This window comes from Macrotis lagotis, chromosome X, assembly GCF_037893015.1.
Source record: "Macrotis lagotis isolate mMagLag1 chromosome X, bilby.v1.9.chrom.fasta, whole genome shotgun sequence".
NCBI classification, from domain to species: Eukaryota; Metazoa; Chordata; class Mammalia; order Peramelemorphia; family Peramelidae; genus Macrotis; species Macrotis lagotis.
Genome location: NC_133666.1, coordinates 261,094,823 through 261,570,037, shown reverse-complemented (window position 1 = coordinate 261,570,037; position 475,215 = coordinate 261,094,823). Strand labels below are relative to the sequence as shown.

Genomic DNA, 475,215 nt, shown 5'->3' with positions numbered 1-475,215 from the left:
GCAGGCCTCCGGCTAAGCGGGCTGCGGCCAAGGAAGACCGGCCACCCTACTCCCCAAAGTCTGTCCCGCCTCCCAGAGCAGCGCTGTGGGGGGCACGGAACGACAGCTTCTGTCTCAGACACCGTCGGTTATGTATTCATAATGTCTCTCTCGATCGATTCATGGTCCGTGTGTCTTGGACCAAGACGCCAATCACGCACAATAACCTTCTGGTGTTTTGTCACGTAAATATGGATGCCCTTAGGTGGACAGTGTAAGGAGATCTGACATGGAAAGGTCTGCCTGGATCCCTTCATTTGGCTCCCACCATTTAGTCGGTGCCCATCAGGACTTTGGTTAGGCCTGGGACAACAAACAAGAAATAATCCCTACTTTCTAGGGGCTTAGACTCTTAAGTGGAACACAAACAAGGAAATAAGTAATATACTATCTAGATCTAAATCTCTCTACAGCCGTATGGATAGATCACCATATCTTTATCTACCCGTAGCCATAAACAGATCTATAGCTCTGTGTTCATGGAGTAGAGCCAGAGCGCTGTACATAACTATAACTTCAGTCATACGATGGACCTAGTTATTTTCATGATGGCTTTCCCCTTGAGAATAAAGGTAAATATATAGGTATGGCTAGAAAAACAGAGATTATAGATACAGATAATATGTGGGGAAACACTCTCAACTGTCCGGGAGGAACTGGGAGAGGAATACTGCTAAATGTGAGATTTGAGCTGTTTGAAAGAAGCCTGGAGACTCAAAGGAAGAGGTGAAGAAGGAAAGCATTCTAGACCTGGGGGAATAGCCAGTACCAAGGTTCACAGGGAAACAGATGGAGCTTAAGTAGAAGGATTAACTGGATCCTACTGCGCTTGAAGGAAATAGTAAAGTATAATAAGACTGGAAAGGCAGAAAGGTTCCAGGGCATAAAGATTATCTTTGAATTTTTTCCAAATAGCAGTTTCAATTGAATGATGAAACCAGAGGTCAAATTGCAGAGAATTTAGAAGAAACTGGGAAGAGAAAGTAGAGTTTTTGTTGCATGTTTGGGGTTGGGCAAGACATGATCCAATCAAGGCTTTAGAAAAGTCCCTTTATACCTAGCTGTGTGGCCTTGGGCAAGCCACTTAACCCCGTTTGCCTTGCAAAAATCTATTTTAAAAAGTCCCTTTAGCAACTGAGTGAAAGATTTTCTAGATTCAGGAGAACCCTGAAGCAGAATAGTCAATTAGAAGGCTATTGTAATAGTTCGGGCAAGAGGTGATGAGTGCCTGATCTTGAAAAAGTGACCTTGTAATTGGAGAGCTTACCATATATAATATCTTGGGGTTATGGATAGAATATAATATCTACATACCACTAGTGGGTAGCTGGTGAAATGTAACTTATTCATCATATGTCATGGTGACCTGCTCCAGTTAGCTCTGTACCCTTGGTGTCCTCAGACTTACTGTCCTTTGATCTCAATCCTGAATGAGTCTGGGTGAGAGTCCCTGGCTCCAACCCCTTAATCTTTCAAATTATATAGGCAGTTTCAGTTCCCTTACAAATGCCACATCCAAACTAATAAGTAGGAATGTGATATATAATGAATTTAACCCTCTCTTATAACATCAGGAACAGTCAAGCTAAAGTTCCCTCAGCTTCAAGAGGTTACCAATGTGTTCTTTCATCTTCATCCTCATCTTTATCATGGTTCCTGTCATTTCAGACCTAGTTGGACACCTATTTTTCAGTTATACCAAGTGAACAGATCCTGCTTGGAACTTGAGTCTTCCCTCCTCCCCTGTTGGTTTCCAGAGAGCATAACTAATTCCTTTCTGGGCTGCAGGTTGCAATCTATCTTCTTTGTGGGGTCCAATCTTTCTCAAGTTCTGTACTATTTAATATGACACAATTCTTTAATGGTCCACTACTTTGTACTTTCCCTGAACACCAAAATTCCAGAGCAGTACCATTTCCCAGCTGAAGTCCTTCACATACAACTGACCATTGTACCATTTCCCTTTCCTTTTAGGGCTGGGAAGTCCTTGGTTTAGGATAACGCCTTCCTCACCTGATCTCTTAGTCAAATGATATGCTGCAGTGAATTCCAAATCTCTTTAAATATCAGAGCCTCTAAGTCAGCTCAATAGACAAACGTGCCTCTACCCACAAAGTAGATTTAGAATAAAACCTGACATTGTTTAGAATAACATTATATACAAGAACATTATATAGATATGTCACATGTAAGTGAATCTCAAAGTCTCCATATGTTCTCTAGTAGGTAATTAAAGTATTTTCACCGTCCGTCCCCTTTAAGATAATAAGGTATATTCTAGAATTCTTGATTCCAACCAAAGCCAGGACCTCTTTGAACAATCAAAAGACTGCAATACAATATAGCATTTCTGCCTCATTTCAATCTTGATCAGATCAGATCTTAGCAGAAATATCATATATAGATGACTACTCCCATAACATATTGACAACTCTGGAAGGTATATGGTGCTTGCATGAGTAGGTCTGTGTTGGCAAATGAAATGGTCCACTAGGATATTGGTTACATTTTCTTTTCTTCAAAAAAATAAGTCTATGTACACCACCTCTGATGACTTGTTGGTGATTATGTTCTCCAGATAAGCAAGGTAACTTTCCTTTGAAAATCCTGAGCACAAGTTGCACACATTTCAAATACACTTTCTGCCATTTTTGGATCAGTGGAATCAATTTGATTCAGCTCCAGAAATCTATTTCTGACCAAGTGTTTAAAATCAATATAAAAATAAAATAATTATGGGTTATTTTCAAATAATGACTTTGATCAACCCCAATGACCTTCTTCTACTTTGTGTTGGGTCATTTAATGTGTGGTTCAGTATTGCCTTGAACATCTACAATTTTTGAACTCAATATAACTATCTATGGGGTTAAGTTTGAGGTACTGTAAATCCTATCCATTTTTCTTGACATGTATCATGTCATTTAAAATGTTGCTCCTATACTAGCACTTGCAAACTATCTTCTAGGACTTGATTTGTAGTTTTATTGATTGTCTAGACTTAAAGTGATGTAAAAAAATGTAAATAATGCAGATTAAACCCAAAAGTGTATAATGTTCTCAGAGAACCAGTTTGTAAAAATTTACTAGCCCACACCTGGAAATATGCCATAACATGTATTTTCAGTGATTTTAGGTTCATTGATTCTTAGATTTTCCAGTGGTCCATCTCTCTTAATATCACATATGCCTTTTCTCCTATATGAATAGGCCCTATGGGAAAGTTCAACCCTTTGTTGAAGATCTTCAAAGCAGAGTTTGAATGACTACTTGCAAAGCACACTAAAGTGAGAATTCCAGTGAGGGGGGGAATAGCTTAGACTGACAAATGTTCAGCTTCCTTCCACTGCTCAAATTCTGTGATTCTCCATATACATTATTCTTCCCTAGTTACACTAAACTTGTAGTTCATTAACACTACTACTCTGGGCAAAAACATCCAACCTAGTTCTGGTCAAGGTATGTCTATGCCTAGTTTTTGCCATATTATTTTCCAGTCCCAACAATTTTTGTTAAGTAGTGAGTTCTTATTCCAGAATTGTCTACATTTATTGGAATTTAATTCTGTAGACATAGTTTCCAAACTTTTTTTAGCAATAGTTCATTTTAAAGTAAATAATTCCTATTTTTGGAATGAATCCCATTGTCAACCTCTATTGACAAATACAATTGTTTTCTGGCAACCACTTCTCTATTTGTATAATATAGTTCCCAGACTGGCACCAGTGTGTATTGCTTGCATCTGCAAAAGCCAATACAGGAGCAATTAACCAAGCCTCCAAAGACTTCATGTCACCAACCATATTTTCTATAAAATGGTAAAAAATAGTATGAATTCAGCAATTTCTTGGGAAAATACTCAAACTAATGGATTCCTTTTGGTTAGACAAACATTATCTTCTCCTTTTTTATTCTCTAACATCAAAATCTTAGTCTGTCCACTGACTATATCCAGCACTGAAAACCCCTATTTGTCCAGTCAATAGTCCAGGATAGCTTATTCTTGAATGATGGTATATTGATCCTCTTTATTCCTGTTAGACAAAGTTCAGTGTTTCACACACATCTGAATATTGCGATCCTCTTCTAAAATACCATTTTGGATGATATATTTACTATATTTCTAGTGTTAAATGTTGAGGATACAAATAAAAGGAGAAACTATCCTTTCTTTTGATGAGTTCACATATTAATGAAGGAGACAGTAAACAGATACCTAGATTCATACAAAATTGCAGGAACAGGAATTTGAGTTGGGTCTTGAAAAGAGCCAGAAGGCAGAGATGAGGAAAGAAAATATTCTAGGAATGGAAGAATGCTAGTGCAAACATATGGAGTGTTAATGTGGGGGGAAAAAAAGGAAGTAAGATATTGTTTGCTATCAGCCATTATGCTTGTTTTTGACTCCACCATAACCATCATCATGATGCACCTCCCTAAGGATGAGTTCATTTCTTACTTTTCCATGAACTGTTCTGTTTGGTTTTGCTTCCACCATCATTGTCATACCCTCCTGCTCCATATATCATCTGGCATTCCCCACATTCTCAATTTTCAACTTTCTTTTGTGTGATATCTCCTCCCACCATTAGATTGTAAGCTTCTTGAGAGCAGACTGCCTTTCTCTTTCTTTCCCCCCCCCCCCAAAATTCATCTATTTTATTTTTTAACATTCATCCATATGCATATGGATGTTTTTAAGTTACAAAATTTCATTCCATACTCCCTTCCCCAGCCCCCACCACTCAGCAGCAAACAGTCAGGTTAACATTGTACATACATATTTTTGATAAACATGTTTACAGATGATTCATTTTTTGGAAATTAGGATTAAGGAAAAGAGATAGATTTTATTAAGTGTTTATCAGATTTTGAAGGTTTGGGTTTTTTTGTTTTTGTTTTATTTTGTTTTTCTTCCTCTGGATGGCCATAATATTGTCCATAGCCTGTCTAAAACAGTTGTCTTAGCTCTCTGAACTGCTTCCATAAAGGCTGATCATTGCACAATGTTGTTGTTAATGTGTACAATGTTGTTGTTAATGTGTACAATGTTCTCTTGGTTCTGCTCCCTTCACTCAGTATCAGATTCTGTGACTCATTCCATGCTTCTCTAGAGTCTGATCATTTATGGTTTCTTATAGAACAATAATTTTCAATAGTATTGGGGCGGCTATATGGTGCAGTGGATAAAGCACTGGCCCTGGAATCAGGAGTACCTGGGTTCTAATCCAGTCTCAGACACTTGATAATTACCTAGCTGTGTGGCCTTGGGCAAGCCACTTAACCCCATTTGCCTTGCAAAAACCTTAAAAATATATATTTCACAGTATTCATGTACCAAAACATGTTTAGTCATTCCCCAATTAATGGGCATTCCCTCAATTTCCAATTCTTTACCACTATAAAAAGAACTACTATGAATATTTTGGAACATGTGGGACTTTTCCCATTTTAATGATTTCTTCTGGATGTAGGCCTAGAATTGGAATTGCTAGATCAAAGGAAATGAACATTTTTATTGCTCTTAGGGCATAGTTCTGTATTGCTCTCCAGAAAGGTTGTATTCATTCACAACTCCACCAGTAATGCATCAATGTCCCTGTCTTCCCACAACCTCTACAACATTGATCCTTGTTGCTTTTTCTCATTTTAACTAATCTAATAGGTGTGAGGTGCTACCTCATTGTTGTTTTAATTTGCATTTCTCTAATCAATAATGATTTGGAGCATCTTTTCCCATATGATTATATATAGCTTTAATGTCTTCATTTCAAAACTGTGTATTCAGGACGACTAGGTGGAGCAGTGGATAAAGCACTGGCCTTGGAGTCAGGAGTACCTGAGTTCAAATTCAGCTTCAGACACTTAATAATTACCTAGCCATGTGGCCTTGGGCAAGCCATTTAACCCCATTGTCTTGAAAAATCTAAAAAAAAAAAAAACCAAAGAACTGTCTATTCATATCCTTTGACCATTTATCAATTGAGGAATGACTTGTAACCTTATAAATTTGATGCAATTCTCTATATATTTTAGAAATGAGACCTTTATCAGCACACCTTATTGTGAAGATTGTTTCCCAGTTTTCTACATTCCTTTTAATTTTGGCAGCATTGATTTTATTAGCACAAATTTTTTTAATTTAATATAGTCAGAATCATTCATTTTGCAGTTTATAACATACTCTAATTCATATTTGGTCATAAATTTGTCCCCTTTCCATAGACCTCATAGATAAAGTATTTCTTGATCTATTTATTTATGGTGTTGCCCTTTATGTCTAAATCCTGTACCCATTTTGACCTTATTTTGGTAGAGGGTGCAAGATGTGGGTCTATGCCTAGTTTTTGTCATACTATTTTCCAGTTTTTCCAGCAATTTTTGTAAAATAGTGAGTTCTTATCCCAGAAGTTGATGTTTTGGGGTTTGTCAAACCTTAGCTGGCAGTAGTCATTTATTGTAGTTTCTTTTGAACCTATCCTAATCCACTGATCCATTTCTCTATTTCTTAACCAGTACCAGTAAGTTTTGATGACTACTGTTTTATAATATAGTTTAAGATCTGGTAGGGCTAGGCCACCTTCCTTTAATTTTTTTTTTCATCAGTTCCCTTGCTATTTTTAACCTTTTTGTTGTTCCAAATGAATTTTGTTACTATTTTTTTCTAGCTTGGTAAAATAGTTATTTGGTAGTTTGATTGGTATGGCCCTGAATAGGTCATTTAATTTGGGCAGAATTATAATTTTTATTATATTAGCTCAATCTAACCATGATCAATTGACATTTCTCCAATTATTTGGATCTGAATTTATCTGAGTGAGAAGTGCTTTATAATTGTGTTCATACAGTTTCTGGGTTTGTCTTGGGAGGTGAAATTCCCAAGTATTTAATGTTGTCTATAGTTACTTTAAATAGAATTTCCCTTTCTATCTCTTGCTCTTGGGCTTTGTTGTTTATATATTGAAATGCTAATGATTTATGTGGGTTTATTTTATATCCTGAAACTTTCTGAATTTGTTGATTGTTTCAAGGAGGGCTTTTTTTTTAGGGTTTTTTCCCCCCACAAGGCAATAGGGTTAAGTGACTTGCCCAAGATCACACGGCTAGGTAATTATTAAGTGTCTGAGGACAGATTTGAACTCAGGTCCTCCTGACTCCAGGACCAGTACTCTATTCATTGTGCCACCTAACTGCCCCTCAAGGAGTTTTTTAGATGATTTTCTCAGGTTTCTAAGTATACCATCATATTTTTTGCAAAGAGCAAAAGCTTTGCTTCCTCATTGACAATTCTGATTTTTTCAATTTCTTTTTCTTCTCTAATTGTTATAACTAGCATTTCTAATACTATACTAAAGAGTAATGGTGATAATGAACATCCTGGTTTCACCCATGATTTTATTGGAAATTCTCTGAGTTTATCCCCATTACATATAATATTTGTTGTTGGTTTTAGAGAGATACTATTTGTTCATTTATTTATTTATTTATTAGCTTTTTGCAAGGCAAATGGAGTTAGGTGGCTTGCTCAAGGTCACACAACTAGGTAATTATTAAATGTCTGAGTCCGGATTTGAACTCAGGTACTCCTGACTCCAGGACCAGTGCTCTATCCACTGCGCCACCTAGCCACCCCTATACTATTTATTATTTTAAGGAAAGCTTCATCTATTCCTCAACTTTCTAGTGTGTTTTTTAATAATAGGAATGGATGTTGTATTTTATCAAAAGCTTTTTTCAGCATCTATTGAGAGAATTATGATTTCTGTTGGTTTTGCTATTGATATGTTCAATTATGTTCAGTGTTTTCCTAATATTGAACCATCCTTGCCTACCTGGTATAAATCCTACCTGATCATGGGGCAACATCCTAGTAACCTGCTGTAGTTTCATTGCTAAAATTTTATTTAAGATTTTTTTTGCCTTGATATTCATTAGGGAGATTGGTCTATAATTTTCTTTGTCTGTTTTGGGTCTTCCTGGTTTAGGTATCAGTATCATGTTGGTATCATGAAAGGAATTTGGCAGAGTTCTTTGTTCTCCTATTTTTTAAAAATAGAATTAATTGTTTCTTAAGTATTTGGTAGAATTCATTTGTAAATCCATCTGGACTTGGAGATTTTTTCTTAGGGAGTTTATTGATCATTTCTTCAATTTCTTTTTTGTGAAATGGGTCATTTAAGGGTCATTTTATTTCCTCTTCTGTTAATCTGGGTAGTTTGTACTTTTGTAAATATTCATCCATTTCATTCAGGTTATCAAATTCATTGGCATATAGTTTGGTAAAGTAGTTCCAAATTATCTATTTAATTTCTTCCTCATTGGTGGTTAGTTCACCCCCATTTTTTTGATACTGGTAATTTGTTTACCTTTTATTTTTTGAAATCAGATTAACCAAAACGTTTGTCTATTTTATTAGCTTTTTCATAAAACCAACTCTTAATTTTAATTATGAGATCAATGGCTTTCTTGCTTTCAATTTTATTAATCTCTCCCTTGATTTACAGAATTTCTAATTTGACATTTAATTGAGGATCTTTCATTTGTTATTTTTCTAGTGGTTTTTTAGTTTTAAACCCTCTTTTTTTCTATTTTATTCACATAGGCATTTAGAGATATAAAAATTTCCCCTCAAAACTGCCTTGGCTGCATCCAATAAATTTTATTATGATATCTCATTAGGATCATTTTCTTGGATATAATTATTGATTATTTCTATTATTTATTGTTTGATCCACTCATTATTTAAGATTGAGTTATTTAGTTTACAATTAGTTTTTTGTTTATATTTCCCTGACCCTTTATTACATGTAATTTTTATTGTATCATGGTCTGAGAAGTGTGTATTTATTATTTCTGCCTTTCTGCATTTGATTATTAGGTTTTTGTGGTCTAATACATGGTCAATTTTGGAATAGGTGCCATGTACTGCCGATAAAAAGGTATAGTCTTTTCTATCCCCATTAATTTTTCACTAGAAGTCTATCATTTTTAAGTTTTCTAAGTTTTCATCCACCATCTTAACTTCCTTCTTATTTATTTTGTGGTTAGATTTATCTAATTCTGAGAGAGGAAGGTTGAGGTCCCCCATTATTAAAACTTTGCACCTTGTAATTCACTCAGCTTTTCCTCTAGGAATTTGAATGCTATACCACTAGATGCATACATGTTTGGTAATTATATAGCTTCACTGCTAATGGTGCCTTTTAAGAAGATACAGATTCTGGGTGGCGAGGTGGCACAGTGGATAAAGCACTGGCTCTGGAGTCAGGAGTACCTGGGTTCAAATCCGGTCTCAGACACTTGATAATTACCTAGCTATGTGGCCTTGGGCAAATTACCTAGCTATGTGGCCTTGGGCAATCCACTTAACTCCATTTGCCTTGCAAAAAAAAGCCCTTAAAAAAAAGAAGATATAGATTCCTTCCTTATCCCTTTTAAGGAGGGCAATTTTTGCTTTTACTTTATCTGAGATCAGAATCACTATACCTGATTTTTTTTTACTTCAACTGAGGCATAATATATTTTGCTCCACCTTTTTACATTTATTTATATCTCTCTCTGCTTCAAATGTGTTTCTTGTAAACAACATATTGTAGGATTCTGGTTTTTAATCCATTCTGCTATCTCCTTCCATTTTATGGGACAGTTTATCTCATTCATATTTATAGTTAAGATTACTAATTCTGTATTTCCCTCCACACTTTCTACATTTATACTTTTGTCTTACCTTTCCTCTTATTCCTCCTCACCAAAATTTTACTCCCTTTCTGCTTTAACTTTTCTTTTATAATTTATTTTTATTTTTTTATTTTTTTATTTTTCACTTATACTCTGTCCTTCCCTTTTATCAGTCCCTTCTTCCTTTATCTTTTCCTTTCTCCATCACCCCCCCTCACTGTAGATTAGAATAGATTTTAATACTCAAGTAAGAATGTATCTTATTTCCTCTCAAATCTCTTGAAAAGAATTTACTCAGAGTTTATACTCTCTTCTTTCCCTCTAAAATTATAAATCTTTGTGCCTCTTCACCTGGCGTTATTTATGTCTCAAGTACTATTAATCAAGTATCATCGGGAGGCTAGGTGGCATAGTGGATAAAGCACCAGCCTTGGAGTCAGGAGTAACTGGGTTCAAATCTGGTCTCAGACACTTAATAATCACCTAGCTGTGTGGCCTTGGGCAAGCCACTTAACCCCATTTGCCTTGCAAAAACCTAAAAAAAAAATCAAGTATCATCGATCAGGATTTGATTATTTGATTGCATGATAAATTCATATTGTTATCAAAACATCATCACAAATAGATTGCTTGATTGCTTGATAAGCAGCATTGTCTCAAATTACATCAAATTATAATTATAATCATTTTTTTTACCTTACTCACTGTTCAAGTATCCTCCTAGGACACACAATCCTCCTCATGAGCCAAATATCATCCAATGCCAAATCATTTCTTGAACTATTTGTACCCCTCCCCCAGGTCTATTTTCTCTCACACTTTAACCTCCCCCTCCCCACCTAGGGTACTTAACCCCTTGTTAAGTGAAGCACTGAATAAATCAAATCCTGATCTAATTAAATACAAGAATCTTAAAGATCTCTAAGTACTGGAAGGCTCTGAAGGTCTCACCTGAGAACTTTACAAATAATTGTAAATTATGGGAGACAATGACTCAGGGCAACCCAGATTATGATGTCTTCATCAGAGAAAGTCCTAAACTAGGTAAGTACAGCAGAGTTAAAGTGGATCAAAGGATAAAGAGACATTTAAGTTTAAAGTTAACACCCTTTTCAATGAAAAGAAAAGAACTAACTATACCCATATCCTTTAAGTCCTCTCTTCAATTATATTCCACCTTTAATTATCATAAGAGAAGAAAAGTTCTAAAGAATTAAAAGTGTTATATCTTCACTTTTAGGGTTGTATACAATTTGATGATCTTGACCAACATTTGTTTTGTTTTGTTTTGTTTTGTTTTTTCCCTCCCCTTTTCAACTCTTGAGTCATGTATTTGGTAATTGAATTTTCTCTTCAGTTCTGGTCTTTGTGTCAGGAAATTCTGGAAGTCCTCTATTTTGTTGAACATCCTTTTTCCCCCTGAAAAAATATGCTGCATTTTTCAGGGTAGTACATTCTGGGTTGTAATCCCAGGTCCTTTGCTCTCTGATATATGGTATTCCAGGTCTTCTGATCCTTCAGTGTTAAGGTTGATAGGTCCTTGTGAGTCTGATTGTGTTTCATTTGCATTTTAATGTTTTTCTTTTTGCTGCTTGCAATATCCTCTCCTTTATTGGCTATAACAGCCCTTGGAGTTTTTATTCTGGGGTCTTTTTCTAGAGGGGTTCTGTAGATTCAAATGGTTATATTGTTTTCTTGTTCTAGCAGATTTGGACAGTTTTCCCTTATAATTTCCTGCAATGATGTTTTACAAGTTCTTTTTTTAATCCAGGCTTTCTAGTGGTCCAATGATTTATAGATTGTCTCTTCTGGATCTATTTTCCAGGGTATTTGTTTTCCCTTAAAGGTACTTTACATTTTTTTCAATTTTTTCAGCCTTTTTTTTTTGTTTGATGGAATCTTGTGGTCATTGATTTCTATTTGTTCAATTCTAATTTTTAGGGTTTTATGTTCTTCAGTTACCTTCTGTGTTTCCTTTTTTAAAAGTGTTGAATTCTCTGGCCAATTTTTCATAATTTTCCTACATGACTCTCATTTCTTTTTTCCATTTTTCTTCTTCTGCTCTTCTTTGTTTTTTTAAATAATTTTTAAGCTCTTTGATGAGCTTTTGGTTTTGAGTCCAATTTTTAGACTCTTTTCAGACTTCCCCTGTGATTTTTCACTGATTTCTTCTTCAGACATGACATTGTTATCATCTTTGTCTGTAAAGTAGTTTTCTATAGTGAGCACTCTTTTAGCTTTTTTTTTTTGCTTGTCTTTGTTGTTTTAGCTTTGCTCCTAGGGAATATAGAGTCAAGTTTTGTTGGGGGTTTTTTTTTGCTGGGGCTGGGGTCTGATCTCTGGTTTGCCATTGAACAAGATGTTGCCTATGCAGTCCATGCCTTGTCTTTGCAGAGGTTTGTTTCCTCCTTTATGTCCAGGTTCTGACTTAGCAGTGGTTTGTTCCTGACCCAGTCATTTTTTGCCCTAGTGTTCTCAGGGTTCAGACTTTGTTTGGATTGGGGATGTTCTCTGATGGCTCACTATCTAGCTGCCAGAACCTCTGCTGTTGTCAAGTTGCTGGGACCTGGATTGCACTGTGGCTAAAAAAACTTCCTGCTGGCTTTTCTTTTCTCACTCCTCCTGAGTGAAGTGAAGTGAAACTTACCCATTTCCCCTAAGAAACAGACCTTCATTGAAGATCCTCCTCAATGTCTACTATTGAATACTTCTTTGAATCTTCTCTTTTTCTCGGTAGGGTCTGCTGCTTGAATGTCAGTATAGAGGTTTTATTTATCTTTGATAGGGAAAAGCTCTCTTGGCTCTACCCAGGAAGTCTCCTTTTCCCTTTCTTATTTGAATCCCCAGCACTTATCAAACTCCACTTCAGCTTAATAAATGTTTATGATATGGTTCTGCATTACAACTGATTTATAGAACATATAGAGAAGAATAAAGTTTGGAAAGGTAGAAAGGGGCAAAATTGTGAAGGACTTTAAAATACTAAACAAAGTAAATCAATAGAATTGAAATGTAAGTGAAATACCATAGCATTATTATAAAGACTTCCATTTATGTAGTGCTTTTAAAGAAATTTTATATTTGTAATTTTTTTTTGATCTTCATAGCAACCACAGACATATCTCAGAAATATTGCAGTTTCACTTCCAGACCATCACAATAAAGCAAATATCACTGAAGCATGTGATGCTATTTGATAGCATTTTATTCACAGTAGGATTTCTATCAAAATATAGTTATTCTCAAATCCTATTGCTGCTTTATCAACTAAGTTTTTCTAATATTGTTTTGGCTCAGGTAATAGGAAGACCTAAGGAGCAGGTGGGAAATGGAACTGGTTGGTGGAGCAATCAGAACACACACAACAATTATTAATTAAGTTTGTCATCTTGTTTGGGCATGGCTCACGATTCCAGAAAACAATTGCAATAATAACCTCAAATTACCAGGGCAGATATTATAATAATAATGAAAAAGTTTGAAATATTGTGAGAATTACCAAAATGAGACACAAAGACACATTGTGAGTACATACTGTTGGGAAAATGACACTGATAGACTTGTTTGATGCAATTTCTACAAATCTTCAATTTCCAAAAAAAAATGCAGTACCTGCAAAACTCACTAAAGTGAAGTGCAAAAAAATGAGGTATGCCAGTCAAGATGGTGGAGAGAAAACAGGTACTATGTTAAGGGCTCCCTGTGTCTCCTCAAAAATAACATGAAAGAAACCTCTTAACAGAAACTCGATCAACAAAACCCAGAAAGGAGCAGCTAGGTGGCACAGTGGATAGAGCACCAGCCCTGGAGTCAGGAATACCTGGATTCTAATCCAGTCTCAGACACTTAATAATTACCTAGCTGTGTGGCCTTGGGCAAGCCACTTAACCCCATTTGCCTTGCAAAAACCTAAAAAAAAAAAACAGAAAAAGAAGCTAGGAGAACTCAGGGGACTGTGGGTAAACCGGGAGAGGAGACCAAAGGATCAGCACAGGGATAGCAAGAGATCCAAAGCACTGGCATTAGCCTCAGAGACCTTGGTGAGAGGCTGGTCAAGAATCAACTTTAGCCCAGAGTTTTTGGCCAGGGGGAGAGGAGGTCTGTGCCTGGAAATTGTCCAGCTCAGTGCCAGACCTGAACTCTATACTTTTGGAGCATTTTTCCAGGAATAAATGGTAGCCTCCCAGCTCCCCACCCCATCCCCTCAAGCACAGGGTGGACTAAGGAGCCCACTCAGCTGAAAGAAAGATTGGCTTCCAGCTTATTGTTCAAGGTCAACTCAGACCCTGCTGCCCCTCCTCCCTCCCTCCAGGATGGGGAGAGGGCTTCAATCACTCTAGGGAAAGCAACCAGCACCTGCTACTGGCCATCCCTTGGAATTACTAAGCCAAGTGAACAAAGCCTCTAGGATCTTCAAAAGCAAACGCCAACCAACCCCCAACACAGGATCCTAGAAAAATGAAAAAAAAAAACAGTGAAAAGGGTGACCCATGGAGAAATACTTAGAATAACCAGATTCTAACCCAGAGAGAGTTCTAGCACTTCTGAGGAGAATATGAATTGGTCTCCAGCCCAGAAAGACTTCCTTGAAAAAAAATCAGGAAGGAGATTAAAAATCAATTGAAAAAATTGTGGAAAGAAACTCAAGAGAAAATTAACACATTGCAAGAGAAAATTAATATCTCACAACAAGAAAACAAAACATTGGAAAATACAATTGGACAAATACAAAAAGAAAATAATTCTCTCAAATCCTCAATTGGGAAAATGGAAAACTCTTTCAAAAATAGAATTGACCAATTGGAAAAGGAGTTGCAAAAGGTAAATGAAGAAAATTCTTCTCTAAAAAAAAAGAATGGATTCTGTGGAAACTAATGACTTCATGAGACAACAATATTCTGTTAAACAAAACCAAAAGATCAAAAAAATAGAAGAATATGTAAAATACCACATCAGTAAAACCACTGACCTTGAGAACTGATCGAGAAGGGACAACCTGAAGATTATAGCACTTCCTGAAAACATTGAAGAGAAAAAAAGCCTGGACTTAACAGTACAGGATTTAGTGATGCAAAACTGCCCTGATATTATAGAATCAGAGGGCAAGATAGTTATTGAAGAATACATCGATCCCCTCCAGAAAGAGATCCTAAAATGAAAACACCAAGAAATATTGTGGCCAATTTCCAGAACCATCAGAAAAAAGTGAAAATCCACAAGCATCCAAAAGAAACAATTTAAATACCAAGGAGTAACAGTAAGAATTACATAGGACCTGTCTGCATCAACATTAAGGGATTGAAGGGCCTGGGAGATATTCTGAAGGGCAAGGGAGCTTAGAATGCAGCCAAGAATCCATTATCCAGCAAAGCTGAGCCTTCTCTTCCAGGGGAAAAGATGGACATTTTTTTTTAGATTTTTGCAAGGCAATGGGGTAAGTGGCTTGCCCAAGGCCACACAGCTAGGTAATTATTAAGTGTCTGATGCTGGATTTGAACTCAGGCACTCCTGACTCCAGGGCTGGTGCTCTATCCACTGTGCCACCTAACTGCCCCAAAAAGATGGACATTTAATGAACTGGGAAACTTCCAACATTTCCTGAAAAAGAGACCAGAGATAAATAGAAAATTTGTACATCAAACAGGAGGCTCAGGAGACACATGAAAAGGTTAAAAAAATGGAAAGAAAAAACTGCTGTCCAATAAGATGAAACAAGCTAAATCTTTACCTTAAAGAAAAACACTAATAACTCTCAAGAATTGTAACTCTATTAGAGAGAATATACTTAGTCAGAAGTGATGGACATTCAAAACTGTTCTGTGACTCAGAATGATTTAAAAACAATACCTCCATAAAAAGGGGGAGCATAAAGAGATGGGAGGATGGAGGATATTGAATGGGGTAAATTTCATTACATCAGGAGGTACAAAAGACCTATTGTAATAGAGGGGAAGAAGGGAGGGGTAAGAACCACCTGAATCTTCTTCTCATCAGACTTGGCTTAAAGTTAACTTACACACATTCAGTTAAGTTAAGAAACTTATCTTACCCTTCAAGTATTAAAAGGGGGAAAGGGAAGGGGGGATGGGGAGGGGAGAAAAAAGGGAACTAACAGAAGGAAGGGAAGGAGGAAGGGGAAAAGGGGAAAGGGGAAAGAAAGGGGAGGGGGGTTGAAATAGGAGGGCAAACACACTGAAGGTGGTGGTATTCAGAAACAAAATACTAGGGAATATGGATAAAGGGGGGACAGGTGAAAAATACAAACAGAGGGAAGATAGCATGTAGGGCAATAAAGAGTTAGTAATTATAACTTTGAATGTGAATGGAATGAACTCTCCCTTAAAACATAAGCAAATAGCAGAGTGGATTAAAAACGAGAATCCTATAGTATGCTGCTTACAAGAAACTCATTTGAAGCAGAGAGATACATATAGAGTAAAAGTAAAAGGTTGGAGCAAAATATATTTTGCTTCAGCTGAAGTGAAAAAAGCAGGGGTTGCAATCCTTATCTCAGACAAAGCAGCTACAAAAATAGATAATGTTAAAAGAAATAAGGAAGGACTCTAGATCATCATAAAAGGTACCATAGACAATAAAATAATTTCTTTTTTCTTTTTTTTTCATGGAGCAAAAAAAAGGTCTTTATTTCCCTGAGGAAGGACACATTCCATTGCAAAATAGCACAAAACAATAATAACTGGCAGGTAATTTTTTTATGTGAAAGGACATATAAAGTACCTGGTAATTTTTTTAAAATTTATATTTATTTTATTTTTGTACAAATGATTTTTTAAATACATTATTAAAATATTCTTGTTTAAGAGTAAACATAATACCCCCACTCCCAAAAAATATAGACCTTCATGAGCAATAAAGAGGAAAAAATTAAAATTAAAATAAAAAAATACTAGGGGCAGCTAAGTGGCATACTGGATGGAGTACTGGCCCTGGAGCCAGAAGTACCTGAGTCCAAATCTGACCCTAGACATGCAACAATCACCCAGCTGTGACACCCTGGGCAAGCTACCCCAACCCCACTGCCCTGCAAAAGCCAAAAAAATCCCCTAAATACAATAAAATGATGATGATGATGATGATGATGATAATAATAATAATAGTGGCCAGGTGGCACAGTGGACAAAGCACCAGCTCTGGAGTCAGGAGCGCCCAGGTCCAAATCAGGCCTCAGGCCTCAGACACCCAACAATCACCTAGCTGTGTGACCCTGGGCAAGTCCGCCCCGCAAACCCTCCCCCCAAAATAACAATAATAATAATAATAATAATAATAATAATAATAATAATAATAAATGTGCTTCAGTCTGTGTTCCAACACCACCAGCTCTGTTGCAGGTGGATCACATTCTTTAGGATAAATCCATCACAAAAGCTACTTCCATTATTTTCCACTGTTGCCATTGCTGATCACAACTCCCTCCATTCGTACTTCCCTACTACCATACACAATATTTTCTCTCTCCTTTCACTCTGTCCCTCTTCTTAAATGTGCTGTAGGGTAGCTGAGTGGCACAGCAGACTAATCACTGGCCCTGGAACCAAGAGCCCCTGAGCCCAATTACCCACCCCTAAAGCCAAGCAACCACCCAGCCCTGTGATCCCAGACAGGCCATCCAATCCCAGCTCTTGTAAGAAGTAAAAATGAAAATGTGTCATAGCTGACCACTCTCCCCCATGGTCCAACCTCTCCTCCATCACTCACATCCCCCCCCCCCGCCCGGTCCCTTTTCTCTCCTTCTTATTCTAGATGTTTGTACCCCATTGAGTATATATGTTATTTCCTCTCTAAGCTACCTCTGATGAGAGTGAAGGTTCTCTCATTCCCCCTCGCCTTCCCCCGTTCCATATCATTGCAATAACTCAACAATAAAGTAATTTCAATACTAAATATGTATGCACCCAATGGTATAGCATCCAAATCTTAGAGAAGTTGAAAGAGCTACAGGAAGACATAGACTGCAAAACTCTACTAGTGGGAATAGCAGACTGTGGTATGTGTGTGTCATGGAGCACTGTTGTTCTGTTGGAGGCCAGGGGAGATGAGAGTTTAGGGAGGTATGGGGGGGATTTGCATGAATTGATGCTGTGTGAGATAAGTGGAATCAGGGAATCATTGTACACCCTGACAGCAGCATGGGGGTGGTGATCAGCCTTGATGGACTTGTTCATTCCACTGTGATGGAGAATACCATCTATATCCAGAGGGGGAATTATGGAGTTTGAACAGGGACTGTATTGTGATTTTAATGAGGTTTGGATTCGTTCCTGTAAATGACGCTCTCACGCAGTTGAAAATGAAAATATTTTAATAATGCAAGGAATGGATTGCTTACAATAATATTCAATACAGCAAATAATATATATATATAATATATATATATATAATATATATATATATATATATATGAGAAAGGATTATTAATACTATAACAAAAATATAAAGAAAACATCACCAATTTGGGGGAGCACCAACTCTTCATTGGTTTGGCTGGATAATTCTGGTTCGACAGCCACGAGTCCCAAATGGGAAAGTCAAAGGCAGAATGTCTTCTCCATGGGTGGAATTCCCTTTCTTCTGCTCCTTCTCCTACTTCTTCTTCTTCATCTTCATCTTCATAATGAATGATTGGAGTCTCAGGATATTTATTCGGGGAGAACAAAGGCTTGTTGCCAAATTCAATTGGAAAGGATCTCAGAGTTGTTATCATGAACGTAGGAAGTCAGTAAGTGTTATGATGTTAGGAAGATGTCATATGGGGCTGCAAGACATAACATAATTAAAGTCAGTACTGTGAGAATAGCCAGTTCTTTTCAGTACTGTTTATGTTCCAAGGAATGGCTAGTTCCTGGGACTCTAAGAACATAGTCAAATCACATAGGACATGTTCCGGGGGGAAGGACATGTTCTCATACAGGCTTGAGTGAACTTACTCATATAAGAATTTCATTTTCTTATACAGGGACTAAAGACTATTACCTTTAATTAGAAAAAAAAGTTGTCTTATTATGTAGTTTTGCTATCTCTTATACTTTTTTTTTCCTCCTTAAGGATATGGTTTCTCTCTTGTTGCATTAAACTTGGTTCAGTGTATGCCATGGAGATGATGTGGAGACTGATGGATTGCCTTCTGTGGGAGGTGGAGAGGGAGGGAAGCAAGATTAGGGGGAAAAATTGTAAAACTCAAAATAAATAAAATCTTTTAAAAAAATGAGGTATGCATATATATATGACATAGATAAAACATTATAACTCTTTTATTCATTAGGAAAATCAGATATGGAAATTAAATAACTTGTCCAGGGTTCTAAAACATATTAAATATTGGGCAGAACCAATATATTGGAAGAGAGAAAGCTGAAAAATAAGTATTTAGCCTACTATATGTCAGAAACTATTTCTAGGCATTTTACAATCTTATATTTTCATTTGATTCTAATAATAGCCCTGGGAGGTGGATGCCATTATAATAATTTTTTTAACTTTTGAGTATTTGAGGCTAAATATGAACTCAGGTTTTCCTGACACCAGGTCCAGTACTATATCCACTGTTCCACTTAGGTGCCTGAAAAACATATTTAGGAATCAAATGTGAACAAGCTGGAATTATGGGGCAAATTTAAGAGTCAAAAAAGATAATATCTATAGGATTTATACCCATAGATACTATACTTCTGTACACAACCTACTAAAGCAGTTTCTTGAGACTCAACATGGTTATTCCTCTCATTGGGAGCCTCATATAGGTGTCTTTGACCCTACCAAATTAGCTATTCCTTATCTGTATCTATTAGTATAGCATGACAAGGTGTTTTAAATACTCCTATAATTTCAAAAATCAAACTTCCTGATGTTCCTTGATAATTCCTTTTTCATTTGTTAGTTACCTGATATTAGTTCTATGCCATCATTATATTTCACTTTAAACATGTTGTCATCAAATATCAAAGGTTTCTTGTTGAGCCATTGCTTTCTGAGAATAGCCTTAACTGATCAAAATGGATTATGCCATTTACTATTTGATTGATAGTTTACCTCACTTTTTGAGGTAATGCTTAAATTGATCTAGCAGGCGACCAGCCAAAAATTGACTCATTTGCTGTTCAGAGAATGAACCTTCCCTCAGCAGGACTTTTCATTCTGCTCTAACCATGTAAACTTTAAACTTTTACAGAATCACCGAATTTGAGATTAGAAGGAACTCCAGAGGCCAAACTGTCCAAAGCATATACAAAAGAAATTCCCAGTAATAGACATCCAAAGAAGAGAGCTCACCACCCCCCATTCCATTGTAATGCACCTCTAATCACTGGAAGTTTTCCTGAACATCAAGCTTTAGTTGGCTAATTTGTGACTTATCCTCCCTGCTCTTTTTTTTTCTTTAAGATGTATTGATATGGTTTGTTTTTACATTAGAACCCTTTAGAAATCATCCTCCCACTTAGCAGTCTCTTGTAACAAAGTAAAATAGTTAAAGTAATGGGACTTCAACTGAAAATGCATACATTTTGCATCTGTAGCACCCCCCATATCTCTCTCTCTCTCTCTCTCTCTCTCTCTCTCTCTCTCTCTCTCTCTCTCTCTCTCTCTCTCTCTCTTTCTCGGGTTTTTTGCAGGGCAATAGGATTAAGTGGCTTGTCCAAGGCCACACAGCTAGGTAATTATTAAGTGTCTGAGGCTGGATTTAAATTCAGGTACTCCTGACTCCAGGGCCAGTGCTCTATCCATTGCAACACCTAGCCTCCCCCCATCTCTCTTTTTAAAACAAAAGAACAGAAACCTGTTATCTCTTCCTCTCACCACTCAAACTGTTAGGGGGGGAAAAAGAAAACTGCAGCAAACAAATTTCTTTTAACAAATGTGCATAATCAAACAAAAAATTCCCTTAATGTCTAATACATACATACATAGATACAGACATATATATTACATATATATAATACATATATTCATGTAATGTATTTGTACTTTATCACTATGAGCTATCTTTTTTAATTTAAATGTGTAGAAAGCTGCATTAAGGGATTTCTATTATATAAACATAAGAGGAAATAATGTTATTTTTAAACCCCATGTAAACTATGGTTCTTATTTAAATGTGTTCCAGCAGAATGAATTTATAGTAAATGTCAGTCATTTAAATGTGTGACTGAACAAGATTCACTCTGCTAATTTCATACATGCATATATATATTATGTAATAATATATTAAGTAGGAAGTTTGGCAACTAATTTATAAAAGTCAGTACTTTTTTCATCACTATTGGATCTAGATGTTTAGGTGCAAGTTGATTTTAATGATTCAACTTATTAAACTGTGCCCTGTATAATACTTCAGAGCACATGTTCAAAATGACCACTTATTAATATATGTATCCATAAGAAATATATTATTTCATATATTCAGTGATATATTATTGCATAGTATATATGTACCTTTATATTGCAAGAAGTCTGAACATCTTTTCACACTGATTCACACAATTTCCAACTATAATTCCAGAGGACTCATGATGAAACATACTATCTACTTCCTGATGGAGAAGTGATAGACTCAGAGTACAGATTGAGACTTTTTTTTTTAATGGCATGGTGAGAATTTGTTTGCTTAACTATACAATTTCAAATAGGCTAAAAAATAAAGGCAATGAAAAGAGAAAAAAATACTATCTTGAATTAGAGATTGTGTCCTTCAAAAATTCTTCAATTTCTTCCCAATTCTTGTCAAATTTCTCTTCCCAAAATCCAATCCCTGAACTACTTCAGTTCCCCTAAAATTCCCTACACAATTTTTTTCTCTTCCTGACTCATCTTTCTTCTCCTAATCCTTCTCCTAAGAAAACTGGAAATTGAATGAAATTAATTAAATGACTATTTCAGTGCAAATATAGTTCAGATTGATTTGAGTTGGGCTAGTACAATAAATGAGATAAGAGCTGCTTTCTTCTCACATATCATAGTCATATATATTGTGTAAGCTATTTGGGAAAAAACCCCAACTGTAGAGAAACTGGACAATGATTTTAATTTTAGGCTATGTGCTGCAAGTACTCTGCAAAATTTTTTCTTGATGATACTACAGTGTAACATCATGTATGAAAATTAGTTGAGACAGAGGGTGAAAATTATTTTCCTCAATGTTCAGTATAAGGTCTGGAGGTTTCTCTAGCTCCCTAAATCACAAATACTGGAAGAAATTTTAGAACAGTATCTATCTGAAGGGAAAATAATATATTTTAAGGAGCAGGGTAGTGGTTTTTGAGTTGGTGATTTACATTTCACTCCTATCAATGCTTCCTATATGACTTTCAATAATCACTTAACCTCGGTGGGCTCAATTTTCTCATTTGTAAAAGCTCTATAATTATGATTCTACTGTACAATAAGAATATCTCTTGCTAGATTTAAAAATTATCCCTAACCTCTCTCCTATTTAAGTAAACATGGTATGGCATATAAAAATATGAATAAAGCACTGGAGAAATCACTTTGAAAAATAGAACTAGGTGAGCAGAGGTAAAACAAAAGAGATTACATTATATTTATCACCTTTTAAAATTTTCAAGTACTTTACTGAATATAGAACCTGTAGAATCACTCAATTTGATGAATGATGAATTCTTAATTCCTCAGATTTAAAGAAAAATTATTATCTTTTGATAGATAAGGACAAAAACTAGTTTGTTTTATTAATAGGATATCATTTAAGTTTTTTATTTTTGTGTTGGGTTTCACAATTTTATGGGGGGGGAAACTCCTTTTTTAAAACATTAAGCTATTTGGAATTTATCTGAAGACATTAGTTTGACTTTTTAAAAAATGCAGAAGGGTGTGTGTTCACTTACTACTTTGGGTATGTGGGAACACTGGAACATCCAGGTTTCTTAATGTCAAAACAATGAGCATAGTGATATATGTACACACCCTGAAGTGTGTTATGATATGTAATAAGATTTTTTTCTCTTATTGCTTTGAAACCCACATATTTTTTAAAATAAATGAGTTTTATGTGACTTAGTTAACTGCTGATCATCTGTAGTTTGCACTACATACTAAGAAATCTGCAATATTTTTCTGCCCACTATCCTAGTCCTGATTTTCTCAAGGTGATACTGTGCTAAAAAGACATAGGAGATGGGATTAGTGTTAGGCAATATAGTCTTACGTAGGCACAATAAATTGGGATCAGAAAGGAAACATTTTAAATATTGCTTCTTTCTAATGACAGAAACTTTTGATCCTTGTGACATGTAGGTATTTATTTTGCAAGGTCAATTTATATATATTCCAATGAAGGACCAATGCCCCTGGTATATGATAACACTGGAAATGCTATTTTCAAATGGAAAAGGAGGAAGTTTGAGAATGAAGTCATATACTCACACACACACAGAGATATGTTCATCCACTTGACTAACCTCTTTCAAAGCCAGGACAAAGTATTTGTGTGCCCTAAACAAAGTTTGAAAACTGCCTGTGGGTCTTTTTACTGGCAGTAAAGCAAAAATCTATTACTTTGCACATACTTGGGTCTGGGTTGCAGTCCTACCTGCTAGTCCCAGAGTAAGAAGGATCAGTAGCACATTAGAGCTTGTAGTTACAGTGCAGCAGGGACCCTCCTCACAGTTTCAGGGAAGAAAAGAATACAATAGAAAACTCCTGAAACTTGGGACAATGATCCCTCCACCCTGGAAGCAGAGGTCTACTTTAGCAAAAAGTTAAAAGTCAAATAATAGGCTAGAGGTAGTGGGTGGACAACAGAAATAAAGTTACTATATGACAAGGAAAATCAAAACACACACTCATAAGATAACAAAAAAATAACAAAATCAAAGTTCTTATATCCAAAGCCTCTGAGAAAAATATTAATTAGTATCAGACCATGAAAATGCTCAAAAAAAAGAATTTGATAATCAAATAAGAGAAGTAGAGAAAAAAATTGGGAAAATAAATTACAGTGATGCAAGAAAATCATGAAAAACAAATCAATGACTTGGTAAAGGAGATACAAAACTAGTGAAGAAAATAACACCTTAAAAAACAAAGCAATCTGGCTCAAGACAATACTCACTTAGCTGTGTGACCTGGGGCAAGTCATTTAACCCTACTGCCTCAAAAAAAAAACAGAGTAGGTCAAATGGTAAAAGAGGTATAAAAGGTCAATGAGAAAAAGCATGCCCTAAAAAGTAGAATTGGCCAAATGAAAAAAAGAAGCACAAAAATTGACTGAAGAAAATAATTCAATTAAAAATTAGACTTGAATGGCAGCTAGGTGGCACAGTGGATAAAGCACCGGCCCTGGAGTCAGGAGTACCTAGGTTCAAATCCAGTCTCAGACACTAGCTGTGTGGCCTTGGGCAAGCCACTTAACCCCACTGCCTTGCAAAAACCTAAAAAAAAATTAGATTTGAGCAAATGAAAGCTAATGACTTCATGAAAAATCAAGAAACAATAAAACAAAAACAAAAAATACAAAATAGAATTCAGCATGAAATATTAATTGGAAAAATACCTGAACTAGAAAATAGATCCAGAAGAGACAATTTTAAAATTATTGGATTACTTGAAAACTATGATTAAAAAAAAAAGAATTTAGAAATTATCTTTCAAGAAATTAGAAAGGAAAATTGCCCTGATATTCTATGACCAGAGGGTAAAACAGGCATTGAAGGATTCTATTAATCACCTCCTGAAACAGATCCCAAAATGAAAACCCCAAATGAAGAAAAATTATAGCCAAATTTCAGAGCTCTCAGGTCAAAGAGAAATATTGGAAGCAGACAGAAAGAAAGAATTCAAATATCATGGAGTTACAGTCAGGATAACCAGATTTAGCATCATCTAAATTGAAGGATTGGAATATAATATTCTGGAAGGCAAAGGATCTAGGATTACATCCAAGAATCACTTATCCAGAACAATTGAATATAATCCTTCAGGGAAAAAGTCGATAATTAAAGAGGATTTTCAAACATTCTTAAGACTAAAACCAGAGCTGAATAGAAGATTTGCTTTTAAATACAAGACTCAAAAGAAGCATAAATAAACAGGAAAGGGAAATCATAAGGGTTTCAAAAGGCTAAACTGTTTACATTACTACATGAGAAAATGATATTTTTAATGTAAAAACTTTAAGAAAATGCATTGGGAAAAGGGGAAAGGAAGTGGTAGAATGGGATAAATTATCTTACACAAAAGAGGTATTAAAGGGCTTTTACAGTGGAAGAGAAGATGAGGAAAGAGTAGGTGGGAAGCAAGTGAACCTTACTTTCATTGGAATTGACTCAGAGGTAATAACATTCTTGGTATAGAAATGAGTTTTAGTTTAATAATGAGATCAAGAGCCCAACTGCAAAGAGTTAAGAAAAGAGTGAGAGGAAAGCATATAGAGGTAAAAATTGTAGATAGCCTTCTCAAGGAATTTAGCCACAAAAATGAGGAGAGATATAGGATGACAGCAGGTAGAGATGGACTGACAAATGAGAGGTTGTTCAGGATAGGGAAGATATGGGCAAGTTTAAAGGCAGTAAAAAAAAAGTAGCCACTAGATGGGGAGAGAAAGATTAGTGAGAGAATACAAATAGTAGAAGGGGTAATCTGCAGAAAAGACAGGATAGAATGAGATAAAGATTACATGTAAAGGGATTAATATTGGCAAGGAAGACAGGTCAAAGTTTCATATGGAATGGGGTAATGGAAGAGATTAGTGACTGAAGGCATCTAAGTCATGTGAATATGAGGGGGAAGAGGGAGTTTCAGGCAAATGGTCTCACTTTTTTTCAGTGACATATGAGGCAAGTCTCTGAGTGGAGAAGGTAAAGGTAGGAGGAGCTATGGAATATTTGAGGAGAAATGAGAAATTTTGGAAAAGCTTTTGTGGTGGAATAGTGAATACATTAGGAAAGCATCTAAGGATTCTCTTGCTACAAAATGTTTCTTTGAGATTGCATAATAGTGTTCTCAGGCTGAAGTTTGGCAGGGCAAGATCAGTGATAGAGTAAGAGCAAAGGGTCAAGTTAGGAAAGGGATTGCCAGAAAAAAGAGTAAGAGGTGGAGAGATCTCAGTGAGGATGAAGAAAAGAGTTAAGTGTTAATTAAGGAAAAGAGAGGTGGAATGACAAAAGATTTATATTATGCTTCAGGTTTAACAAAGTACTTTCCTCTTAGGAACCCTTTGAGGTTGGGAGTGATTACCTATTTCTAGGTGAAGAAACTGAAGATCAGAAAAGTCAGGATTAGACAAGGCAAGTAGGCATCAAAGTGGCAAGAACAAGTGCTCAGATCCAGGTGTTCTGAATCTAAGTTCATAAACCTTTGATCTGGACTACTTTGTATTTTCAAAGATTCAGTGCCAAATTGCCAAATTGTCATTTGGGAATTTTTTTCAGGTGGAAATTAGTAGAATCTTTCAATATCTATTCTGAGCTCTGGTTCTAGAACATTAGGGCAGTTTTCCTGATAATTACTTGAAATATGTTTAAGCTATGATTTTTAGTCATGGCTTTCAGTTTGTCTGAAAATTCTTAAGCTATTTCTCTTGGACCTGGTTTTCAGGTTCATTGAGATATTTTATATTCTATTTTTTCACTGCTTTCATTTTGTTTTAGTATTTCTTGATAGTTCATGAAGTCATTACCTTCTACTTGACCAATTCTACTTTTTTTTAGGGGTTTTTTTTTGCAAGGTAAATGGGGTTAAGTGGCTTGCCCAAGGCCACACAGCTAGGTAATTATTAAGCGTCTGAGACTGGATTTGAACCCAGCTACTCCTGACTCCAGGGCCAGTGCTTTATCTACTGCACCACCTAGCTGCCTACAATTCTATTTTTAAAGGAGTCTTCTCTTCAGTACTTTTTGTACCTCTTTTACCATTTGGTCAATTCTGTTTTTAAGGTTTATTTGGTTTTTTAAAGTATTTTAACCAAAATTGTTGATTTCCTTTTCACAGTTTTCTTGCAACATTCTTATTTCTTTTCCCGGTTTTTCTTCTACCTGTTTCATTTGATTTGGAAAAATCCTTTTATGTCTTTCAGGAATTCTTTTAGACCCTGAGAACAATTCACATTTTTAATTTGAAGCTTTGTCTATAGCTGTTTTATTATCATTGTGTTCTTCTGAGTTCATTCTTTTTTTTTTTAGGTTTTTGCAAGGCAAATGGGGTTAAGTGGCTTGCCCAAGGCCACACAGCTAGGCAATTATTAAGTATCTGAGACCGGATTTGAACCCAGGTACTACTGACTCCAAGGCTAGTGCTTTATCCACTACACCACCTAGCCGTTGCCCTGAGTTCATTCTTGAACTTCCCTGCTTCCATAGCAGCTTTTTATGATCACGTTCTTTTTATTGTTTTGTTATTTGCTCATTTTTCCCCCTGCCTTTTTTTGTAACTTTTAACTTTATATTGAAGTTAGATTCTGTTCCAGGGTGGAGGAAGCATCATCCCAAACTTCAGGGTTTTTCATATTACTGTTTTCAGAACTAGTTTTGGGGATCTGTAAATTTTTGATGCTTTAAAGATGATATCATCTAAGGAGACATGTGGTCACTACTTGCCTGACCTGTGCTCTGGTCTTTAACCAAGAAGGGACCTTATTCCCCTGAAGCCACATATGCTAGCATTCCATTACTTTTGGCCCTGGAATTGTGATCAAGTCAGTTGTAAGTACTAGTGCTCCTTTCTGCCTTGAACTCGTACCAGGTTTCCTACTCCCTTGTTAGTGATCATAAGCACTTTTCTCCATCCTGGAACTGTGACCAGGGCTCTAGCTTCCCTGTGGTCACATTCACCACTCAAGTCACTTCCTACTGAATCCCAGTCTTGATTTTCCCCAGGTCCTAGCACTCTTCCTCCTTCTGAAATTATTTTGCAAATATTGTATATTGTTTTCATAGAATGCAGTTTCTTGAATGCAGAGATTCTTTGATTCTGAAGCACACAGTACATTGCCTGGTACACAGTAAGCACTTAATGCTTGTTAATTTGAGTTCCTCAAATTCACCTACTTATCTCTGACTACCTCCATATTTATCTTATGTAGCAACTCCATATTATCTAATTTTGTTTTGTTCTTTCTAATCCAAAGATCATCATTTTGACATGGAAAACAGAAGCAAAACAATTGGGAAGCTCTGCCTTCTCTTTATAATCACTATCACTATCACTATCATTTTTAAGGAGCCATGCCTTCCTTTGTTTGAGTGACCTCTTATTCTCAGTATAACTTTTTAAAGTATCTTTTTGTTATCTGTTGTTTTCTTGTAATTATCTCTGAGATTTAGCAATCCTGACACAATTCATATATTCCCATGATATAATTTTGTTATTCATTCTCTATGACAACTCTTTATCTGCATCATCTTTTATAGTCATCTCTTCAAATATATTGATTGGTGAATTCACATCCATCCACAACTTCCCCCTTTCCTTTCTTCTTACATCTTGAGAATTTCATTTGTAAGGAAGCTGAGGAGTGTTTAGGTGGCACAGTGGATAGAGCACCAATCCTGGATTCAGGAGGACATGAGTTCAAATCTGACCTCAGACACTTAATACTTGGGCAAGTCACTTAACTCCATTGCCTCGTTAAAAAAAAAAAGGAAGTTGATTAGAATAGGACTGTATGAGTTATATGAGTTTCCCAATCAACATGATAAGGTTATAAAATGAGCATATCATTGGAATCATTTGAGGGATACCTCCCCAGGAAGATTTTTGATGTTCCCACTGGTGCTTTGCTGAGAAATCATAGAACTTTTGATTGGTTCCTAGGAATTAAAATCTGTTTCAAGATGACTTCTTGTCAGAGGATCCATCCTTCTTTTTTATCCTATAACAGCATACTGACAGACCAGGTCTTTCTCTTTCACATTTCCCTTCTCTTTCTCCCTTCAGAAGACAGAACAGCATAAAGTAGAGCAGACCTGCACAGGTCAGCAACTGGGGAGTGGGAAGTAAAAGGAAAACGTTTTAAATTTCATAGTCTTTTTCCTCTTAGAACAGGAAATGGTTACTTTGGGGCAGACTCAAGCTTGCAGGTGGCCTTGGAAGAGATTCAATAATAGGTGTTTTAATAAATTTCAAAGTTTGTGACAAAAACATATCTGTGTGATCATTCAATCTGAGAAGGGTGGTCAGGGACAATGTTCATGAATTTCATCACTGAAGAATTAAACTACTGAAGCATCCAAGTATGTTTTCAGAGTCAATAACTTCAATGCAGTGATGGACATATGGGAGAATGGCAAAAGATATGCTGAAAAATAAAGCTTAGAAGCAATAAAATAAAAGAGAAAAAAGGTCAGAGGCCTCAAAACCTCTATACTTTATACACTTTATGTTTTTGGATATTGCCAGAGTTGAATAACGTCACAAAAATGTGAAATTGCATTTTTTTGAATTATAAAGCTTTTATTTATTTTGAGTTTTACAATTTTCCCCCTAATCTTACTTCCCTCCCCCACCCTCCCTACAGAAGGCAATTTTCCAGTCTTTACATGTTTCCATGGTGTACATGAAATTGCATTTTAACAGACAGAAAGTGACTTATTACCAATTTGTGAGTCAGCTCAGACATAACTGAGTAGAGATAGATCTTTGACTTTTTAAGGTAAATATCAAGATCAATAGCAAATTAGACTAAAAATTAGAAGAAATCAAAATAATACCAGTCTTATTGATTTAAATAAATAATAAATAAAATAATTTAACACTATAAAAGGGAAAAATTTATAAATGTTTAGGAACCAACACGCAACCAAATATGGCCAATACCTATAGAAATTTAACAATTTGCAAAGCAATTATCATTTTGAGGAGGACAAAAGAACTTAAGCCAGCAAAGAGGGCAGCCTAGAGTAATAGTAGTTTAGAATGTAAACTCATTTGTGAAATATTAAAAGGAGGAGAATGGCAGAATATAAGAAGCAGTGTCACTTCATAAAAAAGTGAAAACTAATGGAGGGAAGAATAAGATTACAGAAAACTTGTTGTGATACCTAAGTCAGATAATTCCCAGAGCATTTAAGAAAGTAGAAAAAGGATGACAAGGAGGACAACAGAGAAAACCCATCAATACATCACATAACAAAATATTTTCTTCATCAGTGATTGTGTGAACCACTATATTTGGATAAATGTCTGAGTCTCAAATGTGTGACACAAGGATGACAAACTAAAAAACAAAAATAATAATTGCACTTGGGCTATGAAGAGGGAGTTGGTGCTTAATGTGACATAATTTTGAGAGCTTTGAGGGATCAATTTTCATGATATCTGAAAAGGAAGAAGAAAACAAAATAACATTTAATTTGATACTACTGTGGAAGAGCCAAAATGGTGTTGCAGAGCTTAGAAGTTCTCAGAGTTCTCCCCAAAAGAACTTTTAATGAAGCCTCTAAATAGATTCTAGGTTTGTTTGTTTTTTGCAAGGCAAATGGGGTTAAGTGGCTTGCCCAAGGCCACACGGCTAGGTAATTATTAAGTGTCTGAGACCGAATTTGAACCCAGGTACTCCTGACTCCAGGGCCGGTGTTTTATCCACTGCGCCACCTAGCCGCCCTAAATAGATTCTAAAGTGACAAAAAACCCCAAAACCAAAGTGAAACAAGTTCTCAACTCAAGATATCTTAGAGGAACTTCAGAAAAGTTCTGTCTCACTTGGGTAAAAGGGGAGGAAGCCCAAGTAAGTGGGATAGTTGAGAAAGCAGCAGGAGACTTGTAGACAACTCAGCTCAGGTCCAAGCTCAGCAGGCCAGTAGTGATGTTTCCAATGGTAACTCAAAAGGCAAAGTTCAAGCCCAAATGCTAGTGTAGCAGGTAGGTTTGGAATGGGCTACCCTAAAGCAAGGAACAAACCACAAACACCTGAGACTCTAAGGTGGAAAGTCAGAAATTGGCCAGGGTTAATGCTTTGTAGAAACTACATTGAGTTTGAGCTCCCTCTACCCCCAGGTGTTTGAAGATTTATAAAAAAAATTATAAATATTGCAAAATAAAAGATTGTTTTGTAAAGATATCTTTGCATATCTGCTTAGCAAATAGGCTTTTGTAAAAGTTAATAGATATTGATTTTTTTACATAAAACTGGAGCATTAATCACTGATAATTAATAGTGGAAAGAATACAGAAGAATGGAGTGATAGAGTAAATTATCTTAGAAATAATATCATCAACCTCTTGAGAGCACCCCTTGATCCATGAGCATGAGATTTATTCAAACTACTGACCTGGTATATGCATAAGGTTGGAAAATTAAGCCAGAGTATCAAAATATTTTATTGATGCTCTTTTTGGGGGCATCTTTATCATGAACCATTAATCTCCTACCTCCACTAAATGATTTGTGCTGTAGACTAACTTCTGCAACTAATTAGCTGTGTGACATCAAGTAAATAATAAAATGTCTCACTCAGAGCTTTACCTTCTCCATCTATAACATGGTATAGTGGCACTGTGGCTACCTCTGGGCCATTGCCAAAGATTGAGATAATATTCCTCTCTTGAGATCATTATAAGATTTAAATGACCTATTAAACTATGCATTATTCTATGTCTCTCACTTTTATGCCTCACTTGATATTAATTACCAGAGGGTTGTTACATTTCCCCAAAGAATCTAATATATTTTGACATATGCATGGGAAACACTTTACTGTTGGAGAAGACACTGTGTGTGGTCAGAATTGAAAAGAAAAAAAGATAACAGTTATGGTGGGACTTTTGAAAACTAACATATTTAATGACTGCAATGTTTTCCAAGAATCAGAGGGTCATGTGTCATTAAGAAGATGTTTTACAGAAAGAGGAGGTCCAGTCTTGAATAGTTTAAGATTTCCACTGACATATGTGAAACGCTAATAGAACTACAATATGACTTCCAGGATAATAACAACCCTACTTAGAGTATTTATGACAGGACACAGCCAGAGTTGCAGAGAATGAGATGACATGAATGGGTTGTAATCTGTACTGCTGGAGGAAGTATCAATATAGATGAAATCACAGACCTGTTAAAATATGGGAGAACATGTTGTAGTTATCTCCTTATCTGAACTCATAAACTCTTCTGATGTAAACAGAATTATTGAATTGTAGATTTAGGGTCAATAGGAGTTGCAGAGGTCACAGAGTTCAATTACCTCACTTTAGAGTTGAGGAGTTTTTGAAAAATGCAATGACTCCATCAAGTTCACATAGTCTTTAAACCCACCTCCTTTAACTTCAAATTGAACTTTTTTAACTTTCCTAAAAGTCTTTTATTGATTATTGCATATGTTGTATCCCTCTCACCATATAATAATAAGCTCCTCGAGAGATTATCTAATTTATCCTTATTTTTAGCAGTCTGTGCTGATCTTAAGCCCTTTCAAAGTCTAGGGAGATACAAAATATATTGCTCATAATTTAATTTACTTACATAATATCTCATTTCTATTAAATATTTATACATTTATACAGTTTAGCCAGATTAGCAGATAGTTATTTTAAAGTGTTTTTTAGGGTGTTTTTGTTACAAGTGGAAAATTCAAGCTTCTGAAGTTCACATTTCCAAATCTCATCAGTTTAAGAGAAATGGTAAAAACTTGTTAACAGAAGAAATATAGCAAAACAAGTTATTATGCTTCCTAGATTCACTGATCTACAATATCAAGCAGGATTTAGAAACATTTTTTCAGAAAAGGAGGAAGAAAAATCACCAAAGTTAATGAACATAATTTTTTTTCCATGTGTAACTTTGTCTTTCATTTTCATTTTCTAAGTTATCTCTATTGGTTCTAATTTTTTTCTTCATAGGCTTTTTGAAAACTCATGTTCAAATAAGATCTTCTAACTGTTGGTTTGTTGATTTATTTCCTGATTTGAAATAAGCACTATGATGAATCCGGGACCAGACCTGTGATTTTGTAGGTTAAAGTCAATAGAATTTATTAAATTCCTATTATGTGCTCGGCATTATTCCAAGCACTGGGGATAGAAATCAAAACAAAAATAAAGACAGCTTCTGCTTTCAAGGAGCTTACAATCTAATAACACACCAAAGGGAGTCTGATTGGGGGTCATAGGAAGAAAGGGCACCTGAGGGGAGGCTAGGTGGTGTAGTGGATAAAGCACCAGCCTTGGAGTCAGGAGTACCTGGGTTCAAATCCGGTCTCAGACACTTAATAATTACCTAGCTGTGTGGCCTTGGGCAAGCCACTTAACCCCGTTTGCCTTGCAAAAAACTAAAAAAAAAAAGGGCACCTGACAGTGGCATGAGGAAGCATTCTGAAGAAGTCCAAAAGCTAGTAGGAAATAGGGAGAAATAAAATTTTGAGGCCGTAGAACCCATGGCTCTGCCCTCCAATCAATCAGATAGGCAGAGGGTACTGATTAAAAGGGATCTTCAAATAATAAGTTTCTTAGGAAAGAAGGAATGATGGAAAGTTCCCCAAAAGTCCAGAAATAGTGTAGCTGGTGGGAAATGGGAAGAGGAAATTCCTTTTTATGTGCAATTTATAGTCTTAAAAAGTTGATTAAAGAATGATTGCTTAAGTGACTTGACCAGGCTCATACAGTCAGTAGATGTCAAAGATGGAACTTGAGAACTCATTTTTTTCCTAATTCCCAAAGCAGCCTATCCTACTTCTGGAAAGCTCAGTCAGCTAGCTTATTATTCCTTAAATCAACTCTATTTTTTACAACTTCCACCATATTTTTCCTAGTTCTGTTCTCTGGGACCAAGCAGAAGAAACCTAATTCTTCCAAGTGACAGTCCTTCATATATTTACAGACAGAAAGCATATTCTTCTACACATCTACATATGGCGTAATCTGATCTTGACGTCCTTCACCACCCCAGTGGCTACCAATTCAAACTTCTCAGTGTCTTCAAAAGATGTGGTCCTCAGTATTAAACAAAGTACTTCATATGTGATCTAACCATGGCAGAGGACAATGTGACTTTAATTGTTTTGGCCTTGGAAACTTTATGTTTATATAAATTCTAATATGTATTGGGGTATAGGGTGTTCAAGGAAGACTAGGACCTTTGTGTGAGGGCTGCTGAGCCCTCTTCAGGGCTATTTTCCACCTTTGATGTCTTGTCATGTTGAATCATGATGACTTTGGAAGAGAGAGAATGAAGTGAATGACTTAGTGTAGCTCTGCCTCTCTTAAATCCAATTTACACACATATCAAAAGATATCATCCATACTACTTTACCATTTCTCAAAGTCTTTTGGCAACAGGCAAATGATGAAGCAGCAAGTTCAGACACACTGGGAGCTGTAGTCACACCTCTACATACAGGCAGCTCAGGTCAGAGGGTCATTTCCCCACTGAAAACAGAAGTGAGATTTGGCAGCTCCCTGGATGATTGAGCAGCCCTTTTAAGGATCGAATTGCTCACCTCCTGATGTTAGGAAGGGACTAGAAAAGATGCCTTAAAAATTGTCTGCTTACCTAACCCTGGTCTGATTACCCTGGCAGGCAAGGATCTGATAATGTGGTCAAGACACAAAAAATATCTTAAAAAACGTCTTCAAAGAAGATTCCACTTACCATCAGTGTATGGAATGTGGGCACACAGACAACACAAGATTGAAAAGCAAAGAACTCTTGTTGCAAGAGAACTCTGAAAGATATATCCACATAGCAGTCCTGAGTGAAATAAGCCTGGCAAATGAAGGTCTACCTATTAAAGTCAGAGTTGGACACAGGATTTCTGGAGTGGCTGCAGTGAATGGGAGCTCCATGAAGCTGGGATGGGTTTTGCAATCAAAACTAATCTAGTCAACATTCTTACCAAAAGGAGTGAATGACATGTTCATGACAATGAGATTGCCACTTCCAGGAAAAAACCATGCCACCATCATCAGTGTTTCTGCTCCCCCCATGACAAACCCTAATGAAGTCAAAGAAAAATTTTAAGAAGAACTGGAGGCTTAAAATCAATGTACCAAAAGAGGACAATCTTATAATTCTGGGTGACTTTAGTGCTAGAATAGGCTCAGATTACCATTCATGGTAGGGAGTACTCGAGGGGAATGTAGTTGGAAACAGCCACAGCAAAAGTCACCCACTACTGAAAAATTGTGCATCTCATGACTTACTCATCACAAACACTGTCTTTCATTTACCTAAACACAATAAAACTTTCTGGATGCAGCCTCATCTTGAACGTTGGCATCTAATAGACTAGATGACTGTAAAGAGAAGAGACAGAAAGGATGTGAGAGTGACAAAGGCAAATGTGTGGTACAGAGTGCTGGATTGATCAAAAACTCATCTTCTCCAAACTAAACACTAAAATTCAAAGTGGAGACCCCAAGTCAAAAATAACTATAAGAAGAATTAATGTCAAGAGAGATTATAGAGTGCTTCTTTGACCTAGATCAATTTGTTGCTTAACTTGGAGGGAAAACTGAGCCAAAACATAGTTGGCAACAGTGGAGCAGAAAGCAGTTTTCAGAGATCTAATGTACAGCACTGCATTTGTTCATCTGGGTCAGAACACTCATAAACATCAAGACTGGTCTGATGAAAATTATGGGGAAATACAGAAGCTACTAATTGAAAAGCAAGAACTCCACAGGGTTTACTGGCAGAATAGTTCATTCATTTCTAAGAAGGCAGCATTTAATTCCATCAAAAGTAAAGTACAAAAAAAACCAAAAACAAATTACAAGCAAAGCTTAGGGAGATGTAAGACTTTTGGCTTAGTAAGAAGGCAGATGAAATTCAATTTTATGCAGATAGTAATACACCAAATTTTTTATGATGCCTTGAAGGCCATTTATAGATCAAAGACCTATGGTATATCTCAACTACTCAGTGATGATGGATCCACATTGATTAATTATAGTAACATGATCCTAGAGAGACGACTGAACACTTCCATAGTGTTCTTAACAGATTGTCATCAATCAATGCAGAAGCAATTGACAGTTTACCTCAGGTTAGTCAGTCATTCCCTAGCTGAAGTCCCAACTGAAGAAGAGGCTTTGAATACCATTAAGCTCCTTTCAAGTAGCAAAGCGCCTGGTGTTGATTCTATTCCAGCTGAGATCTACAAGTGGATGGGATGGGGGTCCATTGCTCATCCAAAAGTTGACTAAAATTTTACGCATTAAATGGTATGAAGAGGTTATCCCTCAAGAATTCAGGGGTGCCTTCAAGGGAATAGATTGTCCTGTGACAATCACAGGGGTATTTCTCTTTTAATCATTACTGGTAAAATTCTTTCCAGAGTCCTTCTCAATAGTCTGATCCTTCAACTATAAAATGGTCCCTCCCTGAGAGCCAATGTGGCTTCAGAAAAGGTAGAGGAACAGTTGATATAGTGTTTGCTGGCTGATGCAGAACAGAGGGTTGTATACAACATTTGTAGAACTGACCAAAGTCTTTGATACTATCAGTCATGAAGGTTTATGGAAAATTATGTCAAAATTTGTTTGCCCAGAGAAGTTCATTTGTACTGTACATCAATTTCATGATGGCATGCTTGCTCAGGTTCTGGATAGTGGACAATGCTCTTAGATTTCCCAGTCATTAATGGAGTGAAACAAGACTGTGTCATTATTCCCATACTTTTTAGTATTGTGTTTTCAGTCATCTTATCAATTGCCTTCACTGAGGATGAATATGGCCTCAAGTTCAGCTACCACACTGATGGCAATTTCTTCAAACTGAAAAGATTACAAGCCAAGACCAAAGTGGAGGGAGTGCTGGTGTATGATCTTCTTTTTGTAGCTCTTTATGCACTCAACGCAACATCTGAAGCTGAGATGCAACAAAATATGGATTGATTCTCTGCTGCTTCTGCTAATTTTGGTCTAACAATTAACAGGAAGAAAACACAGATGCTCCATCAGCATGCATCCATGCATCCATAGTGGAATCATCAATTACAGCAAATGGAGAAGTTTTGAATACTGTGAACAAGTTCACTTACCTTGGCACTGTCCTTTCAAGGGAGGTATACATTGAAAATGAGGTTGATACATGCATTTCCAGAGCTAACTTAATATTTGGGAGAATCTGAAAGAAAGAGTGGGAGAGAAGAGGTATTAGTTTGAAGGTTTACAGAGCCATTGTGTTGACCTCATTGCTCTATGCCTGTGAAACCTGGACAGTCTACCAGTGCCATGTCAGGAAACTGAATTGATTCCATTTAAACTGTCTTAGGAAGATTCTGAAAATCACCTGGCAGGAGAAGATACCAGACTCTGAGGTTGTTTTTTGAGCTAAACTGCCCAGCAACCCAACATTACTACAGAAAGTGCAACTACAGTGGGCTGGTCACATTGTTAAAATGCCAGAAGGTTACTTGCCCAAAAGACTATTTTGGAGAATTCACACAAGGCAAGCACTCACAGGAAAGCAGAAGGAAAGATATCAGGACATCCTGAAGGTCTCTCTTAAGAACTTTAGAATTGATTATACAACATGGGAGACTTTGGCAAAGGACCCTCCAGCCTGACTACTGAGCTCTATGAGAAGGGCAGAATTGAAGCAACTCAAAGAAAAAGTGACATGTAGTTTGAGAGTACCCACCTCAGATGTTCACATGGACTATTTGTGCCTGACTTGTGGCAGAGCATTCCAAACTCATATTGTTCTGATCAACCACAGTCAGACACACTATAATTTGTTTCAAACAGTGATTTCATTTTGGTCTCCTTTGATAACTAAGGACAAAAACCAACCAATATCATAAGAGTGAGTTCTAGCTATGTCTTCAATAACTTGTACTTGTGGAGTTGATTTTTTTTAGCCAAGTATAAGGTTTTATATTTATTTCTATTGATAATTATCTTATCTGTACTTTATCTCTCCCTGTACTATATATGCTGCTACATTTTAATCATTTGGTTGACTTGAATTAAATTATATGTTATTGTCTTGTTTCTGAGTACATGATTTAACCTTCGGTATATTCCAAATATTCGATAATCAGGTGGACTATTAACAGTGATGTATGGGAGCCGGCTCCAACCTGCCCCTGTGAGTCAGTTGTTAAATTTTCAATGTAAGCATTTACACACTGGAAACTGGCAAATACTACAAATCAAGGCTCAGTTTTCTGTTTACTAATTAACTAGACTTAAGAAAGTGATGGAGAAGATATTAGTAATTAAGATTAAACTTAAAAGTGTGTTATACATGGATGTTTTTGGAGAGCCAGTTATTAAATATTTACAAGCATATCTCTGGATTTATACAATACCATCTCCAGGTTAAGCACCCAATATTGTGTCAAATCCCTCTTCTCAAAATCTTCAAATCTTCTTCAGAAACTCAGCTCGACCATAAAGTCTTCCTTGTCCCCAGCCTCTGGCAAGAGGTCTCTCCTTCCTTATCTTTCTCATAAACGAAGCCCTTGCCTTTCTGTTTACACAGAAGAGAACAATATCGGTTAGTGGCAGCTGCCTCAGTCTCAGCGCAGGACATACAGAACTCATATACTAGGCCAAAAGACAAATTGGTAGATAGTGCAGGCAGAGATTTTCTCAGTGCATTGTATTCTACTCTCCAAATTCTGGAGGTACAAATTCTGAAAAAATCCTCAGCTATGACAAGGAATGACAAAGAGAACTTGGAAAGAGTGGATGTAGCAGTGCTGGTGGACAGGTAGATCCACTGTTCTCTCTCTCAAATATTCTATCATCTAAGAATCAAGATTTTTACTTGGGTTTTCATTTGAATAAATTAGGGGTATATACTTCAACATTATGAATGGGAGCTAATTATATGTATTCTAGAAGTTTTAAAATAATACTTTATCACTTTCAATCATCTCAATTCCTATATTTATTAGCAAAGTTCTCTCCAAATGAGTGCTTATCATAAGCATTGAATTGGAAATTGGGTGGGGACAAGAAAACCCATCCACAATATTTACATATCCAAATAAGATTCAATGAAGATATTTTATAGGTATTGATTGATAATGATAATTTTTCAAGGCTATATCAGAGTGAGGGTGTGGCCCTCCATGCCTACCTCAGATTGGAGTGGGGAATGTGTCATGACTCCAAAAATTGCTTCACAATTTTCTCTTTTTGTATAAGAAAAATTCTTTTCTGGGGCAGCTAGGTGGCATAGTGGATAAAGCACCGGCCTTGAAGTCAGGAGTACCTGGGTTCAAATCCTGTCTCAGACACTTAAAAATTACCTAACTGTGTGGCCTTGGCCAAGCTACTTAACCCCATTTGCCTTGCAAAAACCTAAAAAAAAATTCTTTTCTAAAGTATGTTGGAGAGGCTTTTTCATTTTTAAGGATTCCAGTGTTGGAGAAACAAGATGTTTTCTATTACCTTCATTGTCATATTTATACTTGGGGATTTTTTAAAGCACTATACTTGATTGAAGGGGCAAAAGACAGAGGAAGAGAAGTGCAGAATTACATTTATTCCATGGCTAACTTTGCCTGTTCTCATGGAGATGAGAATCATCTTTTTATGACCTTGACTGGGTTTCTGAAAAACTCTCACTTGCATAGATGGCAGGTATTTCTTACAAAGGACAAAAGTGCCAAGTTGGTTTATGAGCTGAGTTTCTGATTCAACTTTTTTTTTAGGTTATTGCAAGGCAATAGGGTTAAGTGGCTTGCCCAAGGCCACAAAGCTAGGTAATTATTAAGTGTCTGAGGCCACATTTGAACTCAGGTACTCCTGACTCCAGGGCCGGTGCTCCATCCACTGTGCCACCTAGCTGCCCCCCTGATTCAACTCTTAATTGAAGCAATCTCCAAGTTCTTGAGTCTGCTAAATATAGCACATTAATACATTAAAATTCATTGAATCAATCCACCAATGAGCATTTATTAATAATTTACTATATGCTACCTCTATTCCACGCTACCTGAAATCTAAGATTCTTGTCTTCCTTCCCCTGGAAACTTGAAATCTCCCCCCTGGGAAATTGTGCTCTGAGAAATGACCTTTTGCCTCATTTCATCTCATCCTAAATCTGGCTTCATAGCTAAGTCAAGTCACATCAATAAGCATTTTTTAATCACTTGTTCTAGGCTAAGCATTAGGCTTATTCCTGGGAATACAAATACAAGCAGAAAGACAAAGAGTTCCTGTCCTCAAAGTGCTTACATTTTAATGTAGAAGTAACAGGGAGCTAAAAGGTGGGAGGGGGGAAGGGAGTGGTGAAGATGTATGGAAGGAAAGTGCAAAGAGTTCTGGTGTATTCCCCTATTAAATTAAATTGTAAGGGACAATCTTACTGGCTTTTATTTCTATGCCTAGTATACAGCATAATGCCTAGCACAAAAAAATATTCTGTCTGTCTGTCTATCTAATATCCATCTGTCTATTATCCATCTCTCCATCCATCCACCTACTCACCCACCCAGCCTTTCATCCATCTATCATTCATTCATCCATCTAACATCCATACACCCACCCCCATTCATCCATCCATCCATCTATCTATCCATCTGTCTGTTTATCTATCTAGTTATCTCAAAGAGCTTACATTCTAATTTATATGTTAATAATTAGATGTATCCAAGATATAGTGTAGATAGTGAACCTTTCATCCTATGCTATATAGATTATATTGAGTTGTATTATTTCTATGAAACAGGCCAACAGGCAATTTTCCAAGCTAGATTAGACCCTAATATATTGAATCAATATCAACAGCCTTCCTTCCACTTCACCCAATTTGCCCTATTAGGCAGGAGTGGTTGGGGCTTCCTTGAGTACCTGTAGTAGAATTTGCCAATTAGCCACCGAATGTTAATATGTTTAAACTCTCATATTCATTTTCAAGTTCATCTTCCTTACTTTAAATTTTTTTACTATTCTCTGCCTCTTTGACAATGTACCCTCTTATGTGCATGAAACAAAGTCAAGACACATGAACTAATTCATAAAAATTCTACTTGTGATAGAATATAAAGTAAGACTGAGGAAGCTAGGAGAGATTTTATAAGTTTGAGACAGAAACCTGGAGACATACATAATAAGACTAGAAAGTTGAGGATCAGGGATAATCTCTAATATCAATGTTGGTTAGTATAGGTTGAACCAGATATGTCTTTTGGCTCCTGAAATTAAGTCTGATTTGCTTGACTTCTTTTTATCATTTGAGTATACTTCAAAAAGTTTTACTTTCTGGGGAATCTGTACAAGACCCTAGTTCCATGTTGCCATAGTTTACATCTACTTTACTGATGATATACATACATACATACATATATATATATATACACACACAATTTTTAAGCATGTATGAAAGAAAGGGTTGTTTGAAATGGGATTGTTCCCAAGGAAACATGTAAGGTATTATTCTTAGCAAATTACATCATAGCCTAGCATAGCATAACTTTTTTAAAAGTGCCTTATTTATGTCCTTTATGTCTTCATTGTCTGTCTTTCCTTCCTTCCTCCCTCTCTTCTTCCTCCTTCACTCCCTCCTTCTCACTTTGCCTTTCTTTTTCTTTTTTTGTAAAAAAAATCCTTCCTTAGTGGGAAAATTCTCCCTGGTTCTCATGATAAGTAAATAAAATCAAGTAAAATAAATCAACATTGATGATGTCTACAAATATGTGACTCTTTTTACATTGTTAATCAATCACCAGTCTCTTGGAGATAATATAATTCAACTATTTCATTTTATGAAAGAGGAAATAAAAACTTGGAATAAAAGTTCCATGATTTGTCCATGGTCCCAAAGCAAGTAAATAACAGAGAAAGAAGAAAGAATAACATAGCAGAAAGCATACCAGTTCTAGAATCAGAGGATCTGGGTTCAAGTTCTTCCTTTTTTTTTGTTTGACTTTGCCCAAGTCATTTTATATCCATGGGTTTTGAGTTTTTATCTGTAAAATGAGGGGGGCCCGGTTAAACCAGATGACTCTAAGGTCCTTCAGCTATATAAAGCACCTTATTAAAATTGTCTGGCTTAGTCTAATAATGTAGCTTAGTGCTTAACAGATTTTGGAAGATCATCCTAAAACTTGTCCTCCTTACATGTAGGAAAAATTCAAAATATTATTCACATATGCCAAAGCACCCTTGTCTAGAAAATCTACTAGTTCATCATTAATAAGATAATAGAATATTGCCAAGGCACTGGCTAATTCAAAGGAATAGCTAGCTTTGGAAACAGGTATGAGTTCAAACTTTCCCTCAGACATTTACTAATTTTGTGACTCTGGGCATAAATTAATTCATCTACAATATAAGGATAGTAATAATATCTACCTCACATTAATATTGTGAGAATCACTTGAGATAATACATTGTAAGTGCTTTGAAAATGTAGAAGCCCTATATAACTGTAGCTGTTAGTGTCTGTAACAAGTGCAAGAAATCAGAAACCAAAAGAAAACCAAAAACCAAAAGAAATGCTCCATTTATTCCCTGGTTAAATTCCAACTAAATCCCAGAAACTGAGTTTCATTTAAATGATTGTCTCATACCCTTCCACCAGTATCCCAATTGAGTGTAAGGATGTAGAGATCCTGGACAGTGATCACATTTGCAACTCAAGAGTTAGTGTAGTGCCTCCATTGTCTTTCTTTCTTCCCAACAAGAGCAGCTGTACTCCTTGGGTAGCCAGGTGGACCCCACCCCCAAAACTGAAATCAGGTGGCCTTTGTGAAGAGACACTTGCAGTATAAACACACAGCAGCTGTGACAAGTGGGACACTTGCACAAGACTCCAGCTGGCACCAGTTAGCAGGACAACAGAAAAGGAACTGAGAGCTGCATTGGACCCCAGCCTACCTTTTACATATGAACCTGGCCTCTCTTCTAGACTTAGATTAAATGTCTGCTTCACTTTTGTATTCTAATCACCCATCCTGATTGTGTATTTAATCCTGTATCTCTGGTAGCAACAACTTGAGCCCTTGGGATCACCCTGGGTTAAAACTTATCCATCTAGTAATAGCTGTACATGAGAACTTAAATCATGATGAACCTTTTTTCATATGTAACTGTGATCCCACTCTGTTCCTCCACTGCCTAAAGGACAGGTGCATTTTATTTTTACCCATTTTCCCCTTGGGGTTTCTGTACCCTTAAAGTATTTGTAATTCTCTCATCTCTGCAACTGATAAAGGCCCCCATTGATAGTGTTCCTCCAGTTTTAGGGGAACAAACATCCCAGTTCCATTTAGCCACTTAATAGATTAGATTTCATAAAATAATATTTACTTCAAAGATGAAACAGACATTCCCTCCAAAACTTGGATATAATAACCCAGCACCTCCTCTGTTTCTGAGGAGGGTAGGGATATTACATCACAGTTCAGCTCAGTTCTAATTTGAGTCCTGTCAAGTTCCAAATCTAAAGCCCCTTGGACTTGTATCCCAGAACTCTGACTTTTCAGAGCTTCACTGTTGGACTAGTTGTAAATTTGACCTAGTATTCTGGGTTCCAAAGTTACTATGACTCAACATCCCAGGTCTATCCATTCCAAGCATCTAGAACTAAAAGAATAAAGAAAACAATGTCAAAATCCATAGCCTGTTTCTCAGGGCACAGAGCTGAAGGAGAGGCTGGATCTTCCCTACCCAAGTACTATAAGAGTGCATGTGCTAAAAAAACAAAACAAATAAACAAAAAGAGTGCAGCTGCAGGTGAATGAGGGAAACCTTCACCCCTCGATATCACCAAAAAGAGACTTCTCAGTCTACAAATTTTAATATACAATCAGTTCTGGCTAAACAACCAATGAAAAGAGGCTTCTCTCAACCATGAGGTAGGTGAACATAGAAAACATTCTCTGAGAAGCAGGTCCTTGGTGTCTTCTATACATGCATCTCCATCTTAGGTGGTCTGTGTATAAATCAAAGCCCCATCACCACTAAACATTTCTTGCAAATATTTATACTCAGGTAGTGTATCTGGGGCACTTTGTTTACAGATAGAAAATCTGAGGCACATTACCATAAACTCAAAAGCTAGGTAGTGCGTAGATAGAGCATGGTCTTGGAATTAAGAAGATCTGAGTTCAAACCCAGCCTCAGATATTTACTTGTCCTGTGACATTATGCAAGTCACTTAACCACTATCTGAATCAGTTTCCTCAATTGTATATGATAACAATAGCATCCACTTCCTAGTTTTTTGTGAGGATTAAATGAGGTAATATTTTTAAAGTGCTTAACAGAATGCTTGAATGGTAGGTGGTTTATCAACATTATTATTCTATCCAGGAAATTACAGGTCCCTGTTCATCAGCTAATCACCATATCACACAGACAGAGACCTCCCAAACTTAATCATTGCCAGCTCCTTTATTTTCCTAGTTTCCAGTTCTATACGCAACCCATCATTTTTAATGCTCATCATCCAAACCAGACAAACCAGTGACATCTTTTCTTCCTTGGTCAGGTCTACTCTGGTGGTCTTCTCCCATCATAACCATATTTTTTCATCATTAGGACCTGAGCCAAATGAATTATTTTATGTCTCTAGGTATGCTAATACCTACAGTTTCATAAATTCTTCAGTGAGGACCAGACTAGGACAAAACCCAGTTCATGGCCAGTACTAGATGGAAACTGTCCTTTGATACTGATGACAAGCATCTACTCCCTGATCTTCTGACCTTCACTGTTTCTTGGGAGATTAGCCTTTCCATCACCCTCTGGGTGTGAGTGGTGTATTCATGATCTGATGTTTGTCTATAATTTTTGAAGATCATGACATGAGGGAGATGATGCCATGGCATGCACATGAATTGAATTTGAGTGAGGGGGTCATCAGCCTCACTTTCTTAGTAGCCAGATATGAATCAGGATGACTGGAGATGGCTCTGAATGTGAGGCAATTCAGATTAAGCAACTTGCTCAAAGTCACACAGGTAGTAAGTATAAAGAGCCTGAGGTTATATTTGAACTCAGATCCACCTGAGTTCCTCCATGACTGATGTTCTATCCACTGTACCACTTAGCTGTCCCTGGTGTACTCATAAATGTTCACCAAACAACTCTATGAGGGAAAAAAAATCTGCATGATGTACTTTCAAATTTATATTAACATATTAAAAAAAATCTTTCTTAAGTCTATACAATCAATACAACAAATAAAACCCTAATTTGTAGGGTTTGCCTATTTCTGAGTTGTAAATACTCACATTAAAAATTTAACAATCTGTTTTCACAAAGCAGGTTCAAGCTGGTTCTAGCACACTCTTGCTCCCAGGCAATAGATTAAACTATATTAAAATTGCATTATCTCACCTGCAAACTGCCCTCTATTTTCCAGGAACTACAGTGAAGGGGAAATCAAAACCCCTATGACTTGGATGGGAATCACAGGACCACAAAATCAGAGGAATGAAAAGATAATAGGGGCTATCAAATCCAACCTATGCTTGAAAGAGAATCTTCTCTGTAGCATCAAATGGTCATATAAACCTGAAACCTGAAGAATATCTGATGAAAGATTCCCCCTTCTTTTGGTAGAAAGGAGAATTGTAATCTTGTCAGATATAATCACTTTGAATTTTTTTGAGGTTAACTGTTTTCCTTTTTTATGAGAAGTTTCAAAGGGAGAGTTTCATTGAAACTAATGGGATATATAAATAAAAAATTCATAAAATTTAAAATAATTGGGGGCATCACACTTATGTATAGTTTTCATGTGTTTTTTTTAAAGTTTTCAAGATTTTAAAAGTTTCAATTCTTTATAAAGATAAGTATGGATGATATAATAAAATTCACATTTGAATTTAATATAGAAAACAAATATTAAACCTGTTCTATTAGCTGATCCCAAAAGCAATTGAGTGGGAGTGGAGAGGAAATTCTACCAAATAAATTATTTTTTAAAAACTTTTTTTAAAGTGGTCATCTAGCTATAGTTTAAAGACCTTGAGTGAAGAGGAATTGCTCTCCCCATTTTTCATTTTTGGACAGCTTGGATTTTTCTACAATGTCCTTTCATTGTCCTGACCTGTTGTCTGTCTGACTCAGGTTTTGAATACTTATTCTCTTCTCATTTAAAAAACAAATATAAATTCAGTCTCAACTGCTTGACAGGCTCTGAACTAGGCTCTAGAAATACAAAAATTAAATAATCAAGATATCATCTTCATGTTGTCATTGGTCCTCTTGGAGAACAAGAAACAAACAATAACAATAAGAAGTCTCTTCTGTCAAGAAATTTCTACTCTATGGGAGCTATACACCAGGTACTCAAGTGTGCAAACACTAAGTATATAAAAAGTCCAACCAAGTGCAGGTTAACATAAAGAATAATGAAGGAGGTATCTATTAACACAGAAGAGAAAATAATTGGGTAGAAGGTCAGAAACAGTATCTACAGTTATAGATATCTGTATGCCAATGCCTAAAGTATAGATGATAATCAAAATGAACAAATTGCCTCATTTGCTTTGATTGACCATGAATGTTTCTTACAGGGAATTTAATTTTCATTTCTCTCTTTTCCCATCAGTGGAGAAGAGAATGAGAAATAATAGATTTCTGTTTTCTGTTAATTAAAAAAAAAACTTTAAAATGGTGATGTGGAGGGGTGTTACAGATAAAGTGCCAGGCACTAAATACCTGACAATTATAATTTCATTTAATTTTCACAAATTAACTGATTTTCTCAGAGTCACAGACTAATAAGTGTCTGAGGCCAGATTTGAATTCAGTAATAAGAGTTTTCCTGACTCCAGGTCTAGTGCTCTATCCACTGGTTATATTAAAAAATCACTGATTCATTTTGCTTATTCCCATTGCCGCTCCCCTTACTTTTTCCTTTCCTTTTCTTTGTTTTAAGGAGAGCAGAGAAACCTCCAGTCAGTGGCTCATCTTGGTTAGGTGTTACCAAAGCCAATGCAGGCAAGACTCAAGGTTCAATAAATCTAGTAACTTTTTAGGGGTGAATTAATTATATGTTCAACCAAATATAACTGCAGATGATGTTATAAATATCCAAATGGCACTTGGCAGAAAAAAATTTCCCCACTTTTGTTATAAGGGATGACTCTCTAGGAGTGGTGAGGGGGAAGGATGTAGAGAGATATTTTGATAATGTAAAAATGAAAAGCATTAATACAATTTATTTTAAGTATATTAAGATTCTAATCATCAAGCCTTTTCAATAACCAACAAGTGATGTTACCAATGGAGAAACATTTGTTTTGACATTCTTGCTATAAACAAATCCAGAAGACTAAAGGAAATTGCAACTAAATAAAAGGATGCCTCAAATGTTCTCGTATAGGGATCCAAATAGAAGAAGTAAAATTGGTTTTCCTGTGTACACAAAGTTGACATCAACATTATTTCAAGGGACATTTAGTAATTTCGGAGTGCATTACTCATTACAAGCATTTACATAAATACTACCAGCATGAAGATAATTGAAGTGTATCCAATATTAGAGGATAGGAAGGTAGAGGAGTTCCATGAAGAACTCAATAAGATCTAAATTAAATCTAAATATACTTTAATAGTTGGAGATGTCATTGCAAAAGAAGGCTTTATGAAGGCAAGTGGGATGGTACTCTGGGAAGCTACATGGTACAATGAACCAGAGAACTTGGCCTAGATCTGAATTCAAGTCTGACTTCAGCTGTTATGAACTTGGGAAAGTTACTCAAACTTTGCTTCAGTTTCCTTGGCTGTCAAATGGAGATGGTATCAGCACCTACTTTCCAGGATTGTTGTGTGGATCAAATGGGATAATAATTGTAAACCTCTTAGCATAGTGCCTGTGCCATAGTAAGCAATATATAACATTGCTATAGTATCATTATCTGGTCTCAAACACTATTTATGTGATCCTGGGCAAGTCACTTAATCTCTCTTTGCCTCATTTTCTTCAACTATAAAATAGGAATAATAATAATAGCACCTATCTTTAGGATTGTTGTAAGAATCCAATAACAATATAATTGTATTAAAAAAACACAATATAGTGTCTGACATAGCAGGCACTAAATAAATACATATTCTTTTTTCTTTTCTTCCCCCCTACCACCATGCCCCAGTGTAGTCCCTGATGTAGGAGAGGATGAGACTGGTTTGTTGCTGGATTTAGAATTTCTGAGTAGCAGTAGAATTAAAGTGGATGTCCACACCAATAAGAAACACCCCTTGCAATGGAGAATCACCAAGATGCCTATGGAGGGGTGGACCAGTTCAAATTGATAAAATGGAGCAGTTTAAAGATTCTGCATTGATACCTATTGGAATCAGGTCATGAATAGCATCTGCCCTTCTAGCTGGGGTCAAACATGAAGACACACTTTTAGAACAAAAACAAAATGAAATAAAGAAACACAAAAGGGAAAACAATGAGATATATACTAGAAAATGTGATTCAAAGGTAAGAAATGAGAGAGTCCAAAGGCTCATAGAAGGAACAGAAATCTCCTGACTATATATGAACCAGGCTTGTTATTAGAAAAAAGGAAACAGGGAAAACATCAGTAGCTCTACATATACCTATGTTCCTATTTCATAAATATGAGAATAATATACACGTGCATCAAGGAGATCCTTCATGGAAGTATGAAGAAGGAAGTAGTAGTGTTCTGAAAGCAAGCAACAAGTCAATGCGATAAAATCTGCAACCCATGATGCTTCTGAGTGTGCCCAAATAGAATCAAAATGTAATTGAGAAATGTTTAGCAAAATACACCAAAATACAAAATAATAGACTGTTATATGGTTTTCTCAATTAATTTGTGGGCTAGCTAGGCTAGCTCAGTGAATAGAATACCAGAACTGGAGTCAGGAAGACTTATTTTCCTGAGTTAAATCTAGTCTTAGACACTAGCTATGTGACCATGGACAAGTCACTTCACTCTGTTTGTCTAAGTTTCCTCATCTGTAAAATGATCTGGAGGAAAAAATGACAAACTATTCCAGTATTTGTGCAAAGAAAATCCAAATGGAGTTGTGAAGAATCAGACATGATTGAAAAATGACCAAGCAACAACAGAACTAAACCAAGGAACCACATGATCAGAATAACATAAAGTATGGCAACTTCTACTATTAGTGACAGATTTTTTAATATAATATTCCCAAAGGCAAAAAAAATTAGGGGCAAACAACCTAGAATCACTTACCTGCAAAGCTGAATATAATCTTTCACAGGGGGTGTGGTGGGGCATGTGGGAATAGACTTCTAATGAGAAAGAGAATTTTTCAAGAATTCCTAAAGAAAAGACTGGAGTAGGATAAGAATTTTGAAATGTAAACATGAGAGTCAAAAAGAGACCTAGAATATTATATTTATTTGAGTAATTGATTGTTGTGCTATTAGAATGTTAATATTCTAATAGAGAATAGGAAAAATATGCTTTTATAAGATATTGTGGGAATTAAGTAAGAAAAACAGAGGCCCTATGAGTAGATTGGTTTCTCTTCTGAAAACTTTAAGAAAGGAAAGAGAATGAAAAGTAAAAGGAGAAAAATTTATAGTATAGAAAGGAGGAAGAAGGAAATGGAACTCAACAATTCTAATAATTAAAGATAGAATGAGAAAAGTATACAAACTTGAAGAAAAGGATGTCAGTAATAGACATCAGACAAATCTCTTGTCTGAACTGGACAAATGAAGGCTAAGTACTTACATATACCCAAAGTTTGAGATAAATAGATATAGCAGATTTAAGAAAGCAATAGTCAAGAATAGGGCATTACCTCTTGAGAAGGAATAGTTGGTAAGCAAACCCAAAATTCTGATCCTGAAGGGATCAAAAAGGAATAGAGGGAGCAAAAATAAGAGCAAAGAATTGAAGGCTAAGGAGATAGCAATACATTTGTTATAGTTGAACAAATTATAGCATGAGAAAGCAATGAGGAATTCTATTGCATTGCAAAAAATCACGAAAGACTGAAACAAACAGCAGCTAGAGAATGATTTACAATGATTAGAATTTTGTAAACACAATTTAGAAACCTTTAAGGAGTAATCAAAGCTATCATATTCCAGAGGACTTTTAGATAATGATGAAGATTCTCAATAATGATTAGCATTTGTAAAAGCATTTTAAGGTTCAAATACTATCTTACAATGTCTCATTTGATCTTCATAGTAATATAAAGATGTAAGTATTCTTATTATCCCAACTTTATGGTAAGGAAACTGAGACAGAGATTAAGTGATTTACCCAAGGTTACACAGCTATTTTAAAGTATCTGAGACAGAATTTGAAGTTCAGGTCCCTTGCTCTATACACTGCACTTCCTCCAGCATGGGAACAATGGACTCAAGGTGCAAAAAGAAACATACATTTTTGGACATGGATTCTGTGTGAATTTTCTTTGCTTTACTATGTTAATTGATTATAATAGGCTATCCCCCCTCTTTTTAAATTAGGGATGGGGAGGGCGGCTAGGTGGTGTAGTGGATAAAGCACCAGCCTTGGAGTCAGGAGTACCTGGGTTCAAATCTGGTCTCAGACACTTAATAATTGCCTAGCTGTGTGGTCTTGGGCAAGCCATTTAACCCCATTTGCCTTGCAAAAACCTAAAAAAAAAATTCACTAAATTAGGGATGGGGGGACATAGGTAAGAAAAAGGGGGCATTAACAATAATGATGATGAAGAAGGAGGAGGAGGAGGAGGAGGAAGAGAAGAAGAAGAAGAAGAAGAAGAAGAAGAAGAAGAAGAAGAAGAAAATGTGACCATTAAATATTTTACAAAATATGTTGATGGGGACAATGAAATCCCAGAATAAAGGTGAGTTAAGCAAAACAGCCTTAAAAATAACATGGAAATTCATTTTGTACTTTAAAAAATAACAATCCATATAAAGTCTCATGACTTTCATATGTATCTATATGTCATTCTTTGTGTTCTGTTGTATTGTGGAAGTGCTCCTTTTTATGTTTAAGTTCAGAATAAAGCATTTTTTATTTTTTTTTTTAGGTTTTTGCAAGGCAAATGGGGTTAAGTGGCTTGCCCAAGGCCACACAGCTAGGTAATTATTAAGTGTCTGAGACCAGATTTGAACCCAGGTACTCCTGACTCCAGGGTGGGTGCTTTATCCACTGCACCACCTAGCCTCCCCTTAAAGCATTTTTTAAATGGAAAACAAAGGGGGAATATAGATACTCAACAAAAATGTCTGCAATATTTTCTAAGCTATATAGCAAAAAGTTCACGCAGAAGAGTCTCTGTTCATGGCAATAGCCCACATCTTCAAGTCCACCCATGGAGGAAATAGCAGAACTAGCATAAAAATTAGATTTCAGAGGAGCAGAGTTTAACAAGTTCATGGAAAAAAAAATGTGAAGGATCTAATGGATAAAGGAAAGTTCCAAGAAAGAAGATTGATCAAAATGGATGGGAAGCTATCCACAACGAATTGCAATCCATCCTGTCAATGAAAAAAGAGATGCATCTAAAAACACTATAGTAGTATATTATAATATATACTGTAGTATAGAAGAGCTTATTCTTCCTGGGGTTTAGCATCAAAAAATATATGTATAAAAGATGGAAGCATCACCAGTGAAAAGCACAGGGGGGGGAGAGAGGGGGAATAATGATAGAACCCTAATAAAGGACAACAAAAAAAAGACCTTTTAAAAATATTCCTGAGGCAAAAAGCATAAGAACCTATACTACTCCTGGCCTAAAGTTTATAGATGACAGAGAAAATGATCTTCTTGGTGGTTTTTTACTTTCATCTTTCTTCCTAACCAATGAAAATTATTTTTATACTGCAAAATTTCCAAGTGAGTTAACAATGCCTGGGCTAGAGGACTGCAAAATGAAACAGCAAATCCTTTGTAAAGTGGATTCCAAACATTTAAGTAACTTATTGTTAAGCTTCTGAAAACATGAAATGGACTTTTAAATGAAATCTCTGATGCAATAGTGTAAGAGGGCATCTGCTTTTTGTTAAAGAGTGTGGGCCAAGGAAATATTATCTAGGCATCTCACACCAAGTACAGTTAGCTAATGGCACCAGAACTAGCCCATAGTTCCGAGGTTGAGAAGGTTTGTGTAATGATGCTTCCACTTGAAACCTGCCATTCAACTTAAGAAATATAATTGGCTCATTGTGCAGCATTATGACCAAAGAGATTCAGGGTCACACAAGGTTGCCACTCTACCATGAACTAAGTCTGGTGAGTTTGTGGTAAATGCTGTACATATTTGGATCATGGTCATATTTTGCTTACCTCTAAGAAATGAAGTTGTATTTTGAGAGGTAGTGTGGGGCAATTAGAAAAAAACAGTTAACTTTGAGGTCATGAGACCTGGGTTTGAATACCATCTTGGCTACCTTGTGTGACCAGACAAGTCCTTTACCTTTCCACACCTTTTTTTCCTCATCTGTAAAACCAGCAGATCGATCATTTATTAAGTCTTTAGTTAAGTTCCTGTACAGATACAAACACAAAAGTAGGACACTGTCAACCTCTAGGAGATTTTCCTTTTTTTTAAATGAATGATTTGGATGAGATGATTTCTGATGCCTGTTCCTCTTCTAAATCTGTGATCCTGTAATCTATCTTCATTTCAGAAATAAGGGAAATTCTGCCAAAAGGACAGAAGTCATTTTTCTTCACTGAAAACAAAGACCCATGATGAGGACAGAGAGAACTCCTAAAAGTGTAACCACCTGGGTTTCCTACCATTTTCCACCATCCTGCTGTGACATTTTTTGACTATAGGTAGGAGAAATTTGGCAAAATATTTGTGATGAGCCTGAAATCATTATCTACTACTTCACAAAGGTCAAGGTCATGAGTGTGATTTTTCACATGGTCTTCATTGTTTTGCTCTGCTATATGGATGTTGAAGAACTGAGATTTCATGGTTGTATGCTTTATTTGCTATTTAGTTCATACACAAATTGCCAGGTTTCTCTGGGATCATTCTTTTTTTATTTCTTATAATACAGTAATATTCCATTATATTTATATACTATAATGCAGTCCTCACACAGTCTTGCATGGGATAGGTGAACTCTATTTGGTTGTGATTTCTTTGCTATCTTCTTTGCTATGGTTCTACTGAAATTCTAGATGGAGTGTCTGACCAGGTCATGCCTCAATCCCTGGCTTCTTTCTCATCTCCTGTTAACCTAATGAAGATGCTGACTTCAGATTTCTTTCTATCTCTTCTTTGCACAATAAATTCCCAACCAGGAGTTGGGATTAGCATCAGATAGATTTCTGAGATCACACTGGATTTAAGCTTTAATGCTTAAGTTGCCCAGGACCTGCATTGTGCCTATATTCTATTGTAGCTTAGACAAAGTCTGTAGTTTCAGGTTTCTTTGAATGTCATGAAGCATGTATTTATTGCCTAATATTGTCTTCCTGCACAGTGACCTCTGGAGAGCTGACTCTGTCACCTATTCATCCTCTCACAAGCTAAGGTCAAGATCCCATTAGCTTCCAGATCCCATTTTCCAGAGCTCATAATTACTTTCACCTTGTCTGGAGTAATTCCTTCCCTAGTTGCATTAAGTTGTCTTCCTGTGAAATTCTGGGTCAGATGGTGGAACTTATTGGTATTCTTGTCTTTTTGATCATTGTTCCATCTGGAGTCCTTTATAAATCTTGGCTGGAGTATTTATGGGAGGGTTGGGTTCTTCTAGAACCTATTACAATGCCATCTTAACCAGAAGTGGAGTCAATTCATTATTTCCAGCCTTTATTAGGTGTGCTCTAACCCTCTGTCAAGGGATCTGTCATTACTATACTTTAAACTTTGATTAGAAATCCAAATCCCATTCTCTTTTTGTCTTGCTAACTTCCTAGTTCTATTTTTCTCGTATGCATGCTTTATCTTTAATGGGTAGCAGTGGAGAAAATCATCCTGTTCTTTTATGATCTTCAGTTTCATGCACTTTGTAATCTTTGTAAATTCTTTTTTCTATCCTCCTTGCAGCCTGATAATTCACTGGAGTGTAAAAGTCAAGTTTTTAATGACTTTGGAAGGGTGTCTATTCACCAGGAAGATAATATTCTTGCTACCTGGCCAACAGAGTCATCTACCACTACTACCCCTTTGACTCTTCCTGGATGTTCTCTTATTTGATAGCTTCTGTAACTCTAACTTTCATTCTTTTTTTTTTCTTTTAAATCTCTAAAAAAAATTGTTCTTTCTCTCTTTCCTTTCTCTTCCTTATGACATTGTTCTATTCTATTTTTTTTTGGCTAGGCAATGGGGTTAAGTGACTTGCCCAAGGTCACACAGCTAGGTAATTATTAAGTGTGTGAGGCCAGATTTGAACTCTGGTCCTCCTGACTCTAGGGCTGGTACTCTATCTGACATTGTTCTATTCTTAAACCTGATGGATGTCAAATTTTCCTTTCTGCTCCTTTACATTGTTTCCCATTCCCACAGTTCACAGAAAACAGTTTCCATTTTTTTTTTCTACAAAGAAACACTACATTGTCACTGATAATTTGGAGTGTGGAGAAGTGGGTTCTCAAATCCCTTTACTTTTCTTCAAGGTGATAGACTACTTTATACAGAACAAAGACAGAAATCACTTGATTATGGCAGGAATAAAACATTGAATATGTCACTGCAAACTTGCTTCTACTATCTGGATTGATTAAATTCTCAGCTTTGTGAGTTTTTGTTTTGTTTTGTTTTTGTTTTTGTTTTTGGAGCCATTTGTTGATCCCTAAGACCTTTGTAGGCATTTTCTTTACTTAAGAGTGTAACCTGTGCCTCAATTACCATTTGAATGGGACCCTCTTCATTAGTAGCAATTAATTATTAAAGGATCCATAACTGTGAGAGGGAAAATGTTTGTGAGAACTTAGGAGAGAAGAGAAAATTTGATCTGACTTTGAGTTTTGAGCAGAAACTAGACTGTTTTGGAGTTCCTAAAGAGAGACTTTGGGAAATTTCTCCTTAGATGATATCTGGGACTCCCTCTCTACCCCAAATGAGTTGAAATTTCTCACTCCCACCAAGAAAGCTCATTCATTCTGTATTGTCTGGTATAGATTTTTATATTTATATTATCTCTGATTTTTGTTTCATAAATAGTTTGATTCCTTTCCCATCAAATGCCAATTTCACAATGAACACATAGCCATCAGGAAACAGACCCATCCACCCAAACTAGCAAACAGAGATCAGAGAAAATAAGCTAAAATAAGAAAATATTTTCTAGACAATGCACAGAATGAATGAGCTCTCCCAATGGGAGTGAGAAATCTCAATTCAGTGGGAGGGGGCAGTGATAAAGGGAAGAGAGAGGAAGGAAGGAGGGGGAGGGAGAGGGAGGGAAGAGAGAAAGATGAGGAGAAAGATAGAGACAGAGATAGAAAGAAAGAGTTTTGACTCAAGAGGAAATTTCTCAAAGTCTTTAGGGAGAGGGATTTTACTGATATTCAGGCTCCTCTGCTTGTTACTTTCTTTCCTGGGTCTGTCTTTCTCTTCAGGGCATTGAATAAAATTTGGAATCATTTGTCCTCTCTTTTAAAACTGGAAACCAGAAGACCAGGATTTCTGTTTTCTCCCAAACTTTGCCCCTCACACTGGCACAGAACATTGAATAATCAATCTCTACCATATGAAATATTTCACAATCATAGACCACCACATCTCCAAAGTCTTATGCTCTAAGATTACCTTCTAAAGCCAAGAATGATTTTTTCCCTTGCACCTTCAGCTCTTAGTATAGTGCCTATAATAAAGAAATGTTAGTTAAATTCTCTTTTATTTTCTGAGGACTGCAGTTTCATTTTTTTCTTTCTAGCTACTTTGTTAAAATCATTAGATATATTGTTTTTCTGGTTCTGTTTACTTTTTCAATTAATATCATTACAGGTTTCTCTGAAATACTCATATTCCTCATTCTTATGTTATTATGCTATATCATTCATAATTTAGCTAGTCTACTTTGCTTCCCATTCTTTGCTACCATAATACATTTTGTTATGAATATTTTGGTACATGTGGGACCTTATGTACTGTTGCTGACCTTCTTGTGGGTATATATCTGGTAATGGGGTCTCTGAATCAAAGAGTATGGAAATTTTAGTTAAGTTTTAGAGCACAATTCTAAATTATTTCCCAGAATGATTAGTTCAATTTACAGCACTACTAACAAGTATATTACAGTATTTAACTTCTTGAAGTACTTCCAGTATTCATTATATAAACCGTGCTGGTTATGAGGTGAAACCTTAGAATTATATTTATTTGCATTCTCTTAGATTTGGAGCCATCTTTTTATATTATTGTTAATGATTTTCAGTTCTTCCACTGACAAGTTTGTGCATTTCCATCGATCATTCATTTACTGAGGAATGGATCTTCACCTTGTGTTTGAATTAAGTCCCCTTGTATCTTTTTTTTTCTTTTTTCTTTTTTTCTTTTTCTAACTCATTAAAGTAATTTTTTTGGAATTTTGATTGGTAGGGCACTAAACAGATAGTTTAGTGTTGGTAGAATTGTCATTTTTATTATATTAGCTCTACCTATCCATGAGCAGTTGATATTTGCCCAGTTATTTAAATCTCATTTAATTTGTGTGAGAAGTATTTTATAATTGTTTTTAAAAAGATTCTGAGTCTGTCTTGGCAAATAGACTCCCAAGTATTTTATATTGTCTGAGGTTACTTTGAATGGGATTTCTCTTTCTAGCTCTTCCTGCTGTATCTTGCTAGACATATATAGAAAAGTTGAGGATTTATGAGGTTTTACTTTATAATCTGCAACTTTGCTAAAATTGCTAATTGTTTCCAGTAGTTTTTTGGATGATTTCTTGGGATTCTCTAGGTAGACCATCATGTCATCTACAAATTGTGAGAGTTTCGTCTCTTCCTTCTCAATTCTAATTCCTTCAATTTCTTTTTTTTCTCTAATTGCTAAAGCTAACATTTCTAATACAATATTGAATAGCAGTGGTGATAATGGGCACCCTTGTTTCACCCCTGATCTTATTAGGAATGCCTCTTTCCTCTCCCCATTGAATATAATGCTTGTTGATGGTGTCAGATGGATACTGCTAATTATTCTAAGGAACAGTCCATTTATTCCTACACTCTCTAGTGTTTTTAGTAGGAATGGATGCTGTATTTTGTCAAAAGCTTTTTTAGCATCTATTGATATGATCATATAATTTCTGATAGGTTTGTTGTTGATATAATTGAGCATACTAACAGTTTTCCTAATATTGAACCAACCCTGCATTCCTGGAATAAATCCTACTTGATCATAATGTATTATCCTAGTGATAACTTGTAATTGTTTTGCTAAGATTTTATTTAAGATTTTCGCATCTATATTCATCAGGGAGATAGGTCTATAATTTTCTTTCTCTTTTTTTAACTCTTCCTGGTTTAGGTAACAGCACTATATTGGTTTCATAGAAAGAGTTAGGCAGAGTTCCATCTTTCCCTATTTTTCCAAAGAGTTTATATAGAATTGGAACCAATTGTTCCTTAAATGTTTGGTAGAATTCACTTGTGAATCCATCAGGCCCTGGATATTTTTTCTTAGGGAGTTCAATGATCTTGTTGGATTTCTTTTTCTGAGATAGGGTTGTTTATTCTTCATTTAACCTGGGCAACTTACATTTTTGTAAATATTCATCCATTTCACTTAGATTATCAAAATTAGTGGCATAGAGTTGGGCAAAATAATTTTGAATTATTACTTTAATTTCCTTCTCATTGGTGGTGAGTTCACCTTTTTCATTTATGATACTAGCAATTTGGTTTTCTTCTTTTTTTTAATCAAATTGACCAGAGGTTTTCCAATTTTATTGTTTTTTTTCATAATACCAACTTTTGGTTTTATTTATTAATTTGATAGTTTTTTGCTTTCAATTTTATTAATTTCTCCTTTAATTTTTGGAATTTCTAATTTGGTATTTAATTGGGGATTTTTGATTTGTTCTTTCTCTAATTTTTTTAGTTGCATGTTTAGTTCATTGATTTCCTCTTTCTCCAATTTATTCATGTAAGCATTTAGAGCTATAATATATCCCCTGAGAGTCACTTTGAATGAATCCCATAGGTTTTGGTATGTTGTTTCATTATTATCATTATCTAGGATAAAATGGTTAATTCTTTCTATAATTTGTTTTTCGGTCCACTCATTTTTTAAAATGAGGTTATTCAGTTTCCAATTTGTTCTGGATCTGTATCTCCATGGCCCAGTATTGCATATGACTTTTATTGCACTGATCTGAGAAAGATGTATTCACTATTTCTGCCTTTCTGCAGTTGATCATTAGGTTTTTATGTCCTAGTACATGGTCAGTTTTTGTATAAGTTCCATGTACTGCAGAGGAAAAAGGCACATTCCTTTCTATCCCCATTCAGTTTCCTCCATAAGTCTACTATATCTAATTTTTCTAACAATCTATTTACCTCCTTAATTTATTTCTTGTTTATTTTATGATTCGATTTATCTAGATCTGAGAGTGGGAGGTTGAGGTCTCCCACTAGTAGAGTTTTGCTGGCTATGCCTTCCTGCAGTTCTTTCAGCTTCTCCTCTAAGTATTTGGATGCTATCCCACTGGGTGCAAATATATTCAGTATTGAAATAACTTTATTATCTATGGTATCTTTTAGGAGGATAAAGTTTCCTTCCTTATCTCTTTTTGCTGCTGCTTTGTCTGAGATAAGGATTGCTACCCCTGCTTTTTTAACTTCAGCTGAAGCAAAATATATTTTGCTCCAACCTTTTACCTTTACTCTATAGGTATCTTTCTGCTTCAAATGAGTTTCTTGTAAGCAGCATATTATAGGGTTCTGTTTTTTAATCCACTCTGCTATTTGCTTACATTTTAAGGGAGAGTTCATCCCATTCACATTCAAAGTTATGATTACTAATTCTTTATTGCCCTCCATGCTATCTTCCCTCTGTTTGTATTTTCCCCCTTCTCTATATTCTCCAGTATTTTGTTTCTGAATACCACCCCCTTCAGTGTGTTTGCCCTCCTATATCATCCCCTCCCCTTTCTTTCCCCTTTCCTTTTCCCCTTCCCTTCCTTTTGTTAGTTCCCCCTTTTTCCCCACTCCCCTTCCCTTTCTCCATCCCCCTTCCCCTTTTCCCCTTTTAATACTTGAAAGGTTAGATGTTTTATAAGTTAACTGAGTATGTGTAGGTTGACTTTAAGCCAAGTCTGATGAGAAGAAGATTCAGGTGTTTCTCATCTGCTCCCTTCTTCCCCCTCTATTACCATAGAGTTTTGGTACCTCTTAGTGTAATGAGATTTACCCCCATTCAATCCCCTCCCTCCTCCCATCTCTTTCCTGTCCCCCTTTTTAAGGAGGTAGTGTTTTTTTTAGATTATTCTGAGTCATAGAAAATTCTGAGTATCTGTCACTTCTAGTTAAGTATATTCTAGCTAATAGAGTTAAAATTCTTGAAAGTTATTAGAGTCTTTCTCCCATGTGGGGTTAAAGCCAATTACATACCATTAAATAGCAGTCTCATGGATAGATCATGAATATCCATCATTTCTGGCTAGGTATATTCTCTCTGTTAGAGTTACAATTCTCAAGGTTTATGAGGATCTTTTTCCCCATGCTGGGATATAGCCAGTTTCAACTTACTGGATAGCAGTTTTTTTCCCTTTTACCACCCCCCCCCCCCCCCTTTTAACCTTTTCATGTGTCTCTTGAACCTCCTGTTTGATGTACAAATTTTCTATTTAGCTCTGGTCTTTTCACCAGGAATTTTTGGAATTCTTCCTTTTTGTTAAATGTCCATCTTTTTCCCTGGAAGAGAAGGCTTGGCTTTGCGGGATAGTAGATTCTTGGCTGCATTCCAAGCTCCCTTGCTCTTTGAAATATCTTGTTTCAGGCCCTTTGATCCCTTAATGTTGATGCAGCCAGGTCCTGTGTGATCCTTACTGTGGTTCCTTGATATTTAAATTGTTTCTTTCTGGCTGTTTGTAGGATTTTCTCTTTTATCTGATAGTTCTGGAATTTGGCCACAACATTCCTTAAGTGTTTTCATTTTAGGGTCTTTTTTCTGGAGGGGATCAATGTATTCTTTCAATAACTACTTTGCCAGGGCGGCAAGGTGAGATGTGGGTTACATGGTCTTTAAGATAGAATGATAGTGGGGCAGCTAGGTGGTATAGTGGATAAAGCACCGGCCTTGGAGTCAGGAGTACCTGGGTTCAAATCCAGCCTCAGACACTTAATAATTACCTAGCTGTGTGGCCTTGGGCAAGCCACTTATCCCCATTTGCCTTGCAAAAAAACAAAAACCTAAAAAAAAAATAACTAATTTGCCTTCTGGTTCCATGATATCAGGGCAGTTTTCTATCACTAGATCCTGTAATATTAAGTCCAGGCTTTTTTTCTCTTCAATGTTGTCAGGAAGTCCTATAATTCTCAGGTTGCCCCTCCTCGATCTATTTTCAAGGTCAGTGGTTTTTCTTCTATTTTTTCTATTTTTTGATTTTGTTTAACTGGCTCTTGCTGTCTTATGGAGTCATTAGTTTCTGCAGACTCCATTCTTTTTTTTTTAGGGAGGAGTTTTCTTCATTAACCTTTTGCAACTCCTTTTCCAATTGGTCAATTCTACCTTTGAAAGAGCTTTCCATTTGACCCATTGGGGTTTTGAGAGAATTATTTTCTTTTTGCATTTGCCCAATTGAGGATCTGAGAGAATTATTCTCATTTTGTATTTGTCCAATTGATGATGTGAGAGATTTATTCTCATTTTGTAATTGTCCAATTGAGGATCTGAGAGATTTATTCTCCTTTTGTATTTGTCCAATTGTATTTTTTAGGGATTTGTTTTCTTGTTGCATGGTATTAATTGTCTCTCCCAAATTTTCCAGTTGATTTTTAAGCTCCTTCCTTATTTCTTCAAGGAAGTCTTTCTGTTCTGAAGACCAGATCATATTCTCCTCAGAGGTTCCAGGTCTTTCTGAGTTAGGGTCTTTCCCTTCCAGAATTTTTCTATGTATCCACCTTTGTGCTGACCCTTCTTCATTTTTCTAAGACCTTGAGTTGGGGAGGGGATGGTTCACAGGGGCTTAGGATCGCTAAAGGCTTTACTCACTGAATGCAATTTCTCTCTCTGGCCAGTAGGAGGTGCTGGTTGCTTTCTCTGGAGTGTCTGTGACCTTGATTGAGGCCTTCTCCCTTTGCTTGAAGGGAGGGGTTGGAGCTATTGAATTCTTTTTATTTCAATCGATGGTGGGCTTTACTCTAGCCTGAGGTCATTCACTCTCCATTGTCAGCTGGGCTGATCTTTTGCTCACACACCTGGGCCTGAGGCAGAATTAGTCTGCAAATGTTTGTTCTGGGAAGAGGCCTGAGCTGCAATGAAGGTGGACTCAAGAGTTCCTCAGACCAGAGTAGCCCAGGGATGGTGTCTGCAGCTCTCTTGCACCAGGACTCCCCCACCCCCTCAGGCAATCTCCGGAGGGACAGCACCAACACCAGTGCCTCTGCTCCCTAGTTGACTCAAGCCCCTGCTGTCTAGCCCCACCACTGATCCAGCAGGTCCAGCTCTTGGGCCCTCAGATTCCCAGCTCCACTTCAGCTGCTAATCTGACTGATCTGGGGCTGAACCACCTTCTGAGCTCAGACTCACCAACCCAAATTTGGCCAATGCTGTTGCCATAGACAAATCCTGAGGCAGATGTTCTTTCTTCTCACTTTTCTTTCTGGGTTTTGTGGGTCGGATTTCTGTTAAGAAGTTTGTTTCATATGATAGATAGGGAAAGATCAGGAGACTTTAGAACTGTGCCTGTCTTTTCTCCGCCATCTTGGACAGAAGTGGGAAGTATAATTTCTTGAAGGCAGCCTCCAAATGAGTCTATTCTTCCTCGACAAAACCCATCATAAGGCTCCTTTAGCATCTCTTCCCTCCTATGGGAATATTTGTAATGTTATCATTTCATTTCCCTTTATTGGATGAAAATCTATTCCTAGTCTTCATATTTTAGTCCCTTCCATCCATTGCTGTTAGCCTTCTTTTCCACAGATTCCATCTTTTGCCTCACATCTCCCCACTTTTTATTTCTCACTGATTTATTACTTCTCACCTTCAGAAAAGATTTGCTAATAGAGCAAATTTAGTCCATATACCATTAATTTAATTAACTTAGTACATGTAACATTAATTCTGTTTCTTGCTTTTTATTACCTAGTTACCTAATTCATACATCTATGTTGGCCAACCTGTGACTTGAAGATGACCCGATTATCAAGTCATCTTTTTTTTTTAAGTTGAATGTCCTGAGGCAACACTTATGCAAAGTTGGCAAAGCTCATAAATGTGCTGTTTTCAGGGCACTAGGTGGCAGTGGAAAGACCATGGGCCCTGGAGTCAGGAATACCTGAGTTCAAATTTGGCCTCAGACACTTAATAATTACCTAGGTGTGTGGCCTTGGGCAAGCCACTTAACCCTATTTGCCTTGCAAAGAACTAAAATAAATAAATAAATGTGCTCTTCTCAAAACCACATCAAGTCTCATGCACTATTCCTCAAACCTGTTCTTTGCTTCTCTGCCTATTAGATTGGTGAACGGGGGGTAGTGAGCCCACAAAGTCACCTCAGTAACTGGCTTCCTTTCCAATACTCATTTTCTCCCTAGGGTCTGAAGCTTGCTCTTTTCTCAGCTGCCCCATAGTCTGTCTATGGCACACTGTGGACACTGGGAGCTGCATTCTCCAACCCAATAAATGGGTTGCTCTGATTCCGGTATTGTCAGTTCTTTCACAACCCCTCCAGTCCTTGGCCACCTGTCAATCTTTAATATCTTAGGTTACCTCCCCCCCCCCCATTCACTTAAAAAAATTACCTATAAACCATTAAAAAATTGTTTCATTGCTTAGATATTTGACAAGAATTCTATTTTTACTTTATTTTGGTCATGCTCAAAATATTTACATGTCAAATGTCCTAACCATCTCTACTTTTTATTCTAGAAATAGCTCTCTTGTTGAAATTTTTCCTTCTTCACTGATGTTTAAGGTCAGTTTTGCAGGACCAATTTCTTCCCCCCTCTTTTTTGGTAATATTCCATTACATTGTTTTCTCAAATTTCTTCTAACTGTAAAGTAATCCAGAGTTATTAGAAATGGCCTTTTGATAGTTGAAAGCTTTTTTTTTTTTGCTTGTTAATGTCATTGAAATTGTGAAGCACTGAGTTTTTTCTTCTGATAGCAATCTGTGGAACCAATTCATCAAGTGTTTTAATGTCTATATTGAAGAATTCTTGAGGGTTTTTTTCATATTATATTTTATATTAGTGTTGCAATGGGTGGAGGAATTTGTTCAGATGATTCTCCCCAATCATCTTATGAAATTACTAGATGTAAAGATGATGGAATCATAGATTTAGACTAGGTGGAAGCACCTCACAATCAAACATCATGTCCCAACCCTATTTTAAAGATGAGAAAGACTCAGGGATTAGCCTGTTTAAAGGAAGTGTGAAGAAGTGGTTATACTTTTCTCTTTAGAAAATGTGATAAACTTCCAAAATCTTTGTTTTTAGTTCTTCCAATATCAAAATTTTTTTCTCCCTCCCATATCCCCTTTTCAAGGAAAAGGACAACCCTTATATGCATGGTCAAGTAAAATAAATTTTCACATTAGCCAGATCAGAAATGTGTCTCATTCTGCATATTTTAGTCTATTACCTTTATGTGAGTTAAATGGCTTTTCATCATCAGTCTTATAGTATCATGGTTAGTCATCACATTGATCAGAATTGTTTCAGCTAAAATGTTACTGTTCAAATTGTTCTTTTGATTGTTTATTCTCTTCTCCATGTTATTGGTTTAACATTTGAGAACTTTGGCTAACTTTCTTGCCAGATTAGGCACTCGAATAGATTATAGTATCATTTGGCACTCTTCCCTGGGCTGCTCTGATTGGTGGCTGAAAACTCAATCTCTATATTGGGTAGGCCATGCTTCATAGGCCACAATGGAATCTGCCAGAACACTAGAGTCTCTACAATATGAGCATATTGCCATCAACCTTGCTGAGAAACACTTCTCCATGGTGTGCAAAACAAAAAACCCCTACCAACAATTTTGCTACTAGAAATCTACTACAGTGCAGATATGTACCTAGATTAAAACTTCCTTCTTTGGCAACCACTTCTCTATATGTATTATATTCCCCTATTAGCATATAAGATACTTGAAGGGAGGGAAATGTTTCTCTTTGGAATTTGTATTCACAGGGCCTGTACATGGTAGGTACTTAATACCTGATGACTAACAAAAAGAAAATTTAAATATTGAATTGCTATGTCATATCTCCTCCCGCCCATTTAACCCTAATGAGGTTAAATGATTTGCCTGCAGTTACACAGCTAACTCAAGTTCTGACTCCATTGACCTCATTGAGTGTCACATAAGAAGTCACAGGGAAGATAAATTCTTTAGTTCTTTAATTTTATGGCTTTATATTGTAAGTAGTCCCATTATTCTGTTGCAATTTCTATTAGGGCTATAAATTTATACATTTGAAAGAAACACCAATCAAGCCTCCTTCTGTGGCGGTGAAATTAAAATAATGCAACTCTTAAGAGTTTATAAAATACTTTCCTCACAATATCTGTGGAGGCAGATAGCACAAATATTATTGTCCTCATATTTTAGGGGAAGGAACTGAGAGTCAGAAAGGTCAAATGGCAAGCCTGTAGGCAAATATCTAAGAAGTGAATCCAGGCATTCTAGTCATCATTCCAGGATACAGTTTAACTCTCTAAAGAAAAGTGTGTAAAGCAAAGAAAGGCAGTTTTATTAGCTGGTACGTCATTCTTTTTGTTAATTTAGTTTTTTATTCATTTTTAACTTAAATATAAAAAGAAAAAAGATTTACATCTGCTGATATTTTATTCTTACAATTTTATAAAATGTCTGGACAATAGAAAATTGTCTAAATTCCAGATTCTCATCAAAGGAGAGCATAAAGTTACTTTTATCCTATCAAGTAATTTAAATTCATCCCTCTTCATCACTACTGCTCCATGCGTCTTCAAATGCTGGATTTTTCTGCAAATGAGATACAACCTAAAAAGAAAAGGAAAGATCTCATTTTTTTTTTGCCTTAATTTACCACGATCTGAAGAAAGTAATGTGAAATATGAGGACATCTTAGCTGCTAATACAAAAGATGAAGTTGATATAGAAGATTACCTGATTAAAAAGCAAGTTCAACTGGTAAGAGAGAAAGTTTACAGAGGTCTAAAAAGTACTGGTAGGCAAGAGATTAGACCTTCAACTAATATGGCTGATTTAAAAAAATACACACATTGTATACTTATACACCTGTCCCTTCAAAGTTACTGCTTTGGAAATTAAGAACAAATTCATTTCAGTGAAACTCTATAGCTCAAAATATCTGTGAAGTTCCTCTTATGCAAATCTCATTATGGCCTTTGGATTGTCCTCACCTTGGGAGAGATTTGACTTTTGTAAAGTGGCAAAAGCAATTTGGTGCATCATTGGGTGAATCAAAAGCATAGTCAAGCTGTAAAATAATGTTTTTGGCAAAAGAAACAATAATACAAAAGTGGGTAGGACTAAAATAATGACCGTTGGAAGATCTGAGTTCAATTCTGATCACTTACAGTATCTCAGTGATGTCAGATAAGATATTTAACCTCCTCTCCAACTCCAGTTTCCTCATCTACAAAATGAAGGAACTGACTGAGATGGCATTTGAAGTAGATTTATGACTCCTTAAGATCCAATTTTTAAAAAAGATTTCTTTTCTCATATATCCTTCCTAGATAAATTTGAAAGGTCAGTTACATGGTGTAATCAATAGAATACCAGACCTGGATTGAGGAGGGTTTATTTTTAAGTGTTCAAATTTGCCTCAGTCTTACTAGTTGTGTGACCCTAGGCAATTCATGTAACCCTGTTTGCTTGTTTCCTCAACTATAAAATGACATGGAGAAATACATGGCACTCTATGTACCAATGGCACATCCATCACTGTATTATCATTGCCAAGAAAATCCCAAATGGAGTCACAAGGAGTCAGACACATCTAGAAAATGACTCAACAGCATCAACAAAGACTAATTTGAAGGACAAGTTTTGTGTGGAAATAGAAATCTAGACTGATAAAACAATTAAACAAAAAAAGTCCAGAAGATCTCTATTCATATGTTCATCACTGGGAGAGAATAAACCCTTATCATCACATGCCTGGATAGTTTAAGAACCACCTCTCAGGTCAGTCTGCCTTAGCTTTATTCTCTTCAGTCCACGTTCACAAAATGGCCAGACTCAGCTTCCACATACCCAGACCTTGCTATGTGACTTCATTGCTCACTATCTTTTGTGGGTTCTTGTTGCCTATCAAATTAAGTTAAAAATCTTTTTTACCTAACACTCAATGATCTCTATCATTTATTGTGCCTTCATCACATATGTTTTTGTCAAACTTTAGACTCATACTGATTGATGCTGTTTTGGGTACTATTAAAAAAATCCAGTTCCTTTTGGTTCATATTTGCCTTCAACCAGATTATTGTAAAACATATATTCTAAACAACACTACATAAATATGCTTTATTAATAATGGTATCAGAAGCATTCTCTCCCTCTCTCTCTATATATATATACACACACAAATATGTATATATATATATGCATATATATATATGCATATATATATACACACACACAAATAAATATACATTTACACATTATACAATATAAAATCCAAAGCTTGGTGAACATTGGAAAGAACGTGACTTCAGAGTCAGGTTCTACTTTCAGATCCCACCTCTGAGACTTATTTACTATCTGTGGGACAAAGAGAAAGTTGCCTGAATTCTTGAGGCTTCAGTTTTCTTTTCTACCTAATTGAGGGAATAGGATGGCCTTTGATATTCCTTCTAGTTCCAGATCTTTGACCCTATACAGTTGTATGGTATTTTGCCTCCTTACACTCTCTTTTAATAAAAATCTCCAATAAATTATTACTATCTAGCAAGTTTGAGAGTTGAGCAAAAAGGTGATATCTGCTATTCATGTAGGTACTCTTTATTTGCATGATTAAAATGAATCAGAATTGACAACAGATAACTTTTTTCTGTTCTTTTTATCACCATGAAAGATTTGTCTGTATAGATGGCAAATTCCTAGAAGTAATTGCTAATTGAAAAAGCACAGGGAATTTTTTTTTCAGAGATCTTGGGCATGATTGTCAGAAGGTATATAAAATATTCAGTTCTATTATCTTTGTGATAATGTATACTTTGATAAAATGTAGTTAGATTTTACCTAAGTTGAAATGTTAGCAATCTCAATCCTCATGACTTCATGTCACTGAAAAAATACTGTATCTTTATAATACAACTAGGTTTTGTTATAGAGATTCCCCTAATTTCAACAGATTATTTGCTCAACACCTGAATAAATTTAATTCATTTTATGCCAGATAGGGCCCTATGTGGGCAACTTGAAGAGGACATGAATTACAGAGGATGAGGAGAGTGGGATGGTTTTCTATCTGTATCATTAGAGAGAACTTTCAAATGGATGATATCACAGATCCATTTGAAATCTGAGAACCTCTTCCTTCTAGCATCTTAATTTTTTTAAGGTGGAAATTTAGATCTGTGAAAGATGCTGAGCAGACAAAGTAGGCAGATGGTTCTGTTATTATTACCTTGGTGGTGAAAAATGTAGTCAAATGATAGGGCTACTGAATATGGGTAGAGTCAGATAATGTTAAAAATTCCTACAGGGGGTGGCTAGGTGGCACAGTGGATAGAGCACCAGCCCTGGAGTCAGGAGTAGGTGAGTTCTAATCCAGGCTCAGACACTTAATAATTACCTAGCTGTGTCGCCTTGGGCAAGTCACTTAACCCCATTGCCTTGCCAAAAATAAATTCCTACAGGTCTAAATACTTTTGGAATTTATAAGTAATATTGGGAATGGAGCCCTATCTAGTCTTTTCTTTCTAAACAGCTACATGACATTCATATTTCTATAATACCTGTACTCACAGGACTCATTCAAAGTAAATTGCTAAAAGATATAACCCTAATTCATATTAATAAGATATGGCATATGACAATGAAAGACTCCATGAAGGTTTAATAATCTAATCAGAATAATTTACAAGGGGACTAGTTTCCATGTTGAAAACTGAAAACCATTGAGTATGACTTGTTTTATTTTCCCCCTATTCTATCTTCTGCTTATTTTGCTTTATTTCTGCTGTTGTTATAAATGAAATGTGTACAAGTAAGCACTGGAAAAGGAATTTGACTCTCAGAAGTGCTGATATAATTATATAACTGGGAAATAAACAGAAACTAACAGAAGCACACAGCTTTTTACTAAATTAAGCAATTTAATTTTCTTCCAATATCCTTTTTATATATGTCGCAGTAGATTTACTTTTAATTTATTTTTATTGTTTTCATTTGGCAAGCTGTTCTTATGCTATTTAACATGGCCTACCATGTTATAACTTGAATTTAATATATATGACACTTTCAGCACAGTGGGAATACACTTATTAAATAATAATATAAAATAAATGATTAACCTAAATTATTTGACTATATTTTTTTTTCAAAGTAGAAAATTCACCCATTTGAGGCAGCTGTATGCTAAAACTGATCAAACCATAATAAACCAAATTAGACAGGTGTTGAAATCTGTAAGTAGTGTGGCACTTGGCCAGCCACTTGAAAATTCATCAACATGTGCTTTCTTCCTCCCTTTCATTTGGGATAAGGCCAAGACCAAACAATTTACAAGCCCAGAACTATAGCCAAGTATCTCAGTTATAAATTTAGCTATGAAATATATTAAACCAATAACTGTAAAAATGCTAACATCTGCACAGAAAATATATTACTATAAAAATTGTCTTCCATCCTGGCTGCTTGAATAATGCTATTTTCATTTAGGAACTAAATGCATGAACACATTTTACATCACAAACATTGTTCTGTCCCAAATTTTACTTCATTTCTATTTTGCAGAAATATATTTAAATACACTCTAAATTAAACTTAATTTAAAGAAAACTTGTTTCTAAATGTGATCATTTGTATTATTAACTTAGTTGTCAAATGTTACTGCTTTTACTCTTTCAGACATTAGGTCTTAATTCAGAAATTTAGCAGGGTCCAGATAATTAATTAGTATTATTTGGTGAAATGATCTTTGGTGAGTAAAACTGTATTTTAAAAAGTAGAAAATGGCACAATACTTGAATGGCACTGGTACCTAATAAATGCTCATGGAATGAATGAATGAATGAATGACATTTCATTATCATGCTTTTGTTCAAAGTGAATCATTAAAGGTAAATGGAAAATCATCTTGGCAGATTTTATATTCTGGAACTTTTTATTAGTCTTAAAAAAAGTTTCTTCAAAAGACATGAAGAAAGCTTTGGAAAACACCTGTAAAACTATTCTAATAATCAGAGAAATGCAAATTAAAACAACCTTGTTCCCACTCAGCACCAAAGATGATAAAAGGTGGGGAAACTCAATGCTGGAGGGAATGTGGGAAGAAACACATGCTTATTCATGGATAGTATAGCTTTGAATTGGCTCAAACATCATGAAAAGCAAATATGGAACTATGTGAGAAAAGTTCCTAAAGCTGTGAATTAGAAAGATTACCGATAGCATGAAACTCTTATAGGTACTTATTTCTGGCCTTTATTTTACACTTCATCCCACGACCACATTTCATTGGAGAGCCAGTCAAAAAAAAAATGCTATTGCCTACATCTAACTTCAACTTCAATCTACCTCCAATTAAATAGGTTCCTTGATCCCAGTACTCTACAGAAGAGATGTACTACTTGGAAAATAAATGCTAACTTTCCTAAACATTCTTTTTGTTTTCAGAGTGATTAAAATGGTTTTTATTCTTAACAAAATGGCACACCTCCCTCATGGTGGGAGAGAGGGGTAAGAAATCCCAGAAGTGGAAGGTTTTTATGCAGTTTGTTTCTGCCCCCCTCATGCTAATGAATCATAGGCTGGGGTCACAAGCTAAGGAACACATTGGTTCCTATACATTCCTCCCTCTCCCCCTGCTCATTATACTCCAGAGCAAGAACATCTAGATGTCTTTGAGCATGTGCAAAGAAGGTCAAGACTCTAGGTTAAGTTAAAAACAGGCAGGGAAATTTTATCAGTTTTTGATCAAATGGAGGCTAAATCTTTTATCTTACTTAATTCAGTACCTGCCAATAGGCAACAATATAGGCTGACACTAGTCTTTGTAATGCAAACTAACAATCCTCCCTTCACATTCCTGTGGAACCCAAACACCCACATATTCATCACAATTTCCCCCTTTTCTTTTATAAGAATTTGGGGTTCCACACCTTCTAAATATTTATTCTTATGAGTCCAATTTAAGTCTAGTTTATTCCTTTTTTAACTCAGCTCATTAGACCCTTTGGAAAATTCATCCTAGTGTTAACAAACTCTCCATTAATCTCAAACTTTTTCCCAACAATTCTTCAGTCTTCTTAATGGAAAGGAGACCTAGATTTTTCCTGGGGTTACCATATCCTTTGTAACCCATATCAAAGGTGGCTATCCATTCTTTCATACCTTCTGATTTTCAAGACTTAGATAAGGGTATTTGAAAACTTTGTTACCTACTACCCCTAGACTATTTGTCATTTTCCTTTGAAATCTATGCAATTTGTTTATATTCTCTTCTTTTTCATGTCACTCTATTAATTTTTTAAATGACTTTAAGATTTTTATCATCACCATCTGCAACCAAAGTCCCTGGGACATTAATAATCATGTTGTCCCCTTTAATACTTATTATTATGCAACTCTTTCACCTCTTCAATTCCAAAACTTTCACCTCTGCTTTCCATTTCAGCTTTATACCTTACAGACTCACTTTTGACTTTGATATCTTATGATACTGCAGCATCTTCCAAGATTCTGAATTTTAAAATTCAATTCTCTAATACTATTAACAACAACTGACAATTAAATAACACTTCTTTATATATGGTCTCTCTTGATCCTTATACTATTCTTGAAATAAATTCTTAGTTCCCTCTTATAGATGACGAAACTGATGTCAGAATGGTTAAATGATTTGTTTCTGGTCACACAACTGCTAACTGTCAAAGATATGACTGGATTCTGGGTCAGCCCTGACTCCTACATACAGAGCTATTTTCACTATATCATCTTTCACATATTATCTCTAAATTGCCACTTATCTACCTATCTCTCACACTGTGTCTCACTACAACTACTGCATCATCATTATTATTCTCTCCAGTCTTTGGTGTCTCTCTCTCTCTCTCTCTCTCTCTCTCTCTCTCTCTCTCTCTTCTTTTCTCTCTTCTTCTTTGGAATCTCCTCAATTTGGATCTTACTTACATTCAAATACAGTTATGATCCTGGTGGTGTACCACTAACAATGTGCTGGCAACAACCTTAGAATAACTCTTCTAAGAATATAGTTAGTATTTTGTTTTTGGTGATGTCTCCATCTCTTCCTTCGTCACAAACAAGAATATAGTTTGTAAGTGAAGGTGCTGACTTGCATTAGAGGAGAGAGTTTAAATCACAGATATTATCCCTATCCCTACTTCTACATGTGTTGAGCAATTACCAGGAATAGAAGCTCCCTAAAGGGGAAGAAAACACTTTATTTGTCTCAGTAGCTCCCTTCACAATTACCACAGTACCTTAAAAATAAGTGATTGATATATGTTTGGTAATCTGAACTGGATTCCACTTTTAATTTTCTTATAGGATCTTTACAAAATACACCAAAAGAATATGATAGAATTAAAGGAAAAAAAATAAAATTGGCAGTTCACCTCTGATATAGAGTCTTACATATAGAAGTAGGCTTACACCTGTACTTTACATAATGTGACAATGCAGTAACCTTGATAGTATACAAAAAAGGGTGGAAATATTACATATGCCACTATGATTTACTTTAAAATTTAGATAAGAATCAAGTAATGACATATTAATATACCACCATCAAAAAAGAAGCTTTAGAAAGAAACACAGAAGATACTAAAACTAGATTCTTTAATATGATTTAATTTTAAAGCTCGAAGGGCCCTATAGATCAGTGATCTCCAAAGAAGGGACTATGGCCAGACCTCAGAAAATGTGCAGTGAAATGAATCAGAAGGTGAAAATATAAGTCACAAACAAGAATGTACTGGTAAATGTTTAATAACTAACTTTCTCCCCCCCCAAAAGTTTATATACACTTTATCATTAACATTTTCTCTATCAATTTCTTAAGTCTAGATAATCAACAAGACATTCAAGTTCTGACTCGTAGCATTTGCTGATTTCTGAGGTAAATGTTTACACTGAAAAATCTAATAATTGACTCCCCTAAATTAAAAGTTATTTGGGGTGGCTCCAACAAAGGTCTGTTTACAGAGAGAGCTTTGCTGTGTCTCAAACATAACCATATATTTACCTTTATTCCCAAATACTCCCCAGTTTAATCCCTTTGTCTATTATGTAAACTACCACTATCTTCCCAAGTCACTAATTAATCCTCCTAAGCAGTATAACTTCACTGTACCCAAGCACACACAGTAGTAGTAGTAGTAGTAGTAGTAGTAGTAGTAGTAGTAGTAGTTGTAGTAGTATTGGGAAAATCCACACACCCCTTAATCCTGAAATCACCTTATGGCTAGGTAAATACCCTTCAGAAAGTGGACTTTGTATCCCAAGTGAATGGTGAAATGTTTTGGGTGGGTGGGAATAAGTTTCATAGTATGGATGAATGGTAACCTAATCACAACTCTCCTTACATTATCTTTTCCCCCTAAACTCAGAGGACACACCCATCTTCCAGATACCTAGTTTCACATATCTATAGTATCTATCACCATCTAGTGATTTGATTAGATATAACTGATTAGTGGCCAAATCTTGCTCCTTCTACCTCAACAACATTGTTCTATTCTTTTGACTCATAGATCACCACCATAGTTCTCCTTGTCTTGTATCTCTTTTCCTTTCTAATACATTTTCCACACAGCCACCAAAGTGAATTTCCTGAAGTGAAAGTCTGGATATGTCATTCCACTATTGACTCTAAGATAAAATGTTGTTTCATCTTTCTCATTCTTTTAGAATGTTTTCTTTGGTTTAAGTTTTATAACATGTATAATTCTTAGTACTCAGGTTTCTAGAGTCCACCTGGTTAGCACTGGGTCCCCAGTTAGATTCTTGCTCAGATTCCAATAGGATATGTCTTTCCTAGTAGTTCTGAGCAGGGCCACTGTAGATTGCTGGTCATGGGATAGACATAGACACTTAAAACCATTGCCACTGGGGCAGTTGGGTGGCACAATGGATACAGTACTGGCCCTGGAGTCAGGAGGATGTGAGTTCAAATCTGACCTCAGACACTTAATAATTGCCTAGCTTATGACCCTGGGTAAGTCATTTGATGCCCACTGCCTTAAAAAAACAATTGCCATCTTCCCTGACAATACACTTTAACGACCACCAGACCTGTAGCTAAGCTCCTTTATATATCTTGTCTCCCCCAAATTGAATATGAATTCTTAGAGAACTGAGACTATCTCATTTTTCTGGTTGTAGAAAATAAATGGCACATAATGAGCACTTAATAAGTGTTTTCCCAATACATTAGTGCAGTAGTATGTGTATATAACTATATACATATATATATAAATGTATATAATTTATAAATAAATATAAACATTTGGGGGTATATGATAAAATATTTTTATTAAAATGGATGCATGATCAATAGAATTTGAAGCCCACTGATCATTATATGGATGATGGATGATGAAAAAGAAAGGTCCAAGGAAGTTAAGTGACTTGCTCAAGGTCATATGATTAGTGGAAGAGCTTAAGCTAGAACCTCAGAAATCAGAAGACTTTATCCAGACCAGTATTCATTTTATAAAAGACAATCTAAAATAACATATTTTTCTAACAATTCAAAAGTTAGCAAGGGAAGAAAATAAATTCAAGAACTTGATCTTATAATAATTTATTATAATGACTCACAAAATTAATTGAAATTGGATTGAATGATAAGCACTGAACCTGTTAAACCATCTTAGCAAAGCTCTGGAGGTAAGAAAGTATTAGGCATTTTTTAAATTATATAATCTAATCCATCTGCCCCTAAATTCTAATTCACCAATAAATAATAATACTTTATTTTACAAAGCAAATATTGTCAAGAATATAAAGAAAATCAAAAGTAAATTCATTATATTTGTTACTCTTCTCAATATTGTCCATCTTGTTCATCATAGTACACTTAGATTAATATGAGGAGGCTGGATCTTTAAAAGATATAATTCATATCTTTTTTCTTTCTTAAATATGCTTTCTATTTTATATTTTAAGAGGTTAATATACAGAGGTCTACAATCTACAAACAGATCTTGCTAATTACCTATAGTAGTTTAGTTATTAGGTGATGAATTCTTTAGTTAAGGTGACCCATTAAACAATCAGTTTTCAGAAAAGATGAACTTAATCTCTAGTATTTGAAATGTAAGGTTTTGTACAGTTTCACTGACTGATGAACAAATATACTCTTGAAAAATGGAAGCACAGTAATACTGTTATTGACTTATCAGACAAAAGGAAGGTATAAAGAAAGATGGTTTATAGGATTTCTTAAGAGAACTAACCATTAACACTGCAGAGATAATATAGTGGTTCTATAGTAATGAAGACCTGTCTCCCTAGCTCTATGTCACTTCACCTTTCTCTGCCTCAGTTTCCTCAACTGTAAAACAAGGAAACAACAATACCTACCTCCCAGGGCTGTTGTTATGAGGACCAAATACTTGTAAAATGCTTAACAAAGTACTTGGCAGAGAGTCTGTACTTCACTGCTTGTTCTCTTTCTTTCCCCTTCTTTGAACAAGACTACAGGCATTTTTTCTTGGCTATCCCCTTGCCTGAAATTCTCTTCTTCCTCATCTCTTCCTCCTGGCTTCCTTGGCTTCTTCTAATCTCAGCTAACATCATCTTTAATAGGAAATCTGTTCTGATTCCCCTTAAAGCTAGTATCTTCCCTCTGTTTATCAACTCCAGCTTATCTTGTTTATAGTTTATTTGTTCATAGTTATTTGAATATTCTCAGTCCCATTACTCTGTGAGCTCCTTGTGGACTCTCCTTTGCCTTTTCTTGTATTCCCAGCACTTAACACAGTGGCTGACACATAGTAGTTGCTTATTTGATGGTTAGTGGCTAAATGACAGATATATGAGCAATTTAACTACAGCAGCTTTCTGTGATATTTTAATAATAACTATGTTCCTTAGAATCACACCACTAATTTAATCCTTCATTTTTCAGGAGTCACTTAGCACTTCTTCACCTTAAAAATTTCCATCTTGACTCATTGTCTTCTTTTTAAAGAGAAAGATGTAGCCCTTCTTCCTTTCAAAACTTGATTCTTCCACTAGATCTTATTGGGATAGTGCCTAGAGTCTTGGATTCAGAAAGACCAACTTAATCTGCCTCTGATATTTACTAGCTGTGTGACCATGGGTAAATTCCTTAGTATCTCTAAGTCTCAGGTTCATCATTTCTAAAATTAATGACAGTAAGATCTGTGATATCTACCTGTGAGGCCCAAACATGGCAAAGTAAACTTTAAAACACATCCTCCTCCTCCTCCTCTTCCTCCTCATTTCTACTCCATCTCTTTTGCATCTTCAGTCTAAGCCAGGTTCCTTTCTTTTGCCTAGGATTTTTCAAAATATTCTACAATATTCTAATCCTCCTATCCTAAAAAAGTCATCATCATCATCATCAATGGAAAAACTCCCATTAATATTAGTCCAGAGTGATTTTTTCCCCCACTTCCTAACCAACTGCTCAATTTTCAACTGTACTTCTCATTCTAATTAAACTGTTATCCTGAAGATAATCAATGAATCCATAATCCCTAATTCCATTCCTTGTCTCCTACCCCCACCCCACCCCCAGTCCTCATATTTCCTGGCATTTCTGTATTTGCATTAGTGCCACATTTGCTGATTGTTCCTTCCTTCCTAAAACTCTTCTTCCTTGACCCTTTCTTAACTATATGCCTACCTCTTTGACCACTTCTTTTGTGGAGTTTCTTATCATCCTTTCTCCCTATTGCTACAGTAGTAGTTCTACAAACCTGTCTCTGGGCAAGTCCCTTCACTCCATCATCAGATGCCTACCTCCCAAGTCTGGTCATATTGCTCTAGAAAACTAGATCTCCATTTCCAGCTGGTGGTGAAAATACCACCTTCTGGAGACATTGCCATTTCAAACTCAATATATCCCAAAACAAACATACCAACTTTTAAAAATCTGTTTTCTCCTGTCTTACCTGCATAATGCTTTTACCATTATTTTAGTTACCTAAATTTGACCTAGATAATATCGGAATAAAACCACAATTATGAAAAAAAACCCCCACTAATTTGTATTTTCTGAAAATCTTTAAGTATAATCTATTTAAAAAAAAAGGTTTCTAGTCTCAGATCCTGAAAACTAAAAAAAACAATCTAGGGGACATCTTTGACTCCTTCCTCATCTGATTTCAATATCTAATTTGTGGTTTAATCTTGGTTAATCTATTTGGTTAATTTGGTTAATCTATTCTCCTTTCTAGTCCTACTGAAACTGCTATTTTTTTAAACTAAGATCACATGCATTGATGTAATAAACTGTCTGTTAGTTTACCTTCCTAATTTTCCTTCCTCTAATCCCAAATAATATTCCTAAAGCCCAGTTATCACAAGTCACTTATTTTAAAAAACTTTCCATTGCTTCCCCATTACTTGTGCAAAAAAAATCTAAACTTCATACTATTTATGGCAATGGGCCTTCACCTACCTTTTTGGCCTCACTTCCCACTGTACTCTCAAATCCCTACCAAGCTGGATTACTCATTTCCCCAAAATGCACCAAAGACATTCTCTCAATTACGTTGTTACTTGTTTTGTTCATTCTGTCCATCTACAAATTTGATGAGCAAACCATCTATGTCTTTCTCCAAGTCATATTTAGAAACATTAAACAGCACTGAGCCAAGCAAAGATACCTAGGGCATTCCACTGAAAAACTCCTCAGTACCATTAAATCATTAATAATTATCCTTTATGTCTGGGCAGCCTACCCATTCTGATTGCATCTGAATGTATTATTGTCTCCCTAGTTTCTTCACAAGAATAGCATGAAATATTTTATCAAAAGTGTCACTAAGGGCAGCTAGGTGGCATAGTGGATAAAGCACCAGCCTTGGAGTCAGGAGTACCTGGGTTCAAATCCGGTCTCAGACACTTAATAATTACCTAGATGTGTGGCCTTGGGCAAGCCACTTAACCCTGTTTACCTTGCAAAAACCAAAAAAAAAAGTGTTAGTACTGCTGCTCTACTATTTGCTGTTGCTAAAATCTAGGCAAACTATACTGACAACATCTCCCCCATCCACTAGTTTAGAAATTCTGACAAAAAAGGAAATGAGATAAAGCTTGGCAAGCTTTCTTTGTAATCACTGCTTTCCTTTACAAATGTCTGCTGGAATGTGTTTGAAATTTTCCCAGGAAATCTGAGAATTTCACCGGCCTCTATCTTTCAGGGTGTTCTCTTTAAAAAAAAAAAAATCATTTGTCCTTCTTCAGTATCCTAGTACTTCTCATTTTCTATAATCTTTCAAATTCCAGCAACCACAGTTTAGTCATTTTAGCTGCCAGTTCTTTAAGGCCCAATGATGTAGTTCACTGCAGTCAGGTGACCTGAATTCATCAAAGGCAGTCAGGTGTTCTCTTACTATCTCCTCAATTATCTTGGGTATGACAGTACCTGTTAATCATTTGTGTTTAGCCATTTCCAGGACAAAGGTGCTTCTCATTTGCAGAGAAAACACTAACAAAATAAGAATTAAACAACTCTGCTAACTTTCTGTTGTCATTTAGCTTTATCCAATATGGTGCAAGCTAGAGTCATAGGACTCCTATTTTCCATCCCAAAGGAGGCTTAAACACTCCTTTTTATAGTCCTTAGTTTTATTAGTCTCTTTAGACAAACTCTATTTTTCCTCCTCATTACAATTTCTACCCTATTTACTCAGAATTTTTCCATCTCAGATTTATTTATTCAGAACTTCATTCTTCAGCATCACCTATTCTGCTTGGACTGACTGCCTTCTCCTAATTTTACTATTTTAGCTTTTTGGTACATGGAATTCTACTTATCTTTTCTCTGACCCCTCAGAAACACATTATTGTCTTATTTTATGATTTGCTTGATATCAGATGGTAGAACTAAAATATTTTTATTGTATGTATCATAGAATCTTATATAATTTAATAGATGACCAGGAAGAATCTTGTTTCAAAATACCTTTAAGGTGACAATTTGCTCTACTAATTAAATGTGCTTATTTAAGTCACCAAAGAATAAACAAATGGTGGAACCTTATATTCTCTGTACACTTTATACTGTGTAGAAGAAAGATTAGGTAATTTCTGGAGAGAAAAAAAGAAATAACTGGAAGAATGTCGTTCTGGACAGTTCTTTAACAAGAAGAGGTGATAACTGATCTGAGCCTTGAAGAAAGTGAGGCCTTCGAGATGGAATTCTGGGATGAGGCTATCATTTAACTCAATTCTTTCAAGTGAGAAAACTGAGGCCCAAGGAGGTTATATAACTTGCCCAAGGTCACACAAAAAGAGACAAAGCTGGGATTCTTACCCTGGCTCTGAACCCAGATCTAGAACATTTCCTTCTGAACCACAGTTCACATCAAGGAATCTAAAAAGAGATGCTTGGGGAAGGGGCATTACAGGAATGGGAAGCGCACAGTAGACACACTACTACAAAACTTTTTTTTTTAGGCTGAATTGAAATAGTTAATGACTACCAACTTAAGCCTGATTTGCCAAAGTGATGTATTCTTTTTCTAGTGATTAATTTATCTCCAGGTTCTTCATTTAGCCTCTTTTTATATCCTACTATTTTGAATACTATAAATGACAAGTTACTATCTAAAGTATCTATCAGATAAGTAACATTGAATAGGGATAGGTATTAGATTTCATTGGCATTGTGAACTTCCAGGTGAAGAAACTCCCTTTTATCAGCCCAGCTTAATTAACACTGCCTATGACTCTTAAAGTTTAAGTAACTGCTCAAGGGTCAAAAAGTTTGTTGGGCCAGAGAATTGGAAATTGAACTTACATATTCCTGGTTTGTAGGTTGACTTTTTATTAAATACATAAAATTCACACAAAAAACAAAACAATAAAAATTTGTCCACCTAATTCTTTATTATTTACAACTCATAATTTGCAAAAAGTATACTTACCTCATCATCTTCATCAGGGAGGGATTCACGTAAAGCTGGCACCCAAGCAAGAATATTGCAATCTCTACTACCACTATAAAGTTCCTATGATACAGAATGCAAAGATGTGACAATAGAGAATGTTAAGATTTAGAATGAATCTGAAAATGACTAGTATCTTCTCATGTTTTTAATATACAGTAATTCTTAAGACAATTGTCCTACGACCCCTGAAAAAGTTATATTATTAACACTGAGTTATATGCTTTTTCAAACTATCTTTTACTCCATTTATTTTTGTTAATATTATCAGTTTCAGCAAAAATTGGGATTTTCATTGCCCCACCTTCCCCAAAAAGGGAAACTATCATAAATCTCTGATAAAAGAATTTTTCCTTCTTCTTTGACTTAGGTATTAAAGGATCCCCTTTGGATCCTCTAAGAGGGAAAAATCAAATGAATGCACATTAAATAGACCACTAGTATTTCTAGCAGGGAAGCTATGTGGTGCAGTGGATCGAGTTCCAGGTTTGGAATCAGGGAGATTTATCTACCTGAATTCAAATCTGGCCTTTGCCATTTATTAGCAGTGTGACCCTGGTCATATCACTTTAATCCTATTTGCCTCAGTTTCCTCATCTGTAAAATGAGCTGAAGTTCCAAGAAAACAGCAAACCACTCATTATCTCTGCCAAGAAAATCTCAAATAGGGTCACAGAGAGTCTGAAATGACTGAACAACAAAATTTATATCTGTATATTAGTCATTGTAGTAGTATGAGAGAAACAGCATGAACACAATTGAAAGAACAGAGCACTAATTTTCTATTTAAATAAACTTTGCTGCATACTAACAAAAAGAAAAAGCACAGAAACAAAGGTGGGACACTCCCTTCATAAATACAAGTGTACCACTTGTATCTGTCTTAAAGGTCAATGCTAATTTTTATGTGTATAGGAAAATATTGTTTTATAGAGGGCAGTTTAGAAGTTTTAAAATATAAATTCCAATTTAATTCTAAGGAAAAAATGATAGCATCTACTATATGTCCAACACAGTTCTAGGTGCTAGGTATGCAAAAGCAAAAATGAAACAGTCTCTGCCCTCAAGATATTCATGTTCTGGGGGTGGCTAGGTGGTGTAGTGGATAAAGTACCGGCCTTGGAGTCAGGAGTACCTGGGTTCAAATCTGGTCTCAGACAATAATTGCCTAGCTGTGTGGCCTTGGGCAAGCCACTTAACCCCATTTGTCTTGCAAAAAAAAAACCCCTAAAAAGATATTCATGTTCTACCCTTTGATCCAGTAATACCACTACGAGGTCTATACCCTGAAGAGATGATGAAAAAGGGTAAAAACATCACTTGTACAAAAATATTTATAGCAGCCCTGTTTGTGGTGGCAAAGAATTGGAAATCAAGTGAATGCTCTTCAATTGGGGAATGGCTTAACAAACTGTGGTATATGTATGTCACGGAACACTACTGTTCTATTAGAAACCAGGAGGGATGGGAATTCAGGGAAGCCTGGATGGATTTATATGAACTGCTGAGCAAGATGAGCAGAACCAGGAAAACACTGTATACCCTAATAGCAACATGGGGGTGATGATCAATCTTGATGGATTTGCTCATTCCATAAGTGCAACAATCAGGCACAATTTTGGGCTATCTGCAATGGAGAATGTATATCCAGAGAAAGAATTGTGGAATTTGAACAAAGACCAAAGACTATACTTTCAATTTAGGGGGGGGAAAAATTATCTTATTATGTAATTTTGCTATCTCTTATATACTTTATTTTTTTTCCTTAGGGATAAGATTTCTCTCTTATCACATTCAACTTGGATCAATGTATACCATGGAAACAATGTAAAGACTAACATTAGACTGTCTTCTTGTCTTGGTGGGGGGAGAATAGGGGAAAAATTGTAAAACTCAAAATAAATAAAAATCTTTCTTTAAAAAAAAAGATGTTCATGTTCTGATAGGAAGAAGTAGCATGCACACAGAAAAGTAAATACATAATAGATAAACATACACACTTACACCAGACCTGTGATTTCTTGGTGTTGTAAAGTCTCAAGAAGGGCAAGTCTTTTCTAATGCAGATTATACCTGTTTTGTAATCAAAATCTTAAGAGATTCTATTAGGGGCATGAAGAGGTTAAGGGAATTGCTAAGGGGTCATAAAGACAATACTGATCTGGGGGAAGAGTCAAATTCAGCTCTTTCTGATCCAGAGGTCCATTATGCCCAGATGCCTCTCTTCAAAATGTAAGTAAAATGTCATTTCTGGGGCTTAGGTGGAATAGAGTGCTAGAAACTGGAGGAAGAAAAAATTCTATACAAATGTGACCCTTGAGTTAAGATTTGAAGGGAATTGGGAATTTTAAAAGGCAGAGTTGAGAAGGGGGTTAGCTTATGCATAGGACTAGTCAGGTCAAAGAATTAAAGTACAGAATATCACGCAAATGTTATTTTAAGTAGCTTAGGTTAGCTGGAAGGTAGAGTGAATGTGAAGTCAGTCTGGAAAGATAGGTTTGAGCAGACTATGGGTATTAGATACCAAAAAAAAGTTTAGATTTTATCAGAGGCAGAAGGGAATCCCTGAGGTTCAGTGAGCAGAGAAATGACAAAAGCAAACTTGTTGCTTTTTAGGAATACCAGTTTGACACTTAAGACAAATGATGGATGAGAGGGAAGAGGAATCTGGGGTTATAATTGGGAACACAGAGGCAACTAAAGTAGATCAGATATGGGGATAAGGGCCTGAGAAGGATAGTAACTGTATGAATAGAGAAATGGAAGAAAAAAAAAAAGAGATGAAAGGAAGGAGGGAAGAAGGGTGAAAGGAAATTAGAATGGAAGGGAGGAAGGAAATGAAGAAGAGAAAGATAGAAGGGAGGCAAGAAGGAGGGAAGGAAGGGAAGTAAGAGAGTAAAAGAAAAAAAGGAGTTAAGAAAAGAGGAGAAGCCTCATTTGATTCTCACAAATTTGGCAGTCTGGTACAATTATCAACTCCATTCTACAGTTGAGAGAACTGACAGAGGTTAAGTGATTTGCCTAGGGACTGAGGTCACATTTGAACTCAGGTCTTCTGGGCTCCAGGCCCAGCACTCTACCCTCTAAACCACCCAAGCTGACACTGAATGAATGCCTCCTTTAGTGTCTTGCTATTAGAATTAGAAAAGTCATCTTAAACAATTAAATACTATACTTATCCATACTGTCTTTCATTTGGTGACCTCCAAACCCAAGTGTGACATGGCTTCATCAGGGGGATAGTATAAGAGTCATTAAAAAAAAAAAAGGAAGAAACGAAACCATCAATGCCAATTGCTGTTTGTACTTTGTTCTCAATGAGGACCATGACATCAGGGATGTGATGTCATGACATGAAAATGAACTGGATTTAAGTGAGGAAGGGCTGTGAAAAGTCATCAGTTTCAATTTCTCCTTGGGAGAAAGGGTCAAATGGTCAGATATGGATCAGGATAACTAGAAATGATCCTGGATATAGTGGGAGACCTTGGCCTTTTTAAGCTAAGGTCTTTTTTCAGGTCTCAGTTTGACTGAAGCTATGTCCATTCAGTGATTCAAACTAGGTAAGAAAGAAATGAAGCAAAAATGATTTCCTTTACCTAGTCTCCCCCTCCCTCCCACCCCCCACCCCCAACAAACTAGGAGGGGAAGACTCTTGGGATTTCTGATCCAAAAAAGAAACAATCGCTATTTACATTCAATTTGAGCCAATCAGGACCCAAACAACTATCACCTTAGCTACTTTATTTGTACTTCTCTAAAAAGAGAAGAAAACTTCTTAGAAAAGTGCAAATAAAGTACATAAAATGATAGTGTACATATTAGTAATAAAGTCTCTGGGACCTGCTTTCTTGAATGGCAGACAAATCTTGGAGCAAAACCAGCTACTATCTTCATCAATTTATATTTGTTGAAGATGTATACAAGTGCTTTAAAGAAACCCTTATCTCTATTCTCAAGATCTTACAAATAAGGGCACCCAACATAAGACATATAACAAGAAATAAAAGTGGAGGAAGAGTTCTATTTTACATGAGTTAGATTATAAAAATCATTTGCTTAAAAATGCTTGATTTAAGTGGGAAAAAATTTAAGGCTTTTTGAAAAAAAAAAGCTCAAAAATAAATACCTGCATTGGTGTAGTTCTCACTTTACATATTTATAACTATACTCCTCTTTAGAAATTATAAAAGAATCTGTGGGGATGTGATACTCTGCTAAAGAATAAAACTAGTAAGAAAAGATATCTTAGAAACAATCTGCCCAAATGTGAGAGGGAGAAGGCAATATTTAAAATTCAAGAAGTAAGAGAATCGGGATGGCTAGATATGACTTAAACACAAAAATAATCTAAATTGTCAGCAGGAAGTATATAAATATCACTACACCACAAAAATTGTATCCAGAGAAACTCAGTAAAATTGCTGTTGATATGTTGTGCTCCCACATGGCATATCAAGAGATACTACAACCATATTTCATAGCTCTGCTAGAAGAGAGAGTTTGGGGATACAGTTAATCCCTTGAGTGGGTGAGTATAAAATGTGAGAAACAAAAAAGTCCATATAGGAAAAAACTTTACATTGAGCCAAACAGCTGGTTGTTGAAAAAAAAATCAATGAATAACCCTGAAGAAATATTTTTATTTTTATTCATAATTATCCCATTTCCTCCCCCCAAAGACTATTTACAGGAAAATACCTTTCTGTAAAACCCAATAAGATCATTAATTGCCAAATAAATGGAGTCTATATGCAGAGGAAAGCTAATTTTTTCGAATTAAGTCATACACTATTATCTTAGATATAGCTAGGTCTCTAATTTAAGGCTGATTTCCAATTGGAATTCTAGAGGACCAAATCACAATCTACTATTTTATGCACAACTGGTCTGGCAAGCTGCCTGAGCATTTTAAATTCCCTTAAGTACTTTACTTACCTGGAAATTAGGTTGAAATACACAGCAGTCAACAAAATTATAATGTCCCCTAAGCATAGTTATCAGTTCTCCTGAGTAAACTGTATAAACAGCAATGGTGCTACCATATGGTACAAAGACAAATTCTGGACTGCAGCCCTGAGAGATGGCAAATTTCAATCCTTTTCTACTTTCATTACAGACTTTACCGTAGTTTACCTGCAAGAGTCAAGACCACAGAAAATTAGTCATTACCTATTTCTAAAGAGTTTGACATACTTTAAAATCTGCACATTTAATAGTTTTAATAACTATTCCTTAAAAAAATATTCTTCCAATTAAAACAACATTTCCCGTAATGGATAGTTTTATCAATTCAAATTGAGTTTCTCTCAAAGGACCTTTGCTTTTTTAAAGAATAGTCAATACCATTTTATAATTTTACTAAGAAAATCAACATCATTAAGACAAAATGATATTAAATATTAGCAAATATAAATAACACCACTTCTCAATTATTCAAGAAATATTAAGCTACTTAGTTCTCTTTTATATGGCTTCATGATATGTAAACACCCCCACTACAGGGTTTAAGTGATTTTGGTCTGCATAAGATTTGCTATGACAAAGGTCAAACTCACTGGATATAAAACTGGGGGATTATTTGTGGATTTATATTATTCATATTTCCTTTTCTCATGACTATAATGATCCATCTTTAACTGGTCACTGGGTGGGGAGAAGTGAGATAGTAATACAATCAGTAAGGAACAAATGAATACTTTAAAAATTTGAAGGGATACTTCTAGTACACTGTTCCTTACCCACCACTTAGAAGAAAATGTGATAAAATATACTTTGGAACTTGTGGGCTGATGTAAATTCATAATAGTATCTGGCCTAATTACTTCCTTTGAGTTCTGCAGATATACTCCCCCCAAAGGAACAGAAAGGAGACTATGCTCTGTTGCCCCTGTTTACTCACAATATGAAATGATCACTTGTGCAAGATGATGGTCTTTTACAACCCTGGAAAAATGACTATATGAGTCACTTAGAACACTGCCCAATTTCTAGGCCAGCAAATAGAGCAGCAGCACTAACACTTTTTTTTTTTGGTTTTTGCAAGGTAAACTGGATTAAGTGGCTTGCCCAAGGTCACACAGCTAGGTAATTATTAAGTGTCTGAGACAGGATTTGAACCCAGGTACTCCTGACTCCAGGGCCGGTGCTTTACCCACTACACCACTATGCCACCCCCATCACTAACACTTTCTACAGAGTTATCAGGTTATTTGTGTTACCAGATCTCACCCAAATCCCCAAAGAACTATGCATGAATATCAACTTCTCATTTTTGTTTTGGTCCTTTGAAACATAGTTATGATTTCTTTGATCTGATTCTGTCTCTGCTAATAAGGTTGATATTTTTGCCTTTTCATTCCATTCAGTTCTTATTAATGTTTTCCTATAAATCCTTCATGGAAGCTCATCCCAAAGTGCTAGACATTCTCATTCTATTATTTTTGTATTTTGGAAATAAGAATACTCCATTTAAGATGTCAATCTGTTTTCATACATTCTTGCTATCTGACAATCTATCTTTTTCCAATCATCAATATTATGTCAATTCTTGACTCCCAAGTCCGAAGTGTTAACATGCTACAAGATGCTTATGTTCATCATACATATCTTAACATTGCCTTTTGAGTGATATAATTTGCCATTAAAATTTTGCTAAAATCAGTGGTCCATCATTTATGGTTGAAAGAATAATGGTGTTAGGGGCAGCTAGGTGGTGCGGTGGATAGAACACCGGCTCTGGAGTCAGAAGTACCTAGGTTCAAATCCAGCCTCAGACACTTAATAATTATCTAGCTGTGTGGCCTTGGGCAAGCCCCTTAACCCCACTGCCTTGCAAAAAAAAAAGAATGCTGCTAGAGGGACAAACTTTAGTAATGGTGAGTGATTAGATACTGTACTCTTTCTAAAATGTAATCCAGTTGATTTTCTCCATGTCTCAAATTTTCAAATTTTAGGTCAAGCTCACCATACATCTGAATCCTGCATCCAAGATACAAGGGTCTCCAGGGTATGACTAGGGGCTAGGAAGCTAGGGTGTGGAGGAAGTTATTGAAAATTCTAAAATTAATGAGAGCTGTTTACTTCTATAGTAATAATAGCTATAATATTAAATGTTTAATTAATAAATGTTCTTCTTACAACTTACTGGTGTTTTAATTTTGCTTTTTGGAAGAATGGGGAGAGATCATTTTTAGATGACCTGCATCTTTTAAAAATTACCTAGTGTGGGAAGTGAGAGCTAATGTCTTTTTTTTAAAAGTCTACCTAAATTTTCTTACAGAAAACAGAGAGATTCAGAATCAATGCACCAACCTTAAACATAAACTCAAATGAGACCATTATTCTTCAAAAAAAGGCTATGGTAACACATAAATACTTGAAATTAAGAGGATTTGGAAATCAAGTCTATTGAATCTTGTTCTATTGTTTATCATTTATTTTTTACTCCATCTACTTGCCAACATTAAGTGAAGTTTACATGTGCAGAAAAGGGATGGGAGGAGATATAATACTGATTTCTCTAATTGATTAAAGGGATATGTTTAATTGTACAACCATGAACCTCAAGACAACTTTTCTTTCATTTCTTAATTCTCCTCTCTTTTGCAGCCTGAGGGGAAGTCTTCAATTGAAGTCTGTTTCCTCATTTATGTATATTATTATATTGAGACTGCTCTTTCAAAGATTATTTGTGATCAGAATTCAGAATGCCAAAATTAAAGACCGTTTTTTCCAGCCCTAATGCTTTCATATTGGTAAATGAGTTGAAGTTTGAAAATATAAGTGAGTGTATACTGGCAACAAACAATGACTCTCTAAAGTGCATAAACTCCATTTAATATAAAGAAGAGAGATCTGGAATATAGATTATGTACTAGCTGTGATCCTGGGCAAGTAACTCAACCCTGCTTGCCTCAGTTTCTCATGGTAAAATGAGCTGAAGGAGGAAATGGCAAAGCACTCCAGTATCTTTACTAAGAAAATCCTAAAATGGGGACATAAGGAGTCAGACATGACCCAAATGGATTCAACAACAACTTAATTTATAGAAACAGGGATTGCATTTATAATATTAGTGGTATAGGGAACTCATGGGGGAGGAAATTCCCTCTTCCACTGCAGGTTGGAACCTTCTCTTCAATTTCTCTTCTCAGAGAATTGCCTAGGGGCACTGAGAGGTAAAAGAGGTTAGTTGTATGTCCAGGGACACAGAACCATTGTGCATTATAGGCAGGACTTAGTTGAACTGAGGTCTTTCTGGCTTGAAGGCCAACTATCCACTTTGCCTTTCATGTTATAGGAATAAGCAAATAGGTTTTTAAGTGGTTGCCTTAGGATTGATGAAGCTAGGGTGATGGAAGGTACCTTAGACAATATCTAATAAAATTTTCATTCAGGTATCACTTTTAAAGTGTTGTCTTCACTCTAGCTCTGTCCCATCACTGACATTAAGCTTCTACCTAATCACAATTAGAGATGTTCACTGATAAAAAAACATTTCACTTTATCACTGGTCTAGCAGATGTTCACAAGATTTTTTTTTAATGTTAAACTTAAATTTGTCTCTTTATAAATGTCTATTCACCAACCCCTAATTCTCTCTGGATTCCTTCTTTTACATGAAAGTCCTTCAAATACTAGAAAGGAGCTCTTAGGATTTTCCCTGGTTCTTTCTTTACACACAAATACCCTCGTGGTGTCTTTAGCCATTCTTTGTAATAGAGTTTTCAGATGTCTCAAACTTCCTGTTGTCTGTGAAAGGTTCTTTAGTTGGTTAACATCCCCTTTAGAATATGATATCCATGTCTAACAAGATAGCCTAGATATGATCTGATAAACACAGAGAACAGAATGATGATATTATCTAAATAAACAAATGAAAAGAATCACAGAAGATCCAGGATAAGTCATCAAGATAGGGCAACTGAATTGTAGATCAATGTTTACCTATAAGAAGTTGTAAAAAAAAAAAAAGAGAGAAAAGGAAAGAATTGTTTAAGTATTACTCTGTGGAATGTCACTACTCTGAGATGACAAGATAGCAATATTATGAAAACATTAGGAATCTCTATGTCCTATAAGCTCAAAATCATTCATTTAAATATAACAAATTTATACATTGAGCTTATTATTTGAAATGCTTTGATAAACATGCTATTTATCCATATTGTCTTCAGGATTATAGTGCAAAGTAATAGGACAGAATTAGAATTCAGTTTCTAAGTTACTAAATGTGGTTTAACTTATTCAGAGTCTCCTGAGAGAATATAAGGGGCATAATGTACTCTAACATAATCTAGATATAAATGACTTTGGTCTCTTCCCAGTAAAATCAATAATAATAATGATTATTACAATAACATTAGAAGCATTTGGAAGGGAGTAGTCAGTACAGATGCTAAAACAAAGAGGTAATGAGATTAATAATAACTCATATAAAATGACTTGGAAAATTTCTGGGTTAGCCCCAACTATATAACTTTATAAGGCTACTTTGGAGGATACTGAAATGTGCAAAAGGATAGTAGGATTTTTAGCCAAGAGAAAAATAAAGCATTGTCATACAAAGTATTTTGAATTAGTTGCCATCCAGGCATCTACTTGTTTGTTTGTTTCTTTTTTTAAATCAAATCCATTTTGTAATCTTAAAACACATAAGATATGAATTTGATAGGGTATCAAATTTTTATTAAAAGTAACTGCTTGGTTGTTTTGAGAATTTACTATCTGTTGCCTGATGGGCACTTACTATGAAATGTTTATATATTTAACTTTTAGATAAGAAAAATAGCTGTGGTTCAATGACAAGTTACATGGTTTAAATGACCTAAAGTGTACACTGATGAGCTATTTTAAAACTGAACACTCTCAACTCCATTTCAAACTCCATCAGCTATCTTACTAGTGTATTTTCTCCATTGGAACTGTTCCAGAGCCTCATTCGATCATCCGTTCCAGTAGTCAGAAGGTGAAGCCCATCTCTTGTAAAGCACAAACCATTAACTCTTCCATTATGGGCTGTGTTTGCTACCATGAAAAATAAAAACAGTTCAGTTTTTAGTACAGATTTATCAGTGCTAGAAAATAGAGTCAATAGATATTCAACTTTTAACATTATTTAGGCATACTGAAATGCATTGCTATAGAAAAAATTTGAAATCAATAAAATCAACTAACAAAAAGCAAGGCTTTTATTTTCATAAGCATATAAACTAGAATTATGAAACACAAAAATATCAAAGGAAAAATAGTGAAAATTAGAACAAAAAAGATATCAAATACAGTATAATTAGATTTGTTCAGACAGTAAGGTTTATCAAATGCTTTGATAGGAAGCTTCTTTTAGGATATCAATGAAAAGCACTTAATTTTCTCTCCTTTCAGTGTTTCCATTTCTGTTTTTTTGTTTCTTTTTAGGTTTTTGCAAGGCAAATGGGGTTAAGTGGCTTGCCCAAGGCCACACAGCTAGGTAATTATTAAGTGTCTCAGACTGGATTTGAACCCAGGTACTCCTGACTTTAGGGCCAGTGCTTTATCCACTACACCACCTAGCTGCCCCTCAGTGTTTCCATTTCTAACCATGATGATCATATATGATGAAAATCAGCCAATATTATTATATCAAAAGTGTAGTGGGAAGAATGTTCTATCAAAGAAAAGACAGCTGTTCTAGTCTTAAAATTATGACTTCAAACACATGACTTTGTCTGGGATAGTACTGTTCCCTTAATAATGTGTCTCTTTAGTTTTCTTTTCAAAATTTTGCTTCTAAAGGTAGCTTGTGATTTCACCATTTAATCAAATAATTGATTTTCAGTCAATTTTGAATCAAATTTTAAACTACAATCAAAATATAACTAAAAAAATGCAAATGATGTACTTTGTCACCTGGATTCCTGCTGATTCATATTCAGCATATCCTGCACTTTTTATGCTGACACAATGAATTATAAAATCCTGCTATTTCTTTACTTTACAGTGGGCTTCCTAAGTAGCAGTCTCTGCATTTGCAATTATTAAGTATATTTACCCAAAACAATTATAATAGTAGCCAAGGTGGGGAATAGAACATACTGTTCAAAGATGTTTCTATAATTCAAAATTCAAAGGACATGAGAAGTTGTCATATTGCTTATTTAACTTTGCATAAACTGATCTGGGATTTTTGATGGATGCCTTTCTTCTAAGCCCCCCCCATCTATTAAATATATTTACTGTTGCAAGTAAGCATCAAGGTTTTTTAAAACCATCACTACTGTCTTATTTTTATATAAATACAGTCTCTTCATTACCTGCTTCAGAAGATGCTTTTGACTTTTCTCCATTGTGCTGATCAAGAGTAATCAGGCATCCTGATGCTCTCCTAATATCCCACAATTTTACTCTGCTGTCAGCACTGAGAGGAAAAAAGTATTACAATCATTTAGACTTAGACCAGAGATTCTGCCCCTCCCTCTATTCGTCAGTCATCACAGCAAGGATCATTACATTTGCACAAATGTGTCTGTACACTTGGGTTGTTGTACCTTTGCCTGTTCGGCAGATGTTCAATATGCAACATTAGCATTAAAAATTGTGGGGGAAAAAGCTAAGAAAATAACCTTTCCTTTTTAGTTTACAAGGACAACTCAACATCTGCTGCTTTTACACAGTTATTTTTAATTACATGAGCATCTCTCTGCCCCCCAAGGACTAGACAGGCTTGTACTTTGCTCCTTGGCAATTTTCTAACTAGATTTCTCCCACTACTTGTTATTCAGATGCAGTCTAGATTATGAAGCAGATAAAATTTCATTTTATTTAAGCATACAAATTATCTTGTAGGTGGAATTTTTTCTTTAAAAAAGACAAGAATAAGATTAGTAAAAGCTAACACAATTTCACTCAACTTAGTATACCAAAATTACTCATCTCAAAGGTTTACAGGTGACAACTTGATGATCTAGAAATTAAATACTTGTTTTTATTTTTTTTCAGGCCATCGACTATGACAAAAGAAGGAAACAAGACTGTTAGCAAATATCAATCTGTGCATTCCTTGATTCCAATTTATTATTTGAGGATGCTAGTATTATATGGAATCAGAACCTATTAAGACATACGCTGGATCCTCTCCCACAGAGATTGTGACTTGTGTTTTAATAAGTGCATGAAAACTTACAAGCTTGTATGTATGTCAGAAATGGAAAGAGACCTGAATGATGTTTATTTGTCTATACTCTGGATTCTTTGCACAAGTCATTATGAATCCTGTAATAGTAGGATGAATAACCAATAGTCTCCCCACTTTTTTTTTTTTTTGCTTTTTGCAAGGCAATGGGGTTAAGGGACTTGCCCAAGGTTACACAACTAGGCTATTATTAAGTGTCTGAGGTCACATTTGAACTCAGAACCTCCTGATTCCAGGATTGGTGCTCTAACCTAACTGCCACCCCCCCATTTTTAATTAATTTTTTTTCCTTAACTGGGATAGGTTTTGGTTGTTAAAGGTTATTTTCATTATCCCTGTATCTTGCTCTTGGTCCTACCTGAAAGGGAAGAGTGAATGTGTCTAGAAAATCTTTTGGAATCATAAAGAACCAGAGTTGGATCACAGTGAACCGCTCAGGGTCAATGCACCCCCCCCACTCACTTCCAGGGGAAAGGGGGGGATGATATATTGATATATGCACCTGACTCCTTAATTCAGCATAAGATTATTGATTAAAGATGCATATTGCCAATTTGACTATAGTAGGTGGACATCCCCATCCAATTTAATTTTAAATCTTAGAATTCTGATTTTTCATAGTTGAGGCAAATTTAGAAAAATAGAATTTAATCAGCATTTTTGGAAGAATATTATTTGTAAGATAAGAATTCTTCTATGAGTATGTTAGTAATGTTTAACCACAAGGGTAAATAACATACCATGAAACTGTTTTATTTTGCCATAATGGCTGACAATAATATAATGCAAATCTCAAAATTTTCAAATATACCTATTAATTCATCATACTAAGGGCCCTGGTGAACAAGAGTCATGCTCTATGAACCTACAAGTAATAACTATAAACCAAGGAACTGTTTAGGATAAAGAAGCTCTTGGAATTATAACCTTCAATAATGAGGTATTCATTTTTCCCCCCATCCCCCCAGAAGATATTTTTTCTTTTAAGCTTTAGCTGCCTTTCACAACCTGAAAAATAAAAAAAATTTCTAGGGATTGTGACAGAAACTTGAAAATTTTCCATTAAATTTTCCTCTTTTCTCCTAGAATCATAGTCAGGGGAAAGGAGCACAAACAGAATGGCTTGGATCTTCCCAACATTCTCCAGTTCAGGCTTGGGATAAATGTAAAACTCCTGCAGAATGGGTAGCTGCAGAGGAAAATGGTGCTAAGCTGATTTTCTTGAATATAAGCTTCTCATCTCTCACTTGTTTCCATTCAAGTTCTGTCATATCAGTAAGGTTCACAGTAGGTTATTGTCTTCCTTCCTCACCTTCTGTCCTTCCAACCTCTTCTTCCTGGTGTCTTAGTGGTATGTGGCTCTCAATCCCCTAAATAAATATACTATTATAGATATAGTTGGTTCTTACAGTTATGTAGACTGATAAACTGTGTGACTATAAGAAAATCCTTTAACTTTTTTCATTTGTTATGAAACAGGGATAGTAGTACTTATACTATCTGTCTTCTAGCATCATTATGAAAATTATAAAAAGGAAAAATGGAAGCGCTCTAAGTGCTATTTTATAAATAATAATAATTGACACTTATAGCATATAATGCTTTAAGACTTTCAAAATGCTTAAAAGATACTAATTCAATTGAGTCTTAAAACAATCCTATGAGATAGGCAAAATAGGTGATATTACCCCTATTTTACCAATGATTAAAATGAGATTTGGTTAGGATATGTGATTTGTACAAGTTAACAATATGAAGTAGGATATGAACCCAGTTCTTCCTGAACCCAAGCTTGATGCTCTAAATCAGAAATCAAGTTCAAAACTACAACTGTTCTGAATATTGAGCTAAAGATACATTTCACTTATACTATAACAAGGTGGTTACTTAAGAATCTGGGACCAAGTGTAAACTTTCATAGCTGCAATGGAACAGTTGCTGTTGTAATTTAGTCATTGCAAGTTTTGTACAACGCTTTGAGATCCCACATGGGGTTTTCTTGGCAGAAATACTGGAGTTGTGTCATTTCCTTCCCCAGCTCATTTTACAGATGAGGAAACTTGGGCAAACAGGGTTAAGTGACTTGTTCAATGTCACATAGTTAGTGAGTGTCTAGGCCAGATTTGAACTCAGGAAGAGGAACCTTTTTGATTCCAGTTCTGGCATTCTAACCACTGTGCCACCTAGCCTGAACCTGCCAAAGATGACAAAAGCAATCTCTGGGGGTGAGTGACAGGAAGACTGTGAAATAATGGGTACCTACATCTCCTGTTTCTTTTGTAAATTTAGATTCAGGGGAGATGAAAATCGAAGAACTATCAGTTATTCCCTATTCCCTACCTATTTATTGGGAAAAGAAAACAAAACACAGAAATCCACGGGATTACTTCAGTTTCTTTTGATGGTTATTTGTTCAATTTCCTATTTTTGGAGACTATGTATAATTTTCCTGAAGTGATAACTTGACATGACAATGCAAAACCTTGCAGTCCTTTACATAATATAGAACCTAGAGGATTTAGATACTGAATTGAGGCACTATTATATTTGACACATTTCAAATTTATAAGGTTATTTGGAAATTGTGAGGTAGAATCAGGAAATATCTAAAAGTTCACTTGTAGAAAGACCTATTTTATAATACCCTGCACTTATCTAACCACATTCATGTATAACTATTAGGACAAAAGTCTCTCACTTTTGTTTTCCTTCAAAATTCAAATCACAACAGATAACCCTAGCAAGTATGAATTGATTCAATAAATGACATTTTGCTTTCCAGGAGACAAACATTACTGCACTCAGTAAATAAAATTAAATTCTTGTGTAAAGATGACATTATTAGTAAATATCAATTATTTTGCTAGATGATTTAACAGATTGACATTCATATACTTATATTTTCTTAGTCTTTTCACTATATAAAAAAAGGGAAACATTAGATAATTAGCTAGGTTAACATTACTGGAGACCATTCTCAGTCTGACAAGTTTATAGTTAATTATAAAATAACTAGTCCATTTGCTACCAATAGAAATGGACCAAAAGAAATCAAAACACTTAAACTCTTATGAAGTTCTACCAAAATGCTGATTAATAATTACTGTTCTAACTTTTAAACAAAAATTAAAATACTTTATACCTTGCTGTTGCCAAGATATATTCGTACCGTGGAGACCAGGAAACTGCTAATATTTCCTGTCTGTGACCTGCATACAGAAGATAAAAAGCTTTGTGAAGTCTTTTAAAAATTATGAGATAGAGAATAATTTTTGCATTAGTCTAAGGAAAAAGTAAAAATCAAATGTAAAGTATCTTAAATGGCTGGTGTTTTATTACGTTGATAATTGAGATTTATATAAAATATAAATCTTGGTCCCAAGTAGGTACATATTAGAATACCTGGCATTTATCATGCAATGATTAGTTTTAGCTTGTGAAGAATAAACAAATGATTTTTTCATATAATAAATTTAGTTCAAGGGTAGACATCTTTAAAAATTTATAAATTTTATTTTTTTCCAATCACATGTAAAAACAATCATTCATTTTTTGCAATTTTGAGTTCGAAATTCTCTTCTTTCTCTCCCTCAATCACCAAGAAGGCAACCAATTTGATAAAGGTTATACATGTACAGACTTGAAAAAAAGGTAAGAATTTTTAAAAAGTTTTCCTAGAAACTAGGAACTAGATATTTCTAAAATGATAGCAGATTATTTTAAAATCTGAAGTCAATACTGATTGATTCTGGCACTGTTAATCAAATCACTTTTCTCCCGAATGAATAATACTTAGGCACTTCATTTATCTGTCTTGTATTAACAAATTTATGAAATCTAAAAAATGATTTTCCAGCAAGCTTTCTTGATGATGTTTTATTTTAATTAATTCAAAGAAATTTTAAATAGAAGCACTGAAGCTTTGGGTAAGAAGGATGTCAGAATTGTATTTTACATAGTTTAATTAAATTGAAACACAAAAATAATTCACAGAAAGAGTTTTTCTTTCCCATTTAGCTTTAACAGCTAGCACAAAATATCATGGGCAAACTATATCAGCCATATCACTGACAAAGAATACATTGTTAGTAATGTTTCTTTATACTGAACAGTTTACTCAATTACTTAGTAATTGTCTGACATTTATGGTTCAAATTGAAACTTACCCTGTAGAATGTGGGAACAGGATCCAGACTTTAAGTCACAAAGTTGTACTTTGGGGCTTTTACTACCAACTAGAACAATAAAAATAAAAGTCCTTTAACACAACAGATTTTTCATGAAATAAAGAGAAAAAAATAGCAAGGAAGTTATAGTCATAAGTTGGCAATTCATGTGTTTTAAATGGAATAAAGGAAATATGGTTTAGTAACAATTCTGAGTAGAATGATTTAACTATATAAATGATATACCTTATATATCAATAAAATATTAACTCAGTTTAAAAAGAGGAAAAAGCATCCTTTTCATGCTAATCCATTTAAAACAAGATGTAGTTCATAAAGAAAATTAAAACATTTTGCTGGAGGAAGAGGCAATTGTCAAATTATTTAAAATGTCTGAATATAATGGGTTTTTCATAGTTGATTTTGGTAGGGAAGGAGATGGTAAGATGTGTGATTTATTTGGCACTGGAAACTCTTAGTAAGTTAAGTTCCCCCCCCCCCCCCCACCAGAGCAGATCAGATCAGCATCAGATTTGCAATTTATAATCTTAAAGTTCATTAGGTAAAATTATTAGTATTTTCTATTTCATAAAAGTGTTAAATCTAATCCAGTCTGGGACAGAATTTCCAAAATACACAAATGACACAGTAATTAAACCTCTGAAAGTACTGGGTTAATAGTAAAATTCATTTAGTTTTTTTACATGAAATACTTAAATTGCAGTCCATATTCTTTTTATTTTGTAAAGTAACGATTTATTTTTCTCTCCCTCCCTTTCCCCACCTCCCACTAGTGGGAGAGAAAAAAAGAAAAATTCTTTTTAACAAATCTAAATAGTCAATTTGCCACAATAGTCATTTCTAGAAATATTATGTATCTTGGGTCTATCACCTCTGTGTTAGGAGATAGATAAATGCTGTACAAATTCTTAACAAACCAAAGAAAACTCTTATCATGTTTAGGTACGCTTAGCTCATGCTAGATGTAATAAAAAAATTTTTGATTTAGAAAAAATATATCAATTTATTTATAGTTACATACACACCTGCTATCAAACAGTGTTTGGTGGCAACTGGAGACATATGATGACTATAGACTGTTCCCTCAAAATGAAATACATCTGCAGGCTGATAATCAAAAGACAATATTTATAAAGTTTGAATTCTGATTAAAATCATAATAAAACATATTTTCTCCCTACTTATTTTAGAAACTATATGATAATTTGCAAATAAAAAGAAATATGTTTCTATTTTTAGTACAAATTCAAAGATTTCTAATATTTTTGGCTTCCTTTTTAATATGTGAAATAACTCTATAACAAAATAACAATTTTGATTTGTCAAGAATTTCAGTACAAGTGACATCTTTATGAAAGTGTCTTGTATACTTTCAGCTAAGATGGTTATCAGAATAGAAGCATAAAGTTCAGTTCCCACACACTTAGCCCAGCAAATCCTAAATATTTATACCAGACTGAAAAATGAATAAGAAATCAGACTAAGTGAATTCATACACATGAGACTATATAAAATGTCAGCCAGAAGTCTAAAGGCAATGTAGTTCTATCAGAAATGCCAAAGCCACCACAATCATATAAAACTGAAGCTTATGAGCTGACCAGAAATGAACCAGAGACATTAGTAGCTTGAATGGCTCTGAATAGTTCTGAATACAGATTCACCAAGAATGAATGATTTTTACAACAAAGAAACTCACAGTGGACTCAGTGGGTGCAGTTGTCACCAATTCAGGCTTAGCAGTGCTCAGAAAAGGGCATCTGATGTCCTATGATTCCAATGTTTGAAGTTCATAAAATAACATAAAAAGGTGCTAAAGATCTATTACCCTGAACCTCAAAGTTTTAGGAAGTTCTAAAACCCAATAGTGCTCTTAGTTTAGACACACTCTAGAGGTATCAGCAGAGGAAACCAGATTTAAATATAGCACATAGCACCTAAAATCAGACATCAGAAGATGGTACTGGCACAAATGTCAAAACCATAATTAGTGTAGGAGGTATGAATAAACTGAAGAAAATATAAACTGGGGCAGCTAGGTGGCACAGTGGATAGAGAATCGGCCCTGGAGTCAGGGGGACCTGAGTTCCAATCCTATATCAGACACTTAATAATTACCTACCTAAAAGACCTTGGGCAAGTCACTTAACCCCATTGCCTTGCAAAAGAAAAAAACACCATAAAAAAATATAAACTACTTTAAAGAATAAATCCAGACATATCTCAAAAATTCAACCTAATAGAGTTAAATGGATTTTCCCCAAGGATTATATGAATATCTAAAAGGAAGCAAATGAGAGATAAATAAAAAGCAAGCTTTGAAGAAAGAATTAGAAACTGAATAAATAATAAATATCTTAGTGCATAAAGTGATAAATCTTACCTAAGGAACAGACTTCTTCAAAATTAGACCAATAAGAAATCAGTGATTACATGAGACAGAAGAAATGTTACAAAAAAATCAAAAGATTGAAAAATAGAAACACATATAAAATACCTTCTATCAAAAATAACTAGCATAGGAAAATATCTTCAGGAGAAAGAATTTAGGACAACGAAAATCATAATTTAAGGGGGGGAAAAACCACAGGCACTGAATTTTAATAAATTATAAATGAAACTATCCAAATTTTTTAGGATCAGAAGGCAAAGTGAAACAGAAAATCCATTAACTAATCACTTCTGAAAAGAAATCCCCCAAAGAAAATGATAAAGCAATTTCCACATAAAGGAAAAGGATGAGAAAGGAGTTCAGATACCATTAAATTACAGGTATGATCACCTCTGACCTAGCAGTATAATACTAACAGGGGGCAGGGAGGTGAAGGGAAGAGGCCATTAATAAAAGAGGATTTTGAAGTATTCTCAATAAAAAAAAAATGAAAGAGCCAAGGAAAAACTTTGAAATACAAACAAGAGTCATGATAAATATAGAGGTAAATTCATTTGAGTAGTTGGAAGGAGTTATATACCCTAATGAGGTGCTAACATTCTAAACGGGGAAGAAAAGTCCCCCTTTTTTAGGTTTTACAACCCTAATGTCTTCATAAGACATTGAGGGGCTCAAGACAGAGGAAGTTAGGGTATGCTGGTTCAATTCAGTTTTAAGGGAAAGAAAAAGGAATTTAAAAGAAATTAACTACTGTAGAGAGGAGTAAAGTATTGAAACCATTATTTATCATAACAGAAGTGAGAAGAGTAAAGAATCTTGGAGCAAGGAGTGGCAATAGTACTTATTAGATGAATTTTACTCTCATATAAAAGAAGATTGAGGGGTGGCTAGGTGGTGAAGTAAACAGCACTGGCCCTGGAGTCAGGAGTACCTGGGTTCAAATCCAGTCTCAGACACTTAATAATTACCCAGCTGTGTGGCTTTGGGCAAACCACTTAACCCCATTTGCCTTACCAAAAAAAAAAAAAAAAAAAAAGATTGAACACAGTTAAGTGCACATTCACATATACAGTGATTGGTGCAGAAAAATGTAACAGCGGCAAAGATGGGATATTGAAGAAGGTGGATAAGAGGGTGTAAGCAAAAAAAACACTTCAATTTTAAAGGTTGGATACTTGAACTGATGTAGAGTAAAATGAATAGAAACAAAATGTACAATTATAAGAGTACTATAAGGAAAGATAACTGAAAGACTTAAGAAATTATCATAGTAATAATAAATGGCACCAGAGGGCCTATGATAAATGTTATTCACCTTATAACAGAGAGAGGCAATGGATTCAAGGTGCAGAAACATATAATTTTTTTAGTTATGGCTATTGGGTGAATTTGTTTTGAATGACTATTCTTTTTTTTTATTTTGCAAAGCAATGGGGTTAAGTGACTTGCCCAAGGCCACACAGCTGGGTAATTATTAAATGTCCTCCTGACTTCAGGGTCAGTGCTCTATCCACTGCGCCACCTAGCTACCATTATTCTTTTTGCTATAAGGTTTTTCTTTTTTTAAATGGAAGTAGGAGGGTTAACAAAGGCTAACAATAGTGATGTACTTTTTAAGAAGAAAATTTGGGATCATTAAAACTTTTTAGAAAAAATGCAGAATGGAAGGAAGGAGGCACAAGCAAGCAGGACAATTTTGAAAGAAGTTAAATTTATTACATTAAAAATACTAAGTTAAGGGGCGGCTAGGTGGCATAGTGGATAAAGCACCAGCCTTGGAGTCAGGAGTACCTGAGTTCAAATCCGGTCTCAGACACTTAATAATTACCTAGCTGTGTGGCCTTGGGCAAGCCACTTAACCCCATTTGCTTTGCAAAAATACCTAAAAAAAATAAAAATACTAAGTTGAATGGAAGGTTTATAGTTCCATATACAATCTTCTTTTTAGGTCCAACTTTGTATATAGAAATGCTCACTTTTTGGATTGGTATTTAAATGCAGAATGAGAAAATCCTTTAAAAAAACAACAACAACATAGAATACAGTCCATAGAGCTCTGGGTCTGGATAATAATATTACACTGCTAAAATGATAATAGACTATTAAGGGAAATTAGGGATGATGGGGCACAAGTCTATTCTTGTGAGGCTCATGAGGAGAAAAACTGAAATAACTTATTAATGATACTTTCAGATATGATGTTTAGCTGGCTGGATTCAGACATAAGGTTGAAAAAAAGAGAAAAAGAGAAGAGAAGAGGAGGGAAGTTATACTGGTACACTGGATAGAATATCAAACTAGGAAGACCCATGTTTAATTCTCATATCTGATTGTTAGTTGATTGACTAAGCTTCAACCACTCTGGGCTTCAGTTTTCTTATCAGTTAAAAAAAAGGTTGAATTAAACAACTTTTAAAATCTCTTTAAGCTCTAAATATAAGCTCCTATGATTTCTTTATATACTAACAGACTAAAACTACAACAGAGAAAAGCTAAACAGAGGAGCCATTAATTTTTTTTTTTTTTGCCAAGGCAATGGGGTTAAGTGACTTGCCCAAGGGTTACACAGCTAGGTAATTATTAAGTGTGTAAGGCTGAATTTAAACTCAGGTCCTCCTGACTCCAGGGCAGGTGCTCTGTCCACTGCTCCACCTAGCTGCTTCAAGTCATTAATTTTTGTTGACACATTTTAAACAAGAATAAATAATTTAAAGAACAATTTTTCAAAATTATCAAATACTTTTTAAAAGATCTCTTCTTAAAATTAATTTAGCAAATTAAATTACATTTACAGTGGTGAAAATTAGAGATATATAAACAAAGCACTTTTTTTTACTGAGTTCCTTTGTACTGAATACATGGAGAGAAAAAGAATAAGAGTAATGGACACATTTTCATTTCTTGATTGAAAAACAAGTTCCCTTTTGCAACCTCAGAGTGGCAGTCACTACTTCTTTCACTAGAAATCTCTTACTTTTACTCCAAATCAAAAAACATTATAAACTAAGATCATAGCAAAATAATGATGCATGATCCAAAAGTAGTGCCAAAGAAGCTATTAACTAACATATATTAGGTGTAAATCTTTCAAGATAAATTCATGAGAAAATATTATTTTAAAAATATTTTAAAATCATTTCCTTACATTACAGAAAAGCATCCTATAGGATTTTAGAATGATGCTATAGAATTACAGTTTTTATAGAAATTCCTAAGCATTTTCCTTATAAATTTCCTATAAAAACATTTGAGAATACAGTCAGATTTGCAAAAAATGTAGTTCTCTAGCCCTCTCGACTCACCCACACAAGATTTATATTCCACCAACAAAAAAGCAGCTCTTTAAATAGCTAGCAGAAGCAAACTAAAAAAAAATACACACACACACACACACACACACACACACAAAGATTCTTATTTTTAGTTCTTGGCACATTCCTGAAATCTATTTTTCTTGCTACTTAATTCCATTCAAATATGACAAGTTAAATTAATGAAAATAATCAAGTATTTTTTTAATTTGAGCTATAAATTTGCTGATGTACTTACTGGTTTATCACACATTTTTCACAAGTTCAAAATTTTAATTAAGAAAGGTCATGTTACTATAATATAGACTAGTAATTAAGATTATTGATCTTAATATTATTTAATTATTATTTATTCTTCAATGAGTAATTATTAACCTGCTTTGTGCCTAAAACTGTGCAAGGTGCTGTGAGAGCTACAGATTATAGAACAGTCATTTAGTTAGAAAGACAGATTATAATAGTCTTATAACAGGACAAATAATATATAAGTAGATGGTAAAGACAATAGAAATTCATAGAAAAAGGAGATCATTATGGGTTAGAAAATTTCAGGAAAGAAAAAGGACATCAATCAATGTTTGAAATTAGACAATGAATGGACCTGAGGCAAGCACGTAAAGACTTAAGAGCCCAAAATGATCTTGCAATGTTTAGCAGGTAGTAGTATATCAACCTAGACAGCAGCAAATATTTCATACTTTGAAATATCAGAAAATAAAGTTGGATTGGAGGGGAGGTGAAGTCACAAAGCTGACATTTCACAAGTTATATGAAACTGGGTAGTTCATTTTATTTTCACAGATGCAGCAATTATAAAATGGGACTAATAATATTTACAATAATTATTTTAGAAGTCAAGGAGCTCCTTCACAGGTGAATGAAATAATATATAAGGAAGGCCTAAGTAAACTGTAAATCCTTTGATATTTCAAGTATCTGTCATTTTGCTGCATCTCCACTGACACAGATTACAGTCCTTCAAAAGATGATCTTCAAGAATTTCGTGGTCAAAAGATTCACTCTCCTTTGGCTAACCTGGTGAGGGAGCCCCACTGTACTTAGTCAGACTGGATACTAAACATGTAATCCATTCCTTACTTTCTATTCAAAGCCTTCTAAGCTTGTTAGCACCTAGAATTATGCTCTGCTGCTAGTTTTAGGGAGGCCAGGGTCACCTCCATACCACAATTAGGTACTAGAGTAGAACTTTAGTAAACTGGAGCATGTTAAATATGAGCTATTATCAATATCAATGTAAACATGAAATGCCAGATTGAGAAATTCTTCTTGTAAATAATGAAAAAAAGGCTATTTTTCAAGAAGAAAGTAACATGATGAAGTCAGGTTTCAGGAGACTAATCTAGGGAGAGTAGGAACAGACTAAATAAAGAGGGAGATAATATAATTAGAGAAAGTAGCTAGGAGGCTGTCTAGGTGTAAGGAAATAAGGGCCTCATTGAGGACAATGGCAACAGTAATGAAGAGATAAATAAAATATTTTTGAGGAAAGAATTTATTGACTTAGTGAATGACTAAGCTTTAAGTAATTAAAACCATCTTCAGAAAGAAATTCCAAGGTGATTAAAAGGATCATACAAAAGAAATAGGAAATTTGAGAAGTGAGAACTGATGAGTTTTTGATGTGATGACAGAACATCCTTAAACAAGAGGAACTAAAGACCTGTCAAATATATGTATGCATGTGCACACACACACACACACACACACACACACACACACAAAATCAAAATCGTTAGTGCACATGCACACACATTTTACTGGACAGAGGAAACTTTGGGTGAAGAATCTATACCTGTGCAGATAAGCATCTTCTTTGCAAATAACAGAATAATTTAGAGAGTTATTTCTCTCTAATTTAGTTGCCTCTATAATTTAGAGTTGCTTAGAGCCTGAAAAGTCAGGGTGATTTAGTTGGTATATGTGAAGTGGGTCTTGGGTCAAAGTCTGGTTTTACGGACAATTCTCTATGATGCCATGCTATCTTTTTGGCTTGTTTTAATTTTTTTTTAACATTTTTATTTAAAGTTTTGAGTTCTAAATTCTATTTCTCCCTCCCCTTAGATGAAAAGCAATCAGATATAGGTCATGCATGTGCAATTATGTAAAACAATTCCTTAATAGCCATTTTGTACATGAAGACTCAAATAAAAGGAAAAAAATAAAGTGAAAAACAGCATGTTTCAGTCTGCATTGAGACATTTTCAATTTTTTCTCTAGTGGCAGATAAAATGCTTCATCATTAGTCCTTTGGATTGTCTTGGAACATTGCCCTACTGAGAACAGCTTAATCATTCATAGTTCTTCAGAGAACAATGTTGCTGTTACTGTGTACAACATACTCCTGATTCTGTTCACTTCACCATGCATCAGTCAATGTAAGTCTTCCCAGGCTTTTCTGAATTCATGTTGCTTATCTTTCAAAGATAAGATTGTTAGCCATAATAGTACAGATTCAAATGAATACATTTACACACACACACACACACACACACACACACACACTATTTTTTTCTTTTAAAAATTGGCAATAAAGATGAATATAGCAATTTCCCCAAAAAGATCATGTGAATTTTCATCATCTTGCTTATTTCTAATAGACTATATTAGTTTTCAGTATTGTCACAACTGCCAATCTTGCTAGTATTATCAGCAAAAAGACCCAGGATTAAAAGATCCATCATCTTTTGAGTGATTTAAATATACTTACTTGCAATGTATTTGTGTCCCATATTTTCAGAGTTTTATCAAATGAGCTTGAAGTGAACATGCCAGTATCGTGAGGATACCATTGTACTGTCTCTACACTGTATTTATGAACATCAGGATGGTTTCTACAAAGCAGGAATAGTCAATATTAAGTTTCAAATGTCCCAAACAAAACACTATCTTCATCCTAAAATCACTGATATGGCTTTTTGACTTCATCATACAACTGTACTTGCTTACCTCAAATGTACCATTGATCTTTTTTAAAATAAATTTTTACTGATTTTTTTTAACTTCACTATAATTTCCCATAGTATCATCCTCCTTCACCTCCCACAGCACCATCTCATATAACAAATTTTTTAAGGATGATTAAAAAAATAGCATCAATGATTAATACATCTAAAAAGTCTAAAAATATATTTGATATTCAACTCTTTTGACTCTCCCACTTCTATAGTGGGCTAAGAAAGAAGCATCTCCTCACATGTTTTCTTTTGATCCTTTGTAAATATAAACTTTTGAATTTTCTTTCCTTTTACATCATTTATAGTATTAAATTGCGTATGTTGTCTTCTTGGCTCTGCTTACTCCCTGCGGATCAGTTTATGTAAATCTTTCTATGCTTCTCTATATTCATCACATTATCTTTTCTTAGAATGACTTGTTAGAAATATTACATTATGATCAAGAATTTTTTCAGTATTCCCCAATTGATGGGCAAATAATTTGTCTCCTATTTTTTACTATCACAAAAAAGTGCTGCTATAAATATTTTGGTGTATATGGTGACTTTCTTCTTATCAATGATCATTTTGGAATAAAATCAAAGTAATGGAATCTCTGACTCAAAGGGTATGGGCATAATTCCAAAATGTTTTTCAAAATGGTTGAACTGATTCACAGTTCTACCAACAATGTAACTGTACTTATCTTTCCACAACCCCATTCTACACTGAATATTCTCAATCTTTTTCATCTTTGCAAAGTTGCAGGGTGTGAGGTGAAACCTCAGGGCTCTTTCAATTCGTATTTCTCTTATTATTAATGATTTAGAACTTTTTTACATTGTTTTCAGCTTTCAATTCTTCTTTTGAGAATTATTTGTTCAAAACCTTTGGCCATTTATCTATTAGGGAATGCTTTTTGGCTTTCTATATGTATGTTAACTGTTTACATATCTTGAATATCTACTATCAGAGGAATGTGATGATTTTCTATTTGATTATTTCTTTTTAGCCTAGGTACATTAATTTTGTCTATGATAAAACTTTTTAGTTTCATGTAATCAAAGTTATTGATTTTATGTTTTGAAATTGCCTTAGTCTTTTCTTTGCTTCAGAATACATTTCATACCTAAAGTGGTGAGATGTGTATAATTTGGTTCTCTTCTAACTATTTTTTTAAATTAAGGTAATGTATCCATTTAAAATATATTGTGAAATGTGATATAAATGCTGGTCCTAAGTCTATTTTCTGCCAGATTGTTTTTCAATTTTCCCAATAGTTTTAATCAAATAAGAGAGTTCTTTCTTAAGTAATTGTTTTCTGATTTATTGAATCTTACTGATTCTAATTCTCTCTGTTTTAGTCTGCTTCACAATCTATTTTTCAATAATTATCAGAAGGATTTGATGACTGCTACTTTATAATATAATCTAAGGTCTGAAGAACTATGCCTCCTTTGCCCCTAATCCTTTTCATCATTTCTTTGGATATTCTATATCTGTGGCTTCCAAATGAATTGCTATTTTATCAAGTTTTATAAAATATCACTTTTGACAATTTGGCCTGTAGAGCATTAAAAATATAAAATTAACTTTGATAGTATTGTGATTTTTATTATATTGGCCCAGCCATGAATATTGAATATTCTTCCTGATTTTAAAGTTGATCTTTATTTCCTTAAGATCATTTTGTAATTGAATCTATACCAGACTTTTTTTGTGCTTTTCATAGCCTTATCCCCAAATATTTTGCATATTTTGTTATTTGAAATGGGATTTTGCTATATTATTCCCTCTTAGTTGTGCTACAACAGAGAAATGCAGCTGATTTTTGCAAGCTAATTTTGATGTTCTCCTTCTCAAAATTCTTCACAGCTTCCTAGGGTTTCTAGGTTGAAATGCCATTTCTTCAGTGTAGCATTTAAAGCACTGTACAATCTGGCTTTCTCCTACCTTTGGAGAACTATATTATTCTCCTTCATGCATTACACAATCTAATTAAATATGGCTTACTAGTTATTCCTCAAATGCAGAACCTTTGCCTGAAATTAATTTCTACCTCACCCTCTCAGGTTCAGGTTAAGTGATGCCTCCTATTCTTTCCTGATACTCTGCACCTCCCTCCTCAGTTGTTCCTGCTTCCTCTCTCCTGAAAATATCCTATATTCACTTAGCTATACATCTGTTGTTTCTCTGAGGAGACCGTAAGCTCTTTTGAGGATGAGCTTTCATTTCTGTTTACATATCACTAAAACACAGTAGAGTGTCTTCTATATTCACAATACTTAACAAATGATTGGGGTTTCACTTTGGTCTGGAGCTGTGCTTTTATGTAGAGAACTAGTGAGAAAACTTTTCCTACCACTTAAGATCACCAATTGTTTTGCATCTTACAGCTATGAGAATTACCTGGTGCACTCAAAGTCAATATGTGTCAGAGGCCAGACTCAAACCCAGAACTTCCTGACTGAAGTTCCAATCTACTATATGACTGCTTATACCTGCTTACTAAATTCAATTCAGTAAGTATCAAGAGTAGGGCTTTAGTACATGATAATACATTGAATTAACAATAATTGATTTTCCTTCTTATAATTTAGATAATCTTTTAGAGGATGACTTAGATATCAAAGGATTCCCAAGAAACATTGTCCCAAGAAATATGAACAAAAGCATCTATAAATTTCTCTAGTCTGTGTGACTCTGAATAAGTCATTTAACCCACAGTGGCCTCCAGCCATAGTATATGGAAGCATGGAAGTAACTTTAGAACAGCCTCACAAGCTAGCTAAACCAGTATTTTTTTCTTTTTACTTTTTTTGCTTCACCTCTGCTTAGGATATGATAAATCATAGGTAACCAGGATAAAAAAGCACAATATCTGTTTCAGAGCTTCACACTCTAGCAAGATAGAAACAAAACAGAGAACTTAGAATTAGAAGCCAGGTACTGATATTGATACCACCAATGAAGAGTTACTTGATCTTAGGTAATATACACTTTCATTAATCTTCAATTTTCTCAACCATAAACTAGGGATAATAACACTTATGCTACTTATCTCACAGGGATATTATAGAGTTCAAATAAGACAAAGTGAAGCATTTTGAAATTTTTAAGGCCTATAAAAACATAAGCAATTAAATCACAAAATAATTGTCATGTCCTCATGGTATTATAGACATTCTCAAAGAATTGCAAAAATATAGACATTATATCCTGTCCAACTAACTTGCTTGATGTGGTATGAACTGAAACCATTTAATGAAGAGATAAAATAGGGTCTTGAGGTTTAGGTGCTAATTAGTTGACTCACTGAATGGAACACTGAAAAATGTATACTGCCTAATTACTTCTCCAGTCCTTAAAATGTTTTCCCTAAAATGTCATCAGGAATCAAGTTTAACCAAAGATTATTTTTTCAATCGGGAAATGAAATCACAAGGTCTTTAGAGAAGATGACTCAAACACTATAATCAGTTAAGTATAATTCAGCTCAATGAACACTTATTGATTACCTACTATGTATAAAGTATATCTTATAAAGAGAAGAAAGTTCTCATAGGTGGTAATGAGGGGGCTGAAACAAGCATGGGAATTTCTGAGGAAATTCATGAACCTGAAGGGGGAAGGAAAGTAGAAAAAATCTAGGTGAGGATCAATGGAAGGAGAAAACGAAGCAATAAAACTGTGGAGAGAATATTATAATACCCTGACTAGAAGGAGTAAGTAGTGACTATTTGAGATCACATTCCTAATACTAAAGTATACTAAGAGAGATGGAGAACTTGGAATATTCAGACAACTATTTTTCTGCTAAAAGCAGAGTAGTTGAATTTTTAAAAAAAAATTTATTTAAGGCAATGGGGTTAAGTGACTTGCCCAAGGTCACACAACTAGGTAATTATTAAGTGTCTGAGGCTAGATTGAACTCAGGTATTCCTGACTCGAGGGTCAGTGCTCTACCCACTGCGCCACCTATCTGACCCCAATAGTTGAATTTTTGACTTGTACTAGTGATAATTTGATTCTTAAAAAAAGTACAAGGATATGGCAATCAGCTTGGACTCACTTCTAACTAATTAAGTGGGATTGATTGCCAAAGTAGAAATGATCTGTATCTTGGTAGGAGAAGACCATTTGGACAAAATAGTGATAGTTAGCTTTTAGAAGGATAAAGCATTTATTAATCACTTTCTATAAGCAAGGTACTGTGCCAAATACCGGGGACACAAATGCAAGAAAGTAAGACAGTTTCTGTCCTGGGTGTAAATATACTAATGTGGAAACGCAACATATAAAGGAGAGCTGAAAAATGGGGGAGGTGGAGGATGATGGTCTGAGTAGAAAAGGTATGGTGGAGAAAAGGTGGGATGTGATGTGGAGGTCTGGGCCCTTCACAATTTTCAAAGCATTTCATGTGCATTATCACTTTGGAGTCATATGACAATCTGTGAGGTAAGTACAATAGGCATACCTATTGTTGTCTCCACTTTAAAGATTAGAAACTGGAGGATTTGAGAGGTTAGGTGACTTAGATATAAAGTTTTTAAGTATCAGGGTGGGATCAGAGACCAGGGCTTCCCAAATCCAAGTCTTAGGCTCTACATCACAGTTGCCTAAAGTTAGTCAGGCATTACCATCCCCAAGGCACTAGGTGATAAAAAAGAACTTGGGTATTTTCTTCAGTCTGGGTCTTGGTACAGAATATGAGGTTGGCACCTGGAATTACACAGTACAGTTTAGAGCTATTAAGGACATGCTGAGAACAGAGTGGGTAGAGAGAGATATGATTATGATTTCAGGAGTGGAGATGATGCAGAAAAGCGTTGTAATTCAGAAGCTGGAACCAAATACAAGATACTATCAAGGACCTTAGGTATTCAGATAAGATCCTTGTGTAGTATGAGAAGGTATTAGGTGCAGATCCCTGAAGTTTTATGGGTATCTCAATATAGAACCCCAGAATATTGGGGTTGCCATAGGGAAAAACCTGCCTTAAGGAGACTGAAGAAAATGAAGGATTAAAGAATCGAAAGAAAGCAAGAAATTCTGGCCCCCATATTTGAAAAGATTTGATGTGTGTAGATCAGAATGCTCTCACCATAGTATAATTCCATCTTTGAGACTAATGATTCTAGAATCTTGTAAGATTCAATTTTTGAATAGAATAATTCAATAGGGTCCATCCAGAATAAGAGATTTGTCAGTTATGATCAAGACATGGGTCAAAAAAAACCCAGTTGCACAAATAGAAGATATAGGAAACATGACTTCACAATAGTGTAAAGCAGAAATGAGAGTTCTGTTGAAACTGACTCAATGTGCTTCAACAATTTGACATGGCAGCTGAAGGATCCAAGGCAATGTTAAGGCAACATTGATAGAGATAGAAAAGAAGCCAAAAAAGACTACAGAAAGAGCCCTGAACATATGACTAATAGTTAATTTTGGGGAACTGACCAACTGGGGCACACCCAGAAAAGGATGGTTAGGACTGTGAGAACCCTGGATATGATGTCTTATTATAATTAGTTAAGAGAAATAGAAATATAACTGTTTCCCAGTACTGAAGGGCTGCTGTATGAAAAGGACTAAACTTGATCTTTTTTAAACCCAGATGATGGATATAAAACAATAGGTGAAAACCACAAAGGAAGATTTTAGCTTCAACATAAGAAAAAACTTCCTAACAATTACAAATAGAATGAGTTATACCAGGAACAGGTTGGTTAATTGCTATATGTTTTAAAACAGGGCCAGATGATAATTTGTGGAATATGCTGTAGGGTAGAAATTTGTTCCAGATACAGGCTGAATTAGGTGATCATTCAAATCACTTCTTCCTCAGTGATTCTCAGAAGAGTTCAAACAATTATCAAGTTTGTGAAGATGAGAATATAAAATGATAGTGGTATTTACCAGTGACAGAAATTGAAGTCAGAAAATGGAACAAGGGTTTTGTTTGTTTGTTTTGCTTTTTGGAGAAAAATTATAAACTTGATTTTGAACAAATTGAATTGGAAGTACTAATTAGTAGGACATTCAAATGACATGTCCTACAGACATCTGGATGGTCAACAGAGATAAAAGTGGCAGAGAAGTTCAAAAGGATGAGTATTAAGAAAATGCAATCAGATTTAGCAAATAAACAACTGCTGATAACTTTGGAGAGACAAGTTTTAGAAAAACGATAAGTTTGGAAGTCAGATGAGAAAGGTTATCAAGTGAAGTGGATAATAGAGGAAATGGAAGAAATGAATGCAATCCTTTTTTTAGGTGTTTAGGGGAATTTTTAAGAGCTAATGAAGAAGGCCAGTTAGGTGGTGCAGTGGATAGAGCACTGGCCCTGGAGTCAGGAGTACCTGAATTCAAATCCAGCCTCAGACACTTAATAATTACCTATCTGCGTGGCCTTGGGCAAGCCACTTAACCCTATTTGCCTTGCAAAAAAACCTAAAAAAAAAAAAAGGAAAAAAAGATCTAATGAAGGTTTTTTTTAAAGGATGAAGAGACTAGTGTGGTTGGAGGCTGCAGCGAGATAGGGAGAGAGTAAAGATTAATGCAGAAGATAGGAGATGATAGGATCAAAGATGCATTCATAGAGGATGGCCTTGGCAATTAGAAGAAACAAACTGAATTCATCACAAACAAATTAGGAGAAAAGAAAAAGAGGGTGATCAAGGCATTTTGAGATACAGAAAAAGGGAGAAGAGGGAGCTCTTGGTGAATAGTTTTTATTTTCTTAGTGAATTCCTTAGCTGAGTATTTGAGGAAAGAGAATACTGTGGGTGGTTTGAAGAGGAAAGAGCCTCTCTCTGGGGAATGGAATAACAAATTAAAAGAACTGCTTTTTTTTTTGTAATGATGGCACAATTGCAATTAGATAATATTAATTTGCAGTAGACCTAGTTGGCCATGTTGTGGGATTTCCTTCACCTCTATTTAGAGGGAGTAATTCAAGGGTGTAGAATGATCGAGAAATAAATAGAACTTTGAGAAATTTTTATCTTGAAGAGCAAGGGTGAAGAGACAGAAGAGGACTGGTTGAGAGGTAGAACTAGCAAGAGTATAATGTCTCAGTAATCAAATGGTAAATGGTAAAGATATAAAAGGATCAAAGAGGGTAAAGACTGAGAAATGACCATTTGATTTTGAAATAAAAATTATAGGTGTCCTTTAATTAAAAGATTGATTTCAAGAAATGGTGAAAAGGTTTTCGACAGTAAGTGCTTTCACTTTCTTTCCTCCCACTCTCTCCTTCACTGCTTATAATCCAGCTTCTGACTTTATCATTCCACTAAAACTATTCTCTCCAGTTACCATGAGTTCTTGGTTGTCAAAAGCAAAGGTCTTTTCTCTATCTCTCAATCTCCTTGATTTCTCTGTTGTCTTTGGCACTGCTGATTATTCTCTTGTGCCTGATACTCTCTTCTTTCCAGGTTTTCAAGACACATCTTTCTTCTGGTTCTCTTATTTAATCACATTTTCTCTATTTCCCTTGCTAGTTCTTCATCAGATTATGACCTCAAATTATAGTTGTCCCACAGGATTCTCTCCTGCATCTTCTTCTCATCTCCCTCTAAACAACTTAATTTAGGGATTTCCATCAGCTCCTATGGACTTGATTATCATCTTTATGCTGATAATTCTCAAATCTACCTATCTTGCCCCAAATTGTCTGCTGACTTCCAATTACCTTTCAGACATCTCAAATTCACTATGTCTACAACAGAACTTGCTATTTCACCCTCAGGTTTGAAACTCAGGAGTCATATTGGATGTCTCACTAACTTCCCCATACCCCTTTTTAACACCCCCTCCCACCCCTGCCAAGACCTGTCAGTTTCACCTTAGCAATATCTCTTCAATCCCTTCTCTTCTCTGACACTATAATCACTCCACTCTAGGGCCTTATAATCAAATGGCTAGACTATTGCAACTGCCTGCTAGTGGATCTGCTTGCTTCATGTCTCTCTCCCCCCCCACTTTAATTCATCCTTCATTCAGTCACCAAAATGATCTTCCTAAAGCAAGGGTCTGACCATGTAATTTACCCTCGCAGTAAACTTCAGTGGTTTCCTTTTGTTTCTAAGATCAAATACAAAATGCCTTGTTCAGCATTTAAAACCCTTCAAAACCTAGTTATCCTCCCCAATATGCATTCTTTGATCCAGTGACACTGACCTCTTGGCTGCTTCTTGAAGAAGTTTCATCTCTCTCTCTCTCTCTCTCTCTCTCTCTCTCTCTCTCTCTCTCTCTATGCATATATATATATATATATATATATATATATGATAGATATAGATATACACTTTTATGTATATGTACATTTTTATACACACAGATACACACACTCACATGTGTGTTTGCTTTTCTCTTCTTTTAGACTGTAAGCTTTATGAAGACAGAAATTGTTTTTTGTCCTTTTTCTCTGTGCTGCCCCCCCCCACCCCCACCTCCCCACTGTGCTTACCAGAACACTAAGTACTTAATGTTTATAGACTAAGTGACATAAAATCAGACTAAAAATTGGTTAAGGATCACAAGTGGATGGAAAATGGAATTACCCGATGTAGACTTTTTTTTTTAAGAAAATGATTTTAAAGGAGATGACAAGGCACAATATTAGAAGGAAAGAGAAAAGACTTTTTTGTTTGTTGGCTTCTTTTTGTATTAGGGAAACTTGAGTAATAACAAAAGTTTTTCTCTCAACTTATATTAAGGGAAATGGCATTTTTATTCAATACAGAAAGTAACACTACTGTTTGCATTTCTTCATTTAAATATCACCAGAGAGAGTATACTCTGATATACTGAATCAATAGCTGAATGGCCAGAGACTAGATAAAAAGAGTGATTGATAAGTTTCCTATTAATGGCTGGATAATTTTTGTAGGATAATTAAAAGTAAATGGACAAAGAAAAATTGAAGTAGTAGAAGACAGTGGATATTTACTTGAACAAATCAAGAGATGGGAATCATGACTGGCAAAGATAAGACATAGAAAGGGGTAGAGACAAGACTTGAGACATGAGGGAAGGAAAAAATAGTCAAGGACACTAAGAACTTTCAGGGAATCAAAGAAAGGAGTTCAGAGAACTCATCAGATATGCTGAATTTCAATACAGTATAATGTTTGTCCTTCATTTTCAAAGAAGACCACAACATCATGGAGGTGATGCTGCAACAAATACATGAATTGGATTTCAGTGAGGGAGTGCTGAACTAAGTCATCAGCCTCACTTTCTCCTCCAGAGCCATCTGGCTGGTCCCGTGATCAGATATGGATCAGGATGACTGGAGAATGGCCCTGGATGAGAGGCAATCAGAGTTAAGTGATTTGCCCAAGGTCATGCAGCTAGTTAGAGTCAAGTATTTGAAGTTGAATTTGAGTTCCTATCCTTCTGACTCCAATGCCAACACTTTATCCATTGGGCCACCTAACTGCTCCTGAAGCTAAATAGAACAAGAGATTAGGTACCATGTTTTAAATGTGTAAAGGCAGAGGTTGAGAACTTTGAGAGAAAAGGTCTTGAAACTACCATGATAGGAAAGCATTGAAGAGTAAGAGAAAAATGAGTGAGGGTTCAGTTGAGAATAAGCATCAACAATTTATATAGTGAAATCAGTGTGATTTCATGTACTTCTTATCTGTTTTGTATAGTTAAAAGTGGGAAGAGAGAAACTGATGGTGGACTCACATAGAATGTGGGATATCAGAAGTCAGTGTTGGAAGGTCAGGGGAAATGAGAGGTTCTAGGGTGGTATATAGGAAATCATAAAATGGAAGACCATGTTAGAGTCAAAATTAGTTTGGGAGTCAACTGAAGCAAAAGTAAAGTCAGTCAGTCATCAAGATGTTCAAGAAAAGATGGACATATGGATTACTAAAGATCCAGGACAGAATGAAAAGAAAGAAAATATGCTACAAGACTTATAATTTCTCATTTAAAAAAGTATATTCTCATGTCTTTTGGAAAGTAACGTATAAAAGTCAGTTACACATGTTTTTGCTAATTTTTTAAAAAATCTATAGGATTCAGAGGAAATTATGTGCTTTTTGAACATAACTTAACCCTTTCATTTAATATACTGCTGTTTTAAAATTTGCATTTATGACAGAAAAGATTTATATTAGTTTTTGCTGACTAATCATATTTTGAATACATACCTGCCCACAGAACAAATAGCTTTACATGTATAATGAACTTTTCTGCTGAAGTTTTCAAGGTCATAAAGTGCAATAATGCCATCTGAACCACCTGATAACATGCTGTCAAAAAAAAAAGGACATTTTTTATTTCACATCATCCATTTATTTATGATAACTGACATTTTACTTCTATCAAGGGACTGTTTCAACTCACTGAAATGTAATAAGCAAATGGTCAAGAAATTTTTATTAAGACTACTAGTTAAAAAAAAAAAGACTACTAGTTTATGATATTTTGAGATAGTCCAAAATAGTTTAACATTACTACCCATAAGGCATGGTTTGCTAGTAAATTACAAAGAAATTTGTAGAGGTCACATTGAATCATACTAAGAGAACAAATTGGATTTTAGAATTTTGGCACATTAGTTTAATACTGAGCAACAGTATTAAGTGTAGTACTCCTTCTACTGGAGTAAGACCTGAATTTGAATTCTAGGTCCATCACTTATAAGCCATGAGACTATAATCACTATGAACTTCAGTTTCTTCAACTGTAAAATGGGTAAACACTATTTGTAAAGCCTACTTTATCAGGCTTATAAGGACCAAATGGTATCATCTTCTGAACCTCAATTTCCTCCCTTAAAAATGGTATAATGGAGGGCGGCTAGGTGGCGCAGTGGATAAAGCACTGGCCCTGGAGTCAGGAGTACCTGGGTTCAAATCTGGTCTCAGACACTTAATAATTACCTAGCTGTGTGGCCTTGGGCAAGCCACTTAACCCCATTGCCTTGCAAAAACCTAAAAAAAAAAATGGTATAATGGTATAACGCCTGTAAAGTACATTGTAAATCTTCAAGGACTATAGAAACATAAATGGATCAAGTCAGATGACGAGGCTAATATTGACTAATTCTTTACTAACATTGGTTGAGCAAGCTCTTTATTTGTCAATGTGTACTTAGTTTTTGCTCACATGTATAAAATTACATTTAAAAAATCCCAACTATTTAGTTTTTTTTTTACCCCTTCAAGACTGACTTTTGCTGGCAATTTTTACTCGCAAAATTACAATATCATATCTATGTAACAAAGACATTAAACTAACGAAATTAACTTACTATCTCCCATCAACAGGTTCAATATCAAGGGTGTTGACACCATTGCCATGTATTCTTTCCACATCTCTGTCTTTGTTTAATTCCAATTTTAAGACCCTTTGGGAAAAATATAAAAATTACAAGTAAAAAAGAAATAAATAAAATTAATTTAGGAATTAGAGGTTTTCAATTTCAGTAATCTTTATGGTTTACATTTTCCCTTTCCTTACAATTATACTTACAGCAGAGACCTACTATAATTCCTAGTATAATTTTTACTAATTAATTAAATAATTTATATAAAAATATAGAAAAACTTTTCTGAAATTCTACAGATTCCCAAATTATGAATTGAAAAGAAATTTTTTTCATAAATGAAGTTAAATATTAAAAAGATACTCATTTATGGCTGAGTTGAAAGAGCTGAATTTGAATCACAACTCACAACTGATAAACTTTAAGCCGAAGGGCAAATCATATTCTTGGCCTTGATTTTCTCCTTTGAAAAAAATGAAGAGTGAACCAAATGAATTTTTGTCAGTAAATCTGAGTAAAAGAAAGCTATGCAGTGGACATATTTACCCAGCCAGTCCTAAATAAAGGCTTTCCCATGTTATTTCTGAATTATATTTTCAAAATTCAGGAGAATGGAAGAATTTTTTTAAAAAAAAGTTTAACCATTGTCCTAGATTTGCTTTCAGGTTTCCTAGGAGAGGGTAACAGCCCCCCAGCTCCATTCTTTTAAAAAGCCAAGAGATTCATTGTTTAGGTAAAATGATCTCAAAAACCCTTTGTGCCTTGCTGACAGCAGTATAAATCAATTACACAATGTGTTTCCCTTTTAACAATACAGAAAACTTATTCTGTGGGTATTATCTGGATCCCTATCACTGGAAACATTCATGAGATAATGGGAAATCTTTATGTAAGGATGTTACAGAGGGGATCCTGCATCAAGCTGGTTGGATCAGATGACCTCTAAGGTTCCTGCCAAATTGAAGAATCTAGTATTCTAAAAGCTTCCTCAAGGAAATTTTTTAAAAATACACAGTCTAACCTTTTAATATACAACAAGAGGAAATTTAATTCAATAACTATTAAGCAGCTTTGGTTCACTTTTACGCTTGTGTTGTGTCCCCCAGGTAAGTAGGGTTGAATTGTTTGTATTCCAGGAGCTAGTATAGAGCCAGGTACTGTTATATGTGTTATCCACTGTGCTGGAGATATGACAAAAAAAGAAATTGTCCCTGTCCTTAAAGAACTTATATTTAACTGAGATGGGTGGTGGTGCAGCAGATTATATTCCAGATAAGTAAATATAAAAATACATAACAAATAATTCTAGGGAGGAAAGAGAGGACACTAAATTCAGTGAGTATCAGCAAAGTTATCATACAGGAGGGAGCACTTGAGTTGATACTAGAAGAGAGCTAGAAAGAGATGAAAAGGGAGTGCATTCCAGAGAGAGGGGATACAGCAACAAAGAGAGGCAGGTGATAGGATGACAAGTCTAAGCAACAATTAGTAGGCCAATTTGGTCAGAAGAAAGAATTCAAGGTGGGGAGTGATGCATCTATTCTGGAAAGGTAAGCTGGAGCCATACTGTGAAGAGCTTAGATTTAAAAAATAGAAGATACTGTATTTTCCCTTTGAGGCAACTGGAAGTCATTTTGTGAGCAGGGAGGGAGTGACACACAATTTTAGAAAGATTGATTTGGCAGCTATGTGGAAAAAGCATTGATTAAGGAAATGAATGGAAGCAGGGACATCAAAAATTAAGAACTAGTGAAAAAAAAAGGACTAGTACAATTTCCCAAATGAGATGTGAAATGGTAGCTGAATGAAAAGGAGGATATGAGGATTTTGTGATAGTAGAATAGATAAGATTTGGGACCTGCCTATATTAGGGAAGAGGAGGTGAGGGGAAAAGGATGAAATAAGAATGACTCCTAAGTTGCTGATCTGGATGAATGTGGTAGATTTAGCAGGAAAGATAATGAATTCTTCTTTAAATGTTCTAACTCAGAACAGAGGAGGTCTAGATATCTTTGAAAGAAAAAAAGAATACAGAATTAGGATTATATGCACAGAGGATAGGACATGGATGATGATCCTATGAAGAAAATTTAGAAGGAATAGTTAAGACAGGAAGGAGGAGAATCAAACATAAGTTTTTTTTTTCATTTATTGGGAAGACAGCTTGGTACAGTAGAAACAATTCTGGCTTTGAGGCCACAGAGTCCTAGATTCAAAACCCACTTCTGATGCTTGCTTTTTTGTGTTATCTTAGGCACCTGTACTGTCTTGATATGATGATCTTTAATAAATATATGGGGAACAGATAGACCAGATGGCTTTTGTGACCCCTACCAGATATGATCCTATTTTGAATCTTTATTAAGATAAGCAATGACTATATTCATTTCCCACTAATTCAGATTTTCCTCTATTAAAATTTCATTCTTTATTGTGGGATGGAAAAGTCTTGGGTTCTTAAAGACTATATCGACAAAATACAAGCTGTGGAATTTGTTTCTAGGACAGGAAGGCTTTGGGTATGGACCTGGATGTGGACTACAATACCTTTCTACAAAGACTAACATATCCTTGTTCAAAAAGGTTCAATACCATTTTGACCATTAGGTGACTGATAACTAATAAATATCATCTATTAAGGATGTAGGTATTGTTTTTGGTTAAAGTGTTGAGAAATATATACAAAATCAAATCATGAATACTTTAAAGTTCTACTACAGTTTTGTCTTTTTTCCTCCAATATTTTGCACAATAGAAGTACTTAATTACATATTTGCTGATTTTATTTTTGAAATTATTCAGATTTTAATAAATTTTCATTTTTTTACTAATGAATGAAAGCAATCATTATAAATATTATTTCATGAGCTACATTTATTTCTGTTTTACTACTATTAATTCAATGAGAATAATTCTGGAAAATTGTAAATTTTATACTTCCATAGTGTTACTAGGATATTCACATATAATTAACTTGAATGACATATGAGGATCTATAATAAAGGAAATCTTTTTGAGAATTGGAATAATATTCAAATATTTCATAAAGTTATTTTTATAAATGTTCTTAGCACATTGAATTATAAAAACCATACATAATGGTATATATAATGGGAAAAGGGAGGGGAAAGAATTCTTAATTTTCCTTATATAGACATCTACCTATGTAACAAGGAACGAAGGAAATGAAATAGACAGTGCAAGGACTCCATAATTCTATACTTGTCTAATTCCTATTCCTAAAAATCCAGTTAATGTCAAAGGGAAATGTATTAGAGATCAGAGTTATGGTTTTTGGATATAAAGTTGGGCTGGAAGTCCCAGGTTGCCAAATGCTGCTTCCAAATACCATTTAAGATACAAAATTTCAATTGTGCTAGGACCCCAGCAACAAAGAAATCAACCTCACTAAAACTCAGAAGATCATCTTTGAAAATTAATGTTTCCAAAATTAGCTAAGCCTACTCTTCAGATAAGACTACTTTATAATCAATGCCAGAATGTGTGCTTATTAATATAACTGACTGATATAATAACCCTTTCTAGAAACTCTCTTCCCTTAACTTCTGAACGCTGGACTTTTCTAGATCTCCTTCTGTTCCCCTGACCATTCCTTCTTTCTCCCTCAATGATCTTTCCTTCATCAGATCACCTCAGGATTCCATCTTCTACCTTCTTTAACTTTTTTTCCCTTTGGTAAATTCAAGGGGTCTGTCTTTAATGAGAAAGAATTATATTTCTGACTTTTTGCCTAGGCTCTTTTCTCAGCTCTAGATTTATAGAGAAGTTTCATTCTGGCTTTGATTCAAGGCTATACTCCAAATGTGTGTTACCTATCTAAATTTGGGAGGCTTTTCTCTAAATTGGTTGCTACAAGGGTAAAATTACAGATCCTTTAACTATCCTACATTATATTTCTATTTTTCTTTAAAATTTTTATCTTTTGAATCTAAATAATCTTTATTTCTGAATATAACCTAACTCACTCCCCTCAGAATTTTGAGACTACATATTGAGTTATTTCTCCACTCTTCAAAATCTCAAAGTATTTTCAGAAGAGAGAATGGAACAGAATTCTAATAAAGGATTAAGGTGCAAGTTATTATGTAATAGAAGTGAAATAAGTAAAGGATAATACTTAAAGGTTATATATGGCAATGAAAAGGAAAAGAGATGACAGTCAATAACTTCAAAGGTTGGCAAAGTCAAGCAAAAATTGGGAATTGAGCAGGTTTGTTGGTAGTTAGGTAAGAGTCACTTCATAGAGAAATATTGAATAAGCATTCATTAAGGACCTGTCACATGTCATTCCTTGTGCTAGGTACAGGCATCAGAAATACAAAGATTGAAACAATCTCTATCATCAACAAACATTTGTCAAGTATGTCAAGTCTCTGTTACTAATGATCTCCTAATTGCCAAATCAATAATCTTTTCTCAAACCTCATTCTTCTTGATCTCCTTGAAGCCTCTGACACTGCCAATTACCCTCTTCTCCAGATACTGTCTTTTCTTTGGATTTTCAGGATACTAGTATCTCTTGGTTCTCCTCCCTATTGGATCATTACTTCTCAGTGTCCTTTGCAAGATTCTTATTCAGGACATGTCCTCTAACTGTAGGAGTCCCAAAGGGCTCTCTGTCTTTGGTTTGTTTCTCTTTTTCCAGGCTATATCTTTTCACTTGGGTATCTTATCAGCTTCAAAAGATTCAATTATTATGTCTATCTGATGAGTCACAGATCTGCTTACCCAGTTCTAACTTCTCTTCTAACTCCAGTCTGTCTGTCTGTCTTTCTATCTCAAGCTTTTTACTAGATATTTTGAACTGGATTTTCTGTAGATATTTTAAACAGAATTTGTTTTTTGTTTATGACTCATTTTTAGTCTTTCTCAACCCCTATATCCAATCTCTGTCCAAAGTCTGCTGATTTTACTTTCATATGAACTCTCTCAAATTGGATCTTTTCTCTCCTTTGGGCCTCATTGCTCAATGCTCTAAACCGCTGTAATATTCTACTGGTTGGTCTGCCTACTAAAACTCTCTCTTTACTCAGATTCATCCTTTTGTATAGCCAGTTGTCAAAATGATCTTCCCAATTCACAGGTCTGCCCAATTTTACTCTTCCTAATCACAGTCTACTTATTCAATAAACTCCATTTGGCTCCTTATTACCTCCAGGATCAAATATAAAATAGTGTTTGACATTCAAAGGCTTTCATAACCTGTTTCTACCCCTCTCTTAGCTTTCTAAGTCTTCTTATACCCCCCCCCCCCAAGTATACTATGATCTAGTAATACTGGCCTTCTAAGATATTCTATCTTAGGAATTGTTCTCCTTCCTTATTTTGCCTCCTGGCTTTCTTCAAGTCCCAGCTAAAATCCCACCTTCTACAAATGAAGCCTTTCTAGATTGCACTCTCTTCATTCCAGTGCCTCTGTTCTGTTAAGTAATTCCAGTTTACAATGTCTTTAGCTTGTTTGTAGTTAACTGAGGGCAAGGATCGCCTTTAGCTTCTTCCTTTATCCTCAGTGCTGTGCACTATGCCTGGCACAGAGTAGGAAATTAATAAACGTTCCTCGATTGATTGCTTTTAACTTTCTTTTTTTCATCTCCAGCACCAAACACAAAGGTTCATGCTAAGCGGGGTGGGCTGGCCGTGGTAGGCGCTGTGCAGCCGCAACAAGCGATATGATGCCAACTTCCAGGAGCTTCCAGTCTGACAGGCAGAGGGCACCAACATAGAAGTATATTTACAGAATACAAAAATAAATGCAAGTACTCACAGAGAGGTCAAGTGGAAGGGGTGGCACTAGCGTCTGGGGAAGAGGATAGAGAAAGAAGCGCCTGAAAGCAGTTCCTATTTATTTTAGTTTTGCTGGGCGGCGGGGCTAGGCGGCTTGGCCAAGGCCACAGGGCTAGGCCGGACTTGAACTCTCACTGGGGGGGCGGGCTGCTCCGGCACGGCTCAGCAGGGGAGGTGCAGGGGCGGAGCATGGGGTGGACGCTGTGGGGCGGGGAGAAAGCCCAGCGAGGGGCCCAGGTGTGGGGGAGGGGGCCGCCGGGGGTGCCAGGCCCGCCCGGGAGCTGCAAAGGGCCGGGGGCAGCGGGGCCGCCGCGCCTCTGTACCTCCGGGTGGCCTCGGCTCTCCGAAGCCTCACGGGATCGTCCAAGCCGGCTCGTCGCGCCTCCAGGAAGCTCAGCATCGCGCCAGCCGCCGGGCCGCGGGCTCCGCGCCGCCATGCCCCGAGCCGCCGGCCCGGCTCGGGGGAGGCGGGGCTTCAAAAGCGGCGCCACTCGTTGGCTGGGCCGCTGGTCACAGCGACCAATAACGAGCGCCGCTGCTGAGAAGGGGGCGGGCCGGGGGCGGGGCCTCCGAGTCTCCGCCCCGGCGGGTCTCCGGGCCCGGCTGCGGGAGGCGGCATGAGCGGCGGCGTGAGCGGCGGCGGCCTCCGGGCGCGGCTTCGGGCGCTCTGGAGTCTCTTCTCTAAGGAAGCCAAGCAGCACGTGGGCACGGACCAGTTCGGGAACGACTACTACTACGTCCCGGAGCGCCGGACCTGGCTGGGTGAGAGGGGCGGCGAGGGCCGGGGAGGGCGCCGGCCCGGAGGGGACCCTGCCGGCTCCCCCGAGCGGCGACGTCATGCACCTGCCGCGCCCGGGCGGCAGAGAGGGCAGAGCCCCGCGCGCGGCGCGTCGGAGTCCTTCCCCAGCGGCGAGGCGGCCCTCCCTGCCGCCTCCCCGCCGGGCGAGGGTACGCGGGCCCTGGCAGCCGCGCGCGGCCTGTCCGTGCGGCCTTCTCCACCCCCGCTACTCCCCGGCCGTTGCCAGGCAGTGGGGTCAAGCGGCTGGCCCAGGGCCACACAGCTACTGCAGTGTCTGAGGCCGGACTGGAACTCAGGTCCTCCTGCCTCCAGGGCCGCTGCTCTGTCCACCCAGCCGCCCCCACTGGGCTCCTCGGATTTGAAAGTTTTCACCCGCACTAGTCCGGGTGAAAGAGACTTCTGTAAATGCGAAACAATGGCATAGCCTGGTGAGCTTTAATACACCTGTTCCAGACTCGGGCACCTGGTAGAATTGTGGAATTTTATCTTCGACTTCAGGACCCAGCCGGCCCCCAGCCCAGTCTGATTCAGTTAAGCAAACACATAGTAAATACCTGTTTTGCCAGGTCTTGGGGGCATGTAAAGACAAAAGCAGGAGTGCATATGCTAAAGGATGTTGCCCTCTTTTCTACTTTGGGGTGGACGGGAGTGGGAGCTAATGAATAGGTATCCAGGTGAGTAAATATAAGCTTTACACAGGCTAGCATGAAATGGAACTTTGGGTGGGGATCAGGAAAGACTTTATGTTGGAGGTGGAACTTCTGATTCTTGAAGGGAGCTAGGTATTCTGAAAGGCAGAGGTGGGCACGGAGAGCATTTCAGGAAGGAGGGATGACAACTTTTTGAAAAGGCAGAAGAGAGGGAGATGGAATGTGCTGAATGGGGAGCTGCAAGTGCAGAATTTACAGTGTAGGAAGAGTTGTTATGTGAAATCAGTCTGAAGGAATTATTGATCTGGAAGGATCTTAGGGTTTCTTTAAGATCTTAAGATATAAATAACTCATGCAACTCCAAGTACAGACAAAAAGCATAATAAAAGTTTGCATTCACGTCACTTTTTAGATTTACAAAGTATTTTGCATATATTAACTTTTTTGAGCTCTCCAGACTAAACCCTTTATTTTATTCAGAAAAGGAAATCTGAAACCCAGAGAGATTGGGATTTAATAGTAGTAATCTATTGCCTTAAGTAAAGTCACTCAAAGTGGAAATCATCAGAGTTAGAACTCATAATTGAGTGAGAAATGTGAATTGTCATGATATTAAGATAGTTTGTATTTTTCCTTAAAGCCACTAGGAAACCCCTGTAGCTTCTTCAGGGTCTGACATGGTCAGACCTCTGCTGTAAAAATATCAATTTGGCAAGAAGAAACTGGAAATAGAGACACTAATTAAAAGGATATTCCAATGGCCCACTTTATAGGGGCCCAAATTAGGGTGATGACTGTATGAGTGGAGAGGAGAGGGCAATTAAAGATATTTAAGGTGGTAATCAGCTAAATGGGTAAGGGAAGAGTGAGGAGTCCAAAGACAACAATAAGATGTTGAGATTGCCTGTGAACCCATTTGTCATGAAGGATGGACACCACTCACCTGTTCTTTCTCCATTTTCTAAGTCCAAATCTGTAGTCTTCAATAGCCTGGAAAGATTTCATGCAGTCAATTCATTCACAGTGAGGAAGATAAAATATATAGGGCCCAAAGTTCCATTTGAGGTAAGCAAATATGAATTGAGTGGAAGAGGACCTGTATTCATATTCCTATTCTGTTACTTACTGTCTTTATAATCTTGGGCAAATTACTTAGCCTGTCTTTGCCTTAGTTTCTGCATCTGTAAAAAAGAGAAGACTATATATATATATATATATACATATACATATACATATATATATAATATTATGTGCCTAAAGGAATCCAATCCACTTTTAAATCTATGCTGTTATTCCAAAACAATCAGATTTTAATGAATTTTGGAAAGGAAGGAAGAGAAGAGAATTCAATTATTACTGTAAAGATGTTTTGGACAGAGGCAGCATAGGGTAGGAAAGAAGGTAAGAAGTATATATTAAGCTTTCTTCACCAATATTTATTTAATCACTCTGAGAAAAAGATACTGTTATTTATATTTTTGTAGATCAAAGAGGAAGTATCCTGACTCCAGACCTGCCTACCTGGCTGCCTACTAAGTCCTTGTAGGCTGATTACAAAGTAATATGAAAATGATTCCTTTAAATATGATAAATACTCTTCTGAGGCAGCACCAGGCTAGAAATCAGGAAGGCCAGTCTCATACACTTCCTAGTGGTAACACTGGGTAAGAAAACACTTTGTCGGGGGCTGCTAGGTGGCGCAGGGGATAGGGCACTGGCCTTGGAGTCAGAAGTACCTGAGTTCAAATGTGGCCTCAGACACTTAATAATTACCTAACTTTGTGGCCTTGGGCAAGCCACTTAACCCCTTTACCTTGCAAAAAAAAAAAAAAGAAAACACTTTGTCTCTGACTGCTGTGGTTTCTTTGATAGCAAAATGGGGATAATAATAATAATAATAATAATAATAACAACAACAATAATAATAATACCTGTTTCCCAGGACTATTGTGAGTGTCAAATGATAATATTTGCAAAGCCCTTAGTATAGTGCTTAGGATAGAGTAGCTTAATGAATGTTTTTTCCCTTCCCTCCCTTACTTTTCCTCATAAAAACTACATGTATAAAGTTTTGCAAGCAACTTAAGAAATACAGAGTGTAAGAACAAATTTCAAGGCTTTCATACAGTTGTCAGATATAAACTAACAGTATAGATCAACACACTTGTACAGAAAATGCTAAGATGTAAGAGAGTATAATTAACCTATGAAGTAGAGTTTAACAGAATAAATGGAAACTGGCAGGCCTGAGAATTGCCTTTAGTTAGTTGCCTGCACATTCTCTTTAACCATTGTTCATTTCCATTGATAATAAAAGATGGAATTAATTTTTATCCATTTTCTTAAATTCTTCCTAAATTACTTACTTTAAATAAAATTGGACCTGTGACTTTTGCAGATATAGATCAGCAACTACTCTATCAATTAGTTTTTAAATTAGTGGGGGCTTTTTGAGGTAAGAAAGGCTTAGGCTTTAATTCACAGGTTACTGAAGAGATTTTCAAGTTACTATATAAAGTTCAAAGTTAACTACAAAAAGTTCACAAGTTAAGTTCTTTGGAGAAGCATGATAGGGTAATGGCAGTAGATAGAGCACTGATCTTAGAGTCAGGAAGATAGAAGTTCAAATCTAGCCTTGGGCATTTGACTCTTGACCTTGGGCAAGTCACTTTATCCAGATTGCCTTGCAACTAGGGCCATCTCCAGACTCATCCTGATTCATATCTGACCACTGTACACACTGTACACAGATAGCTCTGGAGGAAAAATTGAGGCTGGTGATCTAGCACAGCACCTCCTCACTCAAATCTAATTCACATCCTTGTTGTAGCATCACCTCCCTGATGTCTTAGTCTTCTTTGAAAATGTAGTACAAACATTATTATTATTATTAATTATTTATGGTTGCCTCCAATTGCAGAACATTTAAAGTATAAATGTCTCCAGGTCCATTGATTGCTAGCCAGTTTGCCATTTTTGGTGCTTGTCTTATTGGTAGCCCCCTTCCTATTGCTCATAGATTTCTGGTTAACTTTTTGTGCCATCCTGGGATAAAAGAAGTCACTTACTGTAAAATCTCATTGGATTTCTTGATCATTATGCAATTCACAGTCGCTTTGAGGTTTTTACTAGAGCAGGTAATTGAAAAACTTAGCTGCCTGCCTTTTTCTGTGTAGACATCCATCTCATCTGGAAGTCTTTTACAATTTGTGTGCACACACACACACACACACACACACACACACACCTATAGATAAATGATATATATATATATATTTATAGATACACACACACACGCACACACACACATATATATGTATACATAGATATATATGTATAGTATTTATCTATGTACATATAGTTTTCCCCCAGTAGAATGGGAACACTCTGAGAGTAGAAGCTGTTTCATTTTTGTCTTTATTCTTAGAGCCCAAAATATACTAAGTGCATAATAAATGTTAGAGTGAATGAATGAATTTATTAGGTTAATATTGATGCAGTCTAAAATTATCTTCTTTTTTTGACAGTGACTTCATAGTATTGATCCACATTAAATTTTTAGTCAGTGAACTATACTAGTTCTTTTCCTCCCCCCACATTAACTGCTATTAAATCAACTTTACCTAATCCTATGCTTGTACCACTGATTTAAAGGAAAAACAAACTTTTTTTTTGCAGAATTAGAATTTATGGTTACTATATTTTAATTTTTTATTTGATCCTTTGTGGAATGTTTTTAATTTTTTTATTTTGAACTTAAAACACCAAATAAAATGATCATTTTCATATACATAGTAGAACAGAAAAAATGTATATGAAACTTTGGATGGATTTTTTTATATACAGCTTGCATTTCTTTTAAAATATAGAATAAATTCAGCAAGGATCTTTCAAAGTTGTCCTCTTTATCTCTCTTTATCCTCTTTTATGGTGTTACTTTTGTTTTCTTCAAAATTTTAAACATAGATACCTCAAGAACACTCTTTAAAAAAATTTTTTTTGTCTCTGTCAGGCATTTGTGTAGGACAATGGATAGAGCACTAGGCCTGGAGTCAGAAAGACCTGGGTTCAAATTCAGATTCAGATATTTCCTAACTTTGTTCATTTGGGCAAGTCACTTGACTTCAAAGTACGTCAGTTTCCTCATCTGTAAATTAGGATACATAGCATCTATGTGAGACTTGAATTTATAAGGAAAGCTGAGTGCCACAAAACTGAATGTTTCCAATTGTTTCTGGAGAAAACTTTTGAGAATTCCTTGGACAACAAGGCCAAATCAGTCAATACTTAAAATTCAGAGTATTCATTAGAAGGTCAAATATGTGAAGCTGAATCTTAAATATTTTGACCATAAAATGGGAAAAGACACTGATGTTGGGAAAGATTGAAAGTAAAAGGGGGAAAAAAGGATGGCAGAGGATGAGATGGAGAGATAGTATCATGGAAACAACTAACAAGAATTTGAACTGACCTGGAGAGATAGAGGAGGAGGAAAGATGGCTAGAAGGGTCTAATGTGCTGTGTGGTTCATGGGTTTGAAGAATTGCTCGTGATGGAAAAACAGCAAAAGTCTAGGGTTGTTGTATCTGATGAGGAAAAAACCCTCCTAACAAATATTCAAAGTCAAACCATAATGCTAGCATCTGAAAATGTATGACTTATTCTGCATCTTGAACAGAAATGGGTATCTGTCAGTCTCTTGGAATCTTGCTTGGTCCTTGCTTTGTTGAGCATTCTCAAGTTCCAAAAGCTTCTTTTTTTCTTTGTATCTTGGCAACTGAGTATTCAAAATCATTGAGCTGAGGTAATTTTGAGGCTATCAAAAAGAAAGAAAGCCATTTCATCATAACTAAATTAACCACTGTACTGAGAAAGTCTGGTGTTACCTAACTGTAGGGTTTCACACTTGCCATCATTTCTCCCCCTTCCCCTAAGAAGCAGAAGAGGAAATGTTTCTTCTTCTTAGAAGCCTCTTAGATCATTATAACTTCATAGCATTTAATTTCAATTTTATTGGGGATAGTTTTCTTTCCATTTGTGTCATTTTGGTCTTTCTGTATGTTATTTTTGTGATTCTCCCTTACTGCCCTTTACTTCAGTTCATATGTTTTCCTCCATTTAGCTATTTATTCATTGTTTCTCCCAGTCAAGTAATATGTTAGCACAGCTGTGTATAGTTTTGTTTAGCTAGTTCTCAATTGATGATGAACATTTATTTTGCTACAACAAATAGTGCTGCTGTAAATATTTTGTCACTGACTTTTTTAGGTAAATGTCCTGATCTATTCTTGATGAATCCATGGTAGCTCTTTATGACCATTTTTTTCCTTCTTTAGATAGAAACTCACCAAACATATTTTAATAATACATTCTAAACTTTTTCTAGTATCTGGAACTGAGTTCATTAGCCTATGATTTGAAGATTTATTTTTCTTTCCATTTTTTTCTTTTTTGAAAATTGAGACAGTATGTTGTTCTTTTGTCCTAACAGCATCTATTCCTTTCAAGAGGTCAGTTCATTTTAAACCTTAGTATGTTATTCATTTGGGTCCTGTGACTTTTGTGCTCTTCTTATTTAATTGGGTTATCAATTCCCTATTAGCCATTTTTATTCAGGCCCTTCCAGCTATTCTTCTAGGTGGAGGGGGAAAAAAATAAGACTTTCCCTGCCTTGCTATCTATTTTGATTATCATCATCCTATCCATTTTTAATTTGCTTGAAAGAGCTGTCCCTTTCTTATTCCTCACTTTTACCCTGATAGAAATAAGAACCACTTTTTATTGTCCTTTGTTTCTTCATCAGCATGAATTTATTATTTATCTCAGAACTCACACATTCTTTTTTTTTAGTAATGTTCCATGCTTTAGTATTTTCTTGCCCTTGTTTCCATGTTTACTACAATTCTCTTCTTTGTGTATCCACATTTATTTCTTTAGATGCCTCTCAGTTTGTGACAACTCTCAGGTTTCCAAATGTCTTTCTTTCCCAACCCTTCTGGCCCAAGTTTTTCCTATAGAAATTAAGTCTGAGGTTCTCTCTACTCCGTTTCTGTTAAGAAGGAAATAGTTGAGTTTGACTTGAGTTTTGGGAAAGCATAAAATTCATGAAAGTTCAAGCAAATGATCTTATCTCCAGAGGATTGAAAGGAGAGAATGAATTAAGAATTGGAATTTGAAATTAGAAAATTAATCAAGAATTTAAGTTCTTAGAAGATAGTGATGGAACATTTGACTATAAAGGAAAGGTGGAGGTAATTCCTAAAGGTGGGATGCTTGGCTATAGTCAGTGTATGTACATTACAAAGGAAGAAGTCTGAGTGGGTAGTCAGGCTTTTTGCGGGGGGGGGGGGGGGGGGGGGGGGGGGGTTGAGGTTATTAGACTCCTGTACAGATAGAATTTCACAGGAGAGGACTACAGAACAAGTAGAACTACAGGCTACTGGGGGGTTCAGTGATACTGATGGATAGAAGGCCTTTTCCCACATAGGTAGCTAGAACTTAAAGGTTTCTTTGTTGTACTAGTGATCTGATCACTGATCACTGTTGTTATTGTTTGTCCTTTGTTTTCCACAAGAACTGATGACAGTTGTAGGTGATATCTTGCCTTGTGCAACTATAGTGGATATTCTTGGATAAGGGAAAGTCTTGATATACAACTGAATCAAAATGTGGTCAGCACGTGACTGAATCGGACTACCAGCTTGGAATCTGGAAGTGTTCTCAACAATTGTACCCTTCAAGTTAATTCAAAGTATCCCTTTATATCCCTAGCATATGCCAGATCAATCATTTGCACCATTCAAATGCTTGGATTTAGATTGGCTTACGCAGGACAGTTGATTGAAATACGATTCTGGACTTTCTGCTATAAGTAAAGTGGCTAATATATTTTTATTTGTCTTAACAATAATTTTATCATTCAAAAGTGAAGAACTTAAGGGAAAGGAGTATTTTGTTCCTGATTCTCTTTATTTATTTATTTTTTTAATTTTAGGCAATGGGCTAAGTTACTTGCCCAGGGTCACACAGCTAGGCAATTATTAAGTGTCTGAGGTTAGATCTGAACTCAGGTACTCCTGACTCCAGGGCCGGTGCTCTATCCATTGCTCCACCTAGCCCCCCCACCCCAATTCTCTTTAACAAAGAGCTTCATGTTGCTGAAGTAGAAATGAAAGAAACTTGGATGGAAGTGAGCATTCTATCTAAGAATTTGTGATAATGAAGGAGAGAAAAACAGGGCATAGTCTGCCATACACCCCAGATTTCTGGGACAACATTATTTAAAGGGTTCAGAGAGAATTTAGGTAGGATATAATGAGGTAAAACTACAGAGGAAGTGAGACTTGGACAGGAGAGCCACTCTTGAGGAGGATATTTTGAAGTCTCTAAATTTGCTCTGACAAATTGTTAAAAGGGAATGATGGGGATACATAAAGAACTTGCTGAACAACTTAAGATATTTAAAAGATGGAAGCAATTGCAGGTTAGAGAGAATGAATTCAAAATGTAGATTGGATATGATAAGGAAGTCAATGGTACTAATGTTCTGAATCCAATTAAAAATTCAACAGGCATTTATTAAGCATTTTCTCTGTGTACAAGGAATTGTGCTCTGTACTGCTGATACAAAAACAAAACTGAAAATAACCCTGTCCTTAAAACCCACACATTCTGATGGAATACTATTGTTCCATAAGAAACTGAATACAGCATTGAAGAATATTGGACCCAGAAATAACATTGTGTGATGATCAACTGTTATAGACTTAGTTATTCTCAGTACAATGATCAAGGACAATTCTTTTTTTTTCTTTTGGAATTATCTTTTTTTTTAAGATTTTATTTGAGTTTTGAGTTTTACAATTTTTCTCCCAATCTTATATCCCCCCCCAATGGAAAGCAATCTGTCAGTTTTTATTTTGTTTCCATGTTGTACATCGATCCAAATTGAGTGTGATGAGAGAGAAAGCACATCCTTAAGGAAGAAACAAAAAGTATAAGAGATAACAAGATCAGACAATAAGATATCTGTTGTTTTTTTTCTAAATTAAAGGGAATAGTGATCAAGGACAATTCTAAAAGACTTGTGATAGAAAATGACATCCACATCTATTAATTTTATGATTTTTTTCCTTCTCATTTCTTTTCTGTCTTTGTTTTGATCTTCTTAAACTATGATTAACATAGTTGTACATATGTAATATATAATCAGATTACTTACTATCAAGGGGTGGGGGAAGAGGAAGGGAGAGAGGGAGAAAAATATGGAACTCAAAAATCTTACAGAAAATTAATATTGAAAATTATTTTTACACATAATTGGAAAAAATAAAATAAAAAACTTTCTATTAGATAAATATAATATACCCATATAAATAAATATAAAGTTTACATAAAAGTTTTGAAGGGCATGATTAAACTATCCTTTTGTATTTTGAGATTCTGAGTAGAAGGTGGCACCTTAGATGTGACTTGCATGGGATTAGGGAGTTCAGGGGGTAGCAGTGAGGAAGGAAAATGTTTCATGCATAGGCAGCAGCTTAAATAAAATTACAAAGATGAGTTGTTTTCTTGAAGGGAAAAGTAGGTCAGTTTGATAGGATGTGTGAAAAGGAATAGTATGCAGTAGGTCTGAAAAGTAACATAAAAGCCAGATTGTAAAGGGCTTTAAAGACCTAGAAAAGGAAATCTTACTTTCTGTTAAGGACCACATGGACTCACTGAAACTTCTTGAGTAGTGAAGGATAAAAATCAGACCAATGCTTTAGGAAGATGATTTTTGCATATTTGTGGATTATTATTAAGAAAATATGGAATTAGAGAGACTTATCCAGATGAGAGATGGAAAGAACCTAATTTAGGGTGATGGTGGTGACCCTGTGATTGGAGAGAAGAGGACAATATGTTAGCCATTTGAAAGTAAATTGGACAAATTTTGTTAACTCATTGGACAGCATAGCAGAGTGGAAAGAATGCTTGGATTTGGAATTGGAGTACTAAGTTCAGCTCCCAGCTATGACACCCAGTATCATTATGACTCTGGGTAAGGTGCTTATAGTGTTCTTTTAAATATTTATTTTTGTCCTTTGTTTTCATATGTTGTTTCTGACTTTATCCCTCTCCTCTTTCCTATTCAGTTAGCCATTCCTTATTAAAAAAAGATTTTAAAAAAAGAAAAGAGAGTAAACGAAGAGTTCAGGAAAATCAATCAATACATCAATTATACTTTACCTTTTTTTTACTTGGTGTTATACTCCTGTAGTCTTCAGCCTCTGTCAAAAAAGTGAAGAAGGTGAATTTTCTCAGCTTTTCTTTAGGTTCAGTCTTTGCAGTAATCAAAATTGTACAGTGACCAATTCTGGTTTTTTAGTTACACTTACATCATAGTCATATTGGTCTTCCCACATTTCTCTGAATTTTTCATAGTCTTATAATGTTAAAAGTGTGGTAATATTTCATCACATTTCTGTATCAGAGCTTGGCTATTCCCCAATTAATGGACATTGATTTTTGTTTCCAGTTCTTTGCTACTACAGATGCTACTAGGAGTATTTTTGTAAATACAGGATTTTTTTAAAAAAATATTTATTGATGTCTTTTTTTTCACATTGTCATGGTTTTCCCTAGTATTCTTCCCCTCTTCCTCTCAAAAAGTCATAACAGGTAACACAACCTATCAATCCATTGGAAAAAGTTCAACATGCATGGTTCTCTCACTTCTGTGAAGAGATGAGTTGGGTCTGTGCTCTCATTTTTTTTCAAGCCATTTGTGTTCTTTATAAGTTTGCAACATTCATTTTTGATTTTGTCTGTGTGTGTGTGTGTGTGTGTGTGTGTGTGTGTGTGTGTGTGTGTGTGTTTTCGGTTTACATTGTATAATTATGTGTGTTGTTTTCTTGCCTCTGCTTTCTTTGACTTTGCCTCAGTTCATGTAGCTCTTTCCATTCTTCTCTGTATTTAACACATTTATCATTTCTTTTAGCACAGTGATATTCAATTATATTCTTAAATCATATTTTGTTTAGCCATTCCTCATGATATTTACTTTATTGTTTCCTATTTTTGCTATCACAAATATTTTGCTATTACAAATATTTTTATGTAAATGGGCACTTTCTTCTGACCAATGGTTCCCATAATAGTATAAACCCAGTAATGGAATCTATGGGTCAAAAGGATTGGATATATTACATAATTATGAATTGCTTTCCAAAATGGTTTTACCAATTCACAACTCTAGCAATTATGCACTAGGGTTCCTATCTTCCCACAGCCCTCCAACATTAATTCTTTCCATGTTTTGTCATCTTTGCTGATTTGCAAGTTGTTGGGTGAAACTTTGGTTGCTTTGATTTACTTTTCTTTCATTGTGAGTGATTTAGACCATTCTTTCCAGTGGTTGTTAGTATTTTCTAATATTTCTTTTGAGAACTGTTTGTTTATATAAACCTTGACCATTATAGTTAAAATAAATAGATAGGATCAGATCCTTAGAGAAGTTTGATCTAATTTTCCATTTAATTGCTTCTCTTCTTATCCTAGGTACATTGATTTTGTGCAGAAGTTTTTTGGTTTCATATAATCAGCTGTTTATTTTATCTTTTGTAATTCTTTCCTTCCCTTATTTGAGTACAACTCCCCACCTGTAGCTGTGAGGTTATATCATCTGTTTTCTAATTTTAAAAATTAGTGTGATCTTTAAAATTAAGGTCATCTATCCATTTAGAATGTGTTGTGAAATATGGTTTAAAGTGTGAGTCTAATTCTGTTTTCTATCAGATTGCTTTCTTTTTTTCCCCCCCCTCTTTCTGTTTTTGACTGACTTTGGGTATATGTTTTGCAGTAGGACAAGGTGACTTTTTCCTCATCCATTTATGCTTTTTAGAACATACATATAATATAGAACAGGAGAAATATACCAACCACAGATCTCAATTTAAAATTTTAAGTTTCTATTTCCCATATATTTTCTGTCTTTGTATAACTGGTATTGACTTGGATTTTAGGTTTTGTAATATACTATAAATATTTAAGGTAAAATTATTTTGTGTTATATATATATACATATATGGTTCAGCTTTTTGTATGTTTGAAACTTACTCTAGTGTAAAAGTTTTATATGTTTTAGAGAAGGGGTAGAATTCAAATCATACTTTTTTTTTAAGATGACATTTTCTGGGGCTTAAGTGCAAACTTTAAAGTTTCTAATGCTCAGTTTCAAGTGAATAGAATAATATTTCTGTTCCATTTTATAGATTCACTTACAAAATTTTAAAATGTAAACATGGTTAAAACAGCACAGACTTATCATTTTAGGTTTGGATGTAGCATCTAGCCTATAACTAATTATCATTCTGTGATATGGCTCCTATTCCTAAAGCTGGATGGCACTGGAGACTGGAAAGGGGCTGGTAATGGACATAGGGAGCAGTGATTGATGACTTATTCTAGTATCTAGGACAAATATTTCACCAAACTAGGTAGATTTATCTATGTAATGCATTTATTTTTTACCATATAACATACTGTCAAAGCTTTTTTTATGATGAATTGCTTCTGCTGTACAATCTGCAGTAATTTTCAAACCATTCATATTTTAGTGATTACACAAAGAATCCTTTATACAGTTTCTGCATTTTATTGTAGTCATGTATATTGTTTTATAGAATACAGTGTCTGAGTTCTTAAGGAAATATTTTTTTCCATTCAACTCTAAAATTTCCATGAAGTAACATTTTTTATTTTAGTGTACATTTGTAAAAATATACCACATAATAATGTGAAACTTTCTTTTAAGTTTTGCCTGTAAACCTTTAATGGCTATCTTTTATTTCCATATCTTTTAAAATTTATTATCTGGGGTTTTTTAAACAAAAATCAAGTCGTGTGTGGGTCTAAATTTTCACTGTGTACACATTCTTCACATATTTTCTGAACTTTACACTGATACATTCTGGTGACAGCTCAATGGTCTTTTGAGAATATCATTTTAAAATTCTCATCAGTGCTAGTAAATGATCAAATTTGAGGATTTTTTAAAAAGTTTTTTGCAAGGCAAATGGGGTTAAGTGGCTTGCCCAAGGCCACACAGCTAGGTAATTATTAAGTGTCTGAGACCGGATTTGAACCCAGGTACTCCTGACTCCAAGGCCGGTGCTTTATCCACTACGCCACCTAGGCGCCCAGATTTGAGGATTTAAAATTTAAAACTAGTTATGTAAAACTGAACAATATGAGGATCCTGCTATTGATATTTTTCAGAAGATAAAATGTGACAATAATTGTAGCATAGTGCCTGGCACATAGTAAACTCTATATATGTTGGTTGTTATTATTATAATTAAAGTGATGTGATTGAAACATGATTAACACTTTTAGTTGGGACCACTTACTTGGATTTGATTAGTGAATGATGCTGAAAAATCCACGAATGTAAGGTTTTTATCTTTTGTTAACTTTTCCTTATTCTGTGGCCACAGATAACCATCTAAGAAATGTATGCTATTTATTCACAAATATACTAGGATAAAATATCATCGATTGATCAGCACACATCCATGACCATAGTTGGAAGGATGTGCCTTTTTCATGGTGGATCAGTAATAATATATTTGTGCATAAAGAAAATCACAGTTGGAGAATACAGTCTGTATCCAGAGAAGGAACTGTTGAGTTTAAACAAAGACCAAAGCTTATTATCTTCAATTTTTAAAATTTGTCTTCTGTATTATGTAATTTTGCTGCTAACTCTAATGGTTTCTTTCTTCCTTTTGAATGTTTCTTCTCTCATAACACATTCAATTTTGATCCATCCATAGGAGGGAGGGAGAGAGAAAAAATGTAAATTTAAAACCTTGCCAAAAAAAAAGATTGGTAGAAATTTCCATTGTATGTAATTGGAAAACAAAATAAGATATTTATATAACCACAAAAAAATCATTTTCATTATACTTTACAGATAAGCATTGGGCTTTCCTTTTTTATATTTAAAAAATTGACTAAAGCTGGGAAGTTTGGTGATTTTTTTTTCTTCATACTGTTGACTACAATGGGATGGCAAATAGTCAGATTTTCAAAGAATCTTATTTTCTCTGGTGCAGGCAATTACAGTGTAAGTCTGATAATGCTGTCATTTCCTTGTTTAAGAAGAAACTTGAATTGCTCCCAATTGTTTCTAGGGAAAAGAAATAGGAGCTCTTCCCTCTTACTTTAAAGTCCTTCAGAGCCTGCTTGTCTTTGCACATTGATGGCAGGTGAGACTGCCCCTCACACGTCTGCATTGCTTCCCAGCTGCTGCACTTGGTGCTCCCCTAAAGGCAACATTCTAACTTTTTTTCAGACTTTCTCCTATGCCTGGAAATCTCTTTTTTTATCTCCTAGTTTGCTAAAAGCATAGCTCTGATGCTATATAATTAGGATACACTGACTGATTTCTCCCCGTTCTCTCTACTCCTCTCCCAATTACTTTGTATTTACTTTCTTTCTCTTTTGTATAAACTACTCATATGCACAGATACTGTTTCTTTCCTTTGGAAATATAAGCTTCACTTCAGTTACTCTTATATTACTTTAGTTTAGTGGAGTATGTTACTTTGGAGGTACTCAATAAATGTTGCATCTTAGAATCTCTGACTTGTTTTTTATTAATGAAAACATGCTGAGCAAATGCTTTTGTTTGGGTCACTCTTGTGTGGCTCTTAGAATTTCATACCTCTAGAGGCACAATTGGGGAGGGGGGAGAGAAGGGGGAGGGATAAGATTCAACTTAGAAAGTCAGTCTAGGGACTTAGGCTTCAGTCCTAAGGCTTTTGTTATTTAACTTCACTAGTCATTAAACTTCAGTTTTAAACCTTGCCTCCTGAATCTTCCCAACCAATGAACGAGCTTTTGGCTCCCTGACTTCATTGACCTTCCTTCAAACTTTTAATTTCTAATTTCCCCTTCTTGCTTGGTATTCTGATTTTTTTTTTGGCACTTAATTTCTCTTTTTTTTTTTTTGGTACTTGTCTAGATGGGAGTCAAATTTATTTTGAGGACTTTGTTTAAAAAAGAAGAGATAAAATACAAATTCAGAAATACTATTTACAGCATAAGATGACTTTAAAATGTGCATAAGATACATTTCTTTAGTACCAATCTATGTGGCACCTAAACATTCTAGACTGTTGAAAGAGCTCTTGTCTCACCAGATGAAAATGGTATTTCTTTCCCCCAACACCTCATGCCATTTTTAGGATGTATCTGTTTAAGCTTGCTAGCTAAGATCATTACCTTATGACATAATGGTAATTTTCTATGAAGTAATAGGAAGAAAACTGAACCAGGAAGTAGAAGAGCCTCGGCTTTAAAACCTATCTCTGATATCAGCTGTGATTGAACATGGGCAAGTCATTCAACTTTCCTGAGCTTTAGTTTCATTAGCTGTAAAACTAGGGATACTAGCACAATTACTGCCTGCTTCACATTATTTTATAAGGCTCAAATGTGATCCCATGAATAAAGTACTTTAGGAAACAAATTGGAATGAGCTCTTCAGACTTTAGCTGTTAATTTTGTGCCAATTAGAAAGTATCCTAAGAGCACAGTTGGTTGCTCAATGAACTAGATAGGTGTTTTTTTTCCCCTCAGTCAAAAGGAGATGGAGTAGATTATTTTACCCTCATCATCTAAAAAGAGAGAAAATTTTTAATTGTACCCATAAGTAACTTCCAAATTTCACAGGCTACATATGTGCTTTTTAAGAGATAGTTCTGACCTTTCTGAGTATTTTTTTCACAGCTGTTTGCATGTGATATATTTATGTTATCATTACCCTAAATCACATATAAAGATGTTCATTTATTCTTACCAATTAAAATGTAAGTAGAGAAAGTTATGGAATTACTTTAGTCTTCATAGGGTTGAGATACAGTGGTACTTCTTTAGTTCTTATTCTCTTATAATTAGTCAAAAATATTTATAGAATAATTGCTATGTGCTAGGCATTTGGAGAGATATGAAGTGGTCCTTAAATTGAGTTAAATTCATTTGTAATTAAATTTTTACTTTATTTAAAAAACATTATTATGACTATCTCTGGGCCATGTTGATTATATGAAGGCAAAAATGAAACTGCTTTTATTCTCAAAGAGTTTCCATTCTAGTAGGAGTTCAGAAACAACACAGGTGTTAAAGAAGTTAAAAGTTTTACTTCAATTTTAAACTCTAATAGCTTAAACCACTCTAAAAGTTTTGGGATACCTTATATATTCAAAGCACTGGAGAAAGATAAATATAGGATGAGCTTCAGGATTAACTTCTTTTGGGAGGTGGTAGTTGAGCTGAACTTTGAAAAAAGGTGGGAAGGTAGATGGCTGTCAGGCAAGAGTTCATTCAAAGCATGGAGAAACAGCCTGGGCAAAGGCAGGGAGTCAATAGACAGAGTGTCATTCATTAGGACCTGCAAAATTTGGGTAGATTGTAGAGAGCATGGAGAAAAGATATAGGTTGAAAAAAACCTCAAAAGAAAGGTAGTCATATTGTAAAGCATTTTAAATGTCAAACTGATCAATTTGCATTTTAACCTGGAGGGACCTGGGAGTCACTCAGAACTTGAGCACAGAAGTGGTATTGGTCAGCCTTTGAATTCCATAATATGTTATTGGAATGAAAATAAAATATTATTTAAATTAATTTAAAAAAAGGAATTTCACTTTGTTAGCTGTGTGATAGAATGGATTAGAGAGAAGGGATACTGGAGTCAAGGGAAACTAGGAAGTTTATGAAATAGTCCAGTTAAAAGTTAATGAGAAATATAACATCCACATACAGAAAAAGAATTATGAAATCTGAATGCAAACCAAAGCATACTATTTTCTGTTTTTAAAATTTCTTTTATGTTTTACATTTTTTCCCCTTTCCTGATTTTTCTACTTTTTTTTCTGATTTTTCTTTCACAACATGACTAATATGGAAATATGTTTAATGTAGTTATACACATATAACATATCAGATTACTCACTTTCAAGGGGGGGAGAAAAATGTGGGACTCAGTCTTGTCAAAAAATGGATGTTGAAAACTATCTTTGCATGTAGTTGGAAAAATAAATTTTTTTTAGTTTTTTTTGCAAGGCAATGGGGTTAAGTGGCTTGCCCAAGGTCACGCAGCTAGGTAATTATTAAGTGTCTAAGACCGGACTTGAACCCAGGTACTCCTGACTCCAAGAGCTGGTGCTTTTTGCACTGCGTCACCTAGCCGCCTGAAAAATAAATTTTTAAAAAATGAATTAATTTTAATCTAGGATGATGGCTGTGTAGTGAAGAGGAAAAGATGAATTTAAGAGATGTAGAAGTAGAATTAAGAAAACTTGGTGATTGCTTGGATTGAGGGATGAAGAAGATGGAAATTTAATAAGACAGGTTCCAGATCAGGATGTCTATGTTCCCTGGAGGACAGTAGTTGCTTAAATTAAAACAGGGAAATCAGGAGATAGGAAAGATTTGAAGAGGAAAAAAATATGAGCCTTGTTTGGATATATTGAATTTAAGAGACCTTTAGTAGTACACCTAGTTGACAATATCTGTTCACACACACACACACACACACACACACACATTTTTAGTGGAAAACAGTGGGAACTAAGATTGGTTACTACCAGATTATAGAAGTTTTTGAATGCTAGGCCAAGAATTTGGACTTTACTTGTAGGCAGTGAGTTATTTAAGTTTTTTGAGCAAGAGACTGACATAATGCATTTAGTATTTTAATATGTTTAATCTGCTGTGTTGAAGTCCTTCTATGGGGCCTTATTATGGTGGGAGATTGCACAGGATTCTCAAAGGCAGAGCTAGCTGGGTATAACTAGCAGGTCTTAAGAGCTTAAATGCAGATCTAAATGCTGAACTGTTTGTGGTCCCAAGGATCAGCTCAATTAAATTTGGAGGCATCTCATCTGATTGGCTGTAGAGTTACCTTTCCAGCCAGAACACCTTTGAAAGAGCACCCATTAAGTCATGGGGGAGGTGGGGGGAGGTTGCAGTTTGCTTTGGTAGACAAAGTATCCACAATAAGGAAATCATAGATCCTTGAAAATTTGCATTAATTTGCTGAAGAATGCAGAAAAGGAAGAGCTGCAAGAAGAACCTTTTGCCATATAGTTAAGAAGATAATTGGGACTAAACAGAAGGAAAGGGTTTACTATATGATATTAAAAAGAATGAATAGAATTTCATACCTGATTGAGTGTTAGGAGACAAAAAAAATACGGTATCCCAAGATATTGTACTAGTATATTTGGGGAAAAAAAGTTCATTGTTATAGAGAAGTAAAGGTAGACAATCTGATGTTTGATTTTTGACCATTTGAGGCTTAGATTATAGTAGTTCATCTAGGTTAAAAAAAAAGAACTAGTAAGCAATTGCAGATATGAATCAGGAGGAATGAGTTTTAATGCCTTGGTTTTAGAATGATAAAAACCTTGAGGTATTTGAGAGCTTACAGGAAGAGAATGTAAAGAATACAGAAAGTATTGGAAAGTACCTTATTTAAATACAGGAATCTAGATCCCTTAATCTGACATTTTAAGCTACCTGTGGTCTATTTGAAGAATTTGCTTTATGATGTGAAGTAAGATTCAAATAGTTCTTCTACTGTAGATTTATACATGTTTGACTTGTGGAAACATACATTATTGTTCATTCCTTTCTTTTAACTGATTTTTCACCTTTCAAACTCATAATTATTTTATTAATTATATGAATATGAAGAACAGTTATAAATTAATTTCATTTTTAACTTTCAGTATTATTAAAGGAACTAAGAATTTGGGGAATTCTTTGATTTCTACAGTCTTTAAATAATTGACAGAGATGCCTTAAACTAGCATTCTTCAAAACAAGCAAAAATCTTCCTGGCACATAGTAGGCACCTAAATACTTGATTCATTCATTGAAGTCTCTTTTCTGGTCTATAACAATTCCAGAGTGGCTTAGATTTTGAGATTGGTTTTGCCAGTATCATAGAATCACAGATGTTGTGAAGGAAGGACATCAGAAGCTATCTAATATATTATTAGAATTTAATTATATCAAACCACCAAATAAAATAACCATCATTCTATCTTTTTTGTGTGTGTTTTTTTGTGTTTTTTTTAGGTTTTTTGCAAGGCAAATGGGGTTAAGTGGCTTGCCCAAGGCCACACAGCTAGGTAATTATTAAGTGTCTGAGACTGGATTTGAACCCAGGTACTCTTGACTCCAAGGCCGGTGCTTTATTCACTACGCCACCTAGCCACCCCACCATCATTCTATCTTAAAGACCGTGTAACCCACATCTCAATAAAACAGCCCATTCCATTTTAGGATAGTTCTAATTATGTGGAATTTTTTTCTTTTATATCCAAATTTATCTTTTCCTTTGATTCAGTACATTTTCCTGTCCTTTCATTATCCCAGTTGCCATGCTTTAATTTGCCTATATTTTCCCCAAATGTAGCCAGAACTGAATACTCCAGATGTAACTTAACCATAGGAGAGTATAGCAAAAGTATTATTTTTTGGTTTTTTTAAGGTTTTTTCAAGGCAAATGGGGTTAAGTGGATTGACCAAGGCCACACAGCTAGGTAATTATTAAGTGTCTGAGGCTGGATTTGAACTCAGGTACTCCTGACTCCAGGACCGGTGCTCTATCCACTTTGCCACCTAGCTACCCTATTTCTTTGTTCTAAACACCAAAATTTTTAATGAAGCCTCAAGTAATATTACCTTATTTGGTTACCTTTTTATTCTAACTTATAGTGAGCTTACATTCTTCTAAACTCAAGATATTTTTTTCACAGGAACTGTCCCCTTGTTTATTATGAAGCTAATTTTTGAAACTAAGTATATAACTTTATTTATCTATATTAAACTTGTTTCTCTTTAGTTCATTTTAGCTGAGATCATTCTTTTTTTAAGTTTTTTGCGAATGAACTTTAATTTTTTATTACTATTATTACAATAATTTTGTTATAAGAGTAAACATAACCCCCCCCCAAGAAAATGAGAAACCTCAAGAATTCAAGAATAGTGAGAGAGAGGGAAAAAAAAGTGTACTTCAGTCTGTGTTCAGATTCCAATATCTCTGTCTTTGCGGTGAGTTACTTTCTTTATCATAAGTCCACCAGAGAAGTTGCTTCAGTATTTTTCCCACAGTTGCTATTACTAGCTGCACCTGCACTCTATTCCTCCCCCCTCTCATTTATTCTATTCTCTCTCTCCTTTCATTCTGGCCCTGTCCAAAAGTGTGTTGTATCTGAGTACCTTCTCCCTCAATCTTCCTTCTATCACTTATTTCCCCCCTTCCCCTCCCCCCCCCATTCCCCCTTATCCCATCCCTTTCTTCTCATTTTTCTCTAGGACAAGATAGATTTCCTCACCTTATTAAAGTGTGTATACTATTTCCTCTTTGAGCCATTTCTGAAGAGAATGAAGGCTCACTCATTCCCCCTTTCCACTCCATTGAAAAAACTTTTTCTTGACTCTTATGTGAAATTTCTTAGCTTCTTCTTCATCTCCTTTCCTTTCCTCCCAGTACTTTCCTTTATCACTCATTGACTCCATCTTTTTACTTTATTTTACCATTATATTCCACTCCTTCCTGTGCCCTGACTATATGTGCTCCTTCTAACAGCTCTTATAAATGAAGTTCATATGAGTTATCAGTATCTTCTTCCCATGCAGGAATACAAACAGTTCAATATCATTAAGTTCCTCATAGTTAGTCCTTCTCATCTGCCCCCTCTGTGGTTTACCAGGAAAGCTTGAAAGTCCTTCTTTTCCCCTGAAAGAGGATGTTCAGTTTTGCTGGATAGTTGATTCTCTATTGTAAACCAAGATCTTTTACATTCCGGAATAACATTTCCAATCCCTACTAGTTCATAATGTAGATGCTGCCAGATCCTGTGTGATCCTGACTATGGAGCCTTGGTAGTTGAATTGTTTGTTTCTGGCAGCTTTTAGAATTTTCCCTTTGATTTGGGAGTTTTGGAATTTGGCTGTAATATTCCTGAAAGTTTTTCTTTTGGGACTAAGATCATTTTTGGTCTACTCTTTTTTTCTCCAGTATGTTACCTATTCTTGTAATCTACTAATTTAATAAGCAAGATTGTGCCTTCATCCAACTCCTGTTGAAAATGTCCATCAATACAGAGCCAAAGATAGATCCTTATAATACACCCCTCCTTCTTGCAAAGTAGATATCAAACAAATAATAATTACTTTTTGAAACTGTTATTCAGCCAGTTACATATTCACTTTTCTACTCTATGTCTCATTCCTGTCTTCAGGTATTAGATACTTTTGTTTCCTTTTAAAATAAAATTATAATATTTTTATAATTATAGATAAATTAATATGGTTTATTTAAAATTTTTTTTAAATGATATCTTCTGCTTTTTACATCAGCATAGTTTTCCCTAGTATACTTCATTTCTCCCCATTCACCTCTCCAAGAGGCATTCCATATAATGAATGGTATTTTTTAAAAGGAAAAAAAATCAGTATAACTGATTGTTACATTGAAAAAGTCTGAACAAATACAATGTGTAACATCAGTGGGCCTCTCTTCTCCATGAAGGGGTAGATTTTTTTTTTTGCTTAAAGATTTTATTTATTTTGAGTTTTACAATTTCCCCCTCAATCTTACCTCCTTCCCTCTCCCCCTCAGAGTCAATCTGCCAGTCTTTACATTGTTTCCATGGTATACATTGATCCAAATTGAATGTGATGAGAGAGCAATCATATCCTTAAGGAAGAAACATTAAAGTATAAGAGATAGCAAGATCACACAATAATATATCAGTTTCTAAATTAAAGGTCATAGTCTTTGGTCTTTGTTCAAACTCCACAATTTTTTCTCTGGATACAGATGATATTTTTCATTGCAGAGAGCCCCAAATTGTCCCTGATTGTTGCATTGATGGAATGAGTGAGTCCATCAAGGTCGATCATCATCCCCACATTGCTGTTAGGGTGTACAGTATTTTTCTGGTTCTGCTCATCTCACTGAGCATCAGTTCATGCAAATAAGGGGTAGATTCTTATACCTCTTCGTTCAAGTCTAGTTTGATCTTTACATTTTTGATATATTCCCTTTTTGTTTTTTTGACATGTGGTTGTTCTTCCCATTTTGTAATTTATGTTAGGGTGCTGACTGGTGTTAAATGATTTTCCTCAAAATCTAGATAAAGCTGCTTTAAATGTGCTAAAATTTTATAGTAAATATAAATAGGTCATTAATAATTAAGATTTTCATATTTGTAGACTGTTATATTTTGATTTCATTTGTTATTTTGAAGATAAATGGAGTACAGTCTTTGGTTTTGGTATTTTCAAAAATTATACTGCCTACTTGTCCAGAAGGCGGCAGCATTGTTTCGGAAAACAGTTTTAATCTGACAGTTTCTTAAATGTTTTGGCTTTGAGTTTGATAGGAGGAAGAATTCTCTTCCTCCAAAATAATTGGATGCAATTTTTCTTCCAAATAAACCATGTACTGCTGTTATAAACTGCCAACTTTGAGTACAAGGATTGTGAAGTGACAGTACGAATTATTCCAAGTGGGTAATATGTACTGAAGTAAGTAGCAATTATTTTGAAGAATTCTCTTAAAAAACTTGTCATACATATAATTTTTTTCTCATCAGTTGTCATAGACAGCATAATATATACATCACCATCATGGGCATCATAGACTATTTAAAAAATTATTTTTTCTTATAAACAAAATATCTTATTCATATAGATATTAGCATATCAGAAAAGAATGTTGATCTCTGGTAAAATTTAAAATAATGAAATTTTGTGGAATTCACTAAAAATGTTCATCTCTTTCAGTCTTTTTCTTCAGGATGTTCTGACTGTTGTGATCTTTTTTTACTGCTATTACATATCCTAAGTATAATCTCACATACATACATTAATCAGAATATGCTTTTACAGTTCACTTTGATTATTTTTAATAGTCAATTCATTCTTTGCATACTTGCAAAAATAAAACTTTTTCAACTTTAATGAGTTTTTATACTATTACAAAATTTCAGACTTCTGCCAAACTAATCAAAGTAAAGGCTTTGTTTTATGTTTTAATTTAGAGAACCAGAGGTGGACAAGATAAGATAGTCAGTCTCTCAGAAAAGAAGGCCCAGAGAGGATAAATGATTTATTCAAACAGTGCTTCCCTGGCTTTCTCCAAGTCCTAAGACCCCATCTTTTACAAAAAGGCTTTCCTGATCTTCCTTAATGCTAGTGCTTTTCTTTATTGATTATTTCCAATGTATCCTGTCTCATTTGTACACAGTTGTTTTCATGTTGTCTCCTGTACTAGACTGTCAATTACTTGAGAGCTAGAACTGTCTTTTTTTGTTTTTTTTTCTGGAGTCCCAGTGCTTAAACCCAGTATAAGTGCAGACTTATAGTAGGTGCTTAATAAATGCTTATTAACTTCCTGTTTCTCAATTTTTAAATTTAGTGAATGCAAAAAGTCACTCTTAGGGCTTTTTCTTTTTTTGTCACTTCTGAAATTTTATGTTTTACTAATTTTTCCTTTTTAGTGGAGGAGCTATTCCTGACCCATATAATGAGTATTTCTAATCCTTTGTTGTTGATGTATCTACTGAATCACTAGTAGTATTGTCAGCCTCTTAGCCGACTTTCCTTTGTATACTTTAATAATAACAACTAGATCCTAGTTTTTAATAGAAATATCAAAGTAGAATATAATATAGTGGCATCTTTTTAAAGTATTTTTAATAATGTCTTTTTTTACCTACATCCTTATGGTTTTTCTGTGTATCCCTTCTCTTTCTCCTTCTAGAAAAAATGATACTATATAACAATAATAGTATTAAGAAAAAAGTCTGAAAACATGTGCAATGTATTACATGCAAATCTCTCGTTGATAGTGTGATCTTTATAAATTTGTTTTTATTCACTTTTGGTTTTTTGATGTGTAGTTGTCCTTTCCAACAATATGTAATTGCACATATTATTTTATTGGTTGTTCACTTCACTGTATATTAGTTCATGTAGATACTTCCATCTTTCTCTGTATTCATCACATGTATCATCTTACAGAATACTAGGAAATGATGTGTCAATGACATGTGCTTTCATATTTCTGTTCTATATTTAATTGAACCATTCCCTAATTAATGAATGTCTATTTTTATTTCCAGTTCTTAGTTTTTACCAAAAAAATGCTGCTATAAATATTTTACGGTATATTAGAACTTCTTTTTTATCCTTTTCTTCCTTGGTATACATATCTAGTAATAGAATCTAGTTCAAAGGATTCAAACATTTTGTTCTCATTATTTGCTTGATTCCAAATTGCTTTCCAAAATAAGTGTACCATTTCACAACTCCTCCAAAAAATTTATTAGCATGCTTATCTTTCCATAAGGCTTCCTACACTGAATATTGTAATTTGTCATTTTTGCCAGTCTTCAGAATGGGAAATGATATGTGCATTTCTCCTGTAATTAGTTATTTGGAGTATTCTTTCATGTTTGACCACTTATCTATTTATTTATGCATACACATTATACCTGTACTTTATAGGTTTTTTAGCATATAAGAGTTTTGTACTTTATTAGTAGCTTTTTTGCATTTATTGAGAAGAGCATGTGGTTTGGGATGATTTAGTTTTTAACATGATTAATTATGTTGTTTATTTTCCTAGTATTGAAACATCCTTGAATCCCTGGGTATGACCAAATAAAATTTGGTCATAATGTATGATTTTTTAAAAATTTCTGTAGAAAGTTTGAAAGGATATTATTTAAATCTTTTAAGTCAAGGTTCATTAATGATATTGGTCAGTAATTTTCTTTTTGTGTTTTGTCATTCTCTGCTTTAGGTATTAAGATTATATTTGCCCCATCAAAAGGATTCTGGTAGGATTATTTCTCAGTTTTGGAAAAAAGTTTGTGAAGCAAGGGTACCTTCTATTATTTAAAAATTTATTAGAATTCTCTTCAGAACCAGTATTTTTTTTTTCCCTTGGAGTTCCTTTACAGCTAAATCTGTTTCTTTTTATTTCTTTTTTTTTAAAGGTTTTTACAAGGCAATGGGGTTAAGTGGCTTGCCCAAGGCCACACAGCTCGGTAATTATTAAGTGTCTGAGGCCGGATTTGAACTCAGGTACTCCTGAACTCCAGGGCTTGTGCTCTATCCACTGTGCCACTTAGCCACCCCTTTGTTTCCTTTTCTGAGATTGAATTATTTAAGTTCTTTTTCTGATCTTCTGATAATTTGGATACTTTATATTTTTGAAAGTATTCCTGCTTTTCTTTTCCTTTTTTAATATTTTCTTTAATTTATTTACACATTACTAAAATATTCTTGTAAGAATAAACATAATACCCCTCCCTCCACAAAAATATAAAACCTCATGAGAAATAAAAGTGAAAGAAAGAAAAAAAATTGTCTTTCAGTCTATGTTCTGATACCATCAGCTCTGTCACAGGTAGATCATATTTGTTATCATAAGTCCATCAGAGGGGTGGCTAGGTGGCACAGTGGATAGAGCACAAGCCCTGGAGTCAGGAGTACCTGAGTTCAAATCCGGTCTCAGACACTTAATAATTACCTAGCTGTGTGGCCTTGGGCAAGCCACTTAACCCCATTGCCTTGCAAAAAAACTAAAAAGAAAAAAAAATAAGTCCATCAAAGAAGTTACTTCCATATTTTTCCACAATTGCTGTTGCTGTTGCTGATTGTAATTCCCTCCATCCCTTCCTCCCCTCTACCATCTATTATATTTTCTCTCTCCTTTCACTCTGTCCCTCTTCAAAAATGTGCTGTGGGGAAGCTGAGTGGTGCAGTGGACAGAACCTACATCCCACCCAGCAACTATCCAGCCTGGTCGTCTTGGACAAGCCATCCAGTCCCACCACCTTGCAAAAAAAGTAAAAAAGAAAATGTGTTATATTTGACTATCCTCTCCTATGATCTACCCTCTCCTCTATCACCCACATCCCTCCTCCCCTCCTCCTGTCCCCCTCTCTCCTTTTTTCTTCTAGAGTTTTAGGTTTTTTTTAGGTTTTTGCAAGGCAATGGGGTTAAGTGGCTTGCCCAAGGCCACACAGCTAGGTAATTATTAAGTGTCTGAGGCCAGATTTGAGCTCGGGTACTCCTGACTCCAGGGCCTGTGCTCTATCCACTGTGCTGCCCCAGCACCATCTAGCCACCCCTCTTCTAGATTTCTCTATCCTACTGAGTGTGTGTGTGCTGTTTCCTCTCTGAGTCATTCCCGATAGAATGAAGGCTCCCTCATTCCCCCTCACCTTCCCCCACTTCCATACCATTGCAAAAGCTATTTTTTGACTTTTTACATGAAATATTTTAGCCTATGCTTCCTCTCCTTTCTTTTACTCCCAGTACATTTCCCTTTCACCCATTGACTCCATTTTTACAATATATTCTACCTTCAAATTTGGCTCTGTCCTATGCCTCATCTATAAAAGCTCCTTCTATCTGCTCTATTAAATGAGAAGGTTCACAGGGGTTTTATCAGTATCATCTTTCCATTCAGGAATACACACAGTTCATCATCATTAAGTCCCTCATAATTTACCCTTCTTGTCCACCCTCTCTATGCTTCACCTCTGTCCTGTACTTGAAGTTCAAACTTTCTGTTCAGCTTGGCTGTTTCAAAAGGAGCATTTGCAATTTCAGTGTTTCATTGAAAGTTCATCTTTTCCCTTGGAAGAGGATGTTCAGTTTTACAGGGTAGTTGATTCTCAGTTGTATTCCAAGCTCTTTTGCCTTTTGGAATGTTATATTCCAAGTCCTACAAGCCTTTAATGTAGTTGTGCTTAAGTCATGTGCAATCCTGACTGTAGATCCACAATATTTGAATTGTGTCCCTCTGGCTGCTTGTAATATTTTCTCTTTGACTTGGGAGTTCTGGAACTTGGCAATAATATTCCTTGGGTTGGGTTTTTTTTTATCTCTTTCAGTAGGAGATCAGTGGATTCTCTCAATTTCTGTTTTACTCTCTGCTTCTAGGATATCAGGGCAATTTTCCTTTAGAAATTCTTTAAAAATTAGGTTGACTCTTTTTCTGATTATGACTTTCAGATACTCCAATAATTTTTAAATTATATTTCCTGGATCTGTTTTTCCAGATCAGTTGTTTTTTTTAATGAGAAATTTAACATTTCTTTTAGTTTTTCATTCTTTTGATTTTGAATTATTGTGTCTTCATTTCTTGCAAAATCATCAGCTTCCTTTAGTTCCATTCTACATTTGAAGGATTTGTTTTCCTCAGAGAGCTTTCTTATCTCCTTTTCCATCTGGCCAATTCTGTTTTTTAAAGCATTCTTCTCCTTAACTTTTTGAACTGTTTTATCCATCTGACCTAAACTGGTTTTTAATGTTATTTTCTTTTTGGATCACCTTGACTAAGCTTCTGACTTCGTTTTCATGTTTTTCCTGCATCTTTCTCATTTATCTTACCAATTTTTCTTCTGTCTCCCTTATTTGAATTTCAAAATCTTTTTTGAGCTCTGTCATAGCTTGAACCCAACTTCCATATTTCTTGAATTCTTTAGATGGAGAAGCTTGGACTTTTTCATCTTCAGAGTCTGTGATTTAATTGTTCATGGGACCAAAGTAATTGATCAGGTTCCTTTTTTTTGTTTACTCATTTCCCCAGCTTGTACTTTGTTTTGGGGTGCTTCCTGAGATTCTGAGTATTATTGGGATACCCCTGCAAGGACCTCAGTTCCTTCAAGGTCTTATGGGAACTGCCCTCCTAGTCTGTAAATGACCACAAGCTCACCACTCTGCCCTGGGACTGTGAGGAAGTTCCCTGCTCTATGGGGGTCCCAGACTGCAACCAGGGTCTAAATATGGTCAAAGTCCCAGAGTCCTGTCCCAGGGACAGAGGACAGACCTTGACAGTCTTCCTCCACTCCCTTACTTTCTGTGGGAGCAGTTGCTGGGCCATTCCACAGGCCTGCTTTTGTTTCCTGGGATCTGGGTTGCATGGCTGTGCTGAGGAGGGTCTCACTGGCCTGGGCTTCACACTTGCTCTCGAAGAGTCTCCTGGCTGTTCTTCCAAATTGTGCTTGATGCTCCCTGGGGTAGCAGATCAGGAAACTGCTTCTGCTGCCAGAAGCCGGGGTTCCCAGGGACCCAGACACCCTGGCTCTGTTCACAGAAGGCTGAAGCTCCTCTGGTGTGTTGCCGCCCCCTCCAACCCACTGGAACAGAACCTTCCCACTATTTTCCAGGTTACCTTGGGCTGGAGAATTGCATTACTGGATCTTTCTGTCTCTTGGAAATTTAGTTAAAGTCATATTTTTAAGGATTTTTGAAATATTTTGAAGAGATCTCCTGGCTCTGCCCCACTCCCTCCTTTTCTTTTATATTCCCAGTTTTATTAGCATATGTTCTGATTATTTTTATTTCTAGAAGTTTTGCTGAAATTTCTCTGGTCTCATTTGCTATTTTATTGATTTGATTTTTTCTGTTCTCTTTTAATCAGATTACCTAATTTCATCATTTTTATCATTTTATCATTTCAAAGAACTAGTCTTTGATTTTAGCTCTTCTTTTGTATTTATTTTTAGTTTATTTCTTGGCATCCTAATTTTGAACAAAATGCACATTCAGTTTATTAGTACTTTCTTTTCTATTTTTTTATTTTTGTATGGATATGATTTTTCCCTGTGGGATACTTTAGTTGTGTCCCAGAAATTTTGGTATGCTGTTGCATCATTTTCATTTTTATTTTACATGATTATTCATTGTTGGTATGATTTGTTCTTTGACCTGCCCATTATTTAGGATTACATTGTCAGGTCTCCATTTGGGTGCATCTTTTGTTTGCTATTTTTGTTGTATTACAGTCTATAAAGAAAATATTAACTATTTTTACTTTTTTACGTTTGTTTGTAATATTATGGTGTCCAAGTTCATAGGCAGTTTTTGTTAATATTTTATATGGTAAGAAGAAATAAAAATATTCTTTTTCTAACCCATCTAGAAAATGCCATAAGTCTTCTAACTCTAATTTCTCTAGCAATTTGTTCTGTTTCATATTTTCCCTTCTGTTTATCTGAAATTGATACAGCACTGTTGAAGTCTCTTGTCATTGTTCTACCTGTCTTCTTATAGCTCAGATATTTCCTCTTATGATTTTGGGCACTAAGACAGTTTATTATTAATATTGGCTTGTTATGTTTCCTTCAGTATAATATAATTTCCTAGTTCATCCTTTTTAATTTAAATTTTTAATTTAAATTTAATTCAAATTTTGTATGTTTTTTCTTTGGCAAATAACACAGTTGCAATTCTTGCTATTTTGGATTCATCTGTTGCATCCCCCATCCTTCATTTTTTTTTTTTTGCAAGGCAATGGGGTTAAGTGAAGTGGCTTGCCCAAGGCCACATAGCTGATAGTTAAGTGTCCGAGGGTTGATTTGAACTCAGGTCCTCCTGATTTCAGGACCAGTACTCTATCCATGGCGCCACCTAGCCACCCCTCCCACCCTTCGTTTTTAAATTTGATTTTGTCTTTGTATTTAATTGTCCTTTATGTAAGTAACACCTTATAGAAAAATAAGAATAAATAAATAAAGAAAAAGTAAGTAACACCTTCTGGATTTTTGTTTTCCTATCCAATTTTTTATTTATTCAATTCTCCAATCCATTTATATTTAAAGTTCTGAGTTAATTATTGATTTTCCTCCATTTGTCTATAATATTTACAATAACTGTTTAAATTATGATTTTCCCTTTCTTCTGCTATATACACAGTACTTTATTCCTTCAGTTAATGATAAAGTTAGTATTTTTTTAGTTGGTCCTATTCTCACTGGTTCTTTCCCTTTCCCCCTGCCATCCCCTCCTCTTTTGTTATCCCCTTTCCTTTAGTTATTGGTTCCTTTTTCCTCATCTGTTTTCTCTGGTTATATAAAATTCTTCCCCTCCCCCCCTTAGTTAAGCAAATTTCTCTGTTCCCCTTCTGCCCTTCAATTAATTCTATTTATTAGTTTTTTAATTTCATTTTTTGTGCCCTTTTAAAAGGCATTTCTCTCATTTTCTTTATCATTCATTCTCTCTATTTATTCTGAGTACTTGAGGATAAAAACAGAGAATCTTTGATTTGGTATTTAAAGCTCTTATCAATCTGGTACCAGTCTATCTTTTGAGGTTCATTTCACATTATATTCAGTTATGAACTATATGATCCAAACAAATTGGCCTACTTGCCACTTCTGGAACCTGGTATTCATTTTCTTACTTTTGTGCCTTTTTTTCATTTATTACTGCTCATTCCTATAATGTGCTCATGTTCCCATCTATACCTTTTAGAATTTTTAACTATCTCTTTTTAAAATTTAATTAATCAATTTATTTTGAATTTTAAAATTTCCCCCCTATTCTCCCTTCCCTCCCCCTATCCCCCACAGAAGGCAGTTTGTTAGTCTTTACATTTTTTCCAGTGGTATACATTCATCCATGTTGAATATGATGAGAGGGAAATTATATCCTTAAGGAAAAAAAATAAAGTATAAGAGAACAAAATTACTTAATAAGATAATTTTTTTTTAAATTAGAGGTAATAGTCTTTGGTCTTTGTTCAAACTCCACAATTCTTTCTCGAATACAGATGATGTTCTCCATCACAGATACCCCAAATTGTGCACTGATTGAATGAGCAAGTCCATTGAGATTGATCATCACCCCCATGTTGCTGTTAGGGTGTACAGTATTCTTCTGGTTCTGCTCATCTTGTTTAGCGTAAGTTCATGCAAATCCTTCCAGGCTTCCCTGAATTCCCATCCCTCCTGGTTTCTTTTTTTTTCTCTTTTTTTCTTTTTTAGTTTTTGCAAGCCTATGGGGTTAAGTGGCTTGCCCAAGGCCACACAGCTAAGTAATTATTAAGTGTCTGAGGCCAGATATGAACTCAGGTACTCCTGACTCCAGGGCCAGTGCTCTATCCACTGCGCCACCTAGCTGCCCCTCCCTCCTGGTTTCTAATAGAACAATAGTGTTCCAGTTTGTTCAGTCATTCCCCAATTGATGGTCATTCACTCAGTTTCCAATTCTTTGCCACCACAAACAGAGCTGCCATGAATATTTTTGTACAAGTGATGTTTTTACCCTTTTCCGTGATCTCTTCAGGGTATAGACCCAATAGTGGTATTGCTGGATGCTTATTTTTGTTGTCCTTTGAGCATAACAATTCTTCAAGGCACAACTCCCACATTATCAGAAGGTCATGTGGCTTTTTCTGATTCTCTCAGCTATATGTACTTTCTGTCCTTAAATTGACAGTTTATGTAGTGTGTCTCTACTTTAGAATGTAAGTTCCTTTAAGTCAAGTCTGTGTATTTTTGATATTTTATCCCTAGACCTCATCAGTTTTTGCATATTATAACCATTTATCAAATGGCTTATTAAATTGTAAATAAAGTTTTAAAAAAATATAGATTTGGAATAATATATTTAAACTGATTTCTTGATGTGTGGTCAATTAATTGAACATTTATGCATTTTAAAATAATTTTTATGCTTATCCTTTAGAATGAAAGAAAGTAGACCATTCATACCATCTTACTTCTGCAATTCTTACTCACTCCCCCTATAAATCCAAAATAGGAAGCCCAATGGAAGTCTTCCTCTAGGTCTTTAGTATTCTGTAACTCATATGGCACTGTTCATCCACCTACTTTTTCCAATAAACATCTCCTATATAATTTGCAATATTATTTTTTGCATTCTCAGTCTCATTTCTTCTATGCTTCTTAGAGCTTTGTTATCCTCTGGATCATTCACAACTTTGAGTTTTTGGAAATTTTCTTGTGACATCATTCGTGTTGGTAAGCAGACAAAAATACTCATCCCAGGATAGGAAAAAGGAAGGCTACTTGGAAGAGGTTCATATGCCCAAAGTAAGAAATCTGAACAGATTCTTAACTAGTCTCCCTTTCACTGGTGGATATTTAAACAGTATTTCACAAGAGCTGCTAGGAAGACTGGAAAGCAATTTGGCAGAAAATGCCAGAATCTCTTACCATTTACCACTCTTAAGTTGCAAATGAATACTTGAGAAGTAATGTAGGAGATCATAAAAGATTGAAAAGTTGCTACCTAAATAACATCATTGCAAGTAGGATAAGAAGGAAAACTGTCAGTGAGGGAATAATTTTTGCATAAAGTTTTTCTAATAAGGATGTGATATGCAAGATATGTAAGGAATGATACAAATATATAAGACAAAAAGACAGTTCCCATTTTTAAAGTAACTAGACAATAAACACTTAAAAATGATAAATTATCTTTGTATATTTGATTGGTATCTTCTATTTTTGAGTTATTTTTTTTTTTGCCAATCTAGCCTTTCCTAAAGAAAGTCTTTCCCAGAATTGGAAATCCAGTAAATGTCCTTCAATTGGGGAATGGCTTAGCAAACTGTGGTATATGTATGTCATGGAACACTATTGTTCTATTAGAAACCAGGAAGGATGGGATTTCAGGGAAACCTGGAGGGATTGGCATGAACTGATGCTGAGTGAGATGAGCAGAACCAGAAAAACACTTTACACCCTAACAGCAACATGGGTGTGATGTTCAACCTTGAAGGACTTGCTCATTCCATCAGTGCAACAATTGGGAACAAGTTCAGGCTGTCTGCAAAGGAGAGTACCATCTGTATCCAGATAAGGAGCTGTGGAGTTTGAACAAAGTACAAGGACTATTCCCTTTAAGGATATGATTTCTCTCTCATCTCACCCAATTTGGATCAAGGTACAACATGGAAACAAAGTAAAGACTGACAGAGTGCTATCTGTGCAGTGGGGGTGGGGGGAGGGAAGCAAGATTGGGGGGAAATTGTAAAACTCAAATAATATCTTTAATAAAAATTTAAAAGAAAGAAAGAAAGAAAGAAAGTCTTTCCCTATAAGAGAATTAAAAAAGGGGAGAAATGCAGTTCAGCAAAACTCACTTATCAAGTCCAGCCGTATTTGCAGTAGCTGACTACTACTTTCTTTGGTTTTGGTATTTCTTAAGTGCTTTCTATATACCAGGCACAAAGGTATAACAGGCTAAAATAAGGAGATTATACTGGGAAAAAACAGTGCTTGAAGGAATCATATGGCAGTTAAAGAGAAAGAAGGGTCCTGAAGGAGTGGCTGTGATCCAGTGTGGCATGAGTTTTTCTTAAAGTGGTAGTCCTAAGGAAGAAGTCACCATCCAGGAGAGAAGGACCTCAGCTGAGAGGGTTCTTCAGGATAGCAATGCCAGTAATTAAGAAGGAGGAGAGAGAGTCCAAAGACTCCAGTGAGAAAAGAATTCAGAGAAGTGAGAGAAGACTTAGATCAGTTGATGTGTGTGTGCGTGTGTGGGGGAGGTATGTGTGTATCCATCCTGTACCAGGAAACCTATATATACAGTGTGCAAAACAATTTGAATAGAAAGCCCCCCCCCCCCCCCGGAAATAAAATCAGACTTGATTCTGTAATTATAACAATCAAGATTGATCCTGGGAAGGGCGACTAGGTGGATAGAGCACTGGCCCTGGAGTCAGGAGTGCCTGAGTTCAAATCCAGCCTCAGACACTTAATAACTACCTAGCTGTGTGGCCTTGGACAAGCCACCCCATTGCCTTGCAAAATAAAAAAAGATTGATTCTGAGAAAGATGTAAGTAAGAATACCTATCTTCACTGTAGAAGTGGATGATGATGAGTATGAAATGTTATGGCATTAGCCATATCTGACAGGAGATGCTGTATTTCACACCCATTTCCTAGAATATGTCACCTCTACTCTGGACTTAACCACATCTCTTCATTGGAAACATAGACTTTATCCCTACTTGGACTCTAAGATGGGCTTGTGCCTGACATTTCCCACATCCAAGCTTTCACCTTACTTTGTAAGCATAAAATAAAACTCCTCACTCAACAGTCATACTAATATTTCCCTCATGCTCAAAAAGCCCTCACTACATCCACCCATTCCTAGTTATCATCCAATCTCTCCTCTCTGACTAAATTCCTTGAGAAGGCTACCTGCAATTGATGCTTCTTCTTTCTTTTCTCTCACTCTAGTCAACTCTCAGCAACCTGATTCCTTCCTAATTATTCAAATGAAACCATCTTATCCAAAATTATTAGTGATTTCTTAGTGACCAAATATAATGACCTTTTTTTTTTTCAATCCCCATCTTCCTTGATCTCTGTAGCCTTTGATGCTTAGTGGATAATCCACTTCTTGATTCTTTTTTCTATGAAAGATACTTTCTCCTGCTTCTCCTCCTTTTCTAACTGTTCCCTCTCTACCTCTTCTCCCTGTAGTTTTTTCATTTAGTGATCTTCTCAGTTCCCAATGCTTCAATGAAAACATTTCTTTGGGGGGGGGGGTGAGGGAGCTCTTCCATCTATTTATTTATTTATTTAAGATTTTATTTGAGTTTTACAATTTTTCCCCAATCTTACTTCCCTCTCCTCCCCCCCAACTTTACTTTGTTTCCATGTTGTACATTGATCCAAATTGAGTGTGATGAGAGAGAAATCATATCCTTAAGGAAGAAACAAAAAAGTATAAGAGATAGCAAGATTAGACAATAAGTTATCTGGGTTTTTTTTTTTCCTAAATTAAAGGGAATAGTCCTTGAACTTTGTTCAAACTGCACGGTTCTTTATCTGGATATAAATGGTATTCTCCATTGCAGACAGCCCAAAATTGTCCCTGATTGTTGCACTGATGGAATGAGCAAGTCCATCAAGGTTGGTCATCACCCCCATGTTGCTGTTAGGGTGTACAGTATTTTTTTGGTTTTGCTCATCTCACTCAGCATCAGTCAATGAAAACATTTCTATTTCTACTAATACAACCCTATTCTCTCTCCTATTCTTTAGTCTTGCATCTTCACATAATTCACTTATCACATCTCAAACCACCTCTCTCCTCTGACTTGTCACCCTCCTGGTTTAGACCCTTATCACCTTACATAGATTTGATTGTACTAACTCCCCATTCAGTAAACTTCTTTGGATCCCTATCACTTCCAGGATTAAATATAAAACCCTTTGTTTAGTGTTCAAGGCCCTTTTTAATCTTTCCCCTCCCCACACTCTTTTTATACCTTACCCCCTATATGCTGTATGATCCGTTGACACTGTCCTTGCTCATCCTTGCACAAGCCATTGTCTCTCAATTCTAGACATTTTTGCTGTTCCCTTTGCCTTGAGTTTTTTCCCTTCATCTGTGCTGTTTGATTTCTCCGACTTCCTCCAAGTCTCAGCCACAGTTCAACATCCTACAAAAATCTTCTTTTTGTTGATTTTTTTCCTGTGTCTTGTTTATACATAGTTATTTTCTTGATGTTTACCCCATTAGATTGTGAACTTCTGGAGAGCTGGGATTGTCTTTTCCCCTTTTTCTTTATCCTTGGCACTTAACAAAGGGCTTGACGTGTTGATTAGTCATTTTTCAGTTGTGTTTGACTCCTTGTTACTCCTTTGGGGGTTTTCTTGAAGATGATACTGGAATGGTTTGTCATTTCCTACTCCAGCTTCTTAAAGTTATACAACTAGGAAGTGTACAAGGCAGGAGATAAACTCAGGTTTATCGTCTTCAACCACCACTGCCAACCGGCATAAACACTTAATAAATGCTTGTTGTCAGAACAGACTGTGCTGCTTGCTAGTGTTTTATGTCTAGAGTTTAAAATTGGCTCATTAATAAGGGAAGGTTCATTGACTACTGACTACTGGGAGATTTTATATATATATATATACATATATACATATATACATATATGTATATATATGTATATATACTGAAAGTAATGTTTTTAACATTTTAAAAAGCGGAGATGAAAAGTATTCTTGTATTCTTTCTCAGCATCCTCACAGCAGCAACAATGTGGTGTTGTAGAATGCTCGTGTGTATGTGAGTGTGTGTGTGTGTGTGTGTGTGTGTGTGTGTGTGTGTTTTGTTTGTTTGACTTTACAAGGCATTGGGGTTAAGTGACTTGCCCAAGGTCACATAGCTAGGTAATTAAGTGTCTGAGGCCTGATTTGAACTCAGGTCCCCCCGACTCCTGGGCTGATGCTCTATCCACTGTGACACTAACTGCCCCCTAGAGTGCTCATTTTGAGGAACTAAGAACCTATATTGATATTTGCCCAATTATTTGGATCTGATTTTATTTATACTAAAAGTATTTTATAGTTTTTTTATATAGTTTCTGAGTTTGCCATGGCAGGTAGATTTCCAAGTATTTTATGTTGTCTGCAGTTACTTTAAATGGAATTTCTCTTTCTGTTTCTTGTTCCTGTGTCTTATTGGTAAAATATAGAAATGCTGATGACTTATGTGGGTTTATTTTATATCTTACAACTTTGAAAGTTGCTAATTGTTTCAAATAGTTTTTAAGATGATTTTCTAGGATTGTCTAGGATTCTCTAGGTATATCATCATATCAGTTGCAGAGAGTGAGAGTTTTGTTTCTTTGTTACCTGTTCTAATTCTTCAATTTCTTTTTCTTCTCAATTGCTAAAATTGACATTTCTAATACAACATTGAATAAAGTGGTAATAATGGATATCCTTGTTTCATTCCTGATCTTGCAGAATACTTCTAGCTTATCCCCATAACAAATAATGTTTATTGATGGTTTTTGATATATATATGTGTGTGTATATATATATATATATATTTTTACTTATTGTTTTGAGGAACATGCCATTTATTCCTATGCTTTCTAGTGTTTTTAATAGGAATAGGTGCTGTGTTTTCTCAAAAGTTTTTTCATCATCTATTGAAATAATCATATGATTTCTGTTAGGTTTCTTATTTATTTGGTCAATTATGTTGATAGTTTTCTTAATATTGAAGCAACCCTACATTCCTATTATAAATCCTACTTGATCTTAGTGTATTTTCCTAGTGATAACTTGCTGTCATATACTACTTTCTTCAAGAAATCTTCCTTGATCACCTCAGATAAAGATTCCCTGTGGTAATAGAATGAGAAAAAAGTAAATTTGAAGAATTTAAAAAAGTTCTGAAGGCTAATGTGAACTGATGCAGAGCGATTTAAGCAGAATCTAAAGAATATCATATACACTAACCACAGTGTTATAAAGTAGGAATTTTAAACCTTATTTTTTCCCAGGGAGCCCATTGGCAGTTTGATAAAGTGAAAATTATAGGGACATACAAGGAAAATTAATTATAATGAAATAAAATTATGAATTAAAAAAAGTTTCATGGACCCAGGTTAAGAACCTTTGATAAAAAGAAAAACAGCACTATAAAACATCTCAGAACATCTCAAAACTCAGAACACTGACTTTCTTGCATTTAAGACAACTGATGAAACATATCTCTTTCTTTTTGTTATAGAGCTGGTGGATTTCAGTTGCAACCTGACCATGTGCCTCAATATTTTTGATTCTCATAACTGTACTTGATTTAAAAAAAAGTGATTTCTATTTGAGCATAGGAGATAGGGGATGGAATTGTGATGTGATATTGTTTTCTTAAGAGCATCAATAAAACATTTTTAACATAAATAAGAGGATTATATTAATATGTTGAATTGAGAGAAATTGATACTTGGTTCAAGGTAGTGACTAAATATGCCTCTAGTTTTGAAAGTTAATGATTGGGGAGATTGGAGGCACCATTAACAAAAATGAGGAACTCAGAAGAATAGTTTTGGAGGGGAAAAGGTAATTAGATATTATTTTTTGCACAAAATGTTTGTAGTTTAGGAATAGTTAGCAAATGAGAAATGTTTGAGCCTTTTGGATGGGAAGGCAACAGAACAGCTTTGCTTTACTTGGAGAACAGACAAAATTTAAGGTAATGTTGAGAATGAGCAATGGGTTTATGAGACGATAGAAGACATGATTATGGTCAAAGAATAGAATTTCTAAGTTTAGGATTTCTATCTTGGTTTAGTTCTGGGTGATGATAGAGATTAAAATGTGACTGCTATAGTAATTGTTAAAATGAAATAGAGATAAATGAAGGTTATATCAGAATTGAGGAGGAGGAAGAGGAATTATGAATTCAAGATATTGAGGGCTATCAGCATGTTTAATTGAAATTGATGTAGAAGATCAAGGACTAGTTTACCTGTCATATCTATGGAAAGGGAAGCAATTTATGACTAAGGAAGAGATGGAGAATATCACTAAAAACAAACTAGATGATTTCGATTACATTAAATTCAAAAGCTTTTGCACAGATAAAACCACTGCAACCAAGATCAAAAGAAATGTACAACTAATGTTTCTGACAAAGGACTCATTTCTAAAATATGCAAAGAACTGAGTCATATTTTTTTTAAAAAGCCATTCCCCAGTTGACAAATGGTCAAAGGATATGCAAAGGCAACTTACAAATGAGGAAATCAAAGCAATCCAGTCATATGAAAAATTGCTCTAAATCAGTACTTATTAGAGAAATGCAAATTAAAGCTTCTCTGAGGTACCACCTCAAACCTCTCAGACTGGCCAATATGACCTGAAAGGACAATGATCATTGTTGGAAGGGATGTGGGAAATCTGGGACACTATTACACTGTTGGTGGAGCTGTGAACTCATCCAACCTTTCTGGAGAGAAATTTGGACCTACATCCAAAGGGCAACAAAATTGTGCATATCCTTTGATTCAGCAATACCACTACTGGGTCTATACCCTGAAGAGATGATGATGAAAAAGGGTAAAAACATCACTTGTACAAAAATATTCATAGCAGCCCTGTTTGTGGTGGTAAAGAATTAGAAATCAAGTAAATGTCCTTCAATTGGGGAATGGCTTAGCAAACTGTGGTATATGTATGTCATGGAATACTATTGTTCTATTTGAAACCAGGAGGGATGGGAATTTAGGGAAGCCTGGAGGGATTGGCATGAACTGATGCTGAGTGAGATGAGCAGAACCAGAAAAACACTGTACACCCTAACAGCAACATGGGGGTGATGATCAGCCTTGATGGACATGCTTATTTCATCAATGCAACCATCAGGGACAATTTTTTGGCTCTCTGCAATGGAGAATACCATCTGTATCCAGATAAAGAATCGTGGAGTTTGAACAAAGTTCAAGGACTATTCCCTTTAATTTAGAAAAAAACTGATATCTTATTGTCTGATCTTGTTACCTCTTATACTTTGTTTCTTCTTTAAGGATATTATTTCTGTCTCATCACACTCAATTTGGATCAATGTACAACATGGAAACAATGTAAAGACTTATAAATTGCTTTCTGTGGGGGGTGAGGGGAGGGAAGTAAGATGGAGAAAAAAATTGTAAAACTCAAAATAAATAAAATCTTTAAAAAATAAAAAATAAAGAATTGGGGACACAATTGAAATAACCATTATAATTAGAAAAAAAATAAATTGATTAAGATTATGTCTGAGAATGGGATAGATAGAATCTGAACCAGGTGCTTAAATCACTAAAGGCAAGGGAGAATGTCATTTGGGATGATATCAAATGGATTACAGAACCAATGATGACATAATTAGATGGCATGAATCTTTAAAAAAGGAAAGGCTGTTGGACGATAATGTCAAGGTAAAACTCAGTGATTTAGAATGAGTGTCCTTTTTTTCTCTTCTTGGTCTTGTGAATCAGAATGACTAAAAGAAGAGAGTTTGGAGCAAGGTCTTTGTGTGTGTGTGTGTGTGTGTTTGTGTGTGTTTGTGATAATTCTTAGACCCTAGTAACATTTTAAGAATAGATACATTATTTAAAGGAGCAAAATTAATTTTGTCTCCTATAGATTTAGAATGGTTGTTGTTTTTAATATAAGCCTCACATATTTGAACTAAAAATGACCTTAGGTGTCCTTCAATTTAACCTTCTCATCTTATACATGATACATTGGAGCCCAGAGAGTTTAAATGACTTACCCACAATCACATAGGCAGGAAGTATCAAAGTTATGGTTTGAATCCAGACTTGCTGACTCCAAATCCCATTCCCTAACCTACTGTATCAAATTAACTCTCAATTTTTAATTTCCTTCTTCCAAAAGTTATTATAAGTTGAATTCTTAGAAAATTTTGGTTATATCCTGAAATCCACCTTTATAGTTACAGTTTAAATTTTATTTTGCAATTTTTGAAATATTTATGTGCTTACCGTCTATACTAAATAAAATATGTGATTTCAAAATTTTAATTTAATTATTTTAGATCTTGTGTTAAATTTTTTAGCTGAGTATGCCATGATTAAATTTGTATGAAAACTCAAAAGACCTATTTCTTTATTTTCACTAACCTAAATTATGTTACTTTACTGAAACGAGATGCCTAATAATAGTTGAAGAATCAGGAAAAACTTTTGGATCAGAAAAATACTACTTATTTCACACATTGATTATTTCCCAGGGCAAGTCATTTAGCCTCTTAGTGCCCCACTAGTGCCCTAGTAATAGAACCTTTTTTTAGTTGAACTTCTCAATAGTAGTAAAATCAAGAGTTCAGAGTTGTAGTCAAAGGAACTTGAGTTTTGGAGCTTCTAAAGGAGTGCTTGAGGAACAAAAAGCATTATTACTGTGATAGAGGAGTGGAACTAGAAAGATCTCTGCTCACACCAGCAAGTACCCTAGAAGAGGGAAAAGAGCTTCTTGAATTTGAACTTTGCCTCCTTAGAATCTGAAAGTCATAGGGCAGAATGAGGAGAGAAGGGATTTATTGTTTGAGAAGACAGTCTAAAAAAACTGGAGTTGACTTGCCCTTAGATTCCAAGGGAAAAACCTCTTGGTGACCTTAGATTTATCTTTATTCTCCCAAAAACTCAAGTGAGTATTTTTCCCTCTTATATTCAGCCTTCCTTTGAGAATAGTTTTCTACCTGGTATAGAAATATTAGTCTATCCTTTGTGTTAGTTTATTCCTTCTCTTAATGGAAATAGGCATCTTCTCAGTCATTTAAAGACAACAAGTATATAGAAAAGATGGACAGAGATTATGAAAGAAAGAAAATTTATAACAATGTAACAACTGTCAGAAAGAAGAGATGGCACCCAAACTGAATTTTGAGGGAAAAAGAAGGATTTCAACAGGCTAGGATGGGAACAGGATTATTCAAGTCAAAGTCAAGGGGAATGGAAGCAGAAGTGTCATATATGAGGAGCAGCAGAGGCTGGAATGGAGAGTGTTTGGGGAGGCATGAAGTGTAAGATTAGAAAGGCAAGATGGGGTCAGATCATAAAGAGTAGTAGATGAAAGAGAGGCCCTCTCATTCCAAAGAAAAGGATGACAGATGTAAAGAAATGGAGAGGACTGTGAGACATTGAGAAACATGTTAAATGACTACTGTTTTCTGTGTAAAGTAGGATATTAGGTTATCTGCAACAAGAAAGGATTGGGGGGGGGGGTTGGAATATCTGCTTTCACAATTAAGATTATTGAATTTCTTAAGTACTTGTAAATATTAGCTTAAAATTTTAATAATCATTTATTGCATATACAAAAGTATACTTTCTATAACAGATTTAAATCTTTAGTTCTATTCATAGCTCGGCTCTTTGCACTTATAATGAACTTCATTGGAATTCAGACGCAATTCAAATTTTCTTATGATTTGATATCCATTAAGTTATCTATTTTATCATGACCATTTATATCACAAAATAATATAATTTCCAGTTTTTAATGAAAATCCTTTACAGAATAAAGCATTGTTCCTAAAATAACACTGCTTTGCCCATTACAAGTTTTCAATAAATGTCAGTTTGATCCTTAAGAAAATATAATCATTTTGAAAAATAAAGAGGAAAGAATATTATTTCTTGTATCTATCATCCATCAGTATTTGTGGATGGGAACTGGACATATGATTCATGGGATGTAGCTAACTAGATAAATAAACTTTTCAGTGCAGATTGGCATCTTCTCTCCTACTTGCAATCTTAATGACAAGACATAGAAAATTAAGTGACTTTCTCAGCATTCCAATCAGTATAGGTCAGTGACAGGACTTGGGCTCAGGCTTCCTGTCAGCCTTTGTATAAATATGAATCCTTACTTAATGCATATTTTTGTCTTTCTTCATATAGACCTGGGATGTAGATTTCCATATAATAAACCCACATATAGATAGATATCAACACACTCCTCTCTAGTGCTATTCTTTTTCCTTATGTTGATGTATGGAGGGGATTCTGGTTCTTGAAGGGGAAATGTAAATGGAACTCGAGTTGAAACTTTAATAAGTTTCATCCATGCTCTAAGACTCAAAGTCACATAGAACATCTTCCTGTGGGGACCAGCCCAGATCAGTTACTGGGTGATGAGGTCTGGGTTCAGGAAATTCACCTAAGAAGCTGTGAAGGAAGGGTTTAAATACTAATGAGAGTAATGAAATAATGGGAATAAATGTATTTACGTGTAAACATAAAATAAACACAATTTTTCAGAAAATTGAGAGATTGGATATCTACTTTATATGCTTATATACGCATATCTCTCATTTCTTGTATAAAATGATATTATCACCTTTTCTGCCAAGTAATAAGTTCGAAACCATATGAGGCAGTAATCCTTCAAAGGCTCTTTTAGTGAGTTCTTAAGTAAGTCAATAAAATAAGTCTCCAGCTTTATCTTCCAAACTTCAATTGGAAAGAATCTGTGGATTCATTGGAATGCCAGATATAGCTGGCAGACATTCCCTAGTATATGAAAGAGAGAAGGTTATGTTTGCATTGTTCTGTTAATAGCGTGCCAGCAAATATGTTATTTAAAGGGTCACTAATGGGCGAAAAAGAATTTAAGAAAGAAGTGAATAATGGACAAGTATTGGTTCTATTGGCCTTGATTACTAGAAAAAGAAGTCCTATCCTTTTAGACAGGTAAAAAAGAAAGTTCTTTCTCATTAAAACTCAGAAAAATCTGAGAAGAGACTAAGTGGGGGAAAGGAGACAGATTATGCTGTCAATTTTACTTGTCATAATGTGCTTCTGAGATATAGTATTCCTCTGAATGGCAATTGAACAGATGGAAATTTTCATTTTTGGTTAACTGGATGGAAGAATTGGACCAATACCTAAAATCACGTTGAAACCCCTCATCCCAACCCCCAAAGAAGGAAACAGATGCATTTCTTCAGATACAAAATAAATTATTGAAAAGTGCATATATTATATTGGCATCATTGTATCTAACAGTACATCTGCACAATGTTTTAGTCTCCTGGAGAGTGAACAGACATGTCTGGGGAGAAAAGAGGCAGCTATTGAGGTGAATCAGATGAGTATATCATTTGGTTAAGGAAAAACAAAAGTAATACTTGATTGGTTTGGGAAAGTTACTTATCTTGGTGGAGGTTAGGAGAGTTAAATATTAATATTGATTTCAATGCCCTTTTACTCATATTGAAATGTGGTCACTTTTTATGGAAAATTAAGGAATTAGACAACATGATCTGACAAGACATTTCTTTTGCAAAATATCATTAAAAGAATATTTTCTTTTCCTATAATCAAGACCCTTCCAGAAATTTCTAGAATCGGCACTCCCTTCTAAGAGGAGGCCCTGATCTCTATTATCAGACCCTCTTTCTCCTGAACCAACAGTACTTTAGATTTATTTCTAACATACTTTATATAGAAGAAGTTGTGTCATAGTCAATAAAGAGCTGGACTAAGGGTCAGGAAGAGCTAGAGGTTTAATTGGAACCTTTAGAATATCTTGCCCCTGTGATCCACAGCAACTTACTTCACCTTTTTTGTGTCCTAGACAGCTAGCTCTTAAATTGAATCATACTTCTTTATTGCCTGAGAAATCTCTTTAGGAATCTCTTTTCCTATACCAATGACATAAAAAATCTAGTTTAAACAGTATTTTATACATATTTTGTATGTATTGTTTTCACCAATAAAATGTAAGGATCCTGAAGACAAGGAGCTGTTTGGATTTTTTTGGTCTTTATATCATCAGCAACTAGCACAAAGCCTGGTACTCAGTAGGCACTCAGTAAACACTTGTTGAATTTGATTTAATGACATCTTATTGAAGTAAAGTTGTGACTCTGTCATTGAATGTAATCTAATGGCATGACTCCCTATCCCACATATCCCATGGGCTCTTTCCATTGATCCCTTACCTACTGCATTTTATTTAAGTTCACTTATAAAGTCAACTAAATGTAGTAAGAGAATGGGAGAAAGGGATCATAGCAGGTGAATATCAGTGCACCCAATGTGCTCATTTCTAGCCCAAAATCTTTCTAGTTTTTCCACTTTAATCTCACAAAATGGTGATGTGTCCCAAATCCTAGAAGATCAGATCCCAGTGTTCTTAGCTGAGAAAGTTTAACTCTTAAACTCCCTTGGGCAGTCATCTGCTGATGCAGCTCAGAAACTTAAAGTAGACTATCGATCCTCCTTGAAAATATCATAAGGTTATTATCAATCTGTCCAGTTATCATGGTTCTGCTCACCAACCTTTAGCTTTCTTTGTCTTTGCTATCAGCTATAGGTATTTAAACTGTCTTTCTCAATGGTAGGTGTTTAATAAATGCTTTTTTGACTGACAAATACCAGACAAGCTGAAGGAGAATCCCCTAGAGAAAGAATTGCTTGTTGTTATAGTCCTGCAGAAGCAAAAGAAAGGCAGAGGGCAGGGATTCACCAGTACTTCAAGCAGAGAACCATTTTACACAGCCCATGTCTTTTTGTCCACCTGTTCTCTTTGTTAAAATCCATCACCCCAAATTTCTTTATTTGCATAAAATACAAAAGTAGAGTCTTGCTTGTTACTAGTATTTTATGACAGAGGTACAGACACTAAACTTAAATATTAGGTCTTTTCCTTTTATATCCTTTCTACCTCCTGGCACGTGCTGTTAGCCAGTTTTCTCTGGAAAATACCAAATCCCTGCATATGCACCAAGAATTTTAATAACCCCCTTTTTTAAAAATAGAGATTTGGAAACAAAATAGATGCTTATCTCTTGGGGAATGGCAAAACAAAATGTGGGACATGAATATAATGGAATGTTGCTTGGTTTTAAGAATTTACAATCATTATGAATGTATAGAAGCATGGAAGGACATGAAGGACGTAAACCAAGGCACGCAGATTCAGGAATACAATATATACAGTGATTAGAACAATTGAAAGATCAACAGTCATGGTACAATCAAAACTTAATGTTCTGGGGGCGGCTAGGTTGCACAGTGGATAGAACAACGGCCCTGGAGTCAGGAGTACCTGAGTTCAAATCCGGCCTCAGACACTTAATAATTACCTAGCTGTGTGACCTTGGGCAAGCCACTTAACCCCATTTGCCTTCCAAAAAAAGTCCCTTTAAAAAACCCAAAAAAACTTAATGTTCTGAATACATGAAAAACAAGCTCAATCCCAAAGAAGAGACATGAACTGAGACGAAGATGAAGGTATCCTGTATAGATATATCCCAGAATCTGGCAAGGATGGCATAATAAAAAAAAATATGGAAAGATTTACATGAACTGAAGTATGCATAGACAGCAAAACAATTGTGTTAGCCAAAAATAATCTGCCAAGGGAGTTTGTGAATGAAAATATCTTTCTGGATGGGAACAATGGAGAAATTGAGCTTCTGAGCTTTAGCCTCTGCTTGCCACTTGAGGGTTTAAAGTGGGCAACTGGAAGAATTCTTAATTGGGCATGGATACATTGGGTCCATTAATATTAACCTCCTCTGACCTATTTCTATCATTCTTTTATTGAAAAACATGAAAAGACAGAAATAAGAAGATAAGAAAAATAACTTACACCAATGTAGATGGAAAGTACAATCACAAAACAATTGTGAAAATATAAAAAAATTAACGACTTCCAGATAAGAGATTTGAGAAGACACCTTCCCTTCTTTGAAGAGTTTGGGGTCAGTGAGTATAGAATATTACATTCAAAATCAGTTTTTTCTACTTTAAAAATATTTTTGTTGGTTTTCCTGAATTTTAGATTTTTATTGATATGTTTTACCTTTTTTTATTTTTTATTTTAAGGCAATGGGGTTGAGTGACTTGCCTAAGGTCATACAACTGGGCAAATATTAAGTGTCTGAGGGCAAATTTGAATTCAGGTCCTCCTGACTCCAGGGTCAGTACTCTATCCACTGCACCACCTAGCTGCCCCCAAATATATTTTATTTTAAGTCACTTCAATTTCTGACTGTATGCCTCCCTCTCCCCAGAGCCAAAGACTCATCTCTCTCTCTCTCTCTTTTTTTTTTTTTAGGTTTTTGCAAGGCAAATGGGGTTAAGTGGCTTGCCCAAGGCCACACAGCTAGGTAATTATTAAGTGTTTGAGACCGGATTTGAACCCAGGTACTCCTGACTCCAAGGACGGTGCTTTATCCACTATGCCACCTAGCTGCCCCAGTCATCTCTTTTAACAAAGAATTTTTTTTTTCAAAAATAGAAAGAGGAGGGGAAAAATAAATTTTTACTGAAAAATTTCACTTCCTCTTTTCTTTTTCAAAAAAGTCTTTGGTAAAAGGTATGATTCTATGGAAGGGGAAAGGAGATGTAAAGAGAGATTTAGGTTATATAGGTTATATATATAGAAATATATCAATTTAAAATATGTATATATTTCTTATTTTGTAAAGATTCCAGTCTTAAGAGGACAGTCAGGATAGGTTTTTGAATTCCCTCCCAATTAAAACATAAAATAACCATACAACAAATGATTTAACAGGACAGGTAAGTTGGAAAAGTGGACAATGACTTGAATAAGAGAGCTTAATACTTCTTAAGGCTGGAGCTTAGCAGAGTATTAGGAATATTAATGGAGAAAGATCTCTGCCATGGAGCTTGCCATTACATGAATAATAGAAAATATGAGCCCTATTAATTTGAAGTCTTACAACCTAATGAAATATTATAAAGCATTTAATGTGAAGTAGAGATTTGAAAAATTCTGGTTTCTAATTTTCAAGTATTTAATATGTATCTTCAAACAATACAACATATCTCTAAGATCTCCAAAATTTATTTTCATAGGCCTGAGGTTAGAACTTTGATCCTTAAAAAATGCATAATAGATAAAAATTCATTAAATATTTAGAGAGAAAAACATAATCTCAAAGCACAAGTCAATACAGGGAATCTGAATCTAGAAATAAATCCTTAGTGCAAGTTTATGGCTTGTGGATTGCATCTTTACCTTTAGGGGAAGATGTTTGAAGGTAACTGGGAAAGGAAATTTTGTTGATTCCTTTGAACTTTTCTTGTTAGGAAAGAGAAGAGAAAAACCTTTGAGAATAGCCACATGAAAATTAATTAAGTCCAGCAATAAGCATTTATTGATTGCCTTCTTTGTACTTAAACCCTCTACTAAGTAGTAGAAATACAAAAAGAAAAGGAAAATAGTCCTTGCCCTCAAGGAACTTTTATTCTGTTGGAAAGAGACATGTACACATATGATGAGGCATAATAAAGATAATTGAAGCATCATTTATGTGGAGTATGAAGGTTGGCTCAACTGTAGTTTATACAAAGGGGAATAATATTTTTTAAGGCTAGAAACTTAAGTTGGGGCCAGATCATAAAGGACTTTAAATGCCAAACAGAGGGGTTTATATTTGATATTTAGTGACAGGGAGTCTTTGAAGATTGAAGAGTAGAAGAGTGATGTGGTCAGACCTGCAGTGGTGTCCAGTAAGTGACTATATACATTTGAGGCCAAACTGACTGTTAATATATGCCAGTGATTTGACAGAGGATGGGAGAAAGAGTGAGAACAACACCAGGCACTTCCCTCTCTTTAAGCTTTTAGGTGACTGTAGCCATTTTTCATTCTCTTTTTCTTCAGTCGTTCTCTCTTTCTATCAGTATTACTACTATATAGGTGTCTTCACATCAACATGCAATTTGAGTTAATGAAGGTTTCACTCCATCTTATTAGAGTTGTGTTATGCAATCATTGGTCAGGGCTACCAGATAGATGGAAGGAGCTGACCAGTAGATTACTCAATGATGTAAATGTAAGAAAGCAGACTGAATATGAAGCCTGGGATTTCCCAAAGGTTATTAGGAGACTGGGGAATTTGGCCTAAAGTGAGAAAAGTAAAAGTGATTCCATGGAAGCTATGTGTTCTCTTTACATTTTAAGTCTAGTACTTAATTTTTTTGACATTACCAGTAGACACTCGGTGTATATTCATATGCAAGTGCATAAATCACAAACATGAGATTATTTGAAATATTGAATACATTAAATCACAATTTCTGAACAACAAATTATTACATGAGATTTACAGTTGTAGCTCATGGTATATTAAAAGATACTTTTAAATGATCTGCAGAAGAATAAGTGACCAACATATTATACATTGAAGCTTCATCACATTTATAAAAATAATCACCATTGACAAGACTATTCTGGGGATGGATTTACCTTTCTTAAGGATAAAGCCTCAAATGGAGCAGAGAAAAGCTGAAGTACAATTAATGAAACCTTATGTGGCAAATGAACATTAAATCTACTCAGCTTCTATTGAAAAAGAGCACTGGAGACTAAACCTCTTTTAATCCCTTTGTGTATCTTCTTGTTGGGAAGCTGATTAGCACATTTTCAAAGCAGACAAATTACATACTCTATTAAGTACTACTCCTTCCAAACTATAGAGATTTGGTTGCACATCTTCTTGATAACTAGAGACTTATTATCTTACATAATCAACTCTTTTTACTTTTTGTATTTTAGCATAAGAAATATTGAATAGTTTCTTTTACAATCATTATTGCAGGGAGTTTCTTATGAAGGCTGTCAAATTTTAGGTTTAAAAAGATAAACCATGGAACCAGAATATTTAAATGATATTAGTTTTTCCAGATTCTAATAATACAAGAATGGTTTCCTGTTGTGTGATGAAGGAAAACATTTAGATAGTTCCTAAGTACAGTACAGTTATTAAGAAGTCAAAAACACATTTGATTTATATAGAATATTTTTCAGGGTTGAGCTTCTTATCAATTCTAAATAAAAATTCCCTAAAATATCATATTGTAAGATGAGTTTTTGAAAGGTAGTATCTTTGTGAATAAGGTTTAAAAGTCATATAAATAGTCTTACTGGGACTGTGAATATATGCAGTTTATTTTTTTAAAGCCAATTTACATCTTAATCTCTTTTTCTTATTCACTACTTTTAATGACATTCAACAAGTATTAACTGATCATCTCCTAAGCAATGAGAGTTGTTTTAGATTCTGTGAAATATACATACATACATACATACATATGTGTATATGAGTCTCCTTCTCTCTTTCCAGAGTTCTCCTGCCATCAAAGAACATCATAGTTGCTAATTATATTCTTTCATTCTACCACATTATTTTAATTATTTTAATGGGGCTTAAAATGAAATTCCTGTATACAGTGCTTGGAATAGTCACCTAGAAGCTGTTTTTTTAATCCTATTGTTATTTTCATTTGCCTAGAAAATCACCTTTTTTGATGTTCACACAGTCCATCCCCATCATTTAATCCCATAATCATTACAGACCCTTTCTCTTTGATTTGCATCAGTAATGTTCCATGCAAATAGTTTTGGTAGGCATATGTCATCATATGTTATGGCTCCCTTGATGTCAATAGTTACTAGATAGTGTGAACAAGTTGTTTCTTGGGTGCCTCTCTTATAGAATCATATTTGATTTTTAACAAATTTATGGCAAGTATTCTTTTAGAGCTTTCCTTTCTCAGATACTCCCCCCAAAAAAGCCTGAGTATTTTAAAAATGGAGTCAGCTTCAACTTAGATATTTGTTATATGTGTTTGATCAAGTCTAGCTTTTCTTTCTAACTTCAGCAGCAATGAGATGACACAATGAATAGAGTGTTGGCCTTGGAGTCTGATCAACCTGATTTTAAATCCTGCCTCAAACACTGATTATCTGTTTTACCCTGAGCAAGCCATTTGATCTCTCTCAATCTCTGTTTCTTCAATCTGTAAAATGGAGATGATAATAGCTCCTATTTTAAAAGTTTGTTGTGAAGATCGAATGTAATAACATGTTAATTGGCACTTTGTAATTACCAGATATTTTAAGGAGCTAAATTCAAGTATTTGCCCTGTTTTAGCTATCTGTGAGACTTTGTATAAGGTCTCTTTCTAGACCTCAGTTAACTCATCTAAAAAATGTAAAGATTCACATAGATAGCCTCTAAGATTCCTTCTCTAAATCCAGATAAATTAAAATTGAGTTCCAATTTTTCTCCCTATGCCCCACACCCACCCCCCAAAAATGGAAAAAGAAAAAAGAAAACACAAGCAATTTGGTATAGGTTATATGTTCTATTAATAAGTCGTGTTAAAAAGAAAACATAGGACTCCTGTAAAAAAAAAAGAAGTTTTAAGTTCTAAGTAAAAAAAAACAAACTTTAAAAATATTTTTTATCTATGTAATTGGGAGAAATAAAATACTAAATTATCAAATGAGAAAATGAGAAAAAAAGAAAAATGAATATAACTCATGTAAATGCCTGAAAAAGAGCAAAATGTAAGACTTTTGTGGTAGTACCTAAAATTGGGACAAGGCATTAAAGATGGACAGTAAACTAAAACAAAAATTGTAAAGGACTTTTAAAAAGAGGTTTAGATTACATTTAGGGATTGAACCAGACAAGATGGCATATGTCTGTTATCCTTGCTGCTAGAAAGGCTAAGGTTGGTGAATCACTTGGGCTCAGGAGTTCTGAGCTAAAGTAGACTTAGCCTGCCAGATTATCTGGACTAAGTTCCCTGTCAGTATGATATGGAGGAATGGAGGGTTACCAGATTGCCTAAGGAAGGATAAAGCAGCCTTGGTCAGAAATGGAATAGGTCAAAGCTTTTATATTGGTCAGTAGTGGGATTGATCCTGTGAATGACTTCTGTACTTCCATCCTGAGCAAGATTGATAGACGCAGTCTCAAAACACAATGAAAACAAAAAGTCATCTGGGAAGTTATACAGTGCTTTTAATGATTTAGAGTGGTCTATGACCCAAAGGTCCTTTTTTTCAACTCAAATATTTTGAAAATGCTATTTGGTTATAAATCTTGGAGTACCTTAGTCTCTGAAGAATCAAGATTGCTTCCATTTGCTTTGTGAACAGTCTTTAAAGTTTTTCTAAAACCACCCTTCTTGTCATTTATTATAGCAAAATTCAATTCCATTATGATCATATGCCACCACTTGTTCAGTCATTCTCCAATTGATGGGGCTTACCTTTAATTTCCAATTCTTTGCCATCACAAAAAGAGGTGCTATAAATATTTTTGTACCAAATGTGCTCTATTCCTTTTTCTTTGATCTCTTTAGTAAACATGACCTAGTAGAAGTTTTGCTGAGCCAAAGGTTCTGTACAGTTTTACAGTCCTTTGGGCATAGTTCCAGACTGTTTACCAGAATGATTGGGTCAATTTACAACTCCATCAACTGGTCTTTATGTCTCAATTTTTCCATATCCCTTCCAGCATTTGTCATTTTCCTTTTCTATCATGTTAACCAATCTGATAGATGTGAGGTTGTTTTAATTTGTATTTCTCTAATCAGTAGTTATTTAAAGCATTTTTTCATTTGACTTTAGATAGTTTTGATTTCTTCTTCTGAAAGCTGTCTTTTTAAATCCTTTGACCATTCGTCATTTGAGGAATAAGAGTCACACATTCTGAGATCAAAAATCCTACAGATATTTCCATTGCAAGTCTGTATTAAAGAAGTGATATGAAGGATATTAAGAGAAAATATGGTTAGAAAAAGTAATACCATAGTACTGTTAAGAGATCTAGCGATAATAACTTAGGTGCTTTATTAGTTCACTTTAAACCTTGAAGAAGGCCTGCAACATTCTGAGTGAATGTTGTATGGAGAGTATAGGAAGAACAAGTATAAGAAATGATAAACCATAAGATGGCATGGAGATTTACACAAATAATTATATCAATGAGATCACAAAATCCATTGAATTGTCTAAATATGGGATTCTGCGATTTATTACTTTCTAGTTTTGTTGATTATATGAACCCAATGTTTGTAATACTTTGTAGTTTTCTCATTATTCCATTTTTTCCTGAGTAAAGCTCTTTCTGACAACTATGCTTATTTTAAAATTAAAAACCGTTTTCTTTAAAAAAGATTTTTATATCAAATAAATTTTTATTAGTCTGTTCCACACATTTATTGAACAAAGGGAACATCTTTACAGGTCATCAAATTGTTTTGCTTCCAAGAAAGCAGTAACTTATATTGCTGCAGCAATTTAATAAGAGTTGTCATATATTATTCTCAATTTTCAGAAAAAATTTGTATCATATAAAAATATTTCTTACTACTGTGTTAAAAATTCTAATACTATTAGTTTATTTCTCTTTTTTCCTTTTGGTGTCTTGGTTTCTTAATATGTTTAATAGATTAATACACACATTTTGTTTTTCAACAGTAAAATTCAAGATTAGTCTTAGTATACCACAGTTGAAAGTTTAAATATCAGCCACTACCCATTCTGTTACTATTGTTCCTAGTCCAAATTTTCCTATTTACTCCCAGTTCTTGCAATATTTCATCTGCTTTCTAAGTGGTAAGAAAAGAGTGAAGCTGTTTTCTTTTTTTCTCCCTTTTAAGTTAATGCTTTTTGTTTTTATATCATTTTCATTTTTTAATATATCCCTTATTCCTCTTTGCAGCATGTCATCCCCCTAGTGACAGTGATTAGAAAAGAAAAATATCAGTTAAGCAAAACCAAACACATTCATCATGTTTGACAAATATATATGGCATTCCATACTCATTGTCCCTCAGCTGTGTGAGAGAGGCCCATTTTCTAAACTCTTCTACAAAGTGAATTCATACATAGCTTTTACTTTCCTTTTAGTTATCTTCCCAGTGACATTGAAGTCATTTTTCCTGGTTCTCTTTCTTTCATTCAATAGTGTCATAAGATCTTCCCAAGTTTCTCTTTGTATTCCAAATTTATAATATTTTATAATGCATTACTATATTGTTACATTTGGCTTACTATAATTTGACCATTCCCTACTTGCTGAGCACCTACTTTATTTCACTTTCTTTACTGGTGTAACAAGTGCTTCTAAGACTATTTTGAAAGTTTCTTATTAGTGACATCTGTCAGTGCAATGGAAAGCAAAGGAAACTTTGAGTCAAAGGATATTTAGTATAGCCAGTGTCTGAAAGGTTTCCAAAGTACCGATTTTGTCAATATTGTAGCAGTTACCTCAACAGGACACAAACTTCTGACTGGGCAAGAATTTTTCCAAAGTACTTATCTCTTTTTTCAAAGTATTGCAGGATTAGTTATATTGTATTTTGATACAGCATTCATTTGGCAATAATGATCATCTCCCAGGATACTTTTCCATAAGAAAAACAGTTGTGTAAAACAATATAATGATTGTGAGTGAGATGTATATTTGTTGTTTTGAAGCTTATCATTTTAATGATATTGAACTGCTTATATTCCTGCATGGGAGAATGATACTGCTAATTCATATGAATCATCTCAATTAATAGAGCAGATAGAAGGAGCATATTTAGGCAAGGCACAGGAGAGCTGAATATGAAGGTATAAGGTGAAGTCATTGGGTGAAAAAAAGAATGTACTGGGAGAAAGGGAAAGGAGAAGTAGAATGGGCTAAGATATTTCATGTAAAAGAGTCAAGAGGGGCCAGCTAGGTGGCGCAGTGGATAAAGCACCGGCCCTGGAGTCAGGAGTATCTGGGTTCAAATCCGGTCTCAGACACTTAATAATTACCTATGTGTGTGGCCTTGGGCAAGCCATTTAACCCCATTGCCTTGCAAAAAAAAAACTAAAAAAAAAGTCAAGAAAAACTTTTTACAATGAAGTGGAATGGGGGAAGGTGAGGGGGAATGAGTGAGCCTTCATTCTCATCAGAAATGGCTCAGAAAAGAAACAACATGCACACTTAATAAGGTATAGAAATGAAATATCTCTTATCCTCAAGAAGAAAGGAGAGGAAGGGCATGGGAGAAAGGGGAGGGAAAGGGGGATGTGGATGATAGAGGAGAAAGTAGATTATGGGACAGGGTAGTCAGAAACAGCACACTTCTTTGGTTTTTTTTTTTTTGCAAGGTGGTGGGTTTGGGTGACCTGAAGTCTGGTGTGAGATTTGGACTCAGATCCACCAGGTCCCAGGTTTAGTACTCTTTTTGCTACCCCATAACACCCTATTGAGGAGAGACTAAGTGATAGGAAAGAGAGAATAGAATAAATAGGAATGGGGAGGAATGGATGGAGGAAAATATAATCAGCAATAGCAATGGTGGGAAAAAATATGGGGGCAACTTCTCTGACGGACTTATAAAGAATGTGATTCATCCCAGAGAAAGAGCCAGTGGTATCTGAACACAGACTGAAAGTACAATTTTTTTCTTTCTCTTTATTTTTCATGAGGTTTTTTCCTATTTTTGTTGGGGAGGGGATTATATTTACTCTTACTACAAGAAGATTTTAATAATGTGTAAATAAATAAACAAAAACTGCTATAAATATTTTTGTACAAGTTGGTCTTTTCCCCTTTTACATGATTGCTTTGGGATATAGACCCAGTAGAGGTATTGCTGGATCAAAGGTTTTACAAAGTTTTATTGCCCTTTGGGCATAGTTTCAAGTTGTTCTCCAGAATGATTGGATCAGTTCAGAATTCTACCAACAGTGCATCACTGAACTTCTCCAAAGTTGATAATTTTCTTTTTTTGTCTTTTTAGCCAATCTGATATGTATAAGTTGTTATCTAAGAGTTTTGTTATTTTGTATTTCTCAAGTCAGTCATGATTTGGAGCATTTTTTTCATATGACTATATAGTTTAAATTTCTTTATATGAAAACTACATGTTTACATTCTTTGACCATTTAGCAGTTTGGTGGATGACTTGTATTCTTAGAAATTTGACTCAGTTCTCTGTATATTTTAGAAATGAATTTTTTTTTATCAGAAACACTAGTTGTGAACATTGTTTTTCATTTTTCTACATTCCTTCTAATCTTTTTTTAGGGTTCTTTTTTTTTTAGGTTTTTTGCGAGCCAATTGGATTAAATGGCTTGCCCAAGGCCACACAGCTAGGTAATTATTAAGTGTCTGAGGCCAGATTTGAACTCAGGTACTCCTGACTCCAGGGCCGGTGCTCTATGCACTGCACCACCTAGTAGTTGAAATTATCCATTTTGTAATTTATTATGTTCTCTTTCATCTTTGGTCATAAACTTCTCCCCATTCCATTACTATGATAAATAGACTATTCCTTGTTCTCCTAATTGACTTTTATCAACCTTTATGTCTAAATCCTGTACCCATTTTGACTTTTATCTTGGTATAGGGTTTGAAATGTTACTCTTTACCTAGTTTTTGCCTATTTTCCAGTTTCCAGTTTTTCCATCAGTTTTTGTTAAATACCGAGTTCTTATTCCAGAAGCTAGAGTCTTTGTATTTATTAAGCAGTAAATTACCATAATTATTTACTATGGTTTCTTTTATACCTAACCTATTCTTCTGTTCCACTTCTCTTATGATGACTGCCTCTTTATTATGATGTAGTTTTATTATTTAAGTCATCTTCCTTGGCATTGTTTTTACATTAAATTCCTTGATAATTTTGACTTTTTGTTTCTCCAGATGAATTTTGTTACTATGTTTTCTAGCTCTGTAAAATAATTTTTTGGTAGTTTGATCGGTGTGGCACTGAAAAAGTAATGTAATTTAGATAGAGCTGTCATTTTTATTATATTATCTTTGCCTACCCATAAGTAATTGATATTTACCCTTTTGTTTAGGTCTGACTTTATTTGTGCAAAAAGTGTTTTGTAATTGTGTTCTTATCTTTGTAATTGAGTTTTTATGTTTGTCTTGGCAGGTAGATTCTCAAGTATTTTATGTTGTCTTTGGTTACTGTAAATGGAATTTCTCTTCCTATCTTTTGCTATTGAGCTTTGTTGTTAATATTTTATATATATGTATATATATATATGTATATATAGTTTATGTGAGTTTATTTTATATCCTGCATCTTTGCTAACATTGCTCACTGATTCCAACAGTTTTTAGTTGATTTTCTAGGGTTCTCAAAATATACCATCATATCACCTGCAAAGATGCAAGTTTTGTTTCCTCATTGCCTCTTCTAATTCCTTCAATTTCTTTTTCTTTTCTTATTGCTAAAGCTAACATTTCTAATACAATATTGAATGATAAAGTGATAATGGACATCCTTGTTTCACTCCTGATCTTATTGGGAATGCTTCTAGTTTATCCAAATTGCATATAATGCTTGTTGATGGTTTTTGATATACACTGTTTATCGTTTTAAGAAAACTTTCATTTATGCCTATCCACCATAGTGTTTTTAATAGGAATGGGTGTATATTTTGTCAAAAGACTTTTTGAGTGTTTATTGAGATAATCATAGGATTTCTGTTAATTTTGTTATGATATAGTCAATTATGCTGATTCTTTTCCTAATGTTAAACTATCCCTGCATATCTGGTCTAAATACTACATGATCATAAAGTATTATCCTAATAATCTCTGCTAAAATTTTATTTAAATAATTTCCATCAATATTCATTAGGGAGATTATTAGTCTATAATTTTCTTTGTCTGTTTTGGCTTTTCCTGGTATATGTATCAGTATTATGTTGGTGTCATAAAAAAATTTGACAATACTCCTTCTTGTTCTATTTCTTGTGAATAGTTTGTATAGAATTGGAATTAATTGTTCTTTAAATGTTTAAATTCACTTGTAAATTCATCTTGTCTGAAGATTTTTTTCTTAGGGAATTAATTGTTGATTTGACCAGTTCTCTTTCTGTAATAGGATTATTTAATTATTGTATTTCCCTTTTGTTTTGATCTGGACAATTTATATTTTTGTAAATATTTATCTGTTTCACTTAGATTGACAAATTTATTGGGATATGGTTGTCCCCGTTTGTATTTTTTTCTTTCCTTTCCCCTTAGTTCTCCTCACCATTGTTTTGCTTTTGACTGCTGCCTCCTTCAGATCTGCCCTTCCTTCTGTCAAGCCCACTTCCCCTTTTTCTTCTCTTTCCCCTTTTATTCTTTTTTTTACTTTTGCTTTTATTTTTCCCCTCCCTTTTATCATCCACTTCTTTTCTCCCCCCCTCCATTTCCTGTAAAGCAGGACAAATTTCTCAATGCACTTGGTAATGCATGTTATTCCCTCTTTGAGCCAAATGTTGAGAGTAAGATTTACTTAGTGCTTACAGTCTCCCATCTTTTCCTTTACTACTATATTAGGTCCTTTGTGCCTCTTCATGTGGTATTACTTATTCCCTAATGCTTCTCCCTTTTTTCCTTGCAACCCCCCCCCCCCCCCCCCCCCCCCCCGTCTAATTGTTTTATAACTCTCTTGTAACCAATCCCTCTGTCGGAATATACTTCTTTCAACTGTCCTGATAGAAGAACAATTCTTAATAGTCATAAGCATCCTAACATCATGATCAATTTATACTCTCACCCTCTTTCCATCTTCCTTCAGCCATACCATTGGAGTTAAAACCTTCAAAAGTTAAAAGTTTGAACAACCTCCACCTTTGATCTGGTTATGCTCCTTTCAACTCTTCTAAGAGAAATACATTTCTCAAGAGTTACAAGTATTGTCTTCACAATTAGAAATGCAGAGAGTTTTGTCTTATTGAGTAACATTTGTTTTCTCCTTTCCATTTACTTTTTTGCACATCTCTTGAATCTTGTATTTGAAAATCAAATTTTCTGTTCATTTCTGTTCTTTTTATCAGATAAGTTTGAAAGTTCATCTTTTCCCCTGAAAGAATATGCTAAGTTTTGTAAGACACTTTATTCTTGGTTGTAATCCAAATTCCTTTGCCCTCTGGAATTTCATATTCTAGACCTTCTGATACTTTAATATTGAAGTTGATAAGTCCTGTGTAATCCTGACTGGCTTCTTTTTGATTGCTTGTAGCATTTTCTCCTTTAACTGAGAATTCTGAAATTTGACTATAATATTCCTTTGAGTTTTTATTTTGGAAACTGTTTCTGGGAATGATCAATGAATTCTTTCTTTTTTTTTTTAAGGTTTTTTGCAAGGCAAATGGGGTTAAGTGACTTGCCCAAGGCCACACAGCTAGGTAATTATTAAGTCTCTGAGACTGGATTTGAACCCAGGTACTCCTGACTCCAGGGCCAGTGCTTTATCCACTGTGCCACCTAGCCGCCCCTGTGAATTGTTTCAATGAATATTTTATCTTTGGATTCTAGGATATCAAGTTAGTTTTTTTTTGTGATAATTTTCTGCAAGATATTGTCCAGACTTTTTATTTCTGATCATGGCTTTCGGGTAAATCAATAATCCATAAATTATCTCTCCTGGATCTATTTTTTCAGGTCAGTCATTTTTCCTAAGAGGTACTTTGCATTTTTTTAAAAAAATTTTTAACCATTTACTTTTGTTTGAAGGAATCTTGGTGTCTCATAGAGTCATTCATTTCCATTTTTCTAATTCCACTTTTTAGGGTTTTATTTTCTTCATTTAGCTTTTGTGTTTCATTTTCTAGTTGGTTAATTTTACTTTTAGATGAGTTTCTTTCATTTTCCAGCTGGTCAATTTTGCTTTTAAAATTATTGTTTTCTAAAGTCAGTTTTTTATAATTCTACATGACTCTCATTTCTTTTCTCCATTTTTCTTCTCTTCTTTAGTTTGGAAAATTCTTTTTGAGTTTTTCCAAGAGGTCTTTTTGTATTTGAGACCAATTCATCAACCCTTTTGAGGTCTCATATATAGGCATTTTGTCACTGCTCTCCTCTTCTGAAATAGCAATTTTATTGTCCATATCAGAGTAGTAACTATCAATGGTTAGCACTTTTGAGGTGTTTTTTTTTGTCTTGTTTTGATAGTTGAGCTGTACTTCTGTAGTTTAGGGTGTATAGTCCCATGCATTTGTGATAGGTGCCAAAGTCTTGTCCCTGACTTTCTGCAATGACATTTCCTGTGTTCATGGTTTACTTCCTGTTCTACAATAGCCCAACACCACACCAGCATTTCAGGGCTTGAAATTTGCTCTTCTAGGTGGGATTGGGACCCTCACTGTTGGTTTCTGAGTTGGGACCTGAGCTCTGCAAGGACTGAGCTGTGCTGTAGCTAAGAACTTCTCATTGGCCTCCCAGTTCTCCTGCCTACTGGGTTACCCTCCCCCTTTTAGTCATGTGATTCAGTCCTTTTCCTAAAGTTTCTCTCAGATATCTTGCTTTAAAATTGTTTCACTGTTTTTGTGTAGGGTGTGTCATGTTAGGATGTCTTTTGACATCCATTCAAAACTGTTCCAGAAAAACTTCAGGAGCTTTCTAGCTTCATGCCACCATCTTGGATCCACCCTGAAAGTATCTACAAGATTTTTTTTTAATCTTGAATGATGTTATTATAACTAATTTGATACATATTAGTCTTTTCTTTTTGTCATTGCTTTTTGACATATAATTCAAATAGCAGTTGATCACTTCATTAAGGGATATGAATAGTTCAGTAGCTTTTCAGAAGCAATTCCAAATTGTTTTCAAGATTATTTGAGACAAATTTGCAACTCTACCAGCAGTGATTACATGAACTGGGTTTATCAAAGCCCTTCAGCATTGACTTTTTCTACCTAATCAACTATTTTAATTGTGCCTTTAATTTAATCATAAGGAAAGGCTATATTATTGGAAGTAAATACTTTAATACTTAGTAGAAAGTAATAATTGACATTATTACTAAATATAAAACTAGTAAATTCATGCATAAAATAGGAAAGGAATGAATTGTTTGTCAGTAGTCTTGATGCCAAAATTCTTTTTTTTTAAACATGATCACTGATTATTCAAATAATGTCATATGTGGAAATGATAAACAGGTTTTATATTTATAACCACTGATACTTAGATTCATAGAATGTTGTTTTGTTTCAAAGCATATTATATGTCTGATATGGCCATTATCTTGTAATAACAACTTAGTGAGAGAGAGAGGTAGAGCCAACATGGTGGCATGAAATTAGGAAGCTCCTATAGAGCATTTTCCAAAAAAATGTAAATAAATCCTCTACATAGACCTTAAAAAGCTAAAAAGAGTGAACCAAGTTCTTAACTCAAGATATCATGAAGGCTCTTCGGGAAAGACTGTCACTTCTTAGTAAAGAGGAAATATAGCCCAGCATAGGTGGGAGAGGAAGCCAACCCAAGGCTTTTAGCCATAGCACAGCTAAGGTTCCAACTCACCAAGTTGGTATGATAGCAGCCCAGCAGTGACGGTACCAACCCAAGATCAGAAGATAACATCCAAGCCTTGGGACCACTGGTGCAACAGATAGAACTAGGTTGGGAGAAAACTGCTGCATTGGCAACACCTTGGCAAGTGATAAGCCAGGGACCAGATCCCAGCCCTAGCACAAAAAGCTTGGGACTATACTCCCTGTATCCCAGGAGCAGGCAGAGCTCAAATATTTAAAAAACAAACCACACTAACCATATAATGCTACTATTCTAATAGGGACAATGAAAATCCTATCTCAGAAGAAGAAAGCAGTGACAATTTGCCTTAAAGGAGTTTATGGATTGGCCTCAAATCTAAAACCGTCTTGTAAGAGATCAAAAAGGATTTTAAAAACCAGAGAAGATAAGAAGAAAGAAGAAATGAGAGTCATGCAGGAGAAATATAAAAAAAAAAATTGAAGAAATCCTTTAAGAGTAAAAATGACCACCTGAAAAAGATATAAATCAACAACTTAATAAGCAAATCAAAATCATAAGATTTCAGTTTTAGTGTTTTCCCCCTCCCTTCCTTGCATATAATCTCTAAATTGTAATAAAGTTTAACTGAATCAAATATAAAATGGATGGATTAAATTCTGCTACTGTATTATACCCTGTAAGTTATTACACTTATCAGTTTCCTTCTTCCTAGTTCAACTTCCTCACTCATTATTTCTATCTTATATTTTAGTTATTTTACTTATTCATACTTTATGATTAAATGAAGATTTTTCATTAAAGTCATTTACAACAACATGGATCTTAGCAAACATGTCAGAAATTGTATTATAGAGAGTCATTCACTTAAATCCTGTGGGCCTCAATTTTCTCTTCTGTGAAATGAGAGGGCTAGGTTATATGAGTTTTATAAATCTTATGATTTCAGGTTGTATTAAAAAAATCTGTATTCATTCTCTTTGACATATTAATACATAAAGGTACTCACTTAGGGGAAAAGGTTATCACATCAAGTCACCTTAAAATACTATTTGTTCAACAATAAAAAATATGGCATATTGAGAGCCAGTATTATAAGAGTGGTAAAAACTGTTGCATTAAAATTTAAAAGTAAGATTTTTTAAAAATTGGACAATTATCAACTGTTCACAATAGGTCAGTACCAGTAGAATAAAAATAACAAAATATAAAACTAATATTTGGATTCATTGCAATACCAATCATACTACAAAGGAGTTACCTATTGAACTTTACAAAATAATAACATTCTTCTGGAAAAACTTAAGAGCAAGGAAAATAATGGGGTGTGGGGGTGGGGAACAAAGTATGAACTTAGGAAACTGTCAGTACAAGAACTCATTATTGCAAAGCAATAATCATCAAAATTACCTCTTCCTGTTAAAATATAGAAAAGCTGATCAAATGAGACAGATTATATGCATAATTATGTGCATAAGAACCAGAAGCCATAGAATGTAGTGACTTAGTGTTTAATGAACCCAAGGGTCTCCCTTTACTGGAGCAAGATTATAATATTTGGTAAAATTTGATGGAAAAACTTGAAATTAGTTTAGTAAGAATCTGGCTTAGATAACATCTCATATCATCCATCAAAATATGCCCCAAATAGGTAGATGAACTAGATGTAAAATATCTCATAAATAAATCAGAAGAGCAGAGGAAGAGTGGTCTTTCTCAGCTATGGTTAAGGCAAAAGATCTAGAGTAAATATGTAATAGAGGAGAACAGAGGAAATAAATGAAAATTTTTGTCAATATTTCTTTGAAAATGCCCCCAAAATATTGACTGATTAATTAATGACTGATTCTTTGATAGGGGAAAAAAAGTGCACATAAAATTTGCATTATTAGCATTTTCTTCATTATTTTCTTAAATTGAGATCAACAAAACGATAAATTAAGGCCAGATTTGTAGCATTTCTTGATTTCTTTTGGGGGAGGGTGTTTACATGTCAGTGGAGTAAGTGATTTGCCCAAGGTCACACAGCTCAGTAATTATTAAATGTATGAGACCAGATTTGAATTTGGGTTGTTCTGACTCTAGGGTTGATGCCACCTAGGTGCCCCTTCATTTGCTGATTTTTGAAGTGTAAATGCTTACATTAAAAATTTAATCAGTGACTCTCTCAGGCTGATGCAAGTTGCGTATGGTACACCTCTGCTGAAGGACCCATATATACAAAGTTATGCAGTATTTCTTTTTTGTAATAGCAAAAAATTGAAGAAAAATCATCACCCAATATTTAAAACATTTTAAAATATGAATTCATGCCTTTGCAGTAATATTAGGTTTGCATGAAGCAAGGATGTCCATTATCTCCATTATTATTCAGTATTGTACTAGAAATGATAGCCATTCAATAAGACAAATATAAGAGTTTAAGGAATTGGAATTGGCAATGTTTGCAAATGATTTGATGGTATATCTAGAGAATCAAGTAAAAAATTAGTTGAAACAATTATTTTTAAAAAGTTACAGGGTATAAAACCCACATAAACATTAGTATTTCTATATATTATCAAGAGTCTAGAAAGAAGAGATAGAAAGTGAACTTTGAAATAACTGCAGACAGTATAAAAATACTTAGGAGTCTACCTCCAAAAAAAAAAATCCAGGAACTATATGAACACAATTATAAAACACTTTTCACACAAATAAAGACATATGTAAATGGTTACAAAAATATTAATTACTCATGTGTAGACTTAGCCAATATAATAATAGTGATTGTTCTACCCAAATTTATTCAGTGCCATAACAATCAAACTACCAAAACTTATTTTATAAAGCTAGAAAAAAAATATAATTCATCTGGAGGAACAAAAGGTCAACAATATCAAGGGAATCAGTGGAAAAAATATAAAGAAACATGATTTATAACAGTATCAGATTTCAAACTATATTAACAAAGCAGTAATCATGAAAACAGTTTGGCCCTGTCCAAGAAATAAAAGTGGTGGATCAGTAGATTAGATTAAATACACAATACAGAGTAGTAGGTGACTATAGTAATCTTGTCTTTGTTAAAGTCTAAGATCCAAGCTTTTGGGCAAGAACTCACTATTTGACAAAAATTGTGTGGAAAACTGGAAGGCATTTTGGCAGAAACTTGGTATACATTAACATTTCATATATACTGAGAAAGATCAAAATGGGTACATAATTTAGACATAAAAGGTGACATCATAAGCAAATCAGGAGAAATAGAAAATTTTATTCATTATAACATATATGTTGTTGTTCTTGTTCAATAATTTCAGTTATGTCAGACTCTTTGTGACCCCAATAAAGGTTTTCTTGGAAAGATACTGGAGTGGTTGGCCATTTCCTTCTCAGCTTATTTTACAGATGAGAAACTGAAGCAAACCGGGTAAAGTAACTTGCACAGAGTCATACAGTTGGTTTCTGAGGCCAGATTTGAAATCAGGAAGATGAGTCTTCCTGATTTCTAATCTGGCACTCTTTCCATTGTGCCACCTAGCTGTTATGCTGTATCCATATATATTATATATTTAGAAAATGACTTTATGACCAAACAAGATAGAATCATGAAAAGCAAAATGGATAATTTTATTGCCTGAAATTTAAAATTTTTGTACAAACACAATACTGCCAAGATTAGAAGGAGAATAGAAAACCAAGGTGGGGAGGGAAATGTCCATAAAGTTTCCCTGATAATAGTTCTCATTTTTTTCAAATATATAAATAACTGAGTCAAATTTATAAAAATAAGAGCCATTCCCCAATTAAAAAAAGGATAAAAGGATATGAATGACAGTTTTCAGAAGAAGAAATCAAAAGCTTTCTATGATCATATAAAAGTACTTTAAATCATTATTAATCAGAGAAATGCAAATTAAAAGAACTCTGAGGTACCTCCTCATACCTGTCAGATTGGCTAATGGAAAATGGTAAATGCTAGAGAGAATGTGGAAAAATTGGAACACCAACAAACTCTATTGGTGGAGTTATGAATTGATCAAACATTTGGGAGAATCTGATACTATGCCCAAAGGACTATAAAACTATGCATTTCCTCTACTAATCCCAAAGTGATCCAAGAAAAAGTAGAAGGACATATGTGCAAAAATATTTATAGCAGCTCTTTTTGTGGTAGTAAAGAAATTGATATTGGTGAATTGCCCATCACCTGGGGAGTGGTTGACCAAATTGTAATATGTGATTGTGTTGGAATGTTATGTTGTAAGAAATGATGAGTGGAATGGTTTCAGAAAAACCTGTGAAGACTTATATGAACTAATGCAAAGTAAAGTGAATAGAATAGGAGAACATTGTACACTGTATCAGCAGTCTTGTAACAATGATCGTCTTTGAAAGACTTGGCTTATATGATCAATACATTAATCTAAGACAATTCAAAAGGACTCGTGGTTGGAGAATGTTTTCCGCAAACAGAAAGAGAACTGACAAAGTCAGAGGGCAGATTGAGACAAAATTTATTCATTTTATTTTTCTTGCTTTTTTTGGCAACATGGCTAATATGGAAATGCTGTTTTGCATGATTTCATGTGCATACTTGATATATCATTTCCCTTTTCAATGAGTAGAGGAGAGTATAGATGGAGAGAGAGAATTCAAAAATCAAAATTAAAAAACAATGAACATTAAAAATGAATCCATAATTTATTTTAAAAATTTTTACCAACTTTTTTACCAACTGTTTTGTACTAAAATGAGCAGAAGAAGGAGAAAGATTTATAAAATGACCTAGCCATCTGGACTAGAAACTTCCTTTCATTCTCAACTCTTTACTTATGCTCACCCCATATATCAAATATACTGTCAAGTCTTATGATTTCTACCTTCACACTATTTATGGCACAGGGGATAGAATGCCAGGTTTGGAGTCAGGAAGACCCAAGTTCAAATTTGGCCTTAGACATTACCAACTGTGCAGTCCTGGGCAAATTATTTCATCTCTGTTTGTTTCAGTTTCCTCACTTTTAAAGTGGAGATAATAATAGTCTTTTCCTCCTATGGATGTTGTGAGGATCAAATGAGATAGTAACTATAACACCCTTAGCCTAATAGCTAGCACATAGTTCTATGTCAACCCTAGTTGCTGCTGATGTTGTTATTGATCTCCCCTTCTTGCTACTCATACAACTTTTATCCTTGGGAAAGCCCTTACTACCTCCTGCCCGTCTTATTATAAGGACTTTTCATTGGTTTGCCTGCCTCACAGCTTTCACCACTCCAGACAGGCCTCTTCTCAGTTACCTGAAGGATCCTTCTTGATTGGTAATGATTACTTTCCCTGTTCAGGAAACTCCTGTGGCAAATATAAAACTGCAATTATAAAATGCTTCATTAAAGCCCTTCACAATTTAGTCCCTTTGTACCTTTGAATTGTTTTTGCACTTTCCTATTTCTGCATGCTTTATGTTCCAGTTGCACTGGCTTCTTTATTTTTCTTCCTCTACATTAGTCCTTCTCCTACCTCCATCCTTTGCATTGGATGTCCCTTGTGCTTAGAAAGTTCATTTTTCTCACCTGCATCTTCTGACTTTGCTATCTTCCTTTAATGCTCAGCCAAATCCCTACTTCTGTAGTAGACCGTTCCTACTTCATTACTCTAAGTATTAATCCTTTTCTCTGAAATTAACGTCCATTTTTGTCATTGATATCATTTTCTACATAGATTAACTCTGACAAAATCAATACTATCATGTGGAAAAACACCATTAGAACAAGCAAATGTATTAACTATAGAAAGGTAAAGTGCTAGGGAAGAGCTGTGGAAGAGGAAAAAACACCTGTCTACTTTAGAAATGAATGCGGAGGTATGTCTTTTCTTTGGTGCAGGTGAATGAGTGGTCAAAAGTAGTTTTGATGGAGATTATACTTTGGTAAATAACAAAAAAAATGCAAGATGAATGCCTACTAATGATGTGTTCCAATTATCTTTTGTATTATTCAGTTATTCCATAATTCATATCCTTTATAAAAACAGAATTAATTTTGAAAGCTTGATTATTAGAAGCATGTTTCCACTATCTACATATATTTTTTATCAAGTCTCAGTTATTTTTCATGTGCTTTTTCTGTTTTCACTTTCATCTAAAAAAGTTAATGCTGTTAAAATCAGCATAAAATTAAAAACATTATAATGCCTTCCTTATAATACTCCAGTGATTGAAAATTCTCTTTTGGGCCATAAATCACTATATACGCTAAAACTTTAATTTCAGAATACTTAGTATTTTTATTAAGAAACATATTTAGTGTAGTAAATTGGGAAACAATCTTTATAACTAATGATTCTGACTAAGGACTCATTTCTAAAATATAAAGAGAACTGAGTCATATTTTTAAAACAAAAAACCATTCCCCAATTGACAAATGGTCAAAGGACATGCAAAGGCAATTTACAGATGAGGAGATCAAAGTAATCTATAGCCATATAAAAAAATGCTCTAAATCATTAATTATTAGAGAAATGCAAATTAAAGCTACTCTGAGGTACCACCTCACACCTCTCAGATTGGCCAATATGACCAGGAAGGATAATGATCATTGTTGAAAGGGTTGTGGGAAATCTGGGACACTATTACACTGTTGGTGGAGCTGTGAACTCATCCAACCCTTCTGGAGAGCTATTTGGAATTATGCCCAAAGGGCAACAAAAATGTGCATACCCTTTGACCCAGCAATACCACTACTGGGTCTATACCCTGAAGAGATGAGGAAAAAGGGTAAAAACATTACTTGTACAAAAATATTTATAGCAGCCCTGTTTGTGGTGGCAAAGAATTGGAAATCAAGTAAATGTCCTTCAGTTGGGGAATGGCTTAGCAAACTGTGGTATATGTATGTCATGGAACACTATTCTTCTATTAGAAACCAGGAGGGACGGGATTTCAGGGAAGCCTGGAGGGATTTTTTTTATTTAAATTTATTTTTATTAAAGATATTATTTGAGTTTTACATTTTCCCCCAATCTTGCTTCCCTCCCCCCTCCCCCCCACAGAGAGCACTCTGTCAGTCTTTACTATGTTTCCATGTTGTACCTTGATCCAAATTGGGTGTGATGAGAGAGAAATCATATCCTTAAAGAGAAGAGAAGTCTAAGAGGTAACAAGATCAGACAATAAGCTATCTGTTTTTTTTTCTAAATTAAAGGGAATAGTCCTTGCACTTTGTTCAAACTCCACAGCTCCTTGTCTGGATACAGATGGTATTCTCCTTTGCAGACAGCCCAAATTTGTTCCCGATTGTTGCCCTGATGGAATGAGTAAGTCCTTCAAGGTTGAACATCACTCCCATGTTGCTGTTAGGGTGTACAGTGTTTTTCTGGTTCTGCTCATCTCACTCAGCATCAGTTCATGCAAATCTGTCCAGGCTTCCCTGAATTCCCGTCCCTCCTGGTTTCTAATAGAACAATAGTGTTCCATGACATACATATACCACAGTTTCCTAAGCCATTCCCCAACTGAAGGACATTTACTGGATTTCCAATTCTTTGCCACCACAAACAGGGCTGCTATAAATATTTTTGTGCAAGTAATGTTTTTACCGTTTTTCCTCATCTCTTCAGGGTATAGACCCAGTAGTGGTATTGCTGGGTCAAAGGGTATGCACATTTTTGTTGCCCTTTGGGCATAGTTCCAAATAGCTCTACAGAAGGGTTGGAAGAGTTCACAGATCCACCAACAGTGTAATAGTGTCCCAGATTTCCCACAACCCTTTCAACAATGATCATTATCCTTCCTGGTCATATTGGCCAATCTGAGAGGTGTGAGGTGGTACCTCAGAGAAGCTTTAATTTGCATTTCTCTAATAATTAATGATTTAGAGCATTTTTTCATATGGCCATAGATTACTTTGATCTCCTCATCTGTAAACTGTCTTTGCATGTCCTTTGACCATTTGTCAATTGGGGAATGGCTTTTTGTTTTAAAAATATGACTCAGTTCTCTGTATATTTTAGAAATGAGTCCTTTGTCAGAAGCATTAGTTGTAAAGATTGTTTCCCAATTTTTATCTGTGCAAAAACTTTTTAATTTAATGTAATCGAAATCATCTAATTGGATTTTGGTGATGTTCTCCAACTCTTCCTTAGTCATAAACTGCTCCCCTTTCCATAGATCTGACAGGTAGACTAGTCCTTGATCTTCTAATTTGCTTATAGTTTTGTTTTTTTATGTCTATGTCCTGTAACCATTTGGATCGTATCTTGGTAAAGGGTGTGAGGTGTTAGTCTAATCTAAGTTTCTTCCATACTAACTTCCAATTTTCCCAGCAATGTTTATCAAACAGGGAGTTTTTATCCCAATGGCCAGACTTTTTGGGTTTATCAAACAGCAGCTTACTGTAATCATCTCCTGCTTTTACACCTAGTCTATTCCACTGGTCCACCACTCTATTTCTTAGCCAATACCAAACAGTTTTGATGACTGATGCTTTATAATATAATGAGTTTCTTGTAAGCAGTATATTGTAGGATTCTGGTTTTTAATCCACTCTGCTATTTGCTTAAGTTTTAAGGGAGAGTTCATCCCATTCACACTCAAGGTTATGATTCCTAATTCTTTATTGCCCTCTGTGCTGTCTTCCCTCTGTTTGTATTTTTCCCCTTCCCCCCCCTTTTATCCATATTCCCCAGTCTTTTGTTTCTGAAAACCACCCCCTTCAGTGTTTTTGCCCTCCTATATCACACCTTCCCCTTTCTTTCCTCTTTCCCTTTTTCCCTTTTCCCTTCCCTTCCTTTTCTTATTTCCCCTTATTTCCCCCACTCCCCTTCCCTTTCTCCATCCCCCCTCCCCTTTTCCCCTTTTAATACTTGAAAGGTTAGGTGTTTTATAAGTTAACTGAGTATGTGTAGGTTGACTTTAAGCCAAATCTGATGAGAAGAAGATTCAGGTGTTTCTCCTCTGCTACCTTCTTCCCCACTATTACCATAGGTTTTTTTGTACCTCTTAGTGTAATGAGATTTACCCCATTCAATCCCCTCCCTCCTCCCATCTCTTTCCTGTCCCCCTTTTTAGGGAGGTATTGTTTTTTTTTAGATCCTTCTGTCTAAGTCATAGAAAATTCTGAGTGTTGTCCCTTCTAGTTCTGTACATTCTGTCGAATAGAGTCAGAATTCCTGAGAGTTATTAGTCTTTCTCGCAAGTGGGGTTAAAGCCAGTTACATCCCATTGGATAGTAGTCTCATGGATAGGTCATAAATGTCCATCATTTCTGGCTAGGTGTATTCTCTCTGGTAGAGTTACATTTCTCAAGGTTTATGAGAATGTCTTTTTTTTAACCCCCATGCAGGGGTATAGCCAATTTCAACTTACTGGATTGAATTTTTTTTTTCTTTTACCGCCACCCCCCCTTTTTTTTTTATCCTTTTCATGTGTCTCTTGAACCTCCTGTTTGATGTCCAAATTTTCTGTTTAGCTCTGGTCTTTTCATCAGAAATTTTTGGGATTCTTCCATTTCGTTAAATGTCCATCTTTTTCCCTGGAAGAGAAGGCTCAGCTTTGCAGGAAAGTAGATTCTTGGCTGCATTCCAAGCTCCCATGCTCTTCAAAATATCTTGTTCCAGGCCCTTCGATCCCTTAAAGTTGATGCAGCCAGGTCCTGTGTGATCCTTACTGTGGCTCCTTGATATTTAAATTGTTTCTTTCTGGCTGCTTGCAGGATTTTCTCTTTTTATCTGATAGTTCTGCAGTTTGGCCACAACATTCCTTGGTGTTTTCATTTTAGGATCTCTTTCTGGTGGGGATCGATGTACTCTTTCAGTAACCACTTTGCCCTCTGATTCCATGATATCAGGGCAGTTTTCCATCACTAGATCCTGTAATATTAAGTCCAGGCTTTTTTTCTCTTCAATGTTTTCAGGAAGTCCTATAATTTTCAGGTTGCCCCTCCTTGTTCTATTCTCAAGGTCAGTGGTTTTGTTTATGAGGTATTTTACATTTGCTTCTATTCTTTTTATTTTTTGATTTTGTTTAACTGACTCTTGCTGTCTCATGGAGTCATTAGTTTCTGTAGACTCCATTATTTTGGGGGGTGAGGAGTTTTCTTCATTAACCTTTTTCAACTCCTTTTCCAATTGGTCAATTCTACTTTTGAAAGAGCTTTCCATTTGACCAATTGAGGTTTTGAGAGAATTAATTTCTTTTTGCATTTGCTCGTTTGAGGATCTGAGAGAATTATTCTCATTTTGTAATTGTCCAATTGATGATCTGAGAGATTTATTCTCCTTTTGTGTTTGTCCAATTGTACTTTCTATGGTATTAATTGTCTCCCCCAAATTTTTAAGCTCCTTCCTTATTTCTTCAAGGAAGTCTTTCTGTGCTGGAGACCAGATTGTATTCTCCTCAGAGGTTCCAGGTCTCTCTGAGTTGGGGTTTTTCCCTTCCAGGAATTTTTCTATGGATCCACCTTTCCGCTGACCCTTCTTCATTATGCTTGAGTTGGGGGGGTGGGGCTGGTTCACCTGGGCTTGAGATCACTGAAGGCTTTACTGAGTGCAGTTTCTCTGGCTGGCCAGTAGGAGGGGCTGGTTGTCCTCTCTGGAGTGTCTGTGACCTTGGTTGGGAGGCCTTCTCCCTTTGCAGGAAGGCAGGAGTTGGAACTATTGAATTCTTTTGCCTTCAATCAATGGTGGGCTTTACCCTGGCCTGAGATCATTCCTCAGCTGGGCTGGTTCTTTTGCTCACACACCTGGGCCTGAGGCAGAAGTAATTTGCCTTTGTTTGAGAAGCCTCTGTGCAATGGAGACATGCCCTCAGAGTTTCTCAGACCCCAGAAGCCTAGGGATGGTGTCTGCTGTTCTCCTGCACCAGAATACTTCCCCCAGCCTGGTCCCAGAGCTCCAGGGGGACAGCACCAACACCAGCACCTCTGCTTCCCCACGGACCCAAGCCCCTTTCGTCTAGTCCCACTGCTGATCCAGCAGGTCTGTTCTCAGGCCCTCAGACTCCCGGTTCCAATTCAGCTGTTAATCTGGCTGATCCGGGGCAGATCCTCCCTTGGAGCCCAGACTCACCCACCCGGATTCGTGCAAGGCTGCTGTGGGAGACAAATCCTGAGGTAGCTGTTCTTCTGGCTTTTCTTTCTGGGTTTTCTGGATCAGAATTCTTTTAAGAGGTTTGTTTCATGTGATAGATGGGGAAGAGATCAGGAGATTTTAGAACTGTGCCTGTCTTCTCTCTGCCATCTTGGCTGGAAGTCCCAAGCCTGGAGGGATTTGCATGAACTGATGCTGAGTGAGATGAGCAGAACCAGAAAAACATTTTATACCCTAACAGCAACATGGGAGTGATGTTCAACCTTGAAGGACTTGCTCATTCCATCAGTGCAACAATTGGGAACAATTTTGGCCTGTCTGCAAAGGAGAGTGCCATCTGTAACCAGATAAGGAGCTGTGGAGTTTGAACAAAGTGCAAGGAATAGTCCCTTTAATTTAGGAAAAAACAGATATCTTATTGTCTGATCTTGTTACCTCTTAGACTTCTGTTCTTTAAGGATATGATTTCTCTCTCATCACACCCAATTTAGATCAAGGTACAACATGGAAACAAAGTAAAGACTGACAGATTGCTTTCCTGGGGTGGGGGGAAGCAAGATTTGGGGGAAAATTGTAAAAGTCAAATAATACCTTTAATAAAAATAAATTAAAAAAAGAAACATATTTGGCATAAATGTAGATGGTACAGTGTTGTTGTTTCTCATTAACCAGAAAGCATGGTAATGAAAAAAAATCAAAACCAGCATTATTCATTACATGCTATATTCGAAAACTGCCATCTTAGTTATCACTCAGAGAGATTCTGCATTTCAAGTTTTGTCAGAACATCTTTTATATTTTTGTACATATTAAATTAAAGGGTTGATATAAAGAATGAAAATTAACAAGCTTTTAAAGAAAAGTGTAGCATAGAACATATGCATTTAACAAAAATAATAAGAAATTGGAGTCCCAAAACATTCCAAATAGCATGAAATAAAGCTATAACTTATAGATATGGAATTTTTTTTTTAGTTTTGCAAGGCAACGAGGTTAAGTGGCTTGTCCAAGGCCACACAGCTAGGTAATTATTAAGTGTCTGAGGTTGGTTTTGAACCCAGGTACTCCTGACTCCAAGGCTGGGACTCTATTCACTGCACCACCTAGCAACCCCGATATGGAATTTTTTAAAGAAATATTTTATTTATTTTTGAATTTTACAATTTCCCCCCCAATCTTGCTTCCCTCATCCTACCCCATGAATGCACCCCATGCATGCACCCCATGCAGAAGGCAGTCTCTTAATCATTGCATTGTTTCCATGGTATACACTGGTCTAATTTGAATGTGATGAGAGAGAAATCATATCCTTAAGGAAGAAACATAGAGTATGAGATAATAGCAGAATTACATAATAAAATAACATTTTTTAAAAATAGGTAACAGTCTTTGGTCTTTGTTCAAACTCCACAATTCTTTCTAAGGATATAAATGGTATTCTCCATCATAGATATCTCAATATTGTGCCTGATTGTTGCCCTGTTGCTATGAACAAGTCCATTAAAGTTAATCATCACTCCCATGTTGCTGTTAAGGGTGTACAACATTCTTCTGGTTCTTCTCATCTCACTCAGCATCAGTTCATGTAAATCCTTCCAGGCTTCCCTGAATTCCCATTCCTCCTGGTTTCTAATAGAACAATAGTATTACATGACATGCATATACCACAGTTTATTAAGCCATTCCCCAATTAATGGACATTCACTCAATTTCAAATTCTTTGCCACTACAAACAGCTGCTATGAATATTTTTGTACAAGTGATGTGAGTGGAATATTCCCTCTTGAGTTAATATTCCTAGTGAAGTCCTCTTAGGGATAAAAATCATTAAAACAAAGACAGACTATTATGCTTAAACTATTCTTAGAAGAAAGAGGGAGAAAGATCTTGTATTCCCAGTCAGACACCTTCCTGATTCTGTTAGGGAGGGAAATAGTAGAATACTTCCAGAGAAGAGACCTTGCATTCTTAGTTAGCCATCTATTTGGTGATACACTGGGGGAACAGTGGACTGCCTTTTCTCCTTTTATGATAAGTACTAAACTAAGAAGATGGTAGACTTTCTTAGAAGACCTTGTGTACTCAGACGTTAATTCATTAAGGTAGACAACAAAAGGCCATTAGAAATCTTCTGATATCCTCACCATCTGGATGGTGAGATAATATTCTATGAAAACATTTTATCCTTCTCTTTGTTATCAGGTAGATTTTTTTCTGTAAAAATTGTAACTCTGAAAAACCTTAAGCATTCAGGTTGGTAGAGGGAGGCTAGGGAGGAGGGAATCACTTTAGGCCATATAATCTTGCTTGACTGTCACCTCATGGCAGCTCCTTGATCTTCACTACCTTTGTGAGACTTGAGTATGCTCTTTTCTCGAGAAAAGCTAAAATAAACTTTCTTTTTTTGTTCAGAGGAGTCTCTATTTTTTTAAGTGGATTTTTATTTCACACAGATGTTTTTACCCTTTTTCATAATGTCTTCGGGTATAGACCCAGTAATGGTATTGCTGGATCAAAGGGTATGCACATTTTTTTTGCTCTTTGGGCATAATTCCAAATTGTTCTCCAGAAAGGTTGGATAAGGTCACAGCTCCACCAATAGTGTATTAGTGTTGAAGATTTCCCACATCCCTTCAAACACTGAACATTGTCCTTCATGGTTATATTGGTCAGTCTGAGAGGTGTGAGGTGGTACCTCAGAGATGTTTTAATTTGCATTTCTCTAATTACTGATTTAGAACAAATTTTCATATGACTTTGGATTGCTTTGATTTCCTCATCTATAAATTGCCTTTGCATATCCTTTGACCATTTGTCAATTGGGGAATGGCTTGTCTTTTTTCAAAAAATTTGACTCAGTTCTCTGTATATTTTAGAAATGAGTCCTTTGTCAGAAATACTAGTCATCCAAATTGTTTCCCAATTTACTACATTTCTTTTGATATTGGTTACAGTGGTTTTGTCTGTCCAAAATCTTTTTAATTTAATGTAATCCAAATTATCTAATTTCTTTTTAATGATATTCTCCATATCTTCCTTGGTCATGAACTGCTTCCCTTTCCATAGATCTGACAGGTAAATTATTCCTTGATCTCCCAGTTTACTTATAATATTGTTTTTTATGTTCAGATCCTGTATCCATTTTGATCTAATCTTGGTATAGGATGTGAGGTTTCTACCATACTAACTTCCAGTTTTCCCAACAGTTTTTATCAAAGAGAGAGTTTTTATCTCAATAGCTGGATTCTTTGGGTCTGTCAAACAGCAGATTACTATAATCAATTCCTGCTATTGTGCCTAGTCTATTCCACTGATCCACCACTCTATTTTTTAGCCAATGCCAGACAATTTTAATGACTGATGCTTTATAATATAATTTTAGATCTGGTAGGGCTAAGCCACCTTCTTTTGCATTTTTTTCATTAAATCCCTGGAGATTCTTGACTTTATTTCTCCATATGAATTTACTTACAATTTTTTTCTAACTCATTGAAGTAATTTTTTGGAATTTTGATTGGTAGGGCACTAAACAAGTAGTTTAATTTTGGAAGAATTGCCATTTTTATTATATTTGCTCGGCCTATCCGTGAGCAGTTGATATTTGCCCAGTTATTTAAATCTGATTTTATTTGTGTGAAAAGTGTTTTGTAATTGTTTTCAAAAGGTTTCTGAGTCTGCCTTGGCAGGTAGACTCCCAAGTATTTTATATTGTCTGAATTTACTTTGAATGGGATTTCTCTGTCTAGCTCTTTCTGCTGCATCTTGCTAGTTATATATATATTATATACATATAATATATATATGTTGAGAATTTATGAGTTTGCTAAAGTTGCTAATTAATTTTAGTAGTTTTTTACATGATTTTTTGGAATTCTCTAGGAATACCATCATGTCATCTGCAAAAGGTGAGAGTTTTTTCTCTTCCTTCCCTATTCTAATTCCTTCAATTTCTTTTTCTTCTCTTATTGCAGAAGTTAACATTTCTAATACAATATTGAATAGTAGTGGTGATCGTGGACATCCTTGTTTCACCCTGATCTTACTGGGAATTCCTCTAGTATCCCCATTGCGTATAATGCTTGTTGATGGTTTCAGATAGATACTGTTTATTATTCCAAGGAACAATCCATTTATTCCTACACTCTCTAGCATTTTTAGTTGGAATGGATACTATATTTTGTCAAAATCTTTTTCAGCATCCATTGATATAATCATACGATTTCTGATAGGTTTGCTATTGACATAATTATATTGACAGTTTTCCTAATATTGAACCAACCCTGCATTCCTGGGATAAATTCTACTTGGTCATAATGTATTATCGTAGTGATAACATATTGTAGTTGTTTTGCTAAAATTTTATTAAAGATTTTTACATCTATATTCTTCAGGGAGATAGGCCTATAATTTCCCTTCTCTGTTTTAACTCTTCCTGGTTTAGGTATCAGCACCATATTGGTGTCATAGAAAGAGTTAGTCAGAATTCCGTCTTCAACTATTTTTCCAGAGAGTTTATATAGAATTGGAACCAGTTGTTCCTTAAGTGTTTGATAGAATTCACTTGTGAATCCATCTGGCCCTGGAGATTTTTTTCTTAGCAAATGGTTTGCTGAATTTCTTTTTCTGAGATAGTTATTTAGGTATTTAATTTCCTCCTCATTTAACCTGGGCAACTTATGTTTTTTAAATATTCATCCATTTCACTTAGATTGTCAAATTTATTGGCATAGAGTTGGGCAAAATAATTCTGAATTATTACTTTAATTTCCTCCACATTGGTGGTGAGTTCACATTTTTCATTTATGATACTAGCAATTTTGTTTTCTTCTTCCTTTTTTTTAATCAAATTGGCCAGAGGTTTATACTTCTTTTTTTCGTAAAACCAGTCTTGGTTTTATTTATTATTTCAGTAGTTTTCTTGCTTTTGATTTTATTAATTTCTCCTTTAATTTTTAGAATTTCTAATTTGGTATTTAACTGGGGATTTTTAATTTGTTCTTTCTCTAATTTTTTAGTTGCATATTTAGTTCATTGTTTTCCTCTTTCTCTAATTTATTCACATAAGCACTTAAAGGTATAATGTATCCCCTCACAGCCACCTTGAGTGTATCCCATAAGTTTTGGTACGTTGTTTCATTATTGTCATTATCTAGGATAAATAATTAATTCTTTCTATAATTTGTTGTTTGAGCACTCATTCTTTAAAATGAGGTTGTTTAGTTTCCAATTAGTTTTGGGTCTATATCTCCTTGGCTCAATATTGCATGTGATTTTTATTGCATTATTATCTGAAAAAAAGTGCATTCACTATTTCAGTCTTTCTGCAGTTGAGTCAGTATGAGGGAAGACAATGAACTGTATGTGAGAGATGTTGACAGATCTTGCCTATAGACTCAATATGGGAGATAAGAGACAGTAAGGTTGATTCCTAGGTTGCATGTTTGAAGGACTAGGAAGATGTTGCTCTGTACAGGAATAAATAGGAGACAGGGAGGGTCCGGGGAAACATAAGTTCCAGTCAGATAGGAGTGCTTGTTGGGAAAAGTTTGAACTTAGCTTGAGATATTGAAATAATCAAAGGTGATGAGTACCTGGCCTAGTGTAAAGGACATCTGGATAGTGAGAAAGGAGTGAATGAAAGCTGTTATGGAAATAAAACTGACAAGGTATGGCTACTAACTAAAAAAGAATGAGAGGTAAAAGAAAAAGTCAAGCAGAAGTTGGATGATTGTCGGGATGGTGATGCTTTCAGATATATAAGGGAATTAAAAGAAGTAGATTTAAATGTGTGTGGGGTGGAGGGGATGATTAAGAGTTCTATTTTAGACATGCTAGGTTTGAGGTACTGGTGGATGAAGCAGTACTAGGTGATTACCATGTCATTGGCAGCATCACCCAATTGCCACCCATTTCTTCCACTCTGCCTTCTAGAATTCTTGTTCCATAGAAAATGAATTCTTGTTCTATAGAGAGCAAATTCGTCTTCCTGGATCTGATTTCTTTATACTCCTTTCATTAGTCCTTCTTGATGATTGGTTTCTCTCCATTGCCAAAGAATTTCTGTCCATGGCCTTTTGTCTCATTACTGGAAGCACTGGTCCATGAAGATGTATTTAGACTATCCTTGCTCTTCACTTTCACTTCTACACTTCTTTAATCTTTTTTATTCAAAACCCTTTCCCCTTTTGAAGTTAATTCAGTCAAATTTCCCTACCCAGTTTGAAGTATGGCAGGCATAGTACATTGACTCTCCCTCTTTTCTCAAGGAGTTCAACAGTTTACCATCTACTCATCCTCAATTTTCGAACTAATGTTAAGGGTCTTTAATATCCATTTAGATGCTGACTTATGTTCACTAATCTTCCCATTATTTAGACTCTTTATTGGTTTTTTTTTTTAAGGCAATGGATTTAAGTGGCTTGCCCAAGGCCACACAGCTAGGCAATTATTAAGTGTCTGAAGCCAGATTTGAACTCAGGTACTCCTGACTACAGGGTCAGTGCTCTATCCACTGTGCCACCTAGCTGCCCCTACTTAGCCTCTTTAAATCTCATAACCTACTCTTCTACTCTGTTTCATGCAGGCAGAGAAATGATCACATCAAAAGTCTTTCCATTATCCTTTCCACTCCCCTAATTAAGAAACTCTGATATCCCCCTAAGTATAGCTTCCCATAATTTACATCTCCTATATTTGTCCCTTCCTAAACAATTTTTACCCCATTGTCACTTCTAATACTCCTTTCCCCAGCTCCCACTTCAGTTTTCTTAAGTAATTACCCCTGCTCTGACTTTATTTTCCTTCTTTTTCAGTCTCAATTAGTCATTTCAACCTCTTCACTATCCTCTCCTCTTGACTCTCTTGCTTCCTTATCCTGTTTTTGCTCTTTTCTTGCCAAACCCTAGTAATGAATTATTCCCACCTTTCACCTTGCAGATTAATATTACTTAATTTCAGCAAAAAGTCATTTTATTCCTTCCTAATTAGTGATTTCTGTCTCATTCATCAAAGAATCTGTTCCAAAGCTTGTTTTTCTCAATTCTCTCACACCTCCCCTCCCCTATCTGTCCCCTAAGCCTTGGTGCTACAGTTGAGAGATTGACTCTTCCTTTTAAGATAGAACCCAAGCACCATCATGTGTATGAAGCCTGATTTCCCCCAACTGCTTATACCTCTCCCTCAATTGCATTTTATTTATGTTTATATTTATGCTGTATGTATTTACTTATCTCCACCATTAGAATATAAACTCGTATCGCTAAAACCTTGCACAGTACCTCACCCATAGTTGGAACTTAATTGATTGGTTGGTTGAATGTTATTGATTTCATGATAGGAATCATGGGGAAGTAGAAAGAACATTTAACTCAAGAATCAAAAGGGACCCGGGTTTCATTATCAACTCTTAATATAGATTAGTTGTGATGTTGAGCAGAAGACTCTACTCTGAGCCTTAGATTCTTCATAATAAAATAGATATAGATAACTTAAAGTGTAATATCACAGCATAAGGAAACTACTCTGTATTCGAAAGTCCTACATAAATTTGAGAAGTTTATGGGAAAAGGTGATACATTTTACATTGGAGTTTATATTCAGTTTAAACTTGATTATCTACTGTGAACAAGACACAGTTTCTTAGACTATTCCATATCTCAGTGCCATATAAAATATTATTATTTGTTTTCTTCATTTTCTTTCTCTCTCTCTCTCTCTCTCTCTCTGTTTTTTTAAGGTTTTTGCAAGGCAAACGGGGTTAAGTGGCTTGCCCAAGGCCACACAGCTAGGTAATTATTAAATGTCTGAGACCAGATTTGAACCTAGGTACTCCTGACTCCAAGGCTGGTGCTTTATCCACTACGGCCCCTAGCCACCCCCCTATTATTTGTTTTCATGGAAGCTTGGAGTCAGTTTCCTAAGGGCAAACCAATCTACTCTTAAACTCCTTTTCATATCCAGAATTGACTTTTTTTGTCTGAATTGCCTGTTTGTCCCAGATATAACACTATAACGTGTCCTAAATGCATGTTGTAATCAGGGTGATTCATCATCTAGGTGTCATCTTCAACTCCTCATTTGCCCCTCCCCCCTAACAACCCATTTGTAGATTAGGTCCGTCCTGTCTATTTAACAAAATTTCTCTGTTTTTTTGGCAAAATCTCTCTGCCACCACCTTGCTTCAGACCCTTATTACCTCATGCTTGGACTACTGCAATAGCCTACTGATGGGTCTGCCTGCCACAAGTCTCACAGGAGTCAAAATGATCCTGCTAAAGTTCAGGTTAGACAGTGTCACCTCCCCTACTTAGTAAAGGCTGGTTTCCTGCCACATCCAAGATCATACATATAATACCCCCTTTTTTTGGTGGGCCTCCAAAGCCCTTCATAACTTGGCTACTTCTTACCTTTTCAGATTAATTACATCTTATTACCACCATCCCCCTTCCATCTACTCTGTGCTCCAGTGACACCCTCTCCTTGCTGTTTCACCAACAAGACATTTTCTCTGGCTGTTCCCCCAAGCTTAAAATGTTCTCCTTCTTCATTTCTAACTCCATAGCTTCCCTGTTTTCCTTCAAGTCCCAGCTAAAATCTCAACTTCTACAAGACTTTCCTGTCCCTCCCCTTCTTGCAACTGCCTTTCCTCAGTTTGTTCCGGTATATCCAATATAGAATATACTTGAGCATAATTGTTTGCATGTTATCTCCCTTGCTAAATTTGAGCTCCCTGAGAGTTAGGGCTGTCTTTGATCTTTCTTTGTTACCCCCCCCCCCTTACCCCCGATGCTTGACACATAGTTGATGTTTAATATATGTTTAGACTGAATGACTAGACAGTTCCTATTCTTTATCCATTTTGTCTCATCTGTGTAGACAGGCCACATCACTTTGAGCAATTACTGATCTTTTCCAGGAGACTTTTAAATGTTTCAGGACTCGATGTTATCAGGACAGTTATCCTTTGCAATGAATTGAGGGGAAAAAGAGATATAGTATATAGTTTTAAAGATTTAATCCTGAATAATTTAACCAAATTATCAGGAAATGGAATCAGAATCCTTTGTAAAGAAGAGTATCTGAAGGACCTTACTAGCCTTGGGAAATCCATTCTTAACCAGGATTCTACTGGATCACCTCTACCAAACTGATGAATGCCTTTAATGAGCATGTACCTACCTTTTTTCCATACTTATTATCAGAGGTTCATTGAATAAAATAATTTCTGTTTCTGTATCTTCTAGGGAAGGCTAAATGAGTTTGATGTATGAATGGGAGACACCATCTCAATTATGTCACCTCCAACACTGACCAACTCTCTATATACTTGGCACTTTCCAACTACTTTCTCCATATTTGTTCTCTTAATGCTAATTATTTTTCCTCAATAAGAACCTTAAATCCTGTGATGATAGGGTACATGTGAGGTGGATTCAGTGTCCTTAATGGAAAATAGTTTGTTGAAATGGTTTTTTTGGAAATTTTCCATTTGTCTTCTTTTTGTAGTTCTCTTTCCATTTTCATCCCTAAGTCTCTTGGGATGGTTTACTTAGTTGAACATATTGCAAAACTTCCTTCAGACAGTTTTACCCTCCTTACTTCTCTCTGCTTTATGAAATGATCCTGCTCATAGTTATTCATTGCCCTATAATACAGATTGATTTATTTTCCAAATTCTTTGATAGCTATTTCATTCCATTTGGCAAGTAAGCCAGATGTGTTCTAAGACCTTTTAGTGCTCTGTTGTTCTCTTTTTGGGGGGGGGGGCATTTAATTCCTATTGATCTTTTGGTTGAAAAAATAGTTGATGTCCATGTCATTTCTGTTGTCCATTTTCTGATAGTTTGGTTAAGTAATTCAGGATTAAATCATTTACATTATTTGCTTTATCTTTTTTTCTTTACGTTTCTTTTTTTGTGTGTGTGACATTATAAATTCTGATCTTAGCACTGAGTTGTCAGGGATGTTTTCCATGTAAGTAATAAGACTTTTCTTATCTGATAAAATGCAGTCAGTTTCATTCTTTGTGTTATTTGGTTTTTGCCATATCCAGCATCTCCCCATTCTTTTTATCAGTCAATCAACAAATTCTATGTTTTGCTGGGTGCCAGGCATTGTAATATTCCTTGGCTTTATAATACATTTGAAGCCCTACCTTATATGCATTATTCTTTAATTCAAGAGACAACTAGGACATATGAAGTATATACAGAATAAATGTAGAGTATAAACACACATTAAGTATAGGTAGTTTTAAAGGTTATTGGCAAAGACTGTGTAGCAGATGCTGCATGAACGGAGTCTTTTTTTTTGCAAGGCAAAGGGGTTAAGTGGCTTGCCCAAGGCCACACAGCTAGGTAATTATTAAGTGTCTGAGGCCAGATTTGAACTCAGGTACTCCTGACTCCAGGGCTGGTATTCTATCCACTGCGCCACCTGGTTGCCCCATGAGCTGAGTCTTAAAGGAAAAAATGGCTTCTGAGAAGTAGAAGTGAGGAAGAAATCTCTTCTGCCTTGGTTGTTGACCAACACAAAGGTACAGAATTAAGAATTAGGGAGTTCTATGTGGAGAAGAGAGAATACTTTGATGGGATCACAGAATGGGAATCAAGGTCATGTCCAATTAGCCTGCAAAAGTATGTTGGAGCCAGGTTTTGAAGGGCTTTAAATGTTATAAAATATGAGTTCGTATTTTAACCTGGACGTAATAAAGAGCCATTGGAATTTATTGAGGAAAGTGACATGTACATATCTATTTTTTAAGATAAATCTCCTGATAACAATAAGAAATATATACTGGAGATCATTTAGGAGAGTCTTGGAATAATTAATCTAGGTGAGAGGCAATGAGGACTTGAACTGAGATTGTAGCTATATGAATAGTAGTCAGATAAAAGAAATGTTTTGGAGGTAGAAAAAGTATTATTTGGCAACTGATTAAAATTTGGGTGTAGGGGTGGCTAGGTGGCAGATAGGGCATCGGCCCAGAAGTCAGGAGTTCCTGAGTTCAAATCCGGCCTCAGACACTTAATAATTACCTAGCTGTGTGGCCTTGGGCAAGCCACTTAACCCCATTGCTTTGCAAAAACCTAAAAATAAAATGAAATAAAATAAAATTTGGGTGTAAATGAAAGTGAATAATCAAGGATAATGCTATGATTATGACCTTGAGAGAAGTCTTGGACTTTGTTTTCCTGAATCACATTTGTCCATATTTTCATATTGAAATCATCAAATATCAGAAATTATGTTTAGCAGATTTTGGAGGTTTTATGCCAAATATACTTTTTTAAATTTTTTGCCAATTTGTGTTCAACAACTGATTATATTGTATAAGTTGCGATTATTTTCATAGTGTTCATTTAGCAAATTCCTGTCATTAATACTACAATTCATAACAACCAAATGTTCCATGAAATAAAGTTTCTTGTAACCTTTGGATATGTAATGAAACCCACTCTAGTATTTCCATTCTTTATTTCTCTCAAGTCTTCTTTTAACCATCTCCTTACATTTAGATACAATTTATAACAAGAATCTCGAGAATGATATGATTCAGCTCATTGGCAATTAGACAAGAATCACATTTAGAGTAAAAACTAACAAAGGGAAATTTGTTGACCATCTAAAAATTGCCAAACTTAATATGCTCTATCCCATTTCCTACCTCTGTCCTTTTGTCATTGTAGAAGTGGAAGGAGGCTCTATAGGTCAGAGGGGAATCTTTTTTTTTTTTAATCCTTCATCAACTGTAAGTGCTTGCCACATTGAGAAAGCTATTCTACACCCTGGAAATACAAAAATAAATATTTTCAAGACTCTTGAAAACTAGTTTAAAGTAGATGGGAGAAGGGATTTACAGTCATAATTGATACAAATGTTGTATCTAGGAAGTACTTTGTTAAGAGATAGAATATTTTCAACTGCAAGGGCTTGAAAATACTTCATGGAAATAGTTGGCAATTGAATTGGGTTGTGAAGAACCAGAGACTTCATCGGATGGGAGGGGCAGCAGAATAAAACAGTGGAGACTTGACAAAAACAGAATAGCAAGTAGAACAGTTAGATTTGAACATAGATTGGAGAGGCAACATAATGTAATATTTAATAACATACATAGACTTGGAATCCAAAAGGATTACACTACTGGCTGTGTAATCAGAGCACGTCTACTTTTCTTCTCAATCCTGACAATTATGATAGTTCTGGTCATCTATTTTGTTTAAAATTTTGTTATTGCAAAAGTATTTGTTGTTCTTTTTATGGTAGAGCTTAGTATTTTACCTAGATTATGTGTTAAATAGACTATTAAGTACCATCTTGGAAAATTGTTGATTTCCCTTAAATAAATAGGTTCTAGTAAATGAATGAATGAATGAATATGATTCTAAGTTCTAAACTTTTAGAACTAAATGAATTTCTATTTAGTTTTATTCAATCCCATAAGTGTGACAAGTATAGGAAAAAGAAAGTTTCTACTTTAGGACCAAATGATGTACCTATTATATCATCTGTGTGGCAGTATTTGTTTAATATTATTATCATCAGATATGTAGAAACAAAGTAAATAGATGTTTTATAGTTCTAAATTATTTTATACTTTCTATGGTTTTTGTCCATTACTGCAATAAAATTGTGATGTCTAAATATTATATGATGCCAAAATTGTAGCTCTGCATATAGAGAGTTAAAAAGAGGACATGAATGAAAAAATTGTTAAATTGGGGAGGGGGGGTGAGAACTTAAATGTATTTTCCATCTGTATTTTTCTACTTTGAGAAATAATTGTAATTATATTTTATGAAATTACAATTTGTCTTTTATCCAAAGAAATTTATATTATATGATAAGTAATGCAATTGTCAGCATTCTGAAGACTAATATAAAATGATTTAAAAAATAGATTCAAAAAAGAACAGGCAAAAACTAAGTCTTTATTTCTTCCATTGTCATTTCACCCATGGCCTCATTGTGTCATTCTCAATTAAGTGTTTTTTTTAATGTAACAATAATATGCTTTAACCAAATGTGTTATCTAAGTTCTCTTAGCAATGACCTTGCAGAGATCTTATGATGCAGCAATTTGGCTTAACAATCTCTAATATAAGCTACTTAGTAAGGAGAAAAACATATTTTTGATAATGGCTATTATTTCAATACATAAATCAAATAAAATTAAGTGTTAATATTATATGTATATCTGGAAATTTATAGAGTTGTTTTTTAATGACCTCAGCTGATACACAACAAATATTACTGTGATTTTTACTTCTTTTAAAAAAACCTTCTAATGTGAGAAATTGAATTAGATTCTCTCCCAAATCATTAAATTTATGAAAGAAAAGTATTTTCCCTTGTATTTTTGTTTCTTTCTAAACTTTTCTTTGTCCAAAGGTATGTAAAAAGGAACTTCTCTTCTTTGACTTAAGTTCACTTAAAATGAATTATTGTAAGAATTACTTTTGATGATATAGAAGATGTCCTTAATTCAGGTTTAGATTGATATAGAGGATGTCCTTAATTCAGATTTAGGCTATTAAGGTATTAAAACTTAAAACTGTACTAAGATTTTTAGGATATCTTATATTGCATGAATGCTCTGTATTATCTTTTTGAGCATTAGATTCTTTTAAAAACAAATTAATTCTCTTAAAACCCAGTTATTCTTTCCTGTTGGACAGATCTGCCTGTGTGTTTGAAATTTCAGAATAAAATGAGATTGTTTGTTTATTGAGAAGATAGATTTGTATAGTCCAGCATTCTTCAAAATGTAGTCATTGGGTTGTCATGTGGCTTAACTAACCAATGGTACTGTTATTTTTTCTAGTTAGGTACATTTTTTTCTATTTTTTACTTTTTCTTTTGTTTCTCTAATGAAGTTCATTTTTGGACTTTTCTGTAGACTAGTAGACAGAAAAAGGAAGAAATGGTTGCATTCAAAAACTATTTTAAAACAGTAACCACCCTAAAAACCTTGAAATTAACTTTGTGGTGTTTGTGGGAATATGCTCATTCTATGTTAATCAGTTTGTACAGATCTGAAGTATTTTATATTCTTGGCTATAGTTCTTGGAATAACCCTCAAGGAGACCAACTGTTTTTGTTGCCCACCATTTTAAATTTTGTTTGAATCAATTTCTTAAGTGACAGATTTGATCATCTTCTGGTTTTTGTTAATTATCTAGGAAAAATATCTGCAGTTAAGTTTGTGTTAAATTGTAAGGTTCTCCAGAGAGAAGATAATGTCTTTTGCACGTGTTTGATATTTGCTCTATATGTTCGGCATTATAAAGCAATTAGCTTCTTCACCTAAAGGCTTGGATCTGCTTTCTTCTTTTACTTTTAGTCTTTGAGTTTCTTAGTTTTTCACTTGGGACCAAAATGAAGTTGCAGAAAAAAATGACTCACAAGCAAGGATGCCTTTTATGGCATCTGGCTACAATTTGAAGAAGTGCTAAATGTGCTAAGAGATACCTACTGTGAGACCATTTAATTTTTTCCTAATTTTAGGTTTGCCTTAATTTTATCCAAGTGTCAATATGTGTCATACAAGTCTGAAACATTCAATGATTTTCTAAAACAAAGTACTTAAAATGTAGTGAATTGAAATATTCAGTTTCTTAAGTGTATGTATATAAGAGTTATAAGATGGTCATGGAAGCAAGATCATAGTTTAGCTTTATTACATTTTTGTGCTTTCTATTACTGATGAATTGTACTATGCAACTGTATAGAAGTCTCTACACAGCCAGCATACCAATTACATAGAGACATTGGGATGAGCTCTTGTTAAATTTTCTAAGCCTTCATTCAGAGAATGCATATTAAAATTGAAGGAAGAAGGGAAGAAAGCAGTTACCATAGATTACATTTTTGTAATTGAAACTCTTTGTCTCTCAAAACAATTTCCAGTTATTAAAATGATTGATATTAAGCATTTATGATGGTCTTGCCAATAAAAAATATTCTCCTTTGGGATTTGACTATTTCCTCCTCTGAAAAGGCAAAGAACAAAAGGCCAAAAAAACCCAAACCCAAACCTATGATTTAAGCTGCATGTAGTAAGATGGGGAATTAAGAATGAGAATTATTTAATATAAACCACAATTATTTTTCATGGCTAATTTAAAAGAAAGTTTTTAATGTATTCATCAGAGTATTGATTTAGGGATTAAAGTATCTTCAGGGAGTTGGTTGCCTTGGACCTTTTAGAAATGAACAAACTAAGGTCTAGAGAATTGACATGACTGGTTCAAAGTTACTTTGGAGCTTGAGTGAAATGGGAACCCAGGTTCTCAGGCTCCAAATCCAGATCTTCCTTCTTTATCATTTTTGTGTGTATTTTATTAAAATTGGGTCTACAACATTTCTGCTCTGTCGAAGTGAAATAGCATGAAAGCTGGGACAAATAATTATTTGATTAGAAGAAATTTTGTAAGAGAGCCTCTTAATTTTTCATTCTTGGTGGGGACCATATCCTTTCCTGCAATTCTATTATACCTACCATTCAAACTTTGAACTTCTGATTCATCTAGAAATTGGATAAAGGTTGGAATAACTCATCTAGGGCAATGGATGCTTAGGTAAGTGCTACTGTAGTGCCTGTTGTTTGATTTTTCAGGAAATCAGTGTGGTGGTGTGTTCAGGGATACTAGGCTGTCACAGATGTGTAGTCGTAATGAAGTTAATAATTTTAAACCATGCTGGACTCACCCTTCTCTGAACTCTTTTTATGTTCACTCTCTGTATGACACCATTTATGTATTTTAGCATTTGCAAAATTTTACCACCTTGTTAAATTGCTTCACTTGTTGGGGACAGCTGGGTGATGCAGTAGATAGAGCACCGGACCTGGAGTCAGAACTTGACTTCAAATGCAGCCCCAGACACTTAGCAATTGTCTAGTTATGTGACCTTGGGCAAATCACTTAATTCCATTGCCTCAAATAAACAATAAAATTTTTTTTAATTGTGTCACTTGTTGACAGTATTCAGTATTGTAAATGACCCCTGAACCAAAATTCTAGGTGAAGTTCAAGCATGGAGTGTCTCACCCACCTCTCTTTAGCTTGAGACCACACCCAGAATTTCCCCTGGGAGAATCACAATTTAGCTGATGTCTCTAGACCAGGGCTGTCCTATCTTACTTTTAAAAGTTTTTATTGAAACAATAGTATATTTTGATCTGCCATTTTAATAAGAGCTCTGTGGTAGCTTGGCTTCGTTTTCTAAAGCATTTAGTAAATCCACAGGGGGGTGCCATGTAAAATCCCACTGTGGGTTAAATGCAATCTGCTGGCCGCATTTTAGACAGCCCTGCTGCAGACAAAAATAAATAAATAAAAGGGCTTTCCTCCCTCACCACTATTTCCTATACAGTAAAGACCTTATTTAACATAAACAGAAGTGACTTACACCTGATCTTCTAACCAGTCAGGATAAGTGATCTTCCAACTCCATTGAGCCTCCATCCTCCATCTGAGATCCATATACTTTTGATTGGGATGCCACTAAGGAAGAGGGAACAAATATTATTAAGCATCTACCACTTAAACACTTTATAAATATAATTGATCCTCACAAAAATCCTGTGAGTCGGGTGCTTTTATCCCCATTTTACACTTGAGGAAACTAAAACAGAGAGAGTTCAAATGACTTGCCCACTATTACAGAGCTCTTAAGTGTCTGAGGTTAGACTTAAATTCAGGTCTTCCTGATACCAGCTTTTATCTGATGCACTAACAGATGCCTCAGAAGAAATTCTTTGACATTATTTTAACCTCTTTATTTGGTGAATCCCATTTCTCTGGAACTTCTGTAATAACCTCCATAATTAATCTATTCCAGTTAAGACTGGCCTTCCCAAGGGAACAGTTTCATAAGATTTTTGGAGACTTAAGCAAATAACTAGAGACCTTGGAATAGTGAGGCCTACCGTCCTTCCCTCATCTCCTTGACTGTTTTACCCTTCTTTATAAACCACCTTATATTTAACTATGTTATTTTTACTTATATTCTTTATATGTTTATTCTAACTGGGCAAATATCAACTGTTCATGGATAGGTCGAACTCATGTAATAAAAATGACAGTTCTACCAAGACTAAACTACCTGTTTAGTGCCCTACCAATCAAAATTCCAAAAAATTACTTCAATGAGGTAGAAAAAGTTGTAAGTAAATTCATATGGAGAAATAAAAAGTCAAGAATTTCCAGGAATTCAATGAAAAAAAGTGTAAAAGAGGGTGGCTTAGCCCTACCAGATCTAAAATTACATTATAAAGCATCAGTCATCGAAACTATCCGGTATTGGCTAAGAAATAGAGTAGTGGACCAGTGGAATAGACTAGGTGCAATAACAGGAAATGATTATAGTAATCTGTTGTTTGATAAACCCAAAGAGTCCAGCTATTGGGATAAAAACTCTCTTCCATAAAAACTGCTGGGAAAATTGAAAGTTAGTATGGAAGAAACTTAGAGTAGACCAACACCTCACATCCTATACCAATATAAGATCAAAAAGGATACAGGATCTAGATATAAAAAAACAAATATTATAAACAAACTAGAAGATCAAGGAGTAGTTTACCTGTCAGATCTATGGAAAGGAAAGCAGTTTATGACCAAGGAAGAGATGGAGAATATCACTAAAAATAAACTAGATGATTTTGATTACGTTAAATTAAAAAGCTTTTGCACAGACAAAGCCACTGTAACTAAGATCAAAAGAAATGTAGTAAACTGGGAAACAATCTTTACAACTAGTATTTCTGACAAACGACTCATTTCTAAAATATATAGAGAGAACTGAGTCAAATTAAAAAAAAAAAAAAGCCATTCCCCAATGGACTAATGGTCAAACAATATGCAAAGGCAATTTACAGATGAGGAAATCAAAGTAATCCATAGTCATATGAAAAATGGCTCTAAATCATTACTGATTAGAAAAATGCAAATTGAAGCATCTCTGAGGTACCACCTCACACCTCTCGGACTGGCCAATATGACCAGAAAGGACAGTGATCGGTGTTGGAAGGGATGTGGGAAATCTGGGACACTAATGCATTGTTGGTGGAGCTGTGAACTCAGCAAGCTTCCTGGAGAGCAATTTGGAATTATATCCAAGCAATACCACTACTTGGTCCCTGATTGTTGCACTGATGGAATGAGCAAGTCCATAAAGGCTGATCACCACCCCCATGTTGCTATTTGGGTGTACAGTGTTTTTCTGGTTCTGCTCATCTCACTCAGCATCATTTCATGCAAATCCATCCAGGCTTCTCTGAATTCCCATCCCTCCTGGTTTCTAATAGAACAATAGTCTTCCATGACATACATATACTACAGTTTGTTAAGCCATTCCCCAACTGAAGGACGTTTTCTTGATTTCCATTTCTTTGCCACCACAAACAGGGCTGCTATGAGTATTTTTGTACAAGTAATGTTTTTACCCTTTTTCCTCATCTCTTCAGGGTATGGACCCAGTAGTGGTATTGCTGGATTAAAGGGCATGCACGTTTTTGTTGCCCTTTGGGCACAATTCCAAATTGCTCTCCAGGAAGCTTGCTGAGTTCACAGCTCCACCAACAATGCATTAGTGTCCCAGATTTCCCACATCCCTTCCAACACCGATCACTGTCCTTTCTGGTCATATTGGCCAGTCCGAGAGGTGTGAGGTGGTACCTCAGAGATGCTTCAATTTGCATTTTTCTAATCAGTAATGATTTAGAGCCATTTTTCATATGACTATGGATTACTTTGATTTCCTCATCTGTAAATTGCCTTTGCATATTGTTTGACCATTAGTCCATTGGGGAATGCCTCAATTTTTTTGAAATTTTGACTCAGTTCTTTGTATATTTTAGAAATGAATTCTTTGTCTGAAATACTAGTTGTAAAGATTGTTTCCCAATTTACTACATTTCTTTTGATCTTGGTTACAGTGGTTTTGTGTGCAAAAACTTTTTAGTTTAATGTAATCAAAATTATCTAGGTGTTTTTAATAATGTTCATTTAGGAACAGACATTTTAGGAGGAAGAAATCCAAGTTATTAATAGCCATTAAAAATAATTAATAATTAGGAAAAAGACAACTTAAACTCTTAAGTTCCACCTCACACCCATCTGATTGACAAGAGTTATAAGAAAAGAAAATGACAGATGGAAGGTCTGTGGGAAAACTGTTAAATTCATATCCTATAGATGGTGCTGTCAACTGATCTGACAGTGCCCCAAACTGGTCATACCCATTGACTCATTGATACTACTATAAGGTTCATACCCCAAAGTGCTTAAGATAGAGGAAAATGATCCTTACATAAAAAATATGTGTATATACATGCACATACATATGCTTTTGTGTTGGCAAAAAAAAATGGAAATTGGGAGTGGTGCTTATCAATTGAAGCTGAATTGGACTGAAAATATTATGGCAAATGAATATGGATGGAATGTTACTGTGTTGTAAGAAATGATGAAGTGTATGGTTTTGGAGAAACTTGGAAAAATTTGTATAAAATAATGTGGAATGATATTAGCAGAACCAGGAGAACAATTTATACAATAATAATATCATAAAGAAAAAAAATTTTGAAAGATTTAGGAACTTTGATCAACTTAATGACCAATTGCAATTCCTGAAGACATGGGATGAAGCTTGTTATTCCTCTCCTGATAATGAAGTGATGGACCCAGAAGCCCCCAAAGTAGTTGTGGGATTTTTTTTTGTGTGTTTATTCAAGCATGTTTGTAACAAGGATTTGTTTTTCTTGCTTTCTCAAGCTAGAAGGGAGAGCTAGTGGGTTTCTCTTTGAAGTAACTTTTAATAAAAGAAGGAATGTCACTAGTGTGTAAGACATTTTGTTAAATTTTGTTTAATGCTTGTACTTTGGGGGGGAATACTGCATTTTATTCTTAGTTCCACTAGTTGATAGATAGTGTATACTGGAAAATGATTAGTGTAAGTGACAAAAAAAAAAAAATCAAGCATCCTTAAAAGAAAAATCAAGAAAACCTAGTCCCTTGTTCTCTTCTCATTCTTAATTAATTCACAATGCAGAATGTATAGTATGTTTTGTTTCATTTTGGACCATTTGATTTTATTTCTATGTGAAGAGACCAGTGAGAAAGTTTGAACTCAATAAATCTTTTAAAAAATCTCATAATTAATGTTATTGAGCATATAATTAATTAACAAATATTTGCACTTACTATGCAGTAGTAAACACTGTTCTAGCTCATGGTGATAACAAAAATAAAAGAAATGATCTTGGCCTTTAAGTAATTTTTAAGGGTGAGAAAACATAGATATAAATAGCTTCATTCAAGATGCATTCTCATAAATGAAAGAATGTTGAGGAAGTGGTGATAGGTTCGTGAATTAAGGTGCAGCTATGGCTGCAAGAGATACTGTTGGAGGCAGCATACTGTGGTTACAAGACTGGACAATTGACTAGTTAATTAGGAGTTAATCATGATAACTTCAGGTTTACAAACCTATGTAAATGGAAGAAGAATGTTACTAATTTAAAATTAACAATGCCTTTGACCTTCATAACCACCAGAGGCTTAGATAGTTAATGGAAAGAGCTACTGCAGATGATACTGATACCCCAGAACAATGGCCATTTGCACAGATTACACTAACTTTGTTAATGTGTACTGGCTTCACTTTCTATCTATAAAAGGGTACTCTCAAGCTCATTTCCCTCAAGGTAATTGGTCTGTCATTACTGCCAACTATCCTTTCCTGGAATTGGGATATTTGAGTGAAACAACATTCTGCCCAAAGATTGAGATCCTATTCACAACTGGACACTCCTAGTTAGTTGATTCACTACAGACTCAGATTACCTAATCCCAGATCCACCTAATTTTAGTGGACCGGACTTCCAAGCAGTCCCATCCTTTTTTTTTTTTTTTTTTTTTTAGATTTTTACAAGGCAAATGGGGTTAAGTGGCTTGCCCAAGGCCACACAGCTAGGTAATTATTTAGTGTCTGAGACCAGATTTGAACCCAGGTACTCCTGACTTCAGGGCCGGTGCTTTATCCACTGTGCCACCTAGCGGCCCCCATCCTTTTCAAGATAGTGATCCAGCCTCTGCTTGAAAATTTGCAAAGGGGAAACTACCAATTCCTGCCACAGCCTATTCCACAATTGGACAGTTTTAATTGGAAAGAGGGTTTCCTCTAACAGCCTACATTTTTACTCTTTGTGTCATCACTTGTTCCTATTTCTGCCTTCAGAAAAGCCAAACGGAACAAACCTAATGTGGTTTCTATATAATAGTCCATCAGTGGGGCAGTTAGTAGATAGAGCACCAGCCCTGGAGTCAGGAGGACCTGAGTTCAAATTCGGTCTCAGACAGTTAATAATTAGCTAGCTGTGTGACCCTGGGCAAGTCAGTTAACCCCACTGCCTTTCAAAAAAACCAAAACCAAACAAACATAATAGTCCATGAAAGATGGGGCCCTCATTGCTGGGGAATATTGGTAGCATCATTAAACAAATCAGAATCTAACAGATAACACATTTAATAACTAGTTCATGGCCAGCATGTGTGTAGCACTTTAAAGTTATCAAAGCATTTTACAAGAATCTCATTTGATCCTCACAACAATCCTGGGAAGTAGATACTATTATCACCCTCATTTTATAGATAAGGAAATAGAGACAGTCACTTGTCCACAAGCTTACTTAGTAAGTAGGGTATGAGATGGATTTGAACTTGGGGCCTTCTGACAACAGATCCATCATTCTATCCACTGGGTTTGTTTCATGTGTGTGTGTGTGTGTGTGTGTGTGTGTGTGTGTGTGTGTGTGTGTGTATTTACAATGACAATAGAATTGACTTAAAAAAAATTACTAGTCATAAACTGGCTTCCTAACACCCAAAATCCAGACCTGGCCAGTGGGATCAGTAAAACCATTTTTGATCAGTTTTCATAAATTAACAGTAATTTCTTGGTTACATGGCTTGCTATAATTTTTGTTATTATTTAAATTGAATTTTAATTGTTTTGGAAATTTCTGTTACAAAAGTCATGGATTTTTCAGGTTGAATTCTTTATACAAGGTTTTTTAAAACATCAACTGAGATAATTTTTTAAATATATTGGATGTGTAGAGCTCTAGGCCAGGGTCATGGTCCTTGTAAGAAAGACCTTGGAAAATATCATGATTGATCAATAGTCAAGTTGAAACTTGGATGCTAGTAAGTTGTCTTAGAATCTTTTTTATGTTTCCTATTGTAATTATTCAATTTTCAAGCACTTGATCTATCACCTTTTCTGGTAGAGAATTGAATGGGGTAGATGTGATTATAAGTGATCATTTCCCGAACATTTACCAAAGATTGACATGTTTTGCTCTATTAGCTATTATATAGTGTATAATACATTATTAGTATGCCCCTTTATAAGTAAACTTGTCGTTAAATATAATAATTGTTTTTTGTTAATCAGATAAAAAACTGAGCAAGGTTTTTTTCTTTTAGAATATTTGCTGTTTTCACCTACATTAATATGACAAGTGTTTCTTGTGGATTTTCAGTTTTCATATTAGTTATACTTTTCTGGGATTGATTTAATGCCTCCATTAGGTTAGAATTATACTCAAACCAGATGACTAATTTAACCAAATGACTAAGAGTTTTGTTGTGGATTTGTCAGCTGTCAATTGATTTTCAATTTCAAACGATACTTATTAATTGCTTAACTAGGCTGGTCACTGCTATATTTTATAGCATTGCAGTTTTTAAGTGAATTTCTTAGATATTTAATTGCTAAAGTTGTTAATGAATGAATGAAGCAGGTGCAAGAAATTGGTTATCTTGGAAAATGCTGTGCATTCTTACTTAGCCATGTATTCTTTTCTTTAAAACTGTTTTAAGACATGTCTTTCTAAAAAGTAAAACATTTGTGATTTGGCTAGTTAATGTAGCTTGCATACAATGCATTCTTTTCCAGCTATTGATATAAATATCTAGCTGAATGAAGCTGCCCTTTTACAAACTACAATCAGGTGAAGAGGGAACTTTATGAGGATTGCATGTTAACAGTAGTGCCTGTGCCAACAATTTTAATTAATTCTGTATTTTAATATTTTTCTCTTCTCTGACAGCATTTAATTAAGAATAAAACATGTTAAAGAAGAGCTTGTTCAATTCCTTATTTTCCTCAAGTTTTTCACTTGACATTTTTGTATTATTTGGGCCTATAGAAAATATTCACTATAGTAAATAACTAAATATAATAAAAATAAAATGGAAAACATCATATAAATTCACTGGGAAAGAAAATTTAAGTATTGATTTTTTTATATACTTATTTCCTACCAGTGAAATAGAAAATAAAAATCTTTTTTCAGGGGATTCTATAGTTTAACTCTTTAAACGGCAAAGAGAGGATAATAAGAGGAAAAAAATCCCTTGTCTCAGCCTGGTAAGCACTGAGTGCAGGCTAGCAATGCTTTAGCTGGCGCTGCAGCTGAAATTCAAACATGAGGAAATTGCAGAAATTTACAATTCAATGTGTGTTTCATCAGGGAGAAATCCACAGATTGTTTTGACACTCAGTTAGAAATTCAGCATGAAGATGGACGTCTCATGAAATTTGCAGCTGCTGATTGAATTTATATTTCCATAAAGGCTATCAACAGTAGCAGCCTGCAGGGGAAGAGAAGGGGGGGAATGACAAAAATCGTGAGGCTAGCATTTTTCCTCAGTCTTATAGTCTCAAATTACTTGTAATAAGGGTTTACACTGACCAGGATTAAAGAAAAATATAGACAGCCAGAAGGGAAGGACTTTTCAGTTTAATTGATTTTAACCAAAAATGTCTAAATTTTATATCCAAATATGTGTGTAGTCATCTGTAACAAATGTAATCTGTAACTAAAAATCCTTCCTTACTTTCAAATGGGGAAAATAAGGTTCTTACAATTGCAGAAGGTTTTATTGTGAAAATGATTTTCATACTAGCTTCCAAAGATAGAAGATAAGTGCCACATGAACAACAAAAAGAAACCTGTCTTTATGGAAAGGAAATTAATCATTTTATGTACTTACAAGAAATCTAATTTATTTTTACAGATATATTTTTAAAACTTATTTCCAATTTTTAAAAAAATGTAAATAAGGACAAAATTGCATTTCACACTTAATAATTTAAAGGTATAAAAATGCATTATTTTGTTTGAGATAGATAGGAAAGCTCTTTTTGATGCACATAGCTTATTTTTTCTTTGATCTTACTTTCCAACATATTAGCACATATTTGCCAACAACTTTTAAAAATATAAATGCATATTTAAGTGATGAGAAGATTTAGTAATATGTTTTCATTGTTCTTTCACAGGGCTTTGTTTCTCTGTAACATTCCATTTACCAAGCCAAAAAGGATACACTTGGGCAGGTTTACATGGAAATCAGAGTTTGCATGTTACTATATGAAAATATCCATATCCTCACTTAAGCAGATTCTTATCTTTCTTTTATCTTTAGGATATAAAATGATAAGACTGCCATCCCACAAAAGTGACATATCTGATAACCTTTTTTTTTTGAAAGTTAGCCCTTAGGATATTGAATTGAGTAGTACAATATTTAAGCCTTAATAAACTCTGTATTTCTGGTTTTTCAGTAGCTTCTTATGGATATAATTATATTCGTGAAGTTCTCAAATATGTACATATTAAAGGTACTTCTTATTTAGTGAGGCTTATATATTTCTGTTGGTATTTATAATATGCATGTATGCTTAGGTTGGTACTTAGACATGCAATTTTTAAAGTTTCAAAATTAATAGCAAATATCAGATTATGCTGTAAGAAGTGTTTATTCTAATTAGAATTGGTATCTTCTAGTCCATCTGTCATTACCAGTAAAGTATGTCAATTGATAGATTTTTGTATAGAGCTATATGAAGATGACTCCTACTTCTCTCCTTGTCCTTTTCCAGGGATTCAAAATTTATACTGTTTCTTCTTGCTTATTTTTCATGTTTTACAAAATTTATTTCATTTTATGTATTCACTATTTAAAAGATTTCTAAAGATATTAGTAATAGCTAAGTAAAATTACTTATTGCACAGCATAGTCTACATTTATTTTTAATTAATTAACTTTGTGTATTGTGTCTACTCAGTTTTTAATTGTGTACTCCCTCCCTGATATCCATTATATTTGTACTAGGGCAATGCAAACTAAATTTAATATTAATTGAATAACAACATTACTAGAAAAGTAAATTTTCTGTTCCTAAAAACAAATATAAACGACTTTTGGATTGCCATATGTTGTGGATTATTTATGATGTTGATGCCCTACAGTACTTTTACTAATCAAGAGTTGACAGTATTTGAAAGCAATTTTTACTTAGAAGAAGATATAAAACCTAATGGCATACAATTTCTCTTTTATATAGCGTAACATAGTTATAACTGGGATTCAAAAATTGCATCTGCTAAGTCATTGCTAGCCATTAAATATTCCAGTTTGACTATGAAATCAAGTCTCATTGCCGCCAGTATTTTTTTCAGTAATACTCAATAGTGTCATAGGGTGATAAATGTGATGACACTTCTTCCACACCAGAGGGCGCCATGCACAAAGCTGAGTTGAAATTGCATTCGCCATGCCAACACTAGACATGCCAACTTTCAAGCCACTTCTGACTGTCAGTTCAAAGCCAAAGAAATTGAAGTGATCTCTCACTTTCAAGTAGAGAGGAAAAAACCCAACAACAAATAACTTATCACAAAATCCTGGGATGAACTTCAGAGATCTTACAGTTCAAATTCCTGGGTAACACATGTAGTTAGGGATCATGATGAGCCTGGAAAGATGACTGAGGAGTAATAAGAAAAAAACAGAATTAGGAAAGATTAGCGTTATGAAAACCCATAGGAATCAATTAATTGACCTATATTTATTAAGCACCAGCTTTGGGGCAGGTGCTCTGCTATTCATGAGGAAAAAGAATAGTCAACTGCAGAAAGCTCACAAGGGATAAAGACCAACTAAAGATCATTATTTGTCATTCAAAATCTTTGGTAATTTTGGGAAGAGAAATTTCAATTATGTGCTCAATTCAGAAGCCAGATTGCAAGGGAGTTGAGAAGACAGAAGAGGAAATGGAGGCAGTCAGTGCAGTTAGGTTTTTAGGAGTTTGACTGAAAAAGGAAGAATGAATTAATGATGATAGATGATAGGGTCTCATTTTTTAAGGATGGAAGAAAATTGGGCATATTTGAAAGCAGCAGGAAAAGACAGTAGAAAAGAAAAAAATTAAAATTGGACAGAGAATTAGCATCACTGAGGGAGGATCATCTTCTGGAGAAGTTGGACGAGAAAGGGATGAAGGGCACATGATTACCCTTGCTAAAAAGAGACACCTTCATTATCAGAGAGGAAAGATGAAAGAATTGAGATTTTTATATCCCAAATCATACCTCTATTTAGTATGCCCAAAGGCATAAACCTATATATTCGTTATTTGAAATGATTAGAAAGGAAGAAGAGGAATCATAGTGAATGGGCTCAGTTTGTTTTTTTTTTTGAGCAAGTTAAGAGACATGATCCAAAGTTCAAAGAATTGGGGCATAAGATGTTATGGGAGACTTAAAGAGACAAAACAAGGTATGAGGCGGCTTCTGTAGGGAGTAAAAAAGAGAATCAGGGAGAAGTAAAAGGCCTGTCTTGCAGAAATAAGAGATAAAAATGGAATATGATCAGTGTTGGAGGGGATGTGGGAAAACTGGGACAATAATGCACTGTTGGTGGAATTGTGAACTGATCCAACTATTCTGGAGAGCAAATGGAAATTTTGCCCAAAAGGCAATAAAACTCTGCATACCTTTTGATCCAGCAATATCACTTAAGATCACTAATAGTTCTATATTCCAAAGAGAACATTAAAAAGGGGAAAAGACCAACATGTAATATAAAAGAATTGGAAAATGAGGGGATGCCCATCAATTGGGGAATGTTTGAACAAATTATGTTATATGAATGGGATGGAATACTATTGTTCTGTAAGAAATCATGAGCATGCCAACTTCAGAAAAGCTGGAAAGTCTTGCATAAACTTGTTGAGTGAAGTGATCAGAAGAACCAGGAGAACATTGTACAGACTAATAGATTGTGTGTTGATCAGCTATGTTGGACTTATGAGCTTTCTGCAGTTCAGTGACCAAGGATAATTCTAAAAGATTTGTGATAGAAAATGTCATCTACATTCAGACAAAAAACTGTGAAATCCAATGCAGAATGAGCTTACTATTTTTTTTTTTAGGTTTTTGCAAGGCAAACGGGGTTAAGTGGCTTGCCCAAGGCCACACAGCTAGGTAATTATTTAAAAAACCTAACTGAGACCACATTTGAACCCAGGTACTACTGACCCTGGGGCTGGTGCTTTATCCATTACACCACCTAGCTGCCCCTGAAGCTTACTATTATTACTTTTTAAATCTTGTTTTTTTCCCTTTTTCTCATGTTTTTTTACCCTTTGATTCTGATTCTTCTTTCTCAACATTATTATGGAAATATGTTAAACATGATGGTATAGACTATATCAGACTACTTGCTGTCATGGAGTAGGAAGAGGAAAGGGGGCGAGATAGAAAAAAACGGAACTTAAAAATTTACAAAAAGATAAACGTTGGAAACTATCTTTTCGTGTAATTGAAATTAATTTTAAAAAAGAACACTGAGAAAAAAGTGAAAGTGCAATTGATCTGACTTTATTTAGTAGCTTTATGAGTAGGAACAGGGATTAAAGATGGTGGGAGTATTGCAGAGTAATAAAGTTTAACAATAATTGAATGCCAATAAGACAAGGACAGCATAGATTTTAGAGTAAAAGACTGTGTAGAGTTAAAGTTATTAGCTATAGAGTTGACATTAGTAGGAGAAGAAGCTAACCTCAGAGTGGACCTGAGAAATGGCCTGAGAATGTGCTAAAGGATAGAGGTATGGAAGATTTCAATAAAAGGTGAAGAATAAATTTAGAAAGGGTGATGCATCAGGAACCTTTGTGCAATATTCAGGTTACAACAATCCCTGTGTATTAGCAAACAAGTACATTTTTAGGGGAATTTAAGGTACAGAAGGGTTACTGGGTTTGAATTTCCCTGATAAAAAGTCAGGAATTATGGAGGAAGGAAAAAAAACAAGGTACTGAATTCCTTAAGAAAGGAGAGAGCTCATCTTGGGTATAGGGAGAAGCTGAATGAGAGATAACAGGGGCAAGAATAATATGTTGATACCTGAGTGATTAGTAAGATGCCCTTGATAGTAATAGGGAAGTTAGATAGAAAAAGGGGTTGGGAGGTCAGTTTTCAATATGTTGAATCTATTTAAGATGTCTGTGGTTATCTAGTTCAAGATAAATATCTGGTTGACAGTTGGAGTCTGAAGTTAGAAAAAGGGTAGGGTGAGATAGAAGAAAATTCATAGAAAAATATATATAAGGTTATAGAAAAAGTCCTAACAATTAGAATTGTCAAAATTTAAAATTAGCTACCTTAACAGAGATTCCCCCCTCTTCAGATATTTCAGAATCTGAGGATATATAGGTTACTCTTTGGGTTGCTGTAGAGAAAATTCCTCTATAGGTATATGTCAGATTACATGGCCTTCAAGGTTCTTTCCAAATCTGAGATTTTATGATTCTGAGAATAAACATGTAGAATTAATTTTCAACATTTGACTTTGAGTAATGTCAACAAATGTTTAAAAGATGTAAGAAAATGTCACAGGTTAATATTAATTTGTATATTCACAAATTGAAAGTGGAAATGCAATCAATAGTCTTATTTTCATTCAAAAAGGTGAACTCATACTATAGAAGTGTACTAAAAATTTAGAATCTCAAGAACTACCCTAGAGATTATTTAAGCCAGATACCACTCCTCCTCCTCCCCACCCTTCCCTACCTTTGAAACATAAGTTCCTTCAACACTCTGGACACAAATGGTAATCTTAGCCTTTGCTTAAGCATCTTTAGTGATGGAGATTATAGTACCATATGATAGAAGGTATTTCCAATGTCAGTCATTTAAAGTCCAAAAGAATCTTATATTAAATTGAAAATTATTGCTTTATAATTTCCCTTCTTTTTCTTGGTTCTTTCTGTAGAGAATAAAATTAATCCTTCTTTGATATCATAACACTTTAGTAGTATTTATATAATTTTGACTCTCATCTTTTCTTCTCTAAGTTAAACATCCCTAGTCTTCTAATCAATTCTAATGTGACATAGTTTCGAATTTTCTCACCATATTGATCACCCTTCTTTAAATGCACTCTATCTCATGACTCAAACTAGTATAGAATATATGCAGGACTAGAATTGCCTTTTTCTGCACAATATACTTTTCTTAATTGCAGTGTAAGATTGCATTAGCTTTTTTTGACTCCTCTAGAGATTATAATCAATCTAAATTACTATGTTTATTTCATATAAACTACTGTTTAGACATTTCTCTTCAAACATACAGAACTTTGCACTAGTCCACATGACATTTTGTTTTCTTCAATTTGGCTCATTATTCCATCCTCCCAATCCTTTAGAATCTAGTTTCTGTAATCTGAGATATAAGTTATACCTTTGTGCTTTGTGTCATCTGGAAATTTAATAAGCATGACCTATTTATTGCCCTGTCATTGGTAAAGAGTAAACAGAATAGGAACCCCTATTCCTTTGCCATTGATCTGTTCATCATAATGGTTGGGTGCGATCATTCAGCCAGCTATGAATTTACCTACTGGTAATATTATCTGATATACATTCTTCCATCTTGCTCCCATGGAAATCACAGGAGAATTTATATATCTGAATCTGGACAAGGTCTTTGACAATTTCTCCATGTTTTCCTGATTCACTGATAATCAGATTCCTTCTGAAGGAAATAATTGCTTACATTTATCTAAAAATTATTTCTACACCAAACTTCTCATTTATTATAGGTGTTATTGAGAAGTATTATGATAGAATAAATAGTGCTGGGTTTTGACAAATACCTGTATTTAAACTCATGAGTGTACTGATCAGCTATGATTTCAAAAAAAAAACAATAATAAATGATGATACCCCCTCCTGACAGAGAAATGATGGAGGAAATAGCTAAAGGGAGCACCTTTTTGGACACAGCTGATTTAGAAAGGCTTTTGTTTTTTTCTTCTCATTAGCTCCAAATAAACAAACAAATAAATAAATGCTTGATAAATTGAAAAAATAATTAAAACAAAAATCTAGGTTTGTAAGAGAACAATTCATTTTATAGTTTTAAGCCCCAGTTTCCTCATCTATAAAATGAAGATAATAAAATCTATAGATTTGCTATAGTATTCTTTTGAAGCTTAGATGAGTTAACCTCAATGACAGAGGTTAAATGAATTGCTCATAGGTATATAGTTGATTAGTGTCAGAGCTGAGTTTCAGACCTGAGTTTTCTCAATTTAAGTCTAGTATTATTTCCATTAAACCATACTTGCCTTTCCAATGAAATTAGCCTGGCATGACTTCTTATTTTGTAAAAGACTTTTTGTTAACTTTGTTTAAAAATCACCTGCATTTTCCCCAGTATCCCTCTGGTCCCAGAAAACAATCCCTTATAACAAAGGATTAAAAAAGAGAGAGAAAAAAAAAGAAGGGAAAAAAAGTCAACAAAACCAGTCAACATATATAAAAAATCTAATGTTACATTCAAAGTTTGCATTAGGTTCCCCCATATCTATATAAAAGGAGCAGTGAGGAAATGTCATCCTGTTTCTCTTTTGGGGGGTTCAGTCTTAGGTATTATAATTTTGCAGTATTAGGTTTTGATTTTGTTAGTGGTAGTATGCTTTCCATTTATATTGTTCTGTAGTAATTGTGTTTATTGCTTTCCTCCCTCTGCTAACTTCAGTTGAACTACTTGATGTAAGTCAGTCCATGTTTCTTTTTAATCATTATGTTCAATGAATGAATGTTCACATATGATGAACATATATAATTGTGCACAATTATATGCCGACAGAATTGAGAACACAAAATAAACAGAAGACTAATTAGAAACCTTAAATAATTCATTTTAAGAAAGGGAAGTTGACTAAGAAAAAACTCGTGATTTGGATTCACAGACAAATTCTATCAAACCTTTCAAGATCAATATTGTACATCCAAAAAATTATTCACAAAATTATTGAAAATGCATCCCATTTTATTGGACAAATTCCATATATGAGTCAAATAGAGTTCCAATGCCTAAACTAGGGGAAAGATAAAGCAAAGACAGAAAATTATAGAATAAATGTCACTAACGTTGATTGGCACCTAACTTTGTAGCTGGTTTGATAGTCCTTCTAAGGGGTAGAAATAGCAAATTATATAAACTCAGGGAAGGGTCTTTGTCCTTAACATGTTGAGGGTCTCCTGCAAACTCTGGAGTGCAGTGTTTCTAGAAAATACAGCAATTCAAGAAGACAAGTTTAGTGGGCTCCTTAACATTTACAAAATCTTAAATAAAATACTGTCATTCTACAGCAATTTATTCAAGAGATCATTTGTGATGATTTAGTTGCATTCATACCAGGAGTGAGTGCATAGATGTTTCAACATTAGAAATATATTTGACTGAATCAGTCATATTAAAAACAAAATTATTCCAAATCATGTGATTATCGAGAGATGCCAAAATAAGCATACATACAGAGGAATTTTTAAAAAATATCTTAGAAAGTTTATCTAAGGCCATAAAGTTAGTATTGTATACAATGGAGATACGCTTGAAGATTCAAATTTCTTGAACAATGATGAATAATAGTAATAAAACAAGAGAAAAAAGCTATAAAGTATAAAGAAAGGCAAAGAAGAGAAAAAAATATCTTTATATGCTAATGATATTATGGTTTATATAGAAAGAAAATATTATTGTAATAGCAAATCAGATTATGCTAAATTGAACAAAATTGGAGCCTACAAAATAAAACCACTAAAATTATTTCCTTTTCTAGATAATAACAATGCAGGAAGTAATAATGGAAAGGAATATTCCATTCAAAGTGTTTATAATACTTATAGTCGTGAATGTACTTTGGCACACTCATTACCTGTATAGATTCGATTACAAAACACTCTATAAAAATAAAAGTAGTACTGTACATCCCTGGACCATGTAATATAATGTCATGTCAATGCTTCTAAAGTTACTTCACAAATTTACTGCTATTCTATTCATACTACCAAAGAGTTACTTTATAGAACTAGTCAATAACAAATTCATTAAAGAATGTAGACTATCATGGGAAATAATGGGGGGGGGGGGATGACAACTATAATTCCAGATCTCAAGGTACATTTTAAAGCAGCTGTCATCAAAATAATTTATTATTGGTTGGGATAAGTATATCAGTGGGATAAATTAGTCAAGGAAGAATCAGGCTTAGTTGAACTGAATAACAGCATCCAACAAATCTGGTAACATAAATCATGTAGGAAAGTATTCTCTATTTGATAGGAACTCCTGAAAAACTGAAAACTCGTTTAGGCATCGTCTGACATCTTGTACTATATACCACAATAAATGCCATATATCTTCATCCAGATCATTGATAATTGGATATATGTCCTGAATATTAAGTAGAATGCCATAAAAAATTGGCACAGAAGTAAATTCCATATCTTGTCATGACTTCTTAGTCTACATTGACTGTTAAAGATTGTCACAACTTCTCTTAAGTATTTATATACTCTTTTTGAGAATTTTCCAGGACTTGTGAAATTGTAACATAGATTATTTCATTATGCAGCTTCTTTTTTATCTGCTTAATTGCATAAGATAATGTCCCATTTTACCCTCTGGTCAGATCACATCAAAAATATTGAGTTAAATTCTGAACACCTCATTTTCAGAAGGATATAGGCATATTGGAGCATATCCAAAAGAAATAAAAGAAAATATGAAAAAGGCCGTAGAGAATTGGGGATTAACTGGAGGAACTGGGTGTGTTTGATCAGGAAAAAAGAAAAATTAAGGAAGAGGACAGCATAATAAGAGGGATTTAGTGGTGAACAATGGAAACAAAAAACCCATGTTCAGATCCTATGTCAACTACTTAGCAGAATTGTATCTTTGGAGAAGTCACTTAACCTCTCTTGACCTCGGGTTTTCTCATTTTTAAAATGAGGGGGTTGAACTCACTGACCACTTAGTCCCTTCTGGCTCTAAATTCTGTTTCCAATTCTAGTCTCATTGCTTAGCTGCAGTCCCAGTATCACCTCCTATCTACTGGACTTTTCCAACTTTCTCTCCCTAGGCTTCTCACACTCAGTATGTATAACTCAGAACACAATTTCCTTTTTACCCGAATCCATCAAATCAAATGTAAACTCCCTTATTTAGTTTTTAAAGCTTTTCATAATCTGGCCCTTTCCTACTTTTCTAAGCTTCTTAAATTGTTTTCTCCTCCATACTATCTATGTTCCAGTGACACTGAATGTTCCATACAACATACCATCTCCCATCTTATTCTTTTGCACTGTCTGTGCCCTTTTAATGCTCTGCCCCCTCACCTTTGCTCCTTAACTTCCCTGGCTTCCTTCAAATACCACTTCCTAAGTAAAATCTTGCCTGATCTTGCCAGCTATTATCACTCTCTCTGGTAACTTTTATTAACTTTCTTTACTGATTTATTGATTAAATCTATGATTTTATGACCCTACAAAGAGACTAGATGCAAGGGGAAATTGCCTCAAAATGAACACTAACTCCACTCAGAATGGATCGAATGGGCTGCCTGAGGAGCCAGTGAATTCCCCTCATTAGAGATTTTTCAGCAAAAGCTGAATGATCAGGGCAGCTGGGTGGCATAGTGGATAGAGCACCAACCCTGGAGCCAGGAGGATCCGAGTTCAGATCCAGTCTTAGACACTTAGTGATTGACTAGCTGTGTGACCTTGGGCAAGTCACTTGACCCCATTAACTTGCTAAAAACAAAAAAAAGTTTAAAAAAAAGCTAAATGACCATCGTTTATTAGGTGTGTTGTAGAAAGAATCTTAGTTAAATTAGATAGATGACCATTGAAGGACCTTCTGTCTCTGAGCATCTGTGATTGAATATACCTGAACAGATGCAGCCAACCTTCCTAAATGTTTTGACTTGATTGACTTAGTCACTTAATTGTGTTGAGAATTTATTATATATTTGTTATATGCATTGCTCTATGTTATGCTTGGTGAGACACAGATAGAATTATAACATATGGTCTCTGTTGTCAGGGACCTTAAGTAGGAGAGTTAAGTTGTACATATGGGATCAAGGAATGCTTCTTGAAGCAAATGTAATTTGAGCTACATGATGAAATGAATAATTGGTATAAGTAAAAAAAAGATATAAAAGAAGAATAGAAGCAGTGGTGTGAGCAATAGCTCAAGAGGGTAAATATCCTCACTAGTGTGAGGAGACTGGATTTACTAAGATGTCTAGAATAGCTTTGATGTATGATATTGATGAAAAATAAACTTTTTTTTTTTTTTTTTTTAGTTTTTGCAAGGCAATGGGGTTAAGTGGCTTGCCCAAGGCCACACAGCTCGGTAATTATTAAGTGTCTGAGGCCGGATTTGAACTCAGGTACTCCTGATTTCAAGGCCAGTGCTCTATCCACCATGCCACCTAGCCGCCCTCGAAAAATAAACTTTTAAAGGTAGCTTAGGGTCTGATCTTTAGAGGACTTTTTAATGCAGTTCATATTTTCCTCATTTTTGCCAAATTATTTTTAATGGAAGCAAGTATGAACCAATTACTCTAATTAGAGGTCTTGTTCCTATTGAATCTAATGATTTTTCCTGAAAAGTCTAATATGTAGATAGATAAATATAGATATAGATATATGTCTATGTGTGTCTCACCTTTCAAGGTGCATACTGGTTCCTCATAGACTTCCAGATTTTATGCTTTCTATGTGTCCTTTAATTAATTAATTAATCAGGCTTGAATGTCAGCAATAACTGCCACTATTGGACCTAAAAAAAATCAAATGAAGATTTCTCCCTTGTGAAGAAATATCATATGTGTGTGTGTGTGTGTGTGTGTGTGTGTGTGTGTGTGTGTGTATTCTCCCTAACTCTGGATTAATTAAAAGAGTATTTTCACAAACTTGGTTTTTTTTCTTTTTTTTTCTTTTTGAAGTTTTTTGAAAGTAGAGGAATATGTTAATACTTTTTTCAGCAGAAAAAATTTATTAAAACAACCAAAATGACAACATTTCAAATATAATTCAGATCATGTAGAATCATTGAACATTTCTGAATAGGAGGGTAGCTTACCACTTAGATTATAAGAGCCTTCTAATTGGTGAGCCTGCCTTGACTTTTTCTCCCCACTCCAATTTGTCATATATAGCACTGCTAGATTAATGTTTTAGGCAAATTGATCTAATAGAGTTGTACAGGATGGATTGGAGTGGGCAAGACTAGTAGTACTATCACCATTCAGCAATTATTGCAGTCACTAAAGTAATATGAACGAATGGGTCTCCACCAGGATGGTAGTAATAGGATCGGGCAGGGTAGTAACATATAAGAAGTTGTGGAAAGTTTGCATATTTTGCTGAGTGTCTGGCTCTCAGAAATATGAGAGAAGTTGTCAAAGTACTTCCAAGTTCTAATGAGTTTTCTCTTTTAGCCTACAGAGATCTTAAGTTAAAGGAACTGATGATAAAACTGAGGGAGAGGTAGGAAAAGGCATAAACACACTATGCTAAAAAAAAAAAGTAAATTTGATTAAATTCTTAAGGAACAACTACCGAAAAATAACTTCTAAAAAAGAAAAACAACCCAGTGTCAACTGTGGTGTAGGTGGCACAGTGAAAAGAGCACAGGGTCTAGTCAGAAAGAGCTGAGTTCATATCCAGCTTCAGATACTTATGCTAGCTACAAGACCTTGGGCAAGTTACTTTTACCTCTGCCTCAGTTTGCAAAATATGCAAAATGGTAATATAATAGTACTAAGTTTGTTGTAAAGATCAAATGAGAAAATGATTATAAAGTACAGTACAGTACCTAGCAAGCACAGCTTACCTAGTAAGCACTATGTAAATGTTAGCTATTATAGAAAATAAAACATACGTAAAGACTCTTGCATTCCACATGTAGAAAACCACATATTAACATGTTTTATTATCTTTTATTTTGTTAAATATTTTCCATTTACATTTCAATCTGGATCTAGCCACATGTGGCTCATAGGTTTCATGTTAAATATTTCTAGACTAGAACCCTGAGAGAAAGAAATTCAGATTATGTGATTGTGGAATATACCCATTGTCTCTGAATTTGAGGTTTCTGAAAAAGAAAGAAAAAGTATGTGTGTTCTGTTTAAGGAATATTTTAAATAATGGATAACTTATTCTATTTAGATAAGGAGTTATTTAATAATAGTAGTAACCCAAGAACATTGCTCATTCTTTTACGAGAACATTTCTTTATAACTTTGAAACCAAAAACTTGTTAGCACCTAACTGAAAATCTTGGATGTTTGTTTAGGGCTGCAAACTAAAATTAACTGATTGATGTTAAGGAAGAAGTAAAATGCTAAATGAACCTTTTAGAATGATTTATAATTAAAGTATAATTAATCACCCAGAAAAGCCCATAACACTGTTATTTTGGGTCACATTACTTAATTGATGTTCTCTGCAGCTGTAACTTTTTTTTTTATTAAATTTACATTTTATATTCTTGGTGTCATTTGCCCATTTCTCTTCTCTGCATGAGTGCCTTTTTTGTTTATTTTCTTACATTACATTTTTATTTATAGAATAGAATGTAAAATGTGCTGCTTCTTTTTTCATTGCTTGCTAAATTCTTTTTATACATGCTAAATCTTTGCTTTGTGCAGCTTGGGGGGGGGCAAATTTAAAAACAATATTCAGTACTTATATTTCCAGGTTTGAATTTATTCACATTGTGACAGTAATTGGTAGAAAACTGTTTCTCACCGCTGACAGGCCAAGAAAAAAAGTCAATGGGGACAAAGCTACCACATGCCAGAATGCTGAGGAGCCATCAGATAGTTAAAGAAGTGGCATTTGTACCTGCATTATTTAAGCCTCTGTTAAAAAAGGTAGGGGAAGAAGAATAGGAAGATAATATATCTATAGTAAGTGTACAATGAAATTCATTTTTTAAATAGCCATCTTTATGGAAAAGCATCTATTAGCTTTACTTTTTTTAGGATAGCTTTTCAAAAAGAATAGGAAACAATTATACTCCGTAAAGACAAATATATAATACACATTCCCATTCATTTAGGGAAAAAATCCCAACCATGCAGAAGATAGCCATTATCTCTAAGTGTTAAAGTAAAATTGTAATGATTTTTAATGTCGTTGCCCAACAAAGAAATATCTACTTAGAGCACAGTAAAAGAGAGAGAGAGAGAGAGAGAGAGAGAGAGAGAGAGAGAGAGAGAGAGAGAGAGAGAAAGAAAGAAAGAAAGAAAGAAAGAAAGAAAGAGAAGTGTCCATTAGCACTGACCAGTGATTCTCAGACTATGGTCTTGGAGACAGCTGGGGATCCTTCAAGCTGCTCCAACAATTGGGAGGACAGATCTCTTCTATTGTCATTAATATCCTGAAAATATAGCAAGCTTTCACCTTTCTGGTCAGTATGAAATTTTATTCATTTGGTTTTTATTCACTATCATGTCACCTCAATAAAGTTTCATCAAAGGGTATGCCACGATTACTCCCAATTTTAGTGAGATTTTACTGCTAATTTTCAGTTAACTAGCATGGATGGTTAGTCTAAAAGTGAATGTGGTTTTATTTTTCCTTAACGAACTGTCTATGAACTGAAAAAATTCAAGAACCAGACAATCTTGTCTGTTCATTCCCCCAGTAGGGCTGATTGGGGTCAGTAAGGCTCTAGAATGCAGCAAGACTATATCAGATTTGATGCATGATTGCTACTTAGGTCCAACAAAGTAAAGTTGTCAATAAGATAAACAAACATGGTAGAGTGGGGCTGGAGGAGGAGGGTACTGTGCAGAATTAAAAGAATGAAGCTAATTTGACTGGGTCACAGAATTACATAGAAGAGATTGCAGAGGCTATCTTGCTTAATTTACACCTTTAAATTTACAACAGCTAGGATGGTCCTCTAAATCCTACTACACGAGAGGTTATACCATAATAAGGGCGAATCTGCTATCTCTTGGGGCAGTCTAGTCCACTTTGTAGTAGCTCTGTCAGCAAGGTTTTCCTTATATATATTTAAATCTGTCTCCATGTTACCTCCATTCATGTCTTCCTGGCTTTACCTTCTGGTGCTATGACAATTAGTGTTGTTCACTACCTTACTGGCAATGCCATCCTTTATTCTATGTGACTTACTGACTATATTCTGCGTAATGTGGAAATTTTTTATTACTTGAAGCTTCAGCTAGAACTGCTGTCATATATCATTTTAGAAATATTTGTAGTCCATATCTTGTTACTTTAAGAGCACTTTGATTCTGGAAAACATTTCTAAAGTACCCCAAGACCACAGATTAATTGAATATTTTCTAAAACTGAAAATTTCAAGATGTTCTAAAAGATGACCCTACATCTTAACATTATCTGTGAAATACTCATTGCTAAGAACCTTAATAGTTCTAGTAATTCCAAGTCTGACCTTTGTATTTCCAGACAGATAAATAGGATAGATGAAGTAGATCACGCATTTATTAGGTACTTTTTCAGTCCCATATACATGGAAATAGGAACTAGACCTTTGATTTCATTGTTGTAGTTAACTCTCTCTACTAATGCAACTCTGTTCTCAGGAAGCTAAGAGATTTTCCAAAGTCTCATTGACAGTATATGTTAGAATCTGGGTTAAATTCAAGTCTTTCTGTCCTTGAGCTCAACTGTCTATTCATTATGCCATGATTCTTCTTGTGTATGATAGATAGATAGATCTACACCTTGAAATGGGCTCCTGTGTATATCTGAATATAGATGTCCTTTAACAATGGTGTCAAACTCAAATGGAGATGGATCCCTTTGGGTTGCATATTGATTTAGAAAATGACAAATTAAGATGATCTCTGTTGTATTGTGTTTTTATATTTTTTTGTCAAATGTTTCCCATTTACATTTTAATCTGGTTTCAACTACTTTCTGGAGTTTTAGGGTAGCCTTCCTCTGATACTTCTTGACTAGATTCTACATAAAATTATATAGCTTTTTTCTTGAACACTTCTAATGAGAGGGAGCCTATTACCTATTGAATCACTCTTTTCTACTCTGCAATAGCTTTGATTGTGAATGTTTTTCTTTATATCAAACCCAAATTTAAATCTTTTTAGTTCCTAATTGAGTCAGGAAAATTGCATGTATGCATGTTTTTTCTACCTTTTGGGATGATTGAAGTACCAGATAACCACAATTATATTCTTCCTCTGCCTTAGGATATGGCTTGGAAGAATTATAACCATGATAAATCTCAGACTATAATTTACAAAGAAACATCTCCCTTTTTTCAGATTCTACTAGGCCTATATCTAGTAATTGTATACTTGTAGGCCCTCAAAATAGATATGGAATAAATAAAAATGTAAAGGGAGGAGAGCACCCTTTGGTGTTCCTCTTTCAGTGAATGTCAGTTGGCAAAGTTATCAGTTGGCATCAGACCAGCCTGTTGTAGTTTTAATTGGTTGTTACACTGTAGTTGCTCCATTATAATGATTGATAGCTGGTGACAGAGGACCCAGAAATTCTAAAGATATTTAATCTCTTTTGCCTCTCACTCCCCCCCCATTACATTCTTTTGCAATCTTGCATTTGTTAATACAAAAAGAAAGTATTGGATATCACTTTGAAAGTGTAGAAAGTGTGTACTGCTCTAGAAATTCTAGAGCAAAAAATCCTCAAGATTTTGCCTTCCTTTTCATGAATAATTGTTAGAGTTTGGTGGTGATTAGCTAGAACATGACCCTCTAGACTTGCATTCTGGATTTGGAAAAGGATTTTTTACATCAGCTATTTCATTTGACTTCCACAACAACAATATAAGATACATTTTTTTTTGTCCTTCATTCTCGAAGAAGACTGTGACATCAGGGAGATGATGCCATGGCAAGCACATGAATTGGATTTGAGTGAGGAGGTGTTGTGTTAAGTCACCAGACTCACTTTCTCCTCCAGAGCCAGTGTCCAGATATGAATCAGGATGATTGGATGTGGCCATAGATGTGAGGCAATCAGGAATATGTGACTTGCCCCAATCCCACAACTAGTAAGTGTCAAATGTCTGAGGCTGAATTTGAACTCAAGTCCTCCTGACTCCAGGACTGATCCTCTAGCCACTGCATCACCTAGCTGCCCTAGCTATTATTTCCCCTCTTTACAAATGGAAAAACTGAATCACAAGTTAAAGACTTTCCTATGCTCATAAAGCTAGTAAATATCTGAGGCAGGATTTGAACCTACATCTATGGACTTGAAGTCAGTCAATTGACAAGCACTTATTAAATATTGGCAATGTTAAATAATGGATAGAGAACCAGCATCAAAATCAGGAAGACTTAGGCAAAAGTACTACTTCTGACGTATAGTAGATGTGACCCTGGGCAAGTCACTTAGCTTCTCATTGCTAGCACTATAAATTGTAGGGAAAGTACTGACCATATTAGTAAAAGGATTTTTCTTATTTAAGAATTCTGTATATCAGTGAAATTTTCCCTTACTATGTATCACACAATGAACTAAGGTCTAAGAATACCACCCCCCAAAAAACCTCAGTTATTGATTTTAAGACATTTAATTTTATTATGGGAGAGATGGCATAAAGCTACATAAAAAAAGGGAAAAGTAGGCCAAGAACAAGGGTAACAAAGGACTTTAGATGTCCAAAAGCTTTCTGTATGATCCTAGTTGTAATTGAATGTCACAGTATTTGGAGTAAGGACGTAATATGGTCAGACTGCTTCATGTAGGATGGAGAAAGGAAACTGCAAGAAAGCCAGTTAGAAGCTTTTATAGTGGTCCAGGTGAGAAATGACGACAACTTTACCAGGGATGATGGGTATGTGAGTAGAGAGGAAGGGATGAATGTGAACTGTGAAGATAGAAAACAACAACAAAAAAACAAGATTTGGCAAATGATTGGCTTTATGGGTTGAGGGTCAGTGAAAAGTTATGAAATCTATATGACAGAAAGGATGTTAGTACCCTGTGCAGGAAAAGGGAAATTCAGAAGAAGGGTACGTTTTGGGGAAAAGATAACAAATTCTGTTATGGACATATTAAAATTGAGATACTTACAAGATACCCAGTTGTTATGATGTGCTACTACAATTCAGGGAGAAACTAGGGTTGGATATTTAGATCTAAGAGTCATCTCAAAGATTGATAATAAACCCAGTGATCTCAGAAGTCACCAGGAGAATAAATAGAAAATAGAAGATGACCCAATACAGGGCCCTAAATGTATAACCATGTTTTGTAGGCATGATATGGATGAAGATTCAGGAAAGGAGGTGAAGAAATGGTCAGAGAGGAGCAGAACCAAATGAGAAAACTATCATTAAAAACCAGAGAAGAGAAAATATGCAGGAAGAGAAGATTTTCTATGGTGTCACATCCATCAGAGAAGTTCACCTGACAGAGGAAAAGCAAAAAGCCCATTAGATTAGCATTTAAGAGACCATCAATTACTTTAGACTGTATTTCACTTGACTGATGAAGTTGAAAACTAAATTGCAGGCTTTTTAAAAGAGAACAAGGGGTCCTAGGTGGTGCAGTGACTAGAGCACCGGCACTGGAGTCAGGAGTACCTGAGTTTAAATCCAGCCTCAGACACTTAATAATTACCTATCTATGTGGCCTTGGGCAAGCCACTTAACCCCATTGCCTTGCAAAAAAAAAAAAAAAGAAAGAAAGAAAAAAGAGAATAAGAAGTGAAGGCATTGAATATTGATAGCTTTTTCTGAGGAATTTACTTGAAAATAGAAGATAATATTTAGTGGTGATGAAAGGATCTAGTGAAGAAAAATGGGAAGGATTTGAGTGGATTTATGATTGGTTGATTGTTTTTTGTTTGGACATGTTAAGATTGAGATACCTATAAGATACCCAGATGTTATGATGTGCTACTGCATTTCAGGGAGAAACTAGGATTGGACATTTAGATGTAAGAGTCATCTGCAAAAGATTCATAATCAACTCAGTGATCTCAGAAGTCCAAAGACCAAACAACATCACTATGTTACAAATAAATCATAGTATGTCCAACTGTCGCTGATCAAACCAAAATGATTCAGAATGTTCTACCACAGAATGAGCACAAATAGTTCATATAAATACCTGGGGTGATTACTCTAAACTTATATATCTTGTATTTCCTTTGAGCTACTTCAATTCTGCCTTGCTCATAGAGCACAGCACCCTCTCTGATGAAGGCATGACATTCTGGGAGGTCCTGTGCCAATGTCTCCCATGCTGAACAATCAGTCATTTCCAAAGTTCTTATGAGATACTTTTAGAGAGTCCTTTAATCACTTTTTTCTGACTCTCTTGTGAGCTCTTGACTTTTTTGAGTTTTCTACTTTTGGCAAGAGTACATCTGGCATTCAAACAAGTCCCTCAGAGTTGTGCTCTTTGTAGTGATGTTTGAATGCTTGGCAGTTTAGCTCAAGAATGGGCCTCAGTGTCTGGTTTCTTCTCCTGCTAGGTGATCTTCAGAATCTTCAGACAATTTAAAAGGAAGTGATTAAATTTTCTGCTATGGTACTGGTAATCTATTCAGGTTTCATAGGCATACAGCAATGAGATCAGCACAATGGCTTTGTAGACCTTCAGTTTGATAGTCAATCTAATGCCCACTTTCCCACACTTTCTTTCGAGGCTTTCAAAATACTGAGCTAGCTCTGGCAATGCATGTGTCTACCTCATTATCAATGTATACCTCCCTAGAAAGTACACTGCCAAGGTAAGTGAACTTATCCCCAGTATTCAAAACTTTTCCATTTGCTGTAATTGATGGTTCCACATGTGGATGGTATGGTGCTGACTGATGAAACACCTGTTTTCTTGGTGTTAATTGTTAGGCCAAAATTAGCACAAGCATAGAAAATCTATTCATACTTTGTTGCATCTCAGCTTCAGAGATTACATTGAGTACAGAATCATCTGCAAATAGGAGATCATGCATCAACTCTTCCTCCAATTTGATCTCATCTTGTAACCTTTTCAAATTGAAGAATTTATCATTAGTGTAGTGGCTGACCTTGATGCTGTGTTCATCCTCAGTGAAGGTATTGAAAATATGACTGAAAATATCATGCTAAAAACATGGGAAAATGGAGACAGGAGACATAAAAGACAATATTATATGCAAACTAGGAGATCAAGGAATAGTGTACTTGTTGGATCTATGGAAAGGAAAGCAAGGAAGAGATGGAGAACATGAAAAACAAATTACATAATTTTGATTTCATTAAATTGAAAAGCTTTTACACAAACAAAACCACTGTAACCAAGATCAAAAGAAATGTAAATTGGGAAACAATCTTTACAACTAGCATTTCTGACAAGGGACTCATTTCTAAAAGATAAAGAGAACTGAATCAGATTTATTTTAAAAAAAGGCCATTCCCCAGTTGACAAATGGTCAAAGGAAATGCAAAGGCAATTTACAGATGAGGAAATCAAATCTATCCATAATCATACGAAAAATTGCTCTAAATCATTACTGATTAGAGAAATGCAAATTAAAGCAACTCAGAGGTTCCATCTCATACCTATCAGATTGGCCAATATGACCAGAAAGGACAATGTTCAGTGTTGGAAGGGATGTGGGAAATCTGCGACACTAATACATTGTTGGTGAATCCAACCTTTCTGGAGAGCAATTTGTAATTATGCCCAAAAGGCAATAAAAATTTGCATACCCTTTGATCCAGCAATACCACCACTGAAAAAGGGCAGAATCATCACTTGTACAAAAATATTTATAGCAGCCCTGTTTGTGGTAGCAAAGAATTGGAAATCAAGTAAATGTCCATCAATTGGGAAATGGCTGAATAAACTGTGGTATATATATATATATATATATATATATATATATATATATATATATATATGTTATGAAACACTATTGTTCTATTAGAAACCAAGAAAGAGGGTTTCTTCTTCTCTGAGGAAGCCTGGAAACACTTGCATGAGCTGATGCTGAATGAGATGAGCAGAATCAGAATAATATTGTACAACCTAACAGCAACATGAGGGTGATGATCAATCTTATTGGACTTGCTCATTCCATCAATGCAATAATCAGGGACAATTTTAGAGTACCTGCAATGGAGAATACCATCTGTACCCAGAGAAAGAACTGTGGAGTTTAACAAAGACCAAAGTCTATTACGTATCATTTTTTTATAAAAAAAAAAAGTGTCTTATCAATGATCAATGTTGGAAAGGATGTGGGAAATCTGGGACACTACTTGTTGGTGGAGCTGTGAACTCAGCCAACCTTTCTGCAACAAAAATGTGCATACCCTTTGATCCAGCAATACCACTACTGAGTCTATACCCTGAAGAGATTATGAGAAAGGGTAAAAACATCACTTGTACAAAAATATTCATAGCAGCTTTGTTTGTGGTGGCAAAGAATTGGAAATTCCCCATTCAATTGGGGAATGGCTTAATAAACTGTGGTATATGTATGTCATGGAACACTATTGTTCCATTAAAAACCAGGAGGGATGGGAATTCAGGGAATCCTGGAGGGATTTGCATGAACTGATGCTGAATGAGATGAGCAGAACCAGAAAAACATTGTACACCCTAATAGCAACATGAAGGTGATGATCAACCTTGATGAACTTGCTCATTCCATCAGTGTAATAATCAGGGACAATTTTGGGCTATCTGCAATAAAGAATACCATCTGTATCCAGAGAAAGAATTGTGGAGTTTGAAGACTATTACCTTCAATTTAGAACAAAAAAAAGAAACCCTGTTATCTTATTATGTAATTTTACTATCTCTTATACTTTGTTTTTCCTTCCTTAAGGTTATGATTTCTCTCTCACCGCATTCAACTGAGATCAGTATATATATATATATATATATATATATATATATATATATATATATATATATATATATATACATACTCACCATGGAAACAATGTAAAGACTAACCGACTGCCTGCTGTGAGGGGGGGGAAGCAAGAATGGGGGGGCAATTATAAAACTCAAATAAAATCTCTTTAAAAAGGGAAAAAAGGTGTCTTATGTACTACATAATTTTGTTATCTCTAATATTTTATTTTCTCCTCAAGGATATGATCTCTCCCAACCCATTCAATTTCGATCAATGTATAGCATGGAAACAATGTAAAGATTACCAAACTGCCTTTTGTGGGGGGATAGGGGAGTGAAGAGAGGGTAGAGGAAAGATTATAAAAGTCAAAACCTTACAGAAAATGATGGATAGAAACTACTATTGTATGTAATTGGAAAACAAAATAGTAATTAAAAAATGGGAGCAAGGACACAGTCTTGTTTCACTCCCTTATTGGGGAAATCATGAGAGCATTGACCACTATCTAGTACCTAGGCAAGCATGCCATTATGAAACTGATGTATAATACTGATGAACTTCTCTGGACAACAAAAATTTGACATAATTGTCCCTAAACCCTCATGACTGATAATAGTATTAAAGGTCTCAGTCAGATCCACAAATGTTGTATACAGACCTCTATTCTGTTCTTGACATTTTTCTTGGAGTTGATGAGCAGCAAACACCATGCCAACTGTTCCTCACCCATTTTTAAGCTAAATTGCCTCTCAGGGAGGTGATCATCGTCCAGGTGAAGGATCAGCCTATCAAGGAGGATTCTGGCAAGAATCTTGGCAGCAATGTCAGAGAGAAAGACCCCTCTGATTGTTGCAGGACCGTCTATTCCCTTTACCTTTATAGAGATGGACAATAGAGGCATCCTTCCCTCTTTGAACTCCTGGGGGACAACTTCCTCATGACATATAATCTTGCCAGTCTCAGAAAAGAATCAGCCCCAGGTGTTTTGCCATATGTGAAAGGAGTGTACTTGGCATTCAAAACCTCTTCTTCAATTGGAACTTCAGCTAGGGATGGATTGACTTCAACTTGAGATAAAAGGCTTCTGCATTGATTGATGACAATCTGTTGAGAACACTATGGAAGTGTTCACCCCATCTCTCCAGGATAATGTCCCTATTATTAATCAATGTTGCTCCATCAGCATTGAGTAGTTGAAATGCACTATATGTCTTTGGCCCATAAATAGCTTTCAGGGCATCTTAAAAGCACTTTGGATTGTTACTATCCATCTAAAACTGAATTTTATCTGCCTTCTGAGTCAAGAATCCTGAATCTCTCTATGCTTCACTTGTACTTCATTTTTGATGAAATTATATACACTACCTTCTTAGAATTAGGTGAATTATTGTACTAGTTCTGTGGAGTTCTCATTTTTCATTTAGCAGCTTCTGTATTTCTCCATCATTTTCATCAAGTCAGTCTTGATGTTTGTGGGTATTCTGACCCAAACGAGCAAATGCTGCTCTTTCATTTTCTACTCCACTGTTTGCTAATTGTGTTGGCTAACTTTTCCTCCAAGTAGAGAAGCACTCTAATTTCTTGACATTAATTCTTCTGGTAGCCATTTTGCTTTGGAATGACACTTCAGTTGAATGTGAATATTTAACTTGGAGAGGATGAGTCACTGATCAGTCCAGCACTCTGCAGTATACATTGCCTTCATCCCTCTCACATTTTGTCTCTTCTTTATAATCACAGAGTCTATTAGATGCCAATATTTGCTGCAAAGGTGCATCCAAGAAGTTTTGCATTTAGGAAAATGGAAGACAGTGTTTGTGATGAAAAGATCATGAGATGCACCAGTCTTCAGTGGTAGGTGACCATTGCTGATGTTTTTTCCATCTCCATTCCTCCCAAGGATTCTCTGCCATATCTGATAGTCTGAGTCTATAAGCTTGTCCTCTTTTAGTACAATAATGATGATGATGAACTCCAGGTCTTCATAAAAATTTTGTCTAAATCAGGGTTTGTTAATTTGGGAGCAAAAGTACTGATGATAGTGGCTTGGTGTAAAGATGATTGATGTCTTTTGATTCATGTATAAATCTATTTGCATGAAGTCTTTGGCCTCACTCTCTCTTTCCAAGTCATCATGGCCCAGTGGCAATACAGCATCAAGACAAGTGGTGATGGTTTGAGATGCAGTAGATGACCTTGGGGTCTTTGATATCTATCCAAGCTCTAAGGTCTCCACAGTGCCTGCTTTAGCTGTGTTCATGGCCATTGGAGTAAATTGTTCTTATCCATTATTCCTCCAGGGGAAGACTTCACATACTTGGGATATACATCCACTCAACTCACTGATAGATTTGAAACCCCTTCAGTTACCCTCAACCTGGTTTAGCTCATTTGTTAAAATGGTTTACTGGGGTGGTGTCACTATGCATACTACAGCTTCTTGGAGCCATAGGTGAGACTTAGGTGACTCAGGTGGACATAAAGGGTGGAAAGCAACCATGAAAAGACTCGCATCTCTCACATCAGAAATACTAGTCTTACTTGAATACATTCTAAATAGCCTGGGTGGATTTATGATGATCTTTGTCCTTCATTCTTTTGTTTTTCTTTTTTTTTAGGTTTTTCTTTTTACAAGGCAAATGGGGGTTAAGTGGCTTACCCAAGGCCACAGAGCTAGGTAATCATTAAGTGTCTGAGGCAGGATTTGAACTCAGGTAGTCCTGACTCCAGGGCCACTACTCTATCCACTGTGCCACCTAGCTGCCCCTGTCCTTCATTCTTGAAGAAGATTATGACATCAGGGAAGTGATGCCATGACAAGCACATGAATTAGATTTGAGTGAGGAGGTGCTGTACTAAGTCACCAACCTCACTTTCTCCTCCAGAGTCATCTGGTCCAGTGGCCAAATAAGAATCAGGATGACTGGAGATGGCCCTGGATGTGAGGCAATTAGGTTAAGTGACTTGCCCAAAGTTCTACAGCTGGTAAGTGGCAAGTGTCTCACTCCTGTCCTCCTAACTCCAAGGCAGTGCTATCCATTGTGCTCCCAACTCCCTCAGTAAGGTTGTATAGAAGGAAATATTAGATATAGAGATATTAAACATCATGGGGTCAGGATGACAATTTGCTATAAGAGATGAGAGGTGATGGGAATGGGTATATTCTGAGGAGTTGACATTGGCCAGGAGAAGGAACCTATCTTCAATAGAGATTGAAATAAAGGAGATTATAGAGCAACAGCAACAAGAAAATGATGTCAAGGAGTTATGCATTGAGAAATAGGGAAGACAGAGCTCGTTGCTTGTTGCCTCAATTTTTTTCTTTTTTTCTTTCTTCTTTCTTCTTTTTTTTTTTTTTTGATAAAGTTGGGTCCTCAGCTAAAAGTGTTTGAAGAGGAAATACTATTAAAGTCTTGAGGAGAAAAGAGAAAATTTGTAATGCCCACTGTGATGAGTGGGCTAGAGAATCAAGTAGGGGGATGTAGAAGGATTAACTTACTGCAATGAGCATCCCATTGAGGTTTGCTAAATAAGTATAATTTGCCAAATTAGCTTAATTTAGTTATTTTCTCCAGCATGAGTGTAGATATAAAGGAACCAGATGGTAGGAATATTCCAGGGCTGGATTTTGGCATGGCATGATCTGTAAAAGAATAAGAAAGCAACAGTTGCAAGTAAGGAACAGCATATAGTTGAGCCGGATCATTAAAAGGTGGAAATTGGAAAGGCAGGAAAGAGAGTATGTTTAGAGTTGATAATAGCCTTGTAATGTTCTGATGGATTTGGTGATCATACTGAAGACAACAAAGAGATTTCACAATTGTATGGCATAGAGACAGATTGAATGATAAAATATGACATACAAAAAAATTTGAGTATTTGAACATGAAAACTTGTGGGTGAGAGCATGATCAAGGAAATGATCATCCCTCTGTGATAGAGGAATATATCTTGAGAGTTAATCTCTTGATTTTGCCCACAACTAAAAAATTAATAAATGTAAATAGGATTGGAATATTGTTTAAAGCAAAGATTTGCTATTTCACCAAACAGTCTAAAACCTTTAGATTACAACTTTCGTTACAACTGGACCTAACATTCAGGTACATATTCACAGGGAATTGGTATTTGAAAGGGCAATATAAATGGAAATGAGAGAATTTTTAAAACATTAGAATCATTAAAGAACTGATTTTATTTCTTGAACTTATTGCCTATAGTTATCAGCATAAATGTGTATATTTCAGTCTAAATATATTTTCCATTACTTCTAGTCATGTTGATCTGTCTTAAAAATAGAAATAAGATTATATAATGTGTCTCTAAAAACCATTTAGCAAAGAGGTGAAAGAAGTCTAGACCAGGAAGGGAATTTAGTGATCTGTTCAGAATCATTTCTATAGACGCTTTTTTTTTCCTGTTTTATAATTATATCATGAATTTTAATAAAGAACCCTCAATTCCAAATTGCTTTGCCTTTTTTAGGAAGACTTTAGGTAAGAATTTTAAATGTTTAATTTGATAAAGGAAATGAACCGAATGTAGTATAGAGAGGGTCCCAAATTTAATGCTCAGCAAAGCTGCTTGAATATGTGAATATCAGTTTCAAGTCAAAAAAATAGCCTCTTCAAATTGGATTTGAAATATGTTACAACTTGTTCATCCAGGAAAATTGATCATTACTCTTATTTGTTAATTTTTTGTCCAAGGCACATGCTTTTTTGTACTGTGTCAATAAATTATATAGCTGTCTTCTTATATTTAATAGATTTAACTGTCAGATTCTTTTAAAATATCTCTTACCTTGCTTCCTCATGAAAAAATTTTGAAGATCATTTTTCTTTTTTTTCTTTTTAAATGGATATTTTTGTGATATCTTTTGATTTTTATATTATCTAGATTTTTCCCTGTATGGTTCACTTTCCTTTCCCAGAAAATCATCTCTAATAACAAAGGATTTTAAAAAGAGAGAAAAATTTCACAAAAATGATTGAGATATAAAAAATCTGACATTATATACAGTGTTCTACCTCTGGAAACTCCCTCAGATCCCACATATATACACTTCTGCTGAGGAAATGGGGGAGCTTTGGAAACCATTTGTTAATTACTTCCTTATATCTCAGTGATGTTTCCTCATGTTTATTAATCAAAAATAAAATTTCTGAGGCCACCATGGAAAAATCATGTTTCCTGAAGTCTGATAATTTCTTTCACATTGTCCTAAGTTTGGCTAATTAGAAATCTGATCACTTAAGGATAAAGGTCTGGGCAGGGACAACTAGGATTTTTATTAATGTTTATTTAATATTAGAAATGATATCTAAAAATGTTCATGGTATATTGGTACAATTTTATTCATTCTGCAAACTGCATTTGAAGTGCTGAGTGAGCCTTGGAGGAGTATAAATTCAGATATATGATAGAGCCTCTGTCTTTAACGGATCAATTCTTTCAGAAAACCTACATTCTTAATAGTTGCTTAGATGGAATAACATATAATAACTGGTTTATCTTAGAAAAGTATTACCTTTCCATCTCAAAATTTATTGCTAATTATTGATCTAATTAGTCTCTTGTTTTTTTAGGTTTTTTTTTTTTTTACAAGGCAAATGGGGTTAAAGTGGCTTGCCCAAGGCCACACAGCTAGGTAATTAGTAAGTGTCAGAGGCCGGATTTGAGCTCAGGTATTCCTGACTCCAGGGCCGGTGCTCTATCCACTGCACCACCTAGCAATTAGTTTCAAGAAGACTAAAGCATAAAAAGATCTGAGGTTTGCAAAAATGCTCAAGATGATACAAATTCTAACTTTTGTTAGAATTTTGAGTCCTTTTGTTTCCATTGACTTTGCACAGATTCCTTTTCTAATAGCTTTTTATTCCTCCTCAATCAATAAATTCCTATTGGAATGTGCTATTGACAGAGTTTCAATGTAAATTCAGATTTTGCTTTATGTAAGGATCAGATACAAACCTTACCTATAACTCATCTGAACCTTTCTTTGAATCCAAAGAGATTGTTTGATTCCAAGATTTCCTTTTACTTTTGTGTGTGTGTGTGTGTGTGTGTGTGTGTGTGTGTATATATATATATATATATATATATATATATATACACATATATATATATATATATGTATGTGTGTGTGTATATGTATATTCTTCCCCTACACTGAAGAAGTAGGGTTTCTGTAACTTTTGTGACCTTGAAATCATCCACATTATGGAGGAATTCCCCCATTTACAGGGAAAATTTTCTTTTCTCTTGTGCTTGTTTCGCTTTCCTCTCCAATCCACTTTCCCTTGCTTGCAGAGGTAAATTTTAAGTTTAAAAATGATAACATCGGGGCGGCTAGGTGGCGTAGTAGATAAATCACCGGCCTTGGAGTCAGGAGTACCTGGGTTCAAATCCTGTTTCAGACACTTAATTAGTTACCTAGCTGTGTGGCCTTGGGCAAGCCACTTAACCCCATTTGCCTTGCAAAAACCTAAAAAATATGATAACATCATCTGATGTCATATTGTTGACTTTAGTTAACATTTAATTGACTTGAGAAGTAATGTGGTATAGTAGGTAAAGTTCTGATTTTGGATTTAGGAAGACTTTGGTTTATATCCCACATTAGATGATTACTAATTGTGTGACTATCAGCACAATTAATACTCAATAAGTGGGAGGTTAGGTTTAACTTCTCAGCTCCTTTATAGCTGTAAATCTATGATCCTATGAATTCCTTTCTTGATAATATTGTTGTGACAGTTCTGATAATAATGCACTATTTATAGAGCTTTTTTTTGGATTTTTCTGGTCTCAAAAAAATTCAATATCAAGTTATTTTCATCTCATTGTCAGTGCATTGTTTGAACTATAATTGAATCAACAGAAAATTGCTTAAGTAAATTATTATTATCATTATTATTATTATTATTATTATTATTATTATACATTGTTTTTTGTTGTCCTAAGAGAAAATGAAAATAGACCTCATGTATATCTGTGGGCAGTCATTGAAGTCAAGGAAGTAAAGTGTTTAGCATTAATGCTTATTTTAGTAATTGCTATAGCAAACTAGTGAGGGCCATTAGCACCTCCCTCTTGACCTAAGTATTAAATGGATAATGCTTCTCTTTTTTACCAAATATCCTTCTAAGCCAGGTTCGTACTTTTGTCAATTAAGGGTAACCTTCCATCACCTTCATAACTCTAATAGCCTTCATAACTCTAAAAGGAGAGCCCTCCCATTTCAGTCTAAATCATTAAAGTCATTTGAGGCCATCTGGGATTATATAGTGATTCCTAAACTGCTGTCTGACATTTTTATAAAAAGCCATGTCTGCCTAGAGTTTGTTTAAGTGTCATTTATTTGGGTTTATATATGAGCATGCCTGTAAAAATGGATCCTTTCTAACCATTCATCAAAGAATTTGAAGTTTTCATTTCATAGCAGATGGAACAAAAGAGCAGAGAAAGTTTGCCTCAAGAGCAATTTATTAAGCAAAGTGAAAAAAATTCAGAATAGACTTGTTTCTTTTCAAATTTTGTTCTTCAAAATTGCCTTATTATTGATCATAACATGCTTTATGAGGTTCTTGAATAAGTTCGTTTTTCTTCTGTATCACCAATTTAAGTGGATCTCTGAATAAGATCCAATGCTTCATATAAAAAAAAGACCTATTTCATGCTGAAAATGAGTTAAAGAATTCATTTCTTTGACCACTTCTTCCTTTTACTATTGCATGCCTTTGAAATATTTGAATGATACCCAACGAAGAGATTTGCATACCTGTTTATCCATTTAAAATTAAGAAAAACAAAAAGATAAATGTTCAGATGCTTTTTTCCCCCTAGTGACTTGGTTATTAATCTGTTTCCTTATTCCCTGGCTAGTGATTACTCAGATCATTTCAATTAAAAGAACTAGGCTGGGCTAAAACTCTGAATGTTATTTAATCAAATAGGATACCCAAATGGAAACAGAAATGACATTTGTTATTTATCTTCTCTTAAAGTAAGAAATTGAAATTGCCAAAATAAAGATTCATCTTTGAGTAAAATTTCTTAAATGATAGGTGAAAATAACAGATTCTGGTATATTCACAGGTGAATCTTGTTAAACTATTATGCCTAGGTTAGCCTTAGGTGAATATGAGCTTTATATTCAAGTATTAACTCTTTTTTTTAATCTCCCACATTATTTCTTTAAGAATTTATAATGATAGCGGGGCAGCTAGGTGTCACAGTAAATAGAGCACTGGCCCCAGAGTCAGGAGTACCTGAGTTCAAATCGGGCCTCAGACAGTTAATAATCACCTAGCTGTGTGGCCTTGGGCAAGCACTTAACCCCATTTGCATTGCAAAAAAACTAAAAAAAAAAAAGAATTTATAATGATAAAATGTTTTCCCTACCTTCACTTAGAGATGACATCTTATGACAAGTAGGTTCTCAGTAGGGTTCAATGGATAGAGCACTGACCCTGGAGTCAGAAGGACCTGAGTTCAAATATAGCCTCAGATATTTAATAATTACCCAGCTGTATGACCTTGGATAAGTCACTTAACCCCATTGTCAAAGAAGGAAGGAAGGGAGGGAGGGAGGGAAAGTACTCAGTGGTGAAAAGATCAATTTGGGAATCATATGCAAACTTAGGTTCTGACTAGAGCTGACTTTCTAGAGAATTTAAAGGAAGCAGAAGAATACCTGAAATGGACCCCACTCTCAAGGCTTATTTTGTATACTAAGCTACTTTGACAGAGACTTGTACTTTACATGACTTGTGTTATCTATCTGGTAGAATCAGGATAACTAAATATTAGTTCTTGAAAAATAGTATATTTTATTGTTATCTTTTGTCTTTGAATTAGTCATTTGTTAATTTCACTATCCCAGATTGAACTCTCTTTTGACAAAGAAAAATTCAGCAAAAGCATTCAATATAGAGAAAATCTCATATATTCTTGTGTAGTATATGTATACTATATAGCATATCTATACTATATAGGTCTGTGTATTGATATATAAATATATGTTCATACACACACACACACCAGGGTGAGAGAGAGAGAGAGAGAGAAAGGGTAATTTTCTTCTAGCATTATTTATGCAGAATTCTGCTTCTTTTTAGTAATATTTATTTGCATTGTTATAGTCATTGTACGCATTTTTTCTTGGTTCTGTTTACTTCACTGTCTCGGTTTAAATAAATCAATCTTTCTTGGCCTTGGATTTATAATTTCTTTGTGCTTACTAGTATTTTACTGTATTCATATACCATGGCATTTTTCCAGTCATTTTTCAGTTAATAGACATTTAATACTTTTATTAAAATTAACAAAATCACATATGAATTGAAACCAAATTTTAAATTTATTTGTTTAAGCTTTTTTTGCATATATGTATTGCTTAAGCAATTATCCTCATACAATAAGAATTAGAAATGTATAATATATGTCAACTTTTTCATTTAACCTTGGATCACAACAGTCTATGGCATATATTGGGGGTCCATGTTTATTTAATTATCTCTAGAAAAATTAAAGAAAATCACCAAATTCATTGGTTACTATTGGGTAGTTGGAAAGATATATGAGAAATAAAAAGGTATGTAGTTTTTATATCGAATTGGATATTTCTTTCCAAAAATAGTGAGAGAGATATGATGATTTATCAGAGCTCAGTTAAATAATTAATTGTGAAAATATACCCTCATTGATTAAGCCTGGTAATCCTTTGACTATTTGGGGGATGTTCTTCTCATTATATACTAAGAAGACCACAATAAAATAAAGATGACAGTCATTTAAATTGTTTTTGATTAGGAGAATGAAGGAAGGAAGACAATGGGAATTATAGGTGATGAAAAAAGATATTAGAAAACTATATTTAAGATATGAATTATTTTTATTCAACAATAATAGTATATTCTGGATTTTTTGTCAGCAAAATTTGTTGTTTCCTCTGCTAAATTATGAGCTCCATGAGGGCAGGGACAGTTTTATTTTCTTCTTTGTACATCTGTGTATATTTGTACACATATCTGCTGTTGATGAAAACAATCCAGAATGTTTGAATTTGTTAAATAATTTAAGCCAGGTTTTGCTTTTATTTTAATTGGGCTGTCTAATTGATTGATTTATATATGACTTTAGCATAGTTATAAATTAATGCAAAAAAGTTCCCAGTTTTACAATTTATAAGGTAATGTTTCCTGGCATCTGTGAGGTCATAAAGGAAAGGTTAGTATAGAGTAGAAAGAGATGAAGATCAGAGCCTAGAGATATACTCACAATTAGTACTTGTGATAAAGGTATTACCCCATGTAGGAAACCTAGGTAGGAGAATGGAGAACAAAAAAATGAAAATGCATAGAGGAGAGAGTATCCTAGAAAGAGAGAAAACCCATTACCCCCATTTGTAATTTGTGTTCTTGATTTTCCCAAACCCCAAACTAGTACCATTCATTTACTTCCAGATCTTATTTTTCTATTGTTTTCCCTTGTTTTCATAACTGTTTTGTAGTTTAATTTGAGATCTGGTTATATTCAGTCTTGCATTTCTTCATTATTCCACTTGAGATTCTTGATCTTTTTTTCTGTTAGAGGAATTTGTTAATTTTGTCTGTTTCTGTAAAATAGCCCTTGGGTAGTTTTAGTGCTAAATACGGGAATTATTAGGCAAATGTTTTTATTGTATTTTTCAGCCCAGCTTTGTACACTGACTTTTTCATCTCTTCAGTTATTTGTCTTTTTTATTTCTCTGAAGAGTACTTTGAAGTTGCCTTTATATAAATGCTGGGTATATGCTGATGTATAAACTTAGGTACTTTAACATTTTTAATTATTTTAAATGAAATTTTTCTTTTATTCTGTCTTCTGAGTTTTATTAGTGAAAGACTGATGCATTGAGAAACTATATTTGAGTCTTGCTACTTCACTAAAGTTTTTGGTTGAATCTCCGGGGTTTTGTATATAAACCATCATGTAGTCTGAAAATAGAAATAATGTTACCTCTTTTTTACTCATGTTTATTCCTTCAAGTTTTTTTCTTATTGTTAGAGTTTGCATTTCTAATAATGAACAGGTATTTGCTTTGTGCCAGGTGTTATGTTAAGAGCTGAGAGTAAAAATGCTATGAGTAAAATTATTCTTGTCCTTCAAAAGCTTATAATTTACTGAGATAACAAAACATTCTCACAGATATAGATAGAAAGATAGATATGATGAATACACAATAAATAAAAGGTGATTTGAGAATGGATTCAGCAATAACATATGGTTAGTTCTTGAAGAAAGTGGCACTGGGGGGTGTCGAGGTGGCACAGTGGATAGAGCACCAGCCCTGGAGTCAGGAGTACCTGGGTTCAAATCCAGCCTCAGACACTTAATAATTACCTAGCTGTGTGGCCTTGAGCAAGCCACTTAACCCCGTTTGCCTTGAAAAAACCTAAAAAAAAGTGGCACTGGAAAGGAGCTACATTCTGGGAAGCATAGATGAGAAAGAATAAGAATTTCAGGGCTAGGAATCAGCTTTGTGCAAAGAAGAGTGAATTTATATATTTTATATATATATATATATATATTTTATATATATATATTTGGAACAGCTATTAAATCATTTGGTTAAGGTGAAGAGCTTGTTAGATAGTGTAATATGTATAGATCTTGAAAGGTAGATTGGAACCAGACTACAAAGAACTTTAAATGCAAAATGGAGGCCATTTATGCTTTATCTGAGAGGTTTTTGGGTCAGACATTAAGATTAGCAAATTTAGGTATTAGGGATATCAGTCTTATAACTGTGTGGGGATGGATTAAAGAGAGAAGAAAATCTATGTCATGAGCTCCATTAAGAGGCAATTTGTAATAGTCCAAGGAAGTTGAGGGACTATGAAATGGGTATTCCACCTACATTGTAAATTAAAGTAATTAGAAGAATGATTATGTGACTTCAGTGGAAATAAGGAAGTAAAGAAGAGGAATTTAGGGGAAAAGATAACAGCTGTGGTTTTAGAAAGTGTGTGAACTTTGAGGTCATGGGAAAATATATTTCAAGCAGTCCGTAGGTACTTGCTTTATGTTTGCCAGGCACTGTGCTGATCACTAAGGATATAAAAGGAGGCAAGATGCAATCCCTGAAAAGAAACTGTATGCAGAATAAAGAAGAAATGATTAAAAGATTGTAATGAAGAGGGCTTTCTTTGAAGATGACATTTTATTCCAGACTTTAAGGAAGCCAAGGAAGAGATCATTCTAGAAATCCAGATGGCCAGAGAAAATGCCCAGAATCAGATGTATTTGGTTCATGGAAAAGAAATAAGGCTGATGTCACTGAATAAAGAGAATTGGGTGGAAGTTGGTTATGACCCTGAATGCCAGACACAGAGTTAGATCCTGGAGATGATAGGGAGCCATTGGCAATAGAGAGCACTGGAATTTTTTAAATATGAGAGTGACATGATTAGATCTGTCCCTAGTCACTTTTGCAGCTGAGTAAAGGATGAATTAGATTGAAAAGGGATTTTGACAGAGCTGGCTATTGTCATAGTCTAAGCCAGAGGTGACAAGATCTTGCACCATAGTGGCAGCAGAGGAGAGAAAGTGGCATTTCAGACATGTTGCAAAGATAAAATCAATCAGCGTTGGCAATACATTGTATAAGGGAGCTGAAAAGTACTAAGTAAAAGATGACCCCTAGGTTCTGAGTTTGAGGGACTGAGGGATGTGGTACTTTTTACAGTAGAAGTTTGATAGATTCGGGAATCATTTACATAGAAATGACTGCTAAATACCTGGGAGCTGATGAGATTGTCTTGACAGGGGGAATAAAGCAGAGGTAGGGAAATTTGGGCCCACTTTATTGGTCTAGTGTTGCCAAGGCAAACCACAGTCAGAAGTTGAAGTTTAACAAATCTAGTAGCTTTTAGGGGTGAATTGATTAAATGTTTGACCAAATATAGCCCACAGATGGATATAAATATCCAAATGGCACTTGGAAGGAATAAGTTTCCCAACCTCTGAAATAAAGAGAATGACTCTTAGAAGAAAGATATTCAGTTCCCTTATGCTTAGAGGGTATTAGAGGAAATAGGGCAACTCAGCAAGGCAATAGAGTTCTTTGCCTAGAGTCCTGAAAAACCTGAATTCAAATCTGGCTTCAGACACTTCCTGACTCTGTCACCCTGGGCAAGTCACTTAACCCTGTTTGCCTTAGTTTCCTCATATGTAAAATGAATAAGGAAATGGCAAATAATTCTAATATCTTTGCCAAGTTAACACCAGAATGGAGTCACAGAGAGTTGAACATAATTGAAAATGATTAAACAAGAACACTAGTAGATGATCCTGCATAAGAGGCTGAAAAAGATCAGACAGGTAAGAGAAGAATCAGGACACAGTAGTATCAGAAATCTCAGGAAGGAGAGAGAGTGGTAAATTGTGTGGTAAATTTGAGAAGTCAAGACAGGTAAATGCTGAGAAAATGCTATTGGATTTAGCAATAGTAGAAACATTTATAACCTTGCAAAGTATAGTTTTAAGTTTTAATAGTATGGGATAGGTTTGCCAACTGGATTACAAAGGGTTGAGAAGTGAGTTTGAGGGGCAAGACTGAATTGTAATTGAATGAAGATAACTTTTTCTAAGAAATCTGACTAGAAAAATCATATAGGATGATAATTTGAGGCAAAGGTTAAGGTGAAATTTTAAGTAAGTTTTTTATGGTAATGGTAATGGTAAAATGGTAATTTTTTATGTTTATAAGTGGCCAGAAAGGAGTTAGTATATTAAAACAAGGCTAAAAAATGAGGGAACCAAAGAAGATGATTAAAGGAGCAGGCTCCTTATATAGGTAACACAAGTAAACGAGTTGGAATTTACAGCAACTTCCTCCCCATCTGAGCACAAAGCCAAAGAGAAAGGTTGAGGGGTAGACACTAAGGTGAAATAATTTGAAGGACGGAGATTCTTTATAGGACAGTCTCAATTTTTTCAGTGTAGTATGCTATGTAGCTTATGAAGATCAGTTTTTCAGTGTTCTTTTCTAATATTTTACATTTATACATCAGAATTCAGTTTGGTATTTACAGGTTTTTTTTCTGCTTTACCTCCGGGATTGGAATCAAGATTATATTTGTCTCATAGAAAGAATGAAGTAAAGTTACTTCTATTTTTTTTTTTTTGCAAAGTTTGTCTTACAGGAAATTACATGTGACTTTTTCCTCCTTTTACTGAGGCTAGTAAGTTTTTTCCTAAGAATTTTTTATTATTGTTGTTATGACAAATTTCACAGGGTTGTTTTGAGTAAAGTTCTATGTAAATGTGGGCTCTGACATCACCCTCCTGCCAGATGTGACTGTTTTGTGACTCTGCCCTCCCTCCCCATTAAGAATACTAGTGAATTTGCTGGGGTTTTTTAATGTGATTTCTGGTTTATTATTGCATTTCATTAGATGATGAGATTTTAGTAAATAATGTGTCAAAGAGAACCCTGGCTTCTACTCCTCCCCAAGTGACAAATAAATTCCTAGTGCATAACTGAATTATATAGATTGTGAAGTATATTCCTAAATTTCATTAAGAATATTTTACATATTAAACATACCATATTCATTTGAGTTATTGTTCTTTTTTATTCATTTAATCCTATAGTCTCTAAGTTTTTAACATTTGCCATTGTTTTAGTTCTTACTCATTTTTGCTAACCTTTTCAACATAGCTCAATATCTGGCACTAAATTTTTGTGAGATTATGTCAATCACCTCATAATTAGTTAATTCTGCCATACTTTGAAATTGTGAAATGAAATTTAAGATTGTCTCCTTATTAGAAATACATTTGTCTAAATCTCCATTGCTAATGCAATTTTCCACCATATTTCTTTAGCCCTTCAAGTTTATCTCTGTTTTCCTTTACTTTTCCATCTTTATAGGGTCAGACTTTACTCTGAGAATAAACATAAATATAGCATTGTATTGGCACATGCCAGAGTATATATATGAAGTTTGCTTATTTTGGAGTGTAAACAATGTTGTTTCCTTTTATGCCAGTAGTTTACTAGTTTTGGATTTGTTAGCACTGAAAAATGGAAGGTTTTAATTACAGTAATTAAATTTCTTCTTCTTGTAAAAGAAAAATTTTAAAACCTGGATTTTCTATGCCATCTATCTTAAAACCTATCTAGTTTGGACAAAAAGGTTTCAGTCCCTTTGGATTGGACAATTAAGATATGTTAAAACACATCTGTCATAATTCAGACAGAAAGTTAAAACAACATTGCATAATACTTCTTTCTTGCGATTTCATTTTTGAAGGATTGTGTTCATATTCAGAAATGTGCTTTTTAAATTGAAGATAAGGCTTCCTCTACAAATGATTATAGAATGTGTGTCAGGTGAATATATACTGCTTCTAAAAGCTGATTCCTTGCACATTAATTAAAATTTAAAACAGCTACATTTATTGTACTTGCCCATCATAGATGCTTATTATTAGGAGTTCAGTGATTTTCCTCCCATCATTTGGATCTTTCTTTTTAATCCTTACCTAGTATATATAAGAGCAATGTGAAGATTATATTTTCTTTAGAGATCCAGACATTATCTCTGCATTTTGATATCTCTTTGTGTGATACTCAGGTTTTCTTTTTTATGTCTTAAGATAACCCCTAGAAATCTGACTAGAAAAATCATATAGGATGATAATTTGAGGCAAAGGTTAAGGTGAAATTTTAAGTAAGTTTTTTATGGTAATGGTAATGGTAAAATGGTAATATATTCAGTTTTTGATTATCAATACTAGTGGAAGGAAGAGAGGTTATGGATAATGCCCAACAATGAGTATTTCTAAATCCTTTATATTTCACTTTGGAATGCAATCGGAAACCCTTTTTTTATAAATCTTTCTGCAAGAATAGACTATGTGTCATATTTTTGTTGATTACAACAAATATACTCTTTAGACTTTTACAAAATGTTTCAGTCTGAGCAATTTTCATTACTATCAGCCCTGTGGTTTTGACAGTAAATAGGAAAACAAAGATATTTATTCATCATCTGTATGGGAATAGTAAACATATTTATTGGTCTTTTCCATTGCTTAACTTACAGAACTATTTTTGTTTACTTTCAGTCTTATATCTTATTAACATTTCCCACTATTTAAGACAAATTAAAAACATTTTTATGCAAAATACTGTATTATATTAAAGTTGGAAGATTCATGAAATTTTTTATCTATTTTGATTTTTGAAACCCTCAGTACTTAAAATATGAAGGTTATAATCTGAAGCAAATTATGTCAAATATTTTATATCACAAAACAAAATCATGCAATGGATTAGGATGGGAAAAGTCCTCCTCCCCCACCATCCAAAAATCAATATCATGAACCAAAAGGAGAAGGGCTTAGAAAAAATTATGTTCATTCTTCCCATGTCTGGGTGTCTGATGTGATTGGAAAGAATTGATTTGCCTTCAGATATATTGGGGAATGCATATGGATAATTGATTAGGTACTAATGAAAGGTAGATTTAAGTCTTTCAAACTCTTTAGGACTCAATTTCTTTAAAATAGGAAAAGCCCCAGAGTTCTAATGCTTAGATTTCTTTGCTTGACTAGTGATGGCAAGAAAAGATATTTTAGAGTGACATGATTTTAAACTATCATAAATCTTTCTGTATGGGATTCTGAGAAACATGGAATGTTATTAAAGTTTAGGTGGGCTGATAAATGTCTCAGCAGACTGAAGAATTATGCAAGTATATTGGTAAGATCACATAAATGGCTTGTAAAAAACAAAAATACCAAATGCAAAGTTAGTGCTTACATGCCAACAAAAACATATGATAATTGTATAAAATCACAGAATTTTATGGTTTGGAACATCCAATTTAATCACTATGAAGGAGAGAAAATTGCTCATAATAGATATGGACAAAATGTTAGCTTTAATGTAGGAGGTTCCTTTTTCTAACACAGAGCCAAATTACAGCCTAATTTATGTTCATTTTTTTCTCAGTACTTCAGAGAAACATAGACCTGGAAAGACAGGGATATGCTAAATCCAAGTGGTTATTCTAGTAAAAATTCTGATGATGGTGGTGGTGGTGGTGGTGGTGGTGGCGATGATGATGATGATGATGATGATGATGATGATAATGATGATTTAGCAGCTAGCACTTATATAACACTGATAAGTAGATATTTTTATTAGCCTCATTTTACTGATGAGGTAACTGAGATAGAGCAAGGTTTAAGTGACTTGCCCAGGATTATACAGCTAGTAAGTGTCTGAGAACAATTTTGAACTCAGGTCTTTCCTGACTCTAGTTAAGTGTTCCACATTCACTCATTCATGTATCCATTCCTTTGTCTATTAGTTTGTTGTTGTTTTTTTTATGTTGGTCCAATGTGTGCCACTTCAAATTTGTATATGTGTTATTTTAACATTTGCAAGACACTTTCCTCACAGTCATTTTATGGAGGAATTAATGTAAGTAATGTCTCTGTGAGAAAACTGAGATTCAAGGAGCTTCTGATATATAACTAATATTAGAGTTGGCATTCAAACTAGACTCCTTATTTGATTCCAGGTATATCACACTTTCATTATATTAGTTATATCTCTTTAAACAAAAGGATAAATAAAGTAGGAATTCTAGGATGCAGAATTTTGTGGTGCATTTTGTGTATCTGTTCTGTCTTGCCCCCATTTTTCATTTTATTTACATGAAAAAAAGTTTCGGAATCTAACAATACAGAAAAGAATGCTTTTAAAAATACCTTTGCCATAAAAGTTGTTAAAAGGAGTTTTCATATAGTTAATTATTTGATTATTCATATTGTAACTACTCTATCTTAGTGCAGACTTTTCCTGCTTTTAGATGAACTGTATTCCTTGAAACCACTTCTTTGAAACAGATTCCCATTTGTTTCTTTTTTAAATGTTAATGTTGTTTAATTGTCTTAATCATGTCTGATTCGTCATGCCTTCTTTTGGGGTTTTCTTGGCAAAACTACTATAATGATTTGTCATTTCCTTCTTCAGTTCATTGTATAGATGAGGAAACCAAGGTAAATGGTTAAGTGACTTGCCCAAGGTCACTCTGCTGTCAAGTGTCTCAGGCCAGATTTGACTCAAAAAAGATGAGTCTTTCTGACTTCAGACCCAATGTTTTGTCCACTGCCAACTAGCTGCATTTTAAATGCCGTGTTGGTATTTTTGTGCTTTTTACATTGCTCTTACTTACCAATTCATCCCCTCCCCATTGGATTTTCATCTGTAACAGAAAAGAAAGTCAGTAAAACAAATACGTTGTTCATGTCTGATAGCATGTGTCTTGTTCTTCTTTACTTTTCCCTAGCAGTTCTATGGAGTCAAGACTGATCAAGGGCATTCATCTAAATTCTTTTCTCTTTTAATGTTGTCTTCTTTTACAGTATTATTGTCACTCTATCTCCTGCGGGCTTGTACCTCAGGTTTCTAGGTGAAGTCACTACCCAGTTCTCTCCTGGGGCACTTCATTTCTTATTTGAGATGGAAGAGTGATTTTGTTCTACCATACAAAGGAAGAAAAGGAGAGTAAATGGAAGTGAAAGGAATAGATGAGCAATACAGAACTTCCTAAGAACTACCTATTAAAAGAGAACTGGACCCTGAATTTGGGAAAAGGTCCCAAGGTACATCCTCAACTCTCTTAGTAGGAAAAGGTAGAGGATACTCAGAACACTGTGTATCAGTGAAACGAGACAGGACCTAAAAGTAAGAAAGGAAAACAGTTAAGATCATGAAAGACCAAATTTCCAAGGGAGAATGCAACACAATCAGAAGCAGATAAAACATCATAAAGACTAATATAGGGGCAGCTAAAGGATAGAGCACCAGCCCTTGAGTGAGGAGGACCTGAGTTCAAATGTGATCCCAGACACCCAATAATTACTTAGCTGTGTGACCTTGGGCAAGTCACTTAAGCCCATTGCCTTGTAAAAACACACACACACACACAAAAAGACTAATACAATACAACGCAATGCATGTTGATAAAATATCTCCTCTTTGCCAGGCAGTGTGCTTAAGTGCTGAGGAAGAAGATACAAATAAAATACAAAATACAAGCTCTAAAGAGCTTGATGTCTAATTGGGGGGAACAATCCATGAAGACACTGAAAAGAGGGTGTACCAAATCTTGCCTTAATGGTGATGATGGTGATGATAAAAGCAAAACAATGAAAAAAAGAGCAGCTGGTGATGTAATAAAGGCAGAAAAAACAACACAACAAAAAGGGACAAAACTGTAATGAATATGAGGCAAAATAAACAAGAATTCTCTGATCAAAACAAGAATTCTCACTTCCCTAAGACTATGAAGCAATAGCCAGACAGTGCCTAATTAAAGAGAAATGACTGTGGAAGAAGGAGGAGGATGATAGCAGTCTATTGATTGGGGAATAACCAAAAAAGTTGTGATGTATAATAGAATATAAATGCTGCAGAAGAAACTATGAATATGAAGAATGACAACAATTATGAAAAAAAATTAAACAACTGATCCATAGTGAAGAAAGAACCAGGAAGATGAAAAAGCAGTTCTGCCTTATCTCTCTCTGCTTATCATCATCCTATCTACTCTTTGTAGCTGTGCAAACCCATCCTGGATGCTCTTCTTTTTCTTTAATGTAGTTTAATCCCTTTTGTTTGGGGGCAGAGGTGAGTTGTCAATCTTAGTTCTTCCAATTTTTGTATTTATCTTATACATGACTAGATGGCATTGGCTAGAGCACAGGGTTAGAAAAGCCTGAGTTCAAATCTGCTTCAGGCACTTAATAGTTGTTTGACACTGGATAAGTCACTTAAACTCTGTTTGCTTCAATTTCCTCACCTCTAAAATGTAGATAATAATAGCACCTATCTTCAAACTTTGTTGTGAAGATTAAATGAACTATTTGTATAAAATCTTAGTATACTATGCCATACATATTAAGTATTATTATCATTATTATCTTGTTTACCATTGCTTCTCCCTTCTGGAAATCTAAATTGGTCAGTGAGCTTCATATTTATCCACATGGGTTGGTTACCTCTGTATCCTCTGTAAATGTAACCTCTCTCCTTTGGATACTGTAACCTGGCTGTTGTCCTTGACTTTTCACTGTTTCTCTGCACCCCCACATACAATATATTCCCCAGACCTGTCGGTTTCCCCTTTGTAGTGTGTCTCAAGTAGACTTCCTTGTGGCCTGTGATCTTGTCTTCACCTGGCAGCAAGTATTGCATTAATCTGCTTGCTGAGTTGTCAGCTTCAAGTCTTTTTCCACTCCATTGTCTGTCTGTTTCTCTCTGTATGTCTCTTTCTGTCTCTCTCTGTTACCCCCCCCCCAAATTCAGTGGCCTCTTTCTTATTCTACAAGATAGTCCATCTTTTGGTTCTGTCTGTTTTTAACTGCCTGTTGCTCTTTTTCTTAAGAGTATTAACTTCTTTATCTATGTTTCCTAAATTCCTTGGCTTCCTTCAACTTTCAAAGCCCATCATTCTCAGTAAACCTTTCCTAATATCAAATCTAGTCCCTTTCCTCTGATGATTTCCTGTAGCTTGTTTTTGCATATTTGTTGGCCTTTTGTTAACCCCATTAGATGATAAATTCCTTGAGAGCCATGACTATCTTTTGCCTTTCTTAGAGTCTGTGGTGCTGATAACAGTACCTGGCACAAAGGAAGCATTTAACAAATATTAATTGACTACCTGACTGTCTCCCTGTACCAGTCCTTATCCTAGAAGTCTTCCAAGGGATAGAGCATCCCTAATAGATTAGAAATGGGAATTTAACTATACTAAAAGAGAACAAGTTGCAAAGTCCTCTTTGGGACTGCCACAGTGTCACTCTATTTCAGACATAGATATGGAGGCCTGCAGCACCCCATTCTCAACTACCTCATGATAGGCATCATCATGTAAAGAACATAAATGGGAAGTAAAGATAAAGAAATCTTGAAGAAGCAAACTCAAAATTAATATGATGCTCATAACATTCTTTAATAAATTAATTACATTGAACAAATTCGAGTTTTGAAAGAAGCATTATGACAGAACTATTGGGTTTTTTTTTTATGTATAGTGCCTCTATTTTCAAACAAAAGATGCTACCAAAGTTTCTTATTAGTTCTTTTCATTTGCCTACCATGAACAGGGAAGTCTTTTTTTTGGTAGTAGTATTTTGAAATTTGAAACTGCCTCACTTTGTCCTAGGTAAAAATCTACCTATCCATTTGACAATAACCTTCTTTCTTGTGGTAGTATCCTAAGTGGCAACAAATTAGATGACAGTAATTTCTACTTCCTGTTCTAAATGTATTTACTTTGTATTTTGTAGGACAAACTATACGAGAAAGAAGATTCATGGAAGCAAGAAATATGAAAGAAGTAGACTACAGAGAAGGAGATATTCCAGTGGAATGGGAAGGTATTTTTTTCTTTATATAAACTATGCAACAAGAATAGTTTAAATATGAGAAATTTAAAAAGAGTATATGTAACTACAGTCTGATTTGCTCTTTTTATCCAACCTGTTCATTTTGAAAGGTAAAATTCTGACTCAAACTGAGATTTTAAAAAACATTATTTTTAAAAATTTTGTTGATAAGCTTTCTGGTTTGATGCCTAAGTTGTTTCCAACTTACCCTACCATAAGCCCTCTCTTCTATCAAAAAAGTCAAGTAAACCCACCCTACCTAGTGATATTTGACAGTGTATGTAACCTTCCATACATCTTCTCCTCCCCTACTTGTTTCACAATTTATTGAAAGATGTGTAAAAATAAGATCTGCTTGCTGTAGATTTTGGAATATATTTATTGCAAAAAGAATTGTCATTCAGGAATCCTTAAAAGATATAGAAATGATGCTATTCAAGAGCCTACTGACCATGAGCATCAGACCAAGACATAGAGCAGGGAGCCTGTATACTCATTAAAGTTGTTCATTGCTATGAGGGAGGACTTAACAACACTGAAGTCTACTTGAAAAAGGATTCCTGATAAATGGTGAGGTCCTCCAAACGTTCTTGTTATCTTGTTCTAGTTGTATTAAATTTATCCCGTAACCTTAGAAGAGATGAGTAATCTTTAAAAAATACTTGGCTGATAATGAACACAGGAAAGACCAAGTGAATAGAAAATATTTCTTGCCCAGATTGTCATATATTTGGATTGACGACCTGTGGAGCTGTGCATCAGTATTTGATTACAAGTTGGGCCTGCAGTTAAAAAAGAAAAAGATTGATCTGCAGTCTTAAATTGCAAAGTTTTTTAAATGACTTCATTCTTCTCCTAGAAACAAAAATTCATCTTTTTTTAACCAACAGTCTACCCGTCTTGGTAAGTGAAGGTGAAACAATGAACCCAAACTGCCTTCAAAGGATTGCAAATTAATATTACATATAGGTCAATTGAGAACTGTGTGGTGGATAAACAGATTGCAACATCTAAACATTGAAGAACTTTAACAAACAGAAAAGATGCCATCCATCTTCACCTCCTTGCAGCATTTGATATTATTGATCATCTTGATATTTTCTTTTCTAGGTGTTCATTGACACTTCTCTCTCCTGGCTCTTCCCTATCTGTCTGACCATTCTTCAGATCTCTTTTTGCTGTTTCTTTAACCATGTCATTGCCACTGATAGCAAGAGTTCCCTCTTATGCATCTTTTTTTTGTTCTATACTGTCTTACTTATTGATTTCATCAGCTATTAGAGGTTCAATCATCATCTCCCTGTAGGTGATTCTCTGATTTTTTTATCTTTAGTCCTAGCTTCTCTCCTGAGCTATAGTCAAATATCACCAGTTGCTTCTCGGATATTTTGAAGTGGATGTCCACAGGTGTCTTTAAAAAAAAAAGAAAAAGGCCTCATCTTTATCTCCAAACCCTCATTTCTTCTGAACTTCTCTTTTACTATTGAGAGCACTATCGAAAATTTACATAAGATTTATGTGTAAAAGATGTTCATAACTATAAATTTAACTATAAATATTCACTTGTAAGCAAGGAAGATGTGGCATCTAGTCACCTTTGTTTGAATCAGTGTTTATAAATATATCTATTCAACAAGGAGATGATTTAATAATTTAATAATAAGCACAGATACATATTGCATTGTATGTCTCATATGTGATATCCATTCTTAGCTTAGAATGGAAAGAAGTCAAAGTAGAAAAAAAACTTGACATTTCTAGATCTGCCTAAACAGTCTTCATATGTTGATTCTCTTAACTTTCTTTGAGATATTACAAATTTTCACATGAATACTTTTTAAAGAAAAATATAAATGAATTTAATATTATGTGAACTACTATTCCTAGGGATTATTATGGCACTCTACAATTAACTCTTTTAAAGTAGTTCCAAGTTAAACTAGCCAAATCATTTTTCTTATTACTCTTTTAAAAATCATTCCCTTTTATTACTGTGATGTAAAGAAATCAACAAACAAGAACAAACAAATCCCTAACATGCCTATCCAAAAAATAGAAAAAGAGAGGATATATACAAAATCTCAAATCTCTACTAAATACATCTTTTTTGCTTGAATTTCAAATTTTACATATATTTTCAAATTTAATAATGACCAGCTTGTCTGACTTTTTTCAGCTTCCTTCTATTTTCTGTACATTTTTACATGATTTATTGACATTCTTTTCTTTTACTTTTTTTTAATGCTATCATTATTGCCCAACTCTCTGAAATAAAAAGTCTTCCTTTGTCCCAGATAATCTCATCAAACAAATCCACACATTGGTCAAACCTACATTTTTAGTCAGTCTATCACCTTTTTTGCCAAAGAATGAGAAACATGTTTCATCATCAAGCTTGTGGAGAGTTATTATTGGCCATTTCACTGATCATTCTTAAGTCTTTCACTGTTGTTTTTTGTTTACAATGTCTTAGTCAGTATGTAAAATGTTTTCCTATTTCCACTCACTTCACTCTGCCTTAATTTATACACCTAGATAGAAATCCTCCCAGGTTTTTCTGAAACTTTTGTAATTTCTTATGACTCAATAACACAGTATAGTTGTATTATAGACTTAATTTGTTCAGTCATTTCCCTATTCCTGAGTATCCACTTTGTTGTAAATTCTTTGGAAAAACAAAAAGAGCTACTATAAATACTTTTATGCATATAGATCCTTTTCCTTTGATCATTCTGAGAAATAGGTCTTGTAGTGAAATTGCTGAGTCAAAGTCACCATTTATTTATTTTTAGGAATATAGTTCCAAAATGCTTTCCTTTTAATTGTGGAAGCAACTCACCTTAATGTACATGTCCTCAAACCATTCCTTTTTTGTAATATTTCTGATGGGGTATTCAGTCTCAGAACTGTTTTACATTGTATTTCTCTTTAGTGAGTTGAAGTATTTTTTCATAATGTTCTTGATACTTTAATTTCTTTTGGGGGAATTGTCTGTTCATACTCTTATCTATTGAAGAAAGATTCTTATATAATCAGTTCCCTATATTTCTTGGAATGGAGAGCTTTATTAGAGAAATTTAATGCAAATATTTTCCCCCAGTTAACTGTTTTTCTCAATTAATTTTAAATGTATTGATTTTATTTATGAAAAACTTTCAAATTTGATTCAATAAAAATTATCTATTTATTTCCTTATCTATACCTTTCTTGTTGAAGAACTCTTCAGCTACCTGTAGTTAGAAAAGTTATGTCCTTACATATCCCTCTAATTTATGATTTGACCTTTCATATCTAAGGCGTATATCTATTTGGAGTTTATTTGGAGATAGCAATTGAAATCTGATTTCTGCCAGACTATTTTCCAGTTTTCCTAGAAGTTTTTCAGATCGCAAGTTCTTGATTTTAATATTTTGCTACTGTATTTGAATGCTTCTAAATCTCATGTTCCTGATGTGTTCCATTGATCAGTCTTTTATGTAACAATTTTTTATCCTTAACTTTTAGCATATGAACATATAAAGTGAGTGTCATGATCCAATCATTTCCAGCATATAACTTTAAAAACTTTCCTATTTATCTCTGTTTTCTTTAACTTTCTATGCTCTTCTGTACATTTAAAAAAATATATTTTACTTACTGACTTCTTTCTTTTGCTATTTTGGGGGGTGGGAGGGTTATGCCATTCCTAGTCTTCCTCTCTGGCCCAAATCTCATCCTATTGTAAAAATAACAGATAACAGTTTTATATATATATATATATATATATATATATACACATATATATTTAAGAAAAAAGAATCTCCCCGCTGCCCCTACCACCCCCATTGTCAGTGCTCCTTCAGATCTTTGAGTCCATCATCCTGTATTAGGTAGTATGAGTATGTTTCACCATTGGTCTTTTGGAATCATAGCTGGACATCCCATTATTTGGAGTTCTTGAGTCTTTTTTTTAATTCTATATTTAAAGGAGTGGGAGAGAAAGAAAACAGTTTTGTTCAGCTGAAAAATGCAGAGAGATGTGTTGGTGCTACAGATATAAAATGTTGCTTGCCATCTCATATGTTGCCTCTTCATCATTAGTTTTACTTAACTACTTTTTTGTTATAAAAGATTTCTTATGAAGTGGCAATCATCTGTAGACATATGTAATATAAAAACAAAACATCAATAAAGCTTTTCAAAAATTCTGGACTTAAACCACATAAAATAAGCATTTCTGTATACAAAAGTAAATTTTAGAAAGGGTTATACATAAACCAATAAACCTTTATTTCCTACCAATTACTTTTTCTTTTAAGTATATAGTAAATTCAACATGTAACTTTCACAGCTGTCTTGTTTGTATTTCTAATCCTCTCATCTATCTTTTTCATTTTATTCAGGACCTCTTTTCTTTTTCTTTTCTTTTCTTTTCTTTTCTTTTCTTTTTCTTTTCTTTCTTTTCTTTTCTTTTTTTTCTTTTCTTTTCTCTTCTTTTCTTTTTTCTCTTTTTCCTTTGGGGGAACAGTATATGGACAAACCACTCATCTGGGCCCTGCTTCTTCTTCCCAAATCTTCCACTTCTCTAGGAGAAAAAAGACAAAATTCTTGTAACAATTAAGAAGTTAAGCAAAATGAAATTAACTATGTCTGAAAATTATGTTTCTTTAATTCCCAAAGTCCCTTACCTCTCTGACAGGCGAATTTCGTCTTGGTTACTTACTGCATTGAGCAAAATTCTCCAGTCTTTCAAAGTTATATTTATTTACAATATTGTTGTTTTTGTTTAAATTGTTTTCCTTGTTCTGTTTGTTACATACTACATCACTTCATATGTCTTCTTTGGTTCCTCTGAAACTGACTTTTTCATTATTTCTTGTAATGCAGTAATATTCCATTATATTCCTATTCCAACAGCTTGTTCAATCACATCCAGTTGATTGGTGCTCCAAGAGTTTCCAAAAAATTAAATATTTTTATATAAAAGCTCAAATTGTTTCATTTCTTGTACTATATTGAATAAAATAAAGATTGTGATAATGGGCATTTTTTTTTCACCCCTGACCTTATTGGGAATGCTTTTAGCTTATTCTCATTACATATAATGCTTGCTTATCATTTTAAGGAAAACTCCATTTATTCCTATCTTCTCTAACATTTTTAATAGGCATGGGTACTGTATTTTATCCAAGCCTTTTCTGCATCTGGTGAGATATTCTGTTAATTTTTTTATTGATATGGTCAATTATGCTGATTGTTTTCTTAATATTGAACCATCCCTGCATTTCTACTACAAATCCTGCCTGGTTATAAGTGTATTGTCTTCATGATAAATTGCTATGATCTCTTTGCTAATATTATATTTAAAATTTTTACATCAATATTCATTAGGGAAATTGATTTATAATTTTTTGTCTATTTTGTCTCTTTCTGGTTTAGGTATGGTATAAAAGGGATTTGGTAGACTACTTATTTTTCCAAATAGTTTATATATGATTAGAATTAATTGTTCATTAAATGTTTGATAAAATTCACTGTAAATACATTTGAGCCTGGAGATTTTTTTCTTACGGCTTGTTCAATGCTTTTTTTTTTTCTGGAATGGGGTTAGTTAAATATTTTATTTCCTCTTCTGTTAATCTGGGCAATATGTATTTTTGTAAATATTCATTCATTTCACTTAGATCGTCAGATTTATTGGCATATAGTTGGGCAAGTTAGATCCTAATTATTGCTTTAATTTCCTCTTCGTTGGTGTTGAATTCACCCTTTTCATTTTTTTTACTGGTGATTTGATTTTTTTATAATCAAGTTAATCAAAGGTTTATCTATTTTGTTATATTTTTCGTAAAATAAGCCTTTAGTTATATTAGAACAATAGTGTTCTTGCTTTCAATTTTATTAATCTCTTCTTTGATTTTCAGAATTTCTAATTTAGTATTTAATTGGGGATTTTTTCCCCTTCTTGCCAGTGTATATAATTGTACACAAACATATATAAATATTCTTATATGTATGAGTATGTAGGTAAATAGACTGATAGTTATCTAAGAGACTTGAAAATAGTCCCTCTCATATGTCTCCATTATGTAGCACAAAGGTAGGGGGATTTTATAGATCATGTCCCAAAAACATCCCATGGTAAATACCCACACTAAACTTCTAGTGACTGAGTTATATTTGAAAAAGTATCATATCTTGCAAAGTTTGTCTGGAAATCTTTCCTTTTTTGTAAATTTAAAAATAGAATATATTAAAATTTTTAAATATCTTTTATGAATATATATATACACAAAATTAACAAAGTCAACTTTTTAGATGAGAAGCCTTCTTCACTATGCTACATTTTCCCATTCATTTTAAGAAAAGGAAACAATAGACATTTCTAATGTAATATTGCACAGATGCAGACTCTTGATAACCTTTCTGTAATTTAATTCTAAATATTCACCTATTGTATCTAGCAATAAAATGTTTCATTTACCTCTTCAGCTCCTGCTTCTGAAAGGATATCAGTCATTTTCAGTGTTTTTGGAGACTCAGTGATTGTATGCTTCATGCAGGATTTTACTGCTATCCTCTAATATCCTCCTTAAAAAAAAAAAAAACAAACTGGTAACATTTAGTGATTAATGGGAATCTTAATTTGCATGCTCACTTTTACGCTCATTATGGTATGTTATGTGCCAGTAGGAGTATTAAAGTTCAATGAAAATCTCATGCATACTAATGAGAATGCAAATAAGCATTGATGAAAGAATACCAGTATCTCAAAGTATGAAATGTCCAGTTATCTTTCTGAATTCCACACAGACATTGTTAGCATTATAATGAATACTGAATGTAGAATATACCACATAGATATAATTAGCAATGGCAACATAATTATACCATTGAAAATTGGATATAGGTTCAGTTTCAGAGGGGAAAATGCAATAACTTGGTGTTACTTCATAGATATAATTCCTTTTCTTCTTAACCTTTGCCTTTTATAAGAAGGACTTGGAAAATAAATTGAAATTTTTAACTGCAACTTTTACTAGATGTATATGTGAAATATGGTAAAGAAGCATCAATTATCATCACAGTTATAACTACATAGTTTCAATTATTAAGATACTTTTCTGGTAGAAATAGGAAGAATTTTTCAGTTACAACATTTACATATATATATATATCTAAATTTAATTCCTTTTCTTTCATCCATTTAAAATTAAATTTTTGGAACCATGTGGGGATTCTAAATCATGGAAACTCAGGATTGGGATGAATCTTGGAGACCATTTGATTCAACTTAGACCTGTAGCTGAACCTGAATCTTTACTGCAATATCCATGACAAAGACTTTCATACCATAAACCATATACTTTTTCTAACATGAATGTAGGTAGTACTATAAACACTGTAACCTTTATGGTTATGCATGCCTATAATCTCGGTTTTTGGAGAATAAGACTCTTAGATCCTTTGAGTTTAGGAGTTCCAAGCTTCAGTAGAACTTATGTTTATATTAAATCTATCACTAAAATGATAAACCCTTAAGATTAGCTGGGACCATCAGGCTGCCTTAGGTGGGGTAAACTGTATATTTCACTATTGAGATGAATGGAGTGGATGCTCTATTTCCAGACTATACAAGAGAGATACACCTGGAAGGGAGGGATAGGAAATTTTCATAGTTTTTAATTTATGAAACTGATACAAATAGAAGTTAAGTGATTTGCCCAGGGTCACACAACTCGTAAGTATCTGAGACTACATTTAAATTCAGTTCTTCCTGATGCCTGTTCTGGCAGTCTATCTACTCAATCACCAACTGCCTCTATATTTAGATAGTAAGAAAGGATACTCTATTTTTCTCTACAGTTCTGTGAACTTAACCATTATGAAAAAATGTTGTGAATTTAGCAACACAATAACATCTGTCTTTAAGGAAAACACACTTGACTGTAGTTTCTCAATATCTCTTTGCCTGCATCAGATTTGTGAGCCATATCTTTATATCTTGAGAAAGTCTATTATTGTTTTAGTTTTGTAATACATTAAATTTTTTGTTGTAGTGGGCCTCTGTATTTTTGAAAGGTTCTTTATGATTTATCAAAATTTTCAAATGCTTGTTGTAGTACTAAACTAAAATTGTCAGATGGTGCCACCAATTCCTAAAATGGTCTAAAATATTTTAGAAAGTTACTGTTAAAGTAACTTATTTCTTCTGAATAGCCCTGAATAAATAAATATGCTTTCTTTCACATGTATCTTTAAGTTGCTTTTGCAGTAATGATGATGATGAATTTAGATTGTGCTATCTGTATTCATTTACCTTATTTTCCTTTTAAACATTAAAAAAAACCTTTGGAAATTACGCTCTAGAATTGGGAGAAGTGCAATCTAACAAACTTTTTTCTTTTCAAAACTAACTGAAAAAAGCAGCTCAAATGCACATTATTGAACTCATCAATGTCCCATAATAACTAGATAAAATGTACTCCTTACATATATGCAACCTTCTACTCAAAAGGGGCATTCTAATTTTAATTTGTTTGTGTTATTTTTAAATTATTTATGCTTATGTTTTAGAATTATTGTAATAGTGAAAATCAAGAGATTTTGACTCTTTATTCTCATAACTAGGAGGATAGCTATTTATGAAATGATGAATTATTTTGGTTACTGGAAAATAATTTGTCCTATGGATAGAACTGCTACTCAGGATGGATAGGACAATTATAACCAGTGATAGAGAGAAGGCAAGAGTTGTTTGTTTTACTTTTATTTTCTTTACCAAGGATAATGATCTTTGGACTAGAAAAGAAAGAAGAATGATTAATAGGGAACTGATGATCAAGATAAATGAAGAGATAGTGAGTACTTAATTGTCCTTTACTGGTTCCAGTCATCTGACCCAGATGAACTACATTTCAGTATACTGAAAGAACTGTTGGCTCTTCTTGTTGAGCCTCAATAGATTATCTTTTCTTTTCTTGTCTTTTCTTTCGTCTTTTTTCAATTGAACCTTCCTTTTATTCATGCTGTTTCCACATGAGTAGCCAAAGGGGGATGGCTCAGAGCTGATCACTATGTGGGAGTGGTCATCTCCATAATATTCCTTTCCTACCTAGAAATAATTTTTTACAAAAACACAAAAGTACTATCGTGGCAGAGAAGGGTTAAGGGTGTGAAGGCAAAGAGAGGATAATTTATTTTTAAAAATATAGCTTCCATCTTTGAGTTCTTAGTTGGTCTGCTTTAGTCCAAAATGAATCAGAAAACCAAAACTGGTTCAGAAAAATCAGAACTGTTGAGGCAAGGGTGGTGGAGATCAGGTTGCTGTTTAACACATGTGAAGGATCATTCTTCTACTAGGATCCTTCCTTTCTTTCTTGTCTAACAGAAATGGGGCAGCCTATTTTTCTCCCTGCATCCTCTACAAACTATTCAGGGATCACTGTTGTTCAAAGTAGAGAGTCAGGGGAGTCTCACATTGTTCTTTCCTCCAGAGAGCTCCCTGAATTTGTTCCCCAGCTTCTTAGACAAGGTACGGTGGTTCTTTTCTTCCTTGAAGCAATTTGCTTCTAATTTGTGCTTGATCCCCGTTCAACTTCTGGATAGCAAACTTGGAGCTTGCAAAAAGCCCTTGAAGAACACACTCTTGTGGATTCCAGAAGATGAATACATGATATTCTTTCTTGCTCTTCTTAGTTTCATAGTGTCATAGAAAGTATATTATCAGTCTATGTCTGGCAGCACCTTGAGAAAAGTAGATTATTGGTCATCCATACATCACTCATAATGATCTTTTTGCTCTTCTCCAGAATAATATTCTTCTTGTCTTTCTTTTGCTTTTTTTTACTTCTTGTGATCTAGTAGATTGTACAGTATTGTGTTAATCTTCCCATCTGAGGCAGTTACCCCAGAGACTATGGTTCCAAAAATAAGGGAAGGAAGAGAGATTCAAGAAAGCTATTCCCTTGCCTGCAGCTGCTGGAATCCTGCTGACCATGGATCATCTTTTAAAGACTGTATTCCCCAATTGATAAGTGGTCAAAAGACTGTTTTGAGAAAATGAAATCCACATGAGTAATAAATATATGGAAAAATGTTCCAAGTCACTAAAAATAAAAAACTTCTGTTAAATTAGTAAAGATGATAAAAGATGGAAATAATCAGTTTTGGAAATACTATGGAAAGATAGGCACTATGTTACATAGGTGCTGAAGTTGTGAGTTGGTCAAATCATTCTGGAAAGCAATTTGACGTTACTGAAAACCATTAAAGTACTACTTAAACTGATTAAACTATTCATGCCCTTTGATTTACTGATACCATTCCTAGCCATTTACTCTGAGAAAGCAAATACTTAAAAAGCCTATATGACAAAGAATTGCAAACAAAGTGATTCCCATCAATCAGAGAATGATTAAACAAATTGTCATACATGAATGTAATGGGATTTTAGTGTACTATTAAAAATGATAAACATAATGAATGATGAACATGACCTGATACAAAGTAAAGTAAAACATATAGACAACAATAGACACAGACTACTGTGGAAAGAACAATAACTATAAAATAATCGTGTTACAAATATTATAAGATGGAAGAATAAGTTGTCTTCAAACAAGGATGTGAGAAAATATTTTCCCTGCTTCTTTAGGAGGTCAGGAACAATGAGCATAGTATGTTGCATAAAACATTTTTTTCAATGTTTTGATTGATAATAAAATCAACCTGATACTCTATTTTCTTTTTCTCTTTATTCCTTTAAAAATTTTTTTTTCTTTTTTTTTTTATAATGAATGTCTCTGTGAGGGAGAGGAAAGTGATGTAAGAGGAAATATAGGGAATATAAAAACAAATCATATTATATATATATGTGTGTATATATATATATCTCGATACTTTTGCAAGGTGAGATCTCACGAGTTGAGTAATGACTAAATAAAATGTTATGTAATGTAACAAGGCATAAGAAATGATCAATATAGAAGATTTATAGAGACTTGAGAAAATTTGTATGAACTGAAAGAGAACTAAGTATATAAAACCAAAAATAGAACATACATAATATTCACAGAAAAGTAAAGGAAAATAATCCTAAAAAGTTATTCTTCAGCTCACTGGCCATTATTGAGTCTGAGCCCATATTAATCAGACATCTCTCATAGAAGAGTGGTGAATTACAAGTACAGAGTGAGGCAAACACTACCAAGCATGATCCATGTGTCAGTTTGTTTTGATTATTTCTTTATTACAAGGGAGGATTTTCAAAAGGATGGTAATAGGAAATAATAGTAATGTTATCAAAAATTATCAACAGTATTTTTTAAAAGCATAGAAAATGGAAGTTATAGAATTAACAATGGTTTTAATTTGGGAGAAAAAAGGGAACAAGAAGAAGTATATAGATTTGAAGCCAGTAAGCTCATCTTTAATTCTTATCAAGATTCTAGAATGGGAGCCCTGGGAGAAAGCCTTCCAGGCTTCTCTGAAATTTAATCCAAAACATGGATATCAGACCAAATCATATAATTTATATCAACAATATGAATGATAAAATCAAAAAGAAGAACTGAAGAGATCATTGTATGCACTCTTTTCTCAGTTTGGCCATGTAGTGGATATTGTGGCTTTAAAAACTATGAAGATGAGAGGACAAGCATTTGTTATATTTAAAGAACTTGGTTCATCTACTAATGCTTTGAGACAGTTACAAGGCTTTCCATTTTATGGTTAAACCAATGCGAATTCAGTATGCAAAAACAGATTCTGATGTAATCTCTAAAATGCATGGCACTTTTGCTGATAAGGAAAAGAAAAAAGAAAAGAAAAAGTCAAAATCTCTGGAGCAAACTGCTAATGCTGCAAACAAAAAGCCTGGTCAGGCTACACCAAATTCAGCTAACACCCAAGGAAATTCAACCCCAAATCCTCAAGTGCCTGACTACCCACCGAATTATATTTTATTCCTAAATAACTTGCCAGAAGAGACTAATGAAATGATGTTATCTATGCTGTTTAATCAGTTTCCTGGTTTCAAAGAAGTAAGATTGGTACCTGGGAGACAGGACATTGCTTTTGTGGAGTTTGAAAATGATGGACAGGCTGGTGCTGCCAGAGATGCCCTACAAGGATTTAAGATCACACCATCCCATGCCATGAAGATTACATATGCCAAGAAATAGCTTTTTGGACTTTCTTTAAATGACTTTTTTATTTATGGCTCCTCTCCTGTCCATTGTTTTCAAAAGATACAATTCAGAAATTTTGAAGAGCTTTCTGAGGGCAATACTAAAAGTAGTAAAACATTCTGGGTAAACTTTTTGAACTGAGATTCTCCAGTGTTCCTTACAAATTTGGGGTACCACAACATGCAAGAGACATTTTGTACAATTAAAACTTTCTTGTATTCAAAAAAAAAAAGATTCTAGAATGGTTTTAGTTAAGAAATTGCATTTTTCACAGAACTAACCAGCATGTATTCTGAAAGAAGAGGTCAAATTAAGCTTATTTCTGTTTTTGACATAGTTCCGAGGCTAATAAATCCAGGGAATACAGCAAATATTTTAAATAAAAATGGACAAAATGACAAAATTTTTCATGTCATCCTTGTGGAAAAGCTAGAGATATATGCTACATAATAGTACAATAAAGTAGATTTAAAATGCATGTCTGGTAAGACTCAAGGAATAATCTTCAATAGTTTAATCTTTGAATTTAGGGGGCAGAGCCAAGATAACTACAAGAAAGGATCCAGTCTTAGGTGCTCTCTGATAAAACTTCAAAACTAAAGACTCTAAACTTTTCAGAGACAGAACCCACAAGGGACGCAGAGAGGCAGTTCTCCTACTCAAGATAACCTGGAAAAGAGCAGAAAGGCTCTGCTCCCCAGGGTTGGAGGGATGGCCCGCCAGAGGTGAGAACTTCAGCCTACTGGAGGCAGCCCCAGGGAGCTGGGAGCCTCAGCTCACAGCAGCGGGGGAGCACCGGGCACAAAGTGGGGGAACAGCAGGGGGAACTCTGCCAGAGTGAGCCTGTGGAGCCCAGCCCTCAGGGCACACAGCAAGCACCTTGGTCTTTCAGCAGCCCAGATCCAGAAACAGAAGCAGGCGGAGCCTGTAAGCAGGAGCCTCCAGGGCATAAGCCCATTGAACCTAGGGAAGGGAGTGAAGAGAGAGACTGCCCAGCTCTGTCCTCTGCCTCTGGAACAGGACTCTGGGGCTCTGACCACATTCAGATTCTGATTGCAGTCTAGGCCCCCCCATAGAACAGCAGGGCCCCCTCCCACCTCAGTCCCCTGTTCATTCACAGACCAGGAGGGAGGACAGAGCCTCACACACTGAGACCCTTGTGGGAGTGTCCCAAAAGCTCAGGAAGCACCCCAAAACCAGGACCAGGCTGGAAAAATGAGCAAGCCGAGAAACAAGAGGAAGACCACTGAGAAATATTTTGCATATGAGCCCAAGAAGGATCAAAATACTCAGTCTGAAGATGAGGAAGCACAAGCTCCTGCATCTAAAGACTCCAAGAAAAAAACAGAAATTGGGCTCAGGCTATGACAGAACTCAAAAAAGACTTTGAAAATCAAATGAGAGAGTTAGAAGAAAAACTGGGAAAAGAAATGAGAGAGATGCAGGAAAAACATGAAAATGAAGTCAGCAGCCTAGTCAGGGATATCCAAAAAAATGCTGAAGAAAATAGCATGCTAAAAACCAGCTTAGGTCAAATGGATAAAACAGTTCAAAAAGTTATTGAGGAGAAGAATGCTTTAAAAAGCAAAATTGGCCAGATGGAAAAAGAGATAAAACTCTCTGAGGAGAACAAATCCTTCAGACAAATAATAGAATTCAGGGAGATTGATGCATTTACCAGAAATCAGGAATCAATACTTCAAAACCAAAAAAAAATGAAAAATTAGAAAAAAATGTGAAATATTTCATTGAAAAAACAACAGATATGGAAAACAGACTTAGGAAAGATAATTTAAAAATTATTAGAATACCTGAAAGTCATGATCAGGAAAAGAGCCTTGGCACCATTTTCAAAGAATTACTACAGGAAAATTGCCCTGATATTCTAGAAGCAGAGGGCAAAATAGAAATGGAGAGAATCCACCGATTCCCCTGAGAAAGAAATCCCAAAAAACCAACCCCTAGGAATATTATAGCCAAGTTCCAGAACTCCCAAGTCAAAGAGAAAATATTACAAGCAGCCAGAAGGACACAGTTCAAATATCGTGGAGCTGCAGTCAGGATCACACAGGACTTAGCAGCAACTACATTGGAAGCTCGTAGGGCTTGGAATATAATATACTGGAAGGCAAAAGAGCTTAGAATGCAGCCAAGAATCAACTACCCAGCAAGGCTGAATGTCCTCTTCCAGGGAAAAAGATGGACTTTCAGTGAACCAGGGGAATTTCAAATGTTCCTTTTGGAATGGCCAGAGCTGAACAGAAGGTTTGATCTTCAGATACAGGACTCAGGTGAAGCATGGAGATTGCAGGAGAGGGGGAAAATATGAGGGACTTAATGATGATGAACTGCATGTATTCCTGCATAGAAAAATGACACTGATAATACTCATATGAACCTTCTCAGTTAACAGAGCAGGTAGAGGGAGCTTTTATAGTTGAAGCACAGGAGGAAGCTGAATTTGAAGATAAAATATGGTGTAAAAATGGAGTCAATAGAAAAAAAGGGAAATGTAATCGGAGAAAGAAAAAGGAGAGGGGGAATAGGCCAAGATATTTCATATAATAAGATTTTTTTTTATTACAATGAGCTATTGCAATGATATGGAAGGGGGGAGGCAAGGGGGATTGAGGGAACCTTTGCTCTCATTAGAGGTGGCTAGGAGAGGAAACAGCATTTATACCCAATGGGGTCTAGGCATCTGGAGTAAGAAGGAGGGGAGAGCAGGGGGAAGGGGTGGGGATGTGAATAAAGGAGGAGAGGATGGACTATGGAGGGAGAGTGGTCAGATATAACACATTTTCTTTTTTACTTCTTGCAAGGGGCTGGGATTGGAAGGCCTATCCAGTACCATAGGACCAAGTGGATTCTGGGCCTAAGGGGTGATATGTGGGCTCAGGGCTTCTTGGCCCCAGGACCAGAGATCTGTCTGCTGCGTCACTCAGCTACCCTACAGCAGAGTCAGAGTGAAAGGAGAGAGAAAATGTAGTACATGGTAGTGGAGAAATAAGAAAGGAGGGAGTTGCGATCAGCAATGGCAAGGGTGGAAAAATAAGTAACTTTTGCGATGGACTTACCATAAAGAATGTGATCCACTCATGACAGAGTTGTTGGTGTTGGAACAAAGACTGAAGCACATTTTTTTATTATTATTGGGGGAGGTTGCAGGGCAAGTGGGGCTGGGTGGCCTGCCCGGGGCCACATAGCAGGGTGATCTTTGGGTGTCTGAGGCCGGATTTGGACCCAGGTGCTCCTGGCTCAAGGGCCAATGCTCTGTCCACCACCCCGTCACCCCTACTATTATTACTATTTTTTTTTATTTTGGGTCTTTTTTTCTTTTTGGTTTTTGCAGGGCAGTGGGGATTGGGTGGCTTGCATGTCACATGGCTGGGTAATTGTTGGGTCTACAGGGCTGGATGTGGGCTTGGGTGCTCGTGGCTCCAGGGCTGGTGCTTCGTCCATTGTCCATTGCGCCACCTGGCCACACCTACAATTTTTACTATTATTTTTTTTAATTTTAATTTTTTTCTCTCCCCTCTTATCGCTCAAGCAAGTCTATATTCATGGGGGAGGGTTGTTTTTTTACTCTTAAACAAGAATATTTTATTAATGTAAAAAATACTTGCAAAACAAAAAAAGAATATAGCTCAGTATCTGGTTCATAGTAGATACTTTGTAAATGCTTATTTTAAAAAAATGTTGTGGATTTCCTTGACTAAATGTCTTCAAATAAAGTCTTGATGACCAACCATAAGGGAACATTGGGGACAAGGATCTTTTTCTTTGTTTGTATTTATCTAGATAACCAATGAGGTCCCTTCTAGATCAAATTCTGTGACTGAAGGAACGCAATTAACTCAAGGTCTAAAGCATTTGTATTCTATAGCAATGGAGAGAGTACAATAATATATTTTTTTAGGGTTGTTTTTTTTTGCACTGCAAATGGGGTTAAGTGGCTTGCCCAAGGCCACACAGCTAGGTAATTATTAAGTGTCTGAGACCAGATTTGAACCCAGGTACTCCTGACTCCAAGGCAGGTGCTTTATGCACTACACCACCTAGCCGCCCCCCAGAGTACAATGATATTGAGAGTATCAAAAGTACCTACAACATTGGAATATCTTTGTATGGGTGAACTGAACACATTAAAAGTAAAAACCTTTTAATTGACTAATTTGCTTATTTTTCCTAAAAGTAGCATTACTCCTATGAAATATTAGCACCGTGAGATAACTAGCTTTAACTTATAACTGTAAAGAGTAATTTAAAAGATTCAATACAATATTTTAACTTCTTCTGTAAAGAACCTTGTTTTTATAGGTATTAAGTCCTGTGCCAAGAAATATATATATGAAATTATTATAGTAATAATAATAATAACTGTGCTAAGCTTTAGGTCATTGATGGATCAAGCCTCATAATATCTTTGTGAAATTCTGTCTTCACTCCTGGTCTGTGAATGACCACAAGCACACCCCTCTGCCACGGGGCTGAGGTGGAGGGCGACCTAAACTGTGATCAGGATCTGAATGTGGTCAGAGCCCTAGAGTCCTGTTCCAGGTGCAGAGGACAGACCTTGGCAGCCTCTCTCCTCTCCCCTACCTAGGCTCAGCACTCACGCCTTGGGGCTCTTGCTTACCTGCTCTGCTGGCTTTTGGTTCCTGGATCTGGACTGCCCGGCCACACTGCTTGCTGAGTACCCTGAGGTCTGAGCTTCACATGCTCGCTTTGGTAGAAGTCTCCCCACTGATCTTCCAAGTGTTCCCCGTGTGTAGGTCAGGAAACTGCCCCAGCTGCTAGGAGCCCAGACTCCTAGAGCCCTGGGGCTGCCTCTGGGAGGCTGAAGTTCCTTCACTCTGGAAGGCTGCCTCTCTAACCCCATGGAGCAGAGCCTTTCCACTCTTTTCTAGGTTACCTTGGGCTGGAGAAGTGCCTCACTGGATCCCTCTGTGGGTTCTGTCTCTTGAAAATTTAGTTAGAGTCCTTGTTTTATAAGTTTGGAAATATCAGAGAGAGAGAGCACCTAAGAGAGGATCTTCTCCAGTGGCCATCTTGGCTCCACCCCCAAGTCGCATAATATCTAAGAGACTGTATATACCACATGCTTAGAAGAAAAAAAAACACAGATTTTTAAAATTAAGGGAAAAAAGCCTACTGAAAGAATCATCTACTGACTGCTATGCCTCTATATATATGAAGGATATATTTGATTAAGGGTATAGGAAGGGAGCAGGCAGACCACCTCCTTATGAATACATAATTTACTGAAATATGTAGAAAATTGAAGATCCTATTGTGCTTATTGTTCATTATATATAAGAAAGTTCTTAATTTCCATCAAAGTGGCCTCCATATATATGTATTTTAAAATCATATAAGAGTCAAGAAGCAACAACAAAGATTATTAGATATCAAGAAAAACCTAAAGCAAGAACATATATACCCAAGGTATTTGTTACCATCCTAGAAGAGGTACAGCCCAGAGTTCAAATAGAAGAGTGATTCCTTTTAGATAGAACTGTTTGTGGATGACATTGTTCTGATTAATATGAATATTGTGAATCAATAAGAATAACCAACATTTATTTAGCACTTTAAAGTCTACAAAGTATTTTACATATTCTATCTCATTTGATTTTCACAACAACTCTATGAGAAGTGATCCCTCAAAAGAATTCATCCTTTCCAACCAAAAAAAGTCATACAAACTTTCTGATCTCTGGTAGGTGTGCAAATATTAGACCAGGTTAATTAGGTAAGTCTAGTTTAAAATCCCTCCAATATTTACTGGGTGTGTGACATGATATGCAGTTCATATATCCATTCTAATCCTATTTCTTCATCTATGACACAGATTATAGCAACATGCTATCTTCCTTTAAAGCACAAATAGATAAATTTCAGGGGGTCTTTGAACTTGTATGAGAAAGAAATTGCTTATTTTTACTAACTTTTAAATGAAATTTAGCATTTCCTGAGATTTTGATTTTTTTTTAACTTCTGAAAAGTCTATAGGTTTCACCAGACTGCCAGAGGGGGCCATGACACATGCAAAAAAGTGTTTTAGTATGCTGCTTTAGGTTTTAATGAGTATCTAAACGAAGTACATTGCAACCTCTACTGGAATGTCAACTGTGACAAGCAATCAGATGTACATTCTAGAGTTGTATCAGTAAACATGTACTTTTTGGATGGACATTGAAGATGGATAATGAGCTGACCTTGGACTGGAATGAAAGGCACAAAGTAGCCTTTATTGTGTTTAGGAAATAATGTGATGTTTATAATGACCCCAAGCTTCTCCATGAAACAAAGACCCATGTTTTTAACATCATTATTCCACTTAAGATATTACACAACTATGAGTCATGTAATATAGTCTTCAAAGGCTTAAAGTTGTGATCAACCAAAGGATGATCAATTGAATTCACAATAAGCATGAGGAGGCTGCAATTCATAACTGAGGAAGAATTGGGCAGAGGAGCTTTTAGAGAGTTTTTTGATTGGGAAAAACAGATAGTACAAGTCTTTAGAGAAAATGAGAAAAAGCAAATGAACAGCCCACTATCAATATTCATACAACCTCAAGAAATCTAGAGGAAGAGTCTTCCCTTTTGGGTGTTGTGACAAGGAGCTGGACAAAGGTTGAGCAATGGGTAGATTGCAGTCATTCCCAGCAGAGAAAGTACCCACATCATTGATCATCTAAATGTTGAAATAATCAGTATTTTTATGCGGAAAGGATTCTTAAAAAGCAGAATTCCTTCAGTCATGTAATTTGCCTTGTGGTTCACTTTAATGCTATAGGACCTTAATGATAATTCAAAATATATGAGATATGAAATGAGATTGACTTTATCTGTGGTTCAAGAAGTTTGTCTCAATTCACTTTAATTGTAATCATTTTTATAACCAGTTTTTTTCTTTTCCTAAAATGGGATAATTTATCAATATTGTTTTTTCTTGCAGCTTGGATTAGAAAAACAAGAAAGAGTCCACCTACCATTGAGGTAAGATTTAACTATGAAAGCATTCCAATATTATGTTTAGTTAATGTTTTTACTAAAAAGAAATGAAAACTATGTTTATCTTGCACTTAGATGAATATTTAATAATGTTTGTTATACATTGTATGGAATTTTGAAATATAAGATGTCAGCAACTCACTCAGAGTTCGCAGTGTAAAGAGTACAGAAATTCCATAAGAAAATTCTCCTGGTATAAGTTTTTCGAGATCATAGTTCTTTGATTTTTGTTAATTAATAATCCACAGTATATTTGTAGGAAATATGTAAATATTCCTTTATACCTAGGATGGTCTTTTATGTTCAGTAATTTACTCTTTTTATAAGAATTCATATTTTGGTAAAGATTTCAGTTTCTTGTCTTGTAACATTCTATCACCTGGATCAGTGGTACAAAATGAATGAACATTTCAGAATGCTCTTGTGTGTTACAGACCTTCCTTATTAATTAATTTTGTATGGCATACTACTGAAACACCACCTTGCCTATAGAGAATGTCCTTCTTATTTAGAAGGATCTTCCAGATTGTGTAATCTATGGATATGCCTTCAGGTCCCTGGAACAACTTCCAAAAGAGAACTGTTTGTAAATTCTTGGTTACACATTGAAGGATTCATTTATTATCCTGCAGCAGTGTTAAGCACTGAATGAAGGTTTGGAAACAAATGTATACTGCCATCACAGATAAAATTTCCATATTTTGATCTGTGTTAATATAGAAACTCTGTTAAAATATTGAGCAAATTTATTTCCTTTTGAGCTACTTTTCCCCAGACTATAATATGAATAGCTTTAGATTGCTAGGTGGAATCCAGGAACATTTTGGAACATTGTTATTTTAAACTGTTCAATCACTTGTTGTTTTTGTCACTTCAAAAGAATATTTATCCTTACATATTCCTCCCATAATGTTAAGTAACCTCAAGGGAAAAATAATTTTGTTGGTATAAATTAAAACTATTATATTACTCATCTTTGGATCTATTTACCCCTAAGGTTGAGCTACTTGAGTGAATGCAGATTTGCCTAACCTATTATACCTAGCAGACTCCATACTAGACTAAATTATGCTTCATATTCCTCCCAACTGTCAATCCAGATCTTTTTTCCATATTTCCTATCATTATGTGCATCTCCCTTTTCCCACCCCACACCCTGCCCCATTCCCTGTTTTACTCTGAACATTATAACAAAACCAAGAATGCCATTTGCAAGGGGCACGTCAGTTAGCATTCTTCAACTAACGTCTCTCTGACTTCACAGACCAAACTTTCTTCCCTGATTATCCTTTCCCTATATATATATATATGTTTGTTTTTTCCTTATTTGAACATAAGAACCTTGAAAGGAGGAGCTATCTCATTTATTGTATTTGTATCCCCAGCATTTAGCCCAACAACTAGCACATAGTAAACATTCAATAAAAAAATACTTTTTTTCATTCTTTAATTCCTCAATGAGATTTGTATTTTGACAAAGTCCAGTGAAAGTAATGAACAGACCTGTTCTGAAAATCACATTATTCAGTTATGATTGTCAAATATTTTGAATATTGATTTATATGAAATTATGCATATATATGGAGAGAAAATTGTATAGATAAAAAGTTATGGCTGAACTTACTCTTATAGTGGAACATTATACCCACAGATTTGAGTCACGTGTTGACAATGATTTCCATCTCTTTCCTGCTCCTGTCATATAGTTTAATGTGTGGCAACAAGCAGGATATCTAAGGGTTTTGGTTGAATTGGTCCTGTTAATTTAATATTATCCTGGAACTATTTAAATATGAATTAAGCCATTTTTGACTGTTTTGAACTTTGACTGTTTACACAGTAAATTATCAAATAATGCAAAGTCATTCAGTCTTCAGACTATTGTAGCATTACATGTAACTATAGAGTTTTATTAATTGCCAATAGAAACCAGGCAGAAATATTTGAAGTTACTCTCAACCATTTTTGCATTTGAAATTTTGTGACTGTATTTTTTTACTGAAATTCAACATGGCCACAAATCTTTATGAAACTTTCACAGGCCTTCAAAAGGTTAGCTTTTGTAGCAATAGCAATAAAAAGTAACCCACAAATTTTAAAAGTTCAATCTACTTGTAACAACTATCCTGTTGCATCTGAACTCAAATGAATTGCTGCTTACTTGTCTTTATTAGACCTAAAGTCTGATTTGAGACCTGGTTTACTCCTTGCACATTTCTTTTCATCTTATTTGACTTCTCTCATTTAAGAAAAAGGGTGGTGTGACCATCACGCTATTTTTCATTTATTTTTAGATCAATGCACATTCCCAAGTATTTCTTCTTTCCAAGTAATATATTCCAAGTATGTGTCTGTGTATGTGCGTTTGTATTATATATTAATTTTAAACTTTGGTCAAAAACAAATGTATCATTTTCTTCTTTAAATATGGGTTTAGACTTAGATAGGAAAAATTTAGGGAAGTTGCCATAGTCAAGAATTCTTACCTACACTTCAAAGAATGTTTTGATAAAAATTATCTTTTATATTTTTCTCTACTCCCTTAAAGAACTATTACCAACCATAATAAAAATATATTTGCATCTCAAACTACAGCTCTAGATCATTGGTCATATTAACTTGTGAACTGAAGATTGATGCTGATCACATTGATGATTCATAATTTGATTTTTAAAAAGTCGGGGTTTGAGAACTTTGACTTTACAGGGAAATCTTGCATACTGAGTTATAGGATTTGGGAATTTTGTTTCATTTTGAAATTTGCCATATTTTCTTCTCCATAATGCTATTCTGATGATGGTGAAACGGTTTTGTTCACATTCGTTTTTCTGGGTATTGGCATATACTGTTTCTATGGCAATGAGGAATATTTACATTTAGAGTATATATCTCATCTGAAACATAGTTTCTGCATTTTGATGTTTAAATACATTTTCATACCTTCAAATAACAAATAGCCAGCATGAATATATACAGGTTCAGGAAATGGTTTGTGTGTGCATATTGCATTAGCAGGATAATAACAACAACAACAACAACAACAATAATAATAATATAATTTGGCATAATAATAGAGCCAACTAAATGACATTGTAGAGTGCTGGGACAACTTGAGTTCAAATTTCATCTCAATTACTTAAATGCAATGTGACCCAGATAAGTCACTTAAAACTGTTTGCCTTCAGTTTCTCTTCTGTAAAATGAGAAGAAGGGATGTTTTCAGGATCAAATGAGATAATATTTGCAAAACATTTTACAAACCTTAAAAATGCTAGCTGCTATGAAACTCACTCTTTGCAGATGATATGATGCTACATATAGAGAACCCTAGAAAATCATTTTTAAAACTACTGGAAACAATTAGCAACTTTAGCAAAGTCGCCAGATATAAAATAAACCCACATAAATCCTCAGCATTTCTGTATACTACTAACAAGATACATCAGCAAGACATAGAAAGAGAAATCTCATTTAAAAATAACTTCAGAAAATACTTGAGAGTCTACCTGCCAAGGCAGACTCAAAAATTCAATGAAAGCATATAATTGTCCTCACTTTGTACACAAATAAAATCAGATCTAAATTACTGGCAAATACCAATTGCTCAAGGGTAGGCCAAGCTATTATAATTAAAATGATAATTCTACCTAAATTAAATTATTTAATGCCATACTAATCAAACTTCCAAAAAATTACTTTCATGAGCTAGACTAAATTTATAAGTAGGGGAAAAAAAGTCAAGAATATCAAGGGAATTAATGAAAAAAGGTTGCAGAGCAAGGTGGCCTAGCCATACCAGATATAAAATTATACTATAGGGCGGCTAGGTGATACAGTGAATAGAGTACCAGCCCTGGAGTCAGGGGTACCTGAGTTCAAATTCAGCCTCAGACACTTACTAATTACCTAGCTGTGTGGCCTTGGACAAGTCACTTAACCCCATTGCCTTGCAAAAATGAAAACAAAAAAAATAAATAAATAAAATTAGACTATAAAGCATCAGTCATCCAAACTGTGGTTCTGGCTAAGAATTAGAGTGATGGATCCAATCAACTGGGAAATGGCTGAACAAATTGTGGTATATGTATGTGATGACACATTATTGTTCTATAAAAAATCATGAGGGGCAAGATTTCAGAAAAACCTGGAAAGATTTGCATGAAATGAGCAGAACCAGAAGAACATCATATACACTAAAAATAGCATGGGGTGATGATCAACCATGATGGACTTGTTCATTTCAGCAGTAAAAAAACAATTTTAAAAGACTTGTGATAGAAAAATACCATCCATATTCAGAGAAAGAACTGTGGAGTTTAAATGAAGACCAAAGCTTAATACCTTCAGTTTTTAAAAGTTGTATTATATGTATTATGTAATTTTGTTATTTCTAATGTTTTCTTTCTTCCATTTGAATCTGATTCTTCTCATATCCTGTTAAGTATCAATCTATGTTTATTATAGTTACAAATGTAAAACCTATATCAGATTGCTTTCTTCTGGGGTGGGGCGGGGAGGAAAGAAGGTGAGGGAGGAAGAAAAATTGTAAAATTCAAAGCTTTGAAACAAATTGGTTAAAAACTACCCATTTTATATATTTGAAAATATAAATGAAATATTTATTTAAAAAATACTAGCTTCTATTATGACCTTTTCTTTATCTGACATTTTCAGTTATCTAATATGTGAACAAATGGTTAATCAAATATTGCTCTATTAGAGAGTGTTTCTTTAAAGAAGAGTTTTAAGTCCATAACAATCTTAATTAGGATTAAAGTTTTACAGAAAGAAAATTTTGTTATAACAGGTATACCATGCAAAGATATATATGTATGTCATATTTTTCCATTTTTGTCAACTTGTTTCCTGTTTACCTGAGTTGCCTTTATTTTCTTTGTTGTTGCTGTCATTATTGTTATGAATTTATTTATTTATTTTTCCAACTACATATAAAAGATTATTTTCAGTATTCTTTTTTATATGATTAGACTTCCATATTTTTCTCCTTCCCTCTGTTCTATCCCCCTTCCCTTAACAGCAAGTAATCTGATATAGGTTCTACATGCATAACTATATTAAACATATTTCTATAAATTATGTTGTGAAAAAAGAATCAGACAAAAGAGAAAAAACATGAGAGAAAAAAGACATAAAGCATAAAATAATTTTTTTAAATGTTGCCTTTATTTTCATGAATTTCTCAGTATATTAGATTCCTTAAAAATAAAATTCCTTGTCATTATAGTTTGGGTTGACTACAAAAGGGGTTATTCATAGAATTATAGGTAATGATACCCTAATCTTTTTTCTATTTGATATAAAAATTCATGTATGAAAAAATAGACCACAAATTCTTGGTAAAAGGTAAAAATAAATGATCCTACTACAGGAAAAACAAGAATCTCTCCAAAAGATATGACTAGTTTTTCTTTTTAATCTTTTATAACATGATGGTTATTATATGACAAGGATAAAGTGGTAGCTTGGCATATATCCTAACAGTTACTAATTTAAGAAATCAACCACAAGAGCTACATATTCACATGTAGGCAAATTCAGAAATCATTTGTAACCCTCCCCTTTCAAAGACTTACAAAAAAGAAGTCTGAAAAGGACCTCTTAAAAGTCATCAGGCCCAACCTACATTTTAATGGACTAGTTTTTAAAATTTCCAAATATCAGCAATTTGTAAGTGCCTAAGATAAGGCAGGCATTATGTCTGGAAGTGGAGATACCAAGACAAAAAAAAAAAGACATTCCCTTTAAAACTTTATAGTTTTCCAGGAAAGAGCTCTAGCTGCTGGGGCAGAGAGTAGGGAGGAGAGAGTGCTTCAGAAAAATTCACATGTAGGAAATAGTCTTTGAATTGAACTTTGGAAGAAAGGTAGGTGTTCTGAGAGGTGAAAATGAAGAAGTGCATTTTAGGTGTGGGGATTAACCTTTCCAAGACATTAAATGTATGGGAGGTGGAATGTGGATCAAAGAGTTGAGTGATGAGGAATAACATATACAACCATAATAGAAAAGTAGACTGGAGCCAGATCATGAAGACTTGAAGGTATTCAGAAATTTCTATTTTATAATTAGAATTCTTGAAGTGGGATAGTTTCATACTCAGACCAGTATTAGGAATACTACTTTGGCAAGCTATATGGAGAAATAATTGGAGAGGATAGAAACTTAAAACAGAGTTCAATGAGGAAACTTATTTCATTAGTCCAAGTGAAGTATATCATTTATTGCCAGTTTGATCTTGGATATTCAACTCCTGAAAAATGAAACGGAACTCCTTTAATCCATTTATGCTCTAAATTTATGATCCTTAGATAAAATCTTAAAGTAGAATAATGGCATGTATGTGAAGGGATGGATGTGAAAATGTTGCAGAGGTTATATCAACAAGACATGAGGGGTGGCTAGGTGGCACAGTGGATAGAGCACTAGTCCTGGAGTCAGGAGGACGTGAGTTCAAATCCAGCCTCAGACACTTAATAATTACCTAGCTGTGTGGCCTTGGGCAAGCCATTTAACCCCACTTGCCTTGCAAAACCCTAAAAATGAATAAATAAGTAAAAATTAAACAAAAAAACAGACATGAAAATTGACAGGAGATGAAAGAAACAACTCCAAGGTTACATTTTCTTTGTAACCAGAAGAATGGTGGTGATATCAACAGAAATAAGGGAGTTGAGATGAGGAATTGGTTTCAGGAAAGAGATAACAAAGTTTATTTTAGATGTATTAAGTTTTTGATGCCTATGTGATATTCACTGTGAAACGTCAAATTGACAAAAGAGAGAATAGAACTGAATATATAGATATGGGAGTTGGCTGTATTAAAAGTATAATTGAACTCAATTGGAAATAGAGTATAAAGAAAAAATAGAAATGGGCCCCAGATATTGTTTATTAGATGTACAAAATAGATGATGATGCAAACCAAGAAAGAGGCTAGAGGAAAGAACAATGTCATGAAAACCCAGTGTATCCAGGAATGAGAGGGCAGTTGGTTGTATAAAATTCCACAGACAGAAAAGAGCTAGTTATAAGATTTAGCAATTATGACCTCATTAGTAACATTGAAGAGAAAATTTTAGTTAATCTGTAAGGTCCAAAGTCAGATTTTAAGAGGTTGAGGAGGAAGTCAAGGAGTATAGGCCCCTTTTCCCTAGGAATTTGACTGTGAAAAGGAAGATAAGATAAAGGATCTTCAGTTGAGGGGATGGTGAGATCTTGTGGAGGTTTTTTAAAACATGAAAAAGGTAACTTAGGTATGTTTGTAGGCAAAAACAAGTAAATCAGTAGATAGGGAAATATTGAAAATGAGAAAGAATAGGGTTATAATTATAGGAACAATCTTGCTGGAACATAGTGAAAGGAGATGGAATCAAGATTATATCTAAAGAGTTTAGTCATGATGAAACAAATAAAAGAGGGAAATGGAATATAATGGATAATTTTAAAAGTTTTGAGATATAGATTATAGGAGAAGAGAGTAATCAAAATTATTATAATAACAAGTTTTATATTTGCTGTCTGTCCATTGAATGAACTACTACTACACAGGTAAATTTAATAAGCTATACATTTATTCAGTGATTACTGTGTGTGTCACTTATCAAAAATAATTTTGTGTAATTATCAGAGGATTAATGTTAATATAGGTATAACACAGGTTATTTACCCTTATCATAGAAGATGCTCTGTACTAAATCTAGATGTAGGAGAAATCCCCAACATGTTGGTTCCTTCCTCCAGAGTTTTTGTTTTGTGGTTGATATACTGATTGTGTCAAATCCCAGAACTCCACATAGCATTGAAACTAGAGATCAGTCTAACCTTCCATATCGAAAAAACTATATACAATTCTGTTTCCAAACTATTATATGAAATTGGATAAATATTCAAAGGGCTCATTAAAAAACATGCATGTGTTATAGTCAAAGGATAATAAAATAACCTCATTATTCAACAGAAGACATAGACAAAAGATTGCATTGCATGTGGGAGATTCGGGTGTGACTGGAACTTTTCACTAAAATTTTTTTAACTGAAGTTGCTTCCACATTTCCTCTATTTTCAGTATTGTCTTATATAGTCAATATGTAGTGTTAGATATATGTCTTATATTGACGTCTACCATTTTTATTAAGTAGAATGAGGTTGGAATAGCAGAGAAGAAAAACAGAAAATGTAAGAATATCTGAACTAAATTGGATTACACAAAAGGAGATAGATTCAGGATATCTCTTACTTTTAAGAGAATTTAGGAATCAATTCTCAGGTTCTTTAAAAGAGGAAATAGGATAGAAATTGCTTGGAAGAAATTATGAAATTTATTATTCCCCTCAGAAGTGATTGAAGAAACAAGAAAAATATCAGTGGCTGCCAGCCCATATGCTTACTTTCCCATTTCTACAAAATTCTTATAAGAATAATTTAAATACATATTGAGGCCATCCTAGATGAAATTGTGTGAGCAGAAATAGGCAGACTCTCACAAATTATATTCTATAGGAGACCAAGTCTATTAAACCATTGTTAAAAATATATAGAGATTAGAAGATTCCATTATAATGAGCATTTATGGACTATTTTGAAGTATTTCATTTAGAAAAGCAAAGTACTGCCCCTTCCATCAAATCATCTTCTGTACATAAGTTAAAATCATAATGAGTTAAAAATGTAACAACTGAATTTTGTTATCCAACCTTCTGAATGTAAATACCAAATGAAGCATAAAATAGATTTGTGCTTGTGAAAGAAATTTGTGGGTGTGACTAGGTGGTGCAGTGGATAGAGCACTGGCCCAGGAGTCAGGAGTGCCTGAGTTCAAATCCGGCCTCAGACACTTAATAATTACCTAGCTGTGTGGCCTTGGGCAAGCCACTTAACCCCATTGCCTTGCAAAAACAAAAACTAAAAAAACTAAAAAAAAAAAGAGAAAGGAAGGAAGGAAGGAAGGAAGAAAGAAAGAAAGAAAGAAAGAAAGAAAGAAAGAAAGAAAGAAAGAAAGAAAGATGCTTGTCATTGTCATTGAATATGATCAGTGTAAGTTCAAAAACTTCAACAGACTTGAATAAGCTATAGAATATTACAAATTAATTGTAATATTACATACTGAAAAAACTACATGCAATTCTGTTTCCAAACTATTATATGAAATTGGATAAATATTCAAAGGGCTCATTAAAAAATATGCACATGTTATACAGAAATAGTTAAATACATACAATAGAAGCAGCATAAGAGATTTTGTCCAAAAACTCTATGACCAGAAAAGGAGGTAAGCTAGTCATGTAGCAAGAGCAAGTCATAAATGTATAATCCATTGGTAATCACACTGTGTTGATAGACCTAGCATGTTCAGTCCTATGTTAGACTTATGGGTTAATAATATGGACCACGAACAAGAGAAAGCACAGATAGGTTATTATCTGTCTGTCTTTTCAAAAGGTGATTAGCATCATTGTTAGGACAGATCCATTTAAGTATTCTCAAGAGAGAAACAGTATGATATTATAGAAAGAATGCTAGCTTTAGAATTAGGTGACCTGTGTTTACATTCTAATTTTACCACTTCTTACATATATGATCTTGAGCAATGAAGTCCCTTCCAGCTTAAAATCTGTTATTCTCTTATCCTAAGTAAGAATCAGAGCTTGAATGGCCCAATACTGTATCCAGATATTGTAGGCAGTTATATAATTGCAGAGTTTATTGAAAGCCTTTTGTATTTTATAACCTTTGTGTTCTTCAGTGTTGCATACCTTGCCGGCTAACTTATCTGTTTCCTCATAACTAATACTTATCTGAGAGGAACTTTGAACAGGAGAAAGACAAAAATGACAAGTTCTTCTTTATTTTACCAAATGCCAGAGCTTAAATATCCTCCTAGTCCCTGGTTTACCCCCCAATTCAGTGGAGTTCTCCAATTAGCAAATCAAACAAATGCTTCCCAGCTAGGGAACTACAGATGGTAAAGTTTACTTCCTCAGGCTAGTACTTTCACAATGATGCTTTCACAGGCTTAGGGTTAAACACAATGCTCAAGGAAGTGCCAAACTGGAGGAACAGATAAGGAGATCCAGAGAGCCTACCCAGAAGATTATGCCAAGGATGAACCTGGGCAAGAGCATGGTTAGGCCATTCCCAGACATGCAATGACGTCTCTGTGACCTTCAACAGTCTCTTACACTTCAGTTTTTAAGTGAGTATTGGGAAGATAAAATTCTATACTCTGCATTTTTGACACATACCTGCCCCAGGAAATTTACTAATTAAATTTCCAAGCATGGCTGCTTAGAAGGAATAACGAAAGTTGTCCTGTCTTTGAATATCTTATCTCCCCCCAACCATTTTCAGAAAACAATTTATAATGTTGTGACAAAGACAAAACACCAAATTCCATGTAAGATGAAACATAATCACAAAGTTCAAATAACAGTTTTTGATTTGTCAAATAAAACAATAGTCACTTAACTCTTAGAGCACCCTGGAAAATCATTTCCCTAAAACTATTCAATATATCTTTAACCACTCCCTGTATGAATTCTTGTAACTTGGTCAGATGAACTTTGGTAATTTTTTTGTAATAATTGAATTAATCAAAGACATTTTTCTTTCCCTTAGTACAATCAGTCTCAGGGAACCCTTTGAGCTAATCATCCCTCTCTTTCCTTTTAATACCTGATTAGATTCTCAGTATGAATGCAGAATACTCTTTCCTTGGCATTGCCATCTAATGTAAGGAAAACCGATTAGATCTTTTACTCATTCAGGAGTAAAGAGCTTAGACTAAGACATTAACAATATATATTATTATTTCTTATTTTAAAAGAGTGAAAACAGCATGGGTGATACTTAGCTAAACAGCTTTGTTGTATTTATACATTCTTTTTGTGTCCACTGCAAATCAATCTGAAACATAATCTATATTCATTAATTTATGAATCTCTTTTAAATGATTGTTCTTACTCTTCAGACAGCATTTAATATGGTTCATTATATAAATATGTCATTGTTTTATTGTAATATATCAGATGTGGCAAAATAGTAGGATGAAAAGAACTGTTATATGTGCAGGAAATGCCAAGATAGGGTTTCAAGAATTGTCTTAAATATTTGACAGGTTATATTTGTTGGTGTACAGAAAGCTATGCAGTGAGTGGCAGCAAAATTTTAGTGTTCAACTGAATATTTGTGTCTTTAGCTCACAATCTCCTAAATAATAACCAGAAGGTTATGCAGATTGGTGAAGTAATCTAAGATTAAGGTGGTATAATTTTAAAGGCAATTTTCTGCTGGTCAGTTGTCCAACAGATAGTTTGAATACTTTAAAGGTCAATTTGGATATTCTAATACTTAATTCTGATATGCCGATCACTCAAATATAGCTATAACTCATTCAACCCAACAAATCTCACATTTCAGCCTAGAGCTAGCACCTCCAGTTTTTTTTCAGTGCATTTTGAAGTTAGATGTTTGCAAAGGTCTAAAAATGTCCATTTATTCTATTCAATACCAAATATCTGGTATTATTTCCAAGAAAATTTAAGAATAGACAAGGTTGGGGCAGAGCCAAGATGGTGGACTAAAGGCTCCACTCCAAATACTTTAAATAATGACTCTAGAGGGGGGCAGAGCCAAGATGGTGACAAGGAAGTATCACATCTTATGCACCCTCTCACAAAACTCATAAGCTAAGGACTAACCAAATTTTCAAGAGACGGAACCCACAGAGGGACCCAATAAGGCAGTTCTCCTACTCAAGGTAACCTGGAAAAGAGCAGAAAGACTCTGCTCCCCGGGGTTGCAGGGACAGCCCACCAGAGGGGTGGCCTGCCAGAACGAAAGAACTTCGGCCTCCCGGAGACAGCCCCAGGGCACTGGGAGCCGTGGCTCACAGCAGCAGGGGACTTTCTTGAGCTACACCCCAGGGAACACCAGGCACAAATTGGGGGAACAGTGGGGGAGCTCTGCAGAGGGAGCACGTGGAGCCCAGCCCTCAGGGCACACAGCGAGTCTTTCAGCAGCCCAGATTTAGGAAAAGAAGCAGGTGGAGCTGGTAAGCAGGAGCCTCCAGGGTATGAGCCCACTGAACCTAGGGAGGGGAGTGAAGATAGACTGCAGAGCTCTGTCCTCTGCCCCTGGAGCAGGATTCTGGGGCTCTGACCACATTCAGATCCTGATCACAGTCTAGGCCCCCCCTTAGAACAGCAGGGGCTCCCTCCACCTCAGCCCCATGGCTGAGGGGGGCGCATATGGTCATTCACAGACCAAGAGGGAGGACAGAGCCTCACACACTGAGACCCTTGTGGGAGTGTCCCAAAAGCTTAGGAAGCACCCCAAAACCAGGACCAGGCTGGAAAAATGAGTAAGCAGAGAAACAAGAGGAAGACCATTGAGAAATATTTTGCATATGAGCCCAAGAAGGATCAAAATGCTCAGTCTGAAGATGAGGAAGCACAAGCTCCTGCATCTAAAGACCCCAAGAAAAAAAACAGAAATTGGGCTCAGGCTATGACAGAACTCAAAAAAGACTTTGAAAATCAAATGAGAGAGTTAGAAGAAAAACTGGGAAAAGAAATGAGAGAGATGCAGGAAAAACATGAAAATGAAGTCAGCAGCCTAGTCAAGGATATCCAAAAAAATGCTGAAGAAAATAGCATGCTAAAATCCAGCTTAGGTCAAATGGATAAAACAGTTCAAAAAAGTAATTGAGAAGAATGCTTTAAAAAGCAAAATTGGCCAGATGGAAAAAGAGATAAGAAAACTCTCTGGGGAGAACAAATCCTTCAGACAATGAATAGAATTCAGGGAGATTGATGAATTTACCAGAAAAACAGGAATCAATACTGCAAAACAAAAAAAAAAATGAAAAATGAGGGAAAAAATGTGAAATATCTCATTGAAAAAACAACAGATATGGAAAACAGACTTAGGAAAGATAATTTAAAAATTATTGGAATACCTGAAAGTCATGATCAGGAAAAGAGCCTTGACACCATTTTCAAAGAATTACTACAGCAAAATTACTCTGATATTCTAGAAGCAGAGGGCAAAATAGAAATGGAGAGACTCCACCCATCCCCCCAAGAAAGAGATCCCAAAAAACTAACCCCTAGGAATATTATAGCCAAGTCCCAGAACTCCCAAGTCAAAGAGAAAATATTACAAGCAGCCAGAAGGACACAGTTCAAATATCATGGAGCTGCAGTCAGGATCACAGAGAACTTAGCAGCAACTACATTGGAAGCTTGTAGGGCTTGGAATATAATATACTGGAAGGCAACAGAGCTTAGAATGCAACCGAGAATCAACTGCCCAGCAAGGCTGAATGTCCTCTTCCAGGGAAAAAGGTGGACTTTCAATGAACCAGGGGAATTTCAGATGTTCTTGTTGGAATGTCCAGAGCTGAACAGAAGATTTGATCTTCAGATACAGGACTCAGGTGAAGCATAGAGATTGGAGGAGAAGGGGAAAATATGAGGGACTTAATGATGATGAACTGTATGTATTCCTGTATAGAAAAATTACATTGATAATACTCATATGAACCTTCTCAGTTAACAGAGCAGGTAGAGGGAGCTTTTATAGTTGAAACACAGGAAAAAGCTGAATTCGAAGATAAAATATGGTGTAAAAATGGAGTCAATAGAAAAAAAGGTAAATGTAATGGGAGAAAGAAAAAGGAGATGGGGAATAGACCAAGATATTTCATATAATAAGATTTTTCTTTATTACAATGAGCTATTGCAATGATATGGAGTGGGGGGAAGACAAGGGGGAATGAGGGAAACTTCGCTTTCATCATCGGTGGTTAGGAGAGGAAACAGCATATATACTCAATGGGGTATAGACATCTGGAGTAAGAAGGAGGGGGGGGATGGGGGAAGGGGTGGGGATGTGAATAAAGGAGGAGAGGATGGACTATGGAGGGAGAGTGGTCAGATATAACACATTTTCTTTTTTACTTCTTGCAAGGGGCTGGGATTGGATGGCCTGCCCAGGACCATAGGGCCAGGTGGATGCTGGGCCTAAGGGGTAGTATGGGGGCTCAGGGCCTCTTGGCCCCAGAGGCCGGGATCTGTCTGCTGCGCTACTCAGCTACCCTACAGCAGAGTCAGAGTGAAAGGAGAGAGAAAATATAGCACATGGTAGTGGAGAAATATGAAAGGAGGGAGTTGCAATCAGCAATGGCAATGGTGGAAAAATATGGAAGTAACCTTTGCCATGGACTTATCATAAAGATGTGTGATCCACCCACGACAGAGTTGTTGGTGTTGGAACAAAGACTCAAGCACATTTTTTATTATTATTATTTTTGGGGGGGTGCAAGGCAAATGGGGCTGGGTGGCCTGCCTGGGGCCACATAGCAGGGTGACCATTGGATGTCTCAGGCCAGTTTTGGACCCAGGTGCTCCTGGCTCAAGGGCCAATGCTCTGTCTGCCATCCAGCCACCTCTGCTATTATTACTATTTTATTTTATTTTGGGTCTTTTTTTTGTTTTCTTATTTTTGGTTTTTGCAGGGCAGTGGGGTTCGGGTGTCTTGCATGTCACAAAGCTGGGTGATTGTTGGGTGTACGGGGCCGGATGTGGGCTCAGGTGCTTGTGGCTCCAGGGCTGGTGCTCCGTCCATTGCGCCACCTGGCCATACCTGCAATTATTACTATTATTTTTTTTAATTTTAATTGTTTTCTCTCCCCTTTACTTTATCGCTCAAGCAAGTCTATATTTATGAAGGGAGGGGGTATTTTGTTTACTCTTAAGCAAGAATATTTTATTAATGTAAAAAAACATTATTTGTACAAAATGAGAATAAATATTAAAGAAAAAAGAAAAAAGTTTATGTTGATCATTACACCAAAAACAATAATGACTCTAATCATATTCTAGAGTGGCAGAACACACAAAAAACTGAGTGAAACAATTTTCCAGCCCAAGACAATTTGGAAGATCTGTGGGAACAGTCTGTTTGGAAAGGACCTGCAGCACATCCTGGACCCACCAGAGTGAACCACGGCCAATCATCCAGAAACAGACCGAGGGCCACCTGGGTCCCTGGGGGCACCTATGTCCTTGCCAGTGGTGTTGGTTTCCAGACCTCTCAGCCTACAGATTGCCAAGGACAATTGCTATGCTCATCCAAAGTGAGAGCGGAGCCCAATCCAGCAGTCTTAACCTCTCATAATACCTTGGAGGAATTGGAAACTTGCAGGTACTTGGGGAGTAATCCCTGAAAACAGCTGCAGAAACTCTCAAAAGCTTAAAGACACTGCATCCTCCACTCTGGAAGTAGAACCCCACCTTAACAATGAACTAAAATTAAGTCATAGACTAGGCAAATGCGCAAACAAGAGAAGAAAATATCTGACCATAGACAATTACTTTGGTCCTATGCACAATCAAAATATAAACTCAGAAAAATGACAAAGTCAAAGCTTCTACATCCAAAGCCTCCAAGAAAAATATGAATTGATCTTAGACTATGGAAGAGCTGAAAAAGGATTTTGAAAATCAAGGGAAGTAGAGGAAAATTTTAGAAGAGAAATGAGTGCTATGTGAGAAAATCATGAAAACCAAGTCAACAGCTTGATGAAGGAAATACAAAAAAAATACTGAAGAAAATAACATCTTAAAAACTAGTTTGGGGGTTGCTAGGTGACATAAAGGATAAAGCACCGGCCTTGGAGTTAGGAGTGCCTGGGTTCAAATCCGGTCTCAGACACTTCATAATTACCTAGCTGCATGGCCTTGGGCAAGCCACTTAACCCCATTTGCCTTGCAAAAACCTAAAAAACAAACAAACAACCAAAAAAAAAACACCTAGTTTGGTTCAAATGGAAAAAGTAGTCCACAAGGTCAATGAGGAGAATACCTTAAAAAGCAGAATTGGACAGATAGAAAAGGAGATACAAAAGCTCACTGAAAATATTAATTCCTTCAAATGTAGAATGGAGTGATTATTTTGTAATAAAATCAAGAAACAATAAAATAAACCAAAAGAGTGAAAAACTAAAAGAAAATGTGAAATATCTTATTGGAAAAACAACTGACCTGGAACACAGACCTAGGAGAGATCATTTAAAAATTATTGGACTACCTGAAAGTCAACACCAGAAAAAAAACAGCCTTGACTAAATATTTCAAGAAATTCTCCAGGAAACTCCCCTAATATCCTAGAAGCAGAGGGTAAAAATAGAAATTAAAGAATCCACTGATCACCTCTTAAAAGAGATCCCAAAATGAAAACTACCAGGAATATTATAGTCAAATTTCAGAAGTTCCAAGTCAAGGAGAAAATATTACAAGTAGCCAGAAAGAAACAATTCAAATATTGTGGCACTATAGTCAGAATAACAAGATTTAGCAGCTTCCACATTAAGGACTCATAAGGCTTGAAATATATTACAGAAGGCAAAAGAGCCTGGATTACAACCAAGAGTCAGCTCTCCAGCAAAACTGAGCATGCTCTTTCAGGTGAAAGGATGGATATTCAATGAAATAGGGGATTTTCAAATTTTCCAATGAAATGACCAGAGGTGAACAGAAAATTTGATCTTCAAGTATAGTACTCACATGAACATAGAAAGGGTGGACAGGAAGAACATATCATGAGGAACTTAATGATATAGAATTGTTTATATCCTGTATGAGAAGATGATACTGATAAACTTATATAAACCTCTTTATTAGGGCAGTTAGAAGGAATATAGAAAAGGCACAGGAGGGAGTTGAATTTGAAGGAATAATATAATAAAAAGTTAATGGGAGAAAGGAACATACTGGGAGAAAGGAAAAGGAAAGGTAGAATGGGATAAATTATTTCACATAAAAGAAGCAAGATAAAGCTTTAGCAGTGGAGTGGAAGGAGGGGAAAGGTGAGGGGGGAGTGAGTGAGTGAACCTTACTCTAATCAGAAGTGGTTCAGAGAGGGAATATTATACACACTCAATTGGATATAGAAATCTATCTTACCCTAAAGGAAAATAGGAGAGGAAAGGGATATGGGGGAAGGAATGGAGGTGCAGGTGATAGAAGAGAGTGGGAGAGGATAGTCAGATACAACTCACTTCTGAAGAGTAATAGGCTGAAAGGAAAGAGAGAATAGAATAAATGGAGGTGGGATGAAATATAGCTAGCAATAGTTACTGTGGGCAAAAAAGTATTGAAGCAATTTCTCTGATGGACTTATGCTAAAGAATGCTATCCATCTCAAAGACAGAACTGATTGGTATCTGAATATAGAATGAAGCATACTTTTTTTTCTCCTCACTTTATTTTTCTTTAAGTTTCTCTTTGTATAAATGTTTGGGGGAGTGTGATTATGTTTATTTTTACAACATGACTATTATAGTAATGTTTTTTATTACTAGTATTGTAGCAATGGTTTCTCAATTGGGAGTGGAGTGGGAGGAAGGAAGGAAGAGAATTTGGAACTCAAGATTTTGGAAATAAATGTTGCTCTTGCATGTAGCTGGAGAAAAAAAAATTTAAAATAATTTTTTTAATGTTTAAAAAATAGACTAGTTTCCCTAAGCTGCTTGATCTCCCACATATGATAGATTAGACCATTCACTTCCAAATACTTCCCTAGTATTCTTGACTCAGTGGGACTAAAGCTATAAAAGTTCATTATGAGTGACTGAATTCCCAAGCTAAGAACCTCCAGCCTTACCCTAGTAACAGATCATAAATGATTGTTTATGTTGTGTAGACTGTCATACCAACATTGCTGAATGAGGTCACTGTATAAACCTACAGCTGGTTATTCAAAAAATCCTAGACTCCATCTATTTGTTGTGCTATTTCCTTTCATCTCTAAGTGGCTGGGTAAGGTTTAATTGTATCTTACCCAAAATCTTTTACAACCTTGTTTTCCCTAATATTACGTTTTGCTATTTTGTGAATAGGTGATACTGCTCTTAGCTCATAATATGACTCAATAGTTTAGGGCACAAATCAAATCATTATATGTTTTTAAGATCCTTTTTAATAGAGACTAACATTCTTGTTTCTTAATGGCTTCCAGAAGTTTAAAAAAATTGAATTAAAAAACTAGTAGTCAGTGATTGTTTTTCATTTCTAATGTATGATATACTCGATATATACAAAGAAAATTAAGTTGTTTCTGAATTGTAGTTGGTACAATGTGAGATTTTAAAGAGAAAAAAACATTGATATCAGTTTCTGTCTTTCATACTGTTTCTAGCTTTTTCATAATTGTCAATTTTGGCAGTCTTCCTTTTAACAAAAGAAAAAGGTATTTTTTGTGAGTACTAATATGCATAAGGTTTCAATAATTCTCTGGCCTCCAAAAGTTAACCTAACTACATTATCTTTTTATCATCGTAGCAATTTTTTACAATTTATTTCATAGTATAAGAAAAAACTCATCATTTATAAAAGTAGTTTCCTTATAATACTTTCCAAATTCCTATTACCAAATCAGAATGCAGCTTTAATTAACTTTGAGATGAGGTGCCAGAAGTTTACATTAGTAATTTAAATGTCAGTAATTTCAAACTGTTATAGCAGACTTTTAATATTTGATAACAGATTTAAGTTGGGCAGTACATTAGAATATTTATATATTAGTATACTTTGTCATAGGTTTTAAGAGGGCATGGCTTTGGTAGCCAAGTGACAGAATAGCATGCTGGACCTGGCACCAGAAAGACATGAATTCAAAGCCAGCCTGAAACACTTGCTAACTGTGTGATTATCTTCAAATTATCTCACCTCTATTTGCCTTAGTTTTCTCAGCTGTAAAATAGGAATGAAAATAGTAACTCTCTCCCAAGATTGTTGTAAGAATCAAGTGAGATAATATTTGGTTACATTGTACCTGGACAGAAGAAGTACTTTATAAATTTTAATTGTTATTATATGTTATCATTATTATGTATTAAACTGAAACATTTAAGGTGGGTATAAAACAAATGAATTTAGAGGCATGGGGAAGAATATGAAGCATAAAAATTGTGATTCTGAACAGAGTGCATAATTCTTGCCTAGATTTTGTTGTACCTTAACTCCTCCAAAAGTCTTTTAAAATTCAAGTTATAATAATAATAATAATTACTAGCATTTACATAATACTTAGATTTTCAAAGAGAAATTTTACAAATTACAAATATTGTTTTATTTTTATCCCAAGAGCAACCTTAGGAGGTGTAGGTATTGTTCCTATTCCCCTTTTTACATATTAGAAAATGAAGATACAAAGGTTAAATGTCTTGCCCAGAGTCACCTGGTCAAACATTCCCCAATTCCATTTTAATCTGATTCAGTCCATACTTGGGAATTTTGCAGGAGTCTGACTCTCTTCTGCTATGTATCATATTTTTGATAACTTTAATTTCTTTGATGTGTTTCCACCAACAAAGCCCCTGCACATAATCTTATTCTGTTCTGTTCTTACCATATTTTGTCATTTTCTTAACATATTTTATCATTTTTTCACAGAATTTCAACCCAGTGTTCTAGTAACTTATCTTTCTGATGTTTCTTATTTGATGAGAGATTACCTTTCTTCTTTTTCTGGTCTCCATGTTTTTAGTAATGTCTTTACATCTTTCCTTACATATGCATTGTTAGTGATAAAATGATCCCTGCTTACACTGTGGAATGAAAACTATTCTAATCTCTCCCCAACTAAAGATTGACCTAGTTTTTCCTTTAAAGAATTGAGATAAGCATGAAAAAGGGTAAAAACATCACTTGTACAAAAATATTTATAGCAACCCTGTTTGTGGTAGCAAAGAATTGAAAAATGAGTGAATGTCCACCAATTGGGGAATAGCTGAACAAATTGTGATATAGATATATATATATATATATATATATATATATAGTGAAACATTATCATTCTATTAGAAACCAGGAGAGACAGCTTTTCTATATATGACTAGCAAGATACAGCAGGAAGAGCTAGAAAAAGAAATCCCAGACAATATAAAATACCTGGGAGTCTATTTGCCAAGGCAGACTCAGAAACTTTTTGAAAACAATTACAAAACACTTCTCATACAAATAAAATCAGATTTAAATAACTGGACAAACATCAACTGCTCCTCAATAGGTTGAGCTAATATATTAAAAATGACAATTCTACCAAAATTAAACTACCTGTTCAGTGCCCTACCAATCAAAATTCCAAAAAATTACTTTAATGAGTTAGAAAAAGTTGTAAGTAAATTCATATGGAGAAATAAAAAGTCAAGAATTTCCAGGGATTTAATGAAAAAAAAGTGCAAAAGAAAGTGACTTAGCTCTACCTGATCTAAAATTATATTATAAAGCATCAGTCATCAAAACTGCCTGGTATTGGCTAAGAAATAGAGTGGAATAGCAGGAAATGATTATAGTAATCTGCTGTTTAACAGACCCAAAAAGTCCAGCTATTGGGATAAAAACTCTCTCTTCGATAAAAACTGCTGGGAAAATTGGAAGTTAGTATGGAAGAAACTTATATTAGACCAACACCTCACACCTTATACCAAGATAAGATCAAACTGGATACAGGATCTAGACATAAAAAACATTATAAGCAAACTAGAAGATCAAGGAGTTTATCTGTCAGATCTATGGAAAGGGATGCAGTTTATGACCAAGGAAGAGATGGAGAACACCACTAAAAACAAACTAGATAATTTTGATTATTTAAATTAAAAAGCTTTTGCACAGACAAAAGCACTGTAACCAACATCAAAGGAAATGTAGTAAATAGGGAAACAATTTTTACAACTAGTATTTCTGACAAAAGACTCATTTCTAAAATATACAGAGAACTGAGCCAAATTTTCAAAAAAAAACAAAACCCAAGCCATTACCCAATTGACAAATGGTCAAATGATATGCAAAAGCAATTTATAGATGAGGAAATCAAAGCAATCCATAGTCATATGAAAAATTGTTCCAAATCATTACTTACTAGAGAAATGCAAATTAAAGCGTCTTTGAGGTACTACCCACATATCTCAGACTGGCCAATATGACTAGAAAGGACAATCAATGATCAATGTTGGAAAGGATGTGGGGAATCTGGGACACTAATACATTGTTGGTGGAGTTGTGAACTCATCCAATTGCTCTGGAGAGAAATTAGGAATTGCACCCAAAAAGCAACAAAAATGCACATACCATTTGATCCAGCAATACCACTACTGGGTCTATACCCTGAAGAGATGATGAAAAAGAGTTAAACACATCATTTGTACCAAGATATTCATAGCAGCCCTGTTTGTGGTGGCAAGGAATTAGAAATCAAGTAAATGTCCTTCACTTGGGAAATGGCTTAGCAAACTGTGGTATGTGTATGTCATGGAACACGATTGTTCTTTTAGAAACCAGGAGGGATGGGAATTCAGGGAAGCCTGGAGGGATTTGCATGTACTGATGCTGACCGAGATGAACAGAACCAGAAAAACACTGTACAACGTAACAGCAACATGGGGGCAATGATCAACACTGATGGACTTGCTCATTCCATCAGTGCAACAATCAGGGACAATTTGGGACTCTCTGCAATGGAGAATACCATCTGTATCCAGAGAAAGAACTGTGGAGTTTGAACAAAGGCCAAAGACTGTTACCTTTAATTTAAAAAAAACAAACATGTTATCTTATATAATTTTGCTATCTCTTATAATTTACTTTTTTTCCTTGAGGATATTATTTCTCTCTCTCATCACATTCAATTTGGATCAATGTATACCATGGAAACAATGTAAAGACTGGCAAATTGCACTTCTTTGGGAGGTGGGGGGGAAGGAAGTAAGATTAGGGGGAAAATTATAAAATTCATAATAAATAAAATCTTTAAAAATAAAATTTTAAAAAGTTACAAAAAAAAAGAACCCAGGAGGCATGGGAATTCAGGGAAGCCTGGAAGGATTTGCATGAACTGATGCTGAATGAGATGAGCAGAACCAGAAGAACATTGTATACCCTAACAGCAGTGTGGGGGTGATTATCAACCTTAATTGACTTGTTCATTCCATCAGTGCAACAATCAGGTACAATTTTGGGGTATCTGCAATGGAGAATAACCATCTGCATCCAGTGAAAGAATTATGGAGACTTCCGGCCAAGATAGCGGAGAGAAGACAGGCACAATTCTAAAGTCTCCTGATCTCTTCCCCATTTATCACATGAAACAAACCTCTTAAAAGAAATCCGATCCAGAAAACACAGAAAGAAAAGCCAGAAGAACAGCTACCTCAGGATTTGTCTCCCACAGCAGCCTTGCACGAATCCGGGTGGGTGAGTCTGGGCTCCAAGGGAGGATCTGCCCCGGATCAGCCAGATTAACAGCTGAATTGGAACTGGGAGTCTGAGGGCCTGAGAACGGACCTGCTGGATCAGCAGTGGGGCTAGACGAAAGGGGCTTGGGTCCGTGGGGAAGCAGAGGCACTGGTGTTGGTGCTGTCCCCCTGGAGCTCCGGGACCATGCTGGGGGAAGTATTCTGGTGCAGGAGAACAGCAGACACCATCCCTAGGCTTCTGGGGTCTGAGAAACTCTGAGGGCATGTCTCCATTGCACAGAGGCTTCTCAAACAAAGGCAAATTACTTATGTCTGAGGCCCAGGTGTGTGAGCAAAAGAACCAGGCCAGCTGAGGAATGATCTCAGGCCAGGGTAAAGCCCACCATTGATTGAAGGCAAAAGAATTCAATAGTTCCAACTCCTGCCTTCCTTCAAAGGGAGAAGGCCTCCCAACCAAGGTCACAGACACTCCAGAGAGGACAACCAGCCCCTCCTACTGGCCAGCCAGAGAAACTGCACTCAGTAAAGCCTTCAGTGATCTCAAGCCCAGGCGAACCAGCCCCACCCCCCCCCACTCAAGGTCTTAGCATAATGAAGAAGGGTCAGCAGAAAGGTGGATCCATAGAAAAATTCCTGGAAGGGAAAGACCCCAACTCAGAGAGACCTGGAAACTCTGAGGAGAATACAATCTGGTCTCCAGCACAGAAAGACTTCCTTGAAGAAATAAGGAAGGAGCTTAAAAATTTGGGGGAGACAATTAATACCTTAGAAAGTACAATTGTACAAACACAAAAGGAGAATAAATCTCTCAGATCATCAATTGGACAATTACAAAATGAGAATAATTCTCTCAGATCCTCAAACGAGCAAATGCAAAAAGAAATTAATTCTCTCAAAACCTCAATTGGTCAAATGGAAAGCTCTTTCAAAAGTAGAATTGACCAATTGGAAAAGGAGTTGCAAAAGGTTAATGAAGAAAACTCCTCCCCCCCAAAAAAATAATGGAGTCTACAGAAACTAGTGACTCCATGAGACAGCAAGAGTCAGTTAAACAAAATCAAAAAATAGAAAAAATAGAAGCAAATATAAAATACCTCATAAACAAAACCACTGACCTTGAGAATAGAACGAGGAGGGGCAACCTGAAAATTATAGGACTTCCTGAAAACATTGAAGAGAAAAAAAAGCCTGGACTTAATATTACAGGATCTAGTGATGGAAAACTGCCCTGATATCATGGAATCGGAGGGCAAAGTAGTTATTGAAAGAGTACATCGATCCCCACCAGAAAAAGATCCTAAAATGAAAACACCAAGGAATGTTGTGGCCAAACTGCAGAACTATCAGATAAAAGAGAAAATCCTGCAAGCAGCCAGAAAAAAACAATTTAAATATCAAGGAGCCACAGTAAGGATCACGCAGGACCTGGCTGCATCAACTTTAAAGGATAGAAGGGCCTAGAACGAGATATTTCAAAGAGTACCAGAGCTTGGAATGCAGCCAAGAATCTACTTTCCTGCAAAGCTGAGCCTTCTCTTCCAGGGAAAAAGATGGACATTTAACGAAATGGAAGAATTCCAAAAATTTCTAATGAAAAGACCAGAGCTAAACAGAAAATTTGGACATCAAAAAGAAGGTTCAAGAGACACATGAAAAGGTAAAAAAAAGGGGGGGGGGGATGGCAGTAAAAGAAAAAAAAAATTCAATCCAGTAAGTTGAAATTGGCTAAACTCCAGCATGGGGGTAAAAAAAAAAAAGATTCTCATAAACCTTGAGAAATGTAACTCTAACAGAGAGAATATACCTAGCCAGAAATGATGAACATTTATGACCTATCCATGAGACTACTATCCAATGAGATGTAACTAGCTTTAACCCTACTTTGGAGAAAGACTCTAATAACTCGCAGGAATTTTGACTCTATTCGACAGAATGTACAGAACTAGAAGGGACAGACACTCAGAATTTTCTATGACTTAGACAGAAGGATCTAAAAAAAAAAACACTACCACCCTAAAAAGGGGTGCAGGAAAGAAACGGGAGGAGAGAGGGGATTGAATGGGTAAATCTCATTACACTAAGAGGTACCAAAAAACCTATGGTAATAGTGGGGAAGAAGGGAGCAGAGGAGAAACACCTGAATCTTCTTCTCATCAGATTTGGTTTAAAGTCAACCCACACATACTCAGTTAACTTATAAAACATCTAACCTTTCAAGTATTAAAAGGGGAAAAGGGGAGGGGGGGTGGAGAAAGGGTAGGGGAGTGGGGAAAATAAGGGGAAATAACAAAAGGAAGGGAAGGGAAAATGGAAAGAGGAAAGAAAGGGGAGGGTGTGATATAGGAGGGCAAAAACACTGAAGAGGGTGGTTTTAAGAAACAAAAGACTGGGGAATATGGATAAAAGGGGGGAAAAGGGGGAAAAATACAAACAGAGGGAAGATAGCACAGAGGGCAATAAAGAATTAGTAATCATAACCTTGAGTGTGAATGGGATGAACTCTCCCTTAAAACGTAAGCAAATAGCAGAGTGCATTAAAAAACAGAATCCTACAATATGCTGCTTACAAGAAACTCATTTGAAGCAGAGAGATACATATAGAGTAAAGGTAAAAGGTTGGAGCAAAATATATTTTGCTTCAGCTGCAGTAAAAAAAGCAGGAGTAGCAATCCTTATCTCAGACAAAGCAGCAGCAAAAATAGATAGTGTTAAAAGAGATAAGGAAGGAAACTATCCTCCTAAAAGGTACCATAGATAATAAAGTCATTTCAATATTGAATATGTATGCACCCAGTGGGACAGCACCCAAATTCTTAGAGGAGAAGCTGAAAGAATTACAGGAAGACATAGACAGCAAAACTCTACTAGTGGGAGACCTCAACCTCCTGCTATCAGATCTAGATAAATCGAATCATAAAACTAACAAGAAAGAAATTAGGGAGGTAAATACATTGTTAGAAAAAATAGATATGGTAGACTTATGGAGGAAACTGAATGGGGATAGGAAGGAATATACCTTTTTCTCTGCAGTACATGGAACTTATACAAAAATTGACCATGTCCTAGTACAGGACATAAAAACCTAATGATCAACTGCAGAAAGGCAGAAATAGTGAATACATCTTTCTCAGATCACAATGCAATAAAAGTTATATGCAATATAGGGCCAAGGAGATATAGACCCAAAATAAACTGGAAACTGAATAACCTCATTTTAAAAAAATGAGTGGACCAAAAAACAAATTATAGAAAGAATTAACCATTTTATCCTAGATAATGATAATAATGAAACAATATACCAAAACCTATGGGATTCATTCAAAGCAACTCTCAGGGGATATATTATAGCTCTAAATGCTTATATGAATAAATTGGAGAAAGAAGAAATCAATGAACTAAACATGCAACTAAAAAAATTAGAGAAAGAACAAATCAAAAATCCCCAATTAAGTACCAAATTATAAATTCTAAAAGTTAAAGGAGAAATTAATAAAATTGAAAGCAAAAAAACTATTGAATTAATAAATAAAACCAAAAGTTGGTATTATGAAAAAAACCAATAAAATTGATAAACCTCTGGTCAATTTGATTAAAAAGAAGAAAGAAGAAAACCAAATTGCTAGTATCATAAATGAAAAAGGCAAACTCACCACCAGTGAGGTGGAAATTAAAGTAATAATTCAGAATTATTTTGCCCAGCTCTATGCCATAAATTTGATAATCTAAATGAAATGGAGGAATATTTACAAAAATATAAGTTGCCCAGGTTAAATGAAAAAGAGATTAAATACCTAAACAACCCTATCTCAGAAAAAGAAATTCAGCAAGCCATTACTGAACTCCCTAAAAAAAAATCTCCAGGGCCTGATGGATTCACAAGTGAATTCTACCAAACATTTAAGGAACAATTGGTTCCAATCCTATATAAACTCTTTGGAAAAATAGGGAAAGATGGAACTCTGCCTAACTCTTTCTACGAAACCAATATGGTACTGTTACCTAAACCAGGAAGAGTTAAAACAGAGAAAGAAAATTATAGACCTATCTCCCTGATGAATATAGATGCAAAAATCCTAAATAAAATCTTAGCAAAATGATTACAACAAGTCATCACTAGGATAATACATTATGATCAAGTAGGATTTATTCCAGGAATGCAGGGTTGGTTCAATATTAGGAAAACTGTTAGTATACTCAATTATATCAACAACAAACCTATCAGGAACCATATGATCATATCAATAGATGCTGAAAAAGCTTTTGACAAAATACAGCATCTATTCCTATTAAAAACACTAGAGAGTGTAGGCATAAATGGACTGTTCCTTAAAATAATTAGCAGCATCTATCTGAAACCATCAACAAGCATTATATTCAATGGGGAGAGGCTAGAGCCATTCCCAATAAGATCAGGGGTGAAACAAGGATGCCCATTGTCACCACTACTATTTAATATTGTATTAGAAATGTTAGCAGCAGCAATCAGAGAAGAAAAAGAAATTAAAGGAATTAGAATTGGGAAGGAAGAGACAAAACTCTCACTCTTTGCAGATGACATGATGGTCTACCTAGAGAATCCCAAGAAATCATCTAAAAAACTACTGGAAACAATTAGTAATTTTAGCAAAGTTGCAGGTTATAAAATAAATCCTCAACTTTTCTATATATGTCTAGCAAGAAACAGCAGGAAGAGCTAGAAAGAGAAATCCCATTCAAAGTAACCTCAGACAATATAAAATATTTGGGAGTCTATTTGCCAAGACAGACTCACAATCTTTTTGAAAACAATTATAAAACACTACTCACACAAATTAAATGAGATTTAAATAACTGGGCAAATATCAACTGCTCATGGATAGGTGATATTCTACCAAAACTAAACTATCTGTTTAGTGCCCTACCAATCAAAATTCCAAAAAATTACTTTAACGAGTTAGAAAAAAAGTAAGTAAATTCATATGGAGATATAAAAAGTCAAGAATTTCCAGGAATTCAATGAAAAAAAAGTACAAAAGAGGGCGGCTTAGCCCTACCAGATCTAAAATTACATTATAAAGCATCAGTCATCAAAACTATCCGGTATTGGCTAAGAAATAGAGTGGTGGACCAGTGGAATAGACTAGTTGTAAAAGCAGGAGATGATTATAGTAAGCTGCTGTTTGATAAACCCAAAGAGTCTGGCCATTGGGATAAAAACTCCCTCTTTGATAAAAATTGCTGGGAAAATTGGAAGTTAGTATGGAAGAAACTTAGATTAGACCAACACCTCACACCCTTTACCAAGATAAGATCCAAATGGTTACAGGACATAGACATAAAAAACAATCCTATAAGCACATTAGAAGATGAAGGACTAGTCTACCTGTCAGATCTATGGAAAGGGGAGCAGTTTATGACTAAGGAAGAGTTGGAGAACATCACCAAAATCCAATTAGATGATTTCGATTACATTAAATTAAAAAGTTTTTGCACGGATAAAACCAATGTAACCAAGATCAAAAGAAATGTAGTAAATTAGGAAACAATCTTTACAACTAATGATTCTGAGAAAGGACTCATTTCTAAAATGTACAGAGAACTGAGTCATATTTTTAAAACAAAAAGCCATTCCCCAATTGACAAATGGTCAAAGGATATGCAAAGGCATTTTACAGATGAGTAGATCAAAGTAATCTATAGCCATATGAAAAAATGCTCTAAATCATTAATTATTAGAGAAATGCAAATTAAAGCTTCTCTGAGGTACCACCTTACACCTCTCAGATTGGCCAATATGACCAGGAAGGATAATGATCATTGTTGAAAGGGTTGTGGGAAATCTGGGACACTATTACACTGTTGGTGGATCTGTGAACTCTTCCAACCCTTCTGTAGAGCTATTTGGAACTATGCCCAAAGGGCAACAAAAATGTGCATACCCTTTGACCCAGCAATACCACTACTGGGTCTATACCCTGAAGAGATGAGGAAAAAGGGTAAAAACATTACTTACAAAAATATTTATAGCAGCCCTGTTTGTGGTGGCAAAGAATTGGAAATCCAGTAAATGTCTTTCAATTGGGGAATGGCTTAGCAAACTGTGGTATATGTATGTCATGGAACACTACTGTTCTATTAGAAACCAGGAGGGATGGGATTTCAGGGAAAACTGAAGGGATTTGCATGAACTGATGCTGAGTGAGATGAGTAGAACCAGAAAAACACCGTACAGCCTAACAGCAACATGGGAGTGATGTTCAACCTTGAAGGACTTCCTCATTCCATCAGGACAACAATCGGGAACAATTTTGGGCTGTCTGCAAAGGAGAATACCATCTGTATCCAGACAAGGAGCTGTGGAGTTTGAACAAAGTGCAAGGACTATTCCCTTTAATTTAGAAAAAAAAACAGATAGCTTATTGTCTGATCTTGTTACCTCTTAGACTTCTCTTCTCTTTAAGGATATGATTTCTCTCTCATCACACCCAATTTGGATCAAGGTACAACATGGAAACAAAGTAAAGACTGACAGAGTGCTTTCTCTGTGGGGGGGGGGGGGGGGGGAGGGAAGCAAGATTGGGGGAAAATTGTAAAACTGAAATAATATCTTTAATAAAAATAAATTTAAATTTAATAAAAAAAGAAAGAATTATGGAGTTTGAACTAAGACTATTACCCTTAACTTGAAAAAACAAACATGTTATCCTATATAATTTTGCTATCTCTTATACTTTATTTTTTTCTTAAAGGATATGATTTCTCTCTCATCACATTCAACCTAGATCAATGTATACCATGGAAACAATGTAAAGACTAACAGACTGCCTTCTTTAGGGGGTAGGGGGAAGGAGGTGAAATTAGGGGGAAAATTATAAAATTAAAAATAAATTTAAAAAGTGTTAAGCTTGGGTGACTAGGTGACACAGTGGATAGAGCACTGGCCCTGAATTCAGGAGGACCTGAATAAACTTAATAATTACCTAGCTGTGTGACCTTGGGCAAGTCACTTAACTCCAGTGCCTTGTAAAAACCAAAAAAAATTTGTTAAGTTCTTTCTTGAGACTTGGTTAACTCAGGAGTCAAATAAAGATCCACACTGTTGCTCATATCCTTATCACTTACGTATAAAGCAGCCATGAGAAACTACAGGGGCTCTTCAATTCTTGGCTGGTACTTCTTGATAAATATCTCAAGCAAGATAACTTTGAACATTCTTTGGCTAAATACATTACTTTTGGAAGGAGGAGAGGGTGTGATTATTAAGTGATGTACAAGTATCTCATTTTTGTTCCAATCCTGAATCTAGACTACCAGAGAACTTGCCTGAGTCCAGTTCAGTCTTGAGGCAGTTGACATCGTTCAGTCCAGACAACTGGCATAGTCTTCCAGGATTGGAACATAATAAACTCATTGAAGTAGAAGTTGGACAGTACAGAGGAAAACAAGCTTGAATTGAACTGGTGATTGGATTGTCTCTGGTGATACCTCTCAAAATGGTGGTTGCTGTTTGAAAAGTATTTCTGTCTCCCTAAACTTCCTTCTGAAATCAAAAATCAACTGTAGTCATTCATCAAGGAGAAACCTATGCAAGTAAGATCTCTGCCCTTAAGAAGAAATTGAACTTTAAAGATAATTGTTGTAAATCAGATTTGGGGCATTCACTTTACAGTATGGTCATTTAAACCTCCTTCAAGTCCTGCTTTCCAGAACTTGGTTTATCTTCAAATCAGCCTAAAGGAACTGAAGTTTTGGGAATAAAGAAATACATTTGCCCCTCATTAGGAAAGAAATTCAGAAAAAGTAGTTGTATTTAGCTATTGCTAGGGCTGTATATCTTTGAATTGCTAATGCTAATCGCCACCCACTAGCTTTGAGGTGGGGGGGGTCTTGAAATAAGGTACTTCCAAGCTTTTAGGGAGTCATATTTGCGTAAACAGGTTGGTTTGAAATGGCTTTTTGGAAATGATGCTGCCATTAAACCTGTGGTCTTCAGTACTTTCACATAACCATGAAGTGGCAAGAGGTATCCCAGGAATGAGAGAATGCAAATCTAGACAAACTTCTGGAATTTTAGGATTGTTTAACAATTCTGCTGAGAAAATTGCTTAAGTTTTGATTTTTTTTTAATTTAGAATTTAAGAATTTAAGAAACCAAACAAAATTTTACTACAAGGATTTTGTTGTGATTCTTTGGACTGGGAGTGGTACTTTGTTCAGAGATATTTCTGAAATTGGGGATATAGATAAAAGTGCCAGTTTTATCTTTAATTAGCTGGGAACAGGTGGGGCACTGTCTGAGTTTTTTAAATTTCCACTCAACCCCAAACTGAATAAGAATTCTCTCTGGAACCTCCAATGTGGAATTCTGAAAGAGCACAGAACTCAGACATCAGGAGTATTTTCCCCAACCCCATCAAAAATAGCTACATTCAAATACATGTATTGACCAGAAAACCTTTGACTTTCTTGGGGTTTTTTTTTGGGGGGGGGGTTAATATTGGAGAGCAGGCTCAGGACTGAACAGTAGGAACTCAACCCACCCCACACCCCTTCTCCTTAGCCTTCTATCTATGGGGTCATTTAGGCCTTAGCAATGGCAGCAAAATAATGCTCAAACCTTCAGGAATTTAATCCCATGCAGAATTTACAGCTGACTAGGTTCAGTAGAACAGGATATAACAGTTGACCCTAGCAGAGGGGGCATAGGCAAGATCCAGTGTCAGGAGTGAGTGCCCTCTCTTCTGCCATTGTTGGAAGCTGATTTGATGTTCCTTGGAGCTGAGGCCTGCCTCTCTGCCTGTTGCCTCCTGGTGTTCACTGCTGATAATAACATCTTCACCAGCTCCTCCAACTGGTACCTCTGGGTTCTGCCCTATGCCTACTGCTGTCTGCTGCAAATTGAGCTTTGGTCTCTTTTGGCAGCTCTTTGTTACCACTGGGATGCCAGCCAAAAAATGAAATAGTTGCTGCCTCAAAGAATTTGATTCTATTAAGTGAAACAACATGTACAAAATATGGCCAAGTCACAAAGTAAATGCAAAGTCATTGGGGATGGGTGCAGAGGAAAGGAAGGTACTAGCCCCTTGTAGAGGCCTAGGGATCAGAAAAAAGACCCCTGTGTTTTATACATACATATGTGTGTGTGTGTGTGTGTGTGTGTGTAAGATAACTACTTTCTTTTAAGGAAATTGAAAGTGAAGGGGGGAGATAAAAACATTCTAGGCATGAAGGGTCAATGTGCAAAAGCAGAGATGGAATATCACATAGTAAACAGTTCATTTTGATTGAATCTTAGAAGGGTGAAATAAGTGATTATATAGTAAACCTGGAAAGTAAGCAGGAACCAGACTGCAAAGGGCTTTAAACAACTAAAGTTACAGTTTGCATTTTATCCTAGAGGCGAGAGGGAGTCACTAGACTAAAACTTTTCACATGTGTATTTAGGTATGCTGGGAGCAGCTAGGTGGTACAGTATTGGACCTGGAGTCAGGGAGACTTATTTTCCAAAGTTCAAATCTGGCCTTAGGCATTTGCTAACTATATGATCCTATGGAAGTTAAACAACCCTGATTGCCTCAATTTTCCCATCTATAAAGGAAATGGCAAATCACCATAGTATCTTTACCAAGAAAATCCCAAAGATTGGGTATATCTGAAAAATGACTGCACAACAATGTATATAATGTAGAGAGAAAGGGAGGGCCCCCTTGAACTTCTGCAAGGGACATAAGGCAGGAAAGGAGGTAAAAGTGCTAAGAATTATATAGTTTCAAGAACATCATTGTGTCATTTTAGATGTTCAGTAAGCCCTATCAATCATAGTAACTTAAAGAGAAAAGTCTAGCCTAATATAGAGACATAAATAGACTTAATTTGACTTTCATAAATTAAAATATAGCTTTTGGCAGTGACCCTAAAGACACAGAAACATTAATAGACCAAAGGATCTATCTATGCCATCTCTTTTTTACAGTCTAATGCCATCTGCATAGTTTAAAATTTTAGAGTCATCAGGTGACAGAAAATGGAGGAAGAGTAAAGCAAGGTATGTCAGTAGAGCTGCTCTCCTGGAGGGGAGGAGGATGCTTGGCTGTGGAGTGGCCCCAAGTGGCCACCTGCATTCCCATCTGGTTGTGAAGAAAAGGGAAAAGAATTTAGCCTTCTGGCTAGATGCCCAGGAAGAAGGAGAGATACTGTACATACAGGCTGGTAGGCAACAGGGAGAATGAAACACAGCCTCTGGCCTGGCAAGAATCCAGACCTAGAAAGAGATTGGACCACAGGCCTGGCTGGGAGCCAGAAAGAGAACAAGATTTCTATGTGCTTTCCCTATATCTTTTCCACTACTACTGGTCTAGCCATGTAACTCACAAGACTGGTAAAAATTACCTTACCCTGGCAAAGTTACTCCTATTGATCCAAGCTCTGTGCCAACTCTGTTGGTCATGGACTCCTTTCAGGGGTTGCTAACACTTTTTTAAGGAACTGTTCAGTTTTCAACTGAGAGAGACTCACTTTGTAATAGTAGAAAGTAAACCTTCTGTCCAGCCATTGTTTCCCCCTTTAAAGAGACCTAATCTTCATTTGGAACTAAGATTATTTTAAGGGATTGAAGAGCATTTTTTTAATGATCTCCTTTCAAAGATCTTGAAAGTAAGTTATCAATCAGTAATTATCAAAATAGGAACTTCCTAACAGATTAATTACAAATGTAGTCATTTTAGAATCAGCTCACTGTACAAATCAGAACATCAACAGTTAAGGAGCATTAAATGTCCAATGAAGATAAGAATTAAAAAAGAACCACATGGTATTTCAGTAGATAACTACCTTGGCTTGTTTAAACAAGCTGTCAACTCTGAAAATAGAAAGGGATGGAAGGAGTCAGTAATGTAATGCAATTAAAAAAATCCTAGATTTGGAGTTAGAGGACTTGGATCAACTCCTCCATTCAATATTTATTGATTTGTGAAAGCAATTTAGCCTCTTGCGGATTCTTCGCTCATCTCTAAAATGGAGATAAGGAATATGTTGGGAACTAAATGAGATAATGTATATAAAATATTTTTAAACCTTTAAGTATTATATAAACATAGCAGCTGTTATTATTACTGTTTTAAAGACATTGACTTAGGACATTAGTGTTTTCTGAAGAAGCTTACTAATGTGCAATGGTTGGCACAAGAAAGAATGAAGAGCCTAAAAGACACCTCAATGGCATGCCCTAATAAGAAATGTGGTAGGCACGAGCAGCACCAATTTATACCCATGTAGAGCCTAAATTTATCTGTAAAATCAGTAAATGAAGAAGATGGAAGATTTTGAACTGTGTTCCCTCACTTAATAGTAAAAAGAATTTTGAGAGAAAATTAGATCCAAGAAAGCTTAGAATGAGATCCAGCTAAATCTGACTATCTAGAAAGTATTTGCAGATGAAATAAGACAGAGAGATATAAAAAAGGCTAAAAATGGAGTATATTTGTTTTATATACCATGTATGGAATAGCTCTTATGAAGTTAAGACTGAGAAGAACCGAAGGATCTGCATAAAATTAAATCTGCATTGTAGGTAATGCTATTTAAAAGCTCTTAATGATCCTTTGTCAGATTTGCTCAGAGAGGGGAAGGATAGAAAAGATCATAACCCCATCTTAGAGGGGGAAAAAAAGAGATTCAGAGATATAAACAATTGCCAACTTACATGCTTCTTTTATAAAATCTTTATGAAAGTGGTATATGTACATATTAAAGGAATTCTTAATAAAAAACTTGCAATGAAGGAAGCAGGAATCTTTATTCTTTAATTGCAATATTGCTTATAATCATAATGCTAATATTTTCTTTGGATATATGACCTAGCAAAGTTAAATCATTATAATTATTGGAGGAAAAATTTATGAAGCATTACATACAAAAAAAAGTTGATTTCAATTTCAGAAAAGTCAGTATCAAGATATAGAAAAGTAACTGTATTTTCAGGTTCAACAAACCAGGTCATTTTCTGATTTTGAGAGCAGGAAAAAAGTAATTCATTAGACCACTTAGTAAGAAATAAAATGAGTTAAAATTATCTATCTTTTTGAAGGAGTTTTCTTCATGGCATTCTTTGAGATTACATGTAGTGGATGATTTACCATAACAAAAGCAATGATTCATAGATTTAGAAGTAGGAAGGGATCTCAGAAGCCATCTAGTCCAATTCCTTCATTTCACAGATGAGGAAACTAAAGGCTGGAGAGATTTAGTGACTTATTCAATGTCATGGAGATGGAATCAGAGGTGGGATTTGAACCCAAATCACTTGACTCAAAAGCCAGTGCACTTTATTTGCCTCAATTCCAAAAATGTATGTTTCTGTCTAAAACTAAAAATCTGTATATTAATGTTTTGGGGGAAAATTTTAAAGAATATGACATTATTTCTTGAGACTATTAGTTGTCTTGGGATGTCTCACAGAATTAGAAGTTACTGAGCTGCAGAAATAATCAAGGGTCTCAGGCTGTGAAATTTTTCTTAATACTCAAAAGTAATCATTCTTTTCTTTTTGGAGAAGGGATAAATGTGGATGATTTCTTTTTCCTTTTAAGTTCAACAATAAATTTTGAATTTGGGGAGATGTTTTTTCATGATATATTATTTTTAAAAAGTATGTACAAACTTAATATCATGGTCCTTTGGAACTAAAACACATGCACTGTCCTATTCTCCCTAATACTCTCATTTATTGTTGTTTGTAGAACAGTGCTTTCCCAGTTCTTCTTTCACTGCATCTCAGACTTGTTCTCAACATTTATCTAGCCAAAGTGATCCTTTATAAATTTTGTTAAGATTCTGTTTCCAACCCAGCAATACCACTACTGGGTATATACCCTGAAGAGATGAGGAAAAAGGGTAAAAACATTACTTGTACAAAAATATTTATAGCAGCCCTGTTTGTGGTGGCAAAGAATTGGAAATCAAGTAAATGTCCTTCAATTGGGGAATGGCTTAGCAAACTGTGGTATATGTGTGTCATGGAACACTATTGTTCTATTAGAAACCAGGAAGGATGGGATTTCAGGGAAGCCTGGAGGGATTTGCATGAACTGATGCTGAGTGAGATGAGCAGAACCAGAAAAACACTGTACACCCTAACAGCAACATGGGAGTGATGTTCAACCTTGAAGGACTTACTCATTCCATCAGTGCAATAATCGGGAACAATATTGGACTGTATGCAAAGGAGAGTGCCATCTGTATCCAGATAAGTAGCTGTGGAGTTTGAACAAAGTGCAAGGACTATTCCCTTTAATTTAGGAAAAAAACCAGATATCTTATTGTCTGATTTTGTTACCTCTTAGACTTCTCTTCTTTAAGGACATGATTTCTCTCTCATCACACCCAATTTAGATCAAGGTACAACATGGAAACAAAGTAAAGACTGACAGAGTGCTTTCTGTGGGGTGGGGGGGGGGGGCGGGGGAGGGAAGCAAGATGGGGGGGAAAATTGTAAAACTCAAATAATATCTTTAATAACAATAAATTAAAAAAAAAGATTCTGTTTCCATTTCTTAAGACTTATTACATTTATTTGTGTATAAGTTTTTGTCATCCTTTCCAGAGTAAGCTCTTTGAGGGCAGATGATAGTCATCAAATGTTTAAGTGTTTAATCTGTGCTAACCATTGTACTAAGCCCTGGAGATACCAATTAAGGGAAAAAACAATCTAAAGGGGAGACAATATGCAAAATAATAAGTACATAGAAAATTTTTAGAGTAGGTGAAAGGTAATCTGAGAGGAGAAAACACTGACATGTGGGAGAACTGGAGAAGGTCTCTTGCTAGAGGTAGTATTTGAACTGAGTCAGGGAAAGCCAGGTAAACTTAGAAGGGAGGAGGGAAGCAATCCAGGCATACAGGACAGCCAGTACAAAGAAACAGAAATGGGAAAGAAAATATAGTATTTGAGGAACTATAAGAAGGACAGCATTGCTGCATCAAAAATTGCTAGGAATGGAATAAAGGATAAAATACTAAAAAGTTCAATTGGGACAGCTTAGAAAGAGCTTTGTTTGCTGGAGAAATTTAGAATTGCTCTTGGAGGGATCCTCTAGAAATCTTGGAGGGGGAAAGACACCACTATAGTCAGATCTGCATTTTTAAGATAGATTTTGATTTTTTTTTATTCATCACTTAGATTTGCCTCTCTATCTCCACCCCCCCACTCCTCCATAGACCCATCCTTTATAATAAAGAATAATTTATAACAGAATTTTTTTGATAGAGAGAGGAAAAGAGTGAGAAAATGGGAAAAAAGACAGTGAAACATTATAATATATTTAATGTTCCACTAAACCTCTGTAGAAAAGGGTTAGGGAACTTCCCATCAAGATGACCACCTGAATGAGAGACAGGCTGCATAGATCCCTAAATACCTAAATACCTAAAATTCATACAGATCAAATAATGATCAAGAAATCCATAGAGAAACTATATTCAGAGATTTCTTCTACTTCAGAACTGCACAAGGAACACAAGAAATCTTTGTTTTCAGTTTATTGAGTATTAGCTTATTGAGTTACATTATTTCTGATTCTTCCTAGGCTAGGCTTTTCCATTAATCTAATTTCCTATTTTTTAAAAATTGACATAGAATTTGCTCATTGCTACTTTGTAATTTATGTGCTATTGGATGTGCTATTATTCACCCTTTATTCCTCCCTTCCATTATTTTCCTTGATATTCTGGATCTTTTGTTCTTCCAAATGAATTTTGTTGTTTTTGTAGCTCTCCTTTCACAATTTTATTAGATAGCATTAAATCTCTTAATTAACTTTAGTGGTTTGTCACTTTTATTATAATGGTGAGTTCTTTCCATATGGGCTGAATATTTCTCCAGCTATATAGATTGTTCTTTCTTCCTTTAAGAAGCATTTTATAATGGAATTTATACAAGTATTGAGGCTGCTTTAATAGATCATCTTCCAAATATTTAATGCATTTTGTTATTTTAAATGAAATTTCCCTTTCTTTTATTGGTTTTTGGATTTGTTGTTATATAAAAATGTCTTTGACTGTTATAGATTTATGTTGTAGTCTGCAACTTTGCTGAAGCTATTGTCCGAATTTCTTTTATTGTCTTTTCTTTATTCCTTCCATTTATTTATGTTGTCTTATTGCTACTGCTAGCATTTCTAGAATGATATCATATAATAATAGAAAAGAGGGCTTGCTCTACTTCTCTATTTACTGAGAGGTTTTTGTATATTTCCATTACATATAATGCTTACTTTGGGTTTTATATGTATCCTTATGATACATTTTTAATAGATAATATTGTGATTTAATTTTTTTTATTTTTCCATTAAATAAGTGTTGTACTTTGTCAAAGGCTTTTCCAAATTATTTATTGATAGTCATGAGATTTGGAATTTTATAAAAACCTAATTAAATTAATTGATTTTTCCCAGTGTTATACTATCTTTACATACCTAGAAAAATCAACTGATCAATGCAATTGACTTTTTGAATAAATTTTAATGATATGTTTGATGTGTTTTTATTTAAAATTTTAGAATTACTATTCCTTAATGAAATTACTTATTACTTTTAGGTTTTAAGTCTAAATTTGTCTCCCAAAAGGAGTGTAAAAGAGTGCTTTCTTTCTCAGGTTCGGAAAATAGTTTTTATGATATAGTTATTGTTATTTTAAAATTTTATAGAATTCCACTACAAATGTATCAGGACCATTTTTTTTCTTTAGTAGTTCCTTTATATCTAATGCTAAATCTCAATATTTATGTTTGAGAATATGGCAGAGTAGGTTAGAAAATTCCAAACTCTCCAAATTTCCTCCACTTACAAGTCAAGAAAACACCACAGGGTGAAAGTAGAGTGGCAAAAATAAGAAAAAGTTCCAGTAGAACAGTATTCCTTTGGGGAGAACCAAAGATTTAGTGTTCCTTCTGGGACAACCAGAGAATATCTAGGGAAAGATCCCAAGGCCAGATTCAGCTGACTGAATGAAGTGCATTCACCTCCAGTTGAGCTCCCTGAAGTTAACTGCACATCTAGGTTCCATGAGATTTGAACTCGAATTGCTGGATTCAGAGTCCAGAGTGCTGACCATTGCACCATGAAACTCAGGTGGCAAAGTGGGTGAAGCAGTGACATTGAAGTCAGGAGGACAGGAGTTCAAATTTGATCTCAGACACTTGACACTGACTCACTGTGTCATCATAGGCAAGTCACTTAACCCTGATTGCCTCGCCTCCAGACCATCTCCAGTTATCCTGATTCATATCTGACCACTGGATCCAGATGGCTCCAGAAGAAAAAAGTGAGGCTGGTGACTTAGCACAGCATCCCTCACTCAAATCCAGTCATGATCTTCTTTGAGAATGAAGGACAAACATTATTATTATTATTATTATTATTTTATTATTATTATCATCTCCCTGAAATAGCAAGAAGAGAGCACTAGAGGGAATGGGGTTGGGAAGTAGCCTCAGCCTCTGGCACCAGAATTTTTACCTCTAGGAGAGTGTGGGGAGTTGAGGACTGAGTTGGGGAAGAGAGAACCTCTGCTGATAAGGGATGCCAGACTCATTATAGGGTGTTTGATTTCCACAGGATGTAAGACAACTGTTAGTTAGCGATATACCTTACAAAGACTGGGTCTTGTGTAGCTATTGGTTAGGACAGGCACAAGTCTATGTGTAGGATTGTGAGAGTAAGACAAAAGGGAAGATAAAGAAATTGACCCCACCAGTCACCAAACTGGGAGAGACCTTCCAACTTGACCTAAAGATGCCAGACCTAAGATTAGTCCATGCTTGCTCCAGCTAGTCCTGGGTTGACCTAGGGTCCTTAACCTCTGCAAGTGCGCTTGCTTAATGAAGCTCATCAATATAACATGTGTTGTATGCCAGGACGGGGACAGCATATTAAAGAGTAATATGGGGTAGGCATATTGATTAGATTGAACCCCTCTCATTGCAGACCAATGGAGGCTCAGAGCAGGGGAGAAAGCCTTCAATTGTACATAAGACTGGACATTATCACGATTCGAGTTTTTTCTTGCAAGAAAGTTGATAAAAGCCATTTAATCACTCCAAACTAAGGTTCTGTAATTATGAACCATTTATTACCAGGAAACTAGCACTTGCCTGGTAAATACAAAGAAAGTTCACAGGACTACTGGTTGTTGACCCTTAATGGAGGACTGAAGTCTTGGTCCCAAGACAGGGGGTAAAACTGAGGGTAATAGCCCCTGGAGGGTGTACAGGGAGTAAGATCAGTTCTACCACAGTGTGCTGAGGGACCCCAGCTGTGGCTTGGGGGGAAAAGGAATGCATAAATTGGGACAAAGCTCCTGAGGTCAGAGACACCCACACACACATACACACACATACTGTAGGACTAGAGCTGGATATTTTAAAAACTGCTTTAAAAAATGTTTGAATAGGCAAAGGAGAAAGAACCCAAGCATAAACAATTACTGTGAAAATAGAGAAGACCAGGGTTCATCTTCAGAGGGAGATGCTGAAGTAAAAACAAACTTCTCCTAATCCGAAGAATAACATCAAATGACTAACTGCTCACAAAGAATTCCTCACAAAAGACTTTAAAAATCAAATAACAGGGGCAGCTAGGTGGCGTAGTGGATAGAGCACTGGCTTTGGAGTCAGGAGTACCTGGGTTCAAATCCGACCTCAGGAACTTAATTACCTAGCTGAGTGGCCTTGGGCAAGCCACTTAACCCCGTTGCCTTGAAAAAATCTAAAAAAAAAATTAAATAAGAGAGATTGAGGAAAAATTAAAAAGAAAAAATATCAATCTAAGAAACACAAGAAAATTATGAAAAGAAAGTAAGCAACAGAAAAGAAGGTCCAGAATCTTAAGGAAAAAATTTAGATTGGGAAAGACTTGCCTGAACTGATCCTGAGCAAAATAAGCAGAACCAGAAGAACAGTGTTCACCATAACAGCAATATGGGGGTGATAATCAACCTTAATGGACTTGCTCATTTCATCAGTGCAGTAATCGAGGACAATTACAGGGTGTCTGTGATGGAGAATACCATCTGCATCCAAAGAAAGAACTGTGGGATTTAAACAATGACTATTACCATCAATTTTTAAAAAATTGTCTTATGTACTATGTAATTTTGCTATCTCCATGTTTTATTTTTTCCTCAAGTATATGATTTTTCTCTCAACACATTCAATTTTGATTGATGTATAGCATGGAAACAATGTAAAGACTATCAGGCTGTCTTCTGTGGGTGGGGATGAGGGGGAAGGAAGGGAGGTTGGGGGGGGAATTGAAAAATTCAAAACATGGAAAAAAATAAGCAGAAACTCCTATTGTATAAAATTGGAAAACAAATAAAATATTTATAGTTTTTAAAAAAAGAAAATTAGGGGGCGGCTAGGTGGTGCAGTGGATAAAGCACCAGCCCTGGAGTCAGTGGTACCTGGGTTCAAATCCAGTCTCAGACACTTAATAATTACCTAGCTGTGTGGCCTTGGGCAAGTCACTTAACCCCATTGCCTTGCAAAAACCTAAAAAAAAAAAAAGGAAAAGGAAAAGAAAATTAGTTTGGAACAAGGGGAAATCAATGAAGTTATGAGATGAAGAAATAAATAAAATATAAAGAATGAAAAAATAGAAGAAAAGATGAAATATCTCACAAGAAAAGCAATAGATATGGAGAACAGAGAGAAATCATAAAAATAATTGGACTACCTGAAAGCTGCAATCAAAAAAAGAATCTTGGATAAATAATACAATAAATAATTTAAGAAAATTGTCATGAAATTTTAGAATAAGAGAGAAAAAAATAGAAATAGAAAAAATTTACTAATCACCACCTGAAATCACCACTAGAAAGAAAACTAACAGGAATATCATCACAAAATTCCAAAACTCCCAAATTAAGAAGAAAATATTTCTAATGTCAAACTTCTTATTTATTTTCATCCATATACACATGTATACTTTTAAGTTAGAAAATTTCCTTCCACCCTCCCTTCCCACCACCCTCCCCTCAGCAACAAACAGGTTAGTATTGTACATACATATTTTTGATAAACATGTTTATAGATGAGTCATTTTCAGTATGAGGAATTAGGATTAAGGGAAAGAGATACTAAGAGGTAATTTTTATAAAGAGTTCATCAGATTCTGAAGGGTTGTTTTTTCTTTTGTTTTGTTTTTCTTCCTCTAAATGGGGATAACATTGTCCATAGCCTGTCTAAAAAGTTGTCCTAGCTCCCTGAACTGCTGAGAACTGCTTCCATCAAGGTTGCTCATCTCACAATGTTAATGTATATATTGTTCTCTTGTTTCTACTCCCTTCACTCAGCATCAGATCCCAAAAGTCAGTCCATGCTTCTCTAGAGTCTGACCATTTATGGTTTCTTATAGAATAATAATATTCCATAATAGTCATTTATGATAACTTGTTTAACCATTTCCCAATTGATGGACATCTCCTCAGTTTCCAATTCTTTACTGCTATGAATATTTTGGAATATGTAGGACTTTTCCCATTTGGATATAGACCTAAAATTGGAATTGCTGGTCAAAGGGCATAGTTTTATTGTTCTTTAGGCATAGTTCCGTATTGCTCTCCAGAATGGTTGGATCCATTCACAACTCCACCAGCAATGCATCAGTGTTCCAGTCCTCCCACAACCTCTCCAACATTGATCATTTTCCCTTGTTCTGATTTTCGCTAATCTGATATGTATGAGGTGACACCTCATTGTTGTTTTAATTTGCATTTCTCTAATCAATATTGATTTGGAGCATTTTTCATATGATTATATATATATATATATATATATATATATATATCTATATATTTAATGTCTTCATTTGAAAACTGTCTATTCATATCCTTTAACCATTTATCAATTGTAGAATGACTTGTAACCTTATAAATTTGATGTAATTCTCCATATATTTTAGAAATGAGACCTTTATCAGAACTCCTAGTTGTGAAGATTGCTTCCCAATTTTCTGCTTTCCTTCTAATTTTGGCAGCATTGATTTTATTAGTGCAAAAACTTTTTCAATTTAATATAGTTAAAATCATTCATTTTGCAATTTATAATGTACTCTAATTCTTACTTGGACATAAATTATCCTTTTTCCATGGATCTGATAAGAAAATTTCTTGGTTATTACTTTATCTATGGTGTCACTCTTTATGCCGAAATCCTGTACCCATTTTTTACCTTATTTTTGTAGAGGGTGCAAGATGTGTATCTATGCTTAGTTTTTGCTATATTATTTTCCAGATTTCCCGACAATTTTTGTCAAATAGTGAGTTCTTATCCCAGAAGCTGATGTCTTTGAGTTTGTCAAACAGTATATTGTTGTAGTCATTTACTGTGATTTCTTTTGAACCTATTCTAATCCACTGATCCATTATTGTATTTCTTAACCGGTACCAGGCAGTTTTGATGACTACTGTTTTATAATATAGTTTTAGAAATTGTAGAGCTAAGCCACTTTCCCTTACATTTTTTCATCAGTTCCCTTGCTATTCTTGACCTGTTGTTGCTCCATGTGAATTTTGTTACTATTTTTTCTAGCTTAGTAAAGTAGTTATTTGGTAATTTGGTTGGTATGGCATTGAATAATCAATTTAATATGGGAAGAATTGTCATTTTTATTATATTAGCTCTCCCTAACCATGAGCAATTGACATTTTCCCAATTATTTAGATGTGATTTTATTTGGGTGAGAAGTGCTTTATAATTGTGTTCATACAATTTCTGGATTTGCCTTGGGAGGTAGATTTCCAAGCACTTAATTGTCTATAGTTACTTTAAATGGAATTTTTCTTTCTATCTCTTCTTGCTCTTGGACTTTGTTGTTCATTATAGAAATGCTGATTTTTTTGTGGGTTTATTTTATATCCTGCTACTTTGCTGAACATGTTAATTGTTTTAAGGAGTTTTGTAGATAATTTTCTTGGGTTCTCTAAGTATAACATCATATTATCTTGCAAAGAGCAAAAACTTTGCTTCCTCATTGCCAATTCTGATTCTTTCAATTTCTTTTTCTTCTCTTATTGCTACAGCTAACATTTCTAATACTATATTGAATAGTAATAGTGATAATGGGCATCCTTATTTCACCCCTGATTTTATTGGAAATACTCCAAATTTATTCCAATTACATATAATATTTGTTGATGGTTTTATTTTTTATATTTATTGTTTTAAGGAAAACTCCAATTTATTCCTAAACTTTCTAGTGTTTTTAATAGGAATGGATGTTGTATTTTATCAAAGGTTTTTTCAGTATCTATTGAGATGATCTTATGATTTCTGTTGGTTTTGCTATTGATATGTTCAATTATGTTCAGTGTTTTCCTAATATTGAATCATCCCTGCCTACCTGGCATAAATCTTACTGGATCATGGTGTATTATCCTAGTAATAACTTGCTGTAGTCTCATTGCTAACATTTTATTTAATATTTTTACATTAATATTCATTAAGGAGATTGGTCTATGATTTTCTTTTTCTCTTTTGGTTTTTCTTGATTTAGGTATCAGTACTATATTGGTGTCATAAAAGGAATTTGGCAGAACTCCTCCTATTTTTTAAATAGTCTATGTTAGAATAGTAAATAATTGTTCCTTAAATTCTGATAGCATTCACTTGTAAATCCATCTGGACCTGAAGACTTTTCTTGGGAAGTGTATTAATGATTTCTTCAATTTCTTTTTCTGAATTGGAGTTATTTAAGTAATTCATTTCCTCTTCTGTTAATCTGGGCATTTTGTATTTTTGTAAATTTTCATCCATTTCATTCAGGTTATCCAATTTATTGGCATACAGTTCAACAAAGTACCTCTGAATTATCTCTTTAATTTACTCCTCATTGGTAGTTAGGTCACCCTTTTCATTTTTGATACTGGTAATTTGATTATTTTTTTAATCAAATTAACTAAAGGTTTGTCTATTTTATTGGCTTTTTCATAAAACCAGCTCTTAGTTTTATATATATATATATATATATATATATATATATATATATATATATATATACACACATGAGATCAATGGTTTTCTTGCTTTTAAGAGTAACAAGAAAAAAAATTCAAATATGGAAGAACTACAATTATAATTATAGAAGACCTAGCAGAAGCTACTTTAAAAGACATCTGATCTTGAAACACATCAAAGAGTAAAAGAACTGGGGTTGCAGCTGAAAATATTCCCAGCAAATATGATTCTGAATGAAAAAAAAATGGCCATTCAATGGATTGCCAGAATTTCATGATTTTGTTGCAAAAAGACCTGAACTTATTAGAAAATTTATCAAACAAAGACCAAAAGAAATATACAGTAAATATTGAAGACTAATTACAAGGAACTCAATAAGGACAAATTGTTTACTAATCTATATGTGGAAATGTAAGCGATATATCCAAGATTGTGATTAATAATTGGGAATTTCAAAGGAAAGATGGGGGTAGAGCTGAATAGAATGTGTTTCTTAAAAAAATCAGGAATGAATTAAAAAGGGAACAATCCACAAACACACACATATTTAATATATATATATATATATATATATATATATATATTAAATATGTGTGTGTTTGTACACATATGGCTATAAATGCTTTCTAAATTCAGAAAGAAATAAGAGGAGATAGGAAAGGTAATGAGTTAGAGGGTATGGGAATAGAATAAGAGGGTACATAGAAAGGTGTGTAGATTAATGGGAAGAGGGGGTATTAAAGGGTCTGTAATAGAGAGGATTCTTTTTTTTTTAGAAAGATTTTATTTATTTTGAGTTTTACAATTTTCCCCCTAATCTTGCTTCCCTCCCCCCCACCCCCACAGAAGGCAGTCTGTTAGTCTTTACATTGTTTCCATGGTATAGATTGATCTAAGTTGAATGTGATGAGAGAGAAATAAGAAGAAAAATAAAGTATAAGAGATAGCAAAATTACTAAGATAAGTTTTTTTCCCTAAGTTAAGAGTAATAGTCTTTGGTCTTTGTTTGCACTCCACAATTCTTTCTCTGGATACAGATGGTATTCTCCATTACAGACAGCCTCAAATTGTCCCTGATTGTTGCACTGATGGAATGAGCAAGTCCACCAAGGTTGATCATCACCCCCATGTTGCTGTTAGGATGTACAGTGTTCTGGTTCTGCACATCTCGCTCAGCATCACTTCATGCAAATTCTTCCAGGTTTCCCTGAATTCCTGTCCCTCCTGGTTTCTAATAGAACAATAGTGTAATAGAACATACATATACCACAGTTTGTTAAGCCATTCCTCAATTGAAGGGCATTCACTTAATTTCTAATTCTTTGCCACCACAAACAGGGCTGCTATGGATATTTTTGTGCAAGTGATGTTTTTATCCTTTTCCATAATCTCTTCAGGGTATAGATCCAGGAGTGGTATTGCTGGATCAAAGGGTATGCACATTTTTGTGGCCTTTTGGTTAAAATTCCAAATTGCTCTCCAGAGCAGTTGGATGAGTTCACAGCTCCACCAACAATGTAATAGTGTCCCAGATTTCCCACAACCCTTCCAACAATGACCTTTCTGATCATATTGGCCAGTCTGAGAGGTGTGAGGTGGTACTTCAGAGATGCTTTAATTTGCATTTCTCTAATAAGTAATGATTTGGAGCAATTTTTCATATGACTATGGATTGCTTTGATTTCTTCATCTGTAAATTGCCTTTGCATATCTTTTGACCATTTGTCAATTGGGGAATGGCTTGGGGTTTTTTTTGAAAATTTGGCTCAGTTCTATGTATATTTTAGAAATGGGTCCTTTGTCAGAAATACTAGTTGTAAAAATTGTTTCCCTATTTACTACATTTCCTTTGATGTTGGTTACAGTGCTTTTGTCTGTGCAAAAACTTTTTAATGTAAAGTAATCAGAATTATCTAGTTTGTTTTTAACGATGTTCTCCATCTCTTCCTTGGTTATAAACTGCTTCCCTTTCCATAGATCTGACAGATAAACTCCTGCCCTTCTAGTTTGCTTATAATATTGGTTTTTATGTCTAGACCCTATATCCATTTTGGTATAGGGTGTGAGTTGTTGGTCTAATTCAAGTTTCTTCCATACTAACTTCCAATTTTCCCAACTGTTTTTTATCAGAGAGAGTTTTTATCCCAATAGTTGAACTCTTTCGGTTTATTGAACAGCAGATTACTATAATCATTTCCTGCTTATTGCATCTAGTCTATTCCACTGATCCACCAGAGAGGGGATTCTTTGAATGGCTGTTGATTAAAGAATAGGAGAACAAGGTGGAGAGTAGGATTAGAGTAGAGGAGTGAGGAGGAGTTTTTGCTTTCAGGAAATGTTATAAAAATGAAAGATACACACAAACCTAATATATTTATCTATGCTATATATGTGTATGAATGTGGGTTTTGTATATATGTATATAAAAATAAATGTTAAATACGTGTGGGTGGGTTGAATACATATGGCCATGTGGGTGTGTATATGAGTATGTATTTTTAGCCATTGTAGGGGGTGGGTGGGGAGGTGTGAAGAGGTAGGAGGGGGAAAAAATAAAGTAAACAAAGCAGAGCAGAGAATAGAAGAAAACCTACAAGGAAGCAAAGAAAAGATGGACAATTTCTAACACAATGTTTAATATTTATTATATAGGTTTTCTTGAAACCAAAATTTATTGTTTTATATTATGAATCATCTCTTATGTTTTTCTACCCACAAAATTTTTCTATTTTTTAAAATAAAAAATAGATATAGACATAGATATATATATATATATATATATATATAAAATGCCCAATACAATTATCAGAATAACTGTAAAAACTAAAAATAAAATCTCAATTTAGGTGCTTTTTAGTTTGAGTATTTTATATTTCTGTGGTAGTTCTCTAGGTTTTTTTGCTTTCAGTTTTGTTGGCATTATAACTGTATACAATAAATTCTGATAATTTTTATTTTTGTACTCTTGTGATTTCTCCTTTTTTTAAAATTTTGTTTTTTTCCCTACCTTTTAAATCAGATTTGCAAAAATTTACCAGTTCTTTAGTCTGTTCAAAAAACCAGCTTCTATTTTATCTATTCTGTAGTCTTTTTGTTTTTCAATTTATCATTTCTCCTCTGATTTACAAGATATTCTTTTCTTGTTGTTTACTTTGCATTTATTTTGGTGGTTGTTACTTTTTAAAATGCATGTTCAGTTCATTAATCCTCTCTTTTCTTACTTTGTTAGCATATAATTTTAGGGATGACTTTTTCACCTTAGGATTACTTTAAATGAATCTCTGAAACTTAAGTTCCAGGCACTGGACTAAGTACTATTGATACAAATAAGAAAAAGGAAAAACAATCCCTGCCCTCTAGGAGCTTAGAATCTAATTGGGGAAAACAATATACAAAAGAAAGCTGATAGAAGAGGAAGGGAAAGAACTGGGGTTTGAGAGAGGTACTGGAAAAGTACAATAGAGTGTGCCTGCATGAGAATTGAAGAGATCCATGACCAAGGTGCCCTCCTTGAAAGGAGGTTTTGAGAGAAACTCATTGCAAAGTCAGAGACTGCAGAGGGTACTGAGATGATCTAGTACTGTGATCCTGGCGACACTATGAAGTCTATTTAATGTCTTTAGAAAATACATAGGGGCAGCTAGGTAGTGCAGTGGATAGAGCAATGGCCCTGGAGTCAGGAGGGCCTAACTTTAAATCCAGCCTCAGACACTTAATAATTACCTAGCTGTGTGACCTCTTGCCTTGCAAAAACAATCAATCAAACAAACAAACAAACCTGAAAATCTACAGGCAGCTAGGTGGCCCAGTAGATAGACTGCCAGATCTGGAAACAGAAAGACTCATCTTTCTGAGGACATCTGGCCTCAGGCCACCAACTAGCTGTGTGACCCCATCAGTTTCCTCATCTATGAAATGAACTAAAGATGGACACCTCAAACTATTATAATACCTTTGCCCAGAAAACTTCAAGTGGGGTTACAAAGAGTCAGACATGACTGAAAACAAATGAATAACAGCAAGATCTGTTTGATATTTTTACCTTTTATTATTCATTTTCAATTTATCTGTACTGTGACGATAGGATCAGTTTTTATAAAAGTGAAATATGATACTGAGAAATATTTAATAGTCCCATTTGGAAAGTACCATAAGTTGTTTGGCTATAACTTTTCAATCATTTTGCTGATTTCTATATTTTCTTTTTTTGTTAATATTCCTTCTAGAACTTTTAAGTCTACTACAATTATTATATTTCTTTATCTTTTTGTAATTTTTTTAATTTTTCCACAAAATTTAAATATTTATATGAGTCGGTTTATTTTTTATTGCCATATTTATAAATTTCAATGTTTATTCCAGGTTATTTGAGAACTTTTATTTTGGCTTTATCTGATTGCATGATTATAGTTCCCTTTATTTGATTCACCTCATGCATAGAGACAACTTAAGGATCATAGAAGAACATGACAGTTTTTTCCTAACTTCACAATATCATTCTATGAGTACCTTTGCTTTTTGTAGGTTTTAATGTTTCCCCAATTTGTAACTTTTATTTTATTGAATTTTTAAGTCATTCACATATTGTTATAAGAATTGAGTTTATCTTTTTTTCTCTTTTTCTTATTTCTTGGTTTAGCAATTTTTTTTAAGTTAGGGTTTATGTTTGTTCTAACTTTCTTGTTTAAGTCAGTAGTTTGTCCCCCTCATTTATTTCTACTTATTCTAGTATGAAGGAACCGTATTCCTACAGTCTTGCTTATTCCTACCCTCAATTCCACCCCCCTCATTTGTCAATTGCCAATAGTTTTGTATTTTTGATTTTGATTTCTTTGGATTCTTCTCTTTCTCTTTTTGATTCTCTCTTCTTTTTAGTTAAGTGGAAAATAAGGATACTCGTCTTCATTTCCCTTCCAACTTCTTCTGGTTTTTAGTGTATTTCTTTTTCTGTTCTTTTTTCAAAAGAGAGTTATTGATTTTATTCTTTTTATTATTCCCTCTTTTTTGTTTACCTTTTTTGAACTTTTATTCTTTAATTCATGGTCTACATATTTATTCATTCCTTCTTTTGCCTTATTGCCCCTCATGGAAATAAAGTTATAAAATATTAAGTATGTTTTCTCTTCTAATCAATTTCAAACATTATTGCCTTTATAGATCTGGCCCAATCACCTCCTTTTTTTCTTTGAGCCTTACAGTTAGAAGTATTAAGACAAATAATGAGTATGGAAACATTATCATATCCTTGGTTTGTGAGGGCGATGTTGGTCCTCACAGGGTGGATGGTCCCTATGAAATGAGGAATGTAGGGCGTTGTTGATCTTCAACAGGGTGGATGGTCCCTATGAAATCCATTACAAAGAGGGAGTGGATGCAGCCAATCACAAAACTGGGAGAGTTTTCCTAATCCCATTCCAAAAATGACAAACCTAAGATTAGAAGAAACTAGTCCTTAATCTGTCAAGAGTAGCCTAGAGATCTTGACCTAATGCAACTGAGTTTGTATAATTAGGTAATTGAATATTATCCCATACCCCCTGTGAAGATTGAGTTCATCAATATAATGTGTCATATGATGCAGGGAATTATATTAGGGACATGTCATGGGATGGGTGGGTCTCTTAAACTGTAATTCAAATACAGGTGGGAGGGGAGTTTCTAAAGACCATATAATACCTGATGTAATTCCTCCACCTTGTGCCTCACACTAGGTGAGGCACCCATATCCTGCAGGATTTGTGAATAAAGTGTTCAATTTTTCTCTCACTCTAGCAGGTTTTTCCTTCATTTATAGATAAGATACCTAAACTAGAGAGGGAAAAAAAGGAGAAAGAGAAAAACAATAGACCAATTACAATAATTAATACTGATGCAAAAATTTTAAATAAAATACCCCTTAGAAAATGCAATAGTATATCACAATTAGGTTTTTGATTAATCCTCTAAGTAAAACAATAGCAAAAAAGATGAGAAAAAGCAATTGGAGGAATAAAAATAAGCAATAAGGAAACAAAACTATTACTCTTTGAGATGGTATAATGATATATTTAGAGAATCAACTAGAAACTTTGTTGAAACAATTAACAACTTCAACAAAGTTGCAGGTTATAAAATAACCCCACACAAATCTATATTTTGCCAACAAAATCCAACAGAGAGAGAGAGAGATAGGAAAATTTCATTTAAAGTAACTGCAGACAATATAAAATGCTTGGGAGTCTACCTGCCAAGAGAAATCCAATTAGGGTAGAGAGAAAAACTGACTTTACTGAGTTCATTGAAGAAGGAGGGAGAATGTCCTTGAATCATGAGATGAGAGCAAAAAATCTGGAATTGATGATAAAAATTTGGTGAGATCTTTAAAAGAATAGAGATTGATGGATGTTGACAGCAGAAAAAGAATCTGGACATAGTAATGCTAACTCCATCTAATTAGAGGTGGGAAATGGGAAGGAGGGAAAAAGAGAATAGTCAGATCTGAAGAAGGTAAAAAGAGATGATGTCTCCAAAAGAAAGTTGAACTTCATTGTGTTCTAGAATCTGGAGCAAGAGATTAAGGTAAAAGGGCAATTTGTCAACACTTGAGAGTTTAAATTTCCAGGGTATCACGAACCTGACTGGCAGATGAAAGTGGAAACTGAATTGTTTAGGAAGGAAAGTATGAGAAGAAAGCACAGGAAGGGAATTTTGTCAAGGTTCACTATAGCATTTTCTGTTTTGTTTTGTTTAGCTGGGGTACCATGGAAGTATAAAGTATGAAAAAACTGTAGATTAAGTCAATCTCAAGATTCTAATAAGAAAGGGAAAGAATAAAGAAAGGAATAAGCATTTATATAGGATCTATTGTGAGTCAATCACTGTGCTGATGGCTTCACAATACTGTCTTAGTTCATCCTCACTACAACCCTGTGAGACAGAGACTGTTATTATTCCTACTTGCATTTGAGGAAATTGATGCACAAAGGTAAGGAACATAAGGGTCACACATTTAATAAATATATGAGACTGGATTTGAACTCAGGTCTTCCTGACTGACTCAGTTTTCTATTCCTTGCACCACCTAGATGCTTCATAATTAGAATTTTAATGTGAAATGTCTTTTCTTGTTTCCCAGTTAGAGAAAGATTCTTGGAGAGTGATAGGATTGTAAATGGGGTCCACAAAGTTTATTGTTGCTTAAGTCAGAGTACCTGAAGTTCAGGATGAAGGCTTATTCATAATTTGTGTCATAGAGTTTCCTCAATTGCTTGCAGCTATTAGGAGGTATGGGCACTTTTAAAACATTAAATTGACTATATATGCAACTGTCTAGCTACATGATGAGAAAAGCAAATATTTATTTTGTATTTTATAAATTAATTTCACTCTATAATTGATCCTAAACTGTAATCTTATTCTGTAGTCTATATAATCTAAGTTTTTTTCTTACTGAGTGAAGCTCAGTTCAAAAGTTCAGTCTTGTCTTTCTCTCTTTCAGTTACATGCCAAAGTTTATTCTCCCTATTGATTAATTTTAGTTAAAGAAAAACTGAGCTATATTTAGAAGTTCAATACTGGCATAAAACCACTAAAGCAATTGTTAACTTAGCACTACTTGTAAATTACTTTGTGCAAAGGAAGCTTCTTATCTCTCATAATTTCAGCTCCTTAGAAACTCCATGACATCTCTGGGATATCTTTGGGAGTGGACAAGCTGACCTTGCCCCAACTTAGCCTCATCCTTGACCAATTAAAAGTGGTCTTATCTCAGGTGTCAGTGAGTCTGCTATCCTCTGTCCACTTTTAATGGCTTTGAGATGCAGCTGGGTCCCATAAATTCATAAAGCATTTTTCTAAGACAGAAGGGATAGTCTTAGTTCCACACATGTGTATGTAAAACCACTTCCCTTAATGTAACAAATCTTGTTTCTCTCACCCCCATGAAGCTGCCAACCCCTTCACCATTTGTATGATTTTCTTTGTTTTGTCTTATAAAAAGTTGTGTTTTCAATTCTTTATCTTTTGACTAAACTGAGGCAAGCTATTGGTCCTGCTTTAATAGATACATGCCCTCTTACTAAATTATTTTATTGCTCAGAAAAAAAAATGTGTTTCAGGCTACCTTTTTTTGAATTTCACGTGTGAAAATGACAAGAGTAAGAAATGACAACTCAAGGGTTTCACTAATAAAGTTAAAATGTTAGGAAAAAGAAAGGAAAATGGCAGACACATTGGGTAGACTCCCTGTGGCAAGTGCACAGGAAGATATGATGAAGAGTAGCATGGATTAGATCACAGATCCATTTGAGCTAAAAATTTGCCAAGCCAGTTGAGTCAGAACACATTGTAGTTTAAAATATACTTACACATTACTTTAACTGCTGATCCATGTGTCTAAATTATGAAACACTTCTGAAAATAAAGAGGAGATAAAGGGACCAAGAAAATTTTGGAGCCAGTTAAGAGTTTTAAGCATATATTAATACTAAAAAATTGCTCCCTAAAAATGTTTTAATATGTATGATTCATTCTTATATTTTAGAAGAGAAAATATTAACTAGCATCAAATTCTCCTATAATCTCTATATTTTGTGGGAAGAATGCCAGTCATTAGAATATGGTTTGGAAAACACTGCTATAGTACATTATTTATAATACAATTGTTTAAAATTTGAATCTGGTTGAAAAGCTGAACATATTTAATTATGTATAACTGTGCAAAAATTACTAGGATGAGAGAGAAAATGAAGATGTTGTTTAGATGCTAGGTTCATTGCTTTTAATGGCATATATACATATATACAGATATACATACATATATATATATATATGTATGTATATCCCCACAAACTTAGCCCTCTGCAGCCTTTCCTTGAAAAAGAGTATTGTATTTAATGTAGTGTTTTATGGCACCATAGAGGTCTCAGAAACTTCCTACAGTTATTCCTTGTTAAATGAGCAGAACCAATAAAGCACCCAAAGATGCTCCTTTGACTTTCTGATTGGTCTCTTGAGGCACCTTCAGCCTTTCATACCTTACAGAAATTGCTTGGTCTTACAAATTTAGACTCAAATGTAAATGTAGTGTGTTATGAAGCTGTAGAAGTCTCTGATAATTCTTTACAATTACCTCTCTGATAATTCTTTACAATTACCCCTCATTGGATTAACAGAACTACTATGGCTGCCTCACAGCAGCTATAATGATAATTGTGACTTCCTCTTTTGTATCTTAGAATTAGAGATTCATAGACTCTTATTTCATAATTACCTTAGCTGGTCCTATCTATGCCTGAGCTAGACTCCTCTACCACATCTTGAATAAGTAGTCATCCAACTTTTACTTGAATACCTCCATTGATGGGAATTCCCTGTATGTTGAGACAGCAGGCAGTAGTTAAGACTACTTTTGTTTAGTCGTTTCAGTCATGTCTGAATTTTTGTGACCCCCTTTAGCAAAGATACGTGAGTTGTTTGCCATTTCCTTCACTGGCTTATTTTACAGACAAGGACTCTAACAAGCAGGTGATGACTGACCCAGCTCTACTTGGCTCAGGCCTACCACTTTCTCCACTGTATGACCTAGCTGCTTTAGGACAACTACCTTTGAACCAGATAATTGTTAGGGGGCAGAGGGTTGCAAGGGTGGCCTTCCAAGGGGTGGCCTGCCAGAGCCAGCCTCCTGGAGGCAGCCCTAGGGCTCTGGAAGCCTCAGCTCACAGCCACGGGGGAGTCTCCTGAGCTACGCCCCTGCCCCCAGGAAGGACCAGGCACAAAGTGGGAAAACAGAGGGGACCTCTGCCAGAACAAGCATGTGAAACCCAGCCCTCAGGGCACACAGCCAGCAATGTGGTCTTTCTGCAGCCCAGATCCAGGAAATAGAAGCAGGCAGAGCCAGTAAGCAGGAGCCACCAGGGCATGAGCCCATTGAACCTAGGGAGGGGAGTGAAGAGAGAGACTGCCCAGCTCTGTCCTCTGCCCCTGGAACAGGACTCTGGGGTTCTGAACACATTCAGATCCTGATCGCAGTCTAGGCCCCCCCCATAGAACAGCAGCCCCCCCCCACCTCAGCCTCGTGGCAGAGGGGGGCGCTTATGGTCATTCACAGACCAGGAGGGAGGACGGCCTCACACACTGAGACCCTTGTGGGAGTGTCCCAAAAGCTCAGGAAGCACCCCCAAAAAACAGGCTTAGGCTGGGAAAATGAGCAAGCAAAGAAACAAGAGGAAGACCATTGAGAAATATTTTGCAAATGAGCCCAAGAAGGATCAAAATACTCAGTCTGAAGATGAGGAAGCACAAGCTCCTGCATCTAAAGACTCCAAGAAAAACAGAAATGGGGCTCAGGCTATGACAGAGTTCAAAAAAGACTTTGAAAATCAAATGAGGGAGTTGGAAGAAAAACTGGGAAAAGAAAGGAGAGAGATGCAGGAAAAACATGAAAATGAAGTCAGCAGCTTAGTCAAGGAAATCCAAAAAATGCTGAAGAAAATAGCATGCTAAAAACCAGCTTAGGTCAAATGGATAAAACAGTTCAAAAAAGTTATTGAGGAGAAGAATGCCTTAAAAAGCAAAATTGGGGGCAGCTAGGTGGCGTAATGGATAAAACACCAGCACTGGAGTCAGGAGTACCTGGGTTCAAGTCCAGTCTCACACACTTGATAATTACCTAGCTGTGTGGCCTTGGGCAAGCCACTTAACCCCATTTGCCTTGCAAAAACCTAAGAAAAAAAAAAGCAAACCTAGCCTGATGGAAAAAGAGATAAGAAAACTCTCTGAGGAAAACAAATCCTTCAGACAAAGAATAGAACTGGGGAGATTGAGAAATTTACCAGAAACCAGGATTCATTACTTCAAAACCAAAAAAAAAAATGAAAAATTAGAAGAAAATGTGAAACATCTCATTGAAAAAACAACTGATATGGAAAACAGACTTAGGAAAGATAATTTAAAAATTATTGGAATACCTGGAAGTCATGATCAGGAAAAGAGCCTTGACATCATTTTCAAAGAATTACTACAGGAAAATTGTCCTAGAAGTAGAGGGCAAAATAGAAATGGAGAGAATCCACCGACCCCCCCCCCCCCCCAGAAAGAGATCTCAAAAAACTAACCCCTAGGAATATTATAGCCAAGTCCCAGTACTCCCAAATCAAAGAGAAAAATATTACAAGCATCCAGAAGGACACAGTTCAAATATCATGGAGCTGCAGTCAGGATCACACAGGACTTAGCAGCAACTACATTGGAAGCTCGTAGGGCTTGGAATATAATATACTGGAAGGCAACAGAGCTTAGAATGCAGCCAAGAATCAACTACCCAGCAAGGCTGAATGTCCTCTTCCAGGGGAAAAAGGTGGACTTTCAATGAACCAGGGGAATTTCAAATGTTCTTGTTGGAATGTCCGGAGCTGAACAGAAGGTTTGATCTTTGGATACAGGACTCGGGTGAAGCATAGAGATTGGAGGAGAAGGGGAAAATATGAGGGACTTAATGATAATGAACTGTATGTATTCCTGTATAGAAAAATTACATTGATAATACTCATATGAACCTTCTCAGTTAATAGAGCAAGTAGAGGGAGCTTTTATAGTTGAAGCACAGGAAAAAACTGAATTAGACGATAAAATATGGTATAAAAATGGAGTCAATAGAAAAAAAGGGAAATGTAATGGGAGAAAGAAAAAGGAGATGGGGAATAGGCCAAGATATTTCATATAATAAGATTTTTCTTTATTACAATGAGCTATTGAAATGATATGGAAGGGGGCGTCTAGGTGGCGTAGTGGATAAAGCACCGGCCTTGGAGTCAGGAGTACCTGGGTTCAAATCCAGTCTCAGACACTTAATAATTACCTAGCTGTGTGGTCTTGGGCAAGCCACTTAACCCCATTTGTCTTGCAAAAACCTAAAAAAAAAGTTGTAAAAAAAAAAAAGAAATGATATGGAAGGGGGGAAGGCAAGGGGGAATGAGGGAAACTTTGCTTTCATCAGAGGTGGTTAGGAGAGGAAACAGCATATATACTCAATGGGGTATATGCATCTGGAGTAAGAAGGAGAGGGGGGGGGACGGGGGAAGTGGGGGGGATGTGAATGAAGGAGGAGAGGATGGACCATTGCGGGAGAGTGGTCAGATATAACACATTTTCTTTTTTACTTCTTGCAAGGGGCTGGGATTGGATGGCCTGTCCGGGACCATAGGGCCAGGTGGATGCTGGGCCTAAGGGGTGGGGGATGGGGGTGGGGGGGCTCAGGGCCTCTTGGCCCCAGAGGCGGGGATCTGTCTGCTGCACCACTTAGCAACCCTACAGCAGAGTCAGAGTGAAAGGAGAGAGAAAATATAGCACATGGTAGTGGAGAAATATGAAAGGAGGGAGTTGCGATCAGCAATGGCAATGGTGACAAAATATGGAATTAACTTTTGCCATGGACTTATCATAAAAAAATGTGATCCACCCGCGACAGAGTTGTTGGTGTTGGAACAAAGACTCAAGTACATTTTTTATTATTATTATTATTTGGGGGGGGGGGGGTGCAAGGCAAATGGGGCTGGGTGGCCTGCCTGGGGCCGCATAGCAGAGTGATCGTTGGATGTCTCAGACAGCTCAAGTTCCGCCTTTGACCATAACTAAAATTTTGAGGATCTTTCAATATTCTTCCAGGAAAAAAAAATTTTGTACAGCATATTGTAAGCCAATGTATATACCAGCTCCAACCCAAGCCTCCTGCCTCTCCCTGGGGTTCCAACAAGATAGACACCCACATGAAGGCCTGCTTGCTACCACCTTTTCTCACCCCAACCAATCTTCATAGCATAATCCACAGTCTGTCTCTTCCTCACCCTCAAAATCAAACCACCATACCTCTCAATAGTATAGATCTTGACCAGTGTCACTTCAGGGCTCTCTGTAATATTATGGACTTGGTATTCTCACCTTGAATGAACAAATATCCCATAAATCCTATACTGCCCAAATAGAAATCAAAACAGCTGCATCAGAAGACATAGCAGACCTGGTTCCTGACTATGCTTGACAGGCTTACAAAATTGGCTTAGGAAACACATTCTGCCGTATAAAGACCTAAATTTTGGAAGAGAAGATGGTGTTTGAAAGCCATTTCATCAATACTCCTACTAGCAAACTTCTGTCTTCTATCCTGGTCCTCAGTCTTCTGGTTTCCTTCTCATCCCTTGGATTTTACATTCTGAGAAACCCCATCTCCTGACCCAGCCTAGCCTCTGATTTACACTTGTTTGATTCTTGTTTAAATCCTTCTCTTCTTTCCAAGAGAGACAGATTTTTTCCTTAAACCACATGGTTGCCTTCTGGAATTTATCAGTTCTATCATATAACCACTAATACAAAATTTCTTCTTCCTGCTTTTGTTTTTTGCCTATTGGCAAACCCTTAGGGGAGAAGGAAAAAGGAATGCATTCCTTAGGGCTGTGTAATTTGTGATCTTCTTGCCCCAAATCTAGCTGCCTTGGTTTTTTTCCTCTCTGTGGTATGGTATAGGACAGATATACATTTCAGAACAGTAACTATCAGTCATTTGTTTATAGGCAGCTGGGTGGCACAGTGCTGAATCAGGAGTCATTTCCTGCATTCAAATCAGGCCTCAGAAACTTTGTAACTTTTGACTCTGGGCAAGTCACTTCACCCTGTTTCCTCATGTGTAAAATGAATTTAAGAAGGAAATGGCAAATTACACCTATATCTTTGCCAAGGAAACTTCAAATTGGATCGCGAAGTGTCAGAAACAACTGAATGACAACAGAAACAATTTTTTAGGAGCTAAGTTCAACATTTAGGACAACTACATCTAACTCCGTACCCCAAATCTAAGCCAAAAACAAAAAAGTCAAGAAAAATGGATACAATGGGTGACCCCAGTTGACTATCTGTATAAACTAAATATGATTTAATTCCTCCAGACAGTTCTAAAGAAAGAGGAAAACTAGTCCTCCTCCTCCTTCAGTAGTTAGGAAAAAAACATAAAATTGTTCCTGAAAGAAGAGAAGATATTGGTGGGATTACTTGTCAAAGAAAAAACAAATTATTGTAGTGGTTCACAGAAAGGGAAGAAGCAGTAGACTGGAAAGAGGTGAAGATATTGACTGTTAATTTCAGAGCAGTGCAGAAAGATCAATATTACCTAATAAAAACTAGTTGAATGTCTAAAATCCCTACGCATCCACAAACTCTGTGCAGAAGTATTTATCATGATTTCTGTATAAGCATAGAGAAGTTATTGCTGTTCCCTGCTGGTGGTGATGATGGATTATTTATTACTCCTTTTTTTTTCCTGGTGCAAAATTGAACAAGAACCTAAATCTAAACATTGTATTTGAATATCTCCCTGACATGCATCCACTTCACAATTAATTCAAAAGTTGTTTGAGTACTAGGAAACCTCATAAGATATATCTGTTTATTGAATAAAAGTAGTGAAGTTCATTTCTTTAATCTGAAAGTAGAGGAGAAATGATTGTGCCAATTTGGAAAGCTTGTTAGTAGATAGTTGTTCAGTTTGTCTAGCTGATCCACAGAACAGAAAACATTTACTGTATGCTTAATGATTTTGTTGTTGATTCAATGAAGTTCAAGTTTTGTCCAAACTGGGAGTTAATTCTAAAATTATTACTCACTAATGGTGCATAAAAATTTTTAGGAAATTTCAACAGGGACAAAAAAAAATCTGGAAGAAAAACAGTATGTGTCAATTTTTATAAATCAGTTGACCTTAGAACTAGAAAATTAGACTCAAAAGTCTACATTTTCTGAGAACTATTTTTAGGTTTCTAATTGGGTGGATAGTTTCAGAAGGCAACTAGATGATACTGTATAGAGCACTAGACCTGGAGTCAGCAAGACCTGGGTTCAAATAAGGTTTCAGACACTTACTAGTTGTATGACCCTGGGCAAGACATTTAAACCTCTTAATTGCCTTACTTTTCTCCATTGTAAAAAGGGAACAGTAATAACATCCCCTCCTAGGATTGTAGTGAGACTCAAATGAGATATTTGTAAAGTGCTTAATACAGTGCCTGGCATATGATAGGTGTTTAATAAGTGCTTGTCCCATTCCTCTCTGTAGAACCCAATCATTTTAAGCATCCACTGTGCTTCAAAGCATTGTGTCATTTAAATATATTGTGAGGTATACTGAAACTTCCTTATAGTAAGATCAATTGGCATTTTTTCAGGTTTTCTTTTTATTAGATTATTTGATTACAGATAGATTTTTGATAAATTAATAAATGTCTGATTTTTCTAAACCAATTAGAATGAAAACTTTATTAGTGCCAATAGATTTTAAAATGGAGATATAGCATTAAAAAAAAAGTACAGGAAAGGGGAGGCTGGGTGGCACAGTGGCTAGAGCACCATCCCTGGAGTCAGGAGTACCTGAGTTCAAATCTGGCCTGAGACACTTAATAATTACCTACCTGTGTGACCTTGGGCGCTTGCCCACTTAACCCCATTGCCTTGCAAAATAAACCTTTTTTAAAAAAGGACAGAAAAACTGGGTAGGAATATCAACTTCCTTTGTATGATCTTGTCAATCAGAGATGTCCTATCCATTTTTGCTCCGGGCATTTGCAGAGCAAAAATATATACTTGGAGAAAGAGTGCAAATATTTGCATGCAAACTTGGAAAGAATGAAAGGGAAAACCAGGCAACATCTGAAAACTATGGGACAAGCATGCTAAAATATGCCAAGACAATGACATAAAAATCTTTTTTGGAAACAGAAAAGGGAAAGGGAAAGGAAAGTGTACAATCAGGGGTTATGAAGTTACAGTATATATAACACAACTTCCTCACACTTGGGTTTGTCATCAGCTTTTATTGATGTCTGTAACTGTTCCATTTTAGAATGTAAAGTAATTTTTTCCTAACACAATTAAGAGATTCTCTGCACTAGTTGTAGCATTTCTACTTTCAAATTCAAAATTTCTGAGTAAGAACATAGTTACACCAGCTTTGCAATGTGAACAGGGATACTTTTGTGAAGAGAAATATCATGAAAATGTCTGCTTTAACACTAGATAGTGCTTGGTTGACTTAGGAGAGCAGTATTCAAGATGTTTTGTAGCATGGTGTTCCCATGCATTCTTAAATGTGTTAATTCAGTAACTTTGCACAGCAACATTTGGTGCATTAATGGTTGTATGTGAGGCATCATTCTCTTCTATCATATGTGTCTTGTGACCTCTCCTTGGTATTTTAAAAGAGATGACCAGAGGCAGTGACAACAGTGCATTCCTTTAAAAAGAAAAAAAAAAGGTAGAAAGTCACAGATCAGAGTTTTATTAGATTATTATTGGTTTAACAAAATTGTTGCAAGTGTTTCCTGCTGCCCCAAGGTAGACATTGATATTCTCAAATAATTCAACAGCTCTTCATTGCCTTAGAGAACTTGGAGCTCCCATTTTTAAAGGCATTGTAACTTAGGATTTCCCAAGTTACTTTAGACCATGCCCCTGGTATGGGCATAACTGGGGGCTTCTTGAGAGCCTTTTTTTGTATCCTCAGTATTTTCCACAGTTGTAGGTGCTTAATAAATGCTGATTGGCTGGCCTTTTCAGTTGACCAATAAAAGAAATTAAATCACAGTCCATCTTTTTGTCAGTCCTTTATTGGTAGTAAGTAGGTGGAGAGAAGGACTATTTCATTTTATGCCTTTATAGAAAACTTCTTTAAACTCTAATTTGTTTCCAGTGTCCTCAATGCCTTTCTTTAGTGTGATCTTTGGGAACTTGTTTTTTAATCAATTCTAAGAATTATTTCAGTGGAAAGCAATCTTCTCTTCTACAGACTGTCTAAAAATGGGTAACTTTCTTCACTAGTGTTGGTAAGGGCATTAGAAAGCCAAAAAAACTTTTTTTATTGTTAATTAGTAAATCTTTTTTTTATTTTTTCTTGAATTTTACAATTTCCCCCCCCAATCTCAATTCCATCCCCCCACTCCCACCCCACAGAAGTAGTCTGATAGTCTTTACATTGTTTCCATGCTATACATTGATCAAAATTGAATATGTTGAGAAAGAAATCCTATCCTTAAGGAAAAAATAAAACATAAGAGATAGCAAAATTACATAATAAAATAACCTTTAAAAAATATTAAAAGTAATAGTCATTGATCTTTATTCAAATTCCACAGTTCTTTCTTATGGTATTCTCCATTGCAGATACCCTAAAATTGTTCCTGATTGTTGCACTGATGAAATGAGCAAGTCCATTAAGGTTGATCATCACCCCCATGTTGCTGTTAGGGTGTACAATGTTCTTCTGGTTCTGCTCATCTACTCAGTATCAGTTCATGCAAATCCTGTCAGACCTCTCTGAATTCCCACACATCCTGGTTTCTAATAGAACAATCGTATTCTATAACATACATATACCACAGTTTGTTCAGCCATTCCTCAATTGATGGACATTCACTCAATTTCTAATTCTTTGCCACCGCAAGCAGGGCTGCTATCAATATTTTTGTACAAGTGATGTTTTTACCCTTTTTCATCATCTCTTCAAGGAATAGACCCAGTAGTGGTATTGCTGGATCAAAGGGTATGCACATTTTTATTGCTCTTTGGGCGTAATTCCAAGTTGCTCTCCAGAAAGGGTGAATGAGTTCACAGCTCCTCCAACAATGTAGTAGTGTCCCAGATTTCCCACATCCCTTCCAACATTGATCATTGTCCTTTATGATCATATTGGTCAGTCTGAGAAGTGTGAGGAGGTACCTCAGAGATGCTTTAATTTGCATTTCTCTAATCAGTAATGATTTGGAGCAATTTTTCATATGACTACGGATCATTTTGATTTCCTCATCTGTAAATTGCCTCTGCATATCCTTTGACCATTTGTCGATTGGATAATAAGCCAAAAAACTTTTAATGGACACGTGACATATATTTGAGATAAATCTTAAATCTATCAGTAAATGAAACTCTTATGAATGAAATGGGCAAAGGAGGACTGTTGTTGAAAACCACTGTTCCTTTGGAGCCTTCTATTTAAATGCCAGGGTTAGCAGCTGTACTGGGAAAGTGAGACACTGATTTAACTAATATCCCAAGGTGATGTATTCTGAGAACAATGATTATGAAAACATTTCCATCCCCATCCCCTCCAAAAGACAAGCTGATGGTATGTCCATGGTTAGAGTTGCTATCTCAGTAAAGCGCAGGTATGGAGCTTAGTGTTGGTATCTGTTATAGCAGCATGTGGACAGTATGCATGCAGATTAGAAGATCAGGGACAAGTGGAGAACAAAAGTTTGTAGTTTTGTTATGCGCCCTTTAGGATTGCTGGAGCAGTCCCCAAGTATGATATTATTAAGTACCTCCAACGTCCCAGCTCTGAATCCAGAACTAGAGCCACAAATTCACAGACTGACGGCTGTGCAGCCTCTTATTACAGCTTTGTAGCCTCTAGGCTGACTGACAGTGGTATTTCTTTTATTGTTCACAGACTGTCATGCTATTAACAGTCAATTAAAATTTTTAATTTTTTTCTAAAGAAAAAAAGGTTCCATTGAATGCCAATTTCTGTCTTGATTTTGCAGTGACTAGTAAAAATATCAAATGTAAAACTGAGTGACTACAATTTTCATTTTTTTGCTACTAATTATCTAGTTTTCCTTTCAGTAAAATAATTGTGTTTTTGTACTTAAAGGTACTTTCATTTGCTCATGTATAGAAGTTGTTTTGTTTTATTAAAGCAACACCTGTAGAACAATTAATAACTCTAGCTTTATGATTACTTCATTTTAGCAGCATTTAGGGATTTAATAATTAAACTGGCTCAGGTTCAAAGAAAAAAGCTCTACACCAAGAATCGCTTGCCAACAAAAAATATAAACAAAGCTTACAATTAGCCCTCAAATTGCAAGAGATTAGTTTGTTGCTGAAAGAATTGTTTTGAAAAAATGCAGGACACAAGAAAGCATGTCAAAATAACAAAGAACAGTCCACATTTTAAATTATTGCAATTGTTCTAAGGGTGTTTTCAGGAGAAGTGAATATGAATAAATTAAACGTGACATTGATTTGGCAGAGATCTATAGTTGATTGGCAACGACACATAGTAGGGAACAGCTTTTGCTAAAGTTGGCTGCTTTTCATGCTACTCATTTTCTTAGCAACCCTAGTTCTATCTTATAACATAAGTTACCCTTCTATATTAGCTCTCTTTTATTCAACCTTTTTAGTGGCTGCTTCCATCTTGGCAAAATTAAATTCACTTTCATTTGCTAATCTAACAGGAGGTGCCTTGGGTGAGAACATTTAGTATTTATCTAGGAGACCATCACGTCTCCCTTTTTCTTCTTTCTCACATTGACAGTGACTTAAGATACTAACATTTCATCTTGGCAATTTAGCTAGTATAACAAGAAGATACATTTCAATTCAACACTTTGGCAATATTTTCAAGAATTTGTATCAATCTAAGAGATTATTAGACTTTAATTGTCTCTCGGTTGTGTAAGAAACGCACTTTGTCAATGAATATTCAATTCAACAATTTAGAAACAAGATAATACCACAGTCTTGCTCTAATCCATCTTTGGAGAGATAAAATGTGTTTGTTAGCTAATCTTAGCGGGAGATTTTAGGGGCTATTCACTGTGATTCAGTCTTGATGGCTGAGGCCCAGAATGAACCCACCTTTAGCAAATTTCCTTTTTTTATAGCAAGGAATGTTATGGGGGAATTTGTAATTTCTAGGTCCTTTTATTTTATTTTAACAGATATTTAATCTACCAAAATTACACTTATCTAAAAGTAGGCACAGACAAATTCAGAAGTTGTTTGATATGGTGGGGTTTTTTGGTTTTTTATAATGTTTAAATGGATACTTTTAACTGCAAATTGCTTAAAATAATTCAAACAAAATGGTCAAATTCTGCCAAATCATTTGTGATAGAAATTATGTAAATTATATATCTGATGGCACAAGAGAAAGCTGTAAATTTATGAAATCTTTATTAAGTAAAATAATTTAGAAGAGGGATGAGTTTCTTCAAGCACAGAGCATTTCTAGTACCATTTTCTTCAATGGACTTGTAGAAAAATCATTCTGCCTCTAATATCAATACTATAAGGATCTACAATTTCATTAATATATTTTCTCCATGGATTCAGATGGCAGACTTGGAGACTTAATAGATAGATAGTTTTTAAGAATTGGTATGGCCAAAAATATTCATCACCCTATTGCCAACCTTAATAAGTCTCTGAGAGTGTATACAAGCTAGTTCTCACATAAGAGACATATAGACTATCATTGTACTTGTGCTTGCGTGAAGTATTTTCAATTTGATAATCAGTGAACCAACAAAATATCATATTAGGGAAAAATGAAATAGCCCCTGCCTTCAAGGAATTTACATTCTATTGAAGAAGATAACATGCACATATATAACACAGAATCAATGCAAAATAAATGAGATAAATTAGGATGAGTGGACACTACTATTTGGGTGAATCAGGAAAAGCTTTATTTATGATATATCTGAGATAAAACTTGAAGGAATTTATTTGAGGCAGAGGGTAGATGCCAATATAAAAGTGTGGAAACAGGATAGAAAGTACTATATGTAAAGAACAGTAAATAGGTTCTTTTGACAAGAATATGCAATTTGAGGGAGGAGATAATATATAGGGAAGTTCAAAAGGTAAACTGGGATTAAGTAGTAAAGGAATTTATACTTTACCTTAGAAGTAGCAAGAATTCGAGTAGAAATTTGACATGGTCAGATCTATTAATCATTTTAGCATCTGATTTGAAGTTGGGGGAGACTTGAGGAGGGACCAAACAGAAATTCATTTTAATTGTCCAGGATTAATGTTCAGCCTGTGGGAAAATGTTAAAAATCTGTTCACTTCAATCCCGAAGGATATGAATTTCTTAAGCAGAAAGTCCTGAAGGATGTGCTTGGTGGAGGTGACTAAAACAGAAAAACAACACCCAAGAACCCACAGAAAGATCCAGTGAGGCATTTCTCCAGCCCAAGGTAACCTGGAAAATAGTAGGAAGCTCTGTTCCATAGGGTTAGAGGATTGATCAGCACCATGCTAGAGCAAAGGAACTTCAGCCTCCCAGGAACAGCCCCAGGGCACCTGGGAGCAGGGCTCCCAGCAGCAGAAGCAATTTTCTGACCTGCACCCCAGGGAGTACCAAGCACAACTTGGAAGATCAACAGGGAGACCCTGGCCCTCAGTGTGGCCAGCACTCAGCACAGCCCAGATCCCAGGAAGCAGCCTGTGGAACTGCCCAGCAGTAGCCTCCAGGCAGCTGCACCCTGAGTGCTAGCCCACAGAAGGTAAGGGAGTGAAGGGAGACTGCTGAGTTCTGTCCTCTGTGACCACATTCAGACCCTGGTCACAGTCTAGGCCCCCCCATAGAGCAGGACCTGCCCTCACAGCATCTGGTACAGAGGGATGCAGTAGTGGTCATTCACAGACCAGGAGAGTAGTCAGAGCCTCACACACTGAGGTTCTTGGGGTGGGGGAGGTGTCCCAAAAATACTCAAGCTCAGGAAGCAACCCAAAACCAGGCACAGGCTGGGGAAATGAGTAAACAGGTGAAAAAAGGAACCTGACCACAGACAATTACTTTGGTCCCATGGAAGACTAAACTGCATATCAGAAGATGAGAAAGTCCAAACTTCTGCCTCTAAAGACTCTTAAGAAATATAGAAGTTGGGTCAGGCTATGATAGAACTCAAATAAGATTTTGAAAAATCAAGTAGGGGAGACAGAAGAAAAATTGGGAAAAGAAATGAGAGATGCAAGAAAAACATGAAAATGAATTCAGCAACTTAGTCAAGGAGATCCAAAAAAAGGCTGAAGAAAATAACATGTTAAAATCAGTTTAGGTCAAATGGATAAAACAGGTCAAAAAGTTATTGAGGAATAGAATGCTTTAAAAAGCAGAATTGGCCAGATGGAAAAGGAGACAAGAAAGCTCTCTGAGGAAAACGAATCCTTCAGATGTAGAATGGAGCTTTTGCGAGAAATCAAGATAACAATACTTCAACACCAAAAGAATGAAAAATTAGAAGAAAATAGAAAATATCTCATTCAAAAAATAACTGATATGGAAAACAGATCTAGAAAGATAATTTTAAAATTATTGGAGTACCAGAAAGTCATGATCAGGAAAAGAGCCTTGACCTCATTTTAATTTTTTATTTATTTTATTATTATTATTATTATTTTTAGTTTTTGCAAGGCAATGGAGTTAAGTGGCTTGCCCAAGGCCACACAGCTAGGTAATTATTATGTGTCTGAGGCCAGATTTGAACTCAGGTACTTCTGACTCCAGGGCCGGTGCTCTATCCACTGCACCACCCAGCTGCCCCTTGACCTCATTTTTAAAAAAATTTCTACAGCAAAATTGCCCTGATATCCTAGAAGCAGAGGGCAAAATAGAAATTGAGAGAATCCACCAATCTCCCCTAGGAAAAAAGATCCAAAAAATAAAACAACCCCCAGGAATATTATAGCCGCCAAGTTCCAGAACTCAAGTCAAAGAAAAAATATTACAAGCAGCCAGAAGGACACAATTCAAATATCATGGAGCTGCAGTCAGGATTACACAGGACTTAGCAGCAACTACACATTAAGGGCTTGTAGAACTTGGAATATAATATTCTGGAAGGCAAAAGAGCCTGGAATGCAACCAAGAATCAACCATCTAGCAAAACTGAACATCCTCTTCCAGGGGAAAAGATGGACTTTCAATGAAACAGGGGAATTTCAAATGTTCCTGTTGGAATGGCCAAAGCTGAACAGAAAGTTTGACCTTCAAGTACAGGACTCAGGTGAAGCATAGAGAAAAAAAGAGAAGGGTAAATTATGAGGGACTTAATGATGATGAACTACATATATTCCTGCATGGAAAGATGATACTGATAATACTCATATGAACCTTCTCATTTAATAGAGCAGGTTGAAGGAGCTTTTATAGATGAGGCACAGGAGATAGCTGAATTTGAAGATATAATATTGGTAAAAATGGAGTCAATGGGTGAAAGAGAAATGTACTGGGAGTTAGAGAAAGGAGAGGTAGAATAGGCTGAGATATTTCATGTAAAAATATTTCATGTGGTTTTTGCAATGGTATGGAAGGAGGGAAGATGCGGGGGGAATGAGGGAGCCTTCATTCTCATCAGAAATGGCTCAGAGAGGAAACAACATACACATTCAATAGGGTATAGACATCCAGAAGAAAAAGGAGAGAAGGAGGACAAGGGGGAGGGAGGGGGATGTAGGTGCTAAAGAAGAGGGTAGATCATAGGAGAGGATAGTCAGATATAACATTTTCTTTTTTTTTTTACTTTTTGGCAAGCTGCTGGGATTGGGTGGTCTGTCTGGGACCACGGGGCTGGGTGGTTGCTGGGTCTCTGGGGTGGGATGTAGGCTTGGGGCCTCTTGACCCCAGGGCCAGTGCTCTGTCTGCTGCACCACTTGGCTGCCCCACCACACATTTTTGAAAAGGGACAGAGAGAGAGAAAATATAATAGATGGTAGTGGGGAGGAATGGATGGAGGGAATTACAATCAGCATCAGCAACTCTGGAAAAATATGGAAGTTACTACTATGATGGATTTATGGTAAAAAAAAAAAGTGATCCACCTGAGACAGAGCTGATGGTATCAGAACACAGACTGAAACACATTTTATTCTCTTTCTTTTACTTTATTTTTCATGAGGTTTTATGCTTTTGTGAGGGAGGGGGATTATGTTTACTCTTAAACAAGAATATTTTGGTAATGTGTAAATAAATCAAAGAAAAATGTAATTGTCCAGGATTATGTGTCCAAACTGAGGTGCTATATTGGTAGTAGCTATATTGGGAGGCTGAAAGGAAGATTTTCATCAAATTAGGGGAGTTCAGAAGAGGGATAGGTTTAAGGGAAAAAAATAATAAGTTGTTTTGGACACTTTGAATTTGAGGTCTCTGTGGGACATCTGGTTCAAAATATACAGTAGTCATTTGGTGACAAAACTGGAACTCAGGTGAGAAACTGTACTGGATATAAATGTGTACATCAGAAAATCAAATGCAAAACTTAGCCTCTGCTGATAAAGCCTTCACATGCCAAGAGTCCATGCTCTGATGGAGCACAGTAAAATTTTAAATGTCTAATTCAGATACCTATTGAATTTTTTTTAATCTAATCCTCTAATTTCATAGAGAGGAATTTCCAGTATGGAAGTTGCCTTCCCATTATAGATCAGGTGATTCTGCCAAAATTTTTGGTCTTAAACAATTTTAGAGGACAGTAAAAGTTTAATTGACTTTCCCTGGCTCTGCACTTTTCTATATGTGTGACCTTGGACAAGTCCCTCAACTCCTCTGCCTCAATTTTGTTATTAGGAAAACAAGGGTATTAAACCAAGGAACCTCTCGGGTTCTTAGTAGCTAAACATCATAGTAATCATCTGGTATTCATTAAGTGCCAATTCTGGGCAAGGCAGAAGGCAGTCTTGCCTGCCCTCAAGGAGTTCATCTGGGTAATGGAATTAAAGTCAGTACTGTCAAAGCTTTAGAGCCAAAAGGGACCTCAAAGACTCTCTTTGTCATTACTTTTATTTTACACGTGAGGAAATTGTGACCCAGAAATGTTAAGTAACCTGCTCAGTTTATGACCCTGTGATCCCTGGTTTTTAGTTAGTATGTGTCAGAAATAGAACTGGAATCTAGATCTTCCTGATTCCAAAAATCTGTTCACCTAAAACTTTACATTACCAAATATTTTATAATACTCAAATTGTAGCACTTTTTCTTGTCCTGGTTTCCATTTTCTATATGTTAGTAAGATTTTATTTTTTGCCCTAATTTTGCAAAATAATGGATTTTAATTTCCTTTAAAAAATTATTAAGGAATTTTATTGCCATGTCATAATTTTGACTTTAGCTAGATATCTTTGGCTTTCTGACTTAATTCATCTCTAAAATACAATTTATTATCAGCTGTGCATTTAAATGGGGATTATTCATTTGTTAAATGAATAACATGAATAAATATTCATTTATATTTGGCTTTGGAATGTGTTTTGCACTTATATTTGAACATAGATGTCCATGGAATTCTGAGATCACATTTTAGGTCAACCAGTGAAACCATGTTGAAAATATCCTCACTCCATGTTACTGTTAGCTTTTTTTCTCATTAGCAAAGCCCAGCCCAGGGCCAAATTGATCTCCCAATTCTCTTCTCCTCATTCCCTTCACCCAACTTAAAAAAAAAAAAAGAGAGAGAGAAATAAAGAAATGTGTTCATCTTCCTTGGGTACTAGGATCATAGGAATGAAGGACATAAATATTGTCTTTTGATTTAAAATGACCTTTCATTCTAGTGTCTGCCGGACTACAGACAAGTGAGAATAACTAGAAATGATTATATCTATAACAACAGAAATTTAGAGAGGAAGTAGAAATAGTAATAATAATAATAATATGGTAAAAATAAAGGATAAATTGTAATTTTTGTTTTTTTTAAAGAAGTACTCCCCCTTTTTCTTACCTCATTTCTCTCAATGATTTTTTGAAATGTCCTTCAGCTATCTTCAATAGTTGACATAACATTAATAATGGGATTATTCATCCCATTCTGTTCAACACAGCTGAAAAATGTAGGATGAGAGTTTAAGAAAAAAAGACAAAACATGAACAAATGTGTTCTCTGTACTATATCATGATAGAGGCTAGAATGGTGCTATTTGGTAGCTATAAAGGACTTTAGGGATTGTTTTATTAAAGCTCATCAATTTACTTTTGAGAACACATAATCATAGAGAGATGAAGTGACTTGTTCCAGGTACTCACCTGGTTTGGAGCAGATTCAAGAACATACCCAGAGCTTCTGCATCCTACACTGTTCATGGGTTTCTTTGCAGCGTAGATTTGGAGAGAAAAGGACCCCTTTAACTAAGCGCTTTACATTGCTATCCAAGAGCACTCGTCTTAGAGTAAGAATACCTGATTTGGCCATGTACACACACACACACACACACACACACACACACACACACACACAGAATTACAGTAATCTTGTCCAACCCCTCCATTTAACAGAAAAGGAAACTGGGGTTAAGTAGCTTGTTCCACAATTAAAGTGACATTCAAATTCAGGCTGATAATCTTTCATTCCAAATCTTGTACTCAGAAATAAGAATAGCACCTAAAGAACAATTATCAATAGTACAAAATAGTTTGAGAATTCCCTACCAAAATAAATTAATAAATTATCCATTCTGTTGACAACAGAAAGAGGCAAGTTTTGACCTCCCTATAGAATTAAATAATTATGAGATAATAACAATTATAACTACAAAAACTAAATGAATTACATGGGGGAAATATTAAGCTTCCCATCACTGAAAATGGTACAGAAGAAAATGAATGACTCTGTGTCATGAAATTGTTCAAAGAATTCCTACATTGGCTGGATTTGAACTAGATGAATTCTAAGGTACTTTCCAACAAGAATCCTTAATTCCATGATGACTTCAGAATACTATTGTGATTTTAAATATTAAGATAATGTGGTATTTTCAAAATTTGATGAGTAATTTGATTAGTGGACAGAAAAGGATGATTTGTTGGTTGAGTATTAAAGAATCGTGAATTATGCTGTGAACTAACACATAGCATTTGAAAGCTTCATTGTAGTAATTTATACAACAGATTGGGATTCATGGTTCTCATTCTGTGTATAGCTAGATGTGGGTTCCCTTGAGAGTTTACCAAGCAATTGCTGAATTCCTAGGAATTCAGCAGTTTGACTATAGTTTAAAATACCAAATTCTAAGTAATAAATCCCTCCACCAATAACTATGAATCATTCTCTTCACCCCACCACTATACCCAGTACAATTTGAAGAATGTTCAATTTTACTAAGACTGCTTTATACCACATTGCCTTCCAAGTTGACTTAGAAAAGAAAGGATAAAATATGTATCTCTCATATTTACTCTCTCAAGTGCCATTCTGAATTAGAAAACCACTCCACCAACTTCATCACATTTACAGCTGTTTTCTTATGTATAATTAACATTTTGTTTACTTTAAACCAATTAAAAACAGTGTATTTGTAATAGTAGAGATCCATTTTAAGTCAGTCTAGAGACAATGCAGCATTTTTAAAGCCTGTTAAGACAGTCTTTATGTATACTGTATATCCAAACTTATATATTCAAATCATTCTTTCTAAAGTATCAATAGGGGCAGCTAGGGGGGCCCAGTGGATAGAGCACTGGCCCTGGAGTCAGGAGGACCTGAGTTCAAATGTGAATTCAGACAATAATTGCCCAGCTGTGTGGCCTTGGGCAAGTTACTTAACCTCATTGCCTAAATAAATAAAATTTAAAAAAACTTAAAAGACATATATATATGTGTGTGTGTGTGTGTGTATACATATATACATATATATATACATATATCAAGTATCAAGTATCAATAAAAGCATCTTAAATAAAATGTTATCTTCTCCCTAAAATTCTTGCCTACCTGAAATTGGAGTGCCTGGTCAATTCTTGGACCATCTTGGGCTTTTGGATTTTTTAAAACCTGAACTCAATATTAATCACTTTAAATTAAAAAAAAAAAGGTTAGAGATTCAAGGCAGCTTTACTTTGTCAAAAGCAAGATTCTTATGTCCAGTCCCTATCACTGAGCTAAAGATATAATCACCTTCTACTACATAGTCCTTTAAGAACTTAATAGCAATGTTTAATATTTATTTATAATCATGTTGAGATTTAATATTTTATAGCTTAGAAAATATGAGGGAAATTCCTTGATTTTTCTTAGTACTTGAAAACTTATTTTTTGACAGATGACTTCTGTTTATCTTTAATTATATAAATTGTTCTTTTCTTACCCTAACTATAACTCCTTCATCTTGACTATTCCAAATATTTATAAAACTTGGTCTCCTTACATAAATGATTTATGTTATGTTTAGTTTTCCTGGATGATGTCAGTAGGGGTCTGGTGGCACTTAGTTTAAAAAGGAAAATTCTTATTCCCCAACATAAAAGGTTTTCTTTTTTAAAATCTTCTTTTAAAACAGCTTTCAGTTCTAACCCTTCTGGCTACATGGAAAGCCGACCGACTTATATTGTCTCCAGCTTTTGGCCGAAGTATTAACCATCATAGAGAAAGAGCTGGCTTAGTAGAGCACTGGTTGAGAAATTACATAGAGGGGGAAGAATAGGAAGCCTGGTCTTGCTCTGCATTTTCATTCACAGGGTAGATACATAAGTGTTAAAGCTGTTAGCCTAAGAATTTAGAGCTGCAATGTTCATGAACCACCTCTAAACATAATCCTCTTCTTTGGAGAGAATGTATAAAGCAGTTTCTCATCAGCCTGTGAGAGTAGAGGTACCAGTTCCAAGTTAGGTCTTCCAAAAATCTTTGCATTCTTCCCCAAAGATCATATAAGAAAGCAAAGTAGCCTAGGCTCATAACAAAAGAGGGGGTAAAGCCCTCTCTCTTACTAAGAGTCATTTTTTTCTATAATATTCTTGCTTCTATAGCCACCTTTTATGTGAACCTCTTAGGGGGAAAGAGTAACAGGCCTTATTTTTCTTTGTTGCTCATCTACCATTGTCCTAACATTAGAGTTCATAGATCCCCAAAAGGGTCTGAGGATAAATTTCAAGAGATCTGTAACCTTGGATGAAAAAAGTTACATCTGTATTTCCACTAATCTCTAACTGGAGTTTAATATTTCTTTTAATTATATAAAAAGTATCATTCTGGGAAGGGGTCCATAGTCTTCACCATATTGCCAAAAGGGGTCTGTGATACAAAAAAAAAAGGGTAAGACCTCCTACTTTGTCTGCCTTAAGTGAGTAAATATGTAAATAGTGGTACCAGGAACCAGAATCTGGTTATGGAGAAATCTGTTACCTCGTCATGCCAATAAGTCCCAGGTCTTTCACTCTATTGATTCCTCCTCATTGCTCTCACTTTCTCAGTATCTTACTATCCATCTCCCCTATGAAGAAAAAAAGACTCTATCCTATTGCTTGCTAAGAGTTTCCTTTTCTGTCTTCCACCTCATCTTGTATCACCCTTATATCAATATCCTCCTCATATTTGTCCCATGTAAAGAGGTGGTCCTTTTCCTTTCCAAGACAAACCTCTACATATACATTTTATCCCATTCAGTCTTATCTTCAGCAAATTGCCTTCCCCCATCATTCCCAATTTCATTTATATTCATTGTCTTTGTCTGCTGGTTACTTCCCTTCTATCAATAAATATGTCTACATCTTATCACTTCTCAAAAAACTCCTTGATCCATTTTATCCATCCCCACTATCATCACATACCTCTTTATTCAAGATTATTTTTAACAGATACCTCCACTTCTTTTCCTCCTACTTTTTTTTAACTCTTTAAGGCTATCTCATTATTCAGTGTCAACTGCTTTCTCTAGTTACCAATGATCTTTTTAATTGCCAAATTTAATGACTTTTTTCAGTCTTCATCCTTCTTGATCTCCCTGCAGCCTTTTGACATCATTCATTGCCATCTTCTCTTTGATCTTCTAAGATTCCATAACACTCCTGGTTCTCCTCATACCTTTCTTTACTGAATCTTCATCTAGATCACATCCTCTAAAAGTAGGTGTTTCCCAGCATTCTTATTCTGGGCTTTCTTTCCTCCCTTTTTCACTTGTTATCTTTAGCTTCCAGGAATTCAGTTATCTTATTTATGCTAATGTTTCTCAGATCTACTTTTGTTGTTCAGTGGTATCCCACTTAGTGACCTGATTTGGGGTCTTCTTAACAAAGATACTGGAACAATTTGCCATTTTCTTCTACAGCTCATTTTATAGTTGAGAAAACTAAGGCAAATAGCTTTAAGTGACTTGCCTAACTAGTAAGTATCTGAAGCCCAATTCAAAACTAGTTCTTCCTCAGACCTAGTGCTCTATCCCTTAACCTTCTGACTTGTCTCTCCAGTTGACTACTGGATGTCCAATAGACATCTTAAATTCACTATGTCCAAAACTGAACTAATTTTCTTTTTTCTCAACCTCTACCCCACCTTCATATTTCTCTATTCCTGTAAGGGAATTTACCATCTGCCCAGGTTGGAAACCTTAGTGTCTTCCTCAATTCTTCACCCTCTTTCACCTCCCATATCCAATCTATGATTAAATCCTGTTGATTTTAACTTCATAACAACTCTTCTATACATCCTCTTCTCTTTTCTGAGGCTGTCATTGCCTGGCAGAGACCCTCTTTACCTCATATCAGCCCTGCAAGGTATGTGCTCTCATTATTCATGTCTTAAAATTGAGGAAACTGAGGGAAATAGAGGTTAAGTGATGTTCCAGCTAGTAAGTGAGTATCTGAGGCTAGATTTGAACTCAAATTTTCCTACTTCCAGTGTGCCCCCAGCTACCTCTCTAAGGGAAGTGTCTACTGTTTGCCTGTATTGGACTAAGGCCTTTACAAACATCTCATTTGATCCTCATAACAATCTTGTAGGGTAGGGAATATTAGTTCCATTTTAAAGTTGTTGAAACTGAAGCAGAGTTTAGGTGACTTGTCTTGACTTTAGGGCCAGCAGCCTATCTCCTCTACTGCCTCTCAGTTCTTCCTTATATGTGTTTTTCCTTCATTTGAATGCAATATCTTTAAGATAGGGATTGGCTTCCTTTTGTATTTGTACCCCAAGAATTACCTGTCATTTTGGTGCATAGTGAGACCCTTTTTTTAGGTTTTTGTTTTTGGCAAGGCAGTGGGGTTAAGTGACTTGCCTAAGGCCACACAGCTAGGTAATTATTAAGTGTCTGAGGTCACATTTGAACTCAGGCCCTCCTGATTCCAGGGCCTGTGTTCTATTCACTGCACCACCTAGCTGCCCCCATAGTAAGACCTTTAAAAACACTCTTTTATTCATTAATTCATTTTCCATTCAAAGCACTACTATAAAACATATAAGATAATAGGAAAAAGATATTTAAGTGTGAGGATGAGGAAAAGACATTTAATAGTAGATAAAGAATAAAATTTACAAATTATAAACATTATTTTGAGTTAAACCTAATATGACCTTGGACAAGTCACTAAGATTCTTGTGGTCTTAGTTTCCTTTCCTGTAAAATGAAAAGACTAGATACCCTCTAAACTCCTTCAGTTCTAGATTTATGATCCTATTATTCCAAGTACCAATTGCAAGAAGATAGACCTTGTCCTTCTATCCCTTTCCCCTTGTAACTGATTGCTTTTTGTCAGCTCTATTCTTGAAGCTGATTAGATCGATTCTAGCTTTCTTGCTGGTGAATAACACTGAAAGGTTGGTGAATGGGTTTTTTTTAAAATCTTGTGGGGGAAATAGTCTTCCAGTGCTTAGTCTTATTCTTATTAACTTCATTCCTAAAAAACAAATATATATTTGCCTCATCTTCATTCACTGACTCCAGATTTGGAGATCCCCATCCCCTTTTTATTTTTTTCCTAGCTTCCATCTGTAAAAAAGACTCTTTCCTATCTGGCTTCCAAGACATGTCCCTTGAGCTCCCAGTCTTCCTCACCAACCCTGGAGATATCAGTTCTCTAACTGTCCATGGGACCTCTTTGCTGCTGCCTTCAGTGCCTCTTGGCGATGCCTGGTTGGTATTTTTGGTTTTTGCAAAGCAATGGGGTTAAGTGACTTGCCCAAAGTCATACAGCTAGGTAATTATTAAGTGTCTGAGGTCAGGTCCTCCTAACTGCAGGGCCATTGTTCTAGCCACTGCACTGCCTAGCTGCCCCAGTAGTAGTTTTTATACATCATATTCTCCCAGCCATTTGAGAGTGGCTGATTTGGGCCCTAAGTTATTAGATTTCTTCTTCCTAATGCATTCTTCCAGAAGAGACTTGGAATCATAAGCTTTGACCTCATAGAATCATAGTTTGAAAGAAATCAGATGCAATCAGGTACAGTCTGTATCTCAACAAGACGCATCATCAACAGATTTTGACCTCACCTTTACTTGAAAACATCCAATGATAGGTAGTGACCCAGTACCTCCCAAGACAGTGTGGGCCAATTTTGAGTCACTTTAATAAAGAGGAAATTGGTGTTCATGTAAAATATAAATTTTCATTTCCATCTTCCAAAGATTGTTCATAATCCTACCCTCAGGGCCAAGAAGAATGTACCATTCTGTCTTCCACATGATTGCCCTTCCATTGAAGACAATGGTAGTGTCAGATTCATTCCCCACCCCTTTTTCCTAAATCTTCTCTTCAGGCTAAGCATCCTCAGATTCTCCAGTTAATACACACAGGTCATAATCCCAAGTCTCTTAGTCATTCTTTCATGATCTCTGAACTTCATCCCTCCTTGCTGCACTTAGCTTGAGCTTTCCTCCTAAACTAATTTTCTACCATATTTGTGCTTCTATGCTTCCTGCTGGTTTGCCCTTAGTTTTTGTCTCATTAACAGAACTGACTTTTTGATTATCTCCTAGGCCCAATGAGCAAGCAGTAATACCTATACTTCTTTCCTTTATTGTTAACTTTCTTTCACATCTTTCCAAGTCTATCCCAGTGCTGTAAGTTAAGACTACTTTCCTCAAGGAGCAGAATTTCTAATTTTAGGATAATTAAAACCAAAGTTTTATACATATATAGCATATAATATCAATATAATTCCTCACATCTCAAATAACTGTTCAAAGAGTATTGAAACAGTTTTCTGCATTATTTCATTTAACAAAGATCTTATTGAATTATCAAATTTTAATTTATCAAATGGATCTATAAAAGAATTCCTATTTTGAATAGAAAGTTAAATTATATGACTTCTAATTCTGTTCAGCTCTTAAGATTAAGTGAAGGGTTTTTTTTAATATAGCCAATTTTTCTTTCAGTTTTGAAACATTATTTTTTAGTGTCCTTACAAAAGATCTTATTTTGACTTTTCAGAGATTATAAGCAATTAGTTTATTATGGATAGAATATGAGTCTTGCTACACCTTCCCCACTTCTCACTTTAATAGAAACCTAGTTTTCCCCTTGAGAAAACCACATCCCTAGAAATCCTCTCCATAGAAAGCCTGGTTCCCCACATCCCTCCACTTATAAGGCCAGAGGAGGTATTGATAGAACTTGTCTCTGTGGCCTTGGGCAAGCCACTTAACCCCGTTTGCCTTACTTACTTACTTACTTACTAAACAAACAAACAAACAAATAAATGAATGAATGAATGAATGAATAAATAAATAAATGAATGAATGAATGAATGAATAAATAAATAAATAAATGAAATAAAATCCATTGCATGAGATTATACAGCCTCCTGGACCTTGTTACTGTCTTTCCCCTGTTGAATTCCACTCTCCCAGCTTTCCCAAAGACTTCAGCACCTACTTCACAGTTGTCTTTTCAGCGCCTTTCCATTTGCTACCATCCTCCCCAAAAGCTTCATTACTCATCTTAATCTATCAAAAATTCTATTTATATAATTCCTCAACTTCTTCATCTTCAGCGCCTTTCCTTTTTCTCCATTCTGCATATACTATGTTTCACGTCTTAGAGCTCACCATCTCACAGAACTGTACCATCTCCAAGATCCTGAACTTTGAAATAATAATTTGCAAGTACAACTTACTTTCATTTCATCTCAACATTTCATTCAGGGGCAACTAGGTAGTGCAGTGGATAGAGCGCCGGCCCTGGAGTCAGGAGTACCTGAGTTCAAACCCGGCCTCAGACACTTAATCTTTACCTAGCTGTGTGGCCTTGGTCAAGACACTTAACCCCATTTGCCTTGCAAAAACTAAAACAAAAAACAAAAAAAAAAAACCAAACATTTCATTCATTCCCTGATTGTGACCTGAAAAAGACCCTTAACACTTTCTGTCCCTCCCCCAGTTTATCTCCCATACTTTGACTTTTCTAACCCTCAATCTGTCCTGGAACCCTGTTCATCTACTTTAATAATTTGTTACCACTCTTGCCCATCTCCACAAACTTCCTATCACAAAATAATTCTCAATTCTAGATAATAGTAAATATTAATTACAATAATAATAAGTGTATAATGCTTTAAGATTTACAGAGTGAAAAAATAAAAATTAAAAAAAGATTTACAGAGTGATTTATAAATATCCCATTTTATCTTCACAACCACTCTGGTAGGTAAATACTGTCATCGTCCCCTTTTAACTGATGAAGAAACTGAAGCAGACAGCTTAATATTCTTGCTCATGCTCACATAACTGATAAGAGGCTAATTCTATGTTTGAAATCAAATGAATATGTCTGGTGTTCTATACATTGCACCACCTAACTGATTTTTTTTTTTGCTATATCTGAGTAGCATAGTATACCTAGGGAAAGTCTGACTTTATATGTCTGGGCTCATTTTACTTGCCATAAATTTGAAGTACAGAATCTCAGCTGGTCTCTCACTGCTACTCACTAGTCTTTCCCTTTTATCACTAGTCTGATCCCTATCTCAATCCCCACAGCAGCAGTTTCAAAACTAATTTTTTTTCTTTTGGCTCAAGCCCTGGCCCCCATTCAACTAACAGATGATGTAGTCTACTTAATTAACTGGTAAAATTGATGATATCTGACCAAAGCTTCTTAAATTGTTTTCCTCTGTTCCTCAAAATTTCTGAATATCTTTCCTTTCTCCCTTCCTTCTATACTATCTCAAAAGGGTTTGATTCTCTCTATTTATACTTTTAATTCTGTCACCTCTTCCCTTCTCCTCAATCTTACTGCAACAAATATTCCCTCATCATACTCTTCACTTAAACCCTCCTTTTATCTTCTTCTAATCTGTTCACATTATATACTCATATATAACCCCAATCCTAAAAATGTCCTTCTTCAATCTTTAACCCAATCCATCTGGCTCCTCCCTTCTATGCCACCCCCCAAAAAAAGCTGCCCAAAGCCTGTACCTTAATTTTCTTACCACAGGTTCCTTACTTTATCCCTCACAACTTCACTTTCATCCTGAACATTAAATTAAATTTCCTTCCTCAGAGGATACTGGAGATCTCTTAATAAGCAAATATAATAGCTATATTTAGCCCTTGTCTTCTTGCCTTCTCTAAAACATTTGACATTATTTACCACACCCTTTTTCTTTTATGGTCTCTCTTCCATTAGATTCTGATATAATGGCCCATCTCTGTAATTATCTTGTCTTTCCCTGTTTCCTCTTCCTTTTCTACCATAAAATAGATATTCAAGGTTCAGCCCTGGACCCATTTTTTCTCTCTGTTCTGTCTCCTTTGACATTATTCACTCATATCATTTCTATGCAGCTAACCCACAATTCATGTCTCCAGTTATACCATCTTTTATTAGCTATAAGTTTGCATTTCTACTACCTCTTAAGGCATTCCCACCTGGCCAATCAGCATTTCATACCTAATATGCCTCAAAACTCAATTCAGTATCTTTCCCAAAAAGTATATTTTTCTCTGAATTCATTATTTCTATCAGTGAAGTTGAAATTCATTCACCCATCATCAAACTTTGGCTGCTACTGTCTTCTCATATCTTCTTATTTTCTAAGTCCTATCTAATCCACCTTTAAAATAGTTCACACTATTTTCCCTCTTCTCCATTCCCACAACCCCTAGAAAGACACTTCATTACTATGAACCTAGACTTGTGCTTTAGACTCCTAACACATCCATCTTTTTTCCTAATCCATCCTTCATGTTATTTATATTTAATGCAGTTTTTTAAATGGCAATTGCCTGGAATAGGGGTCTTATTCCATACTTACTTAGGTTTCCACTAACATGCAATCCTAATTAGAAGAGAGCAGCAAAAAGTAACTACAGTCTGCTATTGATTCCATGATCTTAAACTTGAACTTCTTGCTGTGATCTTTCTTAAGGAAAGAAAGGAAAGTAGTCACAGAAGTATTCTGGCTCCTTGCAACCCTGAAGCCATCACTCACTTCAGTCTCTAGCTTTCCCTTCTACTGTGGTAGAACTGAGTAATGGCTAATTACCAAAAAAGAAAATAAACAACAAATTCAAATAGTGTCTGTGAGACTAACTTTATCTGTTCAGTTATTGTGATTTAATTGAGTAAATTGTTTGTTTCACTTTTTTTGATGAATATTCCTAACTAATAGTCTTCCATTTTTTATTTTGTATTGAACAAAAGGATAGAACAATTTATTTAATTTTCTAATTTGATGTTAAGATGTAATCTTCATTCCACACTTAACACTGAATAGATACTAAATGTGAGCAGGCATATGTGTGTGTGTGTTTTCTTAAAGTTCATACTTTTTTTTTCTTTTGGTAACCACAAGCTCATGTCTAACAGGAATTCTTATGTCCTTCATTACTGTGTTCATGCAGGAAATACTAAAGAATGAGAAGCATAGAGAAGATATTAAAATAAAAATCAAAGACATTTCTGAAAAAGAAAAACTTCAGATCACAGACAGCAATGAAATGCATGATGCTTCACCAGTTCAAATTCAAATTAAAGGACATGCTTCAGCTCCTGACTTTGGAAAGAGTGACCTATCAGAAGACCCCACTAGCACTGGTAAAACCTTCCAACCAGGATCCTGGCTGCCTGAGAAAAAAAAGTAACTAAAATAAATGAACATATTTGCTCTGGGTAAAATCTTTTCAATTAAATGGCTGTGGTTACTTAAACAGCTGAAAAATAAAAACAGATGTAAAAAACTGATCACTCTGTATTTTCTAGATGTACAGTAAAGCTTCATTCCATTAGTTTTAATTGTTCTTTTTAGGAACCATTGTAAAAAAAAATTGAATTTGATGAAACCATAAAGTTAGAAACACATTAAATACTTGTGCTTAAATTTTTACTGTGTTTTAGTGCATTAATTTACTTTTGTACAATCCCCAATGAGTACCATCCTGCTTGAGGGAAATGCCAAATATGGGAACATGATACTCAGAAAGTTGTGATTTATGATGATTATTCAGGAACCTCCCATAAATATTCCCAAATGGAAACAACAGTGAGTTAAGTAACTCTGGGTTGGGGTTTTTTTTTTGGGGGGGGGGTGGAGATTCCCAAGAACTAAAATAGGAACAAATTAGGAACAAATTAACTAAGAATAGTTGATTATAACAAAAGTAACTTTCTGAGTCACATTACCATAAGATGGCAGCCAGAAAAACTCTGATTCCCAAAACCTTTCAAACTTCCCAAAACAAATTATTGGCCAAAGATAAAACAATTGCAACTATCTCCATGGTCTGGAAAGAAAGTTCAAAAAAACAAGACATCAACTGACACCTGCCTGGATTTCACTCAGCACTCCTCCCCCATCTCCCATATAACTAGCTGTGATCCTGCTCTAGTCAGTCCTTGAACTAGAAACATTACTACAACCCAACTCAACCTCACACCTTGCTTTTCCCCTTCTTTTCTAGTGCCACCTTGATCCTACCTCCAGAATGTAGAATTTGCTCAGCCTCAGCAGACAGTGTGGGCTAGCCTAGTATTCCAGGGGTAGAACTTTCTGGGACCACCAGCCCCATAGTGGGCAGAGGTTTAAAATACAAAAAAAAATCTCTCAGGAAAGAAGGATGTAGAGAAATGGACAAGTCAAGTGATTGGAGTAGAAATAGAGTTCTACACCACACCCAATACCTCCCTCTTCACAGAAACCCCAATACCCACGCTACAGAAATCAAACTCATAAGTGCAGCAATTGGGTAACTAAGGAATGAAAGAGCAGGGCAGGACACTGTTTAGAGGAACTCTAGTAAGCCTGAGGGAAAAGAACTCAATAGCTAACTGGGGCCAATTTTGTTCTCCCACCCACCTTGAAAAGTCACTTGAGGGGGTGGCTAGGTGGCACAGTGGATAAAGCACCGGCCCTGGAGTCAGGAGTACATGGGTTCAAATTTGGCCTCAGACACTTAATAATTACCTAGCTGTGTGGCCTTGGGCAAGCCACTTAACCCCATTTGCCTTGCAAAAACCTAATATAAAAAAAAAGTCACTTGAGGCTAGTGAACCATCAGTTACCTAGTGTGGAAGAAAGCTGAAACACTTTGAGATCCCAAGGAAAGTGCCATCAGAAGGGAAGGAATCAAACAATGAGCAATAGGAGAAAATATGTTGAGTGTGGGGGAGACAAGTTACTAAAAATCTCAAGAAGATAATGACAAAAGTAGTAAAATTTAGGAGGTGTAACATTTCTGCTGTAGGTAAACAATTCATGATCTTAATGAAAAGTTGCCTTGACTAGAAGGTGCCTAAAAACCTGGGAATGGGGCTTAAGGATGGAAAGTAGAACTAGGGGGGAAAAACTATTTTAGAAATTTCAAAGTAAGGGGAAGGATGGAATTGACATCTAGATGAGAAAAGATGAAAAAGATGAAATAAAAATTCTTTAGGACTAGTAAAGAATTGGACTTGGGAAAGGAAAGGGAGAGCAAGGGAAAAAGCATTTATTTGACATTACATATTAGTGTGCTAAGGGATTTATAGATATCATCCCATTTGATCCTTATTACAACCCTGTAGGGTAGACAGTGTTAATTTTCCGCATTTTATAGTTGAGACAAATAATGGTTGAGACATGCCTGGGGTAATATAGCTAACTAGTATCTGAGATCTAATTTGAACTCGGGTCTTTCTGACTTCAGCACCAGTGTTCTATCCCCTTTGCTTCCTAACTGTCTCATAGCAGAGAAATGTAGTATGACATCGATAAGGAGAATAGAAACCATAAAAGGAGAGCTTCTATAAGGCAGAACTGAAAAAAAGGTAAAGGATTATTCAGGATTGCATTTCATTAAACATCTCTGATTAGCATACTCAGGAAAAGTCAGGAAAAGCTCTCTAAAGCATAAATCATATGTAAATGGAATTTGGTTGTTATATCTGTAATCATTTATGCTAGGTACAGGTGATAGAAATATCTGCCCTCTAGAAGCTTAAGATCAACAGTCCTAGGACTCTTCAATGTGTGCATAGAATTAATACAATATAGTTTGAAGTGTATATTTGGGAGTATACTTTCCAGAGGAAGTAGTACCTGGGAGAATCTTTAAAGAAAAAGGAGTCTCCAAGACTAAGATGATCATCAAATGCATGCCAGATACATGGAGTTAAGAGAGGGAAGGTGTACAAGTATAGTAGTAGTCAGCTGTAACCTATATCAGATTACTTACTGTCATGGGGAGAGGGGAGGGGAGGGAGGGTAGTAGAAAAATATAGAACTCAAAAGCTTACAAAAAGATGAATTTTGAAAACTATCTTTCCATATGATTGGGAAAAAATAAAACAACAATCAAGAATGAAACTATTATTTAAAAGAAGACTAGAGGGGCACTAGGTGGCACAGTGGATAGAGCACCGGCCCTGGAGTCAAGAGTACCTGAGTACCTCAGACACCTAATAATTACCTAGCTGTGTTGCCTTGGGCAAGCCACTTAACCCCACTGCCTTGCAAAAAAAAAAAAACTAAAACAAATACATAAATAAATAAAAGAAGGCTAGAAAGTTAGGTTGAAGAAGGCTTCAAAAGTGAGGCAAAAATGTTTGTATTTTGCCATAGAAATAATAGCAAGTCACTGAAGTCATCTCAGAGAATGTTCAGGTCAAGCCTGTCCTTTAGAAAGATTATCACAGCAGCTCTATTGGCAATGAGAGAGAGACTAGGAATAGAGAGACACTAGAAAAGAATGAGTATCTCGTTTTTCTTGGTTTTTCTCTAGCACATACCACATTGCCTTCTATATAACAGGAAAGGTAGCTTCTAGACTTTATAAGGAGGCCAGCAGAAAGCTCTAATATACTTAAAAGCAACATTTTGAGGAGTCCAGCAAAAGGACCTCCAAAAGTCTCATGTCCTCTAAAGGCAAGCCCTACTCTATATAGTCTTGTAAAAGAGTATGCCCTTAATTTGGGTTTTACATCTCTAATAAAAGCTTATTCCTCGAAGCTAATTGTCCAAATGATTAATTACTATCAACTGATATTCAATGACTGGAAATACACTTGTGACACTTGTGAGACATAATATTAGAACCTTAGTCTCTCCAGATTCCCTAGAACCTTGAGGAATCTAGTAGATACCACACTCTGAAGACCTAATTTGCCAGAGTAAGTAGAGACTGGATAAGTAGTCTCCAGAGAGACTTGTTTAAACTGATACAGATGGGGGCGGCTAGGTGGCGCAGTGGATAGAGCACTGGCCTTGGAGTCAGGAGTACCTAAATTCAAATCTGGTCCCAGACACTTAATAATTACCTAGCCATGTGGCCTTGGGCAAGCCACTTAACCCCATTGCTTTGAAAAATCTAAAAAAAAAAAAACTGATACAGATGGAAGTGACCATTTTAATAAATAAAAACAATACTAAAAAGTGATGGACTTGGGATGCTGAATAAGACTACACATACACACACACAATTGTATGTATGTAAACATATATTTGAAGGGTCTAGGAATTTATTTTGCTTGATTATACATAATTGTCAAAGAAAAAAGTTTTGTTTTCCCTTTTTTCTTTCCCTGTGTCAATGAGGTGGGAAAGAGAGAAAATTTCTTTTTGTTCATTAAGATATAAGATATAATTTTTTTAAAAGTATCACTTTTCATTACTCGCTCCTTCTCCCCCACATCAATCCTTAGGCTTTCAAAAGAAAATCCCTTTCAATTCATTTATTGAGACAAAGCATCCCTTCCCCCCTAAATCATCATCTCCATTGCAGAAGGAAAATAAGGAGTGAGGGGGTGGGGAGAGAAGAGGAAATTCATCTTAAAGTCCCACATCACTACTTCTATCAACAACAGGGAAGAGGAAAAGCTTTTCTGACAATGAACAAATAAAAAAAAAAATCTCTGACTAAAGAAATTCTACAATTAAAAAGGAACCAAGGGGAGGGGGGTAAATAGCGCATACAGAAATGCAAGCTGAATCAGCAGCCAAAGTGATGGAAGAATACCAAAATATAAAATAAATGAGGTAATAAATGCATCAAAGGAAGATTCTAATTCAGAAGAAAAGCAAGGAGAGAAATAAAGGAGTAGGTTAGGCTACAAAGAAAATAGAAATTAAAACAGGAATTTTTAACCCATGGACGATGTTCACCAGCCACTTCCAGGCAGTCTGAGGATAGAGTTTTGTGGACTTATGAACTTAGATGAGAAAAGAATCACATCTTTATTTATACTCATCTATTTTTCTTTGTAATATTATTTATTACTTTATTATTACTAATAAATTACTTTGAGAAGGTATCCAAAGACCTCATCAGACTTCCAGAGGGGTCCTTGTCACAAAAGTGGTTAAAAACTATTTAAAGCATAATGCTAATAACTGATTTACATGAATCTTACAAACATTATACACTAAACTCCTTTGAGATAGATGGAGCAAGCCTTATTGTCTCCATTTTATAGATGAGAAAATTGAGTCTCAGAGAGATTGTTATTTTCCCATGAGTATACAACTAATAAATATAAAGGCCAAGATTTTAACCCAGGTCTCCTGATTCCATTTCCAGTCGACTATCTTCTACATATTCAGTCATGGTTATATGTCTGCAGCAACAGATCATTCAGAGTCTGCAGGATCAGTTAAGCAATATTTTTCATAAAAACATATCCAAAAACTTCCACATCAAAGCATTTCCCAAGACAGTAAAAAAGTGTTAGGAAGAAAACAAGCAGGTAAAATTCACTGGAAAGGAGATTAAAGACACTCAGCAATGAAGTTATCTGTTTCAGGAGTTCCCCCCCACCCACCCAAGTCCTAAAACTGATATCTTCCTTGACCAAAGGACTCACAACTAGAGCCAAAGGCAATATATTTATCTAGGAAAAAAGTTAACTCAGACTGCCTTGGGTCTATTCTACAAAGTCTAATTGGTCTAGTAGAAATCTGGTCATTAACCTTTTCAGTTGCACTAGTGTCCTGGCCCACAATACAGCTTACTGTTTTTTATCAATGTAAATAATTAATGATGATGATGATAACAATAATAATAATAATAACATAAATGTCATTCAGCAAAGGTCATTGAGAATAAAATCAAAATACCTAGAATATCTAGAACTCTAAATTTTTTTAATTAACTAGTAACAATATAAGAACAGAATTGGAAAACAAAAACAGATTAGAATAATATATTTATTGAGGAAAATTCTGGTGATGCTAAAAATATATCCAAAAATTTATTTAAATTTTTATTTCTATAAAAGCACATAAAAGATCTGTTATTCAAATGGCCTCAAAAATACTAGTATGAAAAGTCTCTTTACCAAAACAGATTACACCTATGTAAGTCATAGGAATTTGTTGAACCACATGAAGTGAAATGACTTCTCCAAGGTCACACAGCTAATATGGAAAAGCTAAGATTTTATCTAAACTCTTCCTGACTATACTTTCTAGTACACTAATCACTATACCATGCTTCTTCTATTGTTATTTAAAGATGTAGGGGGCAGTGAGAGTTGATGGAGGCAAGGAGTGGAAAATGGATTTTAAAAATGAAAGAAATGAATATACTCCTCAAAGGCAATTGGGACCACATCAATAACTCCTTACCTATATTCCTATTTTCTCATTTTTATAAAATATTTATAAGGATGATCTGCAAGAATATTTTAGATATCCTCAGTGAAAATGAGAAGAAAAGAGACTTTCAACTCTTCTGTGAGGCAGATCACATTTTTATGGTCACAAGTGACTGATAGTTACAGAGAATAGAAAATTCTGTTGAAAGTTATTATTTGTTGATTCTGAAAAAAAAATTAGACTAAGCCAAGGAAAACAGAAAGCTTTCCTTCAACAAAGAGTCTTTTGTACATAAATTACAATCTGGAAGATTTGTACATAGAGTCAATTCAAATACAAAAATTCCTCTGTTCAGTGAACCTTAGATTACTAAAATGGAAAGGTGATATATGATTGCTCAAGATGTTTGACATTGTCACATATAGTTCCTTGTGCAACATCTGAATGAAAGAGGTTTTCCATATTCTTTGTGAATGCCACTGTGCTCATCATATCAAATTTTAGGAAATCAATAAGATCCATCATTATTCAAGTGAAATCAGTTTAATAATCCATATAGGAAAAACCAAGTGGTTAAAAGATGTCTATTGTCTAGCTTATGACACAAATTTGATGGCCAATCCACTGTTATTACATCATTATATATCTTGGACAGCCACTGTAGATGAACAATTAGTTGATCCCAGGATTAAAGAGGAGAAAGAGTAGACTGAACTGCAATTAGGAAATCGCACAGTGAGTATAATTACTCAAACTTTTCCATAGAGCAAAAGGTCCATGCTTCAAATACAACATTTTCCTAGTGATGCAGTATGATTAGATATCCTGTAACAGACAATCTCCAAAGAATCAAAGTTGTGTGTTACACAAAAGGCAATGTGGGGCGGGTAGGTGATACAGTGGATAGAGCACCGGCCCTGGAATCAGGAGGACCTGAGTTCAAATCTGGTCTCGGACATTTAATAATTACCTAGCTGTGTGGCCTTGGGCAAGCCACTTAACCCCATTTGCCTTGCAAAAACCAGAAAAAAGAAAAGAAAAGGCAATGTAGAGGAAAAGCATGATGGATGTGATCATACTATAACATATTTCCAGTGATGACCTAAATGCAAGGAGTGGAGTATGGAATATCATTGAGGAAATTACGTGATCTGAGAAGATGGGTCAGTTATATGATAAGAGGAAAGGATAAGAGGACAGGCAAAATAGTTCCTAGTAACCATGAAATGTAAAAAGACCTAGAGGAAGAATTCTGCAACATTGGATGAGTCCTCTGTGGCGAATCCATCAATGAACATGAATAAGAATAACCCAGGATAAGAACACATGGATAGTTGCTGATCCATATTACTGAAAGGCCACATCATGGATCTCCCTTAATCATTGAACTATACATACCAGTAAGTGAAAGATATTGGAAATACACATTTTTTAAGAGTGGACATAAACCTCTCAAAAAAATCAATCACCTACTTGAACACTCAAAAAGGTAGAAATTAAGTAGACTATGGTAACTTAGTACAATGAAATTAGAAGTAAATAACAACATGAGAAGATATATATGGCTATAAAGAAACAAATGAAAAAGATCTATTGAAAAAATTGGATTAAGGAAGGAAGTTTCAAAAGATCAGAATACTTAAAAGATAATGACAGTACCTCTGTATCATTTAACATATCTTTGGAATCCTACCATAGAAGTTCTTATAGGATTCTTGATATAGATGTGGAAGGAACCTCAGAGTCAGCTTGTCCAGTCCCCAACAGATGCGCAACCTAAGGTCAGGAAAATTGAAGTAACCTGCACAAAATCAGATGGCAGCAAGCCAGAACCTGAAACGAGGTCTCCAATTCCAGCATTCTTTTTTTTTGGGGGGGGGGGTTAATGATCAATCTTTTTTTCAATTTTTTGTTTATTTATTTCATATTATTACAATAATCTTGTGAGTAATCATAAACCCTCCCCCCAAAAAAGGATGAAAAACCTCAAGAATAGTAAGAGAGGAAAAAAAGTGTACTTCAGTCTGTGTTCAGATTCCAATGGCTCTGTCTCCAGGATGAGTTACCTTCCCCGTCATAGCCACCAGAGAAGTTGCTTCAATTTTTTCTCAACAGTTGTTATTACTAGCTGTATTTCCCTCCACTCTATTCTTCCTCACTCTCATCTATTCCATTCTCTCTCCCCTTTCACCCTGTCCTTGTCCAAAAGTGTGTTGTATCTGAGTACTCTCTCCCATGATCTTCCCTCTCTTCTACCATCTACTATCTTCTTCTCTCCCCCTATTCCCCCTTATACCATCCCTTTCCTCTCATTTTTCTCTAGGCTAAGATATATTTCGATACCCTATTACATGTGTATGTTGTTTCCTCTAAGCCATTTCTGATGAGAATGAAGGGTCACTCATTGCCCCTTATCTTCCCCTGTTCCATTCCATTGTAAAATCTTTTTCTTGACTCTTATGTGAAATATCTTAGCCTCTTCTTCCTCTCCTTTCTCTTCCTCCCCATACTTTATCACCCACTGACTCCATCTTTTTACTATATTATACCACCATATTCAGTTTCTTCTTGTGCCTTGTCTATATATACTCCTTCTAATTGCTCTTATAAATAAGAAAGTTTGTGTGAGCTATCAGAGTTATTCCTGCATGGGAAGAAGAAATACAAACAGTTCAACATCATTAAGTTCCTCATAATTAGTCCTTCTTATCCACCCCCTCTAGAGTTCACCTAAATCCTGTACTTGGAGATCAAACTTTCTGTTCAGCTCTGGTTGATTCAATAGGAAAGTAGAAAATCCTCTGTTTCATTAAAAGTCCATCTTTTCCCCCCCAGAAAGAGGATGTTCAGTTTTGCTGGGTAGTTGATTCTTGGTTGTAAACCAAGATCTTTTGCCTTACAGAATATCATAATCCAAGCCCTACAAGCCCTTAATGTAAATGCTGCCAGATCCTGTGTAATCCTGACTATAGAGCCATGGTAGTTGAATTGCTTGTTCTGGCAGCTTTTAGTATTTTCTCTTTGACATGAGAGTTTTGGAGTTTGGCTATAAATTCATGGAATTTTTTCTTTTGGAATTTTTTTCAGGAGGGGGATTGGTGAATTCTCTCAATTTCTATTTTATCCTCTGCTTCTAGGATCTCAGGGCAATTTTGCTTATTATTTCCTTGAAAAATGAAGTATAAGCTCTTTTCCTGGTCATGAATTTCAGGTAGCCCAATAATTTAAAAATTATTTCTTCTGGATCTGTTTCAAAGTCAGTTGTTTTTCCAATGAGATAGTTCACATTTTCTTCTAATTTGGGGGGGGGGGGGTTGGTACAGTTTTATTTCTTCCTGAGTTTTCACAAAGTCATCATCTTCCATTAATTCCATTCTGCATTTGGAGAAGTTATTTTCTTCAGAGAGCTTTTTTATCTCCTTTACCAGCTGACCAATTCTACTTTTTAAGGCATTCTTCTCCTCATTTGCCTTTTGTTTTGCTTTTTCTATTTGGCCTAAACTGGTTTTAACATATTATTTTCTTCAGCATTTTTTGTATTTCTTTCACCAAGTTGCTGACTTTGTTTTCATGTTTTATCTGCATCACTCTCATTTCTCCTCCCAATTTTTCCTCTACCTCCCTTAATTGCTTTTCAAAGTCTTTTTTGTTCTCATCCATGGCCTGAGCCCATTTTCTATTTCTCTTGGAGGTTTTGGATACAGAAGCTTAAATTTTTCATCACCTGAGTATGTATTTTGATCCTCCATGGGACCAAAGTAATTTTCTATGGTTTAATTCTTCTTTTTCTGTTGTTTACTCATTTCCTCAGCCTATGACTGATTTACCACACTTCCAAGGCTTTGGGGGGATTTTGGGACAACCCACAGGAATCATAATTCCTCCAAGGTCTTACTGCTCTCTTGCCTGTGTTCAGGCCCTTCTCTCTGCCCTGGAGCTGTGAGGAGGGTGCCTGCTTGGCTATGGTGGTGTTGTGATGGCCCAGACTACAACCTGGATCTTAGTGTGTGCAAGCAGCTGAGTCCTGCCCCAGGGAGAGCAGAGAGACCTCTGCAGTCTCCCCCAACCCCCTTACTGTCTATGGGCTGAAAGCTCTGGACATGCTGGGTGGCTCTGCCAACTCTGGCTGCAAGTTCTCACTGCAGGGCTGTCTCTCCACTCTGCACTCACTCTGATGTGGCAGGATTCTCTCACCCCCCCCCTTCCAGCTGTTCCCAATGATTAAACTACCCCCTCTGCCATGGACCCAGGCACCAGGCCCGGCTGTGTTATGCTGCAGCAGCCACTGCATTGCAGTTTTTCCAACTCCCAGTCCCTGTGGAATAGACCTGTCCTAGAGACCTTCTAAAGTTGTCATGGACTGGGAAGTTGTAACACTCAGTCTTCCTTTGGGTTCTGCCCCTCTAGATTTTGGCTAGAGTCATAATTTGATGATTTGGGGAGTTTTTTGGGGAATGAGTTTCCAGGAATTCCTGCCTTCACGCCACCATCTTGGCTCTGCCCCTCCAGCATTCTTTCCATTGAATTACCCTTCCTCCTTTCTTAATGTAAAACAAGATATGTCTACATTAATAAGAATAAAAAGAGACTAAATAAATCCATTCTTGACCTAAAAATAGAAAAAGAACAAAGTAATGGTGCAAAGCAAAATAGAAAAGGAGAGGTGATAAAAATAATGCATAAGACTAGAATTTTTTAAATTAATAAATAAAACCAGAACTATTTTTGAAAATACCAATAAAATTAATATTCTGTTAGTAAATATAATACCCAAAAGGAGATAAAATGAATCTTTAAAATTAGAAATGCATAATGTTCATAACAATCAATCAAGCATTTACTAAGCACCTGCTACATGACAGGCACCATGCTAGCACTGGGGATAACATTTCAAAGAATGAAATAATCCCTACCCTTAAGGAGCTAACAAACACAAAGTAAATTGACTATCATTAGAGAAGTCATTAATACTAATGTAAAATGAATATATAAGAAACTATGCAAAACCAAACATCTGGACAAAGTTTGAGATCTTTCCTAGTTTCCTTGAGTTGCTTTGCTTCTTCTTCTTGCTCTTCCCCTGAATCACCCCTCCTCAAGCCACCTCAATCTCACTCCTAATATATTTCTCATGTATTGTGTGTGTGTATATGCATACATATATATGTATTATATGATATATGCATGCATATATATATCCTTATGTGTATATATTTTTTTCTCACTGAAAAACAGAGATTATATCTTGTTTGTCTTTATGTTCCCAGTTCCCAACACAGTATCTGGAATATAACAGGCTCTTAATAAATATTTATTGATCAATTGATTGATTGATAGGTTCACAGGTTGATTTTTCCAAACCTTCAAAGAATAAATCATTTCTCTATTATATAGATCATTTGAAATTACAAAGAAAAGAGTTCTAACTGATTTTTGTTTTTCATGGAGCAGATGTGGTCCCAAAACTAAAGCCTTTTAAAACAAAAAATAAAAATTGCAGATTATTATTTCATTTATGAATACATATGTGAAATAATAAATAAAATATTTACAACTAGTAGCACATTTTAAAAAAATCTTTAAGAGAATAACATAAAAGACTTTCAAAGATGGTTCATAATTAATGGTAAAAATATAGTACATCATTCATAAGGTAGATGCATTGATGAAGCTATACTCTCATTGGTTTGTGGATTCCCAATATCTCCAAGTTTTCCAATCCTGTGTGATTTTCATCTACATCTTTCCATAGAACTTCAGTTGAGTGTCCATCACATACTGGGTTCAGTTTCTGCTTGCAATGCCTCCAACCTTCCTATTCCCTAGGTTCAAAACCTAGAATCCATTCATGATCAACTCTTGATTGTAACCCACTCTCCCACATTGAATCAATGTTCAAGACTTATCCATTTTAACTCATCAGTTTTTGCATTCATTTCTTTTCTCCCTTCACACAACCTACCTGGGTCAGCCCCTCAAAGTCAAATGACAGAATATTTGTGAAGAACAGTGCCAGATCATACTAGGTCCTAAATAAATGCTTACTTGCTTCCTTCCTTTCTTTTTGCCTTTGAGGTCTGCCTTGTCTGAGATACTCTTCTTCCTTTCCTCTATCTCTTGGAATCCCTTACTCCCTTCACAATTCAGCTCAAGTTCCATTTTCTACAAGACCTATTTCCCTCAGTTGTTAGTGCCCCCCAAATTACTTTGTATTTATATTATGTATAGTTTATAAGTTTTTAGTTATGTGCATGATATTTCTCCATATTCTTTCTAGATTGTAAGCTCCATGAAGTCAGGAACAATTTCATTTTTACCTTTGTGTCCCTGGCATATATCAGAGTACTTAGTAAATGACAGTTGCTTAACAAAAACCTGTTGAATTAAATTTTAATGTCATGTATATACTAATATAACATCCAACTATCCATCTATTATTTTTTATTTCCTATTTTTCCAGGTCTACCACTTTTTTTTGTCATTTTTTTGATACAAATCATAATGGGAAGTGTGCTTCAGCTTACTTAGGACAACACATATCCTCCTATTTTCCTTCATTTCAGTCACAAGTTAGGTCCTTCTAAGATTGTAGTGTTCCATTGTTTGTAGCCATATTGCATCATTGGGGGAAAAATATTTGTAGTAAAGAGATGGACTTTTGCATTAGGTAAGAGTTAAGAATCATCAAAATTACTGTTCAGCTAAGTAAATTCAATTCAGTCCAATTACCTTCTACCGCTCAATTTTTGCCCCTCTCTTCTTCTTATCTGTCAAATTTTTCCTATGAAAGTATGACTTCAAGGGCAAATAAAGGTTTGGCCTACAGAGAAGCTGACCAAAAAAGTGACTAAAGCAAGGAGCAGTAAGAGATCTCAAGTTGCCATCAGAAAAGGAAGCAGTAGGTGAACCCCCAACAAATCTAACAATCCCTTCTCACCTCAGACACTTAGGCTGCTTTTTCTTATTGTTGATGTTGACTAGCCCCCTGGTAGTTGGAAGGCAGAGTGTTTATAATCTAGTATTGATTCCTAAAATCTCCTTACTCAGTCTTCAGCTAAGAAGGCTATAGGTAGAAGGAAATAGATCTCAGACAAATTTAGATTTTTACTGTTTAGTAGATCTGAAGGGTTGGGACATGAGTGGAAGATGGGCTCTGTAATGCATGTCTGTTGCTTTTCATTTTATTACCGTTTTATCTAAATCAATTAAACTTCTTATCAAAATAAAACTCTGAGAAGACAAGGGTATGGCAACAGGATGGAGGTCTGAGTCTTTGAATTAAGTGAATCATTCTCCCACACTAGATATAGGATAAGATCCAGGGAGAGCAACAATATAAGGCAGAGTTTTTGAATAGCAGCCTTAAATAGAGGATTCTATTGCTGATAAAGGACCAGGTCCTGGCCACAATGCACATCATACTTTTTTTTTTAGTTTTTTTTTTTTTTGCAAGGCAGTGGGGTTAAGTGGCTTGCCCAAGGCCACACAGCTAGGTAATGATTAAGTGTCTGAGGCTGGATTTGAACTCAGGTACTCCTAACTCCAGGGCCAGTGCTCTATCCACTGCACCACCTAGCCGCCCCACATCATACTTTTGTTAGAAATGTGGAGAGAACCAATATCATTGCCTTTATCTACTTCCCATTTTTCAGAGTTGACAACCTGATTAAGCAAGTTGAGTTAGAATTTCTCTATTTGCATGTGATATTTATTTGGACTTTAGAGATTGGTCTAATTTCATTCATACAGATGGTAGATACATTATCAAATATTCACACACACTCTTCTCTAGGGACAAGAAATTGGCAATAAACTATTACAATTCAGATAGATAGCATCAGACTATATCTAACTTCACAAAGTCATCATTCCCATACTGATAACAATCATTTATATGACCAATTATGTTTTCCTAAGGCTGAATAATCTCTGTATTCTTCAGGCACACCAAACTTGTTCATAATAATCTTTTCATTATATGGCTGTAATCTAATCATTCTGTTCACTATTTTTTTGCATCAATAGTCTTCAGTTTTCTTCAGTTTTCTTTTTTTCAAGTGACCTAGACAAGGCCACATAGGTAATAAAAAATGGAGCTAGGATTTGAAACCATATATTTTAACTCTAAATCCATACTTCTTTTCAATATTAGCCCATTCTGTTTTTCCCAGTAAGAAAACCAAATCACATGGTAAAAATAGCAATGCTTAAATTAAGGAGAACTTTATGATTCTTGTCATTCTATTCTATCCTCCCTTCTATGCTACTCTGCTAATATTTCAGTGGAATAAATGGAGACTTCCCAACTCTGAAGGCTATGTTAAATTTTTGTCCATTGCTTGAGTTGAGTCCTTTCCCCATGTTGCCTGATGATTTTACATTAATAAATGAATAATGATGTGTTTGTTTGTTTAGATCTGTCATTTCTTTGCTGAGTAAACTTTTTCTGCCAATGCAGATTGGCACCTGTTTGGCAATTTACTGTTTTACTGAATTAGTTGCCCAGGATTGTATACCAGAACATGTCAAAGATGATCTTGGAACCCAGGTCTTCCTAATTCAACCAGCAGTTTATCCATTACATCATACTGACAGAAATTCTAAATAGAATAATAATAAAGGAATATTTTCCTCAGTACAGTAGCTTAAAGGCCAAATGCAACATATCATGTAATTGGGGGGGGGATTGGAAATATTTCCATTAGACATAGCCATAAAGGGGGGGCAGCTAGGTGGTACAGTAGATAGAGCACTGGCCCTGGAGTCAGGAGGACCTGAATAAAAATCCGGCCTCAGACACTTAATAATTACCTAGCTGTGTGGCCTTGGGCAAGCCACTTAACCCCACTGCCTTGAAAAATCTAAAAATTAAAAAATAAAAAATAAAAAAGATAACTCAAACTAAATTTAAAAAATTTTAAGATCTTAATAAATGAAAGAAAAGTCAATGCTCATGAAATGCTTGTTAGTATAGTAAAAATTGCAATACTCCCTAAATTAAGAAACATTTAATAATATCAATCAAAATATCACAAATTTCTTTGCAAAACTTAATAAAGTAAATGTGTATATGGGAAAACAGATGTATATGATGCATATATGAGAAAACAGAAAAGAAGAATAAAGGTTCATTTGCTTTTTTTTCTTTAAAAGACATTCCAGATTTTTTAAAGCAGGTGTAATAGTAGAACAAATTAGAGTTCCAGAAACCAAACTGAAAATATACAAAAGAGATATTGTTGGGAAAATCTGTAGGAAATACAAAATTGGGGAAAGGATTCATAATTTAATAGATTTTAGAAAATTTAGCAAATTTCACATCATTATCATTAATAATTCTCAGATTGATCATAGAAGTACAGAAAAGGAGATTAAAAGTTTAAATAAAATAGAACGGTATATTTTAATTAATGAAAACTAGATATATTTTTAAACAAAATTTTAAAAATTACTAGAGAGGGTCAATTTCTGCACAATAAATGATAGAATAAAGATATAAAATAATGTATGGGGAAAATATATGTATCCAATAGAATTAAGCAGCATACTGTACTGCATAGAGAGCTAGTCTCAGAGTTAAGAACTATGTTCAAAGTTCCTTTGATATATACTAACTATATACCCCTAGTTAAATCATTTGACTTTTCAGTGCTCTAGAGGTATCAAAATGGCACAGATCAGGTTTAATTAAAATGAAATTGGGAAATATTTAACAAAATAAATAAAAATATAGCAGAGATCATATTAATTTGAGGTTTTCCAAGTCAATAAACCATCCAAAAGGATCCCTATTTGACTTTGCTCTAGGCAACTTTCTGCACTATATATTGCAGATTCCCTAACTTGAATTGATAGTTTCTGCATCTAAGTGATCCCCCCAAAAGTAATAGAATTGGTAGGAAAAGATTGCCTAATATAAAGAGAACATCAGCATTTCCTCTTATAGCAAATTTACAGGTTCTGCCTCTAACACTTCGTTCCTAGGGCTACCTTAAAAGCTCTATTGTGCCTCGGGGAAATTGATCCTTGTCACTGGGGCTGGGAGAAGAGAATGGGAAAGAAAAGAAGGGAAAAGAATAAACATTTATATAAAACCAACTATGTACTAAGAATTATACTAAATATTTTACAAATATCTCATTTGATCTTGACAACAACCCTGCAAGGTAGGGTTATTCCCATTTTATAGTTGAGAAACTGAGGCAGAGTTAAACGACTTGCCCAGGATCCCACAGCTAGCATCTGAGATTGGATTTGAATTTAGCTGTCTATAGACACACACCTTGTTCCTTGAGGCACTATAGTTGAAAGGTCTAGGATTTGGGGTCATTCATTAATCCCTTCGTGAAAAATAGAAAAGAATAAATGAATAGGCTAAGGACTAAAGCTCATTTGGAAGACCCAGTGACCTTTAAAGGGGTATAAGGGCTAAGATCTCCCCTTACAAGACTATATTTTCACTGGATACTTTTGATGAAGGAATCAAAGAGAACCAATAAGGTCAAGCAGCTGAAACTAAAAATGACTGTCTTAACTCACTAATTTGTTTTGAGTGTCTTTGTAGCCAAAGAGCCACATAACATAAAAAGAGCCACTTACATAAAACTTTAAAGTATATTTTCTCAATTGATCTTCATAAAAATCCTGTGAAGTAGGTGTTATTCTTGTCCCCATTTTACAGGTGAGGAAATTGAGACTGGAAAAAGGTTAGTGATTTGTCTAGGGACATATACCTACTATATCTAGGGTGGGTATCAAACTTGTCTTTTGGAATCCAAGTTTAATTACTGTACCACATATTCAATATATGGCCAGTCAATCATAACCAGTCAAAGGAAGCACCAAAATCTCTCCAAGGCATTTCCATTACTCATCATCATTCCTCCAGGATTGCTAGGCCATGCAATGGATGGAGCATTGGTTTTGGAAATCAGGAGGACCTGAGTTCAAAAGCCAGTTCAAACACTTAACAGTAGCTGTGTGACCTTGGGCAAGTTACTTAACCCCAATTGCCACCTATACAGGACCATCTGGTCATCCTGATTCATATCTGGCTACTGAACGCAAATGACTCTGGAGGACTAAGTCAGACTGGTGACTTAGCACAACACCCCCTCAATCAAATTCAATTAATGTGCTTATCATGGCATCACCTCCCTGATGGTTTTCAAGAATAAGCATCATCATCATCATCATCATCATGACTCTACCTGAAGCAGGATACCATTAGAAATTCTATGTGCCAGTCCCATCACAAACACATATAACACACCTCTATATTGATAGCAACCATTTTATTGACATACCAACATTTAATCAACCATTCACAAATACTGAACATTTGGATCGTTTCCAACTCTTTTCAGTGAAAGATAATACCACTTTCCCTACAGATATATCTATATATGTAAATTATATGGACAAATATGCTATTCTATATAAAGGTATGTGCATATACTATATATATGTATATATACATACATATATAAATTTCCCTACCTATTCACATAGGTACAATATTATTTTTTACTCACTTTGAATCCCCTTCTCTTAGTTTATCTATTCACCAGTATTTGCATGTATTTTTTTCATTTTATACATTATAATCAAGTGTGTATCTGTATTGTTCTTCCTAATATTTCTTTGCTTGGCATTATTTCATATATCTTTTCAAATTCCTTTATATTCCCATATTTGTCATTTTAAGTGTCTAATGCTATTAAATTTTGATATTGTTTATTCATTCACAAATGTAAGACTAAAATTGCTTCCATCTCTTTTCAATGAGATAATACAACTCCCCTTACTTAGAGCTATGCTTCATGTTCCCAAATTTCTTTAGCATTCCCCATATTTGCCACTTTGATTACATTTTATTGATAGATAGATGATAATTTATTCAATCATTCGCTCACATTGGGCATTTAGCTAGATATAAACATATATGCCGAGAGAAAAAGGGAAGGCGATATGGAAATAGGAAAACTATTACTCGTTATCAAAAGAGCTAGAAATAATTCAAATGTTGAGCATTAATGAATAAACCATGGTGTATAAATAGAATTCCATTCTATAATACAAGAAAAATTATAGAGAATAAAGAAACTTGGAATGACATAAATGTCAAAGAAATAATCAGAAGAGCAGGCATGCACACTATGACACATGGAAGGAAAAATGCATGTGCAAATATAGATATGAATGGATACTGAGAAGGGAATATAGGGTATTCAAGAGGATGTTATAGTCATATTGTATGTCATGGTAACAGAAAACACAAAAAGTGTACTAGATGGCAATAAAACGATCATTACCTCACGGGAGCTAGAATGCTGTATGTATAGTATGTATATGTGCATACATACACACACATATATTATCTATATCTAATAAATTAGAAAAAAACATCAATAGAAGGAAGGCACTGGCATGATGGAAGATGAGTTTCCTGTAGATTAGATTTTAGTTGGGACTTGAAAGTAGGCAGGAGACAGATGAGGCAGAGCATTCCAGGAATAAGTGACAGCCAGAAAAAATCTAGAGCTAGGAGTTGGGAGCATCTTAATGGCAAATTCTTCAACTTGGAAAGGTTACAAACTAACACCAAACTGGAGGGAGACTTGATGCATGTTTTTCTCTTTGTAGATCACTGTGCAGTCAATGCAGCCTCTGAAGCTGAGATGCAACAAAGCATGGATTGATTCTTCACTGCTTGTGCTAATTTTGGTCTAATAACACTAAGAAAACTCAGGTCTCCATCAGCCAGCACCACACCATCCATATGTGGAACCATTTATTATAGCAAATAGAGAACTTTTGAGTATTGTGGACAAGTTCACTTACCTTGACAGTCCCAGGGAGGTTCACATTGACAATGAGGTTGACACACGCATTGCCAGAGCTAGCTCAGTATTTGGGAGGCTCCAAAAGAAAGTGTGGGAGAAGAGGTATTAGACTACCAACTGAAGATCTACAGAGCTGTGGTGCTGACCTCATTGCTATGTGCTTGTGAAACCTGGTCAATCTACCATTGCCCTATCAGGAAATGGAATCACTTCCATCTAAATTGTCTTAGGAAGAGGACCCAAGTTCAAATGTGACCTCAGACACTTGACTAAACTGTGTGACCTTGAGCAAGTCACTTAACCCCATGATCTTGCAAACCCCCCCCCCCAAAGCAGCAAAAACAGGATACCTTGAAGGTCTTTTAAGTAAACTTTAGAATTGATTGTACAGCACAGGAGACAGTGACACAGGACCACCCAGCATGGTGTGCCCTCATCAGTGAGGGTGCTGCACTCTATGAGGAAGGCCGAATTGAAGTAGTTCAAAGGAAACATGACATATGTAAGTTTGGAGTACCCACCCCATGTGTTCACATGGACTATTTGTGCCCGACCTGCAGTAGAGCATTCCAAGCTCCTATTGGTCTGATCAGTCAGTTGGACACCTATAATTTGCCTCAAACAGAATGATGTTGTTTAGATTGTCTTCAATAACAAAGGACAAGAACCAACCTGTTCAGACCTCCCCCCCACCCCGTACTCTTTTATGTAAGCTCCTCATTGGCAAGAATTTTTCATTTTTTGTCTTTGTATCCCCAGCTTCCAGCTTGGCCTCGCACACATAGTAGATGCAGAGTCAATATTTGCTGTATTGAGTTCTCAAGAAAACATTTGGAGCTATTCTAAGGCTCACTTAAATGATGCATAAAAATTTTATTTCTAGCAATTGGCTGGCACTTTGTTAGTTCTGACTCTCATTTTCAGTCTTGGACAAAACTGAAGAAACTATGACAAGCAGCTGGTATAGATCATTAACTTAAGAGCCCAAATTCCAAATACAGGAATAACAGAGTTGAAATAGATTACATGTTTCAACTGCAAAGACTGCTGGGAAATACTGACCTAAAGAATAACATCCAGGAATCCCTGCAACAGAAACAAAAAAATCCCCCAACTTGCTTTGAAAGAATGTTCAAGTACTAATAAAATGTTCATCAACACTAAGATTCTTGTTGCAACAAAGAAATTATGTGACTTATACAGTGCAAAGCAGAAAGCATCACCAATGAAAATTCAAAACACATGCCCTACCAATGGTCCAGGTGTCAATTCCCTACTAAGGATAAGTGTTAAAAAAAAGTATGATATAGACATTCACTCAATTTGGCCATTAACTATAGGGTAAATGAAGAAAGGTCATTTTTCCCCCCCTGGGTTTTTGCAAAACAATGGGGGTTAAGTGACTTGCCCAAAGATCACACATCTAGGCAAATGTCTGAGGCTGGATTTGAGCTCAGGTCCTCCTGATTCACTGCACCACCTAATTGCCCCTAAAAGGTCATTCTTTGATGGTTTTTAAAAATAATCTTTTGATACCTTCCAGACACATTACTATGAAAGGTGGTTAGTTAGTATAAATGTTACTTCCAAGGAAGTACGATGATTAAAATGGCTTATAACCATTCTCAGAAATGTGGTAAAATTTCAGACAGATTTCTCCTTTTGATGAAATTTGTGCAGTGTTTTGATAAACAATTTGCATTACACTCAATAAACATGAAGATCATCCACATCTTAAAAAAGTATCAAATTTATTTATATATCTAAATTATTTTTTAAATTAGGATTACTAGATTAACACACTTAGAAAATTTTTTAATTCATTGAGAAGGAAAAAATTACCAGTCAGTTTAATAGTGGACAAGATGGTAAAAAAAAAAAGCACGTGAAATTTAATCAAACAATTATTTTTCACAAAGATAAGGATATATATTTTAGCCTTTTGCTTGAAATTTAAAAACAATCTGTTTCTATTCCAAATTAATTTATATACTTCACTATCTTTCCATCCCGTCACAACAAATGAAAATGTAATTTACTGTGTCTTTGGGATGTGTTTTTAAGGTCCTCAAGAACCTGACCTTTTAACATGGGAGTTATCTGATTGCTATAGTATAGATTAAAATGAAATAATGGATAAAAAAGTATGTATTCAAAGAATCTTCAGACAAAACTTTTTTTAACCATTTCACTCCTATATACAATACAAGCTTGAATTAAGTGAGATCCTAGTAAGTCTGGCATACTTACAGCAACCCTAAATTCTTTATAGTCGATTCCTAAGGTAGCTAACAATCTTTATAACTGTACATAATTCTGCAAAAAGAAACAGGGATCAATTCTACAGGGTGTTAAAAATAATCAAATATGAAATGTCTTACAATTACATTGCTAGTATCTTCCGAGTGTAACTGATATTAGCAATGCAGAAATCAGAATGGTTAACTTGATCAAAATTTACTTTTGTTCCCAGAAATGATTCCATATAAAAGAAACAAATGTGAACAAGAGCTGCAGGCTAGCATAAAGTACATCATAAGGACGTGCATGATCAGAAAAGGAGGTAGGCTAGTTTTATAATAAGAATGAGATACAGCCCAAGTCTATATTGGTTCTCCCAAACACCAACATTAAAAGAACTAGAGGAAGATAGCTAGCCCATTGGGTAGCTACTCTGAAAAACGTTTGGAATGAAATCAACAACAAATGCAGAGGATGAGGAAAACATGCAAGGAAAATGATCTGCTCTAGCAAAGTAAATTATACAACCTAATGAATCATAAATTCATCCAAATGTCATGAAAACAGTGTTTAAAAAAAAAAACTGAACAATATTTTTTCCTGTCCCCCTCAGTGGGAAAAAAAAACCTTAAGTTTTCCATATTTCAAATCTTTGTCCATAATAGGATCCCAAACTTAAGCCATTATCAGACAATTCACATTCTTAAGACACTTTCTTCCCTAACATAAGATTTACTTTAGCACATGGGCCACCAAAAAAAGCAACAGCAAAATGAGTTATAATGAATTTTCAGTATAAAAATCAAATGACAGGCACCAACAAGCTTCTGTACCCAAGCTGAAAAATTACTAGTCATAGCACTGAGGTTAGAGTTTAAATTTTCTCACATGGTCAAACTTAGTTGGATAAAATAACACTGTTATAAAATATAACAAAAGCACCCTAATGTTTCTTCAAGAACTGCATAATTTTGAATGATTTTTCTCTAGCTGTAGACTCTTTAATCAAGAAGGGTTTTCTTCTTAATATAATTTTTCGTTCAATCCTTCTTTAGTCGTTTGGCTTTTGCAATATTTTCTTGACGTCTCTGTTTCTTCTTCTGCTCCTTTTCCCTGGCCTCAATCATCTTTGCCAATTTCCAAGACAGTACTGCACTTGCTAGAAAAAGTGGAGTCAGAGCCAAAATCACTGTAGTAAGGAAGCCATATGGATCCTTTGCAGCCCACTCCACAACATACTCAGCCCAAGCTTTTACATCAATCATCTCTGTAGCTGTCCTTGGAAAAATCCTATGTAAAATCAGAAAAAAAAAAGGTCTGCTTAGTGTACCAAATATTAAAATCACAAATGCAAAAAAACTACACAGATTGACAGTTATTTAACCCCCAAATTCTCCATTATGCCTATTATTATATTATGAAAAAGTTCTGAATGAATATCAAGTAACATTTATGTATTTGAAATTGTATAATTAAGTTAGAAATTTTTAAAGTTGCATAAAATTATTTATTTTAGGCTAGAAGGAATATAAATTCCCATCAGCAATCACACTATAAACATTTTTGTTTTAACTTTTATTAAAGTTAAAAGAACCCTTACATATGGTTGCTGTATTCAAGACAAAGTTGCCTGGCAGTAGTCTTCTATTAAGAATCCTGAGGTCCATTTAGTTCTCTCAAGAAAAATCTGAATCCAGTTTGCCAAATTGTAAACACATATATCTAGTACGGGCAATAATTAAATCATAAAAGATAGCCAATCTGTTGCATGCAAACAAAATTCCATGAAGATGATCCTAGATCTGGAATGAACAGTGTAAAGCAGTATAGCTCCAAGCCTGGGGCTGAGAACAATGTCCATAATTAAATGCCAATTACTACAAGTCACAGAATCATTTATTTCAAGCAGGCAGGTTAACTGAGAAGCCATCTAGTCCATTTTAAAGATAAGGTCCAGGGATGTTAAATGATTTGCCTAAGATCATAGTGACAGGGCCTGAATTAGAATGCAGTTCAGGTGATTTGGCCATTTAGGGCTCTTTTCTTCCTTCAAGTAGTAGATGACAATATGTTGTTTCCTGCCTAGTTCATATACTAGCTACTTTTGTTTTTTCTCCCCCACAAGGTTAAGTATATACTCTAATAAGCGGTAATAGAAGAAAATATAGTCCTTTGCAATTCACTGATATTTTAAATATTTATGGGGTTTTTTTTAGGGGGGGGCATAGTTTGTATTTGGTCTAGGTTAAAAAGAAGTGGTTTTCCTTAAGTGTCATAGTGGGTTGTGTACCTTTCATTTTTTATGCATTTGTATCTGTGGGGTAGAGGAAGAAGGTATCCTTTGATGAATGGGTCATAGATGTACAACCACAGAAATTCAGTTGGGATCCATATTATCCTAATTTTGTCCAAAGATCCATTAACTGGTCTCATCAAGGTTTCAGATGAGCACTCCTATTTCTTTAATCTAGGGTTTTTTTTTATTTTACAATTTCTAATACACATATGTAGAATAACAGAATTTTAGAAGATTTTACTATTAGAGAATGGGTAGTTAAGAACAGGAACAAAATAAAATCAATTAAAAAACAGGATAATCATAATAAATTTCTAAATTACTTATATAATCCTTCATCTACCAAGTAACTACATCCAAATCTATATTTCCTCCCTGTATTTAATATGAATATAGCCTCTAAAGAATTTATATTCAGTCACAACTATTGATAAAATCTTCTTCTAGCCATTAACATAACTTAAAAAAAAATTACTACCTTTCCAAAGATGTTACAGCAGGACCATTCCTGATACTGTTGAGGACCTTGAGGTTTTATACTAGAAAAATGACGGTGGAAAAAAAAATTAGTGATGCCAATGGAAAACTAAGTTTTTAATACCCTTATTTCCTAGAAAGCTTTTACAACATCTAGTGTGTTCCAATAAACCAGCACCCAACTGCTACAACCAGCAAAATAAGAATATTTTAACTGTGGCAAGAACTAAGTCAGCAGTAGGGGCAGTTAGGTGGCCAAGCAGATAGAACACTGGTCCTGGAGTCAGGAGTACCTGAGTTCAAATGCGGCCTCAGACACTTAATAATTACCTAGCTGTGTGGCCTTGAGCAAGCCACTTAAGCCCATTTGCCTTGTAAAAAAAAAAAAGTATAAAAAAAATTAAGTGGCTGTGTGGCCTGGGGCAAGCCTTGCAAAAAAAAAGAACTAAGCAGATTTGAAAAAAACATGCAAGGGAGAGAATAGGTCAAATAATTCATCTTCCAAGTGACATCCTTAAAATAAAAAGGACATTGATGCGGTTTACAAGTACCTTCTACCCTGCTTTGGGGTAAACAGGCCAAGTAAACTGATAAGAGCTTGCTCCGGGCTAGTGAATCTTCCAATACACAAGTCTATCTTAACTGCTAAGCTGACTTGAAAGGAGGATGGAGGAGAGACAACTGGGCCAAACAATCCACTTTATTCTAAGGAATTCTCAATGAAGAAAGGTCCTCTTCCGAGGCGAACAGGTCTCTTTCCAACAAAGACTGCGCTTGCGCAGTCCTGAGCATGTGGCCGGCCTGGGGTCGCAGGGCCCGCAGGGGTCAGTCTCGGGGGCCGGGCTCCGTGACGTCACCGAGCAGCCCGGCCCCTCCCCACCGCCCGCGGGCCTTCCTTCCCCGGCCAGCCCCGCGGCCCCCCGAGCCTGGCAAGGCCGGAGACTCCCCGGGGCCACACCGGGAAGCCGCTGGAGGCGCCTCCGGCCTAGGCCTCGGGCCGGCGGAAGCAGCGGGGGTGAAGGGCCGGGCCTTCTCCGCGCCTCCCCCCGCCCCGGGAAGCGGCGCCTCCGGCTCGGAGCCCGCCGGCCGCCACCCCGACACCCCTCTCCTTCCCCACCTTTCTTACGGACTCGGGCTCGCGCTGGATCCGTCGGCCAACCGGAAGCGGGAAGGAGGAAGCCCGCGCTCCTTCCTCCTGGGCCGGGGCGGGGGCCGGGCCGCCGGGCCGGCGCGCCCGATGCACTTCCGGCCCGCTGGGCGCACGCGGGGTCAAGGGGGACTTCCGGGGCCCGGGCACCCGCTTGTTCTCTCTCAGCTTCGCGACTTCCTCCGTCTGCGGCGGAATCCCGGGGCGGGGGCGGGGCAGCCCCCCCCCCCCCGCGGCGGAGAGGCGGGGCCGGATGTTGGCGCCCCCCCCCCCCGGGGAGGGAACCGGGCCGGAGCCCGAGAACAAAGAGGCGGCTCCTCCGGGCCTCGGGGCGGCCCCCCGACACCCCCAGCCTTCTGGGGGAGATTTTGCGAGCGCGCGCCATGGCCGAGTATTTCCAGAGCGGGAGGCCGGGGCCCCCCGAGCCCGAGCAAGGGGAGCCTCCGGGGAGCTGGGCGTCCGCGGGCCGCCGGCCCTGGAGCCGCCGAGAAACGAGGGCTTTACCGGGGCGAGGAAGCGGCGGCAGGCCGGACGGGCCCGGCTGCCGGGCGGGAAGAGTCGGAACCGCAGCGCTGCCTCGGCTCCCCCCGCACACACCTCGGGGGGCCTGGATTGGGACCCCCTAAGCACCCCCATCGCAGCAGCCCAATGTTTCTTGTCCAGCCAGCGCTGCCTCTCCCAATTTCCGTATCTGTAATGTACCTAAATCTTGCAAAGGAGCCAAAAGCCAATTTCTGTAGAATTCCATTTCTGCCTGAAAGGGAAGTTTAAAAAAAAATAGAACAATTTGTTGGTGAATTGGAAAGAGTTGCTGCAGAATTTTGGATACTTACTTCCCCAGAGAAATTATTGGTGGACATTTATTTTGGGGGGTTCAGAGTTCCCACAGTGACTGCTCTTTGAATGCAAAAATGAAAGGAATGTCAAAGTCAAGGAGCAGAAAGGCTGAGTTTAATGTAGCTGAATCTAAAGGAAATAAAAGATTAGCACTGGTTGGGTTGGTAAGCAAGTTTTGTCATTACTTGAACAGCTCTGACTTATGTCTGACAAGTGTTGCGAGACCACTTGGTTTTCTGTGCCGGTCTAAGCTGGTTTTTATTCTTTAAAGGCTATTTACAGTGATCTCTGAGGAACAAGCAGTGACATGTACAGTTAGTTTATGTATAACAACAGTAATGATTATTTTACCAGGAAATTGGCTTTTGGCAACCAACCTAATAAAAACTCTTTTTACAGGGTAGTTTGTTATCTCATTAGCCAATGTATTCTTACACATTCTTGTTAGAAAAAATGAATCATGGTTTCTAAGCCTCTAATGCTCTTCCTATTCCCACAGTTTACATAAAAGTCTCAGTTTCTTGGCTGAGTATATTTAAATTTTTGTGCCCTGGCGATATTTATCTGTTTTTGTAATCGTTTCTGAAGGGCACTTAATATTACTTTTAACATACACTGGACCAGCAGCCTTTTACTCTGGGATCCACTCACCTTCCCTCTGGGCCACTCTTGTGCCTCTTTTTTTTTTTAAGGTTTTTACAAGGGTCAAAGTGACTTGTCCAAGGCCACACAGCTAGGTAATTATTAAGTGTCTGAGGTAAGATTTGAACTCAGGAACTCTTGACTCCAGGGCCAGTGCTCTAACCACTTTGTTACCTAGCCACACCCCCCTCCTTTTCTTTAAAAAAAAAAAATTTGAATCCAGGATGGGGCAAAAGTAGAAAACCATGAAAGCTAGGTTTTCCATGGCATGAATGCCATACCCACCTTCCAACTAGCCTGACTTCCTGTTTCAATGGAGATCCAAACATCTGAGAATATGAAGAGGGAAAGACATGGTTGTGCTTAGTAAAACCAAAGTCTTGCTTCTCATAATTTCAAGATAAACTAAGGCTTAATTATCATAGAATCTTAGTGTCAGTAGAAGGAATATAGATTGAAATTCTAGACTTGGCACTACCATTGTTTTAGCAGTCCAATGTTTACCAGGTATTGATTGAGTATAATTACTGTGTGGTGTAGAATAGTGAAAAGAGCTTGGTCTTGGGCTAATTATTTAACCTTGCTGGCCCTTAGTTTTTTCCACTTATAAATTGAAGGTATTAGAGTAAGCTACTTCTAATGGTTCCAACACTATGATCTTAAATTCTTGAGTTTATTCCCTTCAGGTAGAGCAAGCCCTTTTATTGCTATATTCATCTGTTCATTTTTTTTTTCTGTCATGGATTTAAATTTCTACCTGACAGAATTATGATTTAGGGGAAGCCAAATATATGAAGTTTGGTTGTAATTAAAGGAACTGAAAACCTTTGCTTCAACTTAAGATAATTTCCATGGTCCCTTCTAGTCATAATCTATGATTTTATAAAATATATGTAATTTTCCATCTGATTGTCAAGAACTTTTATAAACTTGATAAAATTTGGACACTTAAGTTTGAGTTGTACTTTAGTCTACAACTACAAAAATGGTAGTTAGTGAGAGTATTGGATTTTTCATATCTTCTGTCTGGCATATTGTTTAGACCTATATTATGGAAACCTTTAGGAATTACACAGTTTTAGAAAAAGAGTGACTCATAAGCTGATGTCTGAACTAACCGAGACCAGAACCAATCTTTTGCCTTCTTGGCAGGATCTGTGGGACCATTACATTTGGTTGAGTCCTTTACAAGTGGGAAAATAGTACCAATGGAGTTAACATTCTCCCCCTGACCTGCACAAACTACATGACTCCGTACTGGGAAAGACAAAGGTCTGGATTTGTTCCTTAATATCATAGATCTAAACTGAGTTGCACCTTGTTTGTTCCGTAGTTTCTAGCTTGAAACAAGGTGTTGGGTTGGTCAAGAAACTACCCTGTCATCCTACTTCTGCTTCCCTGCCCCATCTGTTTGTGTTTCTATAACTTTAAGCTTAGCAGGGGAACACCTTGCTTTGTTTGGTTCAGAAATTCCACAATGCTCAACACTTGACTTTCCTTCCAGAATTTCTTTCCTTTTCTTAGGAAAGGCCATGAATCTTACAATAGTTAGTCAAAGCCAGTGTTATCCGCTGAATTAGTTAACACAAAAAGACCTCTCAGGTGTAGTGAAGAAGCTTGTTTATTTCAAAGTTCTCCAGCCCTCTCTTTGCCAAACAAGAAAACTGAGTTCCATACCTTTTCCTCACAGTGTGCTCTTCAGACAAAATATTGCACTAAAAGGTTTTGAGCCTGGGAAAGACACTCTGGCCCCTTTGATGCCCTTGCCAATTACCCTGAGCTTTGGAAAAATCTCAAGAAAAACGCTAGACAGACAGGAAGGGAGGAGGATCGGGAAGAGACAAAACTGCTAGCTGCTCATGGCAATCTTGTCCCAATTGCACAGGCTCTTTTGTTGTTAGAGATTTTAATTTAATTCAACAAGCATTTATCTACCATCTGCTGTATACAAAGCACTGTTAGTACCCAGAAATACAAAGAAAAAAAATCTTAAAACATCCCTACCCTCAAGGAACTTATATTCTTTTTTTAGAGGCCAAATTAGTTTGGCCTATTCATTGCAAAAATTAATCAGTCTATTTAAATGCTCCCAAGAAAGGGAACACAGCATTAATAAAATAGTGCATTATATTTTGTGAATTTTCTAACTGAACCAAAAACCATGTTGAGACCAACACCTCTCACTGTATAAAGTTCCAAATGGTTATATGGCCAAAGGAAACGTCAAAAACAGTTTAGAGATGAAAGGCAAAAAATTACGTTTTTGATCTGTGGTTAGAAAATGTCATGTCTAAATAGGATTACACAAGATAAAATAGACAAGTTTGATTATATGAAATTTAAGGTTTTGACCAAATCGAATGTTAAAATTAGAAAGGAAATATGTAACTGGGAAACTATTTTTGGTAAATTTGCTTTAAGAAACATTCAAATTTGAATATGAATAGGAAGTTTTTGAAAGATGAATTCCAAGTTATCAATATGAAAAAATGATTCTTGGGGTGGCTAGGTGGTGCAGTGGATAGAGCACCTGCCCTGGAGTCGGGAGTACCTGAATTCTAATCCGGTCTCAGACACTTAATAATGACCTAGCTGTGTGGCCTTGGGCAAGCCACTTAACCTCATTGCCTTGCAAAAAAAAAAAAAAACTAACCAAAAAAAAATAATTATTAATAGAGAATTGCAAATTAAAGCAATTTGAGGTTCTACCTCAAAACTATTATTAGATTTTGGAAAATCTGCAGGAAAACAAGCATACTGTTATGTGCAGTGTTGAAGGCATTGTGATTTGGTCTAAACTAGTCAAAAGCAAATTGGAACTATGCCCCCGATGTTACTAAACTGTGCATGTCCCTTTGACCCAGCTAAGGATCAAAGAAGGAGGAAAATATATGTACAAAAAAAGCTATTCTTTTCGTGGAAAGAGCAAAAATTGGAAACCAAGGGGATACCCTGTTTGGGGAGAGTAAACTAATTGTGGCATATAAATATAATGGGAAATTATGTCATAAGAAATTATGAAATGGGCACTGGGAAGACCCTAGAACTAAGAAAACAGGAAAATAATTGCAAAACTTTAGACCTCTGATCAATGCAGTGATGATCATTGAATTTAAAGAACAAGTTCTTGAGATAAAAGTGATGACCTTATAATGTAGAAATATCATGCATTTTCAGACATGGCCTATGTGAAATTTGTTTTCTCTGATTATACAGCTACATATACAAGGCCATAAAGCACTCAGACTTTTTAATTTGTTCATTTGGGGGAGAAAGAAGACATTCAAAAATGAATTTTAAAGTGTATTGAGTCAAATCCTGCCTTCCCATTTGTCCAGTTCTTACCCTAGAGCCAGTCCTTTCAACTATTCACATTTTTGAAGAAAGGGGCTTATAATAAGCAGGGCTTAACATGGGTCAGTCATAAGTGTTAAGAACTAGAGATACAAAGAAAGGCAAAAAACACAGACTTCACTCTAAAGGAGTCCACATTTAAATGATAGAGACAATTTGCTAACTTCTATGTACATAAAAATGTATGTTGAGTAGATGGAAGCTAATCTCAGAGGGAAGGCACTTAGCAGCTGAGAGAATGGGAAAGGATATGAGCCAGTCTTGAAGGAAGTCAGTAGGTAGTAGTGAGGAGGAAGAGCATTCCAGGGAAGATAGCCAGCCCCATGGCCTTTAACTTTTCCTTATATAACAGTTTCAAGTTCTCTCTGGCTATCCTCACAAAAGGAATATTATCATTGTCATTGTTTCTGTTAAAATTGGGCATTAAGAATTAAATGTGGGGCAGCTAGGTGGTGCAGTGGATAAAGCACCGGCCCTGGAGTCAGGAGTACCTGGGTTCAAATCCGGTCTCAGACACTTACTAATTACCTAGCTGTGTGGCCTTGGGCAAGCCACTTAACCCCGTTTGCCTAGCAAAAACCTAAAGGAAAAAAAAAGAATTAGATGTAGTGTTCTAGAAGTGATGTAATCAGTACAATGTGAAATGGGGTGGATTTTCATCTCCTTTATTCTGGGCACTAATGTTAATGCTCAACTTTTTTTTTTTGTTTGTTTTATATAAAATATGTTGTAGAGATAAAAATGACAAGATCTGGTAATGTATTAGATAGGTGGAATGAGTAAGAGTAAAGAATCAAGGATGACATTGAAGTGTCAAGCCTGGCTGACAGGAGGATAGTAGTGCTGTCAATATTAAGTAGTGAAATTTGAAAGAGAGGAAGGTTTTTAGGGGAGAGATGTTCTGTTTTGAAGGTTTTAAGATGTCTCTGGGATATCTAGGTTGAAACAGTTGGTAATGTGGTACTAGACCTTAAGTCTATATTCATTAGAGAATATAGAAAGAAAAGGAAGAAGGGCCTGGGACAGAAATTGGGATATACACAGGCATATGCTGATAAATAAACAATCAACTCTCCAAAAAATTGCAGGATATTTAAATTTAATCAGCATTTTGATTTTTGCAAGATAATGAGGTTAAGGAACTTGCCCAAGGTCACACAGCTAAGTAATTAAGTGGTCTGAGGCCGAATTTGAACTCAGGTCCTCCTGACTCCAGGGTCGGTGCTCTATCCACTGCACCATCTAGCTGCCCCCTTAATCTGCATTTTTAATATTTTCTCTGTCACTTTCTCAAGGCCAGACAATCAAACAAACAATTCAAATCCAGATTTGTACTATTTGCTGATTTTTTGTGGTATAAATAACTCAAAACTGAAAATTTTTAAATTGAGCCTTAAAAACTGGTTTCAAAATATCACCTGATGTGCCCACAGTGAATATGACTGACATAGATGAAAATTCAGCAAAGAAAATGAGAAACAGGAGTAGAATCGAGAAGGCAGCATTAAGGAACCCCAGAGAGAAAAGCATTCTGGAGACGGGAGTCAACAGTGTCAAATGTTGCAGAGGATAATGACTGAAAAAAGCTATAGGTTTTATCAAGGGATCTTTAATAACTTTGGAAGAGCAGTTTAGAGATTGATTGGAGAGGAAATGAAAACATGCTTTTTTCTGAGGGAATTGTAGAACCTCTTTTTTTTTTATGATGAAAACTTGAGTGCATATTTAGGTGGAAGGGAAAGAACCAGAATATGGGAAGAGATTTAAAGTTATGGGCAAGGGGATGCTGTAGATAGTGGGAGTCATCTGCTGAAGAAGATGGAAAAGGATGAAATGAAGGGTATACTTCAGAGGAGTTAGCCTTGGCAAAGAAGAGGGCTACATCTTCAAAAAAAAAGGATACAGTGGGGGACTGGAGATGAGTAAAGAAGGAGGATCTCACAACAAATGGCCCAAGTTATTTCTGTGAAGGAAGAAGTAAAGTACACAGATGAGAGGTTGAAAAAAGAAAATGGGATCACAGATCCATTTGATTATTTCAGTTATTTGTTCCCAAGTCTTTTCTCCCGTATTAAATGGGTAAATTCCTTAAAGATAGGGACCTTAAGGTGGGTGGAGCCAAGATGGGGACATGAAGGGAGTCTTAGGAGCTCTCTGATAAAAACTCATAAACTAAGGACTCTAACTAAACTTTCAAGAGACAGAACCCACAAAGGGGCCCAGTGAGGCAGTTCTCCTACTCAAGGTAACCTGGAAAAGAGCAGAAAGGCTCTGCTCCCTGGGGTCGGAGGGGCGGCCCGCAGAGGGGTGGCCCGCCAGAGCCAAAGAACTTCAGCCTCCCGGAGGCAGCCCCAGGGTGCTGGGAGCTGTGGCTCACAGCAGCAGGGGAGTCTTCTGAGCTGCACCCCGGGGAGCACCAGCACAAAGTGGGGGAACAGCGGGGGACCCCTGCCAGAGCAAGCACATGGAGCCCAGCCCTCAGGGCACACAGCAAGCAGTTTGGTCTTTAGGCAGCCTAGACCGGGAAACAGAAGCAGGTGGAGCCAGTAAGCAGGAGCCCCCGGGACATGAGCCCATTGAGCTGAGGGAGGGGAGTGAAGAGAGAGAGAGAGACTGGAGCTCAGTCCTCTGCCCCTGGAACAGGACTCTGGGGCTCTGACCACATTCAGATCCTGATCACAGTCTAGGCCCCCCCATAGTACAGCAGCCCCCCCCCCGCCTCGGCCCTGTGGCAGAGTGGGGCGCTTATGGTCATTCACAGACCAGGAGGGAGGACAGAACCCCACACACTGAGACCCTTGTGGGAGTGTCCCAAAAGCTCAGGCTTAAGCTGGGAAAATGAACAAGCAAAGAAATGAGGAAGACCATTGAGAAATATTTTGCAAATGAGCCCAAGAAGGATCAAAATACTCAGTCTGAAGATGAGGAAGCACAAGCTCCTGCATCTAAAGACTCCAAGAAAAACAGAAATTGGGCTCAGGCTATGACAGAGCTCAAAAAAGACTTTGAAAATCAAATGAGGGAGTTGGAAGAAAAACTGGGAAAAGAAAGGAGAGAGATGCAGGAAAAACATGAAAATGAAGTCAGCAGCTTAGTCAAGGAAATCCAAAAAAATGCTGAAGAAAAATAGCATGCTAAAAAACAGTTTAGGTCAAATGGATAAAACAGTTCAAAAAGTTATTGAGGAGAAGAATGCTTTAAAAAGCAAAATTGGCCAGATGGAAAAAGATAAGAAAACTCTCTGAGGAGAACAAATCCTTCAGACAAAGAATAGAATTCAGGGAGATTGATGCATTTACCAGAAATCAGGAATCAATACTACAAAACCAAAAAAATGAAAAATTAGAAGAAAATGTGAAATATCTCATTGACAAAACAACTGATATGGAAAACAGACTTAGGAAAGATAATTTGAAAATTATTGGAATAGCTGAAAGTCATGATCAGGAAAAGAGCCTTGACATCATTTTCAAAGAATTACTACAGGAAAATTGCCCTGATATTCTAGAAGCAGAGGGCAAAATAGAAATGGAGAGAATACACCGATCCCCCCAAGAAAGAGATCCCAAAAAACCAACCCCCGGGAATATTATAGCCAAGTCCCAGAACTCCCAAGTCAAAGAGAAAATATTACAAGCGGCCAGAAGGACACAGTTCAAATATCGCGGAGCTGCAGTAAGGATCACACAGGACTTAGCAGCAACTACATTGGAAGCTCGTAGGGCTTGGAATACAATATACTGGAAGGCAAAAGAGCTTAGAATGCAGCCAAGAATGAACTACCCAGCAAGGCTGAATGTCCTCTTCCAGGGGAAAAAGATGGACTTTCAATGAACCAGGGGAATTTCAAAGGTTCCTTTTGGAATGGCCAGAGCTGAACAGAAGGTTTGATCTTCAGATACAGGACTCAGGTGAAGCATGGAGATTGGAGGAGAAGGGGGAAATATGAGGGACTTAATGAGGATGAACTGCATGTATAGAAAAATGATACTGATAATATTCATATGAACCATCTCAGTTAATAGAGCAGGTAGAGGGAGCTTTTATAGTTGAAGCACAGGAGAAAGCTGAATTCGAAGATAAAATATGGTGTAAAAATGGAGTCAATAGGAAAAAAAAGGGAAGTGGAATGGGAGAGGGAAAAAGGAGAGTGGGAATAGTCCAAGATATTTCACATAATAAATTTTTTTTTATTACAATGAGATATTGCAATGATATGGAAGGGGGGGGAGGCAAGGGGGAATGAGGGAACCTTTGCTCTCATCAGAGATGGCTAGGAGAGGAAACAGCAAATATACTCAATGGGGTATACACAACTGGAGTAAGAAGGAAGGGGGAGCAGGGGGAAGGGGTGGGGATGTGAATGAAGGAGGAGAGGATGGACCATGGGGGGACAGTGGTCAGATATAACACATTTTCTTTTTTTACTTCTTGCAAGGGGCTGGGATTGGATGGCCTGCCCAGGACCATAGGGCCAGGTGGATTCTGGGCCTAAAGGGTGGTATGGGGGCTCAGGGCTTCTTGGCCCCAGGACCAGGGATCTGTCTGCTGCGCCACTCAGCGACCCTACAGCAGAGTCAGAGTGAAAGGAGAGAGAAAATATAGTACAAGGTAGTGGAGAAATAAGAAAGGAGGGAGTTGCGATCAGCAATGGCAATGGTGGAAAAATATGGAAGTAACTTTTGTGATGGACTTATCATAAAGAATGTGATCCACCCACGACAGAGTTGGTGGTGTTGGAACAAAGACTGAAGCACATTTTTTGTTATTATTTGGGGGAGGGTGCAGGGCAAGTGGGGCTGGGTGGCCTGCCTGGGGCCACATAGCAGGGTGATCTTTGGGTGTCTGGGGCCGGATTCAGACCCGGGTGCTCCTGGCTCAAGGGCCAATGCTCTGTCTGCCACCCAGCCACCCCTACTATGATTACTATTTTATTTTATTTGGGGTCTTTTTTTTTTTCTTCTTTTTGGTTTTTGCAGGGCAGTGGGGATCTGGTGGCTTGCATGTCACATGGCTGGGTGATTATTGGGTTTACGAGGCTGGATATGGACTCAGGTGCTCGTGGCTCCAGGGCTGGTGCTTCGTCCATTGCACCACCTGGCCATACCTACAATTATTACTATAATTTTTTTAATTTTAATTTTTTTCCTCTCTCCTTTGCTTTTTCGCCCAAGCAAGTCTATCTATATTCATGGGGGGAGGGGTATTTTGTTTACTTGTAAACAAGTACATTTTATTAATGTAAAAAAAACATTTGTACAAAATGAGAATAAAAAATAAATTAAAATTAAAAAAAAAGATAGAGACCTTAAGCATTATTTATCTGCTGGCAGAGAGGTGAAGTGATTTTTTCCCCAAGATTTCACATGTAATAAATAATAGTTTGAATTCAACCCAGATCGTATTTCAAATGTACTGTACTTTTTCCAATGTGCCACACTGCCCCCAAGCAGATAATGTAATAGGTTGCATTAACAGGACTGAGAAAAACCATGGTTGAATACCACTGTATTACCCTTAAGGTAGACATTGGTCAAGTAATCATATTTGTCAAGTTTAACCTTCAGGGGCTACTAGGTGGATAGAGCACTGGTCCTGGAGTCAGGAGGATCTGAGCTTGACACTTCATACTTAGCTATGTGACCTTGAGCAAGTCACTTAACCCTATTGTTTTGCAGAAACAAACAAAAAGTATAACCTTCAATTAGCTCCCCATCTACCTCACTATATTATTTTTGTCCTGCCCTTTTCTTTGTCCTGTAAAGGTATGAGAGCTTTTATCAAATGCTTTGCTGGAATTTAGTATCTTATATTTTGCCAACTTTTTCTGATTTGCTAATAGAATAGTTCAATCAGAAATAATTTGGCATATCTTGTGATCTTATGATCAGACTTATAGCTGGACGGGACTTCAGAGGGTATCAGTTCCAATCCCCTCATTTTAAAGATGGTGAGACTGAGCCACAGAGAGGTTAATTAACTTGTCCAGATTGACACAGTGTCTGAACTTAGTGGTACAATTTTACAATTGTTTGTTGTGTGCTATTAGGGAATTGCAGCACATTTACAACCTGGTCCTGTTGAACACAGGTTTAACAAATGCAGGATTTGGAAATTGATTGAAAGCTGAATTTTGAATAACCCGTTGTTTCAAAATTACTCAGTGCCCAGGTGGTGGCAGCACTCCTCAAGAAGCTGTGACAGAAAATTTTTCTCTAATCCTGCCTGTTATTCCAACCTCACCTGCCCTGCTTACTCTTAAATCCTGCCTATTGAGTCCCTTTCCTTTCCTTTCCTTTCATCTCCTCTCAATACCATTTGTATTTCTTTTAAACCTGTTTCCTACGATTAGCAGCCAGATCCAAATGGTCAGAGCTCTCCACTTACTGGTACTTTTCCTCCTATTTCTCTAGATGGGTACAGGGTCCTTTCCTATCATACAATTAATGTTTTTTCTAGAAAAAGTTTTTGCCCAATGATTTTGAACCCTGCTTTTAAAAAAAATCAAACTTTTTTTTCTTAATCTGATGTTTTTCTGGATTATTTGGAAGGCAAATTGGCTTTTCTGCAGAATATCTCTGGGTTAGATTTTATTCTTAGTTATTTAAAGAGTTGGATGATTGATCAGAGGACATGCTCATTAAAATCAGGGAAGTTGTATGTAGCTTGCAAAAAAAAAATAGGATTAGTCTTTAAAAATGACCTTGACAAGTTACAGAAATGGTCAGTACTAGATTGGATTAAATTCAGTGGGATGAAATATAAGGCAATACAGTTGAGAAGGGAAAGCATATAGTTACAAGATAAAGAATGATTTGTTCAGATTAAGTACAATAAAAAGAAACCTGAGTGTCATAAAAGACAGCAAACCAAATGAATTCAAGATATAATGTTACCAACTAACATATAACTTCAGTAAATTAGTGTTGGAACAGTCATATGCTATGAAAGAACAGTGAAATAATTTCTAAATTTGCTGCATAGTGAGTGTAAAGCCTTTATTAAAGTTATATCTATGCTAAGGGTAGACCCAGATATTTCAAGGATGATTTTAAGAGCTGGATGGTGTCCTACATAGAAGGTCAGTGTTTTAGGAGCAATATCTGCTGGGTAGGTTAGTCTGGTTTTTTTCTTAATTGGCTTGGGGTGCTAAGGCTCAGGCTATTGATGGAAGTTCCTTGTGACCTCAGTACAAAAACCAGCCCATAGAATGCAGGAGTGACTCTCCCTTAGGCCAGATATGTGTGCCAGCATGGCTGAATCAATACTGTGTCCATGATTGAGTATCCTTTCTATACGATGGCTAGGTAAACCTTTTGTTAACTGTTACATCATAAACAAATATCTCTTTTTGAAGCTGAAGCTTCAAACTGACCTTAATCAGGACTGGCCTGTACCAGTTGGTATAGTCAACAATGTTGGATTGGAATAACTTCCTTTAAGTAAGAAAAAGGCAATATAGAGGAAAGTGAATTAAATCCCCTGGTGGCCTCTGGAGGTGCTTCTGGTGGTGCTAGTCACAAACTGGAGGCATCTACCTATTGCAGGGAGATTAGAGAATAAATTGCTTGTGGGCAGTCAGCAACTAGAGAAGATAGTGAATAAGTTCTGTGCCTTTAAGAAACAAATCATGAGATCCTGTAGATTGTTACTGAATTGAAAAACCTTTTGTTGATAGTGATAGTAATCTAGATGGTGATCTCTAGAGCCAACTGCTGTGGTAGGAATAGACCCCAAAAGAAAATAGACTTCCCAAAGACTGGAATTTTGAAATGTCTAAGAACTGTGCTAAAGGAATTTCTTGGGACTTTTTATGTGACATTTGGAAAACTATTGGTAACTATCACATGAACTCTTTAGGGACTCTAGTGTCATCAGACTCCAGGGGAGGCATTTTAAAGGACAATGGTTTTTTAAAAATTTTATTTATTAAGGCAATGGGGTTAAATGATTTGCCTAAGGTCATACAGCTAGTAAATGTCTGAGGCTGGATTTGAACTCAGATCCTCCTGACTCCAGGGCTGGTGCTCTATCCACTGTGCTACCTAGCTGCCCCAAGGACAATGCTTAATACTCTTTTGGAGTTTAGGGATCTACTTAGAATTGCAAATATGGAAATTTATGCCAGTTGTTTCCTTGTCAAGAACTGATATTGGAGTATAGTGCTATATCATTTTTAAATGGGTTTAATCATATTGCTACAGCCTAACTCATAAGATTGTAAGCCTTAGTTGAGATTTTATAGCCTTAAAAGTTTTATATAAATCAATTATTATCATTATTATACGGGCAATCATATTTATAAAATAGATTCTTATTTAGTTTCTGAAAAGGAACTACTAAATATGTTGAATAATTATTGAGAGTCTCAGCCTTGTTTTTTTTTTTAATTATTCATGGATGTTTATTCCTCACCTCCTCAAAGTCTGTTAAAGATCTTTAAAACTTTTTAATCACCCTAACCATTTTATCAGCTATATCTTTCTTTCCTTTGTCTCTCTGATTCTGTTCCCTTTCATCACCAACTTCTGGTTTCATTAGTTTGCTTTATTCATCAGTTTGTTTTACATAGCTTTTCTTATTTCTCTTGCCAACTTACTTCTCCTTCCTTCTTCTCAGGTCATTTCTCCCAATCCTTTTCCTCATTCATATTGCTTTCTCCTTCACATTGATATCTTCTTTTTCAGCTTAAGTTATCATTCTTTAGCTTATCCTCAAGTTTTCCCAAATATCTACAAATCTCTCTTCTCAAAAATTCATCTCTAACTTTATTCATATTTTCAGATCCACTAAAAAGCACCATCAGTTTTTCTTCTTATTTAGCCTAAACCCCTTTTATTCTACACCTTTCTCTCACAGTAATACAAGCAGTGTCATCTTTTACTTTATATCATTGCTTCAATGTGGCACTTTTTGTTTTTTAAATAATATTCCCTCCATCATTACAATATGGAAAATTAACAAATATTATTGGGCACTGAGAATCTGGACTTATAGGTGAAATTTCTAAAGTTCCCAAAAGGATTTCTAAGTCCCCTTCAAAATCTTTGAAGATGGCTACCTTCTTATCAAACTCTTTTAAATAGACTTAATTTCCTTAAGCACTAGATTAAAGCTAAATTGAAAAGAATTATGTCTTAATCACTCAACATTTATTAAGTACCTACTTTGTGTCAGGCACTATGCTAAGTAAGCTCTAGGTGTACAAAAAAAAGCAAAAGATAGTTCCTGCCCTCTAGGAGCTAATAATCATGGGAAACAACATGCAAATGAACACATACAAAGCAAACTGCAATTAACCCAGGGAAGACTTCGGAATTAAAGGAGTTGGGGAAGACTTCCTGTAGAAGGTAGAATTTCTTTGTATTTAAAGGAAGCCAGTAAAGTCAGTAGTCAGAGTGAAGAAGGGAGAGTTTCAGATATAGGGGAAACCAGGGAAAATGCCCAGAGTTGAGAGAAAGAGTGTCTGTGGAATAGCCATGAGGTCAGTGTCACTGTTTTGAAGAGTATTTGTTGGAAGAGTAAGATCTAAGGAGACAGTAAAGGGAGGAGGCTAGGTAATGAAGGACATTGAATGCTAAACAGATCATTTTATTTTTGCTTCTGAAGGCTTTAGGAAACTATTGGAGGTTTTTTGAATCAGGCAATGAAATGACCACAATGTACTTTAGGAAATTTGTGTTAGTGAGAATAGATTGGAATAGGAGGAGACTTGGGGCAGTCAGACCCACCAGTAGTTTATGGCAATAATACAGGCCTGAAATGATGAGGGTTTACACTAGAGTAGTTACAGAGGAAAGAAGGGGACATATTGGAGAAATGGTAAAAAAAAAGGGAAATTCACAGACTTTGTCAACAGTTTGGATGGAGGGATAGGGTGAGAGATATTGAGAAATCCAGGATGACTCCTGAGGTTGTGAACCTGAGAGACTTGGAGGATAGTGGTACCATCTACAGGAAAAGGGAAGATAGGAGTAGGGAAGGCTTAAAAGGAAAGATAACGAGTTCAGTTTTGGACATATTGAGCTTAAAATGTCTTAAATTATTTTTCTTTTTTAAATTTCTAGCCTTGAATTTAGCATTATAATATTATTTTTGACTTTGTTACTGCAAATATTTAGTGTTTCAGGTGTACTTGGGGCTGGCTTCATATACTAAACACCATTTATAAATGCCTATGGAAGTGTATATATTCCTAGTATCAAATGGTTGATTTGAAAATGGGAAGGTGGCTTAGATTAAGTTCTACTTTTCATTAACATTTCTGTGTTACAAAACATTCCCATATAGCCAAATGATTTGGACAGCCCCCTAAAGATTATTTAAAAAGTGGCATTTGGTTTTGGGAAAAATTTTCAAACTTCATCTTTTCCAGTTTCCATTTAATGGAAGATTGGTCAAGTAAATTATTGTCAGTTGGGTGTTTATTGGGATTTCAAGATGGATATATTTCCCCCAAAAGGAATATATAAGTACATTTTATAGACCATGTTTCCTATCCCAGTAGGTTTATAATCCAAGATGGACACATGTATGCAAGTATACTTCAAAAAATAGTGAATAACCAACAAGATGTGGACAGATACAATCACAAAATGGTATCCTTGAAAGCTTTATTAAAGTATGCCATTCTAAATATATTTTTTGATTTCTAAATTCCATTTTAAAAAAATTTATAGAATTTTTCCTATTTCATCTGCTAGAGAAAATCCTTATTTAAGTAGATAGCTTGCATATTCAGTTGCCATTACCCAAGAGTATGATTTTGAAAAGTGATAGAAATTAAATTTGTCGTGTTGCTTTTTCCCAGACTGTCAGATCTCTAAATTGTAAAATGCTTTGTCAGCATTTCCTTCACCACACATGATACCTCCTTTGGTATATGCAAACCAAGAAGCAATGTTGAATGCAGCTGTATTTAATCTACTAAACCCTCTTATACCATAGGGAATTAAAAACTTCTATGGAACTATAATTTATGTCTGTCTGAATTTCCATTCATTGTAGTATCTTTTGAAGATAGTGGTGAAAAGTATCTAAGTGATATGAAATGTAAAAGTGTAAATAAGAAGATCTCTTGGTAAACTTCCTTATTTTTTTTCAGTGAAATTGAGGCAAGGTTCTCAAATAAGAGGGTAGAAGAAGGGAAACCAGGTTTGAGGAATGCTGAAAAGGTTTGGAAAGATGTAGTTAGCAAGAGAATTGATTAAGTAATTATACAAGGATTGCCTTGTAGCTGAGAGGGACCAGTTGAAGTTATGTAACATAAATTTGAAATGTACCAAGTTAGCAGTATCATGGTTTTCTAGCTTAATTTAGAAGCATCTGAATAGGAATGGAGGCAACAGATAATGGGAGCTGAGCCTTGGGAGGACTAGATGGGAAATAAGATAAGAGGGCACATGATTTAAGAGGATGGTGTAGAGTTGAAGAAGTTTCCCCAGGGGTCAAGATAGGGAAGTGAAAAGTCTGTTTCCAGTTCAGGGTTGATGGCCTGAGAAAGAACTGAGGTGAGTGGGGAGGAAAGGGTAAGGATTTGATATCTCAATAATTAGGAAACAGGATTTCAGGTTGTAAGTTGGAGAGAGAAGTGGAACATTGGTAGATAATAGTGATGATAAGGGAAATTCAGAGGAACACTTGTGGTCAATAGCAAGATCAAAATGTGAACATTTCTGTGTATAGCCAAGATAGAGTAGAAAAGCAGATCATGGGAATTCAATCGATATTAAATTTGAGCCTGCTAATTCACCAGACGCTCTAAGTTGAGAAACTGGCAGGTTAGCTGTTTGTACAGGAGGCCCCTTACATGAAGGTAGGACCTGAGGAGGAAAGGTGAATGTTCTAGAAGTTGAAAGAGAACAGCTACCAGTATCTTGACCAAGTGGTAAATACGAACTGAATGAATCTGAAAAAAAAAAAAAGGTTATAGGGGTAGAGGAACCTGGAAGGTGGAGAACAAGAAGTATTCCAGGTTCCCTTCCATGATCCTTGAGTTGTAGGAATAGAAGATGATTTATTAGGAATGAAGGTGCAACTGGAAAGGATTGCCAGGGAAGTCCTGTCATCAGAAGGCATGTCTAGTGAGTACAGAAGAATGGAAGAAATGATAAAGGAAAATGATGAAAGTAATTTTGTCCCCGATAAAGTAGGCACTCCAAAGAGCACAGTGGAACAGGTTGGTAAATTTAGAATAGGATGTTGGGTAGGGAGGGGTTAAGTTGAGGGGGGTGGAAATAAGGGAGTGGTCAGTGAAGGTGAAAAACAGGTTTTGAATGGTGGTGATAGCCAATAGTTCAAAATCACTTGATAGGGGAGAATATGATAGAGTAGAATGTGATAATTATGGAGGAATGATTTCAGGTAGATTATGATGCCTAGGTGTTCAACCTCAGCCAGAAAGGAGGGAAGGCTCAGCTGAAGCAGTCAGTGAAGAGGGAAGTGATGTCAGGGTCCAGGATGTTTCCCTCCTTCCCTTTTTATTCAGAAGACTCAGGTTAGACAAAGTCACACAAAAAATGTCAAAATAAAATTATTTATGTTGAATATTTCTCTTTCTCCCCCCCCACAATAATTTTCTCCCCCCCCAAATTTGTCCTATCAGTTATTTTTGAAAAATTACATTTTTTCAAACAACAAAAGTCACCTTCTCTACTCTCTTACTCAAATGAGAATGAAAGAGAAACATAAACCTTATTACAAACATATATATGTATATATAGTCAAGCAAAATTATTTCTGCATTGTTCTTGTACAAAAATACATGACTTATTATGTACTCTGAGCCCTTTACTTGTCTTATTAGGAGATGTTGCCTTGTCAATTAAATGAAATAAACTGGATCTTGCATTTTATTATTCTAGGTAGTGCTTTTAAAAGAGACCCAAAGTATGCTATTTAGAAAGCAGTCAGTAAACATGTATTAAGTGCCTACTGTTTGCCAGGCAGTATAAAAAACACTGAATTTAGTTAGAGCTGAGCGGAAGTCCCTACTTTGTCACTTACCAGCTTTGTGGCCCTGGGCAAATCATTTATGTTTACAGGTCTCAGTTTTCTTATTTTACAAATTCATAGGACTAATCGACCTTTTTTTATCTTAGTATTAATTAATAGAAATAAGAGGGCTCAAATGAGTTCTTATAAATGAACCTTAAAATCAAAAGTCCAGAATTTCTGAAGAGAATTGAAGGGATAGCTAGCCATACATTATCTTTACAAAATTTATACAAGTTTAAACATGCCCTGACTTTATTTTCTTAACCATTTCTGCTGAATATAATATTCTTATCCTCTCTTAATATGTGGTCTAGTGTTGCCAAACATTTTTAGCAACTTTAGCTTACTCCCTTTGCATTTAAGTGATGAATGACTCAGGTGTGTTTTAGAAGCATTTTTTTTAAACTTTAAGGCCAGCTTTCATAATGGAAGGCCCTATAATTGTACAAGTATCATGTTAATATCTAAAGCATCTAGAACATTTAAATTTTTTCTAACTTGAGAAATAGAAAGATTGAAATAATTTAAACTTTTGGTAGTTTTAAAATAAATATAACTAGATATACTCATATTTGTCTTTGGGAGGCAACATGGTATAATTGATAACAAGCTGGCTTCAAAGTCAGGAAGATCTGGTTTGGGTCTTGCTGCTGATGTATATTGGCTTTATCATCCTGGACTAGTCACTTAATCTCTCACTGCTGTAGACAGAAAAGTAGTGGAGGAAATGCTGATCTACATTTTGTAGGGGAAATTCCTTATTGAGATCACAGGTTTAATTTTTAAAATATTATGCCTTTAGATTTTCTCTTCCTATGTGAATTCTGTACTTGATTAAAAAGCAAAATTTATCCCTTTCTATCAGATAAGCAAATTAAACAAATAAGTCATATGGGGTGGCTTCCTGGGAGAGGATACAGAAGAGACACTGAGAAAAATTTGGATGATTATAATTGAACCCTTATTCTTTTATGCTTGTAATACTCAAACAATTCAGTTTGATTAATCAGGCATCCCAGATCCCTATACTGCCCTTCATCATTGGCCAGGATTTAATACCAAATATTCATTCAGTTGCCTGGCTTGTATTTTCCTAGTCAGGATATTCTATAAGTATTACATGAATTGAGTCAACAAATGAATAAAGTATAGTGCTTGAAAGGACCAAATGTCTGGGTGTTGCCATAACCTCCAGGAAAACTCTTAGGAACCCAGTTCTACCACAATTTGGTAAAGCCATCCAACTTTTACTGGTCTTAAATCCTGCCCTGTTCTATATAAGCTACCTCATTACAATGTCACATGAGCAATATACTTGATGTTTATTCTCTTTTTTCCTTTTTTTAATTATATAAATATTTTATTTATTTTTCAAATACATACAATGGTAGTTTCTATCAACCATTTTTTCAAGGTTTTGAGTTTTACAATTTTCCCAACCCCCAACAAAAGGCAATCCAATATAGGCTTTACATTTGTGACCATGCTAAATCTAGATCGAAACTGAACCTGTTGTGAGAGAAGAATCAGCTCCAAAAGGAAGAAAGGGAACTTTAGAGGTAACAAAATGACCTAATACATAAAGACAACTTTTAAAAATCAAAGTTTAAACTTTTGATCTTTGTTTAAACTCCACAGTTCCTTCTTTGGATACAGATGGTATTCTCCATCACAAATCCCCTAAAATTGTCTTGTTTGTTGCACTGATGGAGTGAACAAGTCCATCAAGGTTCATCACCACCCCATGTTGTTGTTAGTGTGTATAATGTTCTTCTGGTTCTGCTCATCTCACTCTTGCTGTTTTACCCCTAACTAGGGTCCTTTTTTATTTCATGAAAATTTTATTGCTCTCTTCTTATTACTATCACCAAAATTTTTTTCAGTGCCTCTTCTGCATCCCTTCCCAGAGAGCCATCCCATATAATAAATACTAATTTTTAAAGACAAAAGAGATAAATATCAGTAAAACCAATATATGTCTCAAGTCTGAATAATGTGCAATGTAATGCATACATACATACATATATATTATATACATTTCTGCAAAGAAGTGGGGCAAGAATGGGATGTTAGACTTGGAGTCAGGAAGATCCAAGTGCAAATCCTTAGTCACTCACTTAGCTGAGTAATTTAAAAACTGCCTCCTTCAGTTTCTTCATTTGTAAGATGGGCATAATAATAACAGTACCTATTTTACAAGGTTGTTATGAGGATCAGATGAGATAATATATGTAAAATGGTTTGTAAATCTTGGAGTGCTACATAGAGGCTAACTAGTTAATTCTTAGAGTCATGCTTGTTCTTTGCAATTTTGAAAAAAATAACTTTTGTTATTTTTGTAGATTCCCCCCCCCATTTATAGTGTTGTAGCCATTGTGTATATTTTCTTGGCTTAACTTCCTTTGCTTTGTGTCAGTTCATATAGATCTTTCCATGCTTCTCTATGTTTGTTATACTTGTTATTTCTTATAGGACAGTAGTATTCTGTTACATTCATATACCACAGTTTATTTAACCATCTTCTATTCTTTGTTTCTAATTCTTTAATACCATGAATATATATAAATATGTATTATATAATATTTTATGTTATATTTTATTATTATATGTTTTAATATATAAATATCTTGGTGATGATATTGGTGATGAAGAATTTCTTCTTATCAATGGCCTCCTTGAGATATGTTTACTAATCAAATCTCCAAGTTAAAAGATATGAATGTTTTAGTCAGTATATTTGTCTAATTCTAAGTTACTTTCCAAAATAGTTGTACTCATTCACATCTCCATTAACAGATAATATGCCTGTTTTCCCCAACCTTTCTAAAATTGACTTATGCCCATCTTTTATCATCTTTGCCAATTTGCAGAATGAGACAAAATCTTTTCTACTTCTATTTTTCTATTTCTTTTATTATTAATAATTTAGACTTTAAAAGTATTCTTTCATATGTTAATAGTTTGTATTTCTTTTAAGAAGTGTTTTGTTCATATCCTCTGACCACTTATCTATTAGGAAATAACATTTTAAACTAGAGGTTTTTAACTTGGAATCCACAGCCTGGGTAATGGATAGAATTCAAAAGTTCTGTGAACTTGGATAGGAAGAAAAAATCTTTGTTTTCACTAACCTTTAAATGAAATTTAGCATTTCCTTCAATTATTGAAAAACATTACTCTTAAGAAGGATACAGAGCCTTCATCAGTCTGCCAGAAGGGTCCATGACACCCAAAAGGTTAAGAACCTCTCCTTTAAACCAAATCTTATCAATAGCTCTCCAACAAGTAATGCATGTATGTTTGTGAGTATGTGTATATTTTGAATTCCCAATTAAATGTCTACTAATTACTTTTTATATCTGAAACCTCAATAAAAGTTAAACTGAAATAGAGGCACTAAGTTGGTTGTTGTATTTTCTGTAAATGTGCCTAATTAAAAAGTGGGGAAATAAAAAAAAAGGGGAAGGCTTTTAATCTTTGAAAAGCACATTGACCTAATTTATGGGATATTCTGGAGGCAGAGAAACATACAAGTTGACCTACCTTGAGAATGATCTTAATAACAGCATCTTTATAAAGGATCTTAACTTCATTTGAATCTATACTCAAATTGCCTTTTTTTTTTCCCTATGGTGAACTATTATTATTATTATTATTAAATGCATTTGTCCATTTACTTTTAGTTAATCTCTTCTCTAGCAGGTTGGGTCAGTTTTTGCAAGAAAACAGACCAGATGGAACCACTTTCAAAATAGATGAGTTTTGAGGTCAACTAGCATTGTGTTCCTTTTAAAACAAAACAAAAATACTATCAAACTTTGTCTATTTTTAATAGCATTTAAATGGATATTTACTGTGTGCTAAAATTACTTAGTACACAGATTTGGTATAACATTGTACTAATCCAAAAATAAATATATCTACTCAGTCTGTAAATTTTGTGGGTGTAACAGACTTAGATGCAAGTTTATGTTACTTCAGACTCATTCACTTTCTATCTTACCATCTTTCAAAAGTCCTCTTTACCATTTTTAAGATTTAACCCTTTTACCTAAGAGCCATGGTCAAAACATAAAAAGGCAGTTCTCAAGTTATAAGTAGCCATTTGGGAAAATTTTCCAAATTACTAATAATTAAAATGCAAATCAAAATAGTTCTGATGTCTTATCATATAACCATTGAATTGTCAAAATTGACAAGAAAGAAAAACGACAAATATTTGACATTCTCAAGGAAAATGAAGTACATTGTTGGTAGAACTGTGAACTATTCCAGCCATTTTGGAAAATAATTTGAAACTGTGACCTCTAAAGTTATTAAACTATGCATATCCTTTAATTTAGCACCACTACTACTAGGCCTATACCCCTAAGAAACGAAAGAAAAAAATTTCCAAAATATTAATAGATCTTTTGTGGTAGCAAAGAACTGGAAACTAAAAGAATGCTTATCACTTGAGGAATGGCTGAACAAATTATGTTAAGTGAATGGAATAGAATCCCATTGTATGAAAACTAGCAAAGGGGAGGCAGCTTCAGAGAAACTGGGAATAGCTGTGGGAACTCATATAAAGTGAGCAGGATTAAGAGAGTTTTTAAATACTATAACAGTTTATAGTACTTTGAATGAGAATTCTGATCAATATATTGCTCAGCTATGATTCCAGAGATGGATAATGAAGAATATTAAACTACTTACCTCCTGACAAAGAAATGATAGACTAAATGTAAAGAATGAGATAAATGGATATGACAATTTGGTTTTCCTGACTACAACTATGTAAATATTTTGTGAGGATTTGCAGTTTTTTTTTCTCAGTGAGGGAATGGAAGGGAGATGGAAGAGAGAAAAATAAATGTTAGTGAAAAAAAGTAGTTAAAATGTATTAATCCTTTACCTTTTTTTGTTTGTTTGTTTTTTGGCAAGGCAATGGGGTTAAGTGATTTGCCCAAGATCACACAGCAGGTAATTTTTAAGTGTATGAAATTGGATTTGAACTCAGATCCTCCTGACTCCAGGGCCTGTGCTCTATCCACTGTTCCACCTAGTCACTCCCAGTCCTTTATCTATTAGAAATAGGGCAGAGGGGAGAATTGGGAATCAGATTCTTTTGTTAGGAATTGGTTGGTTGCTCTAGCTCCAGAAATTGCAAATTGGATTACTAGGATTTCTGTCAGTCAGAGATGAGCTTCTCAAATCACAATATTCAACTTTTTGAAAAATTTCTGTTCTAAAATATCTAAACCCTTGGCTTCAGTCAAAGCCATCACAATAAGGTTTTATGACTATATGTAAGTCATATCCCCAAAATGATACCACTAAAATCATTACCTCAGTTTCCAGTGTTGGAGACCAACTTATGTTAATTAATTAAAATTATCTAGAGCCTTCATTCCTGTCTTCACACTCATCAAAGTATTCAGTCTCTGAAAAAAAAAATTAATTTACTGTCTTGGTAAAAACCATCTTAACTCCTGTAAATTCTGTTCCAGAAGTAATATTTTCAGGATATAGAAGAAGCTGATTTTGGCTAGTCTTTTACTACCAGATATTGGGAGTTAGGGATCACTTTGGTTTGTAAAAGCTCTTGGAAATGTTAGTTGTAGTTTTTAGAAATGACCTCAGAGATTCACAAAGTCTTGATTTTTTTATCCCATAAAGATGCCAAAAAATTTTTTAAATGTTCTACAGTATTGTGTGGATCCCTTTTATTTCCATAATATAGAATTATGATAGGGGCAGAAGGCACTAAAAAACCCTGTGATTTTTAGACTAAATGTTAACTAGATATAGAGTGTGAGATTTTTCTCTAATGACCAACAAATAAAAATGCTGTTGGAAGAATCTTATCAATATTTATGTTCTTCCAGCAGAACATTTCAGGGGACAAGAGTAGAAGCATTATAAACAAACTTTAATTTTTTTTTCTAAGTAGAAGGTTGTAGAAAGAGGCAGAGACATACAGATTGTAATGAAGACACACAGAGAGGGCAAATCTTCCTCTTTTTTGAAATTCTTTAAGCAAGTCTAAACTTAGAAGATAAATTTGTCTCTTACATATTCAGTGTCCAATATACAAAGGAATGAGAATTTCTTCAGTACAAGTAAATGTAAGGATATATAGTGAATGAAAAGTTAAAGAGGCTTAATTTCTGGGTGATTAATCATTTCATTAATTATGGCTAGCAAATAATTAATAAAAGGATAATCATTTGGTCTTCTTTCATAAACCAAAGATGGATCTTGATGGCCTCTAGACACTTACATGCCCTTGGAAAAGTAAATGTTCCCAGCAGACAGCAATCAACTCTGGTTAACAATTAATGAGAAAATGAATATTATAATGAGAGGTGGAATTATTCTAATAGGGGCTGGGGAGTGGGGAGGGAACACAAGACTGATTTTGTCACTCTTATCTCTACCTAGATCACCTCCAAAGTCTGATAATAAGAATCTTTCATACCTCTTCTCCCCCCCCCCCCCCCCCCCCCATCAATCGTGAGTAGAACACAAAAGGCTTCCCCAGTTGGGTGGGGTCTGAACAAGATTGAGGAGAAAGAAATCCAATCTCATTATCAGCCCTAGTCTTCAGGGGCTAATGTGTCCTAGTAGAGAATGAGAAAATAGGGAGTGGGAAAAAAATCCTGGATCTTCCCAAAAGTAATTGGTTATTAATTTAAGAGAGAAATAATCATTTCGGATAGCTCATGGATTTTTTCTTTAGTAGGCAAAGGAGTGGACTGATGTGGCCAAAAGCAAAAAGAAACATGACTTCATGAGATACCAATAGTAGAGGTGAGCTAGGGAAACCTTGAATTGTTGGCCTGAGGCAACTCCTTCAGAGCTGTCCAGGCACTCTGGTTCCTTTACTGAGTAGCATACACCATTCATAGGAAGTATTCAAGCTCAGCAAATCAGAGTCTCCTTTAGTTATCCCTACTATAGTTCTAGTGTTCTTAATGAGAGTAAGCAAAAAGATCACCATGAAAATAATTTCAATATCTATTGCAGAGCATAGAAAAGTATGATGAGATACTGCAAGTCAAGTCAACAAATAATTTGACAATGTGAAGCTGAATGTAAAAGAGAATAGGTTAAAATATATTTTGGAAAAATATGGCCCAGGTTCAAGAAAAGAAAAAAAGGCTTATAGACTACATAGAAGCTTTGTTTCTATACCCTGAAAGTTGGAAGATACTGAGCATTTTAATCATCAAAAAACTCAACAAAAATGAAATGGACTCCATCTTAATAAAACATTTGCTGATGTTTGAATCATATATCAGACACAGCCTTCCTGTGTGTAACCAGATCATTTGTTTATAGCAAATATCAAAATCAGCTTCTAATTAGCAAAAAAATCCAGAGATAAGAAGATATCATGAATAGTCATAAATACATAATGACCTTTCAGAGCCCCAAGAATGGGAGATAGGTAAAGGACAAAGATCTGAATCATTTATTGCAAATATTTAGCTGATTAAAGACAATTACCATTACAGGGAAGTCAAAAAAGACCAGAAACCCTTTAATCAGCTAACATGTGATACCACTGCCAAGTGGAAAGAGATGACAGCCAAGGACAACACCAGTTTAGAATGCAAACTGATTTTTAAATTGGTACTAAAAATGGTGGAATGTCAACAGCTTCTCATAAAATAACAAAAAGTAGAGAAAGTGAAAATAAGCTTCTCAAAAATGTGGTGTGAGACCCAGTTGCTGCACATTTTGGCAAAAGCATTCATGGATAAAACGGGTGAGACAGCAACTGAATAGAAAATTTAATAAATTTATTAATGTCCCCATAACAATCTAGTCCTATCATCAGGAACACAGGAATCAACAAATTTTTTTCATTAACACCTAGTATTCAATTTTCTATCCAGAGAATTAGAACCAGAACCTAATAGACTACATCAGGCAGAAGAGATGGACCAGACCAAATCCTATGTGTATGTTGGAAAACTGTATTATAGATTATACAACCTGAAACACATTGAGGTGTGATTTTGGACAATAATAGAAGTATTATGTGCCAGGATAGTGATGGAACTAGGAAGTTGTGAGTTAGCCCCACAATGCAGTTTTGGGCTGTGGTGAGCATGGAAGTTGTGTTACAGACATGGGACAGTTTAGTTTAACTTTGTTCCCCAAAGCAGATTGATCTACTCACTTGTCCCTTTGGACTAGAAGAATATAAAAATAATTTTTAGGACTTTTTCAAGAGACCTCCTGAGACCCAGGGAACCTTTTTGCTGACTGCCTTTAACATTCTTGCTATTAGCTATTTTTCTGCTTTTTTCTTCCTGAATTATTTTCTAACCACATTGAGAACTGCTTTAATCTCAAATGGATCATTTGTTTGAACTCAAGCTCTGAATTATCCCTTAAACCAGATATGACATCTTGACTGGAACAAGAATATACCCAAAATATAAAAAAAACCCCAAAATTGTAGTATTAGCTCAAAAAGGCAATTGAACAAATATTAAGAATTACTAATTCATGTCTACTTTCTCATTTTATAAATTTTTATGCAAATTATGTGCCTACATGTTTTAGGTTCCTTCATGAAAATGCGAGAAAGGAAATGCAAATTTTAACAAACAATATTCCTCAGAAAACTATGTTTTTACAGACACTTAGTACATGAAAAGGTGTAAGAAATACAAGATCACACACTGTGTTTATTGTTGATTGATTATCAAAAATAAAAACAAAAAAATGCACAGTTGATTGGGTGAGCAAAATGCTCCCTTGAAAGGTTGTCTCCTCTTAGTAGTCTTTCATGTTTAAATGTGAAGATTTTACAAGGTTTATTGAGAAATATAGCCACAAAGATAATCAAATATCAATTATCAATGACCCTCTAATTGTTAACATCAAGTGAAGTATAAAATAGGAAGATATATGATTGACAAGTTTTTGAACAGTATTATGGGATCTTACACAAGGACCAAAAGAAAAAAGGATTCTCTCATAAATTTTGAGATCTTATAGGTATTCTTGTTTACATATTAGATTTTGTGGATAGCTTTATCACTGATAGCTATATTATAGTTATAAATTTATACACATATGTATGTATGTATGTATGTACATTGGTCTAATTTTACATGGAGGAAAAACTAAATGAATGAAAAGATGTCAATTGTTCACACTAATAATAGCCATTTTATGAAATTAGTATATCAGCATGTGTACTGAAGCCAAATATTTCAGGTGTACAGCAAGTTGAGCCCAGAACTGAGTAAGGAAAAAAGAGAATTGTTTGGATTATATTTGAGAATTGTGCTATACTTTTAATGATGCCCAGTTGTTCTGAGGCGTAAAAAAAACCCCTCCCTATTTTTAACAGATATATTTGTATATTTTTGTATTACTTTCATTTCTAAATATATCCCTCTCCCTCCCCCTATCCATTTAGCCATCTCTTGTAACCCAAAATTAAAAGATAAATAGCAAAAAACAGTTTTGTAAAATCAACACCTCTGTTGAATCTGATGGTGTATATACATCATTCTATTTAATAATTCTCATCTATGCTGGCCCTACTTTGTTGGTGATTATAATTATACAAATTCCTTTTAAATTGTTGCATTTTACATTGTTTTTCTAACTTTGATTACTCCCTATCAATTCATATAAATCTTCCCATACTTGTGAATTCTTCATGTCCATTGTTTCTTAAAATGCAGTGATATACCATTACATTCATGTACTGTCATTTGTTTAGCCTTTCCCAAATTGATGGACATCTATTTTCTTTTCAGTGTTTTGCTATGACACAAAGTGCTACGATAAATATTTTACATATATGAAGTCATTCTTTTTATATTAGACCTCTTTAAGGCATGTATTTAATACTAATACCTCTGGAGACTAACCTTTTTTTTTCTTTTTTAAAATGCAAATTATGTTGTATTGTCATGAGTACTGGGACACAATTTCTAAGGAATTAGATGATGTAGGAGTTAAATGTACAAATTATTCTAGGACAATAATTGAGAAATGTAAATTCCAATGATGACCTAAACTCAAGAAGTGGGATAAGAGTTATTAGTGAGGAAATGTATGAAGTGGAAATAGTATAGAGTGGTCATGAAGCAAGAGTTAGTCATTAAGGGGCAGCTAGGTGGCACAGTGGATAGAGCACCGGCCCTGGAGTCAGGAAGACCTGAGTTCAAATGTGGTCTCAGACACATAATAATTACCTAGCTGCGTGATTTTGGGCAAGTTGCTTAACCCCACTGCCTTACAAGAAAAAAAAACTTTAAAAAAATGAGTCATTAAACAGCAGGCTACATGAAATGAAAAAAAGATTTAGAGAAAGATCTCAAGTAGGTGGATCCTGAGGAGATTCTTCAGAAGAATATGGATAGTAATATCCATTGATAGGATGAATAGGTGCAATGTTCACCAATGAAGGAAGTACTCACTTTGATGAGATTCCAGAGTCATTCCTGTGATTAACAGTAACAGAAGGCATTTCTCCAGTCCTTGTGACCTAGGAGACCTCTCCAAAACAGAAATTATGTACCAAATTTTGGATCAAGTAATTTCAGTTTTTTCTATAGTCTAGGACACTCAAAGTCCAAAAGAAAGTTTTTAAAAAACAAAAGCTGAGATGATATAGCACCCATCCCCTGCCTTCTACACCACTAGACTTGGATCTGCTACAATAACAGACCTAAGAATACAACAGGCTTAAATCACAACTCTTCCCTCCCCCCATCCCCCCTTTCTCTTTACAATGCCATATAGATCCTGAATTTAGGTTTGGAAGTTTCCTTAGGCCTTCCCAGTTGGTTTGGCCATAGCCCTTCAGGAATAAAAATCTGCCAAGGCCCACAACACGGAAGCACCAATGCTGTGAAATTTAACTACTGTTAGCTTTAAACTGATAGTGCCAGAGAAAGCAAGTCATATTAGAGAAAGCAATGCTGGGCCAGACAACTACGGAACAGAGAGGTTGACAGGACAGTCCTTTGCATGTGGGAACTGTATAGCACTCCACCAAACCTGAAGGAAGAGAACAGCATCCAACTGGAGCTAGAGACCTAGGCTGGTGATTGTGAATTGTCCAATGTGAGAGAAAAACCAAGATTCTTTGAGATCCAGCCCTTAAAGAAACTACTAGAGCAATGAATCAGAAGTAGAAATAAGGAAAATTGGAGTGGCTGAGGCACTGGGACTGAATATATTGAAGACTCTAGAAAGGAGAAATTGTTAAAGACCTGGAACTTAAACAGATAAACCAATAGGGAAAAAAAATTTAACAACTGAAGGAAATATAACTTCCAAATCGAGTAAATGAGTTCAAGCATCTATGAATAAATATTCCTGATAAAGGAATGAAAGGTCAAAGGGTAAACCTTCAGTTCAAAGAAAGTTGGCACTATAAATGGAAGTAAATGCAAACCTAGGCCCAAGCAGATTCCAACAGTGGATAGTGGAAAAAGCAAGTCTTTTTATAGGGTATGGGATATAGGAGGTATGGTGGTATGATTTTAATAGGGACTGGGAGCCATTGGAGTCTCCATAGAGGATGTGTTTTGTTTGGGGGTTCACCAAGGTGAGATTGTGCATTGTTTGGAGTTTCTTTGGAAGTTAGGGTTCATGTCCTTAGGAAAGGATAATCAATGGGGCTTTTCTAGGCAACAATGAAATTGAGGCTTGGATCCAACAAGGAAAATCATCCAACACTTGATGAGATAGAGATCCTGTGAAATTTGAGAAAAATATGTAAGTACAACATGCAGTTCTTGAGCAATTTATTTATTTATTTTTAAAATTAAAGGAAATAGTCCTTGGTCTTTGTTCAAACTCCACAGTTCTTTCTCAGGATACAGATGGCATTCTCCATCATAAACACCCCAATATTATGCCTGATTGCTGCTCTGGTGGTATGAGCAAGTCCATTAAGATTGATCATTACTTCCATGTTGCTGTTAGGGTATATGTTCTTCTGGTTCTGCTCATCTTACTCAGCATCGGTTCATGCAAATCTTTCCAGGCTTCCCTGAATGCCCATCTCTCCTGGTTTCTAATAGAACAATAGTGTTCTGTCACATACATCTTAAGCCATTCCCCAATTGATGGACATTCCCTCAGTTTCCATTTCTTTGCCACCACAAACAGAGCGGCTATGAATATTTTTGTACAAGTGTGTTTTTACCCTTTTTCATCATCTCTTCAGGGTATAGACCCAGTAGTAGTATTGCTGGATCAGAGGGTATGCACATTTTTATTGCCCTTTGGGCATAATTCCAAATTGCTCTCCAGAGCAGCTGGATGAGTTCACAGCTCCACCAACAACGTATTAGTGTCCCAGATTTCCCACATCCTTTCCAACTTTGATCATTGTCCTTTCTGGTATTGGCCAGTCTGAGAGGTGTGAGGTGGTACCTCAGAGATGTTTTAATTTGTATTTCTCTAATAATTAGTGATTTAGAGCAATTTTTCATATGATTATGGGTTTCTTTGATTTCCTTATCTGTCCTTTGACTATTTGTCTATTGGGGAATGGCTTGTCTTTTTTTAAAAAAAATTTGACTCAGTTTTCTGTATATTTTAGAGAAGAGTCCTTTGTCAGAAACACTAGTCATAAAAATTGTTTCCCAATTTACTACACTTCTTTTGATCTTGGTTACAGTGGTTTTGCCTGTGCAAAAGTTTTTTTAATTTAATGTAATCAAAATCATCTAGTTTGTTTTTAGTGATATTCTCCATCTCTTCCTTGGTCATAAACTGCTTCCCTTTCCACAGATCTGACAGGTAAGCTACTCCTTGATCTTCTAGTTTGCTTATAATATTGTTTTTTATGTCTAGATCTATATCCATTTTGATCTTATCTTGGTATAGGGTGTGAGGTGTTGATCTAATCCAAGTTTCTTCCACTCTAACTTCCAATTTTCCCAACAGTTTTTATTGAAGAGAGAGTTTTTATCCCAATAGCTGGACTCCTTGGGTTTATCAAGCAGCAGACTACTATATTCATTTCTTGCTACTGCAACCAGTCTGTTCCACTGATCCACCACTCTATTTCTTAGCCAATACCAGACAATTTTGATGACTGATGCTTTATAATGTAATTTTAGATCTGGTAGGGCTAAGCCACCTTCTTCTGTACTTTTTTTCATTAAATCCCCGGAGATGCTTGACTTTTTATTTCTCCATATGAATTTACTTACAATTTTTTCTAATTCATTGAAGTAATTTTTTGATGGTAAGGCACTAAAGAAGTAGTTTAATTTTGGTAGAATTGTCATTTTTATTATATTTTCTCAGCCTATCCATGAGTAGTTGATATTTTCCCAGTTATTTAAGACTGATTTTATTTGTGTGAGAAGTGTTTTGTAATTGTTTTTGTAATGTTTCTGAGTCTGTCTTGACAGGTAGACTCCCAGGTATTTTATATGGTCTGAGGTTACTTTAAATGGAATTTCTTTTTCTAGCTCTTTCTGCTATATCTTGCTAGTCATATATAGAAATGGGGATTTATGAGAGTTTATTTTATATCCTGCAACTTTGCTAAAGTTTTTATTCTTTATTATTTTTGCAAGGCAAATGGGGTTAAGTGACTTCCCTAAGGCCACACAGCTAGGTAATTATTAAGTGTCTGAGGCTGGATTTGAACTCAGGCACTCCTGACTCCAGGGCCAGTGCTCTATCCATTGGGCCACCTAGATGCCCCTAATTTTGCTAAAGTTGTTAATTATTTCTAGTAGTTTTTTTAGATGATTTTTTTGGGATTCTCTAGGTATACCATCATGTCATCTGCAAAAGAGTGAGAGTTTTGTCTCTTCCTTCCCAATTCTAATTCCTTCAATTTCTTTTTCTTCTCTTATTGCTGAGGCTCACATTTCTAATATTATATTAGATAGTAGTGGTGATAATGGACATCCTTGTTTCACCCCTGATCTTATTGGGAATGCCTCTAGCCTGTCCCCATTACATATAATGCTTGTTGATGGTTTCAAATAGATACTGTTTATTATTTTAAGGAACAGTTCATTTATTCCTATGCTCTCTAGTGTTTTTAGTAGGAATGTATGCTGTATTTTGTCAAAAGCTTTTTCAGCATCTATTGATATAATCATATGATTTCTGATAGGTTTGTTATTGATATAATTAATTATACTGACAGTTTTCCTCATATTGAACCAACCCTGAATTCCTGGGATAAATCCTACTTGGTCATAATGTATTATCCTAGTGATAACTTGTAGTCATTTTGCTAAGATTTTATTTAAGAATTTTTCATCTATATTCATTAGGGAGATAGGTCTATAATTTTCTTTCTCTGTTTTAACTCTTCCAGGTTTAGGTATCAGCACCATATTGGTGTCATAGAAAAAGTTAGACAGAGTTCCATCTTCACCTATTTTTCCAAAGAGTTATTATAGAATTGGAACCAGTTATTCCTTCAATGTTTGATAGAATTCACTTGTGAATCCATCTGGCCCTGGAGACTTTTTCTTAGGGAGTTCAATGATGGCTTGTTGGATTTCTTTTTCTGAGATTGGATTATTTAGGTATTTAATTTCCTCTCCATTTAACCTGGGCAACTTATATTTTTGTAAATATTCCTCCATTTCATTTAGATTATCAAATTTATTGGCATAGAGTTGGGCAAAATAATTCTGAATTATTACTTTAATTTCCTCCTCATTGGTGGTGAGTTCACCTTTTTCATTTATGATACTAGCAATTTTGTTTTCTTCTTTCTTTTTTTAATCAAATTGACCAGAAGTTTATAAATTTTATTTGTTTTTTTTTCCCACAAAAACCAGCTCTTGGTTTTATTTATTATTTCAATAGTTTTCTTGCTTTTGATTTTATTAATTTCTCCTTTAATTTTTAGAATTTCTAATTTGATATTTAACTGGAGGGGTTTTAATTTGTTCTTTCTCTAATTTTATAGTTGCATATTTAATTCATTGATTTCCTCTTTCTCTAGTTTATTCATATAAGCATTTAAAGATATCCCCTGACAGTCATCTTGAGTATATCCCATAGGTTTGGTATGTTGTTTTATTATTGTCACTATTTAGGATAAAATAATTCTTTCTATAATTTGTTGTTTGATCCACTCATTCTTTAAAATGAGGTTATTTAGTTTCCAATTAGTTTTGGGTCTATATCTCCCTGGTCCAATAATGCATATGATTTTTATTGCATTATAATCTGAGAAAGATGTTTTCACTATTTCTGCCTTTCTGCATTTGATTATAAGGTTTTTAAGCCCTAGTACATGGTCAATTTTTGTTTAAGTGCCATGTACTACAGAAAAAAGTATATTCCTTTGTATCCCCATTCAATTTCCTCCATAAGTCTATCATGTTTAAGTTTTGTAACAATCTAGTTACTTCCTTAACTTGCTTCTTGTTTGTTTTATGGTTAGATTTATCTAAATCTGAGAATGGGGAGGTTGAGGTCTCCCACTAGTAGAGCTTTGCTGTCTATATCTTCCTGTAACTCCTTCAACTTCTCCTCTAAGAATTTGGATGGTATACCATTGGGTGCATACATATTTAATATTGAAATTACTTTATTGTCTATGGTACATTTTAGGAGGATATAGTTTCCTTCCTTATCTCTTTTAACAGTAGCTATTTTTGCAGTTGCTTTGTTTGAGATAAGGATTGTTACACTTGCTTTTTTCACTTCAGCTAAAGCAAAATATATTTCACTCCAACCTTTTACCTTTACTTTATATGTATCTCCCTGCTTCAGATGAATTTCTTGTAAGCAGCATATTGTAGGATTCTGGTTTTTAATCCCCTCTGCTATTTGCTTATTTTTTTAGGTTTTTTGCAAGGCAATGGGGTTAAGTGGCTTGCCCAAGGCCATACAGCTAAGTATTTATCAAGTGTCTGAGACCGGATTTGAACCCAGGTACTCCTGACTCCAGGGCCAGTGCTTTATCCACTGTGACACCTAGCTGCCCCATTTGCTTACGTTTTAAGGGAGAGTTCATCTCATTCACATTTAAAGTTATAATTGCTAACCCTTTATTGCCTTCCAATGTTATCTTCCCTCTGTTTGTATTTCCCCAATTTTTCCCCTTTATCCATATTCCCCAGTGTTTTGTTTCTGAATACCACCACCTTCAGTGTGTTTGCCCTCCTATATCCAACCCCCCCTTTTTTTCCCCTTTCCTTTTTTCCCTTCCTCCTTCCCTTGCTTCTGTTGATCCCCTTTCCCCTCTCCCCTTTCATCCTTTTAATACTTTAAAGGTAAGATAAGTTTCTTACCTTAACTGAGTGTGTGTATGTTAACTTAAAGCCAATCTTATGAGAGTGAGATTCAGGTGGTTCTCACCTCCTCCCTTCTTCCACTCTATTGCAATAAGTCCTTTGTACCTCTTAATGTAATGAGATTTACCCCATTCAGCCTCCTCCATTCTCCCATCTCTTTACTGTCTCCCTTTGTAAGGAGGTATTGTTTTTAAATCATATTGAGTCACAGAAAGGTCTTGAGTGTCCATCACTTCTAGTTATTCTCTCTACTAGAATTACAATTATTGAGAGTTATTAGAGTCTTTCTCCCAGGTAAGTATATACCCAGTTTCATCTTATTGGATAACAGTTTCTCAAATAAGTCATGCACATCCATCTCTTCTGGCTAATTAAATTCTCTCTAATAGGTGTTACAATTTTGAGAGTTGTTAAAGTCTTTCTTCCAGATAGGGATATTGCCAGTTTCATCTTACTTGATAAGAATTTTTTCCCTTCTCCCTCTTTTAAAAAATTTTACCTTTTCATGTGTTCCTTGAGTCTCCTGTTTGAAATCCAAATTTTCTATTAAGCTCTGGTCTTTTCATCAGGAAATCTTGAGCAGTTTAAGAAGGAAATGACAATTATGATAATTTATGTCCTACATATCAAAATAAAAAAACCTTTAATCTGCAAAGGCAAACCTGACAAAAGAAACAAAAGACTGGGAATGCAAATACACAGAAGTTAAAGACAACCTAAAAAGAAGAGAAGCAAAAATCAAGAACATAAAATTTACTCACTATATAAGCAAAATATGGATCCTGAAGACAGGATGTGTAGAGACAACTTAAGAGGTCATAAATCTCTCAGAAAAAAATATGAGGGACAAAATATCTTAACACCATAATGAAATAATAGAAGAGATATATTTTTGAACATAGAAAATGAAGTAGCAATTGAAAGAATTCACAGATTGCCTCCAGGAAAACAAAAGCAAACTAGTGCTGTACTTTAAGACATATGGTGCTTAAATTTAACAACTCAGTTCAGAAACAAGTAATACAAGCCATCCAGAGATAGACTTGCATATATAAAGGAAAAGACACAAGACTTTTCTAGACTCACTAGAAAAAGGAGAGAATGGAATAAGGTGTAGAAGAATATTGGACCTCAGACTGTTGCCCAAATTGACCTATCCTACAAATTTGGGTTTAATCATAAAAAAGAAAAATATAAAGATGAATTTGAAAACCTTTTTAGTAAGAAAAACAAAACTGAAAAGATTTACTTCTCAGAGACACCAAACAACAGAAATGCTGGAGAAGTGAATAAACAATAGTAATAGAGTGACAATAGAAAGATCTGTAGTAGATTTCTAATAGAAATCTAGTAGAGATGCTTAGTGAAGAGGTGGAGAAGGGGGCATTATGGATAGAACCTGACCACATCCTGCCAACAGGTGAATCAGTGCTTTTGTGGAACTAGATTACATTGTGGGAGGGTATGTGAAAGAGAGGAAGAGAGCTAGGAATAAGAGTTGGTGATGTGCTTGTAAAATGGAGAGCTAGCAAAGAGAGGAAAGTTACTGTTATGGTCTCAGAGAAAAGCCTCTAGGGGAGTGGGATGAGTTGTTAAGAATGAAAAGAAGAAGGAAACATTACTTTGGCAGTCAAAGGGAATTTCAGTGACAATGGTCCTCTAGATAAAAGATAAGACCCTCATATTGGGTGAAGTCTGAGGGATTTTGTGCCTGAAAAGTCTGACAGGGAGAGAAGATGTTGAAACCCCAGGAAGGAGATTTCCAGGCAAATGTAGAAAAAAGGTCAACAAGAGAGGTTATAGATAGATTTGGGGAAGGTGGGGAGGAGGAAATAGGGGGAAGATTCTCTTCCATGAAGCAGTGTCTTCTCTAGACACTTGCAATAATTTGTATTGTTCTGAGAAAGAGGCAAAATGGAAAAGGGAAATTCATGGACTAAGTTCTATGAGGCACTGGCCGAAAGTATCTAAGAAGAATCTAGAATGGGCACCTTGGATGCTTTGATTGTATGAAGAAAATAGAGAAAAGATAGACCAGATGATTATCGAGTTCATGAATCAGAGAATGAGGGACAAAACCAATCAGAAAGAGAAAATGAATAATGAAAGAAGTAAAAGAAATCTTTTTTTTTGCAAAGGGCTACAAAAAAATGAAATAAACTAACCGAAGGGGAGCAAAAGAAGGAGGAATCTACCTAAAAGGAAAAAATAAAGAAATATGTAAAAGAAAAGAGTGAAAAATATATAACCAGATAAAGACATCAACAATAATAATGTTTGTCCTTCATTTTTTTTTTAGTTTTTTTTTTTTTGCAAGGAAAATGGGGTTAAGTGGCTTGCCCAAGGCCACACAGCTAGGTAATTATTAAGTGTCTGAGACCGGATTTGAAACCCAGGTACTCCTTACTCCAGGGCTGGTGCTTTATCCACTGTGCCACCTAGCCACCCCTTGTCCTTCATTTTCAAAGAAGACCATGAAATCAGAGAGGTGATGCCACGACAAGTACATGAATTGGATTTCAGTGAGAGGGATGCTGTTCTAAGGCACCAGCTTCACTTTCTCCTCCAGATATGAATCAGGATGACTGGAGATGTCCCAGGATGTGTGACAGTCAGGGTTTAGTGACTTGGCCAAGGTCATACAGCTAGTACCACATATTTTCATGTATAAGATGCAGCCTTTTTCAAAAAATTTGGGATCTAAAAACTGGGAGAGTCTTACAGTGGATGTAGATTATTATATTTAAATTTCCAGCATTTTTTGTGTTTGTTGTCTTTGCTCTCATTGTTGTGCATTTATTACCTGTATAGTAGGTTACATTTTGCCACCTTCTGCCCAGAAATGGCTCAGAAATGAGTTTTGTACAATGCTGAATTCAAGTTCAGAGTAATCCAGTTTGCAAAAGTGAATTGAAATGGTGTTGCTGAATGTAAGATTGGTCCTCCTCCAACTGAGAAAACAATCTGGAACTGGCTATGGGAAGAAGAAACCCTACTGAAAATTCCACTGCAGAGGAAGGCTATGAGAGGTGAGTCAGCCAAGTGGCCTGAGTTAGGGAGGGAATTGAAGAGATGGATTGAAGAGCAAAGGGCAAGTGGAATTCCTGTGTCTACAAAGATGGTTCAGCAGGAGGCCACAAGAATTGGTGATGACCGCTTAACCCCATTGCCTAGCAAAAACCTAAAAAAAAAAAGAATTGGTGATGAAAAAGAAGTGACTGATTTCAAAGGAGGACATAGTTGGTGCTTAAGATTCATGAAACGAAATAAACTAAGCATGCATCCACACACTAAATTTGCCCAGGGAAAGCTTGTGGTCAACCACAGACCAGAGCACAAGCAGGAGAGCTGTCAGAGCCTCTCCTAAGACATTGATCTGACATCAAATCCAAATGAGGACAAGCTAATGGATGGGAGTTTTGACAGTGATGAGGAATTGTATGAATTTTATGATGAATAAAACTTGAGTTCAATAACTTTATGTAATACTTTTTTTTTCAAATTTTGGGCCCCAAAATTAAGGTGCATCTTATCCATGGGAGCATCTTTTACTTGGGAAAATATGGTAAGTGGCAATTGTCTTGAGGTTGGATTCGAATTCCAGTCTTCCTGAATCCAAGGCCAGTGCTCTATCCACTGCCTACCTAGCTGCTCTAAAGACAAGAAAGTGGACTAGTAATAACCCTTGAAGCTTGGGGAGAAGGAAAGAGAGTCAATGGGAATAGAATCACCTTAAAAAATAGCAAAGTAATTGAAGGAGCATAATACTGTGTTTACAGCAGAAGAGAAAATTATAACTGGAAAGACCTAATTTTAGAGATAGAAGAAAATATAAACCTACCTCTTAAAAGTTTAAATGTGAATGGATTAAACAATCCAATAAAACAAAAAAGGCAGATTGGTTAAGAAAACAAAATCTTACAATCTGTTGCTTACAAGAAACACTTTCAAAAAGCAGAGTTATACACAAAATAAAACTGAATGGAGGGAAAAAGTGAATAGGGAAAAAACCCCTCAAAATACCATTGTGCTGTCAGACAAACAAAAAGATTGCAAAAATAAACAGGGAAACTATTGTGGTGAGAATGAATTAGGGAAAATATTGGAAAGAAAAATGTTTTATAATTAATCTATTCCTTTGGCATAGACCTTATATCTTACATTAAGACTGCCCCCCCCCCCCCCCCCCCCCCGCCAGCCCCATACCATTGTCCAAGTTAAGAGAAGAGGTCAACAATGAAGTTCATTACCCCTTCCTGCCAAGGATTAAACCCCTTTCAACAAAGCAATGAATCTCTGCCTTAGCCTAAAAGGATTAAGTCTTTGACCTACCACCCCTAATCTACATATCCCAAATTACCTTATCTCTGTTCTCTGAGTTATTGCCCCCATCAATATATACCTAAATTACCTTATCTTCCTGCCCCTTTAATAGCTCCTCAGTTGAGATGATTTCTTCCTTTAGGAAGCCAGCCCCCACTGAGTAATCCATCAAATAACCTCTCATGCCCCTAGCCTCTACCTTAATGCTTATCCTATGATGAGTTGTCTTCCAGTGAAGCTAGCCCATTCTTGGGAAGTGTGTTTTCCCCACATAACTAACCTCTCTTGCTATAGACATTTCCTTACTACTCATCCTCTCATGGTGACTTAGGGTGTTTATGTTGCTTAGGGATCAGTGGCTTCCTATCTTTAGTCTTTCTTTCCCTTAGCTTCTGTTATACTACATATACTACAACAATATTTAAAGAATGCTTTTTATCCCTAAAATTTCTTCTAGGTCAGAGACAATCTTTTTAAGTGAATTTTTTCGTATTTGCTTGAATCCCTGAAATCTGTAGCCAGACACATCCATGTGAAAAATACTCTAAAACAACCCTGTGATTTTTACCCTCACCCTGAAAATGGATAAAAACAAATACTAAAAGCTAGTAACAGTCAATGTTGGAGGGATCATGAGAAGAAAGACACACTAATAAATACATTGTTAATAAAGCTGAGAGATTCTACAACCATTTTGGAAAGTGATTTGGATTTCTGCAAATAGTAACTAAAATGTGATATGCTTTGAATCAGATACTCCAGTATTGAACATAAACTCCAAGGAAATTACAAGGGGGGGGGGGGAAGTCCTCAAATACTCTAAATAGTTTATCTTCAGGAGATTAGTTCTTTTTTATGTATCTGTAATAATTCCTATGTATTTTGGATAGCAGATCTTTGTTAGAGAGATTTGTTGCAAATGTTTCTCTCAATTAGTTGCTTCTCTTCTAATTCTTTATTTTATTTTATTTTATTTTATTTTAAGGCAATGGGGTTAAGTGACTTGCCCAAGGTTACACAGCCATGCAATTAAGTGTCTGAGGTCAGATTTGAACTCAGGTCCTCTTGACTCCAGGGCCGGTGTTCTATTCCACTGCACTACTTAGCTGCCCTTTCTTCTAATTCTTAATATATTGATTTTATCCTGAGAAAACTTATATGTACTGATGCAAAATGAAATAAGCAAAATCAAGAGAACACTGTATACAGTAATAGTAATAGTGTAATAATAATCAACTATGAAAGACTTAGCCACTCTGATAATATAATGATCTCATGTTGAAAAATACTATCCACTGTCAGCAAAAGAACTGGTGAATTCTGAATACAGATGGAAACATTGTTTTTACTTTCTTTTTCCTTTTTTTCCCACAAACTGGAAAATATGGAAATATGTTTTATATGACTTCACATATATGATAGGTATCATAGTGCATGCCTTCTTAATAGGTGAGAAAGCAAAAGGCTGCAAAATACATTGATTTTTGTCATTCAAAAACTTCAATTTTAAGTATGAAAATTGTCCATTATATTTTCTTTGATCACCTCTATTCCTTGTTTGATTAAGACTTCTCCGTTTAATAATAGTTTCAAAAAGTCTAGCCTTCCATTCTTTTCTAATTTTTTAATGCTATGAACATTTTTTTAAAGTCATGTACTCATTTGGAGTTCATTGTGGTATATGGCATAAAAACACTGATCCAAATTTAATTTCTCCCATGTAACTTTCTAGTTTTTCTCAATAGTTTTTGTTAAATAGGGAAGTCTTATCCTGGTAGTTGGTATTCCAGGGTAAAACACAATCTACAATGGTCAATTGATCCTAATTCTTGTAAACACATTTTAAAAAAATTTTAAAAATTAATATTTTATATTTTGTCCAATTATATACAATAGTAGTTTCTACCCATCATTTTCTGTAAGGTTTTTAATTTTATAATCTTTCCTCCACTCTCCCTTCCCTCCTCCATCCCCCCACAGAAGGCAGTCTGGTAATCTTCACTTCCATGCTATACATTGATTGAAATTCTATGTGTTGGGAAAAAAAATCATGTCCTCAAGGAGAAAATAAAATATTAGTGATAGCAAAATTATGTAGTACATAAGACACCTTTTTTTTATAAAAAATAAATTGAAAGTAATAGACTTTGGTCTTTGTTTAAACTCCACACTTCTTTTCTGGGTATGGATGGTATTGTCCATTACAGGTGCTCTAAAATTGTCCCTGATTATTGCATTGATGGAATGAGCAAGTCCAATAAGATTGATCATCACCCCCATGTGGCCGTTAAGAGTATACAATTGTAAACACATTTTAAACCTTTAATTTTGATCCAGTTGTTAGCATTTTAGTGCCATATCTCTCTTCCCCTTAGACAGTTCACTACTTTCCTCCTCTTGAATAGATATAACCTGAGTTTGTCTGTATCACTTAATACAGATTTGCAATATGTGATTACAGTAGAGTTAAATGTAGTCTTTCAAGTCTTCTTCTGATTAGGTGCATGTAAGGCATATCAACATTCTTTGAAATAAGAGATAACCTTGTTTAATGGTTTTATTAATAACCAGTGAAGCATAAAACATGGATATATTACAGCTTACCAAAGACATTTGCCACTTTTGTGGATAATGTCAAGTGGACCTTCTCCAATGGAGAAGTCCAAATGGAAATAAGTATCTGTAGTTAGTGAGGTCCTTCAGATAATCTTGTACGTAGATGATGGTTTGCAGATGGCATCTAGCCCCTAGAACACTGCAAAATCACTAAAGTGATATCCATGAATATTCAAAAGAGATTAGGTTAACTTTATATAGGCACCATCAAGTATATGAAGAATGCCTGTTGTTCCAACTATAATGTGTAGTTGGATATCTTTACATATATTTTTAATTGATTTTAATTGAATTGAAGTTGCAGATGATCAGTGATTTGGACCTAAATTGGATAATAGGAAGAAAATCAGCCTAGAAGGCATTTGAAGAAATGTATAGCCCTTTTCATGGTCCCAAATTTCTCCCTGAAGCAAAACCTCATTTTTTTAAACGAGTATTCTTCTAGTGGTGCCATATGTCTATACCAAGAGTCATAAAATATCACAAACTCAGAGAAATTGCAGTTGAGGGTGACTCAGAGATCAATAGAAGGATTATGGTAGGCACAATTAGACTTTCAGTAACAGTAAAGAATTGTACACAAAAAGGCACATGAAATGTGTGACTCTAAAAGTAGATGTAGGCTAGTCATCTATCAAAAGTTAGGGCTTACAAATAAATGACCTGTAGGCTACAATGCTGTACATGTCATATCAAAGATAAGAGCCTTTAAGAATATGGTGTTTTACAAGCCATTCCCCAATTGACAAATGGTCATAGGACATGCAAAGGTAATTTACAGATGAGGAGATCAAAGCAATGCTCCAAATAATTACTTATTAGAGAAATGCAAATTAAAGCATCTCTGAAGCACCACCTCACACCTCTCAGACTGGCCAATATGACCAGAAAGGACAATGATCAATGTTGGAAGGGATGTGGGAAATCTGGGACACTATTACATTGTTGGTGGAGCTGTGAACTCATCCAAGTTTTCTGGAGAGCAGTTTGGAACTACGCCCAAAGGGCAACAAAAATGTGCATACCCTTTGATCTAGCAATACTACTATTGGGTCTATATCCTGAAGAGATGATGAAAAAGGGTAAAACATCACTTGTACAAAAATATTCATAGCAGCCCTGTTTTTGGTGGCAAAGAATTGAAAATCAAGTAAATGTCCTTCAATTGGGGAATGGCTTAAGAAACTGTGAGATGAGCAGAACCAGAAAAACATTGTATACCCTAACAGCAACATGGGGGTGTTGATCAACCTTGATGGACTTGTTCATTCCATCAGTGCAACAATCAGGGACAATTTTGGGTTGTCTGCAAAGGAGAATGCCATCTGTATCCAGAGAAAGAACTGGGGAGTTTGAACAAAGACTAAGGACTATTACCTTTTTTTTTAAGGTTTAGTGGCTTGCCCAAGGCCACACAGCTAGGTAATTATTAAGTGTCTGAGACCGGATTTGAACCCAGGTACTTCTGACTCCAGGGCTGGTGCTTTATCCACTGCACCACCTAGCCACCCCAACTATTACCTTTAATTTAGGGGGGAAAAACCCTGATATCTTATTATGTAATCTTGCTATCTCTTATACTTTATTTTTATTCCTTAAGGATATGATTTCTCTCTCATAACATTCAATTTGGATCAGTGTATACCATGGAAACAATGTAAAGACTGACAAATTGCCTTCTGTGGGGTGGGGGTGGAGGGAAGTAAGATTAGAGGAAAAATTGTAAAACTCAAAATAAATAAAATATCAGAAGAAAAAAATAAAGAATATGGTGTTTTAGAGTATTCGTAAATGATTTGCACAAAATGAAGAGGCATGAATGGCTCCTGAATTGTACAATTAAAAGATATGACCATATCCATGAAGTCATAGACCCACTGAGGTATTATAGGATTTATATATGTTCTTGACTTCTAAGTTGCCTTGATATGGCATATTATGTAAGATTTGGTATTATGACATTTGTACACATAGTGTGAACATTAGGTTTTAATTTTTAAAAACCTAAAGAAATTTTTTAGTCTAGAACTTCAATGTATATGACAAGCTAACTATAGGTATCAGAGATAAATTGAAATTATTTATAACAGTGAATAACAAAGAAGTAATAAATACATTCCTATGTCTGACTGAACAGATGGAAATGATCTTTAGAGGAAGATATTCTTATACTGTACATAGTATACAGTATACACCTTCTCACACCCTTGCCAGATTCTGTTCTGTACTTAAGTTCTTATATATTTATTGTATAATTTTGTATATGTCTCTTGGGATGTAATTTTCACAGTTTATTAGATTATAAACTCAATGAGACTAAAAACATGTGTTAATCATATTTGTACATTTTTAGAGCTTTTGTTATTGTTGTTCAGTCAGATCTGACTACATTTGTGAATTCTTTTGGCTGAGATATTGGAGTGATTTGTCATTTCTTTTTACAGTTCATTTTTACAGGAGAAGAAGCTGAAGCACATAGGGTAACTGACTTTCTCAGGGTCACACAGCTAATAAGTATTTGAATTCAGAAAGAAGAGTCTTCCTGACTCTAGGCCTGATACTCTATAGTATCAACTAGCTTCTCTTTTCAAAGCCTAGAATGGTGTTTAGTACCTATAATTGATTGAATGAATGAGTGAATGAAACTATTCAACTTTTTTATTGGAGATAAATAAATGCATTTTTGTATATCTATCTCTATATCCATCTATCTGACAGAAAGAGAGAGAACAAGCATCCAAGTTTTGAGGGTTCTCCCCATCACTACCATTGTTAAACTGACCCTTGAATACTTCTGTATTTGTTTCTTTCTGTAATGTGGAAGATTATTCAGACTTCACATGAGATAGTGGAGAGTCACAAAGTAAATACAATTGTATCTTATTGTTAAAGGGGAGGCTTGTATTATGTCTCACCATCAAGTGTTTGCCTTGAGGCACATGTAAGAAAGGTTGATCTCTGCAAGACTTTATCTCTTAATAAATCAAACCAGTAATTCAGCTTGGGCTGCCTTTTGGTTACTTTCTTTCATCCCAGAAAGGACATAAAAGAACTTTACTTTCTCAGGTTTATTTCTTGTAAATCCAATCATTTTTTTGATCTAGCAACCATCCTATCCATACCTGATGAAAGCGGAAAAGCCAAATTAGACGATCCAGGCACAATCCTCTGTAGTTTAAATTGCTTTTGTTATGTTGCTCTAATACCTTCTTTCCAACTTCAGGTTGTCTTGGGCAATAAAGTTCCTAGCTCTCTTAGGAAATTAATTTCCTAGTTATTCACTAATTCTTGCCTTTCTTTTTCATTTTTGCATCTCAGGCACTTAGCACACGTGTGACGCATAATACACATTTAATAAATGTTTATTGACTAAAAGACAGGCTGTCAGGACAGCATGTAATATTCAATAGGCATGCTCCTTTTCTTCATTCTCATTTTTCTTTTTTTCTTGATAAATATTACTGTACTCCTTTTTTGTTTGTTTTTTTTGTTTTTTAATACTCAGGAATTATTGTGAACTTTCTCTGATATAGGCACAGCTAAGAGAATAGGAATAGCTCAAACAATATTATTAAAGAATCATTTGTCCCTGATCTGTCAATATAGAGAGACCATCATCAAAAGTCTTCAATATTTTTTGTATCAAAGACTTAAAACAATTTGCTGAACAATCTGGCACATGAGACTACCCCAGATCTAGTTACAACACAGAGCGAGAGTGAGTGAGCAAGAGACCAAATGAGAGAGACAGAGACAGAGACAGAGACAGAGACAGAGACAGAGACAGAGACAGAGACAGAGACAGAGACAGAGACAGAGACAGAGACAGAGACAGAGACAGAGACAGAGATAGGCAGAGAGAGACAGAGAGAGAGAGAGACAGAGAAACCCACCTAGGAACACTAGACCTTTTACAGCTGTATGACTGTGAGGAAGAAGTATCACTTGATTCTTTATGCTCTCCAATCAATGTAATTAGCTTTGGATCTATATTATGAGAGCCAATAATGTGTTTAGAGAACCTCATACATACCTGTGAGATCAATATAGTAACACCAGTTCATAAGATTTTAGATTCCCAGCTTTTACTATTTCCAAATCCCTTCAGAGTAGGAAAGAAGCCAGGGTTCTTACAATAAGAGAACTAAGGTTCTTGGGATCACTACTGACCTGCACAATGCATATGACTTACAGACTAAAGTCTGGGTTTGCTCCTTTGTTCTTCCACAGCTTCTATCTTGAAATAAGTCCTTGGCTTGGTGAAGAAATTATGCTATCATTCCACTTTTACTTCACTGCCCCATCTGCTTGTGTTCCTATATCTAAGCTTAAGATGAGAACACCTTTCTTTCTTTGGTTAAGGAATTCCTCAGTACTCTATGTCTGACATTTCCCCCAGAATCCTTTCCATCTCTTTCTCTTTCTTCAGGAAAGACCTATGGATCTGAAAGTAGGAAAGTCAAAGTCATTGTAACTCCTGAGTTAGTTAATACAAAAAGGTACCTCAGGTGTTAAGAAGACTTCTTGGCTCTAACAAATTTTCTGGCCTTCTTATGGTACCAAGGTAGAGCAACTGGTTTCCATATGCCATCTCTTCATCTCAGAGAATATGAGCAGTGTGTTTTCTAAACAGTCAGTACCTCTCACTAAATTGTTTTGAATCTCAAAAAGACTACTGTCACTTTCATGCCCCTGCCAATTACCCTGATTACTGAAAAAGTCTTGAAAATATATTAGACATATAGGAAGGGAGGACTGGGAAGAAAAAAGACTGGTTAACTGCTCATGGAAATTCTACCTTAACAGCACAGGCCCTTTTGTGATTATGAGAGATTTTTTAATTTAACAAATTGTTAGTTCCTGGGAATATAAAGAAAAAAAAATTCAATATTTACTGACAAGTTGTCATTTGACCTCTATTTGAATACTTCTAATAAAGGAGAACTCTACCTAATGAAATAGGGAATTTCTTTTTTTTTTGATTAACTATTTTGAAAAGTCTTTTATATTTGAGCCTAAACCACAGAAACTAGGACATCAGTAATTGTAGAACCATTTGTCTACTTTATCTCTAGAAAACTTTATTTGAAATGGCATATGTATCCATGGAGGCTATACTTGATAGAAATATTAGAAGGGAAAAATCTCTTGCAGATGATTTTCTAGAGCAGACCACATATTCATAATCCCACAGTTTGGCTGAGTGGGTATTAGAGACCACAAGACCAAATGTTAATTAGAAAGTATTTGAATCTATAATGTAAAACACAGTTGCAGTCCTAAAGACTCTTTTCCACCAAGACAGCTTCCATCCAGATGTGAAAATCATACAAAATTACTTGGTAATTGCATCCACAGAAATTACATGGTTCAATGATCTTCTGATTATTATGCTCCAGAATACTATAAGGTCTCCTTAAATGAGTTTATGGCCACTCAGCAGTGATTACCTCAACAATCACTTACCCTGATTGCCTCATATCTAGGGCTATCTCCAGTTGTCCTGATTCATATCTGGCCACTGGACCCAGATGGCTCCAGAGGAGAAAGTGAGGCTGGTGATTTAGCACCACCTCCCCCTCTCACTCCAGTCCAATTCACATGCAGATCATGGAATCACCTCCCTGCTATCATGGTATTCTTCAAGAACAAAGGACAAATAGCAGCTCAACAATCCACATAGAAAAATCAAATGGATAAATCAGAAGATTTAGAACCCAAGAGAATCTTAGATATCATCTTGTCTAATCCCTTTAGTCTACAGGTGATTTTACTTGGCCAAAATCACACAGCTAGTAAGTAGCAATTACTAGTATGCTTTGACTCCAAATGTTTCTCTTTCCACCATATTATGCTGGATGAAGGATACATATTGGACATCCATTGGGTGAATAGTCCATTCATTGATTTAGTCCATTGGGATATATTCACTACATAAACTGTAGAAAGACATCATATATGTATAATGAGCCTGGCCTGGATCTAAATAACAAGAGAAAGAATTGTACTATATTTGGGAAACAATGTAGCACTTTATTATTAGTTATTTCCTTGTTCCCTGACATAAAAATCTATCTTTTTAAACACCAATAGTCTCTTGTATAGCTTTGAATCGTGAAATGTCTTGAAGTCCAAAGAATCAAAGTTGTAGGTCACCTGAAAGGCAAAGGATAGAAATATATTGGACATACATAGAATTCAGTAATAGTGTTTTGCATAGAAAATGTGGTGTACAAAATATAAAAAAAGAATTTCACATATATAATTTAAAATGCAACTACACTTAGCCTTACCAGATCTAAAGTTATATTATAAAGCATCAGTCATCAAAACTGTCTGATACTGCCTTAGAAATAGAATGGTGGATCAGTGGAATAGATTAGTTGCAGATGAGGCAGCAGCAAATGATTATGGTAATCTGCTGTTTGGTAAACCCAGAGAGTCCTGCTTCTAGGATAAGAACTCACTCTGTGATAAAAACTACTGGAAAACTGGAAGATAGACTGGTAAAAACTAGGATTAGACCAACATCTCACGTCCTATACCAAGATAAGATAAAAATGGGTGCAGGATTTAGACATCAAAGACAATATTAGGCTAATGATCAATGTTGGAGGGGATATGGGGAAACTAGGACACTTGTTGGTGAACTGTGAACTGATCCAACCTTTCTGGAGAGCAACTGGGAATTATGCCCAAAGAGTTATAAAAATGTGCATACCCTTTGATCCAGCAATACTTCTACTGGGTCTATGAAGAGATCATGAAAAAGGGTGAAAGCTGGACATGTACAAAATTAGTCATAGCAACTCTTTTTGTGGTGACAAAGAATTAGAAATTAAGCGGATGTCCATCAACTGAGGGATAGCTGAACAAATTGTGATATATGTATGTGATGGAACACTATCATTCTATAAGAAATCATGAGGAATGGGATTTCAGAGAAGGCTGGAAAGACTTGTCTGAATTGATGCTGAGTGAGATGAGCAGAACATAAGAACATTGTACACCCAAACAGCAACATGGAATGATGATCAACCTTAATGGACTTGCTCATTCCATCAGTGCAATAATCAGGGACAATTTTAGGGGGATTGTGTTAGAGAATACCATCTATATACAGAGAAGGAACTGTGGAGTTTAAAGGAAGACCAAAGATTATTATCTTCAGTTTTTTAAAAAAAGTTGTTTTATGCATTACATAATTTTGCTATCTCTAATATTTTCTTTCTTACTTAAGGATAAGTTTTTTTTCTCAACACATTCAATTTTGATCCATGTAAATCATGGAAACAAATGTAAAGACTATCAGATTGCCTTCTGTTGTGGGGGGAGGGAGAGAGAGAGAGAGAGAGAGAGAGAGAGAGAGAGAGAGAGAGAGAGAGAGAGAGAGAATTGTAAAATTCAAAACCTTGTAAAAATGGTTGATAGAAATTACTGTTGTATATAATTGGAAAACACATAAAATGTTTGTATAATTAAAAATGCAACTAGAATCAAGAGAGAAGAAATTGAGGGGCAGAGAAAGATTTTAACTGAAGATGTCTGATAAAGATCTATCATATAAAACAAAATGGGAAATAAAATGAATGTATAAACAAAAACCATTTTAATACACAAATGGTCAAAGGATATAGGTAGTTTTCAAATGAAGTTCTTCAAAACAAATTAAAACAAATCTAAACTTTCATCTTACATTCATCAAATTGGTAAAGATGTCAGTTTACAAAAATATACAAAAGTACAAAGACAAACTCACTAATGCACTGTTGTGGGAACTATGGACTGATCTACTCTGAAAAATACTTTGGAACTATGGAACAAAAATCACTAAAAGTGTACCTACACTTTGCTCTCTGGGATCTCTGTCTGGTACATACCCTAGGAGGTCAAAGAAAGAAGGAAAAATCTCCATACTTAATAATTCACAATAGCACTGTTTGTGGTAGAAAAGAATTGAAACTAAATAGGGTTAATATTTATTAAACAAATTGTGATATATGGTCATAATGGAATATTATTGTGCCATAAGGAAAAATATCTATGAAGAATTCAGAGAAACTTAAGAAAACATATCAATCAATAAGCATTTACTTTTGAATATTATATTTTAATTTTTCAGTTACATACAAAGATAGTTTTTAACATTCATCTTTTTTGTAATCTTTTAAGTTCCATATTTTTCTTCCTCCCTCTCTTCATTCCCCTCTCCCCCTTAGAGAGAGTAATTTGATATAGGTTGTAAATGTACAATCATGTTTAACATATTTCCTTATTAGCCATGTTGTGAAAGAAGAATCAGAAAAATCAGAAAATAAAAAATGAGAAAAAGAAAAAAATTGCATAAAACAAGTTTTAAAAAGTGAATATAGGGTGGCTAGGTGGTGCAGTGGATAAAGCACCGTCCCTGGAGTCAGGAGTACCTGGGTTCAAATCTGACCTAGACACTTAATCATTACATAGCTGTGTGGCCTTGGGTAAGTCATTTAACCCCATTGCCTTGCAAAAACTTTTTTAAAAAGTGAAAATAGTTTGCTTTGGTCTACATTCAGTCTCTGTAGTTTTTTCTCTGGATGTGGATGGCATTTTTCAACACAAGTCTTTTAGAATTTTCCTTGGTCACTGAACTGCTGAGAGGAGCTAAGTGCATCACAGTCCATCACACAATTCAGCAAGCATTCATTAAACAACCACTCTATAGTCAGCAATGTGTATGTAAATACAAAGCATGAAGCAAAGAGCTTATATACTAATGAGGGAGATAATAAATACTTAACATAAATATATACAGAATATAAAATAGTATAAATACAAAGTAGTATGATACTACTTTGAGAGGGAGTACAGGAATACTTGGGAGATGTCAATAAAGGTTTTATGTAGAAAGTGGTGCTCAAACTGTATCTTGAAGCAAGAGAGGAATTCTAGGGAGCAGCAATGAGGAAGGAATGCTTTTCAAGTATGAGGTTAGCCAGTGCAAAGGTTCAGAGACAGAAATATAATCCTAGCTACAGTAAAGCAAGCAAAATAAAAACAATTTACACAATACAATTGTGGAAGAGAATAGCATTGTAGAAAACCAGAAGGTGATTACCAATTTTAGCTTTTAGATAACTGGTGATGTAACAGGCCTCCCCCATTTTAATGAAAAGGTAATAGACCATAAGGATAAAATTGCAAGACTTGACCATTATAATTATTTGTTTTATTTAGCTAGATTTTATTACAAGGTGGGTTATTATTGGGGTTAGGGTCACTGGGAAGTGATAATGATTTTATAAGATATCCCTAAACTCTTAGTACAGTTTTAGCTACTAAAGATATTAAGGTTTAAAATTACACCAATTCTTTTTTTTAATATTTCGTCAAAGAAATGTATGATCAAGAAAGGAAGTGGAGTTACTAGATAGCAAGAGTAACAGATGGTAAATATACAGTCTGCAGTACAGTCCTGTTACCCACAAAGCACTGAAAGATCCAGAGCAGTGTTTTTGACTTGGGGTCCTTAGCCCCACCCCAAGATAAAAATTTGATAGATTTCAAGAGGTTTTGGAATTGGATGGGAAAAATACATCTTTATTTTCATTAATCTCTGGCTGAAATTTAGAATTTACTTCATATTTAAAAATATTATTCTGAAAAGAGTTTCATCAGTTTCAACAGACTGTCATCGCAGACTGTAACACAAAAAAAAAGATCAAGGACCCCTGACTCAGAAGAATTCCTTCAGTGCTTTGTGTATGTAGATTCCCAAGGGAGATGGTGACAAAAATCACATAGCCTGAAAAATTATGGATGAGTTAAAGGGAGTGCCCCCCCATAATGACTGGCTCACAGATTCATTGAAGTATGACTAAAAAATGAAAGAAAGAAAGAAGAAAAGCTGCCATATATTCAACCATAGTTAACCATAATATAATCAAAGTTACAGGTGATTTCTATTCCATTTAAGTCATTGAAAAATTTTTTTAAAATTTCATAGAAGTTTAGTCAGCTACTTCCTCCTTCATTTTTGTAAGATAAAGATTTTAAAAAATAGAATTATTTAGAAACCGTCTCTGTCTCTATCTCTTCTATCCCTCCCCCTTTCTCTCTCTCTCTCTCTCTCTCTCTCTCTCTCTCTCTTTCTCCCTCTCTCCCCTTCCTGTCCCCCCTCCAGTATCTCCCAACTTTAAAATACCACATTTAGAAAATGCACTGAGTGAAGATTACCCATTTGCCTTGTTTAAAGAAACATAGTTTGATACAACAAAGATATGTTTTAAAAATTCATTTGCTGAAAATGCACAACACATAACTTATTGATTTAAATATAGCACGACTATTCAGAAGTGTGGAAAGATTGATTGAAAAGATAAGAACTATTGTATGAGATTATTTTGTTTGGTTTCGGATGGAAAATTTAGGTATGCTATTAGTACTTTGAATTTTTACTTGGATGAACTGTTTGACACCCTTTACCTAGGAAAAAAAGCAATAACATTCATTTCTACTTATTACCTATTTATATTAGATTATCAGATCTTAAAACTAATGGTAGAACTAACTGAAATAGTTACTTTGCAAGATGCATAAGAGAAGTTAAGTGTACATAAATTATGGGAAATAAATTAAATTGCACTTCAAGTAGTTGGTTAGAAAAAAAACCCATGAATGTATAATAGTTAAAGAATTAAGCAAGGTTAACAATAGATAAATTTGTTAATCTGAAAATCAACATGTAGATTTCTTGTTTGATAGGTTTTTAGTTTTTAAGGCATTTATTTTGTTTTGAAAGCCTTCTCAATGAATCGATAAGTATTTATTGAGAGAATACAATTCTATGTGCTATTCATGCTAGGCATGCATAGGGTTACATTACATATTGTTTGTCCTTTGTTCTCAAAGAGGACCATGACATTAGGGAGGTGATGCCATGACTAAAATTGGATTTAAGTGAGTAGGGGGGAGGCTGTGCAAAATCATCAACTTCACTATCTTCTCTAGAGCCTTCTGGGTTCAGTGGCCAGATATAGATCATGACAACTGGAGTTGACCCCAGATGCAGTGGGAGACCTTGACTTTTTTAAGCTAAGGTCTTTCCCAGGTCTCAGTTTGACTGGAGTAACACCCAATAGGTAGAAATGAAAGACTCTTTGCCCTCAAGATGCTTACATTCTATTGGAGAAAATAAATACACATATAAATAGATATACAATATATGTAAATAAATACACAGTAAGTACCCATCTCTCCAATTGGATATATTTTATAACATCAGGTGGGAATTCTCACTTAAATTCTTGTTTTTGTTAGCCTAGTTTCTTGGTATGCTGACTTTAGCTGAAAAAAATCATTAGCCTACAGCACTATAATATAACTGTCAATCTTCTAAGAGTATGAATGTAATTATAGGTTTTAGGTCTGTTTACCAGGTCCCCCACTTGCTTCCTTGGTGCAAACGCTCTTTCAGAATTCTCTGGGTTCTGTCTATATTCTGTTCAGTTCTTGACCAGATGGAGGAGCTTAATTCAGATATCTTTAGTTTTCTTTTTCTCTGGAGTATGTGGGAGTGCTAGACTCCTCTTATATTAATATTGACATTGTAACCACATATGTGAGATGAGGAATGAGATAGACAGCCAGTTAACCCTTGATGGTAGCCGGTTCATCAATAACTCATAAGTAGTTAATTGAAGATCAGAGAAGATTAGTGACTTGCCCATAGGTAGGCAGTTAATAAGTAGCAGAGACAGGATTTGAACCTAGATTTGCTTCCTGGAGTCTCCTTCTTCCTTCAAGACACAGACTCCAACTTCATGAAACATTTCCTAATGTCCCTAGCTACTGGTGCTTGTCTCTCAGGTTGTCTTGTATCTATTTTGTATTTATTTGTATTTGTTCTTCTTTCTAATTATTCTGTCTCCTCTGTTGGAGTATAAACTCCTTGAGAGTAGGTATTATAGCATTCTTGTAATCTTGGCACCTAGCATAGTGCCAGACCCATGGCAGGTGACTAACAAATGTTTGTTGACAAATTGATTGATTATTCCCCCCATTCATTGATTAAAGATAGAGCTTCCTGTACTCAGAGAAAACAGTCTAGGGAGTGTTTGGGTGTTTACATTTTTTTCATTTTCTAATTTTCCAAGTTCAAACTTTCCAGGTATGGGAGAAAGTAACTGTTTGGTTTTCAAAGGTTATGGAAGTAATAATAAGTAAAGATAACAGTGATTTTTCACCAAGTACTTGTGTTAAAAACAATTGTGGTTTGTCACCAAACTTGTGAGAACATTTGTTGTAGATAGTTTGTAACAGGGAAGATGAAAGGAATTTATTGAATTTGTAAAAACTTCCCCATGTAACCTTAAATCTCAATGTCATTGATTTTAAACATAATATCCTTTGAGACCATAACTCTGCTGGACTGGTCAAATTGTTTGAATGTCAAATAAAGGCTTGCCAAAAAGACTATTTTATGGAGAATTCACACAGGATCAACCCTCGGGGTGGTGGGGGGGAGTGGAAAAAGTCAGAAAAAGTGCTTCGAGGGCTTTCTGAAGGTTTTGCTTAAGAACTTTGGGATTGCTTGTGCGACTTGGCATGGCATACCCTCATTAGAGTGGATGCTGTGCTCTGAACAAAACAGAATGAAAGTTCAAAGGAAACAAATCTATTGCATAGCAAACAAATTTGTAAATTTAGAGAATGCACCTCAAATGATCACATGGACTGTTTGTACCCAACCTGTGATAGAGCATTCCAATCTTATATTGGTCTGATCAATAGTCAAATACACTGTAATTCATCTCTAACATAGTGACATCATTTTGATTCTCTTTGGAATGAAGGATAAGAACAAACAACTAACTTCTGAAGACAAATAAGATTAAGTTTTTCTTAAATATCAATTTGATTTTGATTTACCCAATAAATCAAATGAATAGCAAGTTAAATGAGAAACTCTGAAAGAAGCAGGGACCTTTTTGATTTTCTCTGTGTCACTTGCAGGATCATTTTAGAGTCTGGCAGTGGAAAAGTGCTCTACTCACTGGTTCCTTTACCTCAGAGGTAATATTTCAGAGCTTAATATTGTTAATCTAGTTGACCTAAATATTTATGAGGGATTACTTATGAGAGAAGGTTTGAGTATAGTAATCATAACAACATACATTGACTGATTTAATCCTCATGCACTATTATCCTTATTTTACAAAAGAGTAAATTGAGACTCAGAGAAGTTAAATGACTTGTCTAGGACAAGACAGCTTATCTAGGTTAGGATTTGAACCGAGACCCTTTTGCTTCTCATTTTAGTGCTCTTGCCAGTATATCATGCTGTTACCACACATGGTTTTCATGAGACAGTTGAATGACCTCAAAACCCTATGGCCAGCTATTTTAGGGGAATGGAATAAACAAAGGTTGATTAAGACTTAACTTGATCAAGATAAATTATTTTTAAAATAAGAAAAAGAGGTTAACTGAGCATCTTATAAGGTCAGTCAAAATCTCTTTCAAATAAGCAAGCATTTTCTTTTTAAGATAGCAATCAGCCAACTGATAATATGGTAGTCTTAGTTGCCATGGTATAGCAAAGCAGGGCACCGTGGGCAGATGTGCCTGTTCACCAGAAGAAATAGTGATGACCAGAGTGTAAACAGGAGTCCCGTTTCCCTGAGGCACTTGCTTCTCACTCCTCTGGGTTCCACTGACAAAGAAGTTATGTCAGTCAGCACCAGAGATATGGCTGAAGTATGTACATGCAATTCTCCTAGTACCCACCATGCCACACTATAAGACTCCCCTAGTGTTATCAACAAACAGGACCACATTTCTTCTTTCATGTACAAGTATTCTTACTTAAGCTTTTTCTTCCATTAATTGACAAATATTTACTGAGGACTTCTCATTCTCTCTTTGACCTTTCTCAGGCTCAACAGTGAAAAACAAGACAGGGTGGCCCTGTCTTTGAGGAACTTACTTTCTGATTGGTGAACAAACTGTATTCACAAAAAAATTAAAGAATAATAAAAATAATATATTAATTAACAAACTGAATAGTGGAATTTATACAAGTCACATCTTAATAGATACTGAGAAACAGAATGAAACTGGAGTCATCAGCTTCCTAGAGGAAGTAGCAGTTGATCTGAGACTTAAAAGGTGGATTGAATTTAGACAGTCAACAAGTCATTGTCAGATCTTTACTAAATTCCAGGGCCTGTCCTGAGCACTGGGAATACAAAGAAAACTTTTTTAAAAAACCCACTGATCCCCATTTTAAAACTATAGTCCCTGTCCCTAAAGATCACATATTCTAATGGGGAAGAAGAAATGCAAAAGAAAAAAAAGTGCATACAAGATAGATACAGTGAAAAGAAAAATTTCTGGGGAAAGGCACCTAGTGGGAAGTAGGAGTTGGAACAGAGACCAAGAAGAGCTTCCTCTTTAGAAGGTGGGATTTGGAGAGTTTTGAAGGAAGTTGGGGAAGCAGGGGACTGTGGAGAAGAGAGAGAACATTCACACAAAGTTGGGGGTTGGAGTGTCTTGCGTCAGGAACAATAAAGACCCTGATGTTCAATTATATAGTAAGTTAGGGGAGTGAAGTGTAGGAAGACTGGACAGATAGAAAATGATCGTTTATAAAAAGCCCCCAAAATGATATTGCATTTGCTCATAGAGGTACGAGGTAACTACTAGATTTTATTGAATTAGGATTTTAACAAAGACCTATGCTTTAGGAAGATCATTGGCACCTGATTTGAGAATAGATTGGAGTTGAGAAAGACTTGAGGCAGAGGAATCCACCAGAATGCTATAGTTTAAGATACTCTATATGGGAGGTGATAAGGACTATATGACAGGGAAGAAAAGTCTTAATATTGAGAAGGTAGAAATAACAGAACTTGAATATGTAAGGGCAGTGCAAAGGGAATCAAGAATGACCCTAAGGTTGTAAAACATTATAACTAGGACCTGTTATTTGACCTTTCATAGATCAGGGAAGTCTGAAAGAAGGGAGGGTTGGGGAGTGGGGGCGGGGGGAAGAAGGGAAGATAATGAGTGCAGACATCATTCCAGCCAGGGTAAACAGCTTGAGCAAAAGCAAAATGATTATGGTGTCTGTGAGACAAGAATGAAACTAGCCTAATTCTAATGGAATATTCTTATACTAGATAAAGCTGGATAGGTAAGAGGGAACCCAGATTTTCATAGGTTATGAATACCAGTTAGAGGAACTTAGTCTTTATGAGATGGATAATAAGGAACCACTGGAGTTTGGGTTTTTTATTTTATTTTTTTAGGTTTTTGCAAGGCAAATGGGGTTAAGTGGCTTGCCCAAGGCCTCACAGCTAGGTAATTATTAAATGTTTGAGACTGGATTTGAACCCAGGTACTCCTGACTCGGGCTGGTGCTTTATGCACTATTCCACCTAGCTGCCCCTCCACTGGATTTTTTTGAGGGAAAGGAGTGCACAAGACAAAAGCAATGTGCAAGGAAAACTAATCTAGCCACACTATGTTAAAAGAGTGTCAAGAAGAGAGAAAACTGAGTTAAGGAGAACAGGAAGGAGATTGTTGTGAAGCATGGTAGGAAATGAGAGAGCCTAGGATATGGTAATAGTGGGAATGGGAAATAAGAAAGATATATTAAAGATTCAAGACGAGGCAAATTAAGTTAGCTCTAAAATAAATCAGACTGGACCAAAAAAAAGTGTATATAAAAATCAATTCAACTTATAGCAATGATATTTACCTATGCTTTGAATGTTTTCACTGAGATGTCCCTGCATTATCTGAGTGGAAATGCTAGTGAAAAAAGTGTTGGTGAGCAAGAAAATGCAATCAATCCATGAATTGGGTTTTTTTTTTTTAATAAACTACCATCTGGATATAGAAGTGTCAGCTTCAATTCATATGAAACAAGGTTTTCCCCAAGAGTCTTTTGCAGGGAGAGAGAGAGAGAGAGAGAGAGAGAGAGAGAGAAACAGAGAAACAGAAAAACATTATTGCTTTGTGGAACTCTTCCATTTTTCTCTTAATCTTCATATATAAAGTAAATTCCCTCTGTTAATCTTGTTAATCCTGTATGTAGCTTGCTTTGTTTATATTTGTTTGCCCCATTAGATTGTAAGCTTCTTGAGGATAGGGATTTTTTTTACTCACTTTTTGTATCCCTAGCACTTAGCACAAGGTCTGGCATATCTTAGGTGCTTAATTTATTGATTCGTTAATTATCTCCAAGATGATAGAATTTCCTGACAAGTCTGTCTGATGCTAATTTTGTGCACCTCGCTAAACTTATAACAAGAGCAGGCCCAGTAAATACTACAGAAATACTTATAGATTCAGTATGTCTAAATTGCTAAAGATGAGAAAACCTTTCAGGAGCTACTTCAAGATCATTTAAAATTAATTTTTTTAGTATATGTAACCAGACTGAATGTCTTTGAAAGAATGCCATATAAACAATCTGGGCAACTCAGTGGCTCCTTTGTTTCCCCTACAGGTTATTTGTTGCAATTTTCACTTTTATATATCTTTATTATGAATTTTTGTATCTTTTTTTTTTAGTTCAACATACATTTAAAATATGTCCATAAGATAGAAAACATTATGGTGGTCTTCATTTTAAAATATATTCAATCAGGCAACAAGCATTCACTAAGTATCTACTTTCTGTCAGTCGTCTTGCTGAGCTTTGGAGCTACAAAGAAAAGCAAAAGATAGTCTCTGCCTCCAAGGGTAGAGGAGGGGGGATAGAGAGTTGTACAGAAGGGTGGGGAGATGTGTTGTGGAGAATAGGCAAACAACTACAGGATGAACTAGAGACACTCAACAGAGGAAATGCACTTCCTATTCTTTGTACATGATCTCTCAAGATATGTCATTTATATGTTTAAGTATGACAACAAATTTACTATTTCTGATTTCAAAATTAACTGTAATTTCAATAATAAGCTCTTTCTCTCTCATTGATCTTATTGTCTTCTCACTTTTTTTTAGGTTTTTGTAAGGTAATGGGGTTAAGTGGCTTGCCCAAGGTCACACAACACAGCTAGGTAATTAGTAAGTTTCTGAGGTTGGATGTGAACTCAGGTCCTCATGACGCCAGGGCTGGGCCTCTATTCATTGTGACACCTAGCTGCCCCTTGTCTTCTCACATTTATGATTTCATTCTGAAGCATTCATTGAAGAGTTAAAATTATATGATTTGTCATTTTGTTCTGTGTAAGTTGCAATTGGCTAGTATTTACTTTTGAATGCTTGCCTAATGATGTTAATATACACCATATTACAATTTATCCTGTCTATATTTTCAGATACTGAGCAAAAGATTGATTATTTAAAAATTCATTGCTTAGAATTAGCTAAAATGAGTAGGCTCCTTTCTATGAACCGAATATATTGTGCATATTAACATTGCCATTTCATCAGTGGCATAGTATATTCTTTGAATCCTTTTGAAACTAAACTTTCTTATTCTTTTCTTTTCCGGTGATAGTAGTTTTCCAAGAATTTCTTCTTACTGCATTATTTAAATACAGTGTCTCATACATGATAGGATCTTGATGAGTTTCTTCTTAAGATTGCTTCAAAAGACATGTAATTTCATTGATACGGAGACTGGTCTATAGTGAGGCGGATCACAACCTTGTCAAACCTAAAGAGAAATTAGGCATTTAAATTTATTTAAATATTTAATTCTAGGGGCGGCTTGGTGGCGCAGTGGATAAAGCACCCGCCCTGGCGTCAGGAGTACCTGGGTTCAAATCCTGTCTCAGACACTTAATAATTACCTAGCTGCGTGGCCTTGGGCAAGCCACTTAACCCCATTTGCCTCACAAAAAAAAACCCCAAACCTAAATTTATTTAAATATTTAATTCTATCACTTAAATTTTTTATTTCCTGACAGTGTATGGATACAATTAGATGAATTTTCTTTCAGTTATCCTTCTCCTTCTCTATGTATGATTTATCACATATCATATAATTTATCATTTATGTGATTTCATGATAATCTATTGTTTTTGTTTATCCAAGGTAAATGTTGAAGATTTTCATATTAACTTGAAAGAAATGAAAATCAATAAATTATAGAACTAGGACGGCACATGAGAAATAAGCCAATTTCAATAGTAGTAGAACGATGTTAACAATGGTGTGGCAGAAAGAATAGATCAAAATCATTGTGAAAGATTTGGGATTGGCAACTATACAAGATTTTTTCTTGAGTGAAAAAAAGAAAAAAGAATTATTATACTTTTATAATGTCAATATATAGCAGAAAAAGAAAGATAGTGTCAGAAAGGCCCTCCATCTAAATATAAGTCCAAAAAAGCAAACCTATAACTATGATTTTTAATTAATCAATTAATATGGGTATTCATAATATCAATAGCAATTAACATTAATATATCTCTTTAAGTCTTGTGAAATAGTTTGCTCACAGAAACCTTATGAGGTAGATGGCTCAAGTATTGTTATTATTCTAGTTTTACAGATGAAGAATCTAAAACCCAAGGAGGTGACTTACCTCACTAGTTAAGAAGTTCAGTGGATAGAGTACTGGACCTGGAGTCAGTAAAAACTGAGTTCAAATTTGTCCTCAAATAACTTACTAGGTGTATATCACTTAATTTCTGCCTGCCTCAGTTTCTTCAACTGGAGTTGTGATGATAAAATGAAATAAGATTTGTAAAGTGCTTTAGCATAGTGCCTGGTATATAATATTTAATAAATGCCTATTCTCTTTTCCTTCCCATTCCTGCGAACTTATAATTAGTAACTGTTTAAGAAATGGTTCATATTTTGATGCCCTGAAACCAATTCTAGTTTTTTTGGGGGGTTGTTGTTGCTGTGCCTTATTGCATAAACAGATCTAGAATATACAGAAATGGTGACTACTATGGCTATCTTTATTTGACATTGACTCATTTGCAACATTCCATCTATTTAAAGAAGCTATGAACTAATTAAAAATATGATATCATCCTTCCTGGTTTTTATTAGAGCAATAGTGTTCCATCACATACATATACCACAGTTTCTTAAGTCATTCCCTCAGTTTCCATATCTTTGCCACCACAGAGAGCTGCTATGAATATTTTGGACTTGCTCATACCAACAGGGCAACAATCAGGCATAATTTTGGGATATCTGCAATGGAGAATACCATCTGTATCCAGAGAAAGAATTGTGGAGTTTGAACAAAGACCAAAAACCTTTAATTTTAAAAAAAAGTTATCTTATGTAATTCTGCTATATCACATACTATATGTTTCTTAAGGATATGATTTCTCTCTCATCATATTCAGTTTAGATCAATGCATACTATGGGAATGATGTAAAGACTAACAAACTGTCTTCTGTGGGGGTGGGGGAGGGAAGCAAGATTGGGGGAATTGTAAAACTCAAAATAAGTAAAATCTTTCTAAAATTAAAAAAAATGTAAAGAGAAAAAAATGTGATATCAGTCTTCAGTATGCCTATGATTTCATCAATGTGGGGTATTCCTTTAACCAGAAGAGATTATGGTTCATTCCTCTTTTTGTCCTGTATAAACCTTGTCTGTGTCCTCCATGTCTACCTAATGTTCCAGGACCTTCCTCTAGATTTCATGACATTGTATGGATACCAATGTAGTCTGAGTTTTCTTTTAGTTTCCTTCTCCCTTATAACATACCCACCCACTTTCTTTTTTTTTGACAATAAATCTCTCTTGTGGCATCACTCTTTATACCATTGCTACATGGTTCCTTAATCATGTGTTGCAGACTATTTGTGACTACCATGTATTATCTGTCTCTTTGATCCTCAATTTTAATTCTTTTATTTTTAGGTTTTTGCAAGGCAAAGGGGGTTAAGTGGCTTGCCCAAGGCCACACAGCTAGGTAATTATTAAGTGTCTGAGGCCGGATTTGAACTCTGGTACTCCTGACTCCAGGGTCGGTGCTTTATCCACTGTGCCACCTAGCCACCCCCAATTTTAATTCTTTAGGAGCTGTGACATCCTATGAATCATATGCATCCAGTAGCACAGAATGAATATTGTTTTTTAAAAGTGGACCGTTTTCTCAAGAAACTATCTCAAGAAGAGACTTTGTATACATTTCTGTTACAGTTTTGCTATCCAACATATATGAACAATTAAAAATATGTATATGCATATATACATATATCTGACCAATAACCATTCCCCAAAAGTAAATAAAGGATATGGATAAACAGTTCTTAAAAGAATTGCAAAGTTTTCTCAATTTGTTGAAAAAAAATTGTTGATGAAGCTTTGAAATGGTACAAAATTTTAGAAAGCAATTTCCAATTATGCAAATATAGTGACTAAAATTTCCATACCCTTTGAACCAGTTATTTTATTATTGAGTTTATACCCCATGTAGACCATCAATAAAAAAGTTCCCACATATGCCAAAATATATATAGCAGCACTTTTGTTAATAGCTAAGAATTGGAAAAAAGTAGATGCCTATCATTTGAGGAACTGGGAAAATACTTTGTGGCATGAATGTAATGGAATGTTAATCTAATCAGTTGTAAGAAATGATGTGTGGGGTGAATGAAGAAAAGTGTGAAAAGAGCTTTGAGTTGGTGCAGAGTGAAATAAGCAGAGCCAAGAAAACAATATGAACAGTAAATGAAACAGTAAATACGACAAAATTATAAAGATCAAGTGGGACTCAAAATAAGAGAAATGAGAAGATACCCTATAAGCTACCCACTTTGTGAAATTGGGAGTTCCACAAATGTTACACATTGCACATGCTTTCAAAGTTTTTTCAACATCTTGATCAGTTGTGCTGAATGAAAATACTGTTTGTCATATAAATTGACTCTTGAAGAAGGAAAGAGAAAAGGATACATGGAATATTATAAAAACAGAAAATTTCAATAAAAACTCAATTTCAAAATAGATGAAGTCATTTTATAGTTCTTATGTAGTTATTTTTGTTTCCAAAGACAATTCCATGTTCTTCCTGTAGTTCAAATCTGGGCCCAGGTCATTGTCCATCCAAAGTTCAAGATAGCTATATGGGTTGTCCATCAGACTGCACGTCTTAGTCTCAAAAACAGGCAATCTCTAGCAACCTGGTCTTTATTATGTGGTTAGTTTGGTCAACTCTTTTGAATGATTATGGATCTCATTTAGTAGACTCTGCAATGTGTTGAAATTAATGTAGTTAGCACATTGTTATTCCCAAACAAATAAACTGTTCCCAAGGATTGAAGATGAAGTAACCTATCTTCTCTCAGAATGACAGAATGCAGCCAAAAATGCAGAATGAGCCATTATCTTGGACAAAGACAATATGAGAATTTGTTTTGCTTAACTATGCTTATTTGTTTTGAGGATTTTCTTTTGATTGATTATTCTGTGGATTGGAGCTACAATTGATTTACCATTATATATGCTAATTAGTGAACAGAAATACTAAATGTTTCTTAATGCCTATAATCAAATTTTATTAATCAAAGTATGCAAAAAATGTTCTCTAAAAATAGACTACTGCCACCCTGATGAGTTAAAAGTTCCAACTAACAGGGGCAGTTAGATAGTGCAGTGTATAGAATATTGGCCCTGGAGTCAGGAGTTCAAATCCAGCCACAGACACAAGTAATTACTTAGCTTTGTGGTCTTGGGCAAGTCACTTAACCCCACTGCCTTGCAAAAATAAAAAAACAAAACAAAACAAATCCAGTCTTAGACATGTAATAATTACCTAGCTGTGTGACCTTGGGTAAATCACTTAACCCCATTGCCTTACAAAAAAACCAAATTTAAAAAAAGTTCCAATTGACTTCTTTCTTAATTAACTAGGAAAGTTCCCTCTCTGCCCAGCTAAAAGCCAAAGTCATGTGTCTCCCTCCAGAGTGGTCTTCAGGAAGATCTCTAAATCTTTGTCAATCAACATTGCCCCCAAGTCACTTGGACTTGTTCAAGTTACAAGTGCAGCGAATTAAGGAGAATTTCCCACTGCTTCCTGAGCATCTCTACTAGAATGTCTGTTATTCCTTCAATCTCAATTCATTTATGACTCCTAATACCAAACCCCAACTTTAGATTTGCATAGATTCTCTCAGAACCCACAAATCTCTTACCAAAGACTTGTCCTGGGAACATCAGAATATACTTGTTCACATTTCATCAAGGAGACATAATCAAAGTTCCTAATGAGGTATCATTGAGCATCCTTCTATATCAAAGCCAGAAAAATGACATTATTATCTAATTTTAAGTGGACCAACCTTTTTTTACTTATGCTCTTCTCATATCCATAAACAAGCTCAACATCATTGTCTTTTTACAAATCAATTCCCTTTCTGTTTCCTTTTTTAAATTATTATTGTGAATATTGTCAATAAAATCTGAAGCATTTTCTTCCTCTGATACTGAGTGCCACAAAGATGAGCTAGAACCAGATCTAGCTAGATTGAAAGAGTTGACATGAAATTCTTATTGTCAGCATTTACACCTCAGAATTCAGCAAATACTACAAAGCAAGGGAATAACTTCATTTACTTTATTTTTTATCCTGAATGCCGATTTTTTCATTTCATCTCTAAGCCATGGATTTTCTTATATGAAAATAGGCATAATAACTTTTGTACCTACTTCAGAAGGTGTGTGTGGTCCAATTATTATCAAGTAGTATAACATTTTTCAGACTCTCCAACATTATGTAAATGTCAGCCATCAATTTTATCCTAGTCTCAATGGATCTCATCTGTTCAGATGTTCTCATTAATGATTGTAGATCATAACCCATCCAAGCCTGCCCATCCTTTAATACTCTTATCCATGTCCTCCCATAAGTTGAGCAAAGTAGATCTACCCAATGTGCTGGAGGTCTTCCTTGATATCTCCTGATGTCCCAAAGGTGCCAGTGGAGAGCTCTGGCTGTTGTTTACTCTTAATTTCTCCAGGTGACTTGTTCATCTTTTCTTCTTATCATCCAATTCCTTCCATCCAAATCCTATTTTCTTTTGAAGTCCCTCAATGGTCATGTGCTGCATTTGTTTAGTTGTTCTTCAGTCATATCCAATTCTTTGTGACTCCATTTAAGGTTTTCTCAGCAAAGATACTAAAACAGTTTGTCATTTTCTTCTCCAGCTCCTTTTACAGATGAGAAAATCGTGACAAATAAGGTTAAGTGACTTGCCCAGGATCACACAGCTAATAAATGTGTAAGGCTGGATTTTAACTGAGGAAGTGGGGTTTTACTGACTCCAGGCCTGGCAATCTATCCACTGTCTAGATAGCCTTCAAGAAATGATGGTCACCTCCATGCACTATGAAACATCAAGTAAAACAGTGTAGGACTCTAGCTTTGCAGACTAAAAAACATTTCAGGAGTAGTCATTCCTGCCTGTATTTTACTGGCTGTACTATAAGTTCTTACTGAGTTTTGTTGATTCATCTTGAAATATGTGCCAGAGTAATTCTCATTTGTTCATTCTCATTGCCAGTATTTGGATGCAGCCATGATCACCTCACACCACAGCTTCCTGGATTGTACCTGGCTCTAAAAACTCCTTAATCATTTTGCTGTCCTGAACATCATTGCCAGATATCTTTTCCAGACACTGTTTTCCTTATTGCATTCTCTTGCACAAAACTTAATTTTTGAGGAAAAAAAAATAGTTGCATTGCCATGGTCATTACTATTATCTGCAGAGTAGAGTCAAATAATTACTTCACCAGGATAGTTTGTGACTTAATTAAGAAATATAAATTCAGTGTGGTACACTGGATTGGAAGTCAGGAAGACCTGTGTTCAAATCACATCTCAGACTCAAACTAGCTGTGTAATTCTAGGAAGTCACTTCATCTCCTGTTGTGCCAGTCAGCTCCCTAAAACTATAAATTGTAAGGCAGGTTCTGATCTGCTTTGTTAGGAACTTCTTGTTGGGGTTCTCTATGCCAATAAGATCATAGGTCCAGGCTCAAAACCGAAATAAATATATGAATGTATTTCAGCATTTCTCCATTTTGACCATGTATGGAAAAAAGATCTGTGGTCCAGGATAAATCAAAGAAGAATGCTATGATTTTGTACCAGGTAGGTAAGAGCAAAGGATTCAACTGCTTCCTGGTCCCTTAAGTGCCCTTTTGTTAATCAGTGCCTTTATAACATTGCACAGATTTTGCAGCTTGTTAAAGTCATGAAAGATTTTATATTAAAAGATATTTTAGCTTCAGGTCAGAAAAAGTAGCAATGGAAACAAAGCTTTGGTTTCCAGTTTTCCTTAATGACTGAAAAGTCTGATGTCTTGGTTCTGACATTTGCTAAGATCATTATAAAAAGATTTGGTTGATTGACCACTAGAAAACTTGACTGGTGGCAGTATATCTAAGTTTTGGGTTTTTTTCCCTTGGCTGTAATTACTATTTTTCAAAGTAGAAGAACTGATTTTCCTCCAGAGAAACCAACAAATGCCTCTCACTTTGCTACAGCACATTTCAATAGGAAATATGGAAATCATTGTACCCAAGAATAGTGACTGCTGGAACTGTATTTATCTGTTCTTCCATTTTTGTTCCTATTAATGTTGACCACTTCTGTAAAAGATGACTACCACCCTCACTCACACTGAAAAATCAGAGGCTAAGCTCTGGTCAAAAGATGAAAATATAAGTTTAATTTTTGAAGAGGGCATCTGTTGACTATCTCAAATATTATTTAATATTTTCCAGGGTGGGAGGGAAGAGTCAAGATGGTGGCATGGAAGCAGGAATTCCCAGAAATTCTTTGCCAGAACACTCCAAATACTGCAAAATTGTAACTCTAGCCAAATTCCAGAGTGACAGAATCCACAGAAAGACTGAGTAAACAATTTTCCACCCTATGACAACTTGGAAGATCCATAGGAAAGGTCTATTCCACCAGATCGGGGTTAAAAAGGGCTGCAGGGCAGCCTGAGCAACAACCATGCCATTCCAGAGCAAACCAGCTTTAGCCTTTCAGGAACAGCTTGCAGGGCACCTGGGTCCATGGCAGAGGGAGCAGTTTCCAGAACTGTTAGTCCAGGGATCACCAAGGACAACTTGGAAGGTTGGTGGGAAAACTCTGTTGCAACAGAGTGAGCCTGGAGCCCAGGCCAGTGCAGGCCTCAGGGCAATCCCACCCTGGGAACCCGTGGAGCCACCCAGCAGCTGCTTCCAGAGTGCTCAGTCTACAGATGGTAAAGGGGTGGGGAGGGACTGCAGAGGTCTCTCCACTATCCTTGGGAAAAGACTCTGCTGCTTTGCCCATACTTAGATCCAGGGTCCAATCTGAGCCCCCATACTACTATAGAGGAGCAGGGACCCTCCACACAGCTCCAGGGCAGGGGGCAGTGCTTATGTTCATCCACGGACTAGAGCACAAGCCAGGGGAGCAGTCAGAGTCTCTCATGAGACCATGAAGGAATTAAGGGGGGGCCCTGGGGGTCCCCCCAAAAGCTTTGGAAGTACATTAAAATCAGAATCTAGCCTGAGGAAATGAACAGACAACAGAAGAAAAAGAATCTGATCATAGACAATTACTTTGATCCCATGGAGGATCAAAATACACTCTCAAAGGATAATAAAGTCAAAGCTTCTGTATCCAATCTCCAAGAAAAAAATAAGAAATGGTTTCAGGCTAAGGAAGAGCTAAAAAAAGACTTTGAAAAGTAAGTAAAGGAGGTAGGGGAAAAATTGGGAAGAGAAATGAGAGAGATATGCAGGAAAATCATGAAAATCAAATCAGCAACTTGGTGAAGGAGATACAAAAAATACTTAAGAAAATAACAATAAGGTGGCTAGGTGGCACAGTGGATAAAGCACTGACCCTGGAGTCAGGAGTATCTGGGTTCAAATCCAGTCTCAGACACTTAATAATTACCTAGCTGTGTAGCCTTGGGAAAGCCACTTAACCTCATTTGCCTTGCAAAAAAAAAAACCTAAAAAAAAAAGAAAAAAGAAAATAATATTAAAAACCATTCTGGGGGAAGCTAGGTAGTGCAGTGGATAGAGCACCAGCCCTGTAGTTAGGAGGAGTTGAGTTCAAATCCTGCCTCAGACACTTAATAATTACCTAGCTGAGTGACCTTGGGCCAATCACTTAACCCCATTGCCTTAAATAAAATTTAAAAAAAACCCAACCCTTTAAAGTCAAATGGAAAAAAGCAATCCAAAAGGTCAATGAGGAGAAGATGCTTTAAAATGAAGAATTTACCAGATGGAAAAGAAGATTAAAAAGCTCCCTGAAGAAAATAACTCCATCAAATATAGAATGGAGCTAAGGGAAGCTGATGACTTTGTGAAGAATCAAGAAACAATAAATCAATATCAAAAGCATGAAACACTAGAAGAAAATATGAACTATCTCTTTGGAAAAACAACTGACATGAAAAACAGATCCAGGAGAGATAATTTAAAAATTATTGGGTTATATGAAAGTCATGATCAGGATATGGCCAAATTCCAGAACCCCCAAGTCAAAGAGAAAATATTACAAGCAGTCAAAAAGAAGCAATTCAACTACCATGGCTCTAAATCAGGATTACACAGGATTTAACAGTGTCTACATTAAGGATTCATAAGGCTTGGAATACAACATTCCAGAAGGCAAAAGAGTTTGGATTACAAACCATATTGAACAGCAATTACAATTACAGCAATATTGAACATCTTTTTTCAGGGGAAAAGATGGAAATTCAATGAAATAGGGGATTTACAAACTTTCTTGTTGAAATTACCAGAGCTGGACAGAAAGTTTTATTTTAAAGTGCAGGACTCAGGTGAAGCATAGAGAGGCTGTTCAAGGACAAATTATGAGGAATTTAATGATGTTGAAATGCATGTATTACCACATGGGAAGAAGAAACTGATAACTCATATGAACCTTTTAATTTATTAGAGTAGTTAGAAGGAGCATATGTAGGCAAGACACAGGAGAGAACTGAATATAAAGGTTTAATACATTATAAAGATGGAGTTCAGTGGGGGGAAAAGGAATGTACTGGGAGAAAGGAAAAGGAGAGGTAGAATGGGTTAAGATATTTCACATGAAAGAATCAAGGAAAAAGCTTTTGCAATGGAGTTAAAGGGGGGAAGGTGAGGGGAAACGAGTGAGCCTTCATTCTCATCAGATGTGGCTCAGAGGAAATAACTCATGCACTCAGCAGGGTATAGAAATCTATCTTACTGTAGAGTAAAAAAGGAAAGGAAAGGAAAGGGATGGGAGAAAGGGGACGGGGAAAGGAAGGAGGAGAATAGAATATTTATAAGTAGGGAGGAATAGAAGTTAATAGTGGCAACTGTGGGGGAAAATATTGAAGCAACTCTGATGTACTTATGATAAAGAATTCAACCAATCCCAGAGAACAAACTGATGGTGTCTGAACACAGATTGAAGTATGCTTTCTTTTCTCTCACTTTATCTTGAGGTTTCTCTATCTTTTGGGGGAGGAAGGGGGATTATGTTTAATTTCACAGATTACAAATATATAAAAAATCATGAAAGATTAAAAAAATTTCCAAGGGACAAAATATGAGCCCTCTCTTTCAAAGCACTTAAACCTTAGTTAGACAAAACACAAGAAAAGTAATTTTAGGGCATAATTTTGTGTATGTTTGAGGATAAAAAGCCTTATTTCCTTGATTAAGTAACTAGCATGATTTTTGCTGTATTCGACTTGGTGATCCATTTTGGGATTTTCTTAGCAAAGATACCAGAATGATTTACTACATCCTTCTTCAGCTCATTTTACAGATGAGGAACTGAGGCAAATAGAATTAAATGACTTGTCCAGAGTCATATAGTTACTGAGTGCCTGATGTCAGATTTGAAATCAGGTTGATGAGTCTTCCTGACATCAATTCTAGTTACCTTTATATTAGGTCTGGGTCATCTGGTTACCTTTATATTAGCACAATAATCATTTTTAATGTTATTTTCTTTTATTTTTAAAATTATATGCAGAGATGGTTTTCAATATTCATCTTTTTGTAAGCTTTTGAACTCCACATTTTCTACTTCTCACCCTTCCCTTCCCTTCCCCCTCCCAAGACAGCAAGTAATGTGATATAGGTTATACATGTACAATTATTAACATGATAATCTTCCTCTCAAGTTTACTAAAGTATAGTTTATGTATTTAGAATGAAGTGATCTACCAATAACTAAAGCAACTGCCTGTGTCTGGAAAGGACACTTTTCTTATACCAAAAGAAATGGAACACCAATCAGTTGAGGAATGGCTAAAAGGATTATGGCAAATGAATGAAATAGAATATTGTACCCTAAGAAATGATGAAAGGAATGTTTTCAGGCTATTATAGGTAGTTTTATGAATAGATTCAGAGGGAAATTATCAGAACCAGGAGAATAAGTTAAATAATAATAACATTGTAAAGACTATCAACTTTAAAAGATTTTAGAATTCTGATCAATGAAGTGACCAACTACAATGATGATAAAACATCCTACCTACCTTCTGATAGAGGTAATGAACTCAAGATGAATAGTAAGACATATATTTTCACAAAAGGCCAGTGTGGAAATTTGTTTTGCTTGACTTTACATATTTATTACTAGGACTTTGCTTTTCTTTTTCTTTTTCTCTTCAGTTTGGGGAAGTAGGTAGGAGGGAAGTGGTAGGGATTTTGGAAGTATAAAGGAAAGTCACTGAAGTATTTTTTAAAAATTTACAGGGGAGAAAAGAAGGAATTTCAGAAAGAAACCAAAAGAACAACTTATAACATTAAACATTGAATTTACTATAGATTTTAAAGGAATTTTTATTGTACAACCCTCTTTTTTTGGTTCTGTTGTGTGTGTGTGGAAATGCCCATTTTGTTTGTCTGTTAGGCTCAGAATTAAGAAAATAAATTTAAACAAAAAAATAGAAAAATTGGACAATAAAGATGTAGATCTTTTAATACTTTGTTTAATTTATATTAATGTACCTTATTTTGATTTGTGACACTAACTGTGGTTTAGATCAAGTCTTTTTTGGTTTGTTCTGTTTTTGCAAGGCAATGAGGTTAAGTGACTTGCCCAAGGTCACACAGTTAAGAAATTATTAAGTGTCAGAGGCTGGATTTTGAATTCAGGTTCTCCTGACTCCAGGGTCTGTTCTCTCTCTACTGTGCCACCTAGCTGCCCCTAGACCAAATCTTTGAGTTAAAAAAGCTAGAAAATGGGCAAATTGACAACTCCAAAGCAAGCTCAAAGGAAATCTTTATAATTGGAATACAAATAGATAACACTGGAAAATACAAAGACTATATAACTGATAAAAATGAGTTGGATTTTTATAAAGGTTATCAGTTGATAAACTATTCACTAACTGTTTAAAAAAATGAAGGCTAAAATCAAATTACCAACATTTTAAAGACTGAATAAAGTGAATTCACAATGAAAAGAAAAGAAATGAGAACAATCAGAAACTGCTATATAGAAGTGTGTCAACCAAATTAAGAAATGAAAGTAAATACATGATCATTCACACAATATAAAACAACTGAAGAGAAAGGATAAAATGGGAATCAATACTAGAGAATTATATGGAGAAGGAAACAAATCTAACAGTTTTAACTTTATTGTGAATGGATTAGACAGAGAGAGAGAGAGAGAATAATAGAATAATAAAGGAATCAAACTATTTCCTGCTGTATTCAAGAAATACTTTGTAAAAAAATAGAAACACATGTAGAATGAAAGCAAAGGGCAAGAACAAAATATGCTTCAGACAATTCAAAAATTTAGGAGTTTCAAGAATAATTTAAGCTAAGGCAACAATAAAAATACACAATGTTAAGTTCAAATATCATAGACAAATAAATATATTTACAAAGCACATATGCATCAAACAAATCTAAGTTTGTGAAGGGCTAAGCAAATTGCAAAATGGCACAGAAGGTTACCTTGTCCATTCCAGTTTGTAAAATCCAAGGCATCTGTGAGAACTAGCCCTTAGTTTTAAGATGAGTCAGATCCTCCTTCCTATTTCTCTTTTCCCTTATGATGTCTCTCAGTCAATCAGAGTGCTCAAAAACACCAAAACAATAGATCTGGGAGCAGAGATAACAAGTAATCCTTGTTTCCCCCAAAAAATCACTTTTCTAGGATCCCTGGAAAGTGAAGGAATATCCTTAACATGTGAATTTTTCCTGTACTAAAGTGAAAATCTTTTTTTTAAACTTAAAAAATTTTTTTTTCATCCATATGCACATGTATATTTTTAAGTTACAAAATTTCCTTCAACCTTCCCTTCTCATCTGCCTCCCTTCAGTGGCAAACAGTCAGGTTAACATTGCATATATATTTTTTTGATAAACATGTTTACAGATTAGTCATTTTTGGTATGAGGAATTAGGATTAACGGAAAGAGATACATAAGAGATAATTTTTATAAAGTGTTCAGATTCTGAAGGATTGTTTTTTGTTTTTAGTTTTGTTTTTCTTCCTTTGTCCATAATCTTTCTAATACAGTTGTCCTAGCTCTCTGAACTGCTGAGAGGAGCTGCTTCCATCAAAGTTGATCATTTTACAATGCTGCAAAAGTGAAAATCTTGAAAATCTGCTTTGGGGTCTCTGCCTCTGGACACTGTCCTAGATTCAGACTTGGAAAATTTGCAGCCTAGCTCAGATTTCAATTAGTTTTGTAAATAAAATATTCATAACTAAATCTCATTTGTACAAATAAGTATTATACATGAGTTTTTTCCCCTTTTCCTTTTTTTTTTGCATATAAAATGATCCTTTTTGGAAAGACATTTGCCACCAATGATAGGAATTAGAATGGGAAGGACTTAAACAATTCTTTTCCATTTCATGAAAAATCCAGTAACCCTCAAAAATATAACAATATTTCAAATTGATAGGACCATGTTGTAAATAGTCCTAAAAGTGTTGTTTTAATTTGCATGAACTTTTTAGTTGAAATTGATGAACTGCGAAAATTCATGCAACATCCTTCTGTTTGTGTGAATAAGCTTCATAAAAACATTGAAAGTTTACTGACCAAACTGAACTATGTAGAAATAACATCAAATAAAATAATGGAATTGTGAAATATTTGCAAAGAGTGATTCCTTGGATATTTCTTTTCTTTCTAAGTATAGATGGTTATGAAATGAAAGACATTTCACTTGCCTTCATTGAAAAATATACATTTTTGTCCTTGAATATTTAATAGAAAACTTAGAATATTGAACAACAGTTGTATTTGTAAACCTTGGTCTTGTGCTTTAACTAGGAGAATGATAGGTACCATCAATGTTCCTGAGATTTGCCATCCATGGGTATAGCATGAGGATTGAAAGAACACTGACCCAGCTCTGCCACTTGTTAGCTGTGTGACTTTGGGCAAAGTCACAATCTCTCTGGACTTTTTATTTCTTTGTCTCTAAAACAGGGATAATAATATTCCCATTTTGCCTTCTCCATAGAATTAATTGCTATGAAGATTAAGTGAGAGGATATGTGTAAGCACTTTCAAAAGAGTCATACAAATGTATATAATATATATTCTTAGTTTCAATACTAGATCTGTTCTGTATACCTAACCTGATGACTTTTTGTTTCAAGGGACAAATTCAAGAGGCCTTCCCAACAACACATCACCTTACTGAGCCCCTGGCCCATCCATTATTTGACCAAACCACCAAAAGAGGATCTAAGAGCCAACTGTTCTTAAAATTTGAAAGAGACTTTACTTTTTTAAAATTTTTTTAAATTTTTATTTAATTTTATTTTTTTATTCTCATTTTGTACAAATGTTTTTTTACATTAGTAAAATATTCTTGTTTAAGAGTAAACAAAATATCCCCTCCCCCCCTGAATATAGACTTGCTTGAGCGATAAAGTAAAGGGGAGAGAAAAAAAAATTAAAATTAAAAAAATAGTAATAATTGTAGGTATTGTCAGGTGGTGCAATGGACGAAGCACCAGCCCTGGAGCCACGAACACCTGAGCCCACATCCAGCCTTGTAGACCCAACAATTACCCAGACGTGTGACATGCAAGCTACCGGATCCCCACTGCCCTGCAAAAACCAAAAAGGAAAAAAAAAGACCCAAAATAAAATAAAATAGTAATAATAGTAGGGGTGGCTGGGTGGCAGACAGAGCATTGGCCCTTGAGCCAGGAGCAGCCAGGTCCAAATCTGGCCTCAGACACCCAAAGATCACCTGCTATATGGCCCCAGGCAGGCTACCCAGCCCCATTTGCCCTGCACCCTCCCCCAAATAATAATAATAATAAAAAATGTGCTTCAGTCTTTGTTCCAACACCAACAACTCTGTCATGGGTGGATCACATTCTTTTTTTTTTTTTTTTTTTAGATTTTTCAAAGCAATGGGGTTAAGTGGCTTGCCCAGGGCAACACAGCTAGATAATTATTAAGTGTCTGAGACCGGATTTGAACTCAGGTACTCCTGACTCCAGGGCCAGTGCTTTATCCACTGTGCCACCTAACTGCCCCACATATACTTTCAACAATAAAATATAAACACAATAAATATCAACTTTCCTCATTAGGTTTCTTTGAAGAAGAAGAAGAATTAAAATGATTATAAGTCGTTTCAAAATGAAAATATTTAGTTGCTGTAAAATTTTTAAAAAACCGTAAATGAAATGAAGTTGCTTGTCTGATTAGAGTTAGATAATTCAGTAGACTTAGAACTAGGACAAACTCCTCCAACCCCTTCTTTACCTTGATAAGGAACCAGGAAACTTAAATGATTTTTCCCTGGTTTGCATAGATACAGAAGAGGGAAGACTTAGCAGGATTTGAACCTAAATTTTTGAGTCCAGAAACAGATTTATTTCCAATAATGATAGGACCAAGGTATCTCTTTCACCACCCCCCCCATCTCATTTGTTGATTGACCCCTGCCACCATTGATGCAGCTTTTAGCACTTTTTGGGGTATAGAACATTCTACTTAAGTGAAGTCAGGACCCCCTTGCTTGCTGGTGATCTGAAGACCACACAAGACAGCATTCCCTGCTTTGCTGAACACTCATTTCCAAAGGTAGGTAAGACATCAGATTGTAGCCAAGGATCAAATGAGAAAATATTTGTAAAGCATTCAACATAATGCCACCTCACACATGATTATAGCAATGCTTTCTATCATTATAATCATTCTCATTATTATGGCATATTTATAGGAGTTGAACATCACTGTTTCTTTGTTGCCCATCTTTGTCATGTTAGAGATATGCACCTTTTCTTTTAATGATTGTGTAAAGATTTACAAGTGTCTTATTTTGTCCCAAAATCAAACCTGAATTAACAGGGTGCTGATGTCATGTCTACCCCAATATTTTAACAATATTAAACTGTTCTATGGCTTTTCAGTCATTTCAATTGTGTCCAACTCTTTGTGAACCCATTTTGGGGGGTTTTCTTGGCAAAGATATTGGAGTGACTTCTGGACCTCATTTTTTCAGATGTAGAAACTGAGGCAAAGTTAAGTGACTTGCCCAGAATTTCACAGCTAGTAAGTGTCTAAAGCTAGTTGTGAGCTAAATCTTCCTGACTCCAGGTTCAATGCTCTATCCACTGAACCACCTAGCAGCTTCATTAAACAGTTTACAAATTTTTAAAATACTGAAACTGTAGCAAAAAATGAAATAGAGTAAAGAAGCTTTAGCATTGCCCCGAAAATCAGAAGGCAGGTCCTCATTCTAGCTCTGCCCTTAACTATCTAATTGATCCTGGGCAAATCTTAACATCTCATAACCTCAATTTCTTTTTCTGGAAAATAGATATAATATATTCTAGTCCAGCAACATTGAATTACAGGGAAGATCAAAGGAGATAATATATGTGAAAGAACTCTAGATCAAGGGGTCTTAATCTGAAGTCTGTTGATGGATTTCAAGGGAATTCTTTTTTTCCTGCAATTCTATGTATTTTAAGCATTTTCAAACATTAAGAAAGCCCCATAGACTTTAGTAGAATACCAAAGAGAGGCTGTCACATAAAAAGGGTCAAGAACCCCTGGCTCAGAAACAGTATAAAGGTGTTTTGTAAAAAAATGTATATTTTAAAAAAACTTGTGATATTTAACAGGTTCATCTGAGATATTCTTATAAGCTACAGTACAAATACAACTTTATATATATATATATATATGTATATATATATATATATGTATGCATGCATGTATTTTAAAATTTCAGTTGATGTTCTCACAAAACCTTGTCTGGTGTACTGGGTAACTATTAAGCCAGTCATGCCCTACTCCCATAAGAATCCATGGGTGTAGAGCGGAATTTGGCCTATGTTATGTTTTCATTAAGCAATGAGGTGACAGGCCCCATAATGTTTTTATTTTCACATGTTTTGAGTGACCACATTTTGAGTTATTGGTCTCACAGAGCTCATAGCAATTAAAGAAAGTTTCTAACACTCTCACCCCATTAGATATTGGGTTTATATCAAGCTTATTTATTTCTGCCTCTACATTTGGTAACTAAGGAAACAATGATGTCACTGCCAGAGGTAATTCAGAGACAGCACTAAGTAAGAAACCCAGTTTAAAGTCCCAGTTTGGGATGTCTGTAGTTACTTAATATTTCTCACCTCCATTTCAGTGATAAATGTGTGAAATATTTATTTGGGAACTGCTATCGGGAGCCACAGCATCATTCTGTTTTTGTTGCTTTAATAAGATATTTCTGGGGGAATATGCATTTAGAATGTACCGTTTATGAAAAGCAGCCATGTGTAAGCAACAGTTGTTATTCCATGTATGGAGATGCTATTAAACAATCATTTCTTAAAATGTGGCCCAAATTAAATCTGTTACCTGGTGGAGATTGCCTTGGGGCTAGCCTTCCATTCTGCCTCTCTTAATTCTGATCTCCTTTTTGGTGACAAATAATTTTTATAAATATCCAAGATGGAGACTGCCCAATTTGGTCCTGTGCCAATAAAGCCACCTGCCCTGGAGATGAAGCACAAGTGAGTTAATCCTACATTCCAAAACATAGCTGAGTCAAATAATTGATGACATTAATGCCAGCAGGCATATACTAGGACCGTGCTGAAAGAGGGGAGTTGTCCAAGTGGAGAGGGACTGACTTTGGGTGAAATATTATGAAATTTGCCCATTTTTTTAGCATTTTGGCACCAAAAAATTCATAACCTCATTTAACAACAATATACAAGATAATTTGATAGAACAAAACTTTGCCAAGTTTATCCTTTTAAAGAAAAAATGAGTTTTAACCTAGAAAGTTCATTGAAAATGTATGACTTAGTGGAGAATATTTCAGGTTAAAATTATGGAAAGTGATGTCAAAAAGTTTACTATTCTAGAAAAAAAAACAGTTGTAAATTTGAAGACAATTCAGAAATGACTGAAAATAATATTCTTTCTAGTTGTTTTCTCTTCTTTGTCCAAATGCATTTCTAATACACTGCCAATGATATGATCTCTTATTTCACTGAAAAGATCAAGACCATTAAGTAAGAACTACTTCAACTTCCCTCAAACAAAAAGCATTTATTAAATAACAGCTATGTTTGGCACTACAGTAGATGTTAGGGACACAAAGATAAAATTCTGTCCCCTCAAGGAGCTTGCTGTTGTTCAGTAATTTTTTAGTCATGTCTGGCTCTTGACAACACCATTTTGGGTTTTCTTGGGAAAGATACTAGAGTGATTTACCATTTCCTTCTACAGCTCATTTTACAGGTAAGGAAACTAAGGCATTAAATGACTTGCCCAGGGTCACATGATTATAAAGTTATATGAGGCCAGTTTTGAACTCAGGTGGATGAGTCTTTCTGACTCTGGGACTGACTTTATTCACTGTGCCATATAGTTGGCTCTGTCAAGAAGTTTACAGGCTATCAAGAGAAAAAAATATATATGCATATATATGCATATATATATATATATATATATATATATATATATATATATGGTAACTGTAAGGGTCAGGAAAGACCTTTTGAAGGAAGCTAGAGGGTATTATGGTAAAAGGGAAAGAACATGTACAGAAGTATTGCTTGCCAATCCCCACCCAGATGTTCATCGGCTTTGTTATATTGGGCAATCATTTAACCTTGCTTTTTGTGAAAAGAAGGGGTTGGACAAAATAGTTTCTGGGGTCCCTACCAGCTCTAGCTCTCTAATTCTGTGACTGAAAGAGACATGGGGGTGAGGAAGGAGTCCATTCCAGACACTGAAGATGACCTGCAGGAGGAGATAGAATGTCAAATGTGAGGAACAGTGAATAGGCAAGCTGACTGGAGCTTAGGTTACATGAGAGAGAAAAATGTGAAATAAACCCAGAAAGGGAACTGGGACCATATTAAGAAGGGCTTTTAAAATGTCAAATAAATAAATTAGTGTTTTATTCTAGAGTCTATAGGGATTCAGTGGAACTTTTTAAACACTGTTGTGACATATTCCCACATGTGCCATAGGAAAATTAAGCTGACAGCTATTTCAAAGAGGTTGACAAAGAGGAGACAAACTAGGATACTATATAATAGTCCAGATAAAAGGGGATGAGAGAGGAGGTGATGTGAATGGAGAGAAGAGATCAGATACCTAAGATGTTGTAGAAGAAGAGTCAACAAAAGTTGGCAACTGGTCAGGCATGGGGGGTTAAGGGAGATTAAATACTTGGTGATGAATCAGAATTTATGAACCAGGATGACTGTAAGGGATGTGACTTAGATGGAAATTGCTTAGCATTTCATTCAGGAATAATACTTCCTCTCTAGTCATGGAAGAAGATGAATGGCTAATTACTATAACTAGTCCTCCTTCTTGTGAAATCTCTTCCAGAGTCCAGCATAGTTCCTGCTACATACAAGGTATTTGATAAATGCTTGTTGATTGATTGATACCTGAGCCAGGTCTCCCCAGTCCTAAAATAAAACCCAAAAGAAAACATTCCCTGATCCTCTAGCCCAACTTGCTACTATCTCCTTTCTCTCCTGCCCTTCTATGCTAACTATTTCAAAAGATTTGTCTAGGATCATTGCCTCCACTTCCTCACCATGGTCACTGTTAAGCCCCTTTCAATTTAGCTTGTATCTGCTACTCTTTACTTAAACTGCTCTCAAAGATCACCAATGATTTCCTAATCACTAATTACAGTGATTTTTAGTTCTTATCTTCTTTGACCTCTTTGTAAATTTTGACACTATAGACAAGTGATCCCCTTTCTGCTACATTGTCTCTTCCCCTTTACTTTCAGACATATCATATTCTTAGGCCCAAAGGGCTTAAAATAATGCATACTGTTGACCAAGTAAATACTAAATCTGATATCTCAAAGAGATAAAAAACTAAGTGTACAAAAATGTTTATAGCAGTTCTTTTAGTGGTGTCAAAGAATTGGAAATTGAGGAAATACCCATCAACTGGAGAATGGCTGAATAAGTTGTTGGATATTATTGTGTTGGATATTACTGTATATGATGTGCTTTAAAAAAATGGTGAGGGGGCAGCTGGGTGGTGCAGTGGATAGAGCACTGACCCTGGAGTCAGGAGTACCTGGGTTCAATTCTGGTCTCAGACACTTAATAATTACCTAGCTGTGTGGCCTTGGGCAAGTCACTTAACTCCATTTGCCTTGCAAAAACTTTAAAAAAATGATGAGAGGATGCTTTCAGAAAAGCAATGAAAGGCTTACAAGAACTGATGCAAAATGAAAGGAGCAGATGGAGGAAAATATTATACATATTATACGATGGTCTGTGAATAACTTAGTTATTTTCAGCAATGCAAAGATCCAAGATAATTCTGTAGGACTTCTGAGGAAAGGTGCAGTCCATCTCCAGAGAAAGAGCTTGAATGCAGATCAAAAATATTTTTTCCTTATTTTTCTTGTAGTTTTTTTGGTTTGTGTTTTCTTTGACAGAATGATTTACATGGAAATGTACTTGTAATGACTACACACCTATGGCAAATTACTTGTCCTCTCAATGGAGGTGGGGTAAGGGAGGAAGGGAGAGAATTTGGAACTCAAAATTTGAAAGAAAAGTTATCATTTTTAGGGTGGCTAGGTGGCGCAGTGGATAAAGCGCCTGCCCTGGAGTCAGGAGTACCTGGGTTCAAATCCAGTCTCAGACACTTAATAATTACCTAGCTGTGTGGCCTTGGGCAAGCCACTTAACCCCATTTTGTCTTGCAAAAAAAACCCTAAAAAAAGTTATTGTTTTGACATGTAATTGGAAAAAAATATTAAATAAGAAAAAAAGACATCAGATTTTCCTTGAGTCTCTTCCTACCTCTCTCTTTATTTATTCTTTTCCCTTCATTGATTCCTCCTGACTCCTTAAAATGAGTGGTTTCTAATAGTCTGGGGCCAGATTTTTTGTATTCTTTCCTGGCAGTCTTACTCACTTTCAAGTCTTCAAATGCTACCTCTAAGTAGTTAGCTCTGAAATCTATATCTTTTGCTCTTTTCTGGAACTCAAACCTGAAACTCCAACTTTCTATAGAACTTGGCTGTCCAGATACCTTAAGCTCAAATTCTTCTCAAATGAACTTATTTTCTTTCCCTTCCTTATGACTTCACTATTTGTGTCTGTAGCACCACTATTCACTCAGTCTTCTAGATATGCAGCCTTCACATTCGTATCTTTGTTTATTCCTTCTTTTAGGTCTTTATCTTTCACATATAATCAGTGACTTGCTAACCTCCATGGCTAGAGGTCATTCCTTCCTCTCTTCCTTCTCATAGAATCCTTCTCTTCCTTTCTATGTAGCTCAAACACCATCTTTTGTATGAAGTCTTTCCTTGGTTCCCTAAATGCCAAAGCTCTCCCTCCCAAACTGCCTTGTGTTTAGTTACTATATATATATATATATATATATATATATATATATATATATATATACACACACATATATGTATATGTATATATATATTTGCATTCACTTTCTATTTATATTATATGCTCCTGTCCCTATGTATCAATATCCCTCCCCATAATGTATCCTTGTGACATTCTTTATAGATAGAACCTCATATTTACTATAATGCTTCTTGATTGATTACTGAATTCTGCTAATTTCGCCTTGAAATATCTAGTGTATCCCTTTTCACCAGAACATTAAAATCCCAGATTACCACCTGCTTAGGTTATTGTAATGCCCTCCTAGCAACACCTCCTTCCCTATCTTCAATGTGTTCCTCAAACTGCTTTCTTCTGTAGAGCTTTGGTCTCGTCCTTCTCTACTCAAAATTCTTTAAGGGATCCTCATAATCTACAGAGTCAAGTTCAGATGACTTTGCTTGCAATTCAAGACCTTTTACACTATGGTGCCACACTCTGCCTTTCCAGTCATGCCTTCTCTCCATGCATTCCACCTCTTGGAAGAGTATAAGTTCCTTGTAGCCAGGGATTGTTTGATTTTTGTCCTTTGTATTGCTACTAGTTGACTTGAATTGAAGAGATGCTAGTGTTGTTCTTGATGTGGATTGAACTGGGTCTGATTCTTGATCTAGCCTCTGATTTTGTTGTAAAAGAATATGAACTCTGTTGCTTCCTGACTGTGTGATCTTAAGCAAGATGCTTAACTTCTCTGGGTCTCAGTTTACTCATTTGCAAAGTGAAGGAGGTAGATTTGATCTCAATCACCTCAAAGATATCTTCCAGTTCAAGATCAATGTTCCTATGATTCTATGACACTATTCCATCTTCCCACACCACAATTCAGCCCTTCTTCACAAAAAAGCCCCCCAAGACTTTTTAGATCTCTTTTGTACATTGTCCTCTTTGAGGACAGGAATTGTTTTTTTTTTTTGCTTGTGTTTGTATCTCTCGTGCTTAGTGTCCATTAATATGTAGTAAGTGTGTAATAAGTGTTGTCTTGCCAGCTCTAGGTTTGGGAGGTTAGGTACCTATTTGGGTCTTTTTTCCCTACAATATCCTTCACAGCCTTTGTGCTGGGGACTTCCCTTCCTAGGCTACCTTTTTGTGTTTTGCACATACCCACATTTGCACCTCTCCTATTAGAATGTAAGCTCCTATTTTATATTAGAATGTCTCTCCTCAAAAAAAAAAAATAGAAACTCCCCAAGGAAAGGAAATATTTGGCTATTGCCTTTATGTCCCTAATATTTGTCCTTCATTCCCGAAGAAGACCATGACATCAGGGAAGTGATGCCATGACAAGCATGTGAATTGGATTTGAGTGAGGGGATGCTTAACATCTAACAGAGTGCCTAGCAATAAATGTTTGATTGATTTATGTAGACCATTGTGGCCCTAATTAGACTTGTAGCTCAAGGTTACAAAGCAATCATAATGGATGAAATCATTCCATTTCCATGGATCCCTGAAATTTGTTATGTATTTTACATTCATTGTCTCCTTTGGTTCCTCAAAACAACTTAGTGAAGTAGGTTTACTATAGGTATTATTATGACATTTTACAAATGAGGAAACTGAAGTCAAATGATTTGCTAGTTGACATGAAATTAAAATGTTTCACAGTTTGGAACTAAATCCAGATCTTCCCAATTTTAAGTTTAGTTCCATCCACTCTATGTCACAGTGAGCAAGTCATTTAACTTCTCAGTCTCAGTTTCCCCCTGCATAAAACTGAGGTGGTCAGACTTGATGACTTCTAAGGTTAATTTCTATACTAAATCTGTGATCCTATGATTTTTATGATCCCATTGAGTCATGTGGTCTCACCAATAAACCAATAATAAGGGCTCAGGACAAGTTTAGGTTTCTTTATTTTCAGCTAGTACTTGATTGATAATCTAAGACTCTTGACCATAGGTAATTACAAACAACATTGACCATTGGTTATCTGAAAGTCTAAAGTTTTATATGTTTGACCCTATTAACAGAAATAACCCATTACATTTATCAAATAACTCATTAAATTGGACAAAATCAGTAGAATCCATCATTGGAACTGTTTGGTTAACTCTGTTAAAACAATATAATTTGGCTTGTGTACACAGTCACAATCAAATGTTACAAAATGCCTGTCTGATTTCCTCTTGGCCAAATATTTAAGCCTCGTTTCCTGGAATCCCATCAAAAATGACATCCCAGAATGGAATGTGTTGTAGTACATTCAACACTTTTTAGGGAATCAAATCATGCAATGGTAGGTGACAGAGGTGACTGAGACCTTGTAGAAGGTCTCACGAAGGTAGAATTTAGGACATGCACATTTTAAACTGAGTTCAGGTTCAGGCTATCCACAAAGTAAAAATAAGACAGAACTGAAGCAGCTCTATCTAAAACACTGTTGTGTTGGTCCATGATTTGATAAAAATAGCTACTCTCACTGAAGACAGAAGAAAACAGAGTTTAAAAGAATTATTACCTCTACCTTTACTCAGTGTTCTGCTCAATTTTCCTTGCAATTTCAGTCCCAACTTGATTTACCAACTGCTTTAGTGCCATATTCAGCCAGAACAAGTGTTTTAAAAATAATTTAGGATTTCATTGTCAGGCCATTCAGTCAAAAGCACAGCTTTTCTGAGAGTGTGACAGATTTTGCTTCTAACATTTTTACTGTCAAAAGCCTGCACCCACTGGAGGTAGTTTTCACTTAGCTGTCCTAAAAAGGTTCAATATCTTATTCCAAGTGTCCCTCTTATCAGAAATACAACTCAAATAGTGACAGAAGGGATTCTATTTTAAAGAGAAAAATAAACATCACCTACATCCTAAAGCAAAAGGAGCTGAAGAAAGAGACCAATAAGGAGTAACTTGAATTTCTTGCACTTTTTTGATTGTGTACTCCTTGAGGGCAGGTACTATTTAGATGTTAGTTAGCTTTGGGCTTAGGACATATTAAACATTTAATAATCATATATTGATGGACTTCCCTTAAAGAGTTGTATTAGCTTCTGGTTTTTTTTTAAACCCAACATAACAACTATACAAACTTCATAGTATGAAGTATGATTAGATTTGGCTTCTTTTGGCTGTGGATACTTCATTATTAGCTGAATTGACATTTTCCTCATAATAAATCCTCCTCCCCCATTTTTTCTTTTAAAACAATTCAAGTTACATAACTTGCCCAGGATCACACATCTAGTAAGTATCTGAGGACAGATATGAACTCAGGTACTCCTGACTACAGGACTGATGCTCCATCCACTTCACTACCAAACTGAACCTGAACTATTCTTTGAACTATTCTATATTTAACTCATTAAATTTTTTTTCCCCACAAATGTAGATTATCTTGTTGTGGGAAGGAACATCCTTGCAGGAGGGTGAAGAAATTACAAATTTAAAGTGGAAAGCACATGAACAAGAAGTGCTGATGCTGGATTAGCTTTTAATATACAGGCTGACTTAGATGTACCTATAGCTAGGTATCACAGTGGATAGAGTCCTGGACCTAGAGTCAGTAAAAAGATCCAAATTCAAATCCAAATTCCGACCCTAAGAAAGTCATTTAACCTTTATCTGACTCAGTTTCCTCATCTGAAAAAAATTTCTCCATAGGTAGTTGTGAGGATAAAATGAGATATAATAATTAAAAGAGATAACATTTATAAAGTACTTTATAAATCTTTAAACAACATACAAAATGCACATTATAGTTATCATTATTATTCTTATCTGTGGATTTCATCAATGTGGCTACACCATTCACCAGTATAGATTGTAATTCACCTTTGTTTTTTCGATGGTATGTGTTTTGTTCATTCCCTCCTCATCTTTCAAGGTGCTGGAGTAAAAATTTTCCTAATAATAATAATAATAATATAACTAATATTTATATAGGCCTTTCCATTGCCAATCACAGTGCTAGCTATTTTATAATTATCTTAGTTGCTCCTTACTACAACCCTAAGAAGTAGGTGCTATCATTATGAAATTTTATTGCTGAGGAAACTGAGGCAAATAGATTTGCCCAGGATCACACGATTAATAAGTATCTGGAACCAGATTTGAAATAAAGTTTATCTTAATGCCAGGCTTATCACTCTGTCAATTGTGCCACCTCACTACCTCCTAATGCTGGGAGTCTTCTCTTGACATTATGTGAATGCCAGTGGAACACTTGGCTCTGCCTCCTTCTGAGACCTGAAATCTCTCTTTTCTTGTGATATATCTCCTTATAATATCTTTAATTTCACTTTTCTGTGTGATTCTTGGTTGATGCTATATAATAGTCAACTCATGGAAGCTAGGTGGTAACATGGAATAGCACTAGTCAGTATACTTCTTCCAGAGTTCAAATCCAGCTTCAGACACTTATTAACTGTATGATCTAACTCTTGGAAAGTCGCATAATCCTTTCCCCCTCAGTTTCCTCATCTGCAAAATGAGGGGGAGAAGAAAATGGCAAACCATTTTAGGATCTTTGTCAAGAAAACCCCAAATGGAGTCATGAAGAGTCTAAAATGACTGAACAATAACTCATGTTTGCCATATGATTCGAGTGACATTTATATTGTGATATTTCATGACTCACTACCATGTAACATCCATGGATGAATAAAGACAAATCAACATTTTTCTGAGATGTGGTGATTTGAGTGGGGGAGATAACATGAAAACAATATGTACAAACAAGTTATAAACAGGATAAATTATAGATAATTAAGGTATTAATAATGAAGGTATTAATATTGAGGGGAATTTGGAAAAGGATTTTTCTAGGGTGTGGGATTTAGCTGGCATTTGAAGTAAGGAGGACAAGAGACAGAGATGTGGGAGAGAATTTCAGGCATGGGGAATGGCCTAGAGTTTAGAGATGGAGTAGGTTGTGAGAGGAACAGCAAAGAGAAAGGTGTCATTGGATCAGAGAGCATGTGGGGGAAGGGGAATGTAAGGATAAGAAGCCTGGAAAGATAGGAGAGAGAGTCCCATTAAGAAGGGTTGTGGTGGGGTGGCTAGGTGGTGCAGTGGATAAAGCACCTGCCCTGGAGTCAGGAGTACCTGGGTTCAAATCCAGTCTCAGACACTTAATAATTACCTAGCTGTGTGGCCTTGGGCAAGCCACTTAACCCTGTTTACCTTGCAAAAAAAAAAGGGTTTTGGAAACTAAACAGAGAATTTTATATTTGTTCCTGGAGATGATAGGGAACCACTTGAATATATTGAATTTGGGATCTAGAATGATATGGTCAGACATGTCAATATTGATGATTCAGAAAGCATAAGTTCATCTTAAAATATTATTGAATTGTTAGTAGCCCTTTGTTATATGGTTTTTCAATCAGCAGATGCAGTAATACTAACACAGTTATAATCAAGGGAACCTGAACTTTTTTATATTAAAAAGGAGTCATTACTGCCAGAAGACTATAAAACTGTGCATGCCCTTTGACCCAGCAATACCATTAGATCTGTACCCAAAAAGATCAAAGAAAAGAATTTAATTGAACAAAAATATTTATAGCAGCTCTTTTTTGTGGTGGCAAAATGGAAATTAAGGGAATGCTCATCAGTTGGAGAATGACTGAACAAGTTTTGGTATATTTCCACAAATGTAGATTATCTTGTTGGGGAAGGAACCTCCTTGCTGGAGAGTGATGGAATACTGGTGTGCTCTAAGAAATGACAGGAATGATGGTTTCAGAAAAATCAGGGAAGTCTTATATGAATTAACACAAAGTGAAGTGACCACAAAAACATTGTACACAGTTAAGATGATGAATTGTGAAAGATTTAGCTACTCTGATCAAGACAGTGATTCAAGACAGTTCCAAAAGACTCATGTGAAAAATATTCCCACCGCCAGAGAGAAAGCTGATGAAGTGAATGCAGAATGAAGTATATTCTTTTGTACTTTGTTTTTCTTGTTTGTTTGTATGTTCCTTTTCTTTATATAAAAATATGTTTTGCTTGATTCCACAAGTACAATTGATAGTATATTGTATGCTTTCTCAAGGGGCAAGGGAAGGGCTGGAGGCAGTGGGATAATCTGGAACTCAAAATTTTTAAAAAAGTTAATATTAAAAAATTTTCAAAATGTAATTGGGAAATATTTAATGAAATAATTTTTTTTAAAAAAGGCAAGTCAACATATTTTTTTAAATGTGATTTTTCAGGGGGAGAATATCCTTGCCTAGAATATAAGAAGAAATTGAGTCTCAGGAAAGTAAAGTGGCTTGCTCCCCACAACTTTTTAAAGTTTTATTGTCTTGTTTTTATATCACTTTCATTTTCAAATGTTCTCTCTTCTCTCCCCTACCTAGGATATAGGTTACTCATATTCTCTATTGTAAGCCTGTCATTTTGACACACATAGGAAAATTAAAACTAGCCAAAAAAAACCCCCTCAAATTATTGAGCTGCCTTCACATTCCTGGAGTCTAAGCTCATTGAGTGATCCCTATACCAGAGAGAGCCTAGAGGAGTCTGTTCTAGTCAGGACTTACCTGATAGTGATCTGAAAGATTCCTAGAGCTCTCCAGTCCACCGAGGCACAGCAATCCCTGCCTACTGATTCCATTACCTCAATATTCCGTCCCTCACTAATGTTCTACAATCCAACTCCTGACTTTCAGTTCCACAGAAGTTCCTTTATCAAAACGTACAGGGATTCTTAACCTCTTATCAATGAACCTCAAAAAGAATTTTGATAACTTTTTAAATATAACTGAAATCCTTTGTAATTCTATGTATTTTATTTTATTCATTGAAAAACATTATACTGAGAAGGGAATCACAGGTTTCACCTGACAGTCATCTAAGGCCATTAATGACTTCCTTTCCTGATCAAACCTGTCCCTTTCTTAATTCCTCTGTGTCATTTCACTCAAACCTGGAAACCTTCTGTTTGAATTATGAAACACTGGCATTCTCCTCCTACTTCCTGACCATTCTCATACAGCCTCTTTTACTGATTCCTCTTTATCCTTTTTTTTAATGCTAAACATAGATCCATATTAATCATATTGTGAAAGGTGAATCAAATCCAAACAGAAGGAAAAAAAAAAGCATTAAAGAGACAAAAAAGACGTAATACATAAGACAACTATTAAATATTGAAGATAGTAAGCTTTGTTCTGCATTTAAACTTCACAGTTCCTTTTCTACTGTTATCCTTTGACTGTGACTATCTTCCCAAAGACGAGGGCACTCAGCACTCTCCCTTTCTCTCTGAGCTCATCCACTCTCATAGAATGAATCATCTTGATGACTCCCAAATATGCAACTTGAGTTCTAACATTTCACCCTTTCTTATGGGTACCAGAATTGTGAGTTGTACTTCCAAACCTGAATAAAATTCTTGTATGGGAAGCTGAAAGCTGAGTCAATGGGGGGGGGGGGGGGATGGAAGGAGGGAATGGCCCTAGTGAAGAGAAAATGAAAATTGTCACCCAGGATAGTATAGTTGAGTAAGTATTGTATCATGAAGAAAGACGAATCTGGGTTTAAATTCTAGTTTATTCACTTACTATATCTGTGTGATTTCCCGGGCCTTATGTCCTTTTGTCTCCAGGCCTGTGGCACCAATCTCTTTCCCTTTTTCTCCCTAAGCTGGATCTGAGACCTTCCTAGTTTCATGGTTTTAGAGTTAGAGACTATGTTACAACTCCCTTCTTCTACAGATGAGGAGACTGAAGGTGAAAGAGTTCAAGTGACTTGACCAGTTTCACAGATGTAGGGGCAGAGCCAAGCTTTGAGCTCTCATACTCTAACTTCAATTCTAACCTTCCTTCCACTGTTACACTACTTCTTCATCTGACCCTTTGGACTGATGCTATGTAGATGACAAGACCAAGAATAGGACTTCTATAGGAATAATTCACAATAGTTGCTACTGACCTGCCATGTAATACCAGACAAACTGTCTGACCTCCTTGCAGCTCATATAATGATTTCTGTCACAAAGCAATTAACATAAGTACTTCTGCTATCTTTTTAAAAAAACATTAAACACCTTAAAAGACTGTAGCATATAGATGCTATACTTAATAAAGTAGGATTTAAAACCTCCAGTCTTGGAGGTTTGTAATGGCAAGGCACAGCACGATCATTCAGCCTCCTAGAACTGATGGTCCCTTCATTCTGAACCAATAGAGCTTCTACGGCAAACACTGTTTGAAAGTGTATTTCACAGCTCACTGGGTTTTTCTGTTTTCCACTTTCAAACATATGTAACTCGATTAAAATTTCTGCTGATTGGGACGAGTGGCAGAGGCAGGTTGCTGCTGCAGAATCTGCAGTCTTTTGGGATTAGGACAGAAAGCATTCGCCACCATCTCTCCATGTAGGAAGTTAGAAAATGAGACTTTTACTGCCAAGAAAGTTGTAACTGACACTGAAATATTACACCCCCCAAAAAACTGAATTTATGAAGAGACTTTTATAAATTTTTATTTTATCTTTTAAATTTATAATTTATTATTATTATTTTTTAAAAAATGATTTCCAAATTGGTTCCCTCCCTCCCATTCTTGCACCACCCACTGAGAAGGCAAATAATATACCAATTAAACATGTGAAATGAGGCAAAAGATATTTTTCATATTAGGCATATTTTTAAAAAAAAGCAAAACAGTAACAAATGAAACAAGAAAATGCTACATAGTTTCAGATTGTTTTACAGAAGGGTTGAACCAGTTCATTACTCTACCAGCAATTCATTAATGTATCTATTTTCTCTCATCTCCTCCAGTATTTGTCATTTCTGATAGGTGTGAGGTGGTATTTTAATTTTCTTTTCTCAAATCAATAACAGCAATCAATAGGACAGCTAGGTGATGCAATGGATACAGTGCCAGGTCTGAAGTTAAAAAGACCTGAGTTCAAATCTGATTTTAGATACTAGCTCTGTGACCCCAGGCAAGTCACTTAACCCTTTTTGCCTCAGTTTCCTCATCAGTGAAATAAACTCTTTAGGAAATGGCAAAACATTCCAGTGTCTTTGACAAGAAAATCCCCAAAGTGGTCAATAACCATCTGAAATGGATCAATAATAACAAAAATCAATAATAATAATTTAAAGCATTTATTCATATGACTATAGATTGTTTTGATTTCTTCTGAAAACTTCCCATTTATATCTTTTGATCATTATCAATTGAAAATGTCTTTAATTTTTATAAATTTGACTCCATTTTATATGATTTTGAGAAAAGAGATCTTTATCAGAGGAACTTGCTATTTTTTCGATATTCTTCATTGTTTAAAGTACCTTTTAGCAAAATGCAAATCCCTGAATTATCTCTTTCAATTATATGTATTTTTGCTTTTGCTTTGTCTGAGATCATGATTGTCACCCATTACACTCTCTTCACTTCAGCTAAGGCATAATATACTCTACTTTAGCCCTTCATTTCAATTCTGTTTGTCCTTCTGTTGCAAGTGTGTCTCTTATACAGAACATATTGGATTCTGGTTTCCAATCCATTGCTTCTTTTCTGTGAGTTAGTTTATTCCATTACCTTTCACAGTTATGATCATTAACTATTCATTTGCCTCCATCCCATTTTCTTCTATTTCTTCTTCTTCTTCTTCTTCTTCTTCTTCTTCTTCTTCTTCTTCTTCTTCTTCTTCTTCTCCTCCTCCTTCTCTCTCTCTCTCTCTCTCTCTCTCTCTCTCTCTCTCTCTCCTGTCCTTCCTCAGAAGTCCGTGTTCTTTCTGACCACTGCCTCCCCAAGCCTACCTCTCCACTGTAATCCTCATTCTCCTCATGCAAATCCCTTATCTTCTTCCCCCCCCCCCCCCATTTCCCTGTTGGGGGTAAGCCAGATTTGTATACTCAGCTGAGTGTGAACATATATTTTTCTTTCTTTGAAACAATTTTGATAAGAGTAAGGTTCAAGCACTATCTGCCACCACTATTACCACCTCCATTTTTCCTCCACTATTAAACGGTTTTTTTTTATTGTGTGTCTCCTTTATGTGAGAAAATTTGCCCCATTATATTTCTTCCTTCCTCCTTCTCCCAGAGTATCTTTCTGTCACCTCCCTACATTCCTTTTTTGGAGATCATTACAACATAATTGGCTCATACCCATGCTCCCTGTCTATGCAAACGCCTTTGAGCTATACTAGTAATGATAAAGTTCTTAGGAGCTGTATGTATCATATTCCCAAATAAGAATGTAAACAGTTTAACTCCATAGATTCCCTTTCATGTTTACCTTTTTCTGCTTCTTTGAATGTCAAACTTTCTATTCAATTCTGGTCTTTTCATCAGGAATGCTTGAAAGTCCCCTATTTCATTTCATATCCATCCCCCCCCAAATGGTTATATTCAGTTTTTCTGGGTCTATTACTCTTGTAATCTTCTTTGCCCTCTGGGATATCATATTCCAAGCCTTTTGTTCCTTGGACTTAGAAGCTGATGAATTGTGCATGATTCTGAATGTAGTTCCACCATATTTGAACTGTTTCTTTCTGGCTGCTTGCAGTATTTTCTACCTGACCTGGGAGCTCTGAAATTTAGCTATAATGTTCCTTGAAATTTTCATTTTGGGATCTCTTTCAGGAGTTGATGGGTAAATTCTTTCAATTTTTATTTTACCCTCTGGATCTAAGATAATGGGGAAGTTTTCCCTCCATAATTTTTTGGACTATGAGTTCAAGGTTCTTTCTTTGAACATGACTTTCAGATAGTCAAATAATTTTTAAGTTGTCTCTTCTAGATCTATTTTCCAGATCAGTTGTTTTTCCAATGAGATATTTAACATTTTCTTCTAATTTTTCATTCTTTTGACTTTATTGTATTGTTTCTTGAAGTTTTATAGTGTGCCCAATTATAATTTTTAGTTTCATTTTTGTTTTTTATTTTTTCCAAGTGATAATTTATTTTATTTTTCCAATTACATACTATGAAAGTTTTTCAATAGTCATCCACTTGCATATGCATATTTTTAATTTATATACTTTCCTTCTGGTGAATATTGTACATACACATTTGTGT

At 35.4% G+C, this 475,215-nt stretch overlaps 3 protein-coding genes and 1 pseudogene across 7 annotated transcripts; 2 read left to right on the top strand and 2 right to left on the bottom strand.

Moving 5' to 3' along the window:
- Window positions 1-64,387: 64,387 nt before the first annotated feature.
- Window positions 64,388-121,549, bottom strand: ERCC8 (ERCC excision repair 8, CSA ubiquitin ligase complex subunit). Its single transcript, XM_074200166.1, has 12 exons — window positions 121,421-121,549; window positions 115,278-115,373; window positions 114,172-114,273; window positions 103,771-103,894; window positions 96,365-96,446; window positions 95,319-95,387; window positions 94,295-94,361; window positions 90,275-90,378; window positions 88,885-89,009; window positions 83,919-84,116; window positions 78,960-79,043; window positions 64,388-64,656 (listed from the first exon to the last, which is right to left on the bottom strand). The coding sequence occupies exons 1-12, from the start codon at window positions 121,495-121,497 to the stop codon at window positions 64,588-64,590; spliced, it is 1,197 nt and encodes a 398-aa protein (XP_074056267.1). The 5' UTR covers window positions 121,498-121,549; the 3' UTR covers window positions 64,388-64,587.
- Window positions 121,550-121,662: 113 nt separating this feature from the next.
- Window positions 121,663-359,680, top strand: NDUFAF2 (NADH:ubiquinone oxidoreductase complex assembly factor 2). 2 transcript variants are annotated; one of them, XM_074200167.1, is made up of 4 exons: window positions 121,663-121,859; window positions 259,269-259,358; window positions 278,507-278,547; window positions 359,182-359,679. In XM_074200167.1, exons 1-4 carry the CDS (start codon window positions 121,715-121,717, stop codon window positions 359,419-359,421), a joined length of 516 nt encoding a protein of 171 aa, XP_074056268.1. In that variant the 5' UTR covers window positions 121,663-121,714; the 3' UTR covers window positions 359,422-359,679. The 2 variants fall into 2 exon arrangements, with proteins under 2 accessions (XP_074056268.1, XP_074056269.1); XM_074200168.1 differs by lacking the exon at window positions 121,663-121,859 and adding an exon at window positions 122,128-122,570 and having other exon boundaries at window positions 359,182-359,680.
- LOC141498364 (U2 small nuclear ribonucleoprotein B'' pseudogene) lies at window positions 265,280-273,586 on the top strand (annotated as a pseudogene).
- An 18,837-nt stretch (window positions 359,681-378,517) lies between the features above and the next one.
- On the bottom strand, window positions 378,518-384,443 carry SMIM15 (small integral membrane protein 15). 4 transcript variants are annotated; one of them, XM_074199945.1, is made up of 3 exons: window positions 384,322-384,440; window positions 383,206-383,266; window positions 378,520-381,721 (listed from the first exon to the last, which is right to left on the bottom strand). In XM_074199945.1, exon 3 carries the CDS (start codon window positions 381,694-381,696, stop codon window positions 381,472-381,474), a length of 225 nt encoding a protein of 74 aa, XP_074056046.1. In that variant the 5' UTR covers window positions 381,697-381,721; window positions 383,206-383,266; window positions 384,322-384,440; the 3' UTR covers window positions 378,520-381,471. The 4 variants fall into 4 exon arrangements, with proteins under 4 accessions (XP_074056049.1, XP_074056046.1, XP_074056047.1 ...); XM_074199946.1 differs by having other exon boundaries at window positions 384,331-384,437; XM_074199947.1 differs by having other exon boundaries at window positions 384,335-384,435.
- Window positions 384,444-475,215: the final 90,772 nt, after the last annotated feature.

What these genes read in the sequence shown, in the direction of transcription:
- ERCC8 (XM_074200166.1), bottom strand. Translation starts at nt 121,497, where the DNA reads ATGCTGAGCTTCCTGGAGGCGCGACGAGCCGGCTTGGACGATCCCGTG. An exon ending in TATATCTTGGCAACAGCAAG is followed by an intron (nt 90,379 to 94,294) that starts GTATAAAGTATT and finishes TTTTCCTCTCAG; the next exon opens with TGCTGACAGCAGAGTAAAAT. An exon ending in CCAATGGAGAAAATACACTA is followed by an intron (nt 84,117 to 88,884) that starts GTAAGATAGCTG and finishes TGACTCTTGCAG; the next exon opens with GTAAACTACGGTAAAGTCTG.
- NDUFAF2 (XM_074200167.1), top strand. Translation starts at nt 121,715, where the DNA reads ATGAGCGGCGGCGTGAGCGGCGGCGGCCTCCGGGCGCGGCTTCGGGCG. An exon ending in GGAGCGCCGGACCTGGCTGG is followed by an intron (nt 121,860 to 259,268) that starts GTGAGAGGGGCG and finishes TGTATTTTGTAG; the next exon opens with GACAAACTATACGAGAAAGA. An exon ending in TATTCCAGTGGAATGGGAAG is followed by an intron (nt 259,359 to 278,506) that starts GTATTTTTTTCT and finishes TTTTTCTTGCAG; the next exon opens with CTTGGATTAGAAAAACAAGA.
- SMIM15 (XM_074199948.1), bottom strand. Translation starts at nt 381,696, where the DNA reads ATGATTGATGTAAAAGCTTGGGCTGAGTATGTTGTGGAGTGGGCTGCA.